Source organism: Pseudorasbora parva, chromosome 9, assembly GCF_024679245.1.
Source record: "Pseudorasbora parva isolate DD20220531a chromosome 9, ASM2467924v1, whole genome shotgun sequence".
Lineage (NCBI taxonomy): Eukaryota > Metazoa > Chordata > Actinopteri > Cypriniformes > Gobionidae > Pseudorasbora > Pseudorasbora parva.
Window position 1 is genome coordinate 14,293,165 of NC_090180.1, and position 576,716 is coordinate 14,869,880.

A 576,716-nucleotide genomic window follows, 5' to 3' on the forward strand; every position below is an offset into this window, starting at 1 on the left:
GCAGACTGGCCACATCCTCAACCATCCTTTACTTTGGCAGACTGTTTTATAGGCTAACGGCTGTATGAAGCAGTGACATGGAGGGAGCAAGGTCCAACAGTGAGCTATTTTATGAATAGGGCTTTGATCCGCGTCATATTGGAGAGATTTTGGATTAAACTGCGAACAATAGGGTCTTTCATGAATGAAGATACACATATTGTGTGAACAGACAGCCAATCACCCTGCCAATTATATTGTAGATAGAAAAACAAGCATGTGGTTTTCATCTTTAGCCTTTTTGTCAAATTACATTCAAATACAAGAGATGATAAATCATCTTCTTCTCGTCTCCATCTTGCTAGGTGTCCTTATTCTGTGAGTTTTCAGCAAGGAAAATAAAGGCCTCAGGCAGCTACAACATCAAGAGTGAGGCTAGCATGCCAAAGCTTGTCGTTTAGAGTTTGGAAGTGTACCATTAAACGTCTTCCTTTTGGGGAGATTAAATAATTCCAGCTGGCTCTGGTTTGCTATTTCTGTCTTGCACAACACAGTTTTGGTGTCAAGACCTCTAATGAGAGGGCAGAGAATTTGTGTTATTCATGGTAGGAAGTAGTATAATTAGACTTGATGAATTAGTTTAACATTAAGTTCAATGTTTCATTAGAATGCATCCGATTACACAGGAGAAAAGCAATTGATTTTTGAACGTGATGTTAATCATTTTCATTGCCATTATTTCTCAGCAATTTCCCTCAGATAGACCGTAGGCCCGATCTCATCCAAATCCACTTTGAGCTTGTGGAACATTTAGAGAAAGGTATGTCGCTTTCACGTTGCTTTGTTTTTGGTGTGACCGATCTGCTGGGTCAGGATGTTCTGTCTTTTGAATTTTCTGATCTAGCGTATAACATATTTCTAGTACTGTCCAGCCAGGAGGAGGCGGACATGGTTGAGGAGGGTGAGGATATTGCTGACAGTGAGCCTTCCCAGCCTGCCAAGGCCTGTATACAAAGAGCTATTGGAGGTTATGACCCACGCCATGAAAACTGGAAAATGCTGCCTTTTGGAGGACACATTTCACAGTAGGAAGGCATCAAGGCACATCTGAATCCAATGTTAGCTTTCCTTCCTGCCTCCTGAGAGACCTTCATCCGATCAATATTTGAAGGAAGCATAGATGTAGCCTTTGCTGCCTTTGATATCCCACAATCCTATGCAATCTATTCAGTGCCAGTAGAACTAGAAAAAGAAAGATGGCTACTGAAAGTTGCGGATGCTGGTCGGTTTGTATGTAAATATGTTTTGACCAATCTTTTCCACTTCTGGTGTAATTTCTATCATGAAATGACTACTGAAGTAAATCAATATTTGTTTAGATTTCACTAAAGCTTGCTTTATTTTGCTCTAGATCATTACATTGTTAAGCTGCCTCAGAAGTCTGTCCGAAATCCATTTCAAGAAGTACTTTCATGCCCTTACACTGACATACAAGTCATTGCCTGATAAGGCAACAAGGCAACAAATCAACTGTATAGGTTTTTCAGCCTAGATCTGGTTTGGCGGCGTGATAGTACGAGCGCTTCCTGTCAGGCCATAACTGGCCCTCTCCAATGATCCTTATGTTTTTGCCTGCTCTTCAAGCTGAGGTGGAGAAATCGTGGAAGAAACCATATTCAGCTGACATTTATACCTTTCAGCTTTCAAATTACTCAAATGTGAAGGGACTGCATGAGCGGGGATATGTGAAGATGCCCCCCATTGAAGAGAAGCTTGCAAACTATATCTCTCATACATCTTCTTTTAAGGCCCCAACCCTGCCATCTAAGATGTTACGTACCACCTCAAGCTTGAACAGGGCATGGCGTATGCGGCAGAAGGTCAGGCCTGGGGTGCCTTACACACGTTTTTGAGAAAATCACGTTTTTGTCAAAGCTTACATCCAGATCTGATCAGAATGATGATCAAAACATAGATTGGGCAGATCAAGCCCTTCAACATCCTTAATGCTTGCACAGTCCTATAGCTTATACTGGGTCGACATTTCATTCAGTAACATTTATGAGTTTTTACTTATATGCTGCAAAAGTTAACGTGTATAAATATAAATTGTATAAATAATGTGTTGATTATCACGTTATTTTATATATCCATATGATTACATATGATATCGCTTGTTTCTACATCTTCTTCACATGTGTTTTGACATTTGGTACTCTTTCAGAAGATATGTAATAGCACCCCCTTACCATATAACAGTGAAAACACTAAGAAGTCAATGACATAGAGGCCCTTTGTTCACAAATGACTGAAATTTTCATCGGTGGTGGGAAACGAGTTACGTTTTTTTTAAAGATATATTTAATAAATAACAAGAAAGATTGTATAAAACCAATATCGCACTCACAATCATACTTTTTTTTCCGAATAAGAGCTTTCCATGCAGCTTGTTTTTTTCTCTGTGATGATATTCAGAAAATGCAGCATTCATGTTCAAATGAAATTGCTTAAATCATGCAGCAACATTGATATATTTTTGAGTGTTACATAAGTGACCAAATATTTGAGGACCATTGTATATCTACAGGCAGTGTTTGGAACTAGGCCCTCTTCTCAGTTCAGACTCACTTTCATCCTAGGATTTGCAGGAAAAAAAGGCTGAATGCAGCTTGCAGATTTGGAAACCCCTCTGTCATTTACTCAGTTCCTGCCATGTTAGCATGCAATGATGTTGGACAGCCACGCAATTTAGTTTTTTTTTCTTGTGCTTGACACCAGAGGTGCAGTGCTGTGAATAGCCTCTGGTAAAGGCAGTATGTCCCCATTATCATTATTCTCCATGTGCTGTGTTCAGGTAAAATCCTAAGCCCTTCACCCGGCAATCAGGCAGCTGTGCTTCAAGCAGCAATTGCTCTCTGCTGATATTGTGCATTATCTGACCGAGCCCGAGGGCTGCTACAAACATCTTGCATATATAAGTGAGCTTTTATTTGCCTTGTTCACAATTGAGTTTTGCTGTTAAACTTCAATGTAGAAAAATCTCTTGAAATTGTATGTGTCCTAAAATACTGTTTTCTAAATAGGGACTAAATAAGGTTTTCTAAATAAGACCAAACATTTGCTATGGCATACTTTCAGTATGGGGCATTATAAATAAAGAACACATTTTGTTCACAAGGAACTTGAAGGTCACAAATGGAGATTCCTGTCCTAGGTACACTATTGTATTAGCAAAAGCTCTACAAGTCTCCTTCATTAAAGTCCACAAAGGAGGAAAATATGCTTCACTGAGTAATAGGTCTTCACCATTTTACTCACCATCATCTCATATGGTGAGATATGAAGCTAAGATTTCAAAGAAGCTAGATTTGTTTTTGTAGGGTCATTATTTACACTCATTCACACTCTGCTACTCTTACATTTGATATTGAAAACTCATTTCTTTACACGCTGTTTGGGAGCTAGGCCTTACATTTACATTTAGTCATTCACTTTAACTTTTAGGCCTTGCAACTTTTGATATCAGACATCAGCCAGATGACATCATAATGGTGGTGGCTGAAGCTGAAGAGTCAGTCAATGACTAAACAAGCAGCCTTTTGTCTATGAATGGACCTCTTAGGAAAACTGGCTTCAGACAGGCTTCTAAGGCATGTCTAATGATCTAGACCAAATTCAAGTGTGATATAGAGATAACAAAAAAAAAGTATTTAGTGGCTACAATGCTTCTTTCTTTATAGAAATAGAGTCATAAGTTGAGAAATGTATATAAATAAAATGTCATTATTTTATCATGTACGTTTTCTGGTGGGTCACAAAAAGAAGTAATTTTGTCAGAGCTTTGCTTCATAAATCACATAAAAGCCTCACAAAAACAGTCCATTCTTAGCCTGGTTCAAACCAGACCATTCTCAGTAGTAACTGAGTTGTGGTCTGGCAAAGCTTCATAGACAAATCATTTCCAAAGGGGCATCACCAACGGATGTTGTTCAAATGACTCTGGGCGACCTAAAACCAATCAGATCGAAGAAGGAGATGACGTATGCAGAGGGCTCTCGCTAAAGGGGCTCTCGCTAAAGGGGCTCACACAGCGCCGCCGCTCCACGTCTTTAAAATTTGAACATCGTTTTTTCAATGAGTGTACGCACACCGGAGGCAGCATTTAGCAAATGTATATAATATTTCCCTCAAAACGTACATACTGATTTCACCCTGTGCTACAAGATGCACCCATCGTGCAGCTCTTCTGTCAGAAGTCAATTCAAAATTGAGTTTGCACATCCAGTGTGAGATACCTGAGACGTAGAGCTGAGCTTCGCGTCTGGTGTGCGACCCATTCGTTTAGCCACCAAAGGGGCAAGCTGGTATATCAGACTTTTGCTGAATCCAGTCGGTAAGACAGCGATAACATCTTTTATAGATATGAAGGCTTCGAGTGTTGTTCTTTGCTCGGGTTTTAACGAAAAGGAAAAGTTAAAATTGTTAAAAACAGTCGCTATAGCTGATTCAATCAATTGATGTTCCACGGCAGAATCCATCTAATCTATAAAATCTGCTTCACCGTTGCTGCCCTGTCGTCATCATGTAAAGCCCTCCCCAACGTGTCTGATTGGTGCCACGATTTCGACGGATTATCAGTGGGTTTGAATGAGCTCTTTGCCAGACTACTTGAAGAGCAAATCTAAATTTGCCAGAACTTGTCTGGGTAAGCCCAGGCTACTCCATTCTATTTGGCATATTATAATATCATAGGTTGTAAAGCTTTGAGAAATCCATGTATTAATAGTATAATATATTTTGAAGTATAATAATATATTTTAAATTAGCTTTTATTTTTTTATTTTGCGTTTACATTTTCATTTAAGGATTGTTGTATTAGTTGTATTATTGTGTGTGTGTGTGTGTGTGTGTGTGTGTGTGTGTGTGTGTGTGTGTGTGTGTGTGTGTGTGTGTGTGTGTGTGTGTGTGTGTGTGTGTGTGTGTGTGTGTGTGTGTGTGTGTGTGAATAAAAGGCACTAAAATAAACAGAAGAGAACAAGCTCGAAAGGAAAGAAAGGGAAGGAAAAACTAACACAACTAAAACTAACACTCAAGTGTATGGCGTTTAAATGAAGTCAAAAGTTGCGCGCACGAAAACCACGAGCACGCGAATAAACCCAAGCGCGCAAACCAGACCCACGAGAGGAAAATAGCAACGCGAGAGCGCATCTGTGCAGCCGCGAGCGCATTTGTACACCGCGAGCGCGCATTTGTACACCGCGAGCGCGCGAAACAGTATTTAGGGGCGGAAATGAATACTAGCGCAAGCCCCTGCTGCCTAGCGCGCACAACTGCAAATGAGCGCTCGCGTGACTACCCAACACTCGCTCGCTCCTCGAGTTGACTTTTGACACTTTGAGGGCGGGGCAATGACTTTTATCTTCCCACCTGTGATTGGTCATTTGTTTAATCAGTTTTACTCTTGTTTAAACATGTAGCAGGACTAGGACAAGGCACGTTTTAAGGAACCATTATGTCGGACCCTGATTAGGTAATTTAATTTTTAAGTCTTTGTGTTTCGAGTGCAATATATTCAATATATGAAATTGTATTGTACAATTTCGAAGGTATTTTGTTTACAATCATCTTGAATAGTTTGTATAGGACCTTAACACCAAAAAAGATAAGCTAATTTAAGATAAAGCTGGCTAACCCATAAATGTAGGATGTTAAAGGTTAGTTTTGACCTACATTGAAAATATGCAGTAAATAAATCATCGCTGAGTAGCATTTCTAGCTACTTAAAGCTAGTATGCTAATGTACTAAACAAAGCAGCGTAAATGCAATCTTTGTAATTTATTCAAACCACAGCACCGACCCCTATTGCCCTATTGCTATTATCGTAATGCCGTTTATAAAATGATTAGAACACATTACAAACGGCATTAGTGAAACTTAAGGGTTACATCACTGAAAGCGTTTTTCTGCTGATGGTCTATGTGACCCTGTAAAAAGTGTAAAACAAAAAAAAGTGACGTTTTGATGTTTTCTGTCATCCTATATGCAAACAATTAAGAAAATAATTTTGATAGATGTACTACTAAGACCATGTTTGAAATAGGGAAATTAGTAAGTAAAATCAAACTTTGATGCTCATTATCTATTTTTTTTAATACTTTCCTGGACTCAAAGGATGAGTAGAGATAATGTAACCCTTTCAACTTTTGAAGTGTGTTTATCACAAAAGTAACATGGTATCTTAACATCTCATTAATTATTCTTTGTTCTGTCAATAGCTAAGACACCACTTTTTGGCAAATCTTTTACACAAGTTGCAACAGGCCTTCAGCACAATACCACTGGATTTAGATTATCTGGAGTTTCTGTGTCGTCAGGAGCTGTATATTCTGGAGGCCCTGTCCAGTCACATACAAGTACCCCCTGCTATCATTTACATTTACATTTAATCATTTAGCAGACGCTTTTATCCAAAGCGACTTACAAAAAAGGGGAGAGTAATAGAAGCAACGAAACAGACAAGGCCAACAACCTGTAAGAGCTGTAAGAAATCTCAATTAATTAGCACAGTACAATTTTATTTTATTTTTATTTTATTTTTTTTAATAGACATGTACAACAAAAACTCACGTACGCAAAATACAAAACACTGGATTTTGATAGCTATGATAACAACCCATTAGGACTAAGGCTGTTGCCCCAGCTGTTGTCGTTAATGCAGATTCAGTGGCCCAATGGGTGGTATCACCCAGGCTTTGCAAGAGCTCTTTGACCTTATACGGGCACAAGCGGAACATCCAGCACCATGTGTCAGATAAATAAATCACAAAGATTGCATTTACGCTGCTTTGTTTATACATTAGCATACTAGCTTTGTTAAGTAGCTAGAAATGCTACTCAGCGATGATTTATTTACTGTATATTGTCAATGTAGGTCAAAACTAACCTTTAACATCCTACATTTATGGGTTAGTCAGCTTTATCTTAAATTAGCTTATCTTTTTTGGTGTTAAGGTCCTATACAAACTATTCAAGATGATTGTAAACAAAGTACCTTTGAAATTGTACAATACAATTTCATATATTGAATATATTGCACTCGAAACACAAAGGCTTAAAAATTAAATTACCTACTCAGGGTCCGACATAATGGTTCCTTAAAACGTGCCTTGTCCTAGTCCTGCCACATGTTTAAACAAGAGTAAAACTGATTAAACAAATGACCAATCACAGGTGGGAAGACAAAAGTCATTGCCCCGCCCTCAAAGTGTCAAAAGTCAACTCGAGGAGCGAGCGAGTGTTGGGTAGTCACGCGAGCGCTCATTTGCAGTTGTGCGCGCTAGGCAGCAGGGGCTTGCGCTAGTATTCATTTCCGCCCCTAAATACTGTTTCGCGCGCTCGCGGTGTACAAATGCGCGCTCGCGGTGTACAAATGCGCTCGCGGCTGCACAGATGCGCTCTCGCGGGTGCACAGATGCGCTCTCGCATTGCTATTTTCCTCTCGTGGGTCTGTTTTGCGCGCTTGGGTTTATTCGCGTGCTCGTGGTTTTCGTGCGCGCGACTTTTGACTTCTTTTAAACGCCATACAAGTGCCTTGCTCGTTGGAGTCGCGCAGGTAGAGTCGCTGGTCTTTACACGCTTCGGTATAATGCAACGGCCATCACACCTCTTCCGCTGCTGTGGAATACTACTCCATTTTATACTCTCCTGAAATGTTGTTTTTGAATACAGCTGAACACACATCACTACCGAAAATTACCAGGTAGACAGCGACTGGCTTTTTTTTTTTTTTTCAGTGTCGGCTCTCTTGGCCGTTTTCTGGCAGTGTATGGTTATGTATGGCCAGTAATGGTTGCCAGATTTGGCTATAGGCTTTGAATGTGTGGACTTTGCCCGATTTGCACAGCACATTTAGCCACATTCAGCCCAATTACGGACAAAAAAGGGCTGATTTTTGGCGAGATATGGCCTTACAGATGTGTAGTATATAAATATATATATATATATATATATATATATATATATAGAGAGAGAGAGAGAGAGAGAGAGAGAGAGAGAGAGAGAGAGAGAGAGAGAGAGAGAGAGAGAGAGATGTGATCAGTCACTAGAAAATGTTCAATTGGAGCCATTTTTTTTACAGTGTGTGACTCTAATGGTTTAACTTAGAAGCAATGTGAATGCTTTGTGCAAAAACACTTAAATTACTGGTATTGGTGCCGCCATATAGAACCCAGAGACCTGATTTATTATTTTATATATTCATCTGTTGACACATTTAGGATTAAGGGATTATTCTGTTTATTATGTCATAAGTGTAGTATTTTTGCTGTGATTGTCAGCTTACTTTTAATACCCAGTTTTGCCGGCAGTTTTGGCAGCTGGACTCGGGCCAGTGTATTTGGGCTGATTCTGGGGCGTCATTCATCCCATGTCCATCACGAGTCTGGCAGCCGCAAATGAGTTGGGTCATTTCTTGCATGTCTGATCTGGGTCATTATTGGCTGAACCATTTTGGCTCTTTGCATTCATGACCAAACGCGCAAAAACGAGGCTTTGATAGCGTGACTAGAAACTACATTTCCTAGTGCCGAGAATGAGAAAAAGACACAAAATACTTACAGTTACTGTCTGCTCCTGCTGCTAGATTGCTTATCACTTTAATGTGTCAGCTAGTAGGACAAATTAAGTAAATTAAGGATTGGGGTTTAAGGCCCAGATCGTCTTTTTATCCTGATTATACTAGTAATGTATTGAATGGCCTGTCAGTCTGAGAATGCAGCGCCTAGTTAGGAACATCCAGACCCTTCAGGCTTTTTGTATCTTCTCTTGACAATGTTTCGACTGTTACACCAGGCTGAGATTCATTTCTTTTCTGCTCTGATTGAGATATATAACCCAGCCATGCGGCCTCAACTGAAGCCTGACATGTTGCAGGGTCTCAGGTGTCAGCAGCCATTTCCCGCTGAAGGTCCCCGGAACCAGATTAAATCCATTTATCTGTTTCCAGATTGTGCTAAAACCCATTTCCGCTGTCATTTATTTGGTGCATGTCATCCTTCATTGCCCTGTTTTGTTGTGTGAACAAGCACGATTATCTCACCTTTGCATCAGAATATGCCTGATGTTTAATATACTGGAGCAGTTTGGTGATATACTGCAGGTCTCTGTAGATCACAGATCATATTATAAGGTATGTTGCCTGAAGGATATCGGTTAATTAACCAAAAATAGCTTCTGCTTAGGGCACTTACTTTCTATTCGATTTTATTTGTGTCATTTAAACTTGGTATATTACACTTCTGATACTACTGTCATCTGTTAACATACACATTTTTCTTTCATATATTATATACAAATTCAAATGTGTATCAGCATATTATTCATAACAAAATCAAAATAACAAAAACACTCCGGATTCATTGAAAAGACAAGGACCAAACTGAAACTGAGGCCTATAAATATACAAGGAAACACCAGGGCTGCATCTAAAATCATATACTTCCCTACTATTTACTAGGTGAAAAGCAGAATTTGATAAAATAAGTATGTTCAAATTTACCAGATGACCTACTACTTCCGACAAGATTCTGAATCTTGTGTGCATAAGCTGGACACTTTATTATACCACGAGGCCACATGAATGGCACTGAAGTGAAGCAACTGATGTTGGAAGGTCACATGATAATGGCTGTAGTACGTCTTACACTCATACTCATAGATTAAACTCATACTGCACACACTTGTACTATATAATATAACATGGCATGCTTTTTTTAGTGCTTGTAAATTACTTATTCAAAATAAGTACCTACTCAAGAAAGTATGCAATTTCAGACACAGCCTATAGGGACTAAACAAGATAATTATCTAAACAGAGGTGTAACACATGAGCACTCTCAGAAAAAAGGTACAGTGCTGTCACTGGGGCGGTACCCCAAGGTACAAAAGTGAAAAGGTACATATTTGTACCTTACTCACCCCTAAGTGGTACATATTAGTACCTTAAGAGGTCCGTACTTTAATAGTGTGTATTAGTACCTTAAAGGTGCATATTAATACCTTAAGGGTACATATTAGTACCTTTTCATATATATATTTCTTTCTTTCTTTCTTTCTTTCTTTTTTACAATTTTTTTTTTAGTTAAAATGAGATGCTCCTCAGAATTGCCAAATAAGCTTTCGGTGACACAGTGCTGCTGGTGTTTTTATTATTTAATGTGTTCACTATTATAATTCATGGAGTTAGTATTTAAAAATTCCATGATTTAGATTCCATTTTCATTATTCACTATAACCTAAAGGCCTGTTGAGAAGAATCGTTCAATCTAAATTCATAGGCTAATGTTACTTTGGCATCCCTTGAATTCAAAGAGTGTTTCTGTATTTAATTTATAGAATTATATAACTAGTGTGATGTATTTTTGACTGCTATTGTGCCATTATATAACAAAAACGCCCAATAGTTAATTCAGGAAATAATAATCAAACATAAACTTTAAGCAAAACTTCTCAAAATAACTCAAAACAGGCAACAGGAATCCAACTTAACATAACAGTTACAAAACAAACACAAAACAAAGAGGAACTTAAATAGGAGACAGACACAAGATAATTAACTAAACAAAGCTGAATAGAACTAAACTTAGCAGGGTAACCAAAGAAACAAACTAGTGGCGGAAACTAGGACAAAGGAACATGACAGGATGAAAACGGAAAGATCAGACATGACATAATTATAGAGTATTTGTATTTGGTGAACAATATATAAATTATATATAAATAATGAAGAATAATATATAGTAATAATTTAATAAAAAATAATTTAAAGCCCAAATGCTGCTGAATAGTTTTATTTATTTATTTATTTATTTATTTATTTATTTATTTATTTATTTATTTATTTATTTATTTATTTATTTATTTATTTATTTATTTATTTATTTATTTATTTATTTATTTATTTATGTATTTATTTATTTCCCAGCATACACTGTAAATAATCTAAAATAAGTTACCTGGTTGCCTTAAAATTTTGAGGTCATTGACATTTTTAAAAAAGTAGTTAATACAATGAACCTTTTTGAGAATCGACAACCTTTATTAATTTATTATTAAAAGATTTTGTAAGCATATTAGGTAATTGTGTGTTTTATTTATGATGATGCAGTGAAACATGGAATTTTGCTATTTTCGTGATTTAGCAAAAAAAAAAAAAAAAAAAAAAAAAAAAGTGATTCAGATACAATAATATATTGAGTTTCTATTCCAATATCCTTCATTTTATCAACTCAATTTTTTTATTTCAATAAACTCAAAATGTTTAGGCAAACAGGTTACTTACTTTTTTAAGTTAAACCAACAATATATATATATTTTTTTTACAGTGTACTACTATTTACATATGTGCAGATTTCATATACTTTTTCAAATAAATAGCTAATCTAAGACTGGTACCGGATACTTTTCTCTTCAAAATCAATATGCAGATGAATTATGGAGTGGAAACGCAGCAGAGGTAGTAGACAAAAAATGCACAGTTTTAAACCATGGTGTTTTAACGTTTGTTTAGTCAGCCTTAGAGATCATTCCCAGAACACTCGGATAAGGTTGCCGGTGCAGATTTTTCTTTCCCCCAAGAGAGGCTTCTGAAGGTTTCCACTGCAATGATGGAGCATTAGCAGCTGAAATGGCAATTAATGTTTCAGCTAAAACATACTGTCAACAAATGTACTTTCACTAAAGTGGAATTTGATAAAGCGACCCTCGCAGCCATGGAGACAAAGATGAAACACCTTAGAAGAGAATTGTGTCAACATTTGCCATCCTGTGCCACCGGCTCAGAGAAACGGATTGCACTTCACAGCCATAAGCAAACTGGGTCAAGGCAAGCGATGGGGGACAAGGACTCGCAGGATGCTGTAAACAGAGCCGATGACCTCACACCTTTGCCGCACCTCCATCCCGCCTCACGTCATTGTTCTCCCCCTCGCGTGCCCTGCGTAATGAGGACATTTTTTCTCATTGAGGCTTAATGACATTCTGACAGTGTGCCTGTCGCTCAGAGACCCCTGGATTCAGCCAGGCAATTTTACAGTGTGTTCCTCCGTTTTTTTCTGCTTCTGTAAGGGCAGTCTATTCACCGTCTGAATGAGTCAGGTAAATCCAATTCCAAAAAGCAATGGGATCTCAGACGAAGAGGAAATTACGGCTGGGAGAAGTGATGGTGGGATGGATCGAGACCCCCTTAGAATTGAGCTCCGGCCCAGACAATGCAGGACACCACTTTTACCGCTCCTGTTAAATGCTTTTTTATAATTGATTCCCTCAGTGGAACAAAAGCAGGGCATTGAAAAGGCTGTCATTTGTGTCTCTTTGTGTTGTACACTGATGAGGTCATTCCCTCGAGGATGCCGGTGTTGACCTTAGAGTCAAACCTCAAGGACATTGATGGGAGAGACGGGACCACACACATACAAAAGTTAAAGATACAAAAGTAACTGAAGGTAGTGATACCATTTTTATGTATTTTTTTACCATTTTTGTCTCCAATCAGCTAATTCGTTTGGTTGCCCATTAGGAGCAAACGAAAAAGTCATCTAGTTTGCATATCTTTCTGATACAGCGTGTTCATTGTGGCCTTTCACACACCTGTGATGATATTAAATATTTGTCAACTTGTGTACTGGAAATTTGTTTGCGCTTCTATTGTCAAACAAAAGCCCTCTGATTCTGACCTGAAAAATTATCCGACAAGCTGAAAGTGCTGCAACTTTTTTCCATCTCTGTTCTCAGAGCGGCTGCAGTTTTGACCATACTCTTGTGCTCTGATGAATTCCTGAGGATTGTTTCTTATTGCTGGACAGAAGCCTCTAAAACTATAGCTTAGAAACATGTTATTGTTTTTTTCTCTCATATAAATGCTTTGCAGAAAAATGGTTTGTGCCTCTTTTTGCAATTTTTTTTGACTGCATCGCTTGGATTTAGCAATAGGAACAGGACAGAAAGAAAACTATAGCACAAAAAGGAATGCGTTATGAACATATTTATTTATTCATTTATTTATTTATTTTCCAGCATACACTGTAAAAAAATCTAAAATAAGTTACCTGGTTGCCTTAAAATTTTGAGGTCATTGAAATTTAAAAAAAAGTAGTTAATACAATGAACCTTTTTGAGAATCCACAACCTTTAATAATTTATTATTAAAAGATTTTGTAAGTCCTTTTGTAAGGACACCGATCTGTTTTCTAAGTGACTACATCCAGGTAGTATGCATATCCGCGACGAAGGCATAGCTAGCTTGCAAACTGTAGGCTATAGTGACTAATAGTACTAGCGATTGAGCGGCAAACTGATGCGAATGTGCTCTAGTTATGAGCCTCAGTGGCTCCAGTGCGTCATCGACAGTAGAGGCGGGGCCAGGCTCAGAGGCTCCAGTGCGTCATCGACAGTAGAGGCCGGGCCAGGCTCAGAGGCTCCAGTGCGTCATCGAGAGTAGAGGCGGGGCCAGGCTCAGAGGCTCCAGTGCGTCATCGACAGTAGAGGCGGGGCCAGGCTCAGAGGCTCCAGTGCGTCATCGACAGTAGAGGCGGGGCCAGGCTCAGAGGCTCCAGTGCGTCATCGACAGTAGAGGCCGGGCCAGGCTCAGAGGCTCCAGTGCGTCATTGACAGTAGGGGCGGTGCCAGGCTCAGAGGCTCCAGTGCATCATCGACAGAAGGGGCGGTGCCAGGCTCAGAGGCTCCAGTGCATCATCGACAGTAGGGGCGGGGCCAGGCTCAGAGGCTCTAGTGCGTCATCGACAGTAGAGGCGGGGCCAGGCTCAGAGGCTCCAGTGCGTCATCGACAGTAGAGGCGGGGCCAGGCTCAGAGGCTCCAGTGCGTCATCGACAGTAGAGGCGGGGCCAGGCTCAGAGGCTCCAGTGCGTCATCGACAGTAGAGGCGGGGCCAGGCTCAGAGGCTCCAGTGCGTCATCGACAGTAGGGGCGGGGCCAGGCTCAGAGGCTCCAGTGCGTCATCAACAGTAGGGGCGGGGCCAGGCGCAGAGGCTCCAGTGCGTCATCGAGCCACCGTTTTAGCCCCACCTAGAAAATCCGGAGCACAGCAAAGGTGAAAAACTGTTTAACGGTCTAACTCCACAATTTAGTACTACACAGTTCACAGTCTTTGCAATGTGTTTTAGCAATACATTTCTAACATAATGATTAGAATTCTTAAATTAGAATTCTTTATAGAATTGCCTTTACAGGGACTTTAAGTATTTTTATTAGACACTTAAGCCACACAATTATGTACTGTATAAATACAACATGAGATAACAAAAAATGAACATCAAAGACAACACAACCACAGCAAAGCATGTGATAATATGCTCAAAATTCGCCTGACAAGCCAGACCCACATCAAGATGTTGGGTCTGGAAACTCACCATTGAGGGGGCTCAATCTGAGAGGCGGGATAAAGGGTTGTCTTTAAAACTCCCTCTGAACGCAATAGGATAGCGCTACAACCAACCAGAGCAACGTGAAGCAGAGCTAGTTGATAGATTAAACTTTCACCATATCAGGTCAGCAAAACTCCGAACACATCTTCCCTTCTTAAGAATGATTTCAGTGCCGTTCATTGTTCTTTCTCAAAGAAAAGTTTAACTCCAAGTCTTCCAGAGTCATGGCCAAAGCCGATTCGAAAGACCGCCGTTTGCCAGTTTCTTTTTACAAGTAGCATGCAGAGCCTCCGCAACTCTGCCGTCATTATGTTAAGCCCGCCCACCGACTCTATACATGATGTGATTGGCCTGACCAGAGTTTGGTTTTTCCAGCTCACAAGTCTATAAAGAGTGGCTAGATGACACTCGCTTCAAACTAGATATTATCGCCAGGCTACGTCTAGATTTCTAGGCTAGTTCAAAATCACAATAAAGCATTTCCGGCTTTCAAATGTGGTGGATCAAGTTTATAGTTGACGTGATGAACTACATCTGAGTAGTAAGGTAAACTCACTCTTTTTGCTGCTTAAAAAAATGGCAAAAATGACTTAGTTGTGAACTTAGTTCTGATAGTTTTATAGTTTAACACAAGTGTCTAAAATGTTCCACTAAAGTTTTCCAAGAGTCCACTGTAAATTAGTCACATCCATTTTAGAAGTTAAAGCTGCCTGGAAACGGAAATTGCAGCCATTGTTTCCCCCTATTGTGACGTATATCTAAGTGAAACAGCTTTTGGAATGATCAGTTCCATCAGGAATTGATTGGATCGTTGGATAACTGTTGTTTGCTAATTGCTGTGATCTCATGTGTACGTCATCAGAGAAGAGATGTCATTACAAATGGGAGGGGACATTTTTGGTTATAAGGGGACAAGAATCGTCTCAGGTTACGTATGTAACCCTAGTTCCCTGAGGGAACGAGACGCTGCGTCGAAACGCTGTGAGAACGCCTCTGCGTTAATGCGTCGTGAAGCGCCTGTAGAACCATTCCATCGGAAAAAAGATCGATCGTCGCCGACGTGATGACGTCGCCGACGTGATGACGTCATCAACCGGAGACTATAAAAGGTCCACGAACACAAACAGGAACTAGCTTCTGATAAAGCCTGAAGTAAGTGATCACGGACACGCCGGGAGTATGGCAGAGCGACGCAGCGTCTCGTTCCCTCAGGGAACTAGGGTTACATACGTAACCTGAGACGTTCCCTTTCGGGGAACTCGAGCTGCGTCGAAACGCTGTGAGAACGCTTATACCCACATCGCCATAGGACCAAGTGTCTCGTATGTGTGAAGCCGAAGCGCACACGGTTACGAGAGTACCTGTGCCCCAACTGTAGATGCCAGGTCTAGTTCATAGAACCTGACGAAAGTAAAAGGAGACGACCATCCGGCCGCGTTTACAAATATCGTGGAGGGAAGCCCCCGACAAAAGTGCTTAAGAAGCAGCCATACCCCTGGTTGAATGCGTCCGGACAGCCAGTGGAGACTGCTGCCCGGCCGCCTCATAAGCAAGTGAGATGGCCTCGACCACTCACTTGCTCATCCTCTGCTTAGATACTGGGGCCCCTTCTTAGGGGGCCCGAAACAGACAAACAGCTGATCAGTTTTCCTCCACAGGGCAGCTCTGTGGACATAGTATCTAGTGCTCTAACAGGGCACAGCAGATTAATCTTCCTGGTCTGACGTCGTGAAAGGAGGAGGACAGAATGCTTGAAGAGTAATGGGGCCCCGTGGGCTCGTAGGAACCTTGGGGACATAACCCGGCCTGGGATGAGAAATCCCTGGCGCAAACTCTAGACATGAGGACCCTACAGACAGGGACTGAATATCTCTTATTCTTTTGAGAGATGAAATAGCCAAAAGGAATATAGTCCTGAGGTGAGGAACTTATCCGACACCTCCTACAAGGGTTCAAACGGAGGCTCGGACAAGCCCCGCAAAACACAGGCTAAGTCCCATGCTGGGACCCTCGAGTGCATAACAGGCCTCAACCTTAAAGTGCCACGGAGGAAACGTGTAATCAGAGGGTGTCTTCCCAAGACACTCCACCCAAAGGGACGTGGACGGCACCCAAGGCCGCCACGTACGCCTCTATTGTGGAGGGGGTCAACCCTGCCGAGAACCTTGCCTGCAGAAACTCCAGCACTGTACCAACCGGGCAGTTAACTGGGTCCCACTGGCGTTCTCTGCACCATGCTGAGAAAAGTTTCCCTTTCAGAGCGTACAGTTTCCTCGTGGACGGAGCTCTGGAGTGAAGTATGGTCTCTACGACCTCGGCCGAGAGACCTTCCTCTATGAGCCTAGCCCCCTCAGAGGCCAGGCCCACAGTTTCCACATCTCTGGGCGTGGGTGCAGGAATCTCCCGCCCGCCTGAGAGAGTAGATCCCTCCTAGTCGGAATCTCCATCGGAGAGCCTTCCAGGAAAGATATCAGGTCCGAAAACCATACTCGGGTCGGCCAGTACGGAGCCACTAGGAGTACCTGGGCCCCGTCCCGGCGTACCCTCTCCAGAACTCCTGGAAGCAAGACAATCGGGGGGAAGGCGTACAGAGGTAGCCTCGGCCACCCCTGTACCATGGCATCCAACCCCAGCGGGGCTGGATGGGTCAGAGAAACCACTGCGGGCAGTGAGAACTCTCCGCCGAAGCAAATAGCTCCCATATACCTTCCATAGGAGCTCCACCACTTCTGGGTGGAGTCTCCATTCCCCGGGCCTCGGCCCCTGCCTCGACAGGCTGTCTGCTTCCTGATTCAGGACCCCCGGGATATATACTGCTCTGACTGACAGCAATTTCCCTTGGGCCCACAGAAGGATCCGATGTGCCAATTGTCCAACGGACGGGACCTCAGACCCCCCTGGTGATTTATATAGACGACCACCGATGTGTTGTCTGCACATGGTGGCCCCTTGAGGTCGGGCAGGAACTGTTTCAATGCAAGAAACACTGCGAGCATCTCTAGCCGATTTACGTGCCAGTGCCGCTGATGTTCCTGCCATAGACCCTGGGATGAGCGACCACTCATGGTCGCCCCCCCAGCCCTTGAGAGAGGCATCTGTCGTTAGCGTTACGCGACGAACATGAGCCCCCAACACGGGACCCTGAGATAAAAACCCCGGGTTTTTCCACATGACCAGAGCACGTAGGCATCGCCGCGTGACTTTGATCGTGCGGAGCGGATTTCCCCTCGGGGAGAACCCTTTTGTTTTGAGCCACCACTGCAGTGGCCTCATGTACAGTAGGCCAAAAGGTATCACGTTGGACGCTGCTGCCATGAGACCTAACAGTTTCTGGAACCGTTTCACAGTGACGGCTCGGCCTAGCTTCTGTTCTTTGGCGGCTGCCAGGATCGATGCTATGCGTGTTGGCGATAATTGCGCCCGCATAATTACCGAGTCCCAGTTCACACCTAGAAAAGTGGTTCTCTGAGCCGGAGAAAGCACACTCTTCTTGGCGTTCAGCCTCAACCCCAGCTTCGACATATGGGCGAGAACAGCATCTCGATGCTGAACCGCCATCTGCTCTGTATTCGCTAGAATCAGCCAGTCGTCGATATAGTTCAGTATGCGGATGCCCTGTAGACGCAGCGGCGCCAGAGCTGCATCCACACACTTGGTGAACGTGCGGGGTGACAGTGCTAGACCGAAAGGAAGTACACGATATTGGTATGCCTCTCCCCCGAAGGCAAACCTCAGGAACTTCCTGTGATGTGGAAGGATGGAGACATGAAAATACGCATCTTTGAGGTCTATGGTGACAAACCAATTCTCCGATTTGACCTGCGCTACAATCTGTCTGAGTGTAAGCATCTTGAATTTGAGCTTGCTTTGCCACCGAGCGATTCAATAGCCGCAGATCTAATATCGGGCGTAAGCCCCCATCCTTCTTCGGCACGATGAAGTAACGGCTGTAAAAGCCAGACTCCCTGCTGGGAGGGGGAACCCTCTCTATAGCCCCTTTTTGCAGGAGTGTCTCTACTTCCTGTGCCATTACCAGAGCCTGCTCCGGGCCCACCTCTGTAGGTAGGACACCGCAGAAAGGAGGTGGCCGACTTCTGAACTGAATGGCGTACCCCTTTTCTATTATCTGCAGGACCCACTGAGATATATTTGATAGACGTTTCCACTCGTCTAGAAAATCTACTAAGGGAACCAGCCTCTCGAGGCTGGCCTCTGGTGTATTTTGAGCAACAAGCACAGTGCCCTGAAGCGGCGGACCGGCAGGGAACGACTGACTTGACTGCTCGGGAGCCCCCCGAAGGGGGAGCGGACCACCCTCGAGTGGCCCGCGGGGACCGTCTGCGCCCCGGCATTGCGGCGGGGTTGGCAGCGCGGCCCCCAGAGGGCGCTGCAGGACAACGGGTACCGTAGGCAGAGGTAAACACCGTTTCCCTTCGGAGGGGACTACCCTCAGCGTCCTTTTGTTTCCCCTGCCCTCCGAGGAGGGGGCGGACCACCCTCAGGTGGCCCGCGGAGACCCTCTGCGCCCCGACATTGCGGCGGGGTTGGCAGCGCGGCCCCTTGAGGGTACCGAAGGAAGACGGGTACCGTATGCTGAGGTAAGCACCGTCTTCCCACGGAGGGGAAACTAAGGGAACCAGCCTCTCGAGGCTGGCCTCTGGTGTAATTTGAGCAGCGAGTGCAGTGCCCTGAAACGGCGAACCGGCAGGGAACACCTGACCTGACTGCTCGCATGCCCTCCGAGGAGGGGGCGGACCACCCTCAGGTGGCCCGCGGAGACCCTCTGCGCCCTGACATTGCGGCGGGGTTAGCAGCGCGGCCCCCTGTGGGCACCGAAGGAAGACGGGTACCGTGTGCTGAGGTAAGCACCGATTTCCTTCGGAGGGGAAATGCCAGGGACGATGCAGCTGAAGGCGAGAGATAGCTCGCAAGCGTCTCTTCGATCTTCGGCATCGCCCCATAACCATAGTGTCTCAGCCCAAATATATTACTATATGCAGATGTATGTGGGCTGAACACTCTATATGATACCGCTTGTTTCCTCCATGACCTAGACACCTCGGTGTGCAGGTCAGGGAAGAATGGCAGGACGTTGATGCTTTGCACGAGAGGGCAGGAATCGCTCATCTAATTTCGTTCTCTCTGATTTCGATGGGATTCAGATATTTCAGCCAGCCAGTCATTTCTTATTTTTTATATTTAACCTGGCCACAGCTCTCGTGAGAACCTCAACTCACTAGCGGGTGACTGAAGTGGCGAGTCTTCAGTCGCGATGCTCTCAACGTCCACCTCCTCAGAGCTGGATAGTTGGAGCACCGGTGCCCCGCCCAGGGAGGAAGAGACCGCAGAGCGGGCTTCCAAACCCCGAGACGAGACACTGGACGATACAGGTGAGGGCTGAGATAAGGCTGGGCCCGTCTCAAACCCCTCTGTAAAGTCCATGTGTGAACCCCACGACTGAAGCCACCGCTCTGCCTCGGCAGCAGCGGGACCAGAGCCGCGGGGAACACGAGCCGAGGCACCCTCCTCGAAGAGTGCCCGGCGGGAGCGCAGCGTTCTCAGTGGCATACGCTCACAGTGCTCGCAAGCAGCCCCCTCGAGGGCTGCCTGGGCATGCTGCGCTCTCAAGCAGGCTACACAAAGAGAGTGTGTATCCCCGCTCGTTTTTTTTTCTTTTTTTTTTTTTTTTTATGATGTAGCGTGGGCAGGGATGAACACACCTCTTAAAGCTGCTTTCACTCGCCATTTTACTCTATCTATTTTATTTTCTCTTTGTTTGTTAATATATACTGCAATATTTAACAAAAGGGTGGAAAATCTCTGGATATAGACAGACAAAAACACCAAATAGACAGACAGGTTCACACAGATCGCTTGCTGAAGGCTCATAAGCTGGTTCCTGTTTGTGTTCGCGGACCTTTTATAGTCTCCGGTTGATGACGTCATCACGTCGGCGACGTCATCACGTCGGCGACGATCGATCTTTTTTCCGATGGAATGGTTCTACAGGCGCTTCACGACGCATTAACGCAGAGGCGTTCTCACAGCGTTTCGACGCAGCTCGAGTTCCCCGAAAGGGAACTACAAATAGATGGATTGGTGGATCTTAAAGTTATGAGGAAAATATTTTTTGTGGTGCGTGTATAGTTATGTCAGTTTGTATTTAATTGTTGATCCTTGCAGATATTGTCTTGTGAATGTACAAATAAAGAGTAATAATAATCTTGCATTTCTCTCTTTCAAAACCACCACCAGAATACATTTGGCAATGTTCCAAACATGTCCAAACATGATGGGAAAAAGTTGAAATGTTATACATGCAATCATTTGTACATTAACAGCTGAAATTTAAATTGCCATTACAGAGAATATTTATTTCTCTGAATGACTATAAAATGGATGCGTGCAGTTTACATATGGGTTAAAGTTTCCAAACATAAATATAAAAGGTGTTGGATGGATCATTGTGCTCTGTGCTTGCATTCAAAAGGTCCTAAAAAATGTATATGGAGGTTGTTTTAAACCTTAGGGATTAGTGTCAAGATGGGTGAGGCAGAAACTGCCTGTGTGCTCTGTCGCGCTTGAGGTGTCTGTCAGTTGTCCTTATCCGATGATGTTGGACTACAGTCCACCAAGATCCAATCAAAATGTATAGCAAGCCTTTGCCATAAATTTGGGCCCTGGAATTGTGCTGTTCCCTACATTGTTACAATCCGAGCTTTTCTTTGGAAGACTTATTTTGTGTAAAATTGTGTATTAGTTCGAATAGACTCGAGCACTCTCTGAGAGGCCATTGAATAGATTCTTTACAGCTATTATCTCTGCCATTTAGACCTGCTGGCCACTTAATGTTATAGTCTATTATGGAGTATGATGTGGGCAGTGCAGTAGCAGAGATATAGTGCAGAGCACAATAAGTGTTTAAAAGAGTGGAAGGCAGCAAATATTATTGTCACAGAAGAAAGATCATCTTTCAGGCCCGTGTGCAGAGTCAGGGTGCATCACCTGCCGCATCAGCATCATTCAGGGCCTTTTCCTGACAGTGGTGTTTTCCTGCTAATCAGAGATGAAGGATTCTGCTGCTCAAAAACGCTGTGTTTCAGAACGCTGTCTACAGGGAGGGAGAGGCCTTACAGGATATTGCCTTAGGATGAAAAGTGGCCACAAAGGGACCGCATGCTGAATATTGCCACTTTCTCCAGGGTAAGAAGTTATAACAGTTTTGTGTTGCATATCCCGTGTTGATTTCAAGGCAAGTTCATTTAACCCTTAAAAGCATAGACTCAGGTCTTTAGCGACCCAGGATGTCATTCACTACCCTCCTCCTCATTAATATTTATATTAATGAGTTAATAAGTTAGACCATGAGTTAATAAGTAAGTCAGGAAAAAAAAAGGTGTTTGGGGAATAAAATGTTTGTTATTTTGGCAAGGTTGCCTGCTAAAATGCGCACTTGGATCTATATATCACATAATAGTCGCTTCAAACCATGGACATAGAAAACAACCCACGGAAAAACACGCGGACTTGGCAACACAGTGCAGTTGAGCTCTGTTGATATTTGACAATGCGTCGCTCCGTTGCTCTGATTGGTTGTAGGTCTGTCCATTTGATGGCTTTCCTGGTTTCGGTTGAAACACGCCCCAAAATCACAGCCCAATGGAGCAGTTTCAGACTCATATTCTGACTAGGATTGAGTATGACCATGTCAGGCTACAATCAATCCATTATAAACAATATAACAAGAAAAAAAATATATATAATTTAAAGCTTGTTTTTCCACTAGTTTTTTGTAAAAAAAAATCTTAAAAAAATCTATGATGACAAAATAAGTGCAATTCACCTTTATTCCACAAAGTGGCAATGTCTGATACACAATGATGAAGTGACGTTTTACTCGTTTTACCCAAGCGGCAACCTCCCATGGTTTCTCTTGAAGCCCATACGGAAGTAATCTAAACAGCAATTTCTCGACTGGCCACTAGGCAGGCTCCAGAAGGGAGCAGAAACTCATTGAGCCCCAATTTAAAATTCCCAACTTTACAGCAGAATAAAACATGTTTACAGCCTGGTACAAATTGTGGTTTTGGTCTATAAGGCTAATTTTTCCCTTCATGACAACTGTGAGGGAGTGAATTTTTTTTATAACTCATTTGTTTACATTATATAAAGCCTTAAAGTTCTGCATAATTAAGGGTGTGGTTACAAGTGGATAGCAATTTATCCGCCGTCTATAGTCATTGCGTCACCTCAGCTCCGCCCACATCCCGCCTCTTTGCCCATTTTCTGTTTTCTGGGCGTGACTCGCGATAGCGCGCCGACAAGATGGCAACGGCCAGCTCGTCTCTACTTTATGCTTTAGAGCGGCTTATCAGAATCCTATGGGTGACGTCACGGACATTATGTCCATTTTTTTTTTTACAGTCTATGGTTTTACTTCAGACAAAAAACAAAACAATAATTATTATAATCTGCAAAACTTTAAATGTCTCAGTGATTTACTGCAGAACATGTACTGAATGCAATCAAATATTAGTATCACTGTCGCTTGATCTGGTCAAGAAGTCGTCAGCAATCAAAATATTGATTTTTAAGACGTTTAAAATACGTTTTAAGAATATGCGTGAGATCGCAAATATGAGCCAGATGCTGAATGTAGCCTACTGGGAGATGAGCTCAGACGAGTGATGGTATAAAACATCTGCTCAAACTAAAGCCTTCCAAACTCCAAAAGGACCATATTTATTTATTTTTAACTAACATTAAAAATAATTTATAAATATAACAAATGTTTTGCTCATTGTTAGTTCATGTTAGTTAATAGACCTTATTGTAAAGTGTAGCACCTTTTATAACTGTTTGTTTTGTGTGTGTTTTTCAGCGTGAGAATATTATGTACAGCCTTGCAATCATTGTCTAAAGTACTTCTAGAGATTTTTAATCAGTGGAATTCATGTGAGAAACTAAAGCAAGGAATGTAAAAGAAAGCATCATGAAATGCTTTAATTTGAATAGTAATGGCCCGGTCTAGGCAGAAGGCCAGCAAATCAAGTGGTTTAAAGGCGTGACAAACCAATTGTGCTATTTCACCAAGTCTCATTTTTAAATAGCGGTTAGGCAGATTAAGGTCAGCTGTTTAAGACTCACGGTTACGAGAGTCAGTCATGTAAAAAGAAAAAGAAGAAGAAGGGAAAAAAAGGAGAAGAAATAGAGGTCACAAGTGATCATATTGTTGCTCAGGAGAATAGGCAAGAAGGAAAAAGTGGAAGGTCATATTCATTATGAAAAGGACACATGTCTTAGAAACTCAACGCTGACTGTGTGGGATGCTCCTGAATCAAAATATAATTTATTGCTAGTATATTTGCTCTGTATTTAAGTCTGCTACAAAATATGTTCCAAAATGTACCCAGCCTATTTATGTTGCCTTGTATTTGTATGTTCTGTATTTCTTTTAAAAAACATTAAAAATCTTACCAACCCCAGACTTTTGAGTACATAAGAAATATACAAAAATGAAAAGAAACATTTAACTTGTTCAGTGCAGTTAGAAATAAATACAGCTCTGGAAAAAAAATCAATGTTAAGTCAATGTTAAGTGGTCTCTTATTTTTTTCCAGAGCTGTATTCTTAAAGGAACACTCCACTTTTTTTTGAAAATAGGCTCATTTTCCAGCCGATCTCTGTATCTGGCGGTAGCACTTTTAGCACAGCTTATCATACATCATTGAATCATATAGGTCCATTAGTTTAGATTTTTTAGATAGTTTAGCGGCGCGATGATATTACGCAGCGCCTGAAAGTAGTCCTCAGAATGGTAACTTCCAATACGACCGGCACTAAGTTTGTATCGTTGCAGCCGGCAAATTATGTAGTGGATTTACTGTACGATTAACCATATGGTTCTGTGTGTCGTAAAGAGCTGTGATAGTGAGTCGAAGGTGTATACTACTACCATCATGTTTCACAGAATACCAACGAAAATCAAGTAATGAAAGAATCAGTGGTTGACTGCTCTGAACCATAGATATTAAAACACTGGTAGATACAAACAAGAAACTGCGTGTTTGCTCAAAGCATTTGGGACCAGATGACTATTTGGAAAACATGGATAGTGTTACCACGGTACGGCATCTAAAGGATATGGCCAGACAGGGCGAAGTGTATCATCCCCCATGGCTGTAAGTGTTACATTATTATATTTTAGTTAGCTTGAATGACCAGATTGAAAAGCCTGCTGTTGTCTTTAACTTACCTGTGAAAGAAATCACTAAGTGTGGGGGTTTTGCGTGGCCGTTTGGTTTATACAGTATATAACGTTAGTAGTTTTATTTTTAGCATTCTGGTGAGGTAGTGTATAGTTTGATTAATAGAATGTTTAATTGCCGGTATTGTTTATCTACAGTTTCTATAGTACAAAATACTACGTAAGTGATGTTACGTTCTGTTCCAAGGCTTCAGAGCGTGTCTCATGCGTTGAAAACTATTTGGCGGCCACCAAAAAAAAACTTTTGTCCCGTCAAAGCCTTATTTGATCAGTTTTTGTGATTTATGAGTGAGATGACTGGGCGCATGTTAACTGAGTGACAGAGAGAAACAACAGAGAGCGCACATTCTCTCTGTCTTCATAATAAGCAGTCTTAGCATATTTCATTCACATATTACATTAGTCAAAATCAAAAGGTCGGCAGACCGAATCCGTGTCAGACCATTTTTCCTTGAATTTTGACTCTTCTCTGACTCACCAGTTTGAATCTGCTCTCCTTATCCCTTCTGCCTGAGTCTGTTCAGCCAGACTTTCTCTTTCACATTTCAAAAGCTCGTCTTCAGTGTAACTGTTATTCCGGTTCAAATAGATCCGGTTCGGGATCTGTACCAAGTAAATATCTTCTGAATCATCTCTCACAAACGTCTCCATGGTTACAACGCACGCTCTCTGAGCTAGCAGATCGTCACGCTGGTTATGTTGACAGAAGTTTGACTATTAGGCGCTGTGTAATATCATTGCGCCGCTGCACCCATGATGGCCGCAAACATCCTACGCCGGAATGAGAAAGTAGTTCCTAGCTATAACGGTCTAAAAAACTAAGAAACTTTTCATTTTTCGTTGGTCTTAGTACTAGATGTAACTATAGAAGAGTCAAGTTTTAAATAGGAAAAATATTGAAAGTCTTTGGTCATTTTTTTGATCACTGATGCTAATGGACCTATATGATTCAATGATGTATGCTAAGCTACGCTAAAAGTGCTACCACCAGATACAGAGATCGGCTGAATAGATTCAAAAAGGGTAAAACTCAACTGTTTAACTCTAAGGGACATGAAAAATTAGCCTATTTTCAAAAAAAAGTGGAGTGTTCCTTTAATTAGTTATATAATTAATTATACTTTCCTCAGTATTTGTATATTTTTCTATGTTTAGTATTGCTGTATATAGCTGTTAACAAACTGTTGTTAAATCAGAACTTCCTTATGTTGAAAGCAAATAAAGAAATTTTGAAGAATGTCGGTAACCAAACAATTGATGGGCCCCATTAGTATGGGGAAAAATTACTATAGGATTCAATGGGGACCATCAACTGTTTGGTTACCCATATTCGTCAAAATATCTTTTGTGTTTAGAAATTCAGGTTTGGAACAACTTGAGAGTGAGTAAATGACTATAGAATTTTAATTTATGAGTGAACTATCCCTTTGATTACTTACAAGGTTGCATAATAGTGAAGATGCTTCTTAAAAGCAGACAGAGAGACCCTTTTGGAACAGATACTGTCTCCTAACAGTGTTCTTTTTGTCCACTGAGCCTGAAATACTATGTCACATGCCTTTACACCTCTGGCTTTCATTAAAGCTCAGACAAGTGAATTTTATTCTTTCAAAGCCAATTATACAAATGGCCAGGGCCGCTTTTCCCCTCTGTGCTGAATAGAGTGTGCTTCATTACCTTTACCACATCAGAGTGAGCAGGTGTGGGTGCAGCGGAGGTGAACTTTGAGTCCATTCAAACATCAATAATCAGTCTGTGCTAGCGCTTTATAGCTTCAGTGGTCTTATTAGGTGTACAAGTAATGGTTATTATAGTTAACTAAAACTAAAACCATAAAACAAAACTAAAAAAAAATGTTATACTTGCAATAAAATAGATTTTAGCCGAAATAAAATATAAAAAGTGTAAACTATCTAATTGCCCACAAATTGCTAAGGCAATGTGTCTCCTTCTCATTTAGTTTTTCCCCAGTTTCATAGACAAGGCTTAAGCTGGTCCCAGACTATAATGCATGTTTGAGTTGTTGAAAGAACAATTTGCATTACATTCACTATATTGCCAAAAGTATTGGGACACCCCTCAAAATCATTAAATTCAGGTTCCAATCACTTCCATGGCCACGGGTGTATAAAATCAAGCACCTAAACATGTATACTGCTTCTATAAACATTTGAGAAAGACTGGGTCGCTCTCAGGAGATCTGTGAATTCAAGCGTGGTGCCGTGATAGGATGCCAGCTGTGCAGTAAGTCCATTCATGAAATTTCCTCACTACTAAATATCCTACGGTTAACTGTTAGAGGTATCATAACAAAGTGGAAGCAATTGGGAACAACAGCAACTACAGACCACATAAAATCACAGAGTGGGGTCAGAGCTTAGGCAAAGAAATCCTTAACTTTCTGCAGAGTCAATAGCTACAGACCTCCAAACTTCATCTGGCCTTTAGATTAGCTTAAGAACAGTGTATAGAAATCTTCATGGAATGGGTTTCCATGCCTGAGCTCCTGCATCCAAGCCTTATCACCAAGTCACATCACAAAGTGGTGTGTAAAGCACACCACCACTGGACTCTAGAGCAGTGGAGACGTGTTCTCTGGAGTGACAAATCACGCTTCTCTGTCTAGCAATCTGATGGATGAGTCTGAGTTTGGCGGTTGCCAGGAGAATGGTACTTGCCTGACTGCATTGTGTCGAGTGTAAAGTTTGGTGGGAGGTTGTTTTTCAGGGGTTGGGATTAGACCCTTATTTCTAGGTACACTTAATGCTTCAGCATACCAAGACATTTTGGACAATTTCATGCTCACAACTTTGTGGGAATAGTTTGGGGATGGCTCTTCCTGTTCCAACATGAATGCACACCAGTGCACAAGTAAAGTTCCTCCGCACCAAACTCGTTCATCCATGTCTTTATGAGGTCCATAAAGACATGGTTGAGCGAGTTTGGTGCGGAGGAACTTTACTGACATGCAAAGAGTCCTGAACTCAAGCCAATAGAACAAATTTGGGATGAATTAGAGGAGAGACTACGACCCAGGCCTTCTCGTCCAACATCAGTGCCCGACCTCACAAATGTGCTTCTAGAAGAAAGGAAAAAAAATCCCCTTAACCTTAGGGAAAAGATGAGTTTCCTTCCCAGATGAGTTGAAGCTGTTATAGATGCAAAGGGTGGGCCAACTCTATATTAAACCCTACAGATTAAGAGTGGGATGTCATTAAAGGGTACATAACACACACAGTTTCGGTCTCTCATGTTAATCTTTAGTACCTACAGAGTAGTATTGAATCCTTCATATTTCTGAAGAGTCTTTAGTTTTTGTCATATTTATAAAAGACAGACACGGTGTAGCGAGTCTTTCCGACAATAGCCGTGCTTGTGCAGACGAGCAGTGGACAGAGCTAGAGTCACAAGCATGCATGCACACACACACACAATACATTCGCTTCACTATACATTAGTGTTGTTTACATTATATGCACTTACACACCGATTGTAAATCCCTCACAACCAAAAACATACTTCTTTAGTCACATTGTTGATTCTGTGGCTTAAAGGGTTAGTTCACCCACAAATGAAAATTGTCATCATTTACTCACCCTCAAGTTGTTCTAAACCTGTATTAATTTTTTTCTTCTGCTGAACACAAAAGAAGATATTTGGAAGAATGTTTGTAATCAAGCAGAGAGAGCAACCATTGACTACCATAGTAGGGGTAAAAATACTATGGTAGTCAATGGTTGCTCTCTCTGCTTGATTACAAACATTCTTCCAAATATCTTCTTTTGTGTTCAGCAGAACAAGGAAACTCTTACAGGTTCGGAACAACTTGAGGGTGAGTGAATGATGACAGAATTTTCCATACTCTGAAAAAAAAACTTCCTGAAACTTCGAATCTGGAAGGAGTGAGTATTTGTGGAGTAGGAGTGAAGTATTTGGCACAATACTCAAACGCCATATAGCCATCCAAAAATATGTCAGTGCCATTGTTGTATGTCAGTGCACACAAGTCATGTATTTTTCCAAGGCACGTTTATAAAAGCTACTTACATGTCCTAACTGAACTAATGTTCCAAAATAATTAAAAGTTGAAATTAAAACTAAAAAAACTACATGCCCTTAGTAGTATCTCACATAAAACTTGTGTACATAAAGTAAACTTAGATCCAAACATATTACTTTTATTTGTGGTTTTGCTACAGTCATTACACATAAAGTGAGAAATTAATAAACAGTGTAATTTTAGTTTTAATTAAAGAAAAATCATATTTGCTTTTTTTTTTCTAAATCAAGCAGAAGATTTACCTTCCCTACTTTGGGCTATATAAGCTGGCTGTTTAGACTAGATGGTGTATTTTTCATGAAAAATGACAGGATAAAAATAGAATCTTGTGAGACTCCCACATCTGTGTTAAAGGGATCAAGCAAAACCATTCCAGACATCAATTTCATATCCTGCTTTTCCTGCAGGAGATCCACTGGGGCATGTGGGCATTTGTGAAAATGGATTTCTGCTCTGAGGTGGGACTTCCCAGGAGGCCATATGAAGCCTTCATATTCTCTGTTGCTTTTCTCTGGCTGTGTATTGATGGAAGTTTGTCACTTTCACCTGTCTTTGTTGTGCAGTTTTGGGGCTAGTTTTGAGTAGATTGGAAGGGCAGACTCAAGGGGATGTGTGTGCATGTGTGTGTGTGCTGCCCAGTCAGTCGTCCTAATATACAATATGACACTACTCTCATCAGAGTAGTTTAAAAAAATTGTTTACGATAAATGATGTGTCGATTTAATTGTGGTTCTCAATGTGTTAGTTTGACAGATGGACAGACATATATATGTTTATATATATGTTTCACAAATGTATACATTATTCAAGATTTGAAATGACCAAATGAAGAATGTAACAACAGTATTGATAAAACCCCCTCCCCCTTAATGCGGTTATGGCCCTGCAGGTGAGTGACATATCCTAACACATACACTGCACTCTTGTGCTCACCAAGGCTGTATTTTTTTTTTTTTTTTTTTTTTGTTACAGTAAAGCAAAAATACAATAAATATAATAATACATACAGTAATACTGCACAATAAAATAATGTTTTATTTGGATATATAGTGTAATTTATTCTTGTGATGGAAAGGTGAATTTTCAGCAGAAATCATTCTCATATGCTGAATTGCTGTTCAAAAAACTTTTTTTGTGATTTGTCTTTTTTTTATAGGATACTGTTTTTGAAAAGAAAGTTAAAAATAAAAGCATTTTGGGTCAAGACATGATATATTTATTTAACAGATTTATATTTATTTTTGCTATTATTTATTTATTTATTTATTTATTTATTTATTTATTTATTTCATATGAAGGTCCCATTAAAACTGTTTGGGAGACTATTGTGGCTTCATCATTTATTTAAAGTCAAAAGTCCATACGCTGTAAAATAATAATAATAATAATAATAATAATAATAATAATAATAATAATAATAATAATAATAATAATAATAATAATAATAATATGCCTCCATTTGAACGTTTTCTAGTGACTGATCACATCTACATTTTTCAGTTCACCGAATTGAAATTCTGTTAATTAGTGCAATTTAATTCAATTCGGCCGACTAAAAAAACATTTGTTGTTTTTTACAGTGTAGGTATGAATAGTACTCCTTTTCTCAGATCCAGACAAGGTCAGAAGATCTCAAGACATGAAAATCCATACATATATATATATATATATATATATATATATATATATATATATCACCAAAATATTCAAGCCATAGCAAGACAACTGAGTCATTGTAAATTGAATCTAAAAAGTTAAAAATGCTATTTCTATCTTAATGCATTGAAGGAAATTACATTGCAGCGTGGATTTTCCTGACTTTCAGAATACTGAAGCATTCTCCTGTGGTTAAACAACGCTTTTAGTGAAGAAATTAAATAAAAGTGTGTTTTAATTGTTTTGAACAAGTGCCTAGTTGAGGAAAAATTTGCCGCTTATACTCTTTTAATGGTTTTTAATGTGTTCTGTGTATTGCATCGCCAGCCAGAAACGAATCAGGACAGACAAAAAGAGAGGGAAAACCTAGCACTATCAAGCACCGTCTCACTTCCTATTAGACTTTAAAAAATGAAGTGTGTCATCTGCTGATTGCTTTTTTTCAACTCCATTCTGACAGACATCAATCAGAAAGCAGTCACTCCCCTCATTACGACAAGATCTTCATCCAAACATCTCTCTCTTTCTCATGCCCAGGCCTTATTTACAGATGGCAGGCAGCTCATTCATGACTAGCTGCCTTTGAACCTGTCACAATGGCCTCAGGGGCAAAAAGAAACAGATAAGCTTGTTTTGACTAACACTCTTCATTTCTTCTGTAATGATCCCTGCATATTTTTGTTTTATGTTTTATTATTATTATTATTATCATTATTATTATTATTATTATTATTATTATTATTATTATTATTATTATTATTATTATTATTATACTATTTTTATTATTATTAAAAGAAAATATTTAGAGGCATTTTTCAGATGGTGCATTTGGGCATCAATGCAAAACCTAAACCTCATCACATCATGTTTTATTACATCAAATATGCTCTGCAGTCTAATTCACATGAACTTCCCAAACTTTATTAAATTTGTGTTCATCAGAATGTAGTGTACAGCCCACAGTCAGCATAGCATCGGTAATGATGTGGTTATGCGCTTTTCTCAGTGGGACTGAAATATGTGGAGAAGGGTGCTGCCTTCCTATAAGTCTGTCCTGCTATTTCACTGATATACTGATACTGAAAGGTACTGATATACCTTTGTCTACCTGCTTAGCCTTGAGACTATATTCATTTCCTTGCTACTCATGCCAAGTGACATTTGTCTTTTTCTCGTCCTTCTGTTGGAGATTTATTCTATTAATAATTCATTACAGTCCATGGACTTCACAAGACCTTCTCCAGGACGCTGCAGAAGGATTTCTTTTTCTTTTTCTTTTTTTTTTGTCAGGTTGAAAGGGTGCGAACACAGTGTCCTCTTTAAAATCACAGATGATGTGACCTGTCTGCTGTGGAGTGGTGACATGATGGCTTTGTGTCAGAGGTTTACATCTAGTAGTTAAACCACAAATAAAAGCAGAGCTGGACTGGTAATCTGGCATACCGGGCATTTTCCTGGTGGGCCGACGCACTTTGGTAGGTTATTTTTTTATTATTATTTTGCCACTAACTGGTAGCCTGACATGGTCATACTCAATTCTAGACAGAATATGACTTCCAGACCTAAAAATGCTGTGGGCGTGATTAAGTTCGTCTGGCATCCAGGCTATAAATTAGGTGTTAACTCATGAAAAATATGATTGGTTTTAAAGGGGTAGTTCAACCCAAAAATGTAATTTGTAGTTTTTTCATCCTAATGTCATTCCAAACCTAAATGTTTCTGTGTAACATAAATAAAATAATTTGGGTCTGTTTTGTTGTTCATACAATATTCAAATGGTAGCTTAACCAAAATGGCTTGGTTGCTAACATTCTTCAAAATATCTTTTTTTTTTTGTGTGTTTCATGGAAGTCATGCAGGTAAGACACGAGAGTGAATAAATGATGACAGCATTTAAAAGCAGTACATTTACTTTACTGCATCCTAGCTCAAAATCATCAATGATTTACTGTCAAGTGCATTTCTGTGTGACAAAATTTTAAGTTTGTTATCTGCATTTGCAGTGAATTCGATAATATCTATCATTATTTGTCCCTGTCCTAGTTTTATTTATTTATTCAAATTTAAGGCCCTAACCCCAGCAAAAACAATCATGGGGAACTCATGGGCCAGATAGGCTGGGTTTGCCTGGGCCGAATATTAGTCCTAGTCCAGCCGTGAATAAAAGCGCTATAATTCAGGTTTGTCATGCTGTATAGTTCAAACATTGACTGGAAGCAGGAATCCAAATTTAGTTTTAAGTTTTATTTAAATTCATAAACAGAAGAAGAGGGTATTGTAGGAGAAATAACATATACACAGCTAACACAAGACTAGAAGATTAACAAAGAAACTCAAAATGTGACCGTATGCCCCCCTTCCGGAAGGCGAGTCCTCTCGCAGTGAAAAGCCCAATAGTGGAGGGGGGAGCACCCATGTGGCTGAAAAAGGGCTGGGGAAGGGGGTGGCCAAGGTGGTTTAGGCGGGACAGGAAGCCTCCTATAGGCAGTACTTGCAATACAGCAAGCCAGGGATGTGCTGGCAGTTCAGGGAGCCAGGTAGGATCATACTCCAGCTGGAGCGGACTCTGAAGTGGGTTCCTCAGCTGGAGCAGAATCTGGACTGAACTTAAATAAAATAATAATAATAAAAATTATAGGCTGGAGCCATCACTGGCTGAGGCAGACTCGGGAGAGCGGATTCTGGGATTTTTACTCTGAAACAACTCAGGAATTTCACACACTGGGACAAACTAGGGAATTTCTTTCACTGGAACGGACTTGGGAATTTCTCTCACTGTGTCAGACTCTGGGATTTAGCTCAGTGGAACAGACGCTTATTTTCTCTGGAGCGGATTTAGGGCATGAGGATCGGAGTGTGGAACTTTTCTTCATGCTGAGTCAGGGGGTGTGGGGCTGCCTTTGGTCTCTATGCCAACGGGGTTCACAGGTAGCTAGCACCCAGTCTGCAATAGTCTCCCGAGGACCATCAATGGGCATGCATGCCCTTGTCTTCTCATTAAGGCTAGCATGATAAAAAAATGATCTCTTTATAAGTGGAAACATCAGGCACACACGTCATATCCCTTGTGCGGTTCCCGGGGATTCATTCTTTCTATTCTAAATTAGATTGCTGACAATACTGGTTCCAGTATTCTGTCATGCTGTACCGTTCAAACACTTACTGGAAGCATGAATCTTAATCCACTGAAGTTTTATTTAAATTCACAAACTGAAGATGAGGTATATCATAAATAACTTCACAGCTAACAGAAATAACAACACAGCTAACAAGACTAGAAGATTAACAAATAATCTCAAAATGTGACAAGGTTGTGATCCGAAAATCACATATAGTTGGGAGGGGCATCTCGAAGGAAGTGAAATGGTTCTGCATATGTTCTATTAACATGAAAAGATCAATGCTCAAGTAATTATCTGTGAGTGACCAATAATTTCAGAGAAATAACTGTATGGAGGACATATAGTATATAACCCCTTGTACTTTTTAAAGGTGTCATGAACTGGCTTTTTATTTATTTTTTATACTGTTGCTTAGGTCAGCTAATGATGTTTGTGTGGTTTTTACATTTAAAAACATCATAACTAATCAGTAATAGGCTATTTTCTACACTGGTTTTGAGGCTCTCTCCAAAATGCTGGGGTTTGATGGACGTGCAGCACTGGAGACTTGAAAGGATTGGATAATATTTGCATATTTAATGAGCTTCAGCTCCCCTGTTCAGTTCAGTTCACATGAGGGAGGGGTTGTTTTGAAAGAGGCACCTGGAATAACCGTCTTTATCAAACAAACACAATAATTTTGTTCTCATTCACCCGCGATTGTTTGGACTATTATTTTTGTTTTACATAGCCCACACGATTGTTCGATATAAGCGCAAACCAAGAAAGAGAGAACTCCGCAGACCAATTAAGGAATATTATGAGATTCATCGGCCTGACCATCGACAGGTCTGAGCCCAGCGTGCTAAAGGTATGTTTTGTTAGACACATACACATTATCAAAACGATCTATAACAATGCAATACAATTTCATATAAAAACACGTTTTACTCACAGAAGTGTGTTGCACCATTCCTGTCGGATCCAATATAGAAGAAACTAAATTGTGTTGTAATCTCAAATGTCTACAAATCTAGCATCGAGCTGAGATTAGTTTACAAACGATTCCACAGTGAAATAAAGTTAACACCATGTCTTCCCCACGTCAGTTGGAACGTCATTAAAAATAAAGTTCAACCACACACTCATAATATTAGGATCCAAAGGAAGCTTATGCAGCGACTGTTCTTCCACAACCAGGAATAGCACAATATCTTGCCATCTTCCTCGCAGCTCCATAAGTCGGTGGGCGGGGCTACTGAATTAGACTCGCTGTCGAGGTGTGTTTTGTCGGATAATGACGTCAAGATGTGAACATCTTCGTTTTCTCGGCCTGGTGTCTATAAAAGCTTTTATTTGACTAACAAGGTCGTATTCAGCTCCGAAACTTACAGGATATTTTTACATGACCTTTTATTTATCAAAAGTTCATTGGAAAGTTGATTTTTTTCAGTTCATCACCCCTTTATGGTTAGGGTAAAATCAATGCTAAAAAGAAAACATGTTAATTACACTGCAGATCAAGACTTAGGAAATGCTACTAATTCCTCTTATTCTTTTTTTTTACATAATTACAGTGATTATATTTGTACGTTGTTTGTAAAAAGTTCAAACCTCTATGGGGTCTTTGGATGAGCTAAATTCAAGGCTTTGCATTCCTATTGTCTTAATTATACAGAATGTAATAAGATGATTACATTTACCCCTGTATATCAGCTGAATGAAAACCATTTGATTGGAAGAATGTCACGTATACAGGCTTGCTTAGGGGGGTGTGTTATGATGTGTGAGCTCACATTTGGATATGCAAGTTACTATTCCTGTATGAATAACATAACATAATCAGTTTCAAATCAAATTTCCTCCACAGTCCTGGGTGATCTTTATCAGCAGCCACATTTAACACCTCCGCTGAAAAAGATTTAGAAGATTTCTTTAAATAGAATTTGTTTTTTACTTGAATTTTTTTCTGAAGTCAAACCACATGGCAATCTCAGGTTTGCTAGTGTATATTATTTTACAGCAGATAAGATTCAGATACTGTAGAAGCAATGATGTACATTTGTGTGAGCCCTGCATTTTGTCCAAAGAGAAGACAAAACTGGTGAAAACTGGTTTCTAAATTGTCCTAATGACAGAGGGTGAGAAGCAAATGCATTTTTTGCACCTTTGAAGGGCACTGCAGCAAGGGCACACTACTTCTAAAGAAAGTCTGCAACGGAATTGCTTGATTGTGAGACAATGGGTACTCACTGTGATGTTAAGGTTCAAAGTGATCTTTTATTTAAGTTGCTCAAGAGGAGATAACAGTCCCAGTAAGAAAACAGCCAACGCTATATATAAAAGTAACAAAGAAATAAAAAGACAAAAAGGCAAAATGAGTTAGGTCAAAATTAATCAAAAATTAATCAGATTATATTACCTTAATGTAATGGATTACGTTACTAATTACAATTTTTGTAATGCAAATTAGAATTAGTAATCAGTAATTTCAATTTGTAAGTAATCTACCCAGCTCTGCACATAAATATATACATGTGCAATTGACTTATCGGTAAGCCCCTCCCCTTGAATGCAGATTAGCCAATAGCAGTTGAGTATCAGTTGCACATAGATCAGAACTCGGTCATCTTTAGGATTCAGTGCCATAGAGAAACAATGGAAATCCAAAGCTCTTATCGGTTTGATGCAGAGGTTATGCCAAAAAAAAGGGTAAAACAATGTGTCTGGGGTACTGTAACACTGATTCCAGGTATCCTGAGAGGATTTTCTGGTTGTCATAGACTCATTAAAGGGATAGTTCACTTTGAAATTTAATTTTGATATGTTTTAGCTTACCTCATGGGCATCCAAGATGTAGGAGTATTTGTTTCCCTAGTAGTTTCAATTTTGATCATTTTAGGTCAAACCGTTCTTGTCTGTGCCTCACATAATGCAGGTCTATGGTCACCACCTCAAAGAGCATACACAGAGAAGTCCAAATTAAACAATCCCCCATCGTAAGTACACACTGATGGCCTAAGACACAAAACGAGCGGTTTGTGTGAGAAAACTAACAGTATTTATATTGTTTTTACCTCTTGCACACCACTACGTCCGACTGATCCGAGGGCGCGCGTGCGTGTTTCCTGTGGTGTACAATAGGTAAAAACAAAATAAATACTGTTCGTTTTCTCACACAAACCGCTTGTTTCGTGTCTTAAGCCATCAGTGTGTACTCACAATGGGGGATTGTTTAATTTGGACTTCTCTGTGTATGCTCTTTGAGGTGGTGACCATACACCTGCATTATGTGAGGCACAGACAAGAACGGTTTGACCTAAAATGATCAAAATTGAAACTACTGGGGAAACAAATACTCCTACATCTCGGATGCCCATGAGGTAAGCTAAAACATATCAAAATTTAATTTCAAAGTGAACTATCCCTTTAAGTTCCAATAAAACTTAGTAAGTCCTTGCTAACATACAAACTGTAATAACTAACTGTTCTCACGTCATGTAACAGTGTAGCTCAAAAACACATAAACGAAGGTCTACAGTTCAGTGTACCTCTTCATATTAAACTGGCTAAATTTTTAGGTTTAGTTCCTACCCTGCGGTACATGAACAATGTTGATCCTGGATGTTGTCATCTGCAATCGTGACGACTGTAACATGAGGCTTGTCCCGTTTGCACTGTGACCTATAAACCATCTCTTCCAAATGAATCTCTCACCATGTTCATTTTTAAACTTTTAATATATCCATTCATGGCATATTTAAGTCCCACTTACTCCTTCTGTATCACAAACTATATTGTGATTTATCTTCTAATTTGTTTTTAATTACATGTTTAATATTTCTGTGAGTTAGGATATGTTTATGGTCTGCATTATCTGTCTTACTAAGGAGCACTACAGTTTACAGGTAGCGAAAGAAAGAGCTCGCACTCGCAGTTTATCGGATTTGTTTTTTATTCTATTTTTAGATAGAAAGTTTACAGGTTATTAGCACCCCCGAATAGGCATAATATGTTTGTTTGCTGTTACTATTTTTGAATAATTTGCTGTGTATGTTATTGATAATGTAACAGAGAGAGTGAGTTTTTTTAATGAGACGATAATCTGCATGTCGAGTGCTTTGTTTCTTCAGCTCTTATACAGTGTTTGTTAAAGGATGCAATAAACTTCATAAACCATCAGTAAAGTTTGGCCCTAAATGTGTTCCGTGTCCAAAAACATATTGGATAAGATTTTCAGGACCCACTTTATATTAGCTGGCCTTAACTACTATGTACTAACATTGTAATTAATAATTTGATACAATGCACTTATTGTGTAGATACATGTTTTTACATTGTACTTACATTTAAAAAAAAAATACCTGCATGTAATTACGTCTGTAATTAATTTCTGTAGTTACATTTGTAATTACACAGTTGGCACTTCCCTTATACCTAAACCTACCCTTAAACTGACCCACACCACCACACCTGTCCCTAACTCTACCCGTATCAGCAAAGTTGTTTGGCAATACAATTTGAACACAGTAAGTACATTGTACTTATTTTTTGATGTAAGTACATAGTACTTAAGGCCACCTAATATAAAGTGGGGCCGGTTTTCACACTGACAGCTGTTATTATAAGACATTTAGCAACTCTGCTTGTTTGTCCGAGTTAGCAACAGTAACTAAGGCTGGCGGGGCTTACCGGTCAATTGCAAAATCCTTCCAGAGCACTGGCATGTTCACTCCCTGAAAAATCCCACAATGCACTGCAAAGAAACAGGGAAATTCAAATCCTACTATGCTCCCTTACCGGAGCATCATATTTACATCATATTTCTGAAACTTGAAATATAAAGCACACAAGCCAACTCACGTGACACGTGTGTGTTGTAATGTGCAGTGTAAACTATTGTCAGTGCATGGAAATGAAGTATATATGCTTGCATGAGTGAAGCCTGCATGCTCACGGCGTGTGCATGCACCCACATCACATCAGCAGAGAACGGAGAAGGAGGAATGAGGTAAAATTCCGTGGCATGCCATGAACACTTCCAGGAAATAATTGTAATCATAACCATTTATAATCACATAAGTGGCCTTGTGATTCACTTGACACCTGAGGGATTTTCAGGGGATTTTACATGTTGAGTTGCTTTCATGCGTCCAAGGTTGGTTTTAATGCTAAGCCAGCTTTCTAAGCTATTTTATTTTATTTTTTTGCTTTAAATAAAAACTAAAATTGATTCAGGGTTGACTCTGTTAGAAATTTCTTCAAAAGTAATTTCCCCCCGGTTTCACAGGCAAGGCTTAAGCCTATAGTCCCACACTAAATGCATGTTTGGATTGCTGCACACTAATGGGGGTTGAGGAGAGACCCCTGACATGAGTGCAAAGTGCTTTGGGTGAACAGATGTACATATGAAAGCGCTATATACAGTAAATGCCTCATTCATTCATGCTTGAGAAAGTACCTTGCACTGGCAGATCTTAAAATATGCCATTGTTTTGTTATTGTTTTGTCAATGTCATTGTTTTGTCATTATTTTATCACTGTCATTGTTTTGTCTCAAGATGCAGACAACATATATGCCATTATTTATGCGATTATTGAAAATTAAGATGTGATTTTACCTACAGTGGAGATAATTTTATAAAGCGTATTGTTTGTACACTGATCCCGTTTAATTTAGCCTTATGTTGATAACGTAAGATATATGGTAGTTTTAAAATCTGAGAGTGGTATGGAACATCTGTGGAAAGTTCTTCTTTAGCAGTGGTGTTTGATGTTCACTTCCTGGGATTCCGCATTGTCCTACCCATACCCACAAGTTCTACCTGAATGACTCGGGAGGCGAAAAAAAAAAAAAAAGATTTAGTTACAGTTTGTATACAAAGAGTATTGAATAGATGAAATGATAAAGTTCATAGTCTGAATTCGGAGGGTGACGGATGCTTCAGTTCCTGCCTGAAGATGAAGGCAGCAGCGGAGCCTACCTAAAGAGTGGGAAAAGAACTTATATACTACAGAAGATGAATAGTGATTGGCTAGATAGATAATTATTGAATGACATAACATTGGAGTCTTGTAGGTAGAACTAAGCTAGGGCTCCTATTTCCCTGATATCCACGGTTTGTTGTAAATAATCATTTAATCAACAAGTATGTTTGCTTCAATACATTTAAATCAACTTTTACGTTTTCTAAATAGTTTAACACTTTTGGTTTCACACAAACCTGGAATTGGAGAAGTTCTGAAATCTCCCAGAGCCAGTTGCAATCCTCGATGGTGAACTTTGTTCAAAAGTTAGATGTATGACTGTCTTGTTGAGCCATTATGTAAACTTATACTTATATACTTATACTTACATGGTTCAAACGAGATCTAATGAGTTTTCTGTAAAGATTTAGAAGCTTTCTGCTTCTCATTTAGTCTTTGCTAAAACCTTTAAAATATTCACAGCTTTAAGATATTTATCTTTGAGTTGTATGAGGAATAAAGGACCATATTGTTGAAGGAAAAAAAAACTTCAGGTTCTTCTTCTGACTTTGTGTCAAGATCAAAATGCTGCATTTGACAAATGACAACATATGTGACCCTGGACCACAAAACCAGTCACAGGTATATTTGTGGCAATAGCCAACAATAAATCGTATGGGTCAAAATTATAGATTTTTCTTTAAATGCCAAAAATCATTAGGCTATTAAGTAAAGATTCCATGAAGATATTTTGTAAATGTCCTATTATATTAGAGCTTTGAGAGGATGGTCCTGTCACACCTAAAAGACACTCTATCATCCGCATTTGACTCCAGTTTGCCTACCGTAGCAATAGGAGCACAGAGGATGCAGTTTCCATGGCACTGCACTCTGTTCTCACTCATCTGGACAATAAGAACACTTATGCATGTATGCTGTTTGTTGACTTCAGCTCAGCATTCAACACTGTCATCCCAACCAAGTTAATAGCCAAACTTGGAGACCTGGGCATCAACACCTCAATGTGCAACTTGATTTTGGACTTCCTGACCAACAGACCCCAGAATGTTCGATCAGGCTCCACCTGTTCCACGTCCATCACACTTTATACTGGTGTTCCACGGGGCTCTATGCTAAGCCCACTTCTCTACTCCATTTTCACCTCTGATTGCAAGCCTGTGTATGGATCTAATTCCATCATCAAGTTTGCAACAACGATGAGACTGCCTATGGGAGGAGATTCGGCACCTAGCCACATGGTGCACTGAAAATAACCTGCTCCTTAACACCACCAAAATGAAGGAGCTCATCGTGGACTTCAGAAAAGAGTCAAAAGGCACACACGACACCATCCACATCAATGGAATGACTGTTGAGCGTGTCTCCAGTTTCAAGTTCCTGGGGATCCACATCTCGGCAGACATGTCGTGGACAACCAACACCTCCAGCCTGGTCAAGAAGGCTCACCAGTGCCTTTTCTTCCTGAGGTCACTGAAGAAGAATCAGCTCTCCTCGGCTATCCTGGTGAACTTCTAACACTGCGCAGTAGAAAGCATCCTGACCAACTGTGTTACAGTATGTTATGGAAGCTTCTCTGCTGCAGAGCGCAAGGCACCACAGTGGGTGATGAAAACAGCCCAAGGCATCACAGGGACTCCATTACTTGCCATCCAGCACATCCAGAGGAAACGCTGTCTGCATCCGAGCTCGCAGCATCTTTAAGGACTCCTCTGACCCAGCCCATAGACTGTTTTTTCTCCTGCCCTCCACCAGGCGTTTCAGGTGCCTCTGGACCAGGACCAGCAGAGTAAAGAACAGTTTTTTTTCCAGAACTGTCTCTTTATATGAATTCTAACTCTTGTTGATCCCACTCTCATCCTATTCTCCTAACTCTCCTCTCCTCTCCCTCCTCTCATCTGCCTTCACTTGATATTTGCATTATTTGCACTACTGGAATGTTCATTTGCACTACCGACTGTTTACATATGCATCTTGCACTACTATACCTTAATTGGAAATATACTCATTTGCACTACCCGTCCATTGCTATACTGCTCATCTTAGCCTAACATATCATTGCATACATCTATATGTAAAATCGATTTATATTAATAGCCATCTGTGTATATATTATTCAGTACATATCTATCTGTTAATTCTGTTTATACTCTCTAAATAATGCTGGGTTATTTTTAACCCAAAATGCTGGGTTAAGACTGTTGGGTAATTTTTGTTGGTTAGTTTAGGCCTATGTGAGACGATAGATTTATACAGTTTGTGATTATTTACACGGAACCATGATCCTCTTACAAAAATTAAACATGGTTGTGTGTAGGGATGTCACAAGTACCGGTACGTCGGTACCAAGTACATACTGAAATGTTAAAAATGTGACGATAGTATCATAGCATCGACTCACAAGTAGCCTATTCGGTCCTGCAGCTGCCTTCAGTCGCGTCACGCAGGGCGCCAGACTGTAACTGAACATACGAGTGTCTTTGTATATTAAATACTATTTAAATATTACTCTTTCATGTTTTGCATCTCTGTGAATGATGGGGGCGCGCACGCGCGTACACACACATGCGTGCCACACGCTCGTCTCTGCCGTGTCACTGAGGACATGAACGCATAAACCGTCACTTCGTAAGAATTTACCGTTACATTAAAAGGTCACAGAAACCCGTCAAAATAAAAGTTCGATTTAAACGTGAATAAATTGACAGAATATATTAGGTTTGTAGTTGTCATTGTTGCCGATTTTAACACCTTTGTGTGTTGTACCATTTGACAAGCAATAAAAATTATTGTTTTAACAGTCTAAACATGCATTCTTCATTTGTTCTTTCATGATTGTCTAGTTTTACAGTATAGGCTAATGCACAGGAGAATACATTTTAAGAACAACCCAGCAAGAATAACCCAGAATAGCAAATCCATTAATGGTAAAAATTGGCTACATTGTGGGTTTTCTCAACAGCCCAGCCTGCTGGGTTAAAATCCCACTGGGTTACTTTAACCCAGCATATATGTGTTCTGTCCAATATTTACCCAGCGCTGAGTTGCCAATTGGGTTGTTTTTAACCCAGCCATTATTAAAGTGTAGTAATAGCCATCTACGTATATATATTCAGTACATATCCATGCACTGCAGTCATGCACCCATTGTATCATGCACTCGCTGCTATTGCACTTCTGATTAGACCTAAACTGCATTTTGTTGCCATGTACTTGTACTTGTACTTGTGTAATGACAATAAAGTTGAATCTAATCTAATCTAATCTAATATCAAAAAATGTATTATTAGTAATATGCTAGCCTAGAAATAGACGCAACCAAGTGTTAGCAAATCTAATTTGCAGCCAGAGTAGTCTAGCAACTCTCCGTTGGATTGTGAGCTGGAAAACCCAAACTCTGGTCAGGCCAATCACATTGTGTATAGTTGGTGGGCGGGCTTAACATAATGACGGCAGAGTTGCGGAGGTTCCACGTGCTACTTGTAAACAAAGATGCTGGCGAACGGTGACCTTTCGAATCTGTTTTGGCCGCGACTCTGGAAGAATTGTTGTTTAGCTTTTCTTTAAGAAAAGAACAAAGAACGCCACTGAATTCTTAAGTCATTCTTAAGAAAAGAAGATGTGTTTGGAGTTTTACCGACCGGATACGACGAAAGTTAAATCTATCAACTAGCTCCGCTTCACCTTCTTCATTGCTCTGGTTGGTTGAATCGCTCTCGGATTGAACCCTGCGAATGCATTCCCAGACCCAACATCTTGATGTGGGTCTGGGTTGTCAGGCTAGTAATATGTATTGCTAAGGACTTAATTTGGATGACTTTAAAGGTGATTTTTGATTTTTTTTTTTTGCCACCCTCAGATTCCAGAATTTCAAATAGTTGTATCTCGGTCAAATATTGTCCTATTCTAACTATAAAAAATGACCCTTATGACTGGTTTTGTGGTCCTGGTTTACATATTGTTTTGCTCTTTGAGAACTTGAAATACATGCAAGGACACCCAAAGGAACAAATCTATGACAATATTTACATTTTTTCTTTTTTTTTTTCTTTTCTTTTTTATCAATACAGCAAAACAGTTAAAAGCTAATTTGTCAAAAAAGAGCTATATTTAATGTAAAAGTTGTATCTGTTCAATTTAAATAGCTATAAACTTCAATGTTGCTGCAACATTAAGATGACGCTGACATTCAAAATAAAGCAGCAGTGATGTTTGCTTTTGAGTTCTCATCAAACTTCCATTTAAATTAAATTAATAAAATATTATTTACGTATTATAATGATCAAATAATCTAAACTAATTTTTAATTATTTTTCCTCATTTACTATTATTAAAGATCTTCTAGCAGTTCTAGAATACAAAACATTCCTTTTGGAATCGCAAACACAGTTCATGTAATATATTAAATTAATTAACCACATTCATCCATTTAACACATCAGTAAAAACGTTTGGAAACAGTTTGTCATAATTACAGCAGAAATAATGGAAATATGATAGAGAATAGGGATACTGTATTGGACCATGGGGTTCCATGAAGTCAAAAAGGCTGATAACCGGCAAGAGTGTTCCAAAAAAGAACTTCTTGCACTTCTTTCCAAGGCCTTCAAAAATGCCTCCCCGGGGTTCTTTTTAATTAGTGGTTCTTTCTAAGCTCTGCGTTTAACAACATAATACCAGAGCTTTACTGGCCAAAGCTCAGTTGACCATCCCTGATGCTAACTGCGAGTGGTTTACAGATTTCAACACCAAAAGAGCACAACAGGTACAAGTTGAAAAGTTCACAGCACGTGATCGGAACAAAATCTTGCACATTGTGCACTCGGATAAGAGAATCATTGGGATCTGTATGAATCAAGATCAAGGATTCAGACTGATAAGATCATCAGAGACCCCTCACATCTTCCTTGCATCTTTCACCTGCTGCCTTACAGAAGTGCTGAAAAACCTTCAAAACTATACCTTCCAGAAATAAAAAAACAGCCTTTGCAGAAGGCCTCTACACTTCAGTACAAAAAAATACTAGAAAAATAGCTGCAAGCAGCCATTATCGGGGCCAAGCGCAACAAAAGCAGACAAGGAAGCTAGCAGCAGACCAACTGCAAAAATGAGTAAATACATTTGGACACCATTTTTAAGCAAAAATTTTGAAACCCCACGTTAATACATTGAGTTGTATAGAGTCAATTACATGTTTTGTTTAATTATAGCGCCACCAAGAGGCACAATCATACAATTTTGTGTGTGTGTCCCTGGAGTGAGCCTATAGATGTGTGTCAATTTTGTTGAAGATATCTCATTTCGTTTTGGAGTTATAGACATATATATGAAAAACATAGGATGGATTTTACTTCCCCTTACTATCAATATTTTGAGATTTGGGCATTGACTTATAGCTATCGACCTATGTTTTCAATTTTCTGGCACTGGTTTTGTCTTGATCGGACTAGCGGTTTCAAAGATATCAGCTAATGTTTTATAAGCGCTCAATTACCATGCTGCACAAACCATACATCGAAACCTAGCAAATCTTGTATCATTGGACTCTGCAAGGATTCAGGAGACAAAAAAAGTTACTCCCATCAAAATATGTCAACCACACCCAAAGTTATAAATAAAAATAAATTATCCACTAGGTGGCGCTGTTTCGAAACTTCTCAGGCTACTTCAGTGCATTGTGATGATGACCCATACCAAGTTTCGTAATGATCCATTCATGCGTTCATAAAATACAGCATTTTAGCATATAATTCAAAATGGCCGACAGCCAAAATTAGTCAAGTTTTAAATAGGAAAAATATCTAAACTATTTGGTCATTTTTTGGAGCGAGATGCTAATGGTCTAATCGGATTCAATGATCTATGCTAAGCTATAAAGTGCTACCGCTAGACTTGGAGATCGGCTGAATGGATTTGAAATTGGTAAAACTCAACTGTTTACTGTAAAACTCAACTCAAATTGGCCTATTTTCAAAAATAGTGGTATGTTCCTTTAATGTTGACTTTGTTTAAGCAACCACACAAACACTTGGTAACATCCTAGAAACAACATTTTTACTGTGAAATACAGATTCCCTTATATCCCTCCTCTGCCCCTTCCAGATGGAAATTGTCAAGAATATCCGCCCTCTCAACAGGATATTAAGACTGTGCTGAGCTTTATTACCCTTAACTAAGAGACCTATGGGAATGGTCCTCTCAGTCCACTGCGATTTCTGTCTTCACTGTATTGTCAGGCTGTGCTTCAAGGTCATTATGACAGCTTCACGGGACCTGAATGCTAATGCTGCACTATAAAGCAGCATTAAAATGCCAATCAGTCGAAACTAAGCAGTCCGTGTCTCGGTCCACAGGCTGTGAAGTGGGAAAGCAAGCTATGGCTGAGTATATTGGAGCTTGTATGATGTTTGAGTTCACCTCAGGTAGAGATGACCTTTCTTGTTACCGAGCAGCAGGGCAGGAGACAGAGCTGAGTCAAACGTAATGACAACATGCCACCAGATCCAGCACTCCTGTGCCCTATTCCAGCCTTCCACCGGAGAGAGGAAAACACCACTGGCATTAAACACAGTCAGCAGTAATGACAGCCCACAGCACATGCCTAAAACACCATCCAGGAAGATAGAAGGAGAGGTGGAGATAAAGACAGGGCAGCTGGCAGGTATAAACTGTAGAGCCGGGGATGAAATGCAGGTTTTGTGATTGAAATGTACAGCTTTTTTTGCTTCGTAGCTGTTTGCTGGGTGAAAGAATATGTAAGTGGCTTGAAAAAGCAAAAGAGACATTGAGGCATGGAGATACAACACTGCCACATAAAAGAATGACACTCAGATCCATTTTCTGAAAATGGGCTGAAAAAGCCCAAGATTTTAGTTTTGAATGGGCTGAAATAAATCCAGTCAATGTTCAATAGTTAAATTGGTATGAAAACCTTTAATATTACCAGCACTCTGGGTCTTTGGATTTTCACAGATTGAATTTCACTCAAATAATTTGTGAGAGTGTGATGTGAAGTAATGAGGTAGTGTTTTTCCATTTTCTTTCTTTCTTATGCTGCATTTACCTAGGCATTTATGTGTTTATTTGATAAAAAATTAAAAAAAATACAGTGAACACAGTAATGTTGTGAAATATTATTACAATTTAAAACAACTGTTATGTATGCATTGCATGCTAAAAATTCAGCACTGTCATTACAGAAATACATTACATATATAGTACTATGCAAAAGTCTTAGGCACGTTACTATCTTCGACCCCCCCCCCCCCCAAAAAAAATTGAACAGTGTATCAGTAGGTAATATAAGTTTACATTTTCAAACATGTATTTTGTTATTAATTGTAATAATAATTATACATTATGCAGAAGGAGTCTGACAACAGCTGCTTGATCCACACGGAGATCTAAACTCACTGTCATTGAGTCCATCTGTGATTACATGAAGAAACTGAGACAAAATCCACAAGAACTGCAAAAACATCTCCAAGATGCTTGAAGAATATGTCACATGATATGTCACATGATATTTCAGAAATCTTTCTAATTTGCTGATTTGAACCTCAGAAATAATTTCTTTACTGAATAGAAAGTTCATTCATTTTAAAAAAAAATTGTGTAAAAGTCTTTACTGAAAAGTTTGATCAATTCAATGCATCCTTGATGAATAAAAGTATTAATATCTAAATGAAAATATTTCTGACCCCAAACTTTTAACTGGCAGTGTATATGAAATACAGTGCCCAAACTTTTAACTGGCAGTGTATATGAAATACAGTGCCCCCCCCCCCCCCCCCCCCCCTGAACTTTGCGACCTTTTGCCACATTTCAGGCTTCAAACATAATGATATGAAACTGTAATTTTTTGTGAAGAATCAACAACAAGTGGGACACAATCATGAAGTGGAACGAAATTTATTGGATATTTCAAACTTTTTTAACAAATCAAAAACTGAAAAATTGGGCGTGTAAAATTATTCGGCCCCTTTACTTTCAGTGCAGCAATCTCTCCAGAAGTTCAGTGAGGATCTCTGAATGATCCAATGTTGACCTAAATGACTAATGGTGATAAATACAATCCACCTGTATGTAATCAAGTCTCCGTATAAATGCACCTGCACTGTGATAGTCTCAGAGGTCTGTTTAAAGCGCAGAGAGCATCATGAAGAACAAGGAACACACCAGGCAGGTCCGAGATACTGTTGTGGAGAAGTTTAAGGGTTTGGATACAAAAAGATTTCCCTAGCTTTAAACATCCCAAGGAGCACTGTGCAAGCGATAATATTGAAATGGAAGGAGTATCAGACCACTGCAAATCTACAAAGACCTGTCCGTCCCTCTAAACTTTCAGCTCATACAAGGAGAAGACTGATCAGAGATGCAGCCAAGAGGCCCATGATCACTCTGGATGAACTGCAGAGACCTACAGCTGAGGTGGGAGACTCTGTCCATAGGACAACAATCAGTCGTATACTGCACAAATCTGGCCTTTATGGAAGAGTGGCAAAAAGAAAAAAGTGTTGTTTAAAGTTTGCCACAAGCCACCTGGGAGACACACCAAACATGTGGAAGAAGGTGCTCTGGTCAGATGAAACTAAAATTGAACTTTTTGGCAACAATGCCAAACGTTATGTTTGGCGTAAAAGCAACACAGCTCATCACCCTGAACACACCATCCCTACTGTCAAACATGGTGGAGGCAGCATCATGGTTTGGGCCTGCTTTTCTTCAGCAGGGACAGGGAAGATGGTTAAAATTGATGGGAAGATGGATGGAGCCAAATACAGGACCATTCTGGAAGAAAACCTGATGGAGTCTGCAAAAGACCTGAGACTGGGACGGAGATTTGTCTTCAAACAAGACGATCCAAAACATAAAGCAAAATCTACAATGGAATCCAACCTCACTGAGCTCGAGCTGTTCTGCAAGGAGGAATGGGCAAAAATGTCAGTCTCTCAATGTGCAAAACTGATAGAGACATACCCCAAGCGACTTACAGCTGTAATCGCAGCAAAAGGTGGCGCTACAAAGTATTAACTTAAGGGGGCCGAATAATTTTGCATGGCCAATTTTTCAGTTTTTGATTTGTTAAAAAAGTTTGAATTATCCAATAAATTTCGTTCCACTTCATGATTGTGTCCCACTTGTTGATTCTTCACAAAAAATTACAGTTTCATATCATTATGTTTGAAGCCTGAAATGTGGCAAAAGGTTGCAAAGTTCAAGGGGGACGGATATTTTCGCAAGGCACTGTATTTTATCAAATACATTAGGATGCATGAAGGGTTAATGAAAATGTACAGCACATTGAAGGACCCTTGTTCATAACATCACATCAAAGCTTAAAATACCGAGTCTTTTCTTTTGTCATTATATTTTCATTCACGGTACACCTCAGGCAAGATAAAACCTTATTTGTTTGTTTCCTTCAGTTTGCTGCACCTTAAAAGGTGTCAGGGTCTCGGCAGACGTTGTCCTATATACTGTGTTGTGTTACATTTCAAGGACGTCTGTGAACAGGTCTTGTAAAACATGTTTGGCATGGGTCTGGAACATGAAAACTGCCACCCTCAGCTGAAAGGGAGGGAGCTATCATTAATCCTACTGCATTTCAATGAGCCTCTTCAACGCTTAGCCCTATTCAAAGACATTTGAGATCAGAAGTGACAAATCCTACATATTAGTTGCTTACCTCAGCCTGCTTTTTAAAGCAGTCAGTTCTTTAAAGTGACATTTTGTTTTAATCGAAAGTATTAATAACATTCTAGTTCATAGCATTGTTACTGAGGCTAATTATTTTACTGTTTGAGTGATGAAATAAAATCAAAATCTGAGTTTTGTGAATTTTATTTTATTGTACATGCTAGTGTACTTAAAGGGGGTCATATGATACGATTTCTTGTTTTCCTTTCTCTTAAGTGTATGTAGCTGTTTGTGCATTTACAAGATCTGCAGTTACAAAGCCAAAGAGATTCTTTGTAAAAGATAAGACTCAGCCAAACCTTCCTAAAATGCTTCGTTCAAACACACCCCCACAAATCTACATCAGTATGTGGGGGAAGAATTTCATAACAACGTCCAAATGTATACGCAAAAAAAGAAGGCGTCACTTTTATTCTCGCTGTTGCCGCCGGCGCCACCATGTCGTGGAGACGATGAAACCAAACCCGTTTCTACATCTTTGTCGTTTCTACGATGGCAAATGCAAATGTACCAATCTGTTACTTTCTGGTCCAGTTACGCTGGCAAATTTGACCAATCAGATTCGGGTTCGAAATGATGAGGTAGGACTCACATTCCTTAAAATATTGCTTTGCTTTGGGAGCTGATATTCCAAATATGGTAAGAAGCGTGACGTTTAGGGTATTCGGGCTAATCACAATAATGCACTGGATCGCTGGCCAATCAGAGCACACCGTGCTTTTCAGAACAATGAGCTTTGTAAAAATCTGCGCGTTTCAGAAAGAAGGGGCATAGAGGGTAAACAAAAATGTACAATATTTGTAAAATAATGCCCCCCAAAACCGTGTACATACATTGCATTAAACAATCTTTTAAGAACTATCATATGATGTCTTTAAACACTGACATTTTACTTTAGCAGAAATACACATTCAAAATTTCAGTCCTTTTCTTGTGGGAAAAACAAAATAAAATAAGATGACTCACCCTGCACTACTCAGATTTTTGTCCAGTCAGATTCTTTCTAGGATGAGAATGTACCTCCTCTAATGCTGCCTTCATCTGCTATCAGAATGATCATAAAAACGAGTTTCATATGATCATAAACATAAGTTTTCTAGTCAGAAACATGACGAATGGCCTCTCAAGTCTTAATTATGAATGGGAAACTCTAAAATTATTTTGAAATTGTGATAAAAACACACATATTTAACAAATGAAATGCGTAGCTGAAGTTTTCCGATCAATAAAATTTTGAAAAATATATATTTAGAGTGAATTTTAATCTCACCCCAGGAAAAAATAAATCATTTACTCACCCCCATAATATGTTAAATCTATGACTCCCTTTTCACTGTGGAACATGCAATAAGATAATCTGAAAAACGTTTCAACAGGTTTTTCTATACAATAAAGGACAACATTGGGGTAAAACAACATTGAAGAATGTTAGAAAATAGAAAAAAGTGAGTCAAACAGTTTTGTAACAACACTAGGGTGAGTAAATGCTGAAAGATTTTTCTTTTTTGGCTGAACTAGCTTTACAATAACAAACTGTTGCTAATGCTATGCTTATTTCCAGTGGCTGAACTTGATTATGTGCCATGTGTTTCATATCTAGCAATGTAGCGTATCTGGGACAATGCGCTTGACATGACCTGGGTTCCAAAGTCTTTTGTTTATCTCACTGATTCCTCCTGGCCCCTGGGGTTCGAACCACACACAATGAGGCCATCGCACACCCAGCATGTCGCACTGGCATATAGGACATCTCTGCACTCGCATGGGGGGTAGCGGTGCTTTTGTGCAGGAGCTTGGGATCTGCAAAAGTGTTTACTTGCCCTCAGTATTGATCTGTTGTATGAAAACAGTACAAAGGTATGATCGATTAGCAAGCGCTGTACTTGTTTGACTCTGCACTGTAGGTAGTCTGAGAGAGAAAGAAGGGGAGGGCGGGCCAGTCAAAGCCTTGGCACTCAAGTCTCAGGCTCTGTGGGGTTGACATGATTGGCATCACTGATGCCAAGGCATTTGAGGTGAACCGTTGACACCATCTTCCAGTGACCACATCACACCAGATTGACAAACTGCTCCATAATTTCATCTAAATGTTTATGCCATCATTTTTATCGAACACTGGCTCAATTTACTACAGTCCGTCTTCCAAAATCAATGGCCATTGATTAAAAAAATTGATTTTTCGAGGGAATGTGAAAGTCAGACGTCCGTACATGTTAATAATACAAAAGGAGAGCAACTGACTGAATGCACTAAAGAGCTTGTGTTCCACAATTTTACTGCCAATTTAAGTGAATTTCTTCATTAAAAAAACAACAGAGTGCAGTTTCAGCCTGATGTCCTTGCTCTCGCTCCATATATCCTTCATAGCCCCATATACACATGCACGTCCTGGAGTTTACCAGCCATATTAAGATTCTACAGAGACACTGTCATTCTGCCTCAAGAGGGAAGAAAACATTGTCAGGAAGCAACTGACTGTAATGAGTGGCAGGGTTACCTACCACAGTGAAATCATAATGAGGGATGGTGCTTTTTGCAGTGCGTTCTCTCTGCAGAAATACAGGCGAGGTCCACACGCTGCATTATAGAGTCATTAATGTACAACTGAATGCTAGGCCACAGGAAATGACAAATACCACATTGTCTGACTATTAAATCATTAGCGGGGGGGGGGGCCTCTCAACAGATTACGCTGACACGCAATATTTCCTTTTGTGAATAAGATTGTTCTGGATGAAACAGAAACCAGCGTGTTTCCTATTTATGTAAAAAGATGGATGAAATTGGCTTAGGAAAAGGGCTTTTTTTGCAGATACTTAACACTAATTAAAAAACTCATGCTCTTTCGAATTATTGTTCAAAGAGAAGTTTGGACTTAATTCATGACACTTAATATAATCTAATCATTGTTGACATGCTCCATTAGCAGATGATCATACTGCGCCACTAACACTAGGACAAAAAAATCTTTTCATGAATTAAGCTCAAATAGAAATACTTCGGTAGATGCCAGAGAGCTTCAATAAAAAAATGCTTGTGAAAGGACAAAAATATTTTTAAGCCCTCCTGTTTATGTGCATTTAATATTGTTGGTGTCCTATAGTAATTACTTGTGCCTGGCTCACACTACAGGAGTTTTAGGCCGATTTATGCACGATTTTCCCCATTTACACCATTCTGCTTCAGCATATCAACAATGGCGGACTATGATGATCCAACACAGTCTCACCCCTACTCGTCAAATGTTGCCGAACGGTCAAGGGACCCTGACGTCAGCTGTTGACGCACAGGGTACCCCTAAATCGCCATTTTTCGACGTACTGGGTAATCCACTGATTTCAACGAGAAACCTAGGACATCATAAACAGACGTGTTGGGCATGTGAATGTTATCGTCATGATGGAATTTATTGGGTTATAATTGTTCCATTATGACATGTTGGAGTGTGATTCTCAATTTAATCAGCCAGCACAATTGTATTTACATTTATTTACGCTATGATACACGTTTGAAACAGCAGTCAAACCCCACCCCGCCCTAAACCTACCCATTTGCGTATTATATGATATAAAACACAGGCTGTAACAGACAACAGGCACACTTTATTGAAAAATTCAAACTATTCCGAGGCCAAACGATTGAATTGTGAGAAGAAAAGACCCAAAAGCAATCACCTCGTCTCTACACTGAAGACGCCACAGGTAGACCCCTCGGCGTCACGCGATGGACGAACTGGGAACCCAATTGCTTTCAGTGGGAAACCTTTGGCGTCAACATTAGACGGCAATTCTATCGGTATGAAATCGCGCTGAAGAAGTCTCATTCAGAACACTTCGCGATGTTTGGCATCAGATCACGTGTGCCACATGTTGGTGAGTAGTCATACATATTATGTCCTAATATTTGATATAAAGTATTTTCTGCTTGTCGTTATCGATCATGTTCAGTCACTGCATTGTATCTGTCATCATCTCCACTGAGGCTTTGCATTTCTTTGCTTTCTAAATAAACACACCTTGCTAATAGGGTGATTAACACTGTCACGTGACGTGCTATAGACCTTTAAACAGTTGTTAATATTTAATAATAATTACTAGTGTAGTTCCAACGTGGCATTTTTAGTAGAAGCACAATAAAAATAAAAAAAAAACAACACTTGCCATGCGTTTACCACGGTATTGGTAGTTTTAATGTGATATTTGTTGTAAATAAACAGTAGCCACAACAATTGGTAGTTTTAATGTGATATTTGTTGTAAATAAACAGTAGCCACAACAATTACCATGCTTTAAATGCATTTTAATGTAAAATCCAAATATTGTTATTTAAATAGTATACTTTATAATGCTATATATTATATATTATGACTTTTTTCTCTCTTTCTTTCTTTTTTTTTTTTTTACCTGAAAAGACCAAAAGGGCCTCTCGGACTCAGTCAACCCATTCTTGTTTGTGGAGATGTAACGGAGAAAACCGAAAGCTGCAACAGCAAATATTTGTAATGGTAGGTATGTGTTGGTTTGAACCCTTTATCAAACATTTTATTTAGCATTTGTTGTTACTTATTCTTACAAATCCCATAGCTCAATCAGTAAGAACATATTCCCAAAGTCTTAATAATTCACAAGATTTAACAAGTTGTCAAATTCGTATGATTCTCGTACATATAGCTCTGGAAAAAAGACCACTTAACATGGATTTCTAAATGTTAAGTGGTCTCTTAATTTTTTTTTCCAGAGCTGTATTTGTATATGAAGAGTTCAGATGCAAAAGCCTCAAAAAGCCACTTCGGTCACATGACATCAGATATTCAATTATTTTTTTCTTAATCAGATCAGTTGCACTGTTTATAACGTCCCGTTTGCATGTAAATAATTCATGTGATCACAAAATCAAGTGAGTTATCTACATTTTCAAACAAATTCATATGATATAGCTTTCTATTATATACTTTTAATAATGGGAATGCACACATATCTGTGAACTTATTACATAAATGTATTTAACATTTAATTATGCATTGTTTTTTACAGCAAGAAACAGTTATGTATGAACTCACAACTTGCATGCAATGTAATACAATTTCCTCTTTCTTTCTGTCTTGCAGGATTACTTGCAGATTACTTTTATTTATTTAAAAAAAAAATTAAATAGTATTTTTTTTAATAGTTTTTTAAAAACTATTAAAACTATATAATTTATTTTGTTTAAAAGATCTCTACAATATCAAACTCAACAGCTCTTTTAAGAGTCAACCCTCACAAGAGCTTCTAGTGATTCTCAGCGAGTCTTGGCGTAAAACTGTCTTAATTTATATGTTTTAAAAACAATAGTATTTGCACAGAGTAAGTGAGATTTTCTTGTTTTACAGAAGAGAAGAAAGACCGGACCTTATATCGAAGCTAAGAAAACAAGTCCTTTGTTTAGGGTGAGGAAGGAAGATGGACATTTTGTGCCCGAAGAAGACAGAAAAGTGCTCAAGTCCATTGGTATGTCTTGTATTGAAGCAATGCTGTAATATGTAGTACAAAATTTGATGTTGATCTCTCAAAGGACTATTCATTTCAACAGTGATCATTCTTTCTACTCTGATAAAATACGTACCATTATTCATGTCTAAATCTTTTAATAACTCCTAAAATAAGCAAATGAGGTTCTGTATCTTGGATTTATTTAAAATGGTAAATATTTGTTTTCCCTTTTTGATACAATTATAATTACACTTTTGGCCTTCAGTTCTTAAAAACTACTCTGTCTGTTTGTCTTAGATAAAAGCAGACAAGTGTGGGAAAAAGCATTTAGTTGTTATAAACTCCATGTATTTCTCCATTGTTTTGTAGACCATGGATGGTTCTGGGTAGCTTTAGAAGATAATGAGTTGGGACATATTAGGAATCAAATAGTAAATGTTCTTTGAATTATGTGAAATATCTGGTTAGTTCTTTCTAAAAGATCTACTGTTTAAAAGGTTGCTGTTGATATGGGTAAATTAGTTTTTGTTCAGTACTTGGCTAATATTATGGGCTGCAATATTATACATAATGCTTCAATGTGTATATTATTTTATGTACTGACTGCTGCTTTGTAAATTTAAATCAGGAATTGGCATTTCTGCCCATTTTGAGGTGGAGAGTTTACTGAAGAACATAGGTTAACCCAACTGTACATTAAACTTAATCTGAATTGTGTTTGTTGTTTTACTTTTAGACCAGGACTGGAGAACGCCGGATTATACGACTTCTTCCTCTGGTTGAGAAAAGGCTACACAACATCAGTGATCACATCATCTGTACATTGATTATACTGTAGGGTACAAGTGGGCGAACTGTTTAGAAGAAGAAGAACAGGAACATGATAGAGGGAAGAGACAGAAACCAGTCTAGTTGTAATAATGAATCATTATTTTCGAACACTATATCAAATCTGTTTTCTGTATCATAGTTGACTGGATGGGATTATGTGGCACTCATTTGTGTGGCTTCAGCAGCTGTGAATGGATTAATATGATGTTAATGTGTTTTTTAAAACCCATTTTTATTTATCTTGAATCTTATTTGACTTTATTCTACTTTATCAACTGTATACTGTATCCTCCAATAAAGTGTTGAGTGATAAAGTATGGTGAGTATTGTGTATGGTGTTTGGTACAGTAAATACACATTCAACAAGTTTATTTAGGTTATCTAATTAATTACCAAGAATATTTTACTTGAGAAGTAAACATTTTTTATCTGGTTATATTATATTTGGTACAATTCTCCAAAAAGTTGTATATACTTGCATGCTGTAACAAGTATGTCAGTTTTCAGTGAAATAAAGGGAAGGATTACAAACACTTCAAGCTTAACTGAAGATGATCCATGTTGATCATTCTGGTACATCTACTACTGCAATACAAATTAAAGCATGCACATTTTCGATGCCAGGTACGTGAAGAGGGTGTAGATGAAATTGTGATAATGTCTCATGTTATTATTACTTAATGGTGCATGGTCCTATATTTAATAGTAATAATGAAGTGTAAATAACATAAATAGTTTTTGTTTACTCTGGAAAGTGGATAATGGCAAGTTGTTGCAGGTTCATCCATTATATTTATTAGTGTTTATCCATAAAATAAAATAAAACGTAATAATTATTATTTTACAACATTTCTTTCAAATATTTCTGTATTTCATCAGATGGTCTTACAATATCAAAACCTAATACAAGCATGACGTTAGAATAGAAAAGACAAAATACTCTGATATTTAAATGTGACTCAAAGTTTGTTGTACGTGATGAGGAGAATAGATCTGTGTATGTTGTACTGCCCTTACACCTCCAGGGACCCAGAAGTGGCCCCTGGAAGAGCAAAAAAAAAGCATATTTCAAATGGCTTTAACTCAAAGTCTGGTTAGCGTATCACAGAGAAAATTGGCAGGACAACTGCATATGCAATGTTTACTAAATAATGTTGGCCACAGTTTTCAGACATATATGGAAAGCTGCCATAAAGGTTTTTTTAAAAGTGCTCACAGTAAAATATACAATTTCAGCTTGGCCCTCATATATGTCATAAAGGTTTGCACAATTAACATATTTTAATATCCAGTTGTCCATTAAATATGTTATTTACTTAACATTTATTGTTTCATTATGAAACCTTTTTAACTACATTACCCATATATCTGTCATTGTATCAATGCAATGGGAAACATGGCGCTGTAGTTCATAGAAATGTGTAGAAATGCTTAGGGTTAGGGTTGGGTTCTCAGTAAAGGAGTCATTTCTCACAACATAGCGACACTTTATAGTTAGCTTAACGTATTACTGACGTAATAACACCAAAACATACTTTGTAACATGAAACGCCGTTTTATATGGGTTAAAACAGATAGTCCAATCACAGCGCGTTCTGCAATAAAGTCACAGCCAATGACAACCCAGCTGAACAGAGGCGTCACACTTACTTGTCCATTTATGGTAAATTATATCACATCTCATCCGGTTCAACTGAAGGGGTAGATTCCTTAAAGATTTAATATTTAGGCTGCTAAATATTTATTTATTCTAATTAAATAATAAAAATCACATTTTAAAACGAAAGTCTTCTTTGTGTGGTTAAACTGATGCATAATAAATATATTTGAAAGAGAATCCTTTTTCTATGCAATGGTCTACAAGCATAAACTTCTTTAAGCCATCCTTTACAATCTGAACTCTTGGAATTAAAACAAATATAACAAAAGCACAATGAATGCACACAATTTTGTAAGCATATTCCAATATTTAATGTCAAACAGTTTAAATACAAATGTAGTGCCTATATATATATATATATATATATATATATATATATATATATATATATATATATATATATATATATAGGCAAAAAAAGAACATTTTACATTCTAAACTTTAATACTATATATTTGCGATTATTGTTCACTTTTATTGTAACTAAATTAAATGCCAATTAAAATAGTTAATGATTATTGTAAATGTTAACCATTTTCAGTAAGAAAATACTTCTATAAAGTACATTCATGTTACAGTTACATTAACAAGGTAGTGATATAATGATAGTGAAATAATGATAGAGGTAGTTATGGTAGATATGTACTTTAGTGACCATTGTAATAAAAGTTTTAATGAATAATTATTGATTTCAAAAGGTATTAACTCTCACTATCTTCATTTGTTCAAACAAACAACAAATGCAGAAATATACATTGGACTATGGCATCATGAAGTCAATGCATGACTAGAACTAGTGGATGGCAATAGATATGTCCTTCACTAAAACTCCTGATGATAAAGGAATAGGCAGACATCAAGAACAGTTTATGAATATTGGTTCTGCATATATCAAAGAGATCATAAGACTCCACGTGAAGACTTTGAGACACTGTGACAGAGCAAAGGGTGCACTTCACTGGACATGTCCTATGCATGCCCAAACAACAACATCCAAAAACACGTATGAAGTGGACACCACCAGGAGGACGCACGAGACAGGGAAAACCAAGGAAGATATGAGACAGATGTTTCACGAAGACCTCAATGCCGGTGTTCCATGAGAAGATGTGAAAACGTGGCCACAGATCGAATATGTTGGAGGACACATGTTGCCCAATGTGCCCAGGACAGGACATGATGATGATGTTGTCAGTTTAAACATAACTGTAGGATTTATTTCTGTAAAAAAACAATGCATAATTAAATGTTAAATACATTTATGTAATAAGTTCACAGATATGTGTGCATTCCCATTATTAAAAGTATATAATAGAAAGCTATATCATATGAATTTGTTTGAAAATGTAGATAACTCACTTGATTTTGTGATCACATAAATTATTTACATGCAAACGGGACGTTATAAACAGTGCAACTGATCTGATTAAGAAAAAAATAATTGAATATCTGATGTCATGTGACCGAAGTGGCTTTTTGAGGCTTTTGCATCTGAACTCTTCATATACAAATACAGCTCTGGAAAAAAAAATTAAGAGACCACTTAACATTTAGAAATCCATGTTAAGTGGTCTTTTTTCCAGAGCTATATGTACGAGAATCATACGAATTTGACAACTTGTTAAATCTTGTGAATTATTAAGACTTTGGGAATATGTTCTTACTGATTGAGCTATGGGATTTGTAAGAATAAGTAACAACAAATGCTAAATAAAATGTTTGATAAAGGGTTCAAACCAACACATACCTACCATTACAAATATTTGCTGTTGCAGCTTTCGGTTTTCTCCGTTACATCTCCACAAACAAGAATGGGTTGACTGAGTCCGAGAGGCCCTTTTGGTCTTTTCAGGTAAAAAAAAAAAAAAGAAAGAAAGAGAGAAAAAAGTCATAATATATAATATATAGCATTATAAAGTATACTATTTAAATAACAATATTTGGATTTTACATTAAAATGCATTTAAAGCATGGTAATTGTTGTGGCTACTGTTTATTTACAACAAATATCACATTAAAACTACCAATTGTTGTGGCTACTGTTTATTTACAACAAATATCACATTAAAACTACCAATACCGTGGTAAACGCATGGCAAGTGTTGTTTTTTTTTTATTTTTATTGTGCTTCTACTAAAAATGCCACGTTGGAACTACACTAGTAATTATTATTAAATATTAACAACTGTTTAAAGGTCTATAGCACGTCACGTGACAGTGTTAATCACCCTATTAGCAAGGTGTGTTTATTTAGAAAGCAAAGAAATGCAAAGCCTCAGTGGAGATGATGACAGATACAATGCAGTGACTGAACATGATCGATAACGACAAGCAGAAAATACTTTATATCAAATATTAGGACATAATATGTATGACTACTCACCAACATGTGGCACACGTGATCTGATGCCAAACATCGCGAAGTGTTCTGAATGAGACTTCTTCAGCGCGATTTCATACCGATAGAATTGCCGTCTAATGTTGACGCCAAAGGTTTCCCACTGAAAGCAATTGGGTTCCCAGTTCGTCCATCGCGTGACGCCGAGGGGTCTACCTGTGGCGTCTTCAGTGTAGAGACGAGGTGATTGCTTTTGGGTCTTTTCTTCTCACAATTCAATCGTTTGGCCTCGGAATAGTTTGAATTTTTCAATAAAGTGTGCCTGTTGTCTGTTACAGCCTGTGTTTTATATCATATAATACGCAAATGGGTAGGTTTAGGGCGGGGTGGGGTTTGACTGCTGTTTCAAACGTGTATCATAGCGTAAATAAATGTAAATACAATTGTGCTGGCTGATTAAATTGAGAATCACACTCCAACATGTCATAATGGAACAATTATAACCCAATAAATTCCATCATGACGATATAATTCACATGCCCAACACGTCTGTTTATGACGTCCTAGGTTTCTCGTTGAAATCAGTGGATTACCCAGTACGTCGAAAAATGGCGATTTAGGGGTACCCTGTGCGTCAACAGCTGACGTCAGGGTCCCTTGACCGTTCGGCAACATTTGACGAGTAGGGGTGAGACTGTGTTGGATGATTAGCTTCGCTCTGCCCTCCTACGTACTTCCGCTCAATTTTCATTTTCCTTCAGTAATACGTCTGGGACTGCTGTGTAGTCTTAGGTTTTCTCCGAACAAATTTTTACCGGTCCAATCAGCGAACAGAGGGAGTGGCTGAGAACGATGACGTTGCTGTCGAGCGCTAGTTTGAGATGTAGTTCAGTAATGGCGGCGGAGAAAGATGCAAACTAAACCATTCATTGCATTGTGGCACCGCTGCCGAATATCCAGAAGTTAAAGCCCGAGCAATAACAGTCTTTGCTGGGGTTTGTTGGTGGCCATGATGTTGTGGCCCTCCAACAGGGTAAATTCGGGAAAAGTTTGATTTTCCAGATCGCTTCGTTAGTGATGAAGGAGTTGGCTGAAGCTATTCAGACGGTAACTGTTTCTCGTGGGGTCGGAAGGTATTGCCATCATTTAAGTTACAGGGACTGGTCAGTTATTTTATTGCCGTCCGTCTCTCACCACCCGTGTAAAAATCTCCGGCCGAGTTACCAACTGCTTTTGACAAACGCAAGGTCGTGTTGATGTAACAGCTGTCCCAATCCACATCTCTGAGTTTTCAACAATATATCACTTCAAAATTCACTGTTTGTAATCATTTTTTACCACTGCAGAACACCATATGATTGCTTTGCTGTTATTAGGATGCATTTCTAGACTTGTATTTCCTTAAAATGCTGGCAAGTATTTAGAAGAGCAATATATTTCATCACCGCTCAAACAAATTAAAATAAAAGCACTTAAACATTTGAATTGGTCCGTTATTTATAGCAGCATTTATTATCATACCAAGCATATGACAAATTTATTTACAGCATACAATGATGTTACGGACCGCGTGAGCGCCGCGTTCCCGGTCACAGAACTCTCCTCTCCACCGTGACGTGAATAAATCACAATCCGAATGCACAAGTTTTAGGTTTTATCCTATCGTTTTATTACTGAGGTGGCCTGCACATGTGCACTTTTATTTTGTCGGATTTCCATGAGTGAAACAGGCGAAGGGCGCATGACATACGTCACGACCAAACGTTAGCCATTGGTTATGGCAGATCCAGAGTGGCTCAGGGCAGATCCAATAGTTTTAAACCTCAACAGGGTGCCCGCCTTTGCGGAAATAAACCCTTGTCATTGGAGAGTGGCCAGACTCTATGTACAAATGAAATGTACGAGAGTCTGGTAAAACTAGGCTATATGATGATGACAGCTTGAGCTCGATCAGGCGGGTCTGATGTGAAAACGCTGCTTGTCAATCAACAGTCGTAGGAGGGGTGTCCGACCATGTGATGTCACATGGTCGAATGGCTCGATTTGAGATGGGAAAACATATAAGGGGTTTAAAAAAAACACTTGATGGATTTTTATCATTATAGGATTGTTGTGTACAGGCACTGCCAACACACATTTCAATATAATCAGCTTGTAAAAGTCCATATACCATTATATGACTCCTTTAAAATTACTCCAATATAGAGCAAAAGCATTAAAAGCAGCAGTTATTATCCATTGTTGTGGACACTATATAGTTATCATTCTTGGTGTGAATGGGCCTTGATGTTATTTTTGACATACAATAAAACTACAGAGCAATAAAATGTACACCGACCAAGCATAATATTATGACTTCCCTACTACTTCCTGACCACCTACTAATATTGTGTTGGTCCCCTTTGAGCAGGCCAAAACAGCCCTGACCCATCAAGGCATGGACTCCACTAGACCTCTAGAAGATGTGCTGTGTTGTCTGGCACCAAAATTTTAGCAGCAGATTCTTTAAGTCCTGTAAGTTGCGAGGTGGGGCCACCATGAATCTGACTTTTTTTTCAGCACATCCTGATTGGATTGAGATCTGGTGAATTTGGAGGCCAAGTCAACACCTCAAACTTGTTGTGCTCTTCAAACCATTCCTGAAACATCTTTGCTTTCTGGCAGGGCACATTATCCTGCTGAAAGAGGCCACAGCCACCAGGGAATACCATTTCAATGAAAGGGTGTACATGGTCTGCAACAATGCTTAGGTAGATGGTATGTGTCCATATGGATGGTGGGACCCAAGGTTTTCCAGCAGAACATTGCCTAAAGCATCACACTACATCTGATGGCTTGCCTTCTTCCCGTAGTGAATCTTGGTGCCATGTGTTCCCCAGGTAAGTGGCGCACATGCACCCAGCCATCCACGTAATGTAAAAGAAAACTTGATTCATCAGACCAGGCCACCTTCTTCCATTGCTCCATGATTCAATTCTGAAGCTCACGTGTCCACTGTTTGCACCTTCGGCGGTGGACAGGGGTCAGCATGGACCCTTCAGACTGGTCTGTGGCTATGCAGCCCCATCCGCAACAAACTGCTTCTAACACATCAACTTTGAGGACAAAAGGTTCACTTGCTAATATATCCCACCCACTGACAGGTCCCATGATGAAGAGATATGTGGATAACATAGGTTAGATGATTTAGCTTCAAGAATCTGATGAGAAATATTGAATTAGTTTCAAGATTTTAGTATTTTGGCTAACCTAAGTTCAGAAAAAAAGGTACCAACCTGTCTCTGGATCAAGTAGAAAAACTAAAAGGTACTAATTTGTATACTAATGTACATTTAAAGGAGTACTTCAGCACTGGGGAGAGGAATCTGTATTTAAACGGGGTCAATAATGTTGTAGAAATGTGAAATTATTTTTTCAATTTGGTGCCTTCTAGACTGAGAAAAGACAGAAAATTTATTTTTGTCTCATGGGGATGAACGACAACAATTCCCAGAATGCTTCGCTGCCCTGTGAGGCCACTCCCAAAGCCACCGCTACTGGATTACTGTGACTGAGATGGAGAAACGACACTACAATTAAATACTAAACGTGTCTGTTCAATATAATGAGTGACGCCCGTTTCACACATTCTCCGTCTGCAGTGCGTGTGCAGTGCGTATTTTTTTCTGTACCCATGTTAACGGATGACAGCTTTCACACTGCACGCGGATGCTGTCCGTCAGTCCGTTCCAGGAGCGTTGCGTCTGCAGCAGTGCACGGATCGTTTTCGTACCGAGTCTATTTGTTGCTGCGCTGCGTTGCTGCATTAAAGCAACAGAAGATCGTTCTCATTAAAATAAACATGTACTGACGCGAAAATCTAGTAATTTCACCACAGATGCATATCATTTAAAATATACTCAAAGTTTCAAAGTCAACACATGGCTTTTTTTCTCAAGTAAAGCAACAAAACGACACCTTACCTGGCATTTAGGTTAAAAAAAAAGTGCCATAATGGAGAGCACTCGTACTTTCTTGGAGGTGAAAAGCAAAGTTCTTTTTGACCTGCAGGATTTCTTTTAAAAGGGTGTAAAAACGAAAGAAAAGACGAGAGTCGGCTGTTTTTGAATAGACTATTGTAAGTTTGTAATTTAAAATGTTTGTGATTTAAGGCTATAAACTATGTTTAAATGTTTTGCCACTTGTGTGAGCTAAATCTAAAGTATATAAATATGAATAAATGAATTTAATAAAATGTTGTTTAAATGTAGTAGGCTACGTAACCTGACTTCTATTAAAGAGTAAACAAAGAGAATTTGAATTCTGACGAGGCATGTTCAGTAAAAACTTTTGGATTTTAAAAAATAATGAATAAATGCTGTGTTTGTGGTATGCAACAGTGGATCAGTTGCGGACTGCAAATGCTGCATATGTGAAAGCACTACAGGGTGTGGGGCTCCTGCAACGCACGCGCAACGCAACACGCACCGCACACTCACTGCAGCCGGAGTATGTGTGAAACGGGCGTGAGTCGTCGCGCGAGTGTCACAGCACTAACGCTGCAGGAGTCAGATTACATTTACTGTCATGAATAAGTTGATGAGATCTTGTGATGAGAACTGAGGTAATCGCGACCACATTCGCAGCATATAAATTCACAAAGCGTGTTCAGTCTGGAGCGTTTTCAGTTCATACCTTTTTAAGCTTAACTTTTATAGAAACTAATTTGAGAAGTTAAAACACTTACATTGCTCAGCATAGCTCCGTTTACATGAAAGCCTGCTGCTGCGAGCTGAGCTCTGAGTCTGATCTCCCATCCCCCATGCGTGGGTTGAAAACATGTGGAAATGGCTCCCTCTGCTGGCTGTAGTCTTCAGACTTTGGCCAAAAATTCCTCCGATGATGCAAATATCCTCAATTTGCGTCATTGGAGGAATTTTCCAGAAATAACATGCATAAATCTCTACTCCAGGGTTTCTACTGATACAAAGCCATATGCTAATCATTGAAGTAACCCTTTAAGGTAATATGTACTTTCTAAAATACTAATATATACATTTGAGTTATTAATATGTACAAGGGATTAATAAGGTACAATGATGTACTTTTTCAGTTTTGTACACTTTTGACAGTTCTCTACCTTTTTTTCTGAGTGTGTAGTTTGAGACACTGTTAAGATAAATTCTGAAACTGCACATTAGGGATGAACAACTTTTGGCTCCTGCAGACTTCAGCTCGAACTCTAATCACACACCTAAAAAAAAACTAATAAATGCCATCTGGATTACTAGAAAGCTACAGGCATGTGAGTATTTATCAGGGATGAAGCTAAACTTTGGAAAAGTGGCCTTCCCTTACCAAAGTTGCAGCAGTTGAGGAAACATGGGTTACACTTTATTTTAAGGTGAAGCAGTTACATTGTAATTACTTAAATAAGTACTGAGCAACATTAATTAACTAAATGTACCTACTATGGTGTTATGGTTAGGGGTAAGGTTTGATTTATCGTAAGTTACTTTTAACTATCCATACTTTACTGTTACATGTACTATAGTGTAACTACATCACCTTTAAATAAAGTATTACCAAAACACATGGAAAAAATAAAAAAATAAAACCATTTCACTCCATTTCCCTTCCAAAAAACCTCAAACATTTCCCAAGAGCAAAAACACATGTGGTTTGTCAAAAGCACATGTGAAATATGTGTCTTGCACATGGGAAACATGTGCTTTTGGAACATTTTCGTGTGAATCCCATGTGAAACACATGAGATCACACATAGAAAATGTGAAAAGCATGTGTTTTTTTGTGTGTAAGAGTTTTCTGTTAAACCTCATTTGTTATTTACATTTAAGTTTACAGTCAGAAAGATTTAGGTTACATGTTATTTTATGTTAAATCACCTGCTTCAGTGCACCTTTCTCCCATGTACTTCCAAACTATCATTCAAAACTTTTAGTTGTCATGGAGCCTCTGACAATGACCAATAAAGTGAGATTATATCTAATCCTTCCTGTTCACAGCACATTCTATTAAGATGTGCATATTAAAGCCATTAAGTAATAATGTGTCATTTCTCTGCCAGAAATTATATTTTTCTTTCTATGACTTCACGGTTAGTTCTTACAAATGATCTGCCCTTGACAATCAAAAGCTCATTTTATTCATCTATCATTAACTCTCCATCTGTTTTATAATCAAATGATCTTGCTTACTAGAGTCTCCCCCATGAATTACTGTTGCCATGGACACAAACATCAGTTGTAATATTTATTTCTCATATTATATGTGTTAGTGGGCTCTCTGTTATCCATGGAAGGTGTATTCGCATTCATATTGCATCAATATGCTCTATTTTTTATCAACCAGTATGCAGTAACCAGTATTTTTGTCCATTAGTATGCCAATAGCATCACACCACATTACTCAAAGAACAGCAATTCTCAACCGTTTCCTATTTTAGGAAGTCTAAAGTGAAGGGAAGGGAGTAGGTAGTGCAGGTCCCCAAAGATCTGATGTGTCCCGTGTCATGTGACCCCTTGCACGATACATTATTGAACCTGCCTGTGCCCTGTGCATGCCTCCAAGCGGCCCTGGCAGGTACCTAGCAACATCAATTACAAAAGTTGTGCCTTTGGCCTATGCCATGTATTGCCATCACCGTAGGGTAATTGGTCCACCACTGCTTCCAATTCTGTGCAAGTCGAGCCTATTTTTCCAGTCAGTCAGCCTTGCTCTATGTTTAACAAGCTATTATACCCCCCAGCTCTGCCGCTGAGCCTGGGGACATTGCATGTACGTGGGAGGCGAGGTGTGCTGAATCAAATGGAACCGAATCATGATCCTTGTTAAGATTCAACTGTCAGTTTTACAGTTAACATGAAGTTACAAGTCATGACAAACTGAAGTCTTGCAGACGTGTCATTGTGAATATCCTAGCTGATTTGTGTGTGTGTGTGTGTGTGTGTGTGTGTGTGTGTGTGTGTGTGTGTGTGTGTGTGTGTGTGTGTGTGTGTGTGTGTGTGTGTGTGTGTGTGTGTGTGTGCGTGTGTGCGTGTGTGTGTGTGTGTGTGTGCGTGTGTGTGTGTGTGTGTGTGTGTGTGTGTGTGTGTGTGTCCGCGGTCTCCAGTAATTTCACATGCCATGATAAATTAAACTGCTTTCATCACCTGGGGTTTGCCCCTCCCTTTCTCTCTCCTAACCTAAATTCGCAGAGGTCTGTCCATGGCAAGGTCTTTTAAAAGCTCTTGAAATTTCATGGATCATGGGGGGGCACAGGGTTGATAATTGGGACCCACTCCAGTTTCAGCTTCTCAAGCACAGCAGCAAACATGCCTGCTGGAATGTTACGCTTAAACCACATAGTCTGCTGGTTTTAGCTGGTTTAAGATGGTCCAATTGCCAGTTAAGTCCAGTAAAGTGATTAAAAACCTGTAAGCCGGCAAACAAGACCAGCTGCTGATCACGCAAACTAAGGCTCATTTAAACTTTGTTTTGTCAGCAGGGAACAGAAATGTTGTTTGGGAATTATGGAAGCTTTATTCCACCTTAGAGTAAAAACTAAAAGTGGTTATTGTGAGATAAAGTGTATAATAAGGAGCAAAGACACACTGTGGCGGTAACACTTTACAATAAGGTTGTATTAACATGAACTAACCTTGAACAACACCTCTGTTCAGCATTAATTAATCTTTGTTAATGTTAACTTGCACATATATTAATGTTATCAGCGCAATAAGATAATGCATTCGTTAACATGAACTAACCATGAACAACACCTTTTTCAGCATTAGTTAATCTTAAAGGTGGGGTAAATGCTATCTGGTAACCAATGTTGATATTTCAAATCACCAAAACAAACACGCCCCTACACCCAAAAGGGGTCTCGCCCCCTTATTTTGATAGCTCCGCCCCACACATACGTAACCAAATGACTATGGCAGAATCTGTGAGTAAATAATCCAAGTCGAATAAAATTCAATAAAAAAGTCATCCATTCTATCACAAAAACACAAACCGTTCTCATGAACAACTCGATAGAACATGTGCCAACAGTCCAGCTCGACATATTACAATTATGACAAGAATAGAGTTATAGCGATCACAAAACACAAACGGTTCTCATGAACAACTCGATAGAACATGTGCCGACAGTCCAGCTTGACATATTACAATTATGACAAGAATAGAGTTATAGCGATCACAAAACACAAACGGTTCTCATGAACAACTCGATAGAACATGTGCCGACAGTCCAGCTCGACATATTACAATTATGACAAGAATAGAGTTATAGCGATCACAAAACACAAACGGTTCTCATGAACAACTCGATAGAACATGTGCCGACAGTCCAGCTTGACATATTACAATTATGACAAGAATAGAGTTATAGCGATCACAAAACACAAACGGTTCTCATGAACAACTCGATAGAACATGTGCCGACAGTCCAGCTTGACATATTACAATTATGACAAGAATAGAGTTATAGCGATCACAAAACACAAACAGTTCTCATGAACAACTTGATAACGTTAGTATTCAAGCTCGATAGCCCAGCTAACAACATATTACAATTATGACCGGATGGGTTATATAGATGAAAAGAGGGAACAAACATATATTAGTATAGTATCTTACCTGTTGGACACATTTTGTGAGCTGACGCTTGAAACCTTGAAACACTGAGGGGATTTAGATGCTCCATACGGTGTGGAAATGAACGGGTCTTTATCATCGCTGAAGTGAGCCACAATACAATCGCAAATGGACAAACAAGCGAACGTGAAACAAACTAACATATTCAAGCAAAAGCCAGCATATATTAGTTCTTTCTTGGCTAATGTCCGTCCTGTGTGACTCAGGTGTTTTGAAAAATGTTGTGCACTATTCCTCTCTTCTCACCATAGACATGCCCCTTACCTGCTGATTGGCTATAAGTTTGTTATTCCACTTGGCCCGAGTCCTTTTTCTAAAATGGTTTTGAAATAACACTTACCTCACCTTTAACTCACACATATTAATACATCTATTCACATTAACAGTGCAATTAGTTAATGCGTTAGTTAACAGGAACAAACCATAAATAGTGCCTGTAGTTTTACTGTTGTGGTAAGGTTATCTAACTGAACATATTTAAAGGTAGGGTAGGTAAGAATGATCTAAAACACTTTTGTCTAAATTTGTTTAAACTTTCTTTATATGTCAATACATAATTAAAATGTAAGTACTCTGAAAAAGAGCGTATAAAAATTGAGTGACTCTAGACCTTTTTAATCTGCAATAAACACCGCTCATTATTTTCGTTCGGGACGAAACAAATGATTGGCTTGGGCGACTGTCACCCTCTCTCACTACCATGGCAACCACTGCTTTCGCTACAGGTTCTGCCCACATGCACGCACCCGTTATGCAAAATAATGGCAGAGAAAGAGCATTCAAAATTCACAGTGCTTGTTTTGCAGTCAGCGAAGGCAAACAATGGAAAAAGGAAGACGATACAAGAAAAGGCAATGCACAAAAAGTCTTTGGATAAATGAAGAAATCAAACACGAGTAAATATTGGCAATGCTTTTCAACGATGTCGAGAACTGAGGGACCTCAAGGGGCTGAAAAGCAACTCCTTGATGACTATTTCTGCTGGACAGGTAATCTTTCATTTTGATTAAAAAAATGTTTGGTTTATGTTTTCATGAAGCATGTATCAAGAGCACTTGAAGCTGCCTAATATAGCTAACATAACATTACTTAGCATAAAGTTACAATGTTATACACTTAGCTATTAGTAGAGATAATAAATACTCAATATGTTTAGCTCAAGTTGATCGCTGTTGTGTTGAATTTCACAAAATTCAACTTTAGATAACAAAATGCATGTGTAAAAGCTAGTACACCGCATCCAAGAACTTTTTTCTTTAGAACTAAGTTAGCTTTAGCTACTACTAATCAACAATGCTTTAATCATGAAAACTCTTACATGCAAAACACTGTATATGTTATGAATCTTACACGAAATTCATCTTCATCACAGTATAACTGATGTTATTGGAAAAACATGTATCAATCCTACCTGTTTTTAGCTTTGCCTTATAAATATAACTAGCTCATTACCGAATCAAACAATCGGTATTCTAGCTTGATAGTGAGCACTAAAAGACCTCTTATTTGTTTATATTCATACAGATAAAGTTAGATTTTTTTATTACATGTGATTCTGACATGATGTCACTTCATGCACACTGCTCGTCTGAGGTAAATAATGCGTCTTCCAGCTGAGTGGTCGGTGGAACGTGTTCATGTGTTTTTGGGGGCTGGCTTTGGAAAGAGCCCAGAAGAAAATAATGACATTGACGTGTTACGTCTGGCGTCATGAAATGACGTATGGCTGTCGTTACCAATCAAAATGCATGTTCATTTTAATGCAATGTGTGGACTTTTTACCACCATTTGTCATATTTCCATTTAGCAAAAATATATATATTTTATTTACAACTACACACACCCCATCCCTAAACCTGCTGAGTGATTTATAGTGCATACACACTTTATGAGCACGTGTCCCTGGGATCGAACTTGTGATTGCATGACCACATGTATGCAATGCTTTATCAATTGAGCTATGCAAAATCTGTTATGCAGATAAAAGAGAAAAATGCTTTAAAATTAAAGTGTCCTGTTGTCAATAGGAGCAAAACTTTAGAAAACGCTCCTATGGGTCGTATTTCATGAATTAAAATATTTTCAATAGGGGCGCAACTTTAATAAACACTCCTATGGGCCGTATTTCAAGGAAGTGACAAACGACCTATATAGGCGTATTGGTTGGAGGACATGTTGTAATAAATGCGTTGCTATTGGAAAGTCATGTTAATAAAGAGTCTACAAATGTTAGTAACACATCACAATGTTTAAATAGTGTACATTTTACAATAAGGGTCTCAAAATGTAAGTAATGATAGTAAAGTGTGTACACTCTAAAAAATGCTGGGTTAAAAACAACCCAAGTTGGGTTGAAAATGCACCAACCCAACAATTGGGTTGTTTTAACCTAATGGTTGAGTTGTTCTTACCCAGCAATTGGGTTGTCTTAAGCAACATTTAACCCAACCACTGGGTTAAAACAACTCAACCATTGGGTTAAAACAACTCAACCATTGGGTTAAAACAACCCAATTGTTGGGTAGGTGCATTTTCAACCCAACTTGGGTTGTTTTTAACCCAGCATTTTTTAGAGTGTATAAACATGACCAACCTATCTGTTGATGTTCAGATGGTTTCCACTGTAGAATTGTTTACTAGCCGCTCAAATCAATGCCTTAGTATTAAATAATGTTGATAAGTTGATAAGCATTTTTACCATTAGAGTTAGATGGTAAGTGAGAAATTTTCATCCTAAGTGTGTGTCAACTGTTATGTAATCTAATATAAATATGTACAGTAAGATTTAGAAAACTTAAAAATAGTAAGACTTAAAAACAGTAAAGCTACGGGCATTTTTCATGGTTAGTTTGTGTTAACTAATGCATTAACTATAATGTTAATTGTGCTGTTAATGTGATTAGATTACATATTCACTAATAACTATGACTTTTGCCTCAATAAACTCCTAATTTACTGCTTATTAATAGTTGGTAAGGTAGTTTTTGTACCATTTAAGTTTAGGTATTGGGTAGGATTAAGGGATGTAGAATAAGGTCATGAAGAATTAGGCATTAACATGTGCTTTATAAGTACTAATAAACAGCCAATATCCTAGTAATATGCATGCTAATAAGCAACTAGTTAATAGTTAATAACTAAACTTTAAAATAAAGTGTTACCGCATTAACTTATGTTAACTAGTACAACCTTATTGTAAAGTGTTCCGTTCCCTTAAAGGGTAGTTGGTTAATGCAATGTGAACTAACATGAACAAACCATGAACAGCTGTATTTTAACTAATGTCAGCAAAGATTAACTAATGCTGAACAGAGGGATTGTTCATGGTTAGTTCTGTTCATGCTAACTAAAGCATTAACTAATGTTAACTAATACAACCTTATTGTAAAGTGTTACCGACGGTTCTAAGAATGGTAAGGAATGGTTTCAGGTGTATTTCCACTTGATCCTGGTGTTGCACAGCACGATTACAAAGTCAGCACGGTTGGCTATTATTAAATCAAATTAAAATAAATATCTGATCATCCTCCATAACGTGGTCTCTATACATCTCATATCATCAGTAAACCTCTGCATTACCGAGGCAACAACTGACGCATTTGTATTACATTCCAAAGAGCATCTGCTATCAGCCCGAGAGTGGAAAATTAAACCATATCCGTACCGGCTGGGCCAGATCGGCAAGGAATGGAATGCAATTAAGCGATGGTTTGCCCCAATGGAGAAAATTAAGTCAGAAATTAAGTCTCAAGTTGAATTAAGTCCCAAATGTGAGTCACATTTTCCCATTCAATAAGACATTGTGTTGCAGTTGTGAGAAAGACACATTGCGTCATATAATTTCATAATTATCCTTAAATTATTTTATTTTTTTTTACTATGCAATGGGGCGAGCCAATAACATCACATACAACCCCTGAACATGTCCATATTGTTCTTCATGAAGAACTCTATGCAAGGCTCTCGGGAGAAGGAAATGAAAGTCTTCTGATAAACACGTCTTCTGTCAGCAGTATGAGGTCCTTATATCATGTATTCCATAGGGATTTGGTCAGATATGGGAATGTGGTGCTCATTAGTGGAAGTTCGCGCTGTGCCATAATTAATGCAATTTTCATTTTTCACATTTACATATGTGATGAAATGAAGACCACCAACTGATGTTGCCGACATTACCGATAACTTGCCAGGCAACACAATGTGATGTATGAGGATGGCAACAGCACTTTAGACGTGTTTTGATGTGTTTGTGAGCTCAAAAGTACATGGGGGAGGAAATGATTGCTTGAGTGGAAAAGTGAGGTAAACTAGTTCCATGACCTCATGGTAATTTATAAGTTTGGGAATGTCTGCTGGAATTATACCCCATCAGATGTCCTTATTACTTATGTTATGGAAATTAACTTAGCATATGGTTTCTTAAAGATAAAGATTTCCATGAAGTAAAAGGCAAAAACAGATCTATTCTAACATATGTTTCAGAGGAGTTGCTGATTCAGTAGCTAAACGCTTGACCTCGCCAGCTGGTTAAGGGACGTCAGACTCCGAGGTCCCTGGTGAGAATCTTTTAGATTATTCAGAGGATTTACACTCAAGATCAAATGACCACTAAAAGAGCAATGGTGAAAGAGAGCAGAAGCTCTGACTCACAGGAACTATTTGTGGCAGGTCAAGACTGATCTTCCGAAATGACATCAATTCACATGAAACATTGTTTTTAGTATTTTGTACATGTGAACAGCACAGTGGTTCTCCAGTGGTCAGAATGAAACATATAAAGCAGAATTTGACAAAGCTGAAACAGTAACCACTAGGGGTGTATAACATCAAGAAGGGACTTGGGATTGGTCCTTCTCCCCCATTCACGGGGTGATACCAGGATAGAAATATCCATAATTCCATTTAGCTAGAAATACAGAATTATGTTAATACATATGCATGGGGTAACCAGGGTTACCAGAGAGTAAAATAAGAATAAATAATGTAATTAATACAACAACTTAATAATGTGGGAAACTACTGGAAACAACTTAGAAGAAATATATTCATTGAAGAAAATATTATATATATATATATATATATCTGTTATTAATCTGACCAATGGCGATCAGTTTTGTATTTGAGATGAGTCAATGAGAGCGCAGAATGTGGCGCAGCGGAAAAATAGATTTTTCGGGTTTTGCACAAGGTTTCCTCGTGAAGTCAGATGCAGCTCTCTATCGGACACAGATGATGAACGAGCGCAGTGTTCACTGACGCTCCACGATATATAGAAACACAGAGGGGGATCATTTTGATGTGTTTTATCAATGGATTTCATGTTAAGAGAAGGATTTAAAGGGGACACTGTATCTGCACCATTCTGGAGTTTTCTGACCTCTTCAAATGGTGGGAAATCAACTGACTTTTCCCATCTGTAGTTTTTTCTTGGGATGAAGATTTTTTCCTACATCAACAGATAAAAGGACTGTTACGATTTTCAACGGACTATTGGATATCAGAGGATATTATCACATTTCTTAGAGAAGTGTAATGTTTTTTGGGATGAAGACTGTGATACATTTTGAGGTTTGAAGTGAACAAACAAAGTGCTTACCTTGTTGAAAAGGTTAATGAAACCTGTGAAAACGAAAGAGTGATACAATTCAGAAAAGCGAATTTCAATGAAAATATTTGGTTTATTTTTGTATTAATTTTCACATTGATTCAACTTACCTTTTGAGAGCTTCAAAACAAATTCACATTGTGTTCAACAAAACGTATCCGAGTCTGTTCACTGTTGTTGTTGCATCTTTCTCAGCAGCGAATCTAGTTTTCTGAGACGCTGGTCCATAGATTGGTCTAAGTCATTAGCCAGAAAGTGAGTGTTACAATGGCCTATGTGCCTACATAGTGTAGGTATATTTAAAAAGCTTTAAATATTTTATTGAATAATATTGTTTTGTTGTTGTTGTTGTTTCTCAGTTACTTCTAATAATTAACATACATGGAAGCTCAAATGTGTGACATTCTGTGGGCTCTGACTTTCCACACTTTCAGACCTGAGACTTGTTCTGAGGGACATTGGGACATGCCAGATCTTAAAAGTCTGTCTACTTCCCAAAGAGCATGCATAATCCACAGGGAGCATAAGATGTATATTTGATCATATACAAAAGTTTTTTTTTTCTTTTCTGGAAAGCATTGATCATGTTAATGATGTTAAAGCCTTGAAAGAAGTGCTGTCATTCGATTTAAAAAAACAACAACTGATTAATCACACATTTTCTGTCATTATTTGTGATTAATTGCACTATTTATTTTTTATATTTTTATATATATTTTTACATTTTTAACCAAATTAAGGGGAAAAATGAAGTAGTAGACAGTCGTCTTTTAAATATGAGCTTTTTTATGAAAGGCCAAAATCAACAATACCAACACTGCTATGATGTCTCTATGATTTTTTTTCTTCTCAATTTTAACCATTAAGTAGCCTTTCAGTATTACAGTATAATTGAAAGATATCGAGTTGAAAGAATCCAAAATAATCAAAGATATTTTGATATTTTTCTTTGAACAAAGACATTTGTTTTACTGTGTTCCACCCCCCTCTCTCTTATCAGTGGGGCTGTTTGGGATTCCTAAAGACAAAAAGATGTTGAGGGCCTGAAGGCCAAATGGTGCCACACCTGTAGTACAGTGGGGGAAGTCTGGTCTGACTGGTCAGTTTGAATGTCTCAGGGTTTCAGTCACATGGTCAAGGGATGTATAAAAGAAGATTACAACTGTTGCTCGAGGTCTTCTTCCTCTGAGGGTCTCTCTTTTTCTCTGGGGGTCTCTTTCCTCTGACACTGTCTTTTTCTCTGGCTGTCTCTTCTAGGGCCTTCTTTGGCTCTTCTCTTTGCTCTCTCTCTTTCTATCTTTCTATCTCTCTTTATCTCTCTCTATCTCTCAGGTAACATTCTATACATGCTGGGTACGATTAATGGTATAAGTTTTATCATCTCTTTCATCTATTTTGTAACTATTTTAAGTGTAACCATAACCGGATTTTGTCATTAAATTCTTTCAATTATAAATGATTTGCTAACTAGTTTTGATTTGGTATTGACTTTGAAGTGCTCCCTATTGCAATACAATATAGTCACATTAAAGCAACGCTCTCCCACATATTTTGCTATTGTAACTGCGCTTATTTCCGTCGTTGGTATAAGTTGCAGTGGGTGGTTATAGACAAGAAATGTGCAGTTTTCTACCATCACGCTGATAACGTTTCTTTAGTCGTTCGGCAACCCTGCAGTCAGAACCACTGTAGGCGATCCACCCTTACAGAGTTTAACATTTATTAGGCTTTTAATTTAAGTGAACTTGAAACAATCTTCACGTGAACCCATTAAAATGTCACATTTACCTGCCCTTCAATAAATCAGGGCTCTATTTTTCTTCTATTGGCCCCTGCAAACCAGTCCAAATCAAAATGCACAAAAAATTTATTGTTTTTGTTGTTTTTGAAACCTTGTAAACAGTGCTTTAAGATTTTCAGGTAGTTTGAATAAAATTATCATACACTTCACAGTCTTCACTACATAAATTATAAATCAAATATAGAGTAATCCTTACAACCATTATTCAGTCAAGAGCAGTGAGTGATTTTCTCTTTTTCTTTTGTTCGTCAATTAACATTAATGAAAAATAGCAGCAGGTTTATTAGGTTGGTGTCACTTTAAGCTGCACATGACACGGATCCAACACTCATCCTCTTTACGTTAATTTCACAATTCATTTTAAGACTTCATTTAACTCAGATGTGCTTGCAAGGATACTCAACAAAACTGGTATTTTGGCATACTGATTGGTGTGTTTTTGTCCGTTCGAGCGCTGCCTGCAAATCTGAAGCGGATGGGGGAAAAAACGGATGTTGCATTAATTGCTTTAAAGCATTAAACTAAAAAATAATTATTTGCATATTCAATCTGTTCATTTTGACAGCCCTACTTTAAAGTCATGTATTATACACGGCCTTTAAAAGCGCTTTTACCTTGAAAATATTATTTGACAGTCACCATTAACTCTCAAAGAGCAGCTTGAATATTCTGCTCCAAATAATTTCATTGGTGTTCCAGTGAAAAAAAGTACAGGTTTCTCAAGACATGAGGGTGAATAGTAACCTGACAAGCCAGACCCACATCAAGATGTTTGGTCTGGGAACTCACCATTGACAGGGCTCAATCCGAGGGGCGGGATAAACGGTTGTCTTTCAAACTCCCTCTGCACGCGATAGGATAGCGCTACAACCAACCAGAGCAACGTGAAGCAGAGCTAGTTGATAGAGAAAACTTTCACCGTATCCGGTCGGCAAAACTCAGAACACATCTTCCCTTCTTAAGAATGACTTCAGTACCGATCTTTGTTCTTTTCTCAGAGAAAAGCTTAACTCCAAGTCTTCCAGAGTCGCGGCCAAAGCCAATTTGAAAGAACGCTGTTCCCCAGCTTCTTTGTTTACAAGAACCACACAACTCTGCCATCATTATGTTAAGCCCGCCCCACGACTCTATACACAATGTGATTGGCCTGACCAGAGTTTGGTTTTTACAGCTCAGAAGTGTATTGAGAGTTACTAGACAACACTCGCGGCAGATTAGATTTGCTGCCACTAGGGTCCGTCTAGATTTCTAGGCTAAGTGAATAGGTGATTATGTGGGAAAACAATTTCTTTAATATACAGTAGCAGGATATTGAGGGTAATGTCAGGTAGCTCTAGTTGGTTCAGTTAGATGAACTGGCTTCCAACCCACCTGGCACGCCAACATGTCATTGGGGCAATACAGAACCAGGGGAGTAGAGAGAGGGAAACTTTTTGTTTTAATTAGTTCTTGCTACTATCTAGAAACAAGCAAGGAGGTCAGTTGTAATTGGTTTGTTTTTATATTGAGATGTTCGGGCCAGAATGATTGGATGTGGGTGAGTTTTGGAAGCTGCCCTCTTTCTCAACCCCATCTCTTTCTTTCTGTCTCTCTCCCTCCTTCTGTTGCCTCTCTCAGTCTGGCTCTACCACAGATACTGGAAAAAATCTGTGGATGCTGGCGAGCTCTGGGGCTTGGCATTGGGAGAAAAGCCACTGCATGGCCCATTCCAACGAGTGATTTGCCAAGCACATAGTCTTTCTCTCACACAGGCACAAGGCAGAAAGGATGTCTGTGACAATATGTGGAGGAATTTATATCATGCAGAACGATTAAACCTGAGGCCTCGTAAAGTATGTGGGTGCCAGGCAAGCAGTTCCTCAAAGTGTCCAACTAATACTAATAGGTGTACAACAGTAACTGAAGTAAAGTGGCTAGTGCGTCGGATTGGCAGGCGTGCATATTGATTCTGTGCTTGCAGATTAAAGCAAATGCAATCTTTTATCACATGTTTTAATAGCCTCCAAACACTATGCAAATTTTATAATATGTGGGGTTTTCGTTTAGAATAACATCGTAGCCTACATTGTAAAATAATGTACTGACCCCAAATGTTATCATTAAATGATAATATCTTGTAGTTCATATTGATTCGGCATGATGGCGACGACTTGTGTACACAGTTGGTGGGGCTCCGTGTTCGCTGCGCTCATTGAAATATTTATCAAACTAATTAATTTCTTTACGCATTTTAAATATTGTCTGAAAAAGTCTTTAACAGCGAGGCAAAAGTTTGGCAACAAACAATGCAGATATGCGTATATACAACAGAAACATCACCGACGGCAAAACCAGCACACAAACAAACAATGCCATTGGAGCCTTTACCTGCTGTTCATCTGCATTACGTACACCTGCATTTCTTGCTTCAACCACAGGATCTTTGTTACCAAGAACCCGACCAAAGTTTGTGAAAACTATTCAAACATTAAGTGCTGAATCTGATCCAGATGTATTCTTTGACAAAAACGTGATTTTCTCAGCTTTTTGCTCAAAATGTGGCTGTTTTAGGAAACTTTTTATCATGCGAGTGTTGTATGAATGTATGAAGCTAGAATTAAAAAATAATAATAATTAAGCAGAGGGCCTGTCCTTTCTTTTGATATACTGCATGTTTAGGTATTCATACAAAAAAATACTTTGGAATTCTATGAAATTGTGAAAATGATCCAAAACGCTGGCAGCGGAAAGAGCTAAAAGAAATAGCTCAAAAGAGTTATTTGTTTGGGAATCATGATGTTCACTTTAATTCTTTAAAAGGAATTGGTTCAGGCATTGTTTGATTTATGTTTTTAAATTACTAGAAAAAACAGACTCAAGAGTTAATGTTTTTTGAACCAGACTACACACTTGTGACGTTGTATGTTTTTTTCCACTCAACCCACGAGGAAAACTCAATAAAAATATTTTGCAGTAAACTCTGTTTATGCAATCTCACATTCACATGTAAAATATTATGTTGCCGTGGCAAGATTCAGCAGGGGGGGTAGCGCCCCAGATAGCAAACTGACATAGAATCAACTTAGTGTTGATGTTACTTTGTTATCTGACACTACAATCACTGTTTCCACATTATGTGCCTTCCCAATAGCCTGAGAGTTGTCATTTAGACCAATTTGTCTGTTTAATACTGATTTCTCAGGAGAATAACAACTGTATACTTATTCTGGTGTTCCTCTACATAGCCTGCATTTATTGTGCTATATAAAATTCTTGCAGTGTTGATAGAGATCATTGCCTCTTAACTTTGCGTGACCTCAAATCCAAACCAGTGTCAAATGCATTGCATAGGTCAAATAGAATCAAAATGTTTCTCCTGAACTCTACACTGTAAAAAATGTGTGGTGTTTTTTGTTGGTTTAACTTAAAAAAAAGTAAGTAACCTGGTTGCCTTAAAATTTTGAGTTTACTGAAATTAAAAATTTGAGTTGATACAATGAAGGAAATTAGTTTAATAAATAGAAACTCAAAATATTTTTGTATCTGAACCACATAAAAAATGTGATAAATCATGAAAATAGCACAATTTGGCATGTTTCACACACACACACACATAATTACCCAAAATGTTTACGAAATCTTTTAATAATATTTTAATAAAGGCTGTCGAATCTCAAAAAATGTTCATTGTATTAACTCAAAATGTTAATTTCAATGAACTCAAAATTTTAAGGCAACCAGGTAACTTTTTTTCTAAATAATTTTTTACAGTGTACTGAAGTTAGGAGGAAATGTCCAAAATTTACCGTTGGTCTAGTGCTTTGGTCTAAAAGAGCAACTTCACCTTACTGCAATCAAGCAAGCGAAAAAAATAGAAAGAAAGAGAAAGAGAGAGCCTGTAGTACAATCTACTACTCCATTGCTTCTATCATATGATTTCTTGTTTACTTTTATAACAAGTACAATGCCTTTTAGTATAATTTTAGTGCAACTTTAGATTTATATAAAGTAACCATCAGAATAACTGTAATGTAATCCACTGAAGGCAAGCTTCGAGAACCCAAGTGCAGCTGTATTTATATCCAAACATGAACAGACTTGACCATAACTTGGTTGGACAAAGAAACACAAACTAAACTTGACCCTGAACATAAAACTCACCAAACAGTGTTTACAGGGAACAAAGGTAGACAAAAGACAATGGTAACATGAGGGCCATGTACACACAAAGACTAATGACTTAACAAGGAACACCTGTGAACAATCAAGACAGAGAACCAATGAGAAAACAGAACTGAGAAACACATGACTGAGAAACAATCAATGAGATCAGGACACATAAGCTGTGTCTCATTTCAGGAGGCTGCATCCTCTGGAGGTCGCATTTGAAGGGTGCATACGTCATAAGGCCGTCTCATTTAAAAAAAGTGAGTAGGACACTCCAAATGCGACCTTCGAATGCGTCCTTCTTTCACAGGATTTGGGAATTTGCATGAGGTGTAGCCTTTGCGGCTGGAGGTAACCCATAATTCTTTGCGTCTCCGTTAACAACCGTCATATTATTTTTTTATTATATGAAAAAAACGTTACCACCGCCAGATATACATGCGAGCGTAGGTGTGGTGTTTAAATTAAGTAGTTCAAGCTTTTTTTTCGTGTTTTTTTAAGCTCTATTACCTCAAACAGATAGTTGTGGTAAACAGGATTACAACTGTTTAGTGCATTTTAAACGTTTAGAACAGTACATTGCTGTCAAGACAAGAAACATTTCATAGTTATTTTCAAGTTATAAATAATTTTCATTCATATAACTGGCGTGAGAGCGCAACGAGGCTGAACTTGTTGGCATAGCAACGTGATACTTCCTGCCTGTGTGTCCTACGAAGGACGTCTCGTTTAATTCTGATTGAGGACACTCCGTATACGGCATCCTACACAGGACGGGTGGACGCAGCCTTCGAAATTTAACGAAATGAGACACAGCTATACAGAAGAACTGAGGATGAAGTGAAGTACATTACAAACAGGTATAATGACTGAGAAATTACAAAATAAAAGACACAAAAAATAAAAAAGACATTATCAAATAATACCCAATAATACCCCCCAATTCAAAATGTTTTATTTTATTTTTAGCCTTAAAGTGAATAAACTGTTCCATTTTTTAAATAGCCTTGCATTCTTAACCCCTTAAAGCCTGACATTTGAAATAATCGTCAATATTATTTCATATGTTAGGCTTTACAGGGTTAAATACGCAAGGTGTGTGAAGGTTCTCCATAGTGTTCTGCCAGAGACAATCTGAAGGACATTAAATGGTTTCTCAAATATCGATTTATTTTATAGTGAATTACATGTTTTTACTAGCCTGGATGCCAGCCAAACTTAGCCCCGCCCACAAAATTTTTAGGTCGGGCAGTTCGGTCTGACCTTGCTCCATAGAGGAGTAATTATCCCCGAACAGAAACTGTTCGGACCAATGAAATCATCGGGGCGGGCTTTAGACGATGACGGACAGATGATCAACAGTATCGTAATCATGCACGTCATCAAAGGGGCTTGGATTATATCTGTTCAAATCCTAAACGGAGAGCTTGTTTGTATCTGCATTCACCTTCACAATTTCTCTCAGAAATGATGATCATGTTGGGTAAGTACTCTGTGTATCATTTAATTATGTAATTTTTTTACAACACCAGCAAAGATTGTGTATTCCATTCTGATTTCAGCTCGCGTGCAGACAGGGTTGGCGAGTTTTTACAACAAAACCCGCCAACTACTAGCCCTAAACAATAGCTTCTCGGGGGGTTCTCTGCGGAAACAATGGTGTTTGGGGGGTAAAATGTTTTATTTTGAAAGGTTGCCTGCTAAAATTCGCACTCATGGGTCTATATATCACATAATAGTCGCTTCAACCCGCGGACATAGAAAATAACCCGCGGAAAAAACGCGGACTTGGCAACACAGTGCAGTTGAACTCTTAAGTAGTTGACATTTGGCAATGCGTCGCTCCATTGCTCTGATTTGGTTGAAACACGCCCCATAATCACAGCCCAATGGAACAGTTTCAGATTCATATTCTGACAAGAATTGAGTATGACCATGTCAGGCTATGTTTTTTCTGTATATTAGAAGAAACAAGGTTAGAGAAGACAAGTGGTTGCAAAATGGATAAAAAGCTTAAGTATTTTCTCATTGAAGGAACTTAGGAGTGCTGGTTGTGCTGGATCAATGGTAGAGAAGGTTGAGAGACAATGGACAAGCGATGTCACCCATTCTTTCAATAAAGTCCTTAGTGGCGAGTGAGGTGGCAGAGGAGGATGAGAAGAACGTAGACTGTGCGGGTGGAGATGTCAGTGCAGGTTTTGGAATGGAAGAATCTCTTGGCTGATCTGATGTCAGCTGAAAATCCTGAGAGGATGACTTGGTATATACTACGGTTGTCAGTAGATTTAGCTCTCTCCCATTTTCTATTTGCGACTGCATGCTTGAAACACAGTCATACATCTGCCAAAGCATTGGATGCAGATGGAGGTGAGGAGGAAACATTTGGCGCAGAGAGAGAGGGAAAATAGGGCGAGAAACAAAATGGTTGAATGAGCATTACGCATTCTTCCCTAAACTTCTAAAACACTTGCAAATCCCTGAGCTCAAATGATTGCACATTCTCTCTCTTCCCCCACAGTATTACTTTACATAAATTACTCCAGCAATAACTGTAGAGTTCAGCATGTTCTTCTGTTTTGCTTTCTAGAGTATCGCCTGAGTCTAGTGTGTAAGAGGTGTTGTGAAGATAGACGAGCTCTTCTCCGCGACGTTATAGACATGACTGTTACATTACGGGAAATCATCAATCGTAGACAGCTTGCTGTAGGAGATGGTTTTGTTGTTTCAGTAAACATCGAGGCATTCTTTTCCAGCAAAATAGTGTGCGTAATTAGCCAGGGAGATACATCGTTCTGTGAGATGTAACCATCCTTTAAATGATTGTTTATAGTGGCAGGGAAAAGCATGTCGAACCTTGAAACTGACATGGATCACTGTATAAATTGCTCATAACATTTCAACAAACACAGTCTGATTAAAGATACAAAAAATAAAACATGTGTACTTTCATAGTGCTGTCAGGGAATGCCAGACTCGGAGACAGAGATTTGTTGAACCCAAACAGGTACACTCTAAAAAAAAAAAACGGTGCTATATAGTACTAAAAGTGTTTTTTTGGCTTGTAATCATAGGGGAACCACTTTAAGTGCTTTATAGCACCAAATCTGGGTCATTCAGTGGTTCTTCACTGGTTCTTCACCAGTTCTTTGGTACCCCCTTTCCACCAAGGCATTGCTGGTACTAGTTCGGAGCTAGAGCCTAGTTTCAAATCGGTTCTTTGTGTTTTCACACCCAAAGCATCAGCTCCGAGCCTGGAAAAGTGGTTCTTAAGTAGCACCACAACATTGCTGGGCTAGAAGTAAGAACCGCTTGCGTAGGTGGCTGGGGGTGGGGTCAGCAAGATGAACACAGACTTGAGATCCACCATTTTTAAATAGCAGCTAATGAAGCTAATAGAGGGAATGCACGTGACGTCACTGCCAGCTGGAGCGACTGCGATTACACCCTACTGAGTGGCAAAAAGCCTGAGAGGCAGCACTGGTTTACAGCGTGAATGCAGCGAAAACACACAAAATCAGGTCCGGCACCAGAGGGGGAGTAGGGGGAGGCTTGTCCACGGACCCAATGGACATCGCTGCTCTGAGCTTTAGACGGACTTGATAATGGCGTGTAATTTTCTCACACAAACCACAGCCAAACTGCTGCTGCTTCTCCTTTAAGAGGGAAAAGCTGCCCATAACTGCTTGTCTAGGATATGTAATCCTCCGTAAGAATTTGTAATAATAGCATATTATTAGCGAAAAGGAGCTAGCAAATGATCTAGTGTGTATCTGTATTTGCACTCGTCAAATGATTACATTTCCAACATGATTTCGCATCGGTGAGTAATGAGGCCAATCACAGACATGTTTGTAGATATCTACAACGGAATTGGCCAATCACAGAAGTTGAATTTGTAATCCACTTACCACTCGAGTGTTTGTCCAGGTGCTGAGTTCAGTTAACACGCGCGTCTTTATAAGTGCAGACATTGTGAAGATAAGAGATTCGTTGTATACCAGCTTCACTGTAGAAATCTGTGAGATTGCTTTTATTGATTGAGGGACAGCTTTTACTGATTATAAATCGCTGTCTGGGCAATATAATTATTGTTTATTGTTTTATTAATAGGTCTATAATATATTCAGAATTTGATTAAAACTTTTGTTTTCCATTCATGACAAGCGGCCACATACACGCTTCAATACACTGACCCATGCACATGCAGGATTCACTCAAAAAATGTAATGACTGATCAGTTATAAATAATCATGTCAAAATCAGGCTCATAAAAATGTCAGGAAAACACGATTCCTGGCTGCATGTCATTATCCATGGAATTATCCACTGAATCTTTGGTAAATTGTAAGGAACACTATATCAAGCCCAACCTTTAGTTTAAACTGATCATCGTTTGCTCAACTCGCGTTTTCCTCTATTAACTCCAGTCACGCAGCAGCTCTTCAGCCGGCCAGCCCCGGCTGAGGGGTCGTGTTCCAGGGGGAAAGTGACGTCGGTGCATTCCCTCTATAGCTGATGCTTGTTTGTAATCACCATTTATACTAGCAAACTGCATGAATGCATTGGATTCGCTGTGTTTTGATGCCGATGATTTACAATGTCGCAAAGCCATGTGAATCAATAGTAACGCAACGTTCGCCATTGTTGATGGAAAGCTTGTTCAAGATGCATTGCCGCTGTGCGAACCGATCAGCGTATGACATCAAAGTAACAGCGAGAGCAAATGACTCCTTATGCTTTTGAATCGCTTACGCGGTATTTTGATATCATACGCAGATCGGTCCGCGCAGGGTCGATGCATCTAAAACATGCTTTGTGTGTGTGTGTTTGTGTTTCCCGCTGCCTCACTAGCGTTGCTGAGAAAGATGAGACGTATACAAGACCTAGCTCTGCTGTGGCTCTTAGCATGTGGAAAGACAAACGTTCTTAGAAGGCTCGTCAGTTGAACCAACTACGAACTGGCACTAGCACTGGCTCTGAACTAGCACCCGGTTCATTCTGGTGGAAAAGGGGTATGGGATGACTGAGGTGCTATATAGCACCGTTACCATATACAGAAACTGTTAAGTCCCTATATGGTTCTTCAGCAGTTCTTCAGTGGTTCTTTGGGGTGGTAAAGGTGCTATATAGCACCACTGCTGTACAGAGAACCTTTCAAGCCCCTTTAAAGGTTCATTACACGCCAAAGAATTACTGTTGGTGCCATTTAGCACCATTATTGAGGAAGAAATAAAATGCGATATGGCACCTCTTATGGGTTCTACATAGCACCATTTGACAAAGGTGCTATAGAGCACCTTTAAAGATATGGTGCTATTTGGCACCAAAAGTGGTTCCCCTATGATTACAAGCCAAGAACAACTTTTAGTGCCAAATTGTACCAATTTTTTTAGAGTGTATTTAAAGACACAGAAGCGAACAATGCAGGTGAGTGATGTAGAAATCGGGATGATATGGAACAGATGAATACTACATTTTTTTACCAGGGTACATGAGTATATGGGATGACTGGAGAGTCAAGGAGCAGGTGACCACACATCTCCATGTCAAGTAGACAGGTGAGTAAGATCCTCTACACTGAGAATAACTGAGATCATTGGGAGTTTCACAAGGAGATTTCTCAGGTAAAAAGAATGGGTAAGGAGTCTGTAAAAAATTTGTTACATTAATTTCCTTACATTTATATAACGCTTTTCTAGAAACTCAAAGCGCTTTACATATGGAAGAGGGAATCTCCTCAACCACCACCAATGTGCAGCATCCACCTGGATGATGAAACGGCAGCCATATTGTAGCAGAACGCCCATCACACACCAGCTGATTGGTGGAGAGGAGACCGAGTGATTAAGCCAATCAGTGGATGGGGATTATTTGCCATGATGGACAGAGGCCAATGGGCAAATTTTGGCCAGGATGCCGGGGTTACACCTGGGATTTTTAATGACCACAGAGAGTCAGGGCCTCGGTTTAAAGTCTCATCCGAAGGACAGTGCTCTTTGACAGTACAGTGTCCCCATCACCATACTGGGGTGTTAGGACCCACACAAACCACAGGGTGAGCTCCCCCTGCTGTATTCACTAACACCTCTAGCAGCAGCAACCTGGTTTTCCCAGTTGGTCTCCCACCCAGGTACTGACCAGGCTCAGCCCTGCTTAGCTTCAGTGGGAAATCAGTCTTGGGGTACAGGGTGATATGGCTGCTGGTAACCACATTGGAGATCACACAAGGAGTGACTGTGAAGTGTGTGCTTTCATACAGGTCCAGATTGGGGTGCCGATGAGGTGGCTAATTCGTCAATTTGTATGATTTGTCTAAACCATAGTAACAAGTAGGCTTAGGAGCTGGCTTTGAGGTTAGGCCATTTGTACGAAATCATACAAATTGGGCAAATCATAAAATACGTACGATTTAGCAAAAAAACGTACAAATCAGCCACTTTGTTACATATCTATGAGATCAGGTTGGTGTTCCTACTGCAATTTATGATTAATTCAGGTAGTTATAAAACAATCTATTTTTTCAATCTATAACCTATTTTGTGAGCTCGTCTAAAGTGAAGACTATTTATGCCTTGTAAAGCTTTTAAAAAGGAGATTTTAAGACGGTTGACACTAAAATATTTAATTATACTATTACTGTTTTATACAAATTGTATGTGTTGTATTTAGTAACTTCTGTTGGCAATGGCAAATTTGCATTCAGCAATGTGTAGCAACTAGACCGATCAAACACACAATTTTTACTATTTAATCTACTTAAGGACTCAGACAGGCTCCGTGATGTCTAGTTTCTCCACTGTGAATTAGCACCCTGGTGCCCATTTACACACTTTGAAAGACACTTGGGCTGATTGTTCTCAAATGGGAGAACAGCACAACCAACAGACATGCAACCCCCTATAGAAATGGAATTCCATCCACTAATTCATTGACAATATGTTTAATGAATGAACATGCATTTTCCCCAGTACAGTTTGTGTATCATTACTGTTTGTATTTTGTCTTTGTATAGTGTTATGCAACACTCATGATAGAATTGCTAGCTAATGTTAGCCAATCTAGTTGATATCTCCTATCAAAATATTCCTATTTTAATTACTCACAGGTGGACATCACTTTCTTATAGAATGCAGTTTGTTTATTATATTGTTTATTATATACACACAATTTTTGATAATGAGTCAGCCTTTCAAACAAAGGAACTCTCACGCCTTAGAATTGCATCTTCCTCATTGACTCAAAGGTGTGGTTTCTGTGGAACTTAAAAGCCAACACATTGTTTTTTTTAGTACTGGCTGGCTTTTCATTCCCAAGCACTGTTTGCGTGAGACCTCATCCGCACCGGCAAGCCCCACACACACAGCCATGTGGACCTTCTTCACCATAGTAGAGTCTCTGCAAGTTCACCGTTGCTTCTTCTCTCAACACGGAAGGAATCGATTGCAACTGCAACACCATCGGACCGAACTTTCAAAACTTTCTCCTGCGACTGTATATGTGGACGCTCTTTAACAGCTCAGGCATATGCAAGTAACGTACGATATACGAAACTGCTGTGTAGTTAGTTACAGCTGTTCAAACAAAGGATCTTGTCATAACTGATGGCCGATTCAATTCAGTTGGCCGAATTGAAATTCTGTGAATTGATGCAATTTAATTCACAGAAATTCAATTTAGATGAAAAAAATATATTGATGTGATCAGACACTTGAAAATGTTCAATTGGAGACCTGATTTTTTTTTTTAAAGTGTATGTTCTGTATCACTCTGTGTTGTTGTGTTTGTTTCATTTTTCTTTTCAGAAGATAACTGAGTCTTTAAATCTCCTTTGTAAAAGCTTTACGAGGCACAAATAGCCTTCACTTTAGATGAGCTCACAAAAAAGTTTACTGACAACTAGTAAATATTTTATAACTACTTGAATTAATCACACTGTAAAAAAGTCTCCAATTGAAAATTTTCTAGTGACTGATCACAGATTTTCAATTCGGCCGACTAGAAATTTAGATGTGATCAGTGACTAGAAAATGTTCAATTGGAGACTTTTTTATTTTTTTTACGGTGCGTAAATTAAAATTTAAGGAATAACACACTGGGTGACTATTATCTAAATAATAAGATTCTAAATTATCTTATGAACCATTGACAACTCCCAAATAACTGGCTTGTAAATAATGTAATACTTAAAAAAATATAAATTGATCATTAATAAAGTATGGGAAACCAATTATTAAACACATAAAACCAAGAATAAAGCTAATGTCTACTAATGTTTTATAAATTATGAATTAACTATTTACTAATGCTTAATTAATGATTCATAGCATGCAGCTATTATACAGTAGATTTAACATCTAGTTCACCCTCCTTTGACAGTAATAACTTCCATCAAACATTTCTTATTATCACAGATCACAATGGTCACAATTAATTTTTATTTTATTTTTACCAATTCTCTTTAAATTCAGCAATAATATTTCTGTCTTTTCTTCTGTTCTGCTGCCATTCTATTTTTTATTTACTCTTGTGCCTTGCATCATCTTCTACAACTACTTCTGTTGATCTTGAATTGGTAAACAGATGATCTTACATTCTCCTCTTATCTCCAATATAACATTTTTCTGTAGATGATACACTGTAGCAAGCTGTCCAGGTCCCCAGTAATTTTATAATATTTTTCCATTAACTCTGTGGAACATCCAGTGCTTAACTTTCTCCATTTACAGACAATCTGAAAGACAAAATTTGAAAACTTGCTTGATTGATTGAACGTGTTCTCTTAACTTACTCAACTTACCTTTTGTTAAAATCATAATCATTATTTGCATACTTTTTCCTGCACTGTGAATGTTTATTTGGTGTGTTAAGACACAAAAACATATAACTGATGTGATTTAAGTTGAATTCAGAACTAATTTTAAATCCAATTATTCAGAGTCAATTAATATACGTTGTCTAAACACTGTAATATTTAAATATCATATTTATCATAGTTAAACTTATAAATATAACCTAACCAGGTTGTGGAAGTAATTTCCAGAATTTAAATAAACTGCATCTTAATTGTTAGATTAATAATCTGTGCTCTACCATAAAGGTCTTGCTTCATTTGTTCTATTCATGAAAGGTTAACATTTATATTTCAACACCTTGTTTCTGTGTTCACAGACTTGTACCTGACTAAATACAATGCATTACTTCAGTCATTTGTATATAACCCACAGCGACAGCCAATAATTGAGAAATCTTTAAGGTAATGTTATTTGAAGCATTGTGGCCTTTGCAAACAGAGCATAATTTGATTTACACAACTGTCACCGTAGAATATTGAGATTCAAAATGAGAATTTTTATATTATGTTATGGCTGTTCAGACAGAAATGTTAACTTTTACTCTCTGCCCTTATTTCATTGCACACACATTATATTCTCTAATTTGCATATAGTGACAAAACATACCCATTCAAATAAGATGCAGTGGACTGCAACTTGAGTGTTTCTTCTTCCCACTTTCAGGTTGTCAAATGACAATGTCCCAGATGGCTAGAACTAGCAGACCAAAACTAGTCTAGCAAGAATTAATTTCATCATCCACTTGTTTTAGAATAGTGTCAGGGCATGGTTATGTCTGTGCGCTTCTTGCTGAAGTGAATTATCATTTGTCTGCAGTTTGATGTGATACTGAACTTTGTTATAAGTTCACAAGTTCATAATGTTAATATAATCATAGTGTGAAATGAGGGTAAACATTTTGTGCTTGCTGTCCATGATGCACTTAAGCTCTGTGTACGCCTGTAAACTAATTTATATTAAAAATAACATTTAGATATTATTAATCTTCTTTCTACAGTGCTTCGGTTAGTGGCCACCACTATTTTGTGTGATTTGGCTGTACACACTTTCCTTAATGTGGCGGTGTCTGCCACGGCCACAGAGGCCATCCATGAAATTATGGGATCCATGTCACAGCCACGAAGGCTGTCTATGTCTCTACTCCACCATTGTCTTCTGCTCCGCCCTGGCCTCCTGATCCCCAGTGGCTTTCTGTTCTGCTGAGGTCCATCAAGGTCCAATACCTTCGTCGGCCCCACCATGGTGCTCTCAATCTCCACTACATCCACCCAATTTCTCCACAACAACATTCACCTGATCCTCCTCTTGTCCACTGATTCATGGTCCAGGCCCACCTGATCCTCCACAGTTTCGTCCAGTGCTCCAAGATCAAGGGCCATTTGATCCTCCATGGTCTCATGCACTACTCCATGGTCCAAGCCCACCTGTCCTTCATGGTCTAGTCCTCTCCTCCAAGGTTCATGGTCTCATCCACTGCTCCATGGTCCAGGCCTGCCAGATCCATCATGTTCTCATCCTTTGCTCCACGGTCCATTGTCTCGTCCACTACTGCATGGTCCAGGACCACCTGATTCTCTACGGTCTTGTCCACTGCTCTACGGTCTATGGTCCAAGCCCACCTGATCCTCCATGGTCTAGTCCACTTCTCCAAGGTCCATGGTCTCATCAACTGCTCCATGGTCCAGGCCCACCTGATCCTCCATGGTCTCGTCCACTGCTACAAGGTCCAGGCCAGCCTGATCCTCCATGGTTTTGTCCACTGCGCCATGGTCCAGGCCCACCTGATCCTCCATGGTTATTCACTGCTCCATGGTCCAGGACCAACTGAACCTCCATGGTTTTGTCCACTACTGCATGGTCCAGGACCACCTGATCCTTTACGGTCTTGTCCACTGCTCTACGGTCTATGGTCCAGGCCCACCTGATCCTCCATGGTCTCATCCACTGCTACAAGGTCCAGGCCAACTTGATCCTCCATGGTTTTGTCCACTGTGCCATGGTCCAGGCCCACCTGATCCTCCATGATATCGTCCACTGCTACATGATCCAGGCCCACCTGATCCTCCATGGTCACGTCCACTGCTACAAGGTCCAGGCCAGCCTGATCCTCCATGGTTTTGTCCACTGCGCCATGGTCCAGGCCCACCTGATCCTCCATGGTTATTCATTGCTCCATGGTCCAGGCCCAACTGATCCTCCATGGTTTTGTCCACTGTGCCATGGTCCAACACGATCTCATGGTCATGTGTATAAATAGTACAAGTGTGAAATCTCGTGGAATGGATACGGCAAAATGAGTTTTGGCGTGCAAATGCTACGCAGTTTTTTGCGTGCATATGATACGCACTTTATGGTGTGCATATGACATGCTCTTGGGTAGGTTTAGGGTGGTGGGGTGGGGAGTTCGTATGTATAATAGGCCATAAAGTGCGTATCATATGCACGCGAAAAACCGCGTACCATATGCACGCCGAAACTCATTTTAGAGTATACATTCCACGAGATTGCAAACTCGTACTATTTATACGCATTTTCGTGAGATCGGGCTCCAAGGTCTCGTCCACTGCTCCATGGCCCATGGTTATTCACGGCTCCATGGTCCAGGCCCAACTGATCCTCCACCCAATTCCACTTGCCTGGTCCTCCAACCCTCCGCTGGTCTGCCTCCACTCCCACACCCTCCTGGACTTTTTGGGTCATGTCTTTTATTTTGAAGTTAGTACTAGTAAGGCAAGATCTGGAGCGACTTTACCAGCTCACAAGGTGCATGGAAGCAGACAATATCAATTTTATGTTATGCTGAAGTTTGCATTTAACTCCACTTTAAAACATATACTCGCAAAACTTCCCTAAGCACTTCCCCTTCGGGGGAATCCCTGCCACTATTTTGAAGTGCATTCAACTTTTGTCAAGTGGGTGAGGCAACTTTATTTGAAAAGAAGTGGCTTCAAATTAAAATGCCTTTTTCAAATCTATCCAGATTAGTGTAGACATAGCAATTGATATCTACACTAAAATGCAAAAATAGAGTTTAAAAATTAATCCACTTGGGAGATAAAGAGGGTCTACAAAAAGCTCAGATTTTTAGGACAAAAACGCTGTCTCTGTATGGATAAAAATACAAAACTTAGTGAAGGATGTATTAGTGTAGATGTATCCTAAGACATTAAAGGGAGAGTATATAAAATCGTTGTGAGTGTTTGACTGACTGGAGTAGTCTTGAGTCTTTGTTTGAAGTTTAGTTTGATGTGTTATTTTGCTCCCTCTACATACACAGGATTTCACCATAGACAGTAAAAGAAATGGACGGAGGGATCCCATTGCCTTCTACGGCGTTAAGTGATGTCAGTATAGGAGCACTCACTTCCTGATGGCTGAGCGAACTGCGCAGGCTCAGACTGAGCTTGAGGACGTAGATGTGACGTGAGCCTCCTGTCTGACAGCTGTAGGTCTTCTAGTAGTTGTGGAAAGTGAAAGCTGAATCACGTTGTTTAAATATTTTCTCCTGTTGCTTTTGGCTCACTATGAGCTTCTCCCCATTCTTCCCCCTTGACTTTATCAGACTTTATGTCTCCACGTCCCCCCGACTGTCTCATAGACAGTAAAAGATTGCCTGCGAGCGTCTATACGGTAATTTCTCAACTGTGCGACAGAGTCGCGTTGGTTATGACGCAATAGTTAGCCTATTTTTACAAAAGCAGCTTCTACGGGGCGATAGTGTAAGATACAAGGTAACGGAGCCTTTTATGCTTTGTCGTGTTTCTTTAGAAATAAACAATGGACAAGTGGAGTCTTTAAACGCCTCTGATGTAAAGTTATTCACTGTCAAAGTGACTCAAAAATGAATGGGAGTCAATGGGATGCTAACAGCAGGTGATGGCTTGGTTAGCAATGGCAGCCCCTAGGGGTGGAACGCTTTCCGAGCGCTAGATTACCCCCTTGGATTTCACAGTATACACCATCATAGGTCCTTGGACTTCAAAATAAAAGTCTCACTTCAGCCGTACTGAATCTTCCACTCTGTGATGTATCCTTTTCTCACAGCAGTCTCACCTAAAAGTGCAATAGATCAGCCTGAACTCATTAATTTTTTATCCTCAGAACTGGATATCACTTCTCACCCACCACTCTACCCAGTCAACACAGTCTGTTGGACCTCTAAAAGAGTCTTTAGCGAAAGGCCAGTGAGAGTGTAAATCTCTACACCACCCATTAATAATTCACCGCATTTTCAGAGATGTGTCATTGTATCTGCACAAGCGAAGTTGAAATGAGACCTGCATGGGCGGCTTTTGTAGGTTTTAGAACATGTATCGCTAAAGTGACGCCTATACCGACAAGAAGAGGTGCCTGCAGCACCTACTTTTGGCGTGAAGGGTTATTTGATCCTGTTTCTATTGTACTGGCCCTAAAGCGGCCAGAGAGGATCCAGGCAATATCTCTCAGGTTAATGGGGGGTGACTCTCAACATGATGTTAGCGGAGAGAGGATTGAAAGATACGGTTTCATCCTTCTCTTATCACCACGTTCACCTCTCTGTGACTCATCTGATTTTACCAGACGGCCAGAGGGCTTTCAGAATGTATTTAAAACAAACACAGTTCATCGCTCAGCCTACTACCCACCAGATGGGATCTTTAAAGCTGGGAATAAGCAGAGAATGGTTTGAGAAGCTTGTCTTCCACTGTGGATGACACACTTCGTTTTGAGAATTGAACGTGCTGCACTGGCAAAAATCCTTTTTATTAGGATATTTTTTTATCGCATGTTCCAGTAAAAAAAAAAAAAGATAAAAATTACTTTTAATGTAAATGAATATTGTGTCAAGGAGGTTTAGAATCTAAACTTTAGATCATTCATAAAAAAATAAAACTATTTTGTTATTAATCACATGTACACTGTATTAAAAAAAAACATTTTCAAAGTAGTACTTCAAACAGATTGTTGGAGTAAGTTTTACAAGAAAAACTTAAAAATGTTAATTTTACTTGCTGTTTCTTTGTAACCTTTTTTTAGTGTATGAATAGAAAACAATAATAATATTTGAAATTATAAATGCAACTTGTTTAACTGCTATGAGATATTTAAAATAAGGTAAAAAATTATAATAGGCATACCGATTATTTATATTTAAAGTTGGATAGATTCTGTTTTTATGCGCTTGCTATAAAATTGGCTTTTTGCCTAATGTGTGTGTGTGTGTGTGTGTGTGTGTGTGTGTGTGTGTGTGTGTGTGTGTGTGTGTGTGTGTGTGTGTGTGTGTGTGTGTGTGTGTGTGTGTGTGTGTGTGTGTGTGTGTGTATGCGTGCGTGTGTATGCGTGCGTGTGTGTGTGTACATCTGTATTTTAATTCTGTCAGTTCTTTTGTGGTTATTTAATTAAGCTGATAACCTTCACACGCTTTATATTAACATGACAGATTGTGATGTTAGGTGATGAAAACAGATTTGGAGGTCTTTGAGGTGTCTTAGTGGGTGGCAAGAGAATAGGACTTTCCAGTTTAACCGAGAGGCAAAGCTGGCTGCAATGACAGCCACCAGGAAGCTCTTTTTAATTGGATCGCACCAAGCCTCTTAAGGATGCTCCATGACTGAAGCACTATGCCAACCTACTTTCCTGAAAGCAAAATAAGCAGAGCTTGGACCCTTTGATACACTTATTCTCTGAATGGTATTGAAATTCATCCCGCCACTTCAGATCTTCTAGGACAGTGTGTTCCAACCGGTTTAGTCTTATGTAACCCTAAAGGCCCCCTTTATTGATACTAAATATGAAATGTTTCTTTCCTTATATTATACAATATCATCATTGATTATTAAAAAGTAAATCATTAAAAAGTCCATTATTACAATAACTCACTTTTAATCCAAAATGCCATACTCATCAAGCAGCCAACTTCTTCCTGTCTGAGAAACCACATGGCGGTAAAAAAAAAAAACTGCCACTATCACAGCCCTAGATATGTTATGTATAATCTATTAAGTTTTATTATGTACAAGTTTAAGTCGTTTTAATTAAAGTGCGCAGTGAACTCCATTGTCTTGAACCTCTGTCACGGTTTATGGGTTCATTGACTCGCCCTCGTGTGTTTGTTGTGAGGCGTGGTTAGGTTGAGCGCTGATCATTATCAGCTACAGCTGTTTGTCATTAGCGCTCTATTTAACATGTGTGTTTGCGTGTCCTGTTTGTCAGTTCGTTGCAGACGCTGTCCCGGTCTGGTTCTCTGCTCTCTGCTCTCCGTCTCTTTAGGCGGTGTTCTCCGATTCCTGAGTCTTCCTGTGGATGTTCCGTTCTCTGCCTGACCTTCCTGCCCACTGTGGTCCCTACTTTACCAGCCTGCCTGTGTCCGTCTCTACTTGCCAGTGCGCAACATCCAGCCTATGTCTGTCACTACTCGCCGGTGCGCGATCCTAGGCTGACAGTGACTTTTCCCCGTCTGGTCTGTGTGCAACCTAAGCTTGTCGGCTTATAGCCTTCTAGTGTTTGAAGTTTCTGAGTATCTGTTAAATAAACTTCTTTGCACTTCTGTTTCCTTCCAGTGTTTCATGACAAACTCATGCTGGCGCCAGCTGTTCTTGCCTACCAAAATGGCATCTTAAACAGAATGGGTCACATGATCTCCGGAAATTTCCTATTTGGAAACAACAGCCACGTAAAATCACAGAATGGGGTCAGCGCATGCTGAGGCGCACAGTGTGGAGAAATTGCCAACTTTCTGCAGAGTCATTATACAGACCTCCAAAACTTCGTTTGGCCTTCAGATTAGCTCAAGAACAGAGCGAGAGCTTCATGGAGTGGGTTTCCATGGCCGAGCAGCTGCATTCAAGCCTTTCATCACCAAGTGCAATGCAAAACATCAGATTCAGTAGTGTAAAGCACACCAACACTGGACTCCAGAGCAGTGGAGACGTGTTCTCTGGAGTGATGAATCACGCTGCTCTGTCTGCGTGGCAATCCAATGGACAAGTCTGAGTTTGGACCTTGGCAAGAAAATTATACTTGCTTGACTGCACTGTGTCAAGGGTAAAATTTGGTGAAGGGGGGATTAAGGTGTGGGCTGTTTTTCAGGGCTTAGTCTTAAACCTTAGTTCCAGTGAAATGAACTCTTCAATCAATCAATCAATCAAACTTTATTTGTATAGCACCTTCCAACAACCAAAAGGAGGACCAAGGTGCTTTACATTTAGAACAGAAAAATATCTACAATAAATAATATATTAATACATGAAGCAATAACCAAAGGAACAGTTACACAAAATACAAAAATAAAATTCAAAAATAAAATTCAAAGTGCCACAGTGCTACTGTGTGTTAAAAGCCAGTTTAAATAAATGCGTTTTTAACCTGGACTTGAATAGGGCCAGGTCTGTAAGAACACGCAGGTCTACTGGTAGAGTGTTCCAAAGTTTAGGAGCAGCAAAAGCAAATGAACGATCGCCCCACTGCTTGCACCGGGACCTCGGAACAACTAGCCTCATCTGGTCAGCCGACCGGAGGGCTCTGTTTGGACGGTGGACACTTAAAATCTCTGATAAATAAGGTGGCGCAAGGCCATTAAGAGCTTTAAAGGCAAACATTAAAATTTTAAAATCAACACGGTACCGAACCGGGAGCCAGTGGAGGGAACAGAGAACTGGACTAATATGGCTGTGTCTAGATGTACCGGTTAGAAGACGAGCAGCTGCATTCTGTACCAGTTGGAGACGATGGAGTGAAGACTGTGTGATGCCAATGTAGAGTGCGTTACAGTAATCAATGCGTGAGCTGATAAAAGCATGAATTGCCTTTTCCAGATCACTGCGGCACAGAAAAGGCTTTACTTTGGCTAAAAGTCGCAGCTGGAAAAAGCTTGCTTTTACTACAGAGTTAATTTGTTTGTTAAAATTCAGATCTCTGTCAAAGATCACCCCCAGATTCTTTATTGCCTCACTAACTTGAGGGGTTGTGCTTGATGATAAATCGTGGTGTAAAATAGGGGAACCAAAAATAATGTATTCCGTTTTACTCTCATTCAGATGAAGAAAGTTTCGTGAAAGCCATAGTTTAATATCAGATAGGCAACTATGCAAGGAGTCTAGAGCTGAACCATCATTTGGAAGCACAGGCATATAGACCTGGAGGTCGTCTGCATATAGGTGGAAAGACAGATTGTGCTTGGCAATAATGGAACCAAGAGGCAACATGTACAGTGAAAATAGAACAGGGCCAAGAATGGATCCTTGTGGCACTCCAGAGGACAGAGGAGCAGTGGATGACGAAAATTCATTGATCATAACTGAAAAGCTCCTGTTGTTCAAGTAGGAGCGAAACCACTGCAGGACTGAACCCGTGAGGCCGACCTGTTGAGCAAGGCGGGCGATAAGTACTGAATGGTCCACAGTGTCGAAAGCTGCTGTTAGATCCAGCATCACCAACAGCACAGATCTTTTAGCATCAAGGGATAGAAGGATGTCGTTGTGGACTTTCAGCAGCGCAGACTCAGTGCTATGTCGTGACCTAAAACCAGACTGAAACTTTTCTAAAATTGAGTTATTTTCTAAAAAAGGCTGTAACTGTGATAGCACAACTTTTTCTAGGACCTTTGATAAAAATGGTAAATGTGAGACAGGTCTAAAATTAGACAAAATGTCAGGATCCAGGTTGGGTTTTTTTAAAAGTGGTCTGACCACTGCGTGCTTGAAGACAGTTGGGACAGTCCCTGAGCTGAGGCAGCTGTTAATGAGCGAGAGGACGCATGGTCCAACAGTATCAAAGACCTGTTTGAGCACCTTGGTTGGAACAATATCGAGGGGGCAGTTGGTGGGCGACAACCCCTGTACCACCTCAGAAAGGCGTGATAAAGACACTGGTTCAAATCGTTCAAACACTGCAGGTGAGACAACAGGAGGGACAGCATTGGTGTAAAAAGTACTGTTCATATTCTGCCTAACAGAGGATACTTTCTCAACAAAATAATTCAAAAAGTTTTCACAGATGGATTCTGACACCTTGCTCAAGACATTGCAAGGTGGATTAATAACAGACTGTATTGTGTTAAATAAAGTCCTTGGACGATTGCAGCTGGTGGAAATAATGTTCGACAGATATTGGCGTTTGGCCTCTTTAACAGCCTTTTGGTAGCTTGCCAAACTGTCTTTTAGTATATCCAGTGACACATGCAATCTATCTTTCCTCCACCTGCGTTCGGCCTGTCTGCAGCAGCGCCTAAAGGTGCGGGTGGTGTCATTTAGCCAGGGTTCCGGTGCAGTGCTGGCGGGTTTACGCCTAAAAGGTGCAATAGAATCCAAAATCTCTGAACAGGAAGAATAAAAAATGGAAATCAGGTCATCCGGACATAGCGGAGAGGCCCGATCAACCTGGGTATATAAGCTAGTGTTCATGAAAGCAGCTGTAAATTGCCCAGCCGTGGATGGAGTAATGACACGGCGGCGACAGGCAGGAGTAATAGACCTGGTTCTGAGAGGGGTTACAAAATCAAATAAAATAGGAAAGTGGTCTGAGATGGAAGTATGGCATATCCTACTGAGGGACACAGGGAGACCATGGGAGATAATGAGGTCAAGAGTGTGTCCTAAGTGATGTGTGGGACCATTAACTGATTGTATTAAATTAAAAGAGTCAAGAAGGCTTAGAAACTCCCTTGCCATTGGGTTAGATGGGCAGCAGACATGAATGTTAAAATCACCACAAATCAATAGATCGTCATAATTCGGCATGAGCTCAGCTAGGAGCTCAGAAAATTCTTGAATAAAAGCCTTATTAAATTGTGGTGGACGATAGACAACTGCACATAGAACAGGAGACCCTAACTCAATAAGAAATAGTTGCAGCTCAAAACTACTGAAGTTATTTGATGGAATTATGCGACAGTTATATGTGTGCTTGAATACAGAGGCCAGACCACCACCGCGGCCAGATGCTCGCGGTGTGCTGAGGAAGAAATAGCCAGGAGGGAGGAGCTCAGTGAAAGCACTGTTGTCACCTGGTTTCAGCCAGGTCTCAGTCAGCAGAAGAAAATCCAGATCGTTTGTGGAGATGAAGTCGTTCAGAATAAAAGTCTTATTTGTGAGTGATCGGGTGTTTAGGAGAGCCAAACGTACTGCTGTGCAGCTCTCAGACTGCAGCGCAGCGCGGTTGAGCGGGCGGAGGTGCTCCAGCACACAGCCCCGTCTCTGAAGCCTGACAGGCCGGCAACGCGGAAGCGAGCCGCTGACATCGGGGATAGCAGGCGTGAGCCAGCGGTGGGAGTAATCCAGAGAGCGGCAGTAGTAAAACATGCCGTGATTCGATGGTAATCTGTTCCGTGAACGGCGAGGATCATGTTCACCGGAGGAAGCCAGGTAAGCTTTGAAGTAAACGAGGACTCCTCCTCTCTTTCCGCGTCTCTTGTAGCGTTTATTCCGTGGTAACGGAAAGATAGACCACCGTAGATAGGCCGGGATAGATGCTAGGAGAGGTGGCGGCGACTTTGATTCATTGACGCCGTGAACGGGCAAATTGTTCACGGAGTCCCGGATCTTTAACAGTGTCAGGCGATCATAAACCAGCAGCGACGACACATTTTGAATTGCAAATAATATGGATAAAATAAACAACGATAAACTCAACAGAAGAGGACGGCAAGCCATACACAGCGGCGCCATCACTCAACCAGCAAGAACTCTTAATGCTTTAGCATCAAAGATATTTTGGCGAATTTCATGCTCCCAACTTTGTGGGAACAGTTTGGGTATGGCCCTTCCTGTTCCAACATGAATGTGCATCAGTGCACAAAGCAAGGTCCATAAAAAAACTTGACTGGCCTGCACAGAGTCCTGACCTCAACCTGATAGAACACATTTAGGATGAAATAGAGCAGAGACTGTGAGCCAGGCCTTCTCGTCCAACATCAGTGTCTGATCTCACAAATGTGCATCTAGAAGAAGGGTCAAACATTTCCATAAACACAGTAAAAGCCTTCCCAGAAGAGTTAAAGCTGTTATATCAAAGGGTAGGACAACTCCATATTAAACCCCACGTGTGTGTGTGTGTGTGTGTGTGTGTGTGTGTGTGTGTGTGTGTGTGTGTGTGTGTGTGTGTGTGTGTGTGTGTGTGTGTGTGTGTGTGTGTGTATCAGATAACGTAGGCCTACTTTCTGTAATTAACAAATAAATAAAAGTACCTTTTTAATTATTTTATAATTATTATATAATATGATTATTTACTGAATATCATTACGTTTCCGGGCCATTACATGACATTTTACAACTTGAACTAGCTTTGACTTGTCATAAATTATCTGATATTTTATTCAAGAAATTACATGTGTGAATTGCATTTTTAATGTATTTTGACTAAATTAGCATCCCTTCATTGATCTTCTTGCATGTGTTGACCCAAAGTAGGGCTTCTGATGTGTTTATGGCCCATTAAAATATGAGCTCACAAAACTGAGAGTGTGTTAGCCTCTCATAAAGGCCTCTGCTGACATTAATAGCAACACTATAAATTTAATTATATTTTCAGGAAATAATGATGTTCCCTCAAACAATATAACCCATGCAGGTTAATGGAGGGTCAGTTAAATGAAAGAAGCAGAGCCATTACATAAGTACCAGCATCAGTGCACTATAACTTGCATTACATAAATGACGAGAGAGGTGGATGCTCAATGCTCTGACTGAAGCTTGTCAGACGCCCTCGTTCTCATGGGAAAACCTGTGTGCTGAGAGCTCACCTCAGAGTCGGCAGATCTGAGCCATCACTGGGTAAAGAAGCTAAATAAAGACAGGCCTATCAGCATCACTCCCTGAGGACAAGCCGAGGAAAGGTGGGAGAGCTGATCTGAATATACGACTGGGCGGGAGCCGCACTGAGCGACGTAAGGAAGAGGATTAGCCGCTGATCTCTTGTTGTTGTTTTGCATGGCTGTCTTACAGGAGCTCTAGGATGAGGATGACGGCTCTGGGCTCGCCTGTCCACACCCCCACAAACACTAGGCTGAAATACACTGCCTTTGCTCGCCAGATTTTTCCAAGAACTGAGGAAACGGAGTGAGTGGCTGCATGGGAGTGGGTGTCGTCTGTAACTTATTTGCATCCGCACCGAGTCTGCTTTCTGTGGCTGAGGTACAGACATCAATAGGAAGAAAAACATGAATATGGAGACGAGAGAAGTTCTGCTTTAGGTGCAAATGACCCCGATGAACAGCCACATGACCGTTCTTTCACATGTTCTCTCCTCTTTTAGAAGCCTTCACACCTGATGCACAGGGACATCTGGTAAATGACGTTATTCTAGAAAAGTGAAAAAAAACAGAAACACTTTAACAAAAAAAAAAATGCCTTTTAAGCTATTAAAATAATTCAAAACAATTCATCTTGACATTTTCTTATATTTTCTTACATTTAATGTTTTTTTGGGGGTTTTGAAAGAATTTATTTAATCAAAAACAAAGTAAAGACAGTAATATTATGAACTTTTATACAGTTTTTAAGAACTTGGCACGTTTTTGTGGTCCTCAATGAAGGGGCCGGGGCCCTCAAGATGACTAAAAAGTATTTAAATGAATCTCTCTCTCTCTCTCTCTCTCTCTCTCTCTCTCTCTCTCTCTCTCTCTCTCTCTCTCTCTCTCTCTCTCTCTCTCTCTCTCTCTCTCTCTCTCTATATATATATATATATATATATATATATAGAGAGAGAGAGAGAGAGAGAGAGAGAGAGAGAGAGAGAGAGAGAGAGAGAGAGAGAGAGAGAGAGAGAGAGAGAAAGTTCTTCCAAGTTCTTAAAAACTGTAATAATAATTCACAATATTACTGTCTTTACTTTGTTTTTGATTTAATAAATTCTTTCAAAACCATAAAACATCTTAACGATTAATCGCATCCAAAATGAAATGTTAACATAATATGTGTGTGGATTGCGGTTTTCGGTTTCAAATTGAAAAAACATATTTAAGGGTTAGTTCACCCAAAAAAATTAATTATTTAATTAATTACTCACCCTCATGTCATTGGACTCCCGTAAGACCTTTGTTCATCTTCGGAACACAAATGAAGATATTTTTGTTGAAAGCTGATGGGTGAGAAAGGCTTCAGAAAGGCCTCCATTGGCATGCAGTACATTCCCACTCACAAGACCCATAAAGGCACTAAACACATCGATACAAAGTCCATCTCACTACAGTTGCTGTACAATAATGTTATGATGCAACAAAAATAGTTTTTGTGCGCAAAAAAATCGAAAGAATGACTTTATCCTCCAAGTTATTGTCTTCCGTGTAGGTCTTGGAAGTGAACTCATGCGATAGCGGCGCTCCTTTTCGCTTCCAGGTCAAGTATCTGAATGGCGGATCTGCGTCATTTTCTCGCACATGCGTCGAGTTCACGTCAATAACTTGGTGGATAAAGTTATTATTTTTATTTTTGTGCGCACAATAACTATTTTCGTCGCATTATAACATTATTGTACAGCCACTGTAGTAAGATGGACTTTGTATCGATGTGTTTAGTGCCTTTATGGGTCTTGTGAGTGGGAATGTACTGAATGCCAATGGACAAAGCTCTCAGCTTTCAACAAAAATATCTTCATTTGTGTTCCGAAGATGAACGAAGGTCTTACGGGTGCCCAACGTCATGAGGGTGAGTAATTAATGAAATAATAACCCTTTATACTTAGAACTTTACTTAAAGGGATACTTCACCGCTTTTTCATATTAAACTATGTTATTCCCTTAACTAAAACAAGTTGATACATACCTATCTCGTCTGAGTGCGTTCACTTAATCGCTCTTACACGCGGTGACATTCTGATAGCATTTAGCTTAGCCCACTAAGCCCAGTTCATTCACTATGGTACCAAACAGAGATCAAGTTAGAAATGACCAAACACCTCTAGGTTTTCCCTATTTAAATACAGTTACACGAATAGTTGAACGATCAAGTATGGTGACACAAAATAAAACGTGGCGCTTTTCTAAGCGGATTAAAAAGGAGAACTATAATGTATGGCGGAATAGCACTTCTGAGAGTACTTTGACTCGGCACAGTAAAAAGTCCCGCCTGAAATATCCTCCCTCACATAATATCACTGAGGATATTTCAGGCGGGACTTTTTACATGAACCGTGCATAAGCACGCGAATGAAAAGTTTAACTGGCAAGGCTTTAAAACTCATGCAAATAATGAACTTTCGGGATTGTGACTAACTATAGTGTTCCATGAGTATAACTCTACCACTGACGTGTGATGTGAAGGTATGTCGCGTTGTTCAGTATATTGGGATGGAGGCAAATTATAGAATTTGTAGAAAAAGTATTATTACTTTTTTATATTATATATATATATATATATATATATATATATATATATATATATATATATATATATATATATATATATATATATATATATAATTACTTTTAATATATATATATATATATATATATAATATATATATATATGTATATATATATATCATTATTCATAGTACACACACATATTATGTTAACATTTCATTTTTGATGCGATTATTTGTTTGACAGCCCTATTATTAATACTTTAAAATAATCAACCTCTACTGTAAATGTGAACATTTAAAATCAAGATTTTTATCTTAATCTTATATAAATTCTTATTTAATAAAAACAATTCTCTCGATAACTGATGTTTTGAATTAAAGGACACAATTTCTGAGGTCACAAAATGAATCTAGGTTAATTCATTTAATATCCGTACTTTTGTTTCTGTTAATAACATAACATTTGAAAACAGCAGCTTTGTCATAATTACAGCAGAAATACTGAGAATACCTTATCAGGGAGCTCTTTTTTATACAATTATTATTATTAATTTACCCAAAACAAAGAAACAATAGCCTAATACTTGTGATTCAGATCCACACGGGTCTCATGACACAATCGATCCAAATGTGCAAGGAATGCTGGGAAGAGTACACTTCAAATGCCATTTGTAAGTTTATGTACATACTCGCATCCAATACCGCTCACTGGTATAAAATATAGATGCACCAAGCTCATAATCTGTGTTATTATGCCACCGATGCCCAAACAGGAGGGCTAGATGACTTGACGCCGGTAACCCAACACTGGTGGAACACTGATGACAAATCTCTTCCTGTGGGGGCTTGGCAACCACAGCCCATAAATCAGTGAAAGGGTCACCTTGCCAGAGTTCCATTGTCCTGTCACACAATTTCCTATGTAGAATGTGAACATTGCTAAAGTTATTATCATGTACAGTAAAACAAAAAATTACTTAGACACCAGATATAATTTTTCACTTCTGGGTGCAGGACACTATAGTTAATTTATGTAAGTGAAGAGAGCAAAATAAAGTAAACTGTGAAATATAATATCTACAAATTCTTCATGGTAAATGGACTACATTTATATAGCGCTTTTATCCAAAGCGCTTTACATTTTGCCTCACATTCACCCATTCATACACCAACGGCGGTGTCAGCCATGTAAGGCGCCATCCAGCTCGTCGGGAGCAGCTGGGGTTAGGTGTCTTGCTCATGGACACTTCGACACTTGGTCCGGTGGAACCGGGGATTGAACCACCAACCTTCTGGTTTGTAGACAACCTACATGAACCACTGAGCCACTGCCGCTGTATGTCTTCATACAGTGGACTACCAGCAAAACGGTTAAAAATTTGGAGACTAAAATTATTCAGACTCTTTGGCCTGATTATGCTTTTCTTAAGTGTTTTTCTTTAATTGCTAATGCAACCTTTTACACCACAGACTGAACTAAATTAAGCAATGCTTGGTAATTCTAAACTGTAGCGGAAAAAACCTATGATAATGTGAGATAATGTTAAAGGTGTCTGCAAATACTTTGGTTTGACTGTAAAAGTTTCTGTTAAATTTGCTGTCCGTAGATTTACAAAAAATATACAATGAGAATATACAGTATGAATTCATTTTCTAAACCATGTTTTTTTCTTACCCTGAATCATTATGGTACATTATGGTTTTTATATTGGGACTATTTCAGGCCAGACTGGTAGGAACCACTGCAGAGGAGCACAGTCCCTGCATGACTCGCCATAGTCACACAACAGTTCCGGCTTCAATGTTCTTCCGCAAGACGCATGCAGTTCTGTTTATTAACCACTAGAGCACAAAAAGTTACGGACTGCAACTTTAACTCTTTCCACGCCTTTGATGGAATTTTCCAGCAATACATGTTTTCACTGTTGTACGGTAGGGAACGCTATCTACACTGTAAAATAAAGGCAAATTTTGAACTTTTGCAGTACAATCGACTTGGATGTTTAAGTTATTTCAACTTAAATTATGTTAAACTGACTTTAAAAAATGAGTTACATCTTGTATAACTAATAAAAACAAGTTTAACATTGCTTAACTTATTTGGATGAGTTAAAACAATGTAAAAACATATGTTGTCATAACTTATTGAACGTATAATTTTTTACAGTGTATATATAGTTATACAATATATAGTTCTGAAAGAGTACAGAATCTGCGGATGAAAAAACACAGGAAAAAAAAGCAGAAACAAGCGATAGGTGCATTTCTTATGCACATGGAAGATAACGTGATTATCATAAACAGCATAAACATACAACAGCATATAAATCCGAATTGCCTAACATTACCGAATATAATGAAGAGGTATATATGACTGAGCAAGCTTTAGGGCGGTTTTTAACAAAAGCATGATTTTCGCGGCTTTTTGGTCAAAATGTTGCTTTTTTTAATGAAAATTACCCACATTCAAGGGTTGAAAAAAAGAATATTGCACTTTTTTTGTTTGTTTGTTTGTTTTTTGTCTCTGTTATTTCTTTTAATATATTTTATTTTCAGATATTCTTGGGGACACAAACATTTTGTGAAAATAGATGTCAATGGCTGGCAACTTAAAATTAATATGACATAATATGACATATAGTTATGTATTACTATGCTGGAGTGAAACGGATAAGACGTTATTTAAGAATATATTACCATTGAAAATCCTGCAGTGAATAAAAATGAACTGTCATAAGAAGAATGCATACCAATTTTCAAAAGTAGGATAGAGAGGATTTCAAAAACTTGGGGCACAGGGGCAAAACAGGTCATTATTGCTGGTTCCTAAGCAACCAGAAGCATGCTGGGATCTCAAACAATAGCCAGGCTCCATCCTCTGTTGGCGTGTCACAACATTCGTCAAGAATAAATGCTGTAAAAGAGGAGAAATTCAGAAACAGTTGACTTCAACTGTGATTTTGTATGTGAGGTTGATACGGCACACATTTTATTTAGCCGTGGTAATTAAAGGTATTTGCGTGAGTGTTACTCAAAAATTAATTAATAACTGGGTCATTGTTGGCAAAGAAATTTGAACAGACTTGAGATTTATTTCAAGGTTCATTAATTCTCCCATAAACATACCACAAGAGGACAGTTGGATTGAAAATTTCACATTTATCATTGCAAATATTATTTAGTTTCATGGGTTAATATGACACATTGAAGAATTGCCCATTTAAGTGGTCACATGTAATCACAATCTACTCATTCATTTATCATAATTAACCGGAAATCTGTGGGACTGCATACATAATTTTGGTTATTGGTTTATAACCATCTTGTTTTGGCACTGCATATTTCCATAAAAACATGAACTACTTTTCTTTCTATCATTAAAAAGTTTGCGGTTGGGATGATTTTCAATGTTTGAAAATGTTTGAAAAACAATGTTTGTGAAGGAAAGGGTACATTAATTGATCAAAAGTGACAGTCATTTTTTTCCAATATATTTTAATAAAGGACGTTCTTTGGACCTTGCTATTCAGCAAAGCACAACTGTTTTCAGCATAGACACTACTACTACTATTACTACTACTACTACTAATAATAATAATAATAATAATAATAATAATAATAATAATAATAATAATAATAATAATAATAAATGTTTCTTGAGCAGCAAATCATCATATTAGAATGATTTCTGAAGGATCATATGGCACTGAAGACTGGAGTAATGATGCTAACAGGTGAATTGCAGTGCATTGTACTTTAGAATGTGAACATTGCAAAGGTATAATCATGAACAGTCAAACCAAAAATTATTCAGACAACAGATATACTTTTTTTTACTAGTGGGTGCAGGACACTATTCATTTATCTAAGTGAGGAGAGCAAAATAAAGTAAACTGTGAAATATTGTATAAAAACATTATTCATACAATGAATTACCAGTAAAATGTTCAGTATACAAATTGGGGACCAAAATTATTCAGACAGTTTGAGTCATAAAAAAATGCACCCACTACTAAATAAATATATCTGGTGTCTGAATAAATGTTGGTTTGACTATATAAGAAACTACATAGGAAAGTACAATGCACTGCAATGCACCTATCACTTGTTTCTGCTTCTTTACCTGTGTTTTTTAAGTTAATCAAGGATTCACAAAATGCTTGCTCTTGATTTATTTGGACCAGCTTGCTCCTCAGAATCACAACCTATAAGTATGAATAATTACTAACGTATATATTTTCTACTGGGTGTTCAAAACACATAGTTTTGTGTTTTATATTGTGTACATTATACTCACACTAACTCACGTTATTACTGTCTTACTGAAATACTTCTGTGGGCCACTGTTACCTAAATCTGTGTCTATTAATGCTGGTATTAATGCTTAATGATGGTCTGTCATTCTTACTACTTTGAGTAATGATAAAGGATGGTGCAAAATTTGTTTAACAAATATTTACATCAGTCATTCACATCAATGCTCAGCTAACATATGTACCGTTTTTGATACTGTTCCCGCATGTGCACCACAATCTAATAAAATATACTCTTCGGTTTGTTGATGGACATACTCTTGTTAATGTTGATGGTGAGGAATTACAGTTGAAACATCTCATAATGTATCTTAACTCTTTCCTGGTCAAACACAGAATTTTCTGTTATTTATAAAATAATGCATCCAGGCAAAAAAACTGAATTTTCCGGGTTTCCGTGTTTTCACTGTAGATGCTAGGGGGCGCTATTACGCATCTTCTGAATGAGTACTGAATCTCCTAATCAAAACACACCCTAGTAAGACAGAGTAAAACAAGCGATCATATGTAATCATATGGATATGATAAATAGCTTGATCATAATCATTAAACATCACCCTATCACCCATAATTAATCACCCTAACCATCAGTTAGTTAATTTTGGTCCAAAAATAACAAAAACTACGACTTTATTCAGCATTGTCTTCTCTTCCGCATTTGTTTTCGTACCTCAGATAAAGATTCAAACGGTAATGAATCAGCGGATTGATTCATAACTCAGATCGCCAATGTCACTTGATTTCAGCAGTTTGGCAGTTTGACACGTTATCCGAATCATGAATCAATAAACTGATTTATGACCGTTTGAATCTTTATTTGAGGTTTGAAAACAAACGCAGAAGAGAAGACAATGCTGAATAAAGTCATAGTTTTTGTTATTTTTGGACCAACATTTATTTTCGATGCTTCAAGAGATTCTAATGAACTAACTGATGTCACATATGGACTACTTTGATGATGTTTTTATTCCCTTTCTGGACATGAACAGTAAAGTGTGCATACACTTGGATACCCTCTCAGACTAAATATAAAATACAGTATCTTAAACTTAAAAGATGATCGGAGGTCTTACGGGTGTGGAACAACATTAGGATGAGTCATTCATGACATAAATTTCATTTTTGGTTGAACTAAGCCTTTAAGGTTGACGTGACGTGATTCCCCTTTGTTCTACAAGCGGAACAGTCGGTATAACCTCACGAAGAAGGGACTCATTTATGACCGACAGGCATAAATTTAAATCATTATCGGGACACAGAGTCGCTAAAAGCTTTCTGGTGGGCCCGGAAACAACATGAATATTAGACAGACATCCTCGACCCGCACATTCCAAAGGCTCTTTGAACATCACACAGAGACCTCACACCAATGCAGACACAAGGAGTAAACTTAAACCTCAGATTCAATAATATGAATTAATCCACCCAACGGTGCCTTAAACATATACTAAGGTATTATGTATATTTTCATGTAACTTGTGAAGTTTCTCTGTACGCGAGACATGTATCACATATGAAACTTTACTATCTTCTACTCCCATCATGGGAAAAGCAAACTGTTTGATGTCTATGTGATGGATACATGATTCTCATCATTTATATGCATTGAAAAATTCTATGTATATTATGAGAAAATGTAAGTGTTTTTTTGTTGTTTTACCTTTGATGCATGTAAACCTGTTGTAGGAGACCTCCAAAACTAAATTAGGAACCTTTAAAGTAGCTTTACTTCTGGACATGAAACTGGGCAGTATTTGTAGGTTTCCAGCATGCTTTGCATGGGACTTGATGGGCGAGAATAAATGTTCAAATCAAATGTCAATTAAAGATGCGGTAAGCTATTTGTGAGAAACTGTAGATATTAAAAATCAACACCTAGCAAACATGCCCCTTCCTTCATTGATCCCGCCTAGGTGTCAAAAATAGTCAAAAATAGTGGCACAGGCAACCACTAACAACTGGTCCAAGTATCAGCTGTGATTCAACAACAACAACAACAGCATAAAATGGTTCTGTGAAATATCATGAAGCGCAATGTTGCTTATGTATTGAGCAAAAACAAATGAACCTCGTCCCTCCAGTGCTGGAAAGCTTGTACAGTATTAAGACAGGTCCTAGTTCTTGTCTAATTCTAACCCTTCTTCCAGGTACATTCCTCTGACCCTTTTCCTCTTTGCTAATATCTCATCTATCTCTCTTTCAACAGTCTTTCTACAAATGTCCTCTCTTTCATTTCCTATCATGAATTTATTGCTGATTGGCTACAAGAATGTTTTGGTGCCCTGTGGATCGATCTGATCAGCCAGGACTATGTACAAACACAATTTTATTTACAGACTGTAGACTGCAATCTTTTAAGATTGAACATGGATCTGGGGAGTCTGCTCTGTATTTTCTACTGCACAAGAGTTGTGATTAATAGGCATAGTTCAATGTATGAAATTGGATCGTCCTTCAACCAATCAAATCACGAGAGGCGTGCTCAACGGGCATAGTTCAAATTACTCTGTACGCAATTGCATAGTCCTTCAACCAATCATACCAACGATTCAGCACTTCTCTATCTGCCATTGTGTTAAACCCGCCAATAGCGCCAAGTGGTTAAGCCGGTTTCTGATTGGCCCCTGGAAATTTGTAACAGAAGCAGGATAGAAATATGTACAGGTTTCCAGCCTGAGCTGCAGGGTGAAATCAAATCGCCGGCAGATCAGGCTGGCTGAACATTTAGCAAATATTCACAAAATTGTTTGTTTAGGTGTTAGGTGTTTAGAAATTGCTTACGGCACATTACTGGTTTTGAGAAAGATTTTAGTGTTTCATATCCAGCTCTGTATGTTGGGTTACCATTGTGGTGAAAAGTGCAACTTTTGCTTAGGTAGACACTTTTATCTAGAGCAAGTTACATTACACAAGGTACACATTTTATCATATCATGGATTTCTTGGGAATCAAACCCATTATCTTGACATTTTTTTGTGCCATGCGCTAGCTATTTAGAGCAACAGGAACACTGTTGAGGTTCAGGCCATCTACATGAGTATTTTTATTAGTTGTGTTTATGAGCAATGGCTATTTTGCACTTAGCATGCTGATGTGTGAAATTGCTAATTATCTACCATTGGATTTTAGGTCTAAAGTAGCTAGACACAAACAGTTTAGGAAATGACTCATGTTGTGGACAATTCTTAATTGGGTCCCTTAAAATAACTTTATTCCATTTTGTAACTGTTGAACCAAAAATTATGTTTATTTAATTGCATTAGTGTTGAATCAATGTACATGATTATATCATGTAAATATAAAGCACTTGAAAAAATAATTTATGTGTGATCTTTCAGGTTACTTTTTTATTGTTATCAACAGTACTGGCATCTTTAAATCTGGCACTGTGATAATTTCTGGCAACAACTCCATTAACATTTGTGTTCTCGTGAAATGGTAAAAAAAAATCGAAGTGTGTAAAGGCATCGACTGGATGATTTGGAAATGGACCATCTGCAGGCCTGTGATAAGTCTCCCATGTGTGGCGGGCCAGGCTTCTGTTCTCTTCTTTCTGTCTTGCAGATTGCAGATCAATGCAGTCACACTGGAGACCCCCTGACTTCACCCACAAAGAGATTTGGTTACCCGTTTACTTGTCTGGGAAACAAGACCCCCAGCACACCACGAAGACTCCTTTTCTCTTTTTGTCAGAGGGCCTCCATTCCATTTCCCAGCCTTTTGTTCTACATTTTTTCCTCACATATTTGGTCTGGAGGCCCGAAATGTAACAATAGTCCCTAAACAGTTTGGCAAAGAGGAGAGAAAGAAGCCAAGAGAGAAATAAGACATTTGCCTCTCAAATGGAGAGCAAGATGGGGTGTTAAGATTTTTCCATCAAGGATTCTTTGTTCCTCCAGAAACCATGGTTACACAGAAAGGTCAGAACTACGTGGCCGCAGCTTTGACTGCAGAGAAGAGCACACATTGTTTCACATATAGTGTTTGCTCTGGATGGTTGTGAAGGCTGGTGTGAGTGTGAGATTGTAACATCGCTGATGTGCTCTAAAACATTTAGACCAATTAATTGTTGGACACGAATGGACATGTTCTTTCCAGCACTAAAACGTTTAAGGTAAGACACCCCCGGTTAATAGGGTTAAAAATGTAGCTAATAGATATCATCATACTACCCACATCACCATACTAACCATACATACCCAGTTGATTTCAGTTTCCTGAAATGTTATGTTTAAAGTGCACACATTATGGTATTGTTTCAGAGATCTCCTACAATAGGTTTATATGCATTCATTTTTTCATAATATCCATTGCAGCAGCATCTTTTTTTCAGTGTCTGAAACGGTCTCTCTAAACCCCTCCTTTCTGAGACTCTACTCTGGTCTGATTGGTCAGATGGCCTAGTCTGTTGTGACTGATCTACCACTTACAGTGGTTGTCGAAATGAAAAGCCCATCATTTTAGTTCTGGAGGCTTCTTCAGCACTTGTACACAGAGTATGGCGTCGGTTTTACCGTATCAATTGGAGCACGCAGTTCTCACCCTTTGGAAGTAGATGCAATGTGGATTTGCTTTCACAGCACAAAAAAAGCATCTTCTTAGCATGTCGACAAGACAAACCAAACTCTTTAAAGGGGTGGTTGCATGCGATTTAACTTTTTTAACTTTAGTTAAAGTGGAATGTTGCTGCTTGAGCGTAAACAGTATCTGCAAAGTTACAGCGCTGAAAGTTCAATGCAAACAGAGATATTGTCTTTTAAAGTTATGGCAGTTTAAACAGCCGGTTTGGAATACAACGAGCTTCTTCCCGGGTTGGTGACATCATAAACTCTTGCTAGTCACCGCAGATGTGACTTCTGCCCGTAATGGTAAGGGACGTGGCGTTTCCGGACAACCTGTACTTGGCACTTCAGCCAATAAAAATACATGAAAATACATTTGGCCATCTAACCAATCTAAGACCATTGTGTTTTTCGGAGGGATGGACTTCATAGAAGCAGGAAGCAAACGAGCCGTTCAAAGGACAGTGGAGACAGCGGTGTGGAATAAAGGTCAAATATAAGAAAAATACGGCATTTAAATAAATAAAAAAAGTATTAAGACATGTTATACTGCGCCTCATAAACATAACCAAGAAAAAAAACATGGAACCACCCCTTTATGGCCTCAGCTGGGGCTGGTAAAAGTAGACATTGTTTGCAGGCAGCCAATGAAGATCATAACCCTATGTAGGTTTGTGCAGTGAGTAAGTTCTTTCTTGTGGGAGACAATAACTCGATTTATCATGCACTTTAATCTTTGCAGAACTTTTTACGTTCACAAAACAGCTATATTACAGTCTACATGAAAGGTGGTATACAAAAATGCATTATGGGGCTCTTTAAATATGCAAATGGTGCATTATCTAGCCTAATTAAATATGTAGACCTACTAATTTGTAAAACAGAAATCTGAACACTGGATAATGCCACGTTCAAAATTCTTGTTTCATTTTGTTGATATGAAGGTATTTGCAGATTGTATTTTTGATGTTTATCACTCCATAAATCATAACAAAACACTGTCAACATTCAGAAAAAAATGTGTTTGGGAATAACATGTATAAAACCATGCAAATTATGTATGAACAAACCCAAAAAAAACTTCAGAATACAGGAGTAAAAAAATGTTTTTGCTCAATGCATGATTTTTTTTTTTTTTTCATTTCGAGAAAACAACCTTTACAGATATGTATTGCAATTGAACAAAAATAGAGAAGATTCACTTAAAAACACCCTTTTGGATGTTTCAGCTGGTCGTGTTTTGCCTTCAAGGGTTAGTTCAACCAAATACAAAAATTCTGTCACTCTCTGCCAAGTTGTTCCAAACCTGTATGAATTTCTTTCTTCAGCTAAACAAAAAAGAAGCTATTTTGATGAATATGGGTAACTACGCAGAGGAGAAATGCATAAAGGTTTGGAACAACATGAGGTCAACGATGACAGAATTTTTATTTTGGGTGAACTATACCTTATCCCACGAGAGAACTTGTGTGTGTCAGACTTATCTGTTCTGCAGGAGCAATTTGTGATGTTAGGGCGAGGTGGCGTTTCCCTAAGGCATGGTCAAATCTGCAACTGTGCACAGGATGTGATCCTCGCTTTACTCGCGGAGGGCATGGAGCAGGACACGAGGAGATGGAGGACATTAGCAAAGCGTGAAATTAAAGCCATTGTACAGCAGTAGAGGTGGGACCTGCCTTGGACCGTGCTGGGGTAATAGAGCCTGCCCTATTACTGTAATGATCTGTGGAGAGAGGACGAGGGGCTTGGAATGGAGATCTGAAAGGGATACTAATCATATAGTCATACCACAAGTGAAAGCTGGACAAGCTCTGTAAGCCCCTAGTGAGCCAATGAAAATCATGGACAGGTGAAACCTGGTTAGTGCTTGTGTCTGTGACTGGTTTTAGTTTCTCTATGATTTTTCTCTGTTATGTCAGGCCTTAACAATATCTAGCTGGCCAAAATTGCTTCAAATTGTATTTGCCCTGCCAGCATTTTCACAGACACTATGTAAATTTAATAACTATCTTATAAAAAAATAACTATATATATATATAAAGCACATATTTTTCATTAGGTTTACTTTATATGTCTATGGATTTAGAACAGTTGTGAAATGACTTCATAGCTTTCTGGTACTCACTGATTTGGTTAGTTAATATGCAAAAACAGACATAAATGATATAATAGGGAGGACCATGCAGACCCTCATTACTTTGTCATGATTAATAAGTCAATTCAAATATCAGATAATCTGACCTTTATGAAAAGGCCTAGTTAGTTCAGGTGGTAAAAAGTGGTGCGACCCCCAAAAATAATGATATTTATCTTGTTTATATTTATTATATTATTTTATATTTATATTTTATAATCATCCGTATTTAAAATATATTTTAGAACTTGTAGGTAAATATTTAGATGTGTACACTTCAAGGGGAATTTTTTTTTTAACTTGTACTATTATGTTTTTTTACACCACATTACATTTTAGAGCCATTATTTATGTACATTACAAAGCTGGCAGATGTCCTAAGGAATATTTATCTAGGAAACGTTACCTCTGTGGCATAATACTATATTTTTAACAATATATCACAAAACTTCAAAAGTTTGAAAGGCATTTAAAAACAAAATCCAAAAAATGGAAGAACCAGCCGTTAGATATCACTGTCCTCAAACACGGCTCATCATTGTATTCCTGGTGCAGCAGTATAAACAACAGCCAATAATAATCCTTAACTTGATTTGGTCAAATCAATTTTCACTTTATGTGCATCTGAGGGTTGCAGGCAAAGTTAAATTCGACAAACAAGAAGCAATTATTGCCTTCTGGCCATATCAGGAATGGAATTGGCCCCAATTGCATTTCATTGTGTGCTGAAAATTATAAATCTGACCACTTTACTTCCTATTTTATTATTTTGTACTAAGCCTGTTCTCCATTTTGTGTCTTTAGGACAGTCAATCATTTGAATTATGATTGTAATCTGAACCAGTAAAATTCATAACGTAACTAAAAAAAAACACACATTAGGTCGAGGGGGGGGGGGGGGGGTCTATTTGAGGGGAGAGCCCTGTCCAAAACCATAGTGGATGTTTCGAGTGCACTCATTCAATCCCACAATACACCATAATAACGAGTGTACTACTGATGTACGCTCAACGGCTAGAGAATACCCATAATGCACTGTGACGGTGGTGCCGAATGAATTCCTGCACCTCTCCAGAAGATGGCGCCCACAGCTCAATCATCCATCCATCCATTTTTCAAATCGCTGGTCCAATGTGGGTACAGTGTAATGTCATACAGGTATACATTCCTTTTAAATAGATTATTAAATTGCTTAATTAAAGGGATATTTCACCCAAAAATGAAAATGTTATGTTTATCTGCTTGCCCCCAGTGCATCCATGTAGGTGTCTTTGTTTCTTCAACACAAATGAAGATTTTTAACTCCAACTGTTTCTGTGTGCCAGTCATGTAATGAGGTGAATGGGTAAAAATTATATAAGAGCAAAAAAATATATATATATGTTTAGACAACATGACGACGCATTGATACACAAAACGATCAGTTTGTGTTAGAAATCGAGCCATATTTATATCATTTTTTACCTCAAATACAACGCTTTATCCAACAGCATGGAACGCGCTTCACTTCAGATAAGGTACAATATACAAGCTCTGGCTTCGTGAACGAGATTTACTTCTGGCGTTGGCGTAAACTACGCCAGATCATGTATACCGGAAGTGATGTCTTTACACGTACATGTACAGAGGATATTTAATATTATATATAGGGATAAATCATCCTAATATGAAAATTCTTTCATTATTTATTCAACCTAATGTCTTTCTAAACTTATATAACTTGCTTTCTTCTATGAAAAAAAAAAAAAAAAAACGTTGTCCATAGAATGGTAGTCAATTGGGTCCAATGTTGTTTGTGTTTTGGACCTCATGTCTGTGTGTTGCATGTTGCAGTCCAAATTTGTTAATCATTTAATTTCAGTCAGTGTGAGAACCGAACAAATTTCCATTCTGAATGTTTTGTGTTTGTAATTGTGTGTGTGTGGTAGGACAGTGTGGAGCTGTAATAAAGGCTTGCTAATGACCCTGGCGTAAGGTCCAGCACCAGAACATCACAACAACAGAGCTGCTGTCAGCTTCTCTTTGCAACTGCTCACTCTCCCTTAATGGAACATCTGAGTCAATAAAAACAATCATCACACTCATTACCACGGAAAGCCAGGAAATCATTTTAGCTACTCAAAGAAAGCAAACCCACGGTGCATAATCTAGCTTCAGAAATGGGCACTTCTCTTAGCTATTCTGGTCAAGTGTTTTGAGGTTTGTTGTTAGAAGCCTAATGTTATTTGTGGATCCGTGGTTAAAAGCTGTTCTGTAGAATTTGGATGTGCTTTCATCATCTCAATCATTCACAATGAAGATTCTCACCTAATTCTTCCCTCTCTAATGAACCGTGCGCAGTGTCCACTCAATAAAGCGCCAACATGGGCTTGTGTTTTGCCAATGAGGGTCAATAGCTGGACAGCGTGTCTCCAAGTGCCTTCTCTTTTTCAAGACGTTAATGGAGCTCAGCCAAGACCACGAGGAAACAGTCCCAGGGGTCGTTCCCAGATATCCGCAATGATACCCAATCTGGCCCCATTAGCATTCTCTCCACCCATCAAAAACATGACTTCACGAATGTGGAATTAAAAATTAACCATCTAATATCCATTTGCTGATGGCTCCCACAAAAGAAAATGAAAAAGCAGATTCCCTCAAGGATTTCTGGAGAAGAAATGACTCCTGCAACTCTATATGTGGAGGAAAGTCTGACAGGGATAACAGGAACAGAACGGATGAAGTTACTTAAACAGAACCTGATGATACTGAGTTTTCGCAAAGGCTGTCAAATAAAATTATTGAGTAACTACAGGCAAGCAAACTTAGAAATCATAACTGTAATATACAGTAATAATTATAATAAATGAATAAGTAATACTTCAAAATGACAATTTGACTATATTTTGAGTGACATGCCTTGCACTTGATTCGATTCTGTTTCATTCCCTTAAAATGGGAGATGATCCTCCTACTCCATTGTCATCTCTCATGCAGTTGAGCAGAGAAGCTGACTGACTTTGCACCGCACTCAGGACATCTTACATTCGTCTTCTTCTGACATCTTCACTGCTGGAACATTCTAGCTTTGATTTTTTTTTTTCAATAACACACCATCAAAGTCGACCTCTATATACTGTAACCATTCATATCTATGTTCTTCAACTTTTTTTTAGCCCACCACTCCTCTCCTGTAACGTTCTCTAGGCTCTCCATTTCACTAGCTCCAGCATTCAATTTTCTCTTCAACTGGGACAAGCCATTATTATTATTTAAATGTATGATTTAAATGTTTAATTCCATATAAAATTACGTGAATAATGTCATGGCAGTTATTTCTCTCATGTTGCTTTAAACGGGTCATGAACTGCATTGTTTTATAATGTTTCATGGGGTGCACTTATGATACATCAAAAATGGTCATAATTTAGAAATAAAAGGCACTTTTCCTACCCCGTCTGATTTGAATGGTCTGTCAGAAGGTACATGTCGGCTGTGAGTATTCAGTGTAAATGCCCACTGTTGTGATTGGCTAATATTTTTGCATATTAAATAGCTAGTATTATTACATGTTTACCTCTCTGGGTTAACTAATCATGAAAAGTGTTAATTATAGCATTATATTTAGATTTATAGCATTATATTTAGATGGTATTAAAGGTTGCAGTGATGAGCACAGCGAGCTCGTCTTTCCAACTTGATTTCTGCACACTAACAAATGCTTTCATCATAAGTAACAGTGCAAATACAATGTAAAGAGATTTATTGATTATAACGGGATTTTTGGCATGGGTCCAGAAGTCAGTCACTGATAAACTTGCATTGTTTGATTGACAGCTCCAGCGATTTAAAAAAAAAAGGAGCGTCCAGAATAATGCAACTTGTTTATGCCATTACATTAATGGCATATTAGCCATTATTTACAACTTAATAAGCCATATATTATTTTGTGTAGTGATGTAATTATATTTCTGTGCCGTTCTGTTAAGTTAACTGAATATTAAGCTATTAATTATGTTTAATTACTCCTGATTTTGCTGTTATAAATGACTAAAATTCTGTAATAAAGATTATTTGACCCCCTATTCTAAAGTGAAAGTTTCATCCTCATTAAGTATGACACTTATTGAGTGATATTTAAGTTGAACAAGCAAATCATGAACTACCAGTTTAACTAATGCATAATTCCGGATCCTTCAAATGTAAAGTTAATCATTATTTACTAGTGTGTTCGCTTAATTGTGTACATGTTAATCATTAATTAACATGGTAACACTTTATTTTAAGGTTCAGTTATTAACTACAAATAGTTGCTTATTAGCATGCATATTACTAGGATATTGGCTGTTTATTAGTACTTATAAAGCACATATTAAGGCCTTATTCTTCATGACCTTATTGTACATCCCTTAATGCCCAATACCTAAACTTCCTGCTACAAAAGCTACCTTACTAACTATTAATAAGCAGAAAATTAGGAGTTTATTGAGGCAAATGTAATAGGTAATAGTGAATATATGTTCCCCATACTAAAGTGTTAATAGTTGACTATTTAGTCACTGGTTTGATTTAATGACACATAGACAAAGAACATCAGGCTGTACATGAATCATTACATATCAGAAATCACTGGTCACAGATCACTAGAATTAACATGGTTACTTGAATGTTGTGTCTGTATCATAAACATCTGTTTGCAAAGCCTCTGCTGAAATTGCGAATGAATTACCAAATAATCCACAGTGAAATGTACCAAATACAAATAAACTAGACATTCACATTGTTGAAACACATTGTTGACACATTCCTATAGCATTAGGATCCTTTGGAAGGTAATGTTACTCTCCTCTCCTCATCATCTCACTAACACACCAGTGGGCGGGGCCAAAATTGTAATGATATGTAATATGGTTATATGGGTTGCTGCCGCAAAATAAAGCATTGCTTTGAATTAGGCACACAGTGACAGCCTTCAAATTCATTGAAGAACATTTACATGAGAAAGTCTAGACACAGCAACTGGGTGTCCTGTCATGGTTATAGTTTTCATTCTTAAAATGTCCCGAACTATTAGATAAAGGGATCGTCCATCCTACTGAAGGCTTTCTCAGGAAAGCAAATCCCACTAGATGGAATTGATTAATATTTCACATTTCAAAATCGCCACAAGTAAATCTTAATCCCGGAGTGTGGCAGCCCTTACCTCTCAAGAGGATTCTGTTTTCCATTTCATAGCCAGCCTTTAAGTGAGCTTATACTGGTTTAGCTACTGCTGGGGAATTTCTGAGAGGTCACCAAAACACACCCATTGCCGGACCGGAAAGCTGAAACACAAATGCGGCTTTGTTATTTTAAAACCATTATGCTTTATGATAAATATGACCAGACATTTATTCATAGATACGTATGATTTTACTACCATATTTGTAAAATATGCTGCCTGCAAAGGACACACTGTACAAGACCCTGCTTGAGACTTGACCTTGGCTGTATTTTCCTCTAGAATTGTATGCTTTTTTTTTTTTTTACATGTCTATCCCAGATAGTTACACTGCAAAATTCAGCAGCCAATACGTATATGTTTTCTTTCTTTTTCTGCAAGCTGCATTATAGATTTTATTGGGTATATTTTTGCAACCAGTTTTCAACTAATGAATACGTTAAAATACCAGCTCAAATGCCTCAGCCTTAAAGGGTTAGTTCACCCAAAAATTAAATTGAATCAGTGAATCAATCAATGATTCAGATCGCCAATGTCACATGATTTCAGCAGTTTGGATCGCGTGTCAAACTGCCAAACTGCTGAAATCACGTGACATTGGTGATCCGAATCATTGATCGATTCACTGATTCATAACCATTTGAATCTTTATTTGAGGAACACGGAAGAGAAGACAATGCTGAATAAAGTTGTCGTTTTTTTATATTTTTGGACCAAAATGTATTTACGATGCTTCAAGAGATTTTAATCAACCAACTGATGTCACATATGGACTACTTTGATTATGTTTTTATTAGCTTTCTGGACATGGACAGTATAGTGTGCATTGACTGCATATGCTCTGGGACTAAAATATAAAATATCTTAAACTGTGTTCTGAAGATGAACGAAGGTCTTACGGGTATGGAACGACATTAGGGTGAGTCATTAATGCCATACATTTCATTTTTGGGTGAACAAACCTTTTAAATGAAAAGAAATATGTAATGGATTCCTCTCAGAAAAGTGTCAATCCCTTATTTGCTTTCTCCTGCTTCAGAATTTGGAACAGGCTCATTAACGAGAAACTCATTTCTTAATCACAGATTAATATCTGAGAGCAAAATTTGGAAAGAAAATAAGGTAAACGCATCAGTTGCACATGACGTTTCTTCAAATCAAGTAGTTGGAAGGTAATCTTTCTTTTAATCTAATTGAAAATTATTCTCACCACCTACATAGTGTGTGGATTTAAGGGATATATGTTTTATAGTTATTATACTAGGATTCATTCAATATTTAATGACACCATGAAATCAAAATTGACAAATCTTATTTTTTTTTTTTATAGAATACTGCAATATAGTAGGCTATATATTACAAATGATTTATCAATGCACGTCCATATTTTTTTGAATGCCCTCATAATCTTTAATTGATTTTTTTTAATTAATTAAAATTAATTAATTTTTAAAAAATTAAAAATTAATCAAAAATAACTTCGACTTCCTCTTGCAATTACATTTCATCTCTCAACCTGTCTCTCACATGAGATCCACCGACCACCAATAGCAAAACACAACGGTCTAACGGTCTGATGAATTCCCAATTAACAAAAATCATATAGGCTATAGTTTAAAAAAAAAATTGTATTCCAGAAGCCGGTTTACATAGATAGTTTGTTTAGTTTTTAACGTTTTAAATATGGATATTTTTCTTACACAAATGCATCACTTCACTTCAGAAGGCCTTAAACCCCCGGGAGCCATGTGGAACACTTTTATAATGGATAGATGCACTTAAGTTTTATGGACTTCACTGTAAACCTCGGAAGAGCCAGAGCTTGTTTTAATTTTTTTATATACAACTCCAATTTTATTCGTCTGAAAGAAGAATGAGTGCATATACATGCACATCAGTAAGCTGATAACTCACAATTATTGAAATAACCAGTTTTCCCGTTTACATGCAAACCAGTAAACTGACAAACCGCGTCTACATAACTTCATTAATAAACCGGGTTATGTCCTTACGGTGACGTCAAAAAATAATAATGTCCGTATCTGACTCGGGTATTCCCCATGTTACAACAGTTGTGACGTTAAATAAAGCGTGCACCATGTCAGCGGCCGCGGGAGATTCGTGGCTATTATCCCAAAGCAGTTATGCAGCGTTTTGACTGACTTCTGCTGCATGAGATGAGAACACATCTTAAAAGAGTCTGCGTTTGTGATATATGTCATTATTTCATGTAAAACGCTAGCTCGCTCGGTCGGTCTGGATGCGTTTAAATCTGTTCTAAGTTTGCTTTTTTATCACACATGCGCACTTCAATTAACCGACAAAAAGCAGGTTAATGCGTTTACATGCCACGTTAAATCGGGGTAAAAAGCAAAAAGCTACCTGTTCTGACCAGTTTAAGCATACACTGTTTATGACCTAAGAAAACGGGTTACCATGTTCATTGTCGGCTTATTAGACATAATCGGCTTAAGAACGTGCATGTAAACGCGCCCATTTTGACGACTGGGCTAATTTTCCTTTTTGGGTGATCTATCCCTTTAAGGTGTGCTTTTAGCCCACTGTCCTGTGTTAATAATAATTATGTGTTAATACTGTATGTCTGTTAATATAATAAACTATGTGTTAATAATAATTTGATCAACTTCAATAAACAAATTGTTGTTATTTATAAAGAATGTTTGTGTAAAAGGTCTGTGCAGATGGATATAATAACGTTATTACATACTCTTTGATTAAATGTCTTTTATTTAGGTTAAACGTAATTTAATATCTGGATTGGTTTAGGATAAACCCCCCTAAATACCTCGGTCTCATAAAGCAACCACACTAATCTGAACGGAGACTAATCTAATCGATTCGTGAACGGCCGAATGGTCACGAATGTTTCCGACAATGCGCGCGAGCAACCTGTAAACCAGGCAGGGAGGGAGACGGCGTGATTGAGGGGACGGCACGGCAGCAGGCAGACCAGCAGTGTCTCCGACCGCTCTGGAGCAGCAGAAGTCCGTGAGACACAAACTCTGGATTCACAACAATAGAAGCTTTTCCACTCTACCGTAGTTATAGCAACCAGTCTCAATAACGGGATTATAACGGCCGCGTGGCACATTAGTAGAGGAAGAGTCGTTACTCTGTGGAATCAAAGAATTTTCCAGTCGATTTTAAAAGTGGATTTGTACGTGGCCAACTGAACCGGGTGAAACGAGCGGTTGCCGTGCACGGAAAGAAATGCAAACCGCGGTGGAACGGAGAGACGGTGAGTTCAACGCGTTTCCATCTTCATTCGGTCTTGTTCATGACATGCTTTGCATAAAGCTGCACTTTTTAGGGGATTGTTATTTGCATTAACGAGAAGCTTCTCAGCCACGAGGTTTGGAGTGTTCGCGAAATTCTAATAATTCTCAGAGAGAACTAACGGGTGAGTTGACGTCGGCTAAGCTAGTGCACTAGCTAACCGAACGATTTAAAAACTTGCAGATCTTTAATTTACGGTGGTTTGCCTAAAAGACAAGTGCAAACGAGTTCCTCTCCTAGTACAGCAAGTTATAAGCAAAGGCTGACCATGTTTGTCGCTGTAACTCTGTAATTTTAGTGCCTCGTGGTCTCAATTTCTTGTCAAGAAGCGTTTGATGAGGAGCAAGTGCAGGGCGCAATGTTAGTTCTGTCATGTAAACGAGCTAGATAATGAACGAGTTGAACTCTTGACCACAGGTAATCTATAATGCACAGCGCACATTCTCTGTACATAAACATACAGAACAAGTGTCGCGGGACAACCTTCTGCCCCTAAAGCTGCTGCCTGTCCGCGAGTCACTTCTCCAAAGATGCTTTATCTTATGTCAGATGTGCTTCATATTAGTGTTGTGCAATAGCTTCAATGTTTTGTTTACTCATGCATACATTTGTTCTGGTTGAGTCGGGTGTGATTATGCAAAAGGCGTAAAGAAATTAATTCCAAACACGTACGTGGATAAGATTTAGTATTTTTTTTATTAAGATGCCACCGTCGGTGGCAGAGCCTTGCATATTTTGAAACACACACACCCACATAGATATATAATACAAACATTGGTCTTTTTTTTCTTATGTACGTATTATGTAGGCTATTTATTTTACACCCAAAGCGCCTTTAAAGTCGATGTCTGCAGTTTAGTATTAATAATGGCATTGTAATTAAACATATTAAACGTTTTTTAATCGTTATATTTTAAGTGCAGGTCAAACCAACTCTTATATCCACATTGCTCTGTTAGAAAGTATTTTTTGACCTGTTTTTGGCGATATTTTTGGTGGGGCTTTAATGTCAGTGATATTTACATGAGAAGAAAAGCTCGCGCGCGTTAAAACGCTAGTTCAGCCCAAATTATTATTTTATTTATTTATTTATTTTTACTCATAATGTCGTTTGTACCTGTACTACCCCCACCCCCATGTAAGTTAAAGGGAGATGCTCGGCAGAATTCACAGCATATATTCTCATTCACTGCATATTTTTCATGTGTGTCAGTCAAGACATCGTGCACACAGCTCTGTTGTGGACGAGAGGAAGTCATGCAGGTTTACAACAACATGAGGGTAAATAAATGATGATAGACTTTTAATTTTCGAGTGAACTGTCCCTTTAACATCACTCGTGCAGTGGGGCACCAGCAGAACAATGCCACTCTTGTTATGCTATAGACATTATGCATTATTTGTTACGCTGGTTTGCCCTCTCATGTCCTTCTACACAGCTATTCTGACCGGCAGGAGTTATTTTAAGACGGGAGCCTATATTATACATGACCATACGTGAACACTGCTAGCGAGGGTCTCAACCATCCAGAGGTTTAATTCATTAAAAACAAACACAAGAGCGTATATTAGGGATTCCAGAGTGCACATAAACTGTGTCAGCAATATCGAATGATCTGGAAAAGCTCAAGAGCAAGTTTCGCGCAATTGCATCAGAAGTCTGGAGTAATTTGACCAGGAACAACATCATTTTCTTGATTCCGTGCAGTCTTCTGATTCTTCTGCTCGTTCGGTCCATGTAATTAGTTTAATATTCTGTCAGTTCTGGTTTTGTTCATGCCAAAGGCTGGCTGGAGAATATTTGTGGGCTATATTTTGACTGGCAATAAGATGAACTGATAATATCACACGTGTGATTGGATCACAGGCATTCATTTGTTGATTTGCTGAATCATTGGATGCATTTCAGATACGGCCGATTATTGTGATAAAATTGTGCCTGAACAGGATTTTCTGGATTCTGGATAATGTATGCGTCACATGTCATTAATAAATGGCTATGAAACCATAGGATATGCCCTCTAAGCAAGATAAGCAGTTGTTTAGTGGAGTATTTATTTCTAGCTGTTTTGTTTGTGTCAGTATAATTTGGTATCTTCCTCTTCCACCCTCTTACCTACTTCATTCTGGCAGAGGGATCTAATTGGCACGTTTGAAATGCCTGGCCCTCTGTTGCCACATGCCGAAAAGCCACTTGGTGCAAACTTCCCCCTTGCTGACGCTGTCTTATGATTTCCATGTGCGCTGAATTTGGGTAATTTCAGGGCATGGGCTCTAATGAGAGATTTTATTTCTGTAGTGCATTGGTTGTGGTGTCGAGGATCAACATTTATAGGACTCCTATCTGGGAACTGAAAGTCTCTTGGACTTCTCAGTGGCACATTGGGCTCTGGCATGGGAACACGTTTTTTTTTTTTTACAATTCAGCCTAGTCAACACTTTTTTTTTTAAAGGAGTCATGTGGCACAGTCAGTGTGGTCCAACATTTTTCAGTGTTTAAATTTTTTTTTAGAAGATCTGTTGTTTGCTAATAGTGCCATTCACTCTAAGAAGATCACGTGCACCTGAATGAAAGACAAAGCTTTGATTTAGGGGACATTTACACAGCGCTGTTTCAACTAAAAACTTATTATGTACTTTGGCTGTTCATTTACATTATAATGGTGTTTTGCGGGGCTGAAAAGGCAAACTTTTGAAAATGAGTTTCAAAGTACAAGTTATTGAGAACAATACTGTTATTGTCTTTGCGTTAACTACAAAAAATGTGAATTTATGAAAAACTGTGTGTATAATGTGTTCAGTCTATAGGCATGCAGTGGCATCGCCAAATACTGGCCTGACATGAAGAATACAACGTTTTTAAATCGTTTTCGTGGATCTGTGTGAACAGGGATCGTTTTGACCACGTTGTCGTCTAATCCCAAAAAATGTGAAGGAAAATCTTTTCCGTTTTAAGTAGGGATAGGCATTTTCCCAAAAATATTGTATCCGAATATTTGGGCTCATAAAAATTGAATATTCGAATATTCGTTTATTTAAATTAGATATTTTGAGAAAATGAGAGAGACGTTTCTTTCTTTTTTTCTCAACATGTCGTCATCATTTCTGAACAAGCTTATGATTAGGCAATGTACACAAGACACTTATATTATATCTTAAGGTTTTTAAAACATTAAACGGTGTGAAAAAAATGCCTAAAGAACAAAAGCATTATAAGCTCAAGGAGCGCAGGCAGAAAGAAACACACAAGTGACTTATAAAGCAGAGCGCATCAGTTAGGGTGCAGAACGTACACACACACACACACACACACATGCACACACACACATTGGTAGGCTATATGGCTGTCGTGTTTGTATTGTTTCACATTTACATGTTGAGAGAAACTATAATATAATTGGATTATGATATTATTCTCGGCTCGAAAATGCGCCACTGACAGGCGTTGCAGAGACAAAGATAACGGTTAAGTGAAGTTTGAGTGAAGCACTTTGTGTTTTCTGTTCATAAACCCTCAAAGAACTTTAAAGGAAGCATTTGTCTCGAGATCATTTTGCTATCATAAGTTATCTCGCTCTCACTCGGGGTACAGATGTGTTTACCTGCACTCCTGAACGCAGTGATTGTTTGGATGTCATGTGATTCTTGTTTGTGGTGGTGATATTATGATAACTCCGTTTCAGTAATTGATTTCATCAAAATTAACTCCATTTTGTAACATAATTTTCAATTTTCATCTAAGTAATTCAAACATCGCGAGGCAAACGACGATATTTTGATCAAACACACTCAACTTATTAACCTGCTCCACAGCGCCACCCAGTGGATTTAGTTATAACTGTGAGATTTAGAGGGATTTACAGCCAGCAAATCAATGCAGTAAAATTCGAATAGTATTTTTAGTTTTCGAATGTTAATTACAGATCGAATATTCGAATATTTGTGCACACCCCTAGTTTTAAGTACATGGTTGTCTTGGAAATGTTCCCTTAATTGGTTTGCACTTGTTTTTTTGTTGTTGTTGTTTTTTACTCTAAAGCAGTGATTTTTAAATTTTGTTGCCAAAGATTTCCAAATACGTAGAATTTTCTCATTTTGTTTCTTTCATTTTATTTAAAAGTCACAGGTGCACATTTGCTTCCTTTTTGGCAGATGTAAATTGTATACATTTGATTAATCTCATATAAGTAGTGTTTGGAGTTTATTTATCCGCTAGCAAAGCTCTGCAGGATGGTGTATTCACAGTTTCAGTTCAAATACAATGGCCGATATTATTGACTTGGTTATTCGAAAAATATTATGCATCATAAATAATTTTGCAGTTATTTTTTATAGTCATATTTTCATATTTGCATAGACATTTCATATTTGTGTCAACATTCATTTTCGTAAAAGTCTTAAAATAGTTTCATATCTCCATTACGGAGACGCCCACCCTCCCCGCACAAGCCCCGCCCACAGTTAATCGAGTACTCGTTTTTAGGGATGGGAACCGAAACCCGGTACTAAATGAGCCCTGGTGCTAAATTATGAAAGACCTCAGTATCGATAAGCTCTGATGCTACCGGTTCTGCTATTGTTACTGGAGCAATGAAGAAAACACACTTACTATTTAGTATTGCGACATAGACATTATATTACGAATTCTGTATTGCCAGCCGTTTCTATTTAAAAGCAATTATATTAAACCATGTGTTAGATTTTTGCTAATCTCAAACCAGAAGAGAGAGCGAAAGAGCGAGTGATCTTTCACGCGGAGATAGAGCGCAGTGCGCACGACACAACACGACAGTCACTACTTAATGAGTGACGACGATTGCCAACAAAAATGTAGTCTGATTACATTTCAGGCCTGTGATATTAATCTGATTGTGTTTTTCGATTTTGGCTGCCAAGAATTATAAATAGATGATGAGGTAAAACTATTAAAAACTTGACGCATTCCGTCTTGCACAACTTCCTTCCCTTCACAGTGGTGAGCATTGGTTCCTCCTAAACCCTAAACTTAAAGGTGCCCTAGAATGATTTGAAACAATATGTTAAATTGTTCTCTGATATCTACATAGAGGGTATGTGGCTTATATAAGGGCAAGAATTGTCCAGAAACAGTTTTATAGGTCCATTTACAACCCTATAAATTGTCCCTAGGATGTAATGCTCTGTTTTGCCTTATTTGGAAGAGCCATTAATATTAAAATTAGAGCTCTGCTCTGATTGGCTTATTTCAGCAGCTCACAGCATTTTAGTTGTTCAGTGAAGCGGCTCGTGAGTCCTGACCATCCTGACAGAACACAGACCGACTGAATGACACTTTAAGCAGAACATTTCAAATGGAGATTGCTAAAATGCAGCTTACGTGTTAATTGGTGTTTTCAGTTCATCCGCGCGAGAGAGAGCACGCGTGCATGCATATGGTTGCCAGATTGGACATGTTTAGGTAAAACACCGGATAGTATACAGGTTCTTTTCACAGAAAAGCTCTGTTTGGGGGATTTAAAATACTGAAATCTGGCAACCGCGTGAACGCTTATTCCCTCAGACAAAACCAGTGATTACTCGTCTTTTTCGATAATATTGCATAACGTTAGTCACAATGTATGCTATGCAGTGACTGTGATGTACTCTGAACTACAAGCATGTAAAAACATCACACTTAAGTTCTCAAAAATAGAAACATTTTTTTTTAAATGAAAAGCCTTGTCAAAGGACTGTCGTTTTAACTTATATGGTGGAAAAGTTGACGTTTGCTAGAAGGAATGAGTGAGCGATCTAAGCAAAGTATCTACGGTTGTATTTTATAATACAAAATAATATTAACCTTTGTCATGAGACACACTAGTTTTGTATGGTACTTGCTGTTTCCTATATACTGTACTAGCATCTTGCGTCATCTAGACAATGCGGTCTCTCTAAGAAACTTTCAATTTAATCAGAAATTGTTTAAACAGTCAATAAGTGGATAAGATCGCTACTTACTGCTTGCAGGAAAATGTCCCCTTTCTTCAGTTTAAGACTCGGAGCGAAGCTTGCTTGAATGGGCCGAGCAAACGAACGATCTTGAATTAAATTGTTGTGGTATCGGATTATAATAAACATCAACCACGACTGTTGACACTTTTCACGTGTCCATGAGAGTTGCTGTTTTTGCTATCCTCGAGTGTCGCATGTTTACCTGCAGTCCTAATGATTCGGCTCCGTCAGTTCCGCCTGGGTGACCTATCCCTTTAAGACAACTACCTGTATTGTAATGTGTTAGACCTATTTGCTATTAGAAATATAGGCCTGTATATGTGCAGAATATTACCTGGAACATATTTATTGTCTATTAAGATGACACTGGTATCCTTTTCTGATTACTTTTACTTAAGATGAATAAACCTAAAATAATTCTTGAAAATAATTTTAAAGAATAATTGTAAAAATAAAATGTCTAATTTGGTTAATTATTCATTGTATTATCTTTTTGATTCTTTATTTTAAATTAATTTTAACTTTCATAGTACTGTCTCTCTATGTGGTGTTTGATAATAAGCCACCAAACAAACATGTATCTGAACATAGCAATTCAAAGCTGTAATAGCATCCACCGGGTTTCAAAATAATTTGCGAGGCATTGATTATGAATACTTAAAAAAGTACTTTCCTAAAGGCTTTAGTTTGCCAGTTTGGAATGAAATGAGAGTGAGTAAAATGTGAAGTATACCTTTAAAGAGACTATCCAAAGTACTTCACTGATGGCCTTGTAAGCCTTTGTGTATAGGTGCAGATTCTCACTTTAATGCTACAACCCTATGATGACCCTACGAATGCCAAGTGGAAGTCCCCCACTGTGTTTGCTGTACCCATGTTGCTGTCATTAAATTTGCAAAGTTTTCATATTTCTCTCAGACTCTTCTGTGTTTAGAGAAATGAGAAGTAGTTAAGTGCATGGAAGCCAATTCTGCAGTAATTTGGCTGTTGATTGAAAACAGGTTCTCCATTAGTGGGCCTGCTGGTGGCATTATAAACCATTTACACCACAGTTTTATGGGACATCTCCATTTAACGAAAATTGGAAACAGACTTTGGCTAAGAAACGGCCCAGACCCTTTATAAGAACAGTGGCTGAGGCTATTTTGAGCCGCCCCCCATGTTTTCAGTTTTACATTATTTGCTTAAGTTACAGCTTTGATGGTTTGTGCTAAGAGGTAATTGGATAGGCTCTGCCCTGATTTATTTTGGACAGCATCTGAGCAAAGAAAGAGGCCTTACTGTGCAAGCTTTACTTTTGAAAACCAGCTCTGATATGTTTTCCAGCTTATATAACCTAGTAAAAGCCTATTCTTTTGATACTTGTTAATATTGTTATAAAAACATGTATATTTGATATTTGACCATAATTCAGTGTTTCACACCATAAAACTAAAATATCCTCCTGGGACCCAGTAATAAACTATTCTCCACTGTAGTGGACATTATATTTTAGTGAATTTCTGTGACATCATACACGTCACAGTTTTAAGTTAGGATGTCCTTTAAAGAGCACATTCGGGGCTTTGCACAGATACCAAATGTTTGGATGTTTCACCAGGACAACATCATCTTATTGGTCTTTAAAAATGGCTGACATTAATGTTTAGCACTCTTATGAAAATATTTTGTAATTGTAATTTAAAACGGATTAATTTTTTTTAAAATTGTTTGTTATAAATCAACATCCCAGGAAAATGTTATCGGGTTTCTAATCAAAATATGACTTTGTTACAAAACATGGCATTGATTTCATAAATGTCCACTGTAGAGGACACCAGGACTTAAAGGTCCCATTCTTTGCGTGTTTTTGAAGCTTTGATTATGTTTACAGTGTGCAATATAACATGAGTTCATGTTTCGCGTGTAAAAAAACAGTATTTTTCACACAATTTACTTATCTGTACAGCGCTTTTTCCTCTGTCCTAAAAACGGCCTGATGATTTCCTTGTTCTATGAAGTCCCTCCTTCAGAAATACGTAACGAGTTCTGATTGGGCCAGCGCTTCCCGTGTTGTGATTGGACAGCAGTTTAGCGCACTTTGCCCGGAAAGGTCCCGCCTCTTACCATAACGGGGAGATGCAAGCACTGAATGCGCGCTCTTCTCCACGTGGGAGATCAACAAGACCACGCCCCCTTTTTTGCGTGTTGTTGTGGGCGGAGGGTTAGTCAACAAACGGTTCTAGTGACGTCATTACATCCCTGCACTTCCTGCTGTAGTCCAAACCGGCCGTTCGCTGTAGGCTTTGAAAGGGAACTTCTGTTAAATAAAATATCTCGCTTAGCATTGAACTTTGAGCTTTATAATTTTACAGGTATTATTTATGCTCTAACAGCAACATTACACACTAACTAAAGTTTGAAAGATGGAATCGCGAAGAACGGGACCTTTAAATAATATCAGGGCGCATTTAGGCGCTCCGGTGCAAGTGACCCGATCGATTCTCATGAATAATACAATCAGAATAAAATCTACAACTCCCAAAATGCATCAACAACACTGAGAAACTGTTAGGCTACGTTTCCTACTGCAATCAACTGCTTTTCATGCCTTCAGTCAGCAGAATAAGTGCAAAAACAAGCGACGGACGGACTACACTTCAAATAACGACTGTTTACGAGGTGAAACGAGTGTGTGACGACGCAGCCATATGCACTAATCAGACGCCGCACGCTGATGATTTACAGCCAAATCAAAATGAACTGGAAATACCACATTTGGATTATCATAAACAAGCTCAGAAATTAATGGATGCTTGGGGGCAAAATGCCATCAAAAATAATGTATTTATAATACATTTAAAAAGCGCTTGAGTTCTTGAGTTTAATCTTTATCACACACATGCTATTTAAAAAATTACTAAATGTATATATTGAATATTGAGTATATCATGAATATTTTTTCCAAACTGTGTTTTTGTTTTTATCCTGAATCACTATGGTACACATCATAAAATAAGTGTTAATATTCCCGTTGTGGATTAGCACAGTATCTGCGTGACTCGCCATAGACACAAACAGAGAGAAGTAGATCCGGCTGCAATGTTCTTCTGCTAGACGCATGCGGTTCTGTTTATGAAGTGCCAGAGCGCCAAAAGTTAAGGCTTGCTAATGCCATTGCTCAGAGTATTGGCATGATTGCATATGTAATACTAATCTTGTACAAAAGTCCAATAGACAAGTTGATATTAAGTAACAACATTTTAGCCACCCATAACTGTCTATTTGATGAAAATCAAAGACACACCAGAACTGATTCGCATCTCCAAGCGATTCGATTTAATTTAAATGAGTCGTGTGTTTTGAACTATTGACTGAATGAATTGCCACCACCTACTGGCGGTTTTATTTTCATATTTATACTTTGCATTGACTTTTTATTTAAAATATTAAACTTTTAAAGTTTAATTGGTACATATTTCTAAATTCAAAAACTTACTTGTAAAACATTCATTCAACATTATTGACACATGTAAATGTGTCTAAATCCCACTTCAGATTGAGCTTCTGTGCCACTTCTGCTGTGAAAAAATGGATCTTTTGATGCTTATCTCATTTGACTGGAAACAGTCTGATTGTGTCTAATTGTTCTAACTGAATTTATTGTTTAAATTAACATTTTAAAAACAACTTTTCTATTTTAATTTAAGAATTTGACAGATGATGCATACATTTATTAAGATTAGAAAACATTGCTCTTATAATGGTAAAAATGCCCCTGGACATTCATTTTAAGGGATACATATGTCCTGTAATGGGAAAGTTATAATTGGAATGCGTTTGATGGATTAGAAAGTGCTCCTAAATTTTTGACTGTGCTCCTAAAACATTTTTTTTAGGAGCACAAGTGCTCCTCAAGAAAAAAGTTAGCGTAGAGCCCTGTATATTATATTATCCAGTACTGAATATTTATTTGTGCATGCTCACTTTACCTTATTTTTAAAACACAAATAAAACACTTTTTTATATAATCTTAAATTAAGGTTAATTTTTTAAATCATTGATTGTATATTTAATGTTTTATTTTTCATTTATTTAGACAAAAAAAGTATGTAATTTTATTTTGGTGATTTATCTTTAATCTGTCATAACACATAATTATTGACTTCTTGTATCATCCAGAACTGTAATATTGATGCATCTCTAGAGCTTACTCCCACCATCATATACAATTCTGCTCATGCCGCCCATCCCTAGCTGTTGCAATGCACTGATGAAGCTACGGGCCATGTCCAGTTTGTGGTTTTGCGTGTGACTTATTAGATTATCCCGTTAGTCACCGGGCCCCCGTCACCATCGTGGCGCCATTAGGCAGAAGAACGTGTCCAAGGTACGATTACTGCCAGTGAGTCGTGTGAAGGTGACCTCCCCCTCCACACCCTAATCCAAACACGCACTCATACATACACCGTTTCCCTCCGCTGTCTTTGTTGATTCTCTTCTTGCTACTCTTTTCTGTCGCCGCGATTTTCAATAATCCAATAAACTCAGCCAGCCGCTTGTCATATTGACATGCATGTGGTTCTGTGCGCTGTCACTCAGGAAGATGAATGTAGATGGAGTTGTGAGCTGCAGTACAGATAGGGAAGATCCCTTAACGTTTATGCAGCATTAATGGCCTTGTGTGTTTAACAATTAAATCATTTGCTGTGGGCTCCTTTGAATATTGATAAGGGAGGCTCTTTTGCAGCTCTGTTTAGAGAACTGGGACGTGCATTTGTTGTGGTGTAGGCGGGTTGACTGTCAAACAGAGGTTTGGATTGCGGTGCTTGTCTTTTTTAAGTGTTAGTGTGGCAGCAGAGTTAAGATAGTGTTCATAAAACCATATAACATTATATAGAGGCCAGTTTTGTCAAACAGGACCGAACCATTTAAAGGGGCTGTATGTAAGTTTTTGACAACTAAAGCATAAAAATGCTATCATATGTTTGCATAAATTTAGGCATAATGCTAATTTCACATACTTGTTTCTCTAAAAAACAATGCTACGTCCAGTTATTTTACTTCGAAATGTGCGTTCCGTGTCAGAATGTCGGTTTTTGTTTTGGTCTGCATGCCGCCAGTTTATCCAATAGTATTTCGACACCACAGGTCGCCAGTTGGGGGAAAACACCATGCATTGCTGCCATTGAAGCCAGCAAACAAGGGTTAGTGATTGCAGATTCTACCCGACCTAAAAAGCCTCGGAGTCTATCTAAAATGTGTAGGAACGGAAGCACATTAAAATGTGGAAAAATCTATTAATTAACTTCTTTAATGCAGTCTCCTTGTCTTCCATTCTCAATTGTGCTCATTCCTGTTACATATCCTTAAACTGCAACCCGCGTGAGCATCATGTCTTGGGAGGGGGGGGGGGGGGGACCTGTTTCAACCAAGTAATTTCTACATACAGCACCTTCAAGTGGGAGGAAATATTCTACTTGTGTAAATATCAATGGGAGACTTCATACAGTGGCTGTGGGAATGGAAAGTCCCACCTTTTATTTGTTGATAGTTTTTTTTTCTAGACCAGTTTTTGCCTCAATATTCCCTGCCAATACTCTCTACAATATTTTAATTTCTACTGGAATAATGACAAAGCTGCTTGTTTTCAAACTGTTTTGACTAATGATTCATTTTGTGAAATTTCCTGAAGTTGAGCTGTATGTTCTACAATAAAACAATTATTATTTTTTGTATATTTATTTATTTATTTTTAGAGTGATTCATGAGCAACGCTTATTAAAACATTTAGTATTTCATGCCATGTCATCCAGTTGGTAGGGTGTTGGTATTTTATTGTTAAGATGTGTCGCTAGGGTGTTACTAGGTTTCTCTCTCGTTTCAAAAATATATCTACCCCCATATTATATTATGATATACATATGATATTCCGTTCTGTAGATATGACTCGGGCCCATTCCTCAATGCAAGTTTTTAATGTAAAGACAGTTTCCAGTTTCCACCAGGTAGGAGTGATAAGTCCAGTATGGGCACTGATATAATCGTTTCTAAGAACTCATCGAATGGGCATAATTGCAGACTTCCAGCTTCAAATCAGAAGGTCAACACTGACCAGCTGCTCTGAAACAAATCAGTGTCTGGTTTGAATTTAGCAAACATTGTGTTTTTTTTGCTCAGCAAAAAATCCCTCTGTTAGCACTTTCTCCTTTCTGTGGATAGTCACACTGGAGTGAACTACGGAATATTCTCAATTCATCCTGACTGAATGCAGAAAACAAGTCACAGTTTTCTGTCAGCCATTGTAGACAAAAATCTTCCACAAAGCATACAGCAGCTGCTTCAGTAACATCGAAGGGAGCTAGGTGCTGTCTTAAGCTGTTTTAAAGGGTTTGGACAGGGTTTGTAGTTTTTGATGGACATTTTTTTTGTTGTTGTTGTCCCACTGAGTGCAGTCTCCAGACTGTATCACGAGGACAAGAGGAAGCAGCATGCGGGAGAACGGGAAGATGCAGTTCTGGTGCTTCATCTTCCCACTGGTGTGCCAGATGGAGAAGACCGGGGGAGTCCTGGCATAGAGGGGGTGCTGGTGACTGCCCAACTGTCACAGAAGAACTCCCCCCTCATTCCAACTGTTTGTCCTCTATACAAAGAAGAGACCATTTAAACTGAAAAGGCAACTGTGGCAAAACTGTGGTTTTGATTCATGCACATAAAGTTTATATCGAAATACTGAGCTTTGGAGAAACTCATTTGCTTTGAATGTGTGTATAACCACCATTTTGTGGAACTCTGATTCGCTGTAAATTCAAAATAAATAAAATACATTAAAATTATATGATATTATTTTTGCATCAACGCTAGTGAATTAATGGTCCAAATGGGCAAGCAGATATAACCTGATAAAGAAAGTGCAACTTGCTCGCTGGTGGAAGAATGTTTCAAGCCAAGACATAATTAATGCTTAGTGTTGCCTTTCACATTTAAATTACTGTAAGGGACTTGTAGACAGCCAAGCTTTGAGACTTTATGGATTGTACTGATTGAATATTTTTGAGCTACTGTCAGAATCACTTCATAAAATGCAAGTGATGTTGTGGTCAAACTGTATGTCTGGAAACTCTATGCCGGATATCTTTCACTTATACTGAAGAGCTGGCCTGTTTCTCAGAAAGCAATGATTGGATTTAATCCAGACGTTAACAGGAAGCAAATGACTCTCATAAAGTTAGCCAAGGTAAAGCAATAAGAAGCTCATAAAGATTCTGTCAGAATCATGTTCTTGGTATGTCTGGATGCCAGTATGTTTTCCCCCCATAAACTATTGGAATTTAATGTTTTTGATCAATTTAATGGGTCGTTTAATAAAATGATGCATTCAAATTAGGGCTGGGCGATATGGCCAAAATTTCATATCCCGATATAGCTCATTTGATATCCCGATAACGATATACATAACGATATAGCAACCTTTCTATTAATTCAGTTTATGAATAGTCTATACAAAATTGCAATGTGGAAATGCAGTTTGAAATGATATACAAAACAAATAAAGGTAGTATGGACTACATTTTTATTTTATTTAGAACCTTTTTTTAAAGCAAGACTGTTAGTAAAGTTAACACCTGCCTAGGGATGTTTACCGATGAACGTTTGACCGATGGCTGACCGTATCAACGTTAACCGATCAAAGTTGTCGGTTAAAATAAATAAAAAAGTGATCTCTAAATTAGGCTATTATAGACTGTGGACTAAACGCTACAGTTGGCCGTCTCATTCCAAAATCTTTTTGTGTGATTGAACATATCCCTCACACTCAATTTTTCATAACTCGCCTGTTTGTACTTAATAAACCATTAAAAACATTTGGCGCGAGGTCATAGCGTTTGGGTTTGCGTGCTCACAAGGTTTGCAAAAAGTAAACACTCGAGGTTAGAGTCAGGGCAGACGACAGTATGAAGCTTGCATTTCGCTTAAGATGGGCTTGCTTTTGGAAATATATTACATCTTCATTTCAGTGGTAACACATAAGGTGTTGATCGTCTTTCTTTATTATTGTTAGCACTACCTCAAACTAAAGCGGCGTCTCTTCGGAGCTGTCATTTTCTTAAATGAGCCGCGGCAGTGATTCAAATGAGCTTCTAAGGCTGGACAAACGCCTTTATTTACAACGCGATCACCTTGTACCCAAACCATTTCGAAACTAATGAACCATTTGTCCTCTGATTACAAACAAGCTCCTCTGCGGCGCGTTTGCGGGACTCGTGTTTCGCGCTGTGGGGGATTTTAAAAAAGTGACGTGAGTGGAAGGGAGGCTGCAGCGCGTGTGTGTGTGTGTGAGTGAGAGAGCGAGAGAGAGACAGAGGGAGCGCGTTTATGTATTGCATGGGCATGCCGTGGCGTGAGGTGCATCTTGACGTAAAATTCTGCCATAAACGCCTTATCGTGGCGTAAGCGATAGAGCCTTATATAAAACGATAGACATTTTCTATCGTCCAGACGATATATTTCGTCATATCGCCCAGCCCTAATTCAAATGTATCTTGCTGACCCCAAATTTTAGAATGGTAGTGTACACTGCCGTTCAATAGTGTTTGATCAGTAAGATTTCGAAACTTTTTAGAAGTCTCTTCTGCTCACCAAGGCTGCTAAACTAAGTAAACCCAGCCTGATCTTCCAGCGATTTGATTTCGCCCTGAAACTCAGGCTGGAAACCTGTACATTCAGTTCTACTGCTTCTGTTACCCTTTTGCGGGAACCAATAACAGACTAGCTTATCCACCAGGGATAAGGCACTATTGGCAGGTTTAACATGATGACGAAGAGAGTACAGATGGGTCATTGCCCGTTGATGCCCACCTCATTGCATATAGAGTCATTTGAATAACACTCGTTGATCACACCTCTTGTGCAGTAGAAAATACAGAGCAGACTCCCCAGACCAATGTTCAGTCTTAAATAGAGCTTGGTCTGGTGATAGAAAAAAAAACATATTGTGAAATTTAAAATAACTTTTTTATGACCCAAAACTTTTGAATGGTGGTACAATGTTGCAAAAGCTTTCTATATCAGATAAATACTGTGACCTGCATGGGTATATTCAGAAATGTACTGTATGCAGCCCTCAATCTTTCATTATTTGTGATTATATGATTTTTGTTAGTTGATAAATGCATTGAAAACAAACCTTCCTCTATTGTTTCTGTCATGTTCTGGTGATCTGGGTCCCAAACAGCTTCTTAGTGCCCAAACACAACCCAGATGCTACACAAACATTGCAAGCCACTTTAGATAGGCCTTGTCAGAATGATGCATACAATGAACCCCAAATCTCTATCTTGCACCCATGAGTCATAGGGGTGGCACGGTTCACAAAACCCACGGTTTGGTTCGTATCATGATTTAAGGGACACGGTTTTTGGTTCTGTACGGTTCTTGTTGTTTTAAAAAAAATAGTTAACACTCTAGAAATGTACTAAAGCATATGATATATAGTTTAATTATCCACAATTTAGGATACAGTATTTAAAAAAAGTTATATAATGTAGTTGTTGTTTCCTAACTGGCTGTCTCTCGCTCCTACGGCCAGCAGCCATATCACCCTGTAGCCCAAGACTGGTTTACCACTGAAGCTAAGCAGGGCTGAGCCTGGCCAGTACCTGGATGGGAGACCAACTGGTAAAACCAGGTAGCTGCTGGTAGAGGTGTTAGTGAGTCCAGCAGGGGGTGCTCACCCTGTGGTCTGTTTGGGTCCTAACACCTCAGTATAGTGATGGGGACACTGTACTGTCAAAGAGCACTGTCCTTCGGATGAGACTTTAAACCGAGGTCCTGACTCTCTGTGGTCGTTAAAAATCCCAGGATGTCCTTCGATAAAGAGTAGGGGTGTAGCCCTGGCATCCTGGCCAAATTTGCCCATTGGTCCCCTGTCCATCATGGCCTCCTAATCTTCCCCCCTATCCTGATTGGCTTCATTACTCTGTCTCCTCTCCACCATAAGCTGGTGTGTAGTGAGCGTTCTGGCGCAATATGGCTGCCGTCGCATCATCCAGGTGGGCTATATAAATGTAACAAATTATTATTCATTAATTATTACGCATTTTTCATGTAATCATGTCAATTTTGATCAGAAACCACTGTGGATTTAATTCAGCGTGAGCAGCTTTTTGCCCTTTTTTTGCTTTCCAAGCTTCAAAGGCCTGTTTAAATTTTTAAAACTAGAAGCTTATCTTAACTTTAATGTCACATTTATCATGTGAACTATATTTATATACAACATGTTATATGCATGTGTGTTTGGGGCAGAGGGGAACACGGTCGCATTTGCAGCAGATATATGCTTCCTATCATAAATCAACGCATGAGAGGTGTCAGAGGAGAACACCAGAAAAGGAGACAGAATGGACAATATTCGTTTGTATTTGCAATAGACAAGCCAGGTTTGAGCTGTGCGAGACAAACGCTGGCAGTGTGAATGCACAACAGGCGCGCATGGCTCCCGCTCTCCATACACACCTTTTCTGCCCTAAAGCACTGTTTGCGCTTGCGGTGTAATGCCAACGTTAAATTACGCTCTCCATCTCCGGCCAGCCTTACCTCTCCCACCTGCCATTTCCACGTGACATGCTGCTAAACCCCACTTTTACTGTATGTCCACAAACGGCTTATATTTTGCGTGAAAAGGACACCCACTGTCTGAGGTAATACGGGCATGAGGTTACATTACACACTCTCCGAACCGAGATGAGCAAACCGAACGGTTCGTTTTTTTTTTCATGTACCGTTCCACCCCTAATGAGGAACTATTGGAAGTCTACAGATGCATTGCAGGGATCATTTGGAGGATCCTCTAGACATTGGTATGCGTTGAAGGTACCTGACCCAGAATGCTGAAGAGATTCCATCAGCCCAGCAGAGGACAAAAGGGAGAGGCTGTAAGGAGTACAGTGCCACCACCTACCAGGAAATGACACATAAATGCAGACACCGTGACAGAAATTGTCACCTCAGCATGTGGAGTATTAGTCACAGCTGACCACCTAATGCGTTCAATCCATGGTCAAATCAGACTAGAGCACAAGAAGCTGGACATGACAGACACCTTATACTTTATTGAAAGACTGATGGGTTGATTATTAGGTTAAAATGATTAGCACTTTTATTAATGACCCTGAAAGATCCTGACAGCCTAACATTATTAGCTAGGAGACAGACCAGAAATGATTATTGAAAGGATAGTTTGCTTATAAATGGTCAGAGTTATGCCAATACTACCCTCATGTCGTTGTATACCTTAATGCTGTTGTTTTTTGCTTATAGTGACATCTGTTAAGTCCCAAAGAGACCAATAAAACCATAAAAATAGTTCATATGACTCATACATGATGCCCCCTGCTGTGGCTTTCAAATAAAATATGCCGTTGTATGTTACATGCTCAGTCACACAATGTGAGAATATTACATTTGAGAAGTAGGCTACCAGTCAAAAGTTTAGGCTCGGTAAGATAAAAAAAGTGTTTTTGAAAGAAGTATTTTATTCTCACCATGCTGCATGTTTTACAGTACAAAAAATAGTTAAATTATGAAATATTGTTACACGTTTAAAATAGCTTTTCTGCTTTTCTGTACTTTTGAATAATTCATTCCACGGATTGCAAAGCAGAATTTTCTACTCCAGTCTTCAGTGTCACATGATCCTTCTGAAATCATTCTAATATGCTGATTTAGTGCTCAAGAAACATGTCGTATTATTGTTATAATCATCAATGTTGATAACATTGATATCATGCTACTTGTTTTTGTCGAAACCGTGTTGCATTTTTTTCTATGTTCTTTGATTAATAGACCGTTCAAATTAACATCATTTGTTAAACCCAACATTTTGACTGGTAGTGTATGTTCAGAAAGGAAAATTATTAAAATGAAACATGTTAATAGAAAGGATGATAAACCTAGTTAGTAGGCAGAGGTGAGGGCCATTCGGCATTGTGATAAATGAGCTATTAAACCCTTTTCTTGTGGGTTTTTGAGGCTGAAAGGAATTGCTGGCATTATCTTTTGCAAATAGGTTTAAAATGCTTTAGGCCATAAAGAAACTCTGATTTATTACCCTAGATATTGTATGTCGTTAGCTGCAATCTCTTGCGAGGGTGTATGTATTTTTTCCCTTCTAGCCTCAAGACTGCATCTAAAGTCACAACAAATTTATTTGCCCTGTTTATTCTAGAAATTAATTTCTGCATAATCCATGTTGAAACTGTTCCTTACATGAAGTAGCCATACCCCTCCAACCCCCAGAAGCATATGACCTTTCTATTGCATGTCTCAGTTTTATTAGTCACCTCTCTTCCCTCCATCGCTGCTATTAAATCCACTGCTGTCATGCATACACTAATCCAAATCTTTCCTTTCTTCTCTACTCGCTATACTTTATCTCGCCGTTGCTATAGGAAACTGCACTTCATAATCATTCTTATGAAAATGGAAGTTGGCTCCTATAATGAGAACAGAAGGAATTTCAATACGGTGGTCAGTATTTTACTTTTAGGCTGCATTCATTTAGCTATTATGAACTTTCTTTTAGTCTCACTGGTTGAGTTATAATTCCAGCTGTGAGAAACTTGGAAATAATCATATATATATATATATATATATATATATATATATATATATATATATATATATATATATATATATATATATATATGTGTGTGTGTGTGTGTGTGTGTGTGTGTGTGTTTGTTGTGCCTGCTTATAGGGCTGACATTTGGCAATTTTGGTCTTGTCTATCAATATGACAAGTAATCATTTATTATTATTATATAATTATTACTAAATACAAATTTTAAACTAAAAAAAGAGACTTGATCGCTTTAGGTAATTAATAGATTTAATTTGTTTTTATTCACACATAAACAATGATCAGCAGAACAAAAACAAACAGAAGCTCTACCATACTTGATGCGCAAGAACAAACCTCATTGGTTCTTGAGAATGAACCTCATAAACTCATTGGTTCTTGAGAATGAACCTCGTTGGTTCTTAACCTCATTGGTTCTTGAGAATGAACCTCATTGGTTCTTAACCTCATTGGTTCTTGAGAATGAACCTCATTGGTTCTTAACCTCATTGGTTCTTGAGAATGAACCTCGTTGGTTCTTAACCTCATTGGTTCTTGAGAATGAACCTCATTGGTTCTTAACCTCATTGGTTCTTGAGAATGAACCTCGTTGGTTCTTAACCTCATTGGTTCTTGAGAATGAACCTCATAAACTCATTGGTTCTTGAGAATGAACCTCATTGGTTCTTAACCTCATTGGTTCTTGAGAATGAACCTCATTGGTTCTTAACCTCATTGGTTCTTGAGAATGAACCTCGTTGGTTCTTAACCTCATTGGTTCTTGAGAATGAACCTCATTGGTTCTTGAGAATGAAGCTCATTGGTTCTTTTGGAAGCTCAAACTTGCTGAGTAACCCACGAGAATGAACCTCATTTGTTCTCGCCAGTCAAGCAGGCTTGAAAATAAATGTCTTTCTTCTGCTGGACACAAAAGAAGATATTCTGAAGAATGTCGGTAAGCAAACAGTTGTGGACCCCATTATGGACTTCTATAGCATTTTCCCCTCCTTTCCATTCCTAAAATATCTTCTTTTGTGTTTAGCATAAGACAGAAATTCATACAGGTTTGGAACAACTTGAGGGTGAGTAAATAATGACTAGTCGTGAACTATCCCTGGGAAAATGAAAGGGATGTATGATTTCCTTCAAAGAGGGATCTCCCTTCAGAAAGCACAGATGAGAGCAGAGAAGTTTGTTTGCTGAACTACATGGAAAATGTCAGGTCACTTCAGAGTTCAGCTGGAGTATCTTTATAATACTGCTTGTTGAAACATTTGAAGCAGAAACTGAGCATTGCATGGGGGGGGGGGGATATCACTGTACTACAAAAACACTTCTCAATTGTATTTATTTAGAATACTATATAATGCTGATTATTACAGTCAAGTCAGCAAATTTAATGCTCTCAACATAGTGAGCTGCAAATAATAAACACATCTGAAAACAGTCACATGGACCCCATCTGAGGCTATCAATAATCTCCATTTTAATTAAAATAAATTTAAACAGCCTATGAAACCTCACAGCTGTTCTTAATGAATGAGAGGAATGTTGCCACAATAGCTTCAAAGGAAAGACAGCACACAGCGAGTCTGAGTTTGCTCTCAATATTTTAGCCTCAAAGGATTAAAGCTCCATTTACACTTACATGTAACACGAGATCCACAGACCATTCAGATAATGAAATGTGCATTTGGTTTTTTACACCTGGTATTAAACCATGTGGTGTGTGATTAGCTATGTGGGTTGAATCTCACCTTTCTAACAAACAACCCCTCCACAGTGAGAAGCTGTGTTAAAGCTAACATGAAATCGAAAACAAACCCTATTTATTTTCATAATGCATCTCTCTGGACTAATTGTGCATGATTGACCCTATCTATGTATGAACATCATTACATGTATGAATGTTATCATGTAGATGTTTGTTGTCTTACATCAAAATATTTAACTTTCTGTAAGATTTGTAAGAAAATTTAAGTATTTCTGTAAAAAATAAAAAATAATAGTAGTATATCGTATTAATTATTAATAAGATAATAAAATCAATAACAATATACAATGCACTAAGGATCGATGAGCTGCTGGGTTCATGAATATTAATCACATTGTCAGCGTTCACTCAATCTGATTCGATGAAATCAAAACAGGGACGGTAATATTGAAGTTCAACTTTAATATGTCTAAATGAACTGGTTATCATGAGGATCGGTAGACTATATTTCCAGCTCCTTTCTTTTATTGTTTACAGAAATGAGTTTAAATGCACGGGCAGCCATACACAGGAATCTGGAGAGGGAACATTAAGTTCTTCTGACTGAATTCATGGAGCATCTCAAATGCTAACTGACAGAGGATGCTTTTTCAACATCACCTGCCATCAGCGCCTGAACTCCCAACCACTGCAATCCAACTGCAACTCTGAGTGAAAGCCTCGGTATTATGTTGTTGGTGGTATAGATTTCAGGACTTGCATGTCATTTAGGCTGTAATTAGTGACATTTTACACCCTTTGTGCATAATTTTTGTTTAATGGGTTTCTTACAGTCCCTCGACCCTCTCCGTGCCAGAGCCTTGCATTTCTCTGAGGATGGTGTTAATATTTTTAAATGCTGCACTTGCAAGTGGATTATTTTAAAGGTGGCGTGTCAGGCAGATCTTTATCTGGTGACTTAGCAGCTTGGGTCGGAGGGACTCGGGATGGCGTGTTTGAATGCTGATTAGATTGCCTCTCTCTCACTCCTTTTGACTGAATTGCATGCTAAAAGCACGTAGGCTGTTGTACATTAGGACCACATGAGGGAACTGAATGTGATTTTTTAAAAATAGAGCGAGACCACATTAGAATACTAAAGCGATTGTAAAACCATTTTCCTGCATTGTTTAACCCTCCAGTGATGTGTGTTGAGTATATGTGTTGTGTTATATAATAGTTTATTGCCCTATATTGACCCAAAGGTTGCATTGTGGCTCCACAGTCCCGCCAACTTGCGCCACAGCAGGATGTGGCTTGCCCTTTGATTGTGTGCTGAAATCATTCTTGGTATGAATCAAGCTGTGGGATATATTCACCCAAGTTACCCTTTACACAATTCACTCTTCCTGTCCAGAAGTGCACAGTATGTGAGTACATGGGGGTAATGAGCTCTACTCTGTTCCAGAGGCACATTCAGGAAAAAAATGGGCATGATGTGCCTTTTCAGATGCTGTACAAAACGTCCATAATAATTAAAAAAAGTTTCATTTTATTTTTTAGATTGATTATAGGGCTGGGCTGTATGATGGTATGTGACCACAGTCTATCATTAGACGCTTTACTATTGCCAGGTAGCACAGTACTACTTAATGTTGTGATAAAGAAACATGCATGAATGTTGAGTGCTACAAGCTGTGAAAAAGAACTCTATGCAGTTAGTGCCTAACACCAAAGACTGACACCAATAGCCTACTTATGAATGGTTAAAAGTGCAAAGCCCAAAATGGCGAGTAAGCCCTGCCTTCTAAACAAAATAGCCAATCATTGATTAGTAAAGTGATTGCATCACTGCAGCTGCTATTAGAAGCTCCGGTTGCTATAGAAACAGGCAGTGTTCTCAAATGCGCGCTTAGGACTGCGCATTAGCTTTGTCCAGGCTGACTTTTTTTTTGTCATGATACGATCATTCAGAAACAAAATTTCTGATTGTTTTCAGATTGCAATTAAATTCATTTTTCCCATTCAAAGAGATAGGAGCTGAACTTACATGCCCGAGAGACTTTCAAAGATGGCCGCCGAGTGAAATGACTTGTCTAAAAGGGACTTTGCTCACACACAGCTGAAGTGTGCACACATAAAGCTGACTCTGTTAGACAGCATGCAATCAAGAATTTGGAACATGTATGGTGTTTAATAAAATGATTAAGCGCAAAAAGCAATGCAAAAGAACCATGCAGTTGGTGCTCACCCCGACTGACATACACCCGAAGCGTATCCGCTCTCTCAGAAGCTGTTTCTCTCAGACAGCGCACAACCGCGAATCCAGTTCTTATTTGCATCTTATTGAGCTTGAATGGTCAGATAACCCAATAACGTCATTGCCCGTCAGGTGGAGTATTCATTTAAACATAGCTGGTTGGTTTAAATTAACATTACAGTTTAGTAAAAACCTGGATGTGTGTCAGTATATTTATTGGATCTGCGCTTTCGTCTTAAAGAGACAGCAGCATAATAAACTACTGTATGTGTCGTGTTAATTAATCAACCAAAGATGAATTGACACATTACATTTAATTAATTTAAAATAAGCTCTTTAAATAGCCTATTTTTGCTAATATAACAATTTAATATAATCAGTAACAATGTCTATTATAATAGTGTATAGTTTATAAACAACAATTCTGAAACTTCTACATTTTGAAATCAGATACTTGTTTCACAGACAAGTGTTTAGCCTAGCCCCAGACTAAAATGTATGTTTGAGCTGTTTTAACTGTAACCAACATATCGTAAAATATTTCACTGCCATTATGTTTTTAAGGCACGTTTATAAAAACTACTTAAATGTCCTAATTGAACTAAGGTCTAATCCTGTCGTATTTCCAGGTCTGCGAAACTGGGCCTTTAAGTAACAATTTTTATAAATAAATAATAGCCCCAAGTGACTAATGACATAATTAATTTTCCCAGCTGCGGTGATCTCAAGGCAGTTGGCATTTTCATTCTGCCTAGCCACCATCACAGAGAAGGAATCCTTGGCATTTCATCCAATTTTTAAACTAAACTTTGTGAATAAAAATGGCTGTGCGCTGACAGTGATATTTCAGTTAGCCTTAACACTGTAGGTGGAAAAGGAGCGTGAGGAAATGTCACGGCCTAGCTTCTACAACAAAAACATACTGGGCAGCTTTTGGTTAAAACGGAATGTCATGCTGAACAGAACTACCAGAATTGGCTGTTCAATAAAACCGTTTCTTCTAATTTCGATGGAAAGATGAGACCTGCTTTGAGGGAATGTCAAGCTTTTGTTGTTCACAGCATGAAAAAGGTGTCCGGGTGCTAGTTGTTGGTATTGGTCCTTTTTTTTTTTTTTTTTTTGGAGGCACGAGACATATTCCTGTTAGGATGCTTAGAGGGGCTTCAGTCTTTTTATTTTACACTATAACATAGAGCAACTGTCAGAAACGCAGCGGAAAAACTCAGTGTACTTTTAATCTGAATCTGTCAAACCTTAATCATTTTAAATGGTTTTACCCACTCGCTGACATTTTATTTTTATTTTTATGCGGAGGTGGTCATTCTTGTGGTTTTCATAGTTTTATATTGGTTCATTAAGTTAAAAAATCTTGCTAAAATATGCTGAACTAAATATTACTGAAATAATTAATGTCAACCAAGAAGACATAATGATTGTGTTTTCTTTTATATTGATATTACATTTTTTAAATGAGGTAAAACTTCTGAAGTTTTAGATATTCGATGTAAGAAATTCACAATTATAAGACATAATGCATTTGTGGTTTTGTTGGTGAAATTACAGGCCCTGATAAGTCAAGCAAATAAAATCGTATTTCTGATGATAAATGTTAAAATGAAGATTTTGAAAGAAAGTTTTTCTGTATTTGTTTAGGTGAAAGATGTTGCTTTCCACATTTTCTCCAGACGTAACCTCTTTTATGACCATTTAAATTTACTTTCTTGCCAGATATGAAGCTGCTTGGGAATAATTGTATATGGTGTATAGTGAAAATTACTTTTCAACACATAACAAAAGATGCAATTTGACAACTTAAAAAGGCAAATGGAATTATCTATATATTGGGGAAGTGTATTCCCCCCAGATAATTCCTAAAAATCATTGTTTGTTCTTTTACAGTGACAATCCTACATAGGCAACAGCCTTGCATTCAAACATTTGACGCCTGCCGCCTTTCTTTGACGATAAGTCTTATCCTGTTTACCTCGTGCATAAAGGACTTGTGCTTTGAATGAAATGAGTCGTCCAGTTTCCTTGAGGAAAAACACTAAACAAATCAAATCAGAATGTGTGTTCTAATAAATATGAGAAGTGTGATAATTATAATTGAAAAATTAATTGGAATTTTAATGAATGTCTTCTGAAGTGAAACTCTTGAAGGCACAATGGTTATCGGACAGAAGAAATATTGAATTCTCCATCTATGGTATACACACATCACACCACCCATGCAAACGAACACTCGGATTGAAAAGAAAACAACTATATGGTGAAACCAAAGGATATAGGCATGTGTGCAGAGCAGTAATAAAAAAAAAATCACACATATTGAATGGTTATCAATCAACTTTCAACTGTTGGTTTATGTAACATCCAGACTTTGAATTGGTTAAAACGGCTCTCTGCTTTATTGACTGAATCATGATCTCTATCAATACTACCTCTTAAAGACCTTAAGTGAACACTAAGTTAACATCATTGCTCAATCTTCAGAGCAGTAGTCAATTAAACCAAGCTGTAGACCATTTGCAATGCACGCAGGGCACTTGAGGAGAAATGGCGAAGTAAACAGGACGATTAAAGACATGGATCAATTCCACGGTAGCATGTGCTTAAAGGAATATTCTGTGCTCAATACAGTTAAGACTCAGCTTCACTAAAATTGTGTAGTGTGCCTGACATCCAACAATTGCAAAATGCTTTGTTACTTTGAACATGAAGAAAAGCCTCAACTTTTTTTTTGTGAAATTCAAGCAATACATGTAGTTTTGACCCTCTTTCATACAGTGTGACAGATCGCTGTAGCAATAACCACAATATTGTGATAGCGCCATACTGACAAGCAACCGCAGCAACCACAATAATCACGTTTTCTTTTTTCAGAAGGTTTTACCCTTCTTGTTTTGTACTTTATGCGGGCGTATTGAATGTTAAATAAGTTAATCATTTCAATAAGACACAGCCGCTCTGTGGATTTGCACTTAAAGGTATCACAGGTAAAAAAGTATCAAAGTTTTGTCCACAAAAATGAAAGGGATAGTTCACCCAAAAATGAAAATTCTGTCATTGTTTAGTCATGCTCAAGTTGTTCTAAACCTGCATACATTTATTTGGTTACTGTTGAACACAAAGGAAGATATTTGGAAAAATGTTTGCATTTTTTCTCGCAAAAATATGGCTGCCGAGATCTGCTTGGTTGCAAACATTCTTCCAAATATCTTCCTTTGTGTTCAGCAGAAGAAAAAAATTCACACAGGTTTGGAACAACTTGAGGGTGAGTAAATGATGACAGAATTTTCATTTTTGGGTGAACTGTCTCTTTAACAAGCTTAAAGAGACAGCCAATAAGAGAGAGAGAGAGAGAGACTGAGCGTGTGCAATTACTTTTGTTCAATTTGGTTTGAGCTATTTGATTGTTGATTCAAAAAAACAAATTTTAGTAATTAATTGTGAATTTATTATTTATTTTTGGCAAAGTTAGGGTTAGCGTTTTGTATTTATTATTATTATTATTATTTTACAGCATCTCATGCATGAGACAACATTCTAAAAAAAATATTGTAATTTTAATTGAAAAAAAAAAAATTCTGACCTGCATTTTGTGAATGCATTCTATGTGAATGCTCTCAAATTCAGTCATTTACTCTCCCCCGTGTTGTTTTAAACCCTTATGACTTTGTATGTTCACATTGTGGGAGTAAATGCTGATCTAATAATTCAACAATTCACCAAAAGTGTTAATGGCAGCTGCCCAACAACGAAGAGGAAATGAAATGACAGACTTCTGTGTAATGGCACCAAATATGTATTTGGGGAATTAACACTTCCTCGCATTATTTTTAAACGATGTTAATTGTGTCCTCTGTACTGTGGTGAAATTCTAGTTTTAATGTACTGTTAAACTTCCTCTAAATTAATCTCTTGTCATTATCAGCATGTGTGTGTTCATTGTCTGTTTTGTTCTAATTTAGCTTCTGTCATGAGCATCATTTGCCAAGATGCGTTTCCTCATGAATAACATGGCAGTCTGTAAACTTCTTGGAATGCTGCCATAGTGAAAATTGTTTTAAAAATAAATGTATTTTGTATTCCTGTTTACATTTTAAACAGTATGTACTTTGTTGTACAGTACATACTCTTTTACTTTTACATTTTTAAGTACTAGGCCTATTTGCTTTTTATGTTGAGTCTGTCATTAAACTTTAGGGGACAATACGGTTGCTCTAGCAAAGGGATGGGCGATATGGCCTAAAATCCATATCGAGATATACACTGCAGCCTCTTGTGATAACGATATATCACAATATATAAATTATAATAGAAAAATTACAGAACGGGTTACATAGACCCTAAGGAAAGCCAAACCTTAAAGAAACATATTTCAAACAAAGTTTCTTACCTGTAGCTTAATGTAACGTATTTGGTTTAAAACTTTTTGTTCTCTGAATGAAATTAAAACTGGTGTCTTGATAATAAAAGAACGGATACTGTGAATTAGGGAATAGGGATGTCACAATACCAAAATTCCAGTAGTCGGTACCAATACCATAAAAATTTTACGGTACTCATGAGCAAAATGTTTGTCTTGTTTCTGTTTTACTATTTAACTATTTTTTTTTTTTTCAATTCAATAATGTATTATGTGTAATGGATAATCCACGGCTAGCCATGCATTAAAGGATTTTAATGCACAGCGTAGAGGCGAAGAACCGCGGAAAACCACGAACAGCGCTGTTTTCCAAGATGGCGCCTGTCCCTCAACGCGTAATGCACTGTGTTTATAAAGTATCTTCTTATTAAACTGTTTGTACTCTTACAAAGTTCTCAATGCTTCGGTTTGCATTTAGGGACCCTCATTATGCTACCGTGTTAGTGTGAGGCTATTTTGAGCCTTGTTAGTGGGATTAACTAGCGATTAAATTTTACCACCCTGTGTCTACCCTGTGCCCCATAGACAAGCGCTATAAGCTTGTTATAATCTGTTTTTAGAGATTAAACTCTTTACATTCGATTTTCATGAAAACGCATTGGATATTTGCTCATATAAGTGCTTAGACTCACAGGCAGACTCAAACAGAGCCGAAATAAACTGAGATAAATATTTAAAACGAAGAGAAATAGAAATAATTAATTAAATGCAAAACGCAATTCATCAGCGCGTATTAAACTGTTAATGCCGTACCGAACGGTTCAATATCATACTGAGTATTGTGACATCCCTTGTGTTGACACAGACGGCAGCACTTCATCAATGTATAGAATACTATGAAATATGCGTTGTCTGTCTCATTCTGTGATAAGAAGCCATCAGCTCACAAACAACTGACTGACAATATGACGTGAGTTAAACTTGTTATTAAATGTTGTATTTTGTTGAACAGGTTTATGAACATTACTAGTTTATGAAGATGTTTGATAAGTTATTAATTTAATTAGGTGAGCCTAGAGGATTGCTTATTAGGTGTGCCTAGATGGTATTTGTACCGACTACTGGAATTTTGGTATCATGAACACTAGTTGGAAGCCAAAATTGGTTTAGATTTAAACTCACAGCCCTAGTGAGAGCAATCTTTACCATTGGGCTGGTGTGGGCAGTGGAGCAATGCCCGGCTGTCCAAGTGTCTCTTGCTTCATCTCTATGGGCAGTGTTACTCCAGGAAAACTCTGGGCTGAGAGTCTGATGTTCCTAATGGGCTACAGAGTAGGACAGCCAGTGGAACAGGTGATTTGGCTCCTGACTGTGAATATCCATAGTAGAGCCGGCCAGGAGACCTACCATTTCTGTCCAACCTCAGTTCACTCTGAGAGTTTAAGCATTGGGAATGAATCTCCCTTTGTTCTGAAGAGCATCAGTGCTTTGAAAAAATGATGAAATGCTGAGCAAACCAAACCACTGTTGTGTGTGCTGTAGAGAAACCGAGAAACTGCATCCTAGTAAGTAGAGATGCACTTATCAACCAGCCATATAGCTGAGTTTGTCGTTTTATTTTGGCCAATCTCAATTTGCGGATTTGTGCACAAACTGCATTGTAGGGATGGCTCGATACTACAATTTTGGCTTCGGTACGTTTCCACAATCTAATACCGAAGTACCGATATTAAATCAATACCACGCGGTCTGATATTAGCGTGGGTATATTGCACGCGAATGAGTACAATTATGCAAGTTTTGAGTTCATAAAGTGGGATATTACCACAAATGTTTATTAGTAAATTAATCAGCAAAGCTTATCACATCAAATCAGTCATTTGAAAACTTTCTTGTGATAGATAATTGCAGCAAAAATCTCTCAAAATTTGCAAATTGCTTCTGGTTTCAAAAGACATCGCACCTACACTAAAGCAATCTGCATAATCCGATTCAACATTTCCCGTTCGTCTTGGGATGGATAACAGAAATCATTTGAACATGCAAGCGATTTTATAGCATTTCGTAATAACAGTTACAGGAGATGAGCTCAACAACGACACACACACACAAGCCTGTATCTTAGAGCTCGCACATTACAAATTTAGTTTCCTTAAACAGTCAAATACACAGAATTATTGAAAAACGTCCGTCTTTAGTGAGCATTCACATAAACACAGTCGGTTGTGTCTAACGCAAATTTAAATAGTGCAATAGTATGCATGCAAATATAATGAGATCTAAATGTCATTGGTTGAAACGAAAGCTGGAGATTTTGTGATATTCGATCTTATGTTAGGCTATGTATGTGCGTTGATCAGTGTAAAAAGAAAATAAATGTCTAAATGAGATGGTTTGAATGATTCACTGACCTGTCGATCTCTTCAGAAGTCAGGATAGTGACAGATGCTTCTTGGCTAGGTTTGATGGTTCTTCATCAGTTTTATAAGCAAAGTAATTACAAATTTCACTTCTACTCCTCTCTTTATTAATTCGTTTTGGGCATCTTAAATGAGATTCAACTGTTTTTTCCGTTTTGTTCGTCTATGTTGTTGTCACATTTGCCGGTTATTTTGGGTCAGTTTGGGTAGCGCACTGCCATCTAGTGGTGAACTTCGGAAAAGCAGCATATACCGAAATGTGCAAAATCATGATATCGTACCGATTTAAATAAAATATATACTGGTATTTTTCCAGTACCGGTATATCGCGCATCCCTACTGCATTGCAATTATCTCCCAGAATGTTGTCTGTGTGGAAATATTACAAAGTCTGTAAACAGGACATTACATTTACATTTAATCATTTAGCCGACGCTTTTATCCAAAGCGACTTACAAAAAAGGGGGGAGTAATAGAAGCAACGAAACAGACAAGGCCAACAACCTGTAAGAGCTGTAAGAAATCTCAATTAATTAGCACAATACACAATTTTTTTTGTTTTTTTTTGGTAAGACATCTACCACAAAAACTCACGTACGCAAAATGCCAAACACTGGATTTTGATAGCTATGATAACATTAATACAGGCTAGGGCTGCACGTTTTCAAGTTTTTCATTAACCGTTAACCGAGGCCCTTAGCGGTTAATACTCGGTTAACCATAGTGTGCGTCAGGGTTATTTTTAGCTTATTAATTTGACGACCACCATCTCCGTAGTGAACGTGCCTATAGAGAGAAATGCACATCATGGATTACACAATCAGAGAGTAGCCTATTTCTTTTCGTTTTAAATTGTTAAAAGACATTTCAAGTTTCTTAAGATCTATTTCATGTCTGCGAGGCGTACGCTGAGTTTCGTTAAATTAGGATGAGATGCGCTCCAGTTCACGAGCAATGCGAGTGGCCGCGAGGGCGCCTGCACGATTAGAGCATGTAACGTTAGTAAAATATGCAGCCGAGAATGATTCACACAGACACAGCGTTTGACTCGCGGATGAGCCTCTCCCGGCAGAGAGTTCAAGCATCTGTGGACTCGTCCCTTCAGCTCTGGCCATCTTGCTTTCAGTCCGCGATCAGCTTTTTTGTTTTCTTCATTACAGTTAAAGTAACGTCTGCTTTTCTCTAGTCATTCACAAGTTTCTCACTTCAAACTTTCTTTCTTCTGATCCGTTATGCACAGCGCGCGCGGCTCGCGCTCTGCTTCTGCCCTAATGCGACTTTTAGTCCAGTGCGACGTATGTTATTTTCCTCTTCATGACGCATATTTTGACTGATGCGACTCATACTCCGGAGCAACTTATAGCCTGAAAAATGCGGTAAGCACTGCATTGCAATACTTGCATTTCGCCCCGTCACTCTCATTTTTAAAGTGCTCCCACGCTTTCTTTGCCCGCTTAGAAAGCTGGTCATGACTTCTTCTTGTGGATACTACAAATGTCTGGGAGCGCTCTGGCGGTCTATAGGGGTGCAAACATATATTACAACTAAATTCAAGGCACGTCATTGACGCCACTTAACCGAGCAAAATGTTTCACTCGGTTACGCAATTTTTAACGGTTAATCGGTCAATCGGTTAACCATGGACACCCCTAATACAGGCCAGAGACTAGACATTTTTGTCTCAAATAATTTTAATATTTTGGATTTTTTGTTTAAATTGCGTAGCATCTTTTTTTGGATCGCAATACAAATTCAGTGGTTGCCTCTAATTTCAAATGGCTAAAGATATTTTTTGTTTAACACCAGTTTTGCCTGTTATAGAGCAAATAACAACTAACCGGTATCGGAATCGGCCATGAAAAATCATGATCGTTGCATGCCGATCTGTACGCATTTTAAGCTATCCGAGTGCATGTCTATGCTGATAAACATCAAATGTTTTTTTTTGGGTGAACTATAACTTTAATGCTGAAGAGGAGTCTAGCCTAGAAGTCTCAGATGTGCTGGTCCAGGAATGACTCATTGAGAAGCACCCACTAGAAGCCTCCAGACAGGTTTGTTGGAGCTAAACGTCAACAGGAAAGTAGCCGTCCAAGAGCAGGATTGAACAGCCCTGGCATAGTGTCATTTTTGTGGTCAAATTTCTGTCTAGACCTGAACATAATGTAGAGTTGAGGACAGACCCTTTTGGCGACCACCTTGGATGTTCACCGGCTTAATGGCAAGATGGACAAACACTTTTTTCTTAAGAAAACAGCAACAACCTTGTTTGAAATAAAGTTCTTTTGTTTCTATGGGAAATATCTTGTACTTGTTTTCATACACATAATGAAGAGCAGAAGCTTAAACAAAAAGTTCCCTCTGATCATTTGAAAAATTACAGCGTTTTTTTTGTTGTAGTTTTTTTTGTCCATAAACAAAAGAAAGTCATACTTATAATTACATGTAGGTGAGTAAGTGACGGACGCAAAACTAAACCCCGCAGCAATTGTGGAATGGAGAAATTAAATCATCAAAATATGAAGCTGGAACAAAGTGATTTGTTTTGCCTACACAGAAATTTCATTTTGGGGTGAGCTCACTTTGAGCATCATGAGGTCTTGGTCTTCTCAATTCAGCCCTCCATTATGTGTTTACTTACCATGAAATCAAAATGGTCAGTTCACATTTTTCATAGATTATTGCAATATAAATAATTGATCAGTGCACATCATTTAGTTCATGATGTGCCCTAGTAATCTTTAATCAGAATAGCCTCCCCTCCCTCTTGCAGTTACATCTGTTCTATATTGAAGTGTTTACTGTCGCTCACGAGATTGCAGCAATAGCAAACAACAATGATCAAACTATCCAATCCATTCCTAATGAACAAAATCATGTCCTGCCCTAGATTTGTTCTTGTTTGAGAAGTTGTTTCACATGAATATATGTATAGATACATAGGAAAGATCGCAACTCCCGTTTCCAACTTTAACATTAGGAGAGGCTCTCGCATTGACAAAAAAGCGTTGTGTCAGGTAGCATGCTTGGCAGTCCTGCAGTGTAGCTTGACCTCGTCTTGCATGAAGTTGGAGAGAAGTGATGCTGTCAGTGGATGGGAAGTCTGGGATGTAGTTAGACAGAGTACTGAAAAACCTGCTGTAAACAAAGATTTTTATTTTTTAAAGAAGCCCATCACCCTGAGGAGAATGAAAGGGTCCAACACTCTTCTCCTCCCCCCCTCAGGCTCGACAAAAAGCCTTGGACTCAGCTCATTGTGATGTAGTCTTCAGAAAGCCTGAGCGGAGTAAGGGGCCCTCACACTGAGAGCATCCTCCAGGCAATGCAAGGTATTGTTCTTGTTCTGTGACCAGAATCAACATAGCTGCTTTCGTACGGGAAAAAAAAGCTTTTCAGATCTATTTCGGTTTATTTTTAACGCCTCAGAGTGGGTTTATTGGTATATAGCAGGTTCCAGATCTAGGATTGTCATTATCGACAAAATAGAGCTGTAAAGTGGTATATGGCTGTTTTTCTCAGAATCTGTGTTTGTACGGGGTCTGGACTGATGTTGTGGTTCTGTGGGCCTCCATTCATCTTCATTCCCCGTGCTGAAAATAGAGCCAGTGCCTGTGTCATTGGTGTGTAGGGTTTGGTGTGGAACCAGCTGAACGTCTAGACCGAGGGATTGAAAGTCTCAAAAGAGAGCAGGAGGCATTAAAGCAATGACAGCAGTGTCTATAAAAGAGCTCGACCTCAACCATGATTACCAGTGTGGAGACCAGTGGCACTGTTCATAATGTTAACCAAACTGCTGTGCACACTTATGCCAAACCATATCGTTCTTGCGTCTTTGTGGTTTTTGACACACAAAAAAAGATAGAAGCTATTTTGGAAGATTTACAGTCCACATGTCTCTTTCAGCCAATTAGACATCCCTTTTTGATTTGGTTACATGTATTAGTTATCACAATTTTGATAATTTGTGTGTGTGTATGTATGTATGTATGTATGTATGCATATATGTATGTATGTATTTATGTATGTATATATATAGCATTATGCTATAGTATATATTGGTTTAACAGTATTTGTTGCATAATGCTGATTACCACAAATTATTCCTGACTCAGTTTTCTTTTCCAAAAAGCAAGGTCATTGTGAGGCATTTGCAATGGAAGTAAATGGGGCCAGAAATTGTATATATATATATATATATATATATATATATATATATTACACATTAAATTGATCAAAAGTGACACTATGTACCTTTATAATATTACTTAGTAAACATAAGAGACTTCTTTCATATATATATATATATATATATATATATATATATATATATATATATATATATTGTTTTTTTTACAAAAACATGCAATAAAGGTAGCCTGACAAGCCAGACCCACATCAAGATGTTTGTTCTGGAAACTCACCATTGACAGCTCAATCCGAGGGGCGGGATAAACGGTTGTCTTTCAAACTCCCTCTGCACGCGATAGGATAGCGCTACACCAACGAGAGCAACGAAGGTGAAAGAGCTCGCTGACAGATTAAACATTCACCGTATCCGGTCGGCTAAACTCCGAACACATCTTCCCTTTTTAATAATGACTTCAGTGCCGCTCTTTGTTCTTTTCTCAAAGAAAAGCTTAACTCCAAGTCTTCCAGAATCGCAGTCAAAACTGATTCGAAAGACCGCCGCCGTTCGCCAGTTTCTGTGTTTACTAGACAACAGAAGCACGCAAACGCAACTCGGCCGTCGTCATTATGGCCCCGCCCCCCGACTCTATACACAATGTGATTGGCCCGTCCAGATTCTGAGGAATACAGCTCAGAATGGTATTGAGAGTTCCTAGACGACACTTGCGGGCAGATTAAATTTGCTGCCGCTAGGGTGCGTCTAGATTTCTAGGCTACAATAAAGGGATAGTTCACCCAAAATGAAAATTGTTATCCTCATGTGGATCCAAACCGATTGGATTTTGTGATATTATGCAAATGAGTTTTTATTATCTTTCACGTCTATTGTATGGAACCCTCCCTCCCTCCAAAAAAAAAAACAAACAAAATGTTTTTTTTTTTTTAAAGAAATTAAGATTTACATTGTGAAATCTTTTAAACCACAAAGCAACCACCCTAGAATCTTTGTTTAAATCACCTTAGCAATTCCCAGGGGCCCCTGCTCTTACATTCAGCAGCGTAAACAGGCTCCAGAAGGGAAAAGAATCTCATTGAGCCACATGTTAAAATGCCCAACTTTACAGCAAAAAAAAACCCAAACATGATTACACCCTGGTATTAATTGTGATTTTTGTCTCTACAGCTAATTTTGACCTTGATTATTTTTTTTACAACTCATTCGTTTACATTATATTAGCCTTAATATAATGTATTATAATTAATATAATTTAGCCTTACATTATATTATAAGCCTTAAAGTTCTGCATAATTAAGGGCGTGGTCTCTTGGATTGACAGGTGGATAGCCATTTTTCTGCCTTCTGTTAGTCATCGCGACTCCTCAGCTCCGCCCGTGTCCCGCCTCTGCACATTTTCTGTTATCCGGACATGCCGCTTGATGATGCGCCGACAAGATGGCAATGGCCAGCTTTACTCTTCAGAATCCTATGGGTGACATTACGCACACTGCGTCCATATTTTTTACAGTCAGGTAAACACGTGTGTAAGTGGGCCTCACTACGTCACTATGTCCCTGGTTCTCCCTCACAATGACAAACCTGGCAAACACATGATTATTGCTCTGGCAACCACCCACAACATCATCATGCCAGTGAGTTTTTGCATGGACAAGTGCCATTCTCAAAATGTACAAATCCAATTCTGAATGCCATGGTTTGAGTTTTTGTACATGGCTAGGCAGGCAAGCGTTTTATCAGTAGCAAGGCAGTGTTGGAAAAAATTTTTTTTGCGGTTTTGGACGGTGGCAGGCTGTTTCCAGCTCACCCGTGAGAAACATGGAAAACTCCTCCTCTTTTGTGCAACAGTGCGTGTGAAGCGGCTCTCATGTGTCTCAACATCCCGTTCGAGGAAATAACTCTTGCTGAATTCAGCAGATGCTGCATTGTTGCACCTCTTAACATTATCTAGCCAAGGCTGATCGATTCGATGCGCAACAGTAACAAGTCCTCTCATGTCCAAAATACGACTCCATATCAGGCTATAGTTTTCTCTGGCTTAGTGTCACGCATTCCCGTCTTGATGTGGACACATTAAGCGGTTTTATACAGCATGTCAACTGTTTAGCCGTTTCACGATTTTGCCCCTCCACTGCAGTCACCCTACGGCCTGGGGATTTTGCCAACGTCCAGCTAATTTAGCCACAGCCTCAACACTTTCTCTTGTGCTTACTAAAGTTATTACTCACTCAAGGCAAGGGGGTTGTGTTTGGAGAGCCGCACTATATGCGAAGACTCAATAGCCCCAGTGTTTGTGTGTGTGAAAGGGCCTCCTCAGCAGGTCTGCCAGTCTCCTGCCACCAGAACTGTCAGCCTGTCACTCAGCAGGTATTCATGTCAAGCACCAACCACGGCAACAGAAAATATCTGACAGGCCTCCATCACCTTCCATGGCCTTTTCCCCGCCAGTTAAGGTTTTGTTGTATATGTGTTGTATAAAGTTTGGTTACACCACTGGTACTGGTACCAGAATTGCCCCATTTGTTTATTTTTCACATGGCAACAGTGCTACCTAGTTTAAACGCACCGTGCTGACTAGGGATGGGACGATTACCGGTTTCACGATAAACCACGATAAAATGTTCTGGCGGTTAGTAATATCATTAAAACAGTGTATGATTATCGTGATTTTGGAAACTCGCGGCACGCAAAGGTTTTTTTTGAACGAGAAGAAATGGTTGTGACAGCACTCTGGAGATTTGTCAGCCTTCTAAAAGGACCAAATCCGAGGTGTGGTCATATTTTGGCTTTTACAAAAGTCCTGAGGGAAACTTAATTGAGGATGGTCACCCTGTCTGCAGAACATGCAAAAATATGCAATAGAGGGAAACGACTGAGTCGCCTTCGTGACAATCACCCACTGTTACATAGCGAAAAACAGGCAAGTTAACTTTGACCTCAATACCAAAACTACACCCGGGGAAATAATTGGACGGCAAGTTTTGAGTTGAAATATTTTATCTCACTCACTTGAAATTAATGTGAAGTTTCCACAAAGAAAAGTTTGCAGCAGTGGCTGGCTTTGTGCCTAAGACGAACAAACAAGTTCAAACAAAACTATTATGGGTGACATTTAAGGAATAATAATGTATATTCATTGTGCACTTAAATATAATTACCACATAAATAATAACGGGGACATATTGAATTGAGATTAATGTTTTAAATCTTACCTGTTTATAAATCCATTTTGTACAGTGTGCAAAACAATCATCATAATCGTCGAATCTTAAAAAATAAAAAAAATAAAAATTAGGCAGCACGACTGTATTCATAATTTATAATAATAATAATAAATGTTTATTAAGCCTCAAATCTCCCTATTAGAATGATTTCTGCTGGATCTTGTGAACCTAAAGACTGGAGTAATGATGCTGAAATTTCAACTTTGCCGTTACTGGAATAAAATACATTTTAAAATATTAAAATTGAAAATAGATATTTTAAATTGTAAAAATATTTCACTATTTACATTTTTACTGTATTCTGATCAAACAAATTCAGCCTTGGTGAGCACATTAGAGACTTTATTCAAACTTTTTTCAAAATATTACTGACCCCAACATTTGGGACAATAGTGTAAATGTTAACATATTAATAATTAACTTATTTACATTGTTAGTGCAATGGTATTAAATACAATATAGTTAAGAACTGATGGTGCTACCAAATCTTGTTGGCACTGTTGCCACTCCTTTAGTATGTTACTCTGGAGTCCCGTCTGAGGCTATTTTCTTACCCTGAAATTTTTTCTTCTCTTTTTTCGCCTTACAAGACATTACATACTCAACTCACACCTTCAGCTCCCCTCATTTTCCTAAAGGTGACTCAGATCCCTTGCGGTTCTTTGTCAGACTATTGCTGCTTTGTTGTTTCATCAAGAATCCCGGGGCGGCTTGCCATCTAGGTCAACTGGAATACGCAGATGCCTTCATTCAGAACTAGACCCATAATATATTATATCTAAAGAGTGCCTGCGCTCTTATGACCGCGTTTGACCATGCTGTTTGACTGGCAGATAAAAGGAACGTCCTTAGGGCGCGTTCTTCCAGTCGGGGTCTCAGCCTGTTTGAGCGCTGCTGAGTTGACATTGTTCCTCATGCACTCGCGGCCCCCGGTTCTGCTTTGATCTCTCTTCGTAAATGGGAGGAAGTGTTGTGTGTATCTCTTTTCATCCCATAATATAATCTATCGAATGTGTTTGTCTCAGCATTAACCGGCATCACCATCTCACAGCTGGAGAGATCATTGTTTCCCTAAGCTTCAGTTTAGAGCAAGCAAAGTGGTTACTTGATTTAATTAAAGATGGTAACTATTTTAGCATATGGAATGAGAAGGGCTTAGCCTCGTTGCAAGATCTGAGCAACCATGGGAATATTAAAAGAGTACTTTGAGTTGAAGGTATTACATTGCAAGAATGTCAGAAGCACTTGAAAGCACTGAGATGTTTTCTTATGTTCCTGCACACAATAAGGCCAGCGTGAGCAACGCTCGGGACAGTTGCCAGAGCTCTCACTGTCCTATCACTATCAAATCTTGCCGATTAAAATATTCAAGCTCAAGAAGAAGCGAAGGAGAACTAAATTCGGTCCTCACTGTGAGAGATGTTCTGTGCGCATACATCCAAAATGAATGTCCTAGAAAGCCATGTCTGCATCTTAGACATCGCATGAATACTTAATTGTGTTCTTTATCATGTCGTCTTGCTCTTAAACACTGTACAAGGTTCAGTTAAATGCTGGATTTTTAAAGGGATACCTCACCGCTTTTTCAGATTAAACTGTTATTCCCTTAACTAAGACGAGTTGTTACATACATCTCTTATCTGAGTGCGTTCACTTAATCGCTCTTACACGCGGTGACATTCTGATAGCATTTAGCTTAGCCCACTAAGCCCAGTTCATTCACTATGGTACCAAACAGAGATCAAGTTAGAAGTGACCAAACACCTCCAGGTTTTCCCTATTTAAATACAGTTACACGAATATTTGAACGATCAAGTATGGTGACACAAAATAAAATGTGGCACTTTTCTAAGCAGATTAAATAACGGAATAGCACTTCTGAGAGTACTTTGACTCGGTGCAGTAAAAAGTCCCGGCTGAAACATCCTCCCTCGCATCTTTCATTTTGATGATTTTTCAGGATTTTCAATGTTCTTCAATTAATAATTTATAGATGCACACCAGTCTGTTATTGCAGGGACATCTAGTGAACTTTACATTTTTATGCCCCTAAACATGAGATCAGTGATGAATTGTTTGAGCGGCTGTTTTTTTTTTTTTTTTCTTCATTTTATTTTGGCGGATCTCTATTCCGGAGAATAGAGTTTTTGAAGAATTTGAGATTATTTGCAATGGCTGATGATTTTGTCTGTTGGGCTAGAGCTTCTATACAGTCTTGTTCAAAATAATAGCAGTACAATGTGACTAACCAGAATAATCAAGGTTTTTAGTATATTTTTTATTGCTACGCGGGAAACCAGTTACCAGTAGGTTCAGTAGATTGTCAGAAAACAAATGAGACCCAGCATTCATGATATGCACGCTCTTAAGGCTGTGCAATTGGGCAATTAGTTGAATTAGTTGAAAGGGGTGTGTTAAAAAAAATAGCAGTGTCTACCTTTGACTGTACAAACTCAAAACTATTTTGTACAAACATTTTTTTTTTCCTGGGATTTAGCAATCCTGTGAATCACTAAACTAATATTTAGTTGTATGACCACAGTTTTTTAAAACTGCTTGACATCTGTGTGGCATGGAGTCAACCAACTTGTGGCACCTCTCAGCTGTTATTCCACTCCATGATTCTTTAACAACATTCCACAATTCATTCACATTTCTTGGTTTTGCTTCAGAAACAGCATTTTTGATATCACCCCACAAGTTCTCAATTGGATTAAGGGCTGGAGATTGGGCTGGCCACTCCATAACATTAATTTTGTTGGTTTGGAACCAAGACTTTGCCCGTTTACTAGTGTGTTTTGGGTCATTGTCTTGTTGAAACAACCATTTCAAGGGCATGTCCTCTTCAGCATAGGGCAACATGACTTCTTCAAGTATTTTAACATATGCAAACTGATCCATGATCCCTGATATGCGATAAATAGGCCCAACACCATAGTAGGAGAAACATGCCCATATCATGATGCTTGCACCTCCATGCTTCACTGTCTTCACTGTGTACTGTGGCTTGAATTCAGAGTTTGGGGGTCGTCTCACAAACTGCCTGTGGCCCTTGGACCCAAAAAGAACAATTTTACTCTCATCAGTCCACAAAATGTTCCTCCATTTCTCTTTAGGCCAGTTGATGTGTTCTTTGGCAAATTGTAGCCTCTTCTGCACATGCCTTTTTTTTAACAGAGGGACTTTGCGGGGGATTCTTGAAAATAGATTAGCTTCACACAGACGTCTTCTAACTGTCACAGTACTTACAGGTAACTCCAGACTGTCTTTGATCATCCTGGAGGTGATCATTGGCTGAGCCTTTGCCATTTTGGTTATTCTTCTATCCATTTTGATGGTTGTCTTCCGTTTTCTTCCACGTCTCTCTGGTTTTGCTCTCCATTTTAAGGCATTGGAGATCATTTTAGCTGAACAGCCTATCATTTTTTGCACCTCTTTATAGGTTTTCCCCTCTCTAATCAACTTTTTAATCAAAGTACGCTGTTCTTCTGAACAATGTCTTGAACGACCCATTTTCCTCAGCTTTCAAATGCATGTTCAACAAGTGTTGGCTTCATCCTTAAATAGGGGCCACCTGATTCACACCTGTTTCTTCACAAAATTGATGACCTCAGTGATTGAATGCCACACTGCTATTTTTTTTAACACACCCCTTTCAACTAATTCAACTAATTGCCCAATTGCACAGCCTTAAGAGCGTGCATATCATGAATGCTGGGTCTCATTTGTTTTCTGACAATCTACTGAACCTACTGGTAACTTGTTTGCCACGTAGCAATAAAAAAATATACGAAAAACCTTGATTATTCTGGTTAGTCACATTGTACTGCTATTATTTTGAACAAGACTGTATATATATATTTATATAGGCCTACTGACAGCTGTAACGAAGTTCGTAGATTAGAAGGAAGGAGGCAGGAACCTATGAACGTTCAAAAACTTTAATTCAAAATAAATAAACAAAGCGAAAGTAAAACCGCGGGCAGCCCCTCACGGACGGCTGCCCACACACACACACATAATTAAACGTGGGCAGCCCCTCACGGACGACTGTCCACACACACATAATAAAACATAAACAAAACATAACATATATCCAGGCCTGGTCCTCTCTTGTCCTCCGCTGCCTTCGCTCCTCCTTTTATGCTCCCGTCCCTTGGCTGCGAGACGAGACCGGTGTGTCACGCAGCTGGTACTCATTAACACTCGTCACCGGCCCGCTCTCGCGGTCCCTCGCCCCGCTGCTTGCCACAACAGCTGTTTCAACTTTTTTTCTTTCTTATTTTTTCTGCAAACATCATTTATCGGTCATCCTGGATTATAGATATTGGCATCATTCATTGTAAAAACCCAACCTCTAGTTGTGATGTTCAATGTTTTCTCTTGTAAAGTATGGAGAAATAGAAGCTGGGGTGGGGAAACGTTGAATCTTCAAAGTTCTGCAATATTTTACCTCACAATGTAGAGCAAATGTATTCTGACATAAAGAATCTATATTTTGAATGAATACAGAGAAAGCCTGACAAGATTAAACATACTATAGCATTAGTTCAATAAAACTACCCTGTTATTTATTAGTAAAAGCACCAAAGTTCAGTGCTTCTAATCATTAGACACTAAACAGAATCACAGTGTTATTGTATAATGGCTATATTAGTATCATATCACTAGTTATCTGCTGATTCCCATTCCTAGATAATGCATGAATCTTGTGTCAGTCAAAGCTGAATGTCTTTTTTGACTGCAGGACATTTAGATCTTTCTACTGTAACTAAGCACAATGTAACGTCTGGTATCTTATGCTAAGTCTGCTATGTTGTATTTGTTGCACGAGTTATTTCCCAAGGGAAATACCCGAGAATGCGCAAGCTTGTGCTTTGTATTTTACTTCGAACAGACAGCAATTGTGATACGCTGAAAAAAAAACTCTAAAAATGCTCATTTCAGATTCATTAGAACGTCTACTGTTGGTATATTTGTGATGTCTGCGGTATTTAGCTCAGCAAAACTTTTGTATTAAGACCCGTCTGCTGATGAATTATGCTTTTGTGGAACATTCTCATTGTTGAAGCCTTGATGGAGTTTATTCATGAGGATATATGAACTATCGCTGGGATTGTCAGTTCTCATTTGTATTTTTCATGGTAAGCGCTTTGTCATAAAGTGATATAAGTCCCCATCCTTGAATGTATCCTGTTTGCTTCAGGCCGTATAATTAATGTACAGTGCTAAATGCAAATGGATAGACCTCAAGGAGAAAGCTTCAATCTCCATCACTTTGAAAAAGTAACTCGTACAGTGAGACCCAAGGTCCCTGCTAACTCACATCAGCCGTTTTGCACTACTGGAAGGTTGGAATAGTCCAGCCGGGGACTTCCTATTTAGACTGTGACCTTCTTTTGGTGAGGGAACCTTACACTAGGAGATAGATTTCACAGCTATCTAAGCTGATGATGTAATGGGAGTGTAAGCGTAACAAAAGACGGTGCCAGCCAGGTCGTCACTCGTCCTGTGCACAGGTGGTCCCTTTTCTGAACACGTTGGACCCTCAGACATGTGCCGTGTGTCTGCAGATGGCTGTGGATTTGGCTTGGAGGTTAGGCTACATTCCTCAGTTATTAGTTATTAGTTCGGAATTAATCGGATTTTAATTGCATATAAATATTTGACATGAGAACAAGGAGAAGTAATTTTTCACATGGATTTTTAGTATACCATTGAATAATGACTGAAAACATAAGCTTAATCAAAAAAATATTGTTTATTTATTTTAGTCGAGCAGACCAGTGCAATGTTTGCCATTAAGTGTAGCAAAAGCATATTTGTGATATTTGAGGCTCAATGTGCTGCGGTGATACGCAAATTCCTTGTTGTATAGCTTGCACACAACCATGCTCTTGTCTACGCTTGCATCCTTTCGTTTTTTAAAACAAAATTTCCCATCCACGGGTCTCATCAGCTTCTTCGTTCATGTTCACTACGGTTTGTTGTTGTCATAGACAGTAAAAGAAAGGTTGTTGTTGTGACTCATGAACGCTAGTTGGTGTTCCACTATAATCGGTCCGTCGAAACTCATTCATTGAAAAACGTTCCGTGGTGCAAAAATTCAATATTTTTTGCGCAATTAATCTTAATTAACGCGTTAAAGTCCCGGCCCTAATATATATATATATAACATTTGAGTCATTCTTGGAAAATACTGTAAGTTACATAGCATCTGAAACCAACATGAATACAAATAGTACATTTCTATGATTATTTAAGACCAAAGGTTTTTTACATTTTCTTTACTGTGGACACCTTTTTTGTCATTGACTCCTTTAACACCAGACTACTGCAAACTGTGTATTGCACTGATAAAAAGGCAGGAATGTTTGATTAATTTAGTTTATACTATAGACTGTAAAAAAAATACAGACGACAGACCTTCACTCTCTTCCATTGTAGAAATTGTCCCAATATTGCGCTGACATCTTGCGTTGATTCGGGACCCTTATTGTAGTGAACTCTGGACCAAAGTCTGCACATTAGTGAGTGTGAAGTGAAGCCATGGTATCAAGGCCCAACCACTCCTTATGTTGGTGTGAAATAAAAAGTTATGGAAAAGTAGAAATCAAAGTTAAAGTCTGTTGGTGCCTCAGTGACTACTTCACTCAGAGAATCTCGGCTCTCAACCATGACCTATACTGGGACCAGCCAGCTGGGGGTGATCAAAACGTTTGGCTTCACTTTTCACTTTTCAGGACTTTTGTGGAACACTTGGTTTTATACCATCACCGAATTCCCTCTATGCAGTTGCCTGACTAGCTATAAAACTAAAAAAACAGACACTGACTTAAATTGTGTGTTCTGTACTATCCAATTTTCCCAGATATAGGCCTGTCTGAATGTGTATATGAGGTCAGACACTATAACTAACAGCTCTCTCGTTGCTGAAGTCAGATGCTTGAGCTATGGCTGTTACAGCCAGTGTATAATTGTGAGGCTCTTGTGTTGCCACTCAAACTTCGGTCACGATTTTCAGGTATACTCACAGAAAGAATGGGAAAACGTAACTTGCTAAGTGCTTTATCAATGGCAGCTTGTCAACATGTTTATGCACTGTCAAATGGATGCTAGGAGTGAAGGAAGCAGAGGAAAGTTTCAAAATCTGAATTGTTTTGATCCTTCATCGTGCCGAGCCTAATTGTTTTGCCACGGTCCAGAGTTTGCTTAACAAAGTATGTTAGTTTGGCCCCGAGACCTCTGTTGTTCTTTTTCCCACCACGGCCCTCGCCATCTGAGAAGGGAGATTGTTGACTTTACATTAGTTGTGATCTACACAAGGCCAAAGTTCAGCACTACTCGAGGTAGTGGGGACGGTCTGTAGCGCACCGACGTCTCCCAGAGTCAGCGGTGTGAGCTGAGCTGTCTGTCTCAGCCTCTCTCGCCCTGTGTGACTGTAGCGTACGCCGCTCCCTAGCCTATGATGACAGACATCCGAGGTCGGTAAGGTAAAATCTCAAAGTGAGTTTTGGCAGATTTGACTTGAATAGTTTGGGGGGGAAAGTGCCTTATGTGACACCTTGTTCCACTTTTTTCCCAGAACTGTCACTCCCTTCAATTGCACCTGGGAGGCTCAGAACCCCAGAGTTGCTCAGTTGTCACATATTCAATTCGGAAGCAAATTGTAGTCAAACCAAAGCAAATAACTAATTAATCATATGGCTTAAATTAAATTGAAATATAATATATTATATTTCAATTTAATATATATAATATATATATATATATATATATATATATATATATATATATATATATATATATATATATATACCGGCCAGTGCCATGGCCGGTAAGAGTTTCTGTTTGGCCAATATATGGAATCAGCAATCTAATATTGAATGTTTTATAGATGTTGTAGATTTATGTAGCACATGAGAATCAATCAAATTAGTGTCTATATTATGAGATGAAGGTGGTCATACCTTTGGGTCAGTTCACCCAAAAATGAAAATTCTGTCAATAATTACTTACCCTAATGGCATTCGACACCCGTAAATCCTCATCGTTCATTTTCGGAACACAGTTAAGATATTTTATATTTAGACCGAGAGCTTTCTGTTCTTCCATTAAATGTATGTACGGTATACTGTCACTTTCCAGAAAGGAACTAAAAACATATACTAAAAAAATACATTTTGGACCAAAAATAACAAAAACTACGACTTTATTCAGCATTGTCTTCTCTTCCGTGTTTGTTTTCAATCCTTAAACAAAGATCTGAACGGCTATGAATCAGCATATTGATTCATATTTCGGATCATGAATCAATATGCTGATTAATAACCGTTCAAATAATATTAATTTAATGATATAATAATACATCATATCTATATACTATCTATATACTGGGCGGCAGTGGCTCAGTGGTTCATATAGGTTGTCTACAAACCAGAAGGTTGGTGGTTCAATCCCCAGTTCCACCTGACCAAGTGTCGAAGTGTCCATGAGCAAGACACCTAACCCCAGCTGCTCCCGATGAGCTGGATGGCGCCTTACATGGCTGACGTCGGTGTATGAATGGGTGAATGTGAGGCAAAAATGTAAAGTGATTTGGATAAAAGCGCTATAAAAATGCAGTCCATTTATATATAAATGCAGTCCATCTATATACTACTACTCTAAAGCTATATTCAACTTATTATGGGATCTTGTTTAGTGCTTTTAACTTTATTAAAATTAGTTTGTTTCTGTATTTTTAAAAATGAACATATTTTAATGATATTAAAGGGTAAGTTCACCCAAAAATGAAAATGATTCATTAATTAGTCACCCTCATGTCGTTGGACTCCCGTAACACCTTCGTTCATCTTCGGAACAAGATATTTTTGTTGAAAGCTGATGGCTGATGGCATTCAGTACATTCCCACTCACAAGACCCATAAAAGGAACTAAAGGTGTCGTTACAAAGTCCACAAAGAAACCAATCCACCAAGTAATTAATGAAATAATTTTTATTTTTGGGTGAACTAACCCTTTAACTGAACAAAATTAATTATTTTATCAAAATAAACTGAAAATAGTACAAACATTGTACAAACAACATATTAACTTAGATATTATTAAAAAATATAAGTTTAGCTAAAGTATGTGCCTTTTGACCTATCCTGGCGAAGCCCACTTTACGCCTTACATTTATATGATTTTTAAACACACAAACCATTTTTATGATTGATTTTCAGACAAAATCTGTTGCTCCATCAGTGTTCATTAAAAACCTATATTTTTTTCCCCCTGCAATCATACAATATGGGAGTAGTAAAAAGCATTTTTTTTTTCTCAGGGTTTGCCTTTCACCCATTTGTATATATATAGGCTTATATCGGCCACCCTGCTTGCTAAAATATCAGCATCATCTATAAAAAATCTATGGTCAAACACAACTCTACTTGAAGGCCACATATGTATGCTCATCATACACCATCATTTTAGTAGCCAGCCACATTCAGTCCAACAATTCAATTTTTGCCCTCTTCAGTAAGATGATAATTCAGGAAATGGTAATGACTTTCCTGTGTAGGACTTTGAGGTTCCCGCTGAGCTCCCCCAAAGCGTTCAGTTGAGGAAGTAAATTGTTTAGACCCTTATAGCCTCAAGGTGAAAGCACCCCGGGTCCTCATGAAGGGAGGAGGCGTCACCGGAGTCAGCAGTCCTCTCAATCGTGAGGAGGTGTGTTACAGTCTACGCTGGTCCAGTTCCCAGACTTATCCCTTTACCACATGAATGTCTCTATTGTCCAGTTCAGGACCAGATGGGAAATGTGTGGTATCCAGCTTGCCAGTTCTCTCCTTTTTTAAAATCCCAGTTTTGTGAGAAGCTGAGCTGTTAGGAATCCTGCTGTGGACGTTGGCCAAGAGACCGCAGGTGCATTACATAAATTCCAAGCTTTTGCCAATTAAATATCAGTGTTGGCTATGACCTCGTACCACACGAAAGTGCCAAGTTACATTTGCCATTTACAACATTAAATCTACAACATTAACATTTACAACTTTGATAGGAGACTTCAGATAATTATGCTGTAGCGTTTTCTACCCAGTGTTAACACTGGTACAGTTAGAGGATATGTCAGGGAAACCATACTACTTTTTTTCCAGGATTATTTTGATGAATAGAAAGTTCAAAAGAGCAGCATTTATTTGAAATATAACTCTTTTGTACCAACATAAATGTCTTTACTTTCACTTTTGATCAGTTTATTAAATTCTTGTTGAAGACTTGGTGAGTCCTTTGGCTTTTAAATGATTTGAAAACCCTTGCATTAGCTTAGAGATGCCCTTAAGTCCAATAAACATGGACTAAAAACCACAAAAATATAAATGTTATGTCATAGGGTCTTTATTAACGTCATTGTCTAGGTGCAGCCCAGTTCTGTGGTCATTTGTGATAGTAGCTCAGTGGGAAAATCTTGACTGTGGACTTTAAGATGCTGGATTTGGTCGCGGGGCCATCGTTCTAATATTATAGCTGCTATAACCAGCATGGCAAAACTCATTAGTAAGACGTGAATGGATCTGAGCGTTTTCCTAGTGGGAAGGCCCTTCTGAGTGGCGCGGCGACCGAGACACATAGAGAGACAGAGTAAATTGCATTACGGTTCATCTCCCATTTCACCCAGCCTGTCTGATGGGATCAGCTATTGCAGGGACACATGGATCAACAGTAGGGATGGATGAAAAGTACAGTGGGGATTTTGAAATAAGTCCAATGTGTGATTAATACAAGTTCTGATACTTAGAACTTAGAAAGCCTTATTATTTATTAAACTTTTTTTTTAAAATGTTTTGTCCGTTGGGGCAAGGGGGGCTTAGGGGCATGCCAGTCTTATGTGCTATTTCATCCATCTGCCATACCCCATCAGGAAAGGCTATCTGGTAAATGCTTCTGCATGACTTTGGGAGGGGGAGAGTGGACACAAGAATGTAGCTGCATTTGGCTTTACTAATCCTTGACTGTTAGAAGAGAATGGACACTGTCTCACACTGTCCAACTCTCTGTGTACCTCTGGTGAAGGAAAGAAATGCATTGTTGTTGGTGAGGCCATGGCTTGATGTTAGGAAATGTTTAGGCTAGTCTGCAATTTTCTCTGGTTAAAACACACTAATTGAGCTCTGTTGCTTGTTTTCATGCCCTTTTTATTGGAAACGTTTAAAAAAAAAAAAAAAAAAAAAAAAAAATTAAAAAAATATATATTTTAAAAAAATATTTAAAAATACAATCAATATGTTAGAAGGATAGTTTACCCAAAATAAAAATTATATAATTTAATACTAAATAAAATATGGTATTTTGAAGAATTATTACAACCTTTTTGATGATCAGTGACTTCCCCATACAGTGTTATACTAATTTATCCCGCCACAGTCTGAAAATGGCTGAAAATGAATTAGGTCTATTGTGATAATTTAATAACAGTGGTTTTGATCTAACCACAGTTGTTTCAGACAAACGTGTTTATAGCGCTCTTTTTTTTTATATGGCACAATTGGGAGTCATATACTAAAAGACGACAAGCAGTTATGTTTTCTTGCACTGTATTCAAAGTCATCTGAAGCCATCGCTTAATGTGAGGGACAGAAGAATATTTACATCGCTGAATTAAAGTTTGATGTCTTTTCTCCACTGGGGCTGTCAATCATTTCAAACAGCGCGTCGCATTCGGTTACGTGTTACTCATGTCTGTTAGATCACACGACTCAAGGACTATGATTGGCAGCACACGCACAATAACTGGAATTTAATACTTAAGAAGCATTATCCCTTACCAATGTCCAACCACCACAGTCTTTTAAAAAACCTGTGGGAAACATTGTGTGTATAAAAACATTAACTGCATTCCCTTCTCACTAAGGATTAGAACTAGATGGTGTAACTAGAATGAATAAGTGTCACAGTTTCGTCTACTACACACATACTAAAACACACGTGACACTCATGGTGTTTCCAGCTTCTGCCGTCTCAGTATACAAGGGCATGGACACATGAACTTTATCTGCAGAGCTTCTCTGAGAGTCACATCACCAGCATTGCACCATTTTTTTGATAAAACTTCATCCTACTTCATATCATATACACAGAAAGTCAAAGGTCTTCACAACAACCCGTCAAAATAACACTTGAAGAATCACTCAGTACTGGTTTTTATGAGAAACAAATATCTCAAATTAATTATGCAAATAATTTGCAACACCGTATGAGAAATATGTGTTTTTTATTTGTAAGGTTCGGGAGTTCAATTTTACAGTTGGAGTGAAACTTATTTAAATAAAATTGTGCTTCAAGCCTTTGTAAACCTTTCATTTTAAATCGCACAACTGCATTCTGTGTTCTTTTCCAGTAAATGGGGGGCTTTATTGCCAAGGTAATCATAAAAATGTTTGTTAATCAAGGTTAGGTTTTCTATTTAACCCAAAACATGAACATTCAGTGTGACATGATTGAAGCTGAAATGTGTCTTTTTTTTTCTATTATAAAACGCTTACTCCTATCCAAGTTTAACAGTAGCGCCATCAAAACATTGGGAGTGTTTGAGAAAGCTGTTTGAAAATGTGCTGCGGAAATCGCATATTTTCATTCATTCATTCATTCTTTCAATTTTCATATTTTAAATCATTTTTTCAGTTCAGCTTATTAGCAGTTTCATTTTATACATCTGAAACACAGCAAAGATTGCAGTACAAACTAGGGCTGCATGATATTAGAAAAAACTAAAGATTGGGACGTTATTTTGTAGGGGAGTGAATCTACATATAAAATAATAAACAAACTACAAACACTGATAAATACAATAGAAGAAAGATACAAGTGAAATAAACAGTGCTTTAACCTAAAGTGCACACCGGGACAATTTTTTTAAGCGATTTTCACAGGCGATGCATAGATCAGTAGATGGTGCTCCCGTTACACAAGGTGGTCCAGTGCCACTTTACGGAAGAAGAAGAGAGGTGGTATTTACGTTCTTGCCAAAACCATTCACACACGGTTTGCTTACAATCGCGATTTGGCTTGTGTGCGATTATGAAAGCTCAATTTTTTATTAAGTAAATAAATGCCCAGTGTGTTAGCGAAGAGTGGCTCTGTGAAATTGTTTAAAAGCCAGGCATGACACCTTTAACATTAATGACACAGACAGCAGCAGGAATATTAGGCTGCTGTCCCTTTAAGACTGAATGCACGGATGTCCTGCTATGTGACTATCGCTAAAACGATATATCGTACACCCCTGGTACAAACAAGAAATATTGTTTGTATATATAAAATTCAAACCGCCGGATAACATACACGTTACATTGTCCATAATAACCAAATTACATGCACATCTAAATAATTACAGGAAGTATATTTGCAAGCAGTTTAGGCAAATTAATTTCATTTTAATATTGCCATTTTTATTGCAATAACTCCATTGTGACCTAAAGTCCACATTTATAACACTTTATCTGTTCCAAAGACATTTTGAAACCGAAGTATCAGTGTTAAAAACTTTTTGTGCTGTTCTGTATTTTACCTCCGTCACCAGAGGCCATATCAGTCTCAGGGAGTCGTTCATGAATTTCTAATAGCAGCTATTCTACTGAAGTGATGGTGCTGCTGTAACACACAGCCTGTGGCATGACTGAGCAAATAATATCCTACAGCCACACCTGTTCACTTTCCTCCATTTCAAACACCATGCTTTATGTGCTAGTCTGTTTTTGTGCTGCTGTTATTCCTTTTTTGTCCTATCCATCTTCTTCCCACTTCATCAATTATAGATGAGGCATTACCATGATGTTGGGCAAATGTGTGAATCCATCCTGTCTCTAACAAACCTGGCTGTAATTTCCAAGGAGATCTGTTTGTTGATAGTTGAAACTCACATTTGCTAAAGGTGTACATCTCTAAACTGAACACACCTGTTCCAGATTTTTGCATCGCCCCCTATGGACAGAGAAAAAGTAGGGCAGGGTACTTAGTTTTGATTTGGATTATGAAGAATATGATTCATAATTACTCATTTTTAATCACACATTTTTTGTTGTTTTAATTTTAGTAACGTAAATGCAGCCCTGGTGAGCAGAAGAGACTTTTTTAAAAACATAAAAAATTACCTTTACATGTGTGTATGCTCTCTCTCTCTCTCTCTCTCTCTCTCTCTCTCTCTCTCTCTCTCTCGTGCTCTCTCTCTCGTGCTCTCTCTCTCTCTCTCTCTCTCTCTCTCTCTCTCTCTCGTGCTCTTCTCTCTCTCTCTCTCTCTCTCTCTCTCTCTCTCTCTCTCTCTCTCTCTCTCTCTCTCTCTCTCTCTCTCTCTCTCTCTCTCTCTCTCTCTCTCTCTCTCTCTCTCTCTATATATATATATATATATATATATATATATATACTTTATATACACTTTTATATACTCACATTATTAGGATCACCTGTTCAATTTCTCATTCATGCAAACCAATCACATGGCAGTTGCTTCAATGCATTTAGGGGTGTGTTCCTGGTCAAGACAATCTCCTGAACTCCAAACTGAATGTCAGAATGAGAAAGAAAGGTGATTTAAGCAATTTTGAGCGTGGCATGGTTGTTGGTGCTAGACGGGCCGGTCTGAGTATTTCACAGTCTGCTCATTTACTGGGATTTTCACGCACAACCATTTCTAGGGTTTACAAAGAATGGTGTGAAAAGGGAAAAACATCCAGTATGCGGCAGTCCTGTGGGCGAAAATGCCTTGTTAAAGCTAGAGGTTAGAGGAGAATGGGCCGACTGATTCAAACTAGAAGAGCAACTTTGACTGAAATAACCACTCGTTACAACCGTTCCTGCAGCAAAGAATTTGTGAAGCCACAACACGCACTATATATATATATATATATATATATATATATATATATATATATATATATATATATATATATATATATATATATATATATCAAAAGGTTGAGAACAGTAAATTTTTAATGATCAGGAAAAAAATATGAGATTTCAGTTTTCTCAATGATAAAGTACATTGTGAAATCGTAATACGCTAGGGATGCATGACTAAGCACATTTAACTTGAAATTGCGCTCTCGTGCAGAAACTCCAAATATGTCCTGCAGAAGTAAGATAATACACGTCATCCCTGGAAATCTCTATGAACAGAAGATTGAGACGCTTTGAGTAAAAATGGCTAATAAACACACGACTATGACAATATATGCTTTATCTGAGTTCTGTCTCATACTTCAATGCTAATCCCCATTGCCTTTATCACTGTATAGAATACTATGACTTAATATATTGGACAAGAGATTTATAAATGCTTCTCAAGTTTGGAAAGATGTTTGACCCATGTTGCTTTTTTTAAGTGGACATTATAAGTGACATTTACACTCGCAGTGCTTTCAGACAGAGGAGCGTTTATTACTGATCACAGAGCTGTGCTTCACTAGCATAAAAAAACTCTGTGCATAATCACAATATGCTAATTTGGTTGAAGCGGGATTTCAGGTAAATTGCGATTAGTCATTTATTAACCTGTCGCTCATTACGTGTTCAGTAGTGTTTCTTTACAAAAGTGACAACTGCTGGCCTGGCATGAATAATACAGCGAGTTTAGTCGTTTTTCAGATCCGTGTGAACGGAGATCATTTTAACAACGTTATTGCCTGTATACAAAAAAAGCAAAGACATAACCTTTCTGTTTTTAGTGATTTTGAACTAAAGAAACACTTTTTTACTATATGTTTTGGAAACGTAAAAGTCACAAACAGTTTTAGACATTTTGGTCTTTTTCTGTTCAAGTACGTTCAAATGTATGGGGTTGGTAAGATTTAAATAAGTCTAATGCTCTACTTTTATTTCAAACAAAAATGCAGTAAAACTGTATTTTTATATTTTTCTTTATATATTTAAAATTGCAATTTGTTGATGGCAAGGCTGAAATTTCAGTCACATGATCATTCAGATATAATTCTAATTTGCTGATTTGATGCTCATGTAACATCATGTCTTATAGTTTAAAACTGCTTAATGTGGAAACCATTATACAATTTTGTTTGGGATTCTTTTTGTTTTTATATAAAGTTGAAAAGACCTGAATTTGTTTGAAAATAGAAATCTTTTCTAACATTATAGTTGTCTTTACTGTCACTAATTTAATTCTTCCTTCTGGGGAATATTACCATGATGGCCGCTGAGTGAACTGCCTTGCCTTAGGGACTTTTGTTGCTCACAGGTTTTCGTTGGTTCTTCACTCAATTGTGGTGAGTGGTGGTCAGCTCTCTCACACACACACACACACACACACACACACACACACACACACACACACACACACACACACACACACACACACACACACACACACATGTTTGTTTTTGTGAATTGTGGGGACATTCCATAGGCGTAATGGGTTTTATACTGTACAAACCGTATTGTCTATCCCCTTACACTGCCCCTACCCCTAAACCTACCCATCACAGGAAACATTCTGCATTTTTACTTTTTCAAAAAAACTCCTCCTGTGTGATTTATAAGCATTTTGAAAAGTGGGGACATGGGGTAATGTCCTGATATGTCACCATTTTCTGTAATACCTGTGTCATACACATGTTGTTATACACATTTTTGTCCTGATATGTCACAAAAACAAGCACACACACACACACACACACACACACACACACACACACACACACACACACACACACACACACACTGTCTGTGTGTTTGCAGTGCTTTGAGGAGGAGACCTTGGGGGAGGAGGGGTATGAATAGGTTATGCATGAGTTCACACCCCCCAACGTTCACAGGGCATCAGAAGACTGATGGGCGAACGTGACTTTCACAGCTTCCTCTGCTACTTGTGCAGGTGTGTGTGTGTCTGCCTGAAAGAACTGTGCTCACATTTCCACTAACACACACAGACTCTTATCTTTTCCCATCCGTCAAGGCTTTGTTAAAAAGAAGGGCTGGTAAATGGCAGCCATGATGGATTACTCACTCATTTGGCAGCTCTCTCATTTGTGTGTGTCTGAGCGTGTACGTGCAAGAGTGACAGAGATGGGAAGATGACTAAAGTTGATTTTCTTTGCACACTAACAATATGACTTGTTTTTCTCAATTCGCCACCAAAGCAGCACCACTCGACAACAATGAATGATAATTGTATTTTATTTTCTACAAAAGCATTTTACACTGATTCTATTTCAGTAAAAACTGAAACAATGCAGCATTTATTTGTTCAGAAACCCTGTGATGGCAAAGATGATTTTAAATTGAAATGATTATATCGTGTTAATTTGGTGCTCCAGAAACACTTGTTATTGTCAATATTGAAAACACCTGTGCTGCTTAAAATTTTTGTGGAAAGGTATATACTTTTTTATTGTCACATTTGATCAGTGTAATGCTTCCTTGATGGATACAAGATTTAACGGTGCACTATGTAGTATTTTTGCAGCAAAATGTCCAAAAACCACTAGGCCAGTGTTAAATATTTTGTTCAGTTGAGTTCTTACAATATCCCAATGTTTCCAACTATTTGCAAATTAGAAAATTACTATTTGAACAAGGAGCCTGTCAATTGTGTCATATCTGCGTTACCCTCGGTTTCCGAGTTTTGGTTTTATTTAGCAGAAACTCTTTACTCTTAGCAGTGTGAACAAGTGTCACAGCAGCCACAGCGCGAACATCATAACATAATTTTCAACACACTTAAATGTATCTAATATGTAATTAGTCAATTACAGGCCAATCTCGAATCTACCCTTTCTGTCAAAAATACTAGAAAAGGCCGTGTCTTCACAATTATGTTCTTTTTTAGAAAGAAATGGTATATGTGAGGATTTCCAGTCAGGATTTAGACCATATCATAGCACTGAGACTGCTCTAATTAGAGTTACAAATGATTTACTCTTATCATCTGATCGTGGTTGTATCTCTCTATTAGTGTTACTCGATCTTAGCGCTGCATTTGATACTATCGATCACAATATTCTTCTGAATAGAATCGAAAATTATGTTGGCGTTAGTGGAACTGCTTTGGCATGGTTTAAATCGTACTTATCTGACCGTTATCAGTTTGTAGCAGTAAATGAAGAGATGTCACACCGATCACAAGTTCAGTATGGGGTACCGCAAGGCTCAGTGTTAGGACCGTTGCTTTTCACCCTGTATATGCTACCACTGGGAGATATCATTAGGAAGCATGGCGTTAGTTTTCATTGTTATGCTGACGATACTCAGCTCTATATTTCCTCACGCCCTGACGAAACCTACCAATTCACAAGATTAACAGAATGCATAGCTGATATAAAAAATTGGATGAATAGTAATTTTCTGCAACTTAATTCAGATAAAACTGAATTTTTAATTATTGGACAGAAAATCTCCACAAGTAGTAACCGAGAATACTGTCTAACACTTGATGACTGCTCTGTCAAGCCCTCGTCGTCAGTGAGGAACCTGGGTGTGCTCTTTGATACCAATCTTTCATTTGAAAGCCACGTTTCTAGCATCTGTAAAACCGCATTCTATCATCTTAAAAATATATCTAAATTACGGCACATGCTTTCAATGCAAAATGCTGAACAGTTAGTACATGCGTTCATGAGCTCAAGGCTAGATTATTGTAATGCTCTACTGGGTGGTTGCCCTGCTCGCTTAATAAACAAACTCCAGCTAGTCCAAAATGCAGCAGCTAGAGTTCTTACTAGAACCAGGAAGTATGATCATATTAGTCCAGTTCTGTCAACACTGCACTGGCTCCCTATTAAACATCGCATACATTTTAAAATCTTGCTTATTACTTACAAAGCACTAAATAGTTTAGCTCCCCGGTACTTAAGCGAGCTCTTAACGCATTATACCCCATCACGTCGATTGCGGTCTCTAAACTCTGGCCAGTTGATAATACCTAGAATATCTAAATCAACTGCAGGCGGTCGATCATTTTCCTATTTAGCTCCTAAATTGTGGAATAGTCTTCCTAGCATTGTTCGGGAAGCAGACACACTCTGTCAGTTTAAATCTAGACTAAAAACACATCTCTTTACTATGGCATACACATAGAACATTTTTAACTTTCATTATTCAATTCAATTGACTGATTGTTAGGCTGCATTAACTAGGTCAGCCGGAACCGGGAACACTTCCCATAACACCTGATGTACTCGTTACATCATAAAAAGAGTGGCATCTACGCTAATGTTAGTCTCTCTGTTTATCCCGAGGTTTATCCCGGATCTGGGCCCTGTCCGGATCGGATGGTGGACCTGCCTGGACATGACCAACGCATCCTGGAGTGTCTGCTGAGCCGTGTCAAATGGTGTCTCCTCTGAATTTGCCTCACTGGCACGACATGCTCAAAACCCGTCTTCGGCGCAATAATTCCGATCTTTCATGTATTCATACTCTTGTGTAATTGACGCCCCATCCTAAATAAATCTGTCTCTTCCGTGATACCCTGAATATTTTGAATAATCCGATCTAATATGATTTCCGACCTGTAAGGTTGCCAGAGTAATAATCTTACACGGTGTGTTAATAGGCCAGAGGAGAACTGGCACCCCGACTGAGTCTGGTTTCTCCCAAGGTTTATTTTTCTCCATCACGCCCTGATGGAGTTTTGGTTCCTTGCCACTGTCGCCTTTGGCTTGGCTTGCTCAGTTGGGGACACTAAAAATATGATTAAAGTTATTCAACTTATTATACAAATAAAATATATGAATTAGGTCTTATTTAATTCTATAAACTATAATACTGATCTGCCAACATTGTCGCTATATGATAAATTAAAATAAGCTGATAACATCACTGTTTTCTCCAGTACGACTGTACAGCCAAATCTAATTTTGTCGCAATATTATCCTGTTTGACACTGTGAAGCTGCTTTGACACAATCGTGATTGTAAAAGCGCTATATAAATAAAGTTGATTGATTGATTGATTGATAATATGATAAACAGAGCTGCAACATACTTAAATATATCTAATATGATAAACAGACCTGTGTTACCTCATACCGGCGACTGTGTCCCGTCATAATAAAAGTCCTGCTGCTCGTGAGACGTATGTTTGCGTAACAATCGCTGCAGCTCAGGCTCAGCTCCACAGCACTCGTTCCTGCTCTGCTTTATACTACAGTAATGTTAACAATCACATCCATGAACATAATTTCTGCCTGAGTCCTATCCCGATTCATTTCCACCAGCTGTGAGGTGAAGACCACATGTCCCAAGATTTCGAGCTCAAACTTGCCATCATTAAACTACACCTTTGTTTTGAATAGGCGCCCTCTAGCGGAAGGAAAAGTTACATAGTGTAGCTTTAATTTCTATATTCTTTAAAAAAATGAAATTATTTTAGATGAATGTAAGTCTAATTTTGAAATGTCAGGGTTTCTTTTTCTTGAAAACAAGTAATGGAAAAACTGCTTTTTTTGTTTTTGTGACGTTCTGATTTCCCCCATAAATTCAATTCATAACTTGGGTGGATTTTTTTCTTTTTCCTTTTTTATGATAACTTGTTCTCTTGTTCATCAGATAGCAATTTGTGACAACACTATTCACTGTGACAGTCCAGAACACAGAAACATTGATTTGAGAAACAAAATGTCCATTAGACACCGTACACTGAACAATTAAGAGAAAGGATTGATTGGTTGATGTGCCAAATACTTAAATTGACCTCTAGAACACACATCAGTTGAATGCCCCCCACCCCCTTCAGTAAAATTACTATCATTAGATAACAATTTCTGATGCTTATCTTGTTTGGTTCAGGCCACTGACTGTGAGCGCTGTCTCCCTGAGGGGTGAGCGTATCCATTATTGTGTGATTACAAGACGACGACACTTCTGACTGTGCAACACGGTGTAATATTACCTTCTTGATGACGAGATCTTGTGTCTTGGTTTTTGAAACAGGCTGTAACAGTGTTCTTCCACCTTTTTTATGGCACCAGCACTTAGCAGAGCAGCTCTTTAAAGTGCTACATTTGAAGCCTTGATCTTTGATTTTCTTCACACTGACAGAACAAGCTCAGAGCCGTGCTAATGAGGTGATCGGCTTCACGGTCCTCCAGCTCCTCTGTGGTTTTCTTATTTTAATTGTTGAAATGCGCTATTAAGGTCAAGAAACAAATCAAAATTACTATTTACCTTTAATACACTTTCTTGAATTTAATTATTGATTGCTGAATGTTGTTCTAAAAAAAGTTTATGCATTGGTAATCTTGTGTTTAAAATGTATTTTCTTTTTGGCTGACGTTACCAAGACCTTTAAGTTTACAACCCGGTCGACCATATAGAGACCACTTTTCAAGATCCGACCAATTTTCAATAGATTAAATAAACTCCTGATCGATGATAATTTACCCTATATTTTTCCAATTCAAATATACATTTCTGTACTTTCAGAAGCAGTGGTGGGCCGTCAGGGCCAGCAGGGCCTTCTCTGCTGGCCCTGTCAAAATCACTATATCTATATATATATATATATATATATATATATATATATATATATATATATATATATATATATATATATATAGTTACGATTATATTTCCAGAAAGAATGTATTTATTTTTGGTGTATTTTCCATATGTCATCATCTAAACGCATCACAGCCCCGAGGACCAGCACTAGTAGAATAGCTTGCCTTCCATTGAAGCTGCTATTTTCCATTGGACCATAGCTTTGACTGACGTGGGTCATTAGCCAATCAAAATTAGATGTGTAGTGATAGAACGGCCCAGAGGCCCAGCGACGTGTCGGTGTGCTACCCCCTGCTGATGTCATCAGCCGTCTGAACTTTTCGCGGGTTGTGAGAATTCTGTGTGAAATAAACTATGTCCGCCGCGGATGACGGGCTGAGTGCAAATGATCGATCCTGATGTCAAGCCGGTAATGTTAGCTAACAAGCAGTGTTTTTTCTCTTTCTTTGGATGTTCTGTTGGTCCGTATTTTTGTTTGTTTAAGAGTATTTGTGCCAGCTGATTTTGATTCTTTTCACCATTTGCCTAAACGGTGACACGTGAGTGCAGTATCATCAATAAATAGTCAAATTGTCTTTTTGTCTCGCGTGTACTTTTTGCTTGCCCCCTTCCCAACGAACACTATGAAAGCAAAGTTCGTAGTAGTATTGCGTACAGTGCATTATTGTATTTTGCGTGTCTGTGTGTATTATGACACACAGGAGAGGGTGAAATATTGGCCATGTCACTTTTCAAAATGCTTATAAATCATACAGGGTGAGGTTTTTTTTAGAAAGTAAAAATGCAGAATGTTTCCTGTGATGGGTAGGTTTACGGTTTGTACAGTATAAAAACCCTTGTGCCTATGGAATGTCCCCATATGTCACAAAAACAAACGTGTGCGTGTGGGGGTGTGTGTGTGTGTGTGTTGTTATGGCGACGGCGTGGGGCTTGTTGATCGTGTGTGTGTGTGTGTGTGTGTGTGTGTGTGTGTGTGTGTTGTTATGGCGTGGGGCGTGTTGATCGTTAGTGAAGGCCCTGACTGAAACCCCACGGTACGCTACTGTTCAGAAGTACTAAACATTTATCCATTTTGTTCTATTGTACATTCAATTTTTGATGGCTGATTTCACTTAGGCCTGAACAGTGGCGTAGCACCAAATTTTGGGCCCTGGGTACAAACCATCTTGCTGGGCCCCCGTACCATGTATGTGTATGTATAGAAAACGGACTTCCCTAGCATTTTTACATACACACATATATCACGATATGCACTGTTTTAAATACTATTATGATTAAGATTTCAGTACAATAAGCATTCTGATTTTAGTTTTTCAAATAAAGTTTTTTTTTCTCCATATCTTTTTAGATAGCTGGTAATTTCAGACAGGTTTGTTAAATAGTTTGCCAGGTCTACTTAAGTAAATGGAAACCAAGGGGATGTTTCTCATTATTAAGCAAGTCACAGTTCTCATGCAATATGGAAAGAAAGCTCTTTCTGAAGATGAAATGGTGCAATGTTATGTAAAAGACGACAAATCAAGCGTAGCGTTCTGGCAGGTTACGTTAGTCAGGCTCACATCCACATGTGAATGCCGTGATAGGCATCATATTCCGGTAGGCAGATGTGGATCAGCTGAAACTATATATATATATATATATATATACACACACACACTCACCTAAAGGATTATTAGGAACACCATACTAATTCTGTTTGACCCACTTTCGCCTTCAGAACTGCCTTTCAACAAGGTGCTGAAAGCATTCTTTAGAACTGTTGGCCCATATTGATAGGGTAGCATCTTGTAGTTGATAGAGATTTGCGGGATACACATCTAGGCCAGGAAGCTCCCATTCTACCACATCCCAAAGATGCTCTATTGGGTTGAGATCTGGTGACTGTGTGGTCAGAAATAATGCTTAGGTAGGCCATGGCATTGAAACGATGCCCAATTGACACTAAGGGGCCTAAAGTTTGCCAAGAAACCATCCTCCACACCATTACACCACCACCACCAGCCTGCACAGTGATAACAAGGCATGATGGATCCTTGTTCTCATTCTGTTTACGCAAAATTCTGACTACCATCTCAGTGTCTCAAAAGAAATCGAGACTCATCAGACCAGGCAACATTCCAGTTTTCAACTGTTCAATTTTGGTGAGCTTGTGCAAATTGTAGCTTCTTTTTCCTATTTGTAGTTGAGATGTGTGGTACCAGGTGGGGTCTTCTGCTGTTGTAGCCAATCCGCCTCAAGTTTGTGAGTGTTGTGGCTTCACAAATGCTTTGCTGAATACGTTGGTTGTAACGAGTGGTTATTTCAGTCAAAGTTGCTCTTCTAGCTTCAATCAGTCGGCCCATTCTCCTCTGACCTCTAGCATCAACAAGACATTTTCGCCCACAGGACTGCCGCATATTGGATGTTTTCCCTTTTCACACCATTCTTTGTAAACCCTAGAAATGGTGCCACGCTAAAAATTGCTTAAATCACCTTCCTTTTTCATTCTGACATCCAGTTTGGAGTTCAGGAGATTGTCTTGACAAGGACAACACCCCTAAATGCATTGAAGCAACTGCCATGTGATTGGTTGATTAGATAATTTAATTAATGAGAAATTGAACTGGTGTTCCTAATAATCATTTAGGTGAATATATATATATATATATATATATATATATATATATATATATATATATATATATATATATATATATATATATATATATATATATTAGGGCCGGGACTTTAACGCGTTAATTAAGATTAATTAACTACGGGACTTTAACGCGTTAATTAATTACGCAAAAAAAAATAAAAAAATTAATCGCACTTATTTTTGCCCCGCGGAACGTTTTTCAATGAATGAGTTTTGACGGACCGATTATACTGGAACACCAACTAGCGCTCATGAGTCACGACAACAACCATGAAAACAACAAACCATAGTGAACATGAACGAAGAAGCTGATGAGACCGCTTTGCTTGGCCCCGTGGATGGGAAATTTAGTTTTAAAAAACGAAATGATGGAAGCGTCGACAAGAGCATGGTTGTGTGCAAGCTATACAACAGGGGTATCCAAAGTCGGTCCTGGAGGGCCACTGACGTCCTGCAGAGTTTAGCTCCAGCTTGCTAAAGTTTCTAGTATGCCTAATAAGACCTTAATGAGCTGGTACAGGTGTGTTTAATTGGGGTTAGAGCTAAACTCAGCAGAACAGTGGCCCTCCAGGAGCAGGATTGGACACCCCTGCTATACAACAAGGAATTAGCGTATCACCGCAGCACATCGAGCCTCAAATATCACAAATATGCTTTTGCTACACTTAATGGCAAACATTGCACTGGTCTGCTGGACTGAAATAAATAAACAATATTTTGTTGATTAAGCTTATGTATTCAGTCATTATTCAATGGTATACTAAAAATACATGTGAAAAATTACTTCTCATTGTTCTCAGGTAAAATATTTATATGCGATTAAAATGCGATTAATTTCGATTAATTAATTACAAAGCCTCTAATTAATTAGATTAATTTTTTTAATCGAGTCCCGGCCCTAATATATATATATATATATATATATATATATATATACACAGGGAGTGCAGAATTATTAGGCAAATGAGTATTTTGACCACATCATCCTCGTTATGCATGTTGTCTTACTCCAAGCTGTATAGGCTGGAAAGCCTACTACCAATTAAGCATATTAGGCGATGTGCATCTCTGTAATGAGAAGGGGTGTGGTCTAATGACATCAACACCCTATATCCGGTGTGCATAATTATTAGGCAACTTCCTTTCCTTTGGCAAAATGGGTCAAAAGAAGGACTTGACAGGCTCAGAAAAGTCCAAAATAGTTAGATATATTGCAGAGGGATGCAGCAGTCTTAAAATAGCCAAGCTTCTGAAGCGTGATCATCGAACAATCAAGCGTTTCATTCAAAATAGTCAACAGGGTCGCAAGAAGCGTGTGGAAAAACCAAGGCGCAAAATAACTGCTGTGAACTGAGAAAAGTCAAGTGTGCAGCTGCCAAGATGCCACTTGCCACCAGTTTGGCCATATTTCAGAGCTGCAACATCACTGGAGTGCCCAAAAGCACAAGGTGTGCAATACTCAGAGACATGGCCATGGTAAGAAAGGCAGAAAGTCGACCACCACTGAACAAGACACACAAGCTGAAACGTCAAGACTGGGCCAAGAAATATCTCAAGACTGATTTTTCTAAGGTTTTATGGACTGATGAAATGAGAGTGAGTCTTGATGGGCCAGATGGATGGGCCCGTGGCTGGATTGGTAAAGGGCAGAGAGCTCCAGTCCGACTCAGACACCAGCAAGGTGGAGGTGGAGTACTGGTTTGGGCCAGTATCATCAAAGATGAGCTTGTGGGGCCTTTTCGGGTTGAGGATGGAGTCAAGCTCAACTCCTAGTCCTACTGCCAGTTTCTGGAAGACACCTTCTTCAAGCAGTGGTACAGGAAGAAGTCTGCATCCTTCAAGAAAAACATGATTTTCATGCAGGACAATGCTCCATCACACGCGTCCAAGTACTCCACAGCGTGGCTGGCAAGAAAGGGTATAAAAGAAGAAAATCTAATGATATGGCCTCCTTGTTCACCTGATCTGAACCCCATTGAGAACCTGTGGTCCATCATCAAATGTGCGATTTACAAGGAGGGAAAACAGGACACCTCTCTGAACAGTGTCTGGGAGGCTGTGGTTGCTGCTGCACGAAATGTTGATGGTGAACAGATCAAAACACTGACAGAATCCATGGATGGCAGGCTTTTGAGTGTCCTCGCAAAGAAAGGTGGCTATATTGGTCACTGATTTGTTTTTGTTTGGTTTTTGAATGTCAGAAATGTATATTTGTGAATGTTGAGATGTTATATTGGTTTCACTGGTAAAAATAAATAATTGAAATGGGTATAAATTTGTTTTTTGTTAAGTTGCCTAATAATTATGCACAGTAATAGTCACCTGCACACACAGATATCCCCCTAAGATAGCTAAAACTAAAAACTAAAACTTCCAAAAATATTCAGCTTTGATATTAATGAGTTTTTTGTGTTCATTGAGAGCATGGTTGTTGTTCAAGAATAAAATTAATCATAAAAAAAAAAAAAAAACTTGCCTAATAATTCTGCACTCCTTGTATATATACTGTACCGGTCAAAAGTTTTAGAAGATTTTTAAAATGTTTTTAAAGAAGTCTCTTCTTCTCACCAAGGCTGCATTTATGTTATTAGAAATTTTAAAAAGCTGCAATATTATTAACATATAAAATAACTGTTCTATTTGAATATATTTTAAAATGTCATTTATTCCTGTGATGCAAAACTTTGAGCATTATTACTCCAGTCTTCAGTGTCACACTTCAGTGCCCCCCCCCCCCCCCCAAAAAAAAAAAAACAAATTACAATTCTTAACGACCCAAAACATTTAAATGGTAGTTCAATGTTACAAAAGCTTTTTATTTCAGATACATATTCTTTTGAACTTTCTATTCATCAAAGAATCCTAAAAAAATTTAAATACACAACTGTTTCAGCATTGATAATAATCACAAATGTTTCTTGAGCAGTAAATCATCATATTAGAATGATTTCTTAAGGATCATGAGACACTGAAGACTGGAGTAATGATGCTCAAATTTTAGCTTTGCATCACAGGAATAAATTACATTTTTAAAACATTTACACAGAACACAGTTAATTTATATTTTAATAATATTTCACAATATTAAAGCTTTTTTGTATTTCTAATAACATAAATGCAGCTTTGTTGAGCAGCAGAGACTTATTTAAAAACATTTAAAAAAATCGTACCATTCTTAAACTTTTGACGGTAGTGTGTGTATATATATACACACACAGTTCATTCAGTATTATCAGCAGCTTTATTGCATTGCTCAGGAGCCAATTACCCTTCTCCATCCCCAGCTCCTCCTCTCGTCCAGTCAGGACTGAGCTTTCTGATATTCCTCTTGAATCAGACTAATTTCTTCAATTATGTTGAACATTTAATTATTGTCATTAAGAAAATGTATGATATCCCAATTCTTTGGTTCTGTTGTGTTTATCCTAAGGGGGTTATTGCTGTTCTACCTGCTCTTAGGCAGGGAGTTCTTGCCCAGAACAGAACCATACCGCCTATCCAAACTGCATGCTAACTGCCAGTCATCTTTGATGATAGTGATCCTGCAAGAACTAATATTGTGTGAATACTGAATGGAGATTGACAAACTATCATAAGATGTGTGTGTAATTTACAGCACAAGAGGACATGGTCAGATAAGCCTTATTATGTACTTGTTAGAAATGTGCATAGTCATTCCACACTGGGAGGAAGAACTGATATTTATCCTCGAAGATTTAAGAGATTAATAGGGTTGAATTCTTTTTTATGTACCAGTGCTATAGCCTGGAATGATTTACCTTGTTGTATGAAGCAGATAAAAGTAGAAAGGAGGAAAAAAAAGTTTAAAAAAAACCCCTCTTTTCAAAAAAACCTCTCTTCATTAATTGAAGGTGATGGAATGTGAGATTCTGAACTTGATGCTAATTTGCAAATCTGTATGTTTTTCCATTTTGTAAACATAGAGAACCTCAATGGAAATAAGCTTTCAGCTTTTTTTGTATTATCCTCAACAGTTTTGAAATGTTGTATGATCCGTTTTTGGACAATGTATTTTAATTATTTTCCAATCAATCAATCAATCAATCAATCAATCAATCAATCAATCAATCAATCAATCAATCAATCAATCAATCAATCAATCAATCAATCAATCAATCAAGCAAGCAAGCAGTCAGTCAGTCAGTCAGTCAGTCAATCAATCAATCAATCAATCAATCAATCAATCAACCAACCAACCAGCCAACCAGTCAGTCAGTCAGTCAGTCAGTCAATCAAACAATCAACAAATCAACAAATCAATCAACCAATCAATCAACCAATCAATCAATCAATCAATCAATCAATCAATCAATCAATCAATCAATCAATCAATCAATCAAAAAATGCATTAAAAAGACAGCTATTTAAAAAAAGCCTCCGTTGAGCAACAAAACAGGTATTTGAAGCTGCTGTTTTTTTTGTGTGTTTTTTTTTTGGGGAGTCTCAGAAACCTCTCCGCAGGTTTGCAGTTGTGTGTAAAGTTGCATTTTAGTTATTGCTAACCAAAACTCACACAGAGAAATGTTCAGTGGCTGTAGAAATACATTTTCAAACAGCATGGGATAGTGCATTGTCCTGAATGAAAATCCTTTCATTTCAGAAGGCACTATCCTTCTTTTTATACCATAGCAGAAAACGGTCAGTTATAATCCTCACATATTTTGCAGAAGTCAATTTGAAACCCTCAGAGACCCTAATGGACCTTCCATCTCACTTCCCAATATTCCAACCCAAATCATCTGACGTTGCAGTCTTGATGGAATGTGGTGGCTACTCACCGACTATCCAGAAATCCATTCATCTCTAGACCATCCATATTGTAGTACGCCATTTGTCAGTGAATAAAACTATTTTAAAATGAGTCTTTGTGTATTTCTACAGCCACTGTAAACATGTCTTGGTGTGAGCTTTGGTTAGAGGCGGTTAAATTGGAACTTTACACACAACTGCCAGCCTGCATGGAGAGGTTCTTGAGACTCCAGATACACCAGCAGCTTTAAATACCTGTTTGCTGCTCAACTGTGTATTAAAAGGACAGCTATTAACAATGCCAATTATTACATTTTCCTTAATTAGCTTTTGTCTGTAATAATCAGTTATCTTGTGCTGTAAATTATTCTCAAACTTATGATAGTTTGATTATCTTCATTTAGTTTTCACACAATATTAGTTGTTTTCATGCCTTTTGCATATCATTGCACTATTTCAAGCTTTTCATCTTCAGAAAGATCTTTCTTCCTCTTAATAATGCATGAGAACTGTGACCTGAAATAAAACAAATAAACACTTTCTTTGAAAAACAAAAATCTGAATGTTTATTGTATTAAAAATCTACTGATATGTCACTTGCATAATAATTTGGAACACTGTGTGTGTGTGTGTGTGTGTGTGTGTGTGTGTGTGTGTGTGTGTGTGTGTGTGTGGGTGTGTGTGTGTGTGTGTGTGTGTGTGTGTGTGTGTGTGTGTGTGTGTGTGTGTGTGTGTGTGTGTGGGTGTGGGTGTGTGTGTGTGTGTGTGTGTGGGTGTGGGTGGGTGGGTGTGTGCGTGTGTGCGTACACACACCTCTTCAGTTAAGACATTTAAATGTTTGAAAAGATTTATTTCTAAAATTCAGCTTTGCCATGACAGGAATTATTATATATATATATATATATATATATATATATATATATATATATATATATATATATATATATATATATATATAAATATATTGGCCTGCATTTGTTTGGGCATATACTTTTTCTTTTTCATGTAAAGTGTCTGTTTAGAGTGAATGTCCTGGAGTGCCTGTTGCTCTATAGGGTTTGTAGCAGTGTATTGTGGAGGAAAATCAGAGCAGAGAAGGAATGGAGTGACACTCATTAAAAACAAAGTGTCGCCTTTTCAGGCCTGCCACAGCCTATTCACGATCCTTCTGAGACGTACTGACCCTCTGGACTGAGATTCTTAGATCACTTGGTGTCTAAGGGTGCGTTCACACTTGTCATGTTTGGTTCGATTAAAACAAACCCTGGTGCGGTTGCTCGGTTAGTGCGGTTCATTTGAACATATGTGAACGCTGCCACCCGAACTCTGGTGCGCACCAAACAAGCGGACCGAGACCGCTAAAAAGATGGGTCTCGGTCCGCTTCCAAACGAACTCTGGTGCGGTTCGATTGATATATGAACGCAACACGGACCAAAGACATGTAAACGGACCAAAAACCGGACGTAATGTCACAAGATGCGACGCATAATGCAGCTGATTTGACGACGCGGAAAGATCGGTGTATCCAAAATGAATAACTTTAACATTAGAGGGCAAACGTGGAGCAACGAGGAAGAGCCTCATCAATATTTGGTCAGACGAGCATGTTTCGAAAATGCTAGAAAAAACACACAAAAAGCATACCTGGCTCTTCTCATCAAAGTTCCTGTGTTGCCCATTATTAGCAGTGCAGACGACAGCGGCCGTCTCTGTTCTGCACAACGGAGGAAATCCTGCTGCTGTTTTGAATGTTTTGAACATTTTATGAGCTCTTCATGAGTTCTCAGCGGGTAAAAATAATGCCACATGTACACGCATAAAATGATCACGTTTAATCCAGCACACAGCGTTGTTTTGAACATTTCATGAGCTCTTCATGAGTTCTCTGGTAAGAAATAATGCCAAATGTGTTACACGCATAAAATGATCGCGTTTAATCCAGCACACAGCGTTGTTTTGAATGTTTTGAACATTTCATGGGCTCTTCATGAGTTCTCTGGTAAAAAATAATACCATGTACACGCATAAAATGCCCGCGCGTGTAATCCGCACACAGCATTGTTTTGAATGTTCGGTAAGCGAGCTCCTACGTCATATAAACCGACCAATCAGGTTGTGAGCGTCTCCCTGTGCCTTTGGTTCAGTAACTTTAGGTTCGCTGTTAAAAATGCCCGTGTGAACGCTAAGCGAACCAGGACTATTATGTTTGTTTTTGTTTTTTGGTCCGGACCAAACGAACCAAACGAACCGAACTACAAGTGTGAACGCACCCTAACTCACTTAAAGGGATATTTAACCCAATAAATAAAATTCTGGTCAATAAATAATGATAGAATATTATTTAGGGGGATATCTTACACTGGCAAACTAAATGGTGCATGAAGAACAGAAAATAAAGATGATTTTCCACTGAGTAATGAGTCACACAGTCCATAAAAAAAACCAGAGGATATTCTCAGTCCACTTCAGAGTAATATGTCCAGAATATTTAACTGCTGATTACATGAATTTCACAAATATACATGATTATTTCCTAACAATATCTAATGCATCCATTCACCAATGCATGCCGCTACATAAATGTGTCCAATTACAGGCTTTGTTGAAGCACCAAACCTGCAAATTACAACAAATGGCATGATTCCAGGGAGGAGTGTCTTCCTAATAGCACTTTTCCACAGCATGTTAACGCTCGGTACTGTACGGCTCCGCTTAGCTCGCTTCGCTTTTCCAATGCGTGGTACGCCTCGGTTCGGCCCAGCGTGGCTTTAAAGTGGGTGGGACTCCTCGGTATGTGGTTGTTTTTAACTACAAGACGAACAAGTTTGTTTCAAAGGAGGCTGATGGCAGCAAAACAAAATACTTCTAAAAAACAAGACACTTAGGCACTCGTACAGCAAAGCGCAAATAACGGCATCATTTGATTTGCCTGACGGCGCATAAGGGTAAACTAATCTTGTATTCGCAATGGCTATATCACTGTCACAAAAGCAAATAATGGTAGTGACCATTCTCTCTGAACAATTGGTGATCTGCAGTGTTTACACGCCACTTTTTATTATCGGTACGGCACACTTGGAACCTCAACCGAGGTGGTACTGTTTAAGCGAACCGTACCGTACTCAGACTCTTATTGATTTATCGCACGTTACGGCAAAAACACACTGATTACTCAAGAGACTAAGGGTACAACCCTTTTGGACCATGCGCAGGGTGTTCCTGCCGTTAAATTAGCAAAAGTGGATTTGCACATAGATCGTTAAAATAGGGCCCAAAATGTTTGTTAATGACTAATTGAAATGAACTGTTACCATACCAATATATTTTTGGCGGTGATCAGTCCGCCACTGATGGCCGCCGCTGATGGCCGCTTACACCGTGTCCTAACTAGACGCAATGCGATGAGATTCCAGCGTCAAGCTATTTGTCTGACCACCCCAGACACAACGCTACTACAAGATGCGAAAAATCTATCAAAAACCACAGCCAATCAGAAAAGGCTGTGGGCAGGCTCTCGAGACAAGTGTACGGCACCACACTGTTAAAAAATAAATAAAATAAGAGAACTTAAAAGTTTAAGGCAACTAGCTACAGAACATTTTTGAGTTTTCTCAACTTAGGGTCAATAGTTGTACAAACTTTGAGTTATCTCAACTTTTTCATGTTAAATAGTTGAATAAACTTTAAAAGCTGAATTTGTCATACAAAACATAAGTTGGATTTTTTTTATTTTTACAGTGAGATTAATCTTGACGGCACTCGCAAGGAAACGGATAAGAACATAATCAGATTCACAAATATTACACCATTGACATTATCAAAAATACATACTACGTTACTAAAGCAATCTTTGTAGAATATTCTTATTTGTTCACTGTTGAAACGTTCTTTTTCGATATCTGAGGCTTTTAGTATGACGACATTACAAAGCTGGGAGCACTCAAAGTGACATTCAAAGTCACATTACACACTTTAAATAAAGCACATAAACATTACCTGAGATTTATCATTGCCATGTTTTGTGTTGGTGTTCCAGCCGCGAAGTCGCAGAAATAGACTCTCATCGCGTGTTCTATCTAAAATAGACTCTCATCGTGTGTTCTATATAAAATAGACTCTCATCGTGTGTTCTATATAAAATAGAATTCATCGCGTGTTGCAATGCGACCCCGTCTGGTTAGGAAAAATTCTCAAATAACTATGGAAATATACACTGAAAACCCTAATAAGTTGATTTAACTCAATTGATTTGAGTACATTTGTTCCCTCAATTCAATTGATTAATGGAGACTCCCAAAATTTTTATATTTAAGTTCACTTAACTTGGTGCTCAGGTTCACTGTACTTAAATTGTTAAGTTCATTACACCATGCTGGTACTACCAATCAAAACGCCCCAATGGGTTCCAACATGCATTGCGGCAAGAAAAAATTATGCATCTGAATTGTGACTAATTTTCTTTGATTCTTACTATTTGCTTTTACTTTTGTTGTTTTGTTCTGATGTTTTTGTAGCTTATGTTCAAAGTTGATCTGTTTATCTTAAATTATTAAAGATATATTATTTTTTATTGTCACCATTGTAGAGATTCATACGCAGATTCTTGATGTCTCTGTGTGTCTAAGTAATGCTGTAGATTTAAACATTTTGTGCACACACACACACACACACACACACACACACACACACACACACACACACACACACACACACACACACACACACACACACACACACACACACACACACACACACACACACACACACACACACACACACACAAAACACAACAGTAAAGGATCTCATGGCTATTATTATTAATACTTGTTGATATTTTTTCTTGACTTTTTGTTCCATAACAAATGTGTCTCACAAACACAAAGATTGATGGGAATGTCACCAATCAGTGAATTAGTACTCTTGTTGCTAGACAGAACTCCTTGCATGGCCAATCGCATCAAAACAAGACCAGAGTGAGTTATTTTAATTAGTTATGATTTTGAGTTCATACAACCTGAAATCTTAGTTTATGTATTTTGTAGGTTAATACGTTATACTAACTTATATTTTTGAGTTTCTGGACTAAACTAGTAATATTTAGTCAAGATTACTTGATTTGTTTAAGTAAAGACAGCATTAGGGTTTACAGTGTACCTTTTATTTTGTCACGTCACGTGTAGTTAGGAAAGTGTTGTATTTAAGATCACTCAAAGTTATCAGAAAATATTAACCATATTATCAAATATGGACAATTCTGCTTGATTATGTAAAATATAAAATATTTTATGCAATACATAGTTCGATGTAAAATTATTTGTTCTTATCGCCCATATCAAGTCAGTTCTGAAGTAATTCTGTATTCAGTTTTGGAATGCTAGCTTATGCGAATGTATGCTGTAATGACACATTACATTAAAGTTAACCTAACTTCGACTGTGCCCCTAATTTTAACTTGGAGACAGGAATGCTTCTAAAAAAGATTTTTAGCGTAGAGACCTGCTGTGAAGTCGATCTGAAAACCGTGCTCTGCCTTGCCTCGGCTGCCTCGGGTTTCTGCTCTGCCTCCAGTTGCTCGCCCGTGGAGGAGAATTTCTTCCCTTTGAAGCCCCCCCCCCTTCCCCTCGTCGCTCTTCGTGGCGAGTCTGGCCTTTGAAGAGTAGGAGGACGAGAGGGCTGCAGCGTTTTCAAAGTGCCTGATGTCGGTTCATTTCCCCATTTTAATTGGGCTATCTAAATGCATCCCTGGTTTGTCAATACCCGCCGGGGTCCCAGATAAAAATGATTTGTCTGCTGCATTCAGTGGCACGCTCTGCCTCTCCCTCAGAGAATGCGGCCCGCGAGATGTCCGGATTAATGTAATAAAGAATGTGAGTTGTTTATAATTTTTTAATAGCAACAGAAAACAACGGTGTAGTTCTGCTCTCTTGTATTGCATTCACACTGACTGCAGTTTTATTGCTCGAAGGCCTGTAGTACTGCCGTTGGATGTCCTAACGTGATGGTGGACTAAAATATGATCACGAGTGTTTTGCTCGTGAAATTGTTCAGTTTATATCATATCAAATAAACAAGAGAATTATCAGTGGATGATGAAGATAGAATGAGTTTCTAATTTATTATTTTGCTGTATGTTGGCAAATCAGATAAAACAGTAAAATTATGCTCAATAACATGAACATCTCCTTGCCTACATTTATTTATAGTATTTCACAGGAGAGCTAAACTATCTTAGAGCTGCTGCATCACGCCACTGATTATTTGCATAGTTCAATATTGCATAGAAGTTTGTCTAACACAAAAATCACTAAATCTGAACATATTTGATATTTAATAATGCTGTCAATCGAATAAAAAATAAATAACTTGGTTAATCACACATTAATAGCAATTAATCACAATTAAAAACGGATGTTTTTCATATAAATTATTATGTAATAATTTCATAGTTAATCTCCAAATGAATGTACAACATACAGTATGAAGAAACAACATGTACGGTATATTTTTAAATACTTGTTTAATGAAGTTTTTTTTATGAATGAAGTATCGCTGATAATACAGCTACTGATGTCTCTCTGAAAAATACCCCCCACACACGCATTTTAAATATTAATTATAGCCTTTCAACATTACAGTGTAATTGAAATTTATATTTTAAAAAATGACATTTATTAGGCTTCAAAAAATAAAACTTTTAAAGGATTACTTCAGTGATTAGCATATGGCTTTGTATCAGTAGAAACCCTGGAGTATATTCAAATGATTTTGCTTCCACCCTGGAGTATATTCAAATGATTTTGCTTTCCCCCTCATATCTCCCTGAGACACGAGATTTATGCATTTTATTTCAAACTGACATCTCTGATATTTGCTTCATCTGAGGAATTTTTGGCCAGAGGCTAAAGACTACAGCCAGCAGAGGGAGCCATTTCCACATGATTTCAACCCGCACATGGGGGATGGGAGATCACACTCACAGCTCAGCTCACAGCTGCAGGCATTCATGTAAACGGAGCTATGCTGAGCAATGTTTTAACTTCTCAAATTAATTTATTTGAAAGTTAAGCTTTCAAAGGGATGAACTGAAAACGCGCCAGACTGAACACACGCTGTGAATGTAAGTTATGCCTCGAGCGCAGTCGTGATTACCTCAGCTCTCATCACGAGAGCTCATCAGCTCATTCATGACAGTAAATGTAATCTGACTCCCGCAGCGTTAGTGCTGTGACACTCGCGCAGCGGCTCCCTCATTATATTGAACAGACACGTTTAGTATTTATTGTAGTGTCGTTTCTCCATCTTAGTCACAATAATCCAGTAGTGGTGGCTTTGGGAGTGGCCTCACAGGGCAGCGAAGCATTCTGGGAATTGTTGTCTTTCATCCCCATGAGACAAAAATACTTTTTCTGTCTTTTTTAAGTCTAGAAAGCACCAAATTCAAAAATAATTTCACATTTCTACTACATTAATGACCCAGTTAAAATACAGATTCATCTTCCAAGTGCTGAAGTACTCCTTTAATTTGTGTACTTAAACACAATCCTCATATAACCCCATAATAAATGTCATATTTACCTGTGCCCCTACCTGTCTAACAGGAAATATACAGAAATTGAATACAATTTTTAACAGTATGCACTGCATAAATTATAAATTAAATATTGATGTATTAAGTTACAATGAGCAATACATTTGTTATATTTATTCATCTTTGCTAATGTTAGTTAATAAAAATGCAGCTGTTCATTGTTAGTTCATTGTGATTGTAGTTCACAATCCATTAACTAATGTTAACAATTACAACTTTTGATTTTAATAATGATTTAGTAAATGTTGAAATTAACATGAACTAAGATTATAAATTAGTCCCTTTTTTAAGATTATAAGATTATAAAGTGTTGTTCATTGTTAACTAAATTAGTTGACTAATTTAATCTTATTGTCTTACCATATTTGTGTTTAGGAAAAGAGGATTGAATATTAATACCAACCATTTATCAATTATAAGCCATAACATAAAAATAATAGTATTTGCCAACATTTGAATACCAGTGTGTCACCTAAAAGCATACTCATACAACAACATATAACATGCTAGTAATTTATTAGTACAGTAGATGTTTAACTGGTGCATTTTTGAGTAATAATAATAATAATAATAATATTAATAATAATAAAAGTAATAGTTATCATTGATATTAATATTATTATAATCTTCTTTTTGGAGAGCTATTATTTCTAATTCTTAAAACTATTTAAATTTTCTATTCATTCCGGAAATATTCTCATCCTGTTGGTGCTATCAACCAATAAGTATCATAATTTCATTGTCAAATGACAAATCCCTCTGGCGGTCCAAGATATTTACAGGTCAGGTGATTGGTTAAAAAAAAGTACAGTGTTGCCATGAGCAAAGATGGTGTATTTCAAAGCATGTACTATTTTGCATTCTTCAGAATATCAGTTGATACACTACGAGTTGTTCGTATGCATTTCCAGACCCAAGGCTCTCTTTTATTTTTTTACACCAACCTTACAGCCGCATTCATCACAAAGTGCACAGAATTGAAAGTACTGAAGTTGGCCTTGCTGAACTCCATGTGCCTCTCCTACTTACTCGGACACACAAAAACACACACAAGGTCAGTTTGCCAAGCACAGAGTCTTATCTTCTGTGTGCTGTTTTTTTTTTCCTCACCTCTTGTCACTAAGTGCGTCAGTCCCTTTCACTCCGTTATCTTTAACCGCCCAGCGAGTGAGTGCCGTTCCCTCCCTAAGACCCCGTATCTACATTCAGATGCAGCAGGACAATGTGGTTGGCGTTCAATATTGATGGAGCGCTTTGCATACAGAGTGGAGGAGGTGTGATGTTACCGTGGGTTTAGTCTGCTCACCCGACTCACCCTCTGCGGATTCAGTCGCTGTATGTGCGTAGGGAGCCGTCTCACAGCTGTGCGCGCTTAAACAGGTGCTTCCCAACTGTTGTTTACAGTGACACACCTGAGGCACTGAGAATGCGGGATGAATTTAAACAAGAAGATCATTCTGACCTGCAACCTGTCCAGGATTGCTTCACTTTAACGGGAAATCAGACTAGACTTGAGGTCTCATTTATAAAGCGTGCGTACGCACAAAACGGGGCTGGAAACGTACGTACGCCAGTTCCCACGCAAAGGATGTGATCTATAAAAAACAACCTTGACAGGAGAATGTGCGCACCTTTAAGCAAACTTTGAGCTGTGCGTACGCACATTCTGGAGACAAAGGGAATTGGCGTCACAGATGGTGAGGTCGTGAACTGAAGTTAGACTGTAGAAAATAAATGGGAGAAGAACGATTATAAGAATTAATTAATGACATTTAATTTTCACTCCATTTCATATGTTATATCCACATTGTTATGAAGATTAAATCCAACAGTGTTATTTGTGCCGATTGGTTTAGGCTATATGCATCTAGTAAAATCCAAACGTAACTCAAAATGTATTAAAATAATATATCGCTGCCTTACAGTCACATAATCCACAACGGGAGCGCAGGAGGAGATGGCACGACTACATGTGATACAGAATAGCATGAAATACCCTTTTATTAGAGAACTGCACAACACAGTGTAAAAACTAAATATTTTCCTAAATGTAGGCTGCATATATCATAAAATGTCAAAGTCTGCAAATACAGTCATGAAGCACAATCACTACTCATCATCAGTCCTAACTATTAACTATTAGGGTGTTCATTACAAAACCGTCATGAAGAAGCATGTGTTCACTATAACATTTTCGTCTTCAATTTCCCCCCACAAATTAATTCTGTGATTTTGTCGAGGTGTTAACTATCAGTCTATTTGTTAAAAACAAAAATCCTCCGGTGACCCGAGTATGTAACGCTTCATGATGGCACTGCTGACTCTGTTGGAGGATTACGCCAATGGCAGTATAAGGAGAGAACGAGTTTTCATCTGGGGATATTATCAGCAAAACTGCATTAATTTTATTCGATTTGAAGTGTTTACAATTAACAAAATATTTTTAATTAGCCTAAAATAACACTTTATTTATTTATGTTTTTTATGGATATTTTGATATATTTATTCTACAACATAAAAAGGATATTGAATGATATTCAGCAATGTAATGTGTAAGGCACAAATAGCATTTATAGTCCGTATCTAATATTTTTCAATGTCTTTTACCTTTGACAGTGTTAAACATGGTGTCACGTGGATGGGAATATGCATGCAAATGATATGCAGATGAGGTCATGCATAGTAAAACTAGGCATTGTAAGCTCCATATATGGTGATTTTGGGGAGGAGTCAGGGGGGAGAAGAATGTACGCACAATCTGCTGCTGGCTGTGATTTATAAAGGGAATTTTGCGCAGCTTCTGGCGTATGCATGGTTTTTTAAAACAGATTTTTTTTCGTGCGTACACAAAATCTAGCTTTTAGGATGAAATCTTACGCAAAGTTTTATAAATGAGATCCCTGGTCTGTAAGCATATGTTCCCCGAAGATTAGTGCAAACGCTCCACCATAATAACCAGATTCATAAAAAATATTGTTGATGAGTCGGTATAGCAAAATTCATACATCATAGTCACTTTATATCACTGTAATGGTATACAACACAATATCACAAGGCAGCTGTTTTTCCTGAAAATTCAACCCCAAAATGCTTTATATATTACTTGATCATGCAGAAATGTAATTTTCTCAAAATAGTGACTTAAATAATGAAATGCTTTTATTGAGACTCTTATATATAATGGACCAAGATGTTAGGTCTTACACTTTCATGGACGGACGGACGGACGGACGGACGGACGGACGGATGGATGGATGGATATAGATAGATAGAGAGAGAGAGAGAGAGAGAGAGAGAGAGAGAGAGAGAGAGAGAGAGAGAGAGAGAGAGAGAGAGACAGAGAGAGGCAGACAGACAGACAGACAGACAGACAGACAAATTCTCTATAATATTTCTAATGTGTTGTTTTACTGTAGACATAATGATTTCTAAAATACAAATTGCTAATTATTCTGGACTGTCACTTCCCACTTACTCCAAAAAAATCCCACCTACAAGGACCAATTGACAGGCTTGCATTTTCATTTGAGTTTTGGCAAGGTTGGAGTGCGGTGATAAGAAAGTGAAATGGCTAACGGAAGCTTTGCTCTTGCTTTTCTTTCAGTGTGACGGGGTCATACCTGTTGGGACATTAAAAATGTCAAGTCAAATGGAACTCACTTTTCCATTTGAAATTTGGCAGACATTGCATATTCTTGTACACACAAACGCAAGGGATAGCAATTGCCTTTCATTTCATCATTCACACAAATTATGCATGCACAAATAGGACATGCACATGCAAATGTTGTTAGGCATTGTTACATTATATTTTAGTGTTCAACGTAGCTATATACAATCAGTCTACAACAGATTTGCACTAATGTTGTGATTCCAGACATAATGATCCAGTGTAAAAGTGCTTCTGATAAGCACCAGTGTTGGGGAAAGTAGCTTTTAAAAGTAATGTACTTTTATATAACACTATTGCATTACTCTTTAATAAAGTAACTTGATTGCGATAGTTACTTTTTATGGAAAGTAATGTTACATTACTTTTTCTCACTTGAGCTGGGCTTAATTGTTTGTTTTTATTAAAGAGGGGGACTAATGCTATTTTAATCCATTCTGATTCATTGACACTGTTAATGAGTTGGATTTTAATGCTAAACATGGCCAAAATTTCCAAAAAACAAGTTGGACATTTGACAATATTTCTGTGCCAAATACACTCCCTCAGGATTCAAAAAAGTTTCTGAAAGTTTTTTTTTTAAAGTATGGCCCTATATGATGTCATAAAGGGCAAAATTCCTTATATGGGATTTCGTCCGGATGAGCACGAGAGCAAAATCAGCAATGTCACTAAAGAAGTGTGTTTTTGCTTGAAAGATAACCTTGTCCAGGGACCCCCTCGGTAGAGATTGCATTTTGGTCGGGGGTCCACCTCGGTAGAAGTCACGTTCACGGGAACACTGCCGTGCAATCAAAAAGGGCACTTTCACTTGTAAAGGGGCAGAGAGTCAAACCCCCCACCCCCCTACTCAACACTTTTAGGCCCTGTCCCAAATTAGACCTTAGACCCTTGATCCACTCTTCTGTGACAGTATGCCACATGCTTTGACTGGGGTAGCTGCAAAAGTATGCATCGAGGGCACATATTGGCCTCAAATGGGACGCTCGCAAGCACCCTATTAAAACCTAAAAGGACAAATGAAAAACCTCTGCAGTCTCGTGGACGTAACGGACGTGCAAATGCGACAGCCATTGTAAGTCCACAAGAATGCAAGAATTGTGCCATTTGGGACAGAGCCTTATCTCAGCATTAAAAACTAAAAAAAAAAAAAACACACAAATGTGATGATTAACTAAAGTACTTTTTGGTTGCTATGGTTGAGTTGGATCATCAAACGTCAGCAGCAAAGACATTGGTTAATAACGTGAGATTAAATACATACAGGTCTGGTTTCACAGATTGGGTTTAGATTTAGCCAGGATTTGGCCTTAGTTCAGTTAGGATATTTAAGAAGCTTTTATAAATGTGCCATAAAAAGAAAGAAAAGAAAAACATTACTGGTGTGCATCTTGAGACAATAGCACTGACATTTGAAGATATGTCAGAGCAAGTTGTTTTCAGTTAAAACATGCATTTTATTCCAGGACTAGACTTGAGCCTTGTCTGTGAAACCATGGGAAAATATATTTCTATTATTTAACATATTTATAATATCTATATTGCATAATGTTCTGAGTTTGCATGTTACTGTTTTTATTCACTTTGATGAAAGTAAATGCCTGCTGATTTAGTCTAGAACTACGATAACCATCATGTTTACACAACACCTTTGCACTTGCTGCCGATTTCTCTCAAAATGGGGACAGGAGAGGTTTCAGTCAATACATGGGAAAACAAACTGCGTTACTTACTTAAAAGTAACTTTCCCTGGCACACTCATACTCAATGTGGTACATGCTTCTAGGCTAAAGGCATGAAGCTCTAACTACTTAAACTCCAAGACCATTTTTTTGGGATTTCTGCCTGGATTTGGCCTACCCCAATTGAAAAGCTTCCCCTAAACACATACAGTGGTCTAAGTTCAAAATGTTGCTGTCATTTTACAGGAAACCCTTTGAAGTTATAATAAAACACTGCTAAAGGTCATAAACATGAAGTTGTCTAAGCTGTAATAACCCCCCCAAAAAGTAGGCGCTTTTTTTTTTATTACTTTTTTTTATATAAATACATTTTTGAAAGTATTTAACTCAGGCCCTGTGTGCTCTAGGAACATGCAGAGAGTTTGGGCTGTTTCCACTAAATTCTAGAAAATAGTGGGAAAAAAGTTTGTCTGTGTCATGTTGTAGGCAAGATTTATTCAAATGGGTCTGAAGGGATGTAACTTTAAAGGGTTTCCTGTAATATGACACCAACATTTTGAACCAAGACCACTGTATGTGTGTATGGGAAGCTTTTCAATTTGGGTAGGCCAAATCCAGGCGGAAATGGTACACTCTAAAAAATGCTGGGTTAAAAACAACCCAAGTTGGGTTGAAAATGCACCGACCCAACAATTGGGTTGTTTTAACCCAATGGTTGAGTTGTTTTAACCCAATGGTTGAGTTGTTTTAACCCAGTGGTTGGGTTAAATGTTGCTTAAGACAACCCAATTGCTGGGTAAGAACAACTCAACCATTGGGTTAAAACAACCCAATTGTTGGGTCGGTGCATTTTCAACCCAACTTGGGTTGTTTTTAACCCAGCATTTTTTAGAGTGTACCAGAGTAATTTATACTACTTTGTGTAAAACAAATGCCAAAGTGATGCATATCCCCAGAAAGTAGTGAGTCTAAGCTTTTAAATGGCACCACATACGACATCATAGCTCCTCCACAGACATTTAAAATTGAAAGTATATAAATGACAATGTCAATCCCCACCCTGTACAGGGTCCTCGGAGTTTAAGCTGCTGAACTAAAGTATATCAGTCAAAGATAGAATATTCAATTAAACAGAAACATGACATTCGGATCAGCTAAGTCACTTGATTTCAGCAGTTTGGCGGTTTGACACGTGATCCGAAACATGAATCAATACACTGATTCATAATGGTTCGAAGCTTCGTTTTGAAATCAGCCCATCACAATATAAGTTGTTGTTTGGAGTCTGGAGAAAAGGTTAGATCATTATTGTTCAGTGTAGTTCATGAATCCCCATGAATATGTTTGTTGAATAATGAATAATGTTTAACATTGAATAATGTTTGTTTTGTTGTTTAGTGCTTAATTTGGTCAGAACTATTGCCAGTAGATACAATAGAGCTGGGCAATGATCCCCAAAGCGTATCTCATGCAAGCTTTCTTAAAAAGCACAATTGTGGTGCCCTGTTGGTGGAGCTTGAGCCCATCTGAACGCTTGAATTGTGGTTAAGTTGTCAGTAAATTGATTTGAATTACAGGGAGAGCGCTGGTGGGTATTAAGTAATTGACAGCTGTGCTGGGCTCTCTGCCTGTGCTAACGACTTCAACGTAAAAGCAAAAGCCGTTTCAAACGGTCGTCCACCAAAATTAGCGGCTCACGAGGCCAGGCTGTAGCCCGCGGGCTATTTCAATCGTTCTTTTATCTTGGCATGTCATGGCTGAAAAGCCCCCCTGAGAAAGTGGGTCAGGAAGGGCAAAAGGTGTGGCGAGGCATTCTTAACCTCTTTCTCCGGTCCCCCCACTGTCCGCCCTCTAACCTCGTATAAAGGATGAGTCCTTCAGCTTCCCTTGCGACGCCACATAGATACAGTGTGACTGGGTTTCCTCTGGAGGGGGCACAGCAGAGGGACCATTGTGGATATAAGTGTAATTATGCCCTAGAAAGCAGTCTCTAGTGTTCACAACGTCTTTCCTACAGAGGTGCCTGAAACTCTCAGAGCAATAGCTTGTCCTGGTTTCTCATCCCTAGACATCGTTCATGAGGCAGAAGAGAGAGATGTTTGGGAATAGGTCTTTAGGACATCTTTTGAATAGAATTTTCCACCACATTTAAACAAACGTTTTTTACAACAGATATTTGAAAAATGCCTGTTTTTTTTTCTTTTGCATTCTGCAGAAAGCAAAAGTGTGTCATACAGTTTTGGAATGACATGAGCACGAGTAAATGATGAAATTAATTTTTGGTCAACTATCCCTTTAAGCTACCCAGAGATAGCATGTAGGCTATACAGTAGATACAATCATTTTGAATGAATGGAAATCTTATTATTGATTATATCAATTCAATATTTAATTTACATGCACAAATGGAATGTTATGAATCTATATAATTATCAGAAAAATGGAAAAAAAAAGCATGTCGGGTAAAATTAGACTTGTGGCAGACTTATAACCTAGTCCTAAAAGTGACGAATAATGATTATTCAAAGCCCAACCTCTCTGTCATTTGTGAACATTATGTGGTAAATTCAAGTGCATAGGATGTTTCTCATATGTTTCATCATTTGTATGGCATTTTAGTGCTGCATTACCTGTGTGTGGATTAAAAATGTTCCACTGAGGTTCACTGGAATCTAATAAACATCGCTGTGTCGGATTAGGACATTAAGGGAATCACTGTAGCTGTGTCTTCTGTTCTGGAAACATACCGCTTTAATACTAGAAGTCTGTTTTTTTCTGTACTTTTCTTAATGTTCTTTTCTTTTCTTTTCTTTTCTGTCCTGTTCTTTCTTTTTTTATCATTCGCTTGTTCTTTTCTTCATTCTTTTCTTTCTATATTTGGTTCTTTCGTTCACCATTGCTATATTTGTTTTGGGTGTTTGCTCGCTCATTTGTTTTTTTCCGTTCTTCATTTTTGTTCTTTCTCTCCTCCTGTCGCCCTTAATTTCTTTCCTTTTGACTTTTTTTCTGATTCACTCTTTTGTCCTTTCTTTTGTTCATTTATTCATTTATTAATTAGCTGCTTCTATTCTTCTCATTAGCTTTTTTCATTCAATATTTAGTTTTTTTTTCATTATCTTAATTTTTTAATTATTTTATTCACCATCTCTTATTTTTTCACTCCTTTCTTTCGCCTTTTCTTTTCTTTTGTTTTCGTTAGATTGTTCTTTCACTATTTCAAGTTTGCTGTTTGTTTGTAACTTTGTTATTTCTTGCTTCATTTGCTTGTTCTTTTGTTCATTCTTTTCTTTCTTTCACCATTTCAATATTTGTTTTGGGTGTTTTGTTTGCTCATTTGTTTTTTCTTTTGTCCTGTTAACGTTTCTTTTTTCTGATTCACTTTTCGTCCTTTCTTTTGTTTATTTATTAATTTCCTTCTGTTACTCTCTTTAGCTTTTTTCTTTTCTGTAAATGTTTTGCATTTATGTATATATATATATATATATATATATATATATATATATATATATATATATATATATATATATTTATATATATATATATATATATATAAAATCAGTCTTAAGTGCATTACTTTTGTTGGCATGTTTCTTTTTTTTGTTCACTATAAAACTGTTGACCCAATTTAAAGTTCAGATACAGCATTTTATATCCAAATTCTCACCACATGACGTTAAATCAAATCATGATTCCCTCATAATGTGATTAATCATTAACATTTTCGTCCCAGCAAGGTTCCTGATGAGTCAGAGAACACACAGGCAAGCACGTACAACCTTTGCACACAGGTGAGTGAAAACAAGCCTTCAGTCTATTTGTCAGGAAAGTACTCAGAGAGCCCCTGTTCTGACATCACACTGGCTCCACCCAGACTGACGCCCACTTACAGCGCTACACTCACAGTGTGAAGAAGCTTCCCTCAGGAAGGACTGCAATCAACTCTCTCCACAATCAACAAGAGTTTACCACGCCACTGGGGAAACTACTGAAACAAGTTAACATTTATGAACCGTGGATAAAGACAAGACTCGTTTGACGTCAGTTATACACTTACTGGATTGAAGAGCAGGGAAAAATAAAATGCTCTGTGTTGTCTGTTCCACTTGAAGCCGTTAACAAGGATCTCCCCACCTGGATGATACGTGCGAAAGGATTTGAATATTGTGGCTCTCGCTTTTGGGAATAACAGTCAAGGGAAGAAGAAAGCATTCAGGATTTAAGTAAAGGATTATTTTCCACATTTCCTGTGAATATTTTTGTAATTTCGTTGTTATGGGTAAGTTAAATTAGCACTTACTGTAATTAAGTTATGTTGTGCTCTTTTCTTTTTCCTCTTTGAAACAACAATTCAAATATAATGAATGAAAAGAACATGATCACTTTTCTACTCCAACACTGGTGCTTTTGAAAATGTACTAGCCTAAACTAAGTAATTCCTTAACTTTGTCCTAACTTTAGTTCACTATTGCGTAGGCTTTCTTCAGCTCCTCCCAGAGCACTTTTTTCTGTCTCTTTTGTCCTTTTATTGTCACTTGTTAAACCAAAACAATACTTTTATTCTGGTTCTATTGGCTACCTCTTTGGCACATTGCCACTGTCTGGTGAGAGCCCTTCTTTGGCTTTCTTTTTTTTTCAGGGGACTTTGAATAGAGAGCCTTCGAGTGTCCCCTAGCTACCACCGATATAACGTCAGAGACCCTGCTGTGAGACCACATGAAGTCTCAGGCCAAACAACCCGTTTTTCCAGTTGTCTTTATCTCCCTGCGTGATCCTGTCTTTGCTTTCTGGATGGTTTCTGGCCCGGCAAGGTTTTTTTTTTTTTTTTCTGTGTGTGTGTGCCAGCTCAGGAGAGACTACAACATTGATTAAAGGTGACAGAAGAAAATTATAGGCTTTGTTGTGAGTTGTAACGTTATGTTGAAACGGCTGTCTTCCTCATAACTCCAGATGTTATTGTAGATGGATGAAAACTGCCTTGTGTCTGCTTGAGATATATTTTATGAATGCTGGGACCATTTTAAACACATCCCTATGAGATGAATGTGCGTTTGGCTCCTTCACCTATTTGCGGTAGCTCAATGCAACGAGCAAAGTGAGGGTTGCACAATAGGTTCCTTGCTCAACTCTAGGTGCTGCTTTACCTGGGGAAAAAAAGATCCAGTAGCTTCTTTCTCTCTTTTCTTTCTAAAAGTGGAAAGTTGGGAATGAAACAGAGTGTAAAGATAGCATGTCTGTCTTGCTTTGTTTAGCATGAAAAGCTGAGACCTCCTGGGGCTGTGCCTCAGAGAACCGAGAGTTGCTCCCTCAAAGTTGTGCAAAATTTGAACCATTACTCTCTCTTGCGCTTGTTAATCATTCACCGGCAAATGCTTGCAACTCTAACACGGGGTGGGGGTTGGAGAACAGAGCCTGATAAAAGCTTTTTAAAGGAAAGGTTTTTCTGAATCAAAACCACTCTAATTTTTGCATCTACTTGCCCACCTCTGCACAGAGTAAAAAATAGAAAACAGGAGCCCAACGGGATCTTTTGGTCTTATCTGTAGTAGCCGACCCCCTCGTCTGTCACTCTTGACCTACCACATACAGGCTGGTGACCTGAAATTCTTCTTTTACAACTCCGTCACAGTCGTGTCGCCAGCTGCTCTTCTCAGTAGAGTGTGGGATCGCAACGAAGAGTGACGGTCTCGACAAACAGTATGGATCATATTGTTTAAGTGGTGATGCTTTTCGGCTTTCTGAATGCGCCAGTTTAAGTTTTGGGCAAATGATTATGTGTAATATCATCATTTGCTGGTACAACCAGAGTGTCAAATTATTTTGAAAACGATTCAGTGCTACTTTGTTGTCTGTATTCATGATGTTTAGTTAAATGCATTAGTCCTTGTTATTACTGTAACCTAAAACAAATTATGTAAACTGGTTTTCCCAGATGAGTGACATTGAAATGTCAGTGAAATCAATTTTCTCCCTCATTAACTGATTTATACATGTGTGGTGAGTAAAATCTGGCATGAATTGAAAGGAATTCCTTATCATATTTTCTCTCTCATCTCTTTAATATTCACTAAATAGTTCCTTTGTTTACGTTGCACAAATTAACTGCTGAGAAAGTCTAGTGGGTAATATGACGGCATCGTCATAATCATTCAGTGAATCTTTGGTAAATGAGGCGATGTGAGTATTTAAGTCCCCATACAGGGCTCAACAGTAAAAATATTTTATGTTAGCCCGGTTGAGCCAGATCTTTATTTGACCTGCCAACAATTTTTCTGGCCAAAAAAAAAATGTCCTATTTTATTTTCACTTTCTTTTATGCGGCAACAATCTGTTTGTATTTTTTCATAAATAAATATTAAATAATATATTGCAAAAATTATATATTTTAAATTAATTTTCAGCTTCTTTTTAAATTTTCAACAACTGGAATTTATACAGCTGCTCTTCCCATCCGGTTTTAGGTGAAAAATCGATCTATAAAGAACACCATTCTTTTATTCTTATTCTTTTAATTCCTTTTATAACTGTATCATCTTTGTTTCTCTTTAAATTCCTCTTATAACTGTTTTATTTTTCCTTGCCTTTATTTTGTGATTATTTTAATTCTGTTTTCTGTGTAAAGCACTTTAAATTACCATAGTGTATGAAATGGTCTATATAAATAAACTTGCCTTTTCTTGCAAACTTGTCTAGCTATAATATGTACATGACAGCTATATTTTTAAACGGTTGACACAGGTTGACATAATCCTGTTTGCTGTTTTTTTTTTATTAAGAAACTAAGTCATTAGTGTCATTTAAATAAACCTAAACTATATCAGCCTGATAATTAATGTTGTGACATCACCAACATTTGCAACAATATTAATCAGTTTACATTTTCAGTGTATATTTTTTAGTTAATCAGGAATGAAATGCACAAGTTCAAGAAATGTAAAATAGTGACCGGATAGAACCAGTGACTATTCCATCTACTGGCCCTACATTTTCTTACTGGCCTGTGGCCAGCGGGCAGTCTTTAATATTGAGCCCTGTTGTACATTACATTATTGTCCCTGGTGGACGTCATATGAGATTGTACAGTTTTGCTCCAGTGATGTGTTCGGACAGGGCTGGAACGGTGCCTGTGTGATCAGAGGGCTGCGTTTGCGTGTGAAAAACATCTCAGCTGTAGTAACACTGACCTCATAGTTTGGTGATTAGCCACACACTCTCAGATGAACAGCAATATAAGTTCTTATTGGTCATTCAAAGAATGTTTTGTTCAAAGATTGTTTCTTTTGTTTGAGTAAAGCTCCTCTCTTTGTCATCTGCACTTCATTGAATAGGGTGTGATTACCTCTATTATTCAAATAATTTCTCTCTGAGAGCCCCGCTGTAATTAGCATTCACAAACATGCATCTCTAACTTTGAGTGCTCACCACTCACATATCCGTATTTTACGCCTGTTAATATTCATCCAAACAGCAAAAGTCAAATCTGCTATTAAGAGTACAAATTAAATTTTATGACACATTTAATAGTACGAGAGATAGAGTAACCGCACAAATCCTCTTTATTAAAGAGGACATTACCCTGCATCCACAAGGAACTCATTTCACTTCTAAATCATCTTGTTATAACTTATGGATCTGCTGATTGAAACAACCTCCATTTGGCAAGCTTTAAGTGCATGACTTAAGACTTTAAATACGAGGTTTGAGTAGACGTCTGAACTGCATGTCAAAATTCAAACTTCAGTAGTTTGCAATTACATGCAGTTACTTGCAAAATTAAGGCAGAATCAGATCATGTGGGTTTTTGTGTACCTTTTGGTAGGGTTTATTATTCCTTATAAATCTAAAACTTGCTAAAAGTTTTTTTTTGTTTCCATTAAAGTAAGTTTTTATTTTGTCTCTGATATGAAAAATTGCAGCCAACTGCAATTGCGGCCAAATTGCAGCCAAGACTCTTCTTTGTATAAGGCAAAGCCTTTAGGAGGTTTGCTGAACCGAATTTTCCGAAGCCTTTTCAAGCCCAGCGCCATTATTACAGGTGTAAACAATACAGGTCAAAGCACACACACCTTGTGAGCCACAACTAATAATAGCGAGAGGATAATACCTGTCAGAGCTGTTCATTTGCTTTATATTACCTTTAGGGTATATGTTTGTGAACGAGAAAACCATTTCATTTCTTTGCTAGACAATTGAATTCACCCCCAACCCTGCCGTGCAACAGCAATGTCATTAGGTATCAACAGCATTAGTTTTCATGATGAGTGGCTCTTTTCCCTGCTTTAGTCATCCTCCCCGACCCAGAATGCTTTACACAGCAAGATCCCCAGAATGTGATGACTTGTTTTGGATATGCGAATGAGAATTAATTCATTTTGCTACCATGAAGTCTTTTTTTTTTAATTCCTCAGTATCTCTATCTGTGAATTATATCTCAAGGCAACGACATTCCGACAACAAAAACCTCACAACATTTACCTTAACAAATACCCTTCAGGAATGCAAAATTGTTTCATAATTTAGTAGAGCGTTTTGTGCAAAGGTGCCATACCCGACAGATGGCGTGCACTGGATGAATGTACTGGAGAGGATTAATAACTGGATTCCCGAACAATGCAATTCATGATGAACAGTATTGTTGTGTTTTCAGCTCAGTGCCCCCCATGAATCTTATCTTAGCTAAAACATCCCTCACTCAAAAACCAGCGGATGGACTCGGCTTTCTAATGGGATTGCTAATCCTTAGTTTGTTTCCATGTAAGTCTTCCTGCTGATGGAGAGGCCCCTGCCCTATAGTAAATAAAAGTGATTTAGCCGGTTTCTCTGGCAAACATGAGTAGATGGGGATTGTGAGTAATGCAACTTATGTAAAGAGAGAGCAAGGATTCTAGGGTTGTGCTGATAGATGATAGTAACGTGTATCGACACTGTTCTGAGGTATCGCAGATGGCTGATGCCTTTGACGATATTAAGATAATAATTGGCTTGTTTTCCCATGAATGTATAAAATTGTGTTGTTGTTGTTGTTGTTATTATTATTATTAATCAATTAATTTGCCTTCCCTTATTTCATAACATCACCACATAACCACACTTGCGACACCGACAAGTACGTATGACAATTGAGGACTCCTCAATGAAAATATTTTTTAAAGGTCCCATTCTTCGCGTTTTCGAAGCTTTGATTATGTTTACAGTGTGCAATATAACATGAGTTCATGTTTCGTGTGTAAAAAAACACAGTATTTTTCACACAATTTACTTATCTGTACAGCGCTGTTTTCTCTGTCCTAAAAACGGCCTGATGATGTCCTTGTTCTATGAAGTCCCTCCTTCAGAAACACGTAACGAGTTCTGATTGGGCCAGCGCTTCCCGTGTTGTGATTGGACAGCAGCTTAGCGCACTTTGCCCGGAAAGGTCCCGCCTCTTACCATAACGGAGAGATGCAAGAGCTGAATGCGCGCTCTTCTCCACATGGGAGATCAACAAGACCGCGCCCCCTATTTTGCGTGTTGTTGTGGGCGGAGGGTTAGTCAACAAACGGTTCTAGTGACGTCATTACATCCCTGCACTTCCTGCTGTAGTCCAAACCGGCCGTTCGCTGTAGGCTTTGAAAGGGAACTTCTGTTAAATAAAATATCTCGCTTGGCATTGAACTTTGAGCTTTATAATTTTACAGGTATTATTTATGCTCTAACAGCAACATTACACACTAACTAAAGTTTGAAAGATGGAATCGCGAAGAACGGGACCTTTAAAACAGACTACAAAACTACATCCTACATCAAAATTGAATTAGAAGTGTTTGTTATAAAAAATGACACGCCATTCTTATACAGTTGTTGTTTGTCAGATATTGCACCCCTACCCCCCTGCACGATCATTTTGTGTATCTGCTATCTCACAGGCTGACGATTGGACAATATGACTACGGAGTATATCGCCCAACTCTAAGGTGTGCTAAATCTTGGAGTTTGGCAGCTAGACTTGCTGCTCAAAGCAGTATTTAATTCTTAAATCTAAGTGCGGTTGCTTTGAAGGTTGATCTGGACTATAGAGGTCGTTTCAGACTTTGGCATTTTTTTCCGTTGACGTTTGCTGATCATCAGTTTTCTTTATTTGCATTTTTTCATTTGTTTTGGCCAGTCATACTTATCTAAGATGAAGAAAAGAATCTTTTCTAGTTAAAGTATTTTTTGTTTGTTAACATATTGGTTAGTAATTCATGTTTTATTTATTTTACCATTTGCACATTTGTTTTACCTTGACTTTTATTTAGCTTTTTTTATCATAGAAGAGGTGTATTCAACTCATTGTATTTATGAATTACATTTGTAATATATTTTAGAAAAAGTTAATCGATCTGGACAACAAAAAAAAGTTGACCTTTTGTAGTGCTTTTATTTAAGTTAACTATTGTATGGTATTATAAGGGACTTTTGCTCCAGGTGATTATAGCAATACAATTATAGGAACTAGCCAACTGGCAGAAATAAAATTCCCCTAGCGGCATTTTTCTGGTTGCATTCACGCTACCAGTAGGAACTCAGAAGTGACATAAGCCGTCACTTATGTACTGCTGCCATTTGTTGTGCGGGAGTTTTATTTTGATGGCGCTGAGAACACCAGAGCCTGAGAACACAGTGCTCCCCCTCTCCAGCTCCATTAGTTTATGATCTATTGCTGTTTTCCATGTTTGTAGACTAAATATATAGGCTATAAACACAGTGTGTACACTGCTTTTTAAAAACAGCAGGTGCTGGTGTTTTGCATGGGTTCGACCAATCATTGTAGACTTACACCACTGATAGTTCCTATTTTGCTGGGTTAGACTCTAATCTGAAGTATGCTAATTTAGTCCCTCCAAAAGGTGTTCATATAACTAAAATCGTTCCAAATTCCTGCAATGCGAACATGCCAAAAAGCGGGTACATCCGTCAATAGTTATAGGAACTATAAAACATTCCTCTGTTGTGAAAACCCCTACATTTACATTTTGATTCTGACTTCTGCGGTGATTGTCCTTTTTAATTATTTATTCCATTTTGGACTGGATAAAGATGTCGTTTATGTTGATGGGTGGGACTGCGTCTATGTGGCGTCCTCAAACACAACTGGATAATCAGATCCTAATTAACATTGACGTCTGTGCTACAAGACACTAAACCATGTCAACACATTAGTTGGGATGTGTACAACTCCCTGTCTCTGCAAACTAAAATCAGCTCAGTGTGACACTAAGACATCTCTGCCATTTGCTGACCTGACAGGAGCTGTTTTTTTTTTTTTTTTTTTTTTTTTTTTTACTTGTTCGCTCATGCTCATGTTAGATCCAATCAGAAACCCCAAACAATGGTCACCTGGAGACACGTTTATTTGCTTTAGCTCAGATATCTGTATTCTTGTTCATTTAATTTACATAAATGTGGAGTGTTGCACCCTGACAATTGTATACATATATGTGCATAGTGCAGTGATGCGAACAACCTCATGTTCATAAGTAAATGTGGGTGTTGCTCAGGAACCATGTTTGTGCATGTTGTTCTGTTGGCAGAGCTGCAGAACCTGTTTGAGACGGGGGACAACATTGCGTGTCTGTTGAAGAGGTAATTGATAGTCTGAGAACTGTTTTTACTGCAGGTACATCCACCCTGCTGCCACAACGGAGGATGAGGCGGTGGGTGTCTGTAGCTGTGAGTGCAGAAGGGTGAAAATCGAAAGAGCACCAAGTGGGAAAAGGAGGTCTAGACAGTGTGGAAGAGGCGGGAGATAGATAGTGGAGTAGATGGATGACCTAAACAAGATGGATTTTATGTCAGGTTCTGGACAATCTATTTCATGCGACACATTACTGTGCCGGCATGTCTCGGCCAAGCAGATGGAAGGATTTCTATTTTTGCCAGGTAATGGCTGAGATGTGAAATAGTCTTTACCCACAAGATTCACAGCATCTCAAACCGAAAATAGGAAGGATGCTGTCAGATGTCGACTGTCAACTAAACAGACGGTCATCACTTTACTGACAACACTGAGGTCTTCAAGGTGAAAAATAAACCAGAAACAGGCTTCTCCTTTGAGGTTCTTACTGATGAAAGACTAGATATGTTTAAAATCGACCAGTCTGTCCTGTATAATTAGATTCAAGTTCACCTGAATGCAATTTGATGCATTTCTCAGTGGGCCTTTAAACAAGACACATCTTTACTTTCAAAAAGCGGTAGATCAGGGTTGTCCAATTCTGCTCCTGGAGTGTCTTGTTGAGTTTAGCCCCAATGCACTTGGCTAGAATTTTCTAGTAGACCTTGATTAGCAGGTGTTTCATTAGGATTAGAGCTAAAATCGGCAGAATAGTTGTCAGATTGGAGCTAGACGGGGTCTTAAGACATATTTTAAAGTATTTGATGAGCAGTGGCGGGATGCTTAAAAAGCTGTGAAAGCAGTGATACGCGTGGCAGCAAAAGTGTTATATTGAATTCATTTGACTAGTCATTTTTAGGTCAACTTCAGTAGTTGACTGTTGTGTCCCATCCCTAATGTGTTTGGGCACCTCAAAGTTATTAGGGTTTGTGGTTCTGTGGCTTGTCTTCAGCGGCCTCAACAGAGTGCACATTTTAGTGGTGTATTGATTTATCTCCTCCCATACTTTTCTTCCTCAGTCACTTGCTTTTGTTGGAGTACATCAGCTAAAATTCAATTGGCAGGTTGTTCTGTAGATATCATTTTAAAACTGTTATTATAATTTGAGTTAGAGGTTTTGTCTTTTGTCTCAAAGCGGTCCTTCAGCTCTAACGGGGAGGGGAACCGTGTGGCAGTATAAACCCATTTTGCAGAAAAGCACATTGACTCTGCTTTGGAGACGGAGGCCATGGTGGCTCTTTTGATCTCGCTCCTTTCAAGTGAAACCCTGGGTAATTTGCCTGTCTCGGTCAAAGTGAGTCACAAGCTGTCAGAGAAACCCTTTATGCTGTGGAGAGTTTCAGTGAAACACAACTATCAGGCTAATCCTTCTCTTCTTCCTCTCAGCTTCGCTATGCACAGCCTGTTAGTTAAAACCATCGCCAAGTCAGAGGGAAAGAAATGAATAAGCTCCTCCGTATGAAAAGAGGAAACAGAACACGTTCCCTTACCTGTCGCTCTTACCGGTGGGAAGCAACACAACAGGTTTGTATGTTTCATCCCTGAATGCTAATGGAGTTGCCCAGCTTGCCTCCATGTTGGATGCTCTTCAGAAAGGCAGCTAATAACCCATATCAAGTCTGATCTGCCAGATTCTTGGAAGCCGGGCCTCATTTAAATTCTGTCCACTGGTTACAGGCGTGTTCAAGGAGCAGCCACTTGCCACCTCACTGGCCTGCAGTTTGTTGGTTTGTCTTGGACGGGAAGTCTGTTAGTGCTTGAATTAGCCTTGTGCACTCATGGCAGCCGTCCCTGACGTCTGCTGCCCTGTCACATCGCCTCTTCCTCTTCCCCATCGCTGCTTGTTCTTTTACATTTCGAATCACGAGACCGATGGGGATATGGCTCCATCTGCCACAGCTGTCCGTTGTTTAGCTGAGAGATGGAAACCGAGAGAGGCAGCAGACCCCACAGTGAGATGAGACCGCAGCTTAGCCACACCTGTAGGACTGTCACAACAGGAAGCAGAAGTTTGGCGTAGTTTGCAGGATGAATGCCGTTTTAGATCCTGAGTCCTTGAGTCAACCTAAAACCAGATCAGGTGTTTCTCCACTGGCTGTTCTTTATATCCAGCTGTGTAAATGGATGAGTTGTACCTGTGAAATCTCATTTGCCTTATTTACTGCATAATTAGAGAAGATAATGACTCCCATGTTAACTTGTATTCCCAGGACGACCCTCCTGTTTTCATCCTTCAGAATATTCTCCCTTTTGAAAATGGGTGCAGTGTATGCTAACAGGCCTCCTACAGTTATTCCCATCTTTGTCTTAACACAAAGAAGGACTTACTCTCCCAGAAAACAATGGGTCTTGCATCCCTTTCAGCCAAGGAGAGGAAGTTCACACATCATCAAGAGCATTTTTCTGCAAACCGTGACCAGAAAAGCAGCATTGTGAACCAAATTCTTGCCCCACCTGAGTCTCTACAAAGGATTGTATTTCAGGGCTGGAATAGTCTTCAAGAAAGCCACCTGCATTTGTAGTTGCTAACATCAGATTTTATTCCAGGTTCTAGTGCTCTCTTTAAGAGTCACTTGTCTGAAGATTGATTGGATCTTAAGTTTTCTGATAGCTGTTCGACTTTGCAGCTCTCGCTCTCATGCTGCGTTTCTACAGTGATGGAGGACTTGAGACTGATGATTCTTCACAAGTGAAATAACTCTTTCTAGTGGCAAAGTTTTTGCTTGAAGGTTTTTTAATCTTATACAATGACTGGTTTTGCTCAAGAAATTTTGTAATACATAGAGCTTGAACTTTTGGCCAATGACAGATACCTGGGTGAGTCTAATGAAAACATGTCCAAGTGACATTGCTCAAAACAAATTTGATTTTGTATGAAGAAAATTGTCTACTTTTAGGTATATGTGACCTTGGAACACAACCAGTTATACATGTAATTTTTTTAAGCTGAGCAAATTAGCTGTCCATTGATGTTTCGTTTGTTAATATAGTAATATAATAAACATAATAATGTTTGGCTGAGATACTACTATTTGAATATCTGGAATCTGAGGGTGCAAAAAATGTAAATATTGAGAAATCTCCTTAAAAGTTGTCCAAATGAAGTCCTTATCAATGCATGTTACTACTAATAATACGTTTTTTATATATTTATAGTAGGACATTTACAAAATATCCTCATGGAACATGATCTTTACTTAATATCCTAATGATCTTTGACAGAAAAGAAACATTTATCATTTTGACCCATACAATGTATTGTTGGCTTTTGCCACAATTATACCTGTGACTTATTACTGGTTTTGTTGTCCAGGGTCACATATATTAAGCTTATTTTATAGGTTTTACATTGAGCTTTCGCATAAAAATGATCTCACTAGCTTGAATTGTGGAAGACTTTTGAGCTTTGTTTTACATTATTTATAATTCTTTTCACTATAATAAAGTATTTTACTGTATTTCAGAAACAATGCTGTAATATGGATTTTTAAGTACATTAGTTAAAAGCAGAACAACAAATACTAACCTTGTTATATGTACATAAATGCATAACTATCATTAAAATTATGTTACAATGCATGTTATGTTAGTCATTTTAAAAAAAAAAAGCAGAATATAATTCCTTTTTCTATTTTCTGTTGATTTTGGCTTGGAAACATGAGCCTAGACATGTTTTTGACTGATTTTGTGAAAATCGCAGCTCTCACATGAAAAACACCCTTCACCAAAATTACACCCCACCCCCCCTCCAAAAAAAAATCGACAGATCCCAAATTTAAGAGGTATTTTGTTCTAATGAAGTGTTTCATTGTGGAGATGTGCTTATCCAGTCTGAGGCAGTATTGATTCAGGTGTCACAGGTCTCTGTTGACATGTCTTCTGTTTGTTTGTGTGTGGATTGAGCACCGGTGCCGATGCTGAGGGTAAACTTAGCAGGCTGTGGGGGATTCAGAGGCATTCTGTTTCTTTGTCGTGTTCGTAATGCTGTCACCTTTGATTGAGATCGCGTTGTGTTCGACTCCAGGTTTATAATCAGTTAAGATTCTTTGCAGTCTTCTTCAAATATAACCTGTTGTACATCAAGTATGCAGTTTAATCTTTGTCTCTTGGAATTTTATAGATTAATAAAATATACTTGAAGATATTTTATATTTAGTCCGAGAGCGTATCCAAGTGTATACACACTATACTGTCCATGTCCAGAAAGGGAATAAAAACATCATCAAAGTAGTCCATATGTGACATCAGTTAGTTGATTAGAATCTCTTGAAGCATCAAAAATACATTTTGGTCCAAAAATCACAAAAACTACGACTTGATTCAGCATTGTCTTCTCTTCTGCGTTTTTTTTTTTTCAAACCTCGACTAAAGATTCAAACGGTAATGAATCAGCAGATTGATTCATAATTCAGATCGCCAATGTCACATGATTTCAGCAGTTTGGCAGTTTGACACGCGATCCGAATCATGAATCAATAAACTGATTTATGACCATTTTAATCTTTATTTGATGTTTGAAAACAAACACAGAAGAGAAGACAATGCTGAATAAAGTCGTAGTTTTTTATATTTTTGGACCAAAATGTATTTTCCATGCTTTAAGAGATTCTAATGAACTAACTGATGTCACATATGGACTACTTTGATGATGTTTTTATTCCCTTTCTGGACATGGACAGTAAAGTGTGCCTACACTTGGATACGCTCTCTGACTAAATATAAAATATCTTAAACTGTGTTCTGAAGATGAACGGAGGTCTTACGGGTGTGGAACGACATTAGGGTCATTAATGACATCAATTTATTTTTTGGGTAAACTAACTCTAAGTTTATTTTTCTTACAATAGTCTTTATTAGTACGTATACCCAGTATTTCTGACAGCTCTTTTAATGTCACTGTAAGTTCATGTACATTATTTTGGGTCATATTTAGCATTGTCGTTAGATAAGCAAACAACTGTATTTTTTTCTTCAAAAATCATCTGTGCCTCTTTGTATTTACACTTTTGTTTTATGCTGCATATATTGAGATTTCCACATGAAGCGTTTCTTCAGTGTGTTTGGCTGTGTGTAGCAGTACATCTCATTTCTATTGAATTGCTCTGCGATTGATTTGTGGCTGCAGAAGGAATGAGAAGCCTTTGGTCATCTTCAAAATGTGACAGTAAATCTCCTGGTTATGTCTCATTCAGAGAGCTTTTGCTTCATTTTATTGGCGTTTATACTGAATAAATGAGTAAGCTGCCAACACATCTGATGCCATCTATCTACGAGTCAAATGTGATTTCAGGCTCACGCCATGGCACAAAGGTCTGAGGGAACGTTTGTCGTTTGGTCATCCGCTCACTTAAAGCTGGCTCTTTTATTTACGCCTCACGTGTACTATTGGCGTGCCAATACTTCCGGCATATGCATATTTCATATGAGTCATAATACATTTCCATCACACTTTAAAGCTTAATATAATGCTTTTTTAATATAAACAAAGAACTTGTATAAACACTCAGTGGTTGTTTAAATGTCAAGGACAATGCGCCAATGAATCTGGGAATGATTTAGTGGTCTAGTTCTTGCTAAAGGTTTACTGCTATGTCATTTGAAGTTGTTTTGTTCGAAAACAAGTGATTTTACCAAATTATAATTTTGAAATAATAAAGAGTACATTTAAAGGGGCTGTATGTAAGTTGTTCCCTTTACTAACGCATAAAAATACCATAATATGCTTGCAGATATTTAGGAAACATGCTAAATTCACCTAGACCAAAAACAATGCCACAGCCAGTTATTCTACTTTGAAATGTGCGTTCCGTGTCAGTTTTGGTCTGTGCGATACCCCACGCCTCAATTTTAGCCGATAGTATTTTGACACTCCAGGTTGCCAGTTGGGCGGAAAACACATCATATTGCAGCCATGGAAGCCAGCAAACAAACTGGATCAGAGCTTGCAGAGTCTAGAAGAGCTAAGAAGCCTTAACATCCATCTAAAAATATCTATGGCCGAGAGAAAATTTAAACGCAGATAAATCAATTTATCAACTTAGAGCACGGCTTTCATTGTCAATTGCGCTCGCTCCTGTTGCGTATCCTAAATCTGGCGACCCACGTGAGCGTCGAGTCTGAGGAGGAGGGGGCAGGGGAAACAACGCTCTCCAATATTCAACCACTAGGATACAGAATATGTCAATCCTGCATGCCGCACCTTTAACAGTGGAAAGAGTGACTAAGTATTATGCTAAATGATGGAATTAGTTATTTTTCACCTTGGCCACCAAGCAACCATCCAAAACACCTTAGCATCGACATATAAATATCCTGGCAACCATCCTGAACCATTATGGTGGTGTGTTTTGCGTTGCTATTTTTACATTTTGTACGTTTTGTATTTGTTAGATGTTGCCGCTTTAATGAAAATAATTGTCTATCAGAATCTTGCAAGCTGAGCACAAAAGGCTGTTATAAGCTGAAGTCGAGCATGTTGTTGTTGTTTTGCAGCACAGAACTTAGTCAAGAGAAACGGTCTCCCACATGTGTACAAGTGTAGCACCAAGTAATTTGCTTACCTTCCACTTTTATTCGATTTCATCAGATTTACAGTCTCCTGTTTGCTCTAAAGGTTATCTTCGACTTTCTCTTGAGTCATATGTTTTATAAACGTGTCAAAGAAAGAAAGATTAATCTTGCACATCAGCATCATAGTCGAAATCACAGACTCGCTCAGACCGGTAGCCATGGCCTGTGCTGTTTATGGTGTTGGGCAATTTTCTCCGACACAGGTCTCGTGGGAAGGACTCCGCTTTATCTTCCCTAAAGACGTCAATAAGGTTGTCTACACAAGGCCCTGCCATAGATTCTCCTGTTGTCTTTATCTCTGGATGGGCCATTAAGGGAAAAGCAATCACTGGCACCTGAGCGGTTGGAAGGAGATGTGCCTAAAGAGTGTCAAGGAGAGAAGTGTTTATTTATCCTCGATGCAAGGAACACGGTGGGCTTAAGACGAGGTTCTTGGGCCTTTCACACTGATGAGAGCGTCTGTAAAGGCAGGAGTAATGAACCTTCACTTAGTTTATTTTCCGTATTAGCATGTCACAATGTTCCCTTGTCAGTTTGATCTGTGTGAGTTTTTTTAACTTACTCTTCCAGTTTGAGTAAGGTATGTGTACATTTATTTATTTGTTTATTTATTTTTATTTGTAATTTTTATTTCTGCAAGATGTTTACTGAGCACCAAATCGGCATATTAGAATAATTTCTGAAGGGTCGTGTGACACTGAAGATTTGAGTAGGCCTAATGAGCAAAAAATTCAGAAATATATTATTATTTTTTTATTATTTTTTATTTTATATTGAATTTTACACCTTGGTAGTACTAGCATGCTGATTTTAATTAAACAAAAATGTTTTTGTCTGGATAGCATGATTTCCATGACTGAATTGCAGTTTTGTTTTTTGGATAAAATTGTTTTTATTATTGCTTTGCCTTAAAGTAATGCAAATTTTTAAAGGGGATATGTGCTTAATTGTCATGACAATAATTACAAGAATAAAAAAATATGTTCTAAAAATATGCTTTATTTACTTTATGCTAGGGCTGGGCGATAAACCGATAATTATCACGATACCATTTTCCTTGATAAAACGATAACAACAGTTCGATAAATTCTCACTATAATGCTTATGCGCTATGTGTAATGCTGTGCATGCGTTTTGCAGACCGGGCTTTTGGGTGCCGCACGCGCTGTTGTTTACAGTCAGTGGCTGACCGGCTTGGAGGATCCGAGTGAAGTGGAGCGAGAAAAATGAGCAATAGTAAAGACAATTCAGTGCTCACGACCAGCTCGAGGACACAGATATCGTTGACAAGTTAGTTCGCTCACCTTCAGTGGTTTGGAGATATTTCTGGTATCCCATCCGACATAAAACAGAGTGACGCACGTTGACTGCTTATCATAGGTTCACCACTCATTTAGTTATTAAATTATCGTGCTTCTTCGAAGTTCTTCCAATTAACATTGAGCCCAACACAGCGGTAAATTTATATTAACTACATTCACGCACAGGCTTATCACCTTGTTAGTTGTAGTGGGTGATTTACAAGCTAACGTTGCCAAACTATAATCACTAAAACATCACGTGAGAGAGAAATGCACGGTGGACCAATCCAAAATGTTTCTTAACTTAAAATGTTTCTTAACTTAAAACACTTTTTTTTTTTGGTGCCCATTTTCGTTTTTAGTGATTTACTACTCACACAATTAAGTATATTTCACGAGTTCACACTTACATATAATATATAGAGAGTAAATTTAAATGCATATTCGGCGTGCTGTCCGGGGGGAGGGCTTCGAGCCAGAGTACAGATCTACCTCAGTTTTAATAAATTGTCCACCTGTTTGGGAAGAGTTTCTGTTTTGACAATAAAGGATAGTTTGAAACCACAGTAAACTGTCTGTTTTCTACATCTTTCCCTCGGGGGCAAAAATATGAGACACCCCTCGCTGCAGCCTGTAGCACGATGACGTTGCTGGATCAGATCCAATACGTACTGGATGGTGGATCGTTATGGCAACGTCATTCATTCCGATCTCTGGGTTAATTTATAATGCGTATGCGCTAGTCTTGACATGTATGATCATTATTGTATATAGATGATGTTCTAAACTGTGTAGTTGTAGTACTGATAAATAGTATTAAGTAATTATTGATGAATAAATCATCTTTTCATAAATGTGATGCCTAAATTACATAGTTTCGCTGTACATGCATGCAAAACAGTTACAATTTTATATTCTGATCATACTTGCTGTTGAGTGGAAGGAAAAATGAGTCAAGTAATTGTCTCTGTAATTTTAATCCTCAAGGTACAATGCAACACGATCTGTAAAGAGCTTAAAATACCAGTAGCCTACACATTCAAGGGAAAATGCAAAACGTGTGTCCTGATGAGCATGTTATTAATCATTATTTTTGCGCGAGCGGTTTGAGTATTTATCTATCCAGCAAAACTCTCCTGTGCATTCAATGATGTCCCCAAAAATCTTCTGCGCATGCGTATATGACGTCATCCAATTGTGAATGAAACCACCGCGCATGCGCGTCCAGTACGCGTTGGATCTGATCCAGTACGTCATCGTGCTTCAGGCTGCAGCGAGGACTTCTTGAAAAATATGCCTTTAAACTTTAAAGAAATAAAGATTTTACATTTATAGTGATATGTATCGATATCGACTTATATGGAAAATTATATTGTGATCATTTTTTTGGGCCATATAACCTAGCCCTACTTTATGCGTTTTTATTTTTTTGTATTGCTACTTTTGTTTTTGGGGTAAAATGTTACTCTTTTTGTCTCAAATGTCATTGCAATTGTGTGCATTTTTGTCCTCTTGCCTTCAGCTGCTTTTATACTTCTCCCCAAAACACGTTTTTTGGTAAAGCTACCTGTGTGTGAGCATTTTTTTAACGTAAATGTTAGCGTTTATGTGATCTCGTGATACAAGATGCACATGAATAACTGCAAGTGCCATTTGTTCAATGATGATCCTTATTCAGACCAGATCAATCATAATCCTTAATAATCCCCTGTATTTATGCTAAAAGCACAATACATTTGAGTAATGTATGCTAGTAGCCTAGTTTACCAAAATTAAACGTGACTTCTCAACAGTTGTGAGGTTGAGGACTGTTGAGTTTAATGCACAATGTCACTGCACCTTGGGTAAATCTCACCTGATGTGTTTGTTCTCTTTGCTATTGTGCTGTTATCGGTTTATTTACTCGTTCTCTTCGTAACCCCGACCTGAATGAACAAGTCAGGCGTGTTGTAAGAGCTTAGTGATTTGCAGGCAGGTTTTAAATTATTGGTTTTTGACTTAGAGGTATGTATTAAAAAAAATGGATCAGTTGGCTAATCCTCGCAGGGTTTTTAAAATGTAGGTCATGCTCGAAGTGTAATACTTGTCTCACTTTTCCCTCTCTATTGGTGACCTAATCAACTGCTCTCATTTGATATGCCTCCAAAGGTAGTAAAGGCTTATTACAAGAACGATTGCTGTGGTACTAAAACCCCTCTAGGTATTTTGGTATAACCGAGCTGTGACTCAACATGTACGGCTTGACTCTTGTTATTTTAGCACACAAACCCTCTTGTCAAGAAAGATTAACAAAAAAGCTTTTTAGATGAAAAAAATAAACACACTTTTAAACGCCTCCCTTTTAGGATTTGTTTGTTCATTGTTTCTTTTGGCACCATCTTACAAACACAGCAGCCAGACTTATCTGCACATCATCCAACATTCATCCGAAATCAGCTTGCTAGTAATTGGCCAGTCAACACCTCCTCAGGTGTATTGATTATTTATCACTTTGTGAGATACTGAAGCCTTTGTTTGTGTCTCATTCACATTCTTGTTTGTTAAAATCACAGATCCACTCACTCTCTGGAAATGTATTAAAGGGTTAGTTCAGCCAAAAATTTAAATTCTGTCAATAATTACTTGCCCTAATGTCGTTCGATTCCTGTAAGACCTCCGTTCATCTTCGGAACACAAATGAAGATATTTTTGTTGAAATCCGATGGCTCAGAAAGGCCTTCAATGACACCAATGTCATTTCCTCTCTCAAGACCCATAAAAGGCTCTAAAGACATCATTACAAAGCCCATCTCACTACGGTGGCTCTGCAATAATTCCATGAAGCGACCAGAATTAGATTTTGTGCTCAAAAAAACAACAACTAAATAATGACTTATAAAGTGATGGGTCGATTTCAAAACAACGTTTTGAACATTATGAATCAGTGTATCGATTCATGATTCGGATCGCCAATGTCACGTGATTTCAGCAGTTTGGCGGTTTGACACGCGATCCAAATCATGAATTGATACGCTGATTTATAACCGATCAAAACTTTTTTTAAACTTGCCCATCACTATATAAGTTGTTATTTCGTTTTTTGCACACAAAAACTATTCTCGTCGCTTCATAAAATTATGATAGAGCCACTGTAGTGAGATGGGCTTAGTAACGACGTCTTTAGGGCCTTTTATGGGTCTTGAGAGAGGAAATGACATTGGTGTCAATGAAGGCCTTTCTGAGCCATCGGATTTCAACAAAAAATATCTTCATTTGTGTTCCGAAGATGAACGGAGGTCTTACAGGTGTCGAACGACATTAGGGTTAGTAATTATTGACAGAATTTTAATTTTTGGGTGAACTAACCCTTTAAGCTGACGAGATCAGAAGAGTAAGCACGAAAAAAAAAGAACTAACCCACATGTTAGTTCACCCAAAATGGAAAATTCTAAAACGACTGTACTCATCCTCAAGTTATTTCAATCATGTATGATTTTCTTTCTTCTGCTGAACACGAAAGAAGACATTGTTAAGAATGTCGGTAACCAAAGATTGACTTCCATAGCATTTAATTTCCACTAGAATTGAAGTCAACAGGGCCCATCATCTGTCTGTCTACTGCCATTCTTTAAAACAATTTTTGAAAGTACACCACAAATGCATATTCAGTACAGTTAATCGTGCTTCTTTTTCACAAGGGTTAACAGTGTTGATGTAGTGAGTAGCTCTCATATGAAGTGATTATTAGTCATATACAAAACCAGAGTTGGAGTTGCACTGTACTCTTCAAATGGTCAGGAGGATGTAGTCGCCCATGTCTCCGGTGAAAGACCCGGACTGGGTTGTTTAATAAAATGACAAACTGATAAGGCTGTTAGATAAAGCACAACCAGCCATGTTGCTACATTAGCTTTAGCATCATTGCTACTTTTAGTTGTCCTCTCCCAAACAGAGTTAACTTGTTACTAGTTACATTATTTTGACAGTTACAAAAAGCTACTGAAAAGCTTTGTTATCGAGTCTCTGGATGTTGCAGCGCTACTTTTAGTTGGCTGCTCCCCTTTCATTCCCTTAATGTTTAGCGGCTGAGCTATTGTTCAGAACTGAAAAAAAAACCTTATCTAGTCTCAAGCAGTTGTACCGCTACTTTTAGTTAGCTTCTCCCATTTCACTCCCTTAATGTTTTTCAGCAGCGTAACAATAGCTCAGCTGTTTTCAAAATAATGTAACCAGTCTAGTAACAAACACATTTTTTTTACACTAAAAAATGCTGCATTGCTATTTTTATTCAGCACAAATAAGTTGAGCGGAGGCAATAATCAAACCTGTAATTACCTTTTTTGAAGTAGCATTGGAAGTTCAATTCATATTGGTTCATTCATATGGTTCATGTCCAAGAAATGTCTCAAGAATGTGGTTTTGCTTTTAAAAAAAGTGCAGTTCTCAGTAGTCGTCACTACAGTGTCCCTTAAAGTACTGCCATTTTACCTGCTGTGTTTATAATGGCCTTTTGAGATTCAGTGTTTTTTTTTAAATTGTATTAAAGTTAACTTAAGTTTATATTTATACATCTATAGCATCTGTTCAGGGTAGCACCATGACGAAATGAAAAGTACAGTGTGCTCAAAGGATTGTACGCTTGTTATGAGTTACACAATCTTTCTCTTATAGAGTGCAACACCATTGTAAAGATTTAAAGATAACAGCCTTATTTTCATCTACATGAAATTCTATATAGTTTCTTAACTGCATGCATTTGGCAGACATTTTCAAGCACATTACAGTACATTCAAAACTCTTTATCCTGTATGACAATGACCTATAGCATATTGTCCGTCAATGTTTTTTATCAAAATGTTGGCTTGACAAGTTTAATTGCTTTACGTGGGCAGGTCAGCTTGGTTAACTGCAGTTTCAACGCAACTTCCCCTCTGTTCTAGGAGTTTCATAGTCCTATAATAATGTGAGCACTGATTTAAACCAGCATTCATCCTTGGGGAACTGTGTGTGTGTGTGGCTATACAGTAATACCGCCACACTTCAGGAGATCCGGAGCCATCTGTGTAGAGCCACTTTACGAACTTAATGGGCACCTTTAGTGGAGGCCAGTTATTGGGAATTCCCAATTCTCTTCGGTTCTTTTGATATTTAGCTAAGCGGCAGCAGATAATGGGTTTAGTTTACTTTGATAAAAGAGCATTTGTTTACCTCATTAACCCTGTTGCCCCTTGGCAAACCGCTCAATTCATCACGCTCGTACTATATGCTTGTTTGTCCTACCTTGAATCAAATGCTAACACGTGTTTGCCTCTGTGTTCCGCAGGTTTTAGTCTATGATTGCGTGAGTGCTGCGAGAGCAGAGCGGGGATCGAGGGGGAGCAGTGCCAACCTGGAACATGGTGCCTAATATTTGCATGTCCGTGCCCCTCCTGCCCATCGGGCTTCCTCTTCTGCTACTGCTGAGCTGCGTGCAATTCTCCTCTCAGGCGGACAGTAAGTACAATACTTCAGCTGACTAGTCATTTTTTTTTCCTGGGCCTTGTGAAATTGGAAGTGCATCGCATTGTGGAATTGTTTGCAGGCATGAGTGAACACACTAATGCTTCACTCGCTTGGCTCGAAATGAACCCGAAATTCAAACAAAGCGTTCGCCGCTACCCACGGGTCTGCTCACCTGAACTTTCCCCGGGCCTACTCACGCTTAGTTGAGCGATGCATTTCTATGTAGCCGAGGATCAGAAGGCGGTTCCCATAAGCCACTCTGCTTCATTGTCCTTGTGAATGAATGTACGGATCGCTGAGATGCACCGTGAATGACATGGCAATGTTGCGGGTGCCACGGTTCGAGTGGAGGTCAAGGCTCAGTTCTGGCATGGGTCAGAGAGCCATTTAATTCACCATGTGACCCATCTGCACCGCTGTCACAAGGCTGCTGTAATTCCATTAGGCCTCTCTCTCTCTCTCTCTCTCTCTCTCTCTCTCTCTCTCGCTATCTCTCTCTCTCTCTCTCTCTCGCTCTCTCTCGCAGCGGCTCACTCGCTGTCTTTCTGCGTTTAACCTTTAAATCTTTCAGTTGTTCAGAGGCAGTGCTTGTATAAGAGTAACCTTGAAGCGTCTTCTCTTGACTCCTTTTGCCACTCTCAAAGTCGCTAAGCCTTTGTGATTCAAAAACTTGCTTTCTCGAAGCCTTTCTCTGATGCAAAGTAGCTCTAACTGTATTTCAAGAAATGTGAAGAATCCCTTTAAGTATTTTGAAATCAAAACGTGTCATCAAATCAGTGTTTCTTTTCCTAATTTTGATGATAAACTCCCATTTAAATTCAACATGCAATAAAAAATGGACTACCATATGTAATAAATATGGCTAAGAAAAAAGGTTGTCTTCATACTCAATTCTCGAAATATAATATGAATGTCAATGTAACTTCCCGATAATTAAAATAAAGTCTTAAAAGTGATAGTTCACCCAAAAATGAAAATTCCGTCATTAATTACTCACCCTCACGTCATTCTAAAAAAAGACTTTTATTCATCTTTGGAACACAAATGTATGCAAATGCCAGTCTATGCAACTACCACTTTGATGCTTTAAAAAGTTCATAGAGATTGTAAAACTGAGCTTTGTTCTTTCACATCAAGCACGTACGGTTGAGTTTCTGTTTATGTTCACTGATCAATGTTTAAATGTGAATAAAAGCCTAAATTCATTCTGTTCATCATATAAAGTGATCTTGTCTTTTTAGAAAATGTTGACTAAACCGCACGATTCATATGGATTAGTTACAATCTCTTTATGAACTTTTTGAAATGTCAAAGTGGTAGTTGCATAGACTGTCAAAGGAGAGTACAGAACTGGCTCAGATTTTATGAAAAATATCCTCATTTGTGCTCAGAAGATGCACCAAAGTGTTACGGGTTTAGAACAACATTAGGTTGAGTAATAAATGAGTGAACTAACCCATTAAAGGGGTGGTTCTGTGGTTTTTTTTCTAGGTTTGGTTATGTTTATGGGGCGCAGTATAACATGTCTCAATTTGCCGTATTTTTCTTATATTTGACCTTTATTCCACACCGCTGTCTCCGCTGTCTTTTGAACAGCTCGTTTGCTTCCTGCTTCTGTGAAGTCCATCCCTCCGAAAAACACAATGGTCTTAGATTGGTTAGATGGCCAAATGTAGTTTGATGTATTTTTATTGGCTAAAGTGCCAAGCACAGGTTGTCCGGAAACGCCACGCCCCTTACCATTACGGGCAGAAGTCACATCTGCGGTGACTAGCAAGAGTTTATGATGTCACCAACCCTGTTTTTGTAGGCAATAAACTGCCATAACTTTAAAAGACAATATCTCCGTTTGCATTGAACTTTCAGCGCTGTAACTTTGCAGATACTGTTTATGCTCAAGCAGCAACATTACACTCTAGCTAAAGTTAAAAAAAGTGAAATCGCATGCAACCACCCCTGGTCACAAAGGTGTGGTCACATTAACTTTTAAACTGAAATTCTGTAAGCAAAAATCGACTGAGGCAAAAAACAAAAACAAAAAAATGATTCAATGTAGTATTATTTTCTTCAAGTTTGTTGATTTTGCACACAAATGTGTTGCGTTTCCCAATATAAAGCTGCTTGTTTTGGAAGTGTCCTCTGAGTAAGAGTTGCTTTGTGCTCCTATTGACAATGCACAATGGATCTACTTTGCCTGTTAAATTATTGTGCCTCCTTTTTTCCCTCCTTGATTTACCTGTTTTACTCCGAAATACAGAGAACATTGGCCAATATTAATGTTTTATCATTTTTTTATCCATAGCAGCAGGCAGATATTGGATATTTAATGTCTCGTGCCCATTTTGCCTATTACATTCAGATGACTTTTTTCCATCATCTAACGATCAGTTCAAGTTAATCTTTAAGAAATGATAATTTAATAAAACTGTTCAATGTAATATTTAGCCTCAAAATGAATAAATGTTATACTGTACATTATAGTGGTGTGATGCATACATTAACTGGTAGCATTTAAAACAATTGATTTCAGTGTTTAATTTTTTATTTGTTTAGACTTAAAGCTGCAGTCCGTAACTTTTTGCACTCTAGTGGTTAATAAACAGAACTGCATGCGTCTTGCAGAAGAACATTGCAGCCGGAGCTACTTCTCTCTGTTTATGTCTATGGCGGATCACGCAGGGACTGTGCTCCTCCGCAGCGGTACCTACCAGTCTGGCCTGAAATAGTCCCAATATAAATACTTATTATAAGTGTACCATAATGACTCAGCGTAAGACAAAAACACGGTTTGGAAAATGGATTCATGTTGTTCTCATTATATAATTTTTGTAAATCTTGAACACAAAAAAAGTTACGGACAGCAATGTGTTTTCCAGACGGACTACCAAAGCGTAAGACCAGCCTGCCAACAGGCTATCTTAAATAGTGAAATAACATTCCTTTGTGAATTATGAATCGCCATTACAGCATTTTACTTATTGCTGCCATGGGCTAGCCTGACAAGCCAGACCCACATCAAGATGTTTGGTTTGGAAACTTACCATTGACAGGGCTCAATCCGAGGGGCGGGATAAACGGCTGTCTTTCAAACTCCCTCTGCACGCGATAGGATAGCGCTACCACCAACCAGAGCAACGTGAAGCGGAGCTAGTTGATAGATTAAACTTTCGCCGTATCCGGTCGGCAAAACTCAGAACACATCTTCCCTTTTTAAGAATGACTTCAGTGCCGCTCTTTGTTCTTTTTTCAGAGAAAAGCTTAACTCCAAGTCTTCCAGAGTTGCGGTCAAAGCTGATTCGAAAGGCCGCCGCCGTTCGCCAGTTTCTGTGTTTACTAGAAGCACGCACACACAACTTGGCCGTCGTCATTATGGCCCCGCCCACCGACTCTATACACGATGTGATTGGGCCAGCAAGAGTTAGGGGAATACAGCTCAGAAGGGTATTGAGAGTTGCTAGACGACACTCGCGGGCAGATTAAATTTACTGCCGCTAGGGTCCGTCTAAATTTCTAGGCTAGCCGTGGGCATGTCTTTTGTAGATTTTTCGGCATGTTTGTGTCTAGCACATTAACACAGCATCCTCATTAGTGTCATCACATGCTGCTGTAACTGCTATAGGTGCTGTTGATGGTTTGAGAACAGGTCCCCGGGAGCTTTTCTCGAGATTGAACAAGTACACCAAAGGTTTCAGACACTAAAATCCTACTGCGATACTGCTCAACGGTGACATTATTTTGGTATAAATACTTTTTGAAGATGTTTCAAACAAATAAAACTCTAAAAATAGAGGGAAGGCTAAATATTGACTACCGCAAAATGGTCTTTTTTTGTGTTGTTGTCTGTAATCAGAGAGGGTTGAGTTGCTAAACATGAAAGAACTGGCTTTGCAACACTCTGAATTATAGGGCAGTGGAGCCAGAACTACAGGGTGGGGCGTCGCGAACGTTGATCACCATGGTAACAGATCCTACCTAAATCAGACGGATGAAAAATGAAGGCACTTTCTTATTGTGAATGCTCGAAGACAAGATAACCCAGACTGCACAGTAGCTCCTGCGAGGAGACTAAGGGCTGTTCCTCGAGTCTTGTTTAGGTGTTTATGTCTCATTTGTGTGATCTTAAAGCCACCCAAATTACTTGATTGGAGTCTTCTTCATGACTGCTTCCTCCAGACGTGGTGTCTAGGGTTTACATAATAGTCTTCTCGGTTATTTTGTCCTTTAAGAAGTTTTTTTCTCTCAGTGTTTTTTTTTTCTCTGATAGAAGTAAACTAATTATTGACTGAATGATGAGCTCTTAAATGGTCAAAATATAAGAAATTCAAAGTGACTATCTATCTATCTATCTATCTATCTATCTATCTATCTATCTATCTATCTATCTATCTATCTATCTATCTATCTATCTATCTATCTATCTATCTATCTATCTATCTATCTATCTATCTATCTATCTATCTATCTATCTATCTATCTATCTATCTATCTATCTTTCCGCCCGTCCGTCCGTCCGTCCCTCCCTCTCTCCCTCCCTCCGTCCGTCCCTACCACTACAAAAAAAGAATTGCTTCAGAGAATTTTTTTTTTTGTGTTGGAAAAATGGCTTTAAGGTTGTTGTTATTCGAAAAACTACTCTGTTTTAAAATGTCCAGCTACATTCATGCATGCTACTGAAAATTCAGTTCAGTTAGTAGCATCACTACTTATCAGGCCTGCTTTAGTGTTGTGTAGTGTATTTCTAATTCTACAAGCCATTTATTAAGCAAGGGATGGTGCTAAAATCTTCCAGTATAAGCCATTGTTTCTTCACAGTCTTTTTGCATTTATCTGATTAAGCTGTTTTTCTCAACCTATTTTTCTCTCTCTTCATTTTCCTGTTGCTGTGGTTTTTCTGATGCTATTTGTCTCTATATGTTGCAAGGCAGTTTATATTGATCCTTTTTCTGTCCCATCACTCCCAGCTATCTAATGGCGAGACGGTTAGAGACAATTCAATTCTTTGAGCAATAAATGAAGGTGCCTTAAAAATCCCGTCTGAAAGTTAAAGAGAAAGCTTTCATTTTTCTCCCACTTAAGCTAATTCTTGATGTTCGGTACAAAGTAAAATCCTGTTGGTGTTTAACTGCCAACACAAACAAGAGGAGAAACGTTTGCAAATAGAGGAGAAATGCTTGCAAATGAGGACCCTTTACATTATATCTCAACGCACTATGTAGAAAACCACCTCTATAAATCAATTAAGCAAGCTTTTGTTTTCCCGGCGGGCTAGGCAGGACCGACTGGTTGGTCGGCGGAAAATTGGATTGTGTTTTCAAGTGTCCATATGGTCACTGAGTGAAATTGACAGGAATAGAAATTGATTCTTTTTAATTAAAAGTAACCGTATCCTCAATCGAGTGGCACTTGCAAGGTAATTTTGTTAGTCCCCAGCTGTGATCCTTCAATGACGGACACCAGAGAAGAGATGGTGAAAAAGAGAAACAGAGAGGGCAGAAGGTTTGCATGAGGCAGAACGGCAATATCGCAGCGATGAATTAAAGGACTGGTCAGTGGGGGTTAATGATGTGAGATTAATAGCTTAATTACAACGGTCGATCACAGTGCCTGAGGCAGATCCCCAAAACTCTCAGCTGTGGCTAGGATAACACGCTGTCATCTGATGACAAGATCATCCAGTGTCCTTGACTGAAGGACAGCCATAAAAGCTATTTGAACCATCAAACGGATGAGTGTGTCATCCTCCCATGCCACTTACACCTTAAAACATCGCTGCTGTGAGTATGACCTCATCGTCAAGATGAGATTAAAGCCTGCAAGACCAGCATCACATGATCGCCGGCGCATCACAATGTCATGTAGTGTGGTCCAAAAAGTATCATATCATTTTTAGTTTTAAAAAATGAATTTAGTAACACTTAAAACTTTTTAATACCCATTTAATAACATGAATATCCATTTTCATATTGCAGCTTATAATATTGTGATGCCTTGAAAAATAAATAATTTAATTTTGAATGTTTAATTATTTAGTTAATTACACAAAATTGTACATAATTGAATGTCTGTAGATTAAACTTAAAATATCAGTGTATTATCTTCACTTGTCTGTATATCCTTCCAGTAGAAGAAAAAAATCGTGATTTCTTTTTTTCTGTTAGTCTATACTATAGGCACACTGTCACATCAAATCTATACTATGTGGTAAGAAAACATGCACAGTGCACATTGTCAAGAAGTTGCTGCATTGTCAAGCGTCTTCTCCAAAAGCCTCTGTGCAGCATCTGAGAATGAGGGCTGTGGGGGCATTTCGGCTTGTTAATATCCATAAAGCGTTTTTATGTAATCACAGACATGAGAGGCTAATCACATTAGTACAGACTTGCGTCTGAGAGCTTATGACATTTTGTTGTGGGGAATTCACGTCCCCTGCTTCTCATCAGCATTAAAGCTGGCTTCTCCTCATCCTCCACTGACTCCCATCATAACCTTTTTTCTCTTCCCCTTTGTGCTGACCCCATAATTGTCAATGACTAATGTTCTTTGTTCTTGTACAATGTGACCCACACACTTGGCTTGTTCAGGCCTCCAGGATTGGGCAGGCTGGCGTTTTATTTGTTGATGATCTTCTGGGTTTTCGTGAGTTGCTCTTCTAAACAGCTCTGTTCTAACATTCTTGCAGAAATATGCAACACATGTTCAGTTCATGGTGCCTGGAGTAGAATGTTTTTTTTTTAATCCTCCTTGAGAACCTTTTTTTTTTTTTATTGTTGTAGGAGGCTTCTTTGTAAACTTGAAGAGTATGTTACCGTTTTGGGAAACCTTGGCCAGACTGTTTCCAGGTTAGATGCTGTTACTGCCTATTCATTAGAGGAAACATTAGAGATTTTAAAAGTTAAGGGGATAGTTCAACCAAATATTAAATTTTTTATCATTATGTACTTAACCTTATTACCTTATAACCCGAGTTCAGCCTGCACAATTTTAACACTGCGTGACTATCTGGGGCAGTATTCAGTCACTGCTGTGTCCACACTGCACGATGGATCGGCGACAGGAGGTTTCACACTGCTGGGTTTTACAATTGAGAATGAGGACATACGTCATGGTAGCTTGCTTTGTCACGTGACAAATTGGGCAGTGTTTGGGCCTGTCCACCATTTTGGGATCCGACACTATCGGTTGCCAGGGGCAGCACTGTAAGAGCAATACAGAGATCGGAGCAGGACACCCTGTGGTGAAATAATGGAGTATGTTTACCAGCTTTCTCAGATCGGCTGGGGTGGATTAAAACTTCATGTTCCATTGAGTTTGGAAAGTTATGTACATCATATGGTATCATATGGTAATCATCAGAATATCTCTTCTCCAGTCTAAATCCAAATACCTGGTGGACCATCCTCCCAAAATGGCGGAAGGGGGCGGGGCGCGGTGTTGTGACGACATCTCCTCATTCTCAATAGGAAGAATCACAGACAACTCTCTCTTTGTGCACAAAATACGTTTTACGACCAAACACACATGGGATGTGACAAGTAAACAACGTGAGAGTCAGACCGGTGTTCACTTGCAAGACTGGAATTGTTATAAAAATGATAAACGGCAGAAAGTTTGCGATCCAAATGGTCTCTCTGCTGATTTGCAGTGAAAAGGAGAACAGATTATGACAGTGGAAATGGTTGGGGAGACACAGGGAGGAAGGATAGTGTTCTGCAAAGAGAGTTTGAGGTAAATAAATAATTGTGCAATGTGCTACTGTTGCGGCTGATCAAGCAAAGTTTTGTGCTTTGTTTCTGTTTGAGAGAATTGTAAATATATCTGGTCAACCAGATCGTGTATAGAGTCGGTGGGCGGGGCTTAATATAATGACGGCAGAGTATGCGGAGATTCCGCATGCTACTTATAAACAAAGAAGCCGGCAAATAGCGATTCTTTCGGATCGGCTTTGGCCGCGATTCTGGAAGACTTGGAGTTAAGCTTTTTTTTTGGGAGAAAAGAACAAAGAACGGCACTGAAATCATTCTTAAGATGGGAAGATGTGTTCAGAGTTTTGCCGACCGGATACGGCGAAAGTTTAATCAATTAACTATCTATGGTTGTAGCGCTAGCCAATCGCGTGCAGAGGGAGTTTGAAAGACAACCGTTTATCCCGCCCCTCAGATTGAGCCCTGTCAATGGTGAGTTCCCAGACCAAACATCTTGATGTGGGTCGGGCTTGTCAGGCTAGGCTTTTGTCTGCGATTTCGCAAAACCTATTGGCGAGTCAAAATCAGGGTTAAAATCTGGTAGTGTGAACTTGGCATTAGTTTTCTCAAAAATATTGATATTTCAAAACATATCGATACTGAAATATCTGAACCAGCTGCCCATTCTCGCTCTCCCTACTTTCCGACGACGAAATTGACACACACCTGTCTCCTCCCACTCACTCGTTTTTGCATTCACTCCAGTTAAATAGGTGTTTTGTTACGCATAATTATACTCATTCTCTCCTCACAAAAAGCTTGCTTGTACCAAGTTGGTTATTTGCGCTTAAACTGGATGATGTCACACATAACGGGTCCCCGTTGATCCAGCATCTAGCCAATGATCTCCTCTCCAATCCTACATCCCTGTCTCCCGTCCAACCCTCAGGGGCACTTAAGCTTTTTTCTGCCCACCCGCCAGTCAATGGCACAGGCTGTGCCAAGGTGATTGCTGCCCTTTAACTAACCGCTTTAACTGCGCCCTGCCTCCCTCCTCTCAGCTCTCCCAAAGCGTTTTATGCATGAAGTATTTCAAAAACTGTACATTTGCACACTCGTTTAATATAAATGATAGGACAGTGCTGGTTAGACTTGGTAATTAAGTATAGAATATTCTTGGTAAAAGCAAACAAATACATGATATGTTGGTTATTGACCAGTATTAGTGACATTTTATTTTAACAGTATTTATTTATTTGAATTAACATGATTTTTACATTTAAATTCCCTTTTTTAATCTAATGCTTAAAATGTATCTTATACATGTATGTGTATATGTATGTATATATATATTTAAATATATATATATATATATATATATATATGTGTGTGTGTGTGTGTGTGTGTATATATATATATATATATATATATATATATATATATATATATATATATATATATATATATATACACACACATACATGTATAAGATACATTTTAAGCATTAGATTAAAAAGGGAATTTAAATGTAAAAATCATTTTAATTCAATTTGCAGGGATTGCTCTATAAATTAAATTGAGAACATAACTGATGCATTTATGCCATTTTAAAAAGGCTACTGTAGTCCATGAGAGATGCATCATCTGTGAAAATAACGTGTCAGGCAGACTACACAAATATTGATCTTCACCTCGGGTTACAATGGCCCCCACAGTCACCAGATCTCAACCCAACAGAGCATCTTTGGGATGTGGTGGAACAGGAGCTTCATGCCCACAAATCTCCATCAACTTCAAGATGCTATCCTATCAATATGGGCCAACAGTTCTAAAGAATTCTTTCAGCACCTTGTTGAATCAATGCCACGTAGAATTAAGGCAGTTCTGAAGACGAAAGGGGGTCAAACACAGTATTAGTATATATATATATATATATATATATATATATATATATATATATATATATATATATATATATATATATATATATATATATATATATATATATATATATATATGTTAATTAATAAGTTGGTCCGAATTTTTTTTTTACTTCAAAGCTTCAGCCACACAAAGTTTGGAGGTCTATAGCTATTGACTCTGCAGAAAGTTGGCGACTTCTGTGCACTTTGTGCCTCAGCACAGACTGTGTGCTGACCCCGCTCTGTGATTTTACGTGACCTACCACTTCATGGCTGAGTTGCTGTTGTTCCCAATTGCTTCCACTTTGTTATAATACCACTAACATTAGCTGCATGTGGAATATATATATAGTAGTGAGGAAATTTCATGAATGGACTTAGTGCACAGGTGGCAACATATATATTTAGTTAGTTGGTTAGTTAGTACCTTTATTGTACCTGCAGTAACTATGCAAGAACTTTTTGCTAAGCAGTTGAAAAGAGCATGATTTTTAAAGCTTTTTCGAAAAATCGAAGTAAACCTCGGGCAAAATTCCCATTACTCCCTTCCACTGTAGCTGAGGCTAGAATATATCTCCTGCAACTCACCATCTACTAGATGAGTCCTCTGAGGGTAACGCTGGGTTAACACGGATTACGTGCAGGTCACAGCAAATAAAACAGACAGATTTATGACGTTTATGTTTGTGTCATAATTACACCCTTCGGTAACAGCAGTACCTGCAGTGTGCAGACTCCCGAGGCTCTCTAGAATGGTCTCGGGCGATCACTTTGGGTTAACCTTTCCAAATAATTCCAATCTGGTGATATTTCATGGCTCCTTAATCTTTCATGGTGCCTTGCTGCCCTAAGCATTCAGAGTCACCCAGAACTTCCTGTACCTTCTGTCTAGAGGAGTTCTCAGCCTAGTGCTTCATGCAAACCAGCAGTTATGCTCACTTATCTGTGTTCCCATGCAAACATTCCTCTTGTCCCACTGCCAGTAGCGGGGCCTGGATGGCACCGGCCTATTGTGTGCATGCTTTCGGCGTGCTTTGCTCATCATAACAATAGCTCTATGAGAAGCAAGCTGGAATGCACTCGTGTCTAGTGGCGGTTCGTGTTTTAATATTGATGTCTCTGTCTAAACAGGAAGGTTTTCTCTGTGAGGCAGAATAACTCTATTGTTCTATCATGAGGGCCGAATAATGAGGTAGTAACGATATTCCCTCATGATTGCCCGTCTCGTCTTTGATCCAATATCATGTCGACAGCGGGAAAGAGAGATAATGAGTCACAGCTTTGAAGACTACAGGATGTGCACCGGTTTAAAGTAATGCTAAACCTCCGCTAAACCGCCTGGTCATATGATACAGCTTACCTCTATTAACAGGATGCTCTTTTTTCATCAACTTGTCAAGACACATGAGGGAACATTGAGCTAATGCTTTTAGTAAATGATTTTTTCACTCAGTGGTTACATTTGTACCCCCCAACCAAGCTGTGTAGGAACATTACTTAATCTTCATTTCTGTCAGTTCTGACTTTCTCTTTTTTTTCTGTGGAACACAAAGGAAGATATTGTGAATTAAGTGCTGGCCACTCTTTTCTGTGCAATTTTTATGAACTGAACCATAAAAAAGACACAGAAGCATTATAAAAGTATCCAAAATGTAGTCTGTATTAGTCTTCTAAAAATCATTTGATAACTTGTGATGAAAATGTACAACCTAAACTCATTTGGACAGCTGAGATACACACTAGTGGCAGCAAAACACCTTTTGACACAAATTTTGAGTACAGGGAAAGACTTTTTTTTTTCATGCCATTCCTTGGACAATAATATGTTATGAAAACACTTTTACCATAGTGCATAATACATAAATTAATATATTTTGCATCCAGGGCTTTTCTGATGTAGAAACTTGCATTTGTGATTGCGCATGAATCCGTGAGCTCATAGACTTGTACCAGCAAGCTAAAATGGCATGGTTGCTTCAGAAAACACATTTTTATCTCACCATTGCTTTAACACTGTCTGTAGGTTTTAGTGTAGGTGGAACATTATTTTCACTAACCCTTTAGCGCAACTCGCCAGACATTTTATTTCTGAACAGCTGCAATCCATACAGCAACCAAACCAACATAATAAAACGTTGCCGGATTCACATTAATCCTCTTCAGATAAAACTGAATGAAATTTGAGCATGACTCACTGGACCTTTTACGTTGAAAGTGTTGCGAAACGATTTGGCAGAAATTTCATCACAAGTTTTTCTAATGGGCCTGTGTTGAAAATGTAAGTCGTTATTCATTGAAATTCTTCCCCTCCTCGGATCATGACTCAATAATCATATCATTCCAACTCATGAATTAATCCACAACTGGATCATCTTATTCACAAAGTATGATTTGTTCACAACATCACTACCCGTTTCATGAATTCTCAAGATTTTCATTGAATAACAACTTAAACCTCTCGCACAAAACTTTTGTAAAACTTCAAAAGGCTGTGTGGGCTACTTTTAGGGTACTTTTGCAATGTTTTTTGAAGCTTAACAATCTCAGTCCTCATTCAGTTTCATTACATTTTGAGTAGTGTCCTTCACCATTTCTTTTCCACGGAAAAAAGAACAAGACATGGGTAAGTAAACGATGACAGTATTTTATTTAAGTTTAGTTTAGTGTAGTCTGAACTGTCCCTTTAAGATGATTCTCCAGCAGTGTCGTAGGAGTAAAGCCATTACTTTAATGGTCCTCACAGAGGGATATGCATAATTGTGCCCAGAATTTCTGTTCCGCACATTCTCCTAAATAATTTAATAACATTAGAAAGTGGCACACTCAACAGCAGCCTAACACTGTAATCACTTAGAGAAAGAATTCCCACTGAGGATTGTTTTTTTGTTTTTTGTGACTTGCTTATCCGATTTGTTTATCTCTCTTCTTTGGCCCATTGAATTCTGCATTTGGCTCTCTCTCTCAAGTCCTGCAAAAGCAAAGTGTTGATAAGTTGCGTTTAAGATTTTCACAGCAGATCGTCACTTTGCCTAAAAGCATACCCGTCACGTGAGAGTTTGCCGCAGATGCCAATGCATTGGATTTAGCGAGGGAATTGTGCATGTTAATAAAGGAAACCGGAGATATTGAGCCGATAGAGCAAAATGACTGGCTTGATGTAGAGTTAATTGAAAGCAAAATCCTGTAAAAGGTCTAAAACCCCGTTAATGGACAAGTTTCACTAAAACAACCACAGCTGATAGCATCAGACACATTTCCGCTCAGCACACGAGTGAAAATGATAACTTGCTAATCTATTATTAATGAGAATGAATGGTTGGCTCCTGCTTTGCGTATTGATCCTTGTACTCAATCCGGATCGGGTGTTTCTGCGGAGCGGGAATGCTGCTAATTGCCGGTGTCCATTTGTCATCTCCACTCTAAAGCCTTTTTTCTTAAAAGCCGTATAAATGCTTAAAACATTCCTACAAAATGCAGATGCATTTTGCAACACAAGTCTTCTCCAGGGAAAGCCTCAAATTACCCATTTTGTAAATGGCCGTAGCTTCATGACGCAAGAAAAAACGTGTTCGCAAGTAAAAGTAAAGTTCTTTCATCTTGATCTGAAATGTCGGTCCCTCTCCTTCCACGGGCCACATGCCACTGTCTAAAGCATGACTAGTCTGTAGGAAATAAATGTCAACAGGTGTCCAAGGCCACCTGTTCTGGCGCCTGTGGATTTATTGAGTTGGTTAATACAAAAGGACTGGGACGACAGCAGAGCCACCTGGGAGGTCAGGGCCCGGTCCCTCTCATCTCCTATATGACCTGTGTTCTCAACAGAGTCTCTTTGAGCATCAAGTAACCCTGAGCCCTGAACCTCTCCTCTGTCAATTCACAAACATGTTGAGGGCACAACTGCACTACATCAATCTGTAAGCTTAGAGACTTTTGAGAGCTCTACAAATGTTTCAAGAGCACCTTAGATAATAGGGCTTTCACACCGGAGGAACCTTTCATAGTTCCTAGACCTGTTGGCGGAAGTACCCAAATTTTAGTATGTAGGAACTAGGAACGATTTCAGTTCTAGGAACTCCTGTTTTGGGTGAACTACATTAGCTCCTATGTCAGAGTCGGGTCTAACCCAACACAATAGGAACTACACTCTTAAAAGAAAAGGTTCTTTATAGAACCGTAAAAGGTTATATCGGTGCTATGTATTTGGAACCCCTAGAACGTTCTATATAGAACCTTTTTTAAGTGCCAAAGGGTTCCTTCTTGTCATTATAGAATTTTTTTCTATAAAAAAAAAACAACAAAAAAAATGGTAAACTAATGAAGAGTTAGAATGTGAGAGCTGTCAAAATAAAGGTCTGCCAAATAAAAGTCACAACAAAAACCATGGCTTACGTCACTTCACAGTTCCTACTTGTGGTGTTAACTTTAAGTCTCGGGGAACCATCCCGGTGGTTAGTTCCTAGAACTACATGGTGTGAAAACTGCCACTGGAAAGGTCCCCTTAATTACCACATCAATCAGAAAGTACCATAAACATTTCAATAAATGTAAATAGACATGTGCCGATTTTCGATAATGCGATTTATCACGATAATGAATATGCACGATATTGTTATCGTGGGCACTTTAAAATATCGTAAATAATAATTTATTAATAATTTATAATTTTTTTAGAATGCACTCAAGAATACTTTGCCCATCAACCATATAAATGCTCAACACCGCTGTATTCTGCTCAGATATAAACAAGCCCAACTTGCGTTTGCACATGACTGAACCAGCCGCGCTGCTGAAGTGCCGCTCAGTGACAGCAGAGGGCGCTGATGAACTGCAGAATGCAGCCGGTTACCCCGGAAACCAGCAAACAAACAAAAAAAACGTGTGTAGTTTTTAAAACAGTCAGCCATTCGTTTTTGCAATCTCAATGTTGTTCATCACAGCACCAAATACTTAATACTTAAAGACTTAATAGGCTATTTATTTTCAAATGTAAACATTTTTATGTTTTAATCTGGACTACAACCCTAATAATTAGAACTGTTCTAATTATTTGTTATTGTTCAGTATAACTTTGAGACATATGACTTCATTAGTTAACATGTTAATTCATTATTACCAAACTGACAATGAAAAATACTTATAAAGAATTAATTATTCTATGTTAATTTCTTAGTTACTTTTTAATAACATTAAAATCAAAATCAAAATAACTTTTTTAATGGACCTAAGATAAAACTAACAATGATCAGTATTTCTTAACTAACATTACCAAAAACATTATACTTTCTGTACCAAATGTAGCTATTGCTCAATCTTAGTTAATGCATTAAATAATGAGACCTTATTGTAATTTGTAGCCTACCTGTTGTTCTTTATAGCCTAATTCTTTTGCACTTTAATCTGTTTGAAAATTTTACTTTTACAGCTCTGAAAAAAATCAAGAGACCACATAACATTGATTTCTCAAGAGGGATCTCTTTTTTTTTTTCCAGAGCTGTATATATTTTTGGTGCATTATTGTATTTAAACATTCAGTTATTTTTGTTCTTACAAAAATAGTTCTTAAAGCTTTTATGCTATGGCAACACTTTTTTTTGCAACTTATTTCAATATCGTGATAATATCGTATATCGTGATAAAACTTCATCAATTAATCGCAACATGAAAAATTGATATCGGCACATGCCTAAATGTAAATAATCTGTTTTGGACTGGACTAGGCTTTTTAGCCGGCTTTTTTTATTCGAAAAGAAATGTGTACTGGGATTAATGCTCTGTGGTTGCACCCATTACACATCCCTTAGTGATCCCATATTATAAAATATTATATTATAGAAGTACACTAATTATTTTTATGCGTGTGTGTGTGTGTGTGTGTATTGTATATGTGTGTGTATATATATATATATATATATATATATATATATATATATATATATGTATATATATATACTGTAAATGTTAAATAATTATCCAAAGAAAATATACAAAAGCTAGTGCTAAATATGTTGTTTAAGTGCTATTCTTAAAGGGTTACTTCAGCGATTAGCATATGGCATTGTATCAGTAGAAGCCCTGGAGTATATTTAAATGAAAGATTGTTGTCTTTCATCCCTAGGAGACAAAAATACATTTTCTGTCTTATCTCAGGCTAGACAGCACCAAATTCAAAAATAATTTCACATTTTTACTACATTAATGGCCCAGTTTAAATACAGATTCATCCTCCCAGCGCTGAAGTACCCCTTTAAAGATCAAAAGTTGAAATTGTGTGAATATCGGTAAAAACAAAACAAAAAAACGAACTAAAATAAATGGATCAAACGAATTATCTGTCTGTCTAGATCTGTCTAGACAGATGTCCCGTGTACATCTGTGGTTCATTCATGCATCTCATGTGCTTAAAACTCTCAGCAGTTTATATGTACTTTAATTTGAAACATGTGCCCAGATGGGTTAATGCCCACTGATCCTCACTCGTAAACAAAGGGGAACCCCCTCCCCCCACACGCTAATAGAAATGTCATGACAGATGTTAAAAGACTCTTGAATGTCAAACTGACACTAATCTCAAGCTTTAAATCAAACACACACACACACACAAGTATTCATGTTTTTGGGAACTCCCAGCAAGGATGCTGGAGAATCTTATCGGGTTTTACCCATTAAACTAGCAGTAGCTAACCATCATGGCTGCACTGAGGAAGGCCGTAAGATCCCAAAGCTTCCTTGTGTGGGTATAATGGTATAAAAGTTGCCAGAAAGGCTTTTATGAGGGTATGCGTTGCTCTGTGGTGCCAATCAAAACGGTCTCCTGAGGAACCGGCACGTAAATGTCATTTAAATGTCAGGCCAGCCAATACTCCTGTGGGTCATAGAGGTGCTGGTGTGATACACATTGGCTTAGATTTTACAATGGATACACATACAGGTGCATACACACAAACAGCCTCACAGTTGCGGGCGTCTTCAGCTCTGATATAGCTCCGGTGGGGGTTATGTCCTAGAGCAAGGGCAGCACAAGCCGCCCGGCACACTGCAGTGATGTCTGCTAGTCAGTACTTCGCCACCCTACCAATAGGCACTATGTTATGTTAACTAGGTATTGATTTTGTTTTCTTCAGCACCGCCCTTCTGATCCTGAAGCATAAAGAAGGAAGGACACCACTGCGGTGTCACCGTATTCCCTCGGCTTGTTCCCTCCGAGAAAATCATGTGTACTACCACATGTAGTCTCCACACCGCTGCAATTTATCTCTCCCTTGACTAACAGAGGATTAGATTCCCACCGTGGACCGCCCGCTAGGACACTGTGATCTATTCCAACATGTCCCGTGGTTCACTGGAGATGGTTCACTGTGATAATGGGTTTTGCGTCCCCCTCCTGATGAACGAGATTATCAGAAATCATGGGGCTGGTTTTCAGGGTCTTGTTTGCGTGCTTTATATTTAATGTAGGTGAGGTATCTACAGATGGGAATCCATGTTTTATTAGATTAAATAAGGCTGGGTTTCTGATCTGAAGTCGTCAGTCAATTACACTTGGGGAACTGTAAATACAAGTGTACATCTAGTATGTTTAATATTCACAAAGTCATTTTTTTAAGGTGTGGTTTTTTCTTAGCTGATGCAGTTGTTTTAACAAATGTGCTTTTATTTTTATTTTTTCTGAAATAAGTCTAGGAAAAAATACTTTTCTAAGAAAAATCTATGCCTGGTCGAAGTTTTTTGTATTACTTTTATTTATATATTGCAGTCTAAACTCGTTCAAGAATAGCTTGTATTTGTATTTTTTGTTTTTTCCACAAAGTTTTTCATCACTGTCCCCCTAGAGGGATAGTTCACCCTCAAGCCATCCTAGCTCTATATGACTTGTTTCTTTCAGACAAATACAATCAGAGTTGTCCTGGCTCTTTCAAGCTTTATAATGGCAGTACATGTCAGTCCAAAAAGCCCCAAAAGGTGTATCCGTCTATTATAAAAGTAATCTATACAGCTCCGGGGGGTAATGACTGTATATTTTAGGAAATGAGTCAAAAAACGACTTGTTACTCTTTACAGACACTGAATTTTTTTATTTGTCCTTTCAGACCAGCACACATCTCATAAGGTCAAACACTGGCCTGATTGTCCTTGAAGATTTTTTCCCACCCTTGTGAGAGCAACTACAAAGAGTTTGCTTGTGGTTTTTCTTGATAATATCTGTGTATCATGATATTATATCTGGTTGTACCGTGAGATTCACCTATCACCCGCATCACCCACTATTTCCGCGGAATGTTGCGCACTAGCTGCGATTCTGCCAAATGGTCTTGTTCGCGTCAATGTCTTCAAAAACTTGCCACTACATGTTTGAAATGACTCGGGCGATACACATGGGTTTTTATCTTCACACCGCCCTACCTGGCTTGAGCAGTGATGAAACTTGTCCCATTGTTGTTATATTGTACATTGAATGCATTACAAAGACGCAGGGTGTGTGAGCTGCTCTCCCAGAAAGCCATGAGCTGCAGCGTGCTCCGACTGGCCTCTTTAAAAAAACAAACCCAATGTTGTTTGGCCACTATTTGTCAACGCCAAACCATTGTCATGTTTTTTTCCCTTTCGAATACAGAGTTGTACAAATGTTTTCATTCTTTCCATGTCCACGTGTGAGTGTCTGTAAATTCTTGAGGCTCTTTTTGGCTGTTTAATCACATTGTGTTTATTGTGCGTTTTTTTACGACTGCCATTTTAACGCTTTTAATTTTGTGTGATTTAGAAAAATGTATAAATTCTGTCAGTTTATCATGTAAAGGAACAATATGTAAGATATTTGGATTAAAATATACAAAAACCGCTAGAACAATGTTATATATTTTGTTGACTTGTGTACTTAACTTATACCACATTTCCAAGAATGTTTAAATCTAGAGATATAAGCTATTTTAACCAGGACATGGAGTGTCCGTGCGTCGCCTATCAATGACATCATACTCGTGTTTCCCTCGATGTCGGTTTTATTTTGTAGAAACCATGGAAACACCAAACACACTTTAATATATAATAAATTTTATTAGACAGTAGAGTAGCTGTGTGGAGACATTCATCGACAGAAAATTAATAATTGTTATATAGCGCAATACACATCTCGTTTTCTTGATTTACCACGAGTAACATGTTTTACCATGCCTAATATCTATTTATACCATGGTCTGTTTTAATGCTTGATTCTAATTGGCTGGAAGGTGTGCAGTAAAACCATTTAATGCACAGGTAGTTCCAGTCAGTTTGATTACAGTTCGAAATTAATCCGCCACTATAAACACAGGTAACCATAGTAACACAGTTATGCTTGCAAACAGAGTGACAGACAGTGGCAGCTGGCAGTATCAACCACAGATACATATCTATGGCAACATTAAGTGACATGAAACATGACGTGACACACAGAAGCCAATGGCACATATGTCACTATGCGCAGATATGTATACGTATACATATCTATAACTATGCGCGTATTGGCACATCCGTGGCACATGCGGTCTTCATTGTCATGTCACTGACATTATCGCGACAAACACTGACACTGACATGACACCTGCATGACACCGAGTTGCGGAACATGTCGCCGTGTGTCATGCGTTTTTTACATTCTATGATGGTCGTGACACCTACACTGACAGACTCGAGCACCTATATTATTATTTAATTTAATGCATTAAATGTAATGTGTCTTTATAGGTTGACGCAGGGTTTATTTCACACTAGGCTACATAATGATGATTCGTTCAAATAAAGATTGCCACTGCAGTGTTGCCTGTCATTCATAAATAATTTTAATAAATCCATTAAATAATCATTAAGTTATGTTCGATATGCTTAAGCAACGAGGGGATCTTCAGACTGACATAAAGAAGAGATCGCGAACGCATCACTCTCTCTCTCTCTCTCTCTCTCTCTCTCTCTCTGATCTTTCTCTGTCTCTCTCTTTTAATATTGAATTTAAATAAATGTGGTAATTTGGTTCTTCGCCTCTACGCCGTGTATTAAAATCCTTTAATGCATGGCTAGCCGTGGGTTATCCCTTACATAGTTTACTGCAGTGTGCAACGAGTGTCTCAAAGTAGCCACGGAGCTAACTCACAGAGTAGCATTATAACAACTTTCAACTCAAATGTATGTAATATGATTAAACAACCCTGTGTTACCCCACACACACGTGACCTAAAGAAGCGGAAGTGGTCGTCTGCGCAATAGTAAAAGCTCTATGAAATCAATGTGTCATCAAGTTTTGAATAACCAAATCTAGCGGTGAAAAATTACATATTGTGGCTTTATCTTCTTTGGTGATTGTATAAAAATACTGACAATTAAATATAATTCATGTATATTTTATAAGAGTGTATCAGGACTTTATCCTGACTCGTCCTTTGTTCATGACCACTCCTCAAGCCCCTGGCCCATACACACGGTGATGCGTTTAGCTGTATACGTAAAGATTTTGTATTGTTTCGCCATTTTATCCAGGCGTATCCAGCGTTTTGGGAGTCTGAATCTGCTATTTTTTGAAACCCGGTCCCAAAATGTGGAAAAATCTGAAAACAACACCCTTTCATTTTCGTGTGTACAGCTAATCCGTATATTTTGCGAGACGATGAGCCAGGCACAGCATGCGTATGCTCCAAGTCTTCTTCTTCCTTTTTAGTGTATCTCCGTGGCAGAATTACAGTGCCACATACTGGTCTGGCATGTATACTATATCGTTTTGAGTCGGTTTCAGTGGATATTTCTTGAGGCAGATTGGATAGGGAAAGCTCTGGCTTCTTGTGGTTTCGACCCCAGTTGGCCTGCTTTTGACCAAGGTATTCGCAGGGTCTAAAAACCCTGGATGTTGGCACAGAAGAGGCCTGCTTCAAGCCCGATCAAGTGACAGTGGAAACACGACTGGCCCTGGCACACTAGGGCTGGCTACACACTGGCTGCTTGGCGTGTTCGGTTTTATTTCGGCTCCCATGTTAACAGGTTAGAGACTCGGGGCTGAGTGCATGCTAGAAATAGAACCAACGCCTATTTTTTGCGCATCACGCAAGCGTGTTGGAAGCATTTCCAGGCAAAAGAGAATAGGAAAATATGTTTATATGTCATTTTGACACGAATACATATTGATAATAAATTACATTTTGATGTTTGAAAGTCTCTTGGTTAACATACATGCAGATATAGGCCTTATTGTAATTGTAATACAGCCGTTAATACTGCCGACGATGTCTTTGCAGTATCAGTAGGCTGTATATTTATGTTTAACATGAAGTATAGGCCTTCCGTGTACGTCACCTAGCAGCAGAAGCGCCCGTCAGGCACGCTTGTGTGCAAAAACCACACAACAGAAACGCCAAGCTCACTCCATGCAGCCAGTGTGTCGCAGTGTGTTTTTTGGCCCAACAGTGGAAACACGTCTAATGTGAATTTTGAATCATGTTTTTGGATTTATAATTAGTTTTACTTAATGAACGTGTTAAATTGACATGTCAAAATATTCACATTCAGAGTTAATCAGAATGCAGAGTTCTCGAATCGCTGACCTATTTACACATCGTCATAACATGCTGCTTATGAATGCCTTATTGACTGTTAAAGCCTTTTTGTGAATTTTTTTAAAATAAGTTGTCATTACAATGTTTATTTTGTCAATAAGCATCTGTCGTACAGGGAATGGGACGTTCTGAGAAGTATTAGTTGACTTTTGGGTGAAAATCTCTCTCAGCTGCAGGTGTTAGCTTTGTAAAACTAGTTATGAACAGGCATCCCTTGCTAAGTTTTGTGCGACCACGGTCCAGAAACTAATGGCTGCTCTCTTTTTTTTCTCCCCTTCTTCTTTTCACCTCACTTTTCAAGGCTTGCCAAATTTCATCAAATCTCCAGAGGACCAGACGGGGATTTCAGGAGGAGTGGCATCCTTTGTGTGCCAAGCAGCGGGTGAGCCCAAGCCTCGGATCACATGGATGAAGAAAGGAAAGAAAGTTAGCTCCCAGCGCTTTGAGGTGACTAACTGTCTTTCCCTGCCTCTCCTTACCATGTCACTTTCTCTCCCATGCCACATCATCATGCTGCCTTTCTTCCTTCCATCATCAGGCATTTGCGCAACACTCTTGTTTTTCTTCATGCACTCTTGTGCTGATATATTATTTTGTGTTGCCCTCAGCTACCTCACACCCCTCTGTTCCCTTTGGCCTATTTCCTGTTCTATCTGTGTTAGGATTTGAGTTGAGATCTAAATGTACCTCTTCATGGTTTGGGGTCAGTATGAAGCCCCATTATTTAAAGAAGAATAGCAAATAAATAAATACCACTATTTTTTATCTATTGTTTATTGTTTTTTATCTATTGTGAGCGATGTTTATTTGTTTATTTAAATATATTTATTTATGTAACAATAAACAAAAAAATTTGAAATATATAGATTTATTTGTTTGTTTGTTTGTTTATTTGTTTATTTATTTATCCACTTCAGCAGGAAAATAAATTTAAAAAAATGTATAAATTAAAACCACTATCCTTTCACCTGTTTCAGAGGAGTATTTGTTTGTTTGTTTGTTTCAGTGGAAATAAATAATGAAAACAAAAATTAAAACGTCTCGGTTACGTATGTAACCCTCGTTCCCTGAAGGAGGGAACGGAGACGTACGTCAGAACTGAACCGACGAATGGGATCTTACTTTAGAGACCAATCCTACTTCGAGCATCTAACAACGAGCCAATGAAATTTGGCATGCGATCACGCATTCCACGCTCCGCCCCGCAGCGCGGGTATAAATAGGAAGTGGAATGGTAGATCAGCGCTTTTCCTACTGAGGAGCCGAAAGGTGACCGGACTCCCAGCGGAAGCACAGCATCTGGCGACGGGACGTACGTCTCCGTTCCCTCCTTCAGGGAACGAGGGTTACATACGTAACCGAGACGTTCCCTTTCAGTCGGTCACGTTCGACGTACGTCAGAACTGAACCGACGAATGGGATCCCTATGGAAAACGCCAGGATGCTGGCCCTTCCAGCGTCCTGCTTGAGCGCACTGCACCGTCTAGTATGGTACGGAAGTCAGGGCTCCAAGCAGGGAGTACAGTCACTGCTGTTTCTGCAAGACCCACTCAGAATGACTATTGGATAACGCTGGGAAAGCGTGCCTACCTCGTTCTTGAGAGAGAGGGTACGCTGCGGGGCCACGTCCTTCAGGGAAGGAGAGGTGGCAGAATACACATAAGGACTAACCTGGCAGGGTAGTGCAACATATGGCAGTCTCTGGGGTGGTTCCAGCCTGATTGAAGGGGGGAAAGAACACGCCCAGAGACGACAGAGCGGGCTCTGTCGAGGGAAAGACACGGGGCTAGCCCGAAGGGTAGCTGATACCGTGGAAGAATACACATATGGGGTTGCCGTGAGGGAACCGCTACATATGGAACCCAGCCTACAGCCACGTTTCACAAGCATACGGGTGCAGGCCTGGCGTCAGACGGTCCGCAACGTCTGACACCGGAGGGGTGACGGAGGAGCTCGACAGGGTTAGCCGGTTTCCCGGGGAACACAACTGGAGACAATAGACGCACGTATCCGGCCCAGAGGGCGGGAGTGGCGTTTCGCAAGCCGACACTTAGAACGGGCACTTAGCGCTCCTGGCCACTGGGGGCGAGGATGCGGGAAGATACCGGCTCTACACGTAAGCTATAGAATCTAGCAAACGTGTTAGGTGTCGCCCAGCCCGCAGCTCTACATATGTCTGTCAGCGAGGCGCCTTGAGCCAGCGCCCAGGAAGAAGCAACACTCCGAGTGGAGTGAGCTCTTACACCGAACGGGCAAGGCACGTCTTGGGACTGGTAAGCCAAGACTATAGCATCCACTATCCAGTGGGCTAACCTCTGCTTGGAGACAGCCTTTCCCTTCTGCTGGCCTCCGTAACAGACGAAGAGTTGCTCTGAGGTCCGAAGGCTTTGGGTCCGGTCAACGTAAGCGCGAAGAGCGCGGACCGGACACAGCAAAGCCAGGGCTGGGTCTGCCTCCTCCGAAGGCAGCGCTTGCAGGTTCACCACCTGATCCCGGAAGGGAGTGGTAGGAACCTTGGGCACATATCCGGGCCGGGGTCTCAGGACAACGTGAGAGTTACCTGGCCCGAACTCTAGGCACGATTCGTTGACCGAAAGTGCATGCAGGTCCCCTACCCTCTTGATCGAGGCCAATGCCGTCAGGAGCACTGTCTTCATTGACAAGATTTTCAGCTCACAAGACGCCAAAGGCTCGAAGGGAGGGCTCTGAAGTGCTCGGAGCACTAGAGCTAAGTCCCAAGAGGGTATCGAGGATGGACGAGGAGGATTTAGTCTCCTCGCACCTCTGAGGAACCTGACGATTAGGTCGTGCTTCCCCACGGACTTACCTTCTACTACATCATGGTACGCTGCTATTGCTGCAGCATATACCTTGAGGGTGGAGGGAGACAGCCTTCTCTCCAACCCATCTTGCAGGAAGGAAAGCACGACACTGATCGAACACCTTCGGGGGTCTTCCCGGCGGGAAGCGCACCACTCAACGAACAGGTTCCACTTCAGAGCATAGAGGCGCCTCGTAGAGGGGGCTCTAGCTGAAGCGATGGTATCTACGACAGCTTGTGGTAGTCCATCTAGAACCTCCGCGTCCCGTCCAGGGACCAGACATGAAGATTCCAGAGGTCTGGACGCGGGTGCCATAGCGTGCCCCGTCCCTGAGAAAGAAGGTCCTTCCTCAGGGGAATCGGCCAAGGAGGGGCTGTCGCGAGGAGTGTGAGTTCTGGGAACCAGGTCCGGTTGGGCCAATACGGCGCAACTAACAAGACCTGCTCCTCGTCCTCCCTGACCTTGCACAGAGTCTGTGCAAGAAGGCTCACTGGGGGAAACGCATACTTGCGTAGGTCCCGGGGCCAGCTGTGCGCCAGTGCATCTGTGCCGAGGGTACCCCCGGTCAGGGAATAGTACCACTGGCAATGGGTCGAGTCCGGAGAGGCAAACAGGTCGACCTGTGCGGCTCCGAACTGGTCCCATATCAGCTGGACCGCCTGGGGGTGGAGTCGCCACTCTCCCGGAGGTGTCGGCTGACGAGAGAGCTCGTCGGCTGTCTGGTTCAGCACACCAGGGACATGAATGGCCCGAAGCGACCTCAGCTGCTTCTGACTCCACAGGAGGAGGTGGCGGGCGAGTTGGAGCAGACGACGGGAGCGTAGACCACCCTGACGGTTGATGTACGCAACGGCCGTGGTGCTGTCCGTACGGACCAGTACATGCTTGCCACGCAGCGGCCCCTTGAGGCGGCGGAGTGCCAGATGTACTGCCAGTAACTCGAGGCAATTGATATGCCAATGCAATTGCGGCCCCGTCCACAGACCAGCAACTGCATGCCCGTTGTACGTGGCCCCCCAGCCTGTGGTGGAGGCATCCGTGAATAGCACAGCATGCCTGGACACTTGTTCTAGGGGCACCCCGGCCCGGAGAAACGAAGTGCTGGACCACGGGCTGAAGGTTTGGCGGCAGTAAGGAGTCACTGGGACCCGGTACTGACCGCTCTGCCACGCCCACCTCGGGACTCGGCCATTGAGCCAGCGTTGAAGCGGTCTCATATGAAGCAATCCGAGCGGCGTGACCGCGGCTGCAGATGCCATATGCCCCAGGAGCCTCTGAAAGAATTTCAGTGGGACCGCTGTCCTGCTCTTGAACATATTCAAGCAGTTCAACACCGACTGGACTCGCTCCTCGGTGAGGCGCGCCGTCCGGTTGACCGAGTCCAGCTCCATACCGAGATAAGAGATCCTCTGTGTGGGACAGAGTTTGCTCTTCTCTCGGTTGACCCGAAGGCCCAACTGGCTGAGGTGACTGAGCACCAGGTCCCTGTGTTCGCACAACTGGTCCTTCGACTGGGCTAGGATCAGCCAATCGTCGAGGTAGTTGAGAATCCGAACGCCGCGTTCTCTGAGTGGAACAATGGCTGCCTCCGCGACCTTCGTAAAGACGCGGGGCGACAGGGACAGCCCGAAGGGCAGGACCTTGTACTGATATGCTTTCCCCTCGAACGCAAAGCGTAGGAACGGTCTGTGTCGAGGGAGAATAGACACATGGAAGTACGCGTCCTTCAGGTCGATCGCCGCAAACCAATCCTGGGGACGGATGCATTGGAAAATGCGTTTCTGCGTCAACATCCTGAACGGGAGCTTGTGCAGGGCCCGATTCAGAACTCGCAGGTCCAGGATTGGCCGTAACCCACCCCCTTTCTTGGGCACAATGAAGTAGGGGCTGTAAAACCCCGTCTTCATATCGGCTGGAGGAACCGGCTCGATCGCGTCCTTCGCCAGTAGGACCTCGATCTCTGACCGCAAGACTTGAGCATCGCTGCTTCGCACGGAGGTGAAGAGGATGCCCTTGTACTTGGGTGGCCGGCGTGCGAACTGAATCGCGTAGCCGAGTCTGATGGTACGGATGAGCCAGCGAGACGGCCTGGGGAGACCTAGCCAGGCCCCCAGAGACCGTACAAGCGGGACCAACGGCACCACAGACGTGCCCGGGGTGGGGCAGCGAAGCGGAGTACTCTGGCCCGACTCGGGAGGCCCGGAGGCGGCCCGTAGTGTTGCCTGAGCACTCCTGGTTTGGACAGAGAGTGGGTGAGAAGGCCCGGGGGCGTCCTCGGAGCCCACTCTGCTGTCCACTGCCCGGAGGCAGGGAAGTGAAGCACTCAGCCCCGACCCGGAAGGCCCGTGGGCGGCCCGGAGTGTTGACTGAGTGCTCACAAGAGAGGCAGTGTGTGGGTGAGAAGGCCCGGGGGCGTCCTCGAGGCCCACACAGCTGCCCCCTGGCGACGGGAGGGTAGGAAAGGAGTGACAAGGCCCGTGGGCGTCGCACACTGCCAACCTGACCCTCTTGGGGCCCAGAGAGAGAGGAAACTGCTCTTTTTGTGAAAATGTGGGTACCGCTGGACTCCGGAGAGCCAGCGGCAGAGATGTTGTGACCAGTGAAGTCCCCCCGGTCCTCCTCCGGGGGGGTGGGAGGGATGCGGACATCATCTCCCTCAGAGCAGCTCCTCTTCTCCCTGGGCTGCCCGTCTCAGGGCCGCTTCCCCTTGCGCTTGCCGGCAGGCTTGGCGGGCCCTTGGACGGGTTGGGCGGCCCCCTTGCGTCCGGCGCCCTGCTTCGCGGGTGGAGGCTGCTGCTTGGGCTTAGCAGGGGCGGAGGCGGACGCTGGAGGACGCCCTCGGCGACGAGCAGACTGGGGGGCTGCCCCGGGCGGCTGGGTGGAGGCAGCAGCGGGCCGCCGGGGCAGGATGTTTTTGATGGCCTCCGTCTGCTTCTTGGCCACCGAGAACTGCTGGGCAAAGTCCTCGATGGCGTCGCCGAAGAGGCCGGCCTGACAGACAGGGGCGTCTAGAAACCGAACCTTGTCCGAGTCCCGCATGTCTGTCAGGTTCAGCCACAGGTGGCGTTCCTGGACCACCAAGGTGGACATCGCCCGACCCAGGGAGCGGGCCGTGACTTTCGTCGCCCGGAGGGCGAGGTCCGTCGCGGCTCGCAGTTCCTGCATAACTGCCTGGTCGGAACCACCCTCGTGCAGTTCCATGAGCGCTTTGGCCTGGTGGACCTGCAGGAGCGCCATGGCATGCAAAGCTGATGCAGCTTCTCCGCAGGCTGTGTAAGCCTTGCCCGTCAAGCCGGACGAGAACTTACACGCCCGGGAGGGGAGACGCGGGGCCTGCCTCCAGTCCGCAGCGGTCTTAGGACACAGGTGCATCGCAACCGACCGCTCGACTGGAGGGATCCTCTCGTAACCCTTAGCTGCACCACCATCGAGAGTGGTGAGGATGGAGGAGTCAGTCGATCGCTGGCGTACGCTATACGGCGCTACCCAGGACTTCGTGAGCTCCTGATGCACTTCCGGGAAGAAAGGCACCGGGGCGGGACGCTGAGAACCAGCGCGACCCGTCCCGAGAAACCAATCATCCAGCCGCGAAGGTTCGGGACGTGGTGGAGGGTTCCACTCAAGCCCGACACTTGCGGCGGCCCGGGCAAGCATAGCCGTAAGTTCCGGGTCAGACTCGGGCAACGCTGTCACACCCGAAGGGGGCAACGCAGCCGAGTCTTCATCCTCGGAACCCATTAGCTCATCCCCCGATGCAGCAACCGACATCTGGTCCTCCGCCGGAGCCCCAAAAGAGACGACTGGCGCTCCGCGTGGGAGGTCAGCGCGCCCTTCCGGAAGCTCCACCGGTACAGTGGAGGGGGGAGGGGCCCGAGGAGCCGTGAGACCCGTCGGGTTTACCCTGACCGACACCCTCAGGTCCCCACCAAGGTCATCAGCCAAAGTAGTAGCCCTCTGCTTTGCAGCTGGAGGACCACTAGATCGGGGGATGGACGATGGCGTTCCACCTCTTCTGAGGTACTGGAGACGGGACCGCAACACTGCAATGGACATATTCCCGCAATGGGAACATGTCTCATCCACGAACGCAGCCTCAGCGTGCTGTGCGCCCAGACACGAGAGACAACGAACGTGTCCGTCAAGCGGAGACAGAAATCGACCGCATCCAGAAACACACGGCTTGAATGACATCTTGAAAAAGACGCAGGGTCAAACCGTGTTGCTCTTTTGTGAAAAGGAAGTTGCTCTTTTAGTGCTGAAGCACTCAGGGAGATGACCGCGGCTCCACGCAGTTCGATAGTGCAAGCCTGCGTGAGCTCTCAGTGATGTGTATGTGTGAGCGCCCAGCGAACCAACTGTAATGTGTGTGTGTAAGGAAACGCTCAGCGAACCAACAGCTCTTTGCACACTCTATCACTGAAGTGACGGTCTCTCGCTGACGCGCCGTATCACCCGCACTGGCAAACTCTTTCACAGGAAGGTTTTGACTCGTAGTCAGAAAGCTCTTCGTAGAAACAGCAATGAAGACTGTTCGGCTCCGAAGTAGAAAGCGCTGATCTACCATTCCACTTCCTATTTATACCCGCGCTGCGGGGCGGAGCGTGGAATGCGTGATCGCATGCCAAATTTCATTGGCTCGTTGTTAGATGCTCGAAGTAGGATTGGTCTCTAAAGTAAGATCCCATTCGTCGGTTCAGTTCTGACGTACGTCGAACGTGACCGACTGAAAGGGAACCACTAACCTTTCACCTATTTCATAGTAATGTTTATTTATTTATTTATTTATTTATTTATTTATTTATTTATTTATTTATTTATGTAACAACAAACTAAATGTATTTGACGGTTTCAAAAAAAAAGTATTTGACCTATTTCAGAGAAAAAAATATTTATTATTATTATTTATCCATTTCAGCTGGGGGGGGGGGGAATAATAAAAAAAGTATAAATAAATAAATGCCACTAACCTTTTAGCCATTTCAAAGCAGTGTTTATTTATTTATTATTATTATTATTATTTTTATTATATATTAAAATGAATAACAAACAAAAAAGTATTTCACACTTTCAAAAACAATATTAACCTATGTCAGAGAAAATTATATTAGTTAAATTTGATTTATTTATTTATCTGTTTCAACGATAGAAATAAATAAAAAAAACATTAAAAAATAAATAATTAAATATTGTTGCATTTTATTTAAAAATATGCATTTTTTAAATGTTATTTGAGAAATAATTTAATTTAACTAAATGTATTTAAAAATGTTTAATTTTTTTTATATATATATAAATTAAAACTGTGTGCCCAAAACACTTGAAAAAATACATTAAAAAATATCAACTGGTAATGCATTTTTTTAAATTATTTTTTATTTATTAAATATATTTGTATAGATTTTTAGGTGTGTCTTCGGTGTCCAAATACTTTCTGAAATTGCTTTGTCAAATATTGTCAAATATATATGAGAATGATTATTGAATGAATATTAATGAGAATGTTGAGGGGAAATACGCACTGATCTCCATGTGGGAGGAGAACACATTAGCCTAAATACACTAAATGTATCATCTATCAGTATTCTTTACGTGTCCTTGGCATTCCAGCCCCATTCACACCTTGCTGACTTTCAGGTCTTCCGCACCACAACAGGGCTGTAAAATATGATATGTAAAAGCATATTTTTTACACATGAGAAAATAAAGCCCATTCCATCAACACGATATCCGCCTGGGATAGACGTGGCAGTTCTAGGAGAATAACTCCAGACAGTAGTTGGCTGAAAGTTCAGAGGGAGCTGATTAAAGACCCACCGCTCTTTGAAGATATATGATCTGTCTGAGGGTTTGTCGTAAATTTAAGAAGAGAAGAGAGCATTTTTTTTGACTGTGTGTGTGTGTGTGTCTTTCTCAGGTGATTGAATTTGATGACGGTTCGGGCTCAGTTCTCCGCATACAGCCGCTGCGCACTCACAGGGATGAGGCCATCTATGAGTGCACAGCCGCCAACAGCGTGGGAGAAATCAACACCAGCGCCAAACTTACTGTGCTGGAAGGTAAGACGTCCCACTGGGCATTTGATGGGCCTTGGTTTGACCAATATTTCATACATTTTCTGCCTATTTGCATGAGATTTTGCCTTCAATTGGACAGGATAGGGAAGAAGTGGAAGGAGAAGATGGGGTGGGATTGCGAAATGACCCAAGCTTGATTTGAACACTACCCCCCCAGGCCACGCTTAATCCACTAGTCATATGAATTATATATAAATAAATAAGAATAATAAATAAGATAAATATAATAAGTTAAATAAATAATTAAAATTATATATATATATATATATATATATATATATATATATATATATATATATATATATATATATATAAAATTATTATTATTTATTTATTTGTTTAATTATTGATATTTTCATAATTATTTATTATATTTATCACTTAAAATAGGTGATAAAACCTATTTATCACTAATAGGTCCTATTAGTTAAAGGGACTGTATGTAAGAAATTGTCGAGTGCCGAATTGAGTTCTGTTTTGCGTCTTCTTGCACTTGAATGGTTTAAAACCACATTAAAATGCGCACACAGGAATCCATTCCTGACCGATTCCAGAATTAGAATACATTTCCAATTCCCAACCCTATTTACCAGCAAATTTTGGACATAGGTGTTTTGTCTATCATTAAAACGGCCACATCTGAAGCAGTAAGTGTATCACATAACGTTTTCATCAACTTACAGGTTATAAAGTTTACTGTAGCTATGTGGGCGCTCAGTTTTTCTTTCATTGGTCGAAATCTCATGTTATTGAATATGAAGTGCTTCTCACAGGCTATTTTTGACAGTATTGGTTATGATGACTCAATGTCAAATGCTAGACTAACAGACTCTTCTCAGCAGCTTAAATACATGAAACCTTTATATAGTGTGTCTTGAGTAATGAAAACACTGTACTTATTCAAAGAACTCTTTTAACAAGGAAAGATGGTCTGAACTGTGTGAGTTACGAGGTTTAGTCAAAAGCTCTTTTTAATACTTTTCATTAGCTGAATATTTGCAAACCTACAGACAGATATAAAGGGTGTCCAATAGTAATGATATATGAAAAACAAAACTGAAATGTAAAGGTACGGTTTCTGCCCGACAGCTTCATTATAGTGTCTAGCGTCAATAGTAGTGTCTAAGTATTAGGTTGTGAGTCCTGTTTTAAGAATAACCCCCTGACCCATTTTTCTATGCAAGCCATTGGATCTTACCTCTTGTTTAGCGAAACATTTATCTGCTTAGAAATAAGAGTGAAGCATGATAGGGGAATTTGAGAACGTGATAAAATGTCAACAATTCAACCCCTACTAAAATGAATATCTTAAAATATCCCTCAGAATTCCGGCTGACCCCCACCCCAGCACCATGTGCTTGGTATTACACACGTGCCCCCAGTGTAATCCCTTTTAATCTTATTTTTCACCTCTGTGTATGAGCAGACAAAGGCCGTTTAGTTGAAATTAGAAGCCTCAAATGAAGAAATCATCTGATGAATGTTGAGTCCTGTGGCCCTGTTCAGAGAAGAAGAGGGAGGTGTCATAGTCAAGACAGGCCATTTTGCTCTTTTAGCTGCTTTCTACAACAGTGAAGTGGATAAGTTGGACGCCCACAGGATCCTGCAGGACAGAATGAACTCTATTTATAGCTCATTGTTCATAGCGAGCAATGCATCATTTGTGTCCTACAGCAATGCTGAAAGACCAGCACAAAGGAGAAGTTGAATGATAATGATGTTCTCTAATGACTTACTAAAGGATGTCCTCTGCGGCACATTTGGAGGGTCTTGGGAATCTCTGCCAGAAATGCAGTCGCCTCATCTTAAGCACATAGAAATTATATTAGGCTGGAATATAACTCATTCATTTTAACCACAGTAGAACTGTGATGCTTTTGCTGCTTTAAATACAAAAAGTGGTTTTTTTTCTTTTCTCAGGCAATAATACCATTCTTTTTTTCTTGGAAATGTCCCATGTAAATTGCATGGTATACAAATATGATGATTATTCAGTACCATGATGATCTGCACAGTATACAATCAGCCAGACATTATCACAAAATAAAAAGGATTATCTGGACCCCCAACATAAAGGGGTTTTGTTTTATGCATCTACTTAGAATAATAAGGACAAAAATGGTTAGAAATGGAGATCAAACAAAACGCAAAGTAATATGAGAGAAGAAGTGAGCACATCTATGTGGGAAAGCAGTTGTGAAGTTGTGTGGAGTTCAACAGTAATTATGCAAAATAGTTGACCACATAACGCATGATTGAGCAATTGGTATAGAATTTCAGAGTGCAGTGTAAAAAGCAACCTTAAAGGTGCACTATGTAGGACTTTTGTAGTAAAATATCCAAAAACCACCAGGCCAGTTGTATATATTTTGTTTAGTTGAGTTCTTACAATATTCCCAATTGTTTCCAACTATTTGTAAATTGTGAAAAAAATGCTATTTTAACTACAAGGAGCCAGGACGTCTGATGGAGTCGCCTGTTAATTGTGTCATATCTGCGTTACACTCGGTTTAAGGTTTTATTAGGCAGAAACGCTTAACTCTTAAAAGTGTGAACAAGTGTCACAGCAGCCACTGAGCGAACGCACAGAGTAACGTCATAATATAATTTTAAACACACTTAAAGGTATCTAATATTATAAACAGAGTATCAGTAACAGTATCATTACCTCATAGTCAATGTCCCGCTGCTCGTGAGCTGTGTGTTTGTGTAACAATTGCTTCAGCCCCCTTGCTCAGCTCCACAGCACTCGGTCCTGCTCTGCTTCATACTACAGCAACATTAATAATCGCATCCATGAACATGATTTCTGCCAAAGTCCTATCCTGATGTTTTTTTTTTTTTTTTCACCGGCTGTGAGGTGAATGTCCCACGATTCTGAGCTCAATCTTGCTGTCATCAAACTACGCCTTTGTTTTGAATTGGCACCCTCTAACGGACGGAAAAGTTATATAGTGTAGTAGCTTTAAGCAATAGTGTTATATATATATATATTACACCACGTTAATTGTTTTTTTTAACGATGTGCGATCTGACATTATCAAGTATATCCCTCACACACCTAGAGAGTGTACGAATAGACTAGGCCTATGTGATGTAGGCTAGTCTTGTAGATTACACTAGTGTGGGTGTGCATTTACAGTGCACACTGTGTTTTAGTGTATATTATCTTCATACAAATGTGATATTGAGTTTATGCAAGTTTACTAAACTTATTTTAGCATTTTAGGCACCTTATTGCCTGTTTTTGCCATGTCTATAAGGTGTGTGCTTACTGAATTAATCTGTTTTTTTTTTTGGGGGGGGGGGGGGGGGGGGGGGGTAATGTTTTTGGTTTTGTGGTTTGGTCTGGTTGGTTGAATGTTGCAAGGTGCCCGAAAAATAGACTTTATTGCTCAAACAACAAGCCATTGTGTGCTTAAGAGTGTTAAACTTCTTAAAGTTGATTGACCTGGTTTACAGACTTTCGTTAATGTGCTAGAACTTGTCTTAAGTCACAGGAATCAGTCCCACCTGAGTTTAGCTGGTCAAACAGAGCTTAGCAACTCGTGAGTCACTGCGTCTGCCTTTCTAATTAGGTACTTGAATCATATCGCTAAACAATTAATGTGAACTTAACGTAATTGATCCCAATTTAAACAGATGGCAGTTACAGGAGCATTTCTTCTCTGATTATGATTTGTATGGTTACTCTACATGCGTGAACAAGTCCTTTTCCTCGGAGGGCCACTGATGCACCCTAACACGCCTTCAGGGCTCGCATGGAATACCAGCAGGTTTCATTTCAACTTCCAGACTGCACTTCCACCAAGGTTGTGGGCGTTAGTTGCTCACAGCTGTTGCCTGTTGAATAAAAATTTGCCATGCCTCTCTTGTAATCACATTGTGCGGATGCCAACATGGGCCTCTGTGTGAATTCATAATGACTTCGTCTAGCTGCACCCCATTTGTGCTCTTCATTTCTCTATAGCAGAGAAATTTGACATTACTGACACTCAAGGACTGCAGTGAAGACTGAATGCAGAGCAGTTTGTTACATGTGCCTTTTGCATTTTTCAGTTTAATGATTTTCATTCCATCTGGTAAATCACAATCAGAAGGTATAATTCTGGGTGATATGCCCAAGAACTTGTTCCTACCATCCCTCCAAATGGTAAAAAGAGTTCTTCTCTCACGTTAGGCTTATTCTTTTCATGCTCTCGTCTTGTGTCAGACTGACGTGATGACGTGCATGCTTTCATGTATCATATAGTGAGGAATTAGAAAGACTCCCGTCGTCCTCTGAACCCACAGGAAAGCTTTTAAATGATGGATCAATGGAATATTTCTGTACATTAAGGATGCGGTTTTCACATTAAAAATCCTTTTCAAGAGCTCTATGGGTACGTGCTCCTGGAGTTCTTGTTTTTCTCATAGTGTAATTAGTAAACATCACTTGCGTTGTCAGTGAATAAATATTGAATTGGCAATTTGGAGAAAGCTCCATGTTTGGGAATCGTAACAGTTCTAGTGTTAATTCAGATTACATTAACAATTCTTTTTGTAATTTTAAGGAAGCGCAAATGAGCAATTATTGGAAAAAAATTCATATTGCATTCACTACCCTCAGCTACCTGTTTGGTCTCCGACTACAGAACTGGGCTGTGTTCACCAAAAGCATTGGTGGCAATTGTTCTACGTTAAACTTGCTTTTGGGAAACTTAACCCTGTTCAGTTCTTATCAAATCAGATTACATTATACATTTCTTTGGAAAAACAGGTTACTATTTGTTCACCTGTATCACATCTAGCAGCTTTGCTGTCTTTATCGCCGCCTAATCTTTATTTTAAATCAATGTTTTTGTGTTCATTTACCAGTGCTTTTGAAACATCATATGTTGCACATACTGTATGTGGGAGAGGTATAAAGGAGTTTTTCCACTCAAAAGTATTCATGAGAAACAATGAATCATGCTTGTGAAAGTTGATTCACTGCAGATAGAAAATAGAAATGCATTCTTATTGTTTTAGGAGGCTCTGCTTTTATTCCAATGTTTGTCCGCATTGGTGGAACACTGCAAATTTTAGAATTTTTATAGGAATTAAATGTCATGAAAATCATTTGTGTCTGAACTTTTATTAATATGTATTTTGAAAGGGATGGTTCACCCAAATAATGAAAATCATGATTTACTCACCCTCATGCCATCCTAGGCAGAAGTCGACCGATAGTGGATTTTACCGATACCGATAACTAGGTTGGAGCACACTTGCCGATAACCGATTAATCAACCGATAGTTTTTAAAATAGATACTGGATAAAACATAACACTAAGCACTAAAACAGTGCTGAACTTTATTACAAGAAATTAAATTAAAACACAGTTCTGAACCATGAAAATGTGCCAAATTACATATGTAAATATGAATATATTAAAATGATAAGTTCTAACTGAAAAAAATCTACAGAAAGTAACTGAAAAGTTAAAATATTAATAAATGTTTCTTTAGCTATAACCTAGAAGCATGTATGTGAACAAGGATTTGTTAACAAGGATGTATAGCTTATTTAGCTAGCTTACATGAACTAAATGCATTTTACAATGCCATATACATTTTACAGCATGTATTAATATTTCAGTTGACCTTAATCATTCATGATAGTTCATAGTGCATTCTTACCCTGCTAAAGCATTATAATGATTTGGCGACATGTTCTGAAGTATTCTGTATTCATAGCATTTCCCTTTCTGTGTTTTAAAAGCGCATCAGATGTGTCAGCGCGCTCTGTGCAGCCTGCAGCCTCACGTGTTAATGTAAACAACCAGTGATAGTTTTTTATTAGGCCTCTAGAGGGCGCTCTCATGCTATATAATGCCAGCAGACTCTTCATAGAGCTCTTGTAGGCTACTGTGTAATGACAGCACCCTTCTTAGCCGCTCCCGCAACAGACGCAAACCGGAAAAACTATCGCTATTGATTTTTGCTGATAACCGATTGTTCCACCAATCAGCTATCGGTACCGATTAATCGGCAAAACCGATGAATCGGTCGACCTCTAATCCTAGGTGTATATGACAATCGTTGTTATATATATAAAAAATTCCCTTGCTAATCCAAGCACTATAATTGCAGCCCCCCAAAAGTGCATACATCCATTGTAAAAGTAATCCATGCGTCTCCAGGGGTTAATAAAGGCCTTCTGAAGCGAAACGAATGGATTTTTGTCAGAAAAATATCAATATTTAACCGGTTATTAAGTAAAATATCTAGCTTCTGGCGGCCTGCCGATGTAGTGTAAGCATTTTGAACTGCGAGAGGCATTACACTTTCTTCGCAAATTGAATATGGAAGGCGGTCTGTTGGACGCTAGACATTTTACTTTTTATAAAGTTTTAACGATGGATATTTTTCTTACAAAAACCTATCGATTCACTTCAGAAGGAATTTATCAACGCCCCGTACCTGTATGGAGTACTTTTATAATGGATGGAGGCACTTTTTTGGACCCTCATTCATAAAAATAAAAAAATCCCAGCTAGTCAAGTTCAGGCAAAGACCATGTCGGATCCGATCCCTCCTAATATTAGTTTGAAATGTTTTTCCAGCTAGTCAAGTACAGGCAAAGAACACGTCGCCCACCATTTACTGACACCATTTGTCATCAGCTGCCCCACATTAGAGTGTGTCTAATTACAACAGGCTTTTGAATTTTTTCCTCACTTGAATGACAGTTCAGGTCATTTTCTTGAATAAAAACTTTTCGTTTTCCTGGAAGGGCATCATTTGCTTATGCACATTCCAGGGAATCGCTCTCACGCAACACATACAGACCCTCTCTGCTCTACAGGTGTGGTCTCCAACTGCTTCCCTGGCTTCAGTCAACGGTCCGTGTCACGAGTTTAATTTCTCCCACCATCTGCTGGCTTGAAGCCCAGCGCTGTAGATCATGAGCGTTTGACAGTTACAAACTGCGTCTGTCGAGCACGGCCTCTCCCAAGGACTCGTGCAATATGGCTGGGTGGATTCGCTCACCTGGAGTCTGCGTCGGCATCCCTGACGCATTTATGAGGGCTTTGCGCTTTAACTTAAATGACTGGATTTTGAATAAAGAGTTTAACCTGCGGCTTGATGCACAATCCAAATTAAAGGCTGTTTTCCCTAATTATGACTAACATCAGCAATTAATCCTGACAGAACATGTTTGTAGCTGCCAGATCTCACTAGAGTCACTAGCGATTCAATACAGCATATGCGTTTGCTACCCTTATCCATGTAGTGAGCTCCTTCCAGTTCAGTTTAGTTTGGACGAAGTGACCTCAGACCAGGGACACAGGCTTTAAATCTATAGTGCTGGAATTGTCTATGGTATTGTAAGAATGGTCATTCTCTGACTGATGTTGCTTTAGTAATTGTGAATAAACAGCCCTGTGGCTCTGACAGCCATGCTCACTAGGCCGCGTAATTGGAGCAGTTCACACTTTGAGTCGTCGTATGTCCGACAGCCTGGTCAATGTTGCTTCAGGGTGAAATGATCATAGGCTTTCAGTTTCAAAGGCTAAATAAGTAGAATAATGTATTCCGGTGAGGTAAATACATATATATGACAAATACACTTATGTATATATATATATATATATATATATATATATATATATATATATATATATATATATATATATATATATATATATATATATATCGCCATTAAAAAATAAATAAAAAGATGCTCTAATGCGCATGTGTGATGTGTGAGAACTAAAGATGTATGTTCTAGTGCATAACGCTGCTATGGGTTGCTTCTTGCAACATATATATAATATACATACATACACACACACACACACACACACCAATCAGGCATAACCTTATGACAATCTTCCTAATATTGTGTTGGTCACTTTTTTCTTCCAAAACAGCCCTGATTCGTCGAGGCATGGACTCCACTAGACCCCTGAGGCGTGCTATGGTATCTGGAACCAATATGTTAGCAGCAAATCCTTTAAGTCCCGTAAGTTTCGAGGTGGGGCCTTCATGGATCGGATTTGTTTGTTCAGCACATGCTCAGTTGGATTAAGGTCTGAGGAATTTGAAGGCTAATTCAACACCTTACTCGTTGTGTTCCTCAAAACATTCCTGAACCATTTTTGCCTTGTGGCAGGGTGCATTATCCTGCTGAAAGAGGCCACAACCGCCAGGGAATACCGTTTCCATGAAATGGTCTGCAACAATGCTTAGGTATGTGGTATGTGTCAAAGTAACATTCACATGAATGGCAGGACTCAAGGTTTTCCAGGAGAACATTGCCCAAAGCATCACACTGCATCCGCCAGCTTGCCTTCTTCTCATAGTGCATCCTGACGCCATGTGTTCCCCAGGTAAGCGACACACACGCACCCGGCCATCCACGTGATGTAAAAGAAAACGTGATTCAACAGACCAGGCCAGCTTCTTCCATTGCTCCGTGGTTGAGTTCTGATGCTGTGCCCCCTGTTGGCACTTTTGGCAATGGACAGTGCTCAGCATGGGCACCCTGACTAGTCTGCAGCTATGCAGCCCCATACGCAAAAAAAATAATAATGTTGATGCACTGTGTATTCTGACACCATTCTATCAGAACCAGCGTTACCTTATTGAGCAATGATCTTGAGGTACAGTAGCTCATCTGTTTGACCGGACCAACCTTCCAGCCTTCGCTCTCCACGTGCATCAATGAGTCTTGACCGTCCATGACCATGACGCCAGTTCACCACTGTTCATTCTTTGGATCACTTTAATAGATACTGACCACTGCAGACCGGGAACACCCCAAAAGAGCTGCAGTTTTTCGTGCTTCTAACACATCAACTTAGAAATTAATCAAAACATATTCAAATTAAGTCTTATTATTTTACTTAAGCAAAATGTATTTAAAATCTTAAGATGCAAGCGGGGTGGAAAAACAAACAAAAATGCAAATGGCATGGGATGTTCAAAGGCTGTGAGTGACATATGTTCAAATTATGTGGTTATCTGCAGCGCTTGGTTCATGAGATTTTAGGTCTGTCAGAATTTAGTAGGACTGGCAGGTATATAGTCTGTTTTATCTTTAGTTTGATTAGCTCAGCGTCAGAGCCTGAAGGGAAGATGTGTTAATAGAGAGGTTCATGGGTTTGATCTGTGGTGTTCTGTCAGCAAACTGAAAGAATAAATAAAGGCTGTCACTTGAACAGAGTCGAGGGGGCTTCATTTTCATGTTGCATGGTTCTCATTAACGTTCAGCCACACTATAAAGCACACTCTTTCAGAAGTGGTTCATCTAAACAGGTGTTTGAATGTATCAGCACTGCTTTGTTTTAGGGGGTCAGGTATAGAGAATATTTTAGATTTTATATAGTTTATTAATGTTAAAAAATATATTTATTATAATTATATAGGCTACTTTTTATTGTATTACTTTATCTGCAATTATAATTGTATTTTACCACAATTAATATCATAAAAAAATTTTTTTTGACAAGACACTGAACATAAAATCACTGTTGTTTTTGCTGATGGCCTGTACGTGATAAGGATGTTGGTTCTGTTCGTGCTCTCTACATCTAAATAAGGTTCTCTATAACAGATAGCAGATCATTTGATTTCCACACGGCTGTCGTGGCTCAAGGTGACTTGGGCCGTTACGTTTGAGTGGAGTGAGCAGATCACCCTTCGGTTGTAGTAATGGGTCACACATGTGCTGTTATGTACAAACCAGTGTGCTATAGCATAAATAACAGCTATGTGCCTGTGGCAGAGCTGTAGATCATACCGAGACACAAGAAACTGGAGGACACACAGGAGGGGTTAGACGGAGAGAGGAAAAACCAGAAAGACAGACTTATGCGGCTAGAGGAGGGAGAGCACGACCAACGTCGCACCTTGCCCAACATTGATTAAGTGACTGTTGGAAGGAAGTCAGCCTGAATTTTCTGGCCAGCAAGAAAAAGTGTATTATTTCAAAGGTCATGGCATGCATTACACCTCTTTCCTCGCCACTGACTTAGATAAACAGCGTGCTGCTGAAATATTGCAGACGGGACTCCGGCACTCCTAGGGTGCGGTTCACCTTTACGCATACTGCTTTGTTATTTACTACATGTGTCTGTGAGGTTGCAGATCTGCACAGCCAATTATACCATTTAAAGGTGAGGATGTACTGGGCAACTATTGATTTTACTGTTTTCTTCCTTAAGTTTGATCCTTATGAATTCCTAGCAGTGCTCATAATTAAAATGAATCGGGAGATCTGACCTTCTTGAAACCCATCCTGACTACAAAATCACTGTACACTGAAACGCTCTTCTAAAAAACAAGTTCGCTGGCTGTCTAGACAAGTACATTTCCGAAGCCAAAGCTGATACACAAGGTCCCATAATGCATTGCGATGAGCTCTTTTGGGTACACTGTAAACCCGAATAAGTTGGCAAAACTTGAATGTTTATATTTATTTTTTAAGTTAAGATATTTAAAGTTTAAGTAAGCAAATTGCAGATTTTTAATTTGTTCTCGTATATTTAAGTTGCTCTTAACTTGAAATATTTGAGTAAGCTAATTCATACATTTAACTTAAAATAATCGTGTAATCTTAAATATTTATTTATATAGCATAAGTTTTACCAAAACAATATTAAATCTCCCAAATAACATTAATCTTGCACAAATATATATAAATAAAGAAATTATTATATAGTATATTAGCATTTAACTGTCCATTTTGAGTGTCATGGCAAATCATCCTGGGAAATAGAAATCCCAGCCCAGTTAATTTAAAATTTGTCTAAATTAAAAGAAATAAGTTCATAAAACTCAAAATGTGTCAGTTTTGTGACCTCAAAAGAAAAAGAAAGTTCTATAAACTCATAAAAGTTCATTTGATTGAACTTGTTTAATTTAAGTTGGCTCTTCTCAAACCAATTACATATTTTGAGGGTTATGGTTTACAGTAGAGGGTGACACGGGAGTAGATTTTCAAACCTCTCCCGTCCCACTCCCACAAAAAAAAATCCTGTCCCATCCCAATCCCACGAAAAAACGGGGAAAATCTCGTCCCGTCCAAATCCCAGAATAATGACTCCCGTTCCCTCTCGTTCCCGTGTTGTGTTTTTTTTTGGCCAGAATCTGTCAGTTACCATAAAAACATCAGTACTGATCACAGCATACCCATGCCCAGTTGAATAAAAACCCAAAATGTCATTTTTGTTTAGGGTGGGTTTCAGTTCAATATAATAACGATGCACACACATTAAATTTAGGGATGCACCGAAATCAAAATTCTTGGCCGAAACGAAAGCAGAAAAAGAGGAAACCAAGGCCGAAAACCGAAATAAATTATGCCAACTATTAGTACCATTGCATTTATGGCTTTGACAGATTTCAAGCACTAAAACCAAGGCATTGCAATTGCACAAATTAATATTAAAGTTTCAAATAATAAATCAATTACAAATTATGCAAATATTTATTTAGCACATTGCAACAACGCAAAGTATAAAATAAAATTCAAACTAAAGTGTTTAACTTGACCTCACTCGTGTACATTAAATAATAATGTACAGGCCTACTGGCCTGCAGATAGATACATAAGTTGAATAAAGTAATCAAATGTAAAATAACTGCATATTTAACTGTAATTAAAGATTAATCCTTAATAAACTTTCAAAAGCTATTCAATCAAGAGCAGTGAGTGATGTCCTTATCGTTTGTTTGACTTTAAACCGCCAGCAGGAAAGGCTTTTCAAGCAAGGTGTTAATTATATGCATTATATACATTACATTATATATCTAGTTCAGTCCTGAAACTAGAGGGTGCAGACATGTCAGAAGCTGATTGGCCTATACTGATCCTACAACCAATGAGATTGCTTGCTCAAAATTTGAATAACCTGGTTGTTTGCTGTAGGCTAGTCCAGAAGCTCGGAGTTCCTCTGAAACCCTGCACCTCCCCCTGCTCCACATGCCTAGATCTGCTATGGTCTTTATGTATGTCTATTTATGAGTCTGTTTATCAATTGCAGTAGCAATTTCATACTTTCTTTGCATCATCAGCAGCAACAGAGCTCTTTTATAAACGGCTAAATGTTTTGTCTTTCTGGCTTGATTTTAAAAGCACTCAGTCTCGTCTCCAAAAATGCAAATATAATAGCATGTAAAAGTTATCTCCTACATCAGCCTGCAGGCAAAGCAGCATTCTGAGCTGTCTGATATCTAGGCTGTCACTGATATCACCTAACAGTGATGTCATATTGCTTGAATGAATGGTGTATTGTTCGGAAGCGGTGCCTGCCGTCCCTTATTCGTAATTGCCTTGATTCTCTAGAACGTATGTTATTTGGAAGTATTGAGAGGCCACATTGAGATTATAAATGTGTAAATTTTTTCTATGCTAAAGTACTTTTTATTCCAGCTTAATATGCAGAGACAACTACAGTCTGCTATTTCTAAGTTGATTTGCTCATCATTTTGCATGCATTCTTAATGGACAACACATCTGTCTAATTTGTTGTATAGGTATTCAGTGATGAGCCAGTGAAGTAGATTTTTTTTGGCAAGCTGAATAATGTGAAAAGCTGTTTTCTCCAGAGGACGACAAACCTGATTTTGAAATGATCTCTGGAAATGAAAAGATGTAGTAAAATGGATGGTGTTCTGTTGTCATATATCACTACAGAAACCCTTCTGCTCCCTCTATCAAAAGAGATGTCCCCTTTAATTGTCGTCATCCATCACTCTCATACACACCTTTCTGGAAATTACAAGGACATTTGTTTCTCAAGAACTGTTGAGACTTTTACAGAAATACTATATTGTTTTTTTAAACAAGCTATTAGTTCAGAAGTTGCCTTACCTGAAAAAAAAAAATTCAGTGCAAAGGATTTGCTGTCCAAATCTGTTTGTGGAACTTTGTGTTTCTACAACAGTTGAGACCTCCACATGCTTAAATATTGCAGTTGCACGTTATTTTACATTTATGTGCACTTATGTGTACATAGCTAAGAAAGTACTGGATGGTATGGCTTAGGTTTGGGGTAGGTTCAGGGTTAGTACCTAGTTATTACTCAGTTATTGTAATAATTATAAGTACACAGTATATACTTTAGGAACAGGACTGTAAAATAAAGTGCTTGTAGAAATGTCTTTCGTGTACACTGATTCCAAAAGGGGTTTTTCTCAGCGATTCAATTAAAGAACCCTTTTGGTTTTCCAAAAGAACCCAATTCCTTAAAGAACCATTTTGTTTATAGTATAAAGAAATATTTAATATTCTGAAGAACCCCTATCCACTATAAAAGAACCTTTTGTGCAATTGAAAGATTCCATGGATGTTTAAGATTCTTCATGGAACCATAGATGCCATTAAAAAAAGTATGTGGAACACAAAAGAAAAAGGAATTTAGAAGAAAGTCGATGCTTCAAAAGGGTTGCCAGAGTACCAATGAAGTCTACATTTACTTTGTGTAACAAACACAAGTTGTCCACATGACGTGTGATACTGAGAGAAAGTCATAAAAACATTGTTCTTCAAATCTGATCTTGATTTCTTTGTTTCTCAAGCAAATCTATCATATGATTTCAAATGATGTGGCATATCACTCCTTATATGGACTTTTTCTCCCAGTGTGTTCTTCAGAGGTAAAAGTCATACAGGTTTTTATCGACATTTCATTTTAGGGAGAACTGCCCCTTTAAGCACATACAGTTAGCATATAGCGTGTACATTACTATACATGCGTGTTCAGTCTGTTCTCGGTGAGAGTGCCCCACGGTGCTTCATCACTATTTGAGCATCCTCTTCTGTGGCGACGTGTTTGTGCAGGGTGAGAATAACTCTGGCTGACGTGGACGTGGAGAGCACTCGGGCTGTTTCACAGTGGGGTCTGAGGACAGAGACTTGTCTCTTCAGCGGGGTTCTGATTAGACCCATCACCCCGCATACCATGCTCTATTCTCCCTGGTAATTGGAGCTGGCAGGAGGTTGGCATGTACCCCTCCTGTCCTCCATTTCCCTCTTTATCCTCCCACGGTGACCCAACCCCCCAACACGACTCCTCATGTCGGATCCACTGTAATGTGTATTATGTCCCTCTGCTCTGACCCAGCATTGAGTATATGCTGCCTATGCATGTCTAAACCTCGCTTACGGCCGCCCTTGTTGTTCACATTAGATGGGTTCACCGTTCCATTTCTCTGCCTTAAGGACATTTTGTTCTACTTACTCCCGACCACCTGAAAAGCCATTGTTATTCTCTTGGCATCATCACTGCTTTGCTTTCGTAATGCAACGAAGCTAGTTCTTTCCCATTGTTCGCCAATAGTTTTAATCAGCACTCAAGTTTTGTAAATATCAGACTTTCAAGCCTCGATCTGTTCTTCTGTGTTATCTGATTGCTCGGAGCATTGAATATAAGTCTCAGTGCACGTAATTTACTGCTTCTCAAAAAACAATGTTCCTTTTCTTTCCACAAAACTGATTACAGATGGGTTTGTGGTGTGCTACTCTGTTAGCTCCCTTTTTGCGGTCACAGGCATCCATAAAGCTTGGCTGCTTCTGGCCTGGTTCCACAACCGAGGAGATAATACAATAGATTGCCATCTGCAAGGGCCCGCATGGGCTTATCGTTCTGGTGAGGTCTCATTAAATACCCGCTCTGGGTTTGTGGATGGCAACAGTAGATTTCCCATTCAGGAAGGTAATTTCATTGGGTACTATCGTGGATACTATTGTTACAGTGGTTCTTGTTTATGGAGGTCGTCACGAGGTCTTAACTATTAGCTTTAAAAGAGTTTGAAGGACCTACAACAGTTTATGGGACCCAGTGATTATTTGCATGTTGTGGCAGGGAACCAGTTAACATAATTACAGTTTTGCCTACATTTACAAATGGATCACTAAAATCTGAAAATCAATTGATTTAAATTTTTACAAATAAAATTGGGCATCACTACAGTATTGAATATGAAAGATGGGTATTAATTTGAGGATTTGCTAAAGATTTCATTTAATATTGTTATTAAATTGTATATATATTAATTAAAGGAACTGTATGTAAGAAATATATTTCAATTAATCATAAAATGGCCCTGATATGTTACTAGACATTAACAAAAAATGTTCATTTCAAATACTTATATCACTGACCGGCCAGGATATTGTATGTAACGCAGTTCGTAGATGGGAAGGAAGGAGGCGGGAACCGGCGAACGTTCAAACAACTTTTTAATTCAAAATAAATAAACAAAACAAAAGTAAAACCGCGGGCAGCCCCTCACGGACGACTGCCCGCAAACACACGTAAAACAAAACATAACATAAAATCCTTGGCTCTGCTCTAGTTACCACAGCTGCAGCTTTAAACGTTCCTGCTGGATCCTGCAGCCAATCTGGCAACCTCGAGTCAGGGGGAGGGGGAGAGGGGAGACTCCGCTCTACAGTCATTTGAAAGTGATTGCAGTACCAGTTTTGGCCACAATCTTACATACACTTCCTTTAAGTGAATGTAACATGATGAAAACCTCATCTAAATGTAAAAAAAAAAAAAAATAGGGGAGCATGAGCAATTAAATACACAACACCACCAAAATTAAAAAGGTTGGTAATCAAATAAATAAAAAATGGTGTCACAGAAGGATTTTGTGAAGTTGTGTATATTGTAAACAGCAAAAACATAGGAAATGCGTAACATTTAAACCTAGAAAGAAAGAAGACCTAGTGATTGCTTTCATACACTGCAGAAAGAAAAAGAATCTTGTAGTTTTTTCTTCTTCTGAATTTCACGATTGGCCACATTATCTACATATCTTTCAAAAGATTTTGAAAGAAGTCTTTTATGCTCACAAAAGCTGCATTTATTTGATGAAAAACACAGTAAAAAACAGTTATAATGTGAAATATTATTAGAATTTAAAATAACTGTTTTAAATATATTTGGATTTGGTGCTGATTTGGTCGAAACGTTTCTTATTATCAATGTTGAGAATAGTTGTGCTGCTTAATATTTTTGTGTAAACTGATCATTTGGATATAATAAATATAATATTTGAAAGAGAAATCCTTTGTAACATTATACTTTTTTTTTTTTTGACCAATGAAATGCATCCTTGCTGAATAAAAGTATTAAGTGACCTCACTTTTTTTTTTTTTACTCTAGGGTTTAGTGCATAGGCAGTCGTGTTGTTTGAAAGTTAACCAAAAATATAATTCTAAAGTTAATAAACCCTAATTTCATTAACAGTGAACAATAGAGCTGCACCGAGTGTAAAAGTAGGACATGATGCTTAACTTCTTAATCCGCACCGGTTCGTGGGCGGGGCGTCTGACGCAAGTGGGCGTGTCTCTACTTATAATTACTTTTGTTTTATACAAGCTGTTCAATCAACTATCACAAACTATGCATCATTTGAAAGCTAAAACACTCAAGATTCATGTTCTGAACTCGTTTTTGCAATAAATACACCAGAGAGGAAAGGGTTAAATTAAATGCTAAAGCAGTGGCTATTTAAACATTAGCATAATGAACGCGGTACTCATCTTTCATCTCCTGACGTTCAGATCAGATCGGACGAATCCACGAAACAACAGCATACATGTCTGTGTAAGAGTCCACTCTTCAAAATGCATCCCACTTTTAATCCAAAAAAACGAAAAATAAGGGGAAAAAACTAAAAATCCTCCGTTGTTTGCATAAGCGCTTTGCGTTAAGAGTAATCAATCATGTCCATTTTCAATGAAATAGCGATTATAATCATTATTTTGACAATCTCCCCTGTACTGTGGATTGTTCCGGTCATATTAAACCCTCCCAGGTCTCTCTCCTTCAATCAAAAGCTGACTAGGACACATAAATAGAAAGGGAGCTCGTCACTGGGTGATACATCTGTCAGTCAAACTCGCCGGTCCTTAGTTGGATACGCCAGTCAATGCCTAGCCAATGCATAGCCAGCATAGATTTGATTGATGGATGTAGTAACGAATCAAAAGACAATATTTTGCGTAGTTTCTGTAAGAGATGTCGTAAGAAGCATTGGTGAATACCTCATGCTTACTTAGCGTCGTCTTCAAGGTATTCATTAGTATCCAGCGCCTGCCAGTGTGAGCGCCTGCCTGCCGCACACACTTACCATACACAACGCGCAGACTAAATTAGAGACTGTTTTTATCAACTAAATGAGTTTTTTAACACTTGTAAATTCTGTAAATAGTTGTTTTAGTTATCAGGGCCTGCAAATGCATTATAATTAGCAGTTTATTGCAGATTTATTTGAATAAAAACTACTCTTTACTATTACACAAATGTTCTAATATAATTGGACTTTATTGAAAGGACGCCCAGTCTTTTTTGACATAAAAGCTTACAGAAGCTACATTTTTGAGAGAATCGTCCTCAAATTTTAATCAAAGCATGTTCAGACATTCAGTTTTATATTTAGGTTATTTTCAGGGCATTAAAATTAAAATCTCATATTTTTTCCATAAGGGAATAATAAAAAAATTAAAACGTGAGTCACTTACATGCATATTTCCCCTTGTTTTAATCTGTCCCTATACTACTTTGAGTTATTATGACTTTTGGGTAACATAATTTGAAGTGTCTAGTTTAAAATAAGACCACATTTATGGATATAGACCATAGGGTTTAAGAGCTGCAGACATTTTTATTTGGGGTATGTCATTTTTTAATTTATTTCTCGGTGCAGGGCGAAGGTTAAGAGGTTAAAGGGTAGACGTGGTTTTGGTAGTCATGAATCTGTGAATCATAGTCAAGCTGCTATCTTTGTTTCTCTTTAAATGCCAGTAGGCTCAACTGCATTTTTAAAGTAACGTGATACAAATAAGGTGTTGACGTTGCATAAAAACTTGAGCCTGTACTCTTTGTCTGTAATTGTCAGGATTTCTGCTTCTCATATACCATGACCTCATTCGATTGCGTAACCTCTCAGACAAAGGTGAAACAAAACTCTGCAACACAAGCAGAGGATCCCAGCACATGACCAATGTCAATAAAGTCCAGTTTCTCTCTATTGACCGTTTGCTGGAACATTTCTGCTGAGCTCTCTCGCTGTTCCTCATACTTCCTCCTCATTCCGTTCGCTCTCAAGTTTCTCTTTGCTCTTTACAAGATGGCATCCCAATTACCCACCAAATGTATCACCCCATCTGAGCCAAGCACCTTGTCATAACTGCTTCGGGGAAACAATGAAAATAGCGTTGGCAGGCTTTTTAAATTCAAACCGCCATCTGCTGTGGCACCCACATCTATGGTGCGGCGCAGACTCGGGACAGAGCGGGACATTTTGCAGGCTTTTTCCCTCTCTTTACCTATTCATCTCAGTAATGGAGTCCTTGCTCGACTCAATATAAGCACACATTATTTGATTTAAAAACAAATTTCTGAGCTTTGAGTCTTCTGTTTTTTAAATCCTCATGCATAGTAAAGAGGTGTAAATGATAAAAGTGCTTCCAAGGGTGGAGAATGGAGCTTTTATTTAGGAAATGCAAAAGCGTAACCATCAGTTTTTTTTTCCCTCTGTGCTTTCTTTTGTGGAATAAATCCATCTGCTTCTCAATTGTTTTTACCTTCATATACCATTTACTTTTTTTTCATACTGACTATACTTGAAAGGAAGTGTCATTGTTATAAACATTTCTAAGAAGCAAAATATTAGGAAGTATATTTAAAGGTCCAGTCAGCAATTTTTCCTCATTAAAAAGTAATGAGTAGTTAAAAAGCTGTACAATGTATGTTAGATGAAGACTCCAGACACATTAGTAGCCTATGAGTCGCCTTACGGTGGCCGCCATGTTGTGGTCACATGACCACCTGAGTAATACTCATTTATCTCAGTACCCTTTCTGTTATTGGCCTCTTTCGCTCATGAAATTAATCATAACGAAAAGCTTTCTGCACCCAAGAATTTTTTTCTATTGCATGTTTCTTCATTCACACCACTAGGTGTCAGTAAGATGACTTTCACAACAACAACAAAAAATAAAAGCCTTAAAGCTGCAGTCCGTAGTTTTTCCTCTATATCACCACCTCTGTTCAAAAACTGCAATTGTAGTTAGTCGTGGAATTATCAACTTTACGTCAGTTGTGCCTCGGCACGACACAGCGCAGAGGAATCCAATGTTTAGAGGAGAATGAACAGCTGTCATTCACCGCGCCGGTGTGGATAGGCTAGCATACTGTCATTTGAAATCACAGACTCTACTGTTTGAATGTATGTATGACCGATATAAGAATACCATCTGAACAAGTAAGTAGCTAACATCCACTTTTCTTCTGACCAACTAAGGGGAAACAAGCATGGCAATAAATCGCGATGTTTAAATCTAACGATCGTTTATCATATCACGTTACACAGTGCAAATTATACTTTTTCAAATTGTTAATGTTACATCAGCTTTGCGTGAATACATAATGTGTATCCATAAGTGTGCAGTCTAATTTCTAATTGTCATATACCAACAAATGAATGTGGAGTAGAGGTGAATCCCTCTCATAGCAAGCACAAAATAACTGATGTTTACCATAATGCACTCCATAACTCTATGAATTAACCAAGCAAGCGTGCTTCTGTTACATAGCCTAATTTTACCATTGAAATGTCATACCTGTCCAGCAGAAAAAAGCAGAGAAAACACAGAGTTCACGCCACCTTTAAAAGCCATTTCTATCCTTGTTTTCGCATCGGCCCGGTTGTAGTCTCTTTTTTTCTGTATCCACTCTGAAGTGCGAATGCTTTTGCATTTTACAACGGATGAATCGGAAACTGAGCAATACAGCCGGTTACCAGGACTACTTCTTTATGTGTACAGAGGTGACGCAATGACACGAAGATATGCTTGAATTTCCCGAGGATATCCACCAGTACCACTGGAATAAAAATCATTATTACAAGCTTAACGTTGTAAATCGGGCAGATCGCTTTGAACACTGAGTGGTTATGTACTTGCTCAAAAAATTATTTTGGATAAACACCTTTTCTCAAAACACCTTTTTTTTCCTTCACTTTGTCACCTGAAACACCAGGAGATAATTTTTTCTGTTTTTTCCACACCTGATAGGGGAGCCTGAAATACACCCCACTGTCTTCACACTCCACTGAGAAAACAGCACAGTTGGTTTTCTCTTAGATGTTCCTGTGCACTTTGTTACCTTTTTTGCATGCTGACTATATGATACTTGGTAGGTACTATTTGTATGTTCCTTCTCGAGAAAATATATTCAATTGTTTATTTAGAATCCGCTCAGCGATACAGCCCACACTCGCGCAGGTAGCTGACCTCTCTCAAGCACGCCAAGGCAAGAATGTACGCTTCGATACATGACAGTTTCTGAAGGTCACACTTGGAAAAAAGAATTGTTTTTGCTTCTTAATGAGGCATAACTTAACCAGCCTCATATTCCAAGTTACCTTGTACTGAAAACTGCCCTCCAGTGCAGATTCCGCGCAACATTTTCTGCTTTCTAAACGACTCCGTATTTCGATGTTTTCATAAGGGGATTAGTGATTCGTGAAAAAACCCTTTTGAGGTTTGCTCACTGTGGACATGTCTGATTTACATTGTCCTGGAACACTAGTCTCAAATTTGAAGTCGTAGTCTTTTGTGAGAGCTTTTCAATTCAGCTTCCACGAGAAGCGTTGCTTGATGCTCTGAGGATCAATACGCCGATGATTTAATGTTGAACGAACTGGAATAAGAAAGAGATGATAAATGGCCGTTGACTGTAGTGCTATGTAGAGCTTAGATTGAGAATGTTTGTCACATGCAGAGGATTGTCTCAAATTGAATATTTCAGCCTTGCCCTTTGGCTTACCTTGGCATCAAAGAGAGTGTGGTGTTGCACTAATGTTGCTATTGCAAGTGTGAATATTACTCATGCTGGGCTTTCATCCAAACATTTGTGTGAATGTTTGAGAAGAGGGGAAAAAAGAGATTTTAGACAAGTGCCATAGCGTTGCTTATGTTTTCGTGCTTAGAAACCGTATGTTTACAGCCTTGCCAACTTGCTTATCTGGTTTCTGATATAATTAGTGTTCATTTTCATATTCTTCATATTATTTGTGTTAATTATGCAAATGTTTGTACTTGGAGATATCTGCTCTGTTACTCGCTTGTGTAGAAGTAGTGAAAAGCGTCACAGTCTGTATCAGAATGGAAAGGGTGTTTTCCAAACCATTGAAGGACAAAGCTTTATTTGTCAACTAGATTTGCATTTCCAGAAGAAAACAGCAGTGTTTGCAAGTCCGCAAAATATATGTGTTCGGTTTAAAGTTTAGGTAAGCCGTTTTAGACTGTGGTTTTGCATAAATTAAATGCCGCATCAAGTGCATGTTGCAGTTGTCACATGATTTGTTGTATTTCTGTCAGTTGTGGAAAGAGAACTGAAAAAGCATACTCAAGTAGAAGTACTGTTACTTGTCAAAAAATGTAGTTCAAGTAGAGTAAAAGTATACCTGTCCTAAATACTACTCAAAGTAGGAGTAAAAAGTAGCCCTTTTAAAGGTACTCAAGAGTAGTGAGTATTATGCTATGAATGTTATTCCACCTTATACCCTGCAAAGTAAAAATGTAGCTTACACATTTATGGATGATTCTCAGTAAGAACAAAAAAACATGAGATCATCAACAGTATTTCAATATTTCTTTGACTATTTTTATTTTTGACTTCTAGTAATAAAAATACAGCCATGTTATATTTGAGAAAGCAACTGGGAATCTGGGAACATTTATTACAACCATTCTGTGTAAATCCATTTAAATATAAATTAAATCGCCATGTAAGAACACATTACATTAAAATAAGCACTTTAATATGCTGACAGAAAACAGGTTAATGCGTTTACATGTTAAACGAAATCGATGTAAGGGACAAAAATCTAGCAGTGACGATCGGTTAATGTCTAATGCACTTTGAAGCCTGGCAAAAAAAATAAAGCTAAATCAAGTGTTTCCAGCAGATGGCACCGCAAGCTTGTGCAGCGCTAACAGAACACAGACCATTTGTGTGTGCAATTTTTTGTAATTGTTTAAGGCAATTTCACAATTTCAGTCAACATACAGCAGCAACAACCCCATTTGATAAAAGGGGGTTTGTTTGATTTGACGGCCCAAGAGTCGCGTCCGTGACGGATGGAGACACAGGACTGATTCGACTTTTTTTTTTTTTTAAACATAATGTAGCGACGGAAGGTTTAGGGAAAATAGCGCAGCAAAAGTATCGATACAGCACTTAAAATGTACTCAAGTAAAAGTTAAAGTACACTGTTTAAAAAAAGTACAGTTCCTGAGAAAAACTACTCAATTACAGTAACAAAAGTATTTGTAAATCGTTACTTTACACACTGATTTCTGTGGCACATGGGTATCAACACATCACCATTTTTGGAGTGAGGCGGCTGTAGATGGTTCAAATGATATAAGAAAGAATAGAGCTATCAAAATTCACTATGTAAGCCCAGTGGCAATTGAAAATGCAAGTGTTTTGATGATGTCATTGCTGCTGCTTACATTTTGAATTGGGAAAATAATAAAAATGATGACATTTTAAAACTTTGATCTTAAATGTTCTAAATGGAACCTATAAAGTAATTTATTTATAAAGCACATTTAACAACAACAGAAGTCATACGTTGCTGGTTAGAAGATAAGAAATTATGAGAGCAATGATAATATCAATAATAATTAGTTAAAGCTACACTGTGTACATATTTTAGTTTATTCTTAGCTAAAAACACTTAGTTCTTTCAAAAATATATGTGCTCATTAATGTATATTTACTTCTTTCAAAAAATAAAGTATTCTAGTAAGTTTATAATATGCCATTGAAAATACATACAGGTGAGGGGTTTGAATGCAGGTCGCCATGTTGCTCCTCCATCTTGAAAGTACATTAGCCAAAGAGGGACATACCCATAAATTCAAGCTTCACCTTTCGCGTTTTAACACTCGATGGCACCGTGTTGAATGTGAAGAGGGGGATTGCCATGTTAATCTTGGACTAAATCGGCCACCGTAGGAGTTAAAACGAAATCAGAATTGAGAGGAACAGAAACTAATATTCACTGGATGGTCATATACCTTTACACTGCTAGATGGGGGAAAATATCACACAGTGTAGCTTTAAGGTTATTTCGAAATTGTAATACTAACAAGGAATAAAAATAACCTTATATAAGTCTCCCTGCTGGATTCAAAAGCAGCACAAAAAAAAGTGAAACTATAAAGAATGATGAATGTCAATAATAGTGCTAGTAGTTAAACTTGTTCTAACTAGTCAAATTAGCATGTTGCTTTCTCATTCTTTTTGCTCCATCTATGCTCAAACTCCTATAAAGATTTAGAGCAAACCAAAAGCTTGCAGCTTAAAACTTTAAGCTTGGCGTCCATATGGTGTTACATGTAAGAATAACGGTACACACATGTCCTGTGGATTAGCCATGCTTTGATCTTATTAATGCAAAGGAAGGCAATTTTCTGGGAAGTGAATTGATTCAGTGCACTAATGAGACAAGCACTGGATTTGCTTGAGCAGGACAATTACGTCTGACTCACATCTCTAACCCTTGATTTATAGCAATCAGAGTTCTTTGAGATCATTATCCTTATTTTGGTAAATCATTAGATTTTTGGCTCTTGACTTGACCTGTTTTTCTTTTTCTTTTTCTTGCTACAGAAAACCAGATTCCTCATGGCTTCCCCACCATAGACATGGGCCCTCAGCTGAAAGTGGTGGAGCGAACAAGAACAACCACGATGCTCTGTGCCGCCAGCGGGAACCCTGACCCGGAGATCACTTGGTTCAAGGACTTCCTACCTGTAGACATCAACAGCAACGGGCGAATTAAACAGCTTCGTTCAGGTATGGATGGCACACTACTTACGAAGCAGGGACTAATATATTAAACTTAACAGGTAGCAAATACAGACACCTTTTTGACACATCTCTGTTTTCACTTAGCTTTCTTTTCTGTCAATGTTTTACTACTTTAGTTTAATGAACTTGATAATAAAATATGAAACGTCAATTATTTTGGTTGTTGTGCAATGTCAGGCCTTTGGTCTGCCAATTTGTGAAATGTATAAGGAAATGTGTTGATGTGGTTATTTTTCAGTCTTGAGCCACATGCAAATGGTCTGGGTAATTGTAGGCACCCTTAAGGGAATACGAGAGCGGCCCGGAGAGGATCAGCCGCTCTATTTACATTGTAGACCTTCCTAATGGATAGACGGCTCAGGTCTGACCTAGGATCAGACGGATGAACAGGACTTTGCCCAGGCTGGATTAATGGCTCCTGACTGACTCAGAGTTTATCCCTCTCCACTAAATCCACTTCATTTAGAGGGCAAGTCCACAGCGGAGCTTGTTCTCTAGGTTCTAGCATCAGCATCTAAGTAAACAGTTATGCATTTGAAAGTTTGAGTCCTGAATGCCTTGCAAAAAGTCAAATGAACAAAATGTACCATTTCACCAACGATCAAAATATTGCTTCCTCAAAGAGCTTATCTCTGGACGACATGAGGCGCAAAACTTTATGGCCCTTTTAGGACACTCTTAACATAAAATTATGACAATAAACCTAGTCTTATCTGGCTTATCTGCCTGTTTAACTAGTTAGGAGAATGTTGAATGACATGTTTGCTGATTTAATAGTAGATAGTTTAGTAGATAAGTGGATTCTAATAGACAACGCAATGGCGGATTAAACCATTTGAACGGACTGTCGGTTAAATCACAAGGTTAGGTATTGGACCGATAGTTTGTCGACATGAAATCAAATTGAACTTTCTTTGGTGTATGATTTATAGCTTTTCATCTGACTTCATGTATAGGCTGCACAAACAGTTAATTTAATCAGTAGCAAAGTCCCTTGAAGGAAAATAAGTCCACTTGGTTGGCCATATTCGCAACACCTCAAGACTATTGAAGGCTATTTTCGACATGCAAGAACTTTTTTTGGCTTGAAAAGCTCGCCAAACTCACATGGTTTGGTCGCCAAACTGCTTGCCTTTAAAAAAAAACCTGCATGCCAAACTCGCATTTAAATAACGTATTTGAAATTGGCAAGGATAATGTTGTTTTCTTGCACTCAAAAAGCATTAAAAACATTTAATCGGGAATTGCTGCATCTAATAGTGATGTGCAGTGATGCAATGACAACTACCAACTGATGATTGTCTCTTATTTAGATGGCAGGTCTTCCATTACTAGATCCGCAACATCGCGCATTGTAGTTTCTCCCATTCATAGCAATATACCACTGGGTTTGCTAATAGCCGAGTAATGAAATGCCAATTATCAGTTAAATACTCTGAGAAGATGCACTGTGAAATACTTCAGTTATGGAAGTAAAACGAGTCGAATGACATTTCACGTTGACTTAAATTCACGTGTACAGAATTGCTGGCAGCTGTTTCTGCTATTCTCACGGCAAACTTGTCGCCTTAACCTGACATGGTCTGTGATTTTCTGAACAATGCTGTGAACAAAAATAACCCAAGTACACGTCGTATCCCTAAGCTCTGCAAATGTTCCTTAAAGCATCAGGTTTGGCAGGCACCTAAACTATCTCAGAATTGTACCACAAAGAAAATTTGCCCTCGGATCTTTTTTATTCAAGCTAATTCCGTTGCACCAGACAGCCAACATTCAACTAATCCTCGGAGAGCAGTCGTCTGGCTCAACTTGATTCCTTTCTGTTTAATTAAGCTGACTTTCACTTGATTCCCTCCCTTTTGTTTTCCTTATCTCTCTTTGTCTATCTCTCTCGTCTACTAACACTTCTCTTCAATCTTGTTTGCATTCAATTTACTTCACCTAGGGGGTTCTCCGATTCGAGGTAAGACAGCTGGAATATGTCTCTCAAAAAGTCTCCTCCATTACCCATCTCATCAGCACCATTGTCATTTCCTGCTTGTTCAGTACATATTCAACCTATGTCCCAGCATTCAACCTGTCTGTGTTCTCAATATTGAAGCAGTATAACAGAAATACACTGTTCAAAAGGTTGGATCAGTAAGATTTTTTTGAAAGAAATTAATTTTATTAATAAAGGAAGCATTCAATTGATCAAAAGTGACAGTAAATCCATTTGTAAAGTTACAAAAGATTTCTATTTCAAATAAATGCAGATTTTTCTGTTCATCAAAGAATCCAGGGGGAAAAAACGATCAAGGTTTCCACAAAAATATTCAACAAAACTTTCAACATGGATGATAAAAGAAATGTTTCTAGAGCAGCAAATCAGCATATAAGAATGATTTCACAATATTAATGCTTTCTATTGTATTTTTGATCAAATAAATGCAGTCTTCTTTTAAAGACACCTTGCTGACCCCAATTTTTGAACAGCATAGTAAAAAGAGTGCATTTTGGTCCGTGTTCATTTACCAAGATAAAGCATAGTAATAATTCATAAAACATTCTGTGATCATTTACAAACCCTCAAGTCACGCCAAACCAGTGGAACCTGAAATAGGAGATTTTGAAGAAGGTCTTGGTTGACATTTTACATGCAGTAAAAATGAATGCATAGAAATCCGTTCGTTTTTCAAAATATCATCTTTCGCGCTCTACAGAAAAAAGAAATTCATGCGGGTTTGGAATGACATGAGGGTCAGTAAATGATGACAGTTTCCATTTTTAGATGAACTATACCTCGGATGAGGGGAATAAAGTAATCGACTCTCGCTAGTTATTGTGACATGCGTTTGTTGTGGATATTTTCTGAGGCCAGAGTCTTATTAAAGTTATGCTATGAGTTTGGTTTTCAGACCGAAGGCCGTCTTTAGAATCTGCAGAGTGTCTCTCTCACATTCCAGTTGGACTGTGATGAAATTGAAATGATTGAATTTGCATACTACTTATGCTAAAATGAGAATGTATGGGAAATGAGGGCACGGCCCTGATTGTTAAGATGGAGCGTTCGATCAATCACACACACACACACACACACACACACACACAGTCTCTCTCAGTTCTGAATGAAACATGGATTTCAGAAACACGCTTGCTAGAGACGAGAGACTAGTACTTGACAAAACTGCCATTACCCTACTTCACTCAGTCGGTTAGTGGTCTGAGGACCCCTGGAGTTTGACTGCAAAACGTCAGAAAAAAGTTGAAGAGGAAAAGTGCACAGCACGTAACAAAGGCCTGTTTGCCACTGATGACTGTTGTAGCACGCCAGCTCACCTCACCTCAGGTTTCAAATCAGGAAACACGTCTGGCTCGCTAGGAGAAAAAATGTTCCGGAGTGGTTGCTGATTTCTACTAGCTGAAATCGCAGTGTTCGTGGGTGTGACGTTTAATTCATCACGCTCGCGACAGCAGGTCTTTGTGTCCAATTCATCTCACTCAACTCATATTGTTTTGTGTGTCCTTTATCAATGAGGGGCATGTATCCTCTTCATTACAATGTCATGCCCTCATCAAGACACACCGCTTGTCCCGCAGTGTATTTATTTGTTTTAAAAATGCATGTCTCCGTGGCGTACTTCATCTCTGGTTGAAATTTAAAGGGATAGTTCTTCCAGAAATGAAAATTCTGTCATCATTTTCTCAACCTAAATGATGACAGAATTTTAATTTTGGGGAGATCTATTCCTCTAACATACGGTATCATGTCATATCAAACAGTGTTGGGTAAAAAAATCATTTTAAATGCATGCTTTAAAATAAATCATTCAAAAATAAAAAGTGGTTATTTTTCACATTCCTCCTTTGATTTAGATGGGATTTTGTATTCATTTTCTTTATTGTGGTTCCTTTACTTTACAATATGGCACCATCAATCAGATGTGTTGTCAGGACTGAGGGGTGATGGCAATCAGCGCTGAGCAATCTCTGAATTGATTAGTAATTTGCTGCTTGTCAGTGTAGGAAACACCACCAATCAGTTTTCCTTGAACTTGGAGATTGGGCAAGGTTAGTGGTGCATGCTATTTCTTCCCTGCCGCACTGGGATGCTGGGAAGTAGTCAGGGGTAAACAGCAGGTGATAACCTATGCTGCGGTGGTACACCACTGCCAGAGGTAAATATGTGTGCTTTTGCTAGATTAAGAGCTTGGCAGAGCCTTGTCGAAGCAAACGCCGTATCTGTGGTTCGGACACCCGGATTGATTTTTCGTTTGATGTTCCTGCCCATGTCAAAATGGGTAGGTCAAAAGTGTCTGCTGCATTTTACTTTGTTTCACATTGTTGAGATTTGCCTCCTTTTGTGGACTGATGTGATATCGTCAATACATTAATGAAATGCACTAGTGGTCAAAAGTGTGGAACAAAGATTTAAAAATAATAATAATTGTTGAGTCTTATGTTCATCAAGGCTGTATTAGGGGGAATTCAGGTTAATTGGGACCCTTTTTCCAAATCATCTCAATGGCAAAAAGTGCTAGCCTAGAAATCTAGACGCACCCTAGTGGCAGCAAATCGAATCTGCCGCGAGTGTCATCTAGCAACTTTCAATACACTTCTGAGCTATAAAAACCAAACTCTGGTCAGGCCAATCACATCGTGTATAGAGTCGGTGGGCGGGGCTTAACATAATGACGACCGAGTTGCGCTTGCGTGCTTCTAGTAAACACAGAAACGGGCGAACGGCGGTCTTTCGAATCAGCTTTGACCGCGACTCTGGAAGACTTGGAGTTAAGCTTTTCTCTGAGATAAGAACAAAGAACGGCACTGAAGTCATTATTAAGAAGGGAAGATGTGTTCGGAGTTTTGCCGACCAGATACGGCGAAAGTTTAATCTTTCAACTAGCTCTGCTTCACCTTCATTGCTCTGGTTGGTTGTAGCGCTATCCAATTGCGTGCACGCCATGCAGAGGGAGTTTAAAGGACAGCCGTTTATCCCGCCCCTCGGATTGAGCTGTCAATGGTGAGTTTCCAGACCAAACATCTTGATGTGTGTCTGGCTTGTCAGGCTAAAAAAGTGCCCCAATCACCCTGAATCCACCCTATTTCATCAAAAATGTAGTAAAAACAGAAAGAAAGAAAAAATGAAAGAACTATTTTCTATTTGAATATATTTTCAAATGTAATGTTGCTCTGTAATGGCAAAGCTGAACAATTATCATTTGTATTAATAGATTTTTATGTGATTTTTATTAAAAGTTCTTATTCTCAATGTTGAAAAAAGGTTGTGTTGCTCTGGAAATCTTGCTTTTTTCAGTATTCTTTGATGAACAGAAAGATCAAAAGAGAGACGTTATTTGAAATAGAAATGCTTACATAAAAATGTAACATTATAAATGTCTTTACTGTCACAGTAAAAATATTACTGTTCAACACTGATAATAACAAGAAACAATTCTTGAACAGTAAATCAGTTCAAATTATTTCTGAAGGAAATGACTAAATGTATCACTGAAGACTGGAGTAAGGATGCTGAAGATTCACAAATGGAAAAGTTTATTTTACATGAAAGTAATATTTCATATTATTACTGTTTATACTGTATTTTTTATTAAATAAATGCAGCCGGGGGGGCCTTTTGACTTCTCTCAAAAACGTCTTAATTATTTCAAACGTTTGATCAGCAGTGTATGTGTTAAAGACTAATTGAATATTATCCTCACGTGACCTTATGAAGTTCACAGTTCTTATCTATAGTGACCAGACAGGCTGCACAGTTTTGTGTGGTATTGGTGTTTTGTTCTTTTTGGTGGGTATAAATATGCCACCGCAGTAATAAACTCATGTGCTGTAGAGTAATTGGCTCCGAGTCAATGACATTAATATCCCAAAAGTGTTTTCTAATGACAGTGAAAGGCAAAAATGTTGAGCTGTAGACTTACTCAACCTGCAAAATCAGCTTTATGCATATGTCTTAGGCAGCATTCTCAGCCAATAAAGTATATACACAGTGGAACAGGTCTGACATTTAAACAGGGAGTGTTTACTGATTGTTTGCTGTGAAAGTTTGTGGGTTGTTGGGGAAAGTTGCGTCAGGGGATTCATAATCGTGTTCGTAAATCAAAGAGGTGACTTTTACACTTGTTTTTTTTTTGTTTTTTTTCATCAGGGGCTCTGCAGATTGAAAACAGCGAGGAATCAGACCAGGGCAAGTACGAATGTGTAGCTACGAACAGTGCCGGGACGCGCTACTCGGCTCCCGCCAATCTCTACGTGCGAGGTAAGAGACGCGCTCCAGGTGCCGCCCCTATCAAAACAACTTCTTCAACAATGCTTCACACCTTTATTTTGACCATGTTGCAATTTTGTTTTGACTTCCACATGTGTTGAACTTTGTCTGAAATTTCGGAGCCAAAGTTGTTGACCAAAATTGTGCCGAAAAAAAACAAAACATTTCCTACTGTTTTGATTTCATAGCAACTGAAGCACAGGTAAACATGCACATTTCTCAAAGTGTTTATTATGAGAGCGAAAAGACAAAAAGGGTTAACCAAAGGTTAGTGCCCCGGAGGACACCTGCAGTATTAATATGTGGATTTAAAAGTATAATGGTGTTGGAGGCATTGTCTGTGAAACAGAACTCTGGGAGTGCTGTTGTTATGAGTGTCAACCCCTTCAGCTCTTTCCATGCAGGTAATAACAGGGAGCTTATGGCAGGCTGCCAGTATGGCCTCCAGCTAGTGACGTTACAGTGCCACCCAGTTATTGTCACACAAGAAGTGAAGACTAAGCCTCCTCATGCTTCCTGTCAAACAAACGGCCAAAAATGTTTCATACAATGGGATTAAACTGCAGACGTCATCGTACGACTTAATCACAAGAGGTTGCTATGAGTGGCGTTGAAAAACATTGAGTATAAAAGGGTTAAATTGTATTTTGCGTTAAAAGGAATCCTGTTTATAGGAACATTAAGGGTGTGTTTACACGGCAACGATGTACTTAAAATAGAAAAGGTTTTCCTTTGGGGTTTCCACGTATAGACGACAACGTTGTCGAATTAACGTCTCGGTTACGTATGTAACCCTCGTTCCCTGAAGGAGGGAACGGAGACGTACGTCAGAACTGAACCGACGAATGGGATCTTACTTTAGAGACCAATCCTACTTCGAGCATCTAACAACGAGCCAATGAAATTTGGCATGCGATCACGCATTCCACGCTCCGCCCCGCAGCGCGGGTATAAATAGGAAGTGGAATGGTAGATCAGCGCTTTTCCTACTGAGGAGCCGAAAGGTGACCGGACTCCCAGCGGAAGCACAGCATCTGGCGACGGGACGTACGTCTCCGTTCCCTCCTTCAGGGAACGAGGGTTACATACGTAACCGAGACGTTCCCTTTCAGTCGGTCACGTTCGACGTACGTCAGAACTGAACCGACGAATGGGATCCCTATGGAAAACGCCAGGATGCTGGCCCTTCCAGCGTCCTGCTTGAGCGCACTGCACCGTCTAGTATGGTACGGAAGTCAGGGCTCCAAGCAGGGAGTACAGTCACTGCTGTTTCTGCAAGACCCACTCAGAATGACTATTGGATAACGCTGGGAAAGCGTGCCTACCTCGTTCTTGAGAGAGAGGGTACGCTGCGGGGCCACGTCCTTCAGGGAAGGAGAGGTGGCAGAATACACATAAGGACTAACCTGGCAGGGTAGTGCAACATATGGCAGTCTCTGGGGTGGTTCCAGCCTGATTGAAGGGGGGAAAGAACACGCCCAGAGACGACAGAGCGGGCTCTGTCGAGGGAAAGACACGGGGCTAGCCCGAAGGGTAGCTGATACCGTGGAAGAATACACATATGGGGTTGCCGTGAGGGAACCGCTACATATGGAACCCAGCCTACAGCCACGTTTCACAAGCATACGGGTGCAGGCCTGGCGTCAGACGGTCCGCAACGTCTGACACCGGAGGGGTGACGGAGGAGCTCGACAGGGTTAGCCGGTTTCCCGGGGAACACAACTGGAGACAATAGACGCACGTATCCGGCCCAGAGGGCGGGAGTGGCGTTTCGCAAGCCGACACTTAGAACGGGCACTTAGCGCTCCTGGCCACTGGGGGCGAGGATGCGGGAAGATACCGGCTCTACACGTAAGCTATAGAATCTAGCAAACGTGTTAGGTGTCGCCCAGCCCGCAGCTCTACATATGTCTGTCAGCGAGGCGCCTTGAGCCAGCGCCCAGGAAGAAGCAACACTCCGAGTGGAGTGAGCTCTTACACCGAACGGGCAAGGCACGTCTTGGGACTGGTAAGCCAAGACTATAGCATCCACTATCCAGTGGGCTAACCTCTGCTTGGAGACAGCCTTTCCCTTCTGCTGGCCTCCGTAACAGACGAAGAGTTGCTCTGAGGTCCGAAGGCTTTGGGTCCGGTCAACGTAAGCGCGAAGAGCGCGGACCGGACACAGCAAAGCCAGGGCTGGGTCTGCCTCCTCCGAAGGCAGCGCTTGCAGGTTCACCACCTGATCCCGGAAGGGAGTGGTAGGAACCTTGGGCACATATCCGGGCCGGGGTCTCAGGACAACGTGAGAGTTACCTGGCCCGAACTCTAGGCACGATTCGTTGACCGAAAGTGCATGCAGGTCCCCTACCCTCTTGATCGAGGCCAATGCCGTCAGGAGCACTGTCTTCATTGACAAGATTTTCAGCTCACAAGACGCCAAAGGCTCGAAGGGAGGGCTCTGAAGTGCTCGGAGCACTAGAGCTAAGTCCCAAGAGGGTATCGAGGATGGACGAGGAGGATTTAGTCTCCTCGCACCTCTGAGGAACCTGACGATTAGGTCGTGCTTCCCCACGGACTTACCTTCTACTACATCATGGTACGCTGCTATTGCTGCAGCATATACCTTGAGGGTGGAGGGAGACAGCCTTCTCTCCAACCCATCTTGCAGGAAGGAAAGCACGACACTGATCGAACACCTTCGGGGGTCTTCCCGGCGGGAAGCGCACCACTCAACGAACAGGTTCCACTTCAGAGCATAGAGGCGCCTCGTAGAGGGGGCTCTAGCTGAAGCGATGGTATCTACGACAGCTTGTGGTAGTCCATCTAGAACCTCCGCGTCCCGTCCAGGGACCAGACATGAAGATTCCAGAGGTCTGGACGCGGGTGCCATAGCGTGCCCCGTCCCTGAGAAAGAAGGTCCTTCCTCAGGGGAATCGGCCAAGGAGGGGCTGTCGCGAGGAGTGTGAGTTCTGGGAACCAGGTCCGGTTGGGCCAATACGGCGCAACTAACAAGACCTGCTCCTCGTCCTCCCTGACCTTGCACAGAGTCTGTGCAAGAAGGCTCACTGGGGGAAACGCATACTTGCGTAGGTCCCGGGGCCAGCTGTGCGCCAGTGCATCTGTGCCGAGGGTACCCCCGGTCAGGGAATAGTACCACTGGCAATGGGTCGAGTCCGGAGAGGCAAACAGGTCGACCTGTGCGGCTCCGAACTGGTCCCATATCAGCTGGACCGCCTGGGGGTGGAGTCGCCACTCTCCCGGAGGTGTCGGCTGACGAGAGAGCTCGTCGGCTGTCTGGTTCAGCACACCAGGGACATGAATGGCCCGAAGCGACCTCAGCTGCTTCTGACTCCACAGGAGGAGGTGGCGGGCGAGTTGGAGCAGACGACGGGAGCGTAGACCACCCTGACGGTTGATGTACGCAACGGCCGTGGTGCTGTCCGTACGGACCAGTACATGCTTGCCACGCAGCGGCCCCTTGAGGCGGCGGAGTGCCAGATGTACTGCCAGTAACTCGAGGCAATTGATATGCCAATGCAATTGCGGCCCCGTCCACAGACCAGCAACTGCATGCCCGTTGTACGTGGCCCCCCAGCCTGTGGTGGAGGCATCCGTGAATAGCACAGCATGCCTGGACACTTGTTCTAGGGGCACCCCGGCCCGGAGAAACGAAGTGCTGGACCACGGGCTGAAGGTTTGGCGGCAGTAAGGAGTCACTGGGACCCGGTACTGACCGCTCTGCCACGCCCACCTCGGGACTCGGCCATTGAGCCAGCGTTGAAGCGGTCTCATATGAAGCAATCCGAGCGGCGTGACCGCGGCTGCAGATGCCATATGCCCCAGGAGCCTCTGAAAGAATTTCAGTGGGACCGCTGTCCTGCTCTTGAACATATTCAAGCAGTTCAACACCGACTGGACTCGCTCCTCGGTGAGGCGCGCCGTCCGGTTGACCGAGTCCAGCTCCATACCGAGATAAGAGATCCTCTGTGTGGGACAGAGTTTGCTCTTCTCTCGGTTGACCCGAAGGCCCAACTGGCTGAGGTGACTGAGCACCAGGTCCCTGTGTTCGCACAACTGGTCCTTCGACTGGGCTAGGATCAGCCAATCGTCGAGGTAGTTGAGAATCCGAACGCCGCGTTCTCTGAGTGGAACAATGGCTGCCTCCGCGACCTTCGTAAAGACGCGGGGCGACAGGGACAGCCCGAAGGGCAGGACCTTGTACTGATATGCTTTCCCCTCGAACGCAAAGCGTAGGAACGGTCTGTGTCGAGGGAGAATAGACACATGGAAGTACGCGTCCTTCAGGTCGATCGCCGCAAACCAATCCTGGGGACGGATGCATTGGAAAATGCGTTTCTGCGTCAACATCCTGAACGGGAGCTTGTGCAGGGCCCGATTCAGAACTCGCAGGTCCAGGATTGGCCGTAACCCACCCCCTTTCTTGGGCACAATGAAGTAGGGGCTGTAAAACCCCGTCTTCATATCGGCTGGAGGAACCGGCTCGATCGCGTCCTTCGCCAGTAGGACCTCGATCTCTGACCGCAAGACTTGAGCATCGCTGCTTCGCACGGAGGTGAAGAGGATGCCCTTGTACTTGGGTGGCCGGCGTGCGAACTGAATCGCGTAGCCGAGTCTGATGGTACGGATGAGCCAGCGAGACGGCCTGGGGAGACCTAGCCAGGCCCCCAGAGACCGTACAAGCGGGACCAACGGCACCACAGACGTGCCCGGGGTGGGGCAGCGAAGCGGAGTACTCTGGCCCGACTCGGGAGGCCCGGAGGCGGCCCGTAGTGTTGCCTGAGCACTCCTGGTTTGGACAGAGAGTGGGTGAGAAGGCCCGGGGGCGTCCTCGGAGCCCACTCTGCTGTCCACTGCCCGGAGGCAGGGAAGTGAAGCACTCAGCCCCGACCCGGAAGGCCCGTGGGCGGCCCGGAGTGTTGACTGAGTGCTCACAAGAGAGGCAGTGTGTGGGTGAGAAGGCCCGGGGGCGTCCTCGAGGCCCACACAGCTGCCCCCTGGCGACGGGAGGGTAGGAAAGGAGTGACAAGGCCCGTGGGCGTCGCACACTGCCAACCTGACCCTCTTGGGGCCCAGAGAGAGAGGAAACTGCTCTTTTTGTGAAAATGTGGGTACCGCTGGACTCCGGAGAGCCAGCGGCAGAGATGTTGTGACCAGTGAAGTCCCCCCGGTCCTCCTCCGGGGGGGTGGGAGGGATGCGGACATCATCTCCCTCAGAGCAGCTCCTCTTCTCCCTGGGCTGCCCGTCTCAGGGCCGCTTCCCCTTGCGCTTGCCGGCAGGCTTGGCGGGCCCTTGGACGGGTTGGGCGGCCCCCTTGCGTCCGGCGCCCTGCTTCGCGGGTGGAGGCTGCTGCTTGGGCTTAGCAGGGGCGGAGGCGGACGCTGGAGGACGCCCTCGGCGACGAGCAGACTGGGGGGCTGCCCCGGGCGGCTGGGTGGAGGCAGCAGCGGGCCGCCGGGGCAGGATGTTTTTGATGGCCTCCGTCTGCTTCTTGGCCACCGAGAACTGCTGGGCAAAGTCCTCGATGGCGTCGCCGAAGAGGCCGGCCTGACAGACAGGGGCGTCTAGAAACCGAACCTTGTCCGAGTCCCGCATGTCTGTCAGGTTCAGCCACAGGTGGCGTTCCTGGACCACCAAGGTGGACATCGCCCGACCCAGGGAGCGGGCCGTGACTTTCGTCGCCCGGAGGGCGAGGTCCGTCGCGGCTCGCAGTTCCTGCATAACTGCCTGGTCGGAACCACCCTCGTGCAGTTCCATGAGCGCTTTGGCCTGGTGGACCTGCAGGAGCGCCATGGCATGCAAAGCTGATGCAGCTTCTCCGCAGGCTGTGTAAGCCTTGCCCGTCAAGCCGGACGAGAACTTACACGCCCGGGAGGGGAGACGCGGGGCCTGCCTCCAGTCCGCAGCGGTCTTAGGACACAGGTGCATCGCAACCGACCGCTCGACTGGAGGGATCCTCTCGTAACCCTTAGCTGCACCACCATCGAGAGTGGTGAGGATGGAGGAGTCAGTCGATCGCTGGCGTACGCTATACGGCGCTACCCAGGACTTCGTGAGCTCCTGATGCACTTCCGGGAAGAAAGGCACCGGGGCGGGACGCTGAGAACCAGCGCGACCCGTCCCGAGAAACCAATCATCCAGCCGCGAAGGTTCGGGACGTGGTGGAGGGTTCCACTCAAGCCCGACACTTGCGGCGGCCCGGGCAAGCATAGCCGTAAGTTCCGGGTCAGACTCGGGCAACGCTGTCACACCCGAAGGGGGCAACGCAGCCGAGTCTTCATCCTCGGAACCCATTAGCTCATCCCCCGATGCAGCAACCGACATCTGGTCCTCCGCCGGAGCCCCAAAAGAGACGACTGGCGCTCCGCGTGGGAGGTCAGCGCGCCCTTCCGGAAGCTCCACCGGTACAGTGGAGGGGGGAGGGGCCCGAGGAGCCGTGAGACCCGTCGGGTTTACCCTGACCGACACCCTCAGGTCCCCACCAAGGTCATCAGCCAAAGTAGTAGCCCTCTGCTTTGCAGCTGGAGGACCACTAGATCGGGGGATGGACGATGGCGTTCCACCTCTTCTGAGGTACTGGAGACGGGACCGCAACACTGCAATGGACATATTCCCGCAATGGGAACATGTCTCATCCACGAACGCAGCCTCAGCGTGCTGTGCGCCCAGACACGAGAGACAACGAACGTGTCCGTCAAGCGGAGACAGAAATCGACCGCATCCAGAAACACACGGCTTGAATGACATCTTGAAAAAGACGCAGGGTCAAACCGTGTTGCTCTTTTGTGAAAAGGAAGTTGCTCTTTTAGTGCTGAAGCACTCAGGGAGATGACCGCGGCTCCACGCAGTTCGATAGTGCAAGCCTGCGTGAGCTCTCAGTGATGTGTATGTGTGAGCGCCCAGCGAACCAACTGTAATGTGTGTGTGTAAGGAAACGCTCAGCGAACCAACAGCTCTTTGCACACTCTATCACTGAAGTGACGGTCTCTCGCTGACGCGCCGTATCACCCGCACTGGCAAACTCTTTCACAGGAAGGTTTTGACTCGTAGTCAGAAAGCTCTTCGTAGAAACAGCAATGAAGACTGTTCGGCTCCGAAGTAGAAAGCGCTGATCTACCATTCCACTTCCTATTTATACCCGCGCTGCGGGGCGGAGCGTGGAATGCGTGATCGCATGCCAAATTTCATTGGCTCGTTGTTAGATGCTCGAAGTAGGATTGGTCTCTAAAGTAAGATCCCATTCGTCGGTTCAGTTCTGACGTACGTCGAACGTGACCGACTGAAAGGGAATCACGTTTACACGAATCCGCGAAAATTATTTAAAACGTTGTATTTCACAACTTTCACATGCATGCGCATGTCATCACCGTTGCCACAAATTCACATTTTTGTAGTTTTTTTTCAACTTGCACTTTGAAACCTGTTTTCAAAATTCAGCATTTTCTGGTGTAAGTGAACAGCCAAAATGCATAAAACGTTTTCAGTTTTGAAAACGGTGTTGTGTAAACGACCCCTAAGATGTTTTTTTAATTTTTACATTATTTTGATAATAAATAAACATTGTTATGACTATTTCGTATTACTGTTATGCATTCAGATGTATTTTTTGTCCATTATTCTCAGTGTTTAGTTTTTCATTTTTACTTTATTTAAAGCTGCTGTCCTTAACTTTTTTTGTGCTGAAGATTTACAAAATTATATAATGAGAATGGACAACATAAATCCATTTTCCAAATCGTGTTTTTGTCTTACCCTGAATCATTATGGTACACTTATTATAGTGTTTACATTTCATGCAGTACCAAAAATGTTATGTGAATTTTAAATAATTAGCCAATTAAACAACTTACAGTCTTTTATGATATTTTATTATTTATTATTATTATTATTTATTAAATATTAACTTTAAAATGTATAATACTTTTGTTGATAAAATTATGTATTATTTTTTATTCTTTATTTTGAAATGCTTTGCATTTAAATTATATATTGCCTTGATGAAATACTGCTTATAAATACTAATTTAAACATAATTTATGGTATATACATTATTTCTAGTGTATTGAAAATTTATTTGTGCATAATTTGTCACAATCCTACTATTCCTAAAAAAAATAAGCTTTCTTTTCTTAATACAAACGTAATTTTCTTAAATATGATACCCTAGTTTCTATCACCCATGGAGTTGAATGAATATTTATAATTTCTTAATCCGTCTACATGCCCTCACGTTCCACTAGAATGCAGCGTAACGTGCGCAGCAAAAATAATGATAACAAAAACAGGAACTTCTCGAGCTATACCAACAACTAACTTCCTCAGAGTTGACAGGTGCATAATGGGTTGCCTTTATCCATCTGTCCATCACAGCTTGGGTGTGGGTTCTTGTTTTTCAAAGCGTCTCTGTAAAACAGCTAATCATGCTTTTCTCTTCAAGGGCATTCAGCACAGCGCCCCGCTACCATTCCTCAGCCTCTCGTCCCCGCACATTTATCTGCTCACGCTAGATGAGTTGGGTGTCTAAGACTGCCAGCCTGTCAGTGGATCTATGTATTCAATAGCTGCTTCTCTTTTCCTAGTCCTCAGCACTTTTCTGGGAGCTGTCTAAATGCTCTATGACTGTCTCTCTTTCTCATTCTCCCGCTCCGTCCATCTATCTGACAGAGGACTATATCATCTGGGAGAATCACAGTCATGTATACTGGCTGTATATGTGAATGCTCATTTGTCAGCCGCTTATTCCATAGTGAAAAGTTGTCAACCACCGTCTACACTCTTTCTTTTGCTCCTGAAACTGACAACAAATCAAATAGAGTGAAGTGGGCGCACACTTCATGCCTGCCGTTTATTATATCTTGTGTGAATGAGTCCACTTCACTTATTTCAATATTTAAAGGAGATGCATTGTAATATCGCTAATGCACGTCATTGTATTGTAGCGTTGCATTGGCAGTCCTAACAAGCCTCTAACTGACATCATCATCGCTCATGTGTCAGTATGTTGCAGAAAATGGCCCAAGGCTTTTTTTAGATGATCTCAGTGGCCTTCTCTGCCTCACTGGAGATATAGCTTATGTACTGTATGCTCACATGCGTACAGAGACAGCTGTCAGATAATGTTCAATCACTCTGAATTGTCTGTATAGTATGGCAGTAATTTTACTCCTCCCAACATATGTTAGGAAAATATTAATGTCGGCCATCATGTGCTGTTCCCATTATTGGACTGCTTTTGTGGAAGTCTGCTAAGAACATGTATAAAAAAAGTTACTTTACAATAACTTAATATCTCACTATTACACAAATTCTTGCAAATTGTCTTTATATCTATAAATTAAAAAAACCCACAAAAGTAATTCTCCCAAAACGTTTTCTTATTTTAAAGTTTATCTCACAATTAGTTGTTTTATTTATGTATTTAGTTTACTCTGAGGCATAAATTAGTATATGTTCAATATAGCAAAGATTTCAAAAAGTTTGGCATCATTAAGATTTGTTTTAAAAACACAGCAAAAATATTGTACAAATGGTAATGTTGTGAAATATGATTCTAATTTAACTGTTTTCTATTTTAATATATATTAAATATAATGTATTATTATTATTTTTGAATATTCAGAAGCCAGTCTTTATTCACATGATCCTTCAGGAATAATTATGTGCTGATTGGGTACATTTGGAAACATTTCTCGACTTAAATATAATTGGATTTGAAATATAAATCTTTATCGACTTTACTGTCTTTACTGTCACGTTTGATAAATTTAATGAATCCTTGATTCATTTAATTTAGTTAAAAAAAATGCACAGACCCCAAACCTTTAAATAGCAGTTTATTAAAAGTGAGTAACTTCTTTGGCGACATTCACAGTCCGTCTTGTGTTAAATGTAGTTACACGGAAAGTTATTAACGAGAAAGACAACCACTTTCTATAACCAAACTTACTCCCTTAAATTACTGTCTACACTTAACCTTTATCAATTTGATGTGTTCTCTATAGGCATGCAGTGCTAAATTGCTTACATTTATTTTACATTTTTCTTATAATAGGCCTGTATTTACCTTTAACATTGTTAATCTATAGTATGATATATGGTAGAGTATATACAAATCTAACTCAAGTGTGTGTCTCTGTTTTCATTCAGTTTTCCATTGCATTTTCTAACCGCCATGAAATTATACAAATGTCTTTTCCTGTTCTCTTGTCTCACATTTGTCTCTGTCTTTCGATTTCATCTCCATCATATCACCTGGTCAAACTCTCACCTCATCACTTAGACCCTCGAGGAGGTTGGTTCTTTTCACTCTTAACCGCTTCTTGCAGACCTCAATCTGGATCCCTCTTTAATCAGAGACCCTTGTTATCAATCCCACTCCCTGTGCTATGCCGCCTCCCCACCTTTGTTATCCGGCTGAATGTGTTGTTTCAGGTGACTTGCATGAGCCTGGACTTAAAGGGATGGCAATTCATTGTTAATTAGTCTAAAAGTAGTTTTTATCTGTAAAGCATTTTTACAAACAATCATCTATAATTATATTTAATTAAATTTAATTTCTCTCTTTTCTTTTATTTAAGACACTTAAAGTTTTTAAGTGTCTAGTTCATCCAGAGTTTTGTTTTGTTCCACAATGCACGTATGGTTTGGCTCATGATAGACCTGTTACCCTGCTCCCCATTACCTGAAACATTATAATAGAAATATTGTCAGTTTATTTTGACATTAAAACACTTCTGTTGTATTACCCACAACCAATTTCCATTCTTATCCTACGAATCATCGTCACCATATGTCCATTTCCATAGTCATGGTTTGTCAGTATCTCACATTTCCAGGGAAATCAATAAAGTGAATATTTGTATTTCTTAGACATGTTACTGCTACTGTAATTTCTCTGTAACAGCAGACTTGAATTACTTTGCATAGCCTAATTCAAAGAAAAAAATGCTCAAGAGTCTATCGTTTTGCCTTTAAAATGCAAACGTAATGAGGAAAATAACAAGCTTGGTCGCAGTGTCTATCTGAAAATAAAATGAGAGAACATAGTCGAGAATCCAATTTCAGGAGGACCTGTGCAAAACCAATTATTGCTTGTGCCATTTTTCCATAGACAGACATGAGGCTGTGGGTCATTAACACAAATTGGAAGAGTCTGTTTAATGTTCTGTGGTTTTATACTCCTATTTTGGGAGAATAGGAGAGAGTATCTCCAGTTTCTGCTTCTTGTAAATAGTTAAGCATTAGTATCTACTGCCATCGTACCACCAGCTATGATTCTGAGTACTACATAATAGAGTGTGAAATGCATTGTAGTGTTTGCATTTATAACAGAATACCTTTAAAAGTGTTGATGTTTTGTCATGCTGATCCTCATGGATTAGTTCCTTGTACACCAATAGCTTGGCCTCATGCAGTCGAGTCAGTTTATGTCAAGGCTGGTTTGAATTCCATTCAGCCCCGCATTGGTAGTTCACCTCTCTCCTCCCCATCTCTGCACAGTGTCAGTCGGCTCTTTTTCGTCTCCATGGGAACCTCTTTTAATGTCAGGTTTATCTGCATATCAGAGGCTCACAAAGAGAGCCCTGTGAACAATGCATCTCCCAGAAGGTCTCAGACAGGTTCCCGAATCCAGGCTGGACCGAGAAACAACAGACCTGGGTCTCAGTGCCACCAGGCGATAAACTGACAGAGAAACCTCTACATCCTGCAATGCCTCAGCAAGGCATTTTTTCTTCAAATCCACAATTCAATAAAGCTCCCCTTTGGCTTGAATTTTAATGTCTCACTCTATAAGAAATACCATTATGATGCCTTCTTCACCCTTCCCCCGGCACGTATTGGTTTATCGCCCTCTTCTGCACATATGTGTGAGCCACATTATTGACTTCCTGCCTCCAGTTGTTAAGCTTCAGGCTTTAACAAATGGAAAAAGTGGCAACCCAGCCTTTGAAGAGAATTTGTTTGACCTGTCAGCTCAACTTCATGTTAGTTTGTTCATGTTAGTGACATAGTCCTAGTATTTACTCTAGAGACATAGTAATCACAATAGATTCCCTTGTATATAAAACGTTAAAAGGACAAAAGGACTACAATGTTGCAGTCCTTTTAGGACTGACATAATTAATCTCACACCACTTTTTCTTCTTCGTTTTGGTAGTACGACGAGTACCACCCCGTTTCTCCATCCCACCTACCAATCACGAGGTTATGCCAGGGGGCAGTGTCAACCTCACTTGTGTGGCAGTAGGTGCCCCCATGCCCTACGTCAAATGGATGGCTGGGGAGATGGAGCTCACCAAGGATGAGGAGATGCCTGTAGGGCGCAATGTCCTGGAGCTCAACAACATCCGTCAGTCGACCAACTACACCTGTGTAGCCATCTCTTCCCTTGGGATGATCGAGGCAACCGCCCAAGTTTCTGTCAAAGGTAAGTCCCTCGAATGACCGCTCTACTTGTGAGTAAAACAAAAATACTCATTGGTTTGAAAGAATCTTTTGCTGGAATAGCCCAGGTATGCTTCATTTTCCACGTTCTGCTCCTACTTGCATCTTGTTGAGTGTGCAAGCCATTAAAAGTACACTCCATTGACATGAGCCAGTACATCAACGGACTACTGATGACAAAAATTATATCAATTGGACTGTTTGCAGTCCGAAGCAGAATGCAGTTGAGGGAAATGTACTTTCGTCTTTAGACCAAAAATGTGTATTAGGAACGTAAATAAGGTCCATTTTGTAGATTTTCTTAGATTTAAGAATTCTGTAGACAGTGTTATTTTACCCAAGACCCTGAATAAGTTGCCAGAGAACAGAAAAAGTTATTTTCTAACTGTAACCCCAAGGTTCTGACCAGCTGTTTGGTACGCCTGGCAAATACACACAAAGAAAAAACATGGACACTTGCTCTGTGTTGACTGAGCTTTAGGGACTTCCCGCGTTTTTACTGTGGGCTCTGAGAAAATGGAAGGCTTTAGATTATTCTGAGCATGTGTTTACCCAGACCAGATGTCTGGAGCTGTATCAGTGCGGCTGGTCCCACCAGACAACGCCAAGCCCTGCCAGACTTCGGTCCTCGTCATCGTGGCTGCCTCTATTGATTGCACTTTGCACTTCACCAATCAATATGGACTTGGAGAATGTCACCGACATTTATCTGGAGTCCAGCCACAAATCTTAAAGACACAGTGATGAGGCAGCACGGTCTACCTTTCTGTGAATCACCAGAACGCAAGCCTTTCTTCTTTCTCTCGCTGTCTTACATTGCCTGTCTTTCTCTATTTTAGGAATGTACCGTGTAGGCAGCTTAGCCTACAAAAACTGTCATCCATTTAATTTCCTTTCTTATTGTCTACTCCTCAGCTCTCCCAAAGCCTCCTACATCTCTCATTGTGACGGAAACCACAGCTACAAGCGTTACCCTAACATGGGACTCTGGAAACCCTGAACCTGTGTCTTATTACATTATCCAGTACCGGGCCAAGTCCTCGGACACCAACTTCCAAGAAGTGGACGGTGTTGCCACCACACGTTACAGCATTGGTGGTCTCAGCCCTTATTCAGAGTATGAGTTCCGCGTGATGGCGGTCAACAACATCGGCCGTGGGCCACCCAGTGACCCGGTTGAGACGCGGACAGGTGAGCAGGCGCCTTCATCCCCACCACTTCACGTCCAGGCACGTATGCTAAGCGCCAGCACCATGTTGGTGCAATGGGAACCACCAGAGGAACCTAATGGTCAGATTAGAGGCTATCGAATCTACTACACATCTGAGCTGGATGCTCCTCTCAGTGCCTGGCAGAAACATAACACAGATGACAGCCGTCTCACAACAATCTCAAGCCTGACCACCGACATTACCTATAGTCTACGTGTGCTGGGCTTCACATCTGTAGGGGACGGACCCCCATCTGATGTGTTGCAGGTCAAGACCCAGCAAGGAGGTGATTTTTTTGGGATAGTGAATAATACATCTGTATTTTTACATAGGGCTGGGTGAAAATCAATCATGATGTTGCATGCAATAACATATTGCACGATCAGTGTAGTCCAATTTGTGAACAAGTGATTCACATGAACCAATTCTTTTTATTGAATCTAATCCTACATAACCAATGTAGTCCAAATCATGAACAAGTTACTTTTTTGAGCCATGTGTTTTTAATGGATAATACAAAAAGATAACCATTTGAATCTTTCCGATGGATTAATTATCTGAATAAACTCGCTGAATCCTTCAGGGTGGTTGCTGAATCAGTATCCAATTATTACTTCTGTTTATGGAATATGCTAATATATTATATGATATATTATATGATGAATACCCAGCCCTACTTTGCATGTGTTATTTCATGTCAGTATCATGAAAATACTTGCATCTGTTGTCACTAACATGTCCTTATCTGTTTGATTTCAAGTTCCTGCCCAGCCATCGAGCTTTGAGGCTGAGGCGGAGCTGGATACACGGATCCAGCTAACTTGGCTGTGGCCGGTCCAGGACCCCATTATCAAATATGAGCTGCTATATTGGGAGGCTGACTCGGAGAACAAGGTATCACGCCAGTGCTTGTTCTTTCCTGATTTATTCCGAATCACAAGTAGACCAGATATTGATCATGTACAGCTGTTGCTCTGGGCCAAGGATGCAAATGAAAGATAGCCAAAACTGACATTTCACAAAATGACTGCAGGCAAATGTCTGCAGTCAGTTGATAGAATTAAATTGTGCTTTTGGCTTCAAAAACAGAATGTACTTATCAATGCTCAGCGCTTGACAGTGTTTCTTACTGATGCCAGAATGTGCTGTTTGGATCTGTTTTCTTGATGTTAGTTCATTCACACTGAGATCAGATGTGTTCCACTCTCATCATAATAGCCATCAGTGTGTCTGTATGCTAAACTGGTGAATCCCATGTTTTTTTGTTGTTGTTGTTTTTTTTTTTACACAATCTTAGGTCCTGTCCACACCAAGCCAGAGCTTTTTGTATTCAATCTTTTTTTTCCTCGTTTCAAGAAATATTTGCGTCCACACGAGAGCTATGAAAACGACTCAAAACGATGTAGTATGGATGCCAGGCCAGTGTGTGGCACTGTAATTCTCCCACAGAAATACACTAAAAACGGAGAAGAAGAGTTATGGCTAGAAGGGGTAAAGCAATGGTTGGAAGTGAGGCACAATTTCACAATAAAATAACAATAAATACATTTGCTACTTAACAGATGTGTTTTATTAATGCCTACACCTACCCTGACCCTAAACCTACCCTTACAATAATGCATATACGGTAATTAAACGATACAATATTGATGTGCACATGCCCAGTGCCCGTAGTTGAACCCCTAACTCTTTCACCATGCTGGACGTAGTGTGATGACATCACTGTTTCGCAAAATATACGGATTGGCTGTACACACGAAAACGGAAGATTGTCATTTTCAGATTTATCCACTTTGGGACCCGGTTTCAAAAAATATCGGATACATGATTCCAAAACGCTGGATCCGTGTGGACGAAACGCTGATACGGTACTAAATGTATGCGTATACAGCTAAACGCATCTCTGTGTGGACGGGGCCTTAGAATAAAAATATATGTGTAAAATGTTGATGTATTAATTTAGCTGATACTTAAAAATGAGGATAAAATAGGTGCCTACAATTAGCTGTTATGCTAAAAAAAATCTAATAAATAATGACACAAAACATTTTTTGGTTTAACAATGAAAAATTCCCACTTTAAGGAAACAGAAATGTAACCGCGTTATTCACTCAAAATCTCTCTCATACTATGATTAGATCTGGTGTGTGAAGGCAACACACATAAGTGGACTGCAGTTAGTGTGCTTAGCACCATACTAGGAGAAGTTTATAATTAATGTGGTAGATTAAAACAAAATAAAAACTATATTATGGTGTACATTTAAGTGAAAAAGAAAGAAAAACTGTAGTTTGGGGAACTGGGTTTCTGTTAATCATATGTTAATTGGATGGAGGCAGAGCTGAGAGCAAGAGATAGTTCACCCAAAAATAAAAAAAATAATTAGGTAATTTCCTCACCCTCAGGCCACCCAAGATGTAGGTGTCTTTTTTTTCTTCATTTGAACAGTATAGATGATTTTTAGCTTGTAGTCCTTGGTGATTTATATAATGCAAATCAATGGCTACGGTTACTCTGAGAGTAAAAAAAAAACATATACAGGCAAAACTAAATCAATATCCATGATTCCTCTCACTGATTGAAGAAGAGTATTGAGTTATATTTGAATAAAAAATCGCAGGGTAAAAAAACATGCATGTATGGGTTCACAATAATGTACATTTAGAAAACTGACTAAACCCGTGGATCAGGCCAAGTGAAGGACACACAGATGTTAGTGTTTTTTTATGTTTCCTCTTCAGATCCACGTAACCTTCGACCCTGCCGGCTCATACGCTGTTGAAGGTCTGAAGCCGGACACTCTGTATAAATTCTCCCTGGCGGCCTGCTCTGAAAATGGGATTGGGGTCTTCACTCAGCCCATCGAAGCCAAGACCGCCCAGTCAAGTGAGTGCCCGCTTTTTATCGTCTTTTATTCCTCTTTATCACATCAACTAACCTAAACTTGTCCCTGTGGGCAAACCAGAGGACCTCTTTTCCTCTCCTTTCTCAAGCCTTTGTCTACAGTGTCCACAATTAATTATCTTACACCCCTAAGCCAGGGAATACCTTAATTCATTGACAAGGGCGAAAGGTACGTTTGGTGTCTGCTTGTGCCTTTGTCATCATTATTTTGGCTTATAGGCTATTAATGTGATTTGTTATTGCTGCAATGTTAAAAGCCAGAGCAGTGAAGCCTGCTTGAGAAAAGATGAAACACTGCATTTGTGCTAAATTTAACGCTGACTCTCACCTCTGCTTGTGTATAACCCAACCTTTCTAACTTGCACTCACATATCAAAAGACAATATTCAGAGAGTATATATTACAAGATTTACAGTCATGTCAGAGTAATCCCTTTCCCCTTGAGTCTCTCACAGCCAAATGTTCTGCTAGAGACCTGTCTATCACCTCCTCCAGGACTCAAAAAGACCCTTTGATCTCTTTGAGTTTTTTTTATTTTATTTTTTTATCAAGACCTCAGGAGAAAAAAAAATACAATCTGTCAACATGTTCAGCTTCAGCTACAGTATTTTTGTCACCTACTGCAGCATCAGACATTTGTAGTGGCTCTCCCACTGTTTTCAGATTAAGGACTGCCTGATGAGAGGCGCCTCACACTCAATCCCACCGTGGGCGCCAAGAACGGTGTAACATCACCAAACTGCCTCTCCTGTTCTCTGCTCTGGTTGTTAACAAAGAAATGCAAGCATGTTAAAATATCCCAACGTACATTCTTCTTCCTCCTTCTTTAGCCATCTCTCCTTTCTTCTTTAGTCACTTATTGTTTTGTTTTGTTTTTTACTACGCATTAATGTTCATCATATGCTGTAGAGATGCATGAACAGATGCCCTTTAGTTTTTTTGATCATTGTAAATTGTTGTTGTGCTGTTGTAGTGATTTTTTTTTATGCCTCTGGACTGTGTTGTGTTGAACAAGAACATTTAATTTGGTAGCTCACCTGATCTCTATCCGTCACAGACATAATTTAATATGCCGTGCTGGTGCTGCTCTTATCTCAGACACTCAGAAGTGGCACAGAGCCTGCCAAAAGATGCTAGCAGTATGCTTTAGCGTAGGCAGGATGGTTGAGTACGCTCTCGGACGCGTCAGCTGCCACACTCACTGACACTTGGATCTCTGACAAACGGGGGGCTGTTGTATCCCAGCCAATAGGCAGACTGAGAATGTGTGAACGCCTGTTAAAACACAAACCGATGGCCTTTCCCCTGCCTGTCAACACCCAAACAGAGAAAGACAGTAAACGGGTGAAGACTTACTGATCGCTAAGACCAGAGTGCAAACTTGACAGACGTCATCAGCCAAATGAGGGTATTTTTCACAATTGCAGGTCAGTTTTCGATTGTATTGTTATAACAGCAAACTCTTGCTGGTGAGGTACATTTGACTGGCCGTTATACACGCTACCATTCAAAATTTGAGATCTGTAAGATATTTAAATAATACAGTAAAAACAGTAATATATATATATATATATATATATATATATATATATATATATATATATATATATATATATATATATATATATATATATATATATATATATATACGATATATATATATATATATATATATATACGATATATATATATATATATATATTAAATAATACAGTAAATATATATATATTTATATATATTTTACTGTTTTTACTGTATTATTTAATATATATATATATATATATATATATATATATATATATATATATATATATATATCGTATATATAAATATTATTTTAGCATTTTCAGAAAAGACAGGACACTAACCTTAGCATACACACAAAAAAAAAGTTATTAGGATTTAATGTCTCCATACTATGTTACCTTTTTATGCCTCTGTTTATCAAGTGCGTGGCTAGTAAAATTTGACATTCGCCAGCCACAGTCAGTGGTGTTGAGTTAATATACCACCCTGACTGTGGCGTAGCATCATTTGCAGATTTCCGCTTATGCAATCAAAGCGAGGGGAAAAAAAATACTTTTAAACCTAAATGGCTCTGAAAACACACAATTAGTTTCTAGTGCCAATTTGATATTAAGATGTCCTCAGTTATTTTGACAACCTCTCAGTCCAGAAGCGAGCTTGTTTTGAGTTGTTTCATTTTGCTTGATGCCCTCCCCATTGCCTTGCCCCCACCTGCAGCCCCCTCAGCCCCCCCTCAAGACGTGCACCTGTTCAGTCTGAGCTCCACCAGCATCAAGGTGAGTTGGGTGGCGCCGCCTGCCGCTAGTCGCCATGGCGCTATCGTACGCTACACAGTCAGCTACCAGGCGGTGAACAGTGAAGACTCAGAGCGCCATGAGGTGAAGGACATCGGAGCGGAGGCTTCCAGCTATGTGCTGGATGGGCTAGAGAAGTGGACGGAGTATCAAGTGTGGGTGAGAGCGCACACCGATGTGGGCCCTGGCCCAGAGAGCACAGCTGTGCGTATACGTACCAATGAGGACGGTAGGTCTGAAGTCTTCTACATGGACAACTACTAATGCTGGGCTACTGGTGGCTGCTATCTTTCTGTTCTGTTCCTTTAATCATGACTAACAATTATTTCTATTCAGGGTCATCGGTGACATTTGCTTTAGATTCCACAGTCTGTTTGTGACTTCCTTGCTTGTCAAACTTTTCTAATTAAATGGTGTGGCATGAACAGATCTTTAATCAGATTCTCTAACCTTGAACAAACCTGGACCTAAAAGCTGAGCCTTCTCCCTAACAGTAACGGTGACTGAACTCTGTAGATTGAGCATTTCATCTGAATTATAATTAGAACAACTAAATAAGTGAGGAGGGAGCAATATCATAAAGACATCCTCTTAATGCGCCATAAAATCAGTGGACCACTAGCCATGGTTCATAGCTCATCTAGAGTCATCTTATCATTGAAGGATGCTCTAATTGTCCTACACTTTAATCAAAAAACAGACACAGCTTCCCAGGTTGTCTAGACCAGGGGGGTTTAAAATGGGTATCAGGGACCCCGGAGTGCTGCAAGAAATTTAGAGGATAATGCATTTCAAATAAACAATAACAAAATGTATTTTAGCAATTTGAATTACAAGCTACAGTGAGGAAAATAAGTAGCATGGTGCTCAAATACTTATTTTCCTCACTGTAAATGTGCATATGTTTTTGATATATATTTTTATTTATATCAACTATACATACACTTCCACAGTTTGTTTGTTTTTTCAGCAAGGACACATTAAACTGATAACAAGTGACCCTAAAAACATTTATAATTTCACAAATGATATCTATTAATAACACTAAATAAATGTTGTTCTTTTGACCTTTTCTATTTATAAAAAAAACCCTGAAAAAAGCACAGTTTACACAAAAAATATTAAGCAGCACAACTTTATTTTAAAGATGATTAATAATAAATATTTCTTGAGCAGGAAATTGTCATATTAAAATGTTTTCTGTGACACAGAAGACTGAAGTAATGATGCTGAGAATCCAGCTTTGTATAACAAGAATAAATTACATTTTTAAAAGTATTAAAGTAGAAACTTTTATTTGTAAATTGCCATTATATTTCACAATATAATTGTTTTATATAATTGTTTATAATTGTTTTTCAAATAAAAGCTTTGTTGAGCATTAGAGACTTCTTAAAGACTGTTGAATGGTAGTATATATTTTTATATATTTTTCAACATAAAAATATTATTTTTGTCTTCAGTACAATTATTAAATGAAAGCCAGTAATTTAAATAACATGTTTTATATGCTATTATATCGTGTTTATTATTTCCTCACTAAGTATAAAGGATCTTCATGGCTATACAATAAAAATTATATTTAATACAATAAATTGCAATGGAATTGTTGTATTTTGGAAGTAACAATTTAAAAGCCCCTGACCTAGACATGCAGTCGCAGGCAGCAGTCCTCAAAGCAGTTACTCACTATTACTCACTGTCTGCCCTTACTCTGTTGTGCTTCAGCAAGTTTAACGTGTGCTGTATGTACGCACATGGTACAGGCTTTAACATGTGTGACTTCAGGCAATCCCTGAGTGCTTTTGATAAGTTTAGTCTAAAGAAAGAAGCTCTTAAAAATGTAGGAGAGCAGTATAAGACCGGATGTGCTCACTGCATGGTCCTCTACAAGACAACATGCATGTTGTCTCTAAGGTTGCGTTTACACTGACACAAAAAAAAAAAAAAAATCTGATTTTTAATTTTATTATTGTATGGTCTTAAAACACCCACGACAGCTTTTAACTTATATATGCTGGCAAGTAATCATGGCCACCTGAAGTAAATTATATAAATAATATGGCCATTCAAAACTCAAAGGTCAACCATTTCGCATAGTAAAGCCATCTTTAACAACATGTGTTCTTATTTCACATACCCCATTGTCTGGACATTAATTTATTTTTATATTGATTAATAATACATTGTTAGCTAACTGTGTGCTTTGTATATGAACTTTTCTGAAATACATAACAAAGACATTCTCCTCTGATAACAAACCACTTTAAATTGTAATGTAGACGCATGCATTTTCTGTGAAGCTGCTTTGAAACGACATGTATTGTGAAAAGCGCTATACAAATAAATGTGAATTGAATTGAATCACCAACAGAATCATTTTGAGAAGGGATTAATTGTAAACAGATATAGGATACCAGTCAAGTCTAAAGTGAATGTAAACAGACAGAAAATCAGATACGCTCAAAACATTAAGACTTGCAGTGTAAACGCAGCCTAAATAACAAAATTTGCTCTGCTCCCCAGGGCATGCGAGGCTTGTCCTGCATGCATACGCAAGCACCCTCCTCTATAGTTTTTGCCCATCACACCTTCCTAAAGCTTGGAACATACTCTGCAAGAACAAAGACATTTGTTCGTTTTCTCGAAGCGGCAAGAACAAAGTTCGTTCTGGCCACTGCATTGATACTTCACGAGAAAAGCAGGTGCTGATCATCTGCGTTTCTCCACATTAACCACACCCACTTTAAATGTATCACCAATCACACAATAGATCTCGGACACCCACAAGAAAAAAATTCCTGCTCAGGTGATGTGTCGAGAACAAGCTGCGAGAACTCCCAAACCTGAGCTGCGAGAACAAATGACGTCATTTTGTTCTCGCAGCCCTGGGAGCGAGAACTTTTTTCTCTGTTCTTGCGGAGTATGTTGCAGCCTTTAGTAATCAAGAAGTGCAGTTACACTACCGGTCCAATTTTTTTAATAATTAGTCATTTCTAAGTCATACTCACCAATGCTGCATTTATTTGATTAAAATACAGTACAGTACAGTAATATTGTGAAATAATGTTACAATTTAAAATAGCTGTTCTTATTACAATGCATGTTGAAAACATTTTTCAGCTTTATATTTTTGTGGAAGCTGTGGTAAATATTTTTCAGTAATCTTGAATGATGAATGGAAAATTCAAAAGAACAGCATTTATATGAAATAGAAATCTTTTTTAACATTATACATGTATTCGCTGTTACAACTGATTCATTGAATGTGTCCTTGCTGAGTAAAAGTATAAATTGAATTCATTTCATCGCAGTGTGGTTTCCATACCAAAATGTTTTCAACATTGATAAATGTTTCTTGAGCACAAAATCAGCATATAAAAATGATTTCTGAATGATTAATAGACAGTATTACTGTTTTCTCATATTTTTCTTCAAATGAATGCAGCCTTGTTGAGCACTGAGAGACTTCTATCCCAAAAAAATCCTAATTATTTCAAACTTTAGACCAGCAGTATATCTTTGTCCACTAGTTTCTTCATGAATGTAACTTATCTTTTTCCCATTTCCTCCTTCATATTCTTTGTTCCTCTCATTCTCCTCCCCTCTGCCATGTGTGTCTATTGTCACATCCCTATATATTGGTCCTGGGGTCATGTCTACATCTACAGTTATGTCTTGAGTTTCCCTAATCACGTCATCGTCTTTTCACATCATTCCCATCTGTAAATTCATTCATGTCAAGCATATCAGTCTAACAGCATTTCAGCACTTCCTCATCAGAACATTAAGTGTCCTTCATCACCTCCTGCTATTCTTCTAGCAGCTCTTATTTTTATCAGAATTTTGGCACTTTATTCTGCATCCTTGAATAGGGCTTGGGCGTCATGACGTCATTACTTGGCGTGGCGGCCATGTTGATGGCATCCTTTACTACTACTCGGACTACTGTGCACTGTTTATAGACGTACTCCCTCTCAGTCGTGTGTCTTAATTTGATTATTTTGGCGTTATTTCAACTATGGTAAACCGTTGCTGCATTTTGGGGTGTAACAGCGCAACACATAATCACCATGGGAAATGTCGAAAATGGATTAACTTTCCACCGCTTTCATGCTTGGAGGCGCAACCACGGACAAGAAGTAATAACAGTACGATGTGCAAAAAGCAAGAATTGCCACACAATCAGATGTTTTTTTAGTGTTTATTTGCAAGTAGTGCAACCTGAGAACACAGAAATGTGGAATGCTTCAAGGTAAAAGGTTACAAATAAAAAATGAACACAGAAAACGGAGTGCAAGTTGTTGCACTTTATATAACGGAGTGCACTTTATATAACAATAATAAATACACTTTAAAAAAAAAAAATTATTTCAATACTATATAAGCAAATAAATAGGTATCTATAAAATAACAACAAAAGATACAGAAATGGAGGAAGTGCAAATTATAAATATAGTAAACAATAACATTGCAATAACAAATAAAAACGGAGGCAGAGCAATTTCTTATATAATAAAAATAATAATAATATATACGTTTCGGTTAGACTTTATTTCGATTGTCCACTTTAAACATTCTACTACCTATGTACGTTTTCAACAGCATGTCAACTAACACTAATTAGAGTATTAACTGTAGGTATGTATGGTTATATGTGTTGGGGTTCGGGTTAGTAGAATAAGTTGAATTGTAGTTGCAAAGTTACTTATAGTCAGTAGAATGTCTGTTGGGGACCAACAAAATAAAGTTTTCGTCGTCGTCGGTGCTCCGCTCTTTCTTTGGAAATGCATGTGGATCCAAAACTTTAATAGTTCCGATTTTGTCTCTATAGCGGTCCCTGCCTTCCCTATTTAACGTATCCCGGTAAATTCCACATCCCTTTCAGGATTTTAACATGTTTTTTCTTTCTCCCAACTCTGCTTCTCCTCATTCGACTTGCTGTATGTTTACATTCGCGAGGCCATCAACATGGCCGCGACGTCCCAGAATGCAACGCGGTGCCCAAGCCCTATTGTTGTGAATATATTATTCACACTAAAGCCACATTAGTTTTTTTTACCAGTATGATAAATGTTCCCTGGAATACCTCTCCTCTGCTAAACCCGAATTAATTTGCACTTATTAGAGTGTCTCTGCTCTTACACAATTCTTAAAGTTGAAATGTAATTGTCCCCTTTTAGTGCCAGGAGCCCCACCTCGGAAAGTCGAAGTGGAGGCTGTGAACTCCACAGCTATTCGTGTGACATGGAAGCCGCCTCTTTCTGGGAAGCAGCACGGCCAGATCCGGGGATACCAGGTCATATACTCCCGCCTGGAGAACGGGGAGCCACGCGGCCAGCCTAATATAATGGATGTTGCTCTGCCAGAAGCACAGGTACTACCTGCTAATTCTTCAATGTTTGTACAGTAAGCTGGATGCCTTTGTTATAGCTCAGTCGGGCTCTGTTCCAAACCTTAGTGATCCTAACTAAAGTCGGAACTCTCAAGTGACGTGTTTGAAAATATACCTCAGAACTGATTAGAATTGAGTTTGCAGTTAGTATGTTGTTAAGCTATTGATCCGACACAGTAAGCAAGCAAACATGCACAAATATTGTGTGGAAATCTTTTTTTTAAAATATAGTTTAATTTCAATTATTTGAAAAATATATTTAAATATTTGAAAGGATCTAATGATCCTGAATTGGTTTCAGTGCCCTTTTATTATTATTTACATACTAATATAGTATTCTTTAATTTTATTCTGAAAATATAACAATAAAAGCTTTCATTTTAATTTAATGTTTCTATCGCTTTTATTAGCTTTTGTTTTCCTGTATAGCGTTTTAGCATTTTTAGTACTTAAGTAGTTAGTTTAGTACAAAGTTTTTCATCAAATTGTTATATTTTATTTGATTTAAGCTTTAATTCAGTTGCTGATAAAGATTTTTAGTAGTTTTTTCTTTAGTCGACAATAACAATGTTTTTTTTTTTGGGGGGGGGGGGGGTTCAAGACTGAATTGTCTTGTTTTTGAACAGCCTTCGGGTCCGTTATCATGTGTTTAATGTTTAAAAATGCTGTCTATGTAGGCAACTCAGTAGGGTTTGGAACAGAAACTTTCAGTTTTCAGTGTTTTCATGTCTACACATCTAATTCCACATGGAAACTTTTTTTTGAGCCTTCAGTGTTATGTAAATTGTTGTTAAATATTTCATAGACGCACACTATTGGTGACCTTTCAAGCATTGATCTCTTTGTAAATCCTAACATTAATACATATGCACTGCCTTGTTACTCTGTAATTTTTTTTTAATTTTAATATTTTTTTATTTTTTCAGTTTTGCTCATGGTGCATTAATATAAGGAGATTTAAAACTGCCTGAAGAAACGTGGGTGCGTTGAGATGGAGGAAAGATAGTAATCCTTAGGAGGGATTTAGATATCCATGAATATCTTAAAGTAGACACTTTTTCGACAAGAGAATCAGACTGGGGGCATTTAAATGCTGCTGCTCTTGAATTGTTAGCTGAGAATTAACTTGCGTAGATGTGTTTTTCTGCACTTTCCCTGCCCCCAAATAAGAGTTTCTCATTTACCTGTGTAAGCATTCCCCCTTACCGAGATAGTGGGATAAAGACTGTAACAAGAGACGTTTAGGGACCACCTTGGGCTTTAATGGATTTTAGTAAATGGGCAGGTGACTGGGGTTTTCTGGTGCACTGAAAAGATTATTTCTCATTTGCATAAGTACATAGTCAAGTGAAGGAGTGCATGAGTATGCCAATGTATCATCGTACGCATTAGCGCTCAATCTACCTCCAAGAAATGGCAAGTGTTTAGTGTTGCCATTGTAAGGATGCACAATATATTGGAAATACATTGTTTATTGCCTAATGTTGTTAAATGATTTATATTATTTATATAATTAATTGTGCATGCTCATTTCTGCTATGTTTGGATCATTTTATTCTTCATTATTTATAATTTCATTTATAAATAATTCATTTATAAAGAATAAGTTCATTTAACACTAATTTAATAAAAAAATATATACATTTTATATTTTATACTAATGTAATTTCAAAAAGTATTACAATAGTACTAATAAGTGTAATTTTATTCTTATTAATTTTCACATTGTACTTATATTGTAAATTATATTGTTGTGATGCCTAAATTCACTTTTTTGTATTTAATACAACTGATTTAGATTTTATACAAAATAGTATAGAATTTTAATATCTGCCATTTATTTGTTATAAACCATAAAATCCCATATCCTAAAATCCCAGAATTTTTTATATCATTGCATTTCAAAATGACTTATTCTATAAAATCCCTTGCTCAGAGCTTGAAGTTGTCTTCGTGACCTTTGTCTCTTTGGCTTGTGGTGCTGTTGATGTTTTGTCTGTTCAGAGCCTATAGTCTATAACACCTCAAGAAGTCATAACTTGTAAACTTTGTTTAATGTCACAAGGTCAACGGTTCTAAATGTTTTTGACAGCATACAAGACACATCTGTTTTTTTCAACCTTTTTTTCTAGATTCTATTGGTGACAAAAAAAAAAACAATAGACTGTTTTTTTACAGTATCTGTCAGGTGAACTCTTTGCTCTCACAACACAAGGACACCTGCACTTGTCTCTCCCGCTTTGGCAAAGAAAATTCCCTTCATCCAGCATAACATCTGAACCATTGACCTCGAACTGTGATGGTTTGTCCCGAGACGTGACTCATTCGCCGTCATTTTCACAGAAGAAAAAAAAAGCAAGACATGCTGAAACGCTATTTGTAAATATCAGATTCCTCAGACACAACGATCCATGCAAGTCTGTTTACGTTCACCTTTTGTCTCTATTTTCTCTTAGACATTGAAGATGTATTATACGACTCCAGTTACATTTATGTCTACATCTTTCTTTATTCCTTGACTCAGCTAAAAAAAAGACAGAGAGAGAGAGAGAGAGAGAGAGAGAGAGAGAGAGAGAGAGAGAGAGAGAGATGGAATGTGTTGTTGCTTTGCTCTCTGGGATGTAACTGGCCAGGGAGAGCTAGTGAAGAAGGGAGAAAACAGGTCGGAGAAGTGATGAAAGTCCATTGTGTATTGTGTAACACTAATGGTTTGGCAGGGTGGTTGCCGAGTTGCTTTGATAAATGGCTTGTAGTGTTTTTTTGTCTTGACAAAAAGACCCGGATTTCTCAAGACATCTATGTACCTCTGGGGGTTGCCAATTGTTCATTTTTAATATGTGCTGTTTCTCTGCCACCTTCAGAGACTCTCTGGCTCTAAGAGCATGAGCTTCTGCATGGATGGGCTCCTAAAACATATCAGAGGAGAGCAGGGCCATGCATAATGTTTTTCATTTGCTCTTAGTGTGCATTACTGAACCAATCCAAACCATAATGGACAAGCCACCAATTAACATTATCACTTGCGAGTTGCAGACAGACTAGCTACCTACACAACGGCCACTCTCGTTTGGTATGTCACAACATTGTTGATTGCAGCTTTTTTTACTGAATTATTTTCTTTATAATGTGATATTTTTATGGAACTGGACTGAAAGATCTCTGCCATTTTTAAGGAGACTGTTTGAAGGTCATGTTCATGCTCAAACATCTCAGAAGAATCCCAATGGTTACATTTTCTTTTTAATAATTATAATTGTTGCCATTATTTTTAATACATAAACTATTGCTGTTATCTATAGCATTTACCCCTAGTTTCACAGACAAGGCTTAGGCCTAGTCCCGGAATAAAATGTTTGAGTTGTTGTTATCTGAACGCAGATTGCACTGACATATCTTAAAGGTCCCATTCTTCGCGTGTTTTCGAAGCTTTGATTATGTTTACAGTGTGCAATATAACATGAGTTCACGTTTCACGTGTAAAAAAACACAGTATTTTTCACACAATTTACTTATCTGTATACTGCTGTTTCCTCTGTCCTAAAAACGGCCTGATGATTTCCTTGTTCTATGAAGTCCCTCCTTCAGAAATACATAAGTTCTGATTAGGCCATTGCTTCCCGCGCTGTGATTGGTAAGCAGCTTAGCACACTTTGCCCGGAAAGGTCCCGCCTCTTACCATAACAGGGAGATGTTATTGCAAAAATGTCTATATTGCCTTATCAATTTGAGTCGGAATCAGACCCGGAGAATATCGAAGAGGATCGATTACAACCTGCTCAGGAAAGACTTTTGCTGGATGTTTCAGAATGGTTAGCTGTCTATTCAGTAGTTTAAACTGATCATTACAAACACCAACAATCGATGGTGTCTGAATGAATTACTACACTTTTATATGCTAAGTTTTTCGGATTAGTTTCAATTACCATCTAACATTAGTTAACAAAGCTAAACAGCGTTGCACTTTGTGTCATGAGTTACATAAACTGTTAAACAGACCAACTTAAATAATAAAATACACTTACCGGTTGTGGCTCATAAACAACGCCTTCTCCAGACAAAGAGGGAACTGCGTCATCTTTTAAGAATCATCTTTCTGCGAATCCGGCATTAAACTGATTGAGATTGAGGAAGCAGTCCTCAGCAAAATGTGCTGCACATAGTTTCATTGATCTCTACGTACATCGGCCGTGGGAAGGCCAAACAAAGGTGATTTGACTCCGGGATGAAAATAACAGAGTTTCAATGGCATGACGACAAACACAGTCTACAAAAACAACGCTTCCAACGCTTCCTATATCCCCGAATTTGCGTGTTCTTGTGGGCGGAGGGTTCATCAACAAACGGTTTTAGTTGCGTCATTAAACCTGGAAGTGCAGAGGTGTAGTCCAAACCGGTCGTTCGCTGTAGGCTTTGGAAGGGAACTTCTGTTAAATAAAATATCTCGCTTGGCATTGAACTTTGAGCTTTATAATTTTACAGGTATTATTTATGCTCTAACAGCAACATTACACACTAACTAAAGTTTGAAAGATGGAATCGCAAAGAATGGGACCTTTAAATTAAGTCAGTGTCATAGTCTCTAGTTTCATAAAGATAATGAAAGTTATGACATTTTAATTTAAAATAGTAAATATCAAACAAAAGAAAGCAAATTTCCATTTCAAATTGACTTTAACTATTGGTAAAGTTTTATAAAGGGCCAAATTACCTACAAAAGTACCGGTAGCCTACAAAAGGTTATGCTCTGATATATCATGCACAATTAGATAGGAACGTAAATTGGAAACATAAAAGTACATACTTGAAATTTCGATTTCGCATTGATTTTATGTTCATATCAAGATGGTGTCACAATCGGATCCTGACATTTGTCTCAATCAGAGCAACTTGAGAAGCCTCTCTCATATCTGTCTCCCCGGCCTCAGTTGAAAAGCTGGGAAACCAGCAAGCACTTGTCCGTGGGTGGGTTAAATGCATTTGCTTTTCAAAGAAGGCCAGACTGGAAACCCACATACCACCCTCAGTCTAAATTTAACTGAAAGATTGAGTTAATTGATCCATTCCAGTGTGCCATGAGAGCCAAGCAAGTGGCCGTTAGAGAGGCCGGTCAACCTTTCAATGAAGAATCTCCAATAAATCTGCGCGAGTCCCTTACAATTACAACTGTCACTCTTCTGCGCTGTATCATTTGGATCCTGTTGATTTATTCTGTTGTGGATATTAGATAGAAGAGGGTATTAGGAAATGACAGATGTAGCAAGAGATCAGAGCTGCGGGTGGTGTGGCTTTTAGTGGACAAGGACCTGAGTTGGTAGTCAAAAAATAGAGGGTTTGAGCCCAATAAAGTGGAAAGATGTCCAAACCTGTTCCTAGGGGGCCAACGTTCTGCAGAGTTTACCTCCAACTTGCCGCCAACAAACTAACACGTTTCTATTGTGCCTGAATATAGTTTGGTTGTTGTTGTTTTTAAATCGGGGTTGTGGGTTGGTAGTTTGGTTCCAGTTGTGTTTCCCATTGGTAGTTGCCACATCCCATCACTGCACATTTACATAAAGTACATTTACATAAACCGCTGTGTTGCCAGCGGTTGTCGCTTATGCCATCTCAAATCAGCTTCCTTTGAAAGTAAACGACTTCCAATCACTTTGTCGCTTCAAATTGCTGTCACGTGAAAGCCCTTTTTAAGACTCTGCGAGCATCTGCTTTATGGGTAAAGTGAATGTAAGATACATACAGCTTCCGGAGGAAATCACTCTGGCCTTGGTGGCCCTAGTACCAGATGAAGGAGAGAGAGGAGAGCCCTTTATTTCCCCTGATTAATATCAGCACCATCTTCGCCTTTCATCTCTTGTTCTCCAACAGGCTCTATCTGACAAACGCAGACTTCCATTACTATTTTAATATCCTGTCTGAAAATTGCCACATTTGGCTCCAGCTGAAGATTCCTATCAGTTCTGACCTCTTTTTTCTGCTCTCTGAAGCATTTTAATAAACTAGGCTAATTTATTCATCTAGCGAGAATAATTCTGAGGAGATAATTTTAAGGGAAGCAAAGGCCTGTACGTTTAACAGAGGCTAAAGTGCCACGCGGAAAACAACAACCCATTAAGAAAGCAGATAAGCGGAAAAAATGTCTCATTAACTTGAGCTCAAAGAGGTTGTTTGTGTTTATTTAAGCGTACGTTTCTTGCGTCGTTGCTGCTGTGGGTTTTGTTGTTTGAATGTAGAGCAGAAGGAACTGTGGCGTCTTTTCCGTCTCCATTAGATGCCGTTTTGTATGTGCTAAGTGCATGTGTTGGTACTGTATCTATGCTGCGCATGATTAAAAGGACCATTAAAATCAGCGGTTTAGAGGGAGTCCATTGAGGAAGGGAATGCAGAGAAACAGCGATGACTAAATGATTGAAGTACAACTCTTAAGTGCAGACCTGAAGGGTTAGAAGCGCTCTCCGGCCCATTATATCTGATCAATGTTTCAGCCTCCACGCTTTCTACTCAACTTATCAGCGTGACTTCAGCTCCTCACAGAGAAAGCTAATGACGGGCGGTTGGGCCTCCAGGCAGTTGTGCCCTGTGTATAGTCATTGTTACTGGACTTTTAGGAAGGCATGCCCTGGGCAAAGCCAGTGGATTCTCATGTGCTGTCAGGTGAATTTAAAATCATACAAGAGACTCCCACCTCTGAGCAGAAGGCAGGCTAACAAGGCGACACATATGCCAGGCGCTATCCTATAGGATCGGCTGCGTGAGGTCTGTGTGTGGGAAGCGGTGTGTTAGGGAAACAGACTGAAATATTGGCCTGCTTCTAGTCTGCTAATGGTACTATTATGCAATATATACACAGATCTAGATCAGCTCCATCATGAGAAGCAATTGTACGATATGGATGAATGTTTGCAAACTGATCTAATAGAGAAAAATTACAGTGTGGGGGTCTGCGCACTGATTCTGTGACGTGCTTCGCTGCACTTTGCAGATATTCAGCTAGAAAGAAGCAATTTCTTTTTTCTTCCCGAAGAGGAATATCAACTCCGGTTGAGTTGGCTCCATGCCGGCTTCTCGGTCCAGAGAAAATTTGATGCCGCTGTGTGCGCCTTTTGTTGAGGGTTCAGTAAGAGAAAGCAACGGTTGTGGGTGCTCGGTGTCTGTAAAGTTTCATATCACCAAGCTGCGGTGTGATGGAGGCAATGGGATTTCATGCTCAACACCACCAGGAGGCAATCCTGATGGGATTCACTTAGTCAAAGAAAAGTTTTCTCATATCTTGTTTTAAATAAAAACAGTTTAGAAATGTTTTCTTGTCACTCTTGAGGAATTCACTCAAATCGATATTTGTGAACCTGGACCACGACACCAGTCATAAGTTGCATGAGTATATGTGTGGCAATAGCCCACAATACACTACATAGGTCAAAATTATCATTTTTACTTTTATGCCAAAAGTCAGATATTAAGTAAAGATCATGTTCCATGTAGCCTGGTTAAAACCAGACCATTCTCAGTAGTAACTGAGTTGCAAATCAGCAATTCTCTGTTTGTGATTTTGAGGAAGATTTTGCAATGGCTTCTGACGCATTTTGCCGTTGTTGTAAAAGAAATATGATAATAGCTGGTGGTGTCTACGGAAGCTTATTGCATTCACTTGAGAAAAAAAAAATCTACTCTGTTTTTCTGAATTAATGACTTAATTATCTCAGAATTATGAGAATTTTTCATGAATAATTTTTTGTTCGTTTTTTTTGAATTAATGACTTAATTTTTTCTTGAAAAAAAAAATATTTTGTTCTGTTTTTCTGAATTAATGAGATCCCTCAAAATCCAGCCAAGAGCTCTATTTTAGCTGGATTGCATGGAAGTAAACATGTCCCGCCTTTCAAATTTGTGCAGACAGCCGATCTCATGAAAATACGTATAAATAGTAGTATAAATAAGTGTGCAATCTTGTGGAATGTATACGCTAAAATGAGTTTTGGTGTGCATATGGTACACAGTTTTTCACGTGTTTATGATACACACTTTATGGCATATTATACGTACGGTTCGTAGTATCTAGGACTGACTGAGACATCTCGGATTGACGGTTGAACAGAAAACATCAAGCCCTGATCGCACTTGCCCCCATTGTAAGGCATTTGTATTGCGATAAGAACACGATTTGCAATATTTTGAAAATAAAATAATATTGTTGAGTCTCACAAACTTTATTCAAATTCAGTCATTTCTGATGTCTTTTCATTTACAGACTTGAGCAAAGTTACGCTAGTTATTTATTTACAATTATTTAAATTTTTTACATGATTACCAGATCTAGTCTGAGGAAATAAGCACAGAAAGGCCAGAGACAGAGCTGATGTGTGGTGTTAGCACATGAACACACTCCCCATCCTCCTTATCAAAGTAGCTGATGTAATCCACATCTGGGAGCCGAGTGTTGTTCTTTGCTCGGGTTCTAAAGAAAAGGAAAAGTTTAAATCGCTTAAAACAGACACGATAGCTGATTTGAACGAGTGATGTTCCATGGCGGCATCCATCTTTGTAATAAAATCTGCTTTCCCAACGCTGTGCTGTCGTCATCGTGTAAAGCCCGCCCCAACGTTTCTGATTAGAAATGGGCTTGAATGGGCTCTTTGCCAAAATACTTGCAGAGCAAATCTAAATTTGCCGGAAGTTGTCTGGGTTTTCCCAGGCTTTGTTCCATGAAGATATATTGTAAATGTCCTACCATAAATATGTATATAAAAATGCATTATTAGTAGTAATGTGCATCGCTGAGGACTTTATTTGGACAACTTTAATTTTCTCAATATATATTTTTTTGCACCCTCAGATTCCAGATCTCAGCCAGATATTGTCCTATCCTAACAAACCATACATCAATGGAAAGCTTATTTATTCCGCTATTCAAATTAATGAATCATATGACTGGTTTTGTGGTCCAGGGTCACATTTGTCAGAGTACATCAATGATTTAGTACCAGGAATCTGCCAGCAAGGGAGATTTTTTTTCTCCGGAAAAAATGGCATTTGGGGGGTAAAATTTGTTATTTTGGCAAGGTTGCCTGCTAAATTTCGCATTCATGGGTCTATATATTACATAACTGAGGTCGCTTCAACCTGCAGACATGGAAAACAACCCGCAGACTTGGCAACACAGTGCAGTTGAATTCTGTTGACATTTGACAACTAATGTTATGCGTCGCTCCGTTGCTCCAATTGGTTGTAGGTCTATCCAACTGATGTCTTTCCTGGTTCGGTTGAAACACGCCCCAAAAATCACATCCCAATGGAGCAGTATCAGACTCATATTCTGATTAGAATTGAGTATGACGACGTCAGGCTATATATACAACATTCAAATGTTGGCAGGTACCGATAAGATTTCATGAAAATGTCCATGTTATGATCGATACGATTTAAAAAATCTGTATTTTTTCTGAATAAACAAAAAACATTAAAAGTCATTCATTTTAAATGTTTCAGCTGCACAATTAAATATATAATATCAACTGAGACTGATAAGTTAAATAATCTCTAATGTCATCCGATAACCAATATGATACCGATATTTTGTGCATCCTTAGATAACATTTTATGACAAAATTGCTTAAATGATATACATGTGACAAGGCAGTGCATCTGTGATAAATGTTTTAGATTGTACTATATTTGTGTATGTCTTTTGGAGGTCAGTTTTCAGGTAATAATGAATCCAGCTCAGGTAAGTGTCTATGAATTGCAATAGTTGCAACCACGCTGAGACTCAAACGTTCATGCACCCGGTGTAAGTGGTGCAACGGTTGTCATTTTTTTCTCCCACAGAGCGACGGAATGAAGCACCTTGCCTTTGTTAGCAGTATACCACTGCTCTTTTTACCTGACATTATGCAGCACTGTGTCGAATGTGAAATATTGTCACCTCTCCTCCTCCACCCTTCTCTGTCTCTGTAGCATGTCACTGTTAACGCTATGTGTTCATCTGTAGATGAGAGAAAAAAAAGGTAGCGATGCTTTTTTTTCTCCCCAGTAGTGCCATCTCTGATTCATTTTCCCCCTCTCATCTGTCATGTGTTTTCCATCAGTGGAAAATGGAAGAGTCCACGGAATATGTGAGTAACTCAAGTGTGAGCGGGTGGTTTGCGGCACTGGGCCTGCGGGGATGCTCTGCGTGTGTGTGTGTTCTATCTATGGCTTTTTTCTCCAACTTTCGCTTGGCTTTTCTACATTTGAAACTAACATTTCTCACTGATTAACAGTTTGATTAAACTTGTGTGCTTGATATGAATTTGGACCAAGCAGCTTGTAGAAAAGGGGGGAAATGCACAATCAGCATCATTTAACGTCTAAATGATTAGCATTGTTGCAAACGTATTCCTAACTCTCTACTCGTTCACTCGCACACGCACAGAAAAGACCAGAATAAATTGCAGCATTTTCAGCATTATACTGAAGGTCTCCCACTAATGCACTGTATTTACTAATGGTAATGATGCCACATGCTCTAAAGGTCTGGCCCCTGAGAGCACATTGCACTGACAGTGTAATGACTGCGCTAATGACTTCTAGCATAGCGAGTACCTGTTATTCACTCACTCACACACACAATCACACACGTGCAAATATGGAAGGGGCCATCCCTACTAGTGCACTACTTTAACATTTCCTGAACAATAAACCCTCAGTCTAACTGATAAGAAAATGAGCAATACTGTACGTGTACAGACGAGGACACTCGACTAGAGAAATAGAAGAGACGGAAACTGAGACTGATTTCAGGCGTGTGAATGAAAGCTTTGTCTGTCGTTCCTGACTTGTGGTTATTATAATCACAAGAGCATTTTTCTGGCAAAAAGACATCTAACTTTAGTCATTGGTCTAAATGGTGACCTTGGTTGTTTGAATCAGATTTTAGAGCCGTTTTATCAATTATAGTTTTAAAGAAATTTATACTTCTATTCATCAAGGACACATTAAACCGATCAAAAGTGTCTGTTTTGAATAAATACTGTTTGCGTGAACTTTCTATTCATCGAAGAATCCTAAAAAAAAATCATGGTTTACAAAAAAAATAAAGCAGCCAAACTTTTTTCAACATTGAAAATAATGAGAAATGTTTCTTGAGCATCAAATCAGCATAAATTGCTTAAAAATTGGCATAAAATAATTTCTAAAGGATCATGTGACACTTAAGACAGCTGAAAATTGATGATGAAAATTCAGCTTTGCCATCACACGAATAATTTACATTTACAATATATTGTAACAAATAGAAAACGATATTTCACGATATTACTGTTTTTACTGTATTTTGATCAAATAAATGCAGCCTAGGAGAACGTAAGAGACTTCTTTCAAAGGTTTCAAAAACCTTCAGACTCCAAACTTTTGTACGGTATTACGTATTGCAAAAAAAATGTAGGGGCTTACAATTATCTGATAATTATTGCAAAATATAACCCAGACAGTTTATTTTATTCAGCTAACTGTACATTGTCCCACTTATTACATTGTTACTCACCAAATATATAGAAAATGTTTTTGTTAAAATTATTATGCATATTCTGCAAGTAGAAATCTGTTGTCAGGAACAGCAGTCACTTCATTATACTATAGCATTTGACCGCAGAATGCCTTGATTACCCAATCTATTCCAGAGAGCCATGTAAACAACATTATTTTTCATTACAGTAATGAGTTTTAATACTGTCATGACAAATGCATCGCTTTGTATGTTTTGCTTGTTTTAAATCTATTATTTTGGGTCAATGGGAAGCATAGACAAGGATGTTAATAGAGAAGTTACAATCTGCTTGGCCCCTGTGTGATGACTGAATTGGTTGAGTTGGGGAAAAGGCGCTGAATGATGTTACCTGCTTTCAGCAGAGGGACCGGTTCGGGGTTATGTGTGCTGTGAGTGTTGAAAACCAGTGAAGCCTGGCTGGAGAGCGAAAGCCGCAGACAACAGTCGGCTTTCAACACCACAGCCCTTTGTGAATGTTGGTGTGTGTTGTCCGTGAGCATGCCTGTGTATGCGTGTGTGTTTCGTTGTTCCAGAGTTTCCTCAAAAGATTGTTATAGTTGCGTGACAGCCCTCTACAGTTCAGAGCCTGGCTTGCGTTACGCTGGTAAATCCTCTTACTGCCTAGATTTGGAGCATTAAAAAAGAGCCGTAGAATTGGGCGCACTTCAGTTACCAGTGCCGTTTTCCTCCCAGTGAAGCCTGACCCCATTTCTCAGTCCGTCCATCTCTGTGCCAGCAGACTGGCTGCCGTCTCTCTGGAGCCCTGCTGTTAGCGACCGCACCTGCTCTGCTGCCACTGCGTGCTGCCACCTGCCTGGAAAACATTCAGCATGAGCCAATCGCTTGCCCTCGCCAAATTGCTTTCCTTTTTCTCTCCCATGATTCAGGGCTGTCTGGCAGCCTGTCAGCGAACTGGATTTCTGGAATCTGGGATTCATACATTAATACGAGGATTCACACCTGACCTGGTGACCTTGAGCGGTCACAGTTAGGTGTGCGTGTATTTGCGGACAAATCAAGGTTGCCCACCAAATTTATCGTCTCTCTCCGATGTTGGAGGTAGTTATGCGTTAAACTTGCCCTTGCAAAAACTGACCATGGTAATAAATGTTATATATATATATATATATATATATATATATATATATATATATATATATATATATATATATGTTTTAAGGTTCATTTTCAAATTAATATTTTATGAGATCAAGTAAACACTTTTGTTTTTTTGTTTTTGTTTTTGTTTTGTAAAGGTCTTAAATCACCATTCTCAAACATACAAATCAAAACTTTGATTCAGCAAGGATGCATTCAATTTATTAAAATCAACAGTAAATAATTTTACATTGTTACAAAAGATTTCTATTTTAAGTAAATTCTGTTCTTTTGAACTTTATATTCATCAAGTATCCTGAAAAAATGTATCACCATTTCCACAAAAATATAGAATTTAGTTGCACAAGTGTTCAATATTCAATATTGATATTAATAAGAAATGTTTCTTGAGTCAAATCAGCATATTGGAATGGTTTCTGGAGGATCATCTGTCACTGAAGACTTGAGTAATAATGCTTAAAATTCAGCTTTGACATCACAGGAATAAATGACATTTTAAAATATAGTCACACTGAAAACGGTTATTTTAAATTGTAATAGGATTTCACAATATTACTGTATTTTTGATTCAGTAAATGCAGCCTTGTTTAGAATAAGAGACTTCTTTCAAAAACATTTTAAAATCTTACCAACCTCAAACTTGAAGAGAATGTGAAGGAGGTACCAGATGAAATTGGCATATACATAACAAGAATTTGAATAAAAAATAAAAAATAGGCTAATAGAAACATTTTTTTTTATTAGTACCGTATAGGCGAGAATCAAATTAACTAATGCTGAGCCTTTGAGATCATTTTTAAAAGTGCTAATTGAATAATCTACTTGTAAGTTGTCAGGTTGTCACGTCCACATCTTGGGATCACAGTGACAAAACACTTTCAGATTTGTTTTAGGTACCATGCCATCAAAGTAGATTTTAATCAATTAATTCTAACACTAATTAAACTCTGGTAACTTTCTTTCTTACACCGTTTGAATGAGGTGTCATGAATAATTGATTGTGGTTTAACTTTAGTAGTTATGGTATTTTTGTGGAAATAAGGACCAGGATGACACATAACAAATCATCGTCAAAAAAAAAGAAAAAAAAGCGTAATAATTCTATATCAAACACCTGCATTGCTTCATGGTTCTTTTCTGTATATGGCTTCATATGTAAATTATCATCTCAAATGAAATTCAACATTGCACTTTTCCCACATAGTTTCCCACAAGATTTTTGTGACTTTCCTAGCTCTCTTGAGTGGTAGCACAGTTTGTCACTTTTACACTGAGTATCTCTCACATTCTAATAATATGACCATGCGAGACACAGATCAAATACTTGTACTGTACTTAAACCACTATATTGAAGTAAATGTACATTTAATTAAGTCTACCAAACTCTAGGCTTAAATTTACAAGTGCACTATTACATACATCACATTTTCACAAGCAGTCTTAGTTGTCTAACACACATTCTACCCGAAAGACTCAGGAGGCGAGAATAACATTTGAATTAGATTGAATTACATTTGTTTACAATGAGTGTCGAATAGATGAAATGATATAGTTCTTTGGCGTAGGAAAGAACTCTGTATAGTCCGAATCCGGAGGGTAGCGGATGCTTGCTGTTCCTGCCTGAAGATGAAGGCAGGAGCCATGCCTACACCCACCCCCCGATGTATGGATAGGGACCGACCTGGTGGTTGTGGGAGGATGGGGGTGTACGTCGGCGTATCTGCAACTGTGGGGGAGGAGAACTTTTATACTACAGATGACGATTAATGATTGGCTAGATAGATAATTAATGACTGACGTGACATTGGAGTCTTCCAGGAAGAACTACGCTAGAGCTCCAATGTCTGTGATTGGTTCCCGCAAAAGTGTACCATAAAAAGGATATATGTTTCCAGTCTAAGCTGCAGGGTGAAATCAAATTGCCAGCAGATCAGGCTGGGTTTACCCAGTCTAGTAACATCTAGCTTCCACCAGACCGCCTTCCATATTCAACTTATGAAAAAGCGTAACTAGCACGACAATGACGTCGGACCTAGTATAAACGCTTTGAACTACGTGAGGTGTTAGACTTTCTTTGTAAGCTGAGTAAAAATGTAAGTAAAATATCTAGCTTCCGTCGGACCGTCTTCCATATCAATTTACAAAGAAAGCATAAGTTGAACATGGAGGGCGGAAACTAGATATTTTACTTTATAAAGTTTTAAATATCAATATTTATCTTACTAAAACTCATTGGTTCACTTCTGAAGGCCTTTATTAATCCCCCGGAACCGTGTGGATTACATGATGAATGTCATATACAGCTAGGATTGGATGAGGGTGAGTGAAATTAGGAAATTTTCATCTTTGAGTTAACTATCCCTTTAACTCGTAAAGCCTTAATTGAAGCCATTTTTAGATCCTCTCTTTTCATCGAAGGTGAGAAACTCTATTAATTTCTTTCACCTCAGGCTCTATTCAGAGGTACCACCAACACATAATAGAACTGTGCTGCTCTATTCACTGATGACATTGATTATCGCTTGACAGCAGAGACACACTGGTGTCAGCAAGTGACATCTGTGCACCTCTGTTATTTATTCAAACAATCAGCCATTTTGAAGGGTGGTGTCAGCTGCTAGCTCACTAATGAAGTGTGACTATTTAGTGTATATAGAGGAAACACATTAAGATGGCTTACCATTAATATCACCTTGTTCCATTGGCAAGATAAACTCAAGATAATCACATTTAGCTTGAACATAAATTTAACTTTTGTTTGGATGACAAAAGCACAAGGCTGATGCTGATAATTATATAGATATAGCCACAAAGTTTTGGGATGCCTGCCTTTACATGCAAATGAACTCTGTAAGGGTTTTATATGGAGATGGCCCTTTGCAGCTATAACAGCTTAAACTCTTTCACAAGGTTTAGGATTGTATTTATGGGAATTTTTGACCATTCCTCTAGAAACGCATTTCTGAGGTCAGGCACTGATATTGGATAAGAAGGCCTGGCTCGCAGTCTCCACTCTAATCCCAAAGGTGTTCCATCGGGTTGAGTTCAGGACTCTGTGCAGGCCAGTCAAGTTCCTCCACACCAAACACACTCATCCATGTCTTTATGGACCTTGCTTTGTGCACTGGTGCACAGTCATGTTGGAACAGGAAGGAGGCATCCCCAAACTGTTCCCACAATGTTAGGTGCATGAAATTGTCTAAAATGTCTTGGTATGCTGAAGCATTAAGAGTTCCTTAAACTGGGACTGAAGGTCCAAGCCCAACCCCTGAAAAACAACCACACATCATAATCCACCCTCTCCCTAACTTTACACTTGGCACAATGCAGTCAGGCAAGTACCGTTCTCCTGGCAAACTGCCAAACCCAGACTCGTCCATCAGATTGCCAGACAGAGAAGTGTGATTCGTCACTGCAGAGAACACAGCTCCATAGAGTCCAGTGGTGGTGTGCTTAACACCACTGCATCTGATGCTTTGCATTGCACTTGATTATGTAAGGCTTGGATATAGCTGCTCCTCCATGGAAACCCATTCCATGAAGATCTCTATGCACTGTTCTTGAGCTAATCTGAAGGCCACATGAAGTTTGGAGGTCTGTAGCTATTGACTCTGCAGAAAGTTGGCGACTTCTGCACACTGTGCGCCTCAGCATGCACTGACCCCCCTCTGTGATTTTATGTGGCTTACCACTTTGTGGCTGAGTTACTGTTCCCAATTGCATTCACTTTGTTATAATACCACTAACAGTTATTAGTATTTAGTATTAGACAGTATTTAGTTGAGGATATTTCACAAATGGACTTATTGCACATGTGGCAACCTATCACAGTACTACGCTTGAATTCACAGAGTTCCTGAGAGACCCATTCTTTCACAAATGTTTGTAGAAGCAGTGTGCATGTCTAGGTGCTTGATTTTATACACACATATATGTATATGGTTGTTTAAAATATATATTTCTAAGGAAATCTGTATCTTTTTTTCTATTTAAATAGATTTTATTCTTAGAACAGCTAATGAAAACAGTTTAATATAATATACCCTAATATAATCTGTTTCCAGTCAACCTAATCAAACTGATAATTAAAATAATAATAATAATAATAATAACTAATATAAAATCATATGAAAAATTAACTAATATTGGCTGATACATCAGTTCACAAATATAATAGATTGTTTAAATTGTTAATGCCTTTAGTTGTTATTTTGAAATAGCTGTAAAAATTCTTTAAAACACTAACTTGATAAAATTTATGTTTTTAAAAAACAGAATATTAATTACCTAATGTAAAAATACAAAATAGAATTGTATTTGGTTTCTCTTTTTTTAATGTTTAACCAGGAAAATGTGACAAGATTAAGTGTAAATGGCATGTGAATGAATGTCTAATTTATTAAAAAAAGTTTAAAAACTTTGCCTCAGTGCGAGTGTGAGCTGTTCCCTTTGCTCGAAAAACTGATAAAAACGCACACTATTTATGATGGAGAAAATGAGAGATGAAAATGCAATTGCTTCGCCTATAAAAAAAGTAATTTTATGTGATTAAAGTAATGAATAAACGCTCAGACTTAAGAGTTCATTTAAATGTATCCAATCATTTACATTTTATCCCATGTTCCCCCTCTTTAGGGCTTCTGTGGGAGAGACAACCAAACCAATCATCCGTTTAAAAAAAGAAAATTGTGAAACAGTGGGCACATATTGGTATAAGTATTAATATAATTAAAACCTTAATTATAGAAGAAACTCAGTCAAGTCATGCTAAAAAGGCTAATGAGAAGCTTTTAAAATATTTTTTGTAATATAGGAGTCTGGTATTCTATGTATGAGTGGCGGGTGAACATATGCTGTGTTATGACCTTGGTGTATTTCCATGTGTGTATTTATGTACCATTTACTCTTTAATTATTTAGCAAGTTTGGTTTTTTTCTGTGTGTGAGGATTTTCAGCACATCATTTGCAGGTGTCCCTGCAAGTACACTAAGAAGAGATTACCAGAGTAACTGTAGGCTTACAGACATTATTCCTCATAAGATTTTTCTTCAGTAAAAATGTTCTATTCATATAGCTCATTCATGTTGAAGGGAGAATGAATAGCAGCGGATTAATGATGCACAGTTTAGGAGTTTCAGGGGCCGTTTACACAACACCCTTTTAATTTTCAGTTCAAAACGGAAAAGAAATTATGAAAAATGCAAACTTTTGAAAACCGGTTCAAGTTTTTTTTTTTTTTTACAATAATGTTATTGTCTACAAAAAACTACAAAAAGAAGAATTTGTGAAAATTGAGACGTTATGTGCATGCGTATTACGTGTTCAATTTATAGGCGCGTAGTGTTTCTTTACAAAGAGACATCGCCAACTACTGGCCTGGCATGAGTACAGCGTTTGTAGTCGTTTTCACAGATGAATGGGGACGATTTTAACATGCTTAAAGGGTTAGTTCACCCAAAAATGAAATGTATGCCATTAATGACTCACTCTAGTGTCGTTCCACACCCGTAAGACCTCCGTTCATCTTCGGAACGCAGATGTATTTTATATGTAGTCCGAGAGCATTTGCAAGTGTATGCACACACTGATTGATGATTCGGATCGTGTGTCACACTGCTGAAATCACGTGACATTGGCAATCCGCTGATTCATTACCGTTTAAATCTTTATTTGAGGTTTGAAAACAAACGCGGAAGACAATGCTGAATAAAGTCATAGTTTTTGTTATTTTTGGATCAAAATGTATTTTCAATGCTTCAAGAGATTCTAATGAACTAACTGATGTCACATATGGACTACTTTGATGATGTTTTTATTCCCTTTCAGGGCATGGACAGTATAGTGTGCATACACTTGTATACGCTCTCGGACTAAATATAAAATATCTTAAACTGTGTTCCGAAGATGAACGGAGGTCTTACGGGTGTGGAGTCATTAATGGCATAAATTTCATTTTTGGGTGAACTAACCCTTTAATCATTAGTGTAGATTTATTACTATAGACTATCTTTGGGGAAAAATGAAAAGTATTGTGCTTTAACCCTAATCTAGGCTCTGTGTGTGTGTGTGTGTGTGCGTGCGTGTTCCTACAGTTGCTTGCGTGTGCTGTGTTTGACGTTTTCTGCTTCTTCTTTGGTTTGTGAGTTTGTTCCAATGCTCACACAGATATCAACCAGATGTGTCATTGTTCCAGTTGTGTACACCAGTTTGGCTAATATGTGAAGTAATTTGACTTTTTAGGAGGAACCTTGAAACCCTTCTTCTTTTTTTAAATAGGGAAAAAATCATTTAATTAACTGCCAAATTACCGACAGTTGAAAACAATGATTTGCTTATGTCCTCATAAAAGCATTCTGTCACTGGTGTAAAGTAAGAAGATTGACACCCATGGTTGAGCTGCTTTGGTTCTTCTCTTTGTGGCTTGGAAAAGCTTCTCATAGAAAAAAGCTTTTCAAAGCCTTTCAGAGTTTTTGTTTGAATGTGCAATATGAAATGACAAATGTGTCCGGTTTTAAAAGGGAGGTTGTAAATGGTTAAGCGTTGGGGTGTGTGTGGTTTATTGGAGGGTTTATGATCAGTGTCTGCCAGAGGGGATGGCATGAGGGCGTCTCTAGATAAAGCTGTCTTGGCATATTAGGCATCATGCTGTTTCCGTTTAACAGGAGGCTGTGATCACTGGACTTCTCTCCGAGACCTCTTACTCTGTTACCGTGGCAGCGTACACAACCAAGGGCGATGGGGCGCGCAGCAAAGCCAAAGTCATCACCACCACCGGAGCAGGTAGAAACTCACATTCTACACTTGACTCGCTTCATGCTGTTTCTGCTCTTATTCTGCATGATTCATTGGCGCACATTGTTCCAAATAAGAAAAGTTCTATGGATAATAACTTCCTTTCTTCTCTATTGATGTCACCAGATGCTATATTCCACTGAATGCCCACTATAGTTCACATTACAGGCGTACAATTCCGTTTCATACTGACTTTAAATCCTGAATGTGTCTGTGGAGGTTTTTAGTAACAAAATCACTGTAGAGTGTCTGGTAACATTTAATAAAAAGCAGCTTATGCTAGACATTTCTTCACTCTATGGATAAAATAGATGAAAATGTCTTACATTTTATTATTATTATTATTGTGATGATGACCATCGAATTATGGTCAATATAAAAAGGGATTTACAACTCAATTTGCTTGTAAATTTGGGGTTAAGATTATTATAGTCTTTTTTTTGTTTGAAAATAGCAATATTGAAAAATATTATTAGCATTTAAAATAACTATTTTGTATTATAATGTATTATTAATATTTTTTCCTGTGATGGTAAAGCTGGATTTTCAGCGTCATTACTCCAATCTTCAGTGTCACATGATCCTTCAGAAAGCATTCATCATCATAATCATATGATCATCATAATCATTTCTTATTAGTATCAGTTTAAAACAGTTGTGCTGCTTAATATTTTATTGGATAACCATGATAGAGAACTTTGATATTCTAAATAAAAATCTTTTGTAACATTATAAATGTCTTAAATGTCAATTTTTATTCAATTTTAATCTATCATACTGACCTTAAACTTTTCAACTGGATATGCCCGGATAAAAGAATGATTTTAGACATTTTAAGAGGATATTATCTGTAATCTAAAAAAAAAAAGTCCATACACAATAACCATAGTGTTCTCTTCAACAATGCTTCACATATTCTCACTTTGCCCCCTGCAGTGCCTGGTAAACCCACCATGATCATCAGCACCACCATCGGCAACACGGCTCTCATCCAATGGCAGCCTCCTAAGGACATGGTGGGTGAGCTGATTGGCTACCGGCTGCGGTACAAGCGCCTGGAGGAAGAAAACTATGAAGTCCGTGAGTTTGGACGTACCGACGACCACCACACCGCCACGGATCTGCACAAAGGCGCCACCTACAGCTTCCACCTGAGCGCCAGGAACCGGGCAGGAGCTGGAGAGGAGTACATCAAAGAAATCAGCACTCCAGAGGACGTCCCCAGTGGGTTCCCCCAAAAACTACGTGTTGTGGGCTTGACCACCTCCACCACCAGCCTGACCTGGGAACCGCCGACCCTGTCCGACCGCAACGGCCGGATCACGCATTACGTAGTGGTGTACCGCGACATCAACAGCAAGGAGAACAGCACCAACCGCACCCTTGAAACCCAGATGACCATCCAGGGGCTTCGGCCGGACACCACCTATGATATCCGTGCGCAAGCCTTCACCAGCAAGGGAGGGGGTCCCTTAAGCCCCAGTATCCAGAGCAGGACCATGTCTACATCACCTGGTTGGTGTTTAGACTGCATGGCTTACGTTTAATCGCCTAAACATATACAGAAATACTTTTATCCCTCTTTGTAGTGTGTGGTGTAATTTATCACTGTGTCAGGCCTCAGATAATTCCAATGCACAGTAACATATTTATAATGCCGTCTATACAATATATTTAATGATACAGGTGCACGTACTACACACACCTATTCATGTTCAAAGAAAGATTGTGTCCATAAAACAACACTTGAACATGTTCATTTATCAACACATTTGAACTAAAGATCTTTGGCCCTGGTCACAGAGAAATCAGCAGATAACCAACAAATTATTTTTGAGGTAGTAACACACACTTGAAAGGACATAGCCATTTTGTCATGATAAATGTGCAGTGTTATGAAAAAATCCAATTATCATCACATTGGGTGGTCCGTTTCGAGACAAGTGGAGAAGTCCTTTGTATTTTACTTCATGCGAGGTTGAGCTGAAAGCTGTCTTACGTTTAGCAGAATCGTTGTTATGGTTAACAAAAATTATTAAAAACCGTTTTCAAAAATTGAAATATAGAAATGGACTACTTTGGAAATGACTACTATAAGTACTAAAATTACTCAAACCCTATATATATATATATATATATATATATATATATATACATATATATATATATATATATATATATATATATATATATATATATATATATATATATATATATATATATATGGTTTGAATAATTTTAGTACTAGAGATGCACATAAAATGACTACAACTTGAAAACTAAAATGAAAACTTAAAATATAAATTTAAGTTTCATGTAGGTGGGGGAATGTATTGCTAGTCACATTCCTTATATTGTTCTCAACAAATATGCTGATTTTATAGTTTACAGAAAAGCTTTTACTGGAAATATTCCGACAGGGGCTTTATTTCTTTGTTTATTAAAAAAATGGATGCATAATACTCTAAGTACTTTATTGCAGTGTCAGTAATTTCACACAACAGGAGATTAGTAAATAGTCCTTTGTAACCCATTTCAAAAGCTCTGTTTGTTTTTTTAAATGCTACATTATACATATTTCAAACCATGTGCTCTGTATAATGTTTAAAAAATCCCTTTTTTTCTGTCCAACAGCATTTGCCACAAGTTTTGGTGTCAAAGCTGTGATGAAAACCTCTGTTCTTCTTACCTGGGAGGTGCCAGAAAATTATAAATCCCACATGCCTTTTAAGGTAAGACCCCGTTGACATACATAAATGAAATGTTACTCAAGATATTATATTTATGCCTGTTTTTTATAGTCTAGCACTTGGGAGTCGACCGTATAATGGTCTAATTCTTGTACAGAATGGTTACGCTCCGACAGATGTAAATGTAATCTAACCTATTAGGCTTTAAGTGCTGATTCTGTAAATTCGCATGTGGTTTTGTAAAATTGCAAGTCACGCCGTTGGTTTGTAAGCTAAAATGCTGTGGAAAGTCCTACAGTGGACTTGACAGACCGTCTGTGTGGCTTCTCTGCATGCCAGCCACTGGTATAAAACCAAAACAGTAATATCCTGATGGGCCAAGCCCAGAAAACAACACACTGTTTCCATCGCTAGAAGTGACTGCATGGGGATAAAGTCTGTTTATGCAATCAAGTTTCTTGTTTAAATGAAACTGACTGAAAAATTAGATTTAGTGAGCCGTGCAACTGAGTGAAATTGAACCTCTCCCTCCTGTAGATCCTCTATAACCAGCAGAGTGTGGAAGTCCAAGGCAACCTCAAGAGGAAACTGATCACACGACTGCAGCCAGACACTGATTACTCCTTTGTGCTGATGAGCAGAGGAAACAATGCTGGTGGTCTGCAGCAACAGGTTTCCATTCGTACTGCACCCGATCTGTTCAAAAGTAAACCTGCCCTATACACGGCAGGCGAGACCAGTAATGGTAAACTCAGCATCAACCTGCCCAAAGTGCCCACCACAGCTCCAGTCAGGTTAGTACTCTAGTGATCGGACCAACAAAATGGCATGTCCTTTTTAGTGGTGGAGAAAATAAGAATTGCACAATATTTTTTATTTAGCATATCGTATTTGTACGTTTGTATTGTATTTATATAATCAGTTTAAATAATTTATTTAAAGGAATAGATCACTTCTAATTTCCTCATCCCTATACCATCCTTCAGCCGCCGAACACAGAGTTATATTAAATAATATCCTGGCTCTTCCCCCCTTTTTTAATGGCATTCAATAGTGTCAGAGTTTTTAAAGCTCCAGAAAGCGCATCCATCCATTATGAAAGTAACCAATACAATTCCAGTGGGTTAATAAATTCCTTCTCACGTGAAAACCTTATAACCCATAATCACTGGCTTCCGGCAGCGGTCGTACACGCGTTCAAAAGAAAGTCTAGTTCCGGTGGAAGGTTAACCTCTGACCCGACGTAGGGTGTAGCTCCTCTTATATTGAAATTCTTCAACATTTTTCTTTAAAATGTCTTCTAATTTGTGACCAGTGTTTTGTTTTGCTCCAGCCTCTGCGCTTCCGCATTCATCAATTCTCTCCTAAGCTGATGCTACACCTACATCATACAGAGGTCAGAGGTCATTACAAAGTTGGAAAGAGCCAGGATATTATTTAATAAAACACTGATTGTGTTTTGCTGATAGAAGAAAATCACATATACATACATACATACATACATACATACATACATGCATACATACATACATACATTGTGTGTGTGTTCATATATGCATGCTATATGATATCAATCAATTTATGAATCAGTAAATCTGTGTGCGTTTGTGTGTGCTTGTTTTTGTGAAATATCAGGACACAAATGTGTATAATGACATAGGTATGACATAGGTATTACAAGGCGAGGGTGAAATATGAGGACATTATGTCTACATTTTTCAAAAATGCTTTTGTATTAATCATACAGGATGAGTTTTTTTTGTTTGTTGAGAAAGTACAAAATGCAGAATGTTTCCTGTGATGGGTATGTTTAAGGGTAGGGGCAGTGAAGAGGGATAGAAAATACGGTTTGTACTGTATAAAAACCATTACACCTATGGAATGTCCCTTCATTTCACGAAAACAAACCTTGGTGTGTGTGTGTACACACATGTATGTATGTAAAAAAAAAAAAATATATATATATATATATATATATATATATATATATATATATATATATATATATATATATATATATATATATAGGAGGGCCGTTGAGGTCAAACATTTATGCAATGTCTTGAATCACTGATGTATAAAACAGAAATAGCTTACAGTAGGTTTTAAATACTGTGTCTATAAAGAAATTTCTTTTACGTTGTTTTGTTTTTATAGAGTAATCATCTTATTATTGTGAATGTAAATGTTAAGTCGCCTCTAATTTAAACTTCATCGGTACGGATACAGTAACACTGCCCAAAGTAATGCCTGCAGCCTCATTCAGGTCAGTGACGCCATGCTTTCCGTTCTGCAGGGTAACTCACACACCATTACCATGCAATTATTCCCCCCAACTGAATGCACAGACTGAATCTCCCCACCTCAGCAAACAGCCTTCCTGCCAACGCTGCAGATTCCAGCTGCTTTTAAACCCAAAGCAACGTCATCCTACTGTATTCCGCTTTACATTTGACCTTCTCCTAAAAAAAGACAGGGTTTTTTTTTTTCAAACTACCAGAAGGTCCTTGTCAGGCTCAGGTGACATCGGCATGTTCTCATCTGAGCTGGATACGTCGAGGATACATTGTGATGGAACGCATAGAAATCAATAGAAGAGAATGTGCCGGCTGTTTTCTATCTTAGCACAGAGAAAGATTTATCTGAAAGTCTTGGTTTGAGACCACTTAGAGTGCAGCCTGTCATGATAGAGGATATGAGCACATCCTGCTCGTAGAAAGCAGACAAGCTCCTCTGTTTCGGATGTTCTTGCCACAGAGAGCCCATCATTACGGCTGAGTGCTCTTCACAGGAGCTCCTGCTTATGGGCGGAGGCCCTTCGGTTATCGTACCGCTTAAATGTGTCGTCATAATTTATGCATGAGAAAGGCCTCTAATGTTTATATGTCATTTTCCACACTTAATTTTTCATGACTGAGGAGGTAATGGAATAAAAGTGGATTGTTTTTGTCCTTTGAGATGAACATGTTGTTTCTGACTCCAGATTTTCCACAGCCAATTATGTTCCCTAAAAAGAATTTTAACTCATTTGCAACTGAACCGCGAAACCGGTTTCTTCTCTGACGTACTGGACGTTGACAAAATCAGAGCTGGTGCAGTGTGGTCAAAAAAACCATCTGCACCTTGTTGCCAATCCCAGAAGGAGAACAGGGCTGTGCTCCAGAGTGCCTTTTTTGATTGGTAAAAAGATTACCAGAGTGTTGAGGATGAGAAAGTCTTGGAGAAGATTGGCATTTGGAGTAGCGCTGATTGATGTGGGATTTCGTGTCAGACACAGCGTTTCGTTCTCCGGGAAATGGCGGAGCTCTGAAGCGCAGAGAGAGTTTTTCTTGGAGCTGATTTTTAAAAAATGCCTCTCGTATCATACAACGGCCAAATTAAAGCCTCGGCCCCAGTCTTATTATGAGCAGCCGTGTGCCACTTTCCTAAAGTTATGCTTGTCCGGACCACCTGCTGGCTCGTTCGTGGGCGGTTCGTTCACTCTCGCTCTAAAAGACAGAACTGATGATTAAAAACCAGTAGTGTTGAGATGATTACCTGTAGCTATTACTCAGAAAGCAAGTCATCAGTTTTTCTACTCACTCATACTAGGGCTGCACAATTAATCAAATTTCTAATCGCGATTACCATTATGGATGCTACGATTATGTAATCGTTCAAAGCCACGACTACTACTACTACTACAAAAAAAAACGTATTATTCTACATGCTTAGATAGCATGTTACGTTGTGACAGCAGTACGCTGACTGGTCGAATGCACGCTATAGCACAGAAGCCATGCCGACAGCCTATATGTTGTTTCGTTAAGCTTCTAAACACAAAGGAAGATGTTTGTTATAAAGCGTGCGATTTCTGTCCCTCCATTTAAGTCCATATTTCAATTCCCTGTGCCGCAGGCATCATAAAGTATTGGCGCTTAGGGCATTAAGACGGCCAGCTGCGGGACTGTCCATTCCTCTCAAACTTTGGATCAAAAAGATCCAATAAATGCCATAAAAGCATTGTAAAATTGTAAAATTGTAAAAATAACTAATCGAGTGCCTAATCCAAATCCAAGTCTTCTGAAGAGACTGGCTTTATCTGATGACCAGATTTACCACGACTAAACACGGACGTTCAAATAATTGCGAGGCACACGAAAACAAAATGAGAGTGAGTACATGCATAATTCAAATTTTTAGATGAGCTAAACGTTTACAGTTTAGGAATAGTCGTTTTGACACGCTTTCTTGCGATTAGAGCTGTGACCGATTGCAGTGATCATATTAAGCACGAGCGCTGCTGGAATGACGCGCCTCAAAATCAAAGCACAAACATCATTTAAAGCAGCACTCCTTATAGTGAAAGCACAAACATCATTTAAAGCAGCACTCCTTATAGTGAAAGCACAAACATAATTTAAAGCAGCAGATCAAATTAAATGATAGTAGTTTAATGATTATTTAAAGCATTTTAGATTGTTTCTTCTTATATGTATAGTGCATTAATAGCGGGAGAGGAGGGACCGGGAGAGATGCTGCCTGCATTGAAAGCTTGAGGAAGGTTTGAGGGGGAATTTTCAGTGACATTACTACATTAAACCACTATATATAATGTTGAATATAATGTATAATGAAGCAATGGGGGAATATTTGTGGGTCCTGATAATAATACAATAATACAAATATTTTAATAATAATTTTTTTTAAAGTATATTAAAAAAACTCCTCAGTTGTCTTAAAATATCAATAAGTTCATCGCTAAGTTAAATATCGTGATTTATATAGAATTGTGACAAGTGTATCGTTACAGCCCTAGTATAAAGCTATTCAAAACATCATTCAATGTAAATTGTATAATCGTATTTAATAATCACAATTACAATTTCAAGGGAATAATCGACAATTATGATTTTTGTCATAATCGTGCAGCCCTAACTCATACCTGGAATACGTCGCTTCTAATTCCCACCAGTTCAACTCTACAAACTTTTCTTTTATAAATGGTGACAATGTTGCTGTTGTGCAGTTGAGAGAAGTAAGGTGTACAATGCTAATGGTGTTGTTTTCTGCATAGGTGGTACTACATTGTGGTCGTGCCCGGGTCTACATCATCTCGTAAGTGGATCAACCCTGATGAGATGGAGCTGGATGAGGTAAGTTATTACTGTTTTGTTGTTTTTAACAGTATTACCAGAATTATGAGAAAGCTGGAAAAATCTGAGAATGTTAAACACATTTATTTGCCTGATAAGCAGACCCACATCAAGATGTTTGGTCTGGAAACTCACCATTGACAGCTCAATCCAAGGGCTGGGATAAACGGTTGTCTTTCAAATTCCCTCTGCTCACAATAGGATAGCGCTACAACCAACCAGAGCAACGTAAAGCAGAGCTAGTTGATAGATTAAACTTTTGCCGTATCCAGTTGGCAAAACTCTGAACACATCTTCCATTCTTAAGAATGATTTCAGAACTGTTCTTAGTTCTTTTTCAAAGAAAAGCTTAACTCCAAGTCTTCCAGAGACGCGGCCAAAGTTCGCCGTTCGCCAGCTTCTGTGTTTACAACTCTACCGTCATTATGTTAAGCCCCGCCCACCGACTCTATACATGATGTGATTGGCCTGACCAGAGTTTGGTTTTTCCAGCTCGCAAGTCTATGGAGAGTTGCTAAACGACACTGGAAGCGAATTAGATTTGCTGCCACTAAGGTCTAGATTTGTAGGCTACACATTTATGATATTGTTCATAGTATAAATGAGATTGTGTTCATGAAATTATATAGCTGCTTTTACATTTCACAAAGGGGTATCTCGTAAGTCATTGAAATTCAGTGGTTCCCAAACTAGGAGGGGGAGTATTAAAAAGGGGGAAGGGAGGTAGTTTATAGTCAGAAGACTGTTATGCAAAAGCACCTGCATAATTTGCAGTAGGGACATGTCTCCACCACTTTATACCAGGGTCCATGTTGTCCCTATCACTTTTTTGAAATGTGGCACAGATGTACCTAATACAAAAGAAACATTTCTGGCTTATTAGCAGTTCAGTTGTTTGTGTTAAATAAGAGGCGATCTGGCGCTGGAATGTGTTTTGAATCATGCCGAGTGTTTTTGCCACTGCTGTCAGGGGAGGAGGGCAACAGTCAGTGTTCTCGTATGGCTCCTGCATAGACGAGCGCTTCAGTCTATCACTTAACGCCGTTGCGGATACTCTATGTTCTGGTGAAATTACAAAACAAATGCACGCAAACGTGTCCCTGCTTTTGATATGCAATCACGGATGAACATCTATTGTTTTCTATGAAGAAAAATCATACTAAAATATACGCGGGCGGATTAGAACCCAGGGCCTCTGGTACCCTTAAGAAAAATTGAACAGGACAAATCTTTCATGCAGATCTACCTATTTATTCAGTTATGTAAATAATCGAACAATATATTGTATTTTATTAGCTGTATGGATCTCATTAAACATGAGTTCTATGCCAATTAATTCACCTCTGTGTGCTACTGAAATTGATTTCTTATATATTATATATTATAATGTTATTTTTGTGCATTTATTATTGTACATTTCTAAAATAACCAGCAATCTCCTTCATGAATCTACTTCAAATTCACAAACACCAAAACAATGCGTCTAGAACCCATTATAATCTGTGAATCTGTCAAGACAAGACAAATCCCCGACAGTAAACTGATCCCCCGTTGTATTTCTGAAATACTCCAGTGCTCTTACACAAAGGACAAATAGGTTTGCAAAAAATGCTATTCTGATTTAGTATTTTTGTCTTGTTTCCAGTCTAAATATCAAAAAATTCTTAAACCAAGCTGCATTTACTAGATAAGTAGTGACGAAACGGTATGACAATTTCATATCACGATTATAATGACTCAAATTATCACATTTATCAATATTATCACGGTTTTGTTCAAATGAGCTAAAAGGGTTCAAAAAGTACAGATGCACTTCTTGTTATCATATCTTGTCTGGACGATTGTTTTGTACACTGTACAAAATGGATTTATAAACAAGTAAGATTTAAAACATTAATCTTAATTCAATATGTCACCGTAATTATTTATGTGGTAATGAAAATCTTTGTAATAAGTGTACGATGAATATACATTATTAGTATTCCTTAAATGTAACCCTAGTCTTATCTGACCTTTTGTGTTCATCTTTGGCTTAAAGCCACTTGCTGTGAACTTGTTTTCTTGGAAGCTACACGTTATTTCAATTTTCAAGATAATTCAATTTTAAACTATATTACTAACCGTCATTACATTTTATCGTGGTTTATCGTGAAGACTTTTTTCTTGTTTTCTGGAAAATTAAGTTGTTTGCCAATTGGGAAAGAAAATAATCTAGTCTGTCCCAAATTCAGCTTGTTTTAAAGGGTTAGTTCACCTAAAAATGAAATTGATGTCATTAATGACCCTAATGTCGTTCCACACCCGTAAGATCTCCGTTCATCTTCAGAACACAGTTTAAGATATTTTATATTTAGTCCGAGAGCGTATCTAAGTGTATGCATAACATCATCAAAGTGATGTTTTTATTCCCTTTCTGGACATGGGCAGTATAGTGTTTATATACTTGCATACACTCTCAGACTAAATATAAAATATCTTAAACTGTGTTCGGAAGATGAACGGAGGTCTCACAGGTGTGGAATGACATTACGGTGAGTCATTAATGACATCAATTTCATTTTTGGGTGAACTAACCCTTTAAGCAAAAACTCACTTCATTTAGATTTTTTCTCCAGAAAATAAGAAAAAATATCTTATGTCTTTAAAAGCATCCTGATTAAATAATCTTTAGATATTTTGTCTGGAAACAAGAAAAAGTGAAGTCTACTTCTACATCAAATCAGCATATTGGAATTATATAAGGATCATGTGATACTGAAGACTTTGCATCACAGGAATAAATTGTTAAATATTACTGTATTTTTAATAAATGCAGCCTTGGTTAGAACTTTTTTTTAAAAGAGAAGCTAACTGAAGTTGACAAGTTGAATGCTTTTACATTCAAAGGCAGTTCAACTGAAAGCATTGGCCAGCTTAGCATTAGTTTTCCACACAGCATTGCTTTTATGTCTGTTGTCTTGCACTAATTTCTCTCTGTCTGATCTCTTCCTCAGCTCTTGGAGTCTACTGAGGGAACTCCGCTCAGGAGACGACGGCACACGGACACAGTTAGGCCGTACATCGCCGCAAAGCTGACCTCCCTCCCAGACAGCTTCACCTTGGGCGACGAGAAGACCTACCACGGCTTCTTCAACCGTCCCCTTTCTAACAACCAAAACTACCAGTGTTTCGTCATGGCCGAACTCAAGGACCAATATCCTGTTACTGCAAATGAGAAGCAGGTATTACAGTTTGTACCATTTTTTTACTACATGTACATTTGTATGTTTGCCATCTTCCTCGTCTTCAGCTTCTACAAAAAATCAGTGCGAGTTGCAGATACACAAGTAGTTCTTTTGTGACTAATAAGCAGCAAAGCTCAATAAGGTTTGTTTGTCGAACAAGCCTTAGCTTAAACGCCTCGCTGGTTCCCTCAGCCCCTCTCACGTTTTTCCATCTGCTTTTCAAACAAATCAAAGATTCGAGCTCTGCACCCTCACAGCCCTGGAAGTAATCATTGCTGAAACTTATAGCCCAGACCTCCAGAGGACCAGTTGGATAAATATTCATAATTTCCTCTCGTGATAGCGTCAGCAGTGTTTGGCACTTTGAGCTCCTCCATCTCGGCTCTGCGGAAAGAGCAGCAGAATGGATTTGCGTGGCAGGGCTTTGGGAGCACGGAAGCTTGTCCTGATTCCCTTGAAGCTGACTCTTAAGTATCCCTAAAGCTTAGGCATTAATCTGTCCGCCATGCTTTTTGAGAAGAGGAGGACAACCTCCTCACTCAGCACTTCAAAGGTCCTTTCTTAACCCTGTCAACCTTTCCTGACTCATTCACTCGGACTTCCACAAGGCGTTCCCGATCTGCAGAGAGTGTACCTGGACACCTCTTTAACTAATAAAGATTAAACAAGCACACAAATGATCTGAGAATGTTCTGATTAGTAAGGTTCAAAATAACATGCCTAGCCATTTGCGGGCAGAGAATGATATCTCAGAGAAACGCCCAATGCTCCACATTTAATGTAATGCCCTTCGGATCTGGCTCTCCAGTAGCTCTCCTGCTGCGGAGCTGTCATAGGAAATGAATGAACAGCTCTCAAATGAGCTGAGCTGCAGCAAAGGGGCCTTCAGAACACATGCAGCCTGGAGCTCAGCACAGAAACACAATCCCATTGAAAAGCTGCGAAGAAACAGTGTGGGACTGGGATTGAAACTATAGACTAGGACTGGGTAAAAATAACCAATTTCCAATAAATAGCTAAATTCAAAAAATAAAATGCTACCAAATGCAATTCAATAATAATAATTTGCCCCATGTTGCCCCTCCATCTTGAAAGTACATTAGCCAAAGAGGGACATACCCGTAAATTCAAGCTTCGCCTTTCGCGTTTTAACACTTGATGGCACCGTGACGAATGTGAAGAGGGGGATTGCCATGTTAATCTTGGACTAAATCGGCCACCGTAGGAGTTAAAACGAAATCAGAATTGAGAGGAACAGAAACTAATATTTATGACTAGTTTCAACCTGGAGTCTAATAAAAGTTAAACAGAAAATATGGCACCTTGTAGGCAATAACTGCACTTTTGGTTTAGAATGATAATATGAATGTTACCTCTTTTCTTTCCCTATTAAAGGGGGGGGGTGAAACACTCAGTTTCAGTCAATCTCATGTCAATCTTGAGTACCTATAGAGTAGTATTGCATCCTTCATATCTCCGAAAAGTCTTTAGTTTTATTAGATTTATAAAAGAAATATAGACTGTACCGAGTCTTTCCAGAAAAAAACGAGCGCCTGGAGGCGTATCGAGTGGGCGGAGCTAAAGAATGACGGGTGCAAACAAAGCGGTGACGTCCTCAAGCGTGGAGAAACTCATGGCTATCGAGCTCAGCTAATAGATATATGATCCAGAATCTAATTCGGAGGCTGAAAAAAATTGAACAGGAGAAACAGCAACGGCAGGACGTCCGTCTCTGTGGTATGTACTGTATTTAGTGGCCTGTCAACATTTGTTAGTTTTTACTCGCAGTTTATGAGGACATGATTCGGTTTATGGACTATTGTATGCGACTAAACCTTAGCAGTAGCAAGCAAAACGGTTTTGCACGTCAGACTAGTGTAACGTTATACAGAGAACAGCAATGGAGTCCGTTAACGCATTTGAATGACGAAGCACGCGATCGTGTCGTTTACTGATGTTTACTCACGCGACGAGCCAACAGCACAGACATTTGAAGCAGTTTTACTCACCGGCTGCTTCCAAAGCAGGACCGAAACTTTATCGCTGGGACCGCTCCGTCAAAAACACACTTCTTTGGTATGATTTGGTGAAGTCCTGTAACAGTGGCCGTGGAAATCCACTTTGCGATGCAACTGAAGCGATGTTGTGAAGCTTCACGTCATTTCTGTGTTCAAATCGGTTCAAATGCAGCGTTGCCTTCCCGGAATACTGTGCTGAAGCGTTGAAGTCGCTCGACGTCACCTATAGGAATAAAGTGGAGCACGGCGCGGAGTGTTTATGGGTGTGCATTTCCTCTCTCGCTCTAGTCACGCGCGCGGGTGCACCCTACCGGGAGAAGAGCCCGTACGGCCCATACAAGGACCTTCCGCTCTTATTAACGTCAAGTAGACCCATACTCGAAAAAAACTCGCCGAAACTTGTGAGAAACTGGAAGGAGTATTTTTAACACAGAAATACTCCATCAAACGTCCAACATTAGTTTTTGAAACTTTGTCTATGTTTAGGATGGGAATCCAAGTTTTTAACAGTGTAAAAAGCTCAGTATGCATGAAACAGCACCATCCCCCCCCCCCCCCCCCCCCCCCGCCCCCTTAATGTTTGCTGCTGCATCCTTTACGTCTATTGCTTGTCTCAATTTCTTCAACTACGGGCTACACCACGGATCAAACAGAAAATGGCCGCTGCGTTAATCGCACGTTATTAAATGTAGTGCCGTTAAAATTGATTTGTGTCAATGCGTTATTAACGCATTAATTTTGACAGCCCTAATATTAACCTGTGATGGATCAAAATATTTACTGCAGTGGCCAGATGATTATTTAATACTTGAAACAGAATGAATCTATGATTCCCATTTCCAAAAGAATCAATATTAAAAATGTATCAGAATGAATGAAATCAATACTGTCATTGTCAAATCAAATTTACTTTTAATTCAAATTTACTTTTTAATTCAAAGTTTTAGTTGGTTTCACCAATGGTTTTCTTATTTCATAATATGTTTCATAATATCATTACATTTACATTTTTATTTTAGTTTTAATGTTGCTAATTACAAGTAGAGAATCGCTGTGCTAAAGACATCCATGATCATCTCAGTCCATCGTTCATGTCCATGGAGAGAGACAGAATGTCTTTGTGCACAAGCATCACTCGAGGCACATAAACAAGCCCAGAGGAGTGTGAAATCGGGTGATAGATAGAGTGTGTAAACAGAATCTGTTTAAGCAAGTGCGGAGAAGCAAGATTAAGATGTTATGTTAAACGAGAGCAAGAGACAGCGCTTCGACAGGTTAGAAAGGAAGAGAGCCGTTACAGCTGTCCAGTGGTCCAGATGGAGAGCGTCAGAGAGCAGTGAGATTTTAAAGAGAGAAGCAGGAGAAAAAGCTAAATGGAGAGAGAGAAATAGCGTCATCTGGCTGGTAAAGTTAGGAAGGAGGGCCTGTGGCGACCGAGCTGTTTCTGCCAGATAAAGTGTTTACATTAGCAGAATGCCGGCACTGAGACCCCAGCGCTGAGATGATGTCATTAACCGCTCCTCTTCTGCCTGAGGACGCAAGCCCATCCTTATCCGCTCAATGGATTTAGCGTTAGTTAGTATTCAGCTTTCTTGTGTTTTTTTTCTCCCTCTCCTTGTCTGGAGGAAATGCGAAACACATTAGTGACATTAACTGCTTTTAACACATCGTACTCAAATTGTGTTAAAGTGCCGGAGGAAGCAGAGCACTGTCGTTTCATTCACCTCCAAATCATCAGTAGAAAACGCATTGCACTGTGGTGTACAACAACAACAAAAAAAGATTTTTGAATCCCTTTAATGGGTGAATCTTACATAGGAATTACTGGCTCATTTGTTATTATACTAAAAAGAGGGCTATTTTTAGGGCTATTAAGATTGCCATTTATGTTCAAATTCTTATTACTGTAATTTAAAAAAAAAATTAATTCTCATTCATGTAGTACAGTAATGTGGTTAATTGTACATTTAGCATTTATATTTCATCATTCAACAGAAGCTATTATACAAAGGGACTCACAAATGGGGAAAATCACAAGCAATTTATTATAAAGGAACCAACAATATTCACAACCCTGCAGTGCAGAGCTTTGAGATAAAAACCAGAGAACAGAAGCTGGAACAAAAGTATATATGAGAAAAAAGTGGAAAATACTGGTTTCTAGTTGAAAGAAAGTGCCTTTGTTTTCAGTGATTTATTTATTTAGTTATGTTTTTTAGTGATGTATGTACTGTATACATGACCTAGACATGTATTAAGCATTTTAGTGAGATTTGTGAAACTAAGTAAACCCTGGTAAATCACAATGACCTAAGGTGCTTTAACAAGTGATTAATATATTAAATGTGTGTAATGGGACATTTTGTTGGTTTTGTTTTGTTTTTTGCATTGTTTATCTGTGTAGCTCCGCCCAAAAGCCTTGGCCACATGACTGTATACAAAACTTGGTAGCTGTTTTTACATGGTTTCCATCTGGTCCAAGTTTGTGTAGATGGGTTGATCAGCTGGACTACCACCTGACAAATCTGTTAACCCTGGTAGATCAGGTCAGTTAAAGCAGATAACCGGATTTAAAAATGGAAGAGACTGGTTCCAACAAATAGCTTGAGCTTTTTTTGTTCTAACTTGAAGTAAAAAGAAGTTGGTTTACAGGTTATTATTTAATATTAAAAAATGTGTTACATTTATATAGTGTTTAGGTCCTCAAAGTGCTTTACATGGAAGGGGGGAATCTCCTCAACCACCACCAAAGTGCTAGCCTAGAAATTTAGACGCACCCTAGCGGCAGCAAATCTGATTTGCCGCGAGTGTCGTCTAGCAACTCTCAATTCACTTCTAAACTGTATACGGCAAACTCTGGTCGGGCCAATCACATTGCGTATAGAGTCGGTGGGCGGGGCTTAACATAATGACGGCCGAGTTGCGCATGCGTGCTTCTTGTAAACACAGAAACTGGCGAACGGCGGTCTTTCGAATCAGCTTTGACCGCGACCGTGATTTTTGCACAAGCTCTGCAATTTAGTACTCACAGTAAAGTCACATCACTTTATACAATACATTATATAAAAGCAAGCAGCTTTACAGTATTAAATATAACACCTTCATTATATACTGTAAAGGCTCTCCAGTGTGTACCTATTTTCGCTCTCGGATGTCTCACCTCGAGGGGCTGAACAGAAAAATAAACCAGATTCCCACGTCAAAGAAGGCAGAGACTCAAAATGTACAAGTTCGCTTTGGCAAGCTGTGTCAACTCCTTGCACAAGCTCGAAGCAAGCTTCGTTTTGGCCCGATTTTGTACTAAATGATTTCACACCAGTTCGTTCTTCGATTTTGTTTAAAGAATAATGGGGCCTTGAGCCAATGAGCTGGTTTTTCTAGGTCTTTGCAAAAAAAAAGCCACAATTATGCAGTGAAATGTATATTTCCAGTACATCGCATACACATAACCGCCCACGCTCACATAAAGCGTCACTTTAACAGTGAGATTGTCATACGAGCGGTGCGATAACACAACGTCTTCATGACTTTATGACTCTCCTCCAGCTAATATCCTGCTTATCTCTTCAATTAATATCTGTGCGCTCTTAGATGAGTCAAGCTGAGCTGAGCAAGTGATCCGGATTATGGTGCCCGTTCTGTGCGGCAGGATGAAGCGGAAGGAAGAGAGATAGAGAAAGTGAGGAAGGCGATGGGGTTTTGGCCTTTAGGGAAATATTGTCCATGTGGATAGCCTCTTCCAACACAGAACAAGGGAGTTATAGTGGAAGGCCCATCTTTACTCACCCTCCTATCTTTCGGTCATTCCTTTCCTGTTTTTTGTTTTTTCTTTCCCCAATTGTTTCTTGGCGGTTGTTGAGGCAAAATTCGAACCTGTCCCATGGCGCGTGCATGGAAGAGGGCACAGCAGGGAGATGTCTCATTTATGTCCCCTCACGCTGGCTCTTTTTTCTTCCTGTCACTCTCTCCCTCCCTCCAGCCAGCTCACTATCACCATGGTTTGAGCACTAATGAAGAGGATATGATTCCTCTCCTCAGCTTCCATTTATCAAAGCCACAGAGAGAGAGCGAGAGAAGGGGAGAAGGGGGAGGGGGGGTCCTCTTTCCTTCTCCATGTTCTTCTCACTCAAATTCCTCTTTTCTTTTGGGTATCTTTTCCCTACATGGTCACATGTACTCAGAGGTGCGACTTATGCGAATCAAAGGTGAATGTGTGAATGGCAGGGGTTAAGAGGAGCCTTGTTAAGGGAACATGATCTGACATGGAGGCAGATGTGAAGATGTGCGCGTGCAAGGCCTGTTAGTTTTGCTTTTTATTTGAATACTACTAGGAGGTAATAATATAGGCAAATGTTTAAACTTTTTTTTTTTTTTAAATAAAATTGATTTACACAGCAAGGATGCATTGAATTGGTCAAAAGGGATAGTAAAGACGTGTAGTTTTTCGGGAAAAAAAATCAAATATTTTTTCATCAAAGAATCCTGAAAGTAAATGCATTTTGGTGTCCATAAAATTATTTGTTTTTTCAACATTGATTATTATAATACATGTGTCTTGAGCTCCAGATCAGCTTATTTGTATGTTTTATGAAGGATTATGTGACCTACTCATGTGTAGTAATGATGCTGATGAAATTCAGCCTCGCCTTCACAGCAATCATTTACTTTTTAAAATCTATTTTTTTTAATTAGTTATTTTAAATTGTAATAATATTTATTATTGTTTTTTTTTTACTGTATTTTTGATCAAATAAATGCAGCCTTCAGCATAAGAGACTTATTTCAAAAACACTATACAATATAATATAATATAATATAATATAATATAATATAATATAATATAATATAATATAATATAATATAATATAATATAATATTTAGGGTGTATTGTTTGTTGCTTACAGGCGGTCATACCGCTGGATGCCTTAATGCAAAATCTTTTTAATGAAATTTTTATGAAAATAACATTTAATTATGTGGGGTTGCACAATATTAATATTTTGACTAATACTGACTAATAAGCAGATCACTAAATGTTGTGGGCGATAACTAATGGATCATGTTAAACTTCTACAATATTTTGTCTAAATATATATTTTTTAATATTTTGAATGCTACAAGAAAAATAAAACATCACAAAATTATAATGTACATTATTACAAATGATTATCTATTTTGAGATTTGTAAAAGATCACATTTAACAGTGACTTATAATGATTAGTATGTACATTAGATGACAACTAAATATTAACATAATGGATTAAATAAAACAAATTTTGTAATATCGTATCATCATATTGTATCGTATTGTATAGTATCGTTTCATATTATATAGTAGTATAATATCATATAATAATATTCTTATAGTCAATATAAATAACTACAACAGGAAACAGAATATAAGTTCTTAGCACAGCTAAGATGTCTGCTAAATGTCAGGATAAAGACACAGACACTTTAGGTTACTACCGTAAATGTTGATTTAATGAGGTCTTGAAGTACTAAAGTGAAGCATTACATCCAAACAAGCTCTCATTCACGTCAGGTCAGCAATAACACTCCCTCTCTCTCTCTCTCTCTCTCTCTCTCTCTCTCTCTCTCTCTCTCTCTCTCTCTCTCTCTCTCTCTCTCTCTCTAGCGGACCTTTTCAGCCAGCCCGTACTCGGATCTCATCGTGGTGCCCGATGAAAACCATATGCAGCGCACTATGGACCAGCCTGAGATGCTTTGGGTCATGGGCCCCGTGCTCGCCGTGGTGCTCATCGTCATCATAGTTATCGCTATCCTGCTCTTCAAGAGGTGAGGAAGAGGTTTCCCATCACTCCTTTCTGACGATCAGTAGAGGTTCACTGTTCACTGGATTTCGCCTGTGAACATTCACTGAACAACGGTAAATGGGACCCACCTTTATAATCGTTCCTCCAGATAAGATAGACCCCATATTTCAATTTCTGTTTGAATGTAGTGTGTATATTCATTTGAGGTGTTTCTCAATTAGTTGTGGTTCATTAGATTTAATATCCACCATTTCATGTAATTATTTCTATATTATATCAATTAACAACCCTAGTTTTCCCTGTTGTTAATGGGGTTGTGAAGAGAGCCCACTATTTTTTTTTCTTTTCTTTTTTTGGTGTCTCTCCGAGGAACGCTCTCAAAGTTCATTAGATATGATGGAAACAAATATCAGCCTCTGTGAAAGTCTCATTTTTAGATGAAATACACCCCTGAACATCGTTGGTGTGACTCTGAATTCAGGGCTGCTTTGTACACGGAAGAAGATGTGGTTAATTTTAGCTAGCTTTCCCGCAGAGAGAACGAAAGGAGGACATTATTCATAATGACATCTTGACTCAGCCGAATAAGGCAGACATGTAGCTCGCGGCATGACCTGGTGGTCCCATTCACAACGCTGATACAGTACTGACTAATACTCCCTCTAGCCCGTCTTAGTAAAATCCCTTACTTCAGAGCAAACCTTGTGATTGTTTAGCTCTGATTTTCTCCACGTTCAACACAAATCCACCATTTCAGCCCCCCTCACAGAGCAGGATTCTTTTAGTTTTGCAGTGACTCAGATAGAGCGAAGATGCAGCAGTGAAACGGCAGCGTCAGCTCTCGGTCTCGGCAGGCGAGCGGTTATGTGGTTGTGCCGCCACACCCTGCTGATGCTATTCTAAAAGCTGTCATCTTGCACTGCCCACCACTGCGAGCCAGATAGTCCACCGAGAAGCTCTGCTATTGTAATGCTTCAGGGCTGATAACTGGTCTCTTTCACTGCTGGCCTTAACTTTCACTCTTATGTTTGTTCATACTGACAGTGATATTACGGCTGTATAGTTTGCTGCTAACAGGCAGTCATACCACTGGTTTCCCTAATGTAAAAATTGCTCACAAAAATAAGCCTTTAGCCCTATTCACACGGGATTAGTATTAACTGGGGACCTCGTGTCATTTAGAAATTGACACATCTGAATTTCGTGTGGCACATTCGCACGGGATAAGCAAAGCCTGTGATTTTACTCGTATTTACTGACTTATCTCCCAGATATGATGTCAAGACTTGTGAATGTTTTTTTTTGTCATAGATATAGCTGTATGATATAACATAAACAACAGTTCCTTACCAAATGCTGCTATCTAGGCTTGTTGCCATAGTCGGTGTTACACCGGTTACATTACTTACTTACTTACCGTCGTTTTGATTTATTTATAGTAGCCTAATAAAAATAATTTAGTTCGGTTAGAGAACAGACATTACAATTAATAACAGAACTGAGCACAGACAGCAGGAATCAGATTTCATGTATTCACAAGAATACATCTTGATGTGGGTCTGGCTTGTCAGGCTACAAACTAGTCATTGTAGGCCACTGTTCTGTTTTTGTGTTTTTCATTTAGATTAATACTGAACACACCTTTAAAGCAATTAGCTCCCAAATTGGCTCTAGTTCTAAAGTGATGAAGAAAGTATGATGTGCACAGCTGCACAGGCATTTATAACGGTGTGCGTTATGAATGCAGCCTCCATTCTTATGGATAAAAATATGAATTAAAAAAAACACAGGAAACAAAAACCTTGCAAAAATTATATAAGACCTTTCAAATCCTGGCCAAATCACAGAGATGACGATTCACACTGGACTAGATTCTTTGGAATGAAAAGTGTGTTATAAATTAAATCTATTATTATTATTAATATTATCACAGGACCTCTTTGGGTTATTTGCGGGGGAATTTGTATATTACAAATTACAGACATGGCCGATTCGCACAGGATCAAGACCACAGACAACCTCTGCAATTATTACAAATTACTGAGGGTCACCAGGTTATACTAATCCCATGCGAGTAGGGCTTTAGTGATTTTTAGTGAAAATTATGTAGCGATGCACAATAATAATATTTTGACTGATAATGATAAGCCGCTAATTTCATGTTGTGTCGATAACTGATTGATCTACAATGTTTAAATAAATGAAAATAAAACTTTTAAATGCTACAAGCTAATTTAAACATCACACAATTATAAAATTTCAATTATAATAAATGGATATCTTTTTGAGATTTGTGAAAGGTCACATTTAACAGTGTCTTTAAATTATTAGTATGAGCGTTAAATGACAACAAAGGTAATTTAAACATAAAAATAAGGTATATTCATGGTGTTATCAGCCAATAACTGGTATGGTACCCCCATGATTATGTGTTTGTATATAAAATGTAGCAGTGGATAATACTTGTGTTATATAAACACAATGGAAAGACAAAGTTTTCAGCACAATAATAAATAATTTTAAAAAGTTTTAATATTGGCCGATAACTGATATGGTACCGATATGTTGAAACAGTCGATCATATGTAACGCCATATAAACAAGATTGAAAAGAAATGTGGGCAGAAAAGATATGACCTAGTTACCTAATATTAAGTATGATCTACCTAATATATGTGAGCTGAGGGTGTGTCAGTCAGTATTTCATATAAGTACTTTTTCAGACAACATTTTCTCGTTTCCAGTCACCATTTCCAAACACAAAGTCAGATTTCATAAAGAGGTTTTTGAAATGTAAGGTTAGCCGCACAACTCACTTGAGTCTCTCGGTGTCTGACAGCATCTAATCACATGTCTCTTCCTCCCTCCGCTCCGAACAAACGCAGCAAACAGGAGAGGTAGGTACCTTTAGATCATGGCCATGGTTTTCATTTCAGAAGTGTCATCTGTCTCACTCTTCACAGGCTGCAGGGTCTGCAGGTGTGGCCGCTCATGTTACTGTTCATTATTATGTAGTTTTGAATGACTATCAGTTTGGTTGGTCCAAAACAAGATGTTGGCTGTAATTGCCTTTCTAAATAAAGATTGACAGAAGTTCACCCTCTCACCCTGCTGTCCTTGAAAAGCTCCAGTCCATTGGGTTTACGTCGTTACAGTGCTGCATGCTTGCTGTTGTGATCGTGATGTTTAATTTTTGGGGATGTTTTTTGCCGTGCTGTTCGTGTTGATCCCTCACCTCCTCCTGAAGGTCACTCAGACTGAGTGTGTGCAGTCAGCCTTTCTGCTGTCTCACCTGAGCCCTGAATGGCCCATTGTAAAGGAAATGCCAGCCTGGCGGCTGCCGAAATAGAAATGTTCTCGTCTTCAAAGCTGACATTTCCCTCCACCGAACTATTCTGTTTCTTTTTTTTCCCCTTTCCTCCTTACTTGCTAATGTACAAAATATCTCTCTAATGCACACACGCTGTCTCCCAGAACAAAATGTCCATTTTCTGTTCTTTTTATCTTCTGCGTTTTATTCTGAACCCAGTACAAATGGATCCTTTTAGCCTATGGTGTATATGTATTAACTCCAAACTGAATAATAATTGGCTACATGTCCAGCGCTCCAGTGATTAGCGATGCCGCGCGCCTGGCTCTGTTAAGTGGCATATGCCGAAGACCCTTCGGCCTGCCTCTCTGGTGTCAGCCTCATTTGAGCTCTTCAGGCTTTATGAAAACTACCAAACTGTGCTCAGAACTTTACAAATTGAATGCAGTGAAATGTGAAATTTCCCATGCAGTTGGCTCTCCAATTTTGGTTGGGGATTTGTGTCCATGTGTCTGAGGATGGGTTTCCACTGACAGATGTTCTGTGTCTCCGTGTGTGCGTGTTTGTGTGTGCGCGACAGCTTTACCTGCTGGAAGAGCGCACTCGGGAGTGCAGGTGCTACAGTGGCGTAATTACCGGTGTTGTGCCATCCAGCTGATGTGCTAATTACCTAGTCGCCTTGTTTTCCCCACAAACAAGAGCGTCGCACCCTGAATATTTAGTGAGCTTGCTAACAGAATCGAGCGTGGCGCTGAACAAACACGCTATTTGGCTTTTATTTCGGATCGTCATGACCCCTTCTCATCCCAAAGGGAAATCCTAATGTGCTCTAAAAGCAGAGAAGCTTAAACAGGAAATGAGGCTCGTGCTTTTTAGACTGATTATTGTGTTGTCTTAAAGATCTTGTGAAAACGAATTTGGAGTTTTGTGACTTGTAGTTGACCTCTATTAGCTTTGAGGTCATCTGTATGCTAGTGTATTACTAAAAGTTTAAAAATGAACATATATATATATATATATATATATATATATATATATATATATATATATATATATATATATATATATACATATATATATATATATATATATATATATATATATATATATATATATATATATATATACATATATATATATATATATATACATATATATATATATATATATATATATATATATATATATATATATATATACATATATATATATATATATATATATATATATATATATATATATATATATATATATTCATTTTTAAACTTTTAGTAATACACTAGCATACAGATGACCTCAAAGCTAATAGAGGTCAACTACAAGTCACAAAACTCCAAATCATATATATTTACCCAGCTATGCATATCATATTCCAGAAAAACTAACCAAAAATGTACAGTATTACATTACATTATGTAAGATATTATACTACTTTAGTTTAATATACAATACTAGTAGTGTTTAAAGGTTGGTAAAATACGTCTCTTTTTTTTTTGCATTTATTTGTTTATTTTAAGCAAAAACTCCCTTAATTTTGAGTTATTTTGACCCCAAAAAAGACAATAGTTTTTGCTTGTCTAGTAAATGCTTCTTGGTGTAAGAATTTTTAGATGTTTGGACTAGAAACAAGACATTGACAACTCAACATTTTTTAACGCCACTTTGAAACATCCTTGCTTTATAACAGTATACTTTTTTTCATAATCGTTCTGACCCCAAACTTTTTAACAGTATTGAATAATACCATCATTATGAGTTTTTAACACAGGGCACAAAATGTGACTCCACAAGGGTGTTTATGGAGATGCTAATCTCCACATTTCACTGTCCCATCCCTCAAAACTATTAATTTGATGTTGTTTTCAACAACAAAACATTTATTGTGGAATCTTTTGAATCAGCAGGCCATCCTCTGTTGGTCAGGCTGTCATGGCCTGAATGAACCAACACTACTCATGCTGACTCCATTTTGTTCTTACAGGAAAAGGGCATCCCCCCTACCTAAAGATGATCACTCTAGTGGTGTGAAGGATTGTCTTCTGGCCAACTCGTCTGATCCTGTAGAAATGAGGAGACTCAACTACCAGACACCAGGTAACACATCGGACACCATATGTAGACATGCACTACCAGTCTGCCAGAAGCCATGTGTTCTCCACCATATGCACGTGTACACTTTTCCAATGACTCACAGTGTGTGATATTTGAGATAATCACCATATGCACAATACACAAATTCAGTCTTACATACACAATGCATACACATCATCCATTGTGCTATATCATCTGTATCTTGTTTAGTAACCCTGATATTATTTTCTCGGTGCACAAACACGCGTCGGCATATGCCACCGAATGTGTCATTTAGCATAAACAGGACGTGTATGCGCACACACACACACTGACTGAACTGTCAGTGTGTCTTTGTAGTCAGAACAATCTGTCACTGCCGTGGGTATCTTTAAAAATCTTCATGGCCCGCCCAGCCCACCACACTCGTGAAGAGACGAGAGAGGAGGAGATTTCGGTCATAGCACTGCATCCGAAACCCTGATAAAAGTTCTATTTAATGTTATATATTTGAGCTGCACGATTAATCGCACGATTAATAATTCTCAAAGTAACTTGATGCTTCATATAAAGACTGTATCAGTTACATGTTACACCAGTAGTTGACAACAAGTGGCTGTTAAAAAAAATTATTTGTCATTGAATCATTCTTTCAAGAGATTTGTTCAAAAACGCAGATCCATCCTGTAATGAAACAGGTGAAGTCTTTATGAGTGAGTCATTGAATCATTTATTCAAGAGATTTGTTCAAAAACGCAGATCCATCCTGTAATTAAACAAGTGAAGTCTTTATGGGTGAGTCATTGAATCATTTATTCAAGTGATTCGTAAAAAAAAACGCAGATTCATCCTCTAATGAAACAAGTGAAGTCTCTATGAGTGAATCATTGAATCTTTTATGTTTTAAATGATCAATCCGAATGAATTCAATATATATTTTTAAATAGACTGCCGCAATTAACAATTTGTCAGAACCTTTTAAATTACAATGTGGGAGAATTGTGATCTCAGAACAAAAAAATTGTGATTCTCATAATCGTGCAGCTCTATTTAGTAGCTGTTTCATTTTAGAATAGTTTAAGGTGTTTTTGTGTTTAATTAACATCTTTGTGCGAAAACAGATGTTTTATGACTTTGTTCAGTGTGAATATACTGAATAAACGGTAGGTGTAGGAAAGCATAATGAGGCGCTAGGCTTCATATTGCATTTAAGGTACTGTTTGTCTTTTGGTGGCTCTGAATTCGGCTGTTTATAGCAGTATCTCCACTCACTGCCTCATCTCCTTGGAGTGTCTTATATGGACTCATTTCACCCAAAGGCCTCTTGCTCTCTTTCAACCCCTCTTTGTTAATTAGCCTTCCTGCTTTCCATTCCCAAGGTGAATGAGAGGCAGATCTGTGACGCTAAGAGAAAATGTCAGGCCAGCCTCTCTCTCCTCTAATAGCTGAGTGGTGGCAGTCGAGCCAGGTTATTACAGACCCTTTCAGTCCTGAAGAGCGCATAATTACCGCAGGCAAAACAGCCATACAGCTCTCTTACCGTGAATCCCCGCTGCCACAGCCAGCGTTTTCATATGGCAGCAGAGTGGCGACAAGCGTACTTCACATTTCAACATTTGATTCAATTTTCAAACACAGGATTGAGTTGTTTTTTTTGTTGTTTATAAGTACGTATTATATGGCGGTATATTAATATAGGGTTTTTTCTTCAACCACAGGTACTTTATGTCATCAGGGTATTTTGTCATTATAACTTTTTTTTCCATTTTGTTATATCAAGGTTACATTCTTTGAAACGTATTATGCCTTTTAATTTGGCTACTTTATAAAAAAAATAAAAAAAGCCTTTAAAGTTTTAACCCTTCTTAAAATATTAAAATCCATCGTAAAAATATAAATTGTGAAACTTTGAAAACAAGGTTTATGTAACATGGTTTAAAGGGTTAGTTCACCCAAAAATGAAAATGTTATGTTTATCTGCTTACCCCCAGGGCATCCAAGACGTAGGTGTGTTTGTTTCTTCAGTAGAACACAAATGAAGATTTTTAACCCGTTGCTCATATAATGCATGTCAATGGGGTGTATTTCTATTAGAGTAAAAAACACACAGACATACGTATCCATATTTAACACAGCGGCTCTTGGTGACACATTGATGTCTTAAGACACGAAAAGATCAGTTTGTTTGAGAAACCGAACGGTATTTATATAATTTTTTTCCTCAAATACAACACCGTGTACAAAAGCCGTGAGCGCACCATTACTTCCGGGAAGTGAGGTCAAATGTATGGCGATATCTCAATACGGCGATAAAAGATACGGCGTATCTCAATGGGATACAAGCGCAGAAGTGATCTCTTGCTCATATCAGTTATCGTGTAATTTGACCTCACTTACAGGCAATGATGGTGCGCTCGCGGCTTTTGTACATGCTGTTGAATTTTAGGTAAAAAATTATATAAATACCGTTCGGTTTCTCACCCTACCGATCAATTTGTGTCTGTCCAAGAGCCAATGTGTTTAATATGGATTCGTATATCTGTGTTTTTTAGTGACTCTCATAGAAAAGCAACCAATTGACAAGCAACAGAGTTAAAAATCTAGTGGCATAAAAAAAAAATCTAGAAAAATTTAGTGGCGGAAACGTGCTTCCATATGCCTAGGGGTAAGCATATAAACGTCAGATTTTAATTTTTTGGGTGAACTATCACTTTAAATATTGTGTTGTGGCGTAATTTTCATCACAACTAACAATTTGGCTAATATGATCCACAGTTGGATAGACATAATGAAACAGAAAAATCAAGGTAATAAATATTACTTAAAGGAACTGTATGTAAGAAATGTATTTTTAATGAATCATAAAATGGCCCTGATATGTTAAAAAAACATGTTAATATCAAATACAAATATCACTGACAGCAGTAGTCCGGCCAGAATATTGTCATTTAAAAGTTGTTGTTGCAGCCCTCAACTGATGTTGATGTTGACATGTTGTGTTTTGGCCTGAAGCGCCACCCACCATCTATCGAGCAATCACAAAGTCAGTAGTGTTTCTGCATCCGGGTTGCCAGCTCTGCTCTAGTTACCACAGCTGCAGCTACAAACATTTCTGCTGGACCCTGCAGCCAATCTGGCAACCTCGAGTCAGGGGGAGGGGGAGAGGGGAGACACCGCTCTACAGTCATTTGAAAGTGATTGCAGTACCATTTTTGGCCACAATCTTACATACACTTCCTTTAAGAATAGAAGATTTCTGTTTGAAAACATGATTTAATTATGTGGATTTAGCATACATAACATGCTACCTATAGAAATAGCCTAAGACAAAGGCAAGACAAAAGAGTTGGCCATTGCATTCCTAAAATGCAATTAAAAAATAATTTCCCGTTGATGTGATGAAAATTGTATTGTGGTAGAAATGTTAATAATGTTTCAACAACAAAAAAAGATTAGTGTGTAAATGAATGATGTGGAAAAAAGTTTGAAAAACACCCATATCTGAGACAAGAATTGCTTTTGTTGTACCTGTATTAACTGCAGGAGGTTTTTTTTTTTTTATGTACAGCACACACATGCCCGTATTATCAAACTTCATTTGCTGCCATTGTCTTATATGTAGCAGTAAGGTGTCCAGTCCCCTATCCATACGTTTCTGGTTTACATTTTCACTTTAACGACCTTGGACATTCATTTTGATTCCAGGCCTCTTGTAATCTGCCTTTCCCTGCTTTGCATGCTGGGTTGTAGCTCTTCGCTGCCTAATTAAGTTGCTGTTTAACAAGTGCTGTATTCACTTAATGTGCTCATGGTGCAGCTTATTGCACCATTAGCCTCTAAAAATATTTAGAATACCTTGTGTCTCATTTGTGTGATAGAAAACAATTGTAATTATATGTATATGGCAAATATTTTTGTTATATAAAATATGATGGCCCGTGTCTGAATATATGTACTTTCCTGCTGCTGAGTATGCAAAAAAAAAACTGTCAAATAAATAGGATATCTGAAGACTAAGTATTCAGGATATAGTATCCAGGGATAATCAGGCAGAAAGTTGTTCCTAACATTACTTTGTCACCTATGGTGATCCCTCAAGGAGCTTGGACATCTTCCTCCATCTTCTACTAAGTAGTTTCCAGCTTACACCACTGACACACTAAATGAACATGCACTCCTACGTGCATACACAGTATTTTGCCACACATGACTGACATTTTAGTAAAGAAATACAAAGATGTGTCCGCATTCTGATGGACCCAAGGACACAGCAAATCATGTTTTTGGCATCACATCAGTGCGGTTGATTAAGAAAGTGGCCCCTGATCCTGCCGCCCACTGTCTCGCTGTAACGGCTGCATGAAGTAGCTGGCAGGGGGCTCGTCCATATATTACTGTGCTCACTGTAGGCATAATGAACTCATAATGGGAAATCATACCCAACCATGTCCCATTAAGCATCTCTGTCTTGCTCATTCATCCTCAACCACTGGAATCCTAATGACAGATCCTCTCTATTACAAACCCCTCTCAAACATCACGCAAGCTGAGCATTTCTTCAGATCCAGCTGAGCATGTAGCCTTGATACATCCACAGGCGCTGACAGTGGCAGAGAAATGTTTTTTGGCAGCAAGCTGACCCCCCCAGACAAGAAATCCACAGCGTAGCTGGGGTATAGACGTAAGAGGGCACAACATATGTCAGCACAAATCTCGCAGAGGGATCATGTCACATCAAGGTGCTAGAAGAACCTTTTTGTGTCGTGCCCTCCTCAACTCAAAACTGACAGACTCGCTCCACGCCGCAATGGTACAATGCATCAGGTGTGATACTCTGGGATGGGCTCATCACTTCTTGTTGTCTTACTTTCTATTTTAGGAATGAGAGAACATCCTCCTATATCTGTCTGTGAGTTGGCGGACCACATCGAGCGACTCAAGGCCAATGATGCCCTCCGCTTTTCCCAGGAGTATGAGGTAGGACAGTAGTTTAAACTCATTCGACTGGTGCAGCTCAAAAATTTAGTATTGAAAATATGACTTACGGTTTTAGATTCTCTAGGAAAGGGGTAACAAACCCTGCTCCTGGAGAACCAGTTTCCTGCAGAATTTAGCTCCAATGCAGGGTTGGAACTGAAGTCCACATGAAAGTGGTCCTCCAGGAGCAGGGTTGGCTACCTTTGCTCTAAGACTGTTGTGGTAATGTTGGAGTTTTACTACATAGTTTTGAGCAGAGGTGCCCAATCCTGTTCCTGGAGATCTACCTCACAGTTCAGCCCTAATCAAGCACACCTGAACCAACTAAATAAGATCAGACAGTTGCAGAAAAGGACTCCTAAAGCCTATTCAGACGGTAATTGATTCTTGTGGGGTCGTAAGGTATTTTCATCATTTAAAGGGGCTAGTCTGTGATTTTATTGCCGTCCGAATCCAGAATGTCAGTGTTTTTCTCCCACCACCCGCGTAAAAATCCACGGTCGAATCACCTACTGTTTTTTGACAAACAGTAAGGTCGTGTGGTGATTTAATTATTCTCCGAATCCACATCTCTGAGTTTTCAAGAAGAGATCGCTTCAAAATTCACTGCTTATATGCTTTTTGACCACTGTGGAGCACCGTATCGTTGCGTTTCCCTGTAATTTGGATGCATTTTAAAGATCTATACACTTTTATTATTACTGAAATGCTGGAAAGTATTTACAAGAATAATCTTTCATTACCGTTCAAAAGAGAAAGAAAAGAAAAGCACATAAACATTTGAAATGAGCCGCTATTAAGGCAGTAATTCATGTTATATAGGTTACATTTGCAGCATTGTATTAATTTATTTCCACTCATTTCCACCTTTTTTAAATTATATATTCCTATTTTTAAACAGGTGATTTAAATAGTTAAATAATTCCTATTGTTAAATTAAATAGGCCTATGATTTTATTCTTATTATTCCAAGCCTATGACATTTTTACAGCAGACAGTCATTAGACTGACCATGTGAGTATATTCACAGGTGCACAGGATGACAAAACTCGCTCCTCCACCGGGAATAAATCCCCATCCGAATGCACAAGTTTTATCACTGAGGTGGCATGCAAATGTATTTTCACAGACGTCCACATGAGAAACAATTACCATCAGTATAGGGCTTTAGACAGAATTTGGCACCCCTGGTTTTTAACTATTTCATTGCCTTTAAAGGATCTTTCAGCAGCCGTCAGTTCTCACCTCAGTTTTAAAAAATGCTATAAAAGTTGGCGTGGTTAAGCTGCGGAGTGGAGGAGGATGAGGGGGGACTAAATCAGAAGCCATTGCTCTGTCAGTCAGTTTTATTTCACACTCAGTCAAATCATCAAAGTTTCTTAAAAATATATAATTACGCAACACAATATACACAATAACACAAATACATAAAGTACATATCCTGTGCCAGCTGTCATTTATTGCACAAATAAACGCACAGCCATTCGCATGTTCTCTGAATAGAAAATATATACGAACATGCTGTTGCGTCTGATTACTTTTGAGACTTATTTTGCAGTGTTTTATGAGCCGTTTGATCAGTTAATAGGTCGTAAAGAGCAGTTACACTCAGTGTGGATGAATCACATTTGTTTCGATGATTACTGAGGAGAACTTATGCAACGCAGAAACTCTTACAAAGCCAAAACAAACACTCGTTTTTGATCCATTAATGCATCACTCGCTTACTGAATGCGATCTTACTCTTTGAAGCGCCTGTCAATCAACGCATGCCGCTGTGTTAAGCAAGGCATTTTCTCATAGGATAAGGAAACACAGACTCAAGAATAATTATGAGACACAGATGAGTCATCACCGTTCTATAGTACGAGAAAACATCACATTCTGTACAAAGATTCATTTAAACCCAGAAGTTGAACATAGCGCAAAAAGGTTTAAAACGAACTAGTTTTCCTACGATCAAAACGAATAGACGTTAACCTTGACTTCTACGGTGCTCATAACAATCATAACTCAAATCTCAGAAAATTTGGTTTAGGGTTTCATGACCCCTTTAAGTTCCACGGGAAGGCTGATTGATGAAGATGAGCTACAGTATCCAACTGTATCAGGTTGGATCTCTCATTGTTAGTAGCCATAACTGTTCATTTTGTTTCTTCGCCAATGGTCCCTTCAACTCGTGTTGCTAGAAATTGTCAACTCTCAAATAAAAATGCATGGTATCTCATCATTTAACTGAGAGAAAATATTGTGCAGAAAGTTTGCTATTGTGTCTGTAAAGGTCACAATTAGGACACCTTTCTACCTTATTCCAAAAGTTTTTATAATAGTACCTTCCCAGGAAGCAATAGCTGTCATTTCACAGTCTCGGTTAACTATAGACCCCATGTAGTCGGGCTATGGGTAACCCACTTCTAGCTAAAATAACCTTGATTTTGTTTACAGGTCCTTTTTGCTTAAATGACTTGCGAGAGGTTTAATATTCTATCATGGAAGCAAAGTCAAAAGTGATTGCAAGGTGTTTAGTTTCTATTCTTTAACATGTTCATGCTCTAGGTGATTATTCTTGGGATTTGGTTTGACGTCTCTTAAATGTTCACCAACAGCCCAAATTTTGCCTCATCTTTTGATCTTTTAAACGCAAAATTGATTGCTGGGTAGGACTGCTACCTTAAGGGTACATATTACTACTCTAAAGTACTAATAAAGTACTTAAACACACTTTTTAACTTGGCCTAGAGAAAGTACAAAAATGTTCTTTTTAGAGTACGACAAAGGTAGAATATTTAAAAAACAATTTTGACAGTGTATGTCGAAGCTTGTCACTGCCAGTCTGAATGCCCTTTAAGAAACTGCCGAAACTCAGCAAAACTTCAGCCTATGTTTTTAGGAACTTTTTAATATCAAGCAGTGGGTTTCCAATGTTTCATCTGATTTGGCATTTTATTGCTATTTGTGTTACTTTTGTGAAGTTTGATGTGTGTTTACAGTTTTTTAAGCAATTTCCTCACTCACTTTGCACACTTTGGTGTTATCTAATAGCTCCTCCCGCCATCTGCGGTTAGCATGCCCGCATCCAGGGTTATGACATCTGCTCAGATAGGCAGATGTTAATTTCTCCGTGATCTCTCTCACTCTACAGGCTCTGTCGCATCTTGTAAGCCTGTTAAACCTTGCTAAGAGCGATATTTAACATGCCTGTCAGACGTCACCCTGAAGGTGTGGAATTATTAAAAGATCAGACGATGTTGGCCCAAAATGTGCATCCTTGAAGTAGGGGTTTAGGTTTTGATAAACACACGTTGTGAATGTAATACAGATTAGTCCTAAACATTGCAATATACCAGTTCAAGATGTTTTCGAGTGAGGTAGTTGTCGATTTGCCAACGTCACGCACTTCTCTTTCTTTCATTTGTTCTTTTGTTCTCCTTGTCTCACTTTGGTCTCTTTTTTTTTCATCAGTCGTATTTATAGCAAAACTGCAATTAAAACTTCAACCTCCCACCAACGAAACCCTCTTTTCTGTAATTACAAGTGTGTGTGAAAAAAAAAAAAAAAAGACGACAAGGACTTTGTCTTTTTATAGACCTTATTTTATTTTATCTTTATTATTTATCTTTAAAGAGGTTTAGTGAGGGACGAATCAAGCCGTTTCAACAGTCATATGTGACTAATATCTCCTCCTGCCGTTGTGGTTTTCACCACACAAGGCCTTTGTATCCAGGCGGTGCTCACAACCTGCTCTTGGCATGTCGCAATGTCATGTCCTCCTGTCAAGGAAGGCCCCCTCTCAAGGGGACAGATGGTTCCGCTTGGGCCAATGGGAGTAGCCTAGTCCAGCCAGCATGAGCAAGGCAGCGGGTCACCATCATGTTTATTGGCTCCATGTTCTACTCGATGCATCCGTTGCTCAATTTCTCTCTCTCAGTGTTTCACTTGCTTATATCTGCTAAATATATTTTTCCCTCTGCCTTGTAATCAAATGCTACTTCCTCTTGGCAAAACTGTGACCACACCATACCGGTGATCTTTATGTTAAACCGGCATGACGCCCTTGTGGCAGCTTTATTATTAACCTAAAGATGTAAAAATTGAACCCAAAAGTCTGGTGTTTTTTCAATGACTTGCGGTGCATAAACATAAACCAGAATTTGAAGAGAGTTTGTTTTCCAAAAAGCATGGACAACAAAAGCCTCCTTGGCTTTTTAGATCCCTCCTCAGGTCGACTGGTGGCAATAGCAATAGCTAACACTCCCATCAGATGCTGATTCTCACTAGTAACAAGCTTATGTTTGTCAACCCTCTAGAGCCGAAGCTTTTTATAGGAGCCGGCGCTCACCTCCCACCGCTATCATTATCCGCATCTCTCAAGCTTGTCATCTCATGTAGTGACAGCTCATATTTGTTCCCCTTGTTTGCCGAGCACTGCCATTCAGCATACCAGCTGTCTTATTCGCACATTACCTGAACTTACGTGCAAGCTTATGGCAAAGTAAATGCTCCTCCAAGATGCTTGCTGATAAACAGGCAGTGAAACACTTAGCATGTCAGATAATAGCATGACTTCAATATGGCAATTTATTCATATCATCTCTGAGATGCTGTTTACTTTTGAACTTCATATGTGGGCATTTAAAAAAACAGTTTTGCTCTGAAGAGAGTGCTTTATGGTAGTTTATTTAAAGGGTTAGTTCACCCAAAAATGAAAATGATGTCATTAGTTACTCACCCTCATGTCGTTCCAAACCCGCAAGACCTTTGTTTTATCTTTTTTTCATCAACGCGATTTATATTTCTAATGAAAACGGAGAGGTTTCTCAGCCATCCATAGGCAGCAACGTCATTGAATCTTTAAAGGCTCAGAAAGGTACACTCTGAAAATAAAGGTTCTTAAATGTTTTTTTGGCAGGGTGTATGGTTCCATGAAGAACCTTTAATATCCAAAGAACCTTTCCATTGCACAAAAGGTTCTTTGTAGTGCAAAAAGTTTCTTTAGACTATAAAATGGTTAGAAAAAAATGGTTCTTTAAAGAACCTTTCACAAAACAGTTCTTTGGGGAACCAAAAATGGTTCTTCTATGGCATCACTGTGAAACCCCATTTTTGGTTCTTACTGGCATCTTTATTTTTAAGGGTGTAGTAAAGACATTGTTCAAATAGTCCACTACAGCTGCGACGAGTACTTTTTGTGCGTAAAAAAACCACACACAAAAAAAACTGTCTTTACTACCTTTCTGGGCCTTGAAAGTTGCTGTCTATGGATGGTTCAGAAAGCTCTCGGATTTCATCAAAAAAATTGTGTTCTAAAGATGAACGAAGGTCTTGCAGGTTTGGTTTCGACATGAGTGCGAGTAATTAATGACAGAATTTTTGGGTGAACTAACCCTTTAAGAGGGTGTTTCTTGTTGAAAACAAGTGTGCATGTTTAAAAAGATCAGAGGAGGCTGATGTTATCCCAGATCAGGTGAAAGGTTGTGGAGGTTGATGGACACCGAGTCGACCAGAGACTTGTCCAGAGCAGGCAGATCAATGCTGAATAACAAGAGACCGTGCAACATTATTGAACGGCCAAGCAAGCTGCTGCATATTGCCGTCGATCGATGCTCAGATACGACCCAGTGTCATCTGAGCCGAGGAGACCTGTGACTTGAGAAGGAAAGGGAGAGCGTTACCACCCCACCTCTAGTCACTTGTGTAATCCTCTGAAGTCAGAAGGAGGAATTCAGGGTCTAGCTCCATGCAGAGTCATTAAGTGCAGAGTGAATCTTTAATTTTCTCCAGATAATTTACATTTTATTCATTTGACTTAATCAACAGTGACATGCAGGCATGTGTTTATCAGTATGTGTGCTTACTGTAATTCAAACGCATGACTCTTGGCATTCCCAGCACCTTGCTTCATTGGAACTACAGAAACATCAACTTAATTATAACCAATTCTGTATTAAAGGCACAGTATGTAACTTTCATTACATACATTACATGTAGAGCTCCGGAGCCTTTATTACGCTCGTATGCCACAGTCGGCCGTTGCCGCTGCTTTCATTTTGTTGTTTATTTTACAAATAAAGTTACGGTAGTCTCTGAACTACGTTTGATCACTTCTACTGGTCATTTTATTTTACAGTTTAAAATTGTAGGCTAATTTAGCACTGTTTTACATGGTCAAAACAATTATAATGAAAAATTGCGGTATGTGTTGAAGTTTAAGTTAACGTTACTCATGTTAAATAAATGTGCGATCGCTCGGTGGCTGGTATGAGACACTTGTTGCACATTGCAGTAAGTTAGATCGATATTAGAATATCATAATAATAAAATCTGGGTGACTTTGGTGCTATAAAAATATATTGTATAGCAGAGAAAATTCTGTATTAGTCTTACTACAAATAAAGCTAATACTGTTTTTGCTATGTTAGCGACTTTACGAAATAGCATTGTCTCTGAGACATGGTACAAACAAGTTATTCACAGTAAATCAAGAACACGAGATTCAAAAAGGGCTAACCGTGTTGAGCTATATAACAATGATTCATTTTCTGTCGATAAAATTATCCAAACAGTTGCTCTCCTGTCTAATAAAACGCATAATATATCAAAGTTGTTTCCATGGTCTCTATAAAAGTAATTCACGAGTTCGTTTACCCATATACTCTTTAGCTGATAAGGTTTAAACATATTTGGCTTGCTGTCCACGGTGGAGGGGCTCGAGGGCGCTGCTTCAACTCGAGCTTGGATTTACCCCCCCCCCCCCCCCCCCCGCTTTGCGGTTGATTGAAAGATTAGATGGATTCACGCCTCTTGAACTTGCGTTTGTGTACGTTGCTAATTGAAAGATTAGATGGGTTCACTCCTCCCGAAATTATGTTGTGAACTTCACAAATTGTAATATGACATCACTGACAGGAGACATAATGAAACAGGCCATTACACTGGTTAAAATTGTGGATTTCTCTGGATTTAAACATTCTTGGAAACATTTGGGATAATGTAAATACACAATTCAGCGACATATATAACATTGTTCTAGTGGCTTTTGGATGTTTTAATCCAAAAATCTTACATATTTGCCTTGAACCTTTTCATACGCAAGTTGTACTTTTTTTGCTTCCCCTGTATGAATGATTTATTGTGCGAATGTTAAAACGCGCTAGAGGGTGACAGAGTGCAGGCGTGTAGTTTAGACAATTCTATGCTTTTTCAAATACAAACATTCTAAAATGCAATGAACAAAAACAGGAAGTCACAAATTACTTGATAAAGGGGCTTTATTTATTGTGCGTTTGTTTGTTTATTGAGTGATTCATTCTTGCCACCATAGACATCAATGTGTAGATACAATTTGTTCTTCTATCATTTTTTTTATAATTTGTGGTAGTAGTAGTAGTAGTAGTAGTGCTGTTGTTAGTGTTATTCTTATTCGTATTAACCTGAAAAAATGTAATGACAGCAATTAATCAGTGTCATCTAAAAAAAAAAAAAAGTTTATTTATGTATTTTTGTCACCATATTATGAGGCATACATACATTTTGATTGTGTTTTTATTGTTTGATGTTTGTAACATTATCAACAATGGTATCAGAAATTATGCTTCCTTAGCTCAAATCGCACAATATATAAATGTGATGAAGTCTCCTGTTTATTTATTTTTTTTTAGTGGAGAAAAAATTATGTCTGTGAAAATGCCTCATAATGGCTGTAACATGAGCATGACCTCCCAAAAATGTGTACACGGCAGATAACTGACCTAAAAGGCCTCGCCTTTTAATGTTTGTTACCCATTCAGGGCATCACCTCATGCAAGCCGCCAGTGATATATGCAGGGTTTTCCTCCAGATGTGTTCATCTGTCCACTCTCTTTAGAGCTTCCTGTCTGTCTCCATAAATCCACACTCTCCCTGTTGGGTCTGGTATTCCTCAATTCCTCCCATTGCTCTTCCCTCGTCGCTCCTGTCAGCGGGCACAAAACCAAGCGCAGACATGAAGTCCACGTGGACAGCAGTAATCCATTAGTCCAGGCTGAGTGTCTGAATGCTGAATGTAATCTTTAGCATCAAAGCCATATGCCCGAATGAGCTGAGGTACAGACGTACTGCGTCAGTGCTACTATTATCGGAGTCCCCTACAGTGATCCTGTTTGAATTACGGTGTCAGTGAACACTGAGCCATCTGTTGGTCGCTTGTGATAACATAGATGAACTTGCTGCTATTAGAGGGCAGATGATCACTAGTAAGGGAACAAAACTGCAATGTACCCACAAAGGGATCCAAATTACCACTCTTGAGCTTTGCCAGTCCATCAGTTCTAACAACCCCTGGTGGCGAAGTCATCTCTGGTTCTTGCGGATCTCCGTTCAAAACATCGGGTTGCTATAGAAACAAAGCCTCTCTTGCTGAAGTGATGCTAGTTCAAATTTACCCCTGCGGCACTCTGTGGTATCAAGCTTCAAACAAGGTGCCTCAAAAGACTGAACAGATTTCTCTCTCTCTTTCTTCCTCCCTCTCTTTGTCCTCTCATCTCTCCCCTGCAGTCCATTGATCCAGGCCAGCAGTTCACATGGGAGAACTCCAACCTGGAGGTCAACAAGCCAAAGAACCGTTATGCCAACGTTATCGCTTACGACCACTCGAGAGTTGTTCTCACCCCCGTGGATGGTAAAAGTCAAACAAATGTGTTGACCTTTAACATTTCATTATGGTGACAGATGTGTGTATGCTTAGGGAAAGCATGCAATTAGCACAAATACTGGCACAAGTGGGCCAGCAGTTAATTGTCGTCTCTCTCTCTATAGGTGTTCCAGGTAGCGACTACATCAATGCCAACTACATTGACGGCTACCGTAAGCAGAACGCCTACATTGCCACACAGGGCCCTCTTCCTGAGACTCTGAGCGACTTCTGGAGGATGGTTTGGGAGCAGAGAGCCAGTACCATCGTCATGATGACCAGACTGGAAGAGAAATCCAGGGTGAGTACCAGGGGCATACGGCAGGACACAGTGATAAACTTATCAGCTACATAAAAAATAAATCAATAATTAAGACTTTAAATAATATATTTTTTCAAATTTTATATATATTAGTTCACAGAAAAAATAATTTGAAAAAATATATTATTCAAAGTCTTAAGTCCTAAGAGTCTTAAAGGACAACTCCGATGAGAAATGAAACTAGGGGTAATTAACAGATGGTTACCGAGTAGATCGTTCTCTGGGATGCGTTTTCATGAAAATCGAATGTAAAGAGTTTTATCTTTAAAAACAGATTAGCTTATAACACTAGTCTATGGGGCACACAGTAGTGAAATTTAATCACTAGTTAATACCACTAACAAGGCTAAAAATAGCCTCACACTAACACAGTAGCATAATGAGGGTCCCAACATGCAAACCGAAGCATTGAGAACTTTGTAAGTGTACAAACAGTTTAATAAGAAGATACTTTATAAAGACAGTACATTACGCGATCACGGACAGGCGCCATCTTGGAAAACAGTCTCGACTCATCGAGCGACGAGCGCTCTGCTAAGTGATGAACTGTTACTTGGAATCTCATATGGTCCGTTGTTTCCGGAAGAAAACACTGAAAGCAACAGAGAAAATAAATTAATAAAACTAAAAATGTCCATGTTATTACATTTCACAAACTTAATTCCTATCGACCAGCTCACTTAGAACAGCGCTCGTAGATCGATTCGTCGAGACTGTTTTTCGAGATGGTGCCTGTCCGTGAACGCGTAAGGCACTATGTTTATAAAGTATCTTCTTATTAAACTGTTTGTACTCTTACAAAGTTCTCAATGCTTCGGTTTGCATGTAGGGACCCTCATTATGCTACTGTGTTAGTGTGAGGCTATTTTGAGCCTTGTTAGTGGTATTAAGTAGCGATTTAATTTTACCAACCTGTGTCTACCCTGTGCCCCATAGACAAGCATTATAAGCTAATCTGTTTTTAGAGATTAAACTCTTTACATTCGATTTTCAAGAAAACGCATCCCAGAGAACGATCTACTCGGTAGCCATCTGTTAATTACCCCTAGGGTCATTTCTCACCGGAGTTGTCCTTTAAAAAAAAACATCCTTGATTCTGTTTTGGTAAAGTTTTGAATAAAGTGTCTCATGCTCACAAAGGCTGTATTTATTTTTTAATTAATTTTAATTAATTATTATTAATTTTGCAAAATATTATTGGGATTTAAAATTAAAATAAAAATCTATTTAAATATCTTTAACTTGATTTAAATGTATTCCTGTGATGATTTCAGTTCTCAGTGTCACCATCAACATCACCAACATCCTTTAAAAAACATTCTAATATGCTGATTTGATGCTCAAAAACATTTATTATTATTATTATTATTATTATCATAAATGTTGAAAACAGTTAATATGTGGATACCATGATACATTTTTTTCAGGATACTTTGACAAATAGAAAGATCAAATAAACAGCATTTATTTAAAATGCTAAAGACATTTTAAAACATCATTTTACAAAATATGCCTGTCACTTTGGATAAATGTAATGTGTCCTTCCTCAATAAAAGTATTCATATTTTTTTAAGTGTACAGAGTACATAAAAAGCCATGTACAAAGAATGCATTTTTCTAGGTGTGAGGTTCCCTTCAAAATGGTAGCATGAGTTCCTACCCAACCGCAGTAAATATAGTACGAAAATAAAAGATAAAATACCATTGCCATCCTTTATACTGGATGACACAGTAAAATGGTTCACGACTCTCTTGGTGCTGTAAAACATCCGCCTGTGCTTGGCATTAAAGGGACCTGCGTTCCTATGATTCCAATCACTATGTGGGCTTTTAGCACGCTGTTTTGCCGGGCTCAACGGAGGGCCAGTGCTACCCATTGTTTGGTGAGGGGAGCGAGTCCGTCAACTAGTTTTCTGTTCTGCTCAAATGTCATATCTGACAGCACATAACCTGTAATTCCGCCCCCTGGAGAATTTGTGCACTCAGGTTTTTGTTGATGGATGGGAGGTCAGATGGAAGCTAAAGAGAAAGAGACATGTGTTGGCAGAGCTAGCATGGTAAATAAGTGAGTTTTGGCAAGGCTGTGCACCCATAAAGCATTACTTCATGGGTAAAGGGCGTCCCCAAGCCCTGTGATGAAAAACCTCCAGCAGAGATAGAACAACTGACCTAGTTTTAATACTGACAGGACCTACCATGAAGAAGAAATGAAGCCTACATCATTTTCAGTTGATTTTTATCTCGGCGTAGATGATTAAATGCTATACAAAACATGCTGTTTAGGGTGAATTTCTACTGCTTTTGTCTAATTTTAAATAATATTTTCGTCCACTCTGCTCTGATGGCCTTCATAAGAGTTTGAAAGCTTTGTCCTGAAGTACATGTGTCTCACCCCTCTGCCATAACTTAATTTGTCCCACTTTATATTAGGTGGCCTTAAGTACTACTTACATCAGAAAATAAGGACAAAGTACTTACTCTGTTCATATTGTATTGCAACACACTTTTGCTGATATTAAGGTGGGATAAGGGTAAAGTTATAGACAGGCGTAGTGGTATGGTAAGTTTAAGGGTAGGTTAAGGTGTAAGGGAAGTGTCAACAGTGTAATTATTTTACAGAAATTAAAGATGTAAGTACATGCAGGTAAATGTTCAAATGTAAGTATAATATAAAAACATGTATGTACACAGTAAGTGCATTGTATCAAATGATTTGTTTAAATGTTAGTACATAGTAATTAAGGCCAACTAACATAAAGTGGGTCCACTTAATCATTTTAATACTACAGTAAAATTAGGTAAATAATGCAATCGTTTATATAAACTAGATTTTTCATTTTACATGGAAATTGCATCAAATGTGAATGCCGCTTACTTGTGTTATAAGAAACACGCCAACTTTTTAGGACTTAAGCTTATTCACTGTGTCCCCCAGAGTTTATAAGTCCATACATACTATTCTTATCTCCATGAGTGCCATAACTCTGTCTGACGCACACACGGCTAGCCTAGCTTAGCACAAAGACTGGAGGTAAACGGCTCCATCTAGCCAACTGCTCAATAAGTGACAATATAACGCCAACATTTTCCTAATTACATGTCGTAATGTGTATACTTACATCATGTACTAAGGCCGATATTACACAGCGCCTGAAAATAGAACTTCCGTCAAAAAACTTCCGTCAACATAACCAACATGACAACCTGCTTGAACAGAGCAGGGGGGTTATAATAGAGCAGCTGGGGTCTATTTTCAGGTGCTGCCTAATATCGTTGCGCTGCTGCACCCATGGTTTTCTGTCGGCCTTAGTACACGATGTAAGTATATACATCACAACATGTAAATAGGAAAATGTTGGCGTTATTTTGTCACTTATTGAGCAGTAAGCTAGATGGAGCCGTTTACATCCAGGCTTTGTGCTAAGATAGGCTAGCACGTAGTTATGGCACGCACGGAGATGAGAATAGTATGTATGGACTTATCTAACTCTGGGGGATACGGTGAATAAGTCCCCAAATGTCGCCGTGTTCCTTTAAGATGAATAAATTATAGTAATAGGAACGTTGGCTAATATATAAAATATTCACATTGTATTCACAATAATTTTGCAGTCGATATAACAATAAGTAACTTTTATCGTGTTTTTATTTTAATTTATAATCACATCGTTATAACAGTATATACAGAGATGTTTGCTTAGAATATCAGATAAAAAGCAAGAACTATTATTGAATTATACATGAATATATGTGGTATTATTAAATAGAGAATTAGAGAATAAATGACATTTTTTATATATAATTTAGTTTAAATATTATTCTTCCTTGCATTCATTTAGTGACATTGTGAAAATAAACCTTTGTTATTTAAATCTTGGAATTTTCTTCATGCATTAAACATTTTGAATGTACATTCTAAAATGCTTGTTTGACTGAAATTATAGTGCCTCTGACTCAACCAAAAAAACAAAACACTTTTTTTTTCAGAGCAAATACACTACCGCTCTAATGTTTGGGGTCAGTAAGATTTTTTTTGTTGAAACAAGTCTTTCATACTCACCAAGGCTGTGTTTATTTGATCAAAAATACAGTGAAATAGTAAAATGGTACATTTTTAAATGTATTCCTGTGGTGACTACAGTCTTCAGTGTCACATGATTCTTTAGAAATCATTCTAATACCCTCAAATACACATTATTATTATCATCAATTTTGACTGCTTAATATTGTTGTGTATTTCTCAATAAAACTTACTGACTGACTCAATCTCTAAAACAGGTCAAGTGTGATCAGTACTGGCCCATTCGTGGCACAGAGACTTACGGAATGATCCAAGTGACCATGCTTGATGCTGTTGAGTTGGCAACCTACAGCGTGCGCACCTTTGCCCTTTACAAGGTAAAAAGTTGCTTGCCTTTTCCTCTCCGTGTAGTAAGTTTACGCGTTTTCAGCACGCCTAAACCCCTTCCACCCAATTTGTTCAAACAGAATGGTTCTAGTGAGAAACGCGAGATCAGGCAGTTCCAGTTCATGGCCTGGCCAGATCATGGAGTGCCTGAATACCCCACCCCCATCCTAGCCTTCCTGCGCAGGGTCAAAGCCTGCAACCCTCCTGATGCTGGACCCATGGTAGTGCACTGCAGGTGAGCGACGCTCTCCAGTCTTTCTTTTACTGCTGACCTTTTCACTTTATTCTGATCTTATAAAACTCTGTTGTAAAGTAAACAGTTGTAGGTTTGCTTGGTGGAATTTGTAGGAAAGGTTTTATACATTTAATTTACCTTTGTGTTTTAGTTAAAGGGTTAGTTCACCCAAAAATGAAAATTCTGTCAGAAATTACTTACCCTTATGTCGTTTGACACCCGTAAGACCTCTGTTTATCTTCGGAACACAAATTAAGATATTTTTGTTGAAATCGGAAAATTAATTTGATTATTCAGTATATAATGTAATTGTTTGTTTTAAAAAAAATCTCTATTGACACCCTTAGTTTTAGCATATAGTACACAGTTTGTTTGTAGTCTAACCGGTTTGTGTCTGTCAGTGCTGGGGTGGGCCGCACGGGCTGCTTCATAGTCATTGATGCCATGCTGGAGCGCATGAAGCACGAGAAGACAGTAGACATTTATGGCCACGTCACATGCATGAGAGCCCAGAGGAACTACATGGTGCAGACGGAGGACCAGTACATCTTCATCCACGAGGCCCTGCTGGAGGCCGCCACCTGTGGAAACACTGAGGTCCCTGCCCGAAACCTCTACGCCCACATCCAGAAGCTCACCCAGCCTCCATCTGGAGAGACCGTCACAGCCATGGAGCTGGAGTTTAAGGTAACTGAACCTTAATGAATAAGAAAAGTCATGTTTTCCTTATTAAAGTTAAAAATGAATAGTGCTTTTGACATAGACTATCAGTTGAAGTGGGTCGCCTCATGGGGGCCGCCATGTTGAGAACGTAGTAACAGCTGAATACTAGCCTTTTCATCTCAATAATAACATCCCTATTTTCTCACACACCTCTCACAGAAATTATTGAAACATGTCTGACTGCTAATAGTGCAAACTTTTGCATTTACATGATACGTCGCAGTATTTGTCTTATTAAAGGGGTCATAAACTGTTGTTTTATTGTTTTATGATGTTTCCTGGGGTGCACTTATAATGTTAGAATGCTTTTTACAGCAAACATTCTCATAATTTATATATAAAAGCCATTTTTCCTACCCTGAGTTTAGCCCTCTTTGAACGCTCTGTTTTAAGGGGCGTGTCTGCTGTTGAGAGTGCAGTGTAAATGCCCACTGCTGTGATTTGCTAACGTATTTCCATTTGAAATAGTATTGCTCTCTCTTTTAGAACGTTTTTACTAGTAAAGCTCTCATGGTTAACTAATCTTGAAAAGTGTTGCATTTAGTCCTATGGCATTATATTAAAATTGTGGCATGAAAGGTTGCAGGGATGAACATTGTAGCCGATCACAGACACATGTTGAGAGCATGAAAGCAGATTCTCATCAGTGCAAACATGATATAGTTAAAGGGGTACTTCAGCGCTGGGAAGATGAATCTGTATTTAAACTGGGTCATCAATGCAGTAGAAATGTGAAATTATTTTTGAATTTGGTGTCTTCTAGACTGAGAAAGGACAGAAAATGTATTTTTGTCCAATGGGGATGAAAGACTACAATTCCCAGAATGCTTCGCTGCCCTGTGAGGCCATTCCCAACACCACCAACTTGATTACTGTGACTGAGTTAGAGACACTACAATTAAAAACTGAACGTGTCTGTTCAATATAATGAGTGTCACCGCGCGAGTATCACAGCACTGAGCACTGACTGCATGAGTGATGAGAGCTGAGGTAATTGCGACTACACTCGCGGCATACATTCACAACGCGAGTTCAGTCTGGCGCGTTTCAGTTCATGCCTTTGCAAGCTTAACTTTCATAGAAATTAATTTGAAAAGTTAAAAGACTTACATTGCTCAACATAGCTCCGTTTAAATGAGTGCCTGTAGCTGCCAGCTGAGCTCTCTCTGCAAGTTGAGTGTGACCGCCCATCCCCCATGCGCGGATTCAAAACATGCGGAAATGGCTCCCTTTGCTGGCTGTAGTCTTTAGCCTTTGGGCAAACATTCCTCCTATGATGCAAAAATCGTCAATTTGCATCATAGGAGGAATTTTTCCAGAAATAAAATGCATAAATCTCTTATCTCAGGGGGATATGAGGGGGGAAAGCTCAATCATTTGAATATACTCCAGGGTTTCTACTGATACAAAGCCATATGCTAATCGCTGAAGTAACCCTTTAAGAGATTCGTTGAGAAACAGGAGTCGCTGATAAACACATCACTGATAAACTCTCCGTTTGATTGATAGCTGTAGCGCACGCTGCTCCAACGATTGCAATAACGATTGCTCGGTAGCTCGATCTGGTTTAACACCATGTAGGCCTGCGTGAATCGGTGGGCAGGCCTAAACAGACAGTGAAGAAGTAGGCGTTAATCTTCTGCAGAGGCGGTGCTTTGATGCCCACTTTGTCATTTGCTGGGCCTGGTGTCAATACAAGTTTTTATTGGACTAACAAGGAAGTTTTCAGTTCTTAAACATATAGGATATTCTTATAGTATGATGACCTCTTATATGTCAAAAGCTCAAGGAAAATTTCTCAGTTCATGACCCCTTTAAAGAAAACTACATAACTATTTAACTGAAATAATAAAAAAACAGACCTGGGAAAAATAAAAATAAAATGTTTTTCATTTTGATTTATTATATGTTAGGAACATTAACAATACACTGTCATTCAACATAAAGATGCCACAAGATATCAGTAACGCTGTGCTGAGAAGTTTAAAGCCGTTAAACATTTTTAATTCAAATCAGCTAAAATACTATACCACAAAATAATCAATGACAAATAAGCCCATAATGACTGTAATATCAGTCAGCACAATGTTACACAGCTGAGCGCACCTTCAGGTGGTGTGGTGCGCAAAAAATATTCTTCAGAATAGATATAAATGAATGTGTAAATGAACATGAATTTTCAAATCAGATTGCAATGTTTACATAAACCAATTTATCAGAATCAGGAATCAGATTGTATTCTTTCAGACTGACAAATATTAGTGCGTGTAAGCAACTAAAGACTCTGTTAATGTTTTATTGAAAATGTTTTACTATTTCATCTCTTAATAGTGCTATTGGGATATAACTGAACGCTGGTATATGCTCAACTCAGAACGGATTCTAGAAGTAGAAACAGCATCTGGTGCAAAGACTGGAGTGGGTACCCTGTGCAGACAGAGCTTGTAGTAGAGCCAACGGTCTCTATGCGCTCTCTGCTGATGTCCATCTGTGCTTTCTCTTCCCCGCTGCCAGTCACGCCCTTGCTTTCCCAGTCAGACCGTTATACCCACACCCCTCTCTACTGCTGCAGAGCTCACATTCAATTTACAATCACAATGGCACACAACTAACAGTCCCCCACATTTAAAAACATTTCTGTTTCACACTGTTTTCTGCTATAATGTTTCTGACAGCTTGTTTATGCTTAAGCCCTCTGAACCCAACGCTGTTTCCACAGAGACTCGCCAACTCCAAAGCCCACACCTCTCGATTCATCAGCGCCAACCTGCCATGCAACAAGTTCAAGAACCGGCTGGTCAATATCATGCCTTTTGAGTCCACACGGGTGTGTCTGCAGCCAATCCGAGGAGTGGAGGGATCTGACTACATCAATGCCAGCTGCATCGACGGATACAGGTAGCCAAACTGCTACAAAAACACTTTTTTTTTCAGAAATACAGGTTTTTATTTAGGTAGCTACTATAAACATATGTGTAACATTATCAATATCAAAATCAATATTCTATCAGTTGTGGGTCTAAAAAGGGACTGTGCAATTAGATATGTTGCATTATAAGTCACGCACAGACACACTTCATTCTCCATATATATGTATACAGACTATATATTGAATTCAGGTGTTCCAATCCCTTCCATGCCAAAGGTGTATAAAATCAAGCACCTAGACATGCAGACTGCTTCTACAAATATTTGTTAAAGAATGTGTCGCTCTCAGGAGCTCATTGAATTCAAGCGTGGTACCGTGATAGGTTGCCACATGTGCAATAAGACCATTAGTGAAATTTACTCACTACTAAATATTCCACAACTGTTAGTGGTATTATAACAAAGCTGAAGCAATTGGGAACAACAGCAACTCAGGCACGAAGTGGTAGGCCACATAAAATCAGAGTGGGGTCAGCGCATGCTGAGGCACACAGTGCAAAGAACTTTGTGTGGCCTTCAGATTAGCTCAAGAACAGTGCGTAGAGAGCTTCATGGAATTGGTTTCCAGGTTTGGAAATCATGGATCAGGGTTTACAGCTGCATTCAAGCCCTATGCCTCCAAGTACAATGCAAAGCATCGGAGGCAGGGGTGTAAAGCACTCTAGAGCAGTGGAGTCATGTTCTCTGGAGTAACGGATCACACTTCTTTGTCTGGCAATCCGATGGACGAGTCTGAATTTGGCGGTTGACAGGAGAACGGTAAAGTTTGGTGGAGGGGGGATTATGTTGTGGGGTTGATTTTGAGGGGTTTGTCTTGAACCTTCAGTCCCAGTTTAAGGAAATCTTAATGCTGTTTCATGCCCCCAACATTGTGGGAATAGTTTGGGGATGGCCCCCTCCTGTTCCAACATGAATGTGCACCAGTGGGTCCATAAAGACATGGATGAGTTTAGTGTGGAAAAACTTGACTGGCCTGCAAAGAGTCCTGAACTCAACCCGATAGAACACCTTTAGGATGAATTAGAGCAGAGAATGTTAGCCAGGCCTTCTTGTCCAAATTGTCCTTGTCTCACAAATGCGCTTCTAGAAGAATGGTCAAAAGAATCCCATAAACACACTCCTAAACCTTGTGGAAAGCCTTCCCAGAAGAGTTGAAGCTGTTATAGCTGCAAAGGGTGGGCCAACTCCATATTAAACCCTACAGATTAAGAATGGGATGTCATTAAAGTTCACATGCATATAAAGGCAGGCGTCCCAAAACTTTTAGCAAAATAGTGTATATACATACATACATGCACATATATATATACATCAGTAAGAATCAAATCATTTTCACAATTAGATTTAAATCATGTATTATGTTGCCGTTCCTAATAGTTACCAGCCAACTGCCATGTTTTATCTACTCACCAAAGCATGTGACATTTAGCTAGTCTTAATTTAGGCCTCTGAATCCATCTCTAAATAAATGCAGTGGTTCTGTTTACATCAGATGGCAAATCTCGTTCTTGTATGTGGTAAATAAGATGATCAATAGCTCCTGTTTTACTCCACTGCAATATTCTCCCTAAACAATGAGCAGCACGGTGTAGTTTGTCTACATATTTTCAGCCTTCACATTTTTTGTTGCCTTTCTCTGACAGCTGTTTATTGAATTACAAAGGGAGGCACTCTCAATGGGGCGAACGCTTGAGAAAATCAGAGACAGAAAAGCGAGAGAGAAAAGGCCAGTCGTGTTTGCCGTAAAGCGAAGCGTGGGCACGAAATGTCACAGAGTCTGTGAAGGAAATGTCTAGGGGCTTGATACATCAGCCCCTCTCGTTTGAATTAAAACTTAATGAGAGCTCCTCATGAGGAGCTCAACCTGTGCCAGTGCGTAATTGACACCACTCCCATTTCTGAAACCAAATGAGCTTCAAAAGCGATTCTTTGGTCACGTCTCCTTCTCTAGCCGAGCCTCTGGGTTCGCCTGCGCCGAGATTTGTTGTCTTGTCAAAAAGCAGCAATTAAGCCGCTTTTAAACAGCATGTTAATGTGATAAGCACAAAAACACGCTTGACCTTCTCGCTAGTTTACAAAGAGTTTCTCCAGTCGAGCGAACACGTCATTAGAGCTGTTTTTGTGTTGGCCTTTTTTGGTTTCGTGTTGAATTTCCTTTGATTGGGGGGTAAAGTAACCTCCAAGGAAGAACAGCATGATTAATATAGAGGTAATTCGGCTTTGTCAAAGGCAGTGTGTCCCCGACGTCTGCTTTGTGTTCTTCGTAGCAACATGTTTGTGTGTGTATGCTCTGGAATGAGTGGTCGTGGGAGGGAGGGAGGGGGGGGGGGTCTCTCTCTGACTCCTCTTTGCTCTTCATTCTGGCTCGTCTCTTTCCATCTCTCCTCTCTTCTTCTCTGCCGTCTCTTTATTTGTCGGAACAAGGCCCTGAGCAGACTTTAATCTCCCGGTTCCATGTTATTGCCTCGCCTGCAGCACCTTCATTAGTTGCTAACCCGTGGCACTGTTTGTATGAGACAGCGATGTGTTTGCTGTGTGCACATTGATTGTACACGCTGCCATAGCAAAGTACGCTGCTGCCACCCAGTGGTCATGTTAATACAACACCCTAGCACTATGTACTGTACATATGGTTAGAACAACAGATTGAAGGATATGGATTTTTCACAATTGACTTGTCTTTCTTAAAGGTGATGGAAGGGAATGTTTTAATAACTTCTGCAAGCATTTGAATTAGACCACCACCATTCCTTCAACGACACGCCATCTTTTAAAAAAAGACTAAAGACGTATCAGCAAACACGGAACATGATTGATAGGCAGGGAGCGATTCTGATGGGCTAAAAAAGTGTTTTTTTAAATGTATTTATTTATTTGTATTACTTACAATTACTTGATTTCTCAACAACTGCAAATAAAAAATAAAAAAGAACATGCTAACTGCATTACTCTCCAAAGTGACTATAGATGTCTCATCCATATCACATCCATTCCACAGGTCACACTGTGTTGTTCCTATGCAACAAACACTCAAAGTAATTTTTCATAACATATTCAGAGCACAAGCATAAAAAATTATGCTTTAAATGATGTTTATTATGCATATTATGTCATAACACTACACACAACTATTTATTTCTTGTTCACATAAAAAAAATGTATGTTTTTATGGGTGAGAATAAACATGTTTTTCTAAGACTTTTCTTGAAAGCATTGCCGCACACACAAAAAGAACAATTAAATGATATTTTACCCAAAAATGAAAATTCTGCCATGAAAACTTTCAAGTTGTTCCAAACCTGTATGAATGTCTTTCTTCTGATGAACACAAAAGAAGATATAGTAAAGTATATGGGTAGCCAAACATATGCTGAGCCCTATTGATTTGAGAAAAATCATTGAGAAAGAAATTACTGTGGGGTCAATGGGGCTCATCAACTGTTTTCATTAGTTTAGTGGCGATAACAGTAAGTCCAGCTTTCTGAAGCATTTGTAGAATGTTCTTCCTTGGTCCTACTTTATATCAACCCATCGTTTAGATGTGCTGCTGCATATTGTTCACATCCAGCAAGTACACTACCATAAATGTCTGGATAGTTGCTGGTGCTCTGTGTAAACCAAAAAGCATTACTTTATACTGATAAAGCCCTGTGGGGGCACAGAATTTTCGTTTTTGGGTGAACTGTCCCTTTAAGAAATAATCTACTAGTCCATTTCATATATATAGGCAAGACAGTTATTTTGAAGCCGCTGTCAAGGTCATGTGATCATTCTGGCTTATATGCATGTTTTGCATCAAGGTCTCAACAGATGTTTTTGTGTGTGTGTTTGTGTGTGTGTGTGCACAGACAGCAGAAGGCTTATATTGCCACTCAAGGCCCTCTAGCGGAGACCACCGAGGACTTCTGGAGGATGTTATGGGAGCACAATTCCACCATTGTAGTGATGCTGACCAAACTCAGAGAGATGGGACGGGTAAGAGCACGCTCGCCCTTTTAACTTGCATCCTGCTGTTTTGATCAGAAATAAATTCCAATTTTCCCACATCTTGCAGGAGAAGTGCCATCAGTACTGGCCTGCCGAGCGCTCTGCCCGCTATCAGTACTTTGTGGTGGATCCCATGGCTGAATACAACATGCCCCAGTATATCCTGCGAGAGTTCAAAGTCACAGATGCCAGGGTACGTGCATCTCTCACCTGAAGGAATCTGCCAGAGGAGCGTTATTTGTGTTTGTTATTTCATATGAATGTCACTCAGTACGGGACTTGAGGGCACCGCTGGGGTGTGTGAGCAATCTGTTGCTGGTGGCGGATGCTTCACTCTCACATCCTGCAGCTTGCCTTGGACTTCAGAGCTTTCTGCCAACTATAAATAGTGGCAAGGTTATGAATAAGCTTGTAGCTGTAACGCATACACACACGGTCATAAACTGAGCATATGGACAGAGGCTCCCTTCTGCGCGCGGTCTGACCAGCTGTTGTGTGCGTATGTGATAGTGAAATCAGCAGCCTAATAAACCGGTAATTCTTCATTCCCTTCAGGACGGTCAATCCAGAACCATTCGGCAGTTCCAGTTCACTGATTGGCCAGAGCAGGGAGTGCCGAAAACTGGAGAAGGATTCATTGATTTCATTGGCCAAGTTCATAAAACCAAGGAGCAGTTTGGCCAGGATGGACCAATCACTGTGCACTGCAGGTATGCTGATCTGTGACCGGACAAGTCTGAATGAAACTATGGATAGCAAAATGTGTGAGGGATAGTATACAGTCAGCGGATCAGCGTCACACTATAAACCCCAACATGAAGCAGAGCGGTCTGCCTGGTGACACGCTGATGGGGGTTTATTTTGTGATAATGACCAACTGACTGTACTGTAATCCTGCTTATTACAAGGCTATTTAAGACTTAAAAAAGGTATGGGTACATTTATTTGCAAGGTTCATTTAGTTTTTTAACATTTTATGTAATTAACCTTTTATTACTTTGTATGACTAATGAATAATTTGTAATAATAAATAATAAGCAATTATGTAATAAATATTTGTATGCATTTTTAATTAATTAATACTTTTACACTTTTTCAATTGTATTATTTATTTTAATTTATAACATTGCATTTAATTAGTTATTATTTTAATGTATTTTTTATGTTTTAAAATGTTATATAAATAAATTGTTCTTAGTTTACTTTCTATCTTTTATACATTTTTAGATTTAAAATAAAATTATCACTTATTTTAATATAATCATTTGTAATAATACACAATTTCTTTATTACTTTTATTTAATATTTTTAGTTTTGCAAAAAAATGTAAATGTTGAATTTTATCATTTTGAGATTTGATTGAATGATTCATTTAATTTTTATGAATCATAAAATTTTCATGAAATTTAATTAATAAAACATTTTAGTTATAAATTGTATAATTTAATTTAAACATTTCAATCAATTATTATTTAACATTTTATTTCATTAGATTACATTTGTACACATTTTTTTTTTTTTTTTTTTTTTTATTCATTTAATTTCTATGGCCCTGTTTACACCTGGTCAATTATCAGGTCAATCGGCTCACAAGTAGACAAGGACACATACCCGTTTACACCTGGTGTCTCTTTTGTCCACTTACAACCACTTCTGTCCTGATTTATTCGAGGGGAAGGTCTATGGGATTTTTCAGATCTTTCGGTCTAACGGACAAAATCACTTGTGCAATTTATATTATGAACACAAAAGGAGACGACAGGATAACACAGAGAGCAGGAGCTTCCGTTTCTGCTCTGATACCAGCAAGACCACGGCGAACGCTGCGAGTGTGTGTTAGAAAGCAGGAATTGTAAGAGAACAATGTTCTTTGTACATGTTTTCATCTTCAAGCCAAACTTGGGTCTTAAGCCTAGCTAGCACGCTTCCTATAATGTTCACGTGTTGGCTCAGTAGGCGGAGAGTAGGTAGCCTTTAGTGGCTTTTCGATCGCATTCGGCCACATGAGCGTTTACACTACAAAAGCAATCCAGCCTAATGTGTTTTTGAATACCACTGGAAATGGTCGAAAGTGTACAAGCTTAAAGGCGTTTTAGACCCTGTGTACATGTGTAATCCCGTCGACCAAATCGCATCTTAATACCAGGTGTAAACAGGGCCTATCACAGCCTCACAAACATCAGACAGCAGGTTAAGTTAACGGTTTCTGTTTTTCAGTGCTGGAGTGGGAAGGACAGGTGTTTTCATCACTCTGAGTATTGTCCTGGAGAGGATGAGATATGAGGGTGTGGTGGATCTGTTCCAGACGGTTAAGACCCTGCGCACACAAAGGCCTGCCATGGTGCAGACAGAGGTACCACTTGTCAAATAGGCCTTTAAAGCTGCTGGTTTAGACTTAGATTACTTAGAATTACTGATCAGACACCATTCCTTAAAGGGTTAGTTCACCCAAAAATGAAATTGATGTCATTTAATGATGATAATGACCCTAATGTCGTTCCACACCCGTAAGACCTCTGTTCATCATCGGAACACAGTTTAAGATATTTTATATTTTAGTCCCAGAGGATATGCAGTCAATGCCCACTATACTGTCCATGTCCAAAAAGGGATTAAAAACATGGTGAAAGTCGTCCATATGTGACATATCTTAAACTGTGTTCTGAGGATGAACGGAGATCTTACGGGTGTGGAACGACATTAGGGTGAGTCATTAATGACATCAATTTCATGTCTTGCTCTCCAACTGCATCCAAGATCTCCGATTGACTAGCACGCCAATGTTGTTCGTAGAGCCTAGCGTTATTTCTCAGGACACCTATTTCAGTGGTATCTGTCATGAACATTCTGTCTGTGTTATTAGTTAAGGAGGCACATGTTTCTCACACTGATGCACGCTGTGTTTCCCCTGCAGGACCAGTACCAGCTGTGCTACAGAGCCGCTCTGGAGTACCTGGGGAGCTTCGATCACTATGCAACGTAACCACTCCTGGACCACAGCCCTCTGGTACAACTCTTCAGGAGTGCACCAAGTGTTCCTTCTGAGCCACCGTTCCCCCACCCCATCCTGTACAGAGATCTGGGGGGGTGGGAAGGGCAGGCTATCCAGTGGCTGGTTAACCAATCACAGCAGTCCATTATTGACTGGCACCAAGAGATTGCTTTAAGAAATATAGACAACTCTCTTTCAAGAAGCACCATCTAAAAAAAACTATATTCTAGTTTCTCTTTAGCGTACGCCAACCCACACTACAGTCGAAGGCTACAGGTAGCACTAATTCTTCTTTTATTTTCCTTCCTGTTTGAATCATGATTATCATTTGTTATTATTTTAAAAATTCAGTATGACAATATTGTTGTTATTATTCTTATTTAGAATATTTGTGTTTTTTAAAATCATCTTTTAACATCTTTTGTCTTAACGGCCTTTTCCGTGGGTCTACCTTTTTTCCTTAATTGGTACTGTTTTATTTTCTTTTCTTTACAATAGGTTATTTTAGCACAAGAACATGTATTTTTAACATGTTCCTGATACTAATACCAGAGAACCGCTGTTCTCTAAGCTGCTGATGGTTTGTTTTTGTTTTGTTTTATTTTTGTTATGTATAATCGGTCTTATTGGGCTAAAATGAGTGGGTTCACTTTTGGAGAAGCCTTTAATATTCTGTCTCTGTCTCAATGATAAAAAGAAAAATCTCCAACTGTGAGATGTAGGCCCTACATGTTTGGGTTTGTGGTACTAAATAAAGCAAATCAATTAATGAATAAAATCAGCACTGTACAGAACTCGGTAGGGGTTTAATGTGATTTGCGAAGAATAAACCTTCTGACTGGAGCGCGTTCACTGTGAGGGACGTTACCGGGAACCGAATGCAATCCTGAAGAAATGTGCCCCTCGCACCCCGCTTCTCTGTAACATTTGAAGACCTGATATTGAAATGAGACCAATCACCATTGGCAACCTGTACAGTATAAACTACTCCCCAGAGGGAGAGTCAGCTCTGTTTAATCCAACTCTTCTTTTTTTATACAGAACTATATATATATATATATATATAAATATATATATACATAAATTTATAATTATGAATAAATATGAATACTATTATAGATACAGTATATAAACAGCTTCTGCTCTATTGTCCATAATTCTCTCAAAACGTAATACTGGACTTTTCTTGATATACCAACATAGAGAAAACTACACGAGAGACTGCTGTGTGTGAAATCTATTCATGGTACAAAAGTTATATCTACTGTATTATCTACGCACCCCGGGTATTTGGCGGTCTCCTCTGATGGGATGGAGCAGCACAAGGCAAATTAAAAACAATTCCTACAGGACATCATTTCATGCCTGCTCGATTACAACCGGCATGTTAAAGGGAGACCTGGCCATACGTTCAGAATATGTTGGCAAGTTCATTTTTACCTTGTGAATGATTAGTGCTGTAGAGGTTCGATCTGTTGTATACACAGTCTGTTTTCTATTTGTTAATAAGAAAACTGGAATAAAAAATGTTGCAGGAAAAAAACTCCTTGATGTTAATAAAGTTCAATAATTGGTTTTTGTACAAAATATTGTCTCTGTGTGTGTTTCTGGACTGTTTGATTTGAACAGAAGACAAAATGACTTGATGTTAGACGTTTGTACTTTGTAAAGCAGTCGGTGATGGCTTTAGCTGTAATTATTAAAGCAGGGAACAACTTGTCACAATTTCTGTCGCAAGTATTCATTTAAAAGCAAATAATATTCAGTCAATTTGTGCACTGGGTCCTAAATTATAAGCAGTAAAACCTCTGTTTTGGTTGAATATTAAATGGTTAGTTCAGCCAAAAAAAAAATTAGCCCATGATTTACTCACACTCAAATCATCCTAGGTATACAGGTGCTGGTCATATAATTAAAATATCATCAAATAGTTGATTTATTTCAGTAATTCCATTCAAAAAGTGAAACTTGTATATTATATTTATTCCTTTCACACAGACTGATATATTTCAAATTCTTATTTCTTTTTAATATTGATGACTTTAACTGACAACTAAGGAAAATCCCAAATTCAGTGTCTCAGAAAGTTAATAATATTACTTAAGACCAATACAAAGAAAGGATTTTTAGAAATCTTGGCCAACTGAAAAGTATGAACATGAAAAGTATCATGAGCATGTACAGCACGCAATACTTAGTTGGGGCTCCTTTTGCCTGAATTACTGCAGCAATGCGGCGTGGCATGGAGTCGATCAGTCTGTGGCACTGCTCAGGTGTTATGAGAGCCCAGGTAGCTCTGATAGTGGCCTTCAGCTCTTCTACATTGTTGGGTCTTACATAACGCATCTTCCTCTTCACAATACCCTATAGATTTTCTATGGGATTGAGGTCAGGCGAGTTAACTAGCCAATTAAGAACAGGGATACTATGGTCCTTAAACCCGGTACTGTGTGCAGGTGCCAAGGCCTGTTGGAAAATGAAATCTGCAGCTCCATAAAGTTGGTCAGCAGTAGGAAGCATGAAGTGCTCTAAAACTTCCTGGTATACAGCTGCGTTGACCTCGGACCTCAGTAAATACGGTGGACCAACACCAACCGATGACATGGCACCCCAAACCATCACTGACTGAAAACATTACACTAGACCTCAAGCAACGTGGATTGTGTGGCTCTCCTCTCTTCAATAGAGAACATAACTTTGAACCCCTCAGCAGCAGCCCAGTCCTTTTTGTCTTTAGCCAAGGTGAGATGTGTTTGACGCTGTCTATTGTTCAAGAGTGGCTTGACACAAGGAAGGCAACAGCTGAAACCAATGTCTTGCATACGTCTGTGCGTAGTGGTTCTTGAAGCACTGACTCCAGCTTCAGTCAGAGGTGGACAGTAACTAAGTACATTTACTTGAGTACTGTAATTAAGTACACTTTTTATTATTTTTTCTGGAAACTTATGACTTTTACTTCACTACATTTGAAAGACAAATATTGTACTTTTTACTCCACTACATTTCTATCAAGGTCAAAAGTCGTTTCTGTTGCAGCTCTGAATGTCGGTGGATGATTTTTTCCTTCTTTAAAAGGTTTTTTGTTATTGTTGTTTCAGACAGTCTATCAGGAATCACTCTTATAGTCATACATTTCCCCAACATTTTTGAACTCTGATCTGTTCATAGCAAAGTGGAAGAAGACAGTTCTTAGGCACAGTGTGTGCACCCATAGCCATACTTTGAAAGTGTGTTTCAGTTTATAAAAAAATATCAAGATTAGTTTAGTTGGCATACACTTGGTGCATGTCTTATAAAATATTAAAAATATAAACCTCTGGGAGAAAGAGAAGAGTAAAGTTGGGAGAATATCAGATGTGTATCAGTGTATTGGATCTGTGCTTTCAGCCTTAAAGTGACAGCAGCTTTGTAAAGAGCTTTGAAACTTATATACAAGTATTTAAATTAGTTTAAGTTAGTCATATGCTATTATGTCAGATGGAGCATCACTATATGACTTAAACCATGATGACAGTGTGCATTTATACAACAATAATAAAATAATGCATTGGCATAAAAAAAGGAAATTTACTTTTATACTCAAGTACTTTTGAAAACAAATACTTCTGTACTTTTACTTGAGTAAAAGTTCACTTGTTACGGAGTAATATTTGACCAGTAGTACTTTTACTTTTACTCAAGTAATGAAGTTGTGTACTTTGTCCACCTCTGCCTGCAGTCCACTCTTTGTGAATCTCCTCCACATTTTTGAATGGGTTTGTGGTTCTGTAAACAGCCAGCCTCTTTCGCAAGGTATCAATGGTCGTCTTTTGGACAACTGTGAAGTCAGCAGTCTTCCCCTGAAGCCTACAGAATTAGACTAAGAGACAATTTAAAGGCCTTTGCAGGTGTTTTTAGTGTATTGGATGATTAGAATGTGGCACCAGGTGTCTTTTAATATTGATCCTTTTCCCAATATTCTAATTTTCTGAGATACTGAATTTGGGATTTTCCTTAGTTATCAGTTATAATCATCAAAATTAAAAGAAATACACATTTGAAATATATCAGTCTGTGTGTAATAAAAAAAAGTATTATACAAGTTTCACTTTTTGAATGGAATTGGTTAAATAAATGTCCTTTTTGATAATATTCTAATTAAGGCCTCCCCCCTTTCTCGTTTTACACCTAGGATGACTTTAGGAAGAGTAAATAATATTTTGTCATTTTTGGGTGAACTAACCCGTTAAGGAAAGCTGAAGCACTTTACAATGAGTTACTATTGCTTATGCTTCAGAAGGAAGCCAGCTTCAGGAATGAGTGAGTGACTTGTTTTTAAAAATGTGCCTGATCGTGTGAATATGGAACTCTTTAAAATCACTGAATCTGCTGAATCTGTAGATCCATGTCACTTATGTGAATGAGTTCTACATTCTAGTTGTCTACACGCTAAAAAAAAAAAAAAATCATCCATAAAAATAGGGCAGAATGTAGTCTACTCTGTATTAATTTAACACATTTTCTGTATACATTTTTAACAAGTGTTTTACCTGTATTTAGAATTTTGAATTTTGTGTTCTATGGTAGAATGTCAAAAAATAAAATAATACTGGATAATGTCTAGGTAATAAGCTGCCGTTATTTTTCCGTTATTTTACAGATCTTTTTTTTTTTTTTTTTTTTTACAGTGTACAGTGAACCTCTTATTTACAATACGGCATATACAATTAGACATAAATAGACATAAACAAACAGTTAATATAACGCGACGTGCATTTTGGACTCTTTCGCGAACGAAAATAGTTCCAAAAAAATCCACAGTAGAGCCATGCATCTCCGAGAAATTGTTACATGTCAGCTGCAGTACCCTTATGTACCAGCAGATGGCAGGCTCTGTAAGCGACTAACATCCCACTGTTATTTTTGGACTTAATTTCCCAGTATACGCTACTCATTAGTTAACCTATTTCACCTGTGTCTTGTTTTCTTTGTTTATTTGTCTATTTAAATGCCATTTGCCCTGTGTTCTGGATGAAGTATTGTTGTCTGTTGGTTTTGGTCATAGACAGTAAAAGAAATGGACACAGCGACCCCATTGACGTCAACGGCTAAATAATGAAGTCAACCTAGGGGCACTCACTTCCTGATGGCTGAGCGAACTGCGCAGGCTCAGACTGAGCTTGAAGACGTAGATGTGACGTGAGCCTCCTGTCTGACAGCTGTAGGTCTTCTAGTAGTTGTGGAAAGTGAAAGCTGAATCACGTTGTTTAAATATTTTCTCCCGTTGCTTTTGGCTCACTATGGGCTTCTCTTCATTCTTCCCCCTTGACTTTATCAGACTTTATGTCTCCACGTCCCCCCGACTGTCTCATAGACAGCTAAAGATTGCCTGCGAGCGTCTCCTCAGGTCTATACGGTAATTTCTCAACTGTGCGACAGAGTCGCGTTGGTTATGACGCAATCGTTAGCCTATTTTTACAAAAACAGCTTCTGCGGGGCGATAGTGTAAGATACAAGGTAATGGAGCCTTTTATGCATTGTCGTGTTTCTTTAGAAATAAACAATGGACAAATGGAGTCTTTAAACGTCTCAGATGTAAAGTTATTCACTGTCAAAGTGACTCAAAAATGAATGGGAGTCAATGGGATGCTAACAGCAGGTGATGGCTTGGTTAGCAATGGCAGCCCCTAGGGGTGGAACGCTTTCCGAGCGCTAGATTACCCCCTTGGTTTTGGTTAACATTCTCTGTTGGCATTTCGAGCAGTTCTTGTTTTTCTTAAAGGGACACTTCAGTGCTGAGAAGATGAATCTGTATTTAAACTGGGTCATTAATGTAATAGAAATGTGAAATTATTTTTTAATTTGGTGCTTTCTAGACTGAGAAAAGACAGAAAATGTATTTTTGTCTCATGGGGATGAAAGACAACAATTCCCAGAATGCTTTGCTGCCCTACGAGGCCCCTCCCAAAGCAACTGCTACTGAAACACTGGATCACTCGAATATGCACGATCATTCGAATATACTCCAAGGTTTCTACTGATACAAAGCCATATGCTAATCGCTGAAGTAACCCTTTAAGTTTGATTCCTGAGCCTTGGATTCTCTGTTCCTGTCTGCCCTCTTTGGAGTGTGGTGTATTTGGACTGATTATGTGCTTGACCCTCTGCCTGGTGTGGACTGACCTTGGGCAATACTTGTAGCCTAAATAAACTGTGTTTGGATTCTCACTTCTTCTGCTGTGTGCTGTCATTATAACACCAAATCATTATAGAAATACTGATATTTCACTGATTTTGTGTTTTTAAATGAATCGGTCTAATTAATAACGACTTGCTGACACTTGTTTTGTTCCTGAATGAACCAGCCGTTTTGAACAAATCATTTGACTCGTAAAGACATTGATTTGCCACCTGCTATATGATGCAAATGTATTATTTGATACATTTGTTTTAATACATACACTTTATAAATTATTATAAGATACAGAGAAAAACAATTAATGGCACAGAATAATCATATAACAAACACTATTATGCCACAACATTTTGGCAAAATTATTTATTGACACATTTTAAAGAGGTAAAACAAGAATATAATAGAAATGCTTAAAGGGGAAATATTATGCCCCTTTTCACAAATGTATTGTTCCCTGAATGTGAATACCCCCCATTTATTATAGCTTGTCAAATTTGCTCTTCTTTGGGTGTGAGCAAAATGTGCCATTTTGTGTGTCTCCCTTTAAATGCGTGGCTTGGATGCTGGGAGTCTATGGAGACTTTTATATTCGTTGGTAATGTTACATCCAACATACAGAACATCTGTCATGTTTTTTGCATTGTAATACTCTGATGTTAGATGATACAGCGAGAAATGGCGATCTCTGTGCTTCTCACTCAAGAGAGTTGAGAGATAGATAATGATTGATGGGAATTATTTAAAAATTTGTGGATTTTTATCATTATGGCATGTTGTTTACACACACTTTGGACACACATTTTTGTTGAACCACCTTATAAAGTGAATTTAGGTCCCCTTTAAGTAGGCATTTACTTGGAGCCTATCAACAATACCTCAGGCAAATCAATGGCTGAAATCATTAGGCTACATCAATCATACACTGATTTTACAATCTATAAATTGTTTTGGCTATTAATAATTAGCTATACTCTTCTAAGCTTAACTTTGTTTATGAGACAATGCATTATAAAGTGCATAAGCCATTATTAATGCATTATAAATACTTTTATAAGGCATTATATAATGGCTTTTTTAAAGGTCTGCCAAAATATTCTTCCATTTGATTCCTGTTAGGGCAGTTGCCATAGTTTCAAAAACGTTTAAACTAAATACCAATGGACTAGTGTTTTAAATAATTATTTGTAAATTTCAGCTCAGTATGTCTGTAACCAAAACTATGCAGGCCCACATATGTAACCTCACATAGCCTGAAATAACCTCACATGGCATTATAATTAATTTCAATGTGTAATTTAATGACAATGTGTAATTTATTTCTTGATTAAACTTGCATAGCAATATTTAAGGTTAAGTGACCATTCAAAAAAACTGAAGAAAAAACAGCAATGTACCAAATCACATCATATGAAGACTTCTGAAAATTAAACCAACAATATATAGGTTACCACCATCACAAAGCCATTTGAATGGTATAAAAAGAGGCTTTACATTATACCATTAAAATGACATACCAGTAGCTTACATAGGCTACGTGCACGCATGCATGCTATGCTAGCATTAAGATTTGCTCACTTAGGCTTTTTTATTTTATTCTTTTGGCTTTTAAAATTATTATTATTAAAATTCAATTTTTATTTTTACAATATTTTCAATAACCGTATTCCTGGAACACCACGAGACGTGTATGTGTATGGCAGATAGCAGGCGGGCTACTGTAAACGTGACAGTGATCTGATTGGTTATGGTGACTGTGGTTAGGGTGGACCAATAATAGTAAACAAATCCTGTGTGCGCGTGCGCAGTGTGCGAGTGCTGATGGAGGTTTGTCGGGAGAAGGATTTGCTGTTAGCTAAACATTTCTACAAAGGTTGAGCGCAGCTATTTACTGTTTTTTTCGACAGAGTCGGTAAGTATTTGCATATTACTTCCCTGTGATTTTCTGAATTCACGCCATTTCTATAATTCACCGTTGAAAAGCATTGTTAATAGTGGTAAAGTTGCTAGCTTCGGAGAGCTAACTGTTACCGTTCCACTTTCAGTCCTGCAACCAACAGCTAGTTTCCCAATTTACGCGCATTTTATATTATTTTGATCATTTGTACTTGATGTATTTTGCACACCCTGTCGTGTACTTTGTGTTGGTTGGCTCTTTTAATTAATCTGATGATAAATTAACGACATATTTGTACATGATGATATTTACGTTTGGCCTAACTCGTTAGCCTAGCCATACGACTTTTAAAGAGACGCAAGTGTTAGCCAATCAGCATCAGATCTTCTGAATACAAGGCGTGGCGTGTATTGTGTATATACTGTACGGGTTCCACTGGGAGATTATTAGAAGAGGTTTTTGTCTCACTGTCTAAGCCATATACGGCCTATTTGCCAGCATTTTCACAGGAAAGCTACTCGGATGTAGTTTCTCTCACGTGGTTTAAAGTTTTTAACACACTTCTGCTAAAACATCTGTGGTTAACCAAATTTAGGGGAAGTTTATTGAAACCTAGAAACCCAGCTTGACAATAATGTGATGACTGTGATATAAATTAAGCCAAAGTGACTGGTCGTCTGGGTAATGTTAATCATATAATATTAGTCTAAAGTCATCCCACATATTACATTACTAGAGTTTTCAAACTGTGGTCTGAGGGTTAAATAATTAAAATAAATGATTATATTAAAATGCATATTAATATACAAATTACATTACTTAAAATAAAAATGTGTAAATATATGCTAAATCTAGCAATGCAGTGCAATGTAATGCAAACTAAATATTTTTCAAACAATATTTTAGACATTTTATAATATTTATTTTCACAGTATAAATTGGGTTGTTATACAAGAAAATATTATGTCCCTTACACAAAAACATATTTAGTTGAAAACTCTTGTTATATAATGCTTTAACAACTATTAGATTGATTTTAATGTAAAAAAATACAAATTTTGCTAATATAGTCTGTTTTCTATAAGTTATACACTAAGAATACAGTCCCAATAACATTTGTCATACAGGTGCTAAGGACTCGGTCGGTCAAAATGGCATCCGACACGCCGGTTTCGAGGGGTATTATGACCTTTTACCCCACTAGTGAAGAGTTCAAGAACTTCAGCCGCTACATTGCGTACATGGAGTCTCAAGGAGCACACAAGGCAGGCCTGGCCAAGGTTAGAGGAGAACGCTACTCATTACTCATGAGCTGATGCTGTCAATGAGTCATTCACAAAATTGCATTTATTTTTCTGAACAACAGATTGTCCCGCCCAAAAACTGGAAGCCTAGGCGTTCGTACGATGACATTGATGACCTGCTAATACCTGCGCCGATTCAGCAGGTTGTGACTGGGCAGTCAGGGCTGTTTACACAGTACAACATCCAGAAAAAAGCCATGACTGTGAAAGAGTTCCGCAAAACAGCCAACAGCGACAAGTAAGTCTTGTTGGTTGACTCATTTTCTTATTTATTTTCCAGTGGATATTGATTATAACCGCATTGTTCCTTCCTTTTTAAGGTTTTGCAGCCCTCGGTATGATGATTTTGAAGAGCTTGAAAGGAAATACTGGAAAAATGTAACCTTTAACCCTCCCATCTATGGAGCTGATGTGAACGGGACTCTTTATGACCCGGTGAGTAAATTATTTTAAGAAATCTGAATGAATATTATTTTTGTTTGAGAGCTCTGATGTGAATAGGGTCATTGTTTCTTTTTTCGTGTCTTATGCAGGATGTCAAAGAATGGAATGTAGGGCATTTGAATACCATCCTTGACACTGTGGAGCATGAAAGTGGGATTACTATAGAGGGCGTAAACACACCCTACCTCTACTTTGGCATGTGGAAAACCACTTTTGCATGGCACACAGAGGACATGGATCTCTACAGCATTAATTACTTACACTTCGGGGAACCAAAGTCCTGGTAAATTGCACTTTTAAACCCTGCGGCTTTCAATGAAAGTCTTGAATTGATTTTGATAAATGTTATTTGTAATTCTGTCCCGATGCCTAGTGCTAAATTCGTCTGGAATGATCTTATAGGTACTGCGTGCCTCCAGAACATGGAAAAAGATTAGAGCGGTTAGCTAAAGGTAAACCACCTTTTCTGTTGTCAATTCTGCACACACAAATATTGATAAAGCTTGATTTCCTTATATGTTTATTGCTTGCCATTGTTATACAGGCTTTTTTCCTGGAAGTTCACAAAACTGTGAAGCGTTTCTTAGACACAAGATGACTCTTATTTCACCTTCAATTCTGAGGAAGTATGGTATTCCTTTTGAAAAGGTATGTTTTTATGATGATCATGAGGGCATTTTACCCAACTGATTATCATCATTTTAATCATCATTAGCAGACCCTATTATGCTTCCTTAGGATACACATGTTTACAACTTCATGTCTGAGGAAGTTTTGTAATGCCATTTTTGATCTTGTAGATTACTCAGGATGCTGGAGAGTTCATGGTGACGTTTCCATACGGCTATCATGCAGGCTTTAACCATGGTTTTAACTGTGCAGAATCCACCAACTTTGCCACAAGAAGATGGATTGACTATGGAAAACAAGCCATACTGGTAAAACATCTTCTTTCTTTTTTTTTAAAGTTAATTAAAAAAAATTTGGGAACAGTAATATTTTTTTTTCATTACACTTGCTCACTAAGGCCATTTGTGATGAAAAAAGTAATATTTAGAAATATTACAATTATTATTATTGTTTTCTATTTGAAAATGTTTTAAAATGTAATTTATTCCTGTGATGGCAAAGCTGAATTTTCATTATCTGTCTCCAGTGTCCCAAATGCTTATATTGGTCCTCAAGAAACATTTCTGATTATTATCAACAGGGCAGATCCGGGTGGATTTTAGCAGTGCCGTGTAGCCTCTTTGGCGTGTTGAATTGTATATATTTTAAAATTGTAGTCTTTTAAAAGGCATCTGAAATGAACTCAGTGCAGTGTAGTGGTGTCAAAATAACACTTCATATCAATACCTGAATCTGAAATATCTGAAACGCTTCTAATAAACATTTTTTCCAGAGTAGATGCACAATACCAGCTGCGCATCTCTCCGACAGCGAGTTGACACAAAAACCAACTCCCCTTTCTTTTTCTCTGGATGTATATTGTTGGTGTTATAGTGCTTTCGGCAATGGGATTGCGTGAATTGCACATAATTGTACTAATTCCTGCAGATTTTGTGCTCGCACCTAAAGTGCGTGCGTAAAGCTGCCACAGTACTAAATTGAGGGTTTTGTTTGCTGCTTGTTGCTATATTATTATTATTTTTCTTTTCAGTAGATGTCGTCCATTGACTACCATACTATTTTTGCCCCACTGTGGTAGTCAATGGCTGCCAAAATCTGTATGGTTACAAACATTTCTTCCAAATATCTTCCTTTGTGTTCCACAGAACAAAAACATTTATACAGGTTTGGAATAACTTGAGCGTTATTAGATGATGACAGAATTGTCATGTTTGGGTGAACTATCCCTTTAATTTTGTGGAAACTGATGCTTTTCAAAATTCTTTGATGAATAGAAAGTTGAAATCTTTTGTAGCATTATGAATGTCTTTACTGACGCTTTTGATCATTTTAATGCGTCCTTGCTGAATAAAAGTATTCATTAATTTTACAAAATATTACTGACCCCAAACTTTTATGCAGTAGTAAAATCTGCTTTCTAATCTGCCTGTGTCAACAGCATTTATCATGTACAGAAATGTCTGTACACAACATATTGCTTCAATCTTATATATATAAAAATCTTGTAAAAATACCAATCTTGTATATTTTTCCCTCAGTGTTCATGTAGGAAAGACATGGTGAAGATCTCCATGGATGTGTTTGTAAGGAAATTTCAGCCCGAACGGTATGAACTGTGGTTGGCGGGGAAGGACAATGCTCCCATTGACCATTCCAAGCCCACGCCTGAAGCAGCTGAGTTTTTAGGTGGAGAGGCTGGAAAGAGTGGTGCTCAGGAACTCTGCATTGAGAACCAAAGTAGTGAGGGACAAAAGAAAAGGTACAAAAAAACCCCCACTCAATTAATTTTTTGCATTGCCCATACTAATATGTATAAAACATGTAATAGCAATCTCAAATGTTGCCTTTTGCAATTAAATTAGCCTGGCCAAACAAAGGATAGGAACCAAAAGACACAGAGTGTGTCTGGACTTACCAGACGAAGTTCTTCCAAAGAGTGAAACAAACGATGAGGAGGCTGAATATGGCAAGAAGGGGCGCTTGACTCCATACACAGAACAATGCAGAGAGTATCACGGTATGTCCTGTGGTTATGGCCAAAATGTTTTTTTTTTACTTTTTTCTTAATGTTAAGTGGTTGGAACTCCTTTTGTTTTTGAAATTTCAGAATTGAAGGATGAAGAAGACCTGCTGCCACTAACAGGTTCGACCCATTTAAAGATGCTTTCAGGTTCTAGAAGTCCTGCATCTGGGGAGTGTGTTAGGGGTGAAGGTTTAAGTGCCATATACCCGGTCACTAAAACTACTTCTCTGTCTTCAGCCTGTACACAGTCCTTCCCAAAGCGTCATCTCTCTATAGCGTCTGTCCCTACTGTCCCTCACTGCCTGTCAGCCGTGCCACGGATTTCTACCAAACCAGGGGTGGCGAGCCTTCTCTTTCATCGGACACTGAGCCCTTCAGATGCCCTACAGGTCCATAGCTATGCAGCCAAATCAGCGCTCTCTAAACCTCAGCAACCCAAGACAGAGGAACTCAGAGAAGACCTCAATGACCCAGACATTCAACTAGATGTGAGGCCAGATACGCAAACTCCACAACCCCACGCAATTGACTCCACAAACACAGAGGTTGGTAACTGCATTGTTTAAGTGTGTGAAAAAAAGTGTTAAAAAATTTGCAGTTTGAGTGATTTTGTGGTCAAGTAATGTATCGTGCATACAAAAAGCAAGTTGGTCAATACAAGGGAAGGGATGTCACAATTCTCAGTATAATATTGAACCATTCGGTACGACATTCACAGTGGAGTACTCGCTTGTGAATTTCTTTTTTTTTTTTTTTTTTTTTTTGGGGGGGGGGGGTTGCATTGAATTAATTATTTCTATTCCTCTTCATTAAAATATTTATCTCAGTTTATTTCACCTCTTTTTGAGTGAGCCTGTGAGTCTACGCGCTAATATGGGCAAATATCCAATCATATGCACTAAAGTTAGGAGGTGTTTAACTGCGTTTTAAAGCCTTGTCGGTTAAACTTTTAATTCACGTTTTACATGGGCTGAGTGCACGTGGCTGTCAAACATGATTACTGGACTAAGTAGTCTTACTGCACTAATACTGTCAAATACACAAGGTTAACGTATATAAACAGTCGGTTATGTCTAAAGTGAAAGTAAAATCGCGTATGTCTGTATATGAGATGCGAGCCATCACACAGAACGCGTTTTTGCAGCGAGAGGCACCTTTTTGAATGGATTTCGGTTGGCAGAGAGCATTATGCACGCTGTTTATGCTCCCTGGGCGCCTCGCGTTTAACTGCCAACTGCACCTCGCGTTTTTGAAGGAGCGCTCTGAGCTCATGAAGTTGAAAAAAAATCAACTCTGAGCTGAAAAGTGCCCGGCGTCATTGCCTTTCTTTTCTGTTGTCCAATCGAATGAATGGAGAGGCGGGCCTTCCGTTGTGTTGACCGTTACCTTGAGTTGAGTGACAGGACAGCTGATTCGGGGTGGCCTAGAAACATAAAAAAAACTCGGCTCACTGCTCTTTTCTAATGAAAAAACGCCAACCAAAAAAGGCAGTGCAGTGCGCCTCACGTTTTTGAACCTGAAACACGCCTTCGCTGCATGCTGCATTCATGTGCTCTGAATTATCGTAATTACGAGTTTCCTAGGTAAAAATTGCACATGAATGCTCTCCCATTTCAAAATTTGAATGGGAGGAGCTCGTTATCACAATTTCAGAAGTGGGAATTATCAAATTTCTGATAGCATGTGAAGTCGGCATTAGCAGCGCAGCCTAATGATTGTAAACACTTGTCCTTTAAAGGGACAGATAAAAATTATGTTAATAAAGCAACTAAAAATTAAACTAAAAATCACTCGCTGCTCTTTAATAAAGTACAGTAGCTTTCAATCAATGTATATTGCATATTGAAGACTGTAGTTTTAATTTTAGCCTACATTTAATCATTCAAGTTCATTCTTAAGTGCTGCTGTACATCTCTGATCTGCCACTGTAAATCTTTATATATATTTATTTTATATTCTACAATACACCAGGAATGTGTACATGTTTTTTTTAATTAAAGTTAAGTTTAAGCAGAGTTTTTCTAGTCTTTTAAGTAAAATAAAGAAAGAGTATTACAATAAAAACATGTTCTCCTTAACCTCTTTCTGTTCCTGTCGCCTAAGAATAGAATAGCCAAAACGAACCGAACCGAAAACCGTAGTTAAAAACAGAGGTATGTATTGAACCGTGGACTAACTGTAGTGTTGCATCCCCAGTAAATACTATGAAATTATAGCAGGGTGATATTAAAATGGATGTTATGGTATCTGAATGGATATTAAAGCTGTGTTTTGTTTGAGTAAATTCAAAATAAGTCTAAAATTAATACTTTTAAATATTAATTTAAGTGAATCCAGGCATCACAACATATGGGATGAATATTTAATGTTTTTGACATGCGTTCCAAATCATGAATCGATACACTGAATCTATATACGCATCAAAATCCTTTATGTTATTATGTAATGTTATTAAATGTTTTTATTTTTTAAATAAATTTATAATTTTACTCAGCAAGGATGCATTAAATGATTATTTAAGTATTTTACATTTATAAAGTTATTAATTAAAATTATTAAAACCATTTTCAACAGTGATCTTTTTTTTCTTAAATGCATGTTAAATATATTCAGCTTTATTCACAAGTATGCCATCACGAATAATGTTTTAAAAACAAGCTCAAAAATTAAGCACCTTCACAACACGTATCTCCAAATGAAATTGAATTCTTGAGCACGGTTCCTCTTGCTTTTCTTCAGAATGAAATTGAGGGAGAGAAAGAGAATAAGAGCATGAAGAGGAAACTGCAGCCGCTCAGCAAGTTGCCATGCTTGCATCCACTGCTCAGAGAGAACTCCAGTGATGACGGTTAGGATCTGTTTCATGATCTTCATTTATTTGAGTGTCATTGTTTGCCCTTTCTCATTAACTCCTTGCCTCCACAGAGATTCAGGAGCCTCCAGCAGAGTTTGAGGAGACTGATCCCTGGGCCAGACTCCTAGCTCCCATATGGCAAAGCAGGCCTCGTGATTTTAGAGTTGAGAAGGATTTCAACTTCCGTATGGGCCAGCAACCTCCATACTGTGCAGTGTGTACCCTCTTTCACTCGTACACACAGGTAACATGCTATTACTATATCACAAAAAAGTGTATTACTCTGCCAACACGACAAGTTAGTCTCACTGGCAGTTTGATGCCGCCATTGGCTCAGAAATCACACACTTGCATATGTCTGGTGGATTGTGAAGACAACATTTTTTGTAAAGATGTGATGCAATCAGATGTAATTATTCCTTTATTTGTTAGCTGCTAATTAAATATGACTTGTGCAAACCTCTTAAAAAATGGTGCCCCGCACATTGCCGCTTCTTCCATGTAGAGTGATGTAATCCGTCTGAGCCAGTGCGGCTCTGCAGCTGAAGGAGGGGAGCAGAGGACCATGCCGCTGATTCCAGAGATGTGCTTCACCAGCAGCTCTGAGGGACACCTGTCCACCCCGAATCTGGATAAAGATGGCACTAGCCAACTCGTCAGCTGCTCTGTGTGTTGTGTGCGCGTACATGCCAGTAAGTTTGTCATGCACCGTTGCCACTCAAATGGGCCGTTCATATGATGGGTCACTACATTTATTTTTAAATGATCATGTGACACTTGGAACTTAAGTAATGATGCTGAAAAGTCAGCTTTTTAACCATTGATGGATATCTGATATCTTAATTGTATTCCAAAAGTTCATTGGAAATCTAGCAACTTGTGGTCATTTCTGATCAAAGCACAGGGCAAACACCAATCTTTTGTTTTCAGTAGATTCAGGATGCTTAAAGTTGTTTCCATGACATGAAGTTCAAAAATGAGTAGGATGGAGAAGATTCACAAGGAGTAAATGGACAGGATATTCTTAAGTCATTAACGCATCCAATGGAAATTATTGAAAGGAAAGCAAAAGAAACAAAGGAAGGAAGTGAGGTCTGCTTATAGCCCTTGGCCAGGCGTGTAGGTGTTATTTCGTACACTATGTTTATGACTTCGATATGATACCAGACTATAATACCTCGATACCGATACTAAATCGATACCACGGTTAAAAAACAAACAAAAAACAGATGATATATGATTAATATGACAACAGAACTTATTAATCATCGTTTTATTTTTTTTACTAAAAATTTCCTTGGCCAGCATGTTCCTGCCCTGGTTTTTGACCATTCCCTCCTCTTATTGCTATAATAACTACATGCCAATGTGAAGATCCTTACAGAGATCACATTATCAATCATGTTATCATTCACTAACCTTCACTAACCTCAGCAGTTTGGGATGACCAAAATCTTATTTTATGTTTTGAGTAATTTAATATTTTTAAAAAAGTAATCTGATAATTATAATATAGATTTCTAATTGTATCTTTTTTTTAAATAAGCAGAAAATGCGAATTACAAACAATATGACAAACTGTTCTTTATTCTTCAGCTACATTAGATCTATTTAACAGTAGCAAGTCAAGAAATAAATTAAATAATCAAATATAAAACCGCTTACTTAGTCTACACTCTATAATTTAACTATAAACTGATTCTTAATAAATATATTTAATTATTTAGCCAACCATGTGGTGGTTTTTCTATTTTTCATTGTTTGCTTAACATTAATCACAGAATATTAGGTCTGGCTTAAGACCTGCACTGATCAAAGGTATGTGCGCGCTTCAGGTCAGAGTCCGGTAGTGCAAGCACGTCCCTCGCCGCGCTTTTTCTTCTCATGTTGCGCATATTTCTGTCGCTTTCTTTGTCATGCTTTGTGCGTACATATTTAACTCTTCTGCTTCTATATATAAAAAAATAGAAATTTGGCCAGAGGCTAAAGACTACAGCCAGCAGAGGGAGCTATTTTCACGTTTTCAACCCACGCATGGGGGATGTTAGATCGCACTCACAGCACTCAATGTGTTGTAACTTCTTAAATTAATTTTTATGAAAGTTAATCTTTCAAAGAACTGAAAACGCGCCACACTGAACATGCGCTGTTAATGTATATGCCACGCGCAGTCGGGATTACCTCAGCTCTCATCACGAGAGCTCATTCATCATGGTGTAAACTGACTCCTGCAGCGTTTGTGCTGTGACACTCCCTCAGCGGCTAAATCACATTATATTGAACAGACACTTTTCTTTACTGATTGGTATAAATCCTATCCTAAGTTTTTTGTTACGAACGTTATGATCATATCCATGTAATTTGTCTGCATCATATAAAAAGGTAACTTAATGAATTGTGAATGTTTTGTCTACAGGTTGTTATGGTGTGTCTCAGGATACTAAGCTGGACGGGTGGATGTGTTCCCGCTGTGAAGCGAACGCCATTACTCAGGTTAGTTGTATCATATTTTTTTAGGCTTTTTATTTATCCCTAAAATCTCTGCAATTAACTTTTCTAGCTGCTAGAGGGCACTATCATGCGTGATGTGGTCTTTCTAGTTGCTCCCACTTTACCTCATTTGTTTATTATTCTCAGTGGTGTGACTAAGTGTTTGTCTTCCCCGCAGGACTGCTGTTTATGCTCTCTAAGAGGAGGAGCTCTGCAGAAGGCTAACAATGACAAGTAGGTACCCAGGAGGCTCTTTGGGAAGCCATTCATGGTCAAATTAATTTTCTGTATCACACATTCCTCTGAGATGAATGACATTTTAATGTGCTGACTCTCTCAGCTGCTGTCATGTTAAGGGTTTTACCTCAGGTACTGGTGATGTTAAGGGTTTTACCTCAGGTACTGGTGAAATCTGCTTTGGTTGAAAATGTGGTTTTGTTGCAGGTGGGTTCACGTGTTATGTGCCGTGGCAGTACTGGAGGCTCGATTCGTGAACATTGCAGAGCGCAGTCCTGTTGATCTTGGTAATATCCCACTTGAGAGATTTAAGCTGGTGAGTTGATGTAATGCATAGAAACATATAACACAATGTGAATGTGGTGCTGGTTGACATACAGTGGGGAATGAGGTTTTCTTTCAAACAACAGCTCGATATCTCACATATGGGAACGCCCCCAGGCCTGATAGACTATGGAAGCACTATATATATAATAACAGTAATCACAATGTATGATTTTTTAAAAACTATTTATTTGTATGATACAGCTGCAAATATGTATTTGAGCATCTGTCTATCAGCTAGAATTCTGACCCTCAAAGACATGTTGGTCTGCCTTTAAAATGTCCACATCCACTCCATTTATTATCCTAAAATAGATGCACCTGTTTGAGGTTGTTAGCTGCGTAAAGACACCTGTCCACCCCATACAATCAGTAATAACTACTAACATGGCCAAGACCAAAGAGCTGTCCAAAGACACTAGAGACAAAATTGCACACCTCCACAAGACTGGAAAAGGCTATAGGGAAATTGCCAAGTAGCTTGGTGAAATAAGGTCCACTGTTGGAGCAATCATTAGAAAATGGAAGAAGCTAAACATGACTGTCATTCTCCCTCGGACTGGGGCTTCATGCAAGATCTCACATTGTGGAGTCTCAATGATCCTAAGAAAGGTGAGAAATCAGCCTAGATCAACACAGGAGGAGCTGGTCAATGACCTGAAAACAGGTGGGACCACCGTTTCCACGGTTACTATTGGTAATGCACTAAGACGTCATGGTTTGAAATCATGTATGGCACGGAAGGTTCCCCTGCTTAAACCAGCACATGTCCAGGCCCATCTTAAGTTTGCCAGTGACCCTTTGGATGATCCAGAGGATCTGGAGAAATTCATTTGGTCAGATGAGACCAAAATATAACTTTTTGGTCATAATTCCAATAAATGTATATGGAGGAAGAAGATTGATGAGTACCATCCCAAAAATACCGTCCCTACAGTGAAGCATGGGGGTGGTAGCATCATGCTTTGGGGGTCTTTTTCTGCACATGGGACAGGGCGACTGCACTGCATTGAAGCTACACTGTGTGACATTTTCCCCCATCTAGCGGTGAAAAGTTATATGACCATCCAGGGAATAGTAGTTTCTGTTCCTCTCAATTCTGATTTCGTTGTAACTCCTATGGTGGTCGATTTAGTCCAAGATTAACATGGCAATCCCCCTCTTCACATTTGACACAGTGCCATCGAGTGTTAAAACGCGAAAGGTGAAGCTTGAATTTATGGGTATGTCCCTCTTTGGCTAATGTACTTTCAAGACGGAGGGGCAACATGGCGACCAGCATTCGAACCTCTCACCCGTATGTATTTTCAATGGCATATTATAAACTTAGTAGAATACTTTATTACTTGAAAGAAGTAAATATACATTAACACACATATTTTTGAAAGAACTAAGTGTTTTTAGCTAAGAATAAACTAAAAAAGTTACACAGTGTAGCTTTAAGGAGAGAATGACCGGGGCCATGTATTGCGAGATTTTGGGGAAACACCTCCATCCCTCAGTTTTTGAAGAGCAGAGCATTGAAGATGGGTCGAAGCTGGGTCTTCCAATATGACAATGACCCGAAGCACACAGCTAGGATAACCAAGGAGTGGCTCTTGATATGCTAAGACGCATATCAAGGTTCTGGCGTGGCCTAGCCAGTCTCCAGACCTAAACCCAATGGAGAGTCTTTGGAGGGAGATCAAACTTTGTGTTTCTCAGCGACAGGCCAGAAACCTGACTGATCTAGAGAAGATCTGTGTGGAGGAGTGGGCTGAAATTAGCCTGACAAGCCAGACCCACATCAAGATGTTTGGTCTGGAAACTCACCATTGACTGGGCTAAATCCGAGGGGCAGGATAAACGGTTGTCCGTCAGTGCTCTGCACGCAATTGGATAGTGCTACAACCAACCAGGACAACTTTTGGCATCCCTGTATATAAAACAACATCTAATTTAACGTCTAATGTTAAAACCTTCCTGGATTTAAATACTTTGGTCAGTTCAAGAATAATTTATTTAATTTTATATCATTTATTTGAAAGAATTAAAAGAGCAGTTTCATGTCTATCCTTGTATTGTTCAAGTGGTTGAGGTTGGAGTTTACAAAGAATTTAGTAACAAAAAATGCATTACATTTTAGAGAGAGTAATTAGTACTGTCATCTTATTACATTGTTGAATATGAGTAAAGGGATAGTTTACCCAAAAATAATGAGGTGTATATGACATTCCTCTATCAGGCAAATACGATAGGAGTTATATTAAAAAAAGTCCTGGCTAATCCAAGCTTTATAATGGCTGCCCAAAATTTCAAGCCCCCAAAAAATCATCCATCCATTATAAAAGCCAATCACTGCCATTATAATGCGTGAAATCATTTTTTTAAACTCCTGTTGTATTCTTCTGAAAGAGGAATGTCATATATACACATAGGATGGCTTGAGAATGAGTAAATCATGTTGTAATTTAAATTTTTTGATGAACTGTCCTTTTAATTTAAAAAACATTTTTTTAGTAACTTTTCTGGGTTTGGGTTTAGTCAGTTTATATAAAATGTATAAATCTTGCAGACTTTTGAATGATAATGTATGTGCATAGCAATGCTATATGAAGCAAAATATCGCAATGGAGCATTTTGTCATGCAAATCGTTGGAAAAATTGTTTTGTCACTATAAAATCTTTGCTATTCTGAGAACAGCATACAGATAATAAATACAGATTTTCTTTTTTTAGACAAATATGCTTGGACTCTGTTAATGACTGGATATATTTAAAATAATGTAGATATGTATATATATATCCAGATCATTAACAGAGTCCAAGCATATTTGTCTAAAAGAAAAATCTGTATTTATTATCTGTATGCTGTTCTCAGAATAGCAAAGATTTTATAGTGCAAAACAATTTTTGCAACGATTTGCATGATAAAATGCTCCATTGCGATATTTTGCTTCATATCATAAATTTCTTTCTAAATTCATCAGAATTTGTTCAGTGTTCATTTTGCATGAACTCAAGTCTGTTTCTGTTTAAAGTTTAATTTGTCAAAGACATAACTAGCAACGGTTTCTTTTCAGAAATGCCAGTTCTGTCGTAAGTGGGTGAAGAAGAGCTCTGGTTGCTGCATGCAGTGCTCACACGGCCGCTGCTCCACTTCCTTTCATGCCACCTGTGCACAAGCAGCTGGAGTTCAAATGCATCCAGACGATTGGCCATTCATTGTTTACTTCACCTGCTGGAGACACAAGGGCGGCACCCAGATCGAGGTACAGACACAAACATGTTCAGGAAGTCTATATCTAACATCTGAACAAAAGGAAATGCACGTAGAAGCCAGTTCACTGTTTTGCTTTGAACTACATTGACAATAAGAGCATGATGAGAGGACAGATTCTAAAAAGACGATGCTAAAGAGAAAAAATAAAATCATAAACGTATAATTGCAGATAGTTAGCAAAATATATCAACTTTTATTTCTTGTTGATATCAAATTTCCAGGCAAACTTAATCGTATTTTGCTGCAAAATTCAACTGTCAAAAATATCAGGCTTTCCTTGTATGATAATGAAAAAATAAATCCTCAGTAAAGTCTGCATAAAATGGAAAATCACCTATTTTCTAAGTGCATTTTATTTATCTTATTGTGAACAATTAATCCATGCATATGTTTTATTTATTTATTTATTTTTTACTCCTTGTAATTTTTAATCAAAATGTCATAACTTGATCTTCCATTGAATCGACAGACTTATTCAGAACTTATTCAGGCATTTTAAATTATTAAACTTTTCCTTTCTTTTCTTGAAACCATTTCTTTCAATCAACCTCAAGTTTGCATTCAGATCTGCCTTTCTTCAGGCAACAATAACCGATGGATTTTTTTTCATTTTCTGATTTACATCACTATTTCTCAAGGTTTTGAGAAGAAAACCTTAAGAAATCAAGCAAAATCGTATATTATTTATGTATTGAAATAAAATTTTTGAACAAAACTGCTTTACTGCTGATTAAACCAGAGACATGTAAAATGTTAAATAAATTATATATCATAGAGACCATTACATATGCCTTTTTATAAATTGTAAAAAAAAATTATGATTGTCAAATTCCATGGAGTGTGACTCCCTAAATACCTAAAAAAAAAAAAAAAAAAGTGCACGTGTTCAGTGTAAGGAAAATATTATTAGTTCATGTTTTACGGTAAGTGGCCTGTCTGGTAGGTTCAGCAGGGTGGAATTCTTAACTTTGAGCAAGTATTTATTTATTTACTTTCTTTTTCCACCATGACCTGTTCTTTTGTTATGCAAGTTGGTGAAAATGTAACAGCATGATAAGCATTTTGCTTGCTGTAAACCATTGTTAACACTTCAAAAGATGTAAATTTATCTGAGATGTCTGATCTCTGATCTTCAGCAGCGCAACAAGGCATCAATGCGGGATTTGGAAAAGGGGCAGAAAGTAATCTGCAAGCACAAAAATAGCCGATACTACCATTGTGAAGTGGTTGAGCTGACCAAAGCCACCTTCTATGAGGTTATCTTTGACGATGGATCATTCAGTGACAACCTCTTCCCTGAGGATATAGTGGTATGTGAGGAGTTTTGCAGTTCAAAGAAATGTTTAATGATCAAATTCACAGTGTACTGAAGCAGTGCTGGTCTTTATTTCTCAGAATAGAGACTGTCAGCTGCTCGGGCCACCATCAGAGGGCGACGTAGTTCAAGTACGTTGGACAGATGGCCTGATCTACGGAGCCAAATTTGTGTCTGACCATATCATCCCAATGTACCAGGTCAGAGGACAGCAAACACAGTTGCGCACATGATTTGGGTTGGAGTTCAACAAGATACTTCAGTAGATATTGTGTGTAACAGTCGGATCACTGTTTGCAGTGTGCAGGATAGTGTAACTTATAATGCAAGATAGAAGACAGACTAAAAATATGTACTGTATTCTGTTAAAGTTTAATATCATAACATTCACCACCATACCTCTTCGCATAATAATAGAGTGCAGTCATGTCTGTCATCTGTTTAATTTCAATAGAGGCTGTTTATGACTTCTTTTTTTTTCATGACATTGACCTTCATTGTTGTTGCAATAAGCCATGATGGGTCATACAATAGGTTTAAATTTCAGCAGCACTTCTATCTATCTATCTATCTATCTATCTATCTATCTATCTATCTATCTATCTATCTATCTATCTATCTATCTATCTATCTATCTATCTATCTATCTATCTATCTATCTATCTATCTATCTATCTATCTATCTATCTATCTATCTATAATGTTAAATAAAAAAATATTATTTTGCCCCCATTAAAAACAACAAAAGCTATTTAGATTTAAACCAAATTAAATACTAAATGTATACGTTTACTGAACAGGTTGGCTAGCCTGACAAGCCAGACCCACATCAAGATGTTTGGTCTGGAAACTCCATTGACAGAGCTCAATCCGAGGGGCAGGATAAACGGTTGTCTTTCAAACTCCCTCTGCACTCAAGGATAGCGCTGCAACCAACCAGAGCAACGTGAAGTGGAGCTAGTTGATAATTAAACGTTCGCCGTATCTGGTCGACAAAACTCTGAACACATCTTCCCTTTTTAAGAATGACTTCCTTGCCGTTCTTTTCTCAGAGAAAAGCTTAACTCCAAGTCTTCCAGAGTTGCGGTCAAAGCTGATTTGAAAAACCGCCGTTCGCCAGCTTCTGTGTTTACTAGTAGCACGCAAGTGCAACTCGGCTGTCATTATGTTAAGCCACGCCCACCGACTCTTTACACGATGTGATTGGCCTGACCAGAGTTTGGTTTTTACAGCTCAGAAGTGTATTGAGAGTTGCTAGACGACATTAGATTTGCTGCCGCTAGGGTGCGACTAGCTTTCTAGGCTACAGGTTGGGATGACCAAAATCTTAAATCATAATACGAGTAATTTAATATTTTTTTAATGTGTTTTTATAATTACAATATACATTTTTAGTTTTATCTTTTTTTTTTAAATAAGCAAAACATTCACATTTCAAACAATATGATAAAAATAGTGCTTTATTTTCAGCTACAGTGGGTATATTTAACAGTAGCAAGTCAAGAAATAAATCAAATATCAAATATATATATAAAAACTGCTCAGTCTTCACTCTATAAATTAACTATAGGCTACAATGATTCTTAATAAATATATTAAAGGCCTTTAGGTGTCTGCCTAGGGTCCAGATGTGGGGTGATGACATCATCTTTTCACAAAATATATGGATTGGCTGTACACACAAAAATGCAAGTGTGTCGTTTTCAGATTTATCCACTTTGGGAACAGGGCCCGTATTCATCAAGCTTCTTAAATTGCCATTTTAGTCTTAAGTGCTGAGAATTCAAGAATTCATATACTTACAAACTTAAGTATAAAAGCAAGTTATCAAATTTCTCAAAGCTAAGAATCCCTCTTACTCTCCCAGTTATTTAAGACAACTCGAGAGGTCTCTCAAGTGGTTAGGAGTTGCCAGTAGGGGCTTGTGATGGCACTGAGGAGACAGAGATGTGCACATATTTTTTAGAAGAGGAAGAATGTTTTTGAAATGTTTTACAATGAGCAGCTAATCAAACTTATCGTTTGGACAGAGCAGGCCTCATCTTTGTCAGTGCTGCTGGATAAAGTTGGACTGATATTGCCTTTTATAACATTCTGCTGTTTCACTAATTCAGCAAGCAGTAGCGCTAGCAGATCACTTCTTCCTCTCGCCAGTTTTTCTTTTCTTTTGGAATCCATGGTGTCAGTTAACAGCACACCAGTTTAAAATGTTTAATTAAGACATGGTGGAAAACGTGATTAACTTTCATTTCAAATGTGTATATCATAATGTATTCTCTTAAATTCTTTATTGTAAAATGTGTGTTGAATGTAAACTTAGGAATTCCACCATTCAATTAGCCTAGAAATCTAGACGCACCCTAGCGGCAGCAAATCTAATCTGCCCTCAAGTGTCGTCTAGGACCTCTCAATACCATTCTGAGCTTGTGTTCCTCAAAATCTGGACGGCCCAATCACATCGTGTATAGAGTCGGTAGGCGGGGCCATAATGATGACGGACGAGTTGCGTTTGCGTGCTTCTAGTAACACAGAAACTGGCGAACGGCGGCGGTCTTTCGAATCAGCTTTGACCGCGACTCTGGAAGACTTGGAGTTAAGCTTTTCTCTGAAAAAAGAACGGCACTGAAGTCATTCTTAAAAAGGGAAGATGTGTTCGTAGTTTAGCCGACCGGATACAGCGAAGGTTTAATCAGTCAGCGAGCTCTGCTTCACCTTCGTTGCTCCGGTTGGTGTAGCGCTATCCTATCGCGTGCAGAGGGAGTTTGAAAGACAACCGTTTATCCCGCCCCTCGGATTGAGCCCTGTCTATGGAGAGTTTCCAGACCAAACATCTTGTTGTGGGTCTGTCTTGTCCGGCTACCATTCAATGTGAATTTATCTGAGAACATTCTTAAATAAGGACATCTGTTCAGTGATTGGTTCATGCCTATGACATCATCCAAAATCCAGTTTCTGGCACAGCAGTGTCGTGAATCGACTGTAAGACTGACACTTAAGATTTAGTCCTACACTTTACTTAATGTATGATTGGGATGCTTGATAACTAACTTTTAAGCACTGCTTTGAGCCAAGAATTTTTTTACTCTTAAGTCAATTCTTAGCAGTGTTCTTGTGAGTAATTGTAAGATGCTTGATAAATATGGGCCCTGGTTTCAAAAAAAGCAGATTCAGGCTCCGAAAACACTGATAAGATACACAATCTTTACGTGACTTTCATTTCGCTGATATTAAAAGCTTCTTTGGATTATTTTTCAGGTGGAGTTTGAGGATGACTCTCAGCTTACTGTAAAGAGGGAAGACGTGTACAGTTTGGACGAGGAGCTGCCCAAACGTGTTAAAGCCCGCATGGTGAGTGATCTATATAAATAAAGTAACATTAGCTCGTTGTGATATAGAGCTACTGAGCAAAATGTGGTTTAGCAGACATTAAATACATGTTATTTCTGTCTCTAGTCTGTGGCGTCGGACATGCGCTTCAAAGGGGTGTTTGTGGAGAAGGATGTAAAGCAGAACTCGAAAAGACAGAGGGTGATCAACTCCCGTTATAGGGAGGACTACATCGAACCGGTCATCTATAGAGCTATCATGGAGTAGCACCCCACAAACTCTTCACAAACAATATCTTCAACACAGAGATCAATTGGCAAGCTTCACTAACAAGATAAACAGAAAAACCTGATCGAACAACTGCAAATTAGTGTCCACCGCAGAGTGATTTTTAAAAAAAAACCCCACCAAGATCAAGTTTTAGAACTTCAGGCTGAGTATTAATTCTCATTGAAATGATCCTACTGTGAACGGTCTTTGGGCGGCACAGATGAGAGTCCCGGAGATGAAATGCTAGGAATGTCTTGTGTAAGACTGTTTGTTTGTTCGGACGGCACACAACTGGCTCAGGCTCAGCGGGGGCATTGGACGGCTCTCGGACTCCTACTGTCTTCAGTCAGGTGGCGGTAATGTTTCAACTGTTTTTTAATCACCTCCCTCCAGACCCACCGGCTGACCACACATGAACAGACCTTTAGACCGCCAGACAAATCTTTAGTCAACGGGGTTGCGCCGTCCCACTGACCTTTTTGTAGGTCTTAAAGTGCTTTGCAATATCTGAATCTCATGGATGAATCTAGTCTTTCTTAGTACGAGCAGCTCTCATGTGTGATCTACTGTAAGCATGGGACGTTATAGGAAACTAGCTTTATATTCTTACTTGTAGGTGGATACAGCAGCTTTTGATTCTGGTTTATTTAATTTATATTTCTGATGAAGTGCAAGGAATGCCAGCTTCCTAATTGCACATTAGTTCTAGATTAACTTTGTTTGTAAAAAGAAGTATTTATATATGTTGAAGCCAGATTTTCTCTACTTTTTCTACTCTTAGTTGCATTACTATGCCAACACAGGTAAGAGTGACTTGTGACCAGTCATGGTCGAAGTGGTGCACTTATCCACATGTTTGCTATTGTTTTTTTTGGTTCATAGTTTTATTGTACTTAAGGCAGGGAAGGCAATGTCTCTAGGCGCTCCATTTAAAGAGTGCCAAAAGAGATGCCTCATTTGAATCACATACTATTTTCTTTTTATTGTTTTGTGGCGATTCCTTTAGCTGTGTATAGTATTACAGATAATTGTCTTCAGTTGTTTGTGTAGTAGGCATTACACTCCTTTGTCTTGGAATATAGATACATTGTTAATTTAAGGCTAAACTTTATTTTTAAATTAAAAGCAATGTCTCCTGTCCCCCTTAACATTTGTTGTTCCTCTTTTGAGTGTGTTTTCATGTTAGTCTTCATATAAGTTCTTTACAAATCATTTACAATGGTTAAAGTCAATATGAATGGAATTAAACCTGGATTTACAAACATCATATGGTTTATTTCAAAATGAAACTAGAAGTAATGTCTACAGTCCCTGACAAAAGTCTTGTCGCTTGTGTACAAATTGACCTAAAGTGCCGCTGAAATATATTTCTAATCAAGATTTTTTTTACAAGAAATGTCTCATTTTAATCCCACCAGCTTTTGTGATAATGTTTCAGTGAAAAACTAAACTTTCAAAAAGTATTCTAATATTCACAGCTTGGTAAAGCCCATTGAGTCCATTTTTGCAAAGACATAAGTGTTGTCACCTTGTCATATGAGCTTCACCTGTGACCAGGGGCGTAGCACCAAATTTTGGGCCCTGGGTACAAACCATCTTGCTGGGCCCCCGTACCATGTATGTGTATGTATAGAAAACTGACTTCTAAGGCCCCCCCCTGCCTCGGGCCCTGGTTACTCAGTACCCTTTATCCCCCCAGTCCCACGCCCCTGCCTGTGACTAATAATGGATCAATTAGGTCTCAAGTGTGTATAAAAAGAACCCCAGTACACTAGACCTTCACATCAACTGCAACTAGACCTCTGCAAACATGCCTAAGATTCACCCTGAGACTAAAGTTTTGATTATCAAGAGGCTGAAGACCAGATCCACTGCTGATGTGGCAGACACCTTCAATGTGTCTCAGCGTCAAGTACAGAGGATAAAAAAAAGATTTGAAGAGACTGGAGACGTTTTTGACAAGCCCAGGTCAGGCAGACCCCGCAAGACAACTGCTCGAGAGGACCGTTTGTTGGCTCGAAAATCCAAGGCCAGCCCATTTTCCACTGCAGCAGAGCTCCACGAGGGCTGGTCACCTGAAGTCCTTGTGTCAACCAGAACAGTTTGTCGGATTCTGTCTCGAAATGGCCTCCATGGTCGAATCAGTGCCCAGAAGCCAGCACTAAACAAAAGACAATTGAAAACCCGTGTGGCATTTGCCAAGGCCCACAGCCTGCTAAAAGGATGGACGCTGGAAAAGTGGCAGAAGGTGGATTTTTTAGATGAATCTTCTGTTGAATTACACCACAGTCACCGCAAATATTACAGGAGACCTACTGGAGCCAGAATGGATCAGAGATTCACCCAGAAAACAGTGAAGTTTGGTGGCGGAAAAATCACGGTCTGGGGTTACATCCAGTATGGGGGTGTGCGAGAGATCTGCAGGGTGGAAGGTAACATCAATAGTCTAAAATACCAAGAAATCTTAGCTACCTCTTATATTCCCAACCATAAAAGAGGCCAAATTCTGCAGCAGGACGGTGCTCCATCTCCACATCAAAGTTCCTCAAGGCGAAGAAGATCAAGATGCTCCAGGATTGGCCAGCCCAGTCACCAGACATGAACATCATTGAGCATATGTGGGGTAGGATGAAAGAGGACGCATGGAAGACGAAACCAAAGAATATTGATGAACTCTGGGAAACATGCAAGACTGCTATCTTAGCTATTCCTGATGACTTCATCAATAAATTGTATGAATCCTTGCCAAACTGCATGGATGCAGTCCTTCAAGCTCATGGAAGTCATACAAGATATTAAATTTGAATCTCACAGCGCCACAACTTAATTTGCTGACATAATTTTGTATTTGCAGTAAATTTGTTCAATTTCTGTATAGGCGACAAAACTTTTGTCTTGCCAAAATTTGACCTTTCCGTCTTGATTAAATGATACATATTTTTTCTGTGAACATTATTTATTTCAGTGCATTAAACATCATTTGGGAGGGTTTTAGCTTTTCATATGAGCTATTTCTAACACCAATTGATTAATTAAAAGTCAGGTTAATATCAGGTATTTCTACAAAATAGATAAGCGACAAGAGTTTTGTCAGAGACTGTACATTGACAATTTATACAAATTGTCAATACAATACAAAAACTTTTAATACAAAAACTATTATTGCCAATACGATTACTGTACAATTACTGTAGTAAGATGGACTTTTAACAACGTCTTTAGTGCCTTTTATGGGTCTTAATCAGAGGAAATGACATTGGTGTCAATGAAGGCCTTTCTGAGCCATCGGATTTCAGCAAAAATATCTTCATTTGTGTTCCGAAGATAAACGGAGCTCTTACGGGTGTCGAACGACATGAGGGTAAGTAATAACTGACAGAGTTTAAATTTTGGGGTGAATTAACCCATTGAAGCAGTTTTGTAGTATTTTTAATTAATTTGATTTGAAATATAAACTCAAAAAACACTTAGAAGCTCCCACCCCTACTGCCAACCAGTTAATTTAATTCATTTATATAGTGTGAAATCTGTGGGGAAATCAAGTGTTTTTGTGTTACTGGGCTCTGAAAATGACAAAAGCCGTTCCCAGGAAGCTTGCTAGGGTGTGAGGGAGCTAATGAGATGAATATGCTATGCTGAGCCAGCTCTTCTAGTTGACTAGGCTTATATTCTTAAGAAGGGTTCCTAAGAGACGGGTGACATTTACCCAGTTCTGCCAATTTGGTTACTTTGGAATGGATGATTATGTAAAAAAAATAATGTCACCAGATCGAAGTGTGTATGTTCACAGTCCTCGAGAACCAATGTTTTATGTGTATCTGTATTATTTGTTTATATAAGCAAACAACAATGCCAGCTGGATTTTTATGTCTGAATAGTCTTAAAGCCACTTTTATGTGCACGGTTAGAATTTAAGACAATGTTTTGTAGAGACATCAGAGACGCTAAAATCAGTTTGTTCGACTTGTGGAAGTCCTTGTAGTTTAGAGTAGCTTTACAGTAGGCATATTATTAATACCCTCTTACAGTGCCCTACTTCAACTCCTCACACTGTGTCGTCTTGGTGCCAGTGCTGGGGATTGTGTCTGATTAAATGCACTGAACAACTGTTCTGTCGCTCTTATTACAATTCCCACCTCTATAGCAGTGTGTTCTCATAAAAGCTATGATAACAAAAAAGGAGCCATGACCTCTATCACAACATGATACCACTATATCACAACAGTCTTGAACATATAAACCAGGGGTTAGCATCATGCAAATTTCAACAATGGTAGTCCTGGTGCATTTGTTTCTCTAGAGATGAAATAAAATATGAAAAATGAATAACATTTGCAGCTGAACTTGACATCCAGTGATAAGGACTTGGATAACTAATTTTGATCCACAGAAGTTATGTTGAGTAAGGATGTCATGGGGGGGTGAAATGCTGTTTCATGCATACTGAGCTTTTTACACTGTTAAAGACTTGGATTCCCATCCTAAACATAGACAAAGTTTCAAAAACTAATGTTGGACGTTTGATGGAGTATTTCTGTGTTAAAAATACGGTTTCTCACAAGTTTCGGAGAGTTTTTTTTTCGAGTATGGCTCGGATTGACGTTAATAGAGCGGAAGGTCCTCGAATGGGCCGTACGGGCTCTTCTCCCTGTAGGGTGCGCGCCACGTGACTAAAGCGAGAGAGGAAATGCACACCCATAAACAATCTCTCAGGTGCCGATCCAGGCGGCGCGCTCCACTTTATTCCTATGGGTGACTTCAACGCTTCAGCACAGCATTCCGGGAAGGCAGCGCTGCATTTGACCCGATTTGAACGCAGAAATGACGGGAAGCTTCACAACATCGCTTCAGTCGCGACGCAAAAGTGGATCTCCACCGTTTACTGCTGTCAGGACTTTACCAAATCATACCAAAGAAGCGGTCCCAGCGATAAAGGCTCGGTCCTGCTTTGGAAGCAGCCGGTGAGTAAAACTGCTTCAAATGTCTGTGCTGTTGGCTCGTCGCGTGAGTAAACATCAGTAAATGACACGATCCCGTGCTTCATCCTTCAAATGCGCTAACGGTTACTCCATTGTTGTTCTCTGTATAACGTTACACTAGTCTGACGTGCAAAACCGTTTTGCTTGCTACTGCTAAGGTTTAGTCGCATACAATAGTCCATAAACCGAATCATGTCCTCATAAACTGCGAGTAAACACACACAAATGTTGACAGGTCACTAAATACAGTACATACCACAGAGACGGACGTCCTGCTGTTGCTGTTTCTCCTGTTCAATTTATTTCAGCCTTCGAATGATTCTAGATCATTATCTGTATTAGCTGAGCTCGATAGCCATGAGTTTCTCCACGCTTGAGGACGTCACCGCTTTCTTCGCGATCGTCATTCTTTAGCTCCGCCCACAAGATACGCCTCCAGGCGCTCGTTTTTTTCCGGAAAGACTGGGTACAGCCCATATTTCTTTTATAAATATAATAAAACTAAAGACTTTTCGGAGATATGAAGGATGCAATACTACTCTATAGGTACTCAAGATTGACATGAGATTGACTGAAACTGAGTCTTTCACCCCCCCTTTAACATAATGCCGGCCGAGTTGCACTTGCGTGCTACTAGTAAACACAGAAACTGGCGAACGGCGGTCTTTGGAATCAGCTTTGACCACGACTCTGGAAGACTTGGAGTTGAGCTTTTCTCTGAGAAAAGAACAAAAAACGGCACTGAAGTCATTCTTAAAAAGGGAAAATGTTTTCAGAGTTTTGCCGACCAGATACGGAGAAAGTTTAAGCTTCACATGTTTACTAGCTTCAACTAGCTCCACTTCACCTTCGTTGCACTGGTTGGTTGTAGCGCTATCCAATTGCGCGCAAAGGGGATTTGAAAGACAACCGTTTATCCCGCCTCTCAGTTTGAGCCCTGTCAATGGTGTGTTTCCTGACCAAACATCTTGATGTGGGTCTTGCTTGTCAGGCTAGTTATTCCTGGTATGCGGATTACATTTTGGTCTCTTAAAGGTAACCTAAAATGAAAAATTGAATTCACCTTGCCATAGTGAAATAATAAGAGTTCAGTACATGGACATCACATACTGTGAGTCTCAAACACCATTGCCTCCTACTTCTTATGTAAATCTTGTCAATCAAAAACACCACGGACAAAAAAGTGCTTCTCAACATAAACCCAACCGTGACGCAAGCATTGGGGATCATTAATATGCACGCCCCCAACATTTGCATCTTTCCAAACATGTTCATTGTCAGGCGGAAATGACGACAGGTAAACAAGCTACTCACATGGACACACTTCATGTTCCAGGCTGTTAAGGAGACATGAGGACTTTTCTACCCTTCCCACAGATAAAAAATGTCAACAGTTATGGTTGATGTTTATAATCCGATACAACAACAATTTAATTCAATATCGTTCGTTTGTTCGGCCCATTTCAAGCAAGCTTCGCTCCGCATCTTAAACTGAAGAAAGTGGCAATTACAACTGTATTCCTGCAAGCAGTAAGTAGCGATTTATTCACTTATTGACTGTTTAAACAAATTCTGATTAAATTGAAAGTTTCTTAGAGAGACCGCATTGTCTAGGTAATGCAAGATGCTAGTACAACAATAGGAAACACCAAGTACCATACAAAACTAGTGTGTCTAAGGACAAAGCTTAATATTATTTTGTATTATAAAATACAACCGTAGATACTTTGCTTAGAGATTGTTCAAGCGATCCTTCTAGCAAACGTCACCTTTTCCACCATATAAGTTAAAACGACAAACGTCATTTGACAAGGCTATTCATTTAATAAAAATATAAGTTATATATTTATATTTTTGAGAACTGAAGTATGGTGTTTCCTGTGATGTTTTTGCCTATTTGTATTTCAGATTAGGCTAAATCAGTCACTGCATAGTCTAAATTGTGACTAACGTTATATAAACATGCAATATTGTTGACGAAAAAAGATGAGTCTAAAAGCCAGATTGGACATGTTTAGGTAAAACACCAGATAGCATACATGTTCTTTTCACAGAAAAGCTCTGTTTGGGGGATTTAATTACTTAAATCTGGTAACCGCACGAACGAGAACTCTCTCTCTCTCTCGTGCGGATGATCTGAAAACACCAATGAACAAGTAAGCTGCATTTTATCAATCTCCATTTAAGATGTTCTGCTTAAAGTGTCATTCAGTCGGTCTGTGTTCTGTCAGGACAGTCAGGACTCAAGAGCTGAACTGCTGTGCTGTGAGCTGCTGAAATAAGCCAATCAGAGCAGAGCTCAACATTAATATTCATGACCCTTCCAAATAAGGCAAAAACAGAGGATTACGTCCTAGGGACAATTTAAACTACATTTTAGACTCGTCTTTTTTCAACGATATCGTCAACGATATTGCATGTTTATATAACGTTAGTCACAATGTAGGCTACGCAGTGAACTGTGATGTACTCTGAAATACAAGCATGCAAAAACATCATACTTCAGTTCTCAAAAAAAAAAAAATGACCTTGTCAAATGACTATCGTTTTAACTTATATGGTGGAGATGGTGACGTTAGCTAGAAGGATCGAGTGAGCGATCTGTAAGCAACTTAACTAAAGTAGTATGACATGCGTATATACGGTTTTATTTTGTAAAACAAAATAATATTAACCTTCGTCATTAGACACACTATTTAGTTTTCAATGGTAGGCTACTGGGAGTTTCCTATTATTACTGTACTAGCGTCTTGCGTTATCTAGACAATGCTGTCCCTTTAAGAAACTTTCAATTTAATCAAAAATGATTTAAACAGTCAATAAGTGGATAAATCACTACTTGCTGCCTGCAGGAAAATAGTTGGAATTGTCCCTTTCTTCAGTTTTAGATGCTGAGCGAAGCTTTCTTGATATTGTGGGAAAGGTATGAAAAGTCCTCACATCCCCTGCACAGCCTGGAACATGACATTTGTGTCCATGATCTGCCATTTTCTCTATATTTGCATGACGCTTGTTTCCCTGCAGAACTCCCGATGATTTGGCTGCGCAGTTCAGCCTGTCAATGAACATGGGCTGAGATATGCAAATGTTGGGGGCGTACATATTAATGATCCCAGCGGCACAGTTGGTGTTATGTTGAGATTTGCCTATTCTTCTGTGCTGTTTTTCATGCACAAGATTTACATATGAAGGAGGAGGCAATGGTGTATGAGACTCACAGTATGTGATGTTCATGTACTGAACTCTTATTATGGCCCCACTTCATATTAGGTGGCCTTAAGTACTATGTTCTTACATCAAAAACAAGTATAATGTACTTATGTGTTCAAATTGTATTGCAAAACACCAACGATGGATAATTAACCTTAGATCTTGAAAATAAATTAGGCTAAAGGAAACAACTAGACTCGGTCGAACTGTCAACTCAAGGTAAACAAGTGTATTCTATGATAAATAGTGCAGTGTGAGTGCATGCGAGGAGATCCCGCCCACACGCTCTTCTGATTGGCTGTGAATTTTGATTGATTGATCTCTGATGGAGTCTGGTTTGCCTCTGAAAATCTAGTTGCATCGTGTCTCTCTGATCGAGCCTGGTTAGGACACGGAGGCTGTTTAAATTTGCTTTTCAAAGCTGAAACAGAATTACCTAGCAGCCTCTTGAGCTGTTTATTTCCCCTGTTTGTCTGAATGTCAGGGTATGGCAACTGGGTGATAGATTTATTTGTAAATTTTTTTAGCCTTCAAACTCCTTAAAATGCACGTGTAGATCAGAGACATCTAAATTTTCATGGGGGTCCATGCCCCCTAAAACCCCCCAAAAAGCTCTCAGTTGAGACCTGTTGGTTTTTAAAACTCCTTAAGGCAGTTGCAGTTGCTCAAAAGTTGTAACTGATTGTGGAAACATGTTAGCTTTGACCTTATTTCTGGAGTTAATGCATTTATGCTTTTAATGTGTTGGAGCCTGGAATATTTTTATATAGCCCTACTTAATATTAAAACAATTTATTCAGACAGTATATACTCTAAACTCATTGTATCTCTGTGCTTTGAAGATTTAGTTTTGAAATCATTAATTATTTCTGTGATAGAAAACGTTGCGGCACCAAGATCTATGGAGGCCCTTGGGGTTGTTATAGCCCCAGGGTCCTTTGTGTTCTTAATATGGGCCTGCACGCATGGTCACGGCTAGATACATATAAGTTATTTTCTCTAGATTTAAAGCAGGATTTTTTTTAAGAACATTTTTTGCCACTGCAATGAAACCCTCCCAGAAAGCAACAGCTGTAATTTCACCATCTTGGTTAACTATAGACCTGATGTAGTCCAGTTATGAGTAACCCACTCCTAGCCAAAATAACCTTGAATATGCATGAAAATTAATATGAAAATTAAATGTACGAGGTGTATGATATTCCGTCAACTGTGATTACAAGGTGTTTGGTTTCATTTATTTGACATATTCATCTTCTAGATGATTAATCTATTCTTGGGCAATGGTTAGACGTCTATTAAATTTTCATCGAAAGGCCAAATTTTGCCTTGTTTTAGCCTACATGTTAGAGCTCTGTTTGGATGGATTTTTGACTAGATGTCAAAATTGCTTGTTTGGATGTCTCTTACCTGGCCACCCCTGAAAAAAAAATCTGACTGCCCTTCTGGTTTAACCTAAACTCTGCAGGCCACCTGATTAGAGGAAACCTGGGTTCCTGGATCTGGAACACTGCTTTACTGTTACGTAAATATCCATTAGCTTTTCTTTTGTAGTGCTCAAGAAGTGAATTCTAAAGTGTTGTCATCTACTCAAACAGTAATCAGACAAGCTTGCCATTAAGACACAAACAGGGAACGTGTGCAGGTATATCTCATCTGCTTTGCCTGACACACAGATTCCTTAATGTGATTGCAACGCAACAAACTGTTATTGACATATCTTGATAACCTGCAAAAAAAAAAAATACTTTAAAATTGAACATCTACAGCAATTTCCCCTTTAGTTAGGTTTAAGGCTAATATTTCGAATTCTAAGACATGATCAACAGGTTTTAAATAAATGTGTGGAGTTCATGCAACTCACCTGCTTTCAAAAAGTGCTAAACAAGAACAAACAAATACTAAGATATTGTGTTTTTATGATATGACATTTTCAAACAATTTTATCAATGTATCTCTAAAACATTCAGGATTTGTGTAACTGGAGCACAAAATTACAGTGTATGTCTGTTTTCATCTAACAAATTAAATACAAAGCCTTTCTGACTACATTCTGAATGATGGTGGCTTATTTTTCACTTGCTCTTTAAACAATGTTTAAAGGGGTGATGAATTGAGAAATCAACTTTTTGTTTTAATAAAACAAACAAAACAATTAATTATTTTTGTTTTTTTTTATTTGTTATCTGCAAATACTGATCCTGTGATCAACTTTTTAAAAAGTACTTAGCACCGTTAGAAGGATTTATTTATTTTTAAATGTAACCGGTTTTCTCCACTGCTTAATTTGCATAACTTTTGCATAAACAGTCTTTACAGTAAGAATGTACCGCAGTTGATGGACCCCATTGACTTCAGTAGTATGGAGAAATGTTGCAAAAAATACCAAAGAATGGAAGTCATTGGGATCCATCAATTGTTTGGTTACAAACATTCTTCTAAATATCTTTTTTTGTGTGCAACAGAAGAAATCCATACAATTATTTTGGGGTAAACTCTCCCTTTAAAGTCTGCACATAACAGATGTCAAGTTACTTCAGTTATAGGAAATACAATCTTAATATATAATTTTTAAATATGCAAAAATATCTACATTAAAAGACAATTATCTTTATATTTTTATACTGTAACATTCCAGTTACATTTTATCCAAAGTAATGAAGAGTATGGAAGCAGCAATAAGTGCAGTGACAATTTCTAGCTAGTCTAGGGAAAAAAAATGTTGTTAAACAGAAAAGAGCTGGATTTAATGGGTCAAGTGTTCACAAAAGGATGCTTTAGCGGTCTCCTGAAAATGGCTGGAGTTAGTCAGGTTATTCCACCAGCATGGAACAGTCAAGGTAAAGGTCTGTGAGAGTGATTTTGTGCCTCTTTGGGATGGCACCACAATGCGCCGTTACCATTCTGAGTGCAAGTTTCTGGAGGATGTATAAATCTGAAGCAGTGAGTTTAGGTGTAGTAGGGCTTTTGTTCTGTAAGCAAACATTGCCAGTGGCTGGCACATGAGCTTGGATGAGAAGTTGTGTAGCATGTTCTGATAGGAATGGCCTGATCCTCCCAATGCTGTACAAAAAATCTTGCAAATCTGCAAGATCGGGCAGTGTGGTCATCTAGCAATGTGGTCTGTGAAGTTTAACTGACCAATTATAACACAAAGGCAGGGCTGGCTGAAATCACTTCCTTCTTGGCGAGGTTGAAGGTAAAGGTCATCCAGGTGAAGGTCGGAAATTTCCATCAAGCAGGCTGAGATGCGAGCAGCTACGGTCTGATCATCCGGCTGAAATGAAGGGTAGAGAGATGTCAGGATAGCAGTGATAGGAAAAGCCATGTTTCTGAATGATTCGAGTTACAATTACAACAAAAATACTGTACAAAACAGCTGCATGATAAGATACAAATTTGTTGAATGAGAAGAACAGTGCACTTATTCCTCACCTGCATTAATATGCTCATCTGATGTAGTCTCCAGTCTTTCCAATGTTTTACTGAGAAAATGCAAACCCTACTGTGCTCTAAGCAAAACCAAATTTATAGTATTTATATTTAAAGTTAAATTATATTACTTTAATCAAGGGGTGTAACTGTCCAATCATCTGAATCGACACAATTTTCATAACCAACTAATATTCAATGACAATTTCCTCAGGGCATCCAAAATATGTTTTATCTATTAATTAATTGAAAGATTATTAAATGCATACGGTGCACTTTTGTTAAGCAGATGCACTCAGAATATGCATTTTATGATGTTCGCATTTTAGTCTCATCTGCCTTCCTGTAACTTATAGGCCTATAGTTCACAGTTTCAAAAGAGACTGAGATAATGGCGTTTACTACCACATACGTTTCAAACATTATGAATAACGTTAGCTAAGTTAATCGTTCTTGTTTAAAACAGATGGGAAATTGAAATAGGCCTGCTGCGATGTTCAGTGTTTTAACACTCACAATGCCAGTTATGTGACTGAACACCAATTAGAAATGCTAAAAAACACACACACACACACACACACACACACACAAAAAAAAATAACAACACAAATGTGAGAATGAAATGTGAGAAAATCATAGAATTAGACTCTTACCTCAGCCAGTCATCGGTTGATATGATGGCTGCTGACTCTGTCAAAAGTCGCTGTAGTTGACGAGACATTCTGTCTGAAACGGCGCGTTATGTTTCCTCACACAGTTCTGAATGTCCACAGTCAATGCTACTGCTCACGGCTGCTCTTTATGATCCGCAGCATAGCCTAAAATAAATTCAAATCACCCGCTCTGACATCACTGTACCGCTAGCTCCGCAAACTGCTCTCTTACTGTCTATATGGTGTGTATGACTTTCCAAGCAAGGGGGGGTGAAACACTCAGTTTCAGTCAATCTCATGTCAATCTTGAGTACCTAAAGAGTAGTATTGCATCCTTCATATCTCTGAAAAGTCTTTAGTTTTATTATATTTATAAAAGAAATATGGGCTGTACCGAGTCTTTCCGGAAAAAAACGAGCGCCTGGAGGCGTATCGTGTGGGCGGAGCTAAGGAATGACGAATGTGCACAAAGCAGTGACGTCTTCAAGCGTGGAGAAACCCATGGCTATCGAGCTCAGCTAATAGATATATGATCCACAATCAAATCTGAGGCAGAAATAAATTGAACAGGAGAAACAGCAACAGCAGGACGTCTGTGGTATGTACTGTATTTAGTGGCCTGTCAACATTTGTGTGTCTTTACTCGCAGTTTATGAGGACATGATTCGGTTTATGGACTATTGTATGCGACTAAACCTTAGCAGTAGCAAGCAAAACGGTTTTGCACGTCAGAATACTGTAACGTTATACAGAGAACAACAATGGAGTAACCGTTAGCGCATTTGAATGACGAAGCACGCGATCGTGTCGTTTACTGATGTTTACTCACGCGACGAGCCAACAGCACAGACATTTGAAGCAGTTTTACTCACCGGCTGCTTCCAAAGCAGGACCGAACCTTTATCGCTGGGACCGCTCTGTCAAAAACACACTTCTTTGGTATGATTTGGTAAAGTCCTGACAGCAGTGGCGTGGAAATCCACTTTGCGACGTGACTGAAGCGATGTTGTGAAGCTTCCCGTAATTTCTGCGTTCAAATCGGTTCAAATGCAGCTCTGCCTTCCCGGAATACTGTGCTGAAGCGTTGAAGTCGCTCGACGTCAACCACTGGAATAAAGTGGAGCGCGGCGCGGCGCGGACTATAACAACAGAAGTGTTCACGGACGACTGGATCTGCACCTGAGTGTTTACGGGCATGCATTTCCTCTCTCGTTCTAGTCACGCGCGCGCGCACCCTACCGGGAGAAGAGCCCGTACGGCCCATACAAGGACCTCCCGTTCTATTAACGTCAAGTCGACCCATCCTCGAAAAAAACTCTCCGAAACTTGTGAGAAACCAGAAGGAGTATTTTTGACACAGAAATACTCCATCAAACGTCCAGCATTAGTTTTTGAAACTTTGTCTATGTTTAGGATGGGAATCCAAGTCTTTAACAGTGTAAAAAGCTCAGTATGCATGAAAGAGCATTTCACCCCCCCCCCCCCCCCTCCCCCCTTAATTAAGTTCAGTCTGTGGTGTAAAAGGTTGCATTAGCAATAAATAAAAAACACTGAAGCGAGAGATGGTCCGCAAAGTGTCTGAATTAAATTGGTCCCTATTGTTGTTAATAAATGTTATTAGTAGTCCACTGAAGAATGTTTGGGTATAATATGTCACAGTTTACTTTATTTTGCTATCCTCACTTAACTACAGTGCCCTGCACCCATCAGTAAAAAATGTATCTGGTGTCTGAATAAGTTTTGGGTTGACTGCATATTTAAGTACTAAGTAATAATAACTACATGTATACTACAGGGCAACGCAACAAACTGTTATTGACATATCTTGATAACCTGCAAAAAAAAAATTTACTTTAAAATTGAACATCTACAGCAATTTCCCCTTTAGTTAGGTTTAAGGCTAATATTTCGAATTCTAAGACATGATCAACAGGTTTTAAATAAATGTGTGGAGTTCATGCAACTCACCTGCTTTCAAAAAGTGCTAAACAAGAACAAACAAATACTAAGATATTGTGTTTTTATGATATGACATTTTCAAACAATTTTATCAATGTATCTCTAAAACATTCAGGATTTGTGTAACTGGAGCACAAAATTACAGTGTATGTCTGTTTTCATCTAACAAATTAAATACAAAGCCTTTCTGACTACATTCTGAATGATGGTGGCTTATTTTTCACTTGCTCTTTAAACAATGTTTAAAGGGGTGATGAATTGAGAAATCAACTTTTTGTTTTTTATAAAACAAACAAAACAATTAATTATTTTTGTTTTGTTTTATTTGTTATCTGCAAATACTGATCCTGTGATCAACTTTTTAAAAAGTACTTAGCACCGTTAGAAGGATTTATTTATTTTTAAATGTAACCGGTTTTCTCCACTGCTTAATTTGCATAACTTTTGCATAAACAGTCTTTACAGTAAGAATGTACCGCAGTTGATGGACCCCATTGACTTCAGTAGTATGGAGAAATGTTGCAAAAAATACCAAAGAATGGAAGTCATTGGGATCCATCAATTGTTTGGTTACAAACATTCTTCTAAATATCTTTTTTTGTGTGCAACAGAAGAAATCCATACAATTATTTTGGGGTAAACTCTCCCTTTAAAGTCTGCACATAACAGATGTCAAGTTACTTCAGTTATAGGAAATACAATCTTAATATATAATTTTTAAATATGCAAAAATATCTACATTAAAAGACAATTATCTTTATATTTTTATACTGTAACATTCCAGTTACATTTTATCCAAAGTAATGAAGAGTATGGAAGCAGCAATAAGTGCAGTGACAATTTCTAGCTAGTCTAGGGAAAAAAAATGTTGTTAAACAGAAAAGAGCTGGATTTAATGGGTCAAGTGTTCACAAAAGGATGCTTTAGCGGTCTCCTGAAAATGGCTGGAGTTAGTCAGGTTATTCCACCAGCATGGAACAGTCAAGGTAAAGGTCTGTGAGAGTGATTTTGTGCCTCTTTGGGATGGCACCACAATGCGCCGTTACCATTCTGAGTGCAAGTTTCTGGAGGATGTATAAATCTGAAGCAGTGAGTTTAGGTGTAGTAGGGGTTTTGTTCTGTAAGCAAACATTGCCAGTGGCTGGCACATGAGCTTGGATGAGAAGTTGTGTAGCATGTTCTGATAGGAATGGCCTGATCATCCCAATGCTGTACAAGGCAAATCTGCAAGATTGGGCAGTGTGGTCATCTAGCAATGTGGTCTGTGAAGTTTAACTGACCAATTATAACACAAAGGCAGGGCTGGCTGAAATCACTTCCTTCTTGGCGAGGTTGAAGGTAAAGGTCATCCAGGTGAAGGTCGGAAATTTCCATCCAGCAGGCTGAGATGCGAGCAGCTACGATCTGATCATCCGGCTGAAATGAAGGGTAGAGATATGTGTCAGGATAGCAGTGATAGGAAAAGCCATGTTTCTGAATGATTCGAGTTACAATTACAACAAAAATACTGTACAAAACAGCTGCATGATAAGATACAAATTTGTTGAATGAGAAGAACAGTGCACTTATTCCTCACCTGCATTAATATGCTCATCTGATGTAGTCTCCAGTCTTTCCAATGTTTTACTGAGAAAATGCAAACCCTACTGTGCTCTAAGCAAAACCAAATTTATAGTATTTATATTTAAAGTTAAATTATATTACTTTAATCAAGGGGTGTAACTGTCCAATCATCTGGATCGACACAATTTTCATAACCAACTAATATTCAATGACAATTTCCTCAGGGCATCCAAAATATGTTTTATCTATTAATTAGTTGAAAGATTATTATATGCATACGGTGCGGTTTTGTTAAGCAGATGCACTCAGAATATGCATTTTATGATGTTCGCATTTTAGTCTCATCTGCCTTCCTGTAACTTATAGGCCTATAGTTCACAGTTTCAAAAGAGACTGAGATAATGGCGTTTACTACCACATACGTTTCAAACATTATGAATAACGTTAGCTAAGTTAATCGTTCTTGTTTAAAACAGATGGGAAATTGAAATAGGCCTGCTGCGATGTTCAGTGTTTTAACACTCACAATGGCAGTTATGTGACTGAACACCAATTAGAAATGCTAAAAAACACACAAACACACACACACACACACACACAAAAAAAATAACAACACAAATGTGAGAATGAAATGTGAGAAAATCATAGAATGAGACTCTTACCTCAGCCAGGGATCGGATGATATGATGGCTGCTGACTCTGTCAAAAGTCGCTGTAGTTGACGAGACATTCTGTCTGAAACGGCGCGTTATGTTTCCTCACACAGTTCTGAATGTCCACAGTCAATGCTCCTGCTCACGGCTGCTCTTTATGATCCGCAGCATAGCCTAAAATAAATTCAAATCACCCACTCTGACATCACTGTACCGCTAGCTCTGCAAACTGCTCTCTTACTGTCTATATGGTGTGTATGACTTTCCAAGCAAGGGGGGGTGAAACACTCAGTTTCAGTCAATCTCATGTCAATCTTGAGTACCTATAGAGTAGTATTGCATCCTTCATATCTCCAAAAAGTCTTTAGTTTTATTATATTTATAAAAGAAATATGGGCTGTACCGAGTCTTTCCGGAAAAAAACGAGCGCCTGGAGGCGTATCGTGTGGGCGGAGCTAAAGAATGACGAGTTCGAACAAAGCGGTGACGTCCTCAAGCGTGGAGAAATTCATGGCTATCTCAGCTAATAGATATATGATCCACAATCAAATCCGAGGCAGAAATAAATTGAACAGGAGAAACAGCAACATCAAGACGTCCGTCTCTGTGGTATGTACTGTATTTAGTGGCCTGTCAACATTTGTGTGTCTTTACTCGCAGTTTATGAGGACATGATTCGGTTTATGGACTATTGTATGCGACTATCGTTAGACCTTAGCAGTAGCAAGCAAAACGGTTTTGCACATCAGACTAGTGTAACGTTATACAGAGAACAGCAATGGAGTAACCGTTAGCGCATTTGAATGACGAAGCACGCGATCGTGTCGTTTACTGATGTTTACTCATGCGACGATAGCCAACAGCACAGACATTTGAAGCAGTTTTACTCACCGGCTGCTTCCAAAGCAGGACCGAACCTTTATCACTGGGACTGCTCCGTCAAAAACACACTTCTTTGGTATGATTTGGTAAAGTCCTGACAGCAGTGGCGTGGAAATCCACTTTGAGATGTGACTGAAGCGATGTTGTGAAGCTTCCCGTAATTTCTGCGTTCAAATCGGTTCAAATGCAGCGCTGCCTTCCAAGAATGCTGTGCTGAAGTGTTGAAGTCGCTCGACGTCAACCATAGGAATAAAGTGGAGCGCGGCGCGGACTATAACAACAGAAGTGTTCACGGACGACTGGATCTGCAGCTGAGAGTGTTTACGGGCGTGCATTTCCTCTCTCGCTCTAGTCACGCGTGCGCATCCTACCGGGAGAAGAGCCCGTACGGCCCATACAAGGACCTTCCGATCTATTAACGTCAAGTCGACCCATCCTCGAAAAAAACTCTCCGAAACTTGTGAGAAACCGGAAGGAGTATTTTTGACACAGAAATACTCCATCAAACGTCCAGCATTAGTTTTTGAAACTTTGTCTATGTTTAGGATGGGAATCCAAGTCTTTAACAGTGTAAAAAGCTCCGTATGCATGAAAGAGCATTTCACCCCCCCCCCCCCTCCCCCCCTTAATTAAGTTCAGTCTGTGGTGTAAAAGGTTGCATTAGCAATAAATAAAAAACACTGAAGCGAGAGATGGTCCGCAAAGTGTCTGAATTAAATTGGTCCCTATTGTTGTTAATAAATGTTATTAGTAGTCCACTGAAGAATGTTTGGGTATAATATGTCACAGTTTACTTTATTTTGCTATCCTCACTTAACTACAGTGCCCTGCACCCATCAGTAAAAAATGTATCTGGTGTCTAAATAAGTTTTGGGTTGACTGCATATTTAAGTACTAATAATAATAACTACATGTATACTACAGGGTTAGGGTAGGTTTAGGGTTTGCTTGAGGGTTAGTTGCATGGGGTGATATGCTGTTATTATATGGTAAGTACATGTTAAGGACATGGTTAGGGTGAACATAGTTTTTGAGGTGTTTATGAAGACACTGATGCCATTCTAACAATAACATGTTGATGTTTTAATATTCAGTATGAATATTCAGTGACACCTGTGACATTTTCAACTATTGAAACTATGCATTTCTGACAGACCATTTGTTTCTTTGCAGTCCAACCACCTTGTTCTCATTCTTAGTGTGCCGTCTTTAATCTGCAGGAACGTAAGCAGCTCAAGAGCCTTGTGGGGATCACATGTGGGTCAGATGATCGACTGCGAAGACCCGCTGGTGTTCCCTTATTTGTTCATCAGTCACAATCATGGGCTAAATCCGAAATTGCAGCTTAAACCCACAATTACTATTCCCTATGGTAATCCACTAATGCAGTCCACTTGAAGGAGTGAGTGAATTTGGACAGCCGTTGAGTGTGACAAGTGTACATTTGTTATTGCAGTGCATTATGGGATAGAATGAGTGCAATCAATAACATCCACTATGGTTTTGGACACCACTACAAATGCCTGTCCCCTCAAAACATGCCCTATTTGAGGAGAGGGGGTGATTTCAGACAGTGGTCAAACACCTAAAATGTGAGTAATATAAATATTGTGTAGTATATTTGGCCTGGGGTAAATATAAAAACAGGATAACGAGACTAACAAGGCACAGGTGCAGGTTAGTAGTAGGAATAACCATGGAAACTAACGGGCAACTATGGAAACAGAGGAAAGCAGGAACTAAACATAGGAAGTTAAAACCAGAAACTGCAAGACAACATAATTAATATCAAAATAAGAGTCCTTGAACACAAAACATAAAATCGATCATGAGTTTCTGGGTCCAAGCTTCTACCCAATTTAAAGTACAATTTCAAGCTAAGCCAGGCTCAAGGCATTCCAGATATATTTGTAATATTTTAATACAGAAAAGATGACTCAATTTCTGGCCAACTGAGAATTTCAGTAGATAAAAGTAAGGACCATGCATGTGATGCTGACGCAGGAGCAGGCCAATAATGAGGCAGCATTCTGATGTAGAACCAGGAAGTGATATGCTGTGTTTAATGCATCAATAGCGTTATTTTTGTTTTGTTTTTACACACAAAAAGTATTGTCGCTTCATAACATTAAGGTTGAACCACTGTAGTCACTATATGTCTTTAATACTTTTCTGGACCTTGAAAGTTGCAATGACGTTGCTCCCTATGGATGGTTCAGAGAGCGCTAAAATTTCATCAGAAATATCTTAATTTGTGTTGTGAATATGGGTTTGGAACGACATGAGTGTGAATAATTAATGACAGAATTTAAATGTTTGGGTGAACTATCCAAGCAGACTAAATGCATTTAATATGGGCACTAATAAAAAGTTGTTTTTGCTTTTCGAGAAAACGAGAAAAGCATGTGCCGAACATCTGCGTTTCTCTGCATTAACCCCGCCTACTTTAAACGTATGACCACACACAATAGTTCTCGGACACCCGCAAGAAAAAAGTTCTGCACAGGCGATGTGTCAAGAACAAGCTGCAAGAACTCTCAAACCTGAGCTGCGAGAACAAATTTACGTCATTTTGTTCTCGCAGCCCTGGGAGCGAGAAGTTTTTTCTCTGTTCTTGCGGAGTATGTTGAAGCCTGTAGATGGTTACAGTCTTAGTACAGTCTAGATGGTTGTTTTTAGTATTAAATATATAGAGTACAACAGGGCTAAAGGCTCCATGGTGCAAAAGGCTCCTTTGATTTTGTTTTCCTCTAAACTACTAGATGGCACAAAACATCTGCTTTTCAAGATGCACATGAAAATTTGTCTGATCTTTGAGGCGATCTCAGGCAGTAGCGCAAAGTTGATCCTGTGCTCATTTGATAATAGTAATATTTGAAGTTTTAAAATTGTTGTAGATTTAAATAGCAAATAAGAATCTAATTATTGCATATATTTGGAAACAAAGGTCTTGTTAATGTTTGTCAGTTTTGTTCAAGGTAAATAAGGCAACAGTTTTTCAATAATGGAAGAATATGTAAAAGTACGGTAATTGGGTAAAAAGCACCCCTGCTGCTGGAGTAAATCAAATGTATTGTTACTACTATAAATCTATATTAAATTATTTTGGGGTCTCCTTTAATGCTTTCAGAATCTTTTACTTTTTAAAATGATTTTGTTTCTATATTATTCAGATATATTTCTATATTAACATATTTTAATGACAGCATATTTATTAATCAAAAATTAATTATTTTATTCATCAAAATAAACAGAAAATAATTCAAACTTTGCTAAAGATCTTAAACATTATTAAAAACATATTATTTTAACAAAAATATTTGTATCAATACTGTGTGCCTTTTACCCCATGTGTGGGGTAAAAGCCCCCCCTTCGTCACTTTTTTTTTTTTTTTTGATTTTTAAGATTTATAAATAAAATAAACCACTTTTATCATTTATATTATTTTTATATCACACATTATAGGAGCCTTGCCTTGCCTTGCCTTGCCTAGTGAAAAGCCCATTAAGGTGTGCCTTTAGCACCGTTGTACTAAGGCTGGTATTGGCAAAGCCGGCAGAAAATTCTTAAAGTCAGTCCAAGAGTGAAGGAGTTATTTCCTGGCAGTGTGGAAACTATGTGCTGTTCAAAAGTGCATTCAGCAAAGCTCTAGACTGACCATATTCCTTCATTTTTCATATTAATATTTCACAATGATGTGCCTGCAATTCTAAAATAAAGAGGTCTGCAGGAATTCAATAATCTTATTTGAGGATTTTGTTTCTGTATTTTTTAAATATATATTTTATATATGTACCCACTGTACCCTATGCCTTTTAAATATAACAATTTTGGTGCCTAAAGTCGAAATGAAGCCACTGTTGAGGACATGCGTGTTTGTGAAAGAAGGTACACTGCAAAGGCAAGGGGTATTCCTGAAAGCAAGTTATGTGACATACATACACACAAAAGCACAATATATGATAATGTCAACATGATAATGTTCATAACTTTCATGTAAGTATACAGCCATATAGTGAACAAAACCTGCTCTGGTGCAGTATACCACTCAACTTCAGAGGTATATATTTTATAATTATGAATACAATTGATTATTAAATGTTTAATATATTTTTACATTAACCAATTTGTATTTTATTTTACCTCACAAATAATAAAACTTTATCGACATTTTTTTTTTTTTTTTTTTTTAGCATTTTCGTATATCGCACATCGCTAATCTGAAATTAAAATAATGTATCTTTTTGCTACTAGACATTGTCTGTATAATATAAATGATAAATAAATATTTTACGATAACATTAACTTTAATGACATCCCATTCTTAATCTGTAGGGTTTAAAATGGAGTTCTCTCACCCTTTGCAGCTATAACAGCTTCAACTCTTCTGGGAAGGCTTTCCACAAGGTTTAGGAGTGTGTTTACGGGAATTTTTGACCATTTCTCTTAGAAGCACATTTGTGAGGTCAGGCACTGATGTTGGACCTGGCTCGCAGTCTCCGTTCAAAGGTGGTTGTGCTGGTCAGTCAAGTTCTTCCACACCAAACTCACTCATCCATGTCTTTATGGACCTTGCTTTGTACTCTGGTGCGCAGTCATGTTGGAACAGGAAGGGGCCAGCGTGCTAAAGTTATGTTCTGTTAGACACGTACACATAAGCAAAACGATCTATAACAATACAGTGCTATTGTGTTGCACCATTCCTGTCAGATCCAAATTCAGCATCGACTGGAGATTTGTTTACAAATGATTCCGCAGTGAAATTAAGTGAACACCACTGTCTTCCCCACGTGAGCTGGAACTTCATAAAAAATAAATGAAGTATCACACATTCCTAATATTATGATCCGAAGGAAGCTTATGCAGCGACTGTTCTTCCACAATATCTTGCTATCTTCTTCCACATTGTTATTGCTGCTGGCTTGTGATCAACCGAACAGCTCCATGAGTCGGTGGGCGGGGCTACTGAATTGGTGGGCGGTGTTTCGTCGCGCAGTGACGTCAGTATGAAGCACAAGACCGTTTGCTGAGCCTGGTGTCTATAAAAGCTTTTCTTTGACTAACAAGGAAGTTTTCAGCTCTGAAACTTAAAGGATTTTCTTATATTACCATGACCTTTTATTCAAAAGCTCAAGGGAAAGTGGATTTCTCAATTCATCACTCCTTTAAACCATTTTATATAAAAGAATTCTGATATTGTTTAATATTTTGTTCTGATTGAAAGATTTCTGTTGTCTTGAGTTTTGTGGGTTACATTGTGCTGAAGAGTTAGTTGAAGATGAGCAGAGAAACACTGTGTAGTTGCTGATGCAAAGATAATCTCTTTGCTAAGTACTTTAGGGCATGCACGTTTTCTATTGGTAGTTGAAAAGAAATATTTATAATTTCTATTATAATTATTTCACTATTGTTAGCCTATACATTAAGATTTTAGCCATTTTGTTTTGTAATGTTGAATACTAATCACTGCTACACAGTACTCCATGTGACTATTATGTTTACCACCAGCATGAGGGCTTATAGTATTTTCACGAATAAAAGACATGAATAACATATATCAAGTATCACTGTTATTCATACTTTTGTTTAAACAAAATGGTATAGCAGATTAAATCTCGCCCCCAATACAACAGGTCACAAGGTCTATTGGAATCCCCACCTCCATGTCTCCTGGGAAATCCACCTTTGTGTGTGTGTGCTGTCAAGCACGTAGTAAAAGCCACATGATATATATTTATTTAAGTGTTGGAAACCCTATATAATGGTTAAAAATGGATAATCCTCCAGGTACACTGTTTAAACAAAACTAGCTCAACATCACAAAACATACAAAACTAGCTCAATATCAGAGTAATGCACTCAGTCTCACTTTGATTAGCTCTCTTTGAGTCTTTTTGCACCAGCTTTGCTCTTAAAGGTGCAGTGTGTAATATTTATGAGGATCTATTGACAGAAATGCAATAATATACATACCGGAAACTATGTTTTTAGTGGTGTATAAAGAGCTCACATAATGAACCATTATGTTTTTATTACCTTAGAATGAGCCATTTCTATCTACACCGCTAGACTACAAGTCACCATTTTGCGGCACCATGTTTCTACAGTAGCCCTAAATGGACAAACTGTTCTACAGAGCACTATAGCTACTCTCTGCCATCTCAGGTGACGACATCTTTTTCATGGTTTGACCACCATAGCTTCTCTGTGCTTCGAAAGCGAGGGGTGAATGGCTGCAATTCACAACCTCACCACTAGATGCCATTAAAACTTACACCGTGCACCTTTAAAATGTAAGAATACCACATTGAATGTGAAATGGTTTTCTAACTGCTCTTCAGGATGTTTATTGAGGAGAAGTCCAACATTAGTTGCGCAGAAATTGCACCTTTTACTTTTAAGATCCAATTAAATTTATCAACTAGCCAGGCAGTTTATCAAGCTAATATATTGTACTTAAAATGTATGGATTTCTATATTTATTGAATATTTATAGTTTTATTGCAAATGGAACACTAATACAACAGAGACCCTGGACCATGATTAAGATCAGAGACTTCAAACAACATATTGTTTTGATGATGCACAGTAAAGTTTTTACAATCTTAACTTTACAATACAATATTAAAACTGTTGAGCATTCAAAAGAAAACTAAAATGTCCTTAATCTGCATTCAAAAAATACTGTTGGTTTCACTTAAACTGAAGTTTATTTGAATTTAAAACTTGAGTTAATACAATTAAGACGATTTTATTTAAGAAGGTTTAATAAATACTCAAAATACAACCCCAAATCAGAAAAAGTTGGGACAGTTTGGAAAACGCAAATAAAAAAAGAAAGTAGTGATTTCTAAATTTACTTTGACTTGTATTTCATTGCAGACAATATGAACACAAAATATTTCATGTTTTGTCTGGTCAACTTCATGTCATTTGTAAATATGCATCCTTTCCTGTCATTCAGACCTGCAACACATTTCAAAAAAAGTTGGGACAGGAGCAATTTAGGGCTAGTAATGAGGTAAAAGGGTTAAATAATGATGTGATTTGAAACAGGTGATGTCAACAGGTGATTGAAATTATGATTTGGTACAAAAGCAGCATCCAAGAAAGATCTAATCCTTTAGGACCAAAGATGGGCCGAGGATCGCCAGTTTGCCAACAAATACGTGAGAAAATTATTGAAATGTTTAAAAACAATGTTCCTCAAAGAAAGATAGGAAGAGATTTGGATATTTCACATTCAACAGTGCATAACATAATTACAAGATTCAAGGAATCTGGAGGAATTTCAGTGCGTAAAGGATAAGGCCGCAAGCCTAAGCTGAACATTTGTGATCTCCGATCCCTCAGGCGGCACTGCATCAAGAATCTTCATTCATCTATAAGCGATATCACCACATGGGCTCAGGACTACTTTGGCAAACCTTTGTCAAGTACCACAATACGTAGTTACGACCACAAATGCCAGTTAAAACTGTACTGTGCCAAAAGGAAGCCTTATGTTAACAGTGTCCAGAAGCGCTGTCGACTTCTCTGGGCTCGGAGGCATCTGGGATAGACCATCACACAGTGGAAATGTGTACTGTGGTCAGATGAATCAGTATTTCAGGTATTTTTTGGGAGCAATGGACGCCATGTGCTCCAGACCAAAGAAGAAAAGGATCATCCAGACTGTTACCAGCAACAAGTCCAAAAGCCAGGGTCTGTCATGGTATGGGGTTGTGTCAGAGCCCTTGGCAAAGATAACTTGCACTTCTGTGAAGGCACCATTAATGCTGAAAAGTACATAGAGATTTTGGAGCATAATATGCTGCCTTCAAGAAGATATCTTTTCCAGGGACGTCCATGCATATTTCAACAAGACAATGCAAAACCACATTCTGCACACATTACAAAGTCCTGGCTGCGGAGGAAGAGGGTACAGGTACTTGACTGGCCTGCCTGCAGTCCCGACCTGTCTCCAATAGAGAATGTGTGGTGCATTTTGAAGCGCAAAATGCAACAACGAAGACCCTGTACTGTTGCCCACCTTAAGACTTGTTTGCAGAAAAAATGGGACAAAATTACACCTGAAACACTTCATCAATTGGTGTCTTCAGTCCCTAAACGTCTTTTAAGTGTTGTGAAAAGGAATGGCAACATTACAAAGTGGTAAATGCTTTACTGTCCCAACTTTTTTTGAAATGTGTTGCAGGTCTGAATGACAGGAAAGGATGCATATTTACAAATGACATGAAGTTGACCAGACAAAACATGAAATATTTCGTGTTCATATTGTCTGCAATGAAATACAAGTCAAAGTAATTTTAGAAATCACTTCTTTTTTATTTTATTTGCACATTCCATACTGTCCCAACTTTTTCTGATTTGGGGTTGTAATATGTAATCGAAAACAGATTCATTGTATTATTTAAGTTAATTTGACAAAAGAAAGTAGTTGTGATTAAATCATTTAAAAATTTTTTACAATGCATGAAAACGGAAACATTGTCAAATTTACTTAATTATATTATTTGCCATTTACACCATTTACAAAATTTGTGCTAAACTTGACTAAACTTGATATATTTGCTATATGATACCTATGTAGGGCCAATATGAACCAATTAAGTACTCAAAAATGATTTTTGCTTAAACTGTAATTCCCAGCATGCTTTGCTTGGGGCTTAATGAGAAGAGTAAACAATTTTGAAATGAAGTGTTATTTTTTGTGTTTTTTGAGAAATATGAGAAAGGGGGAGACCATAATATTGTTTAATGGTGTCAGATGTTAGATCAATTTAAATTACACTGAGTTACTATTTTACGAAAGAGTGGAGCATTTGCTTGAGCTGTGGACTGATACAGCACGCTATTCCTGCTTTGCCCATTGAGCATTTCATGCTTAACATGCTAAAGGTATATAGCTAATAGTTTGGAAACTAGCTACAGTCTTTATAATTTACAGTCTTAAAAATTAGGTGTATGGTTTGTGTGGACTTGTGTCATCAGTTTCTTAGGTAAATGTAGCAAATATGATTAAATCCTATTTTTTTACGTTTGCAGCAGAACAAGAACTGTCAGGGTCCTGTCTTATCTCTGTTCAATGTTTGTTTGTTTGTCGTGCGTCTGAGCACATGACTCTGTATTTGTTTGTGTTGGCCAGTCCTCTAGTCCTGCCTCCTTGTTTCCTGTCACCACGTCCCTTTGTTTAGTCCTGGTCTAGTTTTCGTTCGCTTGATTGTGTTCATCTGATCCTAATGTGCTCTGCTCCCTGGGCTCCTTTCCTGCTATGCTGGTTTGTTGCTTGCGCTCTTTGTTTATTTAGAAGCTTACCTGTGCCTAAGGGCCCTATCATACACCTATTATAAGGTTTTTTTGCTAGTTTCAGCTCGACAGAGTTATCATTTTCTCGTCCAGTGCCACGTTGTTTAAGTAGCAGATGCACTTGTGCCCATCTGTTTGCCCATGGCAGTGCTGGTCTGAAAACAATGTTCAGGCACATTGATGGCACATTGCTATTTTGAGGCAACCTTAAAATGACTGCACTATTGACCAACAAAAATCTGCTGAATTATTTTGTGTGTTATTTAAAGGACGCATTCCCTCTGCTTATTACATACAGGGATGCGCAACAGCAAAAGAAACCCCAAAAAAACCTGGTCTCACAGAATTCTGTTAAATGAACACGGACCCTTAACCCCTTAACTGTCACCCCCCTTTTTGAGAATATTCATGAAAATGCACTATCCAAACTTAAAGGGCTGTAATTCATGAATGCTTTGGAATATAGACTTAAGTTTGGTCTTGATTTAAAGATGACAATCAGCAGATTATTGCTGAAGTGAAGCTGAAAGCTAAGGGGATAGTCATCATTCATGCAAACCTATATTAATTCCAATCATCTCAAAAGTAGATGAATGTCAGGATGACAATGCTACTCTCTCATACTCTTTCATGATAGATTTGTGTGCAGATCAGAGAAATAAAAGTTTTTATTTATTGAAATTATTATCTGCTGTCACATTTGAATGTAACATAAAAGATATTTAAGAGTTGTCTCTCACGAAAATCTATTGTTTGGCTTCACTAGACTAATGGGGTTGTATGGACTATTTTGGTCTGTTTGACAGCACCTGGTCATCACTCACCTTCATTGTATAAAAAAAAATTCTTATTAACTTTACAGAAGAATGTCCTACAGTACATGTTAGGAACGACATGACGGGGAATAGAATTGAGGGGGGATGACAGAATTTACATTTTGGGGTGAATTTAAGTCTAAAACTCCAGACTAATGTGTTGGTGTTTTTCTGTCAAACATTACATTTGTTTAATTAAAACTTATTGAAAGGGGTAACCTCTTACCATATAGACCTGCTATTATGTAGAGCACTGACAGTGTCATTTGCGTTGAAAAGACAACACCTGGCATTAATCACATGGCAGTTATATAAACTCACATTTGTATGCATCATCTTAAATGCTGTTTAAACATTTACTTAGATAATCAGGGGCATAGCAATAATCTATATTACTGCAAAAATTACTGCAGTCTTGTTATAAGCAAGACTTTTTTTTACCTATAATTTATTCATCTTAGTTAATGTGAATTTCAACATTTACTAATACATTATTAGTGTAAAAAAAAAAAACATTCGTTAATGCACTGTGAACTAACATGAACAATTGAACAGCTGGATTTTTATTAACTAACATAAATAAAATATACATAAACTTTATAGTGTATACTACATATACATATACTGTAAATAATACTGCTCATTGATAGTTCATCTTAGTTAATACTTATGTTAACAAATGAAACAAATGTATTCTTTTATAACACAACTGAAAAATATAATTGTCTCTTCATTTGAAATGGACAGCAGTATTTTTTTAAATAATATCTGGCAACTTGAAAATTTGCTTTACTGGGATTTAAAAAGTTTAATAAACATTAAATGATCTATAAGTGTTTCACACATACACATTTTTTTTTTAAATCAATATACTTGCAGTGGATCATTAGTTATGCAAATGTGTTAGAACACGTACTATTAATTACTATTTAATGTACTATTAATTTCCATTCAAAGGGATGGAAACTGATAAAAAAAAAGATTAGGCTTAAAGGGATACTTCACCGCTTTTTCAGATTAAACTATGTTATTCCCTTAACTAAAACGAATTGATACATCCCTCTCTCGTCTGAGTGCATTCACTTAATCGCTCTGACGCGCGGTGACGATCTGATAGCATTTAGCTTAGCCCACTAAGCCCAGTTCATTCACTATGGTACCAAACAGAGATCAAGTTAGAAGTGACCAAACACCTCCACGTTTTCCCTATTTAAATACAGTTACACAAATAGTTGAACGATCAAGTATGGTGACACAAAATAAAACGTGGCACTTTTCTAAGGAGATTAAAAAGGAGAACTATAATGTATGGCGGAATAGCACTTCTGAGAGTCGTGTTTACCACTGGGAAGTTCTGAAAAAATTTTGATACCCAAATTCCAGATATGGGCGTGACGTAAACTTTAAACATGGTGGCAGGGAGAACTAGCTGCTGTGACAGGTATGATTTATTTGCTTTTCTCCAAAAAAGCTCTATCTTCTTGTCTTGTCATTGATGTAGTGCATATTTACATATGCAAGTAATCATTTGAAGTATTGTAGGCTATATTTTATACACAGGGAAAATAGCCTGCATTTGACCGAAATTACAGAATCGCTCTAAAGTCTAAACCATTAGTTGGCACAAAAACTTGACTCAGCACTTTCCAAAACATCCATTTTCAAGATGTACAAGGAAATTACAAGTCTGTACATGTACATTACATGTACAAGTCTGATCTTTGAGGCGATCTCAGGCAGCAGTGCAAAGTTGTTCGTTGTGTTTTTTTTTTTTAAATGTTGTAGATTTAAGTAGCAAATACAAATCGCTACAATTATTGAATATATTTTGAAACACGTCTTGTTAATGTTTGTCTGTTTAGTTGAAGGAAATTAAAGCAACAGTTTTTCAATAACGGAAGAAAATGTAAAAGTATGGTATTTGGGGTAAAAGGCACCCCTGCTGTTGGAGTAAAAGGCACCATATTTAACATGATAATAAACAGCTGGCTGACTTTTCCATTTGTTGACATGACATGGCAAGATAGTTGAGCGTCTGGAAGCCACTTCTTAAGGAGGGGTAGTGTCACACATAGATATCCATAATAAAGTCTGTAGTTATGTCACTTATGAATAATTGTAACCATGGACTTCAATATGAAAGTAACATTGAACAGAACAGATAGGTGCAATGAATACACACACACACGCACACACACACAAGGTATTTATGTTAAATCAATATATAGGCTACTAAAACTGTGCAAAAATATTATATATATATATATATATATATATATATATATATATATATATATATATATATATATATATATATATATATATATATATATATTTAAAGATAAATATACACTTTATAATAAGAATATCCCTATTATAATAAAATAATTTTTTTTTTTTTTAAAACATGCAAACTAAGTTTATTTTAACTTCAAAAATGCAATTTACTAGGATCCCCCCCCCCCCTACATTTCACTGTGCCTACTTCAGAGATCCCTTTTCCCACCTAATTTTGCCTACCATCAAATGCCTTACCTCTTTAGAAAGCTGAGACCCTGTAGTTTAGAATAATTGTGTGAAGTACTGGCACAGAGTTATAGCGGCTAGAATATAGTTTTTTTTTTACACAAGCTGCATGATTAAGTTGTTTATCGAAACGAAAAGCTGCAATTTAAACGTCTTAAAGCATCCAGATTTGTAGTCATGTTAATAACGTTTGTAAATCCGTCAAGATTTCAGCGAGATAAAAGTATTTATGTTCGTACAGATCACTCACCTTACATCAGGTTCCACAGAGCCCGACAGAAAGCTTGCCTGTGACAAGATGGCTGCCGGTGATGACGATGGTGACTCCGCCGTAAGACATCTAGCCTTTATTATGGATATCTATGGTGTCACATCCCTGTCCTGTCTTGTGTGCACATGTGGGGTTATGTTATTTTGAGCATGTGCTCCTGTCATTGTCTGATCCCTCCCCCTTGTTATCTGATTAGTGTTTGATTTCTCCCACCTGTTTCCTCTAGATTTCTTTCCTCTGTAAGCTCCTTGTGTTTGTCGCTCTTGATCAGATCGTTGTGATGTCCACGTCTCCCGTTTTCCCCGTGTCCCTGCTTTTGTATGTTTTCAGTTAGTTTTGTTATTTCTAGTTATGTTGCCCCCTTGTGGGTTTTGTTTTGAATTTATGTTTTATTTTATAATAGATTATCATTTCTCTGCACTTGAGTCCTCGCACTAGTTTTCCCTTGTGTTGTGACATGACAGTTTGCTAGAGAACATTTGGATTATCCAAAAGAGGATTGGGAGAATGTCAGATGAAACCAAATTAGAACTTTTTGGTAAAAACTCAACTTGTCGTGTTTGGAGGAGAAAGAATGGTGAGTTGCACCATTACTACTTTGAAGCATGGGGTGGAAACATCAAGCTTGGGGCTGTTTTTCTGCAAAGGGACCAGGACGATCCATGTAAAGGAAAAAATAAATCGGGCCATGTATCGTGAGATTTTAAGTAAAAACCTCCTTCCATCAGCAAGGGCATTGAAGATGAAACGTGGCTGGTCTTTCAGCATGACAATGATCCTAAACACACCACCCGGGCAACAAAGGAGTAGCTACGTAAGTTGCATTTCAAGGTCATGGAGTGGCTTAAGCCAGGTGCACACTGTGCGATTTTGGCCACGATTTGGCCATCTGAGACAAATTTAGCAAATCCTAAAAGATTCCTCTGATCCTAGGCTAAAATCTGACGTCTTTGGTCGTTAGTTTGACATGTTCACCGGCAGCCGATTAATGAGCGCTGCGATCAAATTTTACCTCAGACGAAATTCTGGCAGTGTCAGAAGATTTGGCACACAATCCTGCAGTGTGACTTCTCCTACGACGACAGTCAAATATCTCAATTTTTTCAAGACATACTATGACCAAAACGAGAGCTAGAGATCTGGTATTCTTGGTAACCAGCATTTCAGTACCGCGTGTAATGCAGCTCACTGTTACCGAACGCGTCATTCATTGATGATATAAAACTCCGGACGAGTTTTCTTGTGTGCGTCCGTTTTTAGCGTGCCTTCACTATCGTGCAGTCTGACATTCATGCCAACTGAGATCTTACAGTGTGACATGGCTTACATCAGGGACATGATGACATTCGCAAAGGATTTTGAAAAATCACACAGTGTGCAGGACCCATTAGCCAGTCGCCAGATCTCAATCCCAAAGAAAAACTTTGAAAATCCATGTTGCCCATATATGAATAAAAATAAATAAATAATAATACATTTTATTTATAATGCACTTTATATTAAACAAAATCTCAAAGTGTTACAGAGTTAAAACAATCAACAATAAAAAAAACAATAAGTCAATAAAATAAAATAAATAAAACTGAAAATTTAGAAGTAACAATTCAATTAAAAGCTCTGCTAAAAAGGTGGGTTTTAAGACCACGCTTAAAAGCATTTACAGTCTGTGGGGTCCGCAGGTGGTCAGGGAGAGCATTACACAGACTGGGGGCTGCAGAGCAGAAGGTCCAATCTACCATACGGAGTTTGGTCGAGGGAGTTCCAAGAAGATACAGAGAAACAGAGCGGAGGTTACGAGTGGAAGTTTGTGTGGTGAGGAGTTCCTTGAGATAGGAGGGTGCGTCACCATGGATGCACTGGTGCGTAAGGAGAGAGATCTTATACTCGATCCTGAACAACTCAGGAAGCCAGTGGAGTGATTTCAGAATGGGGGTTTGGTCGTAATTGCGCACTCTCATGAGGATCCTAGCAGCGCTGTTCTGAATACACTGCAGCCTCTGGAGATTTTTGCTAGGGATGATGATAAGGAGCCAATTATTATAATTATAATTATTATAGCCTATTATTATTATTATTATTATTATTATATATGGCAATTTAAATTTTGTTAGTGGCCCAAAGTTCTGAGGACAGCCCCACTTTGTCTGACTAAGTTATGTAACTACACTGTAAAAATATTATTGTTGTTTTTTGTTGGTTTAACTTTAAAAAGTAAGTATCCTGGTTCCCTTAAAATTTTGAGTTTATTGAAATAAAAAAATTGAGTTGATACAATGAAGGAAATTTGTTTAATACATAGAAACTCAAAATATTTGTATCTGAACCACATAAAAAAATTGATAAATCATGAAAATAGCACTATTTGGCATGTTTCACTGCATCATCAGAAATAAAACACACACAATTCCCCAATATGCTTACAAAATCTTTTAATAATCTTTTAATAAAGGTTGTCGAATCTCAAAAAAATTCCATTGTATTAACTTTCAATGAACTCAAAATTTTAAGGCAACCAGGTAACTTTTTTTCTAAATATTTTTTTACAGTGTATTAATAAATAGTTAGTACTGTAAAAACTTGTATATTCAGTATTTGTTTATTTTCTTAATAAACAAAGTAAGTCTCTTAGGTACTTTACAGGCAAAGTCAATAATACTTAAGCACATCCTTGGTTAACATCTTTCTTTAATAATATAACACCTTTTCCTTGTATGACTTGTATTAATGCCTTTCTTTAAAAGGTTATTGTTTGATCTGTACTTTATCTAAATTATGTGTCGTAAACTAGAGTTTGTTTTCCAAAGAACACAAGAAGTGTAGTTTTATGTGCTGTATACTTTAGTGAGCTGTTCAAACACTGCCAAACTGGCTGCATTGGTGATAGCAAGAGCAGGTGCATCCTCAGAATGTCCTGTTGTCATTGTGTCAAGTTTTGTTAAGCTTGGACATTGCATTCAGCACCTATTGGCCAACTTGTTATAAATTATTAACTTATATTAAATAATAATTAGTTAATAATGAATTAACTTATATGTAATTTATGCAATCAAAGTTATATTAAAAACATTTTGCCAGCATCTGCTGTGTGCCTGTTTTGGTGAAGATCAGACCAACAGCTTAGCCTACGAGAAGTTTGGAAAAAGTAGGTTTTTAAGAAAATTCTAAATGGAAAAAAAGCTTAAATGAAACATAACATATAAGGCTTGACTTGAGAAGTCATGGTAAAAATTGAGTTTGCAGCCTTCAGGGTTCCAAAGTTATCCAAAATTGTTGCATATTGCATCTGTGTGCATGAGTAGCGGTGCACGACTGGGACCACCCGGAGTCTGAAATCCATACACTTTTACGGCAGAAAAATAAGGAAGAAGAAAATCTATTCTAAAACAATAGGGTTCCTGCACCTTCTATGCTTAGACCCCTAATACTAGCTCTTTAAAAAGGCCCAAAATGTGTAGAGCTGCTCAAAACAATGGTGGAACTAAAATGCTGCCCAATCGCATATAAAGGACAAACTGGGCCCATCATGTGCGCACAACTGCAAAGATATAATGCAATAGCTGACGAGGAGAGACTGCCACGTGAGGAACAGAAAGACAAAACGCCTATGAAAAGATGCATTCATTGCCACAAAACTGCCAGATAACACTATGAATACTCGACATGTGACAAACCCAGTCCATGGTTGAAGGAAGGCACAACAAAATTATGCATTTCAGTAAGGCAATAGGTTCTTTCGAAAGAATAATTCAGAAAACTTATTCAGTTATTATTTGGCTATACCTATACATAATCCCTAAAATGTTTAATTTCACATTTATTTGTATGAAGCTTTTCAAAATATAATTTCAAAGCATCTTTACAGAAAATGCATTATAGGTTCTGATTTAGTTTTATTATATGTTTATTGTAATTTTTTGTAAGGCCTGGCTTTTTCAATGAACTCAAAATTTTAAGGTAAACATAGGCTCTAATTGTTTATCGGTTTATAACAGATTATACTTTTTTGTGCAGTCGTCCCTGACTGAATTCAGGAATTTTAACTTTGTGTAATGTTAGGATGAAGCACAGTATACACTCTTAGAAGAAAAGGTTCTATCAGCACTACGCATTTGGAAACCTTAAAAGGTTATATATAGAAGTATAGTTGAGTATACTCCAAATAACCTTTTATGCTATAGGGTTCTATAATGACAAGAAGGAACTATTTTGGCACTTAAAAAGGGTTCTATATAGAACACTGAAAAAAATGCCTTTCTTATCAAAGAAAAAAAATGCATTTCTTATCTTAGAAAAAAATCTCTTAATTTTAAGTTGTGGCATATCAAGACTATGATTAGACAGCATGATTATTGCTCAAGTGTGCCTTAGGCTGGCCATAAATAAAAGGCCACTGTACAATAAAATGTGCAGTTTTACTGTATTGGTGGGGTTCCAAGGGGGATGTCTAAAAACCAGTCAGTACCACCATTTCCCTCACACAGTGCAACACATCTCCTTCGCATATTTTCAGATCAGGTTGTTGATTGTGGCCTGTGGAATGTTGGTCCGCTCCTCTTCAATGGAACTGGAACATGTCGTATATGTGCGCCAATCCAGAGCATCCCAAACATGCTAAATGGGTGACATGTCTGGTGAGTATGCTGGCCATGCAAGAACTGTGATGTTTTCAGCTTACAGTAATTGTGTACAGATCATGTTAAAATGGGGCTGTGCATTATCATGCAATAAAATGATTTCCTGTGTTCATTGTCCATAACATACACCTGCCCATACCATAACCCCACCACCACCATAGGCCACTCGATCCACAATGCTGACATTAGCAAACCGCTCACCCACACGACATACATACTGTCTGTCATCTGCCCTGTACAGTGAAAACAGGATTCATCCGTGAAGAGAACACCTCTCTCCAAAGTGCCAGACGGCATTGAATGGGAGCATTTGCCCACTCAAGTCGGTTACAATGCAGATGAGCTTCCCTGAGATGGTTTTTGGGAGTTTGTGCAGAAATTATTTGGTTATGCAAAGCGATTGTTACAGCAGTTGTCCGGGTGGCTGGTCTCAGCTGAAGATGCTGCATGCGGAGGTCCTGGGCGTGTGTGGTTACATATGGTCTGCAGTTGTGAGGCCGGCTGGATGTACTGCCCAATACACTGAAAGGCCTTTGGAGACGTCTTATGGTAGAGAAATAAACATTCAATTCACGGCAGGCTTGTGCACAATTCAGAATTGAATTGAGAATGACTCCTGAATTCCAATTCAGTTCTTGAATTTGAACTGATGTCCAAAACAGGATCTAGAATTACAATTTGAATTTGAATTAAAGGAAGTAGAATTAAAATTCCATAGAAATTCATATACCATCTTGCCATATCAGCTTCCTCTGCACCTGTTGAGAGAATCTTGCAGGAAATATCTTCAGACCAGAACGCTGCAGACTCAGTGATAAAACACTAGAGGAGCTATTGAGAATTAGATGCTACATTCTTGCTCAGTGAGTTTTTCATTGGAATAAATGATAACTGCATTCAGCGGCGTGCCCTGGGTACAAACCAAGCCTGCAGTCTCCCTCTCATTTACTGAAGCTTTCGCGCCTCGATCGCCCCCCGGTGACCGGTCCCAGTATAGCCGCCCCTCTGTGATTTCTAATGGACGCGAGACAAACTAAATAATAAAATTACACTTCAAAAATGTTTCCCCAAAGTTAGTTTATGTCACTAAAGGCAGTAATCATCACGATGATTTCATTTCAGGTGTTCGTTTTAAAAATAAGTTTACTTTTAGTTAGTTATTTGATGCTATAAAATCGGGGGGTGTGACGTCATGATTGACAGCTGAGACTGACGGCTTCTCTGAGTGAAGTTGTCACTGAGGCACTAACGGACTTTTTTCGAAATTTTTGGGAGCAGATTAGAGCTTTAGCTTTAATTTCTACATTTCCATAACTGTTTATTTCACACCAACATTATTAATTGTTCTGCATCTGCGAGAGTGTGGGCGGGCTTTTGATATCGCGACTGTACTTCCTGCTCTACTTCCTGCGCTCTACTGCGCAACTCCGGTCCCGAAATCGCTACTGCGCAGACTCGGTCCCAAGATGTCAGCGCCGTGCAAGGGCGCCTGAAAGCTTCAAATCTGCCAAGCGGAAACGGATGATGTCGAGTCGTCCATATTTTTTTACGGTCTATGGTACAAACCATCTTGCTGGGCCCCTATACCAAATACCATAGTGATACCAATGGATGGGGTATTGCATTTTTATCATTAAAAAAAACACTTAAAACGTTAACAAAATAAGACACACTCTGATTATGTATATGTATGTATAGAAAACTGAGTTCTAAGTGGCCCCCCTGCCTCAGGCCCTGGGTACTCAGTACCCTTTACCTGTCAAGGATCAGGAAGTGGAGGACCCAGATGCAGAGTGAACAAGGACAGTTTATTAACAAGACAGATCAACAGACACAATGGGGTAGTGGATTAGTGACAGTCCAAACACCAGGGCAGGGGAAAGACACGATGACGGGCAGGGGAGGATGACCACTGAGACCAGTCCAGGCAGCCAATGACCTTCACGACAGCTTGGGAGGCAACACCAGGCAGGGCGGTGTTGGACCAATCCAGGCAGGAACCTGAGGCTTGATGTTCTCACCGAAGCAGGAGTCTTGGCTGACATGCAGTGGAGACAGCGGCCAGGGAAAAAACACTGGACAGAAAACAACACAGGACACACACACACAAGACTCTAGACAAGACAACAAGAAACAGACAAACTAAGAACTATGACTAAATTAAACAAAAACTTAAAATAAAAACTGGAGCTAGAAAACGAAGAAAAATAAAACAAAACCAATCTCTATAAAAAGACTGAACTGAGAAAATAAAAGTGGAAAACAGAAAAAATAAAAAGGTAAGCTATCAGAACCAAGAAAACTAAACAATAAGGCTAGAAGAAAAATACCAAACTAAGACCTGGAGAAAACAAGCAAAAATAAAGACAGAACCTTCACTAGACTCAAAAACTCAGGAACAAAGAAAAAAACTGAAAATAAATTCAAAGCTAGAAAAACAGGAGACACTAAAACTAGAAAAGGCTAGACTAGGCTAGACAAGGAGCTAGAGACATGTACGCACAAGCAAACGCTCACAAACATACATAACGAACCAGCAAAGACAAGAGGGAAGGTAGCACAATATAAAGGGACCAGAGCACATGAGGAACAGGTGAGCACAATTAGTGAAACGAGGACTAGACCAGACTAAACAAGGGGGCGTGGTAACAGCAAACAAGGAGGTAGGACAAGAGGAACACATGACAGACACAAAGAGAGACAGATCCATGCACTAAGACACAACACAAACATAGAAACATTAAACAAAGACAAAACAGACAGAGCTGCCAGGGCAGAACCCTGACATTACCCCCCCAGTCCGATGCCCCTGACTGTATTTACAACAACTTTGTGTTATTGGATTACTTTGAAATGAAAATACCATTGGAACAAAACTAATTAAACAACATTGAGGAGGTAATTTATTTAAATTGATCATTATCTGTATTTTAGAACAAAAATCTATGCAGGGTTGAGGAGTGACTACACTGTTAAAATGAATCATGGGTCTTGTAATTTTCACACATTTTTTTTTAATAATTCAAATAGTGTTTATATTTCCTTAAGAAAATTGTGGTTAAGTGTTGTATAGAAATATTAACAACATTTCACTAATAAAACCAAGAGATACATTTTCCTATTTTTTAAGGAAATGTAAGCAATTTTGAGTCTTCAGTTGAACAATCGAGTAAGCTGATAAAATGAAGGGAAATAAGGTTACCTATTTATTTTAAGAGAATAAGCTCAAGTGTGCTGTTTTGTTTAGAGACACCATTGCTAGTTCCCAGCATGCTTTGCATATGCAAATGGAGAATTGAAATTAATAATTAATTAAGTGTTATTTAATGTGTTTTGAGTGAAGGGAAACATCTGTTAATGTATAATATTCGTTTATGTTTGACGTTTAAAAGAGTTTCTGTTAAGTTGAAGTTTTGACTGTTACCATCGTGCAGAAGAGTAGAGCTTATGGTTAGGTTGTTATGTGAATAACGGCAAGTATTATTATTATGAAGCATGTTGCTTTCTAGGCTTTCAAGTTAGTTTCTTCTTATGCTTAGCTGCATACAATCTATTAACTGTAAAGTATAAGTGAAGGTAATTTCTATACTAATTTACAACTTTTTTTAAAAAAAGTCAGCTTAAATTAAAACACATTCCACTAATAATAATAAATTCATCGTGTTACAGACTAAATAATTTAGGAAATTTAGCTTAATTTAGATTTTTTGGTAGATTCCAAAAAAAAGTTTTTTTTAGTAGAGGTTTTTTTTTAAGTAGAGTGTGTAATATTGTTTACAGTGCAGTTACGTGTAATGAAATGATGTTATTTACTAATCATATTAAATGTAAAACAGTACTTTGCATTGATAAAGTAATCCAAACCACATTTATAATGAGTAACTTATAACAGTAAGCAATTACATTTCCTAAGTAACCTTTCTAACACTGAATGTATGAGAGATTAAACACATTCTTTCTGTTGTGTGACTATGTGGAATTTCTTTGAATTGCCATGAATTTAATTCCACTTCCTGTCATTCCAATTCAAATTGAAATCAAACTTCCTGTGGGGCGGAGTCAGTTCAATTCAAATTCAAATTCATGAATTGAATGGAGGCCAATTCTGAAATTCTGAATTTTGCACAAGCCTGATTCACAGGCAACAGTTCTGGTGGACATTCCTGCAGATGCCAATTGCATGCTCCCTCAAAACTTTCAAAATCTGTTGCATTGTACTGTGTGATAAAACTGCACATTTTAGATTGCTCTTTTATTGTGGCCATGCTAAGGCACACCTGTGCAATAATCGTGCTGTCTAATCTTGATATGCCACAACTGTGAGGTGAATGGATTATCTCAGCAAAAGAGAAGTGCTCACTAACACAGATTTATGAACAATATTTGAGAGAAATAGGCATTTTGCTTACATAGAAAAAGTCTAAGATCTTTGAGTTCAGCTCGTGATACTGTAAATGGGGGCAAAAACAAAAGTGATACATTTATAATTTAGTTTAGAGGAGTTGTTTTCATTTGTTGAATGCATCACTATCTGTAGCAACATAAATAAACCTGTATAAATGTTTGTGGACATTTTTTTTTTGTAATAGAGCTATAGGTTTTTGGTTTGATGATCCATATGATGTGTTAACTTGCCCTGTGTTCTCTGGTTGGGAACTGTCTGCTGTCTGGTTGTAAAAGTCATGTGCTAAAAAAATGTTGCTAAAATGTAATTGTTTTACATTCTGAATTTTGCACAAGCTTGTGCTTTTTCCTTGCTTGACCGTTACCTTGCTTTGTGCACTGGTGCCATTCATGTTGGAAAAGAAAGGGGCCATCCCCAAACTGTTTCCACAAAGTTGGGAGCATTAAATTGTCCAAAATGTCTTGGTAAACAAAATTTACTAAATACAATTATCACAAGATTTAAGGTTCCACTTGCACAGTGAAAGAAAAAAGCAGAACACCTGAATGAGCTACACTGATTTCCAATAGAAGGGTAGATATAGAATATTAACCAACTAGTACATTTATTTATTGCAAACATCTTCTGTTACCTTACCTTGTGAAGCTTTAAAGCCCCAATAAACTGGAAGTAGAAACACATATATATATATATATATATATATATATATATATATATATATATATATATATATATATATATATAGGACATAAATATATTTATTAATTTTTTTATTAATTTTTTTATTTTATTTTTTTCAGTGCTGTGATTAATTATTTAATCACGGATTTTGCACGGTTTAAGCACAGATGAATTGTTCTCCCTAAGACCTGTAATGTGTGCCAACAAAGTAAATAGGGTCAATTTTGAAATCATGAGGACTTTAAAACTGTGTTATCCCTCTGGCAATGACTAAAATAACTTCCACAACCAAATCAGTGGCCTAATAAACATTTAGCTTACACTGTTGCACTGGGTGATACAAAGTGAAGTTTTATTAACTAATTTCGGGAGGAGCACTAACAGATAATTAAACAACGGAGCCGTCAGCTAATCAAGGGGATACTCTGGGTTCGGGCAAAAATCCGAGCCCGGAGCCCTCCCCTGGACAGCACGCCAAATACGCATAATCTTTACTCTATTTAATTTGATGTAAGTGGGAACTCGTGAAATGATGATCATTGATACAAATGCATGATCTATTTTGATGCACAACAAACTCCCATTCATTATTTATAGTCATGATGATGCATAATCGTGTATGTCTTAATGGACTTCAATTAGAGGCCCCTTTGACTGAAATCTTAGGATATGTTAAAACATTTATGACATTCTTGCATCTTGAGTATGGCCTTTTTATCACTCTTAAGATATGCATGACCAAAGTTAGAAGACATAAGATATGATTTTTTTTTATTTATTTAAATCTCGTACCTGTTTAGAGTGCATTTTGGGAATTGTAGGCGATGTCGCGAAATGCAAATATAATGCAGTTTATATAGTCGGTTCACTAATATTTGAAACACGACCGTGGTAGAACCATGTCTGTAGACCTCCCACTTAAACGGCGAGAGAGAGGGAGAGTTAGAGAGGGGAGGGAGATTTCCGAATAAAACAACACGCAGCTTCACTTTGGGTGCTTTGAGGAGGTGATAAAGTATCCTCGCGTTTTTTGTTTTACTTAAAAGAGATGGACGGTAACGGAGGAAAAGAAACATGTGGTCGATAACGTTTTAACCCGAGGGTTTTGACGACTGGTGGAGACAGGTAATGTGAAAGTGAACCGGTGGAAGGGGATTTTTATGGACATTTATACGCGTTATAACGGACGGTTCTTTTACCTCAGCGCAAACGTTAGTGTTCAATCTGCGCGTCTAACTAACCCGGCGGTGTGCAAAACGTATGTATGATGCTTTCAAAATGCTTTTGAAAGAGTACCAAATGTTGTGTGCTTGAGAATGAGTTTTAGCCCGTCTGGACTGTGTTTGTCTGTGGCTGGCTAGCTGAATGAGCGCAAATAGGCTGCTTTGCTTTTAGGCCCCTGAGCGCATATAACCCACCGCGTTGACTTCATATTTTCCACCATATGTATTTTAGTCCGTTTTTTTCTAAACCTGTTCTCCTTCGAGACAAGGGTTTGTATTGTTTGACATGTGGAAATGTATCGGTTATGGTGTGTTTATCTTGAGAGCTGACCATTGGTTTGTGTGTGAAGTAAAGGGGAGGGTAACGTTAAACCGTTAGCCTGCCTGAGCTCTCAGTCCGAGAATTGCAAACATGTATTATCGGGACATCACAATGCCTTATCACACAGAAGTCTGCATACTTTAAGATAAAATACTATCGCGCTGTGCTGTTGCTGCGAGGCAGTTGTGTTTTGAAGAACTGAATAGATTCAGAACAAAAAACGAGGAGTGACTACTACCATATGGATCTTGACTTTCCCCTTCTTTCAGTTGTTTAAAACGCCACGTAACATTGGACTAATAGGGTGAATTATTGCTATAAAGTGTGAATCAAGTATATAGAATGTTAATTCACGTCAGCATGTTAGATATCATTGTTATCAAACCAAGTGGTATTTATTAAAGCAAAGCATTAAAAATAGGGGTTTGAATGAATAAACAACATATTTATTCTTCAGAATGAAGATAAATTGTGACTCTGAAATGTTAGTGGAACATTAACGTTATACACTGTAAAAAATAAAAACGGAAAATGTACTGGTAATTTTCTGCCAACATTATCCAGTAATTTTACGGAAATTTATGTTGACCCTTGAAACACAAACTAATGCAATGTGTAAATCAATATACAGGTAAAACACCTGTAAAAAAAAATCCTTCATATTATACAGTAGGCTACATTGTGCCCTATTTTTACTGACTTTTTTTACAGTATACAGTTAGGTTATTAGGCTACTGTGCTGGGAGAACTGTGTGAACATCGGGAGAAAATGCTATCATCTTCTAGATTATACTGTATTTGTATAGTATTTTTTTTAAATGTAATTTATTTATTTATTTATTTATTTATTTTTTGCAGACTTGCATTTAAGTAAATTTGACCAGTTATCATGATGGACTTTTTCACTTTGAGCTTATGTATTTTTTTTCCTCCCACACAACATTCCCGTTTAATTCCAATAAACTGTTCCCTTGATAGGCTATATAACATGGTTAAAGGGACAGTCATCATAATAGCTAGCAGAATGTTTGTGTGTCTCCTTTCCATATACAATCTAAGTGGTTGGTGGTCAGGAGAAGTCAAGCTCCAAAAATTAACCATAAAAACAGGGGTGTCAATTTACCAAAGAAGGCACAGAAGACAACAGGAGTATTTAGCACAAATACACATAATACTAAGCCACTTCAGGAAGTGGTCTGGGTCTCTTTACAGTCAAAAAGTCTAAATAGATCTAGTTGTTGAAACCGCATATATAAATTTTACTTATCCCAACAATGCAAAAAAATAAATGTGTGAGAGCGTGCTATAGGCTATGTCAAGTTATAGCCAAATATGAATGTGGTACCGCAGCAGGCATCGCTACAGAGTATCTCTTCATTAAGCCAATGCACAAACTACTGCAAATTAAACCGAAAGTAAAGTCGTAGGTGCTCAACATACAATCATCTTCATTAAAAGTAAAGAAACTGAATGATCTTACAAGTGCTGTTGCCGCGCTCGCACATATTGCAGTCTTTGATAGTGAAGTCAGTTGTTGAGCAATAAAATGCAGCTTTTATCTGTTGTTTTGACGTGACTTGAACTCCCATTAAATCTGCATATAGTGCGGGAATTGACAAGCATGTGTGTTCTCCAGTGGTGGAAAGAGTACTGAAAAAGCATACTCAAGTAGAAGTACTGTTACTTGCCAAAAAATATAGTTTAAATAGAGTAAAAGTACCTGACATAAATACTACTCAAAGTAGGAGTAAAAAGTAGCCCTTTTAAAAGTACTCAAGAGTAGTGAGTAGTCTATTAAAAACGTAGCTTAGACATTTATGGATGATTCTCAGTAAGAACAAAAAACATATCACCAAAAATATTTTATTTCTTAAAATTTTTATATTTGACTGTTAGCACTAAAAATACAGCCATGTAATATTTGAGAAATCAACCAATAATCTGGTAACATTTATGAAAACCATTCTGTAGAGGTTTTCTTGCGGTTAATTAAAAAAGGTTGCAAAGCATTGTACATTAACAATTATGTAAAAAAAAAAAAATCTTTTCAATGAAAAGTTCTTTTTTTTCAAGACGCAATCGCTGTACTGCTTTAATTTCAATGGACATTTTCTCTGTTAAAAGGATAGAAATCAGAATCAAGTAACTCACCGTTTTCACCACTGATTATTCTTTATGCAATTAAAAAATAAACCCGCTTTAAATATAAATCTGATGTTTTATGAAAGTTATTTGCTATATACATGGCCTACAATTTTAAATCGCCACGTGAGAACACAATACATTAAAATATGCACTTCAATAAACTGAAGTGCATATTTAAGCATAAACATGAAGCTAAATGTGTAGATAAACATCAAGCTAAATGTGTAGAGTTTCCAGCAGATGGCACCCAGAGCTTGTGCAGCGCTAACAGAATTAAGTACCATTTTTACATGTATTAGAAAATGTAATATTCTGCGGTCCATTTGTAGTCATTTTTTAAGGCGCTTTGACGATTTCAGTCATCATACAGTAGCCAGCACTTACCCCCTTTCATAAAGTGTGCATCTCACACTCTAGGCTGGCAGTCGCTGTGGTTGATTTGACGGGAGTCACGCACGTGACGCATGGAGACACAGGACTGAATATTCGTCTTAGCCAATCACATTGACAGGAAACATAAATAAACATAATGTAGCGACGGCAGGTTTAGGGAAAATAGCGCAGTAAAAGTACCGATACATCACTTATAATGTACTCAAGTAAAAGTACACTGTTTTTAGACTACTTTAAAAAATACAATTCCTGAGGAAAAACTACTCAATTACAGTAATGAGAGTATTTGTAATTCGCTACTTTACACCACTGGTGTTCTCCAGGTCGTGCTTACCGGGTTGTTCATAAAAGCCGAGATGTGCTTAGATGTTGGCTTTTAAAGTGCAGTTTAAAGTTGGAGCATTTTTAATCATTCACACTCTCTTCTCTCATCTCCCTCTCTCATTGTATGCTACCACAACAAAGCACGCACGTGACAAATAACATTAATACGTGACGTCAGTAACATTATAAGCGGTTATGGTCTATTACTGAACCGATACCGAAACGTCGTTGTTTGCATTGCGATGCATCGAAGAAACAATTCATTTCGACACCCCTAACTAAAATACACTTTTATAAAAAATAAAAAATTTAAAAAATGTACAAACTTTCCGCTATGACCAGTAGACGGCTGCTGAGGAGCACTTATTAGCTATTTTCTCTCCCTATTATAGTTTTATTCACAAGTTCCATTTGAATTTTTTTTAAAGAAATCATCAAATCACTATTATAACATTAAAAAAAATCTGTTTTTGTCTCTTTTTTTTACTGAAGTGTGAAGTATATATTGGAGGAAAGGTCCAATGCCTCATGAAAAACAACTTTTCTTCAAATTGAAAAAATGAATGAAATTACACAGTGAGTAAAGAGCGCTTCATTTATAATCATTGAAGCTGTCAGTCAGTTCAGTGCGAACTCGTTAAGTGTGTGTCTGCTTTGTTTATGTCTGTTATAATTTGTATGTGTGTAAAGTCGTAGTACTATAATTTTGTTTATCCTGCAGTAAAAATATTACTTTGTATTGACCTGACCAGAAAGCCAAGCTATGTCAGGGTTTTGTGGCTGCCATACCTTGACTTCCTGGTCACGTCAAAACCATTTGATGCCTCTGCATAAGAGTCATAAAGGTTTTTCATTCAACTTCTTTTTCCCATGGCTTCTTAAGTCTAATGATAGATTTTTGTGGAGAACATACAGAAATAAGTTATTTCCTAAAAATATTCCCCCTGCTGTCACATTTTAAACGTGAATGTTGCTGTATCCAGGGGGAAAATGCACAAGAAGCTGTGCTTGTGAGGTAGTCGTAAAAAGAGCTCACTGTAGCCACACAATGATAGCTGTTTCTCACACAAAGCTATCATTTAGGGATGTGCGCAACATCCCTAAATCTCAATTTCATTAATGTTTAAACAGAAATTTTGCAACTGACTTGTATCATCCCCCCAGCCACCCACTGAGACAATCTGGATATGTGATCCAGTTTGAAATAGACCACTTAATCTATGAACAGTCAAATCCAATACTGAATGATGCTAAAAATAGGTCAGATACATGCAATGTGCTTGCCTTGCATTATGATCATTGTATATTAAACTTCAGCGTGCATTTGGGCAACATTTATAGACATTGATTCAAATCAACTAAATCAATAGTTGCACTGCGCGGGACCGCTAAGTTCAAACCTAATAACCTATAAACAGTCCATAAAGTCTGCACATTAAAGTCCCCATGAAATCAAAATGAAAGGATTTTGGCTTTTAGTATGAATATGTTAGCCTTGCTGTTATCTAAATGTATGGTGCTCCAAAACAATTACACAATTTGCATTTAGAAGATAAAAGCATGGATCAATAATTTTGATCACATGACTTTGCTCTTCAGCTTCTCATCAGATTTTCTGTCCAATCAAATGCTCTCAGGGATCTAAAGCGCCCTGCCCCCTAGATTATATAGACGCTGAAGCTGCAGCTAAGATTTGTCACTTTTTCACACATATCAAGTCCGAATTCCGAGATATCATGTAAGTGCCTTTGTCATCTTAATGAATTTAATGCATCGTTGTTGAATAAAAGTGTGTGCGTGTGTGTCTGTGTGTGTGCCTGTGTGTGTGTTGTTTTTCTCAGCTGACAAACTGGCTTGTGTACTTTTAATAATGAGAGTCTGTCTGCTTGACTGCATGCTGTGAACATGTGATTCAGCTTCCCTGACCTTTCTGTCCTGTTCCTAGGTGATGTAAAAACACGGTACCATGTGAATGGTTGAGGAACATGAAGCCTGCACACAAACTACTGTTCGTCTTGTGTCCCATGCTGGTCTTGGGGTTCATCTACTACTCTTCTGGGAAGCTCCATTTGCACGTATGGGGCCAGAAGCCACGTGAGTAGTTCTCAGGCCTCGTATTGCCATCTATCTGTTAACATGAGTCAGGTTGTGTCCTCTCTGTACGTGGGTGCCTTTTGCTCAGTCAATAAGTATGTTTGCCATAGTTTGTTTGTTAGACCCTGTCAGTTGAATTATTAAGCCTAACGGTCCACTTGTGTGCTTGCATTACAATTGGTTGTTTAGGTCAGATCACGTCTCAAAGTGATTATTCTTGTGTGGGTTCACAGAGTTTGCCGTACTGTTTTCAAAGAGCTCACATTTTTTAATGGTTTGCATGGTTTATTTTGTATTGCCTTTTATGTTTATAATTGTAGTTTTCATGTTAATTTTAGTTTCTTTTTCTAAATGTCTGTAATTTTATGTACATTTTATTATATATATATATTATTAGGGGTGTAACGATACGCGTATTCGTATTGAACCGTTCGGTACGAGGCTTTCGGTTCGGTACGCGGTACGCATTATGTCTTGGACTAATTAATTAGATTTGGAAAATAAAAAAGTGTGTGAAATATAATAATATGCGTTCAACAAGGTAGCCCAATAACCAAAACGACATAACAGGCAATGCCCCTGACACCGCCGAAGTGAAAGAAAAAAAAACACCAAATATGTTTTAGGCTGCTCAGTCAGGTGCTCGTTTACTCAGTAGGCTACGCGCTGAATGCTCGTGGCAAAATAGCTATTGTGTTTAACAAACCAGAAATAGAAGATTCTCCAATAACCAACAGGTCTGGTGTTTGGGTGAACTTTGGATTCTTTGTAAGCTATGATGGTGTTGGCAAGAGTGATGGATTAAAAAACAACAGTATGTCGTATTTGCTGATGGTACAGCAGCGGGAATAATTCATGTCATGTCAATCAACTCATTTACGCCGACAACAAGACGATAAAAAGGAGAAACAGCCACAAACTATCCTGTCTTATTCCTGAAACTACATAGAAGATGGGTAAAGTATAGCTCCATCATTGTTCAATGTAAAAAAAAAAAAATCATACTTTGTTAGTTTTAATAAAAAAAATTAAAAAAAAGTAATTTATCTGCCAATTTTTTCTTTTTGCTGTATCTAAAACATACCGAACCGTACCGAACCGAACCGTGAAGCCAGTGTATGATATCGAACCGAACCGTGAATTTTGTGAACCGTTACACCCTATATATATATATATATATATATACACATTTATATATACATACCACACACAGACACACATTTGAATATATATATTTTTTTATATTATTAAAATATAAAATAACTGTTTTCTATTTGAATATATTTTTACAATGTCATTTATTCCTGTGATGCATTGCTGAATTTTTAATATATAGTACAATATTACAAAAGCTTTTTATTTCAGATAAATACTGTTCTTTTGAACTTTCTATTCATCAAATAATCCTAAAATAAATAAACTGTTTCAAAATGTATAATAATCAATGTTTCTTGAGGAGTAAATCATCATATTAGAATGGTTTTTGAACGATCATATGACACTGAAGACTGGAGTAATGATGCTCAAAATTCAGCTTTGCATCTTAGAAATAAATTACATTTTAAAATATATTCAAATAGAAAATAGTTATTTTATATCTGAATAATATTTCACAATATTACAGCTTTTTTTGTGTTTCTTATAACATAAATACAGCCTTGGTGAGCAGAAGAGGCTTCTTAAAAAAATTATATATATATATATATATATATAATATATATATATATATATATATATATATATATATATATATATATATATATATATATATATATATATATATATATATATACATATATAATAAAACTATTAAAACATTAATTAATTTTTAACTGAATAAATGCTGCAATAAAATATATAAATATATATAATACATTTTTTATATATATATATATATATATATATATATATATATATATATATATATATAATTTTCATTTAGTTTATGTATTGTTTTAACTAATATTTATATTTTATTGCAGCATTTATTCAGTTAAAACAAATGTTTTAATATTTTTAGCCTAGTCTTACTAGTTTTAGTCAGTTGATAACCCTGGCTCAAAGTAAAAAATTCAGGTTTCATTTGACTGTAGGGCAAAATGGCTCAAATATCCGCCTTTTCAATTCCGTTATTTAGAGGTGTGGTAGGGATTTGCATTGCTAAATATTTGTTGTTTAAACATTTGCGCAGGAGTTGTTGGTACCTAGATTTCAGTAGTCGCTACTAAGACCAGTAACATTTTGTGGTTCTCTGTAGCAATTTCCATACTAGAGCAAACGCTCTTGAATTAAGTAAAGTTTGTTTGGTTTTTTTTTCACTTGCGCATTTAAATATGGTTGTGAATCCAGAAACGTTGCAGTGTGCCACTGCAGCATGAAAAGCTTAATTTAATTAGATTGTGAATGGTAATTATAAACAAAGCATGAGAATAGGGATACAACTAATGATTATTTTGATAACTGATTAGTTGGTCGATTATTTTTTCGATTAATCGGCTAAACAGGCTAAACAGCGCACTGCACTGGCATTCGTTCAGTGAAGTTTAACGCTGTTAGAACGTGTTTTAATGCAAAATGGAAATACTCGCATGAATTGGTAATCATTACTGCCACCGCAGATTTAAAATATGCACAAAATCAGCTGCTTACGGCAAATAAAACTTATTTATTAACTAATCGATGACTAAATTAGTTGACAACTATTTTAATAATCGATTTTAATCGCTGGGACCGCTCCGTCAAAAACACAGTTCTTTGGTATGATTTGGTGAAGTCCTGTGACAGCAGTGGCGTGTAAATCCACTTTGAGACGCGACTGAAGCGATGTTGTGAAGCTTCCCGTCATTTCTGCGTTCAAATCGGTTCAAATGCAGCGCTGCCTTCCCGGAATGCTGTGCTGAAGCGCTGATATCACCCGTATAAATAAAGTGGAACGGGAGCGTGGCGCGTCATAAGTGTTCACGGATGACTGGATATGCATCTGAGCGAGTGTTTATGGGCGTGCATTTCCTCTCTTGCTCTAGTCACGCGCACGCGCACCCTACCGGGAGAAGAGCCCGTACGGCCCATACAAGGACCTTCCGTTTTATTAACGTCAAACCGAGCCATACTCGAAAAAAAGTCTCCGAAACTTGTGAGAAACCGGAAGGAGTATTTTGAACACAGAAATACTCCATCAAACGTCCAACATTAGTTTTTGAAACTTTGTCTATGTTTAGGATGGGAATCCAAGTCTTTAACAGTGTAAAAAGCTCAGTATGCATGAAACAGCATTTCACCCCGTTAAATACTTTTTTGTTGTTGTTGCATGTTTTAGACATTTTATCTAAAATGAGTACAAAATAAATAAGCCCCTCAAAAATTCTAACAAATGTGCATAAAACAATCTAGTTAAACCATCTGCATTTTTAGAATTATTTTAGTGAGGTTTCTTTGAGTTTTTCATGACCGAACAGTCACACATTTGTCACCACATTTTGAGAGTGACCCAGATGCATTGTGATTTAGATCTAAAAAAAAATGTAGATACTTTTTTAAAATGTGTATATTCATGTTTTAATTATTTAAAAAGTTGAGTATCATATAGAGATGCAGAAACCGAAAACACATGATTTTAAATAAATCGTTTATGACTCACTGAACAAAATCAAATAGTTCAAGCTAAAGTTCACGCGCTTGACACAAAATCAATGTGTCAAGCGCGTGAACTTTGACACAAATACGTGAAGTTTTTTTGTGTGTGTGCAAATATTCCTTATTAATAAGTTTCAAGAGTGAATCCAGTTCTGTTCTCCAGAGGCTCATTGATTGTTGAGGCTTGTCAGACCCACTGTAGAGGACGACGTCGTGTCTAAAGTTTTAAAGTTTTGTGCTGAGTACTGTTACAATATTGTACTTCCCTTATTACTTCTGTACCGCTATACTTTTTGTAGGTGTATTTTTGGCGAAAGCTGTTAAAACAAATATGTTAAATAAATCTAAAAATATTTGCATTATTTTGGAAATAACAGAGTAGTAATTAGTTCATTTATTTTTATACAGAGAGGACACACTGTAAATATAGATATTTTGTTAAAGGGGTTCAGTTTCAGTCAATCTCACGTCAATCTTGAGTACCTATAGAGTAGTATTCCATCCTTCATATCTCCGAAAAGTCTTTAGTTTTATCATATTTATAAAAGAAATATAGGCTGTACCGAGTCTTTCCGGAAAAAAACGAGCGCCTGGAGGCGTATCGTGTGGGCGGAGCTAAAGAATGACAAGCGCGCAAAGCGGTGACGTCCTCAAGCGTGGAGAAACCCATGGCTATCGATCTCAGCTAATAGATATATGATCCAGAATCAAATCTGAGGCAGAAATAAATTGAACAGGAGAAACGGCAACATCAGGACGTCCGTCTCTGTGGTATGTACTGTATTTAGTGGCGCCTCCACATTTGTGTCTCTTTACTCGCAGTGTATGAGGACATTAGACATGTACCGATTTTCGATAATGCGATTTATCACGATAATGAATATGCACGATATTGTTATCGTGGGCACTTTAAAATATCGTAAATAATAATTTATTAACAATTTATAATTTTTTTTATAATTTATTGAAGAATACTTTGCCCATACATCCGTATAAATGCTCAACACCGCTGTATTCTGCGTCAAAGGGACACGCGCTCAGATATAAACAAGCCCAACGTGCGTTTGCACATGACTGAACCGGTGAAGGAGACACGCTGCTGAAGTGCCGCTCAGTGACAGCAGAGGGCGCTGATGAACTGCAGAATGCGGCTGTTACCCCGGGAACCAGCAAACAAACAAAAACCATGTGTAGTTTTTAAAACATCCATTCGTTTTTGTAATCTCAAGGTTGTTCATCAAAGCACCTAATACTTAAAGACTTAATAGGCTATTTATTTTCAAACTTAAACATTTTTATGTTTTAATCTGGAGTACAACATGCCCTAATAATTAGAACGTTCTGTTATTGTTCAGTAAAACTTTGAGACACGACTTCATTAGTTAACATTAGGGCTGGGCGATATGACGAAATATATCGTCTGGACGATAGAAAATGTCTATCGTTTTATATTAGGCTCTATCGCTTACGCCACGATAAGGCGTTTATGGCAGAATTTTATGTCAAGATGCACCTCACGCCATGGCATGCCCATGCAATACATAAACGCGCTCCCTCTGTCTCTCTCTCGCTCTCTTACTCACACACACACGCGCTGCAGCCTCCCTTCCACTCACGTCACTTTTTTAAAATCCCCCACAGCGCGAAACACGAGTCCCGCAAACGCGCCGCAGAGGAGCTTGTTTGTAATCAGAGGACAAATGGCTCCTTAGTTTCGAAATGGTTTGGGTACAAGGTGATCGCGTTGAAAATAAAGGCGTTTGTCCAGCCTTAGAAGCTCATTTGAATCATTGCCGCGGCTCATTTAAGAAAATGACAGCTCCGAAGAGACGCCGCTTTAGTTTGAGGTAACGTTACTGCTAACAATAATAAAGAAAGACGATCAACACCTTATGTGTTACCACTGAAATGAAGATGTAATATATTTCCAAATGTAAGCCCATCTTAAGCGAAATGCACGCTTCATACTGTCGTCTGCTCTGGCTCTAACCTCGAGTGTTTACTTTTTGCAAACCTTGTGAGCGCGCAAACCCAAACGCTGTGACCTCGCGCCAAATGTTTTTATTGGTTTATTAAGTACAAACAGGCAAGTTATGAAAAATTGAGTGCGAGGGATATGTTCAATCACACAAAAAGATTTTGGAATGAGACGGCCAACTGTAGTAGCGTTTAGTCCACTGTCTATAATAGCCTAATTTAGAGATCACTTTTTTATTTATTTTAACCGACAACTTTGATCGGTTAACGTTGATACGGTCAGCCATCGGTCAAACGTTCATCGGTAAACATCCCTAGGCAGGTGTTAACTTTACTAACAGTCTTGCTTTAAAAAAAGGTTCTAAATAAAATAAAAATGTAGTCCATACTACCTTTATTTGTTTTGTATATCATTTCAAACTGCATTTCCACATTGCAATTTTGTATAGACTATTCATAAACTGAATTAATAGAAAGGTTGCTATATCGTTATGTATATCGTTATCGGGATATCAAATGAGCTATATCGGGATATGAAATTTTGGCCATATCGCCCAGCCCTAGTTAACATGTTATTTCATTATTCACCAAACTGACAATGAAAAATATTTATAAAGAATGAATCATTCTATGTTAATTTCTTAGTTACTTTTTAATAACATTAAAATCAAAATCAAAATAACTTTGTTAATGTACCTAGGATAAAACTAACAATGATCAGTATTTCTTAACTAACATTACCAAAAACATTATACTTTCTGTACCAAATGTAGCTATTGCTCAATCTTAGTTAATGCATTAAATAATCAGACCTTATTGTAATTTGTAGCCTACCTGTTGTTCTTTATAGCCAATTTTTTTTGCAATTTAATCTGTTTGAAAATTGTACTTTTACAGCTCTGAAAAATATCAAGAGACCACATAACATTGATTTCTCAATGAGGGGTCTCTTAATTTTTTTTCCAGAGCTGTATATATTTTTGGTGCTTTGTATTATTGTATTTAAACATTCAGTTATTTTTGTTCTTACAAAAATAGTTCTTAAAGCTGTCATGCTATGGCAACATATCGTATATCATGATAAAACTTCATCAATTAATCGCAACATGAAAAATTGATATCGGCACATGCCTAGAGGACATGATTCGGTTTATGGACTATTGTATGCGACTAGACCTTTAGAAGTAGCAAGCAAAACGGTTTTGCACATCAGGCTAGTGTAACGTTATACAGAACAACAATGGAGTAACCGTTAGCGCATTTGAATGACGAAGCACGCGATCGTGTCGTTTACTGATGTTTACTCACGCGACGAGCCAACAGCACAGACATTTGAAGCAGTTTAACTCACCGGCTGCTTCCAAAGCAGGACCGAACCTTTATCGCTGGGACCGCTCCGTCAAAAACACACTTCTTTGGTATGATTTGGTGAAGTCCTGTGACAGCAGTGGCGTGTAAATCCACTTTGAGACGCGACTGAAACGATGTTGTGAAGCTTCCCGTCATTTCTGCGTTCAAATCGGTTCAAATGCAGCGCTGCCTTCCCAGAATGCTGTGCTGAAGCGTTGACGTCGCACGACGTCACCCATAGGAATAAAGTGGAACGCGGCGCGGACTATAAAGACAGAAGTGTTCACGGACGACTGGATCTGCACCTGAGAGACTGTTTACGGCGTGCATTTCCTCTCTCTCGCTCTAGTCGCGCGCGCGCACCCTAACGGGAGAAGAGCCCGTACGGCCCATACAAGGACCTTCCGATCTATTAACGTCAAGTCGAGCCATACTCAAAAAAACTCGCCGAAACTTGTGAGAAACCGGAAGGAGTATTTTTAACACAGAAATACTCCATCAAACGTCCAACATTAGTTTTTGAAACTTTGTCTATGTTTAGGATGGGAATCCAAGTCTTTAACAGTGTAAAAAGCTCAGTATGCATGAAACGGCATTTCACCCCCCCTTTAAATCCAGGACTGTTTACACTTAAAAGAGTCCACCAAGCATTTGTGTTTTAAAGGGTGTATTGATGATTTGATTAGATTTTTTTTAATGGGATGTTTTTAGCCTTTATTTATAGGACCAGAATCAGGAAACTTTAGAGACAGTAAGGTGAAATGAGATCAGGTCATCAGACTCAGAACATGTAGGACTCAAAACTGTAGTGATGTTACGTTCGTGAACGAATCGTTCTTTTTGAACAAATCTTTTAGGTGAACGAATCGTTCTCGTTCACGTAGTCTATTGACTCATGTTTCTCGTTCACTGAAATTCCTCCCTCTACCGCACCGTGGCGCTATTAGGAGCGAGCGCATGCGCAGCGTTGTTGACTGTTTCATTGTGTCAAAGAATGACAACCTCAAGCCAATAGCGTTCGAGTATGAGATGTGACAGAGCATGTGATTTGTTGAAATCAGTGAACGAATACGCCCTTTACTGACTGAGAGGCTTTGAGTTTGACTCTGAATGAGAAATCTCGTTTTCGTGAACGAATTGGTAGGCTACATGTTGTTCGTTCGTGAACTAAATGAACCAGTTGTTGAAGGATACTGATAGCGAACAGGTCGCCTCGTGTAGGTGGCATATTTGCAGCAAAGAAAGAAATGTACACTTTACCACTCTAATTAAAACCGTATAATAATGCAGGTTGATGGTTAAATGATTACTACAGAGTAAAGTGTGTTTGTATTTTATTTTATGTTTGAACCTTTTCTTCATTACGTTTGAGTCATGTCATGCACTTCTCAAAAAACTGTAGAACAAATAAAAAATGTGACAGTGTGGTTTAAAAGATCTCGTCACATCAGTAAAAAGCATTCTACTGAACGAACTTCATGTTCTTCAACTTCGTGAACGAACTGGTACTTCTCGTACGAATGAGAATGAACGAAATGAGAGAGATCTCGTTCGTGAACAAACTAGTAGGCTACCTTCGTGGTCATTTAGCATGCGTGTCAGTCAGTCTCGTTCAGCAATCAGCAGAAAGCGGATGCAAAGCACAGTTAGACAAACCTCATGTTTATAACCCCATGCTTACCATAATCCCAGATATATGAATATCTAAATGTCTGACCAAACAATTAAATGTTAATCATGCAAAAAAACATGCTTTGGTCATCTGAACCACTTATTTAGACTTATTTTATTTAATGAGTAGATTATGCACATTTTAATAAAGCCAAATTAGTTTTTTGTAAGTAAATACGTTCGTTGACTTAAGACATTACACATAAAACACTCTTTTTCATCACCTGCGGTCATATTTATGTAATATAAAAATAAAATAAAATAAAATGTTACTGAATGAATCAATGATTGAATCTGAACAAATCATTTTGGTGAACGAACTAAAAAAATGAACGACTCTCTTAAAAGAATAAAAATTTCCACCACTACAAAACTGGGTATCATGAGCCAGCAGCTCTTATGTCCCGGGTGCTTTAAAATATTTTGTCCTCTAGTTGGTTAGAGTAGTCCAGTCACTAACTAGTCATTTGCAAAATGTCCGATTAAGCATTAATTAAATGATTCTTTGCGCACATATCTAAGGCAAATACTTACTGTTATAGTTAAATCAGGTTCTTGATGTTCTTCCATTGAAATCCTCTATTTTTTATTGGATGAATCCCAAATAAGGTACTTCTATTTGCACTTCTACTTGGCTGCAACCTTTCTTCCGCCACTAGAGGGAGGGAGAGCACCCCAGTGCAGGGTCAGATTCACAGAGGCCGCCGGTGGGTGACGATGAGTCTCACTTCTTAAAGAAAGTAAGCTATGCACTCTTTGAGAAGTGAGAATATTTGAATGGAGTTAGATGGTAGGTTCTATTAGATAATAGACATTATTGGATTATTATTTATGCCTGTAGTTCCTAGTGAAAGAACTAAAACCAAGCTCAAAGTCCAAAGAACCTTTGTTTGGTCACCAAAGATAGGATTGATTCAAGGGATGTTTGTGAAATCGATTTGGAATCCTGGATCACCCTCACCCTGTTTTTTTGTTTTGTTTTGTTTTTATTTGACGTTTTTCAGTTAAGGGAAAGGTTTCAGTTCAGGTTAATGTTCAATTTTATTACAGTTTCTGTAATGTTTTGGATCTATTTGGTTACTATTGTGCTGAGGGCACTCAGTGAGTAACAACTACATTAATGCCAGTACTGACACAAGCCTTTTCTTATGTCTATTATTCCAAATGTATGCGTATTTGCTACTTGACTGCATTTTAAAATGGTAAGATTAGTGAATATCAAAGTGAGAATTTCCAATGTTTTTTCATTATTTCTGCAAAATGGGCAGCAATAAATATTTATATTTGGTAATGAGTAATTATTTACAATTATATAACCTTAGAAACATTTATTTTGGTTGTTTGTTTTGTGTGGAATGTGGATATATTAATATATTTATTATTATTAATTAATTTTATCATAAGCAGAGGCTTAAACAAATGATTTATAAGTTCCATGCGACTACCACAAGGGGGAGAAATGTGACAGTCAAATGTTGAATTTTGGAGCTGTTGGAAAGCTGGCTTCAACACACACACACACACACACACACACACACACACACACACACACACACACACACACACACACAGCAGGATGTTTATCATGTACAACACTAAAGTACTTTAGCATGCTGTTGGAAAACAGGCCGGTCCTGGTGCAGACAAGTCAGAAAGGGACGAAATGTGTAAATAGTGTAAATATGATTGATGTTCTACTTGATAAGACAGGAGAAAGTGTTTTCATTCCGTGTAGAAAAGAGTCTGCGCTATAGACCGATGATGAGGCAAATAACTATTTGGTTGCTGCAATTATTTTGATGTTTTATTGATTAATGTTTTCTTATTGGCTCTCAGAAACGCAGCTGAGGAAATGGATTTGGCAGGTTCCTTCATTTATTCCTCTCCTCGTGTACAGTCTCCGAGATTATTTAGTGTTCGGCAGGCAAGTTGTTCTCAGTTTGTTCAATTCATGTTTGCCTTCGCTGACTTCGGTATCTTGAACCTCTGTGGAAAAAGCTAGATTAATTATAAACGGCACATTTCGACAGCTGCGCCCAGTTTATTTTGGAAAATTTTGTGAACCTGGGATGGGTTTTTTTGAACCTAACCCCTGTTATGAAAGGCACTTCAGGACATATTGTAAAGACAAATCACAATAAATGGCTCTGAAAATGGTACGAGGGAAGGAAACACAACCCTATTTTGATGATAAATGACAAAGAGAGGGCAAGAACATTTTTTTTTTCTTCTACAAATGCTCCTTAAAAGTCATATGTTACTGAGCTTTAGAGAGTCTGCAGAGGGGAATGAAAGAACCCGTTTCTTGTTCGTTACAAACATTAAGTTTATGGAATATCTTCTTACCATTGTCAAACTTAACTTGTGATTTCTCTGATCTCTGGCCTTCTAATTTAAATCATCTTTGTTTGAGCTATTTATGCAGTAGAAAGGGTGTAATATTTAATATTCTAAAGTAACTTGTGAAAAATGGATTTCTGTTAAAAAATAATGTAGGATTGTTTTCATTTTAATGTTGCTAAAGTCTAGCATCAAAATTACAGCTGATCCATGTTAGTGAATATAAGTTGGGGTGGACGATATACCGGTAGACACGATTAACTGGTCAAAAATTTTCAACCAGTAAAGATTCTGGACTTGCATGACATGCTGCGCCGGCACAAAAGCTGAAGCTTATCATGTGAATGCATTTTTTAACACATTTTAAACCTTTGAAGCACAAAAAGAAGTGAAAGAGAACTCATGTGAGAACTCCTTTCTGTGTTCCGGCTTATATCAGATGTGCCCAAAACGTATCTTTTCTCAATTGCTTTTAATATTCCTCACTGCTCCTACCTAAATCACTTTTGTAACTTAAATAAGAATAAATTAATATTTATTTTGCATAGTGAAGAGAAGACTATACAGCTTTTTGTACATTTATTTACTTTATACAGATTATGTACACTGTAAAAAAATATTTAGAAAAAAAGTTACCTGGTTGCCTTAAAATTGAGTTAATTGAAATTAAAATTGTGAGTTAATACAATAAAAAATTTTTTTGAGATTCGACAACGTTTATTAAAATATTATTAAAAGATTTTGTAAGCATATTGGGTAATTTTGTGTTTTATTTCTGATGATGCAGTGAAACATGCTAAATAGTGCTATTTTTATGATTTATCAAATTTTTGTTATTCAGATACAAAAATATTTTGAGTTTCTATTTATTAAACAAATTTCCTTCATTGTATCAACTCAAATTTTTAATTTCAATATACTCAACATTTTAAGGCAACCAGGTTACTTACTTTTTTAAGTTAAACCAACAAAAAACAAAACAAAAAAATGTACAGTGTAGTATTGACATTTTTCAGGTGGGTCTGTTTTATTTGTATCTTTGTACTATTGTAGTTTTTTATTCATTGCTTGTAATTTGATTCTTTGGTCTTATTTCATCACTGACTGTTAACTTGTCTTCATCCTTGAGAGTTTTCTTTTTTACTTGATTTATTGAAATCAGTGATGAGAATTATGAAATTTCAATGGAATCAAAAATTGTGGTGATACCTATATGGTGATATATTGCTATTGTGAAAAAACGACTCCTATAGTGATTTTGGTCATATCACCCACCCCTAATTGTGAGATGACATGCTGTTTTGTCGCAGAGGTAAAGTGTAAAATGTCCAAGACTTCAATAGTTGTCAAAAGCTGGTTTTGTTCATTTTGACAGAAGATCTGTATTCTCAAACCTGAAAACTTTCTAAAGGCACTGTATGCTAATGTGTGTTTTTGGTTTCTGCATATTTATGAATTACCCTCATTTTCTTATGCTGTTTGACTTTGCACATATTTAGCAGGTCTGCTCATTTGTAACTCTTTTGTTTCACAGATAAAGGTGTGGCAGCAACAGTAAAAGTCACTAAAGTCACTAAAAATACTGTCAAATCCCCTGTGATCAAAGGTAGAAACTCTCCACCACTTTTTTATGTTGTGGTGATTATTGGGGACTGGTGAAATAATCGATGGGCTCATCGGTGTGCACTAACATACTTTATCTATCTGGGTGTTTTTAATCATCTTTTTTTTTAAATAATCAATTTTACTATACAAACAGCTTATTTATCAGCTGGATATTATGGTGATGGGCATCCTTGACATTTTCCTCCTCATGTAATTCCTGGAACTAATGCAACTTTCTAGTTCATACTGTTTGAAATAGGTTGGCGATTAAAGGGTTTTGCCTGAGGGTCATTCAACATGACCTCAAAGTTTCCAGAAGATTGTGTCAAGGACAGAACCACCGGGCCTAATTGATGGTCTTGTGTTTCAGAGCCGGTGGTGGAGGGTCCTGTCTCCGTGGGACGAATAGTAGGCTCAGGTACAGCCTTACTGCAAAGAGTGCACTCTGGTCAACATGAGAACCCCTGCAGTTATTATGGGAGGCCTGGTAGTCCAGAGATAATGTCCTCCAATACATTACACATGAAAGACACTTTCACACCAAATGTGATATGAGAACAAACAAAAAAGCAAACCAACAAATAATAAAGTGAATTCACACCAGTACAACAGGTAGTGATGAATGGCCGCAAAGCTTGCACCAGCCAGGACGGAGACATGAAAGATGCCCCGTTTTGTGCCCGACCAGTTTCTTAAAGGGTTAGTTTACTCAAAAATTAAAAAAAAAAAAAAAAAAAGTCTCACCATCATGTTGTGCCAAACCCATAATACTTTTTTGTTTATCTTCAAAACACAGATGAAGATATTTTACATTAAATTGAGAGCTTTCTGTCCCTCCATTAACAGTTTAAGAACTGCCTCTTTGACTCTTCAAAAAGTTCATTCGATTGCATTACATTTACATTTAATCATTTAGCAGGCGCTTTTATCCAAAGCGACTTACAAAAAAGGGGAGAGCAATAGAAGCAACGAAACAAACAAGGCCAACAACCTGTAAGAGCTGTTAGAAATCTTTCTTTTTTTTATTTTTATAGCCATCTACAACAAAAACTCACGTACGCAAAATACAGAACACTGGATTTTGATAGCGAAGATAACAAGATAGCGATTGATCATTGAACATAAGCAGAAGCTTAACTGACCTTACTAGTTGTTTGCTTGTTTTTTTCTTTTGGCACATTTAATCTACTAGTCAGCTAGTCTTGCACATCCCAAGTTTATATGTGAATAAAAGTCTAAATAAAAAATTGTAATCTGTTCATCATATAAAGCTATAGTCTCTTCAGAAAATTTGGACTAAACCACTCTATTCGTATGGATTACTTTTACAATCTCTGAACTTTTTGAAGCTTACAAGTGGCAGTTCTGTAAACTGTCAATGGAGGGACAGAAATCTCTCAGATTACATTAAAATATATTCATTTTTGTTTGTCTCAAGGATTTAGAACAACGTTGGTAAGTAACTGTTAACAATTAATTTGGGGTGAACTAACCCTTTAATGTCAGAGTCCTTGCATGTTTTATATTTTAATATATTGCATGTACAAAACTATTCAAAAGTTTGAGGTCTGTTATATTTTTCTATCTTTCTTTGTATTTATCAAAGACTCTTGAAAACATTAAGCAGCACAACCATTTTTGAAATATAATTTCTGAAGTTGGAGTAATAATGTAGAAAATGTAATTTAAAATTCTGCTTTGGCAACATGGTAATAAATTACATTTTGACATGTATTCAACTAGAAAACTGTTTATTTTTATTTTTTTATAACGTTTCACAATATTACTGTTGATATTGTATTTTTGATTAAATAAGTGCATCGTTGGTGAATTCTTTTTCTTCAAAAAACATTTCAAATTTCTTGCCGACCTTAAACTTTTAAATGTGCTGTATATGCGATCAGTCGTACTCAGATTTTTATGGTTGGTGTGCTTTTATCTCCAGGTGAATCAAAAAATATTCAACACATTAAAAACAATGTTAGAGAGAGTTCATCCCTGCTGTGAATAGCTGTTTTAGAATCTTTCTATTCAAAATTGTGTGTCACATTTGGTGTGAAAGAGGCTTAAGATAGTGTAAATGGGTCATTTTCAGGAAAAGCACCAGGGCTGTAACGAGCATAAAGTGAATTCAATTTATTTAGTCAGTATTATGCTTTGTGCTAAGTCATCTTTTAAACTTGAAAATAATAACATGGGTGCAAGTGTAAACTTGGGTGCTGATTGTCTCTAAGAGAAACTTGTTGAAACTTGAGAAACTGAACAAAATTATAAGCACAATTTTTTTTGTTTTTGTTTTTCCCCCCGATTTTTCATAAGCTGAACTCAAAGATCTAAGACTTTTTCTATGTACATACACAAAAGGCCTATTTCTCAAATATTGTTCCATAAATCTGTTTAAATCTGTGTTAGTGAGCACTTTCCTTTTGCTGAGATAATCCATCCACCTCACAGATGTGGCATATCAAGATGCTGCTTAGACAGCATGATTTTTGCACAGGTGTGCCTTAGCCTGGCCACACGGAGACGCGTTTAGCTGTAAACATACACATTTTGTACCGTTTCAGCATTTTGTCTAGACAGATCTGGCGTATTGAAAGCATGAATCCGATATTTTCTGAAACCGGGTCCCAGGGTGGCTAAATCTGAAAACGATATTCTTGCGCTTTCGTGTGTACATTTCGTATATTTGTCAATCCGTATATTTTGTGAAAACTGTGATGTCATCACACTACGTCCGGCACAGGGAAATATAATTAAAGGGATAAAAGTACTGGCACTGGGCATGCGCACATCAATATTGTCATTTAATTTAATTTAAGGGTAGGTTTAGGGTTGAGGTAGGTGTAGGCATTAATAAAACACATCTGTTAAGTAGCAAATGTATTTATTGTTATTTTATCGTGAGATTTTGCCTCACCTCCTACCACAGTTATACCCCCTCAAGCCACAACTCTTCTTCTCCGTTTTTAGTGTATTTCTGTGGCAGAATTACAGTGGCCTGGCATGTTTCAGTCAATTTCAGTGATCTTTTGTGTATGCAGATATTTCTGGAAACGAGGAAAAAAAAGACCTTAGGCTGGCCACAAAAAAAGAGATCTTTGAGGTCAGCTCATAAAAAATGGGTGCAAAAAGAAAAGGTTTGTGGTTTTAATTTTTGTTCAGTATATATGTATAAAAATAAATAAAAAAAATCTTTATTTTATTTTGTAGTTTTACCACATTATTTCAAGAGGGAATTGTGGTGGCATGACAGGGTTGAACAGACAGTGAATTCTTGAAAATTACATAAAGCATTTTAGAAAAACAACATATTTTATTGAAGTAAATCTATTAAAATGTAACCGTGACTACGTTTACATGTGCACCAATAATACGATTATTTCTAATAATAATAATAGTAAGGTCTTAATATCAGTAAAACGTTTACTTCAGTTTACATGCAATTTGCATAATTCTGATTATTCTCTAACAAGAATTGTTGAATTGTTATATACCACACTCAGTTACCGGCCATTGTTTTAATTTCCTTGCATCAAATTCAAAATAGTTTTATGGACAAACTGGATATTATTTGGTGCATTGATGAACATTTCAATGCCGGATTTGTTTTATGCTGCCTTCGAATTCTTTGCGCTGTGTGGATTGAGATAAGGAGCAGAGACTGCGCAGCGAGTTGTGTTGACAGAGTTTAGTGATTAGAAGAAGAGAGAACTTCAGAATAATGTCAGAGTTAATTTATGAAGTTGTGTGAACAAAGCACAGCATCCGTGTACGTCCGCGCACATTGGTCAGTGTGGTAATAATGCGATTTAAAGGTGTTTACATACCTGTCAATTGCGAATCAAAATTTGTGCACGCCACCTAGTGTAATGTGATATATGGTTATTTTGATATGAGTATTGCATTTACATGAGGTAAAGTTTTAATGGGAATTTTACCAAAATCCAATTATAATTGCATTGAGGGTGCATGTAAACGCTAAAAAAAAAGTCAATAGGGATATTTCTTTTCTTTTAAGTTCGTTTTTTGCGTTTTGCATGAAACCAAGTTAAAACTGCAATAACAGTATCTTGTTAATTATATTGGTAATTATATGGTCATGGAGATGCATACAGAACCAACATACAATACATTAGGAATTAAAACCACATCATAGCATTCATATCTTAGAATGTCTTTATGACTATAGCAGAATGTGTTAGTTATAATATGAATGGGTTTTTTCACCCTTTATTTTGCATAGACTTGCATTAAAAATCGCAATGATTTGCAGGCTGTCAGTATTACACACTTGGATTTGTCAGTTTGTGGTGTTATTTTATTTTTTTCTAAAAACCCAACTCTACATCCCAAAACTTGGGTCTCCATCTGAAAGGGTTCAGGTCTGACCCCAGCGGCTATCTAAGAGTTTGGTTGCTGTGATTCCACAGTTAGGACACCCCTTGGAGGGTCTGTCTCCAAACTGTGAATAATAGCATCTGCTAAACATTCCTTTTGGTTCCAGCAGCGATCACTTTCTAACCCGTTCCTCCTCTCCATTCTGCAGCATCTGTCTGGAGAGCATCAGTGGAGTTCTCAAACTCTCCTTTCCATGCCTTAGTGCCATATGATCCTCTCTGATGCCTTATTCACGCTGTGAATGCCTGAAGTTTTGCTAATGAGACTGTAGCAGCTGAATTAATATTTTGATCCACATTTACCTGTTCATCAGTCTTTTTACTGAGCCCATTATTTCAGTCTGCTTGGTAAACAGTTTGTGTTTTGTTGAATGTTTATTTGTTTCTAGCTGCACTGCTCTGGCTATCGCATTAAGCATGCTTAAAGTCAAACGTGTTACTGTTTTATTGATTAGAAGAAATGAAGTAGACATACTTAAGTATGAACTGCAGTTTTGGTTTATTGCTTTTTCACCCCCCCGCCGCTCACACTTCTGTTTTGTTTTCCTTCTCTTCTTTTTTAAGGCTTAACCTCATTGACACATCGTAGATACCTATGGTCTAATGAAGCCTGCATAGGTGGAAAGCTGCTTTTTAATTCCCAGCTGAAATGTGCAATGTTTTGGCTGGTCTAATCTAATATTGCTGCTGCTTCCACTTCCACTAAAATCCTTTAGATGATGACCTAAACAATTTAATTTTCAAGTATTGTTAGCATGTTTAGTTGTAAAAATGCACCAGTCATGCATTTTGACATGATGGCATAACAAGTGAGGATTTGCATTTCATTTTTGCTTGGCTTATGATGTTCTGAGTTAATGTTAATTTTCATCTTTCTCTTCACAGTGTTTGATAAGCAAGGGTTCTTGCTGAATCTGGAAACAAAGCTGTAAGTATTATGTATGATACAATCCCTTACTTATGCATTTCACCAATAGAGAGAACATTTCGATAAAATAATCTGAAATCTGATTTTTTTTACAATAAAAATCTTTATTTATATTTATATATATATATATATGGGTCCTTCTCAAAAAATTAGCATATGTTATAAAAGTTCATTATTTTCCATTATGTAATGATGATTAACTTTCATATATTTTAGATTCATTGCACACCAACTGAAATATTGCAGGTCTTTTATTGTTTTAATACTGATGATTTTGGCATACAGCTCATGAAAACCCCAAAATTAGCATATTTCATCCGACCAATAAATGAAAAGTGTTTTTAATACATAAGTCAACCTTTAAAAAATTATGTTCAGTTATGCACTCAATACTTGGTCGGGAATCCTTTTGCAGAAATGACTGCTTCAATGCGCCGTGGCATGGAGGCGATCAGCCTGTGGCACTGCTGAGTTGTTATGGAGGCCCAGGATGCTTTGATAGCGGCCTTAAGCTCATCCAGAGTGTTGGGTCTTGCGGCTCTCAACTTTCTCTTCACAATATCCCACAGATTCTCTATGGGGTTCAGGTCAGGAGAGTTGGCAGGCCAATTGAGCACAGTAATACCATGGTCAGTAAACCATTTACCAGTGGTTTTGGCACTGTGAGCAGGTGCCAGGTCGTGCTGAAAAACGAAATCTTCATCTCCATAAAGCTTTTCAGCAGATGGAAGCTTGAAGTGCTCCAAAATCTCCTGATAGCTAGCTGCATTGACCCTGCCCTTGATAAAACACAGTGAACCAACACCAGCAGCTGACATGGCACCCCAGAGTCCCCCAAGGTCTGGAATCAGTCCTTCTTCACAATCTTCCTCAGGGTCCTCTTCTCATTGTGCAGCATTTTTTGCCACACTTTTTCCTTCCCACAGACTTCCCACTGAGGTACCTTGATACTGCACTGGGAAAAGCCTATTGGTTCAGAAATGTCTTTCTGTGTCTTACCCTCTCGCTTGAGGGTGTCAATGATGGCCTTCTGGACAGGGTCGGGTCGGCAGTCTTACCCATGATTGCGGTTTTGAGTAATAAACCAGGCTGGGAGTTTTAAAAGCCTCAGGAATCTTTTGCAGGTGTTTAGAGTTAATTAGTTGATTCAGATGATTAGGTTAATAGCTCGTTTAGAGAACCTTTTCATGATATGCTAATTTTTTGAGATAGGAATTTTGGGTTTTCATGAGCTGTATGCCAAAATCATCAGTATTAAAACAATAAAAGACCTGAAATATTTCAGTTGGTGTGCAATGAATCTCAAATATATGTAAGTTAAATTTTTATCATTACATTATAGAAAATAATGAACTTTATCACAATATGCCATTTTTTTTTTAGAAGGACCTGTGTGTGTGTGTGTGTGTGTGTATATATATATGTGTATATGTGTGTGTGTATATATATATATATATATATATATATATATATATATATATATATATATATATATATATATATATATATATATATATATATATATATATATATATATATATATATAAAATACACACACATATATAATTTTTTTTCACACACAAATATAATTTTTGCACATCATTGTGATTCATTCAAATGGCTGATTAGCAAGTAAATGGATCTCTTAATGAATACATTTATTGCAAGGTTTCGACCAACAGGTTTTTGTCAAGCACACGAAGGCCTGTCGGTCGAAACCTTGCAATAAGTTGGAGCAGTTATATCAGTTTGCGGGCATCACTTTTGGTTTTTGCTTTAGTTATTAATTTTGTCCTGCACCTGAGCGCACCTGAGCCCTGATCGAATCATTAATTAGCGATCATTAATATTTTTATTGTCTGCTTTTGCTCAGTTTTGTCAATGTTGTGTCTAAAATATAACACAATATTAGCTTATTTATTAAACTGTTGTGTAAAATCAATATCACATTTGCATAGGTTTGGGTACCGAAACTCGTGCCAATATTGTACCTATATAACCGGTATGTAATTGGACCGAATTAGAAACACCTCTGCCTGATTCACAAAACGTTTGTACGCATCTGAATTTGTTCTTAAAATTGTTCTGATGTTATTGAATTTGCAGTATTCTAAATGAGCGGCCGCGTACACCAGTGTAGTCATTTGCATAAAACGCATCTCCATATAAGGACTTTCCGCACACACTTTCCTTACAGCCTTTCATCACTTTCGCCAAACTTGCCGCTGTTGGCAGACGCTCTCTCACCTAGATCCTCGAGCAATGCCAAGTGTGCCATTCTTACCAGTTCTCACAATAAACACTTTTGATACAGACCCAGATTACAGAGTTTTACTGAGATATAAACTCCCAATTGCGTGATATAAAGTCACATTTCTGACTGAGAAATCTTGCTTTAGCTTTTCTTTCTTAATGATCGAATGTATTTAAAATGAAATTGTATGTAATGCAATATACTTCAATGTAATTATAGTCATTTTAGGATGAAATATAACTTCTTAATATGATTATAAAGCCATGAAGAGTAAGTTCTTTTTGCGTATGTGTGGTGTTTGTCCTATTTTTTTTATTTTTTATAAATTTAGACAAAAAAATATTTAAAAATATTTGGTTAATTGCAATTTTGTTCTTTAAATCATTTGTATGCACATTTCACACAAATTTGCACGTACGCATGCTTACTGAATGGGACCCGCTGTGATATTGTGCTTGTTACTAATATGATATTGCTTAACTGTATCATGAGATAAATTTAAGACGACTCGTACAGGGGCATTTTTGTCCTTGTATCTTGAATTTTAAGGGCAATCTAATTGCATTCTATACTACATCACATAGTGTTCCTCACCAATCAACTGGATGATGACTTGCGCAGGACAGGGGCGGGTGCGTTAAATGCGTTAATAATTTTAAATGTGTTGTTGTTTTGCGTTAAGTAATTAATTAAATTAACGTTTTAAATCAATAACCCAGTCTTCAGTGTCACATGATCCTTCAGAAATCATTATAATATGCTGATTTACTGCTCTAGAAACACTTATTATAAAAGTTTTTATAATTCTTTGAATAGAATTCAAAAGAACAGTTTTTTTTATATAAATGTTTATGAATTACTTTATTCACCTTTTAATCAATTAAATGCTTCTTCGCTGAATTTCTTTAAAAAACAACAACTTTTGAATGGTCGTGTATAATATATCAAGTGATTGTAGCAATACATATCATATAGTGAGATATAAATAATAATAAAAAACGTAGGGTACTTAAATAGTCTTAACAGCAATAAAGGCTTTTGACCTCATTCAGTGCCATCAGTGTCTTTGAGCGATTTATCCCAGCTACCTTGTGTGACGTGTTGTGATGTATTATAGGTCTGTGTGTGGTAGGTATATGTTTACATTTCATCTTTGAAGCAGCCATACTCTCAGACTCTAACCTCGCCCTAATTTCTCAGTGTTGAGCATCAGTGAAGGCATGTCTGTCCACACTATGCACACGTACAATAAGCAAAGCCTTCGACAGGTTTAGATTTCATTGACGCTGTGAGCAAAAACTGTCTGTGTGGGGCACTTCATCATTCAGCTGGCCTCGATCCACCATCCGCTCTGCTGCTTAAAGACTCGGAGCTGTCACGACAACAAAATACGGCACTGTCCCATTGGGCCAACTACTTCATCAAAATGAAGGCTCCAGCAAATAAGTGTCTTGTGGCTTTTATTTTAACTGTTGAAAAGACACTTAGTGTAGGACAATGTGATTTGATGTTGAAACCTGGGGTTAAATTTGGAGAATATGGTTTTGTTTTTTAATGCTTTACTGTCACATCACAAAAACTGACATAGTTATCTAATAGGGATTTTTAATCCTGTATTGAGATTAACATAGTTGATGCTGTAGATGCCGTTTAACAAGGTGGTCCAGCCAGAATGTGTCTAATCTCCCCCACCTCTAGTCTCTTGATAGTCCTGAGATCTTTCTCTCTCTTACACACAAACCCACTGGACTCTCAGACCTGACCTGTGTCCTCTTCACCTGTTTATTTAAACTGCTCTCACTGTGAGCTGCAGGTGATTAATGAAGCTGCTCCGTTTAGGTGGTAGGAGTGTGTCTGCTGCCCCCATTCATTTGGAGGATTTCTCAATATTTCGTTATTGTTATAAGTATAATATATCAACCACTTGATATATTATACATGTATGTCCAAAAGTTTGGGGTTGGTCAAATATATTTTTAAATGTTTTTGAAAGAAATATCTTATGCTCACATGGGCATTGTTTGGTCAAAAAACTAAATATCTGTTTTCTATGTTGTTATATTTTAAAGGGGTGGTTGCATGCGATTTCACTTTTTTAACTTTAGTTAGAGTGTAATGTTGTTGCTTGCGCGTAAACAGTATCTGCAAAGTTACAGCGCTGAAAGTTCAATGCAAACGGCGATATTGTCTTTTAAAGTTATGGCAGTTTATTGCCTACAAAAACAGCCTGGGTTGGTGACATCAGAAACCCTTGCTAGTCACAGCAGATGTGACTTCTGCCCGTAATGGTAAGGGACGTGGCATTTCCAGACAACCTGTGCTTGGCACTTTAGCCAAAAAAAATACATGAAAATACATTTGGCCATTAAACCAATGATGGAACCACCCTTTTAAAATGTTATTTATTCCTGGGGTGGTAAGAGCTGAATTTTCAGCATTATTATTCCAGGCTTCTGTGTCACATGATCCTTCAGAAATTTGGTGCTCAAGAACGAAGCGCTAGCTATTCTCTGCCGTCTCGGAGGACATGGTTGTCCTGTGTTCGCCACCGTGTCTTCTGTGCTTCGAAAGGGAGGGGTGAGCGCAACCTCACCACTATTTTGATAATCGATGAGTTGGCCAATTGATTCCCCCCCCCCCCCCCCCCCGATTAAATGATTAATCGGATAAAACACCCCGTCTAAACAAAAATTAACCATGGTTTTACAACAAATAAAACTAATTACTACTAATGATAATAAATGAATAAAACAGGGTTATTGTAATTATTCTATGGTAACCACAAATTAACCATAGTTTGTTTCAATCCATAGTTTAATGGATTGAATGGAAATAGTAATCGATAAGCCAAAAAAACATGTTTTACTATCTAATAGAACCATGGTAAATGTTCATAAGGGTATATATGTGCTATACACTGCAATAAAAGTTACTAGGCAAAAAGAAAGTTTTAATTCCTACATTAAAATGACATTAAAGAAAAAGAAAGACACACACACCCGCAATTTTACCAGAAAAGAGGAATGTTCTCCAGGAACACACACACATTCGCTATAGACACCGTATCCTGTTTCTGTCATTTCTGTATTCTGTAGCAACATTTTTCCCTTAATATTCACTTAAAAGTTATTCCTTTACAATAACTACTATTAAAATGCATGAATTACATGTTGACTTTTAAACCTAAATTTAGCATCCTAAAGGAGATATTTCAGCTAAATTAATGTTTTTGCGCTGAAAATTAATTCCTTTCGAGAATGAATTCCTGCTCGTTCAGTGAAGTTTGAAGTTTAACACAGACTGTTAGGTCTTGCTTTCATGCAAAATGGAAATACTTGTGTGAAATATGTAACATTTACTGATAAGGATATAACCACTATTCTCTATATAGATCAGTGGATGTAACCTGTAAAATGCACGTTTTGCGTTTGAGGACGCACACATATCTGTCATGACGGTATGTTAAATGCTAATGCCCCCCATTATTATAATTTTTTTAATAGTAAAAAAAAAAATTGCACTCCAACCTGAACTTAAAAGTTGGCAACCCTGTGTTTTGGGCACTTGGATGATGTACCAGAGCTGCACAGCAGCTCACTCAGTTTGCAGTCCACAAAACGGCATTTATTTGACAAAAGTGTAAAAAGTCAATTTTAAATTTGATCAATTTAATGCAATCTTGTTGAATGAAAGTGTTTTTTACTGACATCATAATTTTGAATGGTGATTCAAATATATCTATAAATAATACAATATAGTAGATCTTTTAAAAAGAGGCCTGATTGTTCCAGGTTCAATTCAAGTTTTTAACCTTTTTGTGTCATAGTGACCAATTTTTGTTTTACTTTTGTATCACTCCACCCTGATTAAAATAAAAACATTTAAACAAAAAGGCAGTAAGGCATTCACAGTGAAGGCAATAAACATTAAAATGCGCTCTTTTAAAAAGTATACCCACAATATTCTAAACATTTAGGATTTTAACTAGAGACATGTTATATGGCATAGCTGTCTGTAAAGCATTGTTTGCATTCAGCAAACTTCTGTCACGCATAACCAGATGTTTATTCATCTAGAAAAGTAGACAACTTTATAGTTTGAATAATAAACTGGCTTTATGGAATAATTAGTGTAAGTACTTCACATTTCAGCTTTTAAACAACCCGGAACGCTGGACTTTTTTTAGTTTCTTATTGTGTAACCAGTTTTTGCCTTTTTCCTATAAAAACAAAACTAAGAGGCAAGTCAAAATTGTTTTCTGTGGTAACACAATGCCACAAATGCTGTTGTTAGAGTGTTAGCTGTTTCAAACTTGGAACATTCTTTCAGAACAAAAGTATGCAATGAACACAGACTATTTGTGCATTTGCCGCTAAATGTTGCATTCCTATTGTTTGACTCTTTCATTTATTTAACACATCAGCGATAAACAAAGTTTCACAGAGTAATCCATTACATCCTGATCTAGATGTCATCATGTGCCAGGCTACACTATAAACCTGAAAAAGTTGGCATCAATAATAAGTTACATAAATGTTTATTTGAAGACATTCAAAGTTTAAAAACAGAATTGGCAGGATTTCATTTTGTACTGAATAATTTGAACTGCTCTTAGCTTGAAATATTTGAGTATGCAAATTTATAAATTTAACTTAAAAAGTGTGTAATATTTAGGTGGCTCTATTGACAAAAATGCAATATAATATACATAACTATGTTTTTTTGTGGTGTATAAAGAGTTTACATCATCATCATCATCATCAACTTTTATTCCAGACTCATGGTCCATTTAGAGACAGACATAACAAGCAACACACATTAAAGAAGAAAAAAAAAGAAGAAAAAAAAAGTCATTCAAAACAATAATAAAAAAACAATAATAAAAATAATAATAAATAAATAAATAAAAAATAAATAAATACAAAACAAAATTACTATAAAAGACACTTATACCAATAATTCCACAGCAATGATTGGTATCGTATGGCACTTAACCCTGGATTGACTAATAGCATAACAATGCTGTTCTGGGAGTCATTCAGACGACAAATGAATTTGTAGATAAGCCTCCTCAACAACGCCTGAAAGGTACTGACCCCTGCATTACAAAACAGGTTACTTGCACTAGAGCACCTGGGTTTATTGAGCAATAGCCTCATACAATCATTGTAAGCAACCTTAAGCTTCTGCATACTTGCCTTTTTAAACTTAGTCCATAAAGATGCAGTGTACATAGGAGTGCAATATGCTTTAAACAGGCTAATTTTGACATCATCCGTGCACATGTGGAATTTTCTTACCAGCAAGTTAGCTTGGGCATATAATATGCGACGCTGCCTATATATATATCCTCATCATCAGACATCTGATCAGTAATGTCCCAGATATTTAATTCTATTACAGACACTCATCACTTGTCCAGACAGATAAAAGTCTGGAAAACAAAGATCTTTGTCCTCTTTTGTCCTACATATAATTACAGCACTCTTTTTAGCGTTGTACAACACATCATATTTCACCCCATATTCAGAGCAGATATTCAGTAACTGCTGAAATCCAGCACTGCTGGGTGAAAAAATGGCCAAATCGTCAGCATACATAAAATGATTTACCAAGGTGTTTCCAATCATACCAGTGATTTACACAATGAACCGTTATGATTTTATCATTTTCTATCTACATACACCACAGTTTCCCCTTACAGTGAAGTCGCCATTTAGGGGCTGCTCTCTGCTGTCTCAGGCGACGACATCTTTGCCCTGTGTCAGCCACTGTAGCTTCTCTATGTGCTTTTAAAGGGAGGGGTAAGCAGTGGACTGAGCCGTTGGTTATAATTCGCTACCTCACCAATGATTTGATAGCATTAGCATAGCAATTGCTGAATGAGTACAGCAATATAGAACATTCAACATACCTGTTGTCAATCCAAGTTCATGATCCACTTGTCACCACAACTGTAACCCTCCAAAAAAAAAAACATAACAGAAACTCTTAAATTATTTTTTGCACAAATTGTTACACTTAATTTTAGCATTTACTCTCCCTTTCAAGCATCATGGCTAAGCATGCTGGGAAATAGAAATCCCAACCTAGTTTCAGTTAAATTTAAGTTTGTCTAAATTAAAAGAAACAAATAACTTAGTTAAAATCTGTCAGTTTGTTTACTCAAAAGACAAAGAAAGTTCTAAATACATATAAAAGTTCCTTTGATTTTAACTAATTTCTTTAGCATAGTAGCAGTAACCTGTAGCATAGTTATCCTGTGTGATATTCCTGTCAGATTTAGCATTTGCAATCCAAAATGAATGCCTTCTATTTCTTTTCCTCTCTGTCTATAGGCCTCCGGAGTTGGTGTACAAGTATGGAAACCTTAGCGAAGGATCCTGCAAACCTGGCTATGCGGCTGCCAAAATGACTGCTATCTATCCAAAGTATGAACCCATTTTTAATAGCATAATATTGAGAATAAACATGTCGTTGCACAATCTTCTGTTTTAATTTAGTGATGCACTGATATTTAGGCCACTGAAAAACTTTCCGTTTCAGCTAAAATTAGTGCTTCTCTGATGGCGTTTTTATTGTGCCACATTGTCTTTTTTGTGCACACAACTTGTTTATGCTATAACAGGTAAATATGCTAAGTAAAACATATTATGTTTATACTTATCCTGTAAGTGATTATTTAAAGTGCCCCATTATGCTTTTTTTTTCAAATATTACCTTTTCATGCAGTGTGTAATATATCTGTTTGTGAATGTAATATTAAATTTTTAAATATCAGTCCACAAAAAATACATGTTTTGTCTCCTAAAAGAAAGAAGTGTCGAATTATCAGCAATCCCAGTCTCATTTACTGTTAAATACCCTTGTAATACATTTGCGTAATGACAGCCAATGGTCTTCATTAACTGGCCGCAAACATCTACGTTGAACCTCACACCATTACAGGGGGGGATGCACACCATTACCACCATTCGTATCACTGCGTTGATGAAGCCTCCAGAGCTGAATTTCAGATATGGTAAGAGGGCGGCGACACACTCCAAGCATGGCGTGAGCGTCTCGGCTGGGTGGCGTGCCCATTTTTATTTCATCTCCCATGTTAACAGGTTGGAGCTTGCACACTGCCTGTGTGACGCGCGTCTCGAACCGCTCCGAAAACGCATGTATACGAGAAATGGTTGACGCCTATTTTTGACACGACATGCAAGTGTGTTGGAAGCGTTTCCAGGCAAAATAGAATAGGAAAATATGTTTAGATGTCATTTTGACTATAACGCATATTAATAAATGACATTTTGATGTTTGAAAGTCTTTAGGTTTTGACCTAAATGCAGATATAGCTGTAATTTAAATAAATAATTAGTTTTACTGATTTTAAAATATTGCACGTCAATACAGAACAAAATATTCTGCAGCCTATTTTGCAATCAATACCATAGATATGTATGGTCAATATTGCCGACGATGTCTTTGCTGTATCAGTAGGCTATATATTTTTGTTTAACATGAAGTATAGGCCTTCCCTGTACTTCACCTAGCGGCAGCAGTGCCACGTCAGGCACACTTCTGGTGTGCAAAGGCACTCCACGCAGCTGACACAACAGAAATACCATGCTTGCGGTGTGTCGCCGGCCTAAGAGGCCTTTCGGACACGTTGTAATCGTTAGACCAATCACAACAGACTGAGCCATCTGACTAATCAGAGCAGAGTAGTCTTGTGGAAAGGGGGACAGAGTGTAGAGAGACTGAGTCTTCGAAAGAACCGATTTCAGACTCTTTGAGAAAAGAGGTTATGCAATGTATATTACGAGAAAATGTAAGTATTTTTTGATATTGGATGCATGTAAACCTATTGTAGGAGACCTCCAAAACAAATTTAGAAACCTTTAAAATGGCATAATAGGGGCACTTTTTAATGTATATTTGAATAAATATATATTACAGCCACTGTTTAAATGCTTAGAAAATAACAATTTTGAGTAGAAACATAGTTTGTTTTTTTTTTGTTTTTTTTTTTTAACTTTTTATTTGACTCTTGATTATTACATTACATAGGATTATTAAATTAACTTTATTTTCCCTGTTGGTGTATCAGTAAAAAAATTATTTGGTGCATCATAATTGTGTAATTAATAATATGTCCCAAAGTTATAGTTAGCTGTCCATAAGAAATTTTGAGAAGAAAATCACACACAAATGTCTAAATATAAAATGAATTGTTTTGTGGTGACTGACAGAAAAACATTCTTATTGAGTCCTGATACATGACTTGAGGTCCATAGCAGTTTCACGTGAATTGGCGCATTGCTAGATGTGGTGGCGTTTTGAGAAAAGGTATTTCATATTTCAAAAGGAGGATAGTTGAAGATGGCAGATGGGATGGAATTTTAAATGAAAGAACACAATGAATCTTTGGCTGAATGCTGTGTTTTATCCACCTTTTTATCATCATTTGTCCAGCTTTTTTTTTAAACTGCTTTTGATCTGCAGGGCTTTGCAATATTGAGCTCTCTGTTGTCTTCAGATGTAAGTACGAACTGTGAATGGAGGGCCGCTTTGTTAAAGATTTACTTCTTTAGCCCTGATTTACTCAGGGCTAAAGCTCCTCTTGCATTCAACTCTCCCTGGTTTGTTTCGAGAGACACTATGTCACTTCTCAGCTACGAAGACCCTGAGGCCAGTCTCATAATATCTCGGATTGAACAGAAAGCTGCTCCTCTGATCCTTTAAGTCCTTGTTAATTTGTGACCTACCACAACAAACAACCACTTCCGCATGCTCGCCAGCTCCACAATGCGCCTGTTGTAACTCTTTTGGAAATGGACAGTGATTCTGTCTTTGCGGCTGAGAGGCTAAAGCTCTGTAAAGCAGCCACTGTGGAGGACCGAATGAGTCAACTTCTTCCATTTGACTAAATCCTCAGAGCGCTCCTCGACTCTCAATGATGTCACGCAACAATCAGCGACCCTCGGTGACGTCATGGGCCTTTGATGGAACTTTATGTCTTTGCTGGCATCCGTATTCCATTGTTTCCTCATCTTAAGGATGATTCTCCGCCTGGCTATTGTTAGCAGAAGTCATTTTTCCACTACAGCATGCCCAACAATGATAAACATTATGCATCACGGTTTGGTTTGTTCATGGATATTTCTCTCATCACCATAAGATTGTTTAGAAATAGCTTTTCCACCAATCAAGCAAGATTATTTTGGAAGGGATTTTAGCAGCTATCACAAAACAGTAACTATCACACAATAGCAACAGCAATATTTAGTCCAAGTCAGATGGTTGCCCTGGATTGATTTAAACAAAAACTGACTAAACAAATATATTAATTTAAAGGAAATAACCTTTTAAAAAAGAGAGGATGGGAAGAAATCTTGACAACAAGAAATGGCAAGTTCATGTTGCAGAGGATGCAGTTTTGTCGTTATTTGTCTAGAGACAGTACAAGCATCGAGAGACCCATAAAGCAGAGCAATGACTGAATTGGTGCCTGAAACATTTTAACAAGTCCCCCAATTAACAGCATGTGTGTTAACAGTGTCTACAATGTGCCTCTAATTAACATGTGATGGATCAAGGTTCTCAGGGTCTCTGTTTATCTTTCAGGTCAAAAGGCACTGCTGCGCTGCCACATCATTACAACACAAATATTTGAGCTTTTTTATTGCATGATAAATTATTTATAATGATGTTTAGGATACATTGATTCAGATTAGATATTGCCAAAGTTATGGCAAACTAAAGTCGAAACTTTGAACTTTTTGAATGTATAAAACGGATTATAGGTTTTATGAACTGACAATGTTTACAATAATTATGAATGATAAATACTGTTGTTCTTCTTAATTCATGATCATATAATAATCTGAAAAAATACAAAGGATATGTGTAGCATTAGATTAATAATAAATCCTGTCAAAATTGTTAGTGCATGTCCACGATACCTAATGCAATAACTAATATAAATGAATTGATCCTAACTTTAAAGGGTTTCCATTGGATGAATCAATAAGCCATATTAGTTTTGTAGTTGGACATTATTTTTATTTAGCATTTAAGAGGATTATCTGTCTATGTTTGGATAAAGAACCTTAAATTCGCCTAGTGTAATTAAAGGCACAATATGTAAGATTTTTGGATTAAAACCACTAGATGTTTCCAGTAATTAAATCAGTAATTGCATCACCTGTCAGTGACGTCATATCCGTGTTATCCTTGATTACCATAGAAATATTAATATTTCTTTACTGAATTCATTATTTTACTTTAAGTGCCTAGAAAAGCGCTATATAAATGTAACAAATTATTATTAAATATTAATATTACACATTTTATTTGAAAGGTGAGCAACTTTTTGGATCCTTTTATCAACAGAAATGAATCCTTTGTTCTTTAGCCCAATGCCATATATGTTTTAGAATAAATTTAACATACCATTTAGCAACACAAGTCATCCAGCTTTTATTAATATGATATTCAAATAGTTGCAACAAGTGTCTCATGGCAGCCACTGGGGCGAACGCACTTAGGAACGTTACACAAATTTCAACACACTCACATGTGTTTTATGTATTGTCAAACAAATTGACCGGTTTGAGTAGTTTTTAGCACTTGGCATTAGAATTAAATAAAATAATGTGAATTATTCATGATGGACATTTAAATGTAACTTTAATCTTAAAATAAACACAAACAACAAAATGAAAGGAATATAAGCATAATAAAATCTCTGGAACTCCTCCAGTGTGTCGCACCAGTGTACAACCGGAACATTAATAAAACATCAATAGATTAGCTCTGCCTGAGTCCGGTGGGATTGCTTTCCAACGGCTGTGGAGGTGAAGACGCCAGCTCTTATAATTTCAGTTTTGAATAAGCGACCTCTACTGTGTGAAAGTTACATACTGTGCCTTTAAATTTTACTTTTATCCTTGTGCAGTTTTATATTTAATCTCTTCATTAATTAGAAAAATCTGGATTTGAAAATGCACAGAAATTTTTTTATTTACGCTTTTTAAAATATTTTGTTTTAATGGTTTTACATGCTTTTAACATGCGGTTTTATTTTATTAAGGAATCCCTGCACGTGTAGGAAACCACCTGAAGCCATGTGATCCCACCCTCTGTTAGTTCAGTCATTGGCTCACCCCTGGAATCCACTTTATTTTCAACACCTCCACTCCTTTCCCAAAATTGTTTGTATTGGACTCTTAAATCAAATGCCTTGGTTGAACTTGAGCGGGCGGTTATAAAAATACAGCCCCCAGTGAGAGATAGCCATGAGGAAATGAGCACAATGTGCACAGGCCTCCTGTTCAGGACCCCTTTATGACAAGCAGACCCCTGTCTGTCTTTAGGCCTAAAGCTTTCTCACCCTATCCATTTATAATGCGAGTTAGTCCGCACCCCACAAGCCACAAGTTAATTAATCACAGTTTGTTTTGGCAAGGTTCCGCTTTGTCTTCTTTTATCAGGTGAAATTAGGAGAGGATCCGATGCGACAGTTTTTTTTCCTTTTTTCTTGACATCGTCGGACGTCCTCTGGCCTTAAGCGATTAGTACATGAAATAGAAACACTTTTATCTGAGTCTGTTAAATAGTTGCCAATAGTGAGCCCATTCATTTCCTCATCTCATTTCCTGCCATTGCCTGACTTTTTCTTCAATTGACATCATCTTTGTCCTTATTTTCACACATATCAGACATTGTTATAGATTTAGATGCCTAAAAGCAACTGGAGGTCCTCCATTACCTCAAAAAGGTTTGTTAAAATACTCTCTTTAATGTGAATGGTCATTAACAAATACTTTAGAAAGGATTTTGGGAAAGGGGTTCTGCTTTTTCTTCCCAAAAGCAGGACCTGTATTTTTAAATGGCCCGTGTGTTCTCTTATTCTGACCCATGATTAGTCTTAAGTTTCTCTCTTGACAAACTTTCCTTGTTAGTCAACCACCCCCACCCCCCCCACCCCAAGACCAATCAACTGCAATTTTCTAACTTAATCATTAAAAAAAAACTGAAAAATTATCCAATATCCTCATGTTTGTGAATGAATAATGAGCCTGTTGAGTTCGGAGGGGTCGTAAAAACAGACATCCATCGTGTGGCCACACTTACGGAAGCAGAAAAGAGGCAGCGTTCACGATGTGTGTGTGGAAAATGCTTCTGCTGTCTGAGACTTGCTCAGTTCTTGTAAAATTAAACCATTAAATGACCCCCTTAAAATGATCTGGTATTAAAAAAATGTTGTTTGATGGCTTCTGAGAGTTCAAACTGCCTACCGGCACCTTTGAGCAGTTCAATGTTCTTCCTGGAGGTTTCCTATTTGTATTACTTTAAATGTTGTAGAAATGCCCTTTGGTAGCAGATGGAGTAGATAAGAAATGACAGTGAGGATCTGCGGGTCAGAGGCACAGGCATTCATCGTTGCGTTTGCACATCTAGATGTAAGAGGGGAGTGTGCTGGGAAATGGCCTCCGGGTAGGATATCCCCTGACTCCTCTTGAGAAGGGGTGAACAGAGGCCTGGGTTCGTGATTGATTGGTGCTGGTTCAGCCACACTGTTTTAAACTTTAATCACAGGTCAAAGCCGAGACGAAGTGAGACCTCTTGCATACAAAAGCCCCTTTTGACTTCTCAAGCTCCTGATGTCCAGGAAAGGGAATGTGTTGTTTGGCTATATGTTATTAGACCTTTTGATTTGGAATTGACTTTTGATATGGAGATGTTTTTGCAGTCTTCTATCAGATCTCCAGAATTTGCATTTGTCGGAAATTCTGAATGTTAGTTGTTCATAGAATATGCATTCATTATATTATGTTTTTTGTTGTTGTTGCTGTTGCAGGTTTAGTAAGCCAGCTTCCATGTTTCTGGACCGAAACTTTAAGCGGCTTGCAAAAGTTACCAACTATTTACCTCCATTTGGATTTAAAACACAAGGTATGTATCCTTTTTTAGATAGATTTTAAGGTGACTTTGCCATTTAACAACAATGTTCTCAAAATGCTGTCTTGTTTCCAAAAAAACTGTTCTTTTAATGTTCTTTTAACAGTTTAAAAAGACGAGGTAATGGTTTGGATCAGTATGACACACTTCTCTAGATGTCTACATGGGATGGATTTTTAGTCTCGCTCCCACTCAATTTTTCCCCACAAAAAGTTTTATATTTTGTCCTGCTTCCGCCTGCAACTTTCACTTTTGTTCTGTCCCTGTCCTCAAAAGCATGCAGGTAGAGGACCATGTAGAGGTTTTTTTTTCTTCCCCTCTTGTAAGATTCAGTCTTGTTTTTTTGCCACAGACTAGGGCTGTACGATATTAGAAAAAAAACTGACATTGCATTTTGTTTGTCTTAATTTATATGAAATGACTTGAATAGCTAGAATTATTCATTCTACAATGATTGGGCAATTTTGTTGGAGAGAGAATCTGCATGGAAAAATAAATAAATTACAAGCAGAGATGAATACAATAGATCAAATATACAAAAGAAATAAATGGATAAGTCTAACAGTATTCAGAAACAGAAATTGAATAATACAATTTAAAGCTGCAAATAACGATGCATAAAATTAAATATAATTAATCTTTTTTAAAGCTACAAAAGTGATTTTCTTTGTATTTTGTTGTTTGATTAACATTAATAACAGGTGACTTTATGATCAAAATGACTTTACGATCAAATGCATGGATCAATATTGTGATAAGCATCCGTTTTCTGTATCAATTGCTTATGTTCAAGTCTTAAGTGATTGTGTTTACGAGGATACTTACAGAAATGGGCACTTTACCATTTTACATGTATGTGTCCATTCAAGCACAAATAGATGCAAAAGAGAATGGAATTCTGTGTTCACGTTCTGTTAGTGCTGCTGTGTTTCTAATTAAGTTGGCGTCGTCTTGCACTCAAATGGTTTAAAGGAACATGCTGACTTTTTGGGACTTAATCACCGTATCACCCAGAGATAGATAAATACATACATACCATTCTTATCTCCTTGCGTGCCATATCTCTGTCTGACGCACCCACTGAATTAAGTAGCAATGTCTTTATTGTTATTTTATCGTAAAATTTTGCCTCACTTTATACCATTGCTTTACCCCTTCTATCCATAACTCTTATTCTCAGTTTTTAGTGTATTTCTGTGGCAGAATTACAGCGCCACACACAGATGTGAAATTTTGTCATTCTTTTACAGGGCTTATTATCGATACAATTGCATTTAACAAGCAAATTCACTTCCAAAAAGTCAAGAGAAAGAAGAATCTTAACTAGCATAAATGAAAAGTATTGCTTAGCAATAATTTGTCTCTGGTCACAAAATTGACCCCTATAATAATCTCCCATATGTTTTAAACTGTTAGCATCCATGTTTCTTTATAGTCGGGGAATGCCAAACTCTTATTATGATTCAGGAGTGTTCAAGAGTGACTGATATTGCAGTAGTGTCTGAGAAAACCTCCTATAGTGTGTACGTGGCCAGATGAAATGCACAGTATGGCAGACATTTATGTACTTCAGTGATGTGGGAGTTTTATTCCATTCAACAGAGAACAAGGACTTCATTCTACTGAGCTTTTGTGAATGTATCAAAGAGAATAAGACCTTTTAGAAAAGACCTGTAGATAAGAAAACAGTTTCTTGAAATCAATTGGTTGTTAATGTAATCCTCCGTTGTCTGCTCAGTCGTTTTTTTCCCCCTCTATCTAAAAAGATGATTACATCTTAGATTTCAGCACATTGTCAAATGTTCCAGCACTTGAGGGCAACGGGCACATAAGGGTACCTTGAATGTAACCTTTGTGTTCAGTTAAGGGCTGCCGTGTCCACACACATGAAGACTTTCAAAAGAGCAGGTCCCATGTTTACATTACACCTGGTTTCTGTTTGCTGCATGGATCGTGAGTCTAGCGTGACTTTGCTTTTAACTTTATTCATTTGGATAGGTGAGACGTGTGGTTCTTGAATAGAGCCTGACAAAGGTTCTCGAGTCGTGGGCCAGAAAGGTATAAAAATAGATGTCTTATTTCTGCACTACCAATTCTGATATAAGCGATCCCTGCGGCCACCTACGACTTTGTGATTTCTGCCCTTGATTACGCCCCCTTCAGTGGAAAACATTCAGTCAAAGCATTGCAGATGGTCATGTCGAACGTAAGGTAATCCCAACAGGAGGGAGAACCAAATACCTCAAAGGAGGATAAACCATTAGGGCTGTTTTGACTGTAAGTTTGGCCTTTTAAGTGCCTTACAGTATTAAGTAGCCTCTTAAATGTCTCGTGTGACTCAGGATGAAGTGTCACTCTTAGCTACTTTAGTGAAGTTCCTCTAATAGTCACGATGAATTGTTGAAATAGTATGAGCGTGTTTGATCAGTTTTTAAACAAAAAAGCTTCCTGACAAACATTACATGATAGAAATGTCATTATTATGTGACTTGTGCTCTCAGAAGTCATGCTCCAGATGTTTTTTTTTTTTTTTTTTTGCAATTATTAGCCCCTCATGTTTCTACTTCAGAGCACGATTTCCCCTTGCCAAAACGGTGCATGTTGAAGGTGAGGGCCTTGTTTTTTTTAAACTGCCAAGAGTGATAATTGGCTGAAATGTTTATGGCGTTTATCTGAAAACAATTTGAACCTATTGCTCTTCTCATTTCTTTGCGAAACCCTGATATATACATATACATTTTTTAGTTTTTTATTCCAGTGTGGTCCGCCCGCTGTTTTCGCAGTTCATGGCGATGCTTGATGTGAGCCGTCAGCGCTTTGTCCAAACAATGACGGCTACTCCCTGATGTTTTTTAATCATTCAGGTCACAGTTTAGGGTCAATGCAGATTTCAAGCTGTTACGTTAGCTTTCGCACTACACAGACTTTTGCGTTTCTGGAGGATGAATCAATTAACAGGTTTTCACATGCTGAATTTTTGTAATCACAACCATTCACTTCAAACCAAGACTACATTGGTGCATCCTATTATGTTTGCCTCTCAATAACAGCATCTATGGCAATAAAAAAGATAATCTCACGTAAGCTCTTTGTTGTCAGAAACAGTAATGGTAGTCATTAGGGTAGATGCTTTCAAACCACCGGACTGGAAAAAAAAGGAAGAATTATGTACAGATGTAGATTTGGCGCCTCACACGTACTGCAAAGTGCCTAGCAGACCTCCCAGAGTGTTTGCCTACATGTTGTGCCTTCTAGATTCTTGTTCAGTAGAATATAGTTAAGATCAAAAAGGTATGTTGGGTAGATGGGAATGTTTGGACTTATTGAGTTAGCACTTTTTCCATCCGTTTTCCCGTCTTCTGCCTTTTATAGTATGCATACTGATGCTTTAGTTAACTCAATAGATCACACTTATGCAACCCTACTAGGAAATCCGGTGTCTTCAGTGATATCAGGTGGCGTAATCTATGGCTTCCATGAATGCCTTCGAGGGTATCGGAGGAATGATCGCTATGACCAAACAGCTTTGTAAATTTACATCACGAGGTGACACTGAGAGCATTGGAGAACATTAAATTGAAGTCTTTGGCACTGCCATTTGCAAACAAGTCATTCCTTTCCACTTTTACAGACCACTTTATCCAAGTTGTCAGTAACCTATTTTCAGTTGATGATACAACTTCCAGGAGCCTCCAAGCAAATAATACAATCATCAGACCACCAAGAGTGTAGATGATGGAGAAACTCATTTGAGTCAGATCAGAGCCGTAACCATTTAGATGTTTTTGTTTCATCTTATTGCTCTCTCTCTCTCTCTCTCTCTCTCTCTCTCCTCTCTCTCTCTCTCTCTCTCTCTCTCTCTCTCTCTCTCTCTCTCCTCTCTCTCTCTCTCTCTCTCTCTCTCTCTCTCTCTCTCTCTCTCTCTCTCTCCTCTCTCTCTCTCTCTCTCTCTCTCTCTCTCTCTACCTACAGAAAGAATCATAGATGTTATATTATCTACCACAAAGAATTATGGACTGGGTCCAGATTTGGATAGGTAAGACTTCTAAAATGCATCACTAACCCACACTATAAATCTTTTGTCTTGAATAAGTGTGTGAATAAGATTTTTTTTTTTTTTTTTTTTTTTAATGGGTCATGAACTAGCTTTTTTGATGTACTGTTGTCTGAGTTCAGCTTATGACGTTTATTTGGTTTTTACATTCAAAAACATCATAATGGATAAGTAATAGGCTAATTTTCTACCCTGGTTTTGAGCCTAGCTCCTGGAACACTCGTTTTTATGGGCATGCCGCACTGAAGACTTGGGAGTATACACCCACTGCTATGACTGGATAACAGTTTTGCATTATTATGATGATTTTCGACTCCGTCAGTACATGTGGGAATTAGCTTGAAAATGGCAACCGGAATGATTCGCCCACAGCAGGTCTCGGGATATGTATTTATGAAACGCATACAAGATCTCTCATCCTCCAGCGATCAATTGGAATGTTATTTTTTATTACTTGGACCACCAGATCGGTGGATATAACCGCGGACTGTGCATCACTAACACACACACACACACACACACACACACACTCAACATCATGTTCAAATCTTCCACGATTGTATTTTTCTATCGAGAGAGAGAATATTGAGAAAGGAATGTTATTTTACAATTTAAGATAGCCCATTAAACCCCTTTAGTTCTGCACCCCCCATTGGACCCGACCGTGGGACCAAAATTGCATCATCATAATCTTTTTTTAAAATCTATAACTCGCGCACCACAAAACTAGATATATATGTATCATTTGAAAGATTAGAACCTCAGCTTTCTTAATAACCCAATAACTTCTGCATTTATATTACATAGAAGAAAATATGGTCTGAATTCGACCCCCCCACAATGACCCTCCCCCCTTGAGAAAATCATACAAATAATATAAAATTTCATTTTTTTAATCACACAAACACACCTAAAATAGACAAGTCATATATCAAATGAAAGTTATCGGCCTCAAGAATATCACTGAGCAGTTTTTCACCGATCCAATAATTTAAAGTAACTTTATTATCAAAAGAATCACAAAGATGGAAATGACTCCTTTGAACAAGCAAACACATGAGTCGTATTCCTGTTTGGATCGCAAACTCGTTGTAAAGCTACTAGCCTCAAATGCTATATCACACTGTAAGAAGAAAAGGTTCTATCGGCGCTACATATTTGGAACACTTAAAAGGTTATAGAAGTATATTTGAGTATACTCCAAAACCCCTTTATATAGATATTTAAATAACAAATTAATTAACAATAAATCAAAAGATTTATTTTTATATATATGTTTATTATAAAATTGTGAATAGATACAATAGAATATATGCAATATTCCACCACTCTGTTAACTTAGTGTTTTCTGTAAAATGAGACAATTTTTATCAATTTACTCCAATGTATGTGGGTAGGGCGCTCTTTTAAATTCAGATATTCCTAATTCTCAAAAAAAATGCAAAATGTGCTGCAGAGCTGAAGTGGCGTGATACATTTTGGTAGCCCGACTTGAAAACACATAGCCCCAGGACGTCGGGCTTTCAGAGTCCTGGCCCATGCATGTTGAGGTCTGATTCTGAATTGCAGGACAATGAACCAACAACACCTCAAATGAAACGAATACTCCGGCCTGTGACAGCCTGGTAAGTTATTTTTAGTTAGACACGAACACATAATCAATAGATATCGAACGGTTTGTAACAATGCAATACTATCACATATAAAAAACATGTGTTACTCACATAAGTGTGTTGCACGATTTCTGTCAGATCCAGCACACAACATTTTTTTTTTAATCTCTTCCTGTCTGCAAATCCAGTTTTTTGTTTACAAATGAATCCACAGTGAAATGAACCGAACAAACGAGCAATGTCTTCCCCATGCGAGCTGGAAGTTTGATCCGGGTTAGCTCCACACATGTAGGCCTATGTTATTTATCTATGTCAGGCATGAGTAAGTGGGTGGAACTACAAAATCAGGCTCTCGTCTTGAGGCGGCGTTTTAATGCACTCTGACGTCACGGGGGCGCACATTCGCAGATCGATCATTTGCTGAGCCAGCTGTCAATAAAAGCTTTTCTTTGACTAGCAAGGAAGTTTTCAGCTCTCATATTTAGTTTTTTTTTTTATTTAGTTTTTTTTTTTTTTTTTTACCAAGGCTGTATTATTTTGTAAAACATTAATACTATGAATATTATTACAATTTAATAAAACTTTTTTCAAATTTATATATATTTAAAAAATTCATTTTTTTCCCTGTGGTGGTAAAAGCTGAATTTCGGTATCATTACTCCAGTCTTCAGTGTCACATGATCCTTCAGAAATCATTCTAATATGTGACCCTGGACCAGAAAACCAGTCACAGGTATTTATTATTTGTATTCAAAAATAAATTGTATGGGTTAAAATTATTGATTTTTCTTTTATGTAAAGATATTTTGTAAATGTCCTACCGTAAATATATCAACAATGTATTATTAGTAGTAATATGCATTGCTAACGACTTAATTTGGACAACTTTGAAGGCAATTTTGCAATAAGTACCTTTTTTTTTTAAATAAATACAGAAATGAAAAGCTTATTTATTCAGTATAAATCTCTGTTTGAAAAATTTACCCTTATGACTGGTTTTGTGGTCCAAGGTCACATATGCTAATTTCATAATACAGAAACATTTATTTTTATTGTCAGTGTTGAAAACCGTCTGTGAAACATTTTTGTGGAAACAATAGCTGGGTTTCCATCCAAATATGAAGCAATACTTTTCAAATCACAAATGCGAATTAGGTGCGTTTCCTGTTGTTCAAGGTGATGATGGTTGTATTGGTAACCTTGTAACTAACAGTAAATAAAACACCCATCAGTGGAAACAGCTGATTAGTCACATTGGTTTAATGTTCAATATGTCAGAATTTATTTGCCAAATGCGTTAACTTTTTTTTTGGTAAAAAATCTAAAATAAATAAATAAATAAACATTTATTTGCCATTTCCATCACTCGTTTCTTATGCAATACTTCAAAATGTGCATAAAAACAGGGTGATTTGTTTTAATAGCTGAATATGGTTGTAAAGAAGTTTTTTTATTAATGCCACCCGTTTTCTCATATGTTCCCTTTGCAGTTTGAGTTGTAAAAGATGTGTAATAGTAGGTAATGGCGGTATCCTAAGCAACAAGTCTTTAGGACCCCACATCGACGAATATGATGTTGTAGTAAGGTAAGTGTCTACAAAGTCACCTTGTTCTATTTTTTTAATGACCAAATCAATAAACTGAACAAACAAAAGGATTGTAGACACACATACAACCGATTTACACTTTTTAGACTCAACGAGGCCCCAGTGAATGGTTACAGCAGAGATGTAGGTACTAAAACCACCATGAGGATAACCTATCCTGAGGGGGCCATCCAGAAGCCTGAACGCTATGAAAAAGATTCCCTTTTTGTCTTCTCTGCTTTCAAACCTCTCGACTTTAAATGGCTGAGACAGATGGTCTTCAGAGAGAAACTGGTAAGACCTTGTTTCCCTAAGTAAAATCTGTATTTGTTTTTGTATTTGTTAAGGTCCTATTCTTTTGAGGTAGAATGATTCCAGTTGTTTATATTTGTCCCTTTTATTTTACTTGAAATTTATGAATTCAGAGTAATGTTAATATTGTCCTCTAACAAAAAATACTGCATTGAATTTTTTTTTGTTTTTAAAGGATTTTGATTAGAAATAGCTGTTGAGGAAAAGCCTTCTATTGTTCAAGGACTTTCATCTCATTTTTAGTGTGTGGTAAAACATTCTCCTTCCAGGTTTGACTGACATCTAGTGAATTAGCCTCTTAATCAGGAGGGTCGACACGTCTGAATGAGCTCTCTCTTATCTCACACAGTTTTAATGACTCTGCCTCCATCCCATTTCTTATCACACAAAGAGCAAGCATAAGCACTCCATTCTCCTCTGGAGTCGGTTGACTCGGCTACTCAAGGACGTGTTTTTTTCTTTTCCAATCGTCTGTCATACAATCGTATTCAAGGCGTTTGGTCAGCATGTGTGGTTTCCCCCCATAATCTCCCTTTTCGAATATACTTGTCTTCCTCAGCTGCACACCTGCTTGTTTTCCCCCTGTGTTCAATTGGGAATCTGGCGGCAATGTGCCTCAGGAGTTCCCGGCCAACACAGCTGCTGGGCTTTCAGGGGACCAGCGCTGGATTTTTTTTACAGGGTGACATTTGTCAATGTGCTAGAGACTCGGCAGAGGAAGAAAAATAGAGCTATTTGATTACCCTCCCTCCCCTCTGGCCCCTGAAAAGAGCCAGATTTGTCTGAGCATCTGATCGTAACAAGCTGGACAGTGGAAAGTGCTCAGATAATTGATCTGCCCTCTGGCTTCTGATACATTGGCTTTGATCTCATGGAAGGAAGAATTTCCTTCACCGAATGAGGGGTCAAGAAAGCTCCAATGTGTCTGCCATAATGTTAGAAACAGCGCGTGGAGGATGATGACTGAGGATGATGACTGGTGAAAACCATAGTATTGGGTAACGCTATTGTACCAGATAAAGGCAAATTGAATGTTCATGCCATACTGGAATCTAAAACACTGCCCATTTACTACCATTTTTACAATCAAGTTGTTGCAAGAGGAATATTCTAACCTGACATATATATTGGCTAATAAAAAAAGACAAGCTTGACTCTTACTGCTGGTTAAATTAAGCTTTGGTATGTATCTCGTCCACAATGAATTAGGTTTACACGCACACCAGAAATCAACGGCAATGTTAACGGCTTGTTGTGTGTCTCCTACAATAAGTGCTCTGTCTGCACTTTCCATTACTTTACTTCTCCCAAACAATACATACTCCTAAAAATCCTGTAAAAATGCTGCTTATTTGTTTACTGAAATGCAAGCTGGAATGCTGGAAAATATGTAACATTGCCTGTATTAAGCCAGAAATTTTGGGATTTCTGGAATCTTTGTATGAAAGAAGCTGCTAATTCCTTTGACTCATTGAAGAAAAAGGGCTTTTCCCACCGGAGGAGCAAAATTATAGTTCCTAGAACTATTGGCAGAAGTACCCGGATTTTGCCGGTTTGCACCGCAGGAACTGGGAACCATTTTAGGTCTAGGAACTCCTTTAAGGAAAACTAATTTAGCTCCTACTTCAGAGTAGGGTCTAACCTTTGACACCATCACCTACCAGTTATAAAAATAAAAAAATCTGTCTACACACATGGATTATAGCCTATATTTTTTTCCAGAAACTCTACAAACTAGGAAAATGGTGATAAATGCAACCTTCAAACCAAGCGAAACATGATTATGTATTTTTGCTCAGCTAGCGACATTGAACATCAACCACATGGCAAACAGTAATACATTTTCATATATTGTGTCTACTCTCATTGTATAACAGTTCTATATCTAATAACGTATTCGACAGGACTGTTAAACAGATCATAAACGAATGAAGACAGAGAATGTGAGTGCTGTGTTCAGATTGTCAGGCTCTGGCGTTCTCAGTGCGTCAAAATAAAAGTCACAACATCAAGTCCTGCTTCCGTCACTTCCTACTGGTTACTACTGGCAGTGCGAATGCAACCAGGAAAATTATCCTAGGGGATCTCTTAGTTCTCGGGAAACCACCCTGGTGGCTAGTTCCTATATCTAAGTTCCTAGAACTTAGAACGAAAGCCCCTAAAGATGTACTTTACTTTTTCTTTTTTTAAGCAAGTTGGATTTTTATCTGATGGATAGTAAAATAGGCAAAATAAACTCTTAGCCTTACAATAAAGGAGGGACCCAAGCCATATCTAGAAACCGAATATCACAGAGACCACCCAGAATAAGCTAGCAACCTAGCAATTGACATAAACCACTAAGAACACCTTAGTAACTGCATAAAAACCCCCGGCATCGATTTTTGTTCAGGCAAGCAGCACTCAGATTTTCTTCCGAAAACGTAAAAATGCAGTTCCTGATTGTTTTTCTTCCTCCGGCAGACAGCCACAGCTGTAAAAGATGTTTATATCCAGCTAGTCTACGTGACCTCCCATGTATGTATTAAGTTGTAAGAGTATCATGTTTAAAGTGGGTTTTTTAACCGATTGTCACTTGACAAATGAAGCCTATCACTATTGTGAATTCTTACAGATGAAAAACGACTGACTTCTATTCTTCTCTCTTGATCAACGTCAGACTCCGAGAGCCCCTCGCATTCCCTCGCTCCCTTCTCAAACAGTTTAACTTTGGCTGTGTTTATTTTTAACTGGCGAAGGATGGTATTTTAGGGCCAGATGAAAATCTGACTAAGCGTTTATCTAGTTTGTGCGCTCTATACGTACCACAGATGTTTCTTTGAGTAATTTAAGTAATCTCTAAACAATAACAGCCATTCATCACCATGCTTAATCACACATAATCTTATCAAACACTGCGTCCCTAACAACAGTATACAGTTCATCTTATGTTTGAAAACAAATACATTCCCTGCAGGCCGCTTCCAAGTCTTATTTAGATCTTACGACATATCTTTGAAAATATCATTGCTGCAATGAAAATCCCGTTGAGTGACTTGTGGTGATGTTGCTGCTACTTTGCCAAAATATAAACGCTTCCCTTTATTGGCAGAAACCTGGTGCCGAAATGGAAAATGCTTTTGTTTGTGCGAGCGGTGACAACAGCGATTGAGATCCATTGAGGTCTTTCATTTGGAGATGAACGCATAAAGGCATGTGCGACTGTGTGGGCAGTTGGCTTTAGAAAGGCACGTAGCTATAGACTTCAGTATAATCCTCAAGCACTGACTCCTCACTCTCCTCATCTCAAACAGTCACACTGATGTAACTTTGAACAGTGGCTGCTCCCTGCTTTTGAAGATTTTTTTTCTCTCTGCTGCTCTTTTGTGGGCTGTGGATGGGTGGAAGGAATGCCATCCTTTTTCAGTTCGTATTGATAACAGTAGAGGATGCCTTCCCAGCATTGAAGAACCTTGCTGGAGGTCACCTGAATATTGTTCCATGAGGCATGTGCTCTCATTGGAAAGCAACCACCTGTTAGTGAAATTATTGCATTTTGATGAAAGATTATGAAGGCAAACATTTTGCTTTAACAACATCATGAATGAGCAATGCATTAAAGGCACTATGTAGTATTTTTTTTACCAAAAACCACCAGGCCAGTGTTATATATTTTGTTCAGTTGAGTTCTTATAATATCCCAAATGTTTCCAACTATTTGTAAATTGTGAGAAAATTGCTATTTTAACCAAGGAGCTGGGACTTCTAAGGGAGTCGCCTGTCAATTGCGTAATATCTGCGTTACCCTCCGTTTCCAGTTTTATTCTGCAGAAGCACTTTACTCTTAGCAGTGTGAACAAGTGTCACAGCAGCCACTGAGCGAACGCACAGAGTTACATCATAATTTTCAACCTGCTTAAATGTATCTGATATGATAAACAGAGCTGCGTTACCGCATACTCATGATCGAAAAAGTGGAAATGGTGCCGACGACTGTGTCCCGTCATAATAAAAGTACCGCTACTCGCGTGTGTTTACATAACAATCGCTTCAGTGGCCTTGCTCGGCTCCTTCAACATTCAGCCCTGCTCTGCTTCATATTAGAGTAACGTCAATAATCACATTCATGAGCATGATTTCTGCCTGAGTTCTATCCCGATTCTTTTCCACTGGCAGGTGAAAACCACATGTCCCAAGATTGTAAGCTCAAACTTGGCATCGTCAAACTACGCCTTTGTTTTGAATAGGCGACCTCTTAGCGGACGGAAACGTTATATAGCATAGCTTTAAATTCAACATAATCAAAATTGGCCATAATTATTTTTTAATGCATGTTTTTGATCATATAGAGTGCTGCAGGCATAACGTATATTTGTAGGCCAAAACCCAGGAACAAATTGGCGTTTTAGCACTTTCAGTTCCATAATCCTGATTTTTATTTTTTTATTTATAAAGACTGAAACAGTTGTAATTTTAATGGTGGCGGCGTTGAGGTCCTGAAACCATGGTGTAGTTCGTTTATAGCTTTTTACTTCTGGCGATTTGTATTTAGGCGCCAAATCTCATTATAGTTGTCGAAAAGTCATAAGCTTTTTTTATCACAGAGTTTATTTTCTGAAATGTTTTTTGTCGAAGGAACCAGGGTGATACTGCGTTTTTTGTAGGGCCAACCTGAAAGTTAGCATGCCATCATTGCAACAATCTATAGTGAACAGTTCATCCATGCATGTATATTTTTTTTAATACTCTTTTGTGTGTGTGTGTGTGTGTGTGTGTGTGTGTGTGTGTGTGTGTGTGTGTGTGTGTGTGTGTGTGTGTGTGTGTGTGTGTGTGTGTGTGTGTGTGTGTAAATTGTGGCAAGTTATAATAATTTTTTGTGGTCTTCGAGTTGAACTCAGAACATTGCTTTCACACTAAACTCAACTCAGATTTGTTAAAACTCAGACTATTCCAGAAGCGCTTTACACTTTTCTCTTGATTTCACCTATTTTAGTAATTCAAAATGGATTAATGCCTCAGAGGTCACTGATGTAAAAACATGAAGGAACCTGATTTGAAAATGGGCAATGGGCCAGCCGTCATGTGCGATAAGAGCGTACTGAATTAACGAGTCCTAAAGGTCGTGGAGGAGCATGTGGCTCCCACGATAATTATTTTCATTCAGAATACCATTGACTAGGTAATCCTCTGGCTTCTGTCTGAATATATTTACCCATCACTTCCTCCTTCCATATGTCTTAATCCCTTATTATTTCAGCCTTACATGGTAAGAGCGAGGCAAAAGTGTGTCACTTATCAGACATTCCTTCAGGCTTTTGCTTTTGGCATGTATTAAAGGTAACATGCCGACACAACGTTCCATGTGTCGGCATGTTGCATAGCATTGCCAGTTGTTTAATGGTAGCCTGTTGTATTTTGTGGTTTAGTCTGTAGTAGCTTTATTTGTATGCCAAAATTCAACTCCTGGAGTACACACTGTTGTGTGCCTGACTTTATCTCTGTTGATGCCTGTGGAGAGCGTGCCTATGTTTACTCAAAAAACCTTCAGGAAAGGTGACTCATGGCACTTTTGCGAAATCTATAAGGGATATTTCACCTAAAAATGAAAATTCATCATCATTTACTCATCCTGGGGAATTTTAAAACCAATCCTGGTCCGTATTTTTAATATAAAGCAAATCATAAGTATTACTAATATAAAGTACTACTAAGGCTTGTTTGCTCTATTCAAAATTGATAGCTTACTATGAGAAATGGACTGACATTGTTGCTGTTGCCTTACATGGTTGGCATCTGGCATTCATGAGAGAAAGTGATGAGTGATTCATGAACGAGTCATTCTTTTCATTCTTTGCAATGAATTTGTTGATCCAGTTCACAAAACTGCTCTGAGTCATTCATTGATTTAGCAGCCCACTGGGAGGGAAGATTATCAGGGGAATGATGCATAATGAATAATTAGGTAATAATAGTGCATTCTTTTTGAAGCTTGAAATGGGTTTCATGAGACCTTTCATTATTTGTCAGTTTTCTGACTTTTGATTATTGAGAGTCAGCACTTTTGATCTCTTTGTAGTTTGATTGCAAGTCAGCATTTTCAAGCCCTTTGTAGTGGTGTTTTTGTAAAAAAACGTTTCTGTTTTTAGAATTTGATGGAGGTTTTGTCTCTCCCTTTGATCCAAGCCAGAGGTTAACAACGGGACGTGGATATTTGCATCCGAACGTGCCTACAACCAGGCTTTCATTAGCCAAACAATCTCTTGTATGTGTCTGTATTACATTTAAGGTAATAAAAAGGTGTCAGACCTTTGACCAGTCCTTTGGCATGCTTAGGGTAGTGGCATTCTCCACTGACCATTTGCAGAATATTTAATAATCACTGTCTCTAATCTGATAAGCTGACTATTTGCAGTCACTGTGACCTGTTGACTTTATAACAAGCCATTTTGAGGGTAAAATATTACTGGATTTGCTAAGTTTAGTAGCATCAAAGGTATGTTTTGTTTGAGGAACGTTGTTACCATGTTAACTCTACAAACACAACTGTATATTCTTCTTTCCTTTCTGACTTACGGCTGTAAAAAACAGTGCTTATTGCTTTTTGACAAGCACACACTCGGGCAAGTTTTGGGCTTATTTAAGACAAGACCCATGCCTAAATGACACATAATAATGAAATGAACTTTGATTTTTCAGTTTACATATCAGCTAGACAGTCTGATATGCAATGTGGATACAACCTAATGCTTTGTGCTCAAAGCTCTGGCAACACAAGACTAAACTTTGGGATGACGTTTTGCTTTTTTTGCTTTTTCCTTCTACTAACACTTCTACTATTGACACAATTGTCCTGTTTGCTTCCTTGAAGTGTGAAGATGCATACACAGGATGACCCAAGCGAGTCTGTAAGGGAGAAAGTCTCCATTCTCAAGGCAAAAAAGGTCAGAACAAGTACAGAAACAAGCAAATAGCTCAGATTCTTGCTAACAAAAGAAGTGTCATCTGAGTATCCTATAGAGTTTAGATTCCTGACCCGGTCAAGAGCAACGGGATCTAGATTTCATGAACCTGACCTGCTCTGGATGAGTGCTTCACGAAATGTGCACATTTCTGCTGGGGCCCTCAGAGTAAACCTTCAGCACTTTATATACAAACTGAGGTTCATATGAATCATACAGAGCCTGGGGTGAAATGGTTTGCCAGTGCAGGTTTACACTTCTTATCAGGCTTCAGCTCTGACTGTGGTGGTATAAATTTGCATGTTGATATGTCACAGCCTAGCTGCAGTTGCAAATTTGTCATCCTGCCTGATATGTTTATAGGCATTCAGAGCATGGCAACTAGAGCAGCAGGAACAACATCTGTCCGACAGCGTTCCTGAGCCTCTAGAAGACCGGCTTTGATTGCAGCTCAGTCGGCTAGAGCACACACCATAAAAAAGATCATTTCACTTTAACAGTGTACCTCCCAAGTTTATTGACCTTTTAAATGTAACCCTAAAGATAAACAGGAAACTTTTTTCAAAATACCCTGTGTTTTCATCAGCTTGAACTGCATGCATGCATTATCTTGAGATACTGAGAGAAAGGATTGCAATTATTTGGAGTAGAACAGCTACTTTTTTCATGTTATACAAAGGAACCCGTGGCTAGTTTTCTTCACGTGAGCACCTGTGGGAATGGTCCGTTGACAACCTGTTGCCCCTCTGTAACCAGATAAGATTTCTGTGCGCATCATTTTTGAAAGGAAGTCCCGGTGCAGAAGTTTCTCATCGAATCTGACCATGTCAGGTGTAAACCTAATCAAAGCAATACTTGAGGTCTTCCCCCTTTTAAAGCAGTAAGCATCAAATTACACAGATACAGTTTCTTATCCTTTAGGAATGCAGAGGAAGTGTTATCTCTCCTTGCGACAGCTTCCATCTCATTTATAATTTCTGTACCTTTGATACAACTTGATCTAGAGCATGTCCATGCTGTGTTCTTATTAATGAAAAGTATTACAAATTGTTTTCATTAATTGAAATAAATCTAAAAGAAATACAAATGTCAGATAATTGAACATTGGAAATTTTGCCATTGCAACTGACTGAGTTGCACTAAAGTTTAAGTTGTACTAAAAGCAGTAAAATTTAATAAAATTATTTAAAATATAAGGTTAAATAAAAAAACTAATAAAAATGCAAAAGCACATGACAAAAATGACAAACACATAAAGTAAAACTAAATATAAAAAACTAAATATTTGTCTAAATAATGTCAAGCCCTGATTATTATTCCTTAAATATCACCCTAGTCATGTCTGAACTTGTTGATTCGTCTTTGGCTCAATTTTCACGTTATTATTTACCACGTATTATTTACTTATATATATATATAAATGTAGTGGTTGATGTACAGCCTATGTCTACTGTATTTAAAGCATTATGAAACACAAAAACAACACAATATTTTTTTATATTAGGAGAAAACGGTTTTCCTCTGGTTTTCAAATGTTTTCAAAACTGCGCTAAGGTTTGACCTCTGCTGCTGAAATAGGGTTTTTCATTACACCTCAGCATTTCAACCCCTTCCACCCCCCAAATTTTATTCCACCCAGATGAGCCCTGAAAATTCCAAATTTCTCTCTTCATTGTGCATTTATAATGGGTTTTATATTTGTTGCCCTTTTTTTTTGCTATTTGAACGATATGTTTTCCTAGCATCGAAGAAATCAGAAGTGTTTACACTGATCACAAAGGATAACAAATCCAATATCTTCCACACTGCATTTCACACTTCAGTGCAAATGACATCAACTACCACATCCCTGTATTCCTCCCTGAAACTTAAGATCTTTAAATGTAATTTTGTGTTTTGACAAACATTAAATTTAATGTAGGTGATTTAAGCAATTTTGAGCATGGCATGGTTGTCGGTGCCAAACGGGCCAGTCTGAGTATTTCACAATCTGCTCCGTTATTGGGATTTTCACGCACAACCATTTCTAGGGATTACAAAGAATGGTGTGAAAAGGGAAAAACATCCGGTATGCGACAGTCCTGTGGGCGAAAATGCTTTGTTGATACTAGAGGTCAGAGGAGAATGGGCCGACTGATTCAAGCTGATAGAAGAGCAACTTTGACTGAAATAGCCACTCATTACAATTGAGGTATGCAGCAAAGCATTTGTGAAGCCACAACACGCACAACTTTGAGGTGGACGGACTACAACAGCAGAAGACCCCACCGGGCACCACTCATCTCCACTACAAATAGGAAAAAGAGGTTACAATTTGCACAAGCTCACCAAAATTGGACAGTTGAAGACTGGAAAATTGTTGCCTGGTGTGATGAGTCTCGATTTCTATTGAGTTATTCAGATGGTAGAGTCAGAATTTGGCATAAACAGAATGAGAACATGGATTCATCATGCCTTGTTACCACTAAGCAGGCAGGTGGTAGTGGTGTGGGGGATGATTTCTTGGCACACTTTAGGCCTCTTAGCCATCGATGGCAATTGGGCATAGTTTAAATGCCTCAGCCTACCTGAGCATTGTTTCTGACCATGTCCATCTCTTTATGACCACCATGTACCCATCATCCCATGATGGCTACTTCCAGCAGGATAATCCATCATGTCACAAAGCTTGAATCATTTTAAATTGGTTTCTTGGACATGACAATGAGTTAAATGTACTAAAATGACCCCACAGTCACCAGATCTCAACCCAATAGAGCATCTTTGGGATGTGGTGGAACAGGAGCTTTGTGCCCTGGATGTGCATCCCACAAATCTCCATCAACTGCAAGATGATATCCTATCAACATGGGCTAACATTTCTAAAGAATGCTTTCAGCACCTTGTTGAATCAGTGCCATGAAGAATTAAGTCAGTTCTGAAGGCAAAAATAGGTCAAACACAGTATTAGTATGGTGTTCCTAATAATCATTTAGATGAGTGTATATACATAAAATGTCATAATGGTGAAATTTCAGATTTTTCTCTGGTGACATGCACAATTTCTCTTGGCTAGAACCAAGTCACCATCCAAAAAATTTTCAATTTAAATTGAATATACTTAACAATACAGAGGAAAACATCTCCAGCTATATCTGGTTCACCATGGCTTGTCATAGAAAATACCTAGAGGAAAACATGGCAGCTTATTTTTGCATTTTAAATGCTGTAATTAAAGTTTAGGCTCTGCTCTCCTGGTTTGTCAATGCTAATATTTTTCCAGTTTACAAAAAACCCTCTGCTAGTTTTCCTGGGAAGATTTTTCTCACCGCACATCTGCAGTCAGGAAAAGGTTTTCCCAGCCACTGCTGAACGTTCCCCCTGACCTCTCGTTTCCAGCGGCTGACAGAGGGAGAGGTCGGCGATGTGGCCTGTGATTTTTATGGAGTGATTTAACACTCGGCGGCCAAGCTGGAAGCTTGTTAAGGGCGTGCTGGAGCTGCGTTCGGGAATTGAGAGGCCTCTCTCACCTGCTGCTTTATTGGATAGATCAGTTACAGGGGCCGTCCTGTTTGACGAGAGTGTGGCGGTTGTTAAAGTTCTTCCACTGCAGACGACTTGTGGTTTTGTGGGTTTGGAGAAGTGATCAATCAGTGTATCTCACTCACTTTTTCTTTTTCTTCACTCCTGGCTGTGATTCCCTGGAATGCCGATGAGAGGTCTGGAGTAAAGCCAGGCGGAACCAATGTAGATGATGTCAACAATGGAGCTATGTTTAGAATGACCTTGCCTAACTTTGGTGGTATCGTAATGCAAACCAGAATCATGCTGGTGCAGAATCAGCAGTTGTCAATAAGAATATGTCTTACATTCCACAATAATGCTAAATAATTCCTTATTCCTTATTTAACTGGCATGTGGGAGACATGGCCTAGTAGCCTCTAACATTTTGTCACTTCTAATCTCTCCTGTAAATGAAAGTCCCACAAATTAAATCAAAATTGAGATGAAATTTATCTACACTACATTTATGCATTTTGGCAGACACATTTTAATATACTTTAAATGTATAAAATTATTAATTTCTTTGGAAAAAAATAAAAAAATTATACTGACCCCAAACTGAATGGTAGTGTTCGTGTGTATATTTATATATTTCTCATTTTTATGGCCATGCTCTACTGTTTGAGCTACAGAAAAGCTATTCCTGGTTTATATAAAGGCTTACATCATTCACTTCTTCATTAAGTGCTACAATCTTCTTTTTAACCTGTTTAACTAGTCTGGCTCTAGACTAACTCCTGGGTTGGGCTTTTTCCGATGCTTTGATTTATTTTCAGGTGATATTTTCCAGTACTGTTTCTATACAGATATACTGAGTACGGAATTATAAGTACCCGTATTTGTATTTTTTTTGTACAGATGAGCACTTTTACTCATTGCTATATTATGTGAAATGTTAAACTCTTGTGAAATCTATTGAGTTTTGTTTTTAAAATTTAGCTGTGACAAAAGCATCGTTTATTTGTCTTCAAGCCACTGTATGTCTAGTAAACATTTAGTGTTTTATTGTCCCACTGAACACGAGTGTTTGCCTGACGCGTTTAATAACTGCTTATAAAAGTCACGGTCCTCAACACGCCTGGCTGAGAACATTAGTGCTTGCAGACTTTAGTACTTGATATCTAATGAATATATGAATAGACACGCAGATCAATACAGTGTTCAGTTTTGTTTGAAATTATTTTGAGTAAGTTGTACCTAAGCTTCTGTAGACACCTCAATGATTTTGGTGAAAGATTGATCCTAGTCTTAATGTCATTATGTACCGTTTACCCTGGAGTATTCTCATTTTTTCCATGGCAACTTGGTTATGCAAGTCATATATAACTGTCCTGCGAGAAGGAAACTATCTTACCATATCTACGAGATGCCCGATCCAGTGGAAGGAATGTCAAAGCTTACAGAGATGTCCTCACTTGTGCTAAGTGATTTTAAAAGAATCAATCAGGGACTTCCTGTTTTATTTTTGCTTCAAACTACCTATCACTCTTACACCAAACACTACTGGCGTCGGATGCCAGCGCATTTCCCATGTGTTTACTCGTACTCCGTTTCAGATACTGTTACATTCTCGATCGAGGCATACTTCATCAGCTTGGCAAGAGTATATACCTTTTGCTGGATGTCGGTGGTTTCTTAGATATCCACTCGTTCTGAATTTATGATCTTATTGTTGTTGAGTTTTTCCCTGTTTACACCTGCTTGTGGTTTCAGCATTCCCAAGAATTTCTGCTTCTGTTCTTCAAAACCGTGCTGTTGACAGAAGAGATGATGTTTTCTTGCCATGGCTTGTTGTGGGTGTGGGGGCCTCCAAAACTGCTTCAAAGCTGTTCATTCGGCTCAATAGCTTCTCCTATTGTTGAGCTATATCAAAGGCAGTCTGCTTATTTGAACAGGTGACTCCCATTAAGTCCGATGACCTGGCTGGCTGTTTGCCAGCAGTGCTGCCGTGGCTTCGCAGAGCTCGTCTAGTCAGGACGCTAATACCTGATGATCTCAGTGCCAGGTCGCCGATTGAATAATTGCTGAGCTATGGCACTCCACAGGTCTCCTGAGTAATTGTTATGGGAGAAGCTGGGGGCCGTTGATCCCAGAACACTCGTGGAGGTCAGGATTTCATTTGTCCACTTCCTGTGGGCTCGTCCGACCTGGGCGGCTTGCTTCACTTTTAATGAAAACCGTCTACGCATAAGCCATCAGTATGCAGTGATGGCACCTTATAGGCTTTGTACCTGAACTCATGATTATGGAAGAGATTTTCTCACTTTTGCTGTAAGATGAAACAAAAATGTTTCATACATTTTTCATGATGCATTTGGTGATCAAACTTGAATGTGAGGTCCCATTTGCCCATATCATAATTCCTCTCTCTTTCTGTAATTTTTTTTTCTTTCTTTTTTTCTTCTTTAGCAAGGTACAGAGGGCTTCTGGAAGTCTGTAGCGCACTATGTGCCCCGGGAACCTTCTGAGATACGGATCCTCAACCCTTACTTCATACAAGAGGCTGCCTTCCAGTTTATTGGCCTTCCACAGAACAATTACCTCATGGGTAAAGGGGTAAGCAACACGCTCATTAAGTTTTGGTACTTTTCATAACATTGTTTACATTAAACACATTGAAGTGCAAGAGAATTTGACTCCGCTAAAAACCGGTAGCTCTTCGAAAGGACTGCAGTTGGACTGCTCTAGTTTATTGAACCAAAATGGCAGGCAATGCTTTTAGTCAGTCTTATGTTAATAGGGGTCACAGGAAGCCTTAGACACGTGTTTCCTCAATTAGCCTGTAATTATCATAAAGATCACCATAGGTCAAAGGCACTTTGACTAATCCAATGGGTAGGGAGAGCTAATGCCATTTATTTTGTCCAAACCTGGACAAAGCTGTATTTAAAACCTTGTTATCCAGTGCCTAACAATAAAAATATTAAAATAATGCAGCAGGAATACTGTTAAGTTACATAAATAAATAAATAAACATCAGTATGAATCACAATTGAGGTTGCAAACTGAATGAAGATTTGCTTTTTAAATTTTAAATTCTACCTTGCTATCAGATAATGTCAGAAATGTCAGAAATATACATTTGCATTTGGTTTATATATTTCAAAATTTTTAATAAAGTAATGTTTGTCAGCCAGGTTGGAAGATCACTTCATTTTTTGTTAAATGTCTTTAAATTTCGTTAAATTAAAATTCAATTTAGATTTTAAAACTTTATGGTCCACTATATAAAATCTATATAGTGGTTGTGAGCGCACTTTTTTTGAGTAGTTTCTTTCAGTCAAACTGATTTATTGTAAATCTGTCCAATTTGGGGGGTGGAAAATCCTTATCCAATAATCACAAACTGGTCATTTTATTGAAATTCAACGATTCAATGGGGTGGGAAACTTGTATATAATTTAACATGCTAAATTCTACTATTAAAATGTATCATGAATGCTGTGGCCACGCTTAGATCACCCCACCCCATTAGCAAACACATTTTATCCAGACATGGGTTTTGGTTGTGCAGTAGCCCATGGGGAGGACTGAGAATCGGCAGTGTCAAACAAGAAGTGTGTGAGACATGCCTCAGACCTCAAACATGGGCTGCAACAAAGAGTACCTGGCTACTCGCTTTCCTTTCAGTCTGAGGAAATTGGACTTGAGAAGGTAGATAAATGCCACTAGCATGAGAGCTTGATGATGCTCTCAGCCATCTCATCATGGCAGTACAGACAATGGTCTGTGTGAGAGCTTGGCCACCTCCTGAAAACTCAAACCTGCTCTCAATGCTGGAACATGTGCAGTGCACGTGAAGCAGAGCCCAGGCCCCTAAGGTTTGTGTAGGTAGGGGGGCAGCGCAGAAGGGAAGCTGTCCCATACGGTACTGATCAAGGTGGGATACATTTTGACCCAGCCTCCCCCTTTTGAGCACTCCAAACACCCACCTGCTTAAGGCTGCATACACTGACACAATCTTAATACTAATCGTGTGTGTGTGTGTGTGTGTGTGTGTGTGTGTGTGTGTGTGTGTGTGTGTGTGTGTGTGTGTGTGTGTGTGTGTGTGTGTGTGTGTGTGTGTGTGTGTGTGTGTGTGTGTGTGTGTGTGTGTGTGTGTGTGTGAGTGAACCAGACCCCAGGCCACTGTAAGCTAATGATTTAGAATGGTTCACTTCCCCAGGGAAATGAGGAAGTGAAGGTCTGCCTCCTGAAATTGGTGCGTCAGGGGTGGGGGTCTGTTTAAGCAAATTGTTAATCACACGCAGCTCAAGATGAGTTAACAACCGCAGACCAGAACTAAGCCAGAACTCCTCCTGGCACAACCGCATCTAGATCTTGAGGTAGAGCTGGAGCAGAGCAGACCACAGACAGTGATGTTAAATAGATTAAAATGCAACACAGCAAACAGTTATTCTGCTTATCTACCCACACACCCCACATAAATGTCCAGTCAGTTTGTCAAATTTTAATTCAGTAAATATTGTGATTGATCCAAATTATTTGTTAGACTGATTCATACTGATACCTTGTGCGTTTTTTTTGTTTTGTTTTTTTAACTGATTCATTAAAAGAACCTGCTCGGAGTCATTTGTTCATGGATCTGATTACAGGGTCACACTGAATATTTGTTTTTGCATGCTAAAGCTTAAAGGGTTAGTTCCCCCAAAAATGAAAATTGTCATTGATTACTCACTCTCATGTCACATCCAAAGATGTGAAATGTAAAACCTTTGTTCATCTTCAAAACACAAATTAAGATATTTTTAATTAAATCATAGACATTTAATTACCACTTTCAAGGCACAGAAAGGTAGTAAAGGCATCGCTAAAATAGTCCATGTGACGACAGTGTTTCAACATTAAATGAAAAAATGAAAACATTTCCAAAAATGAAACTGTTTATCTGCTTACCCCCAGGGCATCCAAGATGTAGGTGTGTTTGTTTCTTCAGTAGAACACAAATTAAGATTTTTTTTTTTTAACTCCAACCATTGCTCGTATAATGCATGTCAATGGGGTATATTTCTATGAGAGCCACTATGAGAGTAAAAAACCCACAGACATACGACTCCATATTAAACTCTGAAGCTCATGGCGACACATTGATGTCTTAAGACACGAAACGATTGGTACACGAACCAAACAGTATTTATATAATTTTTAATACCTCAAATACAACACTGTACATTAGCCTTTCCCCCGCCATCACTGCCTGTGAGGTCAAATTACACAATATAGCGTCTCATTGAGATGCGCTGTATCTTGTACATTTGACTACACTTGCCGGAAGAAAGTGTGGTCACGGCGTTTGTATAGTGTGTTGTAATCGAGGTAAAAAAATCTTTAAATAGTGTTCTGTTTCTCACATAAACCGATTGTTTCATGTCTAATTGACATGCATTATACGAGCTACAGTTGGAGTTAAAAATCTTCATTTGTGTTCTACTTAAGAAACAAACACACCTACATCTTGGATGCCCTGCGGGTAAGCAGATAAACATTTTCATTTTTGGGTGAACTATCCCTTTAATGTTATGAAGCGAAAATAATACTTCATGTGCGCGAAAACAAACAAAAATAAAGACTTTAATTTTTTTTTATGTCTGTTTCAATCTCCTACGCTGTTGATATAGTATATACAGTGCAGCGCTTGCGAGTTACGTCAGAGCTATGCCAGAACGCCGGCTTACCATTGGCTGATGCTGTTCACGTGAGCAACACAACTCGTGTGTGTGTGTGTGTGTGTGTGATGCTGATGCAGGAGCTGGCCAGCATAAACTGTGTAGAAGACTGACACAGACGAGATAAAATTGTTGAATAAAGTCGTTATTTTTATTTATTTATTTAAATAAAAAATTTAATTTTAATTTAAAATTTATTTAAATTAAAAAAATTAATTTGATTTATTTTTTGCGCACAAACCGTATTCTCGATGTGAACCATTTTAGTCACCTGGACTATTTCAACAATGGTTTTACTACCTTTCTGTGTCCTTTTGGGGGTGAACTAACCCTTTAAAGCTAAGACAAGGCAATTGAAATAGTCATATATTTGCGGTAATACAACCTCATCACATTTAATTCAGACTGCAAACTCACAAATTGCAATAACATTTTATTAAAATAAAATATTTATGTCGATTTGATTGGGATGCCAGACATTTTAATATAGTGCTTTATAGTGTGAAAGGACTTAATTTACTATTAACATGCAATAAGTATTTTCTTGTTTCTTATCTGGTCTAAAATCATGTGAATCAATGTTTTGTCATTATGATTCCAAAACTAGCACAAAATATTGTATTGTGCTTGAGGTTACAGTAAAATCTTGGTTTTATCTTTACTCGAGGTCCAGAGAGCATGCTTAGAAGCTTTTTAAAAATGTTTCCACCAAGTACTGTGTCAATTTAATCTTGCGTTCTTTTCTATAGAACATTCCCACGTTGGGCACCGTCGCCATAACGATGGCCCTTCATAACTGCGATGAGGTCGCTGTTGCTGGATTTGGCTATGACATGAACACCCCTCATGCACCCTTGCACTACTACGAAACAGTCAAAATGTCTGCCATAAAAGAGGTAACAGTTTTACTTGTTTGTTTGTCAAACTTCTAACTTCTAAAATGAAACATTTCAAACAGTACTGTGGATTTGTTCTTTTTTAGGACGAGGTGTTTTAATGCATAGACAAAACATTTTGTACATCAAATAACTGTGATCTCCATTCTCAGACCATTGTTTGATCAATGTCTGTTTTTCTGTTCACTTTATGGAAAATTACAATGATTATGTCATTAGCAGAATGTCCTGGGCTACTTGCTGTCCTGTTTTTTCCCCTCAGAGGCTTAGATCAGTCCATATGTAGATATCTTTGTTGTTATGTTTTGTAAATTCCTCTCTGCCCACATTTGCCATGGCTGTAAAAGCACGCTCATAAAACAGAGCTGTTAATGCACAGTTAGCTCCTGACTGCTCTGGCACCCATCCTTGTCAAATCACAGTCAGGTACCATTCATGCAGAACTCACTCGCTTCCTGCTGCCTGTATTCTGTCGGTTTAAGACTTGTGTGCCGTGATGTCAGCTTACTCAAACGGGATTTAAGCTGTTGGCCTTGTATAGCTAGTAGCTCACACATACTGTAACAGTGTAGGGTATTTGTCTTTGTAGGTTTTGACAGGAGTCTTCATCCCAGCTGTGATGTAAGGGATTCATTACTACAGTACTCGACTCTCGGCTTTCAGTGGTAAATGCCAGGATTAGAGTAAAAGGTTGTTTCACCAGCTTGTTGGGAAAAATATGAAACTGACATTAATTCACTTCATAATCCTGTGATAAAATGACTTATAACCCTTATAATGTCTATTAGTGAGTAGTGTAAGACTATTCTATACAAAATATGAGATTGTACAAATATATACAAAAAATTATGAAAAATAACATAAATTACCTTTTTTTATGCTGTTTTCGATCTAAAAAATGCATCACTGGTAAACACAAAGTCCAAATGCCATTTTTGTGAACATCCGATCAGATTTAGCAAATGTGACCGGCAAAAAATCATTCAAGGATTGGTTCACATCAAAATGAAAATTTCCTGATATTTTATTGCAGCTTTTATTGCAATTGCAACCTACGGGTTGAAGGTCCAAATCAATGAAGTTTCCATGGGCTTCAGAGGCTCTGCGCGATCCTAGCCGAGGAATAGGGTCTTACCTAGCGAAACCATATGTCATTTATGTTGCAGTTGTTGTTTTTTGGCATATGCCTACCAACGCAACGCCGTAGAAGCCATTGCAAATATTCCGGACAATGAAAGAGCGGCTTGGGAAACATAAATCAGATATGAACAGTTGCGTTGAACAACGGGGACAGTTAATAATTTTAGATCAGATTATAATCAGATACACAAATTATCAGATTTGGGCTGACAGTGTGAATGTATTTCAATAACTTAAACAATTCTTACCGACTCCAGATGCAGAGAGCTCTTTCTCTTAAGTATTGAGCCATAAGGAAGAGATTGTTTCAGATCCTCTCCTTCCTAAGGCAGTTCGGCCTGAGGAGACTCTCAACCCAGCATTCATTTTGGCCTGTGCCCTTTTCTCTCTTACGGAGAGTGAAACTTTACGGCTGGATCTGCTGGATTTTTTGTGAATGTGATCCGTCACAAGGGCTGAGCAGCCTGAAGCAGACGTCCCAGAGACTCTTGACGAGATGCTTTTGGCCTGGTATAACGGCCCCAGCAGGCCCAGAACCTCCTGTCAGGGGCAGTTGTGGGGTCCCGCCCGTTCGGACCATGAGCTTCTCACAGGAACCCAAAGCTCTGGTTTCATCCAGCATTACCAGGCCAGTTCCTCTGCTGTGGCGCTCTGCATCTGAAAATCACATTGAAGAAAAAAAGGATATTAAAGGAAAGCCGGAGAGGATGGTTTTCACAGGAGTCAATACAGCGCCAGTTCTCTGATCCCAGAACACGCTCAGTCCCTCTCCTGTGACTCTGAGCTCTGTTATTGTTGTAATAAAAGATAGTAGTAGATGTGAAGTGCTGTGGAACTAAGAATTAATATGACTTTTTTTTCATGATTAATACTGACCTTTGCTGACCCGCAAATCTGTTGAGAGAACAAAAAACAATGCTGGCCAACATTTAGGAACAGTTTCCATCTGCTCTTTTCTGGTGTCTTTTTTGTAACACTTTAGTTTAGGGTCCAGTTCTCACTATTAACTAGTTGTTTATTAGCATGCATATTACTAAAATATTAGCTATTTATTGTACTTTATAATGCCAATATTAATGCATTATTCTGATAGTCTACATCCCTTTATCCTACCCAATACCTAAACTGATTAGGAGGCAAATGTTGTAGTTAATATTTAGTTAATAGTGAGAATTGGATTTGTGTGATATACAGCTGTATGGAGGATCTACATGTTTGGATTTTATAGAAATAACCCAAAGTAAAATTCTAAAATGTTTTTGGGCCAGTGATAATAGGGACAAAAGACACTCTGACAGGATACAAGCGATATTTTTTTCCAAGTCTCTATTCCAGAGCATGAAATTATTTAAACAATGTGTTACTCTCAGCCAGGGGCATAAGTTGAGGGGACGGGACCCACCCCATCTGAGGGCTGTCCCGCCTTAAAAATATAATTTAAAAAACACATTGTGGTTTTTAAATTATATTTAAAAACCACAATGTGATTTTCTCTTTAATACAGAAGATGCTGAGTTATTAATCAATTAGCTATGACAACAACAACAAAAAAAGGATTTTTCTGTTAGTCTGATATGTTAGCGATTATTATTTGGTAGCTTGTTGTAAGTCACCCACTACAACTAATAAGCCTATGTGTAAACTGATATTAGAATACTATTGTAGATCTACAGTTGCATTGTATTTTGATGTTGGCCAAATAAAATGACATTGAAAAGAAAAACGAACATAAGATAATTTTTCAGTGCACCAAAAAGTACAATTTTGTACAAAAAGTACATTCTATGTGTCCCTTCAAAAATTGTAAATTACAAATGATTTCAGTTTATTGTTGTGTGGATTTAGTTCACAGTATTATAGTGAATGACGACAAACGAATGGCAAATTTTTTTTTTATGATATCACAATTTCTACCAGGCCATATAAGAACAATATTCAATTAATTATACCACTTTATACACACTATCAAGGCAATTTTTAAAAAAATACATTGGTGACTAACTTGTACCATCTTATTTGTACGTTTTTTTTTACCTACGTTTTTATTTATTTATTATTATTACAAAAAATCATGTGTTTTTGTAACAATTCATTAAAAAATGTGACTTAATGAGAAAACAACTACCTATTTTGTGAAATCAGAATGGCACATTTTACTGGAGTGGAGCTTAGCGAAAAATCAGTTTGCAAACTACAAGAAAAAACTATGGTGATTTAACTGGTTGCTCATTTATGTCAGTTTAATCAGTTATTTATCCCATCAGTCACAGACAAGATATCCACAAGTGGTCATGCCTGAATTGTCTCATAAAAGTGAAGCAAACTGTGACTGATTATGTTGTGATATGCCTCTTCGTATTTGAATGGATCCTTCGTGACCAATTTATGTTGCTCTATTCACCAAATTTAATGTCAATGGTCAAAATCTCTGCTTCTGTTGGTATAAGAGCAAGCGTCGACTACATTCACTAAGAAATGACACACTGCTGTTTGTTTCCCCCACAGTCATGGACTCACAACATCTCAAAGGAAAAGGAGTTTCTCCGCAAGTTGGTAAAGGCCAACATCATCACAGACTTAACCAATGGGATTTGAACCTCCCAAGGTGGGTGCCTTTCTTGAAGGACTTGAAAGCACAGAGTCCTGGAAAATCCTGGACCAGACAACACTGAAGAGCGTGATTTCAGAGGTGGGAGCGATGGCTCAGTTAAGATGCACATGTGCCTTCTTACCGACAGGCTTCCTCTGAGCAGGACGTTTAAGGGTTCTTCAATGTCTCAGAAGACAATCCTTGTTGGAGTACTAATAGAAGCTATCAGAGACTTTGAGAGGACCAACACAATGCGCTTGGAGAACGAGTCGCAACATTAACTGATTGTGCCAAATGTACCTCTATTGGAGGAGATGCCTCTCCTCTCCTGCCTGAATGTATTAACGTGTGTAAATATCAAAGATTTTTACAGTGCAGTTTAATGCTACGGCCCCTGCCTTCACACGTGATTCTCCGTCCAGGGCACCAGTGCATATCCTGCCACAGTGTGTGGAAGGGCAGAGGCAGGTCTTTGATTCAGCCCTTCTTCTGAGCACAGGAGGCTCTTTATCTCCTGAATGTGAGCTTATTGTGTTACAGCTTCTTTTGTTGAGGAAAGGAGCTCAATCTCAAAGTTATTTATTTTGGTGAACAGATGAAGGCTTTTTTTTTGTAAGTCACTTTTCCAAAAATGATGTGTTATAAATACTACAGTTTACTGAAGATGGGAGTCTGAGGACCTATTAGGCATGCACAGATACAACTTTTTCCCCCCAATTCTAATACCTCATTAACTTCCTAAAAACACACTACTTCATTATAAATAAATTTAAAAAAAAAAGAAAACATTCTATGCTTCTGTTCAAAAGTTTGGGGTCTGGCTCTTTTTTTTTTTTTTTTTTTTAGCAAGGATGCGTGATATTGATCAAAAATGACAGTCAAATTTACATCGTTAAATCATTTTATTGTAACATTAATTCCATTGTTACATTTGGTAATTCTTTTTCGCAATATTACTGTTTTATTGTATTTTTGATCAAATCAATGCAGTCTTGGTTAGCATAAGAGACTACTTTAAAAACATTTTATTGACCTCAAACATCCAGTGTTCTAATCTAACAAACACCCAGTAGCAAGAACCATACATTTCAGCAAAATGCAGTTATTTTAAATGTCCCGTTCTTCGCGATCTCTTCTTTCAAACTTTAGTTAGTGAAATGTTGCTGTTAGAGCATAAATAATACCTGTAAAATTATAAAGCTCAAAGTTCAATGCCAAGCGAGATATATTATTTAACATAAGTTCCCTTTTAAAGCCTACAGCGAACGGCCTGGACTACACCCCTGCACTTCCTTGCAGGAATGATGTCACTAGAACCGTTTGTTGACTAACCCTCCGCTCACAAGAACACGCAAAAAAGGGGGCGCGGTCTTGTTGATTTCCCACGTGGAGAAGAGCGTGCATTCAGCGCTTGCATCTCCCCGTTATGGTAAGAGGCGGGACCTTTCCGGGCAAAGTGCGCTAAGCTGCTGTCCAATCACAACACGGGAAGCGCTGGCCCAATCAGAACTCGTTACGTGTTTCTGAAGGAGGGACTTCATAGAACAAGGAAATCCTCAGGCCGTTTTTAGGACAGAGGAAACAGCGCTGTACAGATAAGTAAATTGTGTGAAAAATACTGTTTTTTTACATGCGAAACATGAACTCATGTTATATTTCACACTGTAAACATAATCAAAGCTTCGAGAAAACGCGAAGAACGGGACCTTTAAACAAAAACACAGACCTTTATTACAGATTATGATTTACAGATTATGTATGATAACAGAACACTGGGACATCTCAGAGTTGAATAATGGATTTAACTTAAATGTAATGACTAAAATATCCATCTGTTCTATACATAAGCTATTGAATGGCTTTAAATGATTTGAAATATTTAGCAAGAAAACTCACATTAAAGGGATAGTTGACACAAAAATGAAAATTGTCATCATTTACTCACCCTCAAATTGTTGTTCCACACCTGCATGAGTTTCTTTCTTCTGCTCAACACAAAAGCAGATATTTTGAAGAATGTTTGAAACCAAGCAGAGACCAACCATTCACTTCCAAAGTAGGGAAAAAACACTATGGTAGTGAATGGTTGCTCTCTGCTTTGATACAAACATTCTTCAAAATATCTTCTTTTGTGTTCAGCAGAAGACAAAAACTCATGCAGGTGTGGAACAACTTGAGGGTGAGTGAATGATGACAGAATTTTCCTTTTTGTGTGAACGGTCCCTTTTAAATAGGTTTTGTCCTAACGGTAACAACCATGTGTAGCACACAGTATCGGATTTGGATCGATATCTAATCTGACAAAAAAATCTATCATTGCAGATACAATTTAGATCAGGGCGTCACTAGTTCAAACAGACCTCAAAATCATTATGGTACACTTTCTGCCGGTTTCAAAAGGCAGCCGTTTCAGACCATTATGAAAATATGTTTTACGATAAGCAAAGTCATGCATATTTACAAAAGAGATTTAAGTTTGTTTCATACGTCTTTAATGGTATTTGTCATTTTAAGGAGTACGGTACTTGTTTCAGTGTTTTATAGTTTTTGAGCTGTGAGCTTTCTGAGCAAAGCTGCAACATAGGCAGAATACTGGAAGCATACCATTGCACTAGCCATCAGAGTTCATCATGTTACATTACACAGCAGATATGGTCACTACACCTGGTACTCAACTCATCAAGATCCCACAGCAGAAGGGAGTCATCATCTCACCATCCCGACTGTCTGAAACACATTTTAAATGTGAGTTCTCTGCCCTTGTAGAATGGTGCATTTATACTGTGCAGTATGCCACCAATCAGCATTATGATGATGATTATTTGGAGTTAGAAGGAAATCCGAAAGTATTATTGATTCTGATATATATATATATAATATAATATAAATATATCTTCAAGTTGTAATAAAATTGTGTTGGGCAGTTTTGGCCCTAAATTGAATTTTGGTGCCTTTGTGTCTCATCTTTATCTTTCTCTTCTTTTTATAAAGATGCACACTATAGTTGAGTCTTAAATTAGCCATGTGGTTCATTTTTTTTTTAACAAACCAAAAGCACACTTTTATCTAAAGCGATTTACAAATCAGAGCAATAGAAGCAATCAAACCAGCAATAAGGTAACAAAAGTGCTGTAACTAGTCCCAGTTAGTCTAGCACAATAGATGTATATAGAATAGCAAATGTTAGTATTAATAAATGAATGGGTCACATGTTGACGGAAAAAGATGTATATTCAGCAAATCAACATTTGAGGATAAAATATATAAAAAAGTAAACAAGTTACTTTAAATTGTAATAATTTTTTAGGTACCATTTTTATAAACTTAATACCTTTGACAACTAGATGCACGCTACAGTATCATGATTTGACCACGGGTGAATCTGCTGGTAGTAGAACCTGATTGTACCTAGAAAAGGCCCTGTCTTCACTGGAAAAACACAGATCTTAAAGTTTCTGTTTACTTAGTCAGTCTACTTTTTATTAATGAACCGTAAGACATGAAACTGTCAATATACCGTGAGGAATAAATATGGTGATGATATTGATATATAATAGAATCAGAACAATCGTGTTCTTTGAATAGTCATGCTGATGAATCACTGCTGTGATCCTGCATTAAGTAGACTTCTTATGATGATGAATTGGGATTTTCCAGGGAGGGAAGTAGATGTCCAGGACTCAACAGAGCATCCTGCACTCAGAATGACCTGCTGTCAAAACCACTGCCAGATCTCCAGTCAACCAGGACATATAGTGCCGTCTAACCTACAGCACTGTTTTCAAAGCTTAGTACTGAAAATAAAAATAAGAAGCTGAAGAGAATCCTTGTTCCAAGCTGCAATTTGTGTTATGTAAGAGACCTGAGAACAATAAATACATGGTGTATAAGCTGTTTGTGTCAAGCTAACACTTTGTGCACAATCTTTTAGCCGTTGTTTGATTTCAGGATAGTTAAAGTATAGTGTGTCAGTCATGTGGGCTACATTTGTGGAGCTTTTATAATGCTTTTTGATAGTGTCATGTACTTACTTTCAACATCTTTCCACAGAAAAAAATCATGCAGGTTTGGTGTGTCATGGGGGTGAGTAAATGACATTTTTTTGACAGAATACTTAAGATGTATTGGAAATATAAAGCTGTCAAATGTAAGGAGTCGTTAAAGATTCACTCCTTGTATCCTATCATGAAAGAGTTGAGGATTTATTCAACTTAGAAATTGCCAAAAACAAAACAAAAATTTGCTGTGCTTTGATTACACCTACACTAAAAAATACTGGGTTAAAAACAACCCAAGTTGGGTTGAAAATGGACAAACCCAGCGAATGATGTTTGCTTAAAACGACCCAATCGCTGGGTTTGTCCATTTTAAACCCAACCTAAATAGTTTTTAACCCAGCATTTTTTAGAGTGTAGATTTGTTTAGATGATCATCCATTGATTCTCTATTCTGATTCATTTTATACTATTAATACTATTACACAATAATATTCTACAATTCCAATGTGCAATGATCTAAGACTAAGAGCTATTTATTTTATTTAGCTGATGATTTTTTTTTTTAAAGTTCATTTTTTGTTTATTGGTGTAATACAATTTTGTATAAAATATACTATTTTTCTATACTAAATATATATTATAATAAATATACTTTTTTTCAGTGTACTTTATAGATTGGTGCAGGAATGACGTCAAAACCTGGAAAACTAATTCTCTAGAGATTTACCAATGAGGTTTGTTTTTTTTGTTTGTTTGTTTTTATGAGTATAATAAGGTCTATGAACTTTTTTCTAAAAAAAAACAAAAAAAAAACAAACATAATGGTTTCTAATAAGTAAATATAAAGTTTGGTGCGTGGATGTGTAGAACAAAACGTTCAACTATCGTTGTTATGTTTACCACAGGCTGTATTTTACTCTTAAATTGAAAAACCCCAGAGGAAAATCTTGAGGAAACCAGTGGCGAATTAGACTTTAAGGTTTTGACTTCACCCCTGCACGACTCTATTGAACTACCCCAGTGCGTTTGAAACTCTTGAGACCAGATTTACTAAACAGTGCAAATTAGCGTGAGAGCGCAATTCCATAAAGGCACCGATGGGAATGGACAGTTCTGTGCGTGATCTACTGACAGACCTGCCCAGATCATTTCCATTATGACCAGCACAATCTACCTGTTGGCGTCGTAAAGCTTCGGTTTTAGATGCGCCTTTTTTGGTCGGTAAATAATGGCACAAACACCAGTACATTGACAAGCGCAAACCTTTGTAAATCATCTTGCATGATTCATTTAAATACTCTCCTCCCATATTTTTGTGCCTGAAAGGGAAACTCCTACAAATGCACATGTAACATGGTCAGCTGCAAAAATAACTCTAAAGAGATGTCTTTTCATTGCAAATGTTAGTTTAAATTTTCAAGTCTTTAGTAAATCCTGACAGCGCTACAAGCTCACTGTTGTTCATTAGTGTAAATAGATACTCCATTTTTATCTTTGGGTGAAATATCCCTTTGAGGCAGGTCTGAATTAGTTATCTGTTAGAATAAATCCCTTTTGTGGGAGACTGAGCTTTGTGACTTTGCAGATCTTATACATATACAAACTGATACATTACAAACTAAAGGAAAAGGAAACCACAGATCAAAACTCATTAAATGGCGTCTTTAAAGGGGGGGTGAAATGCTGTTTCATGCATACTGATCTTTTTACACTGTTAAAGACTTGGAATCCCATACTAAACATAGACAAAGTTTCAAAAGTTAAGGTGGACGTTTGATGGGAGTATTTCTTTGTCAAAAATACTACTTCCGGTTAGTCATAAGTTTCGGCAAGTTTTTTGAGATCATGCGTTCCCATTGACGTTAGTGGGGGCGGAATTTCCTTGTATGGGCCTTACGGACAATTCTACCGGAAGCGCGTGAGAGAGAGCGAGGGAGAGAGCGAAAGCAACAGGCTACGCCCATCAAAGCGCTGGCTTGTAGGCTGCTAAACAGGTGATATAACCAGTAGCTACTGACTTACCCACTGATAGGCCGGCGGTCGATCTGTATTAGCACTTTCCTCACGCGACGGGCGAATCACTTTCCTCACAGAGCGACTCACTTTCCTCACGCGGCAGGCGAATCACTTTCCTCACTGAGCGAATCACTTTCCTCACCGAGCGACTCACTTTCCTCACGCGGCGGGCGAATCACTTTCCTCACTGAGCGAATCACTTTCCTCACAGAGCGAATCACTTTCCTCACAGAGCGAATCACTTTCCTCACTGAGCGAATCACTTTCCTCACTGAGCGAATCACTTTCCTCACAGAGCGAATCACTTTCCTCACAGAGCGAATCACTTTCCTCACAGAGCGAATCACTTTCCTCACAGAGCGACTCACTTTCCTCACAGAGCGAATCACTTTCCTCACGCGGCGGGCGAATCACTTTCCTCACTGAGCGAATCACTTTCCTCACAGAGCGAATCACTTTCCTCACAGAGCGACTCACTTTCCTCACAGAGCGAATCACTTTCCTCACGCGGCGGGCGAATCACTTTCCTCACTGAGCGAATCACTTTCCTCACTGAGCGAATCACTTTCCTCACAGAGCGAATCACTTTCCTCACAGAGCGAATCACTTTCCTCACTGAGCGAATCACTTTCCTCACTGAGCGAATCACTTTCCTCACAGAGCGAATCACTTTCCTCACAGAGCGAATCACTTTCCTCACAGAGCGACTCACTTTCCTCACAGAGCGAATCACTTTCCTCACGCGGCGGGCGAATCACTTTCCTCACTGAGCGAATCACTTTCCTCACAGAGCGAATCACTTTCCTCACAGAGCGACTCACTTTCCTCACAGAGCGAATCACTTTCCTCACGCGGCGGGCGAATCACTTTCCTCACTGAGCGAATCACTTTCCTCACAGAGCGAATCACTTTCCTCACAGAGCGACTCACTTTCCTCACTGCAGCGCGCTGCTGCACACGTCATTATTTAGCTCCACTCACACGACACGCCCCCACCCGCTCGGCTTTTTTCGGAAAGACTCGGAACAGCGCATCTTTCTTATATAATTATAAAAAAAATAAAGACTTTTCGGAGATATGCAGGATGCAATGCTACTCTATAGGTACTCAAGATTGACATGACACTGACTGAAACTGAGTGTTTCACCCCCCCTTTAACAATCCAAATGTGTAAGTTGCTAGTTGATAACTTCTGTTAATTTAAAGTTAGTTATTTGATAATTATTTAAATCTTATTTTCCATTGTTCTTTTATGCTAATATGTTCTTTTATTTTGCAAATACAGTTTCATTTACAACTTTAAACAATCCATCAAAAAAATTACTGTCAGCTAGTGAGAAAAACAAAGACCTTCCCTCACCCTACCAGAGAGAAACTGTAAAAGCGATGTGAGGGATAATATTGCTTTATTTGATTCTCTTCCTTTCTCTATTTCTTTGAATGCTCAAGAGTAATGTTGACTAGGATCTCATTTCATCTGTGTGGCTCTGGAAGAACACCTCTAACAGTGGGACATGCTCTCAGCTGGGCTTGAGGCAGGAAGAGCGCAGCAGTACAGCTGCTGGATGTTATAACTGTATTCTGATAGGGTGACACTCGGGCCCTTTAAAGTGACTGTGGTAATGTATGTTTCACTGTAAATACAGGCCAGTAATATAACCTTCAACGTTTTGGCACAAAACTCTCCTCTGTGTTTTGGCAGTTCCCTTTGAGATGACTTAACAGTCCCTTTGCACCCAAAAAGTCTTGAATACAACACAAGCTCTCACATTACTGATGGAGCCAAGAACTCACTCCCATCATTTGGTGCTTTTGCGCTTAAAGATGTAAATTCAGCTGTTTCTCCTCCTAGATAAGCAATCCAACCCATGATTCTTTGGCTGATACCTCATAAACTCAGAAAGGTGAGAGAAACGGCCCATAAATTGTCCATAAACCACAGAACGGCCCACTGTTGGGCGATTACATTGACCTGTGGTTTGTTCACTTGATGTGACACATGAGATTGGTGCATATTGCATGTCAGTCTGGAAGCTCTCAACCTCAACGTGTTCAGAGTCAAGTGAATGCTAGATGGAGTTAGTTGACCTCTTTCTAAACACCACCACATTTATTCACTTTCATTTGCTGGTTGAGGCCCAGACCTTCCAAACACTGCAGAAAATACTTTTATTACTTGTTATTTTTGTCTTGTTTCTAGTCAAAATTTCTAAATATTCTCACATTAAGAAACATTTACTAGACAAGTTAAAATTATTGTCTTGTTTTGGGGAAAATAACTCAAAATTAAGAGAGTTTTTTGCTTAAAATAAACTAAATAATCTGACAGTGGGCTGAGCAAAATAATCTTGTTTTAAGATTTAGTTTACCCCACTTGCAGATTATTAATCTTAGTGAGCAGGTGTAAATTTCTTTTTGAAAATTCTTTTTGAAAAAATGTATTAATATAATAAGATTTACATCATAACACTTTACGAACGATTTACTTACAAAAAATTCTGCTCGTGTTTCATGAATGAGGCCCATTGTACGTAAAATTTGAAAGTAGAAAGCCTGAAATATTTTTTTGTAAAACTTACTCTAACAAATTTTGCTATATTTATGACTTCGAAAAGATTTTTTTTTAATTGTAGAGTTGTTCGACACCAAACATTTACTGTATGCTACCACTTTAAATGGTTACAATGTGTTCTAGAACTCCAAGGTTCTTGACTCAATTCTAAAGAACCTTTTGTACAAAAAAGGTTAGGAGAAATGTCTTAACTTTATTTAGTGATAACGTATGTTAATAAGCTGTTTAAATGATAATTTAAAGTTTAAAAAAAGATTCATGAAATTATCCATTGACTGGAACCCTTAAAACATGTTATAGTCTATATGAAGCACCTCTGACAGAACTCTTTAAAGTTCTATACAGAATCTTTTCTTCTAACAATCTTCTCATATTAGTGGCTTGAAATGAGGTCTGTTACATTCTCAGTCTGTCTGTCTTAGTAGTGGTGTCTCGAAATGAGAAGGTTATAAGTTTATCTGAGCAAGTGTGACTTTTAACTGACCTATACGGAACCACGTTCCTCTACCCTGTTCTTGAGAGTTAGCTAAATAACTTTTGGCATATCTTGGCATAATCCTTATGGTTCATGACGAAGGGTTTAATAACTTAAAGATACCCAGACGTGCACGCGATGATAAGCATTTTGTTGAGCTTAGGCTATGTTTTCTACTACTTTTTATGTGAATTTTTGAAGGAAAAAATATCTTTTTACAACATAATTAGAATAATCATGTGTAGTTAAGAAAATAGATGGGTTTTATAGTAAGAAAATGTTAAAGGAAGAAAGGCCCATGTGTGCACCACTGTTGCGCTGCTCCATTTGTTTTACTTTGTGTAAGCTTGTTCTGTTAGATGTGGCTGCAAACCGTTTTTTACCCTCACTCACTTCATGACATTTACAGCCTCCAATTGGGTACAGTATGTTCTTACAATGCTTTGAGGGTTTAACACAAATGCACATAAACAACTGAAGACCAGGAGAGGAGCAGCCCATCCTGACACTAACTATAGAAGACATACAAAATACGTTTGGGAGAGTTCTCCTTCATAGAAACTATGTAGCACATTTCGCGTTCTACATGTTTTGTGTACAATTTTTTTTTACTTGAAGTAATACTTATTTTAGTTAGAATTGTTTCATAAAAAAATCAAGCTTAAATTGTGAATTAAAATATTGTCGTTTTGACGTTATTACGGATTTACAATGCGTCAGTTGTCACTTGTTTCACAGTTGAGAATTTATTACTATAATGTGACTTTATATCTCACTGTATTGTCACGTTTTGTCAGTGTTTTGTCAGTTTTTTTATTTTCAAGGACTTTTAGGTCCACATGAAGCGAGAGCTTTCCCAATCCAATCTTTTTTTCTCCTCTTTTCAAGAAATATCTGCGTTCACACGAGAGCTATGAAAACGACTCAAAACGATGTAGTATACATGTCAGGCCAGTGTGTGGCGCTGTAATTCTGCCACAGAAGTACACTAAAAACGGAGAATAAGAGTTGTGGCTAGAAGGGGGTATAGCAGTGTTAGGAGGTGAGGCAAAATCTCACGATAAAATAACAATAAATACATTTGCTACTTAACAGATGTGTTTTATTAATGCCTACACATACCCTGACCCTAAATATACCCTTACAATAATGCAGATACGGTAATTAAATGACACAATATTGACATGCGCATGCCCAGTGCCCGTAGTTGTATCTCTTAACTCTTCACCATGCTGGACCTATGATCCAGTGCTGGACCTCATGACATCCCCGTTTCGCAAAATATACGGATTGGCTGTACACACGAAATGCAAGAATGTCGGTTTTAGATTTATCCACTCTGGGACACGGTTTCAGAAAATATTAGATTCATGCTTCCAAAATGCAGGATCCATGTGGACGAAACGCTGATACGGTACAAAATGTATACGTATACAGCTAAAATGTGCGGACAGGGCCTTCGTTTCTTTCCTTCTGTTCCCAATTGTCCTTGGTTGTGATGGTTACTCATTGTTTGACTCATTTTATCACACCTGTCCCTAATTAGTTTATTAGTTTGTGTCTATAATGCCCTCTGTTTTAGTTCCTCATTGTCTGGTATTGTTTTTGGACACGTTGTTACATTGCCTTTCTCTTGTGTTGGATTATCGTTATGTTGGAATATACTTGTTTGTTTTAATAAAATTCACGCTATCATCATCATCCGTCCATGTGACTTTGTTGTGACAACACTGTAAAAAAAAATGTTGTTTTTTAACCTTTAACCTTGCCTTAAAATTGTACGTTTATTGAATTAAAAAATTTGAGTTGATACAATGAAGGAAATTTGTTTAATGAATAGAAACTCAAAATATTATTGTATCTGAACCACATTAAATCATCAGAAATAAAGCACACACAATTACCCAATATGCTTACAAAATCTTTTAATAATATTTTAATAAATGTTGTCGAATCTCAATTTTTTTTTTTATTTAATTTCAATGAACTCGAAATTTTAAGGCAACCAGGTAACTTTTTTTCTAAATAATTTTTTACAGTGAATTCGCTAAATGTGAATTTAAAAGTCCCATTCTTCACGTGTTTTCGAAGCTTTACAGTGTGCAATATAACATGAGTTCATGTTTCGCGTGTAAAAAAACAGTATTTTCACACAATTTACTTATCTGTACAGCGCTGTTTTCTCTGTCCTAAAAACGGCCTGATGATTTCCTTGTTCTATGAAGTCCCTTCTTCAGAAAAACGTAATGAGTTCTGATTGGGCCAGTGCTTCCCGTGTTGTGATTGGACAGAAGCTTAGCGCACTTTGCCCGGAAAGGTCCCGCCTCTTACCATAACGGGGAGATGCAAGCGCTGAATGCGCGCTCTTCTCCACGTGGGAGATCAACAAGACCACGCCCCCTATTTTACGTGTTCTTGTGGGCGGAGGGTTAGTCAACAAACGGTTCTAGTGACGTCATTACATCCCAGCACTTCCTGCTGTAGTCCAAACCGGCCGTTCGCTGTAGGCTTTGAAAGGGAACTTCTGTTAAATAAAATATCTCGCTTGGCATTGAACTTTGAGCTTTATAATTTTACAGGTATTATTTATGCTCTAACAGCAATATTACACACTAACTAAAGTTTGAAAGATGGAATCGCGAAGAAAGGGACCTTTAAATCTTATAATTGCAAATTTAAATGAAGAGGAACTCAGCAAAACATGTCTACTCCATATGGTGCTCATTAACCTTTTTTCTATATAAAATATAAAAAATAAAAGTGTTTTTGAGGATCTTCCAACACGATCACATGGTAATGCGTATCAATAGTACAAGTGTGAAATCTCATGGAATGTATACGCCAAACTGAGTTTTGGCGTGCATATGCTACGCAGTTTTTCGCGTGCATATGAGACGCTCTTGGGTAAATTGGGGGTGGTAGGTTGGGTTGTTCGTACTTCTAATACGCCATAAAGTCCGTACCATATGCACATGAAAAACCACGTACCATATAGCATATATGTACCATAAAACCGCGTACCAATGTATTAGCCAAAACTAATTTTGGCGTATACATTGCACAAGATTGCACACTCAGACTATTTATACGCAGTTTCGTGAGAGATCGTGCTCTGATTTTCAGTAGGACAACCTTCCCGTATGGTGTTATGGCAATGCTGAACCTGGAACTGTGAGGGTAAACAGACTGCATGGCTTAAATGCTCAGAGCTTAGATGCTTTTGGGAGGGGATACATGACAAGTGTGAGTTGTGTTTGTCATAGCTCAGTCATCCTTGATGGTATTTGAGCAGTTTGTTTACTGGGTGCCTGTATCTGTTGTTCATGTGCTCATGGGCTTAGCCGTGAGTACACACAGGACGTGTTCTTCAGCCCTACACAATAGTGCACGTTCACATTCATCACTCAAGCAGACAGTCGCGTATTATGTCAAAGGTGTGCACTCAGGGCTCTTATGCATTTTTAGCTATATTACTTTAGTGACTTCATTTTCATGCCCAGTTCATTCTGATGCACGGAAAGTGTCTGTGGAGTTATTTTGTTTTCTTTCATCAAGATATATTGACATTTGGTGTCCTCTAGCTGTTTAATAGTCAGTAATCAGCTCTTAAAAACATTACAAGTAATATGAAACAGAAGCTGAGCACTGCCTCAGGACATTACAAAAACTGAATGTTAGCTCGGAAAATACCTAGAGTGCACCTGGTGAAACCCTGCGTGGGACATGCTGTGGTGCTCATGAAAAGGAACTTCGGAAAATCATGACGGCTACATACTCCGCAATGTTATCTGTTCAAATCAAATTGCCATCCATTGTGATTCAAGCAGGGTTACCTGAGGGGAAACCCTAGTTGCAATGAGAGCTTTCCCAATCAGTCGTATTGAATTTGAACTTCACACTGTTAATGGATCATCTTTAGGACCAGGGGTGATTCGCACTCCTCCATCCCTCACTCAGTTGTGTGTATTGTTGGTTTGGTCTATAAATAGAGCTTCGGAGAGCCTCCCAGAATTTGTTTTAATGTTTTGTGAAAGCCTAAAGCAAGCGAGGCCCTGTTTGGCCAGTCTTTGTGCTTTGAGCCTGGTGTTTGTAGTGGAAGGAGTGCCAAAGTTAGCGCATGTCTATGGGCGGAGGGAACTCCCGTGATGGACATTTGGGGAGGAGAGGGCAGGTTTCTCAGAGCAAGGGCCAGAGAGTTTTTCATCTCTGCCATTATATGCAGGCATCAACTGTCAAAAGCAGCAGTGCTCTTTGAAGCACTTTTTTTTGAACAATGTGCTTGATTTTGACTGCATGAAATATAAGAAAAGTCATGATATCTGACATAAAAATATATATGATATCTAACATAAAAAATGGACTATGCAGGAACTCAATGACCTAAACTGGCTGATACCGCTGATCTAAACCAACAGAATTGATATTGACCCAAGAATTAGCGTTCTGTTATCATTTTCTCTGATGTTAGATGTTATGTGAGGGACTGACAGTCTCAGTCAGTTTTTTTTAAATGTGAATGGTGACTCGGGCTTTCATTCTGCCTAACATCTGCTTTTGTGATCCACAGTCCACAGAAAACAGAAAGTAACAAAACATAAGATTGAGTAGCCTAAATTATGACAAAATTTCCTATTTCTGGGTGTCCCTTTAGGTAATGTATCGGTAAATTTCTTTTTACGTATGTTTGTGCATCATTAAATCAACTTAAATAATCAATTTAATCGGTTTAGACTATTCATTAAATATCCTGACATGCGCGTAATTGGGGTTGGGTTGCGAATACTTCTGGTATTTATTCTATCTTATCTCACACGCGATGAGGAAAAGTTTTAAATGTATATTTATATATGTTTATGTATGTTTATATATAAATCTAGTTTATGCTCTTTGTATCAATGCAATATGAACGGCTGTATGAAAAAGTTTTTCGGATAAATTGTGAAAACCACGCGCAAGAAAAGCGTCGAAGGGATCCTCACATGACTCACCGGTTAAAATGCCTGTTCATTTTTTATGAACACACATTTCACCAGAAACATTTGTCAGCTTTTTTTTTGTCATCAATTTTGATACCCGGTATAAGCTTAGACGTTTGAAATAGGTAGCATTTTACAGAACAATATGTAGGCTGCATAGGCTATTACACACATTTTATTATTTGCGTTATAGGCTAATAATTGATAATATGAATAACAATGTGCAAACTGCTCCAGGAAATAATTAGAAAAATTGCACATTAAATACATACAACAGGCCAAATAAACCGTTAATTCTTAATTTGTATTAATATATTAATAATTCATCACGTAACAAAGCTAGCTGAATGTGCCATGCTTGGTTTTATATCCACATGTCCAGTCTGTATTTGTATTTTATTTGTACTTTTTTTTACTTTTCATAAATAAGCATTGTTTGTAATGTTTGGCATCGGGAATGGGGAGGTTAATGACGGACTCTTTCACGGACTCCACGGAACCATTAATCACAATAACTGTGATTTAAGTCTATTGATTCAAATCACAGCAGCGTTTGGAGTGGCTTTTATTAGCATTATTATAATTCTTAAAGGGATCACTGTCGTTAATCGTGTTTCGAACTTTTGTTAAGCTGGACTTTGAATTTTGAAGGGTGTTTTATATTAAAACTCACCTTTTTCTTTATGTGGGAAAATTGTAAGTTTAAATATTAGACTAGATAGAAATATGGCTTAACAAAACCAAATGCCTTCCCTAAGCGTATTATAAAAATGACGACGAAATATTAGCTGTTATTGTTACTGATATTGTTTAAATAATTATCATGATTATTATTGCTGTAGCTGCTAATCCTGTCATGGTCACTGGCTTTGATTTTCATTCCCCTCAGGATCATCTAACGAGGTGCTCACCAGAAGAAGAGAGAGGCTTGGCCACGGAGGGAGGCGCCTCTCCGTCTTCCTCGCCTTTGAAGAGTTTGTTCTCTCGCTTTTAGAAGAGGACATACCCGTGAGAAAGTCAGTTGCTTTAAAGAGGCGCATGTGGATTTTACCTGCGAAGACACGCTCAAGCTGCCTAAACGAGAAGCGCGAGGCTGTTCGGATTTGGCACGCTCGCGCTCAAGCACTACGTACGCACGGTAACGCGCATTACTTCAACTTCTTGACATATCGGCTGCCTTTGAATTGATAGAGTAATAGTTTGTCAACGGTTTTGGATCTGATTCAGACCTCTTGTAGTATGTCCCCCCAGGCAACAAACATTAGACGGCTGGTGTGTAATTGAAACTTCTGCTAGGCGGGTGTCATCAGGTGTGGTCTGAGAGGCTTTGTAAGCTACCTGTCATTCTGTTCTCACAGCCTGCTCAACTTATTCTTGAAAACAAACATGGTTTGGCTGTTGGTTTTTGTATTTGGAGAGATTAGCAGTAGATACTGAGCTGCAATGGATAGAGAAAAACTGTCTAGTTTAAGGCGAATGTGAACAGCACAGTTGTAGTGTAAAATTGTGAAAGATGACTGGTCTGGTTAAAGTCGAATCGCATTTAAAGCTACTTTATTTTACTCAAAGGGACTTTTTTTGTGGTTAAAGGTTCCCCTGTGCACAGGCAATTCAATTTTGTTGATTTTATATATTTTATCTTAGAATAAAAGAGAGCTATTTGGATTAAATATAAAATTAATATCATCAAACGTAACACACACACACAAAATGTTTCTTGTTGCTGCTTGATTGATCTCATATAGCCATTATTATTTTATGATTAATTCAACATTTCAGAAAAGAGTTCCACATGTGAGCTGAACTCGATTTTATTCAAATTATTTCAAATTTCAGATTCCACTGAAGTCTTGGATTTCATTTCTGAGCACTGATTTCCATTTTCAGGGCTGTCATTCTGGAATCTTTCCTTTCAGATCAGCCCTGGACTGCCGCCGCACCTACCTCAATGACATGTCCATGTGTGTTTTTGCATAGCTTACGCTTTGTATTTTACTTTGCTTCACTATAGAGCTGTGGTTTTCATTTGGGGTCCCTTAGGACTGAACACATTGGATGTTTTCCTAATCCAACACAAGGTCAGCTAATAAATTGATGATTATAATCCAGTGTTTTCAATAAAGGAGACATCCAAAATCTGCATGTCCTCCAAAACCATGAGTGAGAACAACTGACATGGAGAGGCAAGAGAGCAACATACCTTTTTTGTTTTCTCCAATTCTTCGGTCACTCATGTGTTAGTTGACCTGGCTCTCACCTCTGAGGGTTTTACTTCTTCATGACACATAATGATCTCTCAAACCCCCGGCGTAGATGTGGCACCTCCCGCCTTGTGTTTTCATGTGCACATTCCCAAACCTCAGCAGCATGGAGGGACGTTTTATATGATGACACCTTCATACACTGGACAATTCTACTGGCCTCTAGCGCAGCAAAAACCTATCAAGAAGATAACTGGCATGCACAGTAAATAAGCCGGGTTGAAAATCTGACAGGAATGTACAGGCATGTGTGCGAAGAAGAGATTATATGAGCGCTTTTGAGGAGAACGTTGAGAGATCTCACAGTGTCCTGCAACTCCACCGCAGGGTCTGCATCCCTTGGCCTTAGCTGACCTGAGCTCATTCTCTTTAAGGGTCAGTGCAACTGTCTGTGTTTCATCTGAATGGGCCTCTGTGTCAATTTCTAGAAAATTCTTCATGGTGCCAACCAGTGTGCAAATAATTCAGTGGCTTTTAGGGGGAATGGCTTTTGAAAAGGAATTTAAGGAAGTGTTCAGGGCACATCTCAAGCAAGCCACATTGTCGTATTGGGAACCCTTAGAATAGCTAAAGTGATGAAGTGATAAATAATGACTTGTTTACTGATGTTTTGTTGTTCTGTTCTGGTCTTAACTTTAAAATTCTTGAGCGCTCTGCTGTTTTTATAGATATCTTTTCAGGTGAGCATGATGTCATATATTGGCATGTGAAAATATGCTTCCTGACTAACTTGTTATTTAAATTTTGTGGTTTACCCGAAATGTTTGAAACCTCAACTGAAGCCTATATACTTACTTATGTAAAAAATACATACTCTTAAAGGGATAGTTCACCAAAAAAATCTGAAAATGCTGTCATTTGCTCACACCGTGAAGTCATTTAAAACTCAAAAGTAGATATTTTGTAAGTACTTTGGGTTCCAAAACAGTTTTCATTCTGTGGACAACAAGGGGGAAAAAATCATAGGGTTTGGAAAGATTTTTTTTTCTCATTTTGTGATGAAACATCCTTATAAAAATCCTCAACCTTTTATTTTGCCCCATTTGTTTGACATTAATATGATTATGCTTACCTTACACATTCTGGATCCTCCACACAGTTTCCCGTTGTAAAATGGTTTGAATGTTCTCCCTCTTGTGGTAACCAAAAAGTATAAGCAAAAGCTGTTCATTTTGATGCATGGCTCCAATGTTGCATCACACTCATACTCTTCAGATTGTACAACGGTCTTTTTACACACACACACACACAATTAGTTTTTTGACAGAGCTCGTTCCTTTGCCTTGATTGTGGCACGAAGAAAATCTGATTTTGTGATTGTCTAATATCTTGACCCTCAGACTCAGTCACTCAGACTATTGCTCATACAATACAACCAAATTTATAAATGCACACAGAAAGTTTTACCAGGTCTGGGCCTTGGTTTTCGCTTAATTGTTGGTGTTTTTGCCAGATGAAATGCATGTACGCTCAAGACTTTATTCATGACACTGATGAGGGATATTACCTTTTTCTCTTTATCTGAACATCTCTTACCAAACTTTTGATAGCGAAGAATGTTAAGTGGACTTATTGTACACCCATGTTTGTGGCTGGAAGCAGTCTTTAATACAATAAGCTGTATTCTTCCGAAATTGCCAGGTCAGATGCATTAATCATGGTGGCGTCGGTGCCTTTGAAAGAGCGGGCCAGGTCATTACTCGAAGCCTGTCTGGGGCTCAACTGGGCGACATGGAAACGCTTTGGATGTCGTTAGTTCATCCAGACACACTAATAGCTGGTTTTCCCCCCTCCCTGAGCTTAATTTGAACAAATGAGATGCGAGCTACAGTATAAAGTCCTATGAGGATGGGCTGGCCTGTGTGCCCGAGCGCTGCCCCGGTTGAAATAATTACCTGATTCATTTAGAGTCTGCTAGAGCAGGGTTTAGGTGGTCTTTTACCCAGGTCGATGGTTTTGGAAAGTTGACTAAGTGCGTAAGATGTCTGAATGCTCTCTGGCTTGTAGCTATATGATACGAGAATTCAGTGATGAAGCTTCTCTCTTGTAAGCCACCGACTCTTATCTAAAAGGTAACTGTTCTGGCTGCCTTTTATAGAGTATTTAGTTGCTTAGTCTATCCCTCTCTTTCTCTCTCTTCAGAGGTCGCTGTGACTGCTCAGGCTAAGCCTCGGGAGAGAAATACTATCTTCCCCATTACCCTCTCTTCCCTAATTTATTCCCATTTAAGGACTTGTTCATCCAAGTGTTCTCGCTCTGTCTGTGCCTTTTAAATGTATTTAATCTGGCTGTATTTGGTTATCAAAGCAAAAGGCAAGACGCTTTAATGAAGAGAAGGTAAAGCTGTTGTTCAAGATGGGTTTCAGACAGGAAACGAAATTAGCTACTGCATTTGAACTGCTCAGCACAGAGTTTACGAATCTGGACTCTAAAGTTTATTCCCTAATAATCTTGCAGGTTAAATTTGACTTGGTGCCACTTCTGTTTGACAGCTCAGATCATCTTCTCAGAGTTGCAAATTCCAATGCTGACCCACTTTATATTGGATCAGAGGTGGACAGCAACTAAGTAAATTTACTTGAGTACTGTACTTAAGTTCACATTTTGAGTATCTGTACTATACTTGAGTATTATTTTTTCGGGAAAACGTTGACTTTAATTTGACTACATTTGAAAGACAAATATTGTTCTTTTTACTCTACTACATTTATATAAAGTCCTCAAAGTCGAAAGTCGTTTGTGTAGCAGCTTTGAATCTCAGTGGACGAATTTTTTTCTTCTTAAAAAGGTTATCTTTTTTCTTCTTTTTTTTTTTTTTTTTTTTTTTTGCAGATGGCCTATCAGTAATCACTCTTGTAGGGTCATGTTTCCTAACATTTCCCAACACTTTTTGAACACTGATCAGTTTAAAGCAAAATGGAAGCTGGTTCCTTGGCACAGTGATGGCCTTACTTAGAAAGTATGTGTCAGTTATCTGAAAAGATTAAATATTAATTTAGCTGACATATGATGCATGTCTCATAAAATGTTAAAAAATGTAAATGTCTGGGAGAAAGAAGAGTAAACATGGGGAGAATATCAGATGTGTATCAGAGTATAGGGTCCGTGCATTCTGCCTTAAAGTGACAGCAGCTTTGTAAAGAGCTTTGTAACTTTTACACAAGTATTGAAATGAGTTTAAGGTAGTTGTATGCTAGCTAGCTGTTCAGATTGAGCATCACTGAATGGCTTAAACCACCATGATGGCATAATGTGCATTTATACAACAATAATAAAATAATGCATTGACATAAAAAAGGAAATTTAGTTTTGATACTTAATTACTTTTAAAAACAAATACTTCTGTAATTTTACTTAAGTAAAAATCTGTTTTTAGAACTTTCACATGTAACGGAGTAATATTTGACCAGTAGTACTTTTACTCAAGTAATGAAGTTGTCCTTTGTACTTTGTCCACCTCTATACTGGATCTTTGTATAAAATCACAATTGCCAGGTGAAAAATATAGCTGATTTTCTTTAGATCTAGAGAAACATGACTAATGTAACTTTTTAAACTAATTTGTAAGGGGTGTGCAGAAGATGAGTGGATTAGGACAGACATTAATTACTGATCCTTAATGAGGAAGGACAGATTTTACTGCTGGACATCAAGTGGAAATACATTATTTTTTTAATAAAAGGAATAATTAGTTACTGAACTATTATAAACTAATCATCACCCCAAAACATTCCTCTCATTTGAAAACCAAAAAGCTTTATAAAGCACCAATATAAAAAATGTTGGCCAAAAATCTTTTATTTTTTATGTTATGGTTGATGGCGCAGTATTAAATATTAAGATTCTGGGGACCCATTTATTTTAGGTATCTTTACTATGTAGTAACATTTAATACTGTTGATATAATCGTGTACAGTACATGTGTGATTTAAGTTGTACATCATGCATTTGATCTTTTTTTTATTTTTTATAATTATACTGTTGACCCTTCCCGCTTACACATTGTGGGATTGATGCAGAAAAAGAAATTATATATTTAAGTACTCAGTAATATTAATTTACAACATGTACTTACTATAGTGTTTAGGGTAGGATTAGGGTTTGGTTGAGGGTTAGTTGTAATCATGTAATTATGCATCATTTACTGTTATTACTATGGGAAGTACATGTAACATATGGAACAAGGACACTGTAAATCCCTATAAACTATTCTCGTTCCTTCATAAAATGATTGTAGAGCCACTGTAGTGAGATGGGCTTAGTAACGACGTCTTTAGTGCCTTTTATGGGTCTTGAGAGAGGAAATGACATTGGTGCCAATGAAGGCCTGTCTGAACCATCGGATTTCAACAAAAATATCTTAATTTGTGTTCCAAAGATGAATGGTCTTACGGGTGTCGAACGATTTTTTTTTTTTTTACTTAAGTACAATATAGATGGAGACTTAATATAAAGTGGGACAACATTCTGAACAGTTTTGGGTCAATAATCTGAAATAAATGCTACGCGTGATTTTAGGCATCTCAACTTTATATTATACAGAATGAAAAATTGACATTTAGGTTTGCTAAAGATGAAATTGATCAGTGTTATTGAGTATTGTTGGTTTTTAAAGTTAGATGACACACTGTAAAAAAATAACGTCTCCAATTGAAAATTTTCTAGTGACTGATCACATCTAAATTTTTCATTTGGTCAAATTGCATTTCTCTGAATTAAATAGCCTCAATTCATAGAAATTTAATTTGGCACACTGAAAAATTTAGATGTGATCAGTCACTACACTAAAAAATGCTGGGTTGAAAATGGACAAACCCAGAAATTGGGTTGTTTGAATGGGCCCATTTACTAGGGATCAAACAACCCAATTTCTGGGTTTGTCCATTTCCAACCCAACTTGGGTTGTTGTTAGTGTAGACATTTTTTTATTTTTACAGTGCAGTAAAATTAATCTAAATGTAAAACAGACAAAATGAACATGAATGAGTTATCAATACCAGAAGATAACCAAAATGTCAATTCTATTTCAAAGAAACACTGCATAATTAATGAAATAATTTGAGTGAAGAACGAAAGCATGTTCAGGAGTTTGAAATGCATGAGTGAGACTGAATTATTTTAAAAGACATCTGAACATGTTTAGAGGCATGAATGTAGATCCCTAACAAAAGTTTTCCAAACTGTTTTGGAATGAGATGATAAAGACATCAGATTGGAGTTAAGTGATGATATTAATAATAATGATAAAGTAATGTGCCTAATCTGAGCCATTTGTATAGTGATATATATGTGCGTTCGTGCACGCAGAGCGAGCTGTTTGTGTGGTCCACGCCTGTGCCTCAGTTGGGGAAGGGACGCACTCTTGTGCTCCCTCCGACCGGCTCGTGATGCAGCCGCGTGGTGTGGAATGCAAACAGTGGCCACTGCATTTGCGTAGCAAAAATAAAGCCTGCCAACCAACCTACCTCTTTTGTCAAGGCTCACAGCCTCTAACTTGAACACTGCTGATTTCATTGCTGATGTACCGTGAATTCAGGAATTTACTGCCGTAAGAAGTCAAAAGGGGACGTGCGCACATCACTGATGTTAATTTGACAACAACATTATTGTGTTGACAAATTAAACAGTTTGAGTCAGATGAAAATGATTCTAAGAGATGAAATAGTATCTGACCTTCTTTAAAAAAAGAAAAGAAAAAAAAAAGGTTCCAAAAGGACATTTTCACAGTGATGCCATAGAAGAACCATTTTTGTTTCCTTAAAGAACTTTTCAGGGATCACTTAGTGTACTTTTCCCTTAGTGTAAACTAACATTGAAATGAATCATTTGATACTTTCGAATGAACTTTCCATTTGATACAATGAACGTTGTGTACATATGTTTTCATATGTGTACTTATATTTTAAACAATTCCTGTGTGTAATTACAACTATAATACATTTTTGTAACTACCAACCTTTGTTTTGCAATACAATAAGTACACTGTTGACCTTCCCTTGTCTTTTAATCCACCATTAAATCTACCCATACCACCCAATCTGTCCCTAACCTTACCCATATCCCACCTCAATAGCAGCAAAAGTGTTTTGCAATACAATATGAACACAATAAGTACATTGTACTTATTTATTGATGTAAGTACATAGTAGTTAAGGACACCTAATATGAAGTGTGACCTAAAGGTTCTTCATGGAACCATACCAATTTTATATACCAAGCATTTTTTTGCATTTGGTATTCAAGTATGTTCTTCCATTGCACACTACAATGGATACGAGTGTGCTGTATTTAGAATAAGAGTCTGTCTTTCTGGGAACATCATGTGGAAGAGTAAATCGACATAAACTTTTCTTCTAAGAGAGAGCAGCAGAAACCTGAATGATGGATCTTGGCAATTAATGGAAGTTGTTTTTGCTATCATGTTCACTCATTGACATGAATGGTGGTCTGAAAACCACATGTGTTTACAATCCAATAATCAGTGTGTTTTTTTCCCTTGGATCCTGGAACAAAAGAGTAAAGGGTTTCAAACAGGTAATGCTGGTTTTCTTGGCAGCATACATTCTCTCTTCACCTCTCCAGTGGCTGGACTCTGACAGTAATGAGAACTTACCTTTTGCCAGAGAAGGATTATTGAATTATACGCTTGGATGTCACGCACTCAGACATGCTGCGATTGAACTCGAGTTCTGGAGCATAAGCACATTAAAATGTCATAAAACCAGTGTCTCGGATATCTGCAAATAGCCAAAATGCAGTCTGTTGTAACAGGTCCAATAAGTTATATGCAGAGTGTATGTAATAAGTTCTGTTCGAAGGAAAGACCTATGAACTTGAAAGGAGACGCACGCTGTCTGCTTTTTGCATGTGCCAATTCTGGATTGGAGAATGAGTTTAGCGAGCCGGAGGGAACACGGATAGATATATTACATGCCCCTCGCGGCTGAAGTTCACACCCCCAGATAAAAGCATGTCTGGCAATGATCAAGCAGGCCGGGCTGGTGAAGTGTACTTTGCATCTCTGCTTTCACCAGGTGTCTTTTATTGGCTGGCTGATTTAGCGTGGCCTATCCCACACCACTGCTCCTCATCATTAATGACAGGTAGACCTGGCACATCAAACACCTCTAATGGTTCTGTCCGGGATGGAAGGGGGACAGTGAAATAAAACAGGGGTCTCTCTTGAGTCCAGTCTAGACCGATCACGGCTCAAATTCCAGGAAAAAATGGTCACGTCAGCTTTCACTTTTAAACATCATAATGAACAAATAATCTGCTTAATAATGCATATTTATGGTATGGATTTTCCATTGCACATCACAAAAGTCAACACCCACGCAGCAGCTCTAAAACGACAGCCCCTCATTTGCATCTGCCGTCACGACTGCAGTTTGCATCCCAGATGTCCCCACCTCTCCCGGAAGGTCCAGGTGCAGTTTTGCCGAGTTTGCGGTTTTCCCATTCGCTGTTGCCGCTGTTTTCATGTCTGCAGGTTGAAGCGACCCCAATAATGTGATATTTAGCCCCGGGAACTTGTTTTGTTTCGGGGAACCTCTCCCAAACACAATTGGGCTTGTTTTGGGCTAGATTTGAGTAGCAATAGGGCAGAAAAATTGGCTGGTTTTGTTGTGAAAACCTGGCAACCCTGTCCGGGTGTCTAATGTATTTTTGCCACGGAAAGCCTGTTTCTACCTGGTGTTAACATTTTCAGCCGGTGCATTAAGGCTACACCTGGTATTACCACACATTTTAAATGCGTCTTCTGTTGAACACTTGTTTTCAGATTTTGTGGAGTTCTTTTTTCATCACAATCAACTACACTTTCACTTTCAGCATTCAAATACTATTGAATGAAGAAACCTCTGTTATGAGGATTATGCAAATTAATAATAGTAGCCTATAATATATATATATATATATATATATATATATATATATATATATATATATATATATATATATATATATATATATATATATATATATATATATAATGGGGGATGGGGTGTTGTGCCATCTCCATGAAATGAGTTTTTGCAGGTTGGGATGTCTGGCATCCACGTTAGTCACAATGACGCCACTGTGATACTCTCGTATTCTTTAACGGTGGCATGTATGTGCTCGAGGGCAGGTTGTTTTGTGTTTGAAGCATGCCTTTAATCAATGAGTCCCAGCACAGAGGCCGTCAGCACCGCTCTGCAGTTCCTCAAGAGTGCAGCCGCATGGTCTCGTCCCTCAGGCACCCTCAGCTCGCATGTTAACAGCCATGATGCAGGAGACACAGAGCGACTGGCCAACAGAGACACTGCTTAGGGCACTTAAACACAACCAGGTGCTATCTAGAGGTGGGTGTCAGAGACTGTGGGAGATGCTTCTCACTGCGTAGGAAGATTTGTACAGTTGGAGATGTTGGATGGTTTGGGTCAGCGTGAGTTTGACCTTTCTTGAGTTTATGCGCTTTGAGGAACGTGTGGGTTTCCCTAACCAAATCTGAAACCAAATCTAGAGGGCTCTTATATCTCATTTGTAATAATGTAAATAAGTTGCCTTTAGGGAACTCTAAAGCCTGTTTAAGCTGCTAAATATATTTTCTGATTTGATATTCATGGAAGAGTTTTGTATAACAGTTTATTTATTTGCACAAAGACAAGTCTTAGAAATGATGTGTTTACACAGGATAAGGCAAGTCAGTAAAAGTTCTTGTTCATTAGTGTTGGGCTTCATTTTTGTTCATTTAAAAATACTAAATCTACAGCATGAACAGTGTAGTGCAGGTGGTTCAAACTCAGCTCCTGGAGTTCATACCCTACTCCCAAACACATACCTGTAGTTTTTAAATAAAACTAAGGCCCAGTTTACACGATGGGAAAACGCAGATATTTCCCTGCGTTTTTGCCTGTCATTTACACTGAAAAAAAACATTTATCCCAGAAAACTATTATTTCTAAAAACTCAAAGTAAAGTGGAGCTAAAGCTAAAGTGGAGATTTCTGAAAACGCTGGTTATGTGTTGCCGTGTGAACTGGGAGAAACAGGGTTTTAGGTTCTCAAACGTCACATTAAGCGCCAGAAAATGCTTACGTCATGTGAGCGCCCTGTGTTTAGAGTTTGTTTGATCATGGACGCTGTTAAGGTGGTACTCATTTTTACTTTTGTGCACACACTTTTAACTCCACTTCGCTGTCTGTCCACACAAACAAACTGTCTGTTGTTTTGAAAGGAACAGGAAGTCGGTTGTGCTATTTGTTGTTGATTCTGATTGGCTTTCATGGCTTTATCCTTTTCCCTACACTGCCTCCCATAGGTGTGGCATAGTTATGATGGCGTATTTATGCGGGTTGATGTAAACGACAACTTTTTTGAAAACAATGTTGTGTGCACAATGTTATTTTTGAAAAGGGAGGGGAGGTATTTATTCTCTAAATACCCAACTATGTATAAACGGGGCCTAAAAGACTTGATTAACTGGATCAGGTGCGTTTAATTAGGGTTGAAGCTAAACTCTGCAGTGACATGGCCCTCCAGTAACTGAGTTTGACATCAGTACAACCAGAATATTTTTTTTAGTGAAAAAACACATACAACGGAACTGCATTGTCTGCATTGTGAACTGACTCTTAAGTGATCCAAAACAGATTTGGGTATTTTATATAAAAAAATATATAAAATTTTCTGTTTTTCTGTCATTTATTTAAATATATTTGTTATTGAAATTAGCTCATCATTTGACAATGGAATTCAATTTGAGGGTTTTAAAAAATATATATATTTTTTAGAAATACTAAAAGAATCGTTCATGGAAACATTCCGGAACTGGAATCAAGATGACTCAGCAGAATAATTAATGATCCCCATCTCTGCTACTCATTTAGACCTCCTTTAAAAATAGGTATTTTTACATGCACTAATTTTAATCAGTCTGAACAAATCTGATCTGATTTTATTTTCTGAAAGTTCTGTTTATATAAACCCTAAACTTTACAATCGGGTTTACATATTCATTTAATTGTACATTTAGGTATTCTGAACAAAACTTTAGCACGTGTAGTGCCCATTCGATGCATTCAGAATCAGAGAAAACCAGTGCAATAATTTCACTGGAGCTACCTTGAATTTAACTGTCATTTTGATTTGCAACAACTTTTGGTTTTTGTGTTTAAGATAAAAGACAAAATTGCTAATGATAGGATATTGGGTGTTCTAGGTTGTTGTCAGGGCATTGCTATGCAGTATCTAGGTGGATGCTTTCTGCTCCAAAGTTCCCATCCCTAGGTCTCAATCAGCTCCCTAGTTCAGTGGTCAGAGCACTGATCAGGGAGTCAGCTAGCCTGACAAGCCAGACCCACATCAAGATGTTTGGTCTGGAAACTCACCATAGACGGGGCTCAATCCGAGGGGCGGGATAAACGGTTGTCTTTCAAACTCCCTCTGCACGCGATAGGATAGCGCTACACCAACCGGAGCAACGAAGGTGAAACAGAGCTCGCTGACTGATTAAACATTCGCCGTATCCGGTCGGCTAAACTACGAACACATCTTCCCTTTTTAAGAATGACTTCAGTGCCGCTCTTTGTTCTTTTCTCAGAGAAAAGCTTAACTCCAAGTCTTCCAGAGTCGCGGTCAGAGCTGATTCGAAAGACCGCCGCCGTTCACCAGTTTCTGTGTTAACTAGAAGCACGCAAGCGCAACTCGGCCGTCGTCATTATGGCCCCGCCCGCCGACTCTATACATGATGTGATTGGGCCGTCCAGATTTTGAGGAACACAGCTCAGAATGGTATTGAGAGTGCCTAGACCAGGGGTTTTCAAACTGGGGTCCGGGGACCCCCAGGGGTCCTCCAGAAGGTTCTAAGGGGTCCCCAGAAAATTTCAGGTTTATACATCCTCCAACATTAAATATAGCCCATTTAAGTTTGGAAACAGTATGTTGTATTTATAATGTCACACTTTCTATGACTTCCTTTTTTTCATTAAGAAAAATATAGAGATAGATTTTAGGAAGGGGGTCCCTCATAAAGGTTCATCATAATTGGGGGTCCTTGGCATCATAAAGTTTGAAAACCACTGGCCTAGACGACACTTGCGGGCAAATTAAATTTGCTGCCGCTAGGGTGCATCTAGATTTCTAGGCTAGGAGTCAGCTATTTTAAGGTCTCAATTGCAAAAATCCCCCCCCCCCCCAAAAAACAACAACAACAACAACATAAACATCAATGCTCTCTATGCTGCACATATATAACAAGCATAGTATTTATCATAATGCACTTTAAATAACATAAAAAAATGATGTGAGAAAGATGTCAATTCTGCTGTTGTACATAATCCCCAGTAATTATGTTACAATGAGGACATTGTCACTGGAAATAGAGTCATCGGTGTCTCAGTGTGTAGTGAGCCAGCGTCCTTTACTTTCCATTGTGAACACAATATACTGATTCACAACAAAGGAAGATAGGGATCTGATTGTGACGCACCCTCTGATAGGCTGAATCCAACATATGTCTCTCATTCAAAGTAAGTTTTTCAGATTTTTCCCCATTTTTGACCCTGCCAATTGCATATAACACATTTGATATGCTTGATTTGAAGTATCATTCATATCTGTAGCATAAACTGTGGGACAGGGTATGCACCAATGCTGAAGAACCCCTTTAGAATGAACCCCTGACGTAGTGTGAGCAATAGCAACAGTGATGCCTTTGTGAGCCGCTGACTAATAATTTTGCATAACAAGTGTGAATTTGTTGCGTCATAAACCATTTCCATTGCTTCTCTGGCTGTAAAGGCCTGCTGTGTGTTTGAGAGGCAGGTAGTGCTCTTATCATAACCTCTGGCCTGCGCCCCCAGCGTGCCAGCTCAGCTTACAGGAAACAGTGAGGTGGGGGGTCGTCAAGGAGCGAGAGGCCATGGGGCTTATTTAGAAACTGACAGCACGAAATGAGCCTCACAGACCCAGAGTGCAGGCCAACCTATTAGCCAGATTGCACTTCCATAGTCTACATTGGATACATTTCCGAATTCTTGCAGTGAAGCTGGTCTTGTTTCTTTGTAGGTGTCTGATATTGATTCGCTTGTTTCGGTCAGCCTGGTTTCTCTGCATTAGGTTTATACGTTCTGTTGGATAGAAGCTGAAGAGTGAAAGAGGGAAGCCAGCCAGACTGTAAGAAGGATTGTTGCGGTCAGGAACACAGATGTGTACGCTCACAGAGTCACAGCCATAACACTCATACACACGCACGCAAACCATTTATAAACAAACAATCGCATATGCAGCTCAGGGCGTATGCTTTTATGTCACTTATGATCAAAGCAATTATGGCAGTTTAGATGAAGTGCCACATATTTAAGGAGATTCGGATATGTATACAATTATAATTAGAAAATCATCAGAATACAATAAATCCTTGCACATAAACAGCACTTCGATTTTAATGCAACATATGCAGGAGTTAGAAGGATGGTAGAAGTCACATATCAATAGGAATTCATGCAGTAAACCCTTTTGACAGCATGTCCACATTCATCTCTGGTCATATGTGGTCTTTCTCAACTGAAGCCGGCCTCCAGAGACGCCATAAATATGTCCTGAAGCTGTTGAAACCGGGTTCATATTTATTTGGCTGGATTTAGAAGACATAAATTCTACATTTGCCTTAAGCAGCCAATAAACCAAGATGACTGAAGATCTTAAGATAATGCATTAGACATCTTTAATGCTCCTGAGGAGCACATGAGATACTACTTTTTTTTCGGCTGTAAAGATTTATTCTGTATATCATTTAAGAGTACTTTCGTCCAAAGGTGAGCTTGAGTAGATCCGGAGTCTGAATGATTTGACTTGAATGGCTTCCTACTGCATGAGAAAAGATCCTCTGACCCTTAAAACTTTATGACGACATTTCTTTAACAGTCATCGCAAATGATGCAGAATGAACAGAACAGGTAGGGTAAGTGTCCAGCCCCCGGTAGGGTACGCTTTAAATTTCCTAAATACTTCCATAATGCAGGCTTGAATGGATAGTTTCACACAGAAATTACAAATATGTTGCTATCCTTTACCTTTATGTCTTTTCCCACCTGTATGGCTTGCTGTCTACTGTTGAACACCAAATCAGATCAAATGAAAGTGGAAAGGGAGCAAGGATAGTCATCTTTAACATAAACATTCATTGTATTGCATGTGACGCCAGGCAGGATGCAAGTGTTTTTTGCTAGTTTCCGCCCAACACAATTCCGCCGCGATTCCTCTCTGGAGAAGTGTTCGGTCTTTCCATTCGTAAATGCCCTCATGTAAATAAAGAATCCGTCATGGTGCAAGCCCAACCAGGGAATGGAAGATGAGACTCTGATTGGTTTATATATATAATTTTTTGTATATATAAATAATTCAAATACTAAATAATAATTCAAATACTTAATAATATTGGCTTAATAAATCTATCAGCATGTCCCTATACTCGGCAAAAAAACGTATTTTATGTTTTAAAACAGGAAAACCGTTCAGATTTAGAATTACATGGCAAAAGAATTGTAATTATTGAGTGAACCTTTTCTCAAATAGCATCTAGCTAAAATGACTCAATCGTTTGCAGTTATAAGCACTACTAACCACTTCACACCTCTAACATGAAGATGTTGTGTCTAACAACACCCTGTAACCATGCTAAAATGAAGGCACATCCTCTTGTGGCTAACTGCTTTATTGCGAGTTAATTCTTGTAAAGTGGGTTTAAGTGTGCCATCATCAGTCTCTCCTGAAGCGGATCTCTCAGAGGTTAGTGAGAGAAAGGAATCCAGCCTCAGTCATCTCCACACAACTGGAACGCTATAAAACGATGCCAAAATATATGCACAGCATGCTCTGCTGTGCTGCCTGCCATCCCTTTTCCTGAAGCAAATAATTGGTCTGTCCTCATCAATCATGTTCGGGTTGCTGTGTTTGACTGAGTCCTGCTGTTTGAATGGTGTTAACTGAGACACTGTGCCCCGTTTCTGACCTTGAGATAAATCAAAGCCTCCAGCACAGGTTACACAGTCACACACTGCAATGAGTCAATAAACATCTGCATTGCTCAGCGTTCTTATCAACATCTCTGTATCTCTGTGGCTTGTAGGACCTCCTGAGAGCACGAGGCTCCTTCTGCATGCTGCAATCTAACCACGTCAAGAATGCTTTTGACAGCGTTCGCTTCAAGGCAGTTTATTTGATGGACAACGGCTCTTTTTAACACTGTAGCTTTGTCCGCAGGCAAGTCAGCACCGGTCGTGTTCAGAGATCGCACTGGTCTCTCTCTATAACAACAATGAACATGTTTTTAAAGGCATTATGACTGTGATGAATGGGACACCTTTGATTATACGTTTGTATGTATGTGTATGTGTCACCCGCATGTTGCTCTCTGGAGTTTACATTATCCGCCTTGGTATGTACTCGTATAACTGTAGGTCGCTGTATAATAAAGCCATTCCTTGCTCTTTACATGCAGGTGGGAGTTTGGTGGTGGCCGAGTAGTTGGATCAGAGCAATGCCAGCCATGCCATCAGTCACAAACACATCATGTCACAGGAAACGCTGGCAGGTGTGTATAAACAGGCGAATTCTTTGCTAGGACATCCATTGATTCAAGTAACCTGGAGATGCTCTAATTACTCTGAAAAACTGCCCTTTGACTTGCCCATCCACCTTTGCTTTGTTTGCTCAGGTGCTTGTATGGGTTGTGATGTCTCTACTGCCGCTAGCAGCAGGAGGCAGGTCGCGTTTACAAGCAGAATCCGAAGCTGCGGTGGGATTTGCTGGTGCTGGCGTAGAGGAGCCACCTTTAGAGGCTTTTCCAAATATTGAGGAAGAGATTGAGGAGGGCAGTGACTCCCCGTGGCATGGCCTGTTCGGTAAGTCGAATGATTTCTACAATAAATGAATTAATAAGAAATAATTCAAGTCTGAACAGGGTGATAAATGTCTCTTTCTTTTTGTCCATTTCTATCTCTCCCACAGAGCCATCTGTTCTCATCGAGGATGACCAGCAGCTTGCAAGATGGGAACGTTCCCCCCGCTCACCGGATACCTCTGATATACAGACCAAAGGTGCGCGCAAGAAAAAGAAGAAAAAAGAGAAGGAGGAAAAGAGAAAGAAAGAGAAGAGCAGCAGGGGACGTCATAGCAGTCGGGACTGTCGCATGGAGAAACGTGAGATGCGCGTACGGGACCTGGGCATGGGCTTCGACTCGGACGAGATTGTCCTCTTCAAGTTCTGCGTCGGCTCCTGCCAGAGGTCTCGAGGAAACTACGACTTGGCTCTGCGTGCTCTGCTGGCCAACGGTAGTCTTCCCAAGCGCACCGCCAGGAAGGTTAGTGCACACCCTTGCTGCCGCCCCACAGGCTATGAACCGGTGTCCTTCATGGATGCTTCGACAACCTGGCGAACCATCAAGTCCCTCTCTGCAGCGGACTGTGAGTGCGTGGGATGAGGCGAGCTGAGAGAGGGAAGGGGGAGCCTGACCTGAAGAAATGGCGCAATGGTCAAAGAAAGGAAAGGAGGAATCGGGAAGCCTCCTCTGCCGTGGCTACAGAACGAGGTCGGGCGGGTTTGGCCACGGTGAAACACTTTGAGGGAATTTGGTTTCGCTGTGATTGATTCAGAACAACAGCCTGTTCTCAACAGCCCAAACCTCAACAGAAAAGCTTGAATGGGTTCAACCATGTCAGAGGCGACAAGAGACTCTTTGGACTCAACATGGAGAGAGTATGTGAATAGAAGAACTGCAACTTTAGATCGTCCATCTGAATGGCTCTGTAAACAAAAAACTAGACGTTGTAACTCGACGAGCTTTTGCTTACTAGGGGTTTCATCAGATTTGGAAACAGCACGAAACCCTGTAACATTTTGACAGACTCATTTGTTGATCCGCGATGTCAGTGCCCATTTTCCTGGCCTTCAGTCTGGCACGTAATATTCCAGCCAGATCAGCAATGTTTGGATCGTTCATTATTAACAGCACATTACTGGTGTAATTACAATGTAATTGCACAAACATATGTGGAGTATTATTAAAAATTGAGCCCATAGAAAACACACAGGCCAGTTAGTATTACCCTTTCAGCTGGAAGCGCTGAAGGTTGATTGTATTCGCAGTAGGATTTCCATTTCTCAGGATTTTTACAGGACTGAAATGAACTATTTTTCTATCTTACATTTTTAATCCTTTTTAATAACATAAATAAAGTAAGAGTATTGGAAGGGTTCGTGTTCCATAAGAACAGGTTTTTATAGAGAAAGAGGAGTAGCGCTTTAGATTATGGCCTGGAAAGTACTGTGTAATTAAAGCGAATTTATAGCATAACTTTCAGTAATTATAGTGTAACTATGTATGTGTAGGTATAAGGGAACAATATGTAATATTTGGGGAATAAAGGGGAGATTATCAGGACAAAATAACAAATTATTTATACTGTAAGTTGTTTTGTTTTTTAAATAAGGGATAATTATCCGTGTAGGTACAGGGTAAGTATGACTCTACAGGCTGTAAATTAAAGTGGTGCTTGTTCCCCTCTTGTTTCATGTAGTTACAGGGTAAGTACAATAAAAGCACGTACACAATCTGATATCACTCAGAAATATTTGTTTGAAAAACAACTTAATTCAAAACAGATTTATGGATCTTCTTATTCATTGTTGAAAAAAAAAAAGATTAATTTCAAATAATAACATCCTGACAGAAAGAGGCACGTTTTGTCACTTTTTAATCTTCCTTTTCTTATCCCTCTTCTTCTTTGAGGAATCCCATGTCTTTTGATATTTTGTATTACTATTTGTTAAAAGAAAAAGTACACCAAGAAATGCTCTCTAACTGATCTTTTCGCATCCGACCAACTGTTACCAGCACGTAAATGAGTAAAGAAGCTTCAATCTTTCATGACAAGTTCTAAAACACATCATTGCTATTATCATATATTATGTTATTGTTTGTACACTGTTGTGAGCATAAAAAAGTGAGTTTCTCAGCACACTCACGTCACGCTTCAAGTTACGTCAAACATGAACTCAACCCTCTTATTCAGGCAGATGATTGCTGGTCGGAAGCGATAGTCTGGAGTTTAAAAAATGTAAAATATTGTTATTTTTCTTAGAAACACTTATCGTTTCACTTCAGAAGACAATTCATCCATTGGGATCATATGGATTACTGTAGTTTTCTATTGTACTTACCCTGTAACAACATGAAACAAGAGAGTAACAAACAGCCCGTAGATTCATACTTACCCTGTAACCACACGGAATATAACCCCTTACTTAAAAAATACTTACAGAATAAATCATTTGTTAATTTTCCTGATAGTTAGCCATTTATTCCCCCAATATTACATATTGTTCCCTTATACCTACATGTACTTACTTTATAGTTACACTATACTAGTTATCAAAAGTTACACTGTAAATTCGCTTTAAGTACACAGTACTTTCTGGCCCGTAATCTAAAGCGTTACCGAAAGTTGTTGAAAGATAAATATAAAGTGAAAATTTAAAAATGCAAAGGAATATTTGATGCTTAACCAATAGTCTGGTCCAGTAGTACAATGCAATAGGTTTTTTATGATTTATTTATGATGGTACATCAAATATTAATATACAAAATACATAAATATTATCATTAAGATACAATAGGTAAGCATTATGTAGGTCTAAATTGATAGTTGGATTCAGATACATACCACACCAATCTAAAAGTTGGTTCTTGATACATCTTGCCTGACATATTTAGCATTTATATGTTGATTTAGTAATAAAATGGCATTGATTGCACCATAGTTATCAGGGTTTTCCCTGTTTTAGTTATCAACAAAAATAAATTAGCGTAGTGTGATGTCTACCAGACTGTGCTTTAGCAGGCTCATTAGCGTTCTCTTTTATCGACACAGATGATGACCACAATGCATTTGTCATTGTTTATCTTTTTGTTACCAAATGGATGCTATGCATCCCTTAACATTTACTGTACACCTAACAGATATCATATTTATTTTTTCATCTAAGTTATTTATTTATTACTATGTCTACACATGTGTCTTGTGGATGTTTATATTTATTGTTTATACCTTGGCCTGCGTTCTTCGATCCCTGTCATCTCATGATGAACCGGCATGGATAACAAGGCTTTGAGAAAAAAAAAGTCAGCTGCAAAATATCACGGTTGTGGAAAAACTGAGCTATTTAACCCAAATGTTTTCATGGAGTAGGGAAGGACTTGTAGATATCTTTGTCATGATCTGTTGAGGGATTTCATTGGGTGCTTTTTTTATGTCCTCCAAGGGTTATAAAAATCTCAGAGCACTTACCGGGAAGTCCCAGACTCAATTTATGAAAAGGAAATTAAAATAGTTTTCTTCCAAAACTCTAAGGATAAGGGGGAGAAGGATTGTGTTCCGATGAGTCCATCTGTCTGCCCAATCTGCTGACCTTGTTGTATTCAGTTTCAATATTAAAAGCTGCTCCAAAATGACATTTAAATATATTGTTTTAAAAAGCTGATAACAATAAATGGCTTTGCTTCAGTATTTTACATGTTTTATTTATCAATTATATTTGTTGTTGTTGGCAAAGTTACTCTTTATTTTTGTAATTCATATTTTCTGTATAGGAATAAAGCTGTTTATACATAATGTAAATTAAGATTCTTGTCCTTTCATTTAGGTGCAGCAGCAAACTCTTCCAAGAGAGGTTAAGTTTAGATACATAGCATGTGCACTTTTATCTGTATGCTTCCATATTAAGTATGTGTATTAAACGGCTTAAAATCGTCAAGAAGTTCATCCGCACCACAGAGCTTTTCCCTCCATTGACCTCTTGTCTCAGTTCAGCTAATGGCAATCATCAGGTAGTCAGGTAGACTGCTTGGAGACATGTATGTACATTATAGCACCATTAGGCCCTAGGTGAACCTCTCATCTGCTAAAGTGCAAAGAACGTTTCCATCTGTTGTCGAGCTGCTAATGAGCGCAGCCCTCACAGACCAGCCTGGCTGTGGCTCAGGGGCCTCTGTGCGGTGAGTCTGCACCTCTCACACCGTGGGTGAACTTAATTAACAGGAGATTGGAGCCTCTTCTGCATTTTTAAGGTATAACTGCATTACTAGGACCAGATGCTTGAAACAGTGATCACAATAGATTAGTACTCTTCAGTGGTCTGTAGCTGGAAAATGATTTTGTGCAAAAAGAAAATCCTTTGACCTTTTATTTTTAAGTGAAATGTGAAGGCCAAAGTATGGTAACCTGTACTTGGAATTTGTCCTCTACATTTAACCCATCCATGTTAGTGCACACACATTAGGAGCAGTGAGAAGTGAACAAACACACTGCAAACCGTGTGTTGGAACACAGTAGATATTTTGCATACTGGCTCAGCTGCTTATGGAAAAAGTAGTATAAAATGTATATTCCAAATTCATATTATTGTAATTTTTCATAGTAGTAGTAGGCTTCAAATAAGCAAAATGCAGATTGTAGCCTATTGTAGGCCTAATACATTTTTTGTCCACATATGAAATATCTGTCGTCATAACTCACCTTCACGTTCTAAACCCGTAGGCATATGACTTTCTTCTGACGGAAACAAAATAGATAATAAATGTGTGCAAAATGTAAATCAGCAGGCCTATGATCATTGCTTGATCGTGTTTACAAAACCTGTATGAATGATTAGCCTAATTAACGAATCAAACGGATCGACTCAGTTACAATGATTCAATGATCTGCTCGCTGTTTGATAGAATGAAGAAAATTAGGATTAGGCTCATGGTTGTTGTTTGTCACACAAATCTAGTTTCATACTTGGAATTAAGGCGGACGTCTTGGACCACTTTATGGTGTTATTATTTATTTTATTTTTTTGTAATTGTGAAGGTCCTCCTCATTCACTCATGCACACATTGTCTGGAAAGATATTGTTCAAAAATCGTGACAGGCGCTAACTAAAGAGCTTTAGTAACGTACGTTGTATGTTAGTCAGTTCAGCAGAAAGTGTGATATAACATTATTAATTTAGTTTGGGCAACCTTAGTGTTCGGTTTTAAAAACTGTGCGGCATTGACATCTGCTGGTCAATATAAGCTAAAGCAGTTGTGTCGGTTCAAACACGGTAGATCAACATACTGTGTACACATATGTGTTCACCGATAGGCATTTTAGTCGCACATTTAGAATTCAGGGGTGGCAACTATATATTTTACTGTCTATGACAACTATCCAACATGTTTGATGCGTATTGTTTTGTGTCATCGTGGTGTCAATCTTCAGTAGGCCTATACCTACAGTCTGCATCTTTTTCTATAGGCCTATATGATTTTGTAAGTAAAATCTTCAAAGGGTATACAATTACTTCATTTACATAATACTTTAGATACAATCCATATTTACTTTACAAACTAGTAGCTAAAGCCTACCGTTTTTATAGGCAACTGCAAAATCAACTTTTTTTCTGTTAGTTTTACGAGGTTACTGCAATTCTCTACATATTGTCAGACAACAACACAAAAAAATAAGAAGGCAGATAAGAGATGTGTCTGCCCACACAGCTGCACTGAAATCAATAGCTGAGTCCAAGGCCTCCATTTGTGTGTTAATGAAGGACTAGCATCAGTGTGATCTGTGAGGTATTGTCCTCCAAAAAAAAAACGGGGTAAGATACAAAACTAATCTAAATTCTGTGGCGTTACAGTAATTACACACCCCTTTTCTGGTGGTCATGCTATTACATGGGAATTAATACACAGGCACAAGAATGTCAAATGTTATAAATGTGTTAGCACAACCTAATTGTAAAGCAACCTCAATTTAAAAGGTGCAGTGTTTACATTTTACTGTCTTATCCCAGATTAGTATAGAGGCTTAGCTGGTTACACTGGTCTAGCCTATACTTTTTTAGAAGTCATCTGTTCCAGAGATGAATAAGCTATTAAGTATTGCATTTTTATTCGAATTAAAGCAATTGATTGACTAAGGTTTCCAAGATTATTTATGTTTTCATATTGTGTAGATTGTATATGTCTACTGCCCTATTTATGTAACACTTTCGAAATCTGCAAAAGGCAAACAACTGTTATGTATATAGTTGGTGCCTTGGCTTCTTTCTTGTATTCATTAAACTGAGCATACCTTGTCATTAGTGTTGTAGTGAAGACCACCTAATCCGAGAACAATGGGTGTTGAGACCAAGACAAGACCAAGGCAGGACAAGATTAATTCAAGACCAAGACCAGAGCAGCACTCCTTAAATTCATTGAGATGCACATTACCCCCTTATAACTAATACATTACTTATAGCACATTTAATTAGAAGAAGACACTATATCAATCAAATGAAATCCTTAACAAGAAAATTCCTCTTGTATCACATCTGCGCTACAGAGGTGAAACATAAGATGCATCTGAATTGGCAAATTACAAATGCATAAATACTGTTGAGGATAATGTTTTAAAAAAGAAAATATTGTATGTTTGTTAAAGTGATATCATGCTTAAATTTGTGAAAACAGCTCTCTTGCTCTTGTTGTATGGTCAGTTACAGTATATCACGTGTTATAAATCCAGATCTCATACAATAACTTTTTGCAACAATATCTTGAATTTGGGAGCATTTGTATTAATTTTTGGTGACATTTTTTGACACAATCCCTAATTCATTTCTGAATCAACACAATAAATAAATCAAATTCGAAATAAGCTATTGATTGCATCTGAAGCAGGAAGTTTTACATCCAATCACATTAATGTTGTGAATAAATCAGTCAATACATTGGCAATTTAGTCATATTGTGGTCTTGAATCAATATCCCGAGTCCTCTTAGTCTGAAACCAAGACAAAGGCCGAGACAAAAAATGACCAAGACTGGTCTCGAGTACTACAACACTACTGTCACTGTCCAGCAAAAATCTGCAAGCATTGATGGGCTCCATTTGAAGTTATCTGCACTAAACAGAAATGTGTCTCTTTACAAAATCAAACACGGACAAATGAGAGAGCACAACACTATGGCAGGGGTTCAAAACTCAGTTCCTGGTGGCCACAGCCCTGCAGAGTTTATTAAAGTGATAGTTCACCCAAAAATTACAATTCTGTCATTAATTACTGACCCTTGTGTCATTCAACCACCGAAAGACCTTTGTTCATCTTCAGAATACAAATGAAGATATTTTTGTGTAAATCCGCTGGCTCCAAAGGCCTCCATTGGCAGCAATTACATTTCCTCTCTCAAGACCCATAAAGGGACTAAACGACGTCATTAAAAGGTCCATCTCTCTACAGTGGTTCTTAGATCATTTTATGAAGCGACGAGAATAGTTTTTGTGCAACAATTTTTTTTAATCTAAATGACGACTTTATTCAACAAGTTCTTGTCTTGTCAGAGGCCCAGGCAGAAGACAAGAACTTCTTTCATTATTAAGGTTTTTATTTTTTGCGCACAAAAACTTTTTGTGACGATGACGTCATTTTGTTCTCGAAGCCCTAGTTTGAGAGTTCTCGCAGCTTGTTCTCTACACATCGTCTGAGCAGAACGTTTTTCTTGTGGGTGTCCAAGAACTATTGTGTGATTGGTCAGACATTTTAAGTGGGCGGGGTTAATGCAGAGAAACGTAGATGTTCGCCACCTGCTTTTCTCGTGAAGTATGGAATGTACTGACTAGAACAAACTTTGTTCATGTTCTTGCCACCTCAAGAAAAAAAAAGAATTTATTTCTTCTTGCAGAGTATGTACCAAGCTTTATTCTCCAGCATTCCAGGTCAAAGGTCGTATATACTGACCCAATAGCTTGAACTAGACCCAATCAACAATTTGAAGTGTCTTTTTTCATTTTCACTGACCCAGAGTTAGTACACTTTGACAACATTTATTTCAGAGGCATTTTGGCTGTAGACTAGAGTTATCATGGGCTAGTTTGCACCTGCTGGCGTGTGCTATAACTACACCATCTGGCTTCAAACATTACGTTTTAAGTTTGTTTAAATTAAAGGAAGTGTATCTAAGATTGTGGGCAAAACTGGTACTGCAGTAACTATCCCCTTTCCCCCTCCCCCTGACTCGAGGTTGCCAGATATGCTACAGGATCCAGCAGGAACGTTTGTAGCTGCAGCTGTGGTAACTAGAGCAGATCTGGCAACCCGGATGCCGAAACACAACTTACTTTGTGATTGGTAGATTGGTGAAGGGCGGAGCTTCTGCCCAAAACACAACATGACAACATCAACATCAGTTGAGGGCTGCAACAACAACTTTTAAATGACAATATCCTGGCCGGACTACTGTTGTCAGTGATAAAAGTATTTGAAATTAACATGATTTTTTTAATGTCTAGTAGTGACATATCAGGGCCATTTTATGATAAATTGAAATACATTTCTTACATACAGCTCCTTTAAATAGAACACCAAACAATGAGAGCTATTCAGATAACTTAAAATGTGTCAGTTTGTGAACTTCAACAGAAAAAGAAAGCTCTAAATACTCAAATATTAATCATTTATTTATCACGTAATTTGTTTTAATTTAAGTTTGCCCTACTCAAACCAATTCATTATTTTGAGTGTTGAGGCTGTTGAGTGTTTGACAGCAAAGTCTTCAATGGCTTAAAAACATTTAAACAACAAGTATTTTATTCTGTCATTGAATTCTATGGAAATACAACATTACAAATGGTTTCAGGTTGTTTCAAAAATACCAATGCTGTATTTTAGTTATAAATTCAGAAGAGTATTGAGATGTTAAAAAAAATATTTATTTAGCACCAAAAGTATCTTTCAAGTATCGCCATTGTCATTTTTTAATCTATCTGTGCTTTTGTCTGGTCTTTCTTTCTTTTTGCAATAGAAGCATTTATTTTAAGGATGGCTAAATTGTTGGAGTTTGTTGGTCAGTTGTACTCTAGCATGTTATTAATATAAATTGCACCTTTAATAAATTATTCACAGTTTGACAAGTCACAGTTAAGGACAACCCAGCATGCAACATGCCACAGCACAGGAGAAGGAAGCAGCATATTCATAACCACATATCAAACACATCCGTGTCACCTAACAAAACAGATTTACAAGTGTTTTGGTTTAATCCTAAAATCAGGATCATTCAGAATCAAAATAAGCAAATTCACAGAATTGTTTGTGAATGTAAGATAACACAGAAAATAGAAAAAAGTCTATTTTTTTCTTACAGTGCTTTAAAGAATGAAGATTGGCATCTCATTGTCTCATGCACTTTTTCTGATACACATGAACTTGGTGTACTGAAAGTGCAGGTCACTATTTCAGTTTTATTTCTAATATGTCAGTGGCCGGAAGAGCCACAACAGTCTTGCTGAGGAGTTTGGGGCTTGATGCTCCTTCGTCTTCATCAAAACCAATGACAGCGTTCTGTTCGATGCTAAAAGGATGAAACTCAGCCAATGCTGTATCAAAGTCCCATGCCTGGCGAAGGGTTAAGTCCACATAAGATATAGTGTTCGTGCAGGTCTGTTTACCCACGTCATTTCTACAGATGGCTGTGCCCAACGATGCGTAACTTGTGCAATTGCTTTGCGCAAATGACGGAGGTGAGTGCTGACCGTCCGTCCAACCCAAAACATGACTATGATCCCCTTTCCTCAGTCTGATAGTACGCTTGAGTCGCGTGCAACCTTTGGTTAATAGGTTTTTCCTGCACAGAATATACACCCACGGATCCAGGATAGGGTTGAAGGAGGCGAATCTAATGGCCAGGAGATCACTGCGATAGTCTGGACTTCCGCCTGACGATATGTAAGCAGGATCATACAGCTGGTTGATGAAAATGCGCACCTGTGAAGTTGAACAAAAATTCAATTCAATTAAAATGAGAAAAGATCACAACTCTTACAAATCGTAATAACAATTGTGTCCATGCTACACATTATACACGTACTGTAAAGTCTATCCTACAAGTGAAAACCTTAAATACACATTATTAAACACAATCTTCTTTTTTTATTACGATTATCATGAATATTTAGTCATGAATATCAAATTCTTAAGGTTACTCCATTTTACTTCATTAAAGCTGCAGTCCGTAACTTTTTGCACTCTAGTGGTTAATAAACAGAACTGCATGCATCTTGCAGAAGAACATTGCAGCCGGAGCTACTTCTCTCTGTTTATGTCTATGGCGGATCACGCAGGGACTGTGCTCCTCCACAGCGGTACCTACCAGTCGGCCTGAAATAGTCCCAATATAAATACTTATTATAAGTGTACCATAATGACTCAGCGTAAGACAAAAACATGGTTTGGAAAATGGATTCATGTTGTACATTCTCATTATATAATTTTTGTAAATCTTGAACACAAAAAAAGTTACGGACAGAAGCTTTAAAAAGGGTTTGTTAGAGTCTTGAAGCGTTTGTTCACCCCAAGATGAAAATAATGTCATCATTTACTCACCCTCATGTCATTAAGACCTTCTTTCATCTTCTGAACACAAATGAAGATGTTTTTGATGAAATCTGAGAGCTTTCTGTCTCTCCACTGACAGCTACGCAACTGAAACTTCTTAAAAGTTCATAAAGAGATCTTAAATAATCCACATGAATTGAGTGGTTCACACGATCACATTCATATGATGAACAGACTGAATTTGGGCTTTTATTCACATAAACTCACATATCAGCTATGGTAAACAGAAGCTCAAACATTTGCTTGACATGTCAGAACCAATGAGGTTCATTCTCATGTGTCAGGTTCAGTTGAGCTTCTGTTTATGTTCACTGATCAATGTTTACATGTGAATAAAACTAAAGCCTAAATTAAATCTGTTCATCATAAAGCGAGAGAGTGTCTTGAGAAAAGTTGGAATAAACCAAAAGCTAACAGATTTCATCAAATAGATCATTTCACGAAGATGAATTTTATAGGTTGTTCTTATGGGGTTGAAATGAGGGTGAGTATTAAAGGTGCACTTAGCAACTTTCCGTCCGCTAGAGGTCGCCTATTCAAAACAAAGGCGTAGTTTGATGATGCCAAGTTTGAGCTCAGAATCTTGGGACATGTGGTCTTCACCTCACAGCTGGTGGAAAATAAGACACGGGCAGAAATCATGTTCATGGATGCGGTTATTAACATTACTGTAGTATGAAGCGGTTGTATGAAGTATGTATAACAATCGCTGTAGTATGAAGCTGGAGCGATTGTTAAACAAACACTGCTCGCGAGCACCGGGACTTTTATGATAACGGGATGGGACACAGTCGCCGGGCGACTGCACTATTTCCGCTTTTCCGGTCATGAGTATAAGGTAAAGCAGCTCTGTTTATCATATTAGATGCATTTAAGTGTTTTTAAAATGATGTTATGACATTACTCTGTGCGTTCGCTCAGCTCTGCTGTGACATGTTCACACAGCTAAGAGAAAAGTGCTCCTGCAGAATAAAACTGAGGGTAAGGCAGCTATGACGCAATGACAGGCGACTCCCTAAAACGCTATGCTGACATGTCCCGGGTCCTTGGTTAAAATAGCAATTTTCTCACAATTTATAGTTGGAAACATTTGGGATATTGTAAGAACTCAACTGAACAAAATATATAACACTGGCCTGGTGTTTTTGGATATTTTCCTGCAAAAATACTTTATTAGTGTATTTTTGCAGTAAAATAGTGTATTTTTACTTTAATGACAGAAAACTATCCCTTTAATAATTATAATAATAAAGAAGGTCATGAGAATCTAAATAATTTTCTTGTCACATGACAACAAAATTTCTTCATCTTCACTCCCCAATATATAATTTATAGCCTATATTATTTATATTTCTTAGGCCAGCTATTAAATAAGAATAAGATTTTTTTTCCTATACATTTTTTACTTTAAACCCCACACTGTAAAAAATTGTGGTGGTTTTTGTTGGTTTAACTTAAAAAAAGTTAGTAACCTGGTTGCCTTAAAATTTTGAGTTTATTGAAATTAAAAATTTGAGTTGATACAATGAAGGAAATTAGTTTAATAAATAGAAACTCAAAATATTTTTGTATCTGAACCACATAAAAAATGTGATAAATCATGAAAATAGCACAATTTGGCATGTTTCACTGCATCATCAGAAATAACAAACACATAATTACCCAATATGCTTACAAAATCTTTTAATAATATTTGAATAAAGGTTGTCGAATCTCAAAAAATGTTCATTGTATTAACTCAAAATTTTAATTTCAATGAACTCAAAATTTTAAGGCAACCAGGTAACTTTTTTTCTAAATCATTTTTTACAGTGCAAGTATTTTATACATTTTTGTAAGAATTGCATTTTATAATTTTTTGGAATAACAAAATTAAAAATTAAAAATAAGAAGAAAAGACCGTCGCGCCGCATTCGCCAATTTTCAGGCTACAAAAACACAAGTTCACCTACTGCTCATCCCTCAGAGTCCACTGCTCTAAATAGCCAGAATGAACTAATGATGACGGGACTAATTAAGTCAGTAGGCTAATTAATTTCTTAATAAAATTTAAAAAAAGGGGGGGGGGGCTGAGTTTGTGGTTGGATACCGACAGAATTGGTTCTTGTTATTTAGGTATACTCTAAACCTCTGTTTATGTTGCGTTTTGATTGGCTGGATTAGCTAAACTTCACTGGTATTGCGCTTATTCATAAATAATATGAAATACACAAGAAAAATAATATGACCACTGCGAAGTAGGCATAACTGAATAACTCACCACTAAAGGGATGGAGCATATCAGGAACACGATCGTCATGAATATTAACAGCCAGAACATCTGGATCTCCGCAGCAGAAGTGATTTTGAATCTGCGCTGTCCGGATACATCTGCCCTCACCTGGTTCACCATACGACTCATTTTACTCATCCCGACCAGCGAACGACACACAGCGAAATTACACAGGACGGTGATGGCGATCAACAGCAGCATGAAACCTCCGTACAGAAACGTGTACGCGGCGCCGACGGAGTCCATGGCGCGCCAGTCCAAGAAGCACCAAGTTCCGGGAAAGTGTCTCTTGTGTTTTCCGAAACCAAAACTGGGCATGATGCACAACACGATATTGGCTAGATACGTCGCCATCAGCGCGAACCGAGCCATTCCCCGGTCCACATGTTGAGAGTAGAAGTACGCGTGGTTGATGGCCAGATATCTCTCCACTGACATCGCGCACAGAATAGACATCCCAGCCGAGCCGAAAAACAGCATGGAGAAGGAGAAGAAATTGCATAGGAGCGCTCCGCCCGGCCACCTGCCGGCGATGTAAGTGGCGATGACCACCGGGCTGGTGAAACAGGTGCCCAGCAGGTCCGTAATGGCCATCCCGCACACCAGAGTGTAGAAGGTGGTCTCCTTCTGTTCCTTTTTGGTGATGCAAAGCACCACGATCGCCACGAGGTTTCCGAGGACTCCAACGCCAAACATTGTAGCCGAAGTGACGAGAGAGCGATAGTCCAGGCGCAAGGCACGAGACGAGCTGTTGGCGAGAGGCACGAGAACTTCTGACACATTGAAACCCAGGTCCAACAGTGAATCATTCATGCCTGATATGTTGACAGGTGCGAGCCGCTCCACAAACTTAAAGTCTACACTTTCCATAAGTACAGTGAGTTCACCAACCTAAATACATAACAAAGAGACCTCTTAAGTTTACTCGCATCTCTCTGTGGGCTTAATTGAACTCATAGTGTCACAGCTTTTATAGAAACACACAGCTCCTCTTTCCAAGCGTGTGATGTCAGCAATACAGAGTGACGTCACGTTCAATCCCATATAGCCAGATATAGCTAATTGTAAACGTGCAGGTGTGTAACTTGTAACAAACTCAATTCATTGAGGAATGACAGGAATAGTGGCAGACTTTCTGCCTGTTTAACTGCATTATCTTAAGGAGCAATATCTTTCTCTGGTACTCTCTGTGTCTAAATGTATGAATAGAACATAATAACACTAATAATAATATATGCTGTGACTTGAATACATAACCATATTTGTTTCATGTGAATGATTAACTGAGCAATCAACTGAAAAGACAAATTATCCTCTTAAAGTTTTTCTCAGTCTATATTACCTGCAGTATATTACCTGCAAAAGCCTGTAACTTGCCCACAAATTTTAGATTACTTCTCTAAAAGTCTTTATGTCAGTGAACACATCGATGGCACATTGTCAGTGCCATCAGAATGACAAATCCTTGTCATTGTTCACTAACCATGTTGTCAATAATAATAGTGTATTCTGACAGTATTTTCTGATGTAAAATATGGTGACAGTTTTGATGACAGTGAATAAAAATGCACAAGGATGCATTTTTCCTTTATTGCAATTATTACTGCCCGCCCCCCAAAACTCTTCACATATCTCCTAACAAACATTATTTGACACTCATAAAACCAAAAATTAATAAAAACACTATAGTGTTTACAAACAAGAATACTGTTCAGAATTTCCTGCAGTATTTTAACATTTTCCTTGTTTTATATTACAGTACAAAATTATACCTATGTTGTGCCTTTTAGATGGTAATGAAATTGAAAGGCTAACATCTGTGGTGTTCAACTAAATATACACTATATTGCCAAAAGTATTGGGACACCCCTCTAAATCATTGAATTCAGGTGTTCCAATCACTTTTCAATGGCCAAAGGTGTATATAATCAAGCACCTATGCATGCAGACTGCATCTACAAACATTTGTGAAAGAATGTGTCGCTTTCAGGAGCTCAGAGAATTCAAGCGTGGTACCGTGATAGGTCCCCAACTGTTCAATAAGTCCACTCGTAAGATTTCCTCCCTACTAAATATTCCACTGTCAGCATAGTGGATGCAATTAGGAACAATGGCAGCTCAGCCATGAAGTGATAGGCCAAGTAAAATTAGAGCGGGGTCAGCGTATGCTGAGGCGCACAGTGTGCAGAAGTCAGCTTTCTGCAGAGTCCATACCTCAACAGACCCCTAAACTTCATGTGGCCTTCAGATTAGCTCAAGAACAAAGCGAGAGCTTCATGGTATGGTTTCCATGGCTGAGCAGCTGCATCCAAGCCTTACATCACCAAGTGCAATGGATAGCATCAGATGAAGTGGTGTAAAGCACGCTGTCATTGGACTATAGAGGAGTGGAGGCGTGTTCTCTGGTGTGACGAATCACGCTTCTCTATCTGTCAATCTGATGAACAAGTCTGGACTTGTTACCAGGAGAGTGGTACTTGCCTGACTGTATTGTGCCAAGTGTTGGTGGAGGGGGAATTATGTTGTGTGGTTGTTTTTCACGGGTTGGTCTTGGACCTTTAAGCCGGGTGCACACTGTGCGATTTTGGCCACGATTTGGCCGTCTGAGACAAATTTAGCAAATCCTAAAAGATTCCTCTGATCCAAGGCTAAAATCTGACGTCTTTGGTCGTTAGTTTGACATGTTCACCGGCAGCCGATTAATGACCGCTGCGATCAAATTTTACCTCAGACGAAATTCTGGCAGTGTCAGAAGATTTGGCACACAATCCTGCAGTGTGACTTTGGCAATATTGTATTTTTACTTTCATGCCAATAAAGCAATCTTGAATTGACTTCTCCTAAGACGACAGTCAAATATCTCCGTTTTTCTAGACAAACTATGACCAAAACGAGAGCTAGAGATTTCTTTGTAGCCAGCATTTCAGTCCCGCGTGTAATGCAGCTCACTGTCACTGAACGCTTCATTCATTGATGATATAAAACACCGGATGAGTTTTCTTGTGTGCGTCTGTTTTTAGTGCGCCTTCACTCGTGCAGTCTGACATTAATGCCAACTGAGATCTTACAGTGTGACATGGATCATGTTCATACAGTCTGACAAGGGACATTCGCAAAGGATTTTGAAAAATCGCAGTGTGCAGGACCCATTAGTTTCAGTTTAAAGAACTCTTAATGCTTCAGCATACCAATACATTTTGGACAATTTCATGCTCCAAACTTTGTGGGAATAGTTTGGTAATGGCCCCCTCCTGTTACAACATGACTGCGCACCAGTGCACAAAGCAAGGTCCATAAAGACATGGACGAGTGAGTTTGATGTAGATGAACTTGACTGACCAGCACAGAGTCCTGAACTCAACCCGATAGATAGAATACCTTTGGGATGATTTAGAGCAGAGACTGCAAGCCAGGCCTTCTTGTCCAACTTGTCCTAGTCTCACAAATGTGCTTTAGAAGAATGTAAAAATTCTGATAAACACACTCCTAAACCTTATAGAAAGCCTTCTCAGAAGAGTTGAAGCTGTTATAGCTGCAAAGGGTGGGCCATGTTAAACCCTACGGATTAAGAATGGGATGTCATTAAAGTTCACGTGCATGTAAAGGCAGGCACCCCAAACCTTTTGGCAATATGTGTGTGTGGATGTGTGTGTGTGTGTGTGTGTGTGTGTATGTGTATGTGCGTGTGTGAGTGTTTGTGTTTTTACAAATAGTTTTGTCTTATCAGGGCTAAATCCTATTGTCAAACAGAATTACTGTATGTTTCTCTCACATCTGTTGTTTTCTTAAACAGCATTAAGAATGCCTTTGTTCTTAGTTCTCTGACAAGGCCAGCATTCTTAATCATCCTTCATCATAGGCTTTCCTGTAGCTCAAACAGTAGAGCATGGCGCTAGCAATGCCAAGGTCATGGGTTCGATTCCCAGGGAAAGCAAGAATTGACAAAAATGTAAAATGTGTACCCCTTAAATGCAATGTAAGTCGCTTTGGATAAAAGCGTCTGCCAAATGCATAAATGTAAATGTAAATCATAACTGCACCTTTAAAAACTAAAAAAGGTTGCTGTATGTCATTGTTATGTATCAAAAAGTTTGAATGTGTTGCCATGATTGCACATTTCATGAAGAAGAAATAAACAGTCCCTCACACACTGCACATCCTGAGCTGATGTATATAGGCAGTGGCGAAGTATTGATCTGTTTGGACTGGGAAAATCTTTACATCAATCTTTATCCTAATCCATATGGGAGTATTTAGGCACAGGGAAGGTTATGAATCTGCAGGAATCTAAATGAAGCCATACTGTTGTACTAATGGGAGTGTAGGATGACAGCAGAGCCTTTCTCAACACCGAATCTCGTTAAAGCTCTTCTTCTGTCCACCACAGGTATCTGATAGCACTGGGGAATCCATGGGCTTGAGGTGTAATTTGAGGTAATGAAAGAATTCATCATCACGAGGGAGTTAAAGAGCGATTCCACCATGTGACGGCTCTGTTCAATCTCTGTCTTTGTAAGTAGATTCTGCCCTGATGCAAGCAGCAGTCGGTGTGTGAGCGGCCGGCACCCCGGGCAAACGTCTCCCTCAGCCTTTCATATCTTTCTGCAATAACCTTTTGGCCATAGACGTCAACACTCACACGCCCACATTACACACAGAGGGTAGGCGTTTATACCCCGCTCTTGTAGAGGTTGGCTGGCTGAGTGTGTGCGTGGTAAGTCGGAAGTGTATATACGGATATCTATTTTATGAGCAAACGCATACTATAAATGTCAATGGAGAATCATTTATAACACAAATAGTGGAGCATAAATCTTTCACCTTGATCATTTCCTATTTGGTACGAAACCATTATTTAATATATATCTAGATCTCTCAGCAGTGTTGGGGAAAGTTACTTAAAAGTAATGGGTTACAATATTGCATTAAAGGGATACTCCACCGTTTTTTAGAAATAGGGCTTATTCAACATATTTCCTACATTTAGATATGTGGGCAAATGCATTTTTGTCTCAGTGCATGCATTGTTTTAGTTTGGCAGGGTCGGCGCTAGCTTAGCTTAGCATAATGAATGGAATCCTATGTTGCCAGCTAGCATGTCCCGAGTAAAAGTGATCCAAAAAAGCCAACTAATTATTTCTTGTGGCCTGCGTATTCACAAGAAGTAAAAACAGCGATGCACATTAAGACTGCGATTTCCTAGGCAGATAATAACTTGGGACTATATTATGGGGAAGGACAGGCGAAGCACTGCTACTTGGGCGCAGAGATATCACGCAACACATCCGAAATCCCTGGCTTTTAGCTGGCTATTTTTTCATACAGTACATGAATGGCGATGAACATGGATGATTTTGTGAGAGACGAAGAGGGTTACTTAGACAATCACGATCCAGAACCATACCTCTATGAACCAGAGTTTTCAGAAGAGGGTCTACGCCTGCGTTCTTTGGAAATAGAACGACAGGAGGAGGAGGTTGCGATCGCTCAACAGCCGCTTTCACAGGTAACATAACATCATCATTTATTTTAGTTTCGGTTGTTCACACTAAACAGGTTGAATTCAACATGTGGCTATACTAGAGGAGGCTAACTTTATTTGAACTGTAGTCTATATACCTCTTCTCAGCATCTATCTTACAACCAAATAAAGACAAGCAATAACATAAGGAAGAGTAATAAAAGACAACTTACATGTCCACTTTCTGCCTGTGCTTTGAAAATGGATGGGGCGGCAGTATCTTTCAGACGTAATGTCTTTCTTGGCCCATATTGCATCTGTTCAAAGTAGTCCTTTGGTGCAAAATGCTCATCGCAAACACGATATTGTTTAATTTTGTAGAGAGGCGTTGAAGTACAGATATCCAGATCAGCTAGCCATTTATTTCTCAGATCCACATTTGATGGAATTCTTTGAAACATTACATTAGTGTGTCCGTTGCTTGTTCTCAAAACCTTTTACTACGCAGGCATTTACCATGTTTGCTGTAACTGTAGCTGTCACTTCTCAAAATAAACAATCCAAAAGATAAGACACTCGGTGCAGGTCACGTGATATCTGCGCCCAAGTAGCAGTGCTTCGCCTGTGTGCTTCTCCATAATATAGTCCCAAATCTGCCTAGGAAATCGCCCAGTCTAATGTGCATCGCTATTTGTACTCGTTGTGAATACGCAGGCCACAAGAAATAATTAGGTGGGGGTTTTTTTAATCACTTTTACTCGGGACATGCTATCTGGCAACATAGGATTCCATTCATTATGCTAAGCTAAGCTAACAGCGACCCGGCCAAACTAAAACAATGCATACACTGAGACAAAAATGCATTTGCCCACATATCTAAATGTAGGGAAGATGTTGATTAAGCCCTATTTTTAAAAACAATGTTAAATTCATTTTTTAGGAATACTGAATTTAGGCACCGGGCCATGTGTTTTCAAATGGAGTGCCGTGAGGAATCTCTATGTTTAGTTTTGTTTGATAATATTGTTTCTTGAGCAGCAAATCATTATTTCAGGATGATTTCTGATGGATCAAATGACACGGAGTAATGATGACCATTCCAGAAATTAATGAAATTTAAAAAATATATAAAAATAGAAAATTGCTGTTTGAAATTGTAATAATATGTCACAATATTACAGTTTTTGCTGTATTTTTCATGAAGGAAAATGCATTCTTGTTCAGCTTGAGAAATATATTTAAAAAAACATTACCAACTGCTCACTTTTAGTGTGCATATGCAATACACAGCACAGCCACACAAACAGATATACTGTATAAGCATATTCATATACAATATACATTTACACACACACACATATATATATATATATATATATATATATATATATATATATATATATATATATATATATATATATATATATATATATATATATATATATATATATATATATATATATATATATATATATTTGCACATAGAGTACATATACACAGGCATATTTGACATTGACACATGTCAATATAATTATTATTGCTCCAAATCATTATAATTGTTACCTTGTGATGATATTCCCTTGAGAGAGAAAAACAAAAGGGCTGAAAACACACCTATTCAATGGAATGTCAACATAAAATCAAGCACGTTTCAACAAATGACAAGATTAGCTGTTGCTATAGAAATATCCCGCAGCTGAGCCTGGCTGTATTGTGCATTTGTTACTATCTACAGTTGTTTTGACTCTCAGAGCATGGTTTAAACTAAAGATGGCATTGAGTCATGACACATACTTCTGTATGGCACTTCCTTTAATGGGAATTAAAGGAAAATAACATGAAATAAAACCCTGAATAGTTTATATACTACATTATGTACCTACAGTTTTCTTTCCTCTGTAAATAGTACACCTATGCTCCTCAACTGTATTTAGTGTGAGGCCTACACAAAGTAATTTTTTGTGTTTTATTACATCTACTCTCTAAAAATGCTGGGTTAAAAACAACCCAAGTTAGGTTGAAAATGCACCAACCCAACAATTGGGTTGTTTTAACCCAATGGTTGAGTTGTTCTTACCCAGCAATTGGGTTGTCTTAAGCAACATTTAACCCAACCACTGGGTTAAAACAACTTAACCATTGGGTTAAAACAACACAATTGTTGGGTTGGTGCATTTTCAACCCAACTTGGGTTGTTTTTAACCTAGCATTTTTTAGAGTGTAGGTGCACACTTTAATTTTGTATGGATATTTTTCTAGTTTCTGTTTCTAGTTTCTGGCTTACATTGCTCCAGCAGTACAAGCTATGACATCTGAGCATTGTGCCTGTGAAATGTGAATACATACACAATACAATACAGACACTGTGGATTTTCTATTCTGTATGCTAATAAACTGGTCTACCGTCACCAGGGTTGGGAATCAAAAATAGATTACAATTCTGGAACAAAATACTTAAAGGAACACTCCACTTCTTTGAAAATAGGCTCATTTTCCAACTCTCCTGAGTTAAACACTGAGTTTTACCGTTATCAAATCCGATCTCTCCGAGTCTGGCAGTATCACTTTTAGCATAGCACAGATATGTTTTCCTATTTAAAACTTGTTTAGTTGCATCATTCACTAAGACCATCGGAAAATGAAAAGTTTTAATTTTCTAGGCCAATATGGCAAGGAACTATACTCTCGTCTCTTTCATGCGTAATAATCAGGGAACTTTGCTGCCGTACCAAGATATTACGCAGCGTCTGAAAATAGTTCCCAGCATGCTCAAGCAGGTTGTCACGTTGGTTATGTTGACAGAAGTTAGCCTATTTTCAGGCGATGCATACTATCATTGCACTTGCTGCACCCATGGTACAGTTATAACCAAATACTTGTTATAATTCAGATTCCTCTTATCAATTCCTTTGTGTGCATTTTAATTATTTTAAACCATTCAAGTACAAGAAGACCCACATATCCAAAGTGGGTGCATAGAAAAAGTATTTTTGCACTTGAATCGACAAATACACACAAAAATATGTCAAAATATCCTTGTGAACACAGTCAGTTATATCTAAAGTGAACGTAAACCATTGACAAATGAAACGCATGTGATCCATGCTGCTCTTAAAGTGACAGTGACTCCTAATATTCCTGCTGCCATCTCTATAATAACATCAAACAACAAAATTCACTCGTTGTTCTTGACTAAATAACATTTGTACTGTATATTTTACTTATAAAAGGCAGCGTTATTTAACAGTTACTGTAGACAACATGAAAATCTTAAAACATTTTTTCTTTAACTGTATCTTTGTGTTTATTTGTGCGATTGCTATTTTGTTTATTTGTTCTTTTTGAATAGCAGAGTGTTTACTTATCTTTAATAATGCTTGAAATTAATATTAGTTAGGCTAGTTGTTTTTGTTATGGTATTTTAATTGATTGATTTTGTTGATTTTTGTTCAAGGTATTCAGTTACAATGAAAGACTTACATCAAATGTGAATGATATCTGGTTGTATTGTTTTATAATGTTACAATATAATATCACCAAACAATTCTGAAAAAAAAATTGTCTTTTTATCCTGGTTTCCACAATAATATTCAGCACAAATGTTTTCAAAACTGATAATAGTATTTTTTCTTTCTTTGGCAGCAAATCATCATATTAGAATGGTTTCTGGAGGATTATGTGACACTGGAGACTGCAGTAAGGATGCTGAAAAATCAGTTTTTAAATCATAAGAATAAATTATATATTAAAATATGTAAACATTTTAAAATATAATAAAATAGAAACCAGTTAATAATATTTCACAATATTACTGTATTTTTTATCCAATAAATACAGCCTTTGTGAAAAAAATAGAATAAAAATGTTTAAACCTTAGCGAACCAAAATTTGAATGCTATATTTGGGTTAGAGATCCTTTTCTGCACATTAAAGGGATAGTTCTCCCAAAAATTCTGTCATCATTTACTCACCAATTTCTTTTAAACCTTCTTTCTTCTGCTGAATACAAAGAAAGATATTCAGAAGAAATATTTGTAACCAAGCTGATTTCATATCTCTTTATTTTCGTGTGAACTTTACCTTTAAGTCGCCCTCATGCCTTTTGACCATTTCATTTGGAAAAGTCTATTGAAAACCTTAACTACTGGGTATGCTAGAATCCACCGCACTTTTTTACTTCAAACGCTGCAGACATTTTAACTGATGTATAGTGGTCAATGGTCTTGATGTATTTCCCTCCCGACAGAGCTTCAATATCCCAATCGAGCCATTCATTCACGAATTACAGCATCAATTCCTCAGTGCTGTAAGTTTGTCTAAACAAATTATGGCTCGATTTTGTGTACTTGAAAAGTGTTGGTTTAGTGATTCACTGTTGGCTGTCAATTTCTAATTAAACGTGTTAAATCTTCTGCTGTTCGTTTGTTGCTGGTAGCAGGAGTTTACTTTTTTTCAAAGCAAAACCCAAATATGAGGACTCCCTTCTATACATAATTTAAAATTAGCAATACATAATTTAAGATTCATTTGTACTTAAATAAAAATAAATAAAAAAAATGCTATTTACTAGTACAAATATTCAACAAGTAAAACATTATAATAATAACAAACATAAATCCTTATATAAACCTGTCAAAAGTATGCTTTTGAAAGAAGTCTTTATGCTCAAAAAGACTTTATTTGATTCATAATACAGTAAAAATAGTAATATTGAGAAATATTATTACACTTTATAATTACAGAGTTTCTTGAGGAGTATCGTCATATCAGAATGATTTCTGAAGGATCATGTGGCACTGAAGACTGGAGTCATGATGCTGAAAATTTAGCTTTGCATGGGAATACATTACATTTCATTTGAAATATTTCACAATATTGTTGTCTCACTGTAAAAAAAATGACAGCCTTTATTTAAATATTATTCAAAATTTTGTACGCATATTGGGTAATTGTGTTTTTTTGTGTGTGTGTTGATGCAGTGAAAGTGCTATTTGTGATTCATCACATTTTTATCTGGTTCAGATAGAATAATATTTTTTCTAGTTATTAAACCAATTTCCTTCATTGTGTCAACTCAAATTTTGTGTTTCAATAAGCTCAAAATTTGAAGGCAACCAGGTTACTTACTTTTTTAAGTAACAAACAATATTTTTTACAGTGAACTGTATTTACTGTCTACATTGTATACGCTTTGGTGAGTACAAGAGACTTCCTTCAAGAACATTAAACATTTGTATTATTCCAAACTTTGTCATTCAAAATAATTACTGAATTCCCTGGACCAAAGTTTGAAAGTGTTTTTAATCAAATAAATTGTCAGAGTTTTGAAGTGATAAACTAAGAGCTATGCCATCTGAATTCAATCGCAACTGATGCTGAGTTGTCGACAAGAGTGTGACGTTATCTGTGTGATGCGCAGGAGGAGCGTTTGCTCATCACATCATACTTTGACGTAAATGCTGTAGTGATCTAATAACCCATCAGAACGTAAGAGTAGTTCTCCCTAGAGGGAAAATGCAGTTGTCTCCTCCGTCATCTCTCTCCACGCAGCTCATTAAACCTCTTTCTGTCTTTCACTCTCACACGCCGCTGTCATGCGCTGTTTCTCTCTTTATTCTTTTCAAATCCTCTTTGTTCAGACTTGACAGTTATAGTCAACCGTCTTTGTCTCTGAGATGCCATTATAGGACAAGAGAGCGTGCAAGAGAATGAAAGATGCTGAATGTTTGACGGCAGAGCGCAGAATCCGAATCGTGTGTTGTGAAAGATGTGTGATGGAGCCGCTGTGACTTAGTCTCGCCCTTTCCAGAGGTGAGAAATACGGGTCTTTGCCTTTTGTCATGAGCTCAGGAGTTTTTTAAATGAAAATGGTAAAAAAAGGTCACAGGTTTTCATGCTCTTGATCACTGTCAGCTCACCTGCATTCATCCACACCGTTTCTGTACTTCTTTCTTATGATAGGGTAAGTACATTTTGAAGGTACCTACACATTAACCATCTAAGCATGAAATATGCCGACTTTAATGAATAAAAATTAATTCGTCATTAATCTGTCATTAATTTGGACATCCTACTTAAGCAAGTGCGTAAGCAACGTTATTCACATAAAGTATAATTTCATTGTAGCGAACAAGAAGAATAATAGCCATGAGAGAGTGACGGCGATGCGGTCTCATATCTCTCATGGAGGAGTGACAATAGTGAAGGACAAGAGAGGACCAGGCCTAGAGTTTACATTGTATTTTGTGTGTGCGTGACAGTCGTCCGTAAGGGGCTGCCGCTTTTACTTTCTGATTGTTTATTTTATTAACGGTTTCATGAACAGGCTTTTTTTTATACTGTTGTCTGAGGTCAACTAATGATGTTCGTGTAGTTTTTACATTCAAAAACATCATAACTAATAAGTAATAGGATATTTTCTACACTGGTTTTGAGGCTCTATCTCCAAAATGCTGGGTTTTAATGGGTGCGCCGCACTGGAGGCTTGGAAGTAAACACCCACGACAAGGATTGGATAAAATTTGAATATTTAATGAGCTTCAGCTCCTGTCATATCTATGCCCCTGTCAGTTCACATGAGGGATTGTTTTGAAAGCGGCAGCCGGAATGATTCTCTCGATAACAGGGATTGTAAACGTCTTTATCAAACAAACACAATGATTTATTTCGCATCCACCTGCGATTAATTGGACTTATTTTTGTATTACATAACTTGCATGATCGGTCGATATAAGCGCGAACCCCATGCACACACAAAGACACACGTGCGCGCGCCCTTCAAATGTCAAGTCAAGAGAGAGATAACAACGCAGAACAAGAAAGGAATATTATGAGATTCATCGGCCTGCCGGTGGGCTTCTGTTTTGGTAGCCCATCTGGAAAAACCAACATGCTAAAGGTATGTTCTGTTAAGGGGGTCGCACACCGGACGCGGAGCTCGGCGGCGCGCCGCGCAGCGTCTCAGGTATCGCACACCAGACGCGCACATTTTAAAAGGCTACGTTTATTATACATTTCCCCAAAATATGTTTAGACTTTATTCAAGCTGTTGAACTCAGAATGTAAAACAAATTTGTCTTGTAGCAAAGGTTGAAATCAGTATACCTTAACGATAATATACTTTTAATATAAAGCCTTGAAATGGCGCTCTGTGGCGCGGCAGGATTTAGAACATTTTCCTGAGTCGCCGCAGACAGGCACCGAATGCCGCCACCGGTGTGCGTACACTCATTGAAAACAATGTGTTCGAATTTTAAAGACGTGGCGCGCCGCCGAGCTCTGCGTCCGGTGTGCGACCCCCTTTAGACGCGTACCGTACACATAAGCAAAACGATCTATAACTGCAATACTATTACATATAAAAACACGTTTTACTCTTAATTTTGGGTTGGGTGAAAGAGATCATTTTCATTGCTTGATTTATAAACACCCATCAGTTTGAGAACTACCACAAATTTTGAAACACCCACTTTTGTTCCGCATAGGCCCCATACTCAGCCGAGGACCGAGCGGCAGAGCGGACCGAACACAATGTAAATTCCAATGCTTGGTCCTCTCTTGTCCTTCACTGTTTTTGCTCCTCCTTTTATGCTCCCGTCACTCCTCCGTGAGAGATCCGAGACCTGTATGAAGCGCAGCTGACGCTCATCACCCTCGCATTGCTCTCTCGTGGCTCTCTCTCACCCTGTCCGTCACATACCCCCATCGCCCTCACAGACGACACAGCTGTTTCACAACTGGTTGGTTTCACCGAACCACAATGATCGCTTGTGTTTCGCATTTTTATTATGACTCCTTCAGTTCCGCTAATGCTTTCAAATCTTTGTTTTTATTACAGTAAAAACTCTTCATGTAGTGTCAATGTTATATTGTTTCATGGCTATGTGTAGGTCAGTATAGACTTATATTGAACTTTTATCTTCTACAAACAGGCCATAATCCTGTCAGCCATGAAATTCATTATAGCTGCTGACTAAGCAGTACTTGAAGACTGAATGAACTGTTTTCCATGTAAGCTAGTTTTCCATAGTTTTTGGAACTATGTCACGGCAACATGACAATATCCCAACATATATGTATATATCTAGGTATGTACACCAATCTGGCATAAGATGAAGTGAAGTGAATAACACTGATTATCTCTTCATCACGCTGCCTGTCAGTGGGATATATTAGGCAGCAGGAGAACATTTTGTTCTCAAAGTTGATGTGTTAGAAGCAGGAAAAATTGGCAAGCATAAGGATTTGAGCGAGTTTGACAAGGGCCAAATTGTTATGGTCTGATGAATACCGTTTTCTTTTACATCAAGTTGATGGCCAGGGGTGTGCACGTCTTACCTTGGGAACACATGGCACCAGGATGCACTATGGGAAGAAGGCAAGCCGACGGATGCAGGGTGATGCTTTGGGCCATGTTCTGCTGGGAAAGCTTGGGTCCTGCCAATCTATATGGATGTTACTTTGACACGTACCACCTACCTAAGCATTATTGGAGACCATGGAAACGTATTCCCTGATGACTGTGACCTCTTTCAGCAGGATAATGTTCCACAAAGCAAAAATGTCTCAGGAATGGTTTGAGGAGTTGAATTGGCCTCCAAATGGACCTTGTTTATTTTATGTATTTAATTATTTTACTATATTTATTTATACTACTGTAATGACTTATTTTAAATAATACACTGAATGTTTGCTTGGACTAGAGGTTGAGTGGCATTATTAGGTACGATATGTAATGTGAGAGTATTGAGTGTGTATGCGGGTATTTAAATGGAGGTGCTTTTGAGTTTTTGTTAGGTAGGTTATTGTATGGTATTTTGTAAATGCCAGATATTTAGATTGCTGAGAATAATAATTGACTCTAGTCTATTTCTGTGTGTTGTGTTGATTTTCTGTCGCTGCTGTAACACCTTAATTTTCCCTCTGGGATCAATAAAGGAAGTCTAAGTCTAACATGTTGAATGTTGTTAACAGTGAATGTTAATGAATGAGTTTGCACCGTTTACTTAATTTTCCATGCTGCATTTCACTAATAATAATTTGCTGTATATTAATAATAAATAATAATAATACATTGTATTTGTATTGCACTTTACATTTAGAAAAAATCTCAAAGATACATTTAAGATCATTTAAAATGACAAAATACTAATAGATTTAATAGCTAAAAGACATAAGCTCTCCCGAAAAGAAATGTCTTAAGTCCTTTTTTAAAAGTCTCAAGAGTTTAAGGTACCCTCAGATGGTCGGGTAGGGCATTCCAAATACAAGGAGCGGCAGAACAGAAAGCCCAATCACCCATAGTGCTGAGCTTAGTCTTGGCAAGATGGAGGAGGATTGAGTTTGTTGAACGAAGTGACCAAGCTGTAGTTAAAGGTGTGAGTAGCTCTTTCAGATAAAGGGGGCATTTACGTAGATGCACTGGTGGGTTAGAAGAGACCCTATATTCAATCCTGGCGGAAACAGGAAGCCAGTTAAGTGAATGGAGAATTGGTGTAATGTGTTCATATTTTCAAACTCTCAACGGGATCCTTGGTGCACTATTCTGAACACA

The 576,716-nt window shown here is 38.5% G+C and overlaps 5 protein-coding genes and 3 long non-coding RNA genes across 23 annotated transcripts; 6 read left to right on the forward strand and 2 right to left on the reverse strand.

Moving 5' to 3' along the window:
• Positions 1-52,886: 52,886 nt before the first annotated feature.
• LOC137089529 (uncharacterized) lies at positions 52,887-54,624 on the forward strand. The gene is made up of 3 exons (XR_010907700.1): positions 52,887-53,058; positions 53,598-53,690; positions 54,558-54,624. It is a non-coding gene; the product is annotated as an uncharacterized lncRNA (long non-coding RNA).
• Positions 54,625-58,188: 3,564 nt separating this feature from the next.
• On the reverse strand, positions 58,189-59,703 carry LOC137089530 (uncharacterized). Its single transcript, XR_010907701.1, has 3 exons — positions 59,532-59,703; positions 58,900-58,992; positions 58,189-58,369 (listed from the first exon to the last, which is right to left on the reverse strand). It is a non-coding gene; the product is annotated as an uncharacterized lncRNA (long non-coding RNA).
• Positions 59,704-121,949: 62,246 nt separating this feature from the next.
• ptprfb (protein tyrosine phosphatase receptor type Fb) lies at positions 121,950-384,797 on the forward strand. Of its 9 annotated transcripts, none has more exons than XM_067454042.1 (34): positions 121,950-122,278; positions 225,646-225,815; positions 247,303-247,448; positions 255,738-255,879; positions 279,573-279,758; positions 281,719-281,736; positions 285,922-286,032; positions 298,200-298,469; positions 299,402-299,983; positions 300,458-300,591; positions 302,439-302,583; positions 304,846-305,151; positions 310,106-310,299; positions 320,397-320,423; positions 329,617-329,734; positions 330,683-331,261; positions 332,381-332,478; positions 332,974-333,230; positions 337,493-337,571; positions 340,565-340,792; positions 348,453-348,613; positions 353,882-353,994; positions 358,850-358,947; positions 367,480-367,603; positions 367,741-367,916; positions 372,216-372,335; positions 372,426-372,580; positions 372,982-373,267; positions 376,023-376,201; positions 380,080-380,206; positions 380,286-380,411; positions 380,774-380,928; positions 382,436-382,571; positions 383,133-384,797. In XM_067454042.1, exons 2-34 carry the CDS (start codon positions 225,719-225,721, stop codon positions 383,199-383,201), a joined length of 5,742 nt encoding a protein of 1,913 aa, XP_067310143.1. In that variant the 5' UTR covers positions 121,950-122,278; positions 225,646-225,718; the 3' UTR covers positions 383,202-384,797. The 9 variants fall into 9 exon arrangements, with proteins under 9 accessions (XP_067310143.1, XP_067310147.1, XP_067310146.1 ...); XM_067454044.1 differs by lacking the exon at positions 121,950-122,278 and adding an exon at positions 204,751-205,116; XM_067454046.1 differs by lacking the exon at positions 320,397-320,423.
• A 6,382-nt stretch (positions 384,798-391,179) lies between these two features.
• kdm4ab (lysine (K)-specific demethylase 4A, genome duplicate b) lies at positions 391,180-410,905 on the forward strand. 2 transcript variants are annotated; one of them, XM_067454032.1, is made up of 23 exons: positions 391,180-391,294; positions 392,407-392,559; positions 392,646-392,821; positions 392,904-393,018; positions 393,117-393,310; positions 393,430-393,479; positions 393,572-393,675; positions 393,828-393,965; positions 395,196-395,416; positions 395,520-395,674; positions 395,765-395,800; positions 395,918-396,225; positions 398,420-398,528; positions 398,606-398,778; positions 399,040-399,226; positions 400,951-401,027; positions 401,203-401,258; positions 401,469-401,577; positions 404,648-404,836; positions 405,984-406,157; positions 406,243-406,362; positions 409,418-409,510; positions 409,616-410,905. In XM_067454032.1, the coding sequence occupies exons 2-23, from the start codon at positions 392,431-392,433 to the stop codon at positions 409,754-409,756; spliced, it is 3,054 nt and encodes a 1,017-aa protein (XP_067310133.1). In that variant the 5' UTR covers positions 391,180-391,294; positions 392,407-392,430; the 3' UTR covers positions 409,757-410,905. The 2 variants fall into 2 exon arrangements, with proteins under 2 accessions (XP_067310133.1, XP_067310132.1); XM_067454031.1 differs by having other exon boundaries at positions 395,765-396,225; positions 405,987-406,157.
• A 39,742-nt stretch (positions 410,906-450,647) lies between these two features.
• On the forward strand, positions 450,648-520,625 carry st3gal3b (ST3 beta-galactoside alpha-2,3-sialyltransferase 3b). 7 transcript variants are annotated; one of them, XM_067454034.1, is made up of 14 exons: positions 450,648-450,857; positions 454,632-454,715; positions 456,085-456,233; positions 468,739-468,810; positions 469,180-469,227; positions 474,095-474,137; positions 482,730-482,822; positions 489,245-489,339; positions 493,318-493,381; positions 496,503-496,598; positions 496,706-496,892; positions 509,801-509,947; positions 513,807-513,953; positions 517,599-520,625. In XM_067454034.1, exons 3-14 carry the CDS (start codon positions 456,125-456,127, stop codon positions 517,686-517,688), a joined length of 1,191 nt encoding a protein of 396 aa, XP_067310135.1. In that variant the 5' UTR covers positions 450,648-450,857; positions 454,632-454,715; positions 456,085-456,124; the 3' UTR covers positions 517,689-520,625. The 7 variants fall into 7 exon arrangements, with proteins under 7 accessions (XP_067310135.1, XP_067310134.1, XP_067310137.1 ...); XM_067454033.1 differs by lacking the exon at positions 454,632-454,715; XM_067454035.1 differs by lacking the exons at positions 450,648-450,857; positions 454,632-454,715 and adding an exon at positions 455,786-455,877.
• Positions 520,626-525,038: 4,413 nt separating this feature from the next.
• Positions 525,039-552,467, forward strand: LOC137090210 (neurturin). Its single transcript, XM_067454041.1, has 5 exons — positions 525,039-525,601; positions 532,610-532,858; positions 548,466-548,558; positions 548,682-548,868; positions 548,975-552,467. The coding sequence occupies exons 3-5, from the start codon at positions 548,505-548,507 to the stop codon at positions 549,445-549,447; spliced, it is 714 nt and encodes a 237-aa protein (XP_067310142.1). The 5' UTR covers positions 525,039-525,601; positions 532,610-532,858; positions 548,466-548,504; the 3' UTR covers positions 549,448-552,467.
• A 5,316-nt stretch (positions 552,468-557,783) lies between these two features.
• ptger4c (prostaglandin E receptor 4 (subtype EP4) c) lies at positions 557,784-562,570 on the reverse strand. The gene is made up of 2 exons (XM_067454040.1): positions 561,691-562,570; positions 557,784-558,800 (listed from the first exon to the last, which is right to left on the reverse strand). The coding sequence occupies exons 1-2, from the start codon at positions 562,513-562,515 to the stop codon at positions 558,267-558,269; spliced, it is 1,359 nt and encodes a 452-aa protein (XP_067310141.1). The 5' UTR covers positions 562,516-562,570; the 3' UTR covers positions 557,784-558,266.
• On the forward strand, positions 562,473-566,341 carry LOC137090211 (uncharacterized). The gene is made up of 3 exons (XR_010907832.1): positions 562,473-562,532; positions 566,090-566,136; positions 566,223-566,341. It is a non-coding gene; the product is annotated as an uncharacterized lncRNA (long non-coding RNA).
• The last annotated feature ends 10,375 nt before the right edge of the window (positions 566,342-576,716 follow it).

Bases quoted from the DNA above. Each gene is read 5' to 3' on its own strand.
- ptprfb (XM_067454042.1), top strand. From the start codon at position 225,719: ATGGTGCCTAATATTTGCATGTCCGTGCCCCTCCTGCCCATCGGGCTT. The intron at 331,262-332,380 runs GTTGGTGTTTAG...TCTGTCCAACAG, and splicing joins GACCATGTCTACATCACCTG to CATTTGCCACAAGTTTTGGT. The intron at 382,572-383,132 runs GTACCACTTGTC...TTTCCCCTGCAG, and splicing joins CTGCCATGGTGCAGACAGAG to GACCAGTACCAGCTGTGCTA.
- kdm4ab (XM_067454031.1), top strand. From the start codon at position 392,431: ATGGCATCCGACACGCCGGTTTCGAGGGGTATTATGACCTTTTACCCC. The intron at 393,311-393,429 runs GTAAATTGCACT...ATGATCTTATAG, and splicing joins TTCGGGGAACCAAAGTCCTG to GTACTGCGTGCCTCCAGAAC. The intron at 393,966-395,195 runs GTAAAACATCTT...TTTTTCCCTCAG, and splicing joins ATGGAAAACAAGCCATACTG to TGTTCATGTAGGAAAGACAT.
- st3gal3b (XM_067454034.1), top strand. From the start codon at position 456,125: ATGAAGCCTGCACACAAACTACTGTTCGTCTTGTGTCCCATGCTGGTC. The intron at 456,234-468,738 runs GTGAGTAGTTCT...TTTGTTTCACAG, and splicing joins CGTATGGGGCCAGAAGCCAC to ATAAAGGTGTGGCAGCAACA. The intron at 509,948-513,806 runs GTAAGCAACACG...TCTTTTCTATAG, and splicing joins ATTACCTCATGGGTAAAGGG to AACATTCCCACGTTGGGCAC.
- LOC137090210 (XM_067454041.1), top strand. From the start codon at position 548,505: ATGCCAGCCATGCCATCAGTCACAAACACATCATGTCACAGGAAACGC. The intron at 548,559-548,681 runs GTGTGTATAAAC...TTGTTTGCTCAG, and splicing joins GTCACAGGAAACGCTGGCAG to GTGCTTGTATGGGTTGTGAT. The intron at 548,869-548,974 runs GTAAGTCGAATG...TCTCTCCCACAG, and splicing joins CCCGTGGCATGGCCTGTTCG to AGCCATCTGTTCTCATCGAG.
- ptger4c (XM_067454040.1), bottom strand. From the start codon at position 562,515: ATGAATGATTCACTGTTGGACCTGGGTTTCAATGTGTCAGAAGTTCTC. The intron at 558,801-561,690 runs GTGAGTTATTCA...TCAACTTCACAG, and splicing joins TATGCTCCATCCCTTTAGTG to GTGCGCATTTTCATCAACCA.